Source organism: Dreissena polymorpha, chromosome 11 (assembly GCF_020536995.1).
Source record: "Dreissena polymorpha isolate Duluth1 chromosome 11, UMN_Dpol_1.0, whole genome shotgun sequence".
Taxonomy (NCBI): domain Eukaryota; kingdom Metazoa; phylum Mollusca; class Bivalvia; order Myida; family Dreissenidae; genus Dreissena; species Dreissena polymorpha.
Window position 1 is genome coordinate 77,431,442 of NC_068365.1, and position 405,000 is coordinate 77,836,441.

Genomic DNA, 405,000 nt, shown 5'->3' on the forward strand with positions numbered 1-405,000 from the left:
TAACCTTGCTGGTTATTCAATGCTTATTGCATAAGAATAAGGCGATTTCAGAACAATTATTTGAAAAAATAGAAAATACAAATAAAAAAAACATATCAGCTATTATAAGTTGACTCCATAAAGAGAGTGCGTTCATATTCTTTGACATAATAGGTTTCAGTAGAAAACCATAATAAATGCGTAAAAAATTAGCAGAAGCTAAAATGGTGATCTGATTGCTGCTACAAGCCCTTTTCTTATGTCAGTATAAATAATTTTAAAACCAAACATAACATGCACCACTGTATCAAAATGCAAACCTACTGCTAAGAAAAGTATATAATAGTACATAATATAAAAACTATCTGTCTAAGAATGAATAATCAGATGTGATTATAAAGAAAAACTTTGTATAAAAAAAAATAATTTTATGCAAGTTATTCTGTATTATATGACGCGCGAAACATAAAAAAATAACTATTTCAATCTTAGTCTCTTAGCTTTGAATTTATGATTTAACATCAAGTTTAATGGTGATGTTCTATTTCAGGTTGAATGTTTTAATTTCTAAATGCATGGTTATAGACTAAGTTATTTATATTAATTGAAATTAAATCATCCGACGACAAAAATAAAAACTTTCACGTACTTCGACTGTACTTCCATGCTTGTGTTAAGGGCATCCCCTAGTACAGACTCCTTTTCTTTGACAAATACTTGTATGTTATGTTGAAATCCATCATGATGCATAATTAAACATTCACGATAACTGAAATAAAATCAGTAAAAAGATGTCACAACCTATTGGAATTGTGTTAACGTTTATGATCACAATAGATGACATGTACTACTTAAAATATGCATGTCTATTCTTAATAAATGCTGGAGCAACTAGAATTTACTATTATTATATACTGAATGCATATTAGAAAACGGTATATGCATGCTGATCATAAAGCATGGTCCTGAACGGATTACATATTACAGGGTATAAACGAGTAGAAAAATTATGCACCCACAGAATATGTTCTAAAAAGCGCTTTGTTTTTAAAATTCCCCCTAATGCTGGAAATACTCACACATAGAAAGTATCCGCGTGTTCATGCAAGCGAAATAATAAACTTTTTATATAAAATGTATATATTCCTACATGCATTTTTATTTGACTACCATATAAAAGTTCAGGCGTACATTGTATGTATATTACATAAGAACAGGGCGATAGATTTCGTACAAATGAGAGCAACAATGCTAAGAGGTTACTATTTATCGAGAATTATTAGTAGTGAATCAAGTCAATTTACACCTAATCGTGAATATGTTTTATGTTTTGTTCTATTTGTATATAAAAATCATCAAACATCTACATGTATTATACGTCGTTACTTTTTATATGACGATATTTAATCTGACACACCATAACGAGATGCGTTCATATACTTCGACATAATACTGTTTGCGTAGAAAACAAAATACATTCTATTACGGGAAATAATCAGAAGCTAAAACGTTTTTCATATTGCTGCACAAAATTCCTAATATTATGAAATGAAAACACAAAACTTGTATTCATTCGTTCGCTTTTTTTTCTCCCAGCAATTGCACACTGTGGAAAATGCAACCTAATGCTGGAATGTATATAAAAATACATAATCATAAAATATCTTTCTATGACATGAATAAGCAGATCTAATAACGAACAAGATTGTTGACAATGGCTTTTTTCGGACATACGTGTGTACACATGTGATTATAAGAGAAAACATTTGTATTTTCAGTATTAATATGACTCAACATAAAATTTAATAACTACTTCAACGAAGCAGTTGGGATTAAATTTAAATCATTTAAATGGTGAAGTTCCTTTTTAAGGTGAGAAACATTTTTGTTGCCAAGATCAATTTTATGGACTATTTACTTTATATAAATTGAATGTCAATTATCCGACGACAAAATGAAAGCTGTCAGGTACCTCGACTCAATACTGTGTTAAGGGTATACCTGACGTACAGGCTTCTTTACGCTGGACAAATAATTGTATTATTTGCTCAAATCCCCACCAACATAAATAATTAGAAAAAAACGGTAACAAAACACAAACTTCAGGGTACAAAGTATGCCAAAACAAACTTGGGTACGAAAAAATATTTGGGTACGAAAAATACAGGGGTATACACATGTAAACAAATATGCTTCCTAGAAAGATTTTCAAAACAACAACCCGTCCTCAGGGGGGGATCCGGGATTTCTGGTTGGGGGTGGGAAGGGCGGGATATTCAAAGTTGTGCTGGTGGTCAAGGGGGGCGCTGAGCCGCTAGAACCTCTGGTGGGTGCAGGGCATAGCCCTGATAGGGGTCCAGGGGGCGAAGCCCCCCGTAAGCACCACGATTTTAGATTTAAAGGCTTGACAACCACTTCTCGAGCATGTCACGCCTTATATACTTTCATCAAAGTACCTTCTTTTAATGCCAAAACAGTGCATAGTTGGGAAAGATCACAATTAATATTACTACGCAATGCTAGATTTAGTTAATTTAATGTGTGTTGTTTTGCTTTTATTTTAGGAATAATTAAATTAAAAATTATTGTAGGATAAATAGAATACTATGTAAGTGTGATTGTGTACTTAAATTTATACCACTCGTCTCAGAAAGGCTTACAAGGCTCGGCAAGCCTCGCCATGTAAACTTTTCTTCACTCGTGGGATAAATTTAAGTTCACAATCACACTAACATAGTATTCTCTATATAGGTAATAGACCAATTGCCTGAACAGAAAGCTGCGATGTAAACATTACAAAATACAAGACAAAATTGGAGCAAAACTTTTATCAGCGCTTTATTTAAAATTCCCTCCCAATACTGAACATGCATAAAAATAGATAAAGAAATGCATCCATTGAAGCGAAATTATTAAATAGTAAAAAAATAAGTATTGTTAAGTCCATTGAAATATGCGTAAACGTGTGCATGTGTCTTGTCTGTTACTAACATAACATCATAAATCAAAATGTACATTAATCATATATCGATAAATGTAACATCAATTGATTTTTGACAATATAGGCGTATGCGTTCATATACTTCGACCAATACTGGTTTAGGGGGAACCAAATTAAATACATCATTCAATAAGCAGACTCTCAAACTTTGATCACGTTGCTAAAACACGTGCTTACTCTAAATATTATCGGTAAACAATTTGTGTAAGGATAATGTTTTCCTCAAGCAAGTCCGTATGAATAAAACCAAATCTAACATTGTACACTAGGTAAAACTGCAACTTAATTCTGAAAACACTGCAAAATATATACAAAATATTATCCGTCTGAGTATGACTTATCAGATCTAATTATTAACTAGATTCTTGGCGATGCTGTCTTCCCGAGATCCATGATTACAAATAGGATGTAATAGAAAGCATTTATTAAAAAAAAAAATGCTTGCAAATTAATTTTAGTTTGCATTAGACGAAACATTAAATAAACAAACAGCTTTGTAATCGGATTTTAATTTGACATATCTTCAAATGTTGAAATGCTATATGATTTGTAGTCGGTGTTGTTGCAACAAATAGTGGTTATATATATATGTTTATGTATAAATCAACCCTGCATTATTGAGATGTTAAACAATGAAAGCTTTTAGAGTATTCTGCTTAATGCTGATTAAAGGGCATATCAAAGTACAGGCTCCGTTTTGCACAAAATACGTGTATGCTGTGCTGAAATCCATCATGGTACATACTTATACATTCACGAAACAGTTAAAAGATAAATACAGGATATAAACACATTTTGAATTTTGTTAACATAATCAGAAATTACATGTACTTTAAAACATTATATTTCTTTCCTAATAACGCTGGAGCAACTAGAGTTTTAACCTTTTGTAATTAACGCATATTGCGAAATTGATATAGGCATGCTGAACATAAAAATAACAGCAGTTGGATTTTTAATTTTGCATCTTTTAATATGGTGATGTGCTATGTAAGGTGTGAACGTTTTTGTTGCAAAACTCATTGTTTTAGATTTATTTCTTTTTATAAAAAAACACATAATTATCCGACGACAAACATACAAGTTTTCAGGGTACTTCGACTTAATGCTTATTAAGGGCTAACCCATAGTAAGGCCTCCTTTACGTTGGACTGTACTTGTATGCTATGCTTATACCCAGCATGGCACGTCAGTATACATTCACAAAAACGGTAATAAAATATATAAAATATATCAAAACTGTTGATTTTGTTGTTAACGTCATGATCAGAAATAACATGTACTTTAACATATAACATTTGTATCCTTTATAAAGCTGGAGAAACTAGAGTTGTACTCTTATATAAAGATCACATATTTAAAAAAAAGTTAAATGCATGCTGAACAAAAATCATGGTCCTGAAGGGATTACAGGGTATACACGACCAAACAAAAGTTATAAAATCCCATGAACAGGTTTGAACGACGACAAAAATAAAAGCTTTCATGTACTTCGACTTAATGCTGATTTAAGGCCATACCCATAGTTCAGGCTCCTTTTCGTTGGAGAATACTTGTATGCTATGCTGAACACCATCATGGTACATAATAAACACGCACGAAAACGGTAATAAATATTATTAAAGATATCACAACTTTTGGAATTTATGTAACGTACATTATCAGAAAGTACATGTACATTAAATCATAGCATGTCTATCCGAATAAACGCTGGAGCATCTAGAGATTCACTCTTATATAACGAAAGCATATTGAGAAAACGCTATAGGCATGCTGAACAAAAACATGGTCCTGAATGGATTACAGGGTATACACGTGTAAACATTAAGTATGCAGCCCCAGAATAAGTTTTATTTAGTTATTGATGGGAATGCTGTGCTGCTGGAGCAGCGGAAGTTTTACATTAGTATACTTCACAAAACACTTTGTTTAAAATTACCACTAATGCTGGATATACACAGACATAGACAAATTCAGTGCGTACATTACATGCAAGCATAATCATTAAACTATTATGGTAAAATGTATATACTCCTACAGGTGTTTTATTTGCCTACCATGTACATGTATGCATATTCAGGCGTACCCGTTATGCATATTACATAATAGTAGGGCGATATCAGAATAAGTATTCCGTTCAAATGAGAGACACAATGATATAAGGAAATTATTTATCGAGATCATGTAAGAAGTGAATGAAGACAATTTAAAAATATGCGTGAATATGTTAACGTTTGTTTTCTGTTGTGTTTTTTTTTTCAATAAAATCATACATTCTACATTTATAAATATCGTTCAATGTCATATCCAGCTATAATTTGACATCATAAGAGAATGCGTAAATATTCTTCGACATAATACTGTTTAAGTAGAAAACCTAATAAATGCGTTATAGAAATTAGCAGAAGCTAATATTGTGATAACATTGTTTCTACGAGCCCTTAATGTAATAAAATGACAACACAACACTTTGTTTTTATATGTTGTTTTTCTTCCAGTCAGTATGAATTTATAAAACCAAACATAGAATTTCACACTGTGATAAAAATGTGGGAAAGTATATAAAAGTACTTATTAATAAAACTATCTGTCTAAGAATGAATAATCAGATGTAATTATGAACTAGATTGTTTACAATGCTATTTTCCTGACATCTGTGTTTACACCTGTGATAATAGAGATAAAAAATGTTTAAAAAATAAATAAATTTGTATGCATAGTTATTTCAGTAATAATATGACGAAACATAAAAAATAATAAACTATTTCATCTAAGCAATTGGATTTTTAATCTAACATCTAGTTTAATGATGATGTTCTATTTCAGGTTGAATGTTTTTGTTTCTAAATGCATTGCTATAGACTTATTTATTTATATAAATTGAACTTAAATCATCCGACGACAAAAATTAAAGCTTTCTTGTACTTCGACTTAATGTTGTGTAAATGGCATACCCATAGTACAGACGCTTTTTCGTTGGACAAATGATTGTATGCTTTGCTGAAATCCATCATGGTTCTTAATTATAAATTCACGAACACTGAAATTAATATATTAAAGGGATATTTTCACGGTTTGGTAAATTGACAAAATTGAAAAAAGTTGTTTCAGATGCGCAAATGTTCGGTTTAGTTATGATATTTGTGAGGAAACAGTATTACTGAACATTTGCCACGGTCCAATATAGCCATTATATGCGTCTTTTAACGATTTAAAAACCTAAAAATTATAAAGCGTTGCAACGCGAAACGATTGAATAATTTGGAGAGGTCTCTTGTTGTCGTTTAAATTTGTAAAACTACGAAGATTGCTTATATAAGGTATAAAATACGCATATTATGTATTATTGGCAGGATAGCTCAGTTGGCTAATGCATTTTTACTGAAGGATTCCGGGGGTCACTGGTTCGAGCCCTGCTGTGGGCTACTTTTGTTTCCTTTTTAAAATTGTATTTTTGATTTTTTACTGGAGCTTTTAAAATTTAATGTTTACATTTATCAATATAAAGCATTTAATGACAAACTTCAAAACATGCCAAAATCTGTGAAAGGCCCCTTTTAATATATAAAACTTATGGAATTGTGTTAACGTTCATGATCAAATAGATTACTAGCACTTTAAAACATGACATTTCTATCATAAATTAATGCTGGGGCAACTAGAGTTTTACTCTTATATAATGAATGCATATTTAGAAAACGGTATATGCATGCTGATCATAAAACATGGTCCTGAATGGATTACATGGTATAAACGAGTAGACATATTATGCAACCGCAGAATATGTTTGAAAAAGCGCTTTGCTTAAAATTCCCCCTAATGCTGGAAATACTCACACATACAAAGAATCCGTTTGTTCATGCCCGCGAAATAATAAGCTATTATAGTAAAATATATATATTCCTACATGTATTTTTATTTGACTACCCTATACGTGTTAAGGCGTACATTGTATGCATATTACATGATAATAGGGCGATATATTTTGTACAAATGAGAGTAACAATGCTAAGAGGTTACTATTTATCGAGAAATAAGTAGTGAATCAAGTCAATTGACAATATGCGTGAATATGTTTACGTTGTTCTGTATTTCATTTTTAAAAAAAAACATCATACAATTTAAATTTATTATATGTCGTTACATTTTATATGAAGATATTTAATCTGAAATCATAAAGAGAATGTGTTCATATACTTCGACATAATACTGTTTGCGTAGAAAGCAACATACATTCTTACATAAATAATCGGAAGCTAAAATATTGCTGCAAAAAGCCCTTAATATAAATAAATGAAAGCACAAAACTTTGTAATCCTTTTTTTTTCTTCCAGCAATGGCACACTGTGGAAAATGCAACCTATTGCTGAAAATGTATATACAAATACATAATAAAAATATCTTTCTAAGAATGAATAAGCAGATCTGATAATGTACTTAAAACGACAACATTTCTATCCTAAATAAACGCTGGAGCAAGAGTTTTTCTCTCTCTTATATAAAAAACGCATATTTAGAAAACGATATAGGCATACTGAACATAAAACATGAATGGATTACAGGGTATACACGTGTAAACGTAAATTATGAAGCCCAGAATATGTTCTAAAAAGCGCTTTGTTTAAAAATCAACATGATGATGGAATACACACACATAGGAAGAATCCGTTGTGAATGCAAGCGAAATAATAAATTATAATGGGAAAATGTATATATTCCTACAACGGTTCTATTTGACTGCAATATATGTGTATTCCGGAGTACATTATATGCATATTACATAAGAATAAGGCGATATCAGAATCAGTATTTCGTACAAATGAGAGTTACAATGCCATAAGGTTAATATTTATAGAGAACACCTCAGCAGTGAATCAAGTCAATTTACAACATGTGTGAATATGCCACGTTTTCTTCTGTTTGTTTTTTATATAAAAAAATCATCATTTCATCTACATGTATTATATATCGCTAAATCTTATATGAAGATATTTATTCTGACACCATCAAGAGAGTACGTACAGATATTTCAACATAATACTGTTTTAGTAGAAAACAAAATAAATGCATAAAAGAAATTATCAGAAGCTGAAACTTTGATCACGCTCCTGCAACAAGCCTTTATTATACAAAAAGACATAACACAACTTTTTATTTATACTTTCTTTTCTTCCAGCAAGTCCGAATGAATAAACCAAACATGAAAATATATATAAAATACATTAATAAATATACTGCTAAGTATAAAGAAACAGATACAATTATGCACTATATTGTTTGCAACGCTACTTTTCCAACATATGTTTTTAAAAATGTGATTATAATAGAAAGCATTTGTTTTAAGAATAGGATTTATTTTTATGCTTAGTTATTACAGTATGTATATGACAAACATACATATTAATAAAATATTTCATCTAAGCAGTTGGATTTGTATTTTGAATTATTTTTAAGGTACTTCGACAAAACGCTGATTTTAGGGCTAACCAATAGTACAGCCTCCATTTCGTTGGACAATTACGTGTATGCTATGCTGACAATATCATGGTACATAAGTATACATTAACGAAAACGGTAATAAATAAATATAACATATCACATCTTTAGGAATTGTGTTAACGTACATGATCAGAAATTACATGTACTAATTTCTATCATAAATAACGCTGGAGCACCAGAGTTTTACTCTGATATAATGAACGCATATTTAGAAAACGATATAGCCATGCTGAACATAAAACATGGTCCTGAATGGATTGCATGGTAAACACGTATAAACTGGAAATACACACGCATGGAAATAATCAGTTTGTCCATGCAAGCAAAATAATTAAAATATTATGCTAAAATGAAAATATTTTCCTACATACGTTTTTTGTTTGCTTAGCATGTATGCATATCCAAGCGTACACTGTATGCACATTACTTACCAATAAGGCGATATCAAAATCAGTATTTCGCGCAATGAGAGTTCCAATGCTCAGCTATAAGGTTAATATTTATCCAGAACACAGAAGTGGTGAGTCATGTCTATTTTAAATATAGGTCAATATGTTAACCATTTTTTGTTTGTGTTTTTATAAAAAAAAAATAATAAAATCTACATTCTTTATATATCGTTATATTTTATATGAAGATATTTAGTTTGACATATTACGATAATGCGTGTATATACTTCGACATTATACTGTTTCAGATAAAAATATATCAATAAAAGAAATTATCAGAAGCTAAACCCATGATCACGTTGCTGCAACAAGCCCTAAATGCCAACACAATTTTTTATTGATACTTTTTTTTTCGTCCGAATGAATAAAACCAAACATAGCTTTGCACGGTGTGAGTAATGCAACCTAATGCTGAAAATTTATATAAAATACATAAAATTAAAGCGATCCGTCTAAGTATAAAGAATCAGATAATATTATAAACTAGGTTGTTGGCAATTCTACTTTCCCAACATCTGTGTGTACACATGTTATGATATGAGAAAATATTTGTTAAAGATAAGAATGTATTGTTATGCAAAGTAATTTCAGTATTCATATGCCTCAACATAAACATTGATTAACTATTTCATGTGTTTAAATGGTGATGTACTATTTAAAGAATGTACTTTTTGTTGCCTAAATCATTGCTAAAGACATATACATTCACAAAACGGTAATGAAATATAATAGTATGAAAGATATCACAACTGTTGAATTTTGCTAACGTCCATGATCAGAAATTACATGTGCGGTAAAACATAACATTGCTATCATAAATTACAGCTGGAGAACCTAGAGTTTTACTCTTATATAATGAACGCATATTTAAACAACGTTAAAGGCATGCTGAACATAAAGCATGGTCCTGAATGGATAACAGAGTATACGCTAGCAAACAATAAACAATAATGGTAAAATGTATATATTCTTACATGCGTTGTTATGTCAATACCATATATGTTTATTCAGGCATACACTGTATGCAAATTACATAAGAATACGGCGATGTCAGGATCAGATTCTCGTACAAACGAGAGTTACACTGTTATGAGGTTAATATTTTTCGAAAACACATTAGACGCGTTTCAGTCAATTTACAATATGCGTGAATATGTTGATGATTTTCTGTTTTTATACAACATACATCATAACATCTACATTATTATATATCGTTAATTGTTATATCGAGATATATTAGTTTTTACACCAATACGAGAATGCGTTCATATTCTTTGACATAATGCTGTTTAGTAGAAAACCAATTAAATGCATCATAGAAATAAGCAGCAGCTGGAACGTAGATCAAATTGCTGCGACAAGCGCTTAATATAATAAAATTCCAACACAAAACTTTGTATCGATAGTTTTTTCTTCCTGCAAGTTGACTGAATTTAACCAAACATAGCATTGCACAATGTGGAAAAGGTAACCTAATTCTGGAAATATATATAAAAATACATAAAATAAAGCTATCTCTCCAAGAATGAATAATCAGATCAAATAATGACATAAATTGTTTACAATGCTATTTTCCCAACATCGGTGTTTCACATGTGATTATAAGAGAAAGCATTTGTTTAAGAAAAGGATTTATTTTTATGCAAAGTTATTTCAATATTAATATATGGAAATATTAAACATTATGAACTGGTTCAACTAAGCCATTGGATTTTAAATTTTGCATCTGTTTAAATGGTAATGTGATATTGAAGGTGTGATCATATGATTTGCCGAATTATTTTTATAGAATAATTTATTTATATTAATTAAACTTAAATTATCCGACGACAAATATTCAGGTATTCAATATTTCAGGTACTTCGACTTAATGCTGATTTAAGGGCATACCCATAGTACAGGCTCCGTTTCGTTCGACAAATACTGTTATGCTATGATGAAATCTAGCATGGTACATTATTTAACGTTCACGAAAATGGTTATACATATATTAAACAAAATTCACAACTTTTAGAATTTTGCTAACGTACATGATACGAAATTACATGTACTTTAAAACATAACATGACAATCATAAATAAACGCTTGAGCAACTAGAGATTGGTAGTTTAAATGTGTCATATCGCATACTGGACCTTACATTTGGTCCAGACTGTATTATAGGGTATAAACGTGTAAACAAATATTATGCCTCCCTAGAAATATTTTCAGAACACCAATCCCTACTTCATTGTAACTAGTCCGTGTGAGGGAAGTGATACATTGCCTGACCAGAAAGCTGAAATGCAAAACATTACAATTACACGACAAAACTGCAGTAAACTGCAGCAAGCGCTTTGTTAATTTTTTTCCAAATGTTTTAAATGCATAAACATAGAAAGAAGCAGTGCGTCCATACAAGCGAAATTATTAAACTTGTAAGGCAGTATATATTTTTCAACATGCGTTTGTATAACTTTGTCGGTTATTCAATTCTTATTGCATAAGAATAAGGCGATATCAGAACCAATATTTTGTACAAATAGAAAATACAAATAAGAAATGTTTGGTTGTAAAGTTATTTAAACATGCATAAGACAAACAAAAAAACTATTTCGACTTTACAGTTGGATTTTAAATTTACATCTGTTTAAATTGTTTAGTGCTATTTTACTTCTGTTCGGTCCTTTTCCCACAATCGTTCTTATATTATTTTATTTTTTGATGCGAATTGACCTTGCCTTATTCGGACGACAAAAATGAAAGCTTTCAGATTCTACGATTTAATTATGCTTTAAGGCCATACTCACAGCACAGGCTTCTTTTTGTTGGACAAATACTTTTACATTAACGGTAACAAATCATAAACATTTAGAAAATTATTGACACACATGTTCAGAAATTATTTAAAAACATTTAATGTATATCCTTATTTACAAGAATAAATATCATGAATGTAAATGTTTAAATGACTTTAGTGATATTAACGAAAGAAATCTTAATATGTGTTGTATCAGTATGACGCTTTATTAGCATTAACACGGTGCCTATACCACGTGACTTTTTCGGATCTGTGTTGGGAGAATAAAGCGCGACCCAGTTAACATTTTTAAGGATCTCTTTTTAAATATTTTACCATTTTTAATGGGATAAAGTGGAGAGCCCGCTATTTCTTGAGAGTTTTCTATAGGTTTTATGATCTTTTTAAACAAATAAGTATTTTTTCAGTAAAGTGCAACCGCGCGTTTGAACGGCTAGACAAATGTCGGATCAGTGTGGGGACTTCATATTGCGGTTGCACTTTACTGAAAAATACTTATTTGTTTTAAAAGATCATGATACCTTTAGAAAACTCTCACGAATGAGCTGGCTCTCCACTGTAATAGACCAATTTCCTGAACAGAAAGCTGCGATGTAAACATTACAAAATACAAGACAAAATTGGAGCAAAACTTTTATCAGCGCTTTATTTAAAATTCCCTCCCAATACTGAACATGAATACAAATAGATAAAAGAAATGCATCCATTGAAGCGATATTATTAAAGTAGTAAAAAAATAAGTATTGTTTTAAGTCCATTTGAAATATGCGTAAACGTGTGCATGTGTGTCGTCTCTCACTAAACATAACATCATAAATCAAAATGTACATTTATCATATATCGATAATGTAACATCAATTGATTTTTGACAAAATACAAATTAAATACATCAATTCAATTAGCAGACTCTAACACTTCGATCACGTTGCTGAAACACGTGCTTACTCTAAAATATTGTCGGTAAAAAAATTGTGTAAGGATATTGTTTTCCTCAAGCAAGTCCGTATGAACAAACCAAAACTAACATTGTACACTAGGTAAAACTGCAACTTAATTCTGAAAACTCTGCAAAATATATACAAAAAGTTATCCGTCTGAGTATGACTTATCAGATCTAATTATTAACTAGATTCTTGGCGATGCTGTCTTCCCGACATCTGTGATTACAAATATGATTGTAAAAGAAAGCATTTGTTGAAAAAATAATGCTTGCAAATTAATTTTAGTTTGCATTAGACGAAACATTAAATAAACAAACAGCTTTGTAATCGGATTTTAATTTGACATATCTTCAAATGTTGAAGTGCTTTATGTTTTGTATTCGGTGTTGTTGCCACAAATAGTTGTTATATATATGTTTATGTATAAATCAAACCTGAATAATTGAGATGTTTAACAATGAAAGCTTTTATATTATTCTGCTTAATGCTGATTTAAGGGCATATCCATAGTACAGGCTCCTTTTTGCAAAAATACGTGTATGCTGTGCTGACATCCATCATGGTACATAATTATACATTCATGAAAACAGTTAAAAGATAAATAAAGGATATAACAACATTTTGGATTTTGTTAACATACATAATCAGAAATTACGTGTACTTTAAAACATTGTATTTATTTCCTAAATAAACGCTGGAGCAATTAGAGTTTTACCCTTTTTTAATTAACGCATATTGCGAAAACGATATAGGCATGCTGAACATAAAAATAACAGCAGTTGGATTTTTAATTTTGCATCTTTTATATGGAAATGTGCTATATAAGGTGTAAACGTTTTTGTAGCCAAATCATTGTTTTAGATTATTTTTTTTTATAAAATGAACATAAATTATCCGACGAGAAACAAAAAAGTTTTCGGGTACTTCGACTTAATGCTGATTAAAGGGCTAACCCATAGTAAGGCCTCCTTTACGTTTGACTGTACTTGTATGTTATGCTTAAACCCAGCATGGTACGTAAATATACATTCACAAAAACGGTAATAAAATTTATAAAAGTTATCAAATCTGTTGATTTTTGTTATCGTACATGATCAGAAATAACATGTACTTTAAAATATAACATTTGTATCCTTTATACAGGCTGGAGAAACTAGAGTTTTACTCTTATATAATGATGGCATATTTAAAAAACGTTAAATGCATGCTGACCATAAAACATGGTCCTGAAGGGATTACAAGGTATACACGACCAAACAAAAGTTATAAAACCCCACGAAGATGTTTTGAAAGACGACAAAAATAAAAGCTTTCATGTACTTCGATTTAATGCTGATTAAAGGCCATACCCATAGTACAGGCTCCTTTTCGTTGGAGAAACTATGCTATGCTGAACACCATCATGGTACATAATTAAACATGCACGAATACGGTAATAAATATTATTAAAGATATCACAACTTTTGAATTAATGTTAACGTATATTATCAAAAATTACATGTACATTAAATCATAACATGTCTATCCTAAATAAACGCTGAAGCAACTAGACTTTTACTCTTATATAATGAAAGCATGTTGAGAAAACGCTATAGGCATGCTGAACAAAAAACATGGTCCTGAATGGATTACAGGATGAACATGTGTAAACATAAAGTATGCAACCCCAGAATATGTTTTAAATGTTATTGATGGGAATGCTGTGCTGCTGGAGCAGCGGAAGTTTTACATTAGTATACTTCACAAAACACTTTGTTTAAAAATCCCACTAATGCTGGATAAACACAGACATTAAACTATTTCGGTAAAATGTATATATTCCTTCAAGTTTATTTACTTGCCTTCCATGTACATGTATGTATATTCAGGCGTAACTATTATGCATATCACATAAGAGTAGATCGATTACAGAATCAGTATTTTGTTTAAATGAGAAGAGTTACAATGCTATGATGAAATTATTTATGGAGAACATGTAAGTAGTGAATGAAGACAATTTACAATATGCGTGAATATGATGTTAGTTTTCTGTTGGGTGTTTGATAAAATCATAAAATCTACATTAATATATATCGTTAATTGTCATGTCCAGCTATTATAATTTGACTCCATAAAGAGAATGCGTTCATATTCTTCGACATAATACTGTTTCAGAAGAAAACCAAATAAATGCGTCAGAAATTAGCGGAAGCTAAAATTGTGATCACATTGCTGCTACAAGGCCTTAATATACTAAAATGACAACACAAATGTTTGTTTTCATATGTTGTTTTTCTTCAAGTCAGTATGAATTTATAAAACCAAACATAACATTGCACACTGTATAAAATGCAACTTAATGCTGGGAAAGTATATAAAAGTACATAATAATAAAACTAGATGTCTGAGAATGAATAATCAGATGTGATTATAAAAAAAACTTTGTTTAAGAAACAGATTAATTTTATGCAAATTTATTTCAGTATTAATATGACGAAACATAAAAAATAATAAACTATTTCATCTTAGCAGTTGGATTTGTTATTTAACATCTAGTTAAATGGTGATGTTCTATTTCAGGTTGAATGTTTTTATTTCTAAATGCGTTGTTATAGACTAATTTATTTATAAAAATTGAACTTAAATCATCCGACGACAAAAACAAAAGCTTTCACGTACTTCGATTTAATGCTGTGTTAAGGGCATCCCCATAGTACAGACTCTTTTTCGTTGGACAAACGATGCTGTATGCTATGTTGAAATCCATCATGATGCATAATTATACATTCACGAAAACTGAAATAAAATATGTAAAAGATGTAACAACTATTGGAATTGTGTTTACGTTTATGATCACATAGATTACATGTACTTTAAAATATGATTTTTCTATCCTAAATAAATGCTGGAGCAACTAGAGTTTTACTATAGGGATAATACACGTTTTCGAGGGCATGATCGTCTGCGGGCGCTCGAAAAATCCGTTACTGCCCGAGTGCGCTGCACGAGGGCAGGAACGGATTTTGAGAGCGCCCGCAGGCACGAGGGCAGGAACGGATTTTGAGAGCGCCGGCAGATGATCATGTCCGAGAAAATGGGTATTTTCGCTATTATTGCATAAACAAATCACACATACCAAAATAATTTTAAATAACATTGAAAACAATATTTTGTTCATACGACATCGACAAAATAATTCGATTATTTAAATACAGTTCAAGGTTGTGTTTTAGATATGCCTCACTCGGTCATCATACGAAATGACGAGGCTTTACCTTCGGTGGGCAGTTTTCGATTAAAAATGTGTTTAAACAGTGGATTAATGCAAAGTTGAAATGCAGCAGCGTAAAGTAAGAAATGAGGAATTATTTTGGAATTTACAGCAGGAACGTTGAAGGTACATAAACACTTACATTTACAGCATAGTCTTTTGAAAGTGTTGAGTAAATAACCTTAACTTCAATGACGTTGCCAATACAATAAAGCTGTTGTCAAGAGAGTGCAGGTGATATAGTAACTTGAAAAGTGGATTGAAATAGTCATTATCCCTGCATGCATGTGGAAACTGATGCTTATTCAGTTCCCCATTTATGCTTGGAAAGTCGTCGAAGGCTGGAGAAGGGAAGTAACTGCGCGTAGACCAGATTATGGATATGTAAAACACATAACAGCGCTTGAACGGCACGTGAATCGCATTGTTAATACATGATTTCTCCCGTTAAAGCCCTCTTTTTGCCAAGTTTCTGCATCCCGCCAGAGGGCATTATAGATAGAGTTTATGCAATAATATTATATAATGAATGCATATTTAGAAAACGGTATATGCATTCTGATCATAAAACATGGTCATGAACAGATTACAGGGTATAAACGAACAGAAAAATTATGCAACCACAGAATATGTTCTAAAAAGCGCTTTGTTTAAAATTCCCCCTAATGCTGGAAATACTCACACATAGAAAGTATCCGTTTGTTCATGCAAGCAAAATAATGAACTATTATAATAAAATGTATATATTCCTACATGCATTTTTATTTGACTACCATATATGTGTTCAGGCGTACATTGTATGCATATTACATAAGAACAGGGCGATATATTTCGTACAAATGAGAGGAACAATGCTAAGAGGTTACTATTTATTGAAAAATAAGTAGTGAATCAAGTCAATTTACACTTTGCGTGAATATGTTTTACGTTTGTTCTATTTTTATATAAAAAATCATCATAAAATCTACATTTATTATATGTCGTTACATTTTATATGACGATATTTAATCTGACACCATAACGAGAATGCGTTCATATACTTCGACATAATACTGTTTGCGTAGAAAACAAAACACATTCTTACGGGAAATAATCAGAAGCTAAAACGTGTTTCATATTGCTGCAAAAAGCCCGTAATATAATGAAATGAAAGCACAAAACTTTGTATTTATACGTTGCTTTTTTTCTTCCAGCAATTGCACACTGTGGAAAATGCAACCTAATGCTGGAAATGTATATAAAAATACATAATAATAAAATATCTTTCTAAGAATGAATAAGCAGATCTAAAAATGAACAAGATTGTTGACAATGCTTTTTTCGGACATACGTGTTTACACATGTGATTATAAGAGAAAACATGTGTTAACGAAACTGATTTATTTTTATGCAAAGTTATTTCAGTATTAAAATGACTCAACATAAACATTAATAAACTACTTCAACTAAGCAGTTGGGATTAAATTTAACATCAGTTTAAATGGTGAAGTGCCTTTTTAAGGTGTGAACATTTTTGTTGCCAAGATCAATTTTATAGACTATTTACTTTATATAAATTGATTGTCAATTAACCGACGACAAACATGAAAGCTGTCAGGTACCTCAACTCAATACTGTGTTAAGGGTATACCTGACGTACAGGCTTCTTTACGCTGGACAAATACTTGTATTATTTGCTCAAATCCACCAAGATACATAATTTAGAAAACGGTAACAAAACACAAAACTTCAGGGTACAAAGTATGCCAAAACAAACTTGGGTACGAAAAAACATTTGGGTACAAAAAATACAGGGTATACACATGTAAACAAATATGCTTCCCTAGAAAGATTTTCAAAACAACAACCCGTCCACAGGGGCGGATCCGGGATTTCTGGTTTGGGGTGGGGGCGGGATATTCAAAGTTTTGCTGGTGGTCCAGGGGGGCCGCTAGAACCTCTGGTGGGTGCAGGGCATAGTCCTGATAGGGGTCCAGGGGGGCGAAGCCCCAACCCCCCCCCCCCCCCCCTAAGCTCCACGATTTTAGTGATTTTGAAGGCTTTGACAACCACTTCTCGACCATGTCACGCCTTATATACTTTCATCAAAGTACCTTCTTTTAATGCCAAAAAGTGCATAGTTTATCGTTTTGGGGGTCCAGGGGGGCAAAGCTCCCCGGAAGCGCCACGATTATAGTGATGTTGAATGCTTTGACATGTTTAAATAGGTGATTAAGATCTAGTTAAGTGTTAAACATCAAATGAATTGACTTTACTTTGGCGATTTTAGGGGATCCGCCTATGGTCCTACATTGCATAGCATCACAAAATATCAGATAAAACTGCGGTCAGTGCTGTGTTTAAAATTCCCTTCAAATGCCTACAAATGCATAGAAATAGAAAGATGCAAGCGAAATTATAAAACTTGTATGGCAAAATATATGTATATTGCAACATGCTTGTTTATAGCCGTATATGAATATTCAGGCGTACATTTTTTGACAATTGCATACCAATTATGCGATATCAGAACAAATATTTTGTACAAATGAGAATATTGTATGTATCGAACCCGTATTATGTATAATAGTTAATACACAATATGTGTGAGTGCACTGTTATGTTTGTTTGTCTGTTTTTTCTTCTTCTTAAAGTATAATCATAAAGTATACATTTATTAAATATCGTTAAATCTTATATCGAGAGGTCTTATTTTTACGACAGTAAGAGAATGCGTTGTCATATACTTCGATACAATACTGGCGTAAGTGAAAACCAAATAAATGCATCAAATAAATTAGCAGACGCGTTTTTTTGTGTTTTTTTTTGTTCAAACGAAAAGAAAAATTGATACTTGTTATTTCGTTCATTGCATCGTGCCTCAGAAAACTATAACTCTGATGCTGTGGTTTCTTCTAACCATTGATTAATATAGCCGTTATTAAATTATTTATATGCTCTCTTTTATTGCCTTTCAATTTGTATTACAAAAGAATATTCACACTTATGTGTGTTTTATATCGCTGGGCTAAGTGTGAGGTTCGGGATCTCTCAAATAGTTTTAAATTCGCAATGCTATGTATTTAATGAACGTTCATAGCAGATGACCACACTTTTATTCAATGTCGTTTTTTACGTTGTTTCGTTTTGTTTTTGTTTTAACCATTAGCTGGCCATCATTATAGAGACGCTAATCAAAATCCACCAAAGAACTTATTCAGTTATCAAAATTAGAATTTATATAATATTTGTAATTACACTTACATTGATAAGAATATTAACCATAAAGGTAATTGGCTATTCGAAGCATCACGTGATAAGTAAATGTGAGGTAAATTAGGCGCAATAAATGCAAGCACTAAACTGTAAACAAATAATAAAGCAGAAGTAAAAGGCGTACACTGATTCATTCGTGCAAAGCAATGTCGTAACGGTTTAGCACAACACCGACCATAGGTGAGTCGAAATAAATGTAAGATCTTGAATGTTCCACAAACGTCTGAAGTAACCAACAAAAAGCACACAATACTTGGATAAATTTAATGCATCGCCGAGGTCGCGATCGAACAGAGCAATTGAATCTAAAAAATAAACGTATATATCTGAGTGCACCCTAATTCCTAACATTTACTTAGTGTATGTGTTCTATTTTTAGATCAGAGAAAAATCAGCACGCGGATAATACATAAATATTATAAATATTAAATATTATATTAAATTGTAAGAAAATTATCATAAACGCATAATAAAATTATGCTGTTACGTTTACAGACGTGTATCGGCAGAATATATTTTTATTTATAATTTATCATTTAAATATTTATTTTTGCTAAATTTATCAACAGTCTTAGAGAAGTAGAGCGTAAATTAGTATGTTTTCGGTATTAAGTTCCCTTCTCCCAAGTGCATTGAAGAGATAAAGTGAAATTTCTATATGGGTTTTTTGGCATTAGGTAGAAATAGAATTAAGTCGAAAATGAAAATTTAGAAATTTAACATATAATTGTGCAAAATTTAAAATATTTTTTCATAGTTTTACAATGTTTTTCTCATAAATTATTTAATTATGAGATTGTTATTAAATATAAACTAAGTTTAAAGAAGTTAAAAAACATCGCCAAAGTGCTGTGTTTTTGCGCACTTCGCCCTAAGGTGACGATAGTATTTATATATATATATATATATATACATATGAAATATATGAAAATGAAAATTAAAAAAATGGTATGTTTTGAACAATGGAGGACACAAACGTATGCAAGTAGAAAAGCATATGAAGTAGATATATTAACAAAAAAAACAGAATTAAATCACAAAATTATTCCATTTCTGGGTATATTTTTCAGTTTTTCCCTTCCAGCTTGCGATAATCTCTTCGATTTTTATTTTGTATTTAAAATATTCAAAAAAATCTTTCAAAAATTGGTAGACATATTTGCATTTAAATATAAAATATTTTCCTAGTAATACAATAAAATTGACACAGTTTGAGCAGTTCCTATTGTTGATAAAAGTATTACAAAGTGAAATACATTCATAAGACTATTTGAAATTAGTACAAATGCTAAGTTGGGATTCTATATATGTCTAAATGTTTTTCCAAAAAATATGAACATTAGGACAATTCAAAAACAAATGCATATTAGTTTCAACAGACATTGAACATAAATCACAGAGCCTAGATTCTGCAATGCCATATTTGAACAGATTTTCGTTGTTGGGAACAATGTTCATCAGATATTTATACTGGAACGTTCTTAAGGAGGAATCGATTGTGATTTGAATATAATTTGTAAATATTGATTCCCAATGTAACTGTTTATTAAAAAGCATTTCCCATTTGTGTTCTTGTTTGTTGTTTTTTATATGTGTATTCTCTTTTTACAGTTCGTTTATAAATTTGCATATTTTTGGTGTCGGGGTGATTCTATTAATAAGGTTACTAGGTGGCACGTATGACCTTTCTTCATTGTTCTTTTTTTCTTTCCAGCATTTTGGTATACAACCAACTAACGTGTGGTATTTAAAAAAATCAGAACGGGGCAAATCATATAATTCTTGAAGTTCTGTGAAGGTATAAAAAAGTTTGTTCCTGTAGTTAAAGATATGTTCTATTTGTGTAATACCTCGATTGAACCATGTTTTGTAAAACAATGTTTTATTCAATAGGTATATATTTGAATTGTTCCAGAGTATTTCTTTCCCTATGGTTGACTGTTTTTCTTTATAGTTCGCGCGGCACCATCCTTTTAAGCATCCAGTTAGAAATTTAGATTTCAATTCCAAGGAGTCTATATTTGATGATGTTAGGTTGCATTTAAAGATAAAGAGATTGCCATTATTTTCAAGCATGTCACTGTAAATTTTTGCCCATTTTGTTGTTGGTTGATATAACATCCTTTTCACCCAGCTTGATTTTAGCGTGTCTATAAAATGTTCGAGATCAATCATTTTGAGTCCTCCATTTTTGTAGTTTTGAACAATTTTGTTTCTCGCGATTTTATCAGGTTTATAATCCCACAAAAATGATCACATTGAGTTCTTTATGTCTCTTATAATTTTATTGTCTGGATTATTTAAAACTGTTAAAGGATATATAAGTTTCGGAAAGGCGAATGTTTTTAAAACTGTAATTTTCCCCATTAAACTTAGTTTCCATTTTTTCCATTTCTGCGAGACAATTTTAAAACTCTTTAATCTTTGGTTTGATGTTATACTCGGTCGTTAAGTCCGTGTTATTCAAAAATGTTATACCTAATGTTTTTGCACTTTCCGATGTCCAAGAAAGATTGTGTTTTTTACAGAAAATAATGTTTGAAAATTTCATACATCCTATGCGCAGAACATTGCATTTATTTTTATTTAATCTTAGGCCTGATATTTTTAAAAAGTTGTCAAGGGTTGCAATAAGGGTCTCAAATGATAATCTGGATCCATCCAGAAGGAAACATGCGTCATCTGCGAAGAACGTTTGTTTAATTTCTGTATTTTTCACTCTTATACCGGAAATATTTTCATTTGTGTTTATTTCATTTGCCAATAATTCTATACAAATTATAAATATGTAGGGAGACAGCGGGAAGCCTTGTCTAACACCTTTTTGTATGCTAAAGTATTCAGAAAAGTGACCATTGTTTGTTATGCATGAGTTAGCGTCTTTGTAAAACAAATTAATCCAATTAATAATTGCGGAGTTCAAACCAAATTTAGCTAAACTATTCCTCATGAAAGCATGATCCTGACTGTCGAATGCTTTATTTAAATCTGAGAAAAAAATAAGCCCATTTTTATTGTAAATATTCACTTTTTTAATAGCTTATGACAGGCATCTTACATTTTCTCCTATATACCTTCCTTTCACAAAGCCAGTTTGCTCTGTGCCTATAATGGTTGGTAGGTGTTTTTTAATTCTATTTGCAATTGCTTTTGATTCTATTTTGTAATCACAGTTAAGTAGTGATATTGGTCTCCAATTATTTAAAGTTAATAGATCTGTGTCTCCTTTTGGAAGTAAAGTTATGACACTTTGGTTTTGAATTTCTGTTAAGTTGCCATTATCATAAGAATAATTTAGTGAATTTACTAGGTATTTCATTATATCTCTCCAAAATATTTTATAGAAATCCGCAGTTTTACCATCGGAACCCGGACTTTTGTTGTTTTTAATATCTTTTAAGGCTTCTGCACATTCGTATTCTGTAAGATGTTCTATATTATCCGGATTATTTATCCTATTTACATTGTTGTTAAAAAATTTCGAATGGCTGCTCTGCTCGATATTATTATCTTTTTTATACAATTTTTGATAAAAACTTTTATATGGTGTATGATTTTCTCAGGATTTTCTTCTATTTTGTTTTCGTCAATTTAATTTGTTTTATTGCTTTCTTTTCAGAATGATATTTTTCCAAATTAGCGAAATATTTTGTATTGTTTTCGGCTCCCTCAATCCATTCAGCTTTACTCCTTAACATATAACCTTTTATTCTAGTATTATTAAATTCATGTAATAATTGTTTTACATTATTTAATTGTTCTAAAAGTAAATTATCGTTTGAATTTGATATTAACTGATTTTCAATTTTTATAATATTTTGAAGTAGCTCATTTTCTTGTTTATTTAAAAAAAAATTATGGCTTGAATATTTGATGGTTTCATCCCTTATTCTTCCTTTAATTAATTCCCATAAGGTGTTCGGGTTAGCTTCTTGATTAATCTCAACAACTCAATTTATTTCATTTTTAATTTTTGACTGATATTCAGTGTCTAGTAATAACGAATTGTTTAATTTAAAGTACCCGGGACCTCTTTCTTGCTTGTTGGTATTTAATATCATTTTAACAATAGAATGATCGATGCGATAACCTTGGTGTATTTGGCAGTCCGACACGGCATTTGAGATGTTGTTTGAGATTAAAAAATAATCTAGTCCTCAAAAAATTGGTGGGTGAGTGTTGAAATGCCATGTATAAACCTTTGTAGTTGGATTTTTTGTTCTGAATATATCACTCAGATCGTAATTTACTATGATATTATTTAGTTTATTTGATGTTTTATGGTTAGAATTGTCCCTTCCATTAAATTTGTCGCAGCTATAGTCTAAAACGGCATTAAAGTCACATCCAATTATTAATGTTTCGTCTTCGTAGTCTTTAATAGTATTCTCTAATCTGTTATAGAAATTGACGTCATCATTATTTGGTGCATATAGATTTATCACAATTACGTTGCTATCTGATATATGAAGTTTTATTAGTTGCATTCTTCCAACTATGATTTCTTTATATTCAATTACGTCACAATTACATGATTTATTAATAAGAATTCCTACGCCATTGCTGTTGGAGCTACCGCCACTTAAAAAATATTGCCCTGTCCAAGAAGCTGCCCAATTTGTATTATCACTCTGAGCATTATAGTGAATTTCTTGTAAAAAAACAACAGAGAATGCCTTTTGATTTAGCCAGCTTAATACTTAATCACGCTTATTCTTAGTCCCTAAACCTTGACATTAAATGTAACAATTTGTATATTAAGTATAATATATAATATAAAGAAGTGAAACTCCAGCTGCTGGAGCAGTATTGAATTTTTATTAAAAACAATTAGTTGGTCCTTTATTTAAGGCAAGTGACCGATTGCCCAAACAGTACAAAACAGCACAATACAGCACAATACAAACCAACATAAACACAAAATATGAATAAAGCTGGGGTCACCGCCTTGGAACGGTCAATGCAAAGCATTGGGGGTTTAAACCTGGTTATAGAGCGCTCAACCTCACACTTGGCCCAGCAATATTCATAATACATTTAAGTGTAAATAAAATTTAACGTCATAGCATTGTAACTCAAATTAAACAATAATAAAAGGGAATTAAAACGCAATCAATTTAATTACTATTTAATTACTCAATTGCATTGAAGATACAAGAGTAACAGAATTACAACTTTTTGACGAACGATCAAATAAAACTATTAACAATTGTCAACTACATTCCTTCTTTATAGAAAAGATTTGAGAATGTAGAATCATAGAGTTAATATCTCAGATAATCATCGCGCAAATACAAGAAGAAGCAGCAATAATAGGTGTAAAAATTCCATATTACATAGCTTGGTTGTTTATGTGACTGCTAAACAAATTAAAAATAATTAAATCAAACAAGAAACGCCTATCAGAGAGAAAATATAAATAAAATGGAACGTTATAAACCCAATGACCTATGCATGTAGATTACAACTGGGAAAGTCGGTCGTATGACGTCACAAAAATCCATAATGACATAATGACGTGAACAAATTACAAGGGCAGTACTAAATAAAAATATTAATGGGGCTGTGCTACTAATAAAACAAGTTTACTTGATTTAATATTAAGAAGCAAATGAATACAAATGGTAATTCCATTAAAGCGACATTATTGGAATCAAACAGTATATAGGTGTTTTGACAACTGAAGAAAGAAATGATTTGATGTACGATTTGAGTCCAAATGTAGTTTACATGCAGATTTGTTCATACGACACAATGACACAATTTTATTCAACAGTGAAAAATGCCTATAATGTAGTATTCATGCAGATTTGTTCATACGACACAATGACACAATTTTATTCAACAGTGAAAAATGCCTATAATATCACTAATGATTCCAAATTTTAAGGGAAGAAAGATATAGTGAATCGAAAACCATCAAACACGTGTTTTTAAGTACATAAGCATCGTATCCTTTTGATAAAAACAAGTTAATTAAATTGAAAAGTTTAATATGAACATTTGGTTTAACATATTTTAATTTGCGGACACGCTTCAAAACATCTCCGTAAAATGATGGATGGGAGATTCCATTATTTAAATGCCATTTTAAAGAAACATTATATTTTGAAATTAAATCACCATACTTAGAGTAAAATCTAGCAAATTTATTTCTTAGGTTATGATACAAAAAGCCTTGTTTTTATCGCATTGCACTGTGATACTTTTTAGAATGTGTCTTCTTATATTTTTTGACTGCTTTTAAATATGTAACGTTATATTGTATTGTATGTTTGTGTCATGTGAAGTTTTATTACGAAGTTTTCTTATTTTTTTATTTCTTTTTTAATTTGGAGTTGGAAATACTTGTGTTCTGCTATATGATGCATGCTTAACGTTTATTACCTTTTATTTTTCAATATCTTTTGCGTGTTGTGCATGTAAGCGGGTGTGTGAATGCGTGTTCGTGTGTGTGCGTGTGTATGCGGCGTGTGTGCGGCGTGTGTGCATGTGTGTTGGGCAGATCGCATCAAAATAATATTGTACGTCTTAAAGATGGATTCAATTTTACAGCATAAACAAGTTTACAAAATACATCGTAACAAAGCTATGCGCTTTGTAGAACTATCTAACATGTAAATACAATTTTGTAACATACATACGTTTGCAACATACATCTTAATTAAGCTTTCCACTATAAAGATTTCCCGTTGCCTTGAAAGGTATTTAATATGGTATTTATCATGACAAATAACAAATAAGTATTTTATCGCAAATAGCGAGGCTGTGGTACAAAATAACATATTATGAACAAAAACAAAACAAACTATTAAAGCACATTTGTTCCATAAAACCTTGCGGAGTTATACAAAATGCATGTGTTTGTATATAGTAAGTATGGTAGTGGGTACAACCACGTACCTTGTTTGCAGTTACAGTCCACGGGCTCGTTATTTACATTTGAAGAAGGAAAGTAGTTCAACTAATGAATGTTATCATGCGTATTGGAATCTCATTTCGTTATCTAGATATAATGGACTTTGACAGGCAGTCAGTAATCTCATTTTGTAATATACACGAACGACAGCTTTACAAAAAGATTAACAAGCATATGTATGTACAAAAAACAAACAGCAGTTTGGTAATATACACACAAAAAACGATTAAGCAAAAAGATTCACAAGCATATGAATGTACAATAAAAACACACAGTAGTTTTAGTAATATGAATGAAATACAGCTATACAACAAGATTAACACACATATGTCCGTACAAAACAGCCAGCAGTTTATCAATAAACTATCATTAGCAATTGCAAAACGTTTATATATAATACATTTTTTTATTTTATTTGTACGTAAAAAATGCCAGTTTTCCAGCGAAAAATGATGATTTTTTTATTTGATACACTATTATTGTAGTAAACAGTTTTACTTCAATATCTTTCGCGACTAGGGTTTACTAGTAAATGTATTTGCAAGTAAGCAATATCTAATAAATACCACGACAGCCCGTGTGTAGAGGCTTAAATTGTCGCAAAAGTATCATGCTTCTCACTAGGCTTTTGGTACGTTTAAAACATATTATGGTGTCATATTACTTCATTGTTGTTTTATTTGAGTCTTTTGTATAAATTATTATTTTAATTTTAAATTTATTTTAAACAATTTTTTTTATGATTTCATGTTAAGCAATATCTAATAAATTCCACTACAGCCCGTGTGTAGAGGCTTAAATTGTCGAAAGCAAAAGTATCAAGCTTCTCACTAGGCTTTTGATAATTTTACAACATATTATGGAGTCATACTACTCCACTGTTGTTTTAACAGAGCATTTTTGTATAAATTATTATTTTACTTTTACATATGTTTTAAAACTTATTTTTGATATTCATACAATAAACATTGAAGTGTTTTTAATGTAATAATATTTCAATAGATATTTAAGTAGTGCACGGATTAATTTAATCCGCTTTAAAATTTCTTGCTTATTGTGTGGTTAGTCCATGCACAATAACGGTTTACATTTTATACAGATCGGTTTTTATTTGTGATTGGTAAGAATGTTGCACGAGCATTTTGTGAATGTATAACGCACATGACTTTTCACGAGCAAAGACTATATTTGTGTATGTATACTGCTCAAAAAGGGAGTATAATCCTTTTTCTTACTGTCTGCGGTTTGGACATGGCAAGTCTAGCCATTACTGGTATTCGTCCTGTTTCACAGTACGTACATGTCCCATTTGATCCCGGTATTTTATTATTCCATTGCTGGTCCAGGCGTCTTTCACCTCGTCTATCATTTTCTTGTTGACGCACATTAAGACTTGCAGATTTATTTTCGTCAGGTCTTCGTTCACGTAAACGTTCGCATTTTTCAGCAGTTTTCTGTTTCGTATGATTTGGTCTTTTGTGAATCTGGAGACAAACTTAACAATGATGTCGCGATTTTTGTTTTCTCTATTTGGTATTCTATGCACGATATCAAAGTCATTTATTGAGATCTCTGCTATTTTTTCTCTTTGAAAAAATTTATCACTTTTGTCGCTGTTTCTGTTACTGGTTCATTTGGGTCTGGATCTGGTATTCCTTTGATCTTTATATTGTTGCGCCTGCTATATTGTTCAGTATCATTTTCACCCTGTTTTCTCATTTCTTCTTCTCTTAGTGCTTTCCGAACAATTAAGTCGCTGTTTGGTATGCTCTTTTCCAATGTTTCTACTCGAGTTCTAAGCTTATCATTTTTCCATATCTCTCTCGAATAGTTTACCTTCTAAAACTTCCATTCTGTTTACCATTGACTTTAAAAGCTCTTCTTTAATTTCTAATAAGATGTCTTTGATTGTTTCTCTAATTGTACCGTCACCTTTTTTAATTGTACCTTCTAGCCTGCTATCCATTTTCTTCATCGCGGATTCTACTCGTTCTAGTTTGCTATTCATTTGTTTCATCTGTTTTATGACTTCAGTCAGTTCATCATCAACTACATTTGGTTCCATATCGTTTTCATTAATAGGATCATCGTTGTTCTTTGATTTCTTCTTCTGTTGTTTTCTATTGCTTGTATTTGGCGTCACTTGTTCTGACATGCTGTTTTCTAGTTCACTTGTGCTTGACAGTGCTTCGCTGCTTTTTCTTTTACATTCTTTTTCGCTGTCTTGTTCTTTTTTACCCTTTGCTATCGTCTTTGAAATATTCTTGTCACTATTCATGTTTGTTACCTTATTGTTTTTGCACAGTATAGTTTTTGACATACACGTCGAGGAATGTATTTATTAAACGCAATTTTCTCTATAAATTCTATGTTTTTATATTAAGCATCATTCAGCATCATCTTTTAGAAAGTCACAGCATACCTTTAAGTCAAACGTATTTCCAACATCCACTTTATTTTATCACTTTATTTCATTTTTTTATTATTTTTTTTCGGTGAAAAAGTATTCCAACCTTCACCTTAGGGTTACACACCACCACCTCTAATTTTTTTAGAGGTCACAGTGATCTTGGCCTTTGACTTTATGACCCCAAAATGGGTGTGGCGTGTATAACTCATCAAGGTGCATCTACATATGAAGTTTCAAAGTTGTAGGTGGAAGCACTTTGATTTTAGAGCCAATGTAAAGGTTTTTGCACGACGCGGACGGCGGACGGCAGACGCCGGACGTCAGACGCCGGACGGCGGACGACGAGCTGGCTATGACAAAATACCTCGCGTTTTCTCCGAAAACGCCGAGCTAAAAATAGCATGAGCTTTGCTTTAACCGTTAAAGGGCGGTCATAGCAAAACCCAAATATGTTCATAATAATAACCGGCAGTATATACTGTACTGTTATGTGCAAGCACTTTGTCGCTTGCCACATAATTTATATAAATATAATACTAGCGGATTTTAACAACAGTTTTCTTCTGATAATTTATTTTTCTGGTTTAAGTATGTCGATATGTGTTTTAAAAGATCTTAATTGAAAAAACAAAGATTAAGAATAAAAAATAACGTTAAGTACCTGGTCTATTGTAGTGTGTATTTCTAAGTTTATGAGGTCTTTCCGGACCAAAGGCCGCATTATGTGAAGACCCGGAGTGTGTCCCAGAACTCCTTCCTAATTTGCTTAGTAAACTCACACACGTTGGGACGAATTTTGAATTATGGCTGCATTTTCTAGATATTTAGTTTTTACTAAGTTATTAAATTTTGGCGTGGTATTATACTGTGTGTGTGCGTGCGTGTATGTGGGGGTGGGTGGGTGGTTGGTTGGGGAAAACGTTGTGCCCGGAGGAAACCCACCTGTCCGGTTTGGTGACCACCTACCAAACGCACAGGCGCCGGGAAAGGGGATCCAATCCGGGTCGCAAAATTGAAAATCGCATGTACCAACCTCTGAGCTAACGGACAGCCAAAATGTGTCAAATGTCTTGTTATATATACATATAATACTAGCGTACAGTTGTAAAAGATTGAGAAAAAAAAAAAAATCTAATCTACCTGGTCTGTATGATGACATCCACTGTTCGTATCATTTCTTCTTATCGTTCCTCCACACGCCCCATCACAATAGCCTTCGCAAATTGATTTAATTTACTCGTCGTCGCATATACACATTTCTTTGTGAAGTGTGTAACAGACTGACGGGGAAGCAACGGGATCCATGCACTGATTCAGGGTAACGGGCTTTGGATATCTGTCTGTAACAAAATATACAAAAACAGTTATTTACATTATTTATTGTTTGAGAAACGCCGTTGTGTAAATATAAAAACAATAATGTTTGAATTTTGACGTACACTTATTATAACTTAATTTCTGTAAACTTGTGGACTTTGTTTTTGTCTGCATCAACACGTTAGTAAAATTGCATGATTCGTTATTCATATAGTTGTAGTATAACCATTTCGAATAGTTTTATCTAAAAAAAGTGAATTTAGTTTTTTACCATTTTCGTTGTCGGCGTTTTGTTTTATTGATCAATTAAGTTACGTTTTTGCTAACACGACGTTGCAGCGTGAAGTGACGCAACGTTATTTAAACACCTTTAAGGTATTATTATGAAACCTACGGATTTTTTTTTGCATATTTATAAGCATGTGATAAAAACAGTTATGACAGGTGTAATGATATAGCATGAGCCAGAGTCTCGATTCCAAACACCATTTATGAACATATTTTATAAAATCTTATATGAAATGGCAACTCGTGTTATATCAAATATGTACTTATATATATTACACATAGTTATTCAAAATAAATATTATTATTTCAGTGTTTTATCAATGGGAACAAAATCATCAGTTTTTTTTCGACTCGAAGTAATATACATGTACATTGTTAAACACATAACGCACCGTTAAATATGTAATTAATACTCGTAATGCAAGTTAAATATTAGTATGTGTACAGCATTTTAAAGTTAACCTTAAGTTAGTGCTTTTCCTAAAAATCTTGTTAAATAAATACAAATGCCGACAGGTAATAAAGTATCATTTAAGAAACATGCATGGTAGCATTTTGAAAAAAAGACAGAACGTCATTTTGAAAGCAAGTATTTTTTAAAAACAAGAAATATCTATAAAAAAAAGATATACGGCGTTGATGGTGGTTGAAGTTTATGAAAGGTAAAGAGTTCAATGAATGAGATCAAGGATGGCGAATGTCTTTCTGTGCAGCTCTTAGCTGCATCACACGCAGTACGGGATGTTACGCGGAGTTTTTGCGGCTTATTTTACATTATTACATTTGTGGTCATAAACCTATAGATACAAAACAGAAAACCAAAAAAATAATGGAAGTGAAATTAAAACATATGAGCCAACCGGCCACACGCGAAGTATCCGTACATATTTTAAATATTTATACGCGCGTTCTTCGAACAAACCTGTTTTAGTGGTTTGTCGGGAATTGCTATTTGATTCGAGTATTAACAGTATCGAGAATTGTCGCGTTCATGCTAAATACATCAGTCAATATGGTGGAATAGTTCTTGTTAAATTAATTAAAAATAATATTTATCATGGTATTGTTGAAAACACATTAAGAATCTATTATTGACATACCATAATTATATCGCTGGATATCTTCATTTAACATCTTTCTGGTCTAAAGAAATTGCAGTTCACATAGTTCACGCTATAGCGTCTTTAATAACGATTATTTTACTAGCCGCGAACTCCGGGCAGAACATAATAAGGTTTTCGTGTAGACCCAGCGATGTAGACCTGTATAAACTCTGACATTCACACATACTAACCGCGAACTTACGAAGGTGTAGAATCTACGCACAAATTGTATTGATGTGAAGAGTTGAGTGTAAAACTGTTCTATCTATCATGCCTTTTCATAAGAGATAAAATGCTGAACACGCAGTAAAACAGTGTTAGAAAGACGCGGCCATGTTTCCAATGTTCTGGTGGTATTCTCAAATCAGCCAATGGACTAAATGATGTGGATTAATTCGTGGGTAGCCGCGGGTATTTTTATGAATGTAACCTAAAGGTCACCTAAGGTCAAAAGTGACGTAAAAAACATAACATATTATCAATCGATTTAATTCGGAACTCGTGTGCGCTGTGGGTTTTTCCGATTTCTGATTGCGCGCGGGAGGTACAAACATTAATACATCATCAATACAGTAATGACCAGTAACGTCAATATCCGATTTGCTTCCCAATCAGTAATGATAATAAGTATTTGAACGACAATAGTGTTTCTTTTAGAAAAAAATTGAGTCTTTTGTTGTTACAGTATTACATTTACTATTATTATTAATTATTACACATAACAAATCTAACACTGATATACATGTACACGTATGTCAGACGTTTAATACAGGATTAAAGTCTAAAATCACCGTTCAGATGTACTGCCGCCAATACAAATGGGTCCAGTAGCTAACCTCCTTAAAAGACATGCAAAACAGACTTTTTCAGCTGTACGGTAATGAAAAAACCTATACAAATTAACGGCTTGACATATGCAACATTTCTTTTGAAAAACATTATTCATGTTCTTGTTTTTTCGGCATGCTTTATAGATATAGCAAATAAAAGTAATGTATGGTAAAGCTCGTTAGTGATGTGCCTTCTAATCTTAAGGTACTAGTCTTAGCAAATAGTTTTCTTTACTTTTCAGGTTAGATTACAGAAAGGCATCACAATAGAGCTACATCAATAGACATATAAATATCCAACTGATATTGAACGATATATAAGTTCTAGTACTACGAATGGACTGAGGATAGTAAGGTTTTTGTTGTTTGGTACTTGTCTGTATCATTTTAAATATATTTAAATAGTATATTATATATACGATGGAGTCAATGTTTTGGTAGCTTTGTTGACAAACTTCCATTAAAACTGTATGCACATGCCTACGCACAGTATAATATGCAATGACATAGTTACGTGACCGACGCTGTTTACATGTACACGCAGCATTATATCGTGTTACATGGTATTCTTACTAATTAAACACGATCGAGATTAGTTTGTCTAAAGAAAAATTATTAAATCATGGTATTTTTTATCAACTATAACGAACGTTTGAGCAGAAAAAGTGGTGTTTACTATTCAGCGATATGAGAAATTATTGATTCACTCTCTTTTAAAATATGCTAGTCAGCTTTTGTTTTTACCTACCGCGCGTGCTCAAATATCGGAAAAAACCCAGACAGGAGAGTTCCGAATAACAACTATTGTACATAATGGAAAGAGTATGTCTCTATTGATTTCATTATATTAAATCGACATTAATATGTGTCGTGCTTTGTGAAAACTGAACTAAATGCATGCGAGTAAAGTGGCGTCCCAGATTAAGCTATTTAATCATCTCATTGTGTTAAGATGTAGGTAATATTCTTGATATTACCCCTTAATTAGATTGTGTTGTTGTCGCCTATATGAACGCAATCGGTGGTTGGCTTAATGGGTAAGGCGATGTGATATGCATTTTTAATTATAAACGTTTACCAACCGCATTTCTTGCACGTCTTTCTGCAGTATTTTATTGCGTCTTCCTCATTACGACAGAAGAAGGCTTGCGCTCCTTCCGAGGAGCAATTTAATAGGTCGAAACATCCTGATTCTGAAAAAAGAACCCAAACTTGATATAAAAACTGAAAAAAGTGTCTATGATCTAAAAATGTTATCGTTTGCGATCAATAATTTAGTGTTTATATATGCTAGATAAAGTAACATAAATATATCCAAGAGAGTTACCTTATCGATATGAAAGAATCGTACCTGTGGAAAACATAAGTAACGTTATATAAATCGACAAGGGAAGAAACATATATGAAAACGTGCAATACTTACCACATAGATGGCACGTCTTTGGGCATGCTTTAGGACCCAGGCCCGTGTGGCAGAGGTATTCTCCGACCGCGGTGCAGTTGAGTGCGTCTGTGTCTTTACATGGAGCTTTAGATAAAATCTATACGTCAATTAATATTGACGTATATTTTATGGTTTCGATATAAGAATCTGAGGTCAGACTGTTACCGATAAAACAATCTATTAAAATTATGTTATAATGTTATACTAGACTATAGAATAGACAAGATATATATAATATTATAAAATATAAAATGTCCGGTGTGTCTATACATTAGTTTTCTATCAAGATTATCTCACAATGTTTTATATTTTATATCTAGGTAAACATCCTGAAATATGAATGTGTAATGAATTTGAGAAAATAACATCAAGTAAACGCCGAATAAATATTTCCGAACAGTTAATAATTGCGTTCTTAATGTTGTGATTAGTAAATGCTCTTTTTATTTTGAACTACATAACTGTACAAGATCTCTCCTAAACATATATATATATTTGTTTTTTAAAGTCTGCACAAGTGTCCTACATTCTCATAATTAATAACATGTTTAACCGTACCTAAATTTTAAAACCAAAAATTGTTTTCAATGTTGCTGTCTGAAATTTGTTATGTCACATGCACTCGTTTTTAGAATTTAAATTGAATACTAATAGTAATCGTAATTTAAAAAAAAAAATCATTTTTTATTAATATTTCACTTTATTCACTTGAAGCTGTTTATTCAAAAGAAATATCAGTAAGCTAATAATAAGATGAATAAGCATTTTCTCGTAAAATCTATAGCAGGTTATGTATGTGTACAGGGAGACGGAAAACTACAACGGACGAGGCATGGTCAGGGGTGATAACCCAAAAAAAGGGTTAGGGTAAGGGTCTCCCATGTGTACATGCACTGTGTTTATCTTCGAAAATAAAACCATCATTGCCCATATTTGCAGCGCTATTAATATAAATCGCAATAGTATTAATCCACTTTCTACCGTGTTTTTTTTTTCTTGCACTGTTCTTTAACGTGTTCGTGTAGCTTATGGCGTTAAGTAAGAAACGTTACGTGAATTAACATTTATCAAATGTGACTCGACATGTGATTTGGTTTGTATATACTAAGGTACCCCTTGATACTTTCGTTTCATAATTATCACGCAAACATCAGTCGTTAATGCACAACCTTTATATTGCCACCCATGTATACTGTTCACTACTAGTATATTATTACCTGGGCAATCATTTACGTTGCAAGGCTTTACCACATACCGGTCGGAACCATCGTTGCCTGGTGAAAAAAATAAATATTTTTTTAGGTATCGATTTACTAAAACATCTTAATTAAAATATATACGCACACAAAAGCATAAACACGTTGTCATGCATATATACCTGTTAAAAGCCGTTTTAAAGAACATTTTTGTATCTCGTTATTTTTATGTAACCATACCACAGCCAGCGTTGAAATTTTGGCTTTATATAATGAACATTGATTTGTTATGTGTTAACTTTATTTTACGAAATATTTTTGCGAACTATTCGTTGATTTGTGAGTATTTATGTTACTTTAACGCTTTAAACATACCGGTAAGTTAATTACATGTTTTAAAAACGTGCCATTATAATTCAATATTTATTCACGTGAATACACAAAATGCATAAACTATCACAAGTTATAAGCCGTAACTAGTTTTTATATTCCCTGTATGTACACATAACATCAAAAATACAAATATTACGCATTTCAACATATGTTTTACAACTGTTGTTCCCTTTATACAATTTATTTTGATGGTTGTTGAGCGTTCATGAAATAAACACAAACCAAACGCACATGAGAAAAACACTGATAATATCTTGACAATCAGCCATTTATAACCGAATTTTAATTTTCAAAACATCTTAAAAACATACGAACGGACCTTCATATCAAAACCTAATCGATTTGGGAGTATGCACTTCCGTATAAGCGCACTTTTTCTTTTCACGTTTTTCAATAGTGCATCAATGTCTATTGTGACACCATTATCAAGGCTTTATGATGTTATCTGATTGTTTTAATAATATTTAGTTTCTGAGAAAGTCATCAACATTTAAATAGTATAGTCATCTGAGGTATGCAAATCATAACGTGATGCAGAATCTTATCAAAATAAGGAATTACAGTTTCATAATACTATCTTGTTCGATGCTATTGCGAATCATTTCATTGTGTGCGCACATGGAGAGAAAAAGAGTTGGAAAGAATGAAGAATTGATAATATATTGCCGTTTTTACCGCATTAAAAACACCATTTATATCTTAGGTTATACTATCATATTTTTTAAAGTGCAATTAAGCTGACTTGTTCTGGTTTAAAAAGAATGGTCGCACATATTGCTATGCATAAGGTGACACAGTTTTTTTATCTGTTCTCATGTATCGTTTTGCTTAGTCGCAAATCAGATTGAACAATCTTTAATTACTTACTAAAATAGTTTTGTATGTGCCAGCTATGAGTCAATGAAAACAATCTGGATAAAAAAACTCTAATATATCAGTATAACCGAGGGAAGAATAATTCCTGTATCGAGTTTGGAAGCATTCATTTCCAGTGAATGTGCAATTCCATGGTCCCCACTCCAACCAGTGAGGCGTGGTAATAGTTGTTGGCGTAGGTGTCGTGGTAGTACGGGTTGTGGTTGTTGTCGTCGGTGTGATGGTTGTTACTGTTGTCGTCGTCGGTGAAGTGGTAATGGTTGTTGTTGCTGTTGGCGTAAGTGTCGTAGTTCTGAGCGTTGTTGTTGATGTTGGCATATTTGTTGGTGTTGTATTTGTCGTCATTTGAGATGTAGTTTGTTGTGAATTCATGGTAACGAGAGATGTGGTTGTGCTTATGCCGTACAGTTTGTCTGGAAAAGAAGCAGAAGAATATTTCTGGATTGCAAAATGTTTAGAAATCCTTTCAAATGTTCATCCGAAACAGAAGCAGAAGAAGCTGTTTTTACAATGCTTATCTGTATTAACCAAAAGATAATAAACATGCAAATATGTAAATGCCAGAGTGAAATTTAGGCACGATCAAACTAAATTAATCACTTGCATTACTTGTTTGATCACAATGAACTGTTTTTAAGTGCTATAACGGCACTCTAATAAATACGTATTAGACTTTCAATGTAAACTGTGCAAAACAAGAAAACAAACATAAGAATTAGTTTACGAAGTATACAATATTTCCTGAAAAAAAGCAAATGTCTGCCAATCTGTTCACTTTATCCATGCTATGTATCTACAAAAGACGTAATATGCACAACAACAAAATGTAAGTAAATTAGAAATATTGCACACTGCACAATATCAAAGACTAGCCCCGTTATACAGAGCGCCATGACTGCGAAAATAATTTGTCTCAAGTTAATTGTAAACATTTGACCCATACAAATAAATCTTTAAGCGCAACATTATTTTGATTAGCCAATATGGTAAATGTTCACTTAACACTAGTTAAAGGGTTGTTGCGAAAGATTTTTATATCGAGGATATGTCAGCCACGTCACGGTTTAAATGTTAAAACGCGAATATTGTTAAGCACTCATTTTTTTTAGGAACATTCTGGAATTTTTTTTGTCTAATGAGACTTTTTTTAAGAGAAAGAGGACTCACATAAAATTTGATCTGCAAAGTTTATAATCAACTGTTGTGTTGACATAATAACACTTTGAAACAATTAGCTGTCGAATGTTTACATGCCGACATTATTTCGCACCATTGGGCAGAACGGTTTCATGTGCCTTCTAATTTCAATGTCACATGGTACATTTTTGCACCAAGGGGGCGATTTAAGAAAACCAAATCGGACTGCAGGATTCCTGAATCTAGTTTTTCAATTGTTCTTTTAAAGTTTCATGGGTCCGTTGGCGCAAAACAATTAAAAAAGAATGCATTAAAACAAACTGTTTGGACGTTTTATTGAATTTAAAATGGGCTGAATAGATTTGTTTTGTAAACAATGAATCGAGGGTATTGAGTATCGGATTTTTTTAGCTACAACATTGCCATGTTGGACATATCTTATTTTTTGTTTTTTGTTGTGAACATATGGACAAAAACGTAAAATAAGTTCATAACAATTCCTTTTTAGAATGTTTACAATCTAAAATTTATTGCCGAAATAGTTAAAATTTCACTTTGCTTTCATTTAATTGTTCACATATCATTTGATTGCAAAACAATTTAAAAACAGAAATAAAAAAAAAGTTCACATTGAGAAAGACACCTAATCTTGCACAACACCGGTTCAAGCTCCACTGCTTTAAATAAAACTTTTCGATGCATTGACACAATTTATATTTACTTTATTATTTACATAAATGGTTTATTACTCGGTGACAGTTTCAATAATTTAGTAGTCTTAGATGTTTATTGAGGGACCATTCGCTTCGGTAATGAAATATATCTATTGTTGTCCTACCGCAAACGTCGCATGTTTTCGGACAAAGGTTAATGGCGGTTGTTTCATTCTGGCAGACGAGAGAACTCAGCAAGGAACAGCTAGCCATCGGGTTGTCTTCGCAAACGACTGTAATACGAATCAATCACTTTGTATTTAATTGTTTAACGGCATTACGGCATACAACACATATAAGTACAGTCGATGTTTGACAGTGCGCTCAAAAACAACATGACAATTTGAAGCAAGTCATGCAATAAAACTATTTTTGAAAATGACGAAGTTTAGGTTGTTGTCTATGAGAAATCTGTAGACGCTTTGTTCAATGTGAGTTCTTCTTTTGCAGAAAAATATTGTAAGTAGCAAGTTTAGTAAGAACATGACAAGAAGTATTTTCATCTATTGAATGATAGTAGATAGTTGTTTCACAATACAGTATGCACTGCGCGAATAACCGTACTTGTATGTATTCAAATCACTTTTGCAATCTTGCACGTTTTATAATCGTTTAAAGTGATATTATGGGCATCTAACAGTATATAGGTGTCTATCGCAACCGTTGTTTATTTTTGGTGTTTTCACTTCATATACACTTATATTTGTTAATGCAGCATCAACATATTAAAACAATATCCCGGAAAGAGAACAATAATGCATTTGAATATCAACCGTACTTTCGTTTTAAAGTAACATTACTACTCAAAATCAACGAAAATTTCGTACAATTGTTCGTAAAATAAACTTAAAAATCAGTGTTCCTTTTGGTAATTGCCGAAATTTCAACGCCAGATGTTGTCTGGTAAAATAGATCTTTGTAGATACAAAATGCTCGTTTTTATTTTTTGTTTTGCATATCTATTCATACGATACATGAACACTAACATGTTGTTCGTGTGTCGTATGAAAAGATATATTCGCGGGAATTAATTGTGGCCACAAATAAATAAAAACGAGCATTTTGTATCTACAAAAATCTATGTAATCATATCACATGTAGCGTTGAAATTTTGGCTATTGCTATAAGATTGTTAAGGTGTTAACTTTATTTTACGAAATACTTAACGAAATTTTCGTTGATTTTGAGCGTTATAGAGACTTTAACAACTGATCACGCATGTACAATGTGAACCTAAATTTAGTTTTAGTGCAGATTCGTTTATACGACACAAAGACACCATTTTATTTTACGAATCATTTCGGCTTACAGGACTGGGTGGATCACGTAAAATATGTAATATAAAATATATTTTTATAAACAACTGGTAGCAAGATGAGTTGCAGATAATTGGTCAGTAACCACATTTTAACTTACTCTTTTGACCTGTTAATTCTTTTCAGCTCGATTCAACTGTGAAAAATGCCCATAATATCACTTTTTAACGGTAAACTGATTCAAAAGATGTAAATATAGTAGCGTTAAATTTAAATATTTAAATAAATAAATAAATAAATATATATATATATATATATATATATATATATATATATATATATATATATATATATATATATATATATATATATATATATATATACTAATGTACATATAGTCATTGATGAGTGATATGGCGACCGATATACCTGCAGGTGGTTCTTTTGCTACATTTGGTAATACTCCGACATCTACAATAGTATAAAACACAACATCTGGTCAACATAAGCCATACACAATTCAAACATATAAATCTCTAACAAATACGGGTAAATATCAATTAAGCCAAATTTGAAATGAACAAATCAAATTCATAATAACTCATATTCAAATAAAAATGCGCGTTTGCGAAATTTATACTGTGTCCGCCTAGCGGAGAGGAGGTCAAAGTGTTTGATCACCATATGGTGGGATATTCTTAACATCTTCTACAAAATATTTGATTTACGCATAAAACGCTCTTAAAGTCGTCTCGATGAGACTTATGCGTTCAATGCAATAGATCTAAGATTTAAAATGAATCAATATAAATGTGTTAAAGCCGAGAAGTATTGGTAGCAAGAAATACGCAACATATGGAAAAGCCCGAAAGTGACCAACACTAAGTCTGTAACTGTTCAAAATATAGTTCAATAAAATAAATATTAAGCAGTAGAAGTCGAAATACTTCAAAATTAACAGCCCAACTTTATTTCTAAGCTTTGACACTTTAACAAATTTATTACACCAATGAACACACACTAAAGTCATTGTAATGTATTCCTTGTATTTTAGTCTGTTGTATCCTATTCAGTGTGATTACTTATTTATTATATTTATATAAGAAACTAGTACATGTTATTTATTTGCATCCCTGAATTAAATGTTATTATTATCATGAGACATCAATGTGTGTGCCTTCGTCAAAGCATGACGTAGGCAGCTAAGTACAACGGGGCCCGAAAGCGTTAGCAATTTATACTGACTGCAATTTTCACACGTCTTAGCACACTGGGTCAAGGACAGGTAGGGACTGGGACAGACGAACGAGCTGACCAGGTTACAATTGACGTCGGTGTTGCGGTCCTGGCATGGACCTGGAAGATGGATATCATATAACTTGTCATTGTAATGAAGGATACATACAGTGAGTCATGGCAAAGGCGTAAACGTGGCATTGACCTTAGCCATCACTGAGGGTGATAATTGCAAACCTCGCCCCACCCCAACCCCCAAACCCAATCAGGTTCAGACCGTGCTCACTTTAATTATATATTTTACAACTATAGCTGTATTTAGGTAATTGATTTAAAAACTGCCTATTGTGCATGACGAACTCTCTTATATAGGGTTTCATGTGTGCTGTGTTTGTTCGAGGACCTTCACTACATTTTAATGCTTAGAAGGAACAATCCATTTGTCACTACAATGAAAGGTTGATTTACTGTAAACCTTGACGGTTGATATCTACTTTGGGATAGTCATCTGCTGGTTTTGTTCGCGCAAGTGACTAACTCAAATAAAAGAAAATGTTTGCAACATGTTGTACAATGTATTGGCAACTTACAGAGCGGTAGTGCCTGTCTGAAGAGTAAAGAACTGTTTGTTTGCATTAGAAATCGACATTTAATTACAACATTATTTGATTAAGATTCACGTAAAATTGTGGATACTCCTTCGACAAATACAGTTTAATTGCACATTGATTTTTGAAAAATACTTTACTACCTTGACATATATCGTGGTATCATTAGCGGCAAGTGTAGCTCTCGAGTTACGTTGGCGGCGTGTGGCATAAGACCAATTTTTGCACAATGCAGTGCAGATTGTGTCGACTTTTGAATAGTGTAATTTAATGAAAATATTAAGATTATTAAGTGTTAAACATTAGTTTCAGTTTCATAAGAGCGATATGTTAGGACTGCATTCAATATAATTTAGCTTACCATTGCAAATCGGTATACTACAATTCGTCCTGTGCGCTCCAACTACACACTGTGGGCGCCCTGTTTTATACGGGTCCCTGCAGTAATTATTGGCTGCTGAGACGTTGTAATCCGGGAACATTTCGGGCTTTAGAGACGGATTTCCCGCCAATATCGCTGCCCACGTCTCGCATATGCCCCCGCCTTCTGCTGTGCTCACGTGCCCGTTGTACTGATGGCTTCTGTCGCTGTAGTAGCACTCTTTATCGGTAGAAATACGTCATAAGCTTAGACGTATCATAACATATAATAAAAGTAATTAACATACTGTCTCGGTGATTGATCGTATTGTTATGTGCGTTGTGGCTTTAGACAACTTGTTACAATTAGTAACGAAAATACAGATGAAGTCACACATTGTTAACAAAATCGACAGATTAAGATGATCTATTATGGGTGCTATTTTATTGCTAAATAGCACCTGGTTGAGTTATCCTAACTATCAACATGAGATTATTCCACAAACAATACGTAGGAGCGATCTATCGACCTCCTTTCATATGTTATGAATGATCGCTGTTTGCACATTTTCATTCCGGACTTAGCTGGTAGGATGTCCTGTACGGGTATAACGCATAAACGAGCATTCACGCTGTTTCCGTTCCGTTTAAACGTACATTTTGTCAGTATTAAAGTTTGGTACTGTCGGGACCTGTTTTTTCACTTTCTTTCTTAATAAATACACAAAACCAAGAATCTCTAGGTTATATATATGCGTGTTTAGATAGCATCAACGTGTAAGCTTTGGGATCATACAAAAGAGTTTAGTTCAAAAAGAAAATTAACGTAATAGCAGTGTTTGTTTTATGATTTCCTATTTTAAATATGAAAAGATGTGATCACAGAGTAAACTTAATTGTGTTCAATTCACTTTTATCATGAGTTATTACCTTACAATTTCCTAAATTGTGTGTGTTGGTGTCATTTAGTTTTTGTTTCGGAACAAAGCGATTATAATTTATTTTTTATCAAGTTCGATCGACTTATTAAAAGCACTTAATGCCGCATAGTCGCTGGTTTGAGCCAATCAAGATGCTACAGGTTTTGGTCCGGCTCACGAACTTTTGATGTTATCAATGCACTTTGGTTTTATGACGACACTGTCAGAGGATATTTGATCATAGCTTTAAATGCTTTGAGTAAAAAAATATAAGGGTGAAAGTTCGTCTATTGTTGAATTACAATATGCCATGGGATGGTCTGTCTATATGTACGTCATCTTAATGAATGTTGTGCTTTTTTAGATCCGCTGGAGAACGTTTACGACGTAGCTTTCTGAAATGCTAGGGATGTTTAGTATCGGCATTAATATAATGTGTGCGTTATAATTTGCAATACAGCACAGACAGGTAAAGATATATTTTTACTTGATATAAAAGAAAAGTATGCATTACTCGCTAACAAGTAAATTTAGAAACAACTTAAACTGTCAGCACTGTCTAATGTAAAATATGTATTTCTGGTTATTGTTTTCTTGACAGAAACAGCTCTCCGTCGACCGTTCAACAATTCAAAAGCAATATGCATTCCAAACTTAGCAAAACTGAATGTTGTAAAATCTAGTTAAGGGCAGTTCAAGAAATTAATTGTCCACACACAGATAATGTGACAAGCCCCATTAAGATTAAGCTATGAAAAAAAGTTGAATACCCCCCTGACTTTCTAGATATGGCATGTAAATAATTCGATACATTAAATAAGTGTATTATAATGCGTAATCATAATACATAGTAACCTTGACAAAATGGCACAGGGCAAAATTCCCACTTGTCTGGAGCAACATAGCACCAAGGATGACCACGCACTGCAAAGTAAAACGAAAATGCAGTTTAACTATACATAATGTTTGTGTGTGTTCAAACATATGATACTTTAATAGAGACCGACATTCTATGTGTAACGTTTGGTTAATGGAAATTGAGACAGACTTCACTTTTCTTGTCTGTGTTCAATGCATGTGATTTACGCTGGAAACTGTTGTGCTATTACTAACATGTGGTATATTGAAATTAAGATACTCATTGCTCAGTAAAAAAGCCACATTCGACATATATTAAATGACAATATACACGCTTATGATCTTTGTTGACAATTCATGTCAGACATCTCGTAAAAAGATGATAAAAGAACGTTCGTTACAAGTGAACGTAGTCTACATGTGTAAATGCCGTTTTTAAATATAAATATAAATTCTTGCTGTTCACAATTTAATAATTTAATGAATATACTGTTGCAGAAACCGTTTCCACAATACTTTCCCATTTTCCGCTGACATTTTAAAGAAAAAGTATGATGCAGTTAATTTCAATTTCTATGCAACAAAACTGACTGTTAAAGTTACATAAATATTAAAAATCAACGAATATTTCGCAACATGTTTCGTTAAATAAAACCCATACACATCAGTGTTCCTTATAGCAATAGTCAAAATTCAAACAATAGAAGTGGTATGATAACAATGATTCAACGAGATACACAATGCTCGTTTTTATTATAAGTGCGACAATGTATTCCATGTTAATTTTCCGCCACAATATCCGAACATTTACGAGCGAACGCGAGACTGACATCGAGCAGCTTCGGAGAAACGGCGTATTCATTAGACCTGCGTCGTGCTTCCGAAGCTGCTCGAAGCGAATCTCGCGATCGATCGTAAATATTCGGATAGCATAGACGTTAATTCACATATGAGAAATTGTGACGCAATTTTTTTTTTTAAAAACAAGAAATGTGTTTGTCGGAAACACTATGTCCCCTTCTGCGCCGCTTTTATTTTTGATCTTTGACCTTGAAGGATGACCTTGACCTTTCACCACTCAAAATGTGCAGCTTCATGAGATACACATGCATGCCAAATATGAAGTTGCTATCTTCAATATTGCAAAAGTTATAGCAACATGTTAAAGTTGGAGCAAACAAACCAACAGACAGACCAACAGACAGGGCAAAAACAATATGTCCCCCACTATACTAGCATTTTGTATCTCTTTTAATCTATGTTACACGACCACATCTAGCGTTGAAATTTTGGCTATTGCTATATGAAACTTATATTTTTACCTTTTTTTTTTCGAAACATTGTACGAAATATTCGTTTATTTTGAGTGTTTATGGGCTTTTAATACAGAACTTCAATTTATAAAATAAACACCATTCAACCTTAGTTATATTATTATTTAAAGCATTAACAAAACAGAAATGAATTCAATATGGGCATGTCGGCTTTAGGGTCCTCGCCTGAGTTCAATGTACAGCAATTGTTTAGTACTAAAATTGATGGCATTGGATTTGAATGCATTTGAGCAACATTTAAAATTGCACTAGATCTTTTCATGATAACCATTCTGCCATTCTTATCAAGTGTCATCAATATTTATCCACAGAACTGTAATGTGGAGGGTAGACTTTCGTCATATCCTCACATTTTTTTCACAACGTTTAAATTGCCATTTGTTTTAAGCATATGTGAATCAAACTTACCTCCATTCGGGTCCCTACATTTGTTCTCCGCGTATGTAATATTCACATCGGGGAATGAGCCCAAGGGGCGACCAATGTCCTCCCATTTGATACAGCGTTTGTTTGTGTAGGTGTGTCGGTATGCTCCCATGTACTCCATACTGTTATAGAAACAATCTGAAATGAAAATGTTGGCATAAAGACCGTACCTATGTAATATTATTTCAAGCGTTTCAGGGCTGGTATGTTGCCGGATACACACCAAGTTAACCTTGTCAATGTGAATTATCCATTGCAATATCGAAGATATTTAGTAATTTGTTAAGGTAAAAAGCAAACCAGAAACATTGATCGAGCGACAATTTACAAAGTGCATTCAACTAAAATAGTAAATATAATACATTTTACCGCGATCCTATACTTGAATTCCATATACAAAAAATGAAAATTAATTTTTGTTATTCTGAGACAAATTGTGAACGGAGCAAACTGTGTTGAAAGTAGTTCCAAAAATTCTGTACACGTCCAGTGACATGAACGTGATTAAACACGCATCCAGGCAATTTTATTTACACATATATATTTGAGTTCATCGCAGTAAAACCAAATAAGTTGTATCATTTTTATATTTACGTAAACAAAAAACGCTTGATTACGTATTGTATTTATTTTTCATTTATAAGCATAATCTTTTTATTGTGGATTACCGACCTTTGACGTCTATTCTATGCATAAAATGTTTATATAAATCAAGCCGACGTCATTTCGACTTTTATCCCATTTTCACCGCGACATTGACGGTATAACACGTTGTGGAATATACTTTCTTGTATTCAACACTGTGGAATATACCTGTCGCGTGCACGGACTATTTTTTAAATGACGTCATGCGATATGCGCTAAAATTAGGTCGATATTGTTTGGTTCATTGATCGAATTATAAGGTCACCCATAAGAAGAAAATGTGCAAATTTTGCAGGAAAAAATATATGACATATTCACCAAAATAAATGTTGAAATAAAATATAAAATTACACGATTTTTGTTTTGTTATTTTTTATTTATATTTACTTTTCCACTGAATGATTTTTCATAAGAAACAAAGTCGACAAAACTTAAGCTCAAAATTATACGACCTTCAACCTTTAAATCTAGTCATATGACATAATTTTTCGCCATCCGTATAATGAATCAGCTGATTGATGGCGTCATAAATTGACATACTTATTGCTTCATTTTCCCCATTTTTTTGGACGATTTATTATAAACGCGACTTATTTCACATGTTTTCTACATGTACTGTATGTCGACATATCTGAATTGTCAATTGATCACATTTTCCTTATTTCGTGTAATGTGCATTGTTTATAACCAAAGCATATACTTTTGACATTTAACTTAAATATTAAGAATGTACAACAAGCCATACACATATCGCACAGTTCATGAATAATCTGCTGTTTGCTTTCCTTTTCAATTCACGCAAGGCATAGAGCTGTGTAAAGTATAAGATGGTAAAAATAGCACCACACTGGAATTGGGAACGTCCCATTTTGTACACGGGTATTTTCTACTCATTTATCTGTTGTGTACTGGAATGTTTTCCATTCTTTGTGTATTTATATATTAAATTATTTTCTCGTACAATAAGGGCATTTACCATAGATAAATAAAACATTGTGCAAGTTTAAACATAATTATGTTTGTATGCAGAAATCTGCAAATGCAACCGAGTTTACCAACGGCTATTATTAGATAAACTGCTCCGGTTCATTTGAACAGCAGTAATGTAGAGTACATGACGTAACGTGTGACGAAGAAGAAAGTTTATCGCGTTCATAAACTCATTTGAATAAAGTGATAGAATGGCATGAGGGTCTTTATTTAACTATGCTAAAATAATTATTGAAGACCCTGGATGCAAATCGTCAATTATTGAGTTAAATGGATTATTAAATGGATTTTAAAGGATAATTAAAGGTAAGATACTAGTTCTTACGTGTTTTGATTTTTGTTTGTACTTTTGTCGTTCCCTGTTCTCGGGGAAATGATTTTAATATGGCCCATGTCATGGGCGCCATTGATGCATCGGATCACACACGGCATACCCATAACATTATATAAAAAACATGTTCTGCGCGTCCTTAAATTCGTCGTCCGCAGTCGGAAAACGTATTGCCCTGTATTATATTTTGTCAAATAAAGTGTCAGTCGCTGCAATTGTCTGTTTACTCGTCAAAATTGTCAAGGTCTTCGATAGCTAAAGAAACTTTAGCGTACAGTTTATTTAGACTATTGACAGACCTGTACAAAGTCGCGCCAGTCAAAAATCATAAAAAGCGACATTTAAAGTTATGGTAGCCAGAACTAGGTCGTCGATGGTGTACATGTATGTTGACATCGACAGCATTTTGTCAGGAGCAATCGCCGCCATATTGGATTTTGATCATTTTCTTTCGAAAATAAAATGAATTATAGTAAAGTAAAATCTTCTTTTCGCGGTCGTAATGTGTTAAAATTCGCTTACTGCGTAAAATTAAATGTAGGCATATGGTGATATTTTTACTTGTTTTACAGTTTGTGTGAATTTTTTAAAGACTATTTTGCGTACCAGAACAAATACATGTATATCACTACGCATGGTTACATTTGTTAGATTTTAAGCGCTTTTATGACTGAATTAAAATTATTAGTAAGGTAATTAGATCTATTTTTGTTAAATGTCACGTTGAAAAAAATCAAATGGGATAAATAGAATACTAGGATTAGCGTTGAATACAGAGAAGTTTATGTTGCTCGGCTCAAACACCGAACGCGCTCGCCAAGGCTCGCGCTTCCGGCGTTCTAAGCCTCGCAACATAAACTTCTCTGTATTCAACGCTAACCTAGTATTCTCTATGTGTTGTTTTGACGTTATGGGAACGCTATTTCCCACGTAATTTAAGCCAACGCATCCGAGCTCCTCACTGTTGGTTAATACCGCAATCGCCAACACTAAGCCGCACATAATTTCTTAAATAATCGACTTCAAAAGACTCACTCAGTTTCATTTATACGTCGTTATATATTTTATATTTTTAAATTGTTTTCATAAATGCACGGTAGAGTATTTTAAATTTTGTTAAGAAATGACTATTCGGATTTCTCAAAGGAATTTAGTTAATCGTTTAAGTGCAACTGCATTTAAGAGCGCTTTCAGAGCTTCATCAATTAGCAAATCATCACAGAAAGACTTTGAAACAACACAAACACACACATATATCGTTTAACTACCTGATGGTCCCACGGCGTGCTGAGATGGATTGGCTGTAAATTGCAAGAGAAAAGTGACTAAGTAGTAGTCTATGTTGATCATATTTCGCTGGTCTTGTAATGAACAGTAATTTATAAAATTGGTTGTGAGAAATCTACACAATACGTTGCAAAACCTCGATTTATCGTATGCAGCGAAGCTCTGTTTTGGACTATTTAATAAAAATGGTTCGGTTTGTTGTTAGTACAAAATGTATATAGGTGTTTGGTATATTCGTGCAGGAAACAAGTTTTTATGTTAAATGTTAGTGCTTCGCAATACTACTATTAGATTAAGCTGAAATGTTTGAGTATCTGCTTATGTTAAAAAAGGAGTTTGTACAAAATAGTGTTTCTAATAAATGTGTGTTTGGAAGGTGTATGCAACAATCATACCATTTCCGCCTTGGTCAGGATTGACTGAAAAGACACAACGTCATAATAAATAGGCCGCGTCATGCGTGCATATTTCGCATGCCATGAGTATACGAAAGCTCATAAAGATAGTCTGGAGCTACGCTAATATGACAAGTGAACCATTTTCCATGACGCGGCTTAAATATGATCGGAGCTAGTGTTCGTGTGTCGTATGAATAGATATCCTTGCAGGAAATTAAAATGATCCGTAAAACTGAATTTAGATTCATATCACATGCATGATATTCATGCTGGCGAATTCGACTGAACAGACATTTTCGATTTCAGAATTAAATATCTGGCTTATTTCTCATTTTTCGACACATGTTCTTCTTAACTTTTATTTTAATTTATATTGAAATATATGGATTATAAATTGTTTTACACATTTCACATAAATTCATAAATATTTGCCAAAATCATGCTTACTCACTTTAAAACATTGATACAATACAACATATGTGAACCACATGTAAATTAGAATATGCACTTATAAGAAAGTAAATGCATGGTACAAAATGGAGAGAGTACTAGATATAGAGGATATTTGTTGGATTTGGTGGAATATCTATTTTAATTCACGAGTGATCATAGAAAATGATATATATTTTTCTATGATCGCGAGTGAATAAAAATCGATATTCCACCAAATCCAACAAATTTGCTATTTATTTTATGCTTACAAATTATTATTTTTGTGTGTTTTTTATCTATTCCGGACAAAATAATATCCCGTTGGGCGCCCCGAAATGTTATAACATGTATGTTCAAAGGAAGTTAATCCGTATGTTTTTATAAACATTCAATGCAGAGTAGTCGCCCTTGATAAAATTGGGGTAACAATGGGGAAAGATATCTAAAAATAGATCCAGTAAAACAAAGAAAATTCACTTTACTTACCAAGGAGAAACCGGTCTATCCTATTAATAGTTGGTAGAATGGTTAAATCATCGCGGACGTGTATCTTTTTTGTGACCTTTGTGCGATACAGGCAATATTCGAATACATCAAAAGAGTAACATGCTATTTAAATTGACGCAATAAAAAATTAATTAAGTTTTAATAATTGATAGTCAATTTTATGTAATCAACATATAAGCAGTATTTAATATTTAAATTATTAATGTTTTTAGTAAAATGGCAGAAATAAAATATTAAGTTTTCCTTTGAATATAGTTTGACCAAAAGACCAATACAACCTGAATAAGTCACGTTGATCTCAAAATCATCCGATCCTTTTAGTTGGATGTTGTATTTCTACAACATGATATATCGTCATATCTAACATTTTGCACACAAGTGCGTTCAAACAAATAACAAAGCATACAACATTATAATTCAAAGTAACACATATTCCGACCATATTTGCCGTACTTATCGTTGTGAAGACAAATGTCGGTCTAAGTATAACTTATTACCTCCGCTTTTTCGTCTTTCTTCTTGTACTGAGGTGAAGAGACATTTCGAGGTCTTGAAAGATACTCAGCGGTGGCGTATCCGTGCATAAGAAGAATAAAAAGTCCTATAACATTGCAGGCAATCATCGCTGAAATACAATATAGTCTGAAGAATATGATATTATAATAGCGTTAATTTTAATATGTTTTGAAACAACACACAATAACATCGATTACAGTAACAAGTTTCCTTAAATGTTTCCATACTGTAAATAGAGTAGAACAGACGAATATTATAACTAAAAATCTAACTAAAATACCTTATGTCCAGGTCAACGACAAATCGTGAAATTCTTCTGCTATTATCTTGGATCCTCAAAAACTTGTTGTCCGCTCGTTTAAACAGAGTTCCGTTATAATCAAATGCGAAATAATCAGGTCAGTTAGTTTTCTCAAACTGATATGCGTTGGCAAAAACGTCAGTAGGTGATTTAAGCGTTTGAGAATACGACACATGTCTGCAAGTCTCGGCCACGATTTGTGATAATAGTATGTGTCATTTTGTTTAATAGTTGAATACATTTGGCGTACATTTTATTTTTACACGCTGATTTACCCACGTAAATTATGTTGTGGAAGTCCCTTATTTAATTTGTTGCACAGGATGGTAGTGGTGGGGTTGGGTCGTAGTCACTTGGCAACGCGCCCAACACATGTGGCCCAAACAAATGTAAGACAACACCTAGAGAGACACTATTTGTGCTATAAAACGGTCTGACGACTTGCCGGTTTATGTTGATAAAACAAATTACGAGACCATAACAGGCATCGGAGTAGGAATCGAATAGACATATCCGAATCCTTATGTGCGTTGATGTTCAGCGACGTGCATTGCCGTATGGGATAATACGTATTAACATGCACGTCCTGAAAAAATCTGTTCAGTGATTATTTGAGTTGTAATATTTCTAAGCTATCAGTCCAACAAAATATCATTATTTGTATTTTTTTCTAGTAGTTACACAATATAGAAAATATACTAGATGGATCATCTTCAAAAATAAAAAGGACATACAAATTATTCACATTGGCGAATTATTCAAATAAGAGATTACTAAAAGCACGATGTGGAGATTTTCGGTGAGGTGACAATTACGCAATAACCTGAATTAACGATATCTTCGAATTTCTAACCGTAACAGTTACCTTATGCGACAAAGAAGCTTTGCTGTATTGGTTTAAGTAACAATTACGCAATAAACTGAATTTACGATCGCTTCGAGTTGCTAAACGTTGCTGTTATCTTATGCGACAAAGAAGCTTTGCCTAGTAGGTTAAGGTTCATGTAGAGGCTTCATTATGAAAAATGTGGGACCCCTAGCATTGAACTCAAATTTGTCTAAAGGAAGAGTGCCACATTGAAAATGTATACATATATGCTTGAAAGGATGTTTTTCCTTCAAACTGCTACCAATTTTGTACATCAACGTATCATAACATCCACAAAATCAATCAAAATACAAAGCGATTTTAACACTAAAATATACATTATTTTCAAAAATATGAATCATGTTTATTCCACGTATTTCGGCGGAAAATTCGACATTGACGAGGGCAAGTTACGCTTAAATAGTAAAAAAAGTTTACATATCTAGAAATATCAAAACTCGAACACATGTCATTTCATCACTATGGGGGGCAGCCATTTTTAAATTAATAAAATAGAAAGAAACATGCTAAAAACTCACTCATCGCCTTATTGACATTCCAAACGGTTGACGATGACAAATGCATTGGATTGTAATCTTTCCTTTGATGTTTGCAAACTGCACTATCAGACCTCATAAACACTCAAAAGAATAACTATGTAAGAAGCATTTCACCAATGTTTACAATTGTTGTCGAATCACTGTACTTAATTTATTGCGCATAAAATAGTACGCTTACAGACTGACAGAAAGATCGATACGTAACTCCGTTCAATTCATCACGGTATACTATTCTATCGATAATATATTAATACATCGCTTTAACAATCTTAAAGTAGAAATAATTCTTTTAAACGGAGTTTTTAATAACGAAAGTGAAAACAACGGAAGTTGGATGAATATTCTGTGAGATGCACGTCGGTTCCAAAAAAACAAAACAAATAAACTAAAAAAGATGTGTGGGGGACAATTTTCAGCTTGAAAATATTTGAAATAGGGTAAGTGATGATATCTCTACGTGGTCATTTCTGTTATTTAGTGCGATCTCTTGCTGATTAATGTTAATAGTTGTTTTGCTAGTTGCCACCCAACTGTCAAAATAAGTACATGTGTTTTCTCAGGTATGTGTATACACATACCCGGTTTTCTCACAACTGCACGTGGTTTTAACCGATTTGTTCTGCACGTTTTTCTACGGATCACAGCGATGGCCACGCTTTCAAAATGGGTAGAAGGAATCGAAATATAAAATCAATAGTTTTGCAAATTTCTTTATTCCTTTACAATTTTATATGTCGTCTGCAATCTATTTCAATTTGAGATGGTTTAAATTTGCAATTTGGTTGAGAGGTAAATAACAAAATTGTTAAGCCTTTGAAATAGAATTGTGACTCTTATTATCCACCATACCTGGATTTTTAAAAAGTAGTTACGTTTAAGTTATTTTTAGAACTTTGTTTAGGATATTTATCCAAAAAAGGCAGTTGAATAAAAACTCATTTGTTGTTTTATGACAATTATTTTCTGTGAAATGTTGCTAACTTGACCTTGTATATGTATTAAGCTTTGTATTTATTCAACTTAAGGTAGTGCATAACCTTCCTTACTTTAGATTGAGATTTGTAAATTAGTGTAAAAATGTATTGGTTTTAAACCAAAATATGAATAAAGCACACAAATATTGAATGTAAAAAATGTGTTTATGTTATTCTATCCGTCTTTAGCTTTTAAATGATATATAGTTTGACCATATTGTACCACATTCAATGAAGAAAAACCAAAGCGAAGTTTTAATGAAATTTATCCCCCCCCCCCCCCATGAACCTTAAAGGGATCTTTTCATGCTTTGGTAAATTGACAAAATTGAAAAAAGTTGTTTCAGATTCGCAAATTTTCGTAATAGTTATGATATTTGTGAGGAAACAGTAATACTGAACATTTACCATGGTCTAATATAGCCATTATATGCATCTTTTGACGATTTTAAAACCTAAAAATTATAAAGCGTTGCAACGCGAAACGATTGAATAATTTGGAAAGTTCTGTTTTTGTCGTTAAATTTTGTGAAACTACGAAGATTGCTTATATAACGTATAAAATACATCATGTATATGTACACGGCGGAATAGCTCAGTAGGCAAAAGCGTTTTTACTTCAGGACTCTGGCAGGGCTGCAGGGGTCACTGGTTCGAAACCTGGTCCGGGCAATGTTCTTTTCCTTTTTTTAATTTTATTCTTGATTTTTTACTGGAGCTTTTACGATCCAATGTTTACATTTATCGATATAAAGCATTTAATGAATAAGTTAAAAAATGCCAAAATCTGTGAAAAGGCCCCTTTAGGTGACGATTACGCAATATCCTGAATTTACGATCGCTTCGAGAGTCTTAGCGTAACAGTTACCTTATGCGAGAAAAGAAGCTTTGCTGTAGTATGTATAGTGACAATTACGCAATAACTTTTATTTAAGATCGCTTCGAGTGTCTAAGCGTTAATGTTTCCTTATGCGACAAAGAAGCTTTGCTGTAGTAGGTAAAGTGACCATTTCGCAATATCCTGAATTTACGATCGCTTCGAGTGTCTAAGCGTTACTGTTACCTTATACGACAAACAAGCCTTGCGATAGAAATCCCGTGTCACTACTAGTAAAAGTTCACAGTTTAACTCATGTTCATGGGCAAAAATAACGTTTATTCATGATCTGTTTTCTTTGCGTAAATGTATCAATAATTATACTATGAGAAAAACTACAAAACATATGTTTGTCCATAAAAGTACTGACATTGTGCTTTTGTAACAAAGAGGATTACATGGTAATAGTGGGATCATTTCAAAATTTAGTTATAACTCATCTGTCCTACAATACCAGCAGAAATGACGCCTGTAAGATGATTTTGGTCTGTCATCATAATACAGAACATGCGTTAAGGACCTTAAACGATAAGTATTAGCTGTTGAGTGTTTCTAGCAATATTCAAAACAAACACAATGAACAGAATATTGATATCATTAGTAGTCCAAATATGGCAATAATTACGTGTAAATGGCATCAGTGAAGAAACTCTTTTTTTCAGAAAACACACGAACTATTGTTGAAACATCGATAGTGTGTAGAATACTACTGTTTTTATTAACCTAACATTGCACTGGAAAATGATCAAATACAATTGTTCTACACCGGGATCTAAGTATCAAGATTTTTACAAAGATTCGACGTTTATATTGATCAACTGGTTGAAACAAGCAAGAGAACTGTGAAGTGCTTCTACCTGACACTGTGTCATCTAATGAGTGTGTGTTAAATGAACTCTCTGAAAGCAGCTCTTTGCCACAATTGCAGATACCAGTTGAAATTTTCTACAAAGTGTTAAGGTCATTAAGTTCAAATAGATTACGTAGGTCTGGTTTTATGCACACATTTGATCGAGATTGTGAAACCTTTCAGAACAAATCCACTATAATTATCTTAACCATGATTGATCCCAACCCGAAAGACGGCAATTGTATTTTTACAACACATGACTATGTATGTGGCGGAGCTATACAATAAATGTACCGTATTTTCAAAACAACGGTTATGAGTTTCGACCAGCCCCTGTTTCGAAAGGACACTTATATAATTGGATTACAAAGCCCATCCACCTTACTAATGAAAATAGTTCTCCGTCGTCGCTCGTTTCACACAGAGATGAGCTTTCAATGATGTATTATTATGTCTAGATAATTACTTAATGGGGTAATGCAAACGGCTTTTGCTTCAAATTCAGTTACACATGTGTTGTCTTTGAAAGCTATACACTTTGTGAAATAAGAGGTTATAGGCTGATTGACAATTCCCTTACAGTTCTTCGCGTAGAAAGACAGCGCGTTCCTATACGATAATGATAATACAGACAATATAAATATCCATTTATTCTCCAAAACTATTAAGTCTTGATCATGCACCAGATGATATTCGATAATTACCCAGAAAAATAGCCGCAGAGCTGCAGAAAGATGCTGATTGACAAAAGTAGGCATTATTGTATGACGATCGTGAAAATCTTCAACGGGTCGCTCAGTTTAAGCGAGTATGTACGATGTTATTACTTTTTTTTGAAAACATGATACAAATTGATAAATAAAACATTTCAAACTCGTCAATATTACTAATCTTATTCATAACTTGTGTCGCACGTTTATAGATTAAGTTTACAATAAGTTTGTAGTTATGGTGTGTATTTACCTTCTTCATTATTTTGACTAATTGTTTTATACTGGGATATTCTATGTTTTGTTCATACAATGCATGTATCACAGCACTTCTTCATAGGCCGAATGACATTCAACGGAGGCATCTGTGTCATATAAACATTCCTATTGTGTTATTTGTCAAATATAGAAATATAATTGTTAAAATACTTCGAATTATATTAAAGATGGGCCGATATTGGAACTTGAAAATCTTAACTTCCGAGTTCATGTCATAATAAATGATTGGAAAATTTGACTATTCAACCTTACCATTCTGACAGTTCATTTTATTAGGATGTCAAGTATTAAAACTTAGATTTGAAAAACGTAAAGTTATGTTAACATATCTAGATTTATTAGAAAATGAAATGACTAAATCCTACAACAACTTTTAAAGTTTTGCCCAAGGAATAGTCTTTTCTTTTGTAAGAGACAAAGGAATGATTTGACATACTTTAACATATCATGTATTTATTTAACAGGAAATAAAACTTTATTTTTGCAAAGCTGGACCACTGACAACGCTTTAAAAATGGTAGATATCTGCGCATAAGAATACGGTCAGACTTAAAAAAAAAGAAAACACGCTTAAACTGGAAATTCAAATACGTCTACATGTATTGATTGATATAACTGACTAATACAGTTTTAGTTATTGGTGTCAGATTTATTATTATTTTTGAAAATTCTTTGAACATTCATCTTGTATGTGTTTCTTGTAGATTGTGTTTATTATTCGCGATGCTTGATTAATATGTGTGCATGAGATGTTTGCAAATTACAAATGTTCAACAAATCCTTTAATTGACAAAATTATAAACACGTATATTCATAATTTAAAACAAACTGAAAACATGTCACTTTTAATTATGGAAGGAAATGTTCTTCACGAAGTTCTTCTGAAGTACTTGTCCTTGAAAAAAACTTTAAATTCAGTAAACGTGTATTTCTGAAAAGTCTAATTGCAAACAAAAAAAATACTGTTTTGAATAGTTTTAAATAATTATATAAGCGAGTAAATACAAAAAAATGCCTTAAATGTGTTTCAAATTCAGGACCTCTTGAAGAAAAAGCTTACGCGTTACCGCTGCACCATGCATGAATTTGTGCTTTACAGCTGATTATAAATTCTATGCTATTTGTTAACGTATTTTACGAGTGTTCGTTGAAAAGCGTTGTAAACGCTTTATTTTGTACCACTTTTAAACAATGGATTTCCTTACATGTTTGAGTATACTTCTCTTTCTGGAGTCGAATTTCGCTTGTTTTATAATTCAGTATATTTTTAGATATATGCCTATTTTAACGGTCATTGTTGCCAAACTGTGAACAAGCCCTTCAAAGCCATTGTTAAAATTAATTGATTTCATTCCCGTTAAATTCTACTTATATAAAAATGTTTAACATTAGAAATTTTTATTTTTTTAGATGTCTAACAATAACTGATCAATGGATCAACGTTTTGCGAATTCACCAATTTGTTGCAACAGTCCTCGTTACAACAATATTCAGAGTAGAAATCCTCTGTGTACACCAGCTTTTCCCTAAAATCGGTGCACGTGTCGTTATCAGAATAAGTTTGGTACCATCCGTTGAGGCATTCATCTTGGGTACCACATCTATTTGAAATATGTATATCTTATATTTTGTACAATTTATGAAATCAATTCAAACGATCCACGGGATTATCTGAAATCAAAGAATAAATTACCAAGTCTTAAGAACTCCAATATTTACAGAAAATAAGAAAACACAAATACTTAAATAAGATATGAATGTGTTTCCATTTTCTGCTCAACGGTCATTGACATTAACATTTTATTTAATTGCTCGTTTATAAATTGCATTTGCAAATAAAATTATAGAATAAACATAGTATTGCAAAAAAAAAAAAAATAATAATTAACAGGGGTTTGAATAATGACAGTATATTTGCCTTGTACACAACATTTTGAACAAATTATTTATATAACATATACATCATCAAATATTCATCTTCTATTTACTGTTCTGGAGGAATCTTCTGTGTTGATTAGTTCGTTGATGCAGAACTGTTTGTCTTCTGGACATTCCACCAACACGTACAGCTATTCGCAGATCAGTGGTGTCCCGCAACACACGTGACATTTTCCTGTGAAGAGAATCACCTTACACAAATCCAGCCATGGTAATGAAAATGAAATTATCAAGGATGTCAATGCATTTCTGGACGCTATCTCGGAACCATTTCACAAGTTGAAAAATGACAGGAATACAAAACTCATGCCCGCCTGATGTCCGATAAAGCGATTGTCGGTTATGTTAAGGCCATCAAAAGGCTTCTATGGGGAAAAGTAAGAACTAATCGGAGTAGATATTGATAATTCAAATAGAATAATTCAATCGATCATAAGAGGAGCTGCTGTAACAGCGCGGGCCCAGTTGTTCAAATGTGTTACCTTTGATTATATTAACTATGATTGAATTTTGGAGAAAATGTTATTTTTCTTTACCGGTATAAAGTTTTCTTTACAGATGCGATACATTTACTAAGCATTTTTTTTAATTTATGTGAGTTTGAAAATTAACCATGGTAAACGTTTTGAACAAGTAGATCCCGCTGATTGCTGTTTAAAAAGATAGTATGCTATTTCGACAGAGTACTTTAACTAATTACTACATTTTTTTTAAATTTAAATTCACATTTATCGAGCAAAACCTTTAAGTAGTTTACACTTAACATTTACTCGCGTTTACTTGATTTGATCTACATTGTATTTCCATTTGAATATTCAATAACTTAAAGAAATAAATATTAAAATTCCATGTCTAATACAAATAATCGCGAGATTGTCAATTGTTAATTATATCGAATTAATCACGCGCTAGGTATTTTTTTATTTACAAAATTGCATCGGCAAATATATCAATCAACGTCATAACTACCAGGTTATGAAGTTATTTTTAGAAAAGTGATGTATAATTACGATTGTGACATTGCATACGAATATTTCAGATAGGAGACTTTATACACACGTATGCTCAATTAAATATGAACAGATATGCATTGTTTTTATTAGCAATAAATGTTTTTGTCGCCAAAAGTCTTCTCACTCTATCAATGGTTTGATTTATAATAAGGTTGTTATGAAGCTTTAGTTCATTTTATAGATTTGATATACATGTATAATTCTACTAGTATAGATATATTCTGACTTACGTGATGTTTGTGCATATATTGGTTCTGTAGTAGTTGCGGAAGTTGAAGTAGTTGTTGGTAAACTTATAGATGTTCTTGCTTGTGAAGTGTTAGCAGTAGTTGTTGCAGCTGAAACATAAACGTGTTACTGTGCAATGCTTTGTGCCGATATATAACTTGCTACAAGAATAACCCCACGCCACACGATCATGAAAACACTATTTTCACATTTATGTAAAGAGATCAGCATTGTGTGGCCTGAGGATATTGGTTATAGATCGATATAAATAGTTTGACAGTTTTTATGTCGCCATTCTTTGAAAATAGAGCGATATATCAATATAATAGGATACTTTTCTCAGTTCCATAAGACTTTCTGCGAAAAACAAAACATAAAGTTCTATGTGTTAAATTGAATACTATTCATGTTTTTTACGAATACCAGATTTCAAATTTTAACTGAACGCTGTTGAATTATGATGAATGGCCGGTGATATTCATAAACAAAAGTAAATTCTTAAAATATATAAGGCTGGCGTGTACGAACCCTAATTAGACTTATTAATACCTTTTAATTGTAATTAATCAAACTAAAAGTTACCACATTATACGTTATTTAAATTATAAAACGACACACTATAAATATTAACGTTTTTTTTTAATCGCAATCCATCAATACGTTTAATGGAGTGATTTGTAAAGTGTGAACTAATTCGGCCGTCAGACTCGGACGATTTTAGTATCCATTAGTTTTTTTCTGTCAATAAAGCCTGTTTAAATGTATATCAAAGCTTTCACTGTGCAACAATTTAATTTTACAAGAATTAAAAAAAGCATAACAAATATCGATAATTTACACTATTTGACTGTGATATGACGTTTTATTTGACGTCATGGATATATTTTTACAGGAAGAATCTCCGATTTCATTAATATAAGAATTACTTAAAGCGCATAAAAATCGTTTGTTTCGGTTGACTATCAATATTTTATCCAAATCTGATAATGAAATGAATGATCGCATATAACATATTGTTTACTTTGTAATATAACGATTTCATTTTAATTTAATTTACGTTTGTAATAAAGCTGTTTAATCGCGTCCATTGGTTACTTCTTTGGAATTACCTATTGCGTTACATGTTTTGTTGAAATGACAAATCCACGCAAGATAATCACCTTTCCGGTTTTATCATGTCCTTTACGACTTTATTAATTTTCTCTGTTAATAAAAAAACATTTGATAAAAAGATTTGATAGTTATCATTTTGAACCATTATATATACAACTCGTTTATGTGATGTGTTAGTTAGCTCGCAAAAGACTCGAAATTTACGAAATTCTTTAACTAGTGGAATAGACTGTGGAATGAAATGAAAACTCGTGTCAAATCGTATTTGTATGCCTAGACATTTTCTGTTTCGTAAATACATGGTCGCAATAACGCAAAAATTATTCATAGAATATATTTTCGTACAAGTGATAGTTGATGTTGTTTTGGTTATTGTTGTTGTTTGCACTGGTGATGTGGGTAAAGTTGGCGATGGTGCAGGTGGTGCTGGCGTCGTGTTAGAAGCTGTTGTATATACTGATGTAGTATTAACTGTTGTGGGTGATGAAGTTGTAGTTGTTGGTGAGGTGATGCTGGCGTCGAAGTAGGTGTTGTTGATGTTTGAATAGTAGTACTGGTTGTAAAAGTTGTTAATGGCGTTGTTGGTTTTGTCGCTGTTGTTGTTATAACTACTATAGTACAATACGGTAGAATAAGAATGATAGTTGACAATTTCAAAATAGCATTGAAGCTGGCCAAATAGCTTTGTCAGCAATACAGTGAGTAAAAAGAGTAGTATATTTATTTTATCGTAGGTTTAATCAAGCTTTCCTTTCCGAGTACTTAATTTGTATCTCGATTTAAAAAAAAGCAATTGCATCGAAAATAAATTAGTATCGCCAATTCTTTAAAGTATGACTGATATATACATATCCAGATTTTATTTCACTTATGCATTCGTGTTAATTGTAGAATACAGACTAGTAGATATGCTACTCAAAACACCCCAAGAAACGAACGGTATTGCCTATTATGTAACGAATCAGATTTAGAAGATGAGTTCCACTTTGTATGTAAATGTACTCAATGTATCACTATCAGAAAGAAATATATAAAACCATTTTACTACCATATAAACCATCTGTGTATAAATTCCACCAATTAATAAATGGTAATAACACAAATGAGCTATTAATGTTAGCAAAATATGTAAAATATGCGTTAAAAGCAAGAAATACATTTTGAATACTGCTTTGTAGTATACATTTGGTTTTCCCCCTAAACACTGTAATACTGTACCAATACTTGTTATATCTCATCTTGTTAGGCATTTAATTAAATGTTATAACTTGTCATTAAGTAATATATAAATATATATGTAGTTTTTATGTATTGTAAACCTATATATAAACATAGCACAATGTTAAACAAAATGTTAAAAACGTGACATCATGTATGTATTTGTTATTGATGTATTTAGACGATGTACTCTGTACAAGTCTCAATCAAGTGTCTTGTCTTGTCTTGTCTTGTCTTGTATTAGTCTAGTAGGAACGGAGGTCCACAGTGCATGGTTGGAACCTTTGTTTTTAATATGCTGATGATGTTCTACATTGTCTTGGGTAAAATAAAATTTTGTTCCCAAGACAATGTTTATGCCCATGGGGTCTAAATAATAATAATAATAATAATAATAATAATAAAATCTTTATTTAAAGAAGATAGACTTGTTAAGAAATACATCAGATGAAATTCCATAATATGCAATTTATATAATACATTTCTTATTTTCAACAAGGTCTTCTAACAAGATACAATTTACAACAAATACATCATATTTCATCTTGAGCAATAAGAACAAAACATAAAGAATCATATATGCATACACATATAATGATATATATTATAATTAAAAACAAATGACAGACATAAAACTACAATAACCATTTATGCAAGAACAGTATTTAAACATTAATCTAATGTTATTTACTAAAACAACATGAAGCATGTTCAGTTTATTTCATAAAGTGTGGAAGAAAGATAAGCTTTTAATTTTTTCTTAAATGTAATTAAATTGTTTGTTTGACGTATAGATTGGGGTAACGAATTCCAAATTGTTTTGCTAGAAAATTCAAACGATTGTTTGAAATAGTTTGTTTTGGGTATTCGCACTAGCTTTAAATCCCCCTTTTCGCAAGATCGCAAGTTATAGTGAATATTTTGTGAAGGTGTCAAAAGGTGACGTATGTATGTTGGGGTTTGATTGTGAAATGCTTTAAATACAATAACTGACATGAAATAGTGATTACGCTGTTCGAAAGTCAACCATTTTAGATCTTTAAATAGTGTTTTTGAATTAGTGTTGTACCTTTTATTTAAAATATGTGCACCACAACGCTTTTGTATTTTGACTATTCTATTAATTTCCGTTTTGGCCGCTGAACCCCAGGTAACGCATGCGTAGTCGGATATAGGTGAGATATAACCATTATAGAAGAGCTTACGCATTTCAAGGGTTAAATATGGTTTTATTTTTTGCAAAAGAAACATTCGTGATGACAGTTTTGAACAAACGCTGTTAATGTGTAGTTTCCAAGATAGAGTATTGTCAATATAAAGGCCAAGAAGTTTTTGACAATTTACTGTTTTGATCACCGTATCTGAAATTTTAAGTTTTAGATCTATCATGTTTTGAGCTTTCCGTTTTGACCCTAATACCATACAAGTAGTTTTTAGTGGATTAATAATCATGTTATTAGTTTGGCACCAATCATTTACAATTGAAAGATTTGTTTGTAGCTTATTTTGAAGTGTTTGAATATTTGTTCCCACAGTGTGCAATGTTGTATCATCAGCATACATTGCAGAATCACATGTAAGATCTAGCGAAAGATCATTAACGTAAATAAGAAATAGAAGAGGTCCTAAAATAGATCCTTGGGGAACACCAGCAATGATGCTTTTACAAGTAGAGGTAGTGTTTTCTGCTTTGATAAACTGAAATCGATTGCGGAGATATGAAGAAAATAGGTCGCATGACCTATCATTAAAATGATAAAGTTTTAATTTGTGTAAAAGAACCCTATGGTCCACAAGATCAAATGCTTTTTTAAAATCCAAGAAAATTGTACCTACCAGATTTCCATTATCAATTTGTTTAAGCCATGAATCAACTATATTAATCAATGCTGTTTGACAAGAATGATATTTGCGAAAACCCGACTGGGTTTTGTTTAATAGACTTGTAGATTCTAGATATATATGCAATTGTTTAGCTATATGCTTTTAAAATATTTTAGATATAGTAGGTAAAAGTGATATTGGTCTATAATTATTGGGATCTTCTACCGATCCACCCTTATATAAAGGTATTACGTTTGCAATTTTAAGCATGTCGGGAAAAGTTCCATGTGATATACAGTTATTTATAAGAGCAGTGATTGGTTGTATAATGAAATCTTTGCAAAGTTTAATAATGCTGGGTCCTATACCATCAGCCCCAGCAGATTTGTTTGAATGAAGTTGATTAATTAAAGTACTAACTTCTGATGTGGTAATAAACTGAACAGAGAAATGCTTAGACTCTAGCTTAGCATCTAGATATGTTTTTAGTGAGTGGAAATCGTGTTCAGCAAATTTAGTCTTTTTAATAAGTTTCGAGATGTCAACAAAGTGATCATTAAGTGCATTAGCTACATTTGTTTTACCAGATATTATCCGATCATCCTTCCTTATTACATTTGGCAAAATAGAGGATTCTGTGTGTTCATTTGATGCTAATTTAATAGTTTTCCAGAGCGATTTCGCACTTGTTTTGTTTTGTACCGCATTCGAAAAATATTCTTTTTTAGCCATTTTGATTGCACTGTTACATTTATTACGCCACAACTTATATTGTGGCCAATTAGATTCACGTTTATATTTATCCTTTAAAGACCTTGCTTGTTTTACGTTTTCGTTGTACCAACCAGGTTGTTGTAATCTCTTCACTTTTTTATATTTGATAGGGGCATTCTTATTAAGGACTGAGTTTAATATGTTATAAAATACTTCAAATGCCTCATTAGCATCCGCTATTGTTTCAACCATATCAAAATTAGCATTTGCTAAGTCATTTTGAAAATTGATTTCATTAAATTTGTTAAAACATCTGTACTTAATAATTTTATGATCATCTGTTTTAACAATTTTACCTTTGACGCTTAATGTAGAAACTACTGGGTAATGGTCACTTATGCCTATTTTTGGTATGATTACCTCAGAAATGTTGTCATATTTTGAATACAAATGGTCTAATATTGATGATGAACGTTCCGTAACCCTTGTTGGAAAAGACACGTGTTGTTTTAAATTAAAATCAGTGATAAGTTTTTCCCATTTCTTATTGTTAAATATGTTTTGGCTTAAACAGTGAAAATTAAAATCCCCGGTTGAATACATATTACAATCTTCCATGTCTGCCTTATTTATCTGTAATTCAAATGAGTCAATCCAAGATTGAGGGCTATTTGGTGGGCGATAAACAAAGTTAATTAGATATGGTTTGTACTTTACAATGTTGATTTGTAGCCAAATAGATTCAATATCGTCACTTTCTAAATCATGTCTACGTACAAAAGAGATGCTATCTTTTATATAAACTAATATACCGCCTCCAGCAGAAATAGCCCTATCACGTCTTACACTGCTGTAACCGGAAATGGATATTGTATTTATCTCCGTTTTATCATTTAAAAATGTTTCACAAAAGCCTACTATATCTAAAGAACTATTTTCGTGTAAGTAAACACGAATTTCATCCAATTTAGGCAATAAATGTTGGATATTCAAATGCATAATATGCAAACCTTTATATGTAAATGGAATATAATAATCATTATTTATGTTACATTATAAAGTAGATGGCCGCCAAGATGGCCGACCAAAAACATAGGAAATACCGTTGACACAAACAACATATATTTCCATGATTTTAGTAAGTTTTTCAATTAAAGTTATTTTAACATATTATTATTATTAAACAAACAAGTGTGTTAGTGAAATATTAAACATTGTATAAAAATGACAATACCAATGAAATAACTTACAAAACATGTGTTATTGTGCTAATGACATATTTCAATTTGTACCTGAAAAACAGTTTAGATACAATTATCACTTTAACTACATTTATACACACTTATGATACTAAGGAATGTATATATATATAATATTTCATGTAAATATGAAAATATAATTGTGATTTGTAACACGAGAAAATTGGTGGGTTAAATGACAAATATAAAGAAAAAATGCTTTATGTGCATATTGATATATTTTGAGATATAGTAGGCTTGTTAACTTGTTATGTTTATGAATTTGGTATCTTTTTGATCCTTTTAAGTGAATTCAATTTGTTTTTAAACATAAAATTCATTTTTCTTAATTCTATTAGTGAAAATAAAGATATCAATTATCAACAAAGGGTATAACAATCTGTCTTATTGAGCCCTAGTAGTATCTGGGGATCACGCTGCATGATTCTAAGATTTTATTTGACAATGCTCATGAAATCTACATTTCTTGGGTAAAACACATTTTCCCCAAGAAACTTATTGATCGCATGGTGTCTACAGCAAAGATAAAATATAAAACAAAGACAAAATAAACGTTAAATTGGTACAAAAAAATGGTTCTTTTGCGTAGGACATTTTAAATTATTACCTGAAAAACTATTTGGGTGAACTTAACATGTCAACTGCATATATATATATATATCACAAAGAGACTTATTAATCAAATGATATATAATTTTATGCGAATATCATCCATGATAATTATTCCAAGAAAATAAAAATGGATTAGGTAAACGATTATCTGAAAAAAAAGTGCCTAATGTGCATGAAATATATTTTAAGATAATTGATCTTTTTTAAACTTGTTATGTTCACGGATATACGGATTTATTTTAGAACTGTTTACTGCATGTAGATTTCATGTAATTAGAATCGATTTTCACTAACTCATAAAAGTATTCTTATTGAAAACAATATCATATAATTGTATGCACTTAGCTTACGCATTAAAATCTCTCAAATAGCATTCACTGCTGTAAGATATCATTTAAATTATCCAATAAAACATACTTGTTTCGAAACAAACATTGTTATTTTTACAAATTTGCTTAAGATTTTTTTTATGTGTGTATTAATTTATTATTTTTTGAGGGGGTGAGGATAACGTGTCAATGCTGTTTACTAAAACTGAAACACTGCATGATACACAATTGTGAGACAAACTCTTAGTCTTTACTAAATTTTGAAGTTTGTATATGGTTCTTGTAACATATACTTTCCTTTCTATAAGTTTAAAGGAAACACATTGCATTCAATCAAGTTAGTAGATTAAATCTAATTAAGTTGAGTAACCAAACCAGTTGTGTGTGTGTGTGTGTGTGTGTGTGTTTTAAAGTTCTCGAGTCACGGTCCTTTCGCGCCTGAGGCTCAATAATGTGTGGACCCGAAGTTGGTTCTATAACTTCTACTAAACTCACTAGACTATTCTTTACAAATACTATTGATAAATTGCAAACAGTCATAAAGAGCTAGAGCTGAATGTAAAGCTATTGTGTATCTCTTATTTAGAAATATTTAGGAGAAACAATAGTTTTACATTCAAATCCGAACGAACATAATAATAGTGCTCAGCAAGTGGTTAATACTGTATCATTTAATGTAGAACATCACTTATCGAGAATATATTTAAAATGTTATTAACTTTGTGAGGCATAAAAATTGATGTTTATTTTCATTAAGTGAAATGCGATCATCGTGCCAGAATATTCAAAACATTTTGTTAGCGTCATACATGCACGGTACATAGAGCGCATGTAAACGTTTCCTTGTATAACAGATGCTCATCGACCACAGGGATGATAATAGGTCTAAATGGTCGGTCAAAGGCTTCAATCATATTCTGAAAAAAAATGGATATTTTGAACTTTTTCTGTAATTTCTGTCTGCAAGACCCATGCTGCAAGAAATGGAAGTCGTTGAAAATGTTGCAATCTCTTGAAATCGATTATGTTAAATAAGTTGTTTTTATTTTTATAAGATCTTTTCTTAAATTTAAGATTAGGAACTTGAATGCGATTCTAGTAATATTTCTTAATCCGTTACGAAACCATACAATCACCTTCAATTTGGAAATATGGGCAGTTTTTTAAGTTATGCCATGGTGTAGTTTTGAACCAAAGAAACGCAACCCAGTTAAAAATTTGCGGACCTTTATATGTTATGATAAAATCAAGCAGTTGCTTTAAAGGCATTCAAATTGTAGAATCAACTTAGACATTGGTTATTGCCGACCTACAAGATATGTTAGCATTTTCCAAAACAGCGAGTGCCAATGCCAATGCAAAGGATGTGACGCTTAGAACAGAAAACAAAATAAGTTATTTCATAATTATACAGACCATACATTATTTCCATTCGAATAAACGAGTTTTTTTTTATAGACAATGCCCACATAAATTAAATAAAATCAGCATCCTGAAAAAAAACAACTGTTATATATGTCCGAAACGTGTAGGACCCTATACACCCAATAACTGAATCCCGAATATTAAAAAAAATATGTTATGCATCTTTTCTTAAATAATACTTTTTATAACAAAAACATGGCATTACTCTCTAACACGATGAGTTTCATACCCTACTTAAACGGTTATTTTACGAAATGGCACGATTAAACGAATCATAATTGAGTTACTTGGTACAAAGCAACATTGCACAACAATTTTTATCATAAAGTGCAAACGTCATTCTTTAAATAAAGACCAATATTAAGGAAAATTAACCATTCATTTTGTGTTTTTTAATTGGGGGCGGGGAGGTTAAGAGCGCATTTGTCATAAAATTACGTCTAAATTCATGCACAAACCTTGTGTGTCTAGTGTTGAAAAGTTTTTGATGATAATGAAATGTATCACACAACTTACAATTTACTCGGCCAATGAAGTCCCCGTATTCTGGATCATCTTGTACACCGGCACAGATGTGCCATTAGCATTTTTTTGTAATATTTACGTTATAAGCATGCCTCAGTATAGCGTTCTTACTGCTTTTTAAGTTGTGAGATCAAGATATCTTTCTCAAGAAAATGAGTTAGTTAGTCGCGGGAACAACATAGCTTACTCTTGGTAACGACATTACAAGTTTTGAAAAAGAAATAAATTGGGCCATCAAGGTATTTATGTGGGACAGCTAGACAATCAGAACACTATTAATTTGTTTTGCGTATTTACAAAACGACTGATACAAGGAAGACTGTTATGACTCTGTTTGATATGAATATCATTTAAATGCTTTTTCAAACTGCGTGCATTCGGATTAGTTGTTTACACGAGTATGTTATCTAAATCATTAGGGTAAAATATATAATTCCCAAGAATTATTAAGTTGTTGCCGTGAGTCAGCTAAGTCGTCACCACTACTTAGGTACTCCTTCCCGAGACTTGATATGTCGTTCCCACAAGTAACTTATCTCCTTTTCTCGAATTATTATTTCAGCTCATTTCTCAGGTTTATTCACAATTTGAAGCCTTGGAAGAAATATAATAATAATCGAAAAGGCAATGATTTTGTTAAATAGTCTTAATTATCTCGAAGAAATAAACTTTCCAAAATTTGCATTCTCAATTAACCACTCGAGAGAACTAGTCTTTGTTATATAATAATTCGCTTAATTAATCAATTATTAATACAATGCGACATGGTTTTATTGACTGAATTTGAAAATGATTGTCTTGTTTATTCATACAGTTCAATAAACACCCTTTCGAACGTGGAAGCCAAGCATTGTGTAATGCTGTCTTTTCTTATCTATTTAAAAGAATAAAGGTATCATCATTCTAGGCAGTATTGGCAAAACACTTTGTTCGGAATACCTGTATGCCAAAAAACATAATCAATAACCAGATCTGAAAACACACACACACACAACATGGTATTGAAAATCCTGTAAACATAATAAGAAGAATGTTCTAAAACATGCACATTTACAACAGTTATATTGGCCATGGGTGCCATCTCCGATTATAAAAGCCACATCCATAACACATGCTAGTCTTTTGGAACAAAATGCAAACATATCTAGTGGATCGACCAAAAACTTCATTTTTTGTTGACGCTACAAATTCTATATTCTGATGTAATAGGTGGGTTGCAATTGCATATTTCTGTGCACTTAAAAGATAAATGAATCTCCGCTAAATCGCATAACATTGACGGATTTTACAAATAAAGTGCCATATGTTAAAAAATTAAACAACAACACTCTACTAATCTTATTGATTTTTGAATTATATATAAAAAAAATCCCAAACTTAGCGACACCATGGAAGTAAAATTGGCTTGTGTATTAATACATCGGAAATGAGAGGCGGTGCCTGTAATCAACCGCTGTCATAGTAATCAAAATGAGTAAATGCACGCTTTTGTTGTGTGTGATCAGCTTGACAGGCTACGTTGTTCAAAACTTTAAGATAAACGTCTGTTAAGATAAACTTTAGTCCCAACAAATAAAAAAATTAAAAGCAATGCTATTTTCAAACATTTTCAAATAATTCCGGAAATCAATTTTTTCAAACAATTAACCTATATTGAAGGGTTAATAATTTAGTCACATTAATTCCTTGATTGAACAAACAATTCTCCCCCGCCATAAGCGGAGGGATTTTGTTTTGGCGTTGTCTGTCCGTCCGTCTTTTCGTCCGTCCGTCCGGAGACATATCTTGGAAGAGCTTTGGCGGATTTCATTGGAACTTGGTATGAGTATATATATGGATAAGATGATGATTCACGCCAAATGACATTGTACACCACCTGTTAATAACGGAGTTACGGCAGTTTGTATCTTGAAACAATGTTTTTTGAGTGTCAAATATAACACTTTTGTATCCAGAAGCATATTGGCGGGGGATATCAATTCAACGAATTTGCTTGTTCATTTTTGAGAAACTAGCCCCTGCAAAGGGAGCAAAGATATACAGGATATGGCCTCACAAACTTACAGGGAATGGTACTGGTTAATATGTGGGAACAACTTTTTTTTTAAATTTAGATGGAGTATTTTTTTTGTCAACAATAAAAAAGTAAAAATAATTATCAATATCATAGCCAACCTTTTACATGTATTAGTTTTAGTAAAAGGAACAAAAATACAATGACACAACATACTTAGCGGTATAAATGGCACATTTATGTTTCAAAACAAGTATGTTTTATTGGACAATTAAACTGATATCTTACAACAGTGTGTGCTATTTACCAAATTCGAGAGATTTTAATGCGTTACGTCAGTGTTCATATAATCATATTATCTTATTTTTACATTAACTTTTCTGTTTCAGTATAATTTATTCCAATTACAAACAATATGCATTCACTTATCAGTATAAAACAATCAACAAAATGTACAAAACAAAATTTAAAGTCAACTACATGTATATATTAAAATTATAAACAAGCATGTTTTCTTTAGACTTGTCATTTACCCACTTTTCTTGTCATATATATAACAATTATATTAAAAATAAATACTATATAATATTATTCCTTACTCTCTTTGTTTTTAATGAATTAAGTTTGTATGATAATTACATCCAAATAGCTTTTCAGGTACAAATTGAAATATATCTTTGACAAAATAACAAATTGTGTATAATTTAATAAGTTTAATAATTGTTTTGTGGTCAATTTATTATATTTCATCAAAACCTTATTATTATTAAAAACCTTAAAAAGCATATGTTATAAATTGCTTAAATTATAAAATGTATTTTTAAAGCGTTATTGCATCTAACATATTCTATCGTTTACTTTTCGAGAAGCATGTGTCACTTTATTCATTTTTGTTAAACAAACTCGTATCTTTGTGTCCATCTTGTGACTGCCTGCTGTTTTTCACTATCTAAGCCTTCATTGCACTGTACATGATAATGTAATTATTACGCATTAATTACGAAAAGTATGCTCTCTCTCTCCTCTCTCTCTCTCTCTCAGAGAGGAAGAAGGGACAAGAGAGGAGAGAGGAGAGAGAGAGGAGAGAGAGAGAGAGAGAGAGAGAGTGAAGAGAGGAGAGAGAGATAGAAGAGTAGCGATGAGCAGATAGCTCTAGAGCGAAGGTATGAAACGTAGAGATCACACTACCCATCTCTCCTCTCTATCTCTCTCTTCTCTTCTTCTCTCCACACCTCTCTCCCTCTCCCTCTCTCTCTCTCTCTCTCTCCCTCCGGAAAATAACATCAATATCATTTACAAAATCCGATGAACAATTATGCAGGTTATGAAGGCCTCTATTGGAATAAAATTAAAAGTCTGTTTTTTTATCGCATTTTTCCAATCGATAATCTTCACAATTTTCGTTTCAAATTATAAATGATTTACAAGGATGTCTTCAATGACGTCTGTATCTTTCTTTCCATTAACCTTTTAGGTTAACTTATAATTCATATATTTTAGCGTGTATTTAATATTTCATTACAATGTCTTTTCTAACTTTATAGGTTGCAACGGATTGAAAAGTAAGGAAACACCCTCCAGAATATCTAGAGTATTTATGAACGAAATCGTTTCAGTTTGAACAAAACCGTCACTTACGTATATTTGATATATTGACAGAATGTCATATTAGGAAACACGTTTCAACTCAAACTTAAACCCATCGGTGATCGCTTACAGAAGCAATCGACATCAACTTTAATTGGTGACTATTACAAAGAAAAACATGTGCTTAAAAAATCTTTGTACCCCGGTATGTAGTAAGTATTGACACACCGTGCATGGTATGAACAAACTATATTTTGGATCAGGATACGATGTAACCTGACAAACAGTATAAATCTGGACCAGGAATTCAGAGAAAATACATCAAACATAATGTAAGTAATTATACAATCATACAAACTTGGATCACGGTAATGCAAAACCGTGTAAGTGTGGGTGATGGTTTGTTGGCTAGGTAACCTGACATCTACAACATAATTTATCACAAACACAAAAAAGCGTTTAAAGCAGTGCCGGATTAGCGACATGGAGGCCCGTAGTCAATGAAACATTTAGGGCCACGCCCAAGCCCCTGGTCGGCATTGAAGCGGCAAGAACGCCAGTGCCAAGTCAATTTCACCCGTTTTAATAAGCCTACCCGTATCAAGGCTGGCAAGGCTTGAAATCTGACAATGCCCTTGTATAGGTATAAAATTTCAATCACGGCATTGTGATAAATAAATTAAGACTTTAAGAAAACAATAAATGATGTCTCTTTATTTAAGAATCAAACGGTTTATCCAGAAAGAAATAATATGAAACATAAATTAACATCTACGACAGGTAGTTACCGTTCGGTCCGTTCCGTACTGTTATTTACCAGTGAACCATTTACAATTATCAGTATCTATTTAAGTTATTCATAACGATGTAAGAACCTTATAAACGTCTTCTGTCTGAATTTCACAGTTGTGAAGACGTTTGCAATATCTTAAAAGTCAATAATCTGCAAAAGTATTTTTGTCAGTGGCTATAATGAAAAGGCATTATATCGTTATTGCGTCATTAAAGCTAGACTGTGTTTAAAATGTTCCATTTGAAACAGGTTAACACGCCGGACGCGTTCGTCATCATTAAATCAACAGTTTGTGAGCCTCTGTAAATTCGTACTGCAGATAAAGCGTACGGGAATATGGAGTGAATCAAACATTCTTTTGTCACGGTCTCATCGGGCCCCTCAAAAATCGCAGGGCCCATAGGCAGTTGCCTACTCTCCCTAATCGGTAATCCGGGACTGGTCTAAAGTAGTCTCAATCAAGTGTACTTATACAGAGAAAACACATGACTGTTAACGCGTGAATCAAATACTACGCACATAATATCAATGGCGTGTTTGATGTTCTACGGCGATTTAAGTTTTACGGTGATTGGAATGATTTGAATGAAGTGTGTAGAGGACCCTTTTGTAATAACACATACTCAATATCCAAGCTATGTGCCCTGTAGTTCATGAGAAAAAGATTCTAAATTACATGTCGTTATATAGATTATTATAAACGATAACAACCTAAGCGTGGACAATATTTACCTTCAAGGAAAGCTTTGAACAGATTTACTATACTACCTCTATACAAGTGCCCACATAAAATATATTACACCTTTCGGCCTTGTTGTTTTGTATAAACAGTTTAATGATAATGTTTTGCTTATAAGGCTTTATAGTGTGTTTTAACAATATAGCGGCATGAAAAATATAGAAGAGTATCGATATATAATGTTACATAGCAAATAACAAACATATGATCATTGCAAGAAGATCCTTGCGTGTTCGGATGAGAAAATTGTTTTCCTTGTAATTAAGTACTGAAATTATTATTAACCTAGGTTTGCATCAGTACGGAAGGATGTGTCACCTTTTTAAAGCAGTGGCCCGTGTTAACAATGGGTGTAATTACTTCCCGTGAAAGTACATATAGGAGCACAACACATTTCAATTAGCCTTGCAAGTGTGTATTTGTTTACATCAGAGGTTAACATAAACCACAGTAGTGTAGACATCCTGCGTTAGTAGCCATTGCCTTATCGCCACAGATGAAGGCAGCTGCCAACTTGCATGTTTCAGGAGTTGAGGTGTCCTTACACACTGTAATTAAAACAAGAAACCAAACTGAACTAAAGTATTCTTCTTATTTCAAGTATACAAGCGTTTATCATCTTTGGTCACATAAACCTTTACTTATCTCATACAATATCGAAACGAACAAATTTCAAAACTCACCTTTATTTTAATGACTTTCATATCAGAACGTTTGATATTGTGTTACACTAATACACTTTTTTAAAGATAAACTTATATCACAACATATAACCAAGACTAGCTTAAGGACGTACGCGGCAGTTTAGTGTCACGCAAATATTTTTTTACTAAAACACCGGTTGCGAAATAAGTGCAATATATTTCGTATAATCTGATAAAAAAGAATGTAAACAATGTTAGAACGAAAGAACAACAAAACATGCTTAAAATGAACGCAATGTTATTTTTTTTAAATACCTTCGATATGACCCTTTAAAGGGGCCGTCCAACAGATATAGCGTCGTATCGACGCGAAACGATATTTTGGGAAACTACGAGGATTGCTTATATAGCTAAAAAATTCATCCGATCTAAACATGAGCGTGGATGGTCGAGTGGTCTAGGTGGGAGGCTTTTTACTCCAGGAATCCAGGGGTCAGTGGTTCGAGCCCTGTTGAAGGTTACTTTTTTTCCCTTTAAAAAAATTTATTCTTGTTTTTTTACTGGAGATTTTAAGTTCAAATGTTTAAATTTACCAATATAAAGCATTTTAAGTATTTAATGACAAGCTTCACTACAAGCCTAAATTTGTTGGACGGCCTTTTTAGTATATTGTATACATCTTGTTTTCAGTTATTTACTGTATTATTCTTCTTTTACTCATATTGCTACCCATAATTTGTGTATTCATTTAAATTTATATCTACTTTTTCATTGACATACAGCAATACATGTACGAGTAATGTGTTTTGACATGCACCATGTACATGGTTTTCACTATGTTTTTAAAGTGTATTTTAATACATGCAGTTAAACTGCATTTGTGAACAAACGACCCTGGTGACCCATTGTTTTCTTTTTATATATGTATTAAGTCATAACGCATTAAACATTAATGTAAATTTGGAAAAAAATCTAGGTGGAGGAAGTCACGTTAAAATAAATATGACTTTTATGCATTTTATTTATTTTCAAATGTGATATGCTGTTGTCTTTGTTTATGTTAACAAAATTGACAAAAACACGAATCAATGGATTCGTGTTAAAACACATTAATTTGCAGTCAAATTAAATCAGTATTACATATTTTGTGAGGAAAATAGAGATTGTTTTCAACACTTTTCTCATTAATTTACTCTAGTTTTTATGTTATTACCTTATTGGTGAATTGCTATTTTGCTGAAATATGCTTGTTGTTTAAGTGCGAAAAAAAATGAACAACACAGGTGACCCATGATTTTTATTTTCTTTTTCTATCAACAACAGATAGTTCTACCTAAATACCAAAAATTATCAAATTCTAAGTGGAGCAAAATTTGAATTTAAACTGCCGCGTACGTCCTTAATAAACGAACAGTTAATGAATGCAAATAACGTTTGTGAATTTACAAAATAAAAGTGACTTAACCCAAGCATACGCGATTCATTTTAAAATTCGACTTGAAATGAATCATTGTATGTTGTTGTTTTGCATTAACATCACATTATTAACATGTTATTGAACGGAATTATTTGGGAACAATTTCAATACTTTTATCCATGCGTCTTTGGCAATGTTCTACAACTTTACCAGAACAACAACATTTTTTGACTGTATATTTACGATAATGATCAGAATACATCTAAAGATATATTATATCAAGATAAGAACGAAAATGAAAAACGTTTTTCATAATATTAGATATAAATTTTATATATTGTTTTAATAGATATTGATATACTCGAAAACAAAAAAAAAGAAAAATAATGCAGCAAAATGTAGCGTTATTTATTAATGTTTATTTTATAACAAAATACCGTTTTTGCCATCGTGGTTACACATTAAATCCAGAGGGCGACAATGCGACAATACGATGGCGACAGTGCGATAGTACGACGGCGACATTTCGATAATACGATGACGACAGTGCAACAATACGATGGCGACAATGCGATAATAGTTGACGACAGTGCGACAATACGATGGCGACAGTACGATATGACTATCGTAATTAATAGAGTTAGATAGCTTTTAGTTTACGTTTTGACAGGTAAAACTATTGCTTGCTCATCAGTTGTCTTTATTTCAATAGGTTCGCGGTTTCGTTTAATCAGGCGTTTTTGTCAACAGTAAAACTCAAATGGAGACCGTTAAACGAAATGTATGGTATGTGTCGAGGGTTTATTACTTGACGATTGTGCTTATACTGACGGTCATCTAAAGGACAATGAAACCAACACTTACTAGTATATGCTTTTAAAGTCATACATGGCATCATATGCTGGCTCGTGTTATAACTTGACATACAGCCGTGATCTTGGTGAAAATCTTCGCTGGGATGGCATTCTTGATTAAAGCTGACACCTACTACTTAGTAATCTCTTGCACGATGGTTACATTACATTCACCTCTGTGATGGGCTCAAAACGGACCATCTCATACCATATCTTATATCAGTCTTAATTCATTATTACAAAATTGATACGGTTTTCTTGATGTAAACAAACCTACATACATACATACATACGTCGAAGCAATGCCTAACGTCACTCAATAAAAAATATGTTCAATTGTTTATATTTGTAATGTGCGTGGAATGATTCCATCTGCGTAAATGGGCAATAAAATAGTTCCAAAGAGTTGCATTAAAACTCGCAAGTTTTTGCACGATGTATCGTAAATTTAAAATTCCTATTTCATTATTTTACGCCTCTGATCCTAAAAAATCCAAATCAAAGATACTTTGAATGCGTTTGTTCGGTTTTACCCAGTTTCTGGGCAATGCTGAGCCTTTCGCAGAGGTGGATGTGAGAGCAAGGAACGACAACTCTGCGTGGAGATTGACTACTTAGTAGTAGTCTTTAACTTTGTTAATCGATTAGATCAATTAAACAAGGTAAAACGTGTGCGTCTTCCGAACCCTACATTGTTTCACAAGCATGTTCCTATCACATTAAGTTATCTTCTAGAATTTATGCTGATTAGCGCATAGTAGAAACAATTTCAGATACCTTGCACAATAGGTATCGCTGGAATGCACCTGTTATTACACAGGTCACCGCTACAACAGTTGAAACACGTGCCATTGTCGACGCCGACGTGCAAGTTTCCCGCAGCTAGAGTTGCTAGTGCTCTGTCACATGCCTATTAGTGAAAACACATAAAGTATCTGTACATGTAATATGAGATCAGGGAAATATCCGGTAAGCTTCCACGTTTATCATGAGTTTTGAAAATTTAAAGTGGATGGTACCCGCTAATAGTGAATGAACCAATTAAAAGCCAATACTTGCCTTCAATAGGAAGTACATTTCTCCTTGTTATTGGACATATTTTCATTCGTTTATCAACAGTTTTGTGAGATACATTCTCTGATATTTTTAGCATTTGACAATTGCGAATGTTAGCATTTGACAATTTCGAATCGTAAAACATGAAACTTGTCAATACTTGGTATCGACGTACCTGTAGGCTTTGGTCTCCCTTTAAAACTAATAAAACTATCGAATTTTAACGTGCCATAAGTCCTTCAAAACTCTGGTAGACTTTCGATACGGTCTTGACTTCAGTGAGTCGAGTCAGTTTCTACAAAACCTGTTAGGTGAATTATATTAGAAAGTTGTATTCAATCATATATGAGCATTTAATTTATAAATAAATATGTGTTAGTTTTCATTTGCGAGTCAGTAGACACGCCTAACCAAACATGATACTTACGGTTTTCTCCATTTGGCTAGTAGAATAAATCATAGTACCCTGGGCGTACATTTTCAGTGTTTCTGTACAGACCTGTAGCAATAATTGGAACAGTGATTAAAGTATCTTATTATATTATTTATTTTGATTTTGATTTTTAAAAATGGGGGGGGGGGGTGCGGGGCTGTTGAAATGCATTGTCACGGCAGTAAATTTGTTGAAAAATGATTCGTTCAACCATAGTAGACACGAATACATGTGTATAGTGATCATACCAACACGATCGGTGTGTGTGATTACTATCACACTTTGACCTATTTTAAAAGTACGTAATATCTTCGAACTGTTATTGTGGTTTATAACCGAAGCAAATAAGTTATTATTTAACGAAATCCTAAAGCATCACATTACAACGTGGATAACTATGACTCGTCTCAATTGATTTTCATTTTATTTATTGTAAATCGCTTTTTCACGTGTGCATGTTATCGTTATACTATTAGTTGGTTAATATTTTAAACGATAAAGCGTCTCTAGAATAGGTTTGTTGGAAACTGGTTCCCCGCAGTGGTACTAGGAAAATAGGAACTTGTGATAAACAGTATGCATTGAAAAGGAAACATACCAATCGATATGACACAACATTAGAGCATTTGTTTTGCGACATAAACAATGATAATATATCCTGAGTACTAACGTGTGACACAAACATAGTTGAACGCACAAGTCACGTCTCTAAACATAATGCGGGATTGTTGTCAAACAGGTACACACCATGAAATATTAGAAGAATCATTAAAACGCAAATATAAGACGTTCGTAATAAAGGCTCTTTTGCAAAAGCATCAATAAAATTTTGTGTGAAATAATAACATAGCAGTTATTCACTTTTTTAATTATTGTTTGAAATTTCTTTTGAAAAATGTTTTTGAAAAAGTGTATATGCTTTTATACGGGTAAAATGATGTCAAATATGTTTACGACTGTATATTTATACGATTCTTTGATATATACGAATCTTTGCAATTGCTACACATTGTTGATACATGCATTTGAAATATTCAATCGTACCAGTAGATTTGAAAACATAGTGTATTTTGACAGTAAGTAAATACCTGATCACGTGATGCCTCTATAATTTTGTCGCAATCATTTTCTTGTAACAATCCCTCTGGACAAGCGTAACACATAGTACCTCGGTCGGGAGGATATCCTTAAGATATAATATTTTGTATTTAGAGGTATAAAATCATTTTATCCCACTTTTGCAGCGAATTCGGTTGATTAAAGCCTCATTGATTAAATTTCATCTATAATCAATGGCACAGCTATAATCAACTGCACGAAATGACTAAACTGCCGAACCGGGACTACTTTTTCCCACGCACCTCGTCACCTGTATTTGCCAAGTGCATCAATAATAAAAACAATCTCAAATGTTTGTCAATCTTAATGACCTTAAAACAAAGAAAAGTAGTAAAAAACGGGTTTTTTGTCATGTATTGTCATTAAAACCCCTAGTATTAGGTAAATTTAACACTATGTTGCAAATAGGTTCTGTTGTTGTTGCTCCCCTTTGAAGAAGTCAGTTCGAGTTGCTCCCCTTTGACCGTAGAAAACAATCGTCTGGAACAAGAAATCCTGTGTTAATTTACAAGCTTTACTCGGATTTGCGTCTATGGCAAGCGGTTCGACGCATAATCCCAAGAAACTAGGTTTCTCATGAGAACCTAGGTTCTCAGAATGAGAACCTAGGTTCTCGCTCCAAGATTGCACATGGCTTCAAGAACTGAAGTTTTCAAATGAGAACCTAGGTTTTCATGAGAACCTAGGTTCTCATTTGAAAACCTAGGTTCTCCAAATGAGAACCTAGGTTCTCATGAAAAACGTAGTTTCTTGGGATTATGCGTCGTACTGCCTGCCATATCCGTGGTTTTCATTTGGGAACCATAGGCTCTCTGAGAACCTAGGTTCTCTGAGAACCTAGGTTTTCAGAGAACCTATTTTCATTGTGAGAACCAAGGTTCTCATGGAACTTATGTTCTCATGAGAACGTAGGTTCTCTGAAAATCTAGGTTTTCTGAGAACTAAGATTCTCTGAAAACCTAGGTTCTCTGAGAACCTAGGTTTTCAGAGAACCTAGGTTTTCAGAAATGCGCGTCGGACGGCGTAAACTTGCTCGTTTGGAATACGGGACACATATTATTCAGGGCGCAGGATCAATGGGGTTCACATATGATTACACACGGGATGGACAGAATGAAAACACGACGTTAAGAACTTTATTTATGCAGATATCTCAAGTTATTGAAATATGTTTGCAAAGTCTTTAGTGCATAAGTTTTTCTTGCAGTGTTGTCGATATCTTACGATTGAAAATACATTATTACACATTATCAAAAGAGATCAAACTTGTATTTATACCATAATGATTTCTTACTACATGTATATCACAGACAAACTTAAAATAGAAAACATACAGTCGTTTGAGGCCCGAACAAGGGAACTGAATATCTGAAACTCTTTTTATGCTGTAACAATGTATTATGTAACGATTGATCTGAATTTGTTTAAATTTTTAGTCTCAAAATAATATTTACAGTTAAAGATGTATTTCATAAACAGTTTAATTTTTTATTAACGTGTTCAAACCAATGTCGACCGATCACTTTACTAATTTCATTCCTCAAGAAGTTTCCTACAAGTTTTGTAGAATATTACTGAGCATTGTCTGAACATTTTTCAAAAACTGTTCTTGGGAAGTAACATTCACGGTTTCACGCCTATTTCTTATCATTTTACACATACACTTGGAGACGCTTCTTACGCATCACTTTTCAATCTTGAATATATCAGTTACGAGTAAAGATATTGATTTAAAATTTTCATGCGATCATTTGACTACATTCTATGCAAGCTCACGATAAAATCATTCATCCGTGACGATTGGACGCTTTAGCACGTGGGGTAGGTGTGGTTCCATATGTGTTCACGTGAAAATGGAAAAAGCGATATTATTGTAATGATTTTTTCAGTTTTATCCTTCTGGAAGGGTTTTTACAACAGAAAATATGCATGTTGCAGGCCGGTCAGTCATTAAGACGTGTAAGTTAATGCGGTTTATTGATATTCTGTAAAATATTAAGTTTAATGTTTATGCATCCTCACTGTATTAAATATAACTTTTTTAAATTGTCGTTATGTTTAATTAAGAAAATTGTGGATTTTTTGTTTTTTAGGTTGCACGTGTCTTTGGTAGAAATATGTCCTCCATAGTTAGGCTTTGGCAGAAATTCCAAAATACCGGCAGAGTTGCAGATGTACCAAGGCAACCTCGCAGGAAGGTTACAACGGTGTATCAAGATGCCAAGATTATTGCAAATCACATTGAAGACCGCTAGAGGACTGCAGCAGATACAGCGAGGGCAACTATTGGAACGAATGGTAGACCCGTATCTTCTAAAACAGTTGTACGGCGGCTCTGCGCTCAGGGATTGCGAGCTAGGCGGCCTTTTCGGGGACTCATTCTGACACCACGCCACCGTCAGCTGCGTTACCGATGGGCTCGTCAGCACCAGCGTATGACACGAACAGACTGGACACACGTCCTGTTCACTGTCGAGAGTCGCTTCAACCTGTATCACAACGATGGACGGATGCGCGTACACAGACGTCGTGGTGAACGCCTAAACAATGATTGTGTGTTTCAGCGTGATCCCTATGGAGGTGGCTCCATTATGGTGTGGGCTGGAGTGTCGTTACACACCAAGACAGATTTGGCGATAATCCACGGCAATCTAAACGCTGTTAGAATACAACAGGAAGTTTTGCTCCCAGTTGCAATTCCGCACCTACGGGCCGGCGGACGCGGCATGGTTTTGTTGCAGGACGAAGCACCTGCTCATACAGCACGCACGACGCAGGCGTTACTACAACAACAGAACGTTCGTCTGCTTCCTTTTCCTCCAAACTCACCCGATCTAAATGTAATCGAACACCTTTGGGATGAATTGGACAGGCGTGTACGCAGAAGACCAGTGGCACCACTCACTTTACGTGAATTAGAACATGCCCTTGTGGATGAGTGGCGTAATATCCCTCAACGTTTAATTATTAACTACGTTGCTTCCATGAGAAATAGATGTGTACACGTTGTAAGAGCCATGGGAGGACACACAAAGTATTAGCCACTCAAATGCGTGATATTCGTGCTTTTCACATTGTTATTATTTTACGGTTTACGAGTTTGCGAATTTGACTTTTGAAGTGACGTTTTTAATTTGTTAAGTTTTATATTTTCTTGTTTTTCAACTTCAATTAAATTTTCAGGAATCATCAGATATGTGTTGAATTATTCTTGGTCCAAATTTCAACACAATCCGATCAAAAATAAGGGAGCTATATTGATATGATTTAGTGATGCGTTAGAAGTGTCTCCAAGTGTATGCCGCCAGCGTGTACCAAGCAATGGGAGACAACTGTAGGTTAATTATGGCAAGCGGTTCGACGCATAATCCCAAGAAACTAGGTTTCTCATGAGAACCGAGGTTCTCATGAGAAACTCGGTTCTCGTAACAACCTAGGTTCTCATGAGAAACTAGGTTAATGAAATCCCAAGAAACCAGGTTTCTCATGAGAACCTAGATTTTCATGAGAACCTAGGTTCTCATGCGAAACTAGGTTTATGAGATCCCAAGAAACCAGGTTTCTCATGAGAACCTAGGTTCTCATGATTCTCATTAGAAACTAGGTTCTCGTGAGAACCTAGATTCTCATTTGAAAACCTTAGTTTACGCTTGAGAACCTAGGTTCTCATGAGAAACTAGGTTTTTCGTGAGAACCTAGGTTCTCATAGACACATATAACTTAGGTTCTCATGAGAACCTAGGTTCTCACTCTGAGAACTTAAGTTCTCGTTTGGTATCCTAGATTTTCACAAGAACCTAGGTTCTCATTCTGAGAACCTAGGTTCCCATGAGAAACCTAGTTTATTTGGATTATGCGTCGAACCGCTTGCCATATGCTTCCATCTGATTTTTCTTAAGTTAGCACCCTTTCTACCTGGCAATTCGCACAAATGACACTGCATCCCAGTGGTTCTTGCGTCAACAATTGGGTGTCAACAAGCTGGGTCAGATGCTGAAGGCCAAGGCAAAAGGCGCCGGCTTTCCCAAGCATAAGAGAATAACGAACCACTCAGTTTGCAAATTCCTGGTAAAAAACTTTGAAATGCAAACATTCCACCCACTGAAACCATGGCCATAACAGGGAACACACAAGTCCAGTCCATAACCAATTATTCCAACATATCTGTTGAACAGCAGCAAAAGTGTTCAAACATTCTTGCTCAGTCCTGTAAATGTAACAATCCAACAGATTCCTCTTGTTCACCTTCATGTACCGAAACTATGGCCGAAATGCAGCCTAGACAACCACTGTCTACCGTCGAACAATTTGATCTTGATGTTCGCCCCATCCAGTCACTTCACCAGCAAATGTCTTTCTCTAGTTCGAACAACTTTGCTTCACAATTCTTTGGTGCCAATTTCCACATTCAAAAATGTTAATGTATATAATTAGCTTAAATCCAAGTAATGTTTGTTATTTCGTCACGAAATAACCACATATTATAACAAAGAAGCAAATAGTGTGCACCTCGTGATCGACTTGATAGTTTGATGTCGAAAGTGAATTGTGCGTGGTGTTAGGCTACGTTGTAAACAAATGTAGTTCCTTGTATATAACAACTTAATGTCATATTGATATTATAAAACTTTAAGATTTGCAATTCAATATGATTAACATTGTAATTAATAACGCTCGACTCAGCGGTTATTTTTGGAACGCGGAGTAATACACTGACCGTGGTTACACTACAGTCATTATCAAAGTAAGACAAACACTCATGAAAACTAATTTTGTTTAAATAAAAAAAGTTTACTGAATAAAAAGTGGGATATATAGAAGAATAGGTAAGTTTTGATTATAGATCAGGTTTATCATGCTCGGCACGAAAACGAAAAAGCACTCGCCAAGGCTCGTGCTTTTTGTTTTCTAAGCCTCGCATGATATACCTGATCTATAATCAACACTAACCTATTATTTTCTATATCTTAATCACAATCATAATAAATCATGATACTTTATTATAATAATACTATAATATATTATAAAACATCATATTAACACATTTGAGAAGGGCTTTAATGATGGTGAAAATTACCTGTGCCCCCACAAAGTGAGGCCTGGCACCAGTTGTAGTCGCAGCACTGGGAACAAAACACAGCATTGGTCCGTTTTCCAACAGCCGTGACGCTGGAGCATTTCTGACACACAACATATATAAATATGAATAATATACAGGATGACAGACCTGATTTACGGGTTAAGTACAAAGAAATCTAATAGGTCGATATATATACACTTATTATTTGCAACAATAAGTGTATATGTTTGTTTGTTAGTATCTTAAAGTAGCAATTCATCTATATAAATATGTTTATAAACTTCGGTGTACATGTACCGTAATTTACAATACGCAAGAATTGCGAGATGAAGTCACAAATTATGGACGACCTGAATTATATATGAGCCGTGTTATCTGAAAAGGTGGTTTAATGCATGTGTGCAAAGTGTCGTCCCAGATTAGCCTGTGCAGTCCACACAGGCTTATCAGGAAATACACTTTCCGCCTAAACTGGATTTTTCTAAAGTGACTGTCTGTAAACGAAAAATATAATAATGGCGGAAAGTGCCGTTCCCGATTAGCCTGTACGGACTGTATACGCACATGTATTAACCCCATTGTTCACAGAGCACGGCCCATATATAGGATACTAGTTGTAGAGGCAGGATTGCGATTTTTAGAAGTGTAGCTATTATTATTCAAAAAATCACCTGACATCTGTTCAACGATGATATCAAAGATTCGGTAAAACCAGGTCAACACTTACGATAAAATATCAAGTTTCGTGATCATATCTTGCATAATTATCGAATCATTTCATAATTGCCTGTCGGACGAACTGATTAACACGGGAAATTGTTGATAAACAAGTACATGGCGAACCAATCGTCAAGTTTATATAAACATGTTAACGATAATTAAGTAATACTTTTTTTATTGTTTACATTTGTCGCGTGATATTTTCTCTCTTGTGAAACAACACGGTCGTGTAGTCCTCATATATATCAAGTTTTATTCAAGTGTCTTCATTTGTTTAGAAATAGCATTACGCAGGTTTGTTTACGGATGGAAGGACAGGTGGACAATATTAAGATTAATATTAAAGTAATATTATGGGCATCTAACAGTTTATAGGTGACTATCGCAACCGTTGATTTTTTTGGTGTTTTCATTTCATATACGCTTTAATTTGTTAATGCAGCATCAACATACTAAAAAAATATCCCGGAAAGAAAAAATAATGCATTTGAATATCAACCGTACTTTCGTTTGACAACTGATCACGCATGTACATTGTGAAACTTAATTTAGTTTTAGTGCGGATTCATTTATACGACACAAAGACACAATTTTGTTTTACGGATCATTTCGGCTTACAGGACTGGGTGGGTAACGTAAAATATCGAATATAAAATATGTTTTTATAAACAACTGGTAGCAAGATGAGTTGCAGATAATTGGTCAGTAACCACCTTTTAATTTACTCTTTTGACCTTTTAATTCTTTTCAGCTCAATTCAACAGTGAAAAATGCCCATAATATCACTTAAATCATTTGCTAATGAATCGTTCGGATCTCGATTATTGTGCAATAGTTACCTCACTTATTCTGCAATAGTAATCTCACTTATTCTGCAATAGATATCTCACTTATTCTGCAATAGTTATCTCACTTATTCTGCAATAGTTATCTCACTTATTCTGCAATAGTTATCTCACTTATTCTGCAATAGTTATCTCACTTATTCTGCAATAGTTATCTAACTTATTATGCAATAGTTATCTCACTTATTCTGCAATAGTTTTCTCATTTATTTTGCAATAGTTATCTCACTTATTCTGTAATAGTTACACATGCTTATGCGCACGCTTACCATGTACAAAATACAACAATCAACTCACTTGACGTTCCCTGCATCCGCCTTGATATAACGCGCGCCCGTTATTCGAAATATATCCTTCTAAATAGCATACCTATAATAAAACTAATTTCAACATATAATGTGTAACATTTTGGTCTTAAATCGACTAAGTCACAATAAAAAGGACGATTGTTATATAGAGAATATTGTGTGAGTTTTGGATAAAGATCAAGTTTATCATGCGAGGCTTAGAACCGATGTAGCGCGATGCTTGCCGAGCGCAAACATGGTTCGTGCCGAGCATGATAAACTTGATCTTTATCCAAAACTCACATAATATTCTATTTATCCTATTATTTTGTGGTCGTTTATCGTTCAAAAAGAGTAAAAATACTTTAAAATTCAAAGAAACCGCGCTGGTTTTCCAAGTTGACTCCGAAGTGTTTGTTTACTTCAACGTCATCATTTGCTATGACGTCACATTGAAACATATAGTGTTCTTAAGATAGAGATCGGAAAACCATGGTCTAAAAATAGCGATAGTATAAAGCTTATGTTTATACGATCGTTGTTATACTATCGATTCTCATCTGGTAATATGATAAAATTAGTAAAGACTTTTTGAAAACATTGTAAATGAAAGTAAACATATTAATGGAATATTTTTATGTTTCGAAATTATGTGATCAAGTCTCTGTAACAGTTCGGTTCAGTTTTTATAATTTGAAGTATCGAAACGGAAGAACTTTTGTATGATTTTTTTTTAAATGATAGCAGATAAATCGAACGATTTGCTTAATGCGTTTTTTGTATTATAAGTTAAAGTTCATGCATGACTCTGCATGTATATTCGGAACAATATTTCAACTGAATTACTAAAAAGTATTGTATCCCACTGCAAGTTGTTTTAAATATGTTGTTTCAGTTACTGACATTTGGATATTCAGTATTTTGGCTCAAAACTGTCGGTTCTATGTGGAATGGCCGAAACAAAATCAATTGCGTTATGTTTATTGTTAAGACAATTTAGATATCTACACATTCATAAATTGTTGGCATTCACTCATGTTACGGGACTGATAAAGGCAGGCATATGTATACCTCGTGTGATCCACACGTTTCGATGTATGGGCAATCACGTATGCTCGGGACGAGGTCACACTTGAGACATACTAGTCCGAGTGCTGTTGGAACTGTTGAACAAACGAAAAGGAATACATCGCCACAAAGTAATACGTCCGAGATAGCGTTTATAAGTCCGTGATAGAACATTTCATACGTGCTGATTTATCGTCTAATATATAATTTGTAGCTCTCGAGCGAAGTATACAAGTGAAAAGTTTCTTCCGCATTTTTTTTTATTTATAACACACCATACATGTTAAGCCGTCGATATACAGCTTTAAATCGGCAGCTACGCGGCTCATTTCCCACAAAATATTGTTGATTATGTTATTGGCAATTAAAATTTAAAGAAAACAAAATATATGCGAGACCCAGTTATTAAATATATCCTATTAATTCCAAACAGTAATTGACAAAGTAAACAGGACATACTGACAACACGCATGGACGTTCGTTATATTTAAAAGTCTAAAACTAACTTTCGATTTCGTCATGGCACATGAAAATTGTACAATTTGTGTTGCTGTTTTATAACGTTAGAAAGTACATACCTCTTAATGGTCTCACACACATCTCAATAATTAAACAATGTATATTAATTAGATTTGAATAAAATATTATGTTAAGTATAAACATTGCCGTACCTTTAAATGCTATAAGCACTAACACTGCAAAAGGTAGCATGTTGCTCTGAAAATTGTTTTACACATATATTTTATCTTTATGCAAGTTGTAACAAAGTAAGCAAATGTTTGTAGCTGAATGTTATATTTACAAACGTATATATATAATTGCATGATATTTATAATATGTATGTTTTGTCTGCAATATAAATTAATTAAAATTCTATATAGAGACTAAATAGCATACATACGTGTATTATTGTCAGAAACACAATCATAATAAGTAAACATAATACTTACCAATTCACAATGCGTCCTATACGAAATTGAAGGTTACAAGCACTAAAGTGTATTTGGGCCTAATTAGAACTACAATGATAACAATTTAAGTCGTGAATATAGAATGTTTCCGTGCGCTATCACTTTAAAGTTTCGATGGCATTGTAGGGAATATGTGAAACAAGTAAACATCCTGTTTTTACATTTAAAGATCTTGTGCACCATATAAATACATATGCCTGACATTAATACAGTTAACCAAACAAAACTATCATTAATATTTTGGAATTAAAATAATGTTTTAACCTATTATGTAAAGCACATAAACATCATTCTATACATAGATGGTGACGTCACTACGTTATTGTCAGAAAGACCGGTGTGTAAACAATGCATAAACATATCTAAATTGGTGACCGGCTTTACGTTTAATTCTTGCTATTGGTTTAGGTTACATATATAACTTATGATCCACGTAATTCTCTATAATGTTACTAAAATATAATACTACTGCATAATACATTTAAAATGGTCACACATAAGTTATATAATGTATATCATTCGCTATTAGGCCACAACAAATTGATTAAATGTTCGACGGATTTCTCACACCTACACATCTTAATATTTTTATTTTGCGCACGCAGCAACAATTTTTGCTCAGCACATATTCGTTCAATGTTTTAGTTTAATTTAGCCTACGTGTTTTACGATAAAGACTGTTAACACGCTTTCCGATATTATATGTGTTTATGGTAAAAGAATGGCGGCGTCTGTTTTCCTCGTTGTGTCAGCGAAAGATGTGAATGGAAACATGATTTCTGCCAATTGCAATCAATCATCGCGTTACTGATGATTTTTGTGCTTTGTTCCTCGCAGACGCATTCGCATCGGGATGTGAAATTTCACCAGAATGCGTCAATTCAGAAAACAAAATGTGGTAAACATAGTGGTAGTGATAAAATAAAAATGTCGAACATCAAAATCGGCAAAAACGTTGTCGAGTTTACTATAAAATCTGCACGCCTGCCTTGTATAAACAGTGAGCCCGATGCTGTCAAAGTGATGATGTCCAAGTTTATATTGTGCAAAAAAAGGAAGTTAATGTAACTGCCAGGGTAAAGAAACTTTCTGATCCACATCAACTATACAACGATTTGATAGACTGCGCCAAAAGTACTGGGTATGGATGGTCGGCGGACATAGTGGAGGACAGAGGCAAGCAAGTAATTAAGGCTCTCAGCAATTCATTATGGTATGTGGACCGCTGCCATACAAAATTGCAACAACTACAAATTATTGAGTAATAAACCATCAGTTGTAGGCAGCCAGCCTTGGCGAATTGGTTGGTGATCTATACTCTGCCTTAAGTTTGCCATCATTGAGTGATTAAAGGAACACAGTAATAGCCAAAATCATGGGTATATGAGCAGAATCCCTACCACGATACAAAGACAAACTTGATAGTGATAACCAAAAACACCAAAGACATATGTCATAAACGAGAAACAGCTAACTGCGATGACTCGAACTCGGTTTGCATAGATCCTGTTACGCCTCAAACGGCTCTGATACTTATTATGATGCCTTTTTGAAGAAATGGGAAATACTATGACGAACAGGTTTTACAGGTAAGTGAAAGACGAAAATGTGATAAATGTACTTGTCATTGGCAATTTCAATAGAGGCTTTAAAGAATGACATAACTAAACGGATGCCTGATAATATATCCATTCCTGGCAATGAAACGATCCGGCTGCAGTTTTGCCCCAGTAATCCATTTCATAAAACTGCTGAAGTTGTTATAAATATGTATAATAGTACTAGTCATTATATTTAATACTTAATGATCTTGTGCTGGTATTTGGCATATATTGTGCATTTATTTGGCAAAAATATCAATTTATATAAACAATATTTGTGTTTGTCTTATTTTTCGCTTTTCGCTCGCCTGCGATTTAAAAAAAATGTAATAAAAATAAATTTATTTTTATTTCGCTCGCTCGCTCCATTTCTGGTGGGCTAAAATCCGTAGAAAATATCTTCAATTTGTTGTGGCCTAAAGCGCTATTTCAATAACAATATATCCTTTAATTCAGTATGCTTTAGGTTAAATGTCACGTTTGATATGTTTAATTATCTTAAGTGTTATTACTGTACGACAGATATTTACATATATGTAAAAAATAGTATTTCACTTACATTTTTTAACCCATTTATGCCTAGCGTGTAGAAAAAAGGCCTTGACAAACAGCGTAGACCCAGATGAGACGCCGTATGATGCGGCGTCTCATCTGGGTCTGTGCTATTTGCTTCAAGAAATTTCTGTAAGAAATATTCTAAATATAGAAATAAATATACTAGACATCCCTAATTTTGGAAATAAAATTGATCCCATTTAGAAGGATGGGAGAGTCCACTAGGCATAAATGGGTTAAATATAATTAACTTCTAATACATATTTCTCTCTTTTAAGATAAGTACACGCTTTCACTCGCCTGGATTACACACGAGTTTTTTAAGTGATTTTTTCGCGCATCTTTGCGTGTACGGTAATACAACTGGTTAGTATCACAATAACATTGTGCTTTAAATATTTAACAACACAGAGAGGTTAAGAGAAAATCGATTACAGTTGATATTGCAAAAAAAAATATTTAAAAATTAGTTTATGCTTCCCTAAGGTTAATAGGGAAATCTTAAGGATTTTAATTTTATATAGTCAATTGTTTAAAACAGAGACGCAAAAAACTTATGAATAATGTTCACTATCTCAAGGGAACTCCTTTTCCTCGATTGCGATACCCGTCTTTAACAAGGGAGGCTACTCTGCAATTGATAATTATAACAACATACACATTCTTTACCTTAAAACATTAAATATACTTAATGTATAATTATTTCAAAGTTCATCTGTTGTACTCTGCAGCTCAAAATTGGATGATATGGAAAATAATATACTTAATTTAATCTTCACTAATATCTTTGACAATTTAAAAAGTACTGCTAATGAAGATTCAGTATCAGAAGAAAAAAACTACAACAGCAAAGTTTAATCACATCAAATACAGATGTTTTTTGCCATGGGCTTTGAAAAACATGTCTGTCATGACGCAATTTTCAACAGCTACCGAAGCACTAACGGCTATATCAACAAGACCGGGAAGGCATTTCCGAAATGTCTATATTCACAATTTCCATAACGAAAATGACAATTTGAACATCGAGGAGAAAATTGAATATCATATTAAATTTTGCAACCAATTTATACAACACGAACAATTCAAAAGACGCTTAGACGCTAGTCCTACTAGCGAGTTTAACAATTTTATGTGTGATCTATTGTCAAACGTAACTGATAAAGATGGAAGTAAGTAGGAACTCACAACACTGAGAGGCTAAGTAGCTCAAATGAGCGCCATTTGAAGAACAGTTAACAATCAATGGTTATGAATCTGAAAAAGGCCGGGCGTTGCTAAAAAGCAATCACAAAGATTAAAAAGGCACGACTATGAATTAGCCTTGAACATTGTGGCACACATGATAGAGCCCATTGAAGCGGTCTATTCGGCAAGGACACTTGGCTAGTCCAGTCATAGAGCGTTGATCCATTCGTTGTGAATGATATGCAGGAGTCAATGTGGAATGAGGACGTGAAATGGTTCAAACGGTATGGATTTGGACTTCAAATTGGTGTCCATTATAAGACAGAGGAGGATTGATATCTGCCTTATTTAGAACTATCTTATTTATTAGTGTATATCACGTCATAAGGTAGTTGTAATATCATTCCATGTTTGGAGGTAGGTCATATTAATGAAATATATCTTAGACACAAAAAGCAAAATATGTTTTACAAATATGAAGCCCAAGTGCTCATCGCGTATCATTAATACGTCAAACGTCATACACCAAATTCATTCCCGCTACAATGCAGCGTCGAAGCTAATATATTTCATTTTTTCTTTAAAAGGAGGAAGTAAAGGTATCATAGTATGATACACACAAATACCAGATTCCAGTCTAATCTTTTTGTTACATATATGGTTGTTATTTCATTCTAAGCCTCACCTGATATATTACAAAACGATCATGTAGTAACCTCTTATTCTCCACATTTCATCATAGACCCTGAACGCCAGACCAAGCTAATAACGGTGAAAATGCCGATAAATTCAAGGTAGTTTTTTTATCTCTTTAAAGTGATATTATGGGCATTTTTCACTGAATTGAGCTGAAAAGAATTAACAGGTCAAAAGAGTTAGTTGAAACGTGGTTACTGACCAATTTTCTGCAACTCATCTTGCTACAAGTTGTTTATAAAAAATATATTTTATATTCGATTTCTTACGTGACTCACCCAGTCCTGTAAGCCGAAATGATCCGTAAAACAAAATTGTGTCTTTGTGTGGTATAAACGAATCTGCACTAAAACTAAATTAAGGTTCACATCGTACATGCATGATCAGTTATCAAACGAAAGTACGGTTGATATTCAAATGGATTATTTTTCTCTTTCCGTGATATTGTTTTAGTATGTTGATGCTGCATTAACAAATATAAGTGTATATAAAGTGAAAACACCAAACATAAACAACAGTTGCGATAGACACCTATAAACTGTTATATGCCCATAATATCACTTTAATATATAAATGAAGGTAACATTCATTGAATTTTCATTCATTATTTGTTGAAAAAAGTGGATTATAAAATGTTAAAGGGATCTATCTAAGTTTTGTCCAAAATGAGCAAACAAAATAAATATGCATGCGCAAATATATATTATTCTGTAAATATTTATAAAAATTAATTATATTGGCGTTAATTTGTCATCTTGAAGACTTGCCTAAATAATACTACCAAACGTCCTGAGTTACAATTACTTAACACGTTTTCATTTCAAAACGACATCCGAACACATTTATAGGAAAGATTTAAACAGTAGTTACTCAAGAAATTATCATTCGTAAATCATTTGTTGTAAAGAAGTTAGTTTTTTAAGTTAATGCTTAACTTATATTGAAAGAAATATAGTTGTGTTCATTAAAGATAAACATTCAATATAATTTTATAGCTAGTGACTGAATGTACAGGAAAAGAGACACAATACATAAGTTAGGTCTACTTAAGTTAGGTCTTAAAAAGCTGTCTACAGCGCAAGAAAATACTGAGGCTGACTGATGAAAACGTCCATGTTCATCATATATGACATATTTCAAGATACACTTGTGTTAATCGCTGGCTGTTTAACTGTCTAAAAACCATTATCAATCCAAAAATTTAAAAGATGTTAATATTTTTTTTTTGAAATTTCAAAGATTCCCTCACATTGCAATCAGGAAATGTTGCAAACCAGAATCGACATCCATCCACACCCTTCAATAAGTGGAATACCAATTTCAACGATAACATGACTTTTGATTTCAATTGCTCAGAAATGGGTTTCACGAAGAAACATGTATTCAATCGTCAGATTATACCCAATTCCGAACATAGGACGATTCGCCAATCGTGCTTGCTCAAACCACTCTCCAAGCGCATCCGTCTGATTGCAGTGATGGCGTTGAAATATCATCAAAAAAGATTTACAGTTAACACGAACTGTTCAGTTTTAAAACTGTTTAATTGTTAACATTTAGTGTTGCAGCGTTTTGTATAAAATGGTGACCACTTTGAAAATGTATATGTAAAATATACCTCACATGAGACTACGCCATCATAATAATAATATAAGTCTGATTATACAATAATATAATGCTGATTTGATATGATTATGCTTGTTTCTACTCGATATGTTTTTTTTGTTACAAATTAAAGATTTATTCTTCCTTAAATGTATTTTTGTGTGTATTTGCTGCGCGTATTGTATTTAGCGGTCATACAATTTGGGGGCCCCAATCAGGTCATTATAGTAACCGCTAAAGTAACAATACCCAAATAATAATTTTGTCAGAATAAAATAAAAGTAATATTTTTGGTTTCAGTCGAACAACCGTTTCATTTACTCGCTTTCATAGAAACAATATTGCCTATGGATACACGTGAATTAAAATCGATATTTGACGGAAACAAACAAATATGCTAAGTATATTGAATTAATAAAATTTTAAAATCATATATTCGAATTAAAGATTTATGTAGACCGGTTTGTTGCAGTTTCAAGTTTGTGATAAATGAATCAAAACATATGCGTTATAAAATAATAATAACAGTTCCTGTGCCATAATGAGACAATCTTAAAATAGCAAGACATACACATACTTATAGGTAGTAGAGTCATAATGTCATGCCATAAAGTATGTACGTAAAGGGACACTATGTGGCGATTCTGTTAGCTCAGTTGAGAGAGCAATTTCGCTGATAACGATGTTTCTCAGGTTTCAGTAAAATATACCTTTACAAAATAATATAAATCAGTTAAAAACCTCAATTGCAATGACTTTCCCAAGTCAGCGGCTCCAATCTTAGGTGGCAAGGGATATATCAGTGAAAGGGGGGGGGTCCATGAAAATTACATATTTTTAGGGTAGGGGTAACCTATGGTCTTTAAAAATCAATTAGGTATATATAAGATATATTTCTTGTGTTAGGTTTTAGAAAGAATGTCTCAACTTTTTGGAAAAAAAAATATTGAAACTAGTGACAGCTCCCTAGCAAGGAAATTTTGAATCTTCAAAAAAGAGGTTTTCACTTTTGGTGGAGGTCAATATTTCAAGATGCAGAAACAGAACAGAACTTTGAAGGTAAATTGTGAAAAATCTAAACGGATTGGAGACACTTTTCTAGGTGAATAAACACAGCACAGTGATGAAATTAATGAGTAATGTAGCAAAAACTAGGATTGCATTCTGTTTTAATGTACAATGCATGTCATGGAATGGGTCAAATTTCTCAATTTTTCATTAAAAATGAGGTGAGTTGTGGAAAGATCAAGGGCCATAGTTTCACAAGTGAAGAAGCCAGTCTTGTCTTTGGTTGTATTTTCAATGTATGTTGCCTATGTTATGACACTGACACAAAAATACTTTCTTGTACACTTTTTGTTTTGATGAAATGGACTGTTTGCGGCCTTTCGGAACACGAAATTTGGTCAAAAATATATCTACTGCCCCTTAATAGCAAAAATGCTGTTACGTTACACAACCTTCCCCCTTATTTTTTTGATATATTTTATGATAGAAAAAAATCATTCTTTCGCAACTATAAAATACATGAAAATGTTGTTGAAATACAATTTATTTGAATTACTGACTATATTGAAGATAAGTTTGTTACTAAATATTAAGACTACAAGACAATGACAATAAAATACAACAAATCATTACAATATAATACAGTGACGTATGTACACCATGACTATTTCATTTGAGTGGATTGAACAGGAATCGTATTGACCAGTCGTATGTATCTGTCTTTTTGGGTTGCGTGACCTTTTTTGAGTGGTAATGTTTTCTTCCTCTTAACCTACGAAATTGTGGTAGTTGATGCCGAGCGTGGATAAATTGTAAGTCCGATTCCTGTAGTTCCTTGAAGCAAAATCGGCAGACATGTCTGTTCATTATAACCTGATGTTGATTGCCACATGTGACCTGATAACCTTGATTACAACAATGTGTTCTTTCGCCGCCGAAATTGAAATGTAGACAGATTTGACAAAGAATATATGGGTGTACTTGTGTCTTTCCGCGGCGACCTGTAGCGATGAATTGGTGCATGCGATCGTTTAGCTTATTGTCAGTGTGGTAAAATGTAGCGATAGACATGTGTTTGCGGAATTTTTTTGGAAGTGATGTTGCCCGTATTAGGAAGCGAAATGCTTTTATGGATTGTAGATATTCAAATCCGTAAGTTCTAATGATAGCCTTACAGAGGTAGATATTTTGTGTATGGTTAACGCTTGATAAGTGATCGTACATTTGCTGGTGTAGAACAGGTATGTCTAAGTAATCGATGAGGAAGACCATGGTGTCAATTTGTATTTCTCCTGATACCATCATGTACGTGAATATTGACATGTCATATATGTGTTCTATGGTGTCCATGTTTTGAAATGTAGAGATAAGGTAACGGATTTGCTGTAACTTAACTGTGATTCCTTAATTGGTAGTGTGGTGGGTATGATATTTTGAATGTAGAGTTTTGGTGAAAACCGAATGAGGGCCTGAATGAATGGTGTACATTTTCGCAATTAATGAAAGGTAAAATTAAAAAAAAAATTAAGGTAAGTAAAGTCTTTGTTGAATAAAATTAGTGACGTACGGAGTTGCGGCGGCTGTGGGTCTTTTGGATGCAGACATGGCTGTGGGTGTGTGTTGCAGTGGAAGGCGGATGGAAGTGGCGATGTTGTGGATGTGGATGACGACAGTGGCGTTGTCGTTGATGAATGTGGATGACGTCAGTGGCGATGTCGTTGATGGAGGTGGATGACGTAAGTGGCGATGTCGTTGAAGGAGGTGGATGACGTCAGTGACGATGTCGTTGATGGAGGTGGATGACGTCAGTGGCGATGTCGTTGATGGAGGTGGATGACGCAAGTGGCGATGTCGTCGAGTCGTTGATGGAGGTGGATGACGTAAGGCGATGTCGATGATGGAGGTGGATGACCTAAGTGAGGATGTCGTTGATGGAGGTGGATGACGTCAGTGGCGATGTCGTTGATGGAGGTGGACGACGTCAGTGGCGATGACGTTGATGGAGGTGGATGACGTCGGCGTTGGTTTGTGTGTAACGGTCGGCGATGCGCTTCCGGTTATTGTTGGTGTCTGCGGCAGAAAAACGTGTGGAATAAACAATTATTGTCATGGTGTATTAATGTGCGGAAAGCAGTCATGCTGTATTATATACGCTTCGTAATCACATATAATCCAATGTTGGTTAGATTATAGTCCAATAACTTTCACTACGTATGTACAGTCATAAATCCAAATGTTCATAGAAGAATATAAGGTAATCCATCATCAACTATTTACAGTTAATTTGCGCAACTAGATCGATCAACTCAGGAGTTCACTAAATAATGTTCCGTATTTATTATTCATTTCAATCATTTATTGTTCTGTTCATTATTGACGATAGGTGATAATATCCAGTAAACAGCCCATGGCGCTGGTTAATGGTTCACAACTTGGATCAAATGTTAGATAATGATGTTTTTAACAAGTTGTTATCGTCAAGTATCATCCTGAAAGGGTGCGTTACCCTCGTAGAGACGGGTATAGGGATGACAGTGTTCGTGTCTGTTGCATGGGTGCCGAGGGCTTTCTGACCTCGGGTACGAGAGGTTCGGACGCCACGTCGCAGGAGGCCACGCCCACATAACCCGGGGGACTGATTTCTCCCAGACGCATATCATCGTTGGCAGATCGAAATTGGGCAATTATGGGACGATTAGATCGGGTCATGCGTTTACATTTACAGTAAATGAGAAGTGCTTCACCAGAACTCAGAGCTGTCACCACTTCTATGACAATGTATCCCCACAATAGAAAATTATCGGACGTTGCGTCAATGTCATTTAATCGTCTGATATTTTGCAGTTTTGTTATTAAAACTTCCATATGTATTTCTCTGATGTTTGCGAGTTCATGAGGCATTTCTATTTTTGGAAAATTTATGAGAGAGGTATGGCATGGTTCCCAAATTGAATAACCCTTAAGTAGGCAATTCAAGTTTTTCGTTTTGAAGGCGGGTTTGGCCAGAGTTAACTTACCAAGCATTTAACGTAAAGTGTTCATTATAGGCGCGGCAGTTCATGGGTATATAAACAATGTCTATGGGCGCAAGTGCGCGAGCACCTATTTTATTTTGGGAATGGTCTTGACATATTGTTACAAGGCGTAGATCTTGTCTGGAAGCTATCACCCAGTTACCAGATCCTTAATATTTGGCAGCAGGTAAAATAGTGTTAGGGTGTATGAGCACTTTGCAATAATCCTTTATGTGTTGAGTGTTGTTAACCATAATAGCTATGACACATAATTTAGACATGTCCACTTGGTAGAATGGAGATTGTATGTCACATGTGCGTTGCGATTGACATGTTCTTAGTTCATAATCTGTCAATATGCAGTAGTGATTTTGCGCCTGATCAATTAAGTAGCCATTAGGTTCTACTTCATATCTAGCGGACATGGTATAATGGATGTTTTTGTCATTGATAGTTTCATTAACAGGTGCATATCGAAATCGAATACTTCATACACGTCAAAGGAATCTCCTATTTCAAGGAGAGGGATGTCCATTGTAATCATAATAGCGGTAGGTGACATGATGGCGGTCGTCGAGGTAGATTGATAATAATTCCATAGTCGGTCTTGGGATTAGCTGGTAGTTGTAAATTACTAGGTAGTTTCGTCGCAATGTCCATTAGTACGTCTTTGAGGTGAATAGGTGAAATAAGAGACGGAAAAAGTCTGCCCGTGCTGAGCATGTTAAGTTGTTCCTTAAAAGCTTCTAGATGGAGTGACGCGTGTAAAACAGCCCTGCTTAATTGATCAATTATGAGCTTAAGGGACTTGTAACTAACTGTGTAATCTTGAATAGCATGAGACATAGCCTGTATACGCTCATGTGTGTTCTTATGTTTTCATAAAGTTGTCTAAGAGTAGATATCAAAGTGTTAATTGAGTGACGATTCTCAGATATGTATTGCTGGGTAACATTTAGGATGGATAAACTATTTTGTAGGACATGGATAACAGTTTTCTGACTTTCTTGAAGTTGATTAACATGTACTTGAATATTACGGATGACAAAATCGTCAGCTGTGCCAAAAAAAATTGAAGAATCCGCCTAGGGCTAATAATGAGCGCTTTGGGGTATGACTTAGCATTTTATAATCTAGGTAACTGTCAAATACGTTGTTATGGTCAGAACGGATGTATTCGATTTCTGTATGGAGCTGTGCGAATGCTTGTTCAAAAGCGTCAGTTTGTAACACTATGTCATTTCGTCTGAATTGATTCGTCATGTAATTCGTGGCATTTGTGATATTTTCCAGTCGTGTTTCAAGCAGTGTAAGATACGTAGAAAAGACAGTGGTGTCGAGAAGTAGTGCATCTTGCAAATGAGCTCTGGTCACAAACACTTTGTTAAATTTTTTCTGACTTTCTTGAAGTTGATTAACATGTACTTGAATATTACGGATGACAAAATCGTCAGCTGTGCCAAAAAAATATTGAAGAATCCGCCTAGGGCTAATAATGAGCGCTTTGGGGTATGACTTAGCATTTTATAATCTAGGTAACTGTCAAATACGTTGTTATGGTCAGAACGGATGTATTCGATTTCTGTATGGAGCTGTGCGAATGCTTGTTCAAAAGCGTCAGTTTGTAACACTATGTCATTTCGTCTGAATTGATTCGTCATGTAATTCGTGGCATTTGTGATATTTTCCAGTCGTGTTTCAAGCAGTGTAAGATACGTAGAAAAGACAGTGGTGTCGAGAAGTAGTGCATCTTGCAAATGAGCTCTGGTCACAAACACTTTGTTAAATTTTTTAAATATGACATTTTCATTAATTTCAAGCCCAACGATCAAGCGCAACGATAATATCAAAACAAATGATGGTAACATAATCTGAAATATTACAAAGAAGAAGTATAGTATTATGACCTATTTACTAAATTACAAGCTATTTACAACATTTGGAGTCATTCCAGCGTATAGACATTAAAATTGCTTTGCTGTGTGGTCGTTAATGCAAATATTTACATATGGTCAGCTATTGCCTCAAGGCATGTGAAAATCACTTTCTTTATGGATTTATTGGATCTTTGACGTTTTTGTATTTATTTCCTTTACTAACGTTTAATAGCTACTTCGTCGATTTGTATCTGATTATCTGTTGAATCAGTGTCAAATTGACGTGAGGTCGGGTATTGTAATTCAACCCTATCGTACTGATGCGTATCAGAGTCGCTAGAGCTTGAAGTATTGTAATTGAATTGTTTGTTTCTTAAATGTTTTTGTAATTCCGCCTAAGGGATATCTTTTTCATTGTCAGAATTGTCCCGGATTTGACGGGTTTGTCTAGTAATGATAGGTAATCCTTGTATTGATTTACTCGAATACGGTAGTAGGGACTCAATTTATTGTCTAATTTATTTGTACGTTGAAAGTTTTTGTAGTAATTTGGGTCATTGACTTCGAATTTAATATCATTTGTATTTTTATTCGCATAATCAGCTTGTTTACGTTTAGATTTTTAAATTTGGACACATACCTTTTAAAATTATTTGTGTTGTTCTTCTCATATTATTTTATGATAATCTTCACCGTGATATTTACGTCTAGGTTTTAACAAATTGTCTATTGGATGAATGGGGTCTCTGTTAAAAACTAAGAAGAAAGGTGAATGTTTTGATATTCATGAAGTGGAAAATCTCATGGCTGCCAAAGACATGTTTAAATGTAAATCCCATTGTTGAACATTTTCTTGAACACGTTTTGATAGTATATTGTTCATAGTTGAGTGGGAGCGTTCATTCCTGCCATTAGCCTCAGGGTGATATGTAGATGTTTTGACATGTTGGATATTCATTGATTTTAATGTTTCTGTAAATGCCGTGCTAGTGAATTCTTTACTGTTATCAGTAATTATCCTTATCGGACATGAGTGTCGTCATGAAATTTTGTTCATTAACAGGTGTATTACGCTACCAAAAGAGTTATCTGGTGATGGGAATGCCTCAACGTATCCTGAGTATTGATCTACGAAACATATGATATATCTATTTCCGGAAATCGTTTTTGGATATGGCCCGCATATATCTATGGAAACAGCTGAGAAAGGGAATGACGGTATTGAGGTATTTGACGATATTGGAGCTTTAATTGCTTTTAAGTTTCTACTTTGACACGTAATGCATTTAGACACATAATCACTAAGTTCTTTGAACATTTAAGGCCAATAATTTTTTTTTTTATTGTATGAAAAAGTCTTTGACAACCGGGACGGCCGTTTTCATCCTGATATTGCTTCATAACTGAATCCGTCAGGTTTTTAGGTACAAAAATCCTAAGAGTAGGTTCTTCATCTACTTTTGATATCGTGTGAAGTATCCCATCAACCATAAGAAATCTATCATCTTCATTTTTGTTTTGTTTCCCTAATCTTAATCTTGTTTTAATCTCAAATATATGAGGGTCTTTTTCTTGCTCTATTTCCACGTTGCATTCGTTTATTTTATCGATTTCTATTGTTTCGTCATTTTGTGGGATTGTGTTGTTATCAAATTTTTGTCTATGATCAATATTTGTTGAGTCAATTATATTTATTTCGTAGATTGGTTCTGGTTGCTTAATCTCCGAATTTATCTTCTAATGTTTATCACTGATATCTAGTTCTAATTCGTTCTTATCCTTTTCTGGTATTTGTGACTTTGGTGTTAGGGAGCCTACTGAGAAAATCAACAATAGTATTCTTTTTTCCTGAAATATATTCAATTTTGAAATTGGATTCTGCTATACTGAGCGCCCAAAGTTGTACTTTCTTGTTTTGCATTGGGTATTCGAGAAGGTATTTTAGTGGTTTATGGTCTGTTCTGATGATAAATTCAGCATTGTATAAATAGTGGTGTAATTTACTTACACTGTAAAATATGCTGTAACATGCTTGTTCAATGATACTATATTTACATTGTGTTGGGCTTAATCGGTGCGACATAAAGATTTTTTTTTCATCCACATAATCCCCAGTTTCGTCATCTTCACATTGTTGAGTAAAACAAGCACTTATGCATTTATCAGCGGCATCGGTAAACAATATATAATTTTTTTTCGGATCGGGATATGACAGATAAGGAATTTGTGTAAATGAGTCTTTTCATTGTATAAAACTATCCTCACATTGTTTTGACTATATAAATGGGACATTCTTTCTCGTGAGATTAATAAGAGGCTCAACCATGTCAGAATACGAAGGGCAAAATCTCCTATAAAATCCCGCTGCACCCAAGACAGATCGGACATCACGCACGCATTTTGGTCTAGGGTATTGTCTGATATATTCGACTTTTACTGTGTCTGGCCTTATACCGTTTTGATCAATGATAAAACCTAGATATTTGGTCACTTTTTGAAAGAATTAACATTTTGATAGCTTAAGCTTCAGGTTATGTTTACTGAGACTCTGTAGTACTATATTTACGTGAGATACGTGAGATTGCAAGTCAGGTGAAAAAATAGAGAATATCATCGTGATAGGCTATCGCAAATCCCTCACATCCCTTGAGTACTTTATTTGCTTATTCCTGAAAAATTCCAGACCCATTCTTAACACCCAAAGGGTAAGACTTTAAACTGAAAAGGCCTCTAAATCCGGACGAAAATGCTGTTGTTTTTTTCTTTATCTTCTTCTTTTATGGGAATTTGCCAATATCCTGATATTAAATCCAAAGTAGTTAAATATTAACTTTTACCTAATAAAACCAAAATATCATCAATTAATGGTAATGGAGACCTACTGATTTTGTAATTTTGTTCAGTTGTCTGAAATCAACGCAAAATCTGTTCTCGTCTTTATTATCGTTGTTTAAATTCTGTGTATTTTTCTTTTTGTCTACTAAAACTATAGGAACGCTCCAGGGACTCCTTGATGGTGTAATTATTTTTGCGTCTATCATTTCGTCAATCGCTTTATCTATGAATATTTTGTTGTTAATTTCAGTTCGATATAGCTTCAGTTTAATAGGCGGATGATCTACTGTAGGTATGGTAAATTCTATTGATGAAGTTTGAGTTAATTCTAAGTTATTTCTTGCAAAGAAAGTTCTGTGTTTTAAGAGTGTCGGGAGAATATTTTCTTTTTGATCTTCAGCTACATGCAAATCTGATAAGATTTCATCTTTAGATAAGCCTGCTTTGGGTGTGTTATTTTTATAATGCTTTATCCAGAACAAATTTCGCTATCTTGTTTAGACTGAATTTGGCCTATGGGACAATTACGTTTTAGACTAATTGTTTTATGAGTATTGTTTATAATTAGAATGGGGAATTTACGATCACGTGTTGTTTTGACAACTGCATTAACAATTGTTAAATCAGGTTCATTATCAAAGAAAGAATTACTAATTCCAGTGAAGTCATAATTTTGATTTGAACGTATGCTATTTCTTTTAGCTTTAGCAAAGAGTCTATATGCAGCACCCGTGTTAATCAAACTTCTAAATTTACAACCTCCTATTGAAATGAGACAAGAATTTGGATTACCACACAAAGCAATATTATACGTCTTTACGCTTTCGTGCCTACCATAGACCCCTTTTTGGTAAGACTTTCCTAGATTTTTTTTATTAAGGTACGGTCTTTTTTTAGTAAATTCCCTACTGAAGTGTCCCAATTTTCCACAAGTCCAACGATCAATTGGCTTTCCAATTTTTGTAATATTTGTTCTTGCATGCGTTACCGTTTTGTCCTACCGTATATGCCTTTATTTCGCGTTTCCTACGTCTACAGTCTTGTATAACATGACCCTGTTTCTTACAATACGTGCAAGCGTTTGATGTTCTCAAATGATCAATTTCCATGGGTACAGGTCCATTTGGTGTCGGTTGAACGTAATTATGACTTAAATGTGATCTTAATTCGAATCTTGCCCTTATATTCTGCTCGGCCATTGCAGAGTTTACCACCGCCACTAAAGTAGTTGAATTTTCGTGCATTAATTTTAGGCGTAAATAATCATGTCTAAAGCCATCAATGAAAGTTCCAATTAATTGACTTTCAATGATTTCGAGATTTTCATCAACGTTTTCATATGCTTCATTTTATAAAGACAGGAGTCTTTCCGCGAATAATTGAACATGTTCGTCGGGTTGTTGTTTGACAGTTTTTAAGAGAGCGAGAGCATAATGATGGTCCTGAATTTCTGCGAATCTTGCTTTAAGTTCAGCTTTTAAGGTTGCCCATGACTCATCAGGAAATTCAGTTAAATACCTATGGATGTAATCGCTAATAAGTCCCCTACTAGATTGGTAAGCTACTAATTTTACTTGGTCCCCGCGAAAGCACCCCATATTTGTCTATGTTTCTGATCCAATTTTTTAATTCTTTAGGATTTCCGTCAAAAGTTTGAACTACTTGTGAGACGCTTTGAGTTCCAATAGCATCTGATACACCTCTAATTTGTTCACTTAAATTTTGTAAGAATACTGGTACTGATTGGTCTGCCATCTAAGATAATAAACCAAAGGAAAATAAGTAAGTCACTCACCGATTATTTGCCCGTTCGTTGTGGAGGTCCGGCACGTCTTCGTCCTTCTGGCCCGTGAATTAGAAGTGGCACTTTCGGTTGATTCTGGTAACGGCACCAATTTATAACGTGTAGCGTAATTGAGTGTCAATGTATTTGATTTGACTTATAGAAACAAGACAAGTCTTTGACTGATTCATTACTATTTCTTTTATTTTTCTACCAAGATATTTTCCAAAACCAAAATTATAATTATAAGTTTCAAAGTTCCTTTTAAATCTAACCGCAGAACGTCCTTTCTACATAAAACATCTCGTTTTATACTGAAATACACATACACATAAAATAGTACTATTCCTTATAACATATTTGATTGGTCAAAGCGTTTCACTGACTACTTGTTGACTTCTAATTGGTTTGGTCACACAGAATTCTCTTGCTATTTGTTACTTGCCGATTGGTTGTTCGCTAAATTACTGTTTTACAAGACACTCCCCCAGGAGTATAGCAACCAAATTATTTATGCATGTACCCATTTATCGAATAATCCCTCCAGACATCTGATTTGACTATTTGTGCTGATAGAAAGCTCTAATGTAACTTTATGGTTTAATAAGATTAAGTTTTCCGGTGCAATATTTTGTATGTCTGATGCAAATAAGGTATCACTGTAATCCTTTTTATCTGGCATATTTCAATGGATATATGAAATAATCTAATAAGATTAGAATTCCTGTATCAATTCTGTTGACCATTTTATCAATTGGATGCCTTGTTAAATATACGTCTCTAAGTAGCAGATTCACATATCTAAATATACTATCTTTGACATTTCAACTTGTTGATTTAGTCTACTTTACAATGAATGCAACGATATGTCATGTTCCTACTTGCGAGAAAATAATAATCTTCAAATCCTATAATCATGGCCAATATATCATAAAGATTTGCTATTAAATTTCCAAACTTCATTTATGTTATTATTGTTTCTAACATTCAAATATTTTCTTTATAGAAGCCTTATTATTATGATATAAGATGTATCATTAATAACACAGTTATTTTATTTATAAAAGACATCTATTTAATTTCTGACATGCATATATGATTTTGTCATATTATAAAAACATCTCTTGATTATTTCTGACATATAGTTATGATAATTAAATTTACTAAATTTAAATTGCTATCATATTAATAATATTTATCTGTAATTAAATTTTTATCATAATGTTATATTGTATAACATAATATTTATGTTATAAGAATAAACAATATGCATATGCTGTTACGTTACATACTGACTCCGAGTTGACGGATGCAATCTTAAATGAAGATGACACGTTGCATGATAAAGCTAGGGACCCTATTGCTGATCTTTTGAAGAAAAAAACTGAGAACAGTTAAACGACATGTGCCAATATTTTCAGCATTCGGGCATAACAACAAGATCTGAAAGGCTTGTATTGTATTGACATGTATTGGTGTTAAACGATAACTGTCATGAGTTGAGTTTAACTTTAACCATGATCTACCTGAAACGTGGCCGTACTGTTAAACATTATGTTTTCAGAATACAATGTTCTTACTGATATGAATGAATTTACAATGAAAATGATTGATTATATTTTGTCGTGAATTACTATGTGTGTTTATTAATGATAATACTTTCTAGAGTGTACCTTATATAGACATGTATTATCATTAACGTAATTATTACGTTTATTTGTTTATTACGTATATATTTTAGTTCTATATTTGACATAATATGTTCAACAGTTGCTTGAATCTTACAAATTTATATCTTATAAAAAGAGCGTGTGTTTCATAATTTAGATACACAGATACAGACTTCTTATCGACTATCACTTATTTACATTACCAATTGTTATTCATAAAATAGATGCAGACCGCCCACACATTAAGTCACGTACATGCGTTGCTTTGAGTAACATCACTTTTAATTGTTGTAGAGCTTAGCTTTCAACAAAACGATATAAAATATTAAATCTCACACGTGTGTTGTTATGAAGTTATTTGACTATATACATTTGTATTAAAATATTTTACGATGCAACAATGGTATCACAAAAGAAAGCCCTGGAAAACAAGAACAGAACAGAACAGAACAGAACAGACAGTTTATTAGACTTATACATAAGTACATCGTCTTTAATGCATATAATCATAAATAAAGTAATGTCACGTGTCATTATACTATAGTAAGTAACTAAATTAATAATACATTATATATTTATAAATATGACAATTCAATGAAATTTCGACACAAAATAAGAACAGAGAACAACAACGATTTCGCAAAGAAAAAACATAATAATTTTAAAGGTAGTAAGGACAAACTACATTTCATTTACTATGGTACACATATATATAATACAAAGGAAAAATAAAGAACAAAACAATAATACACATACTATCATGACTGCAAAGTGATACATAAACTTCGCGCATGCGAAGTTGAGAACATTATTAATTTCAATTAGTGGTATTTAAAATAGTATTTCGTACAATTAGGGCTTCCTTAACATATTTACATACATTAAGTATTTCAATTTTACATGTTGATATTAATAAATTATGAAACTTGACAACAGATGGGTGCATGTAATAAAAACGTTTAATATATTTTTGTCGTAGTAAACGGTAACATGAACAGACACAAATAAAATGGAACTCATCCTCTATGTCCCGTTGATTACAACAAAGGCAATAACGTTCTTCACGGGGAATATTGTTGCGTGTATATCTCCCGGTCTGTATTCTCAAGGGATGGGCAGAAGCCCTTAATTTTACAAAGTATAAACGTAGACTCTTCGGCAATAAATCTAAGTAATGTTCATATTCAAAAGTAGTTTTAAACATTCTATACATATCTAAAATTGAAATTCCGTTCATATTACCAAACCATTCTTGCTTAAAGGTGTCAATAATTCTGCATTTAAGTTCACATACAAAAGCATGGCTATTAGTTATATTCGCAGACTCAAAACAATAGGAAAAACCGTAATCGTTTAACAATTGTTTAACATTTGCAACCCAATTTTTGCATCCTTTATTACAATCATTTAATGCTTGAATATACACAGTTCGTATAATAATATTATTACTGTTAATAATTTTTAACCAATACTTAACAATTCGTACATATCTATTTACATATAAAGGGTATCTGCCTAGCTCACCATAAACTGTAGCATTACATGTGTTTATTTTCACATTTAACAATCTTTTGCAAAATTTTAAATGAATGCGTTCGATCTCTTTTGATTTATTAAAACCCCATATTTCAGAGGCATAGCAACAAATAGACCCAACAAAAGAATCAAACAACTGACAAAATAATTTCGGCTTAAGATCATACTGCTTACATTTATAAAGTAAAATATTCATAGCCTTAAGGGCTTTTCCAACAAGGTGTTCTTGATTAAGGTTGAAACTACCAGTGTAATTAAAAACAGTGCCGAGATAGTTAAAATTGTCGACGATTTCTATAGTTTGGCCATTATATGTCCATTTTTCATCTTGTCGAATTTTACCCCTTTTGCGAAAAACCATTATTTTTGTTTTTGAAGTGTTCACATTTAGCCCCCAAGAATTACAATACAGATAAAGGTTATTTAAATGGTTCTGTAGTTCTTCTGGTGATTTACCTACAATAGCCATGTCATCCGCAAATAACAATAAAATTAAAGTTATGTCGTTTATATTTAAGCCAGACAAGGTGCTATCTTGTAAAAAAAGTTCCAAATCTTCTACAAACAGTGAAAAAAGAATCGGGGACATTACCTCCCCTTGTCTGAGACCGACAGCATAACTAAAGTAGTCAGAATATGATGTACACGACTTAACACAAGACTTAACATTTTCATACATATTTTTAATTATTCTCAATAATTTGCCTTTTACACCAGATTTATACATTTTTAACCATAATGCGTTACGATATATACTATCAAAACATTTAAGCAAATCAACGTATACAACATACAAACGTTTGTTTTCATTTAAAAAATTCTGCACAACAGACATCAATATATACATAGCATCAACAGTTGAACATCCTTTTCTAAAACCAAATTGAGCATCTGAAATTTTAGCATTATCTTCACAAAACAATTCGATACGTTTGTTTAAAATGGTAGTAAACAACTTAGAAAAACAACTAACGAGTGTTATCCCTCTATAATTACTAATATCATCAACAGAGCCTTTTTTATGCAGAGGAATGATAATTCCTTCCGTCCACTGGTCGGGAAAATAGCCAGAAACTAAAATGTTATTAAACATAACACACAAATGATTGGATAAAATATCCATGCTTTCAAGAAAATATTCATTCAAAATAAAATCGCTACCAGGCGCTTTATTACATTTTAAGCGTTTAACTGCATTCCTAACTTCATCTACCGTTATCGGCTGATCTAGTTCTGGAAATGTACAATTTTCTTCGTTAAAATCATTATTTAAACAAAATTCTTCAGCTACTGGATTATTACTATTAGAAGTAGTATTACTCAAATTTTCAAAATAATCCTTAAATGCATTTATTGAAATTGTATTTCCATTTAATTTGTTTTTAGATTTAAAATATTTCCAAAATTCCTTAGGTTTTTTACTCTTTAAACTTTCAATTTCTATCATTTTTTGTTTAAATGCATCCCTTTTCTTTTTGTTAATCAACTGCTTATACTGACTTTTCTTTCCACACAGCGTTATTCTATTTAAATCAGACTTAATCAAATTAAAACATCGTAAAGCGTCATGGTATTGATTTCGAGCAATTACACAGTCGTTATCAAACCACTCAGCGTGTTTTATACAACTGTCAACATAGAACGTGGGTTTATTACTGTAAACACGAGATTTTGAGAACAATGGGTCCGCAACGTTTCGGATTGTATTAGTGAATTTTTCTACCGCCACGTTAATGGACAGTTTATTAGAACAATCAATGTTTTCAACAATATCCGTCAATACGGGAAGTCGAGAAATAAGTCCTGAACGAGATTCATCTCGAAACGAGTGGTCCCATTTATATTTAACATCAGTGAAAGAATCGTAGCTAGGCGAAAAATTATTACAATACAATGAAAACTGCAACGGTGCGTGATCGCTCCATTCATTAAAATCACAAACAGTAAAGTTAGATAATAATTGGAAATTGCTTTCTTTAGTCAACAGATAATCAATTACGGAAGAACCGTTATTTGAGAAAAATGTGTGTTTACAGCTATCGCCTGTTCTACCATTGGTAATGCGTAATGTAGAGGATTTACACAGATCAAGCAATTTTATACCATGGCTATTGTGTATTTTGTCGATTGAGGCCCTGACAAAGGTTTGATCTGGTGAATAATCGACATCATCATTTTCGGAATTAATTGTATCATGTACGATAAAATCAAATTTATTACTGGTTCTACTATTTAAATCCCCGGTTATAAAAACACTTCCAATTTCGGAAAAATATGTTATATCATTTTCTAAAATATCAAAAAGATCCACATTAATTGTATTGTAAACTGGTGAGTCCTCTCCCCATATATAGCTTCCACATATGTAAATATCACGGGTCGTATTAAAAAACGCATGATTTAACTTTATCCAAATAATAGTGTCATGATGATTTCGTACAATTTCAATTCCATTTTTTAGATGATCTTTTATATAAATAGCAATACCACCGCTGCATCTTCGGGCGTTTCTATGCTGAAATTTTCTAAAGAAATTAAAACACTGATAACCGTCAATCGAAATATTACTAGATACTTTTGTCCATGTTTCAAACAAAAAACAGATATCAAATGAACTTAAAATATTAGTAAACTCGGTACTAGACCTTTTCACATCAGTTAAACCATGAACGTTCCACGATAATATCGACACCTCACCACCATCGTGCCCCTAACAAGCGAACCTAAACATTCAAGCGTGTGTTGAAATAAAGGTAACCTTTGGTAAAAGACTGTGTTTTAAGTCAATTGAAGAATTCAAATGCATCCTCCAATTACCTTGAGTCGAGCGGTTAAGGAAACAACTAAAATAACTTCTGAAATTATTCAAACAGTCCCGCAAAAAACGATGTACCTAAACAGATTTATTTCATTCCCGTAAAATCCATGTCAAAAGTGTCTATTTACAGCGTGTTCAACCACACAAAGCCGATAGTTCCATACACACCCGCAATGACATACACTACGCGCGTTGTTTACCTTGAGTCGAGAGGTCACATCCGAAAAGCGAGGGTACTCGATTGCAATAGGCATGAGGTCAACAAAAGTTAGAAAATTCAATTCACTGAACAAATTTGGAGTACCTGAAAGATTGATTTAACTTTTTTTTTAACTTCTATATATCATTTAACAAGTTTCCGTTTTAACGGTCGATCTTCTTTTGAGCAACATTGACACGAAAAAGTGCTCAAGAATTGAAAAAAAATAACAACGTTCGCAATTTGTTCAAATACAATTTCGGCATAAAGATTTGATAAAATTATCATCCAATCGGGACAGGGTAAACCCACTGAACATGTGAATATCGGCCTGTCACCTATTTCCGCGATGTGCGCGCACAGATTGTTCCATGCAACATTTTCTGGTAATCGTGAAAGGGTTAAATAATTTTCTTAAAAATAAATCAAATACATGAAATTATGAGTTGACTCTTGCGCATTTCAGTTGAAGTAAGATTTATGAATGCAATTGAACTGTGTTTTTTTCCTTATTTTAGTCGTTTCTATAATTATTTTCAAGCGTAACTATGTTAGTAAAACAAAATACTCGGAGCGCATGCGTGTGGCGTCATCACGAGAGCCGCGTTTTCAATGTAAACAAAGTGATCGACTTGAGGTCATGCTCGACTCAAGGTAATTGGAGAATATCATATTTCGTATGCTACAACATCATTGTTTGTTATTGTATTTAGCTAACTGAATACATTTATTACTTTTTCTATCGCCCCTACAACATTGGACTTAAAAGTATTTATCATAATTTGCTGCTGATAATAATGTAATTCGAAAACGGGTATGACTAGATACCGAAAACAGTAATGTTTTCGCGAAAACAGTAACATGTACCGAAAACAGTAAGATTTCCCACCTTTACATCGTGAAAGTGGCGTTAAACTATGATTTTAATGAATGTTTACTCCAGTACGCATTTAAATGATGCTTTATATTAATCATTTATTTTTTACGAAAAGCATTTTATTGCTGTTTTTAAATGGAAGCATGTTTTATCAATACGAGGACATATACCGAAAACAGTACATTTACCGAAAACAGTTAGATTTCCCACCTTTACATCGTGATATTTCCGTTCATCACGAATATATGATATGAATATTTAATATATGATTACTTCATTAAGCATTTAAGCGAAGATTCAAATATATTTTAGACGTACGGTACATGTAATAAAGTCAATGGTAATATAAAAGAATACATCATCAAAATATATTTTTTTTTATTATTTAACACATTTTAAATATTGGTATTTCTGGTAGACAAAATTAAATTAAAACGAACATAAATGTTTTACATAAAGACAATCTGGAAATAAATAACATTTCATAATAAGATGCATAATATGACGTTCGGTATCGGACCGTGTTTAAAAGTTTAAAACATGTGCTGATCGCAAACGACAATTAAGACAACAGCTGTGAAATCACAAGCCTATAAATAATCACAGCATAAGGTAATAATAATACCGCTAAGTATTAGGTTAATACTGTTTTGTGATTCTTACTTTTCGGACAGTACATTTTAAAGCGCTATTTTACCAGAGTTCTTCCCTATTTTCACTTATCTGGTGTCACTTCGATCAATCATTTTTTATGACCGGATTAAGGTAATAAAACTTTGCAGATAAATCCCTTAGGGCAATGGCCCATTACATTTGCGTAATTGGATTAAAAACCACGTATACCGGTATTAAACAATGGTTTCACACCTGACAGATAACTGTGACAAATACTTTACACTCCAAAAAACGTAATGCACCCCTATATTTATACAAACAGTTGAAGGCGTTTGACAACGACTGACGAATAAACAAAGAAATCATAGGTTGCATATTTTGTTTATTTTAAACTAACTTTCTGTACTCAGGGACCTATTTTGTTTGTATAGGTCCCTGCTGTACTGTACATGAATAAATGATGTGAAATTATTTCTACTAAAATGCAAATAAATTAAAAAGTAAATATAAAATGTGAAAGTCTCAGAATATTGTTCTTAACTATTCATTACATGATGCTAGTTTTAGAAAAGTTTTAAAAAAATGGCTAAAAAATAAACACGTTAAATTTTGTTCAATTCTTTTTCAGTTGTTTTAATACAACCTGCATTGACCGTTCATTTTCTTGTAATAATTATTTTAAAGAAATCTCATTATAAATTATAATTTATTAATGATTTAAGTTATAATTATATACACATAAACATGCATATTTTTGCCCATATTGCTGATCTATACGGTCATCTGGAGTATACGGCGTGGTATTTTACATGCACGTGATATTGGTCGTTAATACAATGAACGTTCGAATCCGATCGTCACCCATTTGCTATGCTGGTTTTGGTTTCTTGAAATAATAAACTTCATTACAGGTGAATAAAATAGTATTGGTTATGTATTATCGATATGTATTTCTTACTAACATGTTGAATAAATGTGGATTTTTTTTAATTAAAATAAATTTTATTAAAAAGTTTTAACGTATATGTTGAAATATCTTTAAACTACTATTCTTTTTTAAACTAGGCATAGGAAAAGGCGCTGTTTTCGTCTTAATATTCACTGTTTTCATATAATAAAACCCAGTTTTCGGTACATGTTACTGTTTTCGCGAAAACCGTAGTCATACCGTTCGAAAAACCTTATTTAAACCAAAATTATGAAAAAAGTAAGAACATTAAAATCTATCCTTATCTTATGCACGGCGAGGTATAAAACCCGGAACTATCCGGAAATCTTTATGGTAAAACCCGGATCCGATATAAATGGTTATAACTTCATTATTATTCGTCCGATATTAATTATAATGGTACCGTTGTAAAGAAGATCCTCTACATTTTCTAACCATATGAAAATATTTTATGGCAGGGTCGTAGTCGGCCTGTAAATCGCGGACAAAGTCGGCCTGTTTTAACGTTTTTTTTTACACACGCAAATGCCGAAAAGAAAACCCGGATCCGATATAAATGGTTATAACTTCATTATTATTCGTCCGATATTAATTATAATGGTACCGTTGTAAAGAAGATCCTCTACAGATTCTAACCATATCAAAATATTTTATGGCAGGGTCGTAGTCGGCCTGTAAATCGCGGACAAAGTCGGCCTGTTTTAACGTTTTTTTTTACACACGCAAATGCCGAAAAGAAAACCCGGATCCGATATAAATGGTTATAACTTCATTATTATTCGTCCGATATTAATTATAATGGTACCGTTGTAAAGAAGATCCTCTACAAATTCTAACCATATCAAAATATTTTATGGCAGGGTCGTAGTCGGCCTGTAAATCGCGGACAAAGTCGGCCTGTTTTAACGTTTTTTTTTACACACGCAAATGCCGAGAAGAAAACCCGGAACCGATATAAATGGTTATGACTTCATTATTATTCGTCCGATATTAATTATAATGGTACCGTTGTAAAGAAGATCCTCTACAGATTCTAACCATATCAAAATATTGTATGGCAGGGTCGTAGTCGGCCTGTAAATCGCGGACAAAGTCGGCCTGTTTTAACGGTTTTTTTTACACACGCAAATGCCGAGAAGAAAACCCGGAACCGATATAAATGGTTATAAATGCATTATTATTCGTCCGATATTAATTATAATGGTACCGTTGTAAAGAAGATCCTCTACAGATTCTAACCATATCAAAATATTGTATGGCAGGGTCGTAGTCGGCCTGTAAATCGCGGACAAAGTCGGCCTGTTTTAACGGTTTTTTTACACACGCAAATGCCGTAAAGAAAACCCGGAACCGATATAAATGGTTATAAATGCATTATTATTCGTCCGATATTAATTATAATGGTACCGTTGTAAAGAAGATCCTCTACATTTTCTAACCATATGAAAATATTTTATGGCAGGATCGTAGTCGGCCTGTAAATCGCGGACAAAGTCGGCCTGTTTTAACGGTTTTTTTTTACACACGCTAATGCCGTAAAGAAAACCAGGAACCGATATAAATGGTTATAAATGCATTATTATTCGTCCGATATTAATTGTAATGGTACCGTTGTAAAGAAGATCCTCTACAGTTTCTAATAATGTTAAAATATTTTATGGCAGGGACAGTGTTAACCTGTAAATCGCTGTGCGGTAAAAGTTGACCGAAAAATACCGTGTTTTTTTTAACACAGAACAATGTCTTGAGGAAAACACGGAAAAGCTAAAAGGGGTTATAAAAGCATCCTTTTCCCAACCGACCATACATTTTTGGTACCGTTGTTACGGTATTGTTCCACTGTTTCTAAATATGTAAAAAATATTGTGAGAAAGCATAATATGAAATAAGGCGAAGCATCAAAGCGAAAATGGTTATAAATGCATTATTATTCGTCCGATATTAATTATAATGGTACCGTTGTAAAGAAGATACTCCACAGTTATTAACCATGTCAAAATAATTTATGGCAGGGTCAGAGTCCGCCTGTAAATCCCGGTCAAAGTCAGCCTGTTTTAACGGTTTTTTTTACACACGGAAATGCCTTAAGGAAAACCCGGAGAAGGTAAACGGGGTTATAAAACAGTATTATTGACTCGATATTAATTATAATGGTATTGTAGTACAGGAGAACCTCCACAGTTTCTAACCATCTAAAAATATTTTAAGGCAGGTTCAGATTCAGCCTGTAAATCGCGGTCAAAGTCGGCCTATTTTAACGTTTTGTACACGCGCAAATGCCTATAGGACTACCCGGAAAAGGTGATAAAATCATCACTTTCCCAACCGACCATACATTATTTGATACCATTGTAATGTAAACAATGGACCTATTCCTACGGCCGTGTTAATACCAATATGAAAAGATGCCATATCAATCCACAACCCCTGGGTAGGTAGATGGGCACCTTAGACCACTAAGTCACGGTAACTATGTCTGTTACTGCTACTTTTGACATTGATATTACCAGTTAAATGTCAATTTCGTGACATGGTTCATGCAATACCCTGAAATTTTCCGGGGACACAGTAACAACAACTGCCAATTAAGGATACAATGGTCGCGATCACAGGTTAGTGCCACCCTTGTATATCTGCTCTTGGCATGTTGTTCTTACTTACTGTCAATCGAAGATTTGGGTCTTGGGTAGATATACAGCTTGTTGTCAAACCGTTCCGATCCGAATACTTAAATAAGAAGTTTTTTGTTAAGAAAAAAATCATAACTGCAATACAAGTCTAGCTTTGATCACGATATAAATCATATAAACATTTTATGAATCGGTGTTGATATAAAGTGTGTTAATTGACCTTGTGCTCGAATTGTTGTGTTTGATTTTATTTACTTACAATGCCTTTAGTAGTGGGACATAGCCAGACAAAGTACTTGTCTGATTATTTGTGTAAGGGATCGTACACAGTGTTCTCGTATTCTGGATATAAAACGCTCCAGTTTATGTACGAGAGGGACGTTTTTGAAGTTGCGCCTTTCTTTTCGGTAAGTACCGTGCACAGTACATATATATATATATATATATTATGATATGATTATATATTGTATATATGGGTAGATTGCTCACTATGTATTGTTCACGATGTCTATACATAGTTATTTACGGGTGCATACAATCACCGCAAAGTACAGAAAAGCATCGAATAGCACCGAAAAGCACCGAAAATACACTCAATTTCTCGCTATATATATGCAATATATCGTTTCTAGTGTGTGTTAACGGGTTTAATTAGTTAATTAATGGTTATATGATTGTATGTCTATACTACAAAATTGGATAAATATCGGCAATATACCGACCGAAATGCTTTTCCTGTGAAGACCGAAAAGCACTCAATTTCTCGCTATATATATATATATATATATAGAGTTCCTATAAACGGATTTAAATTAAATAAAAGTTAAGAAAAACATGTGTGGAAAAATACCAAATAAGCCAGATACTTCATTCTGATTTCGTCAATACTGTACAGATCTTAAATTTACGGATCATTGTAATTTCCTGCAACGATATCTATTCATACGACACACGAACACTAACACGGATCTTAATTAAGCAGACAAATGCTTCTGCTATTCACAAATTCACACGAGCCGCACTTTTATAAAGGATAATAACTGAATATACACTTATTGACAGAGATCAACGCAAATGTATATTATGTAACCTAAATGACATCGAGGATGAATTTCACTTTGTTCTTAAATGTCCTTATTATAATGATGTTAGGAATGCATTAATTCCGAAATATTATAGAATCCGACCGAATATGTTCATGTTTATTAAACTACTTAATAGCACAAACAAAACTGTATTAAGAAAGCTAGCCATGTATTGTTTAACATGCTTTAAAATAAGAGAAAATGTCATATATATGTAGTGTTAAATAGAAGTACATTTTTCACAAAAAAAAATAAGGTCAGAAATATGTAACTGTATCTATATTTTTGTAAACCTATATGCATAACATTGTGTGACCACTGTGTATTAAACCCATCCATGTACCATTCTCACGAAATATGTTCACGAAATATATTTCGTGTTTATTTAGATTATTTATTCTTTAAAATTATGTGTGTTTTTGGGTGTACTTCAACGCATGCTGTTATTTATATGTATGTTAATAACGATGAGCTTCACATGCTTAAGTCAAAAATAAACTATTCTGTTATATTTGCAAAGGCAGCAGCATCATACTAAAACAATCCCAGAAAAATAATGAATATCAACCGACATGACCGACAGAAATGATTCGATGCACGATGTGAATCAAAATTTAGTTTAAGTAATACGACACAAAGAAACCTTTTTTAGTTTACGGATCATTTCGGCTTAGAGGACTAAGACAGTCATGTAAAATATCAAATAAAATATATAGTTATAATCAACTGGTAGCAAGTTATAAATATATCGGCAATGTACCAACCGAAAAGCACTTCATGCTGTTTATCATCTTATACGTAAATTGATGTAAATGTTTTAAGTTTTTCTAATTGACGTGAAACTCTTAAATAGAAATTGCAGCATGAATTTTAGTTCATGTGCTTTGTATTAATAATAGCGATTTTAATGGTTCCATTAAAACCATTTATTGCGCGAGCATCGAGACACTTTTGAGTTATTGATGTTAGCACAATGCAAGGTGACACAATATTATCAGTTTTTAATTATGTGTAATTTCATTCGCACCTCTCGCTTAACTCAACGTTCAAAGGCACGCGCACTTTCACACTTTATTAGCGCCGTCTTTAATCTGTTCTATCTCTTTTTACAGAACAGATTGATGTGAACTTAATGAACACAATTATTTTAACTAATGCAAGTTTAGCTAGAATTAATATATGACTTCTTGCTATACAATCATTATCATTCGAAAATGGATCTTATTTAATTGTGGTTCCTTCTTTGAACTTATGCTGTCCGCCAACATATAGAAAAGGTAGTGTCAGTAATAAATGTATTGCTTTAGATTCACATGTTTGTTTTTTTTAAGATATGTAAGATGCAAATGTGTCTAACTTATATTGTTTTCTGGTCTTTAAGCTATCTGATATATGTGACTACGTGCTATTTTGTTGGAGAAATGAAAGATTCAAATGTGTCTTATTTATATTTTATCCATGTATCGTGTGTATTCAGTGTCATGCGAAAATATATCTTATTTCTTAATTTCCACCTTCACACTTTATTAGCGCCGCCTTTAATTAGTTCATTAAATTAATTAATTTAATATAATGTGCAACGGTGAGGTGGATCAATGCTCGTTGTTAATTTAAATACACACCACTTCAGCAATAAATGAAATCAGTTATTTTGGCTGTAAATCCATTTTTTTCCGTACAGTAGCCATGTTCCTGTGTATTGAGCTGATAAGATCACCACAGCAAGTTGCTAATACACAGTGTAGACTTAAACGAAATTGGTTATTTTGACTGTAAATCCAATTTTTCCAGTACAGTAGCCATTATGACCATGTTCCTGTGTATTGAGCTGATACGATACCCACAGCAGGTTGCTTATACACAGTGTAGACTTCCCCTGTTTTATTATAGTATTTGTTATTTACCTGCTTGGAATAAATGACGTGTATTCATTCGGGTCTGATGGCGTTTTGTTAAAGGTCATTTAATGCAGCAAAGCTGGTTTTCTGACTTAATTTTTTAATCATTTCAATGTAAAAAAGAAATAATGAAACAATGAATGTGTAATTTAATTCTCAACTCTCGCTTAACTCAACGTTCAATGGGACGCGCATAGTTCTTTTTATAAATTATGTACAAATATAATATGCTGTACATTGTTGTTTATTTACTCAAGAAGTACCAGAAAGAAGCATTGTTATGTATAAAGCGCTTTACTTTTTCAAAATTCTACATTAAATAAAGAAATATCGTATTTTTTGGTTAAGTGTACGTGCTTGATATATATTCATAAAATAGCAGTTTTTTTTTAAACATTCGGTCTTTAACCTTTAATTTGATGCAAATGAAAAGAAGAACTGCCTTTTTTATTTTTATACTTAAATCAACATTTAACGAAGTCATTATTGACTAAATAAATATGTACATTTTTTCACTCCATTAAAATCGGCCCTTATAGTTTACTTTCATGTATATATAGAATAATTGAGTGCTTTTCGGTGATTCTATGCTGGCGCGATAGTGCTTTTCGGTTGCAAATAAAAATACTTTTGTGCGTGATCTTTACACTTAAATCAATATTTAACGAAGTGATTAATTACTTAATTAATACGTACATGTTTTCAATCCATTATAAACGGCACTTATGGCTTACTTTCATGAAAATATGAAGAAATTGAGTGCTTTTCGGTGATTCTGTGCTGTCGCGGGAGTGCTTTTCGGTCGTCACATGAAGTGCTTTTCGGTCGGTATATTGCCGATATTTATCCAATATGGGGCATTAATACATCATAATAAACACAAGGTAGTATAGATATGCATGAAATATAACCATTTTTATCTAATTTAGTCCATTAACACACAATAGAAACGCATTTTTGCATATATATTGCGAGAAATCGAGTGCTTTTCGGTCTTCACATGAAGTGCTTTTCGGTCGGTATATTGCCGATATTTATCCAATTTTGGGCATTAATACATCATAATAAACACAAGGTAGTATAAATATGCATGAAATATAACCATTTATAACTAATTTAGTCCGTTTACACACAATAGAAACGCAAGTTTTCATATATATAGCGAGAAATTGAGTGCTTTTCGGTCGTCACATGAAGTGCTTTTCGGGCGGTATATTGCCGATATTTATCCAATTTTGGGCATTAATACATCATAATAAACAAAAGGTAGTATAAGTATGCATAAAATATAACCATTTATAACTCATTTAATCCGTTACTCACACAATAGAAACGCAATTTTTCATTTATATACAAGAAATTGATTGCTTTTCGGTCTTGACATGAATTGCTATTCGGTCGGTATATTGCCGATATTAATCCAATTTTGGGCAAAATGTAGTATAGACATACATTCATATAACCATTAATAACTAATTAAACCCGTTAACACACGCTAGAAACGATATATTGCATATATAGAGAGAGAAATTGAGTGCCTTTCGGTGCTTTTCGGTGATTGTATGGACCGACTTAAATACCAATAGAGCGTGACACAAACACAGCACAATTGTTTATTTCGGCAAACATTTTGATATTATTTGCTTTTAAACATAGCTTTTAATGACTATTGATAGATGAATAATGTTATACTATTATTTGTAATTTCAAAACATGTTAATTGGTGATTTTATTCACGTTCTATAAATACATCAGTTATTCTTATTAACCTGATGCCTGTTGTCTGCTACTGTTACAATACGACGCTTAAAAATGTGGATTGCATAAAGTTAAAGGTCACATTCCGTGTGCACTATATTACTTGTAATAATGCATTATAAATATGTCAAGCATGTTCACTTTAACAAATACGATACTTCTTTATGTAATGTAGAATTTTGCAAAGGTAAAGCGCTATATATATGACAATGTTTTATTTTTTCTTGTTGATTAAAAACAAAAACAAAATATAACAATACATATCATATGTGTACATACTTTTTTAAACCAATATAATGAATCACGTGATGTTTTTATAATTTTGTTAAGCGTGCGTGATATTGAACGTAGATTTAAGCGAGTTATGCGATTTAAAAACTGATACCACTCAGCTTGATTTACAATTCATGTTCCAACGCGCCAATGTATTTAATTAATAATTTTTTGCGCTTGTAAGTTGCCTGATATAGTTGGCGATATGGTGGAATGTGACAATAAAAGATGCAAAATGAATAGATGGTTTCACAAAAGATGTGTTGGGTACACAATGACAAACCAAGATGAAAAATGGTTGTGTCCATACTGCACATGGTAATTTGAGATGAACAAGCACTGAGATAAAGGTATGTGATTATGGTACAACAATTATATCTTAATGTTTATAAATATGATATCTATTTAGATATAATGTAATGATATCCTCCAGTACAGTTACTTTTATGGTGTCATTTCCATTATAACAAATTAATCTATCTCGTCCAATAAAATGCAATTTATGCCTTCGACATCCAGCCCCGGAAAAAGGGGGGGGGGATAACTTCCTATATACGGGTATATAGGGATGTGCCGAAAATACGGGGTGAGTTTTTCGACTAAAATTACTGATATGGGTATGGTTTTGAGAATCTAAGTATAGATATGTGTATTGAAATCCGAACTTTGCTTGTATTTAAATGCATATATATTTGAAAGTATTTTAAGTATCAAAATGGGTTTGATAAATTTCATACTGGATTTACAAATAGACAGATAATTCAATAAGTATACTGGACAAATCGTCATTGATTGCATTGGACTCCGAATATACAACGAAAAAAAGTCTAAAGGTATATTTACAATGATATGCACAACCATTTTTGTACTTCAGTCACTTTTTCGCAATTTAATTTAAACCACACCATTATTGATAACGTTTGTTTCGAACGCTAACCATTCTGACCATTTTTTTACAAACCCGCGATCACGTAGAAGCGAGTTATTTTATGCCTATGGAAGTTTTCTAGTATGCATGACAAACACAAGATCCAAAATGCGTTTTGGGCTCGTTCGAATTTTTAACAAATATTTTACTGTTAACTAAAATGCCACGTCCGACTTGTCATTAAAATCCAGAGAGTCAAACGAAATGCACATCCACATTATGCTCTCTTTCAATTTATCTTACATTTTTTTAACCACATACACATGTCTGCTCTTTTTTTAATCTTATCGAAGTTTACAATAATGCATGACAAACAAACAATCCTAAATACGTTTTGCATTTGATGATGCTTTGAATAAATAATTAACTGTTAAAAACAAACCACGTTCATATGTCGTCGCTAATTCTATCGAAAATGCGTTTAAACTATGTGTCGTATTCTGAGAAAACTGGGCATAATGCATGTGCGTACAGTGTCGTCCCAGATTAGCCTGTGCAGTTCGCACAGGCTTATGAGGGACGACACTTTCCGCCTTAATGGTATCTTTGCTAAGAAGAGACTTCATTTAAACGAAAAATGTCATAACAGCGAAGAGTGTCGACCCTGTTTAGCCTGTGTGGACTGTATGTTAAATATTTTGAGGTTAAACTAGTTTTTTTCGTCACTGAAATGACCACACACGATATACGTCACAAATCTCCTAATTTAAATGTAAAGCTACAAGGCAATGCAAAATTAATAAAACATTATCTTATGAAAATGAATGAAGATGTTTCGATTAAAGATTTATAAATTTACGGAAAAAGATTTTATGTTAGTCAATTGTGTTTTGCTATGAGCAGGGATGTGCGAATAACTGTAAACTTTTGCTGAGCAAGTCATTCATGCTATAATACAGAATTGCAGTTTACCTACATATTTTTCAAAAGGTCAGATAGCTTAATTGGTAGAGCAACCCAGGCCGGTATCATTAGATGGCTCATGGGTGGGTTCGGGTTCGAATCCCGATCTGAACTTCGTAGGTAAACTTGTGGTTGCAAGGCTGGAAACGGATAGTGTGACAATTTGTTTTCGGCGGGGTTTTGGGCTAACCGTTCAGTTCATCAGTTCGTCTAGTCACATGAAACCGTTTAATATGGCCTGTTTGTTGTTTAATTGCTGATTAACATATTTGACACAAATCGTGCAGTCCCGCTTTAACTCCTTATTTATGTTGGCTATATTGCACTTTACCGGTACGCTGCCATCATGGATTCCGAAATTTGCGCAACTTAACACTAATTATAAGGGCTTGGGTTATAGTGCGTACCGGTAAAGTGCAATTGCCCCGGACTGTTTAGTTGCTCTTATCCGCAGATGGTATTCGAACCATATATACTTCAGATGAGTGCAGACATAAGGTGATTTTATCTATTTTACAAACAGCAGCTTTTGTGCGATTTTAAAACAAAAAAGTTACTTAGTTACAAGGACTGTTATGTTGCTCTTATCTGCAGTTGGTTTTCGATCCATAAATGTTTCTTCCCGATTTGTGCAAAATAAGGGTTTATATGAACTACACGGTCGGCAAATTATCACCATTTTACAAACGGAAGCTTTTGTGGGCTTTTCAAACATTGCCTCGTGTGACCTTTTAAACTGCAAATATATCGTTCTAAATCATAAAACAATTTCAATGAAATGTACATGTAATTCTTTGGAAACGTTTTTCTAAGCAAGTTAATCATGCTATTCAACAGCATTGCAGTTTACCCATATATTTTTCAAAAGGTCAGAATAGCTTAATTGGTAGAGCAACCCAGGCCGGAATCATATCTTATTTAGATGGCTAATGGGTGGTTTCGGGTTCGAATCCCGATCTGACCTTCGTAGGTAAATTGTGGTTGCAAGGATGGCAACGAATAGGATGACAATCTGTTTTGGGCGGGGTTTTTGGGCTAACAGTTCAGTTCATTAGGTCACATGAAACCCTTTAATATGGCCCGTTTGTTGTTGAATTGCTGATTAAAGTAATAATTGAAAGTTCATTTCCTTACTTTTTAATAAAAGTCTTTACGAACTCCAGGTTCTTCTGCTAGAAGTGCCTTTAATGATTTAATTCAAATATTTTCTGTATATAAGTTGTGAGTTAGTTTCTTCACGGTGCGTATATTGTATATTGTCATCTAGATTTGCGTGTGTAAAAAAAACCGTTAAAACAGGCCGACTTTGTCCGCGATTTACAGGCCGACTACGACCCTGCCATACAATATTTTGATATGGTTAGAATCTGTAGAGGATCTTCTTTACAACGGTACCATTATAATTAATATCGGACGAATAATAATGCATTTATAACCATTTATATCGGTTCCGGGTTTTCTTTACGGCATTAGCGTGTGTAAAAAAAAACCGTTAAAACAGGCCGACTTTGTCCGCGATTTACAGGCCGACTACGATCCTGCCATAAAATATTTTCATATGGTTAGAAAATGTAGAGGATCTTCTTTACAACGGTACCATTATAATTAATATCGGACGAATAATAATGCATTTATAACCATTTATATCGGTTCCGGGTTTTCTTTACGGCATTTGCGTGTGTAAAAAAACCGTTAAAACAGGCCGACTTTGTCCGCGATTTACAGGCCGACTACGACCCTGCCATACAATATTTTGATATGGTTAGAATCTGTAGAGGATCTTCTTTACAACGGTACCATTATAATTAATATCGGACGAATAATAATGCATTTATAACCATTTATATCGGTTCCGGGTTTTCTTCTCGGCATTTGCGTGTGTAAAAAAAACCGTTAAAACAGGCCGACTTTGTCCGCGATTTACAGGCCGACTACGACCCTGCCATACAATATTTTGATATGGTTAGAATCTGTAGAGGATCTTCTTTACAACGGTACCATTATAATTAATATCGGACGAATAATAATGAAGTCATAACCATTTATATCGGTTCCGGGTTTTCTTCTCGGCATTTGCGTGTGTAAAAAAAAACGTTAAAACAGGCCGACTTTGTCCGCGATTTACAGGCCGACTACGACCCTGCCATAAAATATTTTGATATGGTTAGAATTTGTAGAGGATCTTCTTTACAACGGTACCATTATAATTAATATCGGACGAATAATAATGAAGTTATAACCATTTATATCGGATCCGGGTTTTCTTTTCGGCATTTGCGTGTGTAAAAAAAAACGTTAAAACAGGCCGACTTTGTCCGCGATTTACAGGCCGACTACGACCCTGCCATAAAATATTTTGATATGGTTAGAATCTGTAGAGGATCTTCTTTACAACGGTACCATTATAATTAATATCGGACGAATAATAATGAAGTTATAACCATTTATATCGGATCCGGGTTTTCTTTTCGGCATTTGCGTGTGTAAAAAAAAACGTTAAAACAGGCCGACTTTGTCCGCGATTTACAGGCCGACTACGACCCTGCCATAAAATATTTTGATATGGTTAGAATCTGTAGAGGATCTTCTTTACAACGGTACCATTATAATTAATATCGGACGAATAATAATGAAGTTATAACCATTTATATCGGATCCGGGTTTTACCATAAAGATTTCCGGATAGTTCCGGGTTTTATACCTCCCCTTATGCACTGCATGAATGCGTGAATTTACATATTCGATTCCAATATTTTTTTTTTGAAATTTCATCCTGAGATTGGCGAAAACCATATGTCCGTTTTGTTTTCCATGTAGACCGATTCGTCTTTAAAAAAACAAAACAAGTTTCCTCCCTTTGTTGTAAAGGCTTTGAATTGTCGAAGTCAATATTTTCTAATATTTTCAAACAGAGGGTAACGTCTCTGCGTTATTTTATTTTTTACGTCACTAAATCCTGATATTTTCTCAAAGATATTTGTTTGCATTCATGATATTTGTTTACATTCATATTAGTTTCTATTCCTCTCAAAAGGCTATTTAACAATCAGAGGTTGAGAAACTGTACGAAAATCGAAATGTTTTTTCTCTCAGCACGCTCAGAGAGCTTGAAGGTTGAACGTAGAACTTGCAATAATTCAACTCCAAGCTACTTACATACCCTCTGTTGCTTACCAAATGTACTCATAAAAGCTCAAAGCATTCGAGAACTTTAAGGCCTAAACAGTGTTAGGACAGAATTCTTGATTAACGTAAATACATCACCTTAAAAATTTAATGTCAATATGTTAATCAAAAATTAATCAACAGCAATAACTAACTCTAAACTTTGAAAAATAAATACATTAATTCCAATATGTAGTAAAAACAATGCTTGTGAATGTGTTAATGGTCAATTTTGTTTACGTAAATGTCAAGCTTCAGCCATTTTGTTTTGCCTCCCTTGACTCGGTATGACATCACATCATCAGGGCCCTCACTCCATTTTCGGGGAAGCATGACGCTACCCAAAGCAGGGGGAATTTGTGCGGCGTTTCCCTTTTTTTGGGGATTGTTTACTTACTCTCAAATTATTACATTTGTACATGTTTGCACTATATTCATTGCTTTTTTTCATTATTTAGTATGTTTGACAAGATTGACTTAAAATAGAATTGAGATATAATAATTATGAGACACATCTATTTAAAAAAGAAAAAAAAAATTTAGGGGGAATTTTTTCCCCCAAAAAGGGAAAAAAGTAATCTTTTCAGGTGGGGGAATGCGGCCGAATTTCGGCCGTGAATTTGACAAATTTGATTGAGGGCCCAGATCATACAATAATTTTTGGTAAGGTTCAGCCATTAGACCTTATTAACTTATTGTAAACAGTTAACATCGGTTTCTGATGCAAATGTAAAAAAAGAAAGTCCAACACGTTATAACACAATTTTTTTTCATATTTTAAGTGTTCATTTCATTGAAAAATTCACTATTCTTTAGTGGACAGAAGATTTCCTCCTGTCTCATGACCACTCTGACATTGGTTAGGTAGTTTAAATGGGTCCAATGCAAGCAAGGTTTTCCATTTGTTACACCATCACACTGGGCCTATTTAGTGACGATGACTGAACTGGCTACAGATTCCTCCTGTGGTGTAAACAAATAGCAAATACAGCATATATCTTCAAAAAAAATAAAATAAAAAGAGCTTAATTTTCAATGTCTAAGAAACACACCATTATACTTGTTGAGCTTCATTCTTTTGTTTTCTACCAAGACTAGACACAGACATTGTTTAAAACGGCAATTAGAATAATATTAATACAATTAATGTTGTTTGCTAACACTATTTGGAAATGGTATGTCATATTGAAATATTCACAATATAATATGATATGCTAATAGTTTTGTGCATGGATCATACTTATTGGTATTAAGTTTATAAACACTAAACAGCTTTTCATTTTTCAGTATTGATAATTATGTGGATTAAATGTATAGTCACAAAGAATGATTGCTTTCTTATTTTTCTTAAAGCGAGATTATACGATTTTTATTTGTGTTAAATTGTAATATATTGATAAAAATATGTTACATAAGCACAAAATAGGCAAGAAAAATTATACATTGAAGAAGAATTTCATAAAATGCAGCAAAGACAAATTAGCGCCACGAGCCGATTGTGATGAAGATATTTGTTAAAATGATCCGTAAAACAGAATTGTGTCTGTGTGTCGTATGAACGAATCTGCACTAAAACTAAATTATGATTCACATCGTACATGCATGATATACATGTACATGCTGGCGAATTCGACTGTACAGCCTTTTTCGATTTCAGAATTAAATATCTGGCTTATTTCGCATTTTTTGACGCATGTTCTTCTTAACTTTTATTTTAATTTATATTGAAATATATGTATAATTTTATGTTGCTCAAAGTATAGATAAATAAGATCAAAATATATTGGAAATTGTTCATGGCCTACTGTTCAAAAATACATTAAATTAATGTCAACAAAAAGTAAAAAATGTATATATAATCTTGCCAAATAAATTAAAGAATCTCTCTGTTTAAGACAAAATGCTCTCGAAAACCTAACTGTTCTCTGATCATAATGTAATGTTAATGTTGTGTTCTTTGTTATATGTCTATGAAAATTGTTCAATAGAAATTGTATTTGTATATATTTATATGATTGTCTTTGCCAAGTTTTTTTGTATTTGTAAATGGCCAAAGGCAAATATTTTGCCGATTGCTAATAAACTGAAACTGAAACTATAATAAGTTAATAAATATTTGACAAAATCGTATAATCTCGCTTAAAATTTCGCAAATATCCAGCAAAGATGAATCTCAAATGACACAAGTTATCAGCGCTGTGTATTATTCCAGATGGTGTCATGTAGTTTATTGTTATTTGTGCGTTGAAATGTGTCTTATCAGCGTATATATCTCAAGTTGATTATGGTAGTCACAGTGTGGTATCAGATCATTATAAAATATACGACCTCCCCCAATCAAATCAACTTTGTATTATAAACAGATTGCTTTCAGACTAGGGCCTAACACCAAGGTACCACCCTGCCCCTTTTATCTACACCTGCCCTTATTTTAATTTTATGACATTATTATACCCCTCAAACAAAGTTTAAAGGGGTATATAGGAGTGAACTTGTCGGTCGGTCCGTATTAAGTGTCCGCACTCTAAATCAAGTTGTTTTCATCTGATCTTCATCAAACTTGGTCAGAAGTCGTATCAAGACGATGTCTAGGTCAAGTTCGAATGTGGGTCATGCCGGGTCAAAAACTAGGTCACGGGGTCTCTTAGTGCATTTTAAACATCACCATGTTGTTTGCTCTCTAATTCACATAGTTTTCATCCAATCTTCACCAAACTTGGTCAGAAGTTGTATCAAGATGATGTCTAAGTCAAGCTTGAATATAGGTCATGCCGGGTCAAAAACTAGGCCACGAGGTCACTTAGTGCGTTTTAAACCTCACCATGTTGTCCGCTCTCTAATTCAAGTAGTTTTCATCCATTCGATCTTCACCAAACTTGGTCACAAGTTTTATATAGATAATCTCTAGGACAAGTTTGAACATAGGCCATGTCAGGCCAAAAACTAGGTCACGGGGTCTTTTAGTGCGTTTTTTAACATTCAGCATGGTGTCTGCTCTCTAATTCAAGTAGTTTACTTCCGATCTTCACGAAGCTTGGTCAGAAGTTTTATCGAGATGATCTTAAGGCCAAGTTAGAACATGGGCCTTTGGGTCAAAAACTAGGTCAAGGGGTCACTTAGTGCGTTTTAAACATTGAGCATGGTGTCCGCTTTTTTTTGTGAAGACGACATGCAAAATGCTCAATGCGGCATGTGGGGGTATTTGTCACGTCTGTGACAAAGCTCTAGTTATAACGGAAGTTGTATTTGAAGTTTCAATTAATCCATTTACAATTCTATCAAGTATCCATTCTGTGTCGATGAACCGTACAACATAGTCATACATAAATTGTGTTTTGTTTCCGACATGTGCATTAAAAAAGAAAAATATATTTACCAATCCCTATTCCTTACACAATGGGCATCTTAAGCATCGATTCCTGGCTATCCGATTCAGATGCAGAAAAATCTGACTGACAATCACTAAATTCTCATACAATAGTAACATTGATGGTTCAACAGAAAATTCTGCATATTGACTATCATATTCCATTTTCATTTATTTTTCTTACAAAAGTTGCGAGAAATTTCACATCCAAACCCCTATTATGCCGGTTTGTTATTGCGGGCAAATGAACACAGGTCCAAACTACGCCAATACCAGTTTGAATGACAATGGCTAGTAGATCCGACTGTGTAAAAATGTGCAAGTTTGGCATATTTGTTCTTGCGAACAATACAGTCTTAGAATGAAAGCGAGGTGTGAAACGTTTTTCTATGCACTCAATTTGATAAATAAAGGGTTTTTAAGGGTTTTAAAAACCATGTCATTTCATCTTTAAAGCTTTACAATGATATTGAAAACTATGCTTAATTCAGTCAATTAATATACTTACAACTGTAACTCAGAAACTTTGATCTATAATGAAATAACTGCATGCAACAAACAACACCTAATTTTCTTTTTAGCTCACCTGAGCACAACGTGCTCATGGTGAGCTTTTGTTATCGCCTTTTGTCCGTCGTGCATTGTCCGTCCGTTGTCAACATTTGCCTTGTGAACACTCTAGAGGCCACATTTCTTGTCTGATCTTCATAAAACTTGGACAGAACATTTGTCCCATTGATACCTCGACTGAGTTCGAAACTGGGTCATGCTGGGTCAAAAACAAGGTCACTAGGTCAAAAATAACAAAAACCTTGTGAACACTGTAGAAGTCAAATTTGATGCCCTATCTTCATGTAGATTTGTCAAAATGTTTGTCTTAATGATATGTTGGTTGAGTTCAAAAATGGTTCTGGTTCGTTGAAAAACATGGCCGCCAGGGGGCGGTGCAGTATTCCCTATATTGCTATAGAGAAACCTTGTTAACACTCTTGAAGTCACAATTTTAGCCCAATCATCATGAAACTTAGTCAAAACATTGGTTTCATTGATATCTCGGATGAGTTCGAAAATTGTCCATGAACATGGCCGCCAGAGGGCGGGGCAATTTTCTCAATATGCATATGTAGTGAAAACATGTGAACACTCTCGAAGTCACATTTTTGGTCCAATCTTCATGAAATTTGGTCAGAACATTTGTTTCCTAGATTGGACGGTTGAGTTTGAAAATGGTTCGAATCAGTAAAAAACATGGCCGCTAGTGGGGGTCTTTTTCCTTATATTTATCTAGTATAAAAGCTTGTAAACACTCTAGAAGTCACTTTTTGCCTAATCATCATGAAATTAGGTCAAAACATTGGCTATGTGGATATATTGGATGAGTTTGAAAATAGTCGTGAGCATTTGAAAAACATGGCTGAAAGGGGGTGGGGCAGTTTTCTCTATAATAGTGAAAACATGTGAACAGTTTATAAGACACATTTTTGCCCAATCTATATGAAATTTGGTCAGAACATTTGTTTCCTCGATACGACGATTGAGTTCAAAAATGGTTCGGATCGGTAAAAAAACATGGCCGCCAGGGGGGGTCTTTTTCCTTATATTTGTATAGTAAAAAAGCGTGTGAACACTCTAGAAGTCACATTTTTTTGTCCAATAATCATGAAACTTGGTCAGAACATTGATTTTATGGATATTTTGTTATGATATCTAGGCCGAGTTCCTTTATGGTTGTGGTCTGTTGAAAAACATGACTTTAAATTGCTTTATAGTGTAACCTTGTGTACACTCAACTATGAAATTACCGATGTACACATTGAATGAAATTCATGCATATTATGATATTCATGATCTCCATGCAGTCATCTGAATATTAATTCTGCCGATAAGATATAAAGTTAAATTGCATTTTTTTTTCGTTCCTTTCTGAAGAGGATTATTATGTTTATGATTGGTTGGGGATGAAGTGCAACAAACATATTTTTGCCATCTTAAAACCCTTTATTAAATATTCTCAAAATTTCAAGTAGTAATATTGATATCACAGAAAATTACTTAGGTGAGAAACAACTGTATATAACTTGAATTCTGTTTGACCTCCAATCATGAATGCATGGCTTGTCAGGAATGCACTCTTATTTCTCCATTGATCCCATTCATCCACCTGCTTATCAGCGACTAATTAATTCTCTATTGACTGTGCCTGAATTGTTAATTTGATGTAACAGGCTTGCAGCTTAAAAGCCCTTAGTCCACGAAATAGGCCCCAGCTGGGAACTCACATCAAAGACCTTCAAACTTATAAGAGTGGAACACAAATTGTTATGGCACACAGCTTATGAATGTTACAGTCAGGTCCGTAGTTTTGGTGTGATTATCAAAGATTCGTGTTTTTAATAAGGTTGATTGTTGTTTTAAATGGAAATATCATTGCAAGGTGAGTCTGAAAATAGTTCCAGTTTGTTTAAAAGCAAGGCCCTGAGGTGGGTTGCAGATTTCTTTTTATTGCTATAGTGAAACATTGTGAACTCTCTATTTTAGTCACATTTTAGTTCAATCTTAATTAAACATGCTGAGGACATATGTTCCTATAATTTCTTGATTTACTTTGAAAATGGCTCCGGTGCTCTGAAGAGCATGGTTTCCAGGGGCGAGCGAATTTCTTCTTGTAAACCTTATGATGATATTTATGTTTCATGAAGTACTTTTATTATTTTGAACTCCACCTTCCCAGAATAGTTTAGTTCCTTTGGGTCTCAGGTGAGCGCCTTAGGGCCCATGGCCCTCTTGTTTTTTTTTAATTTATGGACACAATGGGCATTAGGCATTATTACACATCAAAGTTGATTTTACATGTTTAACATGATTATTAGCTCGTCGTTTTTGGAGAAAACCCGAGGTATTGTCATAGCCGTGTCGTCCGCCGTCCCCGTCATTCTAAAACCTTAACATTTTGTTAAGGTTTAGAACATTGGCTCTCAAATCAAATCGCTTCGGACCTACAAGTTTGAAACTTCATATGTAGATGCACCTTGATGAGTTTTACACGCCACACCCAGTTTTGGGTCACTAGGTCAAAGGTCAAGGTCACTGTGACCTTTTAAAAAAAAAATTCTGACAAGCTTTCATTTATTCAAAACTGCACCCATGGCCAAGCGTGGCACCCGTTATGCGGTGCTCTTGTTAAAGTAAAACTGCTTTATTACAAGATAAATTAACTAACATGTAAATTGAATCTTGCAATCCAATCAATTAATGTGTGCAGTATACAACACTTTACACCAATCTCCTTGACAAACATTAAAGTAAAACTGATTAATTAACATACCAAGTCACTTTAATTGAATAATGTTCGGCAATTAATTAACATACATTGTATATAACACCTTTCACCAGCTCTTACAAACAGACATATTACCCTTGAAATACACTGACCTTAAGTGTGAAAGAGACGTTTATTGTGACAACCGTGTATTCAGATAACTAAAAAAAATACATCATCTCTATGATTTTATACTTATAAACTAAAGGGGGGGGGGATTACACGTGCGAGTTTACCAAAAATTACAAGTTGACCACTGTGCGAGTACTGGTACGCGTTGACCGGAACCCTTTTCTTCTGCATGGCTTTGTGAGCCTTACTCGCGCAGCTGTAGTGCTTTTATGCTTTAAGCTTTTATAAGCACGTACATACAATGACCGTCATTGTCAGTGGCTAGGAGTGGGATTATTGCAACTACCAATGTATCATTTACCGGTAGTTTAGAAAGCACAAAAACACAGTAAATAGACTGTATACCAGCAGCCAAGAGATTTATCTTTTAGAAAATAATTGTGTTTACTGCAGCAAGCATTTTGCAGTTGTGTTCACAGGAATGGTGAGGGGATGGTATATGAATTTGTATTTTGACCAAAATGCCAAAATATACTATCAGTAGTAGTTACAAAAATCTCACTGCCAAAATTTTTATTTTCTGCAAGCCATCAATCCGTAAATACAAGTCACAATAATAAACACTGCAATAAAAAAATAACAATGACTTAAGTCTCATGGACGCCTTCCGTTATCTACAAAGAAATACATTTTAAAAGGCTGTTGCTTAATAGGTGATTTTCAGCTTAAATTGCTATCAATATAAACTTATGGCTTATGTTGAAAGAATGATTGTGGTTTATGGGAAAAAATGGGGAAAAAAATGTTCGTAGCTAGCAAAAGTAAATGATACTAGATTGTGAACACTGCTGAGTGGTGAAGATGTTAGCATATTGATGATATGGTCCTATGCAGAATACGGATTCAGCATCGGGAGAATTTTTTATACAAATTAAAGTATCTGCTTATGGGAATGAAGCTTTTATTTAAACATGATGCTTCTAGATATGATCTAGAAGAAAATTTATTGACGTTAAATTTTGTGTTAAAAGCCCGAAAACTAAGCCCTGCATGAAGAATAGGTCCCAGATCACTTGCACAAATATTGATGAATGCATAGGAGAATCAAACTGATTTTAGAATTAAACTTTTTTTATCAGTCAATATACAGGTGTTCGTCATTTTTCTGTATGACTATTAAACAGCTGATTTAATTCCAACACATGTAGGCTCCAGATTGTTGATAATTATCCAACAACAAACTATATATAGAAAATACGTGTGTTACTGTGTAATCTTAGTGCAGAGAATTGCTGTGTGCAGTAAAAATGTAAAAATCTCTGCTTGATCGACAAGGCCCAGAGGTTTGGTACTTGGTTTGTCACATCATGTTATGCACTCTTTCACGTTTGTTTAAACCCTCCTCCTGGGGTGAAACAGAAAAAAATATATATCAGGCTGTTGCCCAGGTGATTTTAGCACAGCGAGTCCCCGGTGCCTGGACTTTAAAATCCATTTTGCCGAGGCGCTTGAATTATCCAATCATGTTGACGCGACACTTGAAAATTTTACATATATAAAATATGTCACTGTCAAGAGATAAAAGAAATGAATCATTTTTATACATTTGGCATGGCAATCAAAGATAATGATTTTTCTCTCTGTTTCAGAAACTAAATCCAAGATGTGCATTGTGACCACTCTTAGCTAATATAAAAGGTAACACTAAAAAAAAAACAGTCAAATATTTGAGAAAAATTAAATAAATTCTGCTTTTCGAAATAAAAATAATTACAAAAGTTATATAAACAAATATGTGGATCCAGTAACATTTTATTAAATTGACGTAACAAATATAAATTTGTATCTTCATAAAACATCAATTTCAAAGAATTGCTTTCTGCAAGTTAATACTGATGATTAATTTTATCACTCTCTAGATTTCTCATACGAGATCCTGCTTTTGCAGCAATGTCAGCTGATCAAGAAACCCAAGTTGATATTGGAAGTGACAGTGTAAACAAGTCCGTGGTGTTTTTCAAATGGGGGACACAGAACGCTCCTTTCCATTGCCAAACTTGTAACCAGCCTTTTCAAAGTGCCGATTTGTTGAAATGGCACGTATCCAAGCAACACAGCGGTTCAGTCTCAAATGTAAAGAACACATGCTCTGTGTGTAGCTCGAGCTTTCCAACGCCTTGGTCGCTACAGCAACATGAGACAACGCACAGGTTGGTGGAAAAGTGTCAATACTGTGGTGTTGTCTTTGTAAATAAGGCTCGACTTGATGAACATATAAAAGGTCACACAAATTTGATGAAATGTCCCAAGTGTCCGCAGAAATTTTTGTATCAAAACCGGTTAGACTTGCACATGCTTACACATCAGTCAAAATCGAATTTTGAGTGCAAAATTTGTTCTAAGAAATTTGTCCGACAAGAAACGCTTGAGAAGCACTTATTGATCCACAACAAGAAAGATGCCAAGGATAAAAAGAAATTCACCTGTGCAGTATGCTTCAAAGGGTTTCCTACATTGCTTTTACTGAAAGAGCATTCAAAAAATGTACATGGGTATAAGGATGCCAGACGAAAGTGTGAGATTTGCGGAAAGATTGTCCAGTATTCAGGCATGACAAGGCATAAGAAAACCCATTTTGATCAACGAGACTACCAATGCGTTATTTGCGACAGGAAATTTTTCCAAAGTGAACATCTTGTAGCACACCTAACAACACACAGTGATGATAAAAACTTTGTGTGCAGTGTTTGTGGCGAGAGTTTTAAGGGTAAAAGAAGTCTCCAGAGGCATTCCAACATTCATTGGCTCGGGAACTTTGGCTTTGCCAGTGCTCCAACTGTAAACAGCCAGGTTAGCACACCTAGTGCAAATAGTAGTGGCTCCAACTTTCAGTGTATGGTTTGCAAGGATGTGGACTTCGAAGAGGAAAAGCTTTTGATTAAGCATATCAGAGAGCGTCACATCATCAGGCATGTTACCGAGAAGAAAAAAGCCCAGGTCAAAGTCCCTGACTACAAATATCAGTGCATAGTGTGCAAGAAATTGTTGACCGAGAGATCTCTATCGAGGCATATTTTAAGTCATGAACATATTGGGGATAAATTGAATGGAGGAAAAAATGCATATATTTTGCTTGATAAAAATTCTGATGCTACTTTGTATAATTCTAAAGTGCATAATGGTGATGATATGTCCAACGAAGACATGGCAGTGGAAAATTCTGAGGAAAGATATGCAAATTCAGAAGAAATTAATGAGGCATTGATACATAGTTATGGAACACTAGAAAGTAGTAAATCAATGTTAATAGAAGATGGAACATGTAATGGGAAGTATTTTGTTCAAAATGGAACTTTGTGTAAAGGAACTAGTTTGGGAGCGTCACAGAATTTTGAAAATGGTCTTACAGCAGCACCTGTAAATTCTGAAATCAAGCATTGTGTTGAAGATTCTGATATTGGACATTGTGGTAATGAGGGAAACCTGTATGAAACGATTCCAACTATTATTCAGGGTAATAAAGATGCCAGTCAAGTTTATATAATGTCCAATTATGATGATATGTCCAATGGAGACATGGCACTGGAAAATGCTGAGGAACGTTGTGCAAATTCAGGAGAAAACAATGAGGCATCGGTCAACAATTTCGGAACACTAGAAAACAGTAAATCAATGTTCATTGAAGAGGTATCAAGTTATGGGATTGACTTTAGTGAAAATGAAAGTTTGTGTAAAGGAACTAGTTTGGAAGCATCACAGATTTCTGATAATGGTACAGCAGCAGTTGCAAATCTTGAAATCAAAGATTGCGTTGAAGAGCCTGAAGTTGAACAGTGTGGTAATCATGGAAACCTGCATGAAACAATGCCGATTAATGTTCAGGTTAATGAAGATGATTGTCAAGTAATTATTATGGCCAATGATCTTTCATGGTTTTAATTGACTTTTTAGCATTTAACTGGATTGTAAAATAATTGCAAAGCATTTCATTTATAGTTGCTTTATACAAAAATAAGTCTACTGTGATATGAGCTGCAGTAAATGAATATATGATTAGTACAGTACTATCTGAAGGTGTTAGAAGACCTTCGACTCTGATTTAAAGTTCTTTTTTTATCGTTAAATTCGTGATTTTTAAATTACGGACTCAAAATCTTATTGTATTTCCTGATCATAGACTTTAGACAGTACAAATTTGATACTTGAAGAAAAAGATCACTTCAACTATAAGAACAATACATCAATAATGTTCAATAATGTTGGAAAATGCGTTTTCATTGATAATATTAATAGTATAATGATAAACAAGACATAAATATTAATCACACTTTCAATGATGTGAAGGAATGTATAAACAAACATTGACTGTGAACTGTTAACATTGAATTGACTTGTGATGTTTAAGAGGTGGAGGAACATATGTATTTAACTATATATTTATGCCCCATTACCATTGGTAATGGGGGCTATATAGGAGTCACTTTGTCGGTCGGTCAGTCTGTCTGTCTGTCCCGAATTTTCATCCGATCTTCACCAAACTTGGTCACAAGTTGTATCTAGATGATGTATAGGTCAAGTTTAAATATGGGTAATGCTGTGTCAAAAACTAGGTCACAGGGTCTCTTAGTTTGTTTTAAACCGAAAGTTTGTCCCGACCATTACTATGTCATTTATCGTTAGATTTTAAAATAACTTGGTACATTTGTTCACCATCATGGGACGGTGTGTAGTGTGACAAAAGTACGTCAACTTCTCAAAGATCAAGGTCACACTTGGAGTTCAAAGGTCAAATGCATGTCCGGGCCATAACTTTATCATTTATTGTGAGATTTAAAAATCATGTGGCAAATTTGTTCACCATCATTGGACGGTGTATCGCGCGAAAGAATTTCGTCGATATCTCCAAGGTCAAGGTCACACTTTGTGTTCAAAGAAAGGTCAAATGCATGTCTGGGCCATAACTTTATTATTTATTGTGAGATTTTAAAATCATTTGGAAAATTTGTTCACCATCATTGCACAGTATGTCACGCAAGAGAATTACGTCGATATCTCCAAGGTCAAGGTCACACTTTGAGTTCAAAGATCAAAAATGGCCATAAATGAGCTTGTCCGGGCAATAACTATGTCATTCATTGTGAGATTTTAAAATCATTTGGCACATTTGCTCACCATCATTGGACAGTGTGTCGCGCGAAAGAATTACGTTGATATCTCCAAGGTCAAGGTCACACTTTAAGTTCAAAAGTCAAAAATGGCCATAAATGAGCTTGTCCAGGCCATAACTATGTTGTTCATTTTGAGACTTTAAAATCATTTGGCAGATTTTTTTCAGCATCATTGGCCGGTGTGTTGCTCGAAAGAATTACGTTGATATCACCAAGGTCAAGGTCAAACTTTGAGCTCAAAGGTCAAAAATGGCCATAAATGAGCTTGTCAGGGCCATAGTTATGTCATTCATTGTGAGATTTTAAAATCATTTGGCACATTTGTTCACCATTATTGGATGGTGTGTCGCGTGAAAGAATTACGTCGATATCTCTAAGGTAAAGGTCACAATGTGAGTTCAAAGGTCAAAAATTGCCGTAAATGATCTTGTCCGGGCCATAAATATGTCATTCATTGTGAGATTTTAAAATTACATGGTACATTTGTTCACAATCATTGGACAATGCGTCATGCGAAAAAATTACATCGATATCTTCAAGGTCAAGGTCGCACTTGGAGTTCAAAATTGAAAAATGGCCTTAAATGAGCTTGTCCGGGCCATAACTATGTCATTCATTGTGAGATTTTAAAATGACTCTGTACATTAATTTCGTTCACAGTTATTGGACAGCGTGTCATGCGAAAGAATTCAAGAGTTCAAAGGTCAAAATGGCCATAAATAATAATGACATAATAGTTCTTAAAAATCACCATTTAGATTCTCTTGTTTTGTGAAGACAGCTTGCAAAATAGTCTGTGTCAATGCGGCATGTGGGGGTATACGTCACGTCTGTGCTAAAATGTTGTTAACATATTTTGTCTTATAATGATTTAAAGTATAATCCAAACAATTTATCAGTTTTTCATTTCCGGTTATTATTATCGCCACGCTTTTTAAAAAGCGTGGGGATATTGTGGTTATCTCTGCCGTCCGTCTGTCCGTCCTGGCCACTATCTCCTCCTACACTATAAGCACTAGAACCTTGAAACTTACACACATGGTAGCTATGAGCATATGTGCGACCCTGCACTATTTGGAATTTTGATCTGACCCCTAGGTCAAAAGTTATGGGGGTTGGGGCGGGGCCGGGTCAGAGATTTTCATTCTTTTTTTTAAGGTTATTTTACCATAATTTCTTCATTTCTACACGGATTGGATTCAAGTTGATACCGAACCTCTCTTATGACAATACGGTCAATCTCAACTATGCATGGCCCCATTACCAACCCTGGGGGGCTCCGCTCACATAGGCCATGCCCACCCAAAATTGCAGTTTTACTATAATTTCTTCATTTCTACACCGATTAACTTCAAATTGATACTGAACCGTTCTTATGACAATGCGGTCAATCTCAGCTATGCATGGCCCCATTACCATCCCTGGGGCACCCCGCCCACATAGCCTTGTCCACCCAAAATTGCCTTTTACCATAATTTCTTCATTTCTACACCGATTTACTTCAAATTGGTACTGAACCTCTCTTATGACAATACGGTCAATCTCAACTATGTATGGCCCCATTACCAACCCTGGGGCACCCGCCCACATAGGCCACGCCCATCCAAAATTGCCTTTTACTATAATTTCTTCATTTCTACAATTTACTTCTAATTGATACTGAACTTCTCTTATGACAATACGATCAATCTCAACTATGCATGGCCCCATTACCAACCCTGGGGCGCCCCTGGGTCAAACATGTGGCGTGGGGATACACGTCGGCGGCTGCCGCGCCATTTCTAGTTACGTATTTATTTGATATAGTTGGAGTGTGTGTTTTGTTTGTTGGTTTGTATTGCTTAACTTAAAAATCTTTATTTGTATGAAAGTTCTCATTACAATTGCAACAAGACCTGTGTTTGTGAAATGCAATGCCCCCTATTGCAATTTGAAGCCGCATAGCAGCTACATGTATTTTGGAGAATTTAAGAGTTCAAGGCCTATAACTTTGCCAAATATCAATGAACAGGACCTAAACTCTGACACACCATCTGTATGTCATGTGAATAGACCCACACACACAAGATCAGCATAATATCTGAAAGTGTTTTGAAAACAAGAGGGCCAAGATGGCCCTAGTTCGCTCACCTTTTTGAACTCAACCAACATATCATGAAGACAAACATTTTGACAAAGCTACATGAAGATTGGGCAAGAAATGTGACTTACAGTGTTTACAAGGTTTTTCTTTTTTTGATCTAGTGACCTAGTTTTTGACCCAGCATGACCCAGTTTCCAACTCGATCGAGATATCATTGGGACAAATATTCTGACCAAGTTTCATGAAGATCAGACAAGAAATGTGGCCTCGAGTGTTTACAAACCAAATGTGAACGACGGACGGACATACGACCGTCAAAGACCGGTCACAAAAGCTCACCTGATTGCTCAGGTGAGCTTAAATATCAATAAAATGGTTATTATAGAAAACAATTCCAAGCCCAAGCCCCATAACTTTTCCTAAAGTTAATGGACTAGAACGAAAATCACACTTCATCTGTAAGTCATGTAGGTATACTCAGACACCAAAAAAGAGATAATAACTGAAAGCATTTGAAGCGGTTATTATAGAAAATATTTTAAGTCCAAGACTCATAACTCTGTCAAAAATCAATGGACCCACAATGAAACTCACACCTTCTATATGTAATGTAGGCAGACTCATATACCAAATATCAGGTCAGAATCTTGGAAGTGTTCTAGAAAAAAGTCTGGAAAATAGAATGCTGGATGGAGGTACAGACTCTGACTGCTACATGTATGTGCCATCTTACCCAGGCATACAAATATTGTCAAACCATGTAGGACTTGAATTACGTTTGGGGTTATCATTTTTATTGGTGGATACAAACTTGTTTTCGTGTTAAAGGTTGCCTGTATACTTTAATATATATGCACAATAAATATGTATTTGTTTAAAATGTTTTTGATCTGTACAAGAATAAAACCAAGGAAAGAACTCCAAAAACAATATTACAGTTCTTGTTCTGCTATCTGGTTAGTGCATTGGTTGGTGCATGCGCCTGTCACCTAGGTGACCCAGGCAAAATCCCCCTTCCCAGAAGCATTTGACTTTGGATTTTGGTCACTATACCGGAAAGGTTGGGTTTCCTCTGGGTACTCAGGCTTTCTGCCACAACACCACACCAAACTATAACATTTTTCATCTACAATGCATAGTTTAGAAGCAAGTTTATAAGATAGAAATGCTAGTACACACTGCAGGTCCACACATAATGCAGCCTCATGTGCAGAAGGACCTCATAAACTTCAAACACACACACACATAGTTATAGTTTTTGGGCTTTGCACTTCACTACTTTGTTCTCTGTAAACACACACACACATAGTTATAGTTTTTGGGCTTTGCACTTCACTACTTTGTTCTCTGTAAACACACACACACATAGTTATAGTTTTTGGGCTTTGCACTTCACTTCTTTGTTCTCTGTAAACACACACACACATAGTTATAGTTTTTGGGCTTTGCACTTCACTACTTTGTTCTCTGTAAACACACACACACATAGTTAGTTTTTGGGCTTTGCACTTCACTACTTTGTTCTCTGTAAACACACACACACATAGTTATAGTTTTTGGGCTTTGCACTTCACTACTTTGTTCTCTGTAGATTTAAGTTTCATCTGACTATTTTTCAATCTTTTAAATCCCCCCCCCCTCAGTCATTCAAAAAGCATAGTGGACTTCAGAGAATGCTGGTTCTGACGGTGTTTAAAAGCTAGAAATCTGACTGTTGGGTCGAAACTCACTTGAGCTTAATTTGGTTATAAATTGTGCCATAAAAGTATTGCTCCCAACTGTCTGCATTGTACATGTATTATGGCATTACCTAAACTGTCATGCTGGGAATAGGGATGCTTAGTGAGACTGCGCGTACCAACCACAGACATCCATCAATAACCCAACATGTGTGTTATGCAGATTTCGAGGTCCTTCCGCACCTTTGACTGCATTTTGTGAGGACCTGGAGTGTGTCCAAATACTCCCATCTTACTAAAGTACAAAAATTTCAAAATCAGGAAATTAAAAAAAATACAATGTCTAGCTATTAAACGTTTTATTAATAATTTTATAATAATAATAATCTCTTTATTTTCTGAAGGTAGCTCGTTAAGACAACACATTGATACAAAGTCACGCAAACAGTTTAACAATGGCAATCTTAGTTTTAATGAGGCCTTCAAACAACTATGGTATGTAAATGCATTTCTGCATTATCATGCGAACATGTAGACTTTGACGGACATAAAGAGTACAGTAGCTGTGTTATAGAAGTGTTATAAAAAGCAACTCTTTTACATGACTTCTCTTATATTATTAATTTCTCTTTCAATATTGAAATGGTCTCAAGGAACAATTATTTATTTACAGAAAGTATTTAAGAATATTAATTTTATTGTTGATTACATTTTCCCATATGCACACAGTCTCACGCAGGCATGCACACTCACACACACATACATGAACACATACTATATAAACACATACAATTTAAATTTTGGTGTTTTTCATCTACTGCATGAATGGAAGACGGAGTACCTAAAGAAAGTCCAACCAGTCAGGTATAGAGGATTGGTGAACAATAGAACAATACAAGAACTAATTTCAAGGTTTTTATTTCCATTGACAGACTGATTGCTGATTATAAAATACACCTATAACAACCACAACATCTTTATCAATTAAATACATAACAAGAAGGAACAGTTTAATGTGAATTGAAAGCACCATGATCATTTTGTTCAGCCAAGGGAATTAATTAATGGTCTGATCCTGTAACATAATTAATTATCCAATGGAAGTAATGCAATTGCATGTACCATCATCACCATCATTATGTGCTTTAAATGTAAGAACAAGTAGAAAACAAAATGTCATCATTTAATTAAGAAAAACTACTTATAACAATATTGTTTTATGAAAAATAAATAACATCTATAAATCAATAAAAAAAAATTGTCTGGTTGAATTAACAATGCAAATAGTTAGTGCTAAATTATCACATTAATGTCTTTGATTGATTCTTTTCTCAAAAAAAAGTTATAATAATACAACAATTCTTAAATTTCTTCAGGTTTCAGTTACAATATTTAAGCTGACCTCATGACGTCTAATTAGCAGCAATTGTTTGCAGTTTTTACAAATCAAAGGCCTTAGTGAAAAATTACCTGTGTATAAGTTATGGAATTCAATATAGACACATAAAGCAGATAAAATAGTTCTCAGCTCAGCTTGCAGAATACAAATATAGCAAAGGAACAAAAGAATAAAAGTCTGTTGCAAGGCAAATGATTGTTACTAAACACAATATCAAAAGCAATCGCAAAATTTAAATTGTCACTCACAATAAAACAAATAAATGAAAGAACTAAAATATACCTGAGCATAAAAATATATTTAAAACAGAAACGTCCATGATAATAAAACATAAAGAAAATTAAGCCTTTTGCATTGTATAAATAAAATGAAAAACATGTTTTTGGCAAACAGCACATACAGTTGATTACAGTAAGCCAACTGTAGTGAGAAGAGAATATGATAATTATGCAATATTGTAGCAATTTGGTGAGTAATTATCTGTAGAAACTATTTAGAAAAGGCATTTGAAAATTATATTACGTGATGAGTCACGGACACAGATGCTGCCTTTTCACACATGTGGAGAGAGGAGAAAAGAACACATTCATATTGTTGAACTTTCTTAGCTTATTAACTGTTTTATGCTTCATTTTTTTTATTTGTATTTTTTTTTCACAGTCTTTAACACACCATTGCACAGCACATGTACATATTTGCTAGAATAACAACTAAAATATGTTATAGAAATCTCGATATCTGACCACAGTATTTTCTCTAAAAAGGAAACAAAAGGGTTAAAAAATAAAAGATAAATAGCAAACAAGGTGTATTCAGTTTTCAAAATATACAATGGAATGCTTTTAAAATATAAGCTATCTACATGTATGCAGGGACATTATCAATTGAATATAAGATTCTATTTACCCATAAGTCATCAAACAAAATGAATTATGTGCCTCAACAATTACTAGAAATATTATTCATATGAAACAGCGGTAATAAAATATCCTATTTTGTGTACCAGAAATTTAATTTTCATATTGTAAACATTTTGTTAAGAAAAAAATTGAAACAAATTCATACTAATTCACGGTACAAAGAGTTACCTTAACATATGCAATCTTAAACATTTCATCATAAAATGAACTTAAAAAAAGAAACTAACTATTTGCAAATCCTGTATCGAACACCAATTTCGCATTTAAAGAGTTACAAAAACACCTAAAGGTCATTCAATAACATGTTCATTAAAAAAAAATGAGAATTCTTTTGTAGCACACTACCAGTAAACATGGAAAGGACACAAAACAAAAATGATTTAAATTAATAAAACAATATGTTTTATCACAAAACAGTTCTTAAACACACAAAAATATTGCACATTGACCCTTATGCAGATCAAAAACAACAAATATACAAAATGAGATTTAAAAACAGAGCAAGTTTGCATATTTTCTCACAATGGAGACATTTGAAGTACCGGTATTTAGTGGATAACATCACTAATACAAGCTTTACTGATTAAGGTGCAAACGGCAAAGTATTTTACAATATACAAACAGCGAGGAGCCTCACAAAGGTCTTACAGTATATAACAAGTTTTCATTACATAAAAGTATACAAACTATAGCTATGGCCCTTTTCACTGTTCACTTGTGTAATTTAATTGCTAAATAACTTATTTATAAAACAGTACTACAATTTTGAATGCAATAAAGTATATTGTATATTTCTCACAATTATAGTTTGCGTAATGTTATCCTCCAATCAAAAGTGGTTCAAGTATTAAAATATTCTTGAACAAGTAACACAGTTAACGAAAGTTCTCTTAAAAATTGCTAATGTTGATGTATTTTTTTGTTGCTTTTGTGATTTCTTAAGATATGTAAGCCTTTATAAATTCTCAAAACATTAAACAAATCAATCGACACAATCTCCTGCTGCTAATTACAGAAACCAATTGGCAATTTGTCTTCAATTACATAAATGCTTTTACTAAATATTTCCAAGAAGAGAGATTGATTCACTTTTCATTTCAGGACAACAAAATCAGAAAAGGTCTACATGTATTTGTCGATCCTAAAAAAAATATTAAATAAAACACCAAATCAGATCATACCTTCCAAAACCAACATTTAAACCAATATATCTGTACTGGTTTATACATACAACATTTATGCAATTAGATGTAGAAGTTAAAGTAGTCAGAAGGGAAATTGTCAGATACATGGTCTCAAACAAATGGAATCTTATCAGACATTTGGTATATCTGTCAGACACAAGACTGTTACAGTGAACTTCAACTTCTCTAATCTTTCTGCCTAAAAGGTTTTGCAGTTTCTGAGAAATGTTCAATGTACAATTTAATTGAAAACTAGTGTAAGGTCCTATTCAATTAAATAAGAACCTCTGTCTGTCCAATTTTATATGTAAGCCATGCCACATAAAAACATTATTATAATCACTAATTAAAAAAAATATACAACCATTTACATTTAATTAACATGACTGTTAAGATGTGTTCATACGTTTTTGATGTTTAATTCAACAATTAAATAAATATCACATAGCAATACTACCTATCACAAAATGGGAGAATGTGTATGTCCGTTTACTTACTTATACATGGAATTAACTTGTATGAACATGTTCCTATGTGTCTGTCATATATATAATTATTATTTATCACATACAATTATATCCCTTAATTAGAACTGGGGTTCAAATTGTTTACAACAATACATAAGATAAAAATGACAATCAATTCATACCTTGAGTCTGATCATAATGCAAGATGTTTTAAATCACAAAATGAGAATACATCAAGAGACTATGTACATCTATATAATGCAATACAAATCATTTGTGTACAAATGTATAAAATGCAAAATACTAGCTGTCAGTAAAATAATGTCTCCAAAAATATACAAATACTCCTAAGCATAATAACAAATACCGTCATATACTAGTGCTAACACTGATTTTAAATCATGTGTGACAATTGTAAATGGAGACTAGTGTGTGATAATAAATAATGGTTTCTGCAGTAAATACTACCATAAGATCTGACACATATCTTTTAATTTATAATAAATTAAACAGATAGAAATCATTTGAAATCTACCATTGAGTACACCAAACATATGTACTGATTCTCATAATATTGGTACATACTTCATAATTTTCAAATATGCTTCCCATTGTTGATCACTTGAGTGTTATTCAATATAGATATAAACCATGTAAAACAAGAGCTGTGTTGTGAAACACAATGCCCCCTACTGTGCTTTGAAGCCGCACTGCAGCTATTTTGGAAACAAGGTTATATTTTGAATGTAAAGGTTAAAGTGACCTTTGACCTAGTGACCTCAAACCATGTTTGATTGTAGATCTCAATGAGCTGCATGCACATGTACAGTTTAAATTACATAGACCCAAGAGTTTTCATTTTATGAGCAAGGTTAAAGTTTTGGGACAGACAGACACACACATACAATGACAAACAGACAGGCCAAAATCAATATACCCCGATCATTCGATCTGGGGGCATAACAACTGAATTTTCATTACTTGCATGAGTTCTAGCATTTGCAACCCAAAATTGAGTAAATCAGTGAATTAAATTTTTAACAATGATTATGTTTACCATGAACCTACTCAGTTAAACAATTTTAGAAAAGATCTGAATGATTTTTCCTGTATTTCTTGTCAGTAAATAGCTTTATTAATCATACCAGGAAATGTTTATTTAATAATGTTTAAGTTTTTAATGCATATTGCAAAAACGAACAAAATTGCAAAATCATTATTTAGAACAAATTTTTACATTGAAACCTAAATATGCATACTCCGTTTCGATATCAACATAGTAATAATTAAAATTAAATGGACATTTGCATTGGATGTAAGTTGTCATAAGGTACTTCAACTGCACTTGAAATAATGCCATAAACTTGGTTTTTATGTAAAACATTTGTGTAACTATGTATTTACATAGTGGTTACAATATATGCAATTGACAAATTTGATGTAAGTAATATTATAATAAGGTGAAATGACTGGAAATCAAACGCCATCAAGTGGAGGTCTCCATTGCTGCAGCATGGCATCGAATGCACTCTGCCAGACTGCTTGAGCTTGCCTTACACAGAAACTTCATCTTGTAGAAATCGCGAATATTACACCTTGCCCCATGCTGAATCCTTCTCGCAAAATCGTGAATCAATTCTGCACGCTCCTTTTCCAACCACATTGCGAGTTTCGGTTCCAAGTTACTATGGCGCTCGTCCTGAAATTCTGCGTCGTTTTCGCCTGGACCCCACAGTAGGTATTCTGTATAACTCCGAACGATTGGCAAGCATTCGATGACACCGGATTCAAGCATTTCCATGATTTTCTGAATTCCTGTGTAGATGAAAATCGCAGAATCATCTAACACTGCTGCTGCGTCACACTTTGTGCACATGTCGTGGAGGAACTGTTCTAAAAATAGACACACCCTGTCGATCTGCTGATCTTCAGATGCACGCACTTGTGGCAGGAAAGAAACTGTTTCACCGAGACAGTACGGGTTTGAGATTAAATACAAATCGTGAAAATCTGCTTCGGAAAGCGAATGACCCTGTTCGAGACAGTGTGATATTGCACTAAGTAACTGAAGCACAAAGAACAAGACCTTCGCTAGGAATCCTTTCTGATTGTCACAAACGGTTTCTAGAGCATTCATATGATGTGCCAAACTTTCAGTGATGTCAAATAGTCCTACAACAATGTAGCATTGCGAGGAGTTAGCGTTGGTCTGGTTTAGGCAGGTTTCCAGTATCTGACTGGTTTTTATGAATTCATCTGTTAGGTAGGAAAATGGGACAGAGTCTGTGAAGATGCTGGTGGGTTTCAGAAGACTCGGGTGATTGGCTGAGGTGATCTCAGGTCTTGAATGCAGCAGCTGAAATGGACCAATCAGATCTTACATGTATGTTACTAAACATAATCCATGTTTTGTGATGGGATGGGCGTAATATTCAAAAGGTAGTATTTATAGTACCAGTATGTTATCATAATCAAAGCTTTTATTTTTCTTCGTCATTATTTTCTTATTCATGTAATGTTTCCAATTTTTAACGTGATTCATTTATAAAAATATTTGTCCTGGTTTCATTTAGACAAGTAAATGATGCAAATGGTAAAATGTTGACAATAATATGTCTATTAACTAAAACTTCTCTATTTTCCGGTACATTGTCAAGATGTTCCTTATACCTGCCTTCAATCGATTCATGGCATGCAATTATATTTTATAAGATAAAGGCCTAGTTAATCAAATCACTTACATGAGAGATTCAGATAATGCCACATCCTTATTAGTAAGTCACACAAAATATTCCTAATAAACAAAAAAATTAATTTTAATACAAACAATGTTCACATCTGAAGGGAGTAAATCCCAAGAAAGTCAAAAAGAACTATACCATTTTATAATAAGACTGTTTAAAGCCAACTTTCTAAAATTGTCTTACCATAACTTGGCATGGTGACAACGTATTTCTCAGCTTGGCATTGTAGATAACACACTTTTCTGATGTATGCACTGGTTTCCCATAGATGTCAAAATCATGCCACTTTAAGGTACCGACTGATCCCAGATTAAGATTCTCCTTCGTGAAACACTTCTCATGCTGTGTGTAGATCTCCTTTATTGTGGTAAGGTTCATTGACGTCAGCTTGCTCATCATTTCCCGCAGTTGTTCCTCGTTTAAAATGACCGCCACGCCTGGGCGATTCATGGCCACGTACTGCTCAAACCCAGAACCGATTTGCCGCGGACGACGCCTCGGAATCGGTCGAGGTCGAGATAAACTGCCATTAGCAGACGACTGTTCCGAATCAGAAGAAAAAGAGTCTTTTTGTTTCAGAGAAGAGGCCTGATTCACATCACTGATGCCATAAAACTCTGAATGATGGTCGTCACTTTTGCTATCTCTTTCATCGTTATTGTTAGACCCCAGTTTACCATAACCGTTTGTAATTTCTTCGTAAATGGGTTGACTGGCTAGCAGAGCCCTTCTTTCTGGACTTAAATTATCATCAGTACCGTGATTTCCACTGTACCCATCTTCTGTTACATCATTGGTAGATTTGGTCATGCGATTTGCGTTGGCCATATTGGTTACAGTGGTGATGAAACTGGTTGTCATGGAGCCCAGACTGATAGTAGATTCTGCCATTTTGTTGCCTGTTTCGTTGTTTGAGTTCTGATGAAGCTGGTGTGAACGGACTGGTTCTAGATAACCCTGAAAAGCAGTCAAGAATTTAAGCTGGAGGGAATATGATTTGACTGTTGGAAAAAGATCGTGTTTATCATTCAAGACTTACCTCACTGAAAATTGCATTAAAATAATATCAAATATAAAATAGCCACACTTTGGGTTCCCACTTTTAACAATACTTGCTTGTGTTTACTAATCTTTGGTATGTCACATTGATATACATAGCATGATCAAACAAGACTATTGCCAAGCAATATACATGTATGTCCCCTACCGGCTCCACCATTGTCAGAAATTCCACAATTGTTGGATTTTTATTATATATTTGTTGCCATAGAAACCAGAATTTTCGACATAGGAACAAAATGAAATGACGTGCATAATGTCCATATTGCCATCTATCCATGTTTCAAGTTTCATGAAAAAATATGAAGAACTTTTAAAGTTATCGCAGGATCCAGAAAAACACCATTTTCAGCAGTATTTCTAGTCTATTTGTTGCCATAGCAACCATAATTTTTGACATAGGAACAAAATGAAATGACGTGCATAATGTCCATATTGCCATGTATCCATGTTTCAAGTTTCATGAAAAAATATGAAGAACTTTTAAAGTTATCGCAGGATCCAGGAAAGTGTGACAGATAGACAGACTGACAGACAGACTGACAGACAGACAGACACACAGACAGACACACAGAGCGCAAACCATAAGTCCCCTCCGGTGAAACCCGTAGGGGACAATAAATGTTTTCAATATAAAACCCTATAACCAAAGTGAGAAAACGTATTTTCACACCAAAGAAAAGGATAATTATAAAATTTTGAGAAGGGGAAAAGCTTGCATTCTATGGCATTAATCTACACTGGCATGCTAAACATGTCAATCCATAAAAGTTTTTCAAAAAATCATTACCTCACTTCCCGTCATAGAAGGTGGCCGCAGACCCAAAACTAGATTGCCCTCAACGACTGGATCATAGAAATTTCGCTTGACATCACCCACCGGTGGGGACGGTGCCTCTGTCTTGATGAATTCATACATGTTCTCAAGGGAACCATGGGGTGAAAGGTCGCGATTGTCTCCCGCAGAGGTCGAACCGGAGGAGGTGGAGCCACCTGTGTTTGAGGCAAAAAGGTAAAGTTCAAATAAGATAAGTAGATATATATAGAGAGCAGTGATAGGTTTAGATTGTCTCCTGATGGGGGCAAACCGAAGCAGATGGAGTAACCTGATTAGGAGACCAGAGGTTAAGATCAAAGAATAATCAGAACTAGAGCTTTGTCACAGACGTGACGTATACCCCCACGTGCCGCATTGACACAGACTATTTTGCATGCTGTCTTCACAAAACAAGAGAATGTAATTTATGGCAATTTTTAACAATTGTTTTCTTACATTATTATTATTATTATAATTATTATTTACAGCCATGACCTTGGATATATCATGTAATTCTTTCGCGCAACACACCGTCCAATGATGGTGAACAAATGTGCCAAATGATTTTAAAATCCCACAATGAAAGACATAGTAATGGTCCGACAAGCTCATTTATGGCCATTTTTGACCTTTGAACTCAAAGTGTGACCTTGGAGATATTGACGTAATTCTTTCGCGCGACACACCGTCCAATGATGAACAAATGTGCCAAATGATTTTTTAATATCACAATGAACAACATTGTTATGGCCCAGACAAGCTCATTTACAGTACAGCCAACGCGGAACAAACATATTCTGCGGCTACGCCACGGCCAGATTATTAGTACGCGGTGGCCGAATCGTGTGTTCATCAGGCATAACGCCGTGGCACTCGGCATCGATCCGCGCAACGACGCCGAGTCTGTATTAACCTCACGTACTTTCGCGGAGTAAATCCGCCGCATACGTACGCGGCCGATCGAGTGCAAAGATAATCACCTACATGTACATATGTGTAGCGTAGAAACCAAGATTTACGCTAGTTTCATAATGATTATTTTCACGTTTAAATAAGCGATATGACACGTAATGCACTTTAACAAATTATCGTTGAATTAATTACGCACAACTGTAAATGTTTCATTCAATTCTCAAATTATCATTATTAAATTTGTAATCCGAAACACACTTCCGAATTGTAATGCTAACGCGACCTTTGGCAAATTCTAGCGTCAAATACACATTGCTAAAATATCCTTTGTCTCATAAAAAGCGCGCAAAAAATTATGCACACATGTAGAACGTCAGTTGGAAAGTGAGGGTGTATTTTGTGTTGAACATCACGTCAGGCGTTAATCGCGTGTTCAGTGGAAAAAAAAACTGCCCCGATTAGACGTTATTTCATCATCCTTTAAATAGTAACAAATGCTAAAATGTATTTGATACTTAAAAAATATGGAGAATGTTTGTGTATCGTAAATATTTACCAGCATTTGCTTTGAAACTGGAATATACGGGATTATTGGGTAATTAGTAGCGATATTAACTGTATAATATGAACAAAATGAAACGAGTTTATATACGCATATTCAAACAATAGTTATAATAAGCTGATAATTAACAAAGCAACAAATACGTCTTCACCGTCTTGATTATTGATGTGGCTTCAAACTGCTAATTGTCTCAGCTTAAACATAATAGCAAAAACAGCATGCAATTAATTTATAAATCCACCATATGCTGGAGCCTTGACCACTTGTATGTGTGAAAACATAATTACGTGACCTTGTTTATGTGTGAAATACATACACTACGGGCGGGAAACAAACTTAATTAGCCAGACACATAGTTAATGCTTACATGTATATGCTAATACAATCCGTGCACATTAAATTTATTATGATTTTAAATATTATTTTAATTGTTCTTTTAAAATTTGTTAACTACATGTAACTAATAATTTTAAAAAGATTTTTTTTTTTATCATGCGCATTGACTCGGCATCATGTCGCAAATCGCGGCATGTCTCGGCGGACAGATTCGAAGCTTCGCTGCGAAATGTGACTTGCCGCCGCATACTGACGCGGCTTCAACGACTGACGCGGCATCGACTCGTTTCGCCTTGCCGCCGCGGATCGCGAAATACGTTTGTTCCGCGCTGGCTGTACTGTATGGCCAGTTTTGACCTTTGAACTTTAAGTGTGACCTTGACCTTGGAGATATCGATGTAATTCTTTCGCGCAACACACTGTCCAATTATGGTGAAAATATGTGCCAAATGATTTTAAAATCTTACAATGAATGACATAGTTATGGCCCGGACAAGCTTATTTATGATCGTTGAACTCAAAGTGTGACCTTGTCCTTGGAGATATCGATGTAATTCTTTCGTGCTACACACTGTCCACTGATGGTGAACAAATTTGCCAAAAGGTTTTAAAATCTCACAATTAGTTACAAAGTTATGACCCGGGAAAGCATTTGACCTTTGAACTCCAAGTGTGACCTTGACCTTGGAGATATCAACATACTTTTTTCATACGACACACCGTCCCATGATGGTGAACAAATGTACCAAGTCATTTTAAAATCTAACGATAAATGACATAGTTATGGTGCTGACAAACTTTCGGTTTAAAACACACTAAGTGACCCCGTGACCTAGTTTTTGACCTGGCATGACCCATATTCAAACTTGACCTAGACATCATCTTAATACAACTTGTGACCAAGTTTGGTGAAGGTCGGATGAAATTTCGGGACAGACCGACAAAGTGACTCCTATATAGCCCCCATTACCAGTAATGGGGGTATAATAACAGATTTTTCTAGAGAACTGAGGGGTAAAAGGTTGCGAACATTCCCCATGAGAAATAATCTGAGGTGGTGCAGCCTTTGTGTGGGAGAGGAAAGGTCATGGTTTCAGTGCTGGATTTCAAAACTAAATTATTTATGACATAAATGTATCATGTATAATGTAAGTTTGAAACCTTGGACCACCCATGGAAGCAAAATATGATGATTTAACACCTTCATGCCATGGGAGACAAGGTGGCAAAGTTCATAGCTCATATTAAGTAGGGATGGCAACGAATACCGATTTTGGTATTCGAATATTCGGTCATCCTTCCGAACGAATATTCGGATATTCGGTCAACATCTGTTGGAAAAAGTCAACTTTGTTTACCGTACCATTACTCCAAGAATTCTACTTTTGTTTTTACCGGAAGTGCACCGGAAGTGACTAAATATTGACACAGCATTGCCGTCGATAATTCGAAGCTGATTTTGTTGATTACTTTTTATTGTTAAAATTAAATGACAAAAACTGTTTTTAAACTATTAATATTGTACATCAAAATAGAACGAGAAACATAATACTAGTATTACATGACGACAAAATAATTACATGACAAAACAGAACTTAAACGAATTATGTACATAGCCACAACACACTTTGAACCTGTTTAACAGACTAAACAGTCAGTCTTTTAAAGTTGCCACGTTTAAAAGTCACTTGGATCGGCGACTTCTTATCGGATGATGTCGTGAAATACTTCCAAGCAGCGGAAGGCGTAGGTGGCATTTTGCTTGGACAGAGATTTACGTTATGCGTGTAGCAATTATAATATTTTCAATTAAATGAGGGCGAACTACCAAAAACATTTCTTTAAGTAAAATACCTGATTAAATATTGAGTAATTAATTAAAGTTTGGACCATACGATACGCAAATACTCGTTAGAGGTTGATTAAATTATTTTCTAAAAGCTTTTTTGATTGGACAACGTGATTATAACCATACGATCTCTTTGTTTTTCACACCAAGTCGGCACTTCCTTCACTCATTAAATCTAGGATCATTTTAAATGTAATTCGAGTTATTAGATCAAAACGGGTCGGTGGTTTAATTGCCATACGGTTTTATTCGTTTTTTACACCAAGTTGGCTTTACCTTTACTCATTTAATCTTTAATAATTTTAAATGTAATTCGAGTCATTGGATCAAGTGCAGGTCGGTGTTTTGATTGCCAACGCGATTTGCACCTATCATAATTTTGACACAAAGTGTCTGTCTTTGTAAGGCAATTAGCGGGATTTATGACCGGTATACTGTCATCGCCATAGCGACGCATTATCGCGCGTAGCAGGAATAAACATTATGACACGAGGAACAACTTTTTTTAACAATGTTTGAAGCAAATTTCACGAATACAAAGTCTTTGAAATTACTCGATTTTTTTTTCTTCCGAATATTCGATTCGGAAAACTGTATCCGAATATTCGGTCCGGGACCGAATATTCGGATATTCGGATATTCGTTGACATCCCTAATATTAAGAGATTCAGGAACAGAATACATCTCTCGAGGGAAATGTGGGTAGAATGATCGCATTCTTTGCCTGCACAGGTAAAACCAGAAGACCTAAAAAACTAAGAAACAAAAAACTAAAATTATGAGATAAAAACGATGGTAGCTTGTAAGAGGGTAGAGTTTAAAATTTTAATATTCAAATGTGATATTAGAACTGATACTGACATTAACCCATTTATGCCTAGCGTCTAAAACAAGAGCTGTCAGAGGACAGCCCGCTCGACTATTCGAGTGCTTGACATTCTAACGTAAGCCATCATGGGGAAATTGTTCATATTCAATAATTTATAAGACGATCTTTCAAAAATAAAAAAAGGAAGAACAAAAAATTTTGGGGGTGGGCTGGGGGGGGGGGGAGGGAGGGGAGATGGGGTATAATGTGAGGTGTGGTCATTTATTAGACGATCTTTCAAAAATAAAAAAAAGGAAAAAAAAAAAAATTTTGGGGGGGGGGGGGGTAGGGGGGGGGGGGAGACGGGGGGGGGGGGGGGGGTATAATGTGGGGTGGGTTAATTTATTAGATGATGTTTAAAAAAAAAATTGGGGAGGGGCAGGTTGGGCGGGGGGGGGAAGGGATTCTGGGTAGGGGCGTGGGGTATTGTTTGGGTGGAATCCATTGTGGTATTCAGGTAAGTGTTGTTTTGTCAAAGTAATAATAAAATGTGATCATAAATAAAGAAGTTATGGCAATTTAAGCAAAATGTTCAATTATCTAAGTGTAAAAGGGGCCATAATTATGTAAAAATGCTTGATACAGTGGTCTGCTCTTGTTTATAGGTTGGGGTCATGTTGGTAAACAAGTATGCAACATTTAAAAGCAATATGTCAAAGGATATAGGAAATATTTGGAGTAGTACGCAAACTTTAACATAGATTTATCAATAATATGCATATTCTAAGTATAAAAGGGGCAATAATTATGACAAAATGCTTGATAGAGTTGTCTGCTCTTGTTTATAGGTTGGGGTCATGTTGGTAAACAAGTTTGCAAAATATGAAAGCAATATTTCAAGGGACAAAGAAAATATTTGGGGTAGTACGAAAACTTTAACATTTGCACGCTAACGCTAACGCAGACGTTTATAGGTTGGGGTCATGTTGGTAAACAAGTATGCAAAATATGAAAGCATGTCAAGGGACATTGAAAATAGTTGGGGTAGTACGCAAACTTGAATATTTTCTGCATATTCTAAGTGGAAAAGGGGCCATAATTATGATAAAATGCTTGATAAAGTTGTCTGCTCTTGTTTATAGGATGGGGTTATGTTGGTAAACAAGTATGCAAAATATGAAAGCAATATGTCGAGGGACAAAGAAAATATTTGGAGTAGTACGAAAACTTTAACATTTGCATGCTAACACTAACGCAGACGCAAACGCAGACGCCAGGGTGAGTAGGATAGCTCTACTATATATATATTTTATATATAATAGTCGATTGGGGTAGTACGCAAACTTTAACATAGATTTATCAATAATATGCATATTCTAAGTATAAAAGGGGCAATAATTCTGTCAAAATGCTTGATACAGTTGTCTGCTCTTGTTTATAGGTTGGGGTCATGATGGTTAACAAGTATGCAAAATATGAAAGCCATATGTCAAGGGACATTGAAAATAGTTGGGGTAGTACGCAAACTTTAACATTTGCTGCATATTCTAATTGGAAAAGGGGCCATAATTATGACAAAATGCTTGATAGAGTTGTCTGCTCTTGTTTATAGGTTGGGGTCATGTTGGTAAACAAGTATGCAAAATATGAAAGCAATATGTCAAGGGACAAAGAAAATATTTGGGGTAGGACGAAAACTTTAACATTTGCACGCTAACGCAGACGCCGGGGTGAGTAGGATAGCTCCACTATATATATTTGATATATAATAGTTGAGCTAAAAAAGGCTTTGGCAAACAGCCTAGACCCAGATGAGACACCGCATGATGCGGCGTCTCATCAGGGTCTGCGCTGTTTGCTTAAAGGAATTTATGTAAGAAATATTCGAAATATAGAAATAAATATACTAGACATCCCTAATTTTGGAAATAAATTGATCCAATTTAGAAGGATGGGAAAAGTCCACTAGGCATAAATGGGTTAAAATAGAATGACTACAGATTACATCTGCCTGTTGAAACCTTTATACATGTAAAGTAAAGACCCTAACCACCTTCAAGGTTTAACTCTTTCAGTGCTGGAACCAAATTTTGAAGGCATTTGCAAACAGTTTAGATCCAGATGAGACGCCACAGAACGTGGCGTCTCATCAGGATCCAAACTGTTTGCTATTCTGATAGTATTCTTTGAAAAAAATCGAAAAAAAGCTTATTTTAGAAATTCAGCAGACGACATTTTAGCAGACAACAAATTTCCCAGCATGCAAAGGGTTAACCAATACACAAATCCAAGGATAGAAATGAGCAGGAGCATTCTAAACAAAGTCCCATCAATAAGTGAGGCACTAGAATTTTGAAAAATGCATAAATTCTTTATCAAAGTATTGAAAGAATTGAAATGTTTCTAATTCTAACCCTGCAAATCCCACGCTAAACAACAAATAATTATTGAACATTTAATCTTTTATATAACTGACAAATTCTGTCATACTCAAAGATAATGTTGAATAAAAACTTTTGCTATTAAAACTACATGACTGTACTGTGCTATCTTTCATGTTTGGGAAAATTTTGAAACATCTGCTTAAGTTCATTCCTCCAAAATAGACAGACAGTAATCCAATTATTCTCCCAGACTCTATCATGGAACAATGACTGTGAAAAATTGCATAATGACCTCCTGAAGTAATTTGAGGAAAGTGCAAAGCACTGATCAGGTTTTGTAAGAATTGCCTTCACATTAATAAGATATGAGAACATTTATCTAGAACCACAGCCTGGACTTTAAATGGAAGTGAGGGTGTTTTTACAAAATTGCAACATTGAAAATAATAGTCCCCATACATTAACATTTGAGGTTTGATTTGTAATGGTAAATGTTTGAAATATTGACGATAAAGACTTACGGTCCGCTATGTTGGGAAATTTTGAACCCAGCAATAGGCATCATGCAGTGTTCAAGCCAGGCCTAAACTTAGGGACCAAGCAACCTGTTGCCTCATGGATTTATCCCAACCCCTTGGACCCCACTATGCCATTTTTTTTTATCAGATCACATTATTATTCAGAAAATTTCATTTTTTTATTATTATAAATGAATGACATTTACAAAGTGAAACTAGTTCTATTAATATTTGAAATGATTTCTTAAATGAAAATATTCAAATAATATTTAAAAAATCCCATATGTAACACATGCTTTATTACAAATATGCCACCGTGATTATGTGATCAAACACTCTGAAGTGCCCACTTGGCCAATGCACACCCTGCCACATTCAAATCCTATCTGGAGCAATGCTGCATGCAGTGTCAAAATAATTCTCCATGGTATAACCTTAACTGCGCTTTATTTCAGCACTAAAGGAATTAAGTTGTCACACGCTATGTAATGAAATCATTTTTTTACTGTGAATTAGTAATTTGAATCAGATGTTGATCATGCTTTTATAGAACATATTCTTTTGTATTAATGTATTTTCAAAATAACAATGGAATGAATGAAGAAATGATTGGCAAAATAGAGTACCATGTAAGTGTCTTATACAGGTAAGTATATTTGCCTAATATAAAAATGTGAACAATTATGCGCATGCTAAACATCCAAATCCATACCTGATAAAAATGAATTGTCGTCTGGTCCCACTGATATAGTGTTGCGTCTGTGGACCACCTTGTTAGATGTCATATCTGTGATCAGCTGCAAAATTTAGATTCATTTGTGAGGTAAATATGACTAATAGCAAATAATTAGACATGTAAAATGTTCTGGGTAAACAAATCATCATTTTTTTATTTTGTAAGTTATAAAATAAAAAAACAAATATTAGTAATTTTAACAGAAACAATTATTATCTAGATTTGAAACAAAAAAAGGTAAACTTGAGATTAATAAATATGCTAATCCTGTTAAAAAAGTTTCTTTAAACCAAAATATCATACAGTACACTCCACGCGTTTTCCCCAAAAAACGCGCTCCCTCCGCGGGGTTTTTCTGCTAGCGAGTGCTCACGCGGCGTTGAGAGAGCGAGGTGAACTCGATAAAACGCTCGGCGTTACGCCGCGTTCGCTAATTCCCGTGGCGTGTTTTACTTTAGCCTAGTCGGTAAATGCATACAATTTCCGTTCTTATCAGTGACCGCCGCGTTAGCAGTGTGCTGGGCATGCCAAAAAATAAAAACATTGTTATAATAAATTGTTTAAATACTGTAGTACATGTATAAAAAAGATAATTGTATAGAAAATTAATACATATAAAAATTATGTTTTTTAATTCACAGGTACGTCTACAATATGAATAAATATAAGACATTTGACAAATTAATATTTAAATCATAACACATATAAGACAAGAATAAATGTTCCGTAAAATATCCAAATGAGAATAATAATTAGTAATCCGAAACACACTACGATTTTTAATGTTAACACGACGTTTACAAATGCTTCCAATATACAGTCATCATGTATATTTCCCGACAAAAGCGCGCGAAAATTATGCTGCAATGTACAAGGTATACTCCTGCAATGCGTGCGTGTATTGATTTTTTTTAATACAAACTTTGTAGCGCAGAGAACATTGAATTTTGTTGATTTCGGTTAAAAGTTTCTTTGGTATTTTTTAACAAAATTATATCGCGAATAAGTTGATATTTCCTCCAAAATAATTTCAAATCATACACGCCGAATCTTTATCGTTACGGTATTTTAGTAGAGTAATTATTTAAACAGTAATTGTTCTGTAAACTGATTAAAGAAGACATCTGGGTGGAACTGGATTTTAAGTGTTTGACGTTATGAAAACACGCAAAGCTTGTCTACTGACCTATTGTGTAGTGTTTTGACAAAAGGGATTAACATGTGTGAATGTCACTCTGCCGATTTGGTCCATAATTACTGATAAACATTGTTTTGAATGTCGACGCAACAAGAATACAACTGTGAATATTAAATGCAACTATCAACTCAATAGTTACCACCTTCTTTTAGCAATCAATGGAATAACCTAACTTCAAAGAGAAAACAAATGCCTTAGCGAGCAGAGAATTGACTTTGTTCCGACAATTAAAACCATTCCTTATGCATTCGTTGAACGTGTTTACTTGAGTAAGTTATGCCTTTAAACAGGAAGCGGCTTTTCTTTGATAACATGTACGTCAAACTGTCAATTCACACAGATTTGCGAGATTTTTAGGGCCCTTGGTCATATGTTTACATGTTCAGTATAGAAAATCACCTGCTAACATGAAAACTTTGGATTAAATTATCAAAATAAAAACAATGTTGCAAACTGTGTTTATATTAATTGGTAAGTATAAGTTAAAAGACGACATTTTGTTTGTCGTAAATCAACGAGTTTTCTATACAACAACAACTACTTCTACAACCACGTCGTGATCGATCTATCTTGGTTGTTTTTTTTTAATTGTAAATATTATACTACATGTACATGTATGTACTTGTAATAAATGTAATTTTATTTGAAAATCAGGAAGTCAAACAAAATTAAATTGATCGTTATCTCGTAAAACGCGGAGTTTCCCCCGCGTTGCCAACGCCGAGGGCCGCCGCGTCGGCTTATCAGTTTTGCCGATCGTTAACCGCCGCGTCCAAAATCATGCAAACGCCGCATCTGGCGGGATTTTCTTAATTTCCCTCCAGGTCAATCACCGCGGAGTATGGAGGGAAATTGGGGAAAACGCGTGGAGTGTACTGTACTTCCAACTTTTCTGTTACGCCACACAAATTTGTACATATATTTTTTACGTAATGTAGACTGAAGTGAATAGTTTGTCCATAGAAGCTAGGCAATGTAAACCATGGATTGGTTAACCTCAAGAAGTAAAACAGATTAAGTGCTACATCAAATTAGGCAGAGTTTAAAACCAGAATAATTTCATTATAAAAGTAATTTTATTTACTAAGTTTGATAGAGAACTCTAAAAATTAAGAGAGGTACAAACAGTTTAAGAACTATCAGAGAAGCATGCATAGATGTATATATTACATGATGATTAATAAAACCTTAAGAGCCCTAGATTAACTTGAATAACCTTAATATGCTTGCGATTTTTAGATAAACAAGAGCTGTCACCCTAGGATGACTTATGCCCCCTATAAACGCTTGATAGAAGTTATGAGCTTTTTTTCGAAACCTTAACGCAGATTTCGAAACCTAAACGCAGACCCTTAGTTCAGGGTCAAGGTCACAGAGGTCAAAATTTGTGTGCGTATGGAAAGGCCTTGTCCATGTACACATGCATGCCAAATATGAAATTGTTATCTGAAGCGACATAGAAGTTATGAGCATTTTTCGAAACCTAAACGCAAAGTGTGACGGACGCTCACTGTATGCCCTCCTTCGGGGGCATAAAAACAAGAGCTGTGTTTGTAAAACACAATGCCCCCTACTGCGCCGCTTTGAAGCCATACATGTATTTTTGACCTTTGACCTTGAAGAATGACCTTGACCTTTCATCACTCAAAATGTTCAGCTCCATGAGATACATAATATGCATGCCAAATAATCAAGTTGCTATCTTCAATATTGCAAAAGTTATGACCAAGGTTAAAGTTTAGTGACAGACACACACAATGACAGACAGACAGACAGGCCAAAAACAATATACCCCTGATCATTCGATCCGGGGACATAAAAATAAAATTAATATTTACCACTGGGGCAGAGATGTCCTTCAGGTCAATCTTTTTCAAATGGTGGTCCCCTAACAACGACGTCTCGGTGATCGATTTCGTCCTCTTTACCGATGGTGGGGCAGGTGGCTTGTTTTTATTACGGTTAAGTTTTCCCAGAAAGCTTTTTCGGCTGTTGCTGACTGGTCTGGGAAGCTCAATCTTTTCTGGTAATAAAATTATATCCCCCTGTTGTGTTGAGGGTGGGACATTGTTTGCAGACGTCATTTGGTCTGCATCTGCTATGGCACTCTTAGTTGTGTTGGCAGCAGATGTGTTTGATACAGCAGTAGAAGTAGATGATGATGATGGTGAAATAGTGGATGATGATGACGATGATGATGAAGCAGACACTTGATTAGTCAGTATTTTAGACTTGTCCTCAGTATTTGGTGGACTGGTTTTAGGGTCGTCTTTTGAGCTTCTTCTACTTTGCTCAATGTCTTTAGCTGCCACTCCAGAAGAAACTGAATTTTCATTCACAGATTGTTTGCGATCAGCTGGTAAAGATTTTGATTTGTCAGGCAATCCTGCTTTTTGTTTATCCACTGGCAAAGATTTCGATTTCTCCAACGAAGGATGCTTAACACCAGTGGGTGGAGGAGGCGGTACACTCATCTTTCTGGTTTCAGTCGCAACAATTTCCTTTTGTAATTTCTGCTCAAGCTCCCTTGCAAAGGGAAGACTCTTTACTCCCTCAGATTTATTATCCCCATGCCCAGCTGGCAGACTTTGAATGCTCACCTCAGATGTGGTGGAAGCCAATGAAGTGTTCGAGTGAGTAAGAATATTGGGCATTGAAGCTCTACCTGGTGCTATAGGGGCAACAATCCTTTTAGGGGACTTGGCCCGTTTTCTAAGAACCTTTGGATCTACATTTGTATCCGCCTTCTTCTGAGAATCTTCAGTGTTTAACAAATTCTCTGACGAATGGGCATCAGATTGAGACTGCATCATACTGTTTGCCTGGACGTTCGAGTCACCAGTGGCACTAGTATGACTTCTTTCAGGCTTTTCAGGCGGTTTGATAGTTGTAGAAACAGGCCGTGGTTTAACAGCCACAGGAGGTTTAGGGGGAGGGACATTAGGCGTGTCCCTTGGGCGACCATCTGGCAGCTCCCTGGTGCGGGGTCGTGACCTTGGGGCAACAGATTCTGGGGGTGGCCGGGTTCTGGGTTTAGGGACCATCCCATGGTCCGACAAGTCCCTAGGAGGGTTGGTTGGCAATGGGGGAGCTTCTTTTGCCTTTGGACTGGTGGCTTTGGCAGGTTCCTTGTCTTTTGTGGGTGAGAGCTGTTTCACAGGTTCAAGCTTCGGTTTGGATTCATTTTTTATTGGAAATGTTTGTTCCTTTGTATTGTTATGGTCACTGTAAGATTCAGACTGGTCACTAACTTTTTGTGATTGACTGTGATTGGATATGTCATCCTTTTGAATATTCTCAGATGTCATTTCTTTTGGTTTTGGGCTAATTGGCCTATTTGGTGCTATTTTTGCCTTCATCTGTGGGGAAGAATTTGACATTTTTCTTTCCTTTTGATTTCCTCCCTTTATAGGTACCACTTCACTTTCTGGAGTATCACTATGGTTAGAAGCACCATCATTTTCAATGTACGGATCTGACATGGTCCAAGGATTTGAGGCTAGACCCTCACTACTTCCTGACACATCAGAATCAGGGTCCTTCCCCTTTCCAAAAATCCTGCTAAAGAAGCCACCGATCCCGCCAGACTTTTTCGCCTGTTTATCGGCCTTCCCCTTTGACACATCAACAATATCCGAACTATTACTTGAGCTAGTGCTAGACAATTCTGACCTAAGACCCCCATGGGCTGCCTTAAGGTCGGCTTTAGCCTGTGCCTCAAGTGGCGTGGTCCCTATTACTTTTCCCAAAGGAACCATCTTGAATGTCGGTTCCTTGCTCTGAGCAGCCCTCAGCTCAGCCTGTTTTGCTGGGGACTTTGTGGCTGCATCTGAAGGGGGTTCTGGTGGTTGACTTGGAGGTCTAGGTGCTCTGCCTTTTGCCCTATGTTTTCGTATATTTTCTGCAAGATGAACCATTTTTGCTTCGAAATCTGCAGACATCTCTCTTCCATCTCGTTTTGCTGCTTTATCTGCGCTTTGTCCTGGCTTTTCTGCATCCAATCCTTCAAAGTTCTTGACAGAGTCTGTTTCACTCCCTGGACCAGTTCCGTACTTTGCTAGCACATCATTTAACATCTCTACCAAGGCAAAGCCAGCCCCACTTGCGTCTAGATCTATCTCCCCTTTGATTTCGTCCAATAAGTTCATTTCGGAATCCATTCCAAAACCAAACTTGTCACACCAAGGATCATCGTAACTGGCTTCAGTATAATCAGCACCTTCTGTACCACCTGTCGCACTTTTATGCCTTGGACTATAATTAAAATCAAGCTTCTCTAGTTTATCTGCACCTAGAAACCTCAAAACACTTTCATATTTGTCTTCTTCCGTAAGAACACTTTCAGAAGACTCGCTTAGAGTTGATAACCTGTTGCTTGAAAACATGTTATCCATGACGGTCTTTTCTGATTTTGTTCTGAGCGGGAAAGTCCCAAAATTATGTCCCTCATGATGAGAATCAACAACACCTTCCTTTGCACTCCTTTCTGGCTTTTTGGGACTCTCGACTTTAAGGTCTTCGAATTCCTGTGTATGTTTTTTCTTCTTGCTTTCATCATTTATATGTTCACTGTTCCAAAGTGTGTTTTTCAGTGACTGTAAAGCCCATTCTTTTTCTGTCTCTGAAAATTCTATCTTTTCTTTAATATTAGTTCCACTTTCAGGTGCATCATCCTCATGATCAGAATACAAATTATCCAAGCCACCGTCTTCACCTATTACAGCCGGGTCATCAGTAACAAAACTGATTGATTTTCTACTTTTGTTTAACTTTTTCTTCCTCTCATTATCATCATTTTGCATAGAACTTTCAGAATTTGAACTATCTCCTTTGGTCTTTTTCTCACCAACAAAAGGTTTGTCAGAGATTTTTGGTTTTATACCTGGAACTGGTGAATTTTCCCTCGATGATGACCTTGACCTAGAAGGCAAATTTTTGTTGCTCTGCATCTTGACATTATCTTTAACCAGTGCCGACAATCTGTCTTCGGCGTTAATAGAAATATTTTTTTTCTGAGCATCAACAGTAATAGTATCATTCTTTCTGGAACTCACATTCGCACTAGCAGTTGAATTTGTTTTTTCATTTGATTTTTTATCGTGAATTTCCTCGTAACTATGTTCTGAAATTTGACCTTTTCCATCCATATCTCGGAAAGGCTTGACTAATCTCTGATCAACATCACTAAAACGCTTATTAGGCTGAGAGGGGTCTGGCAAACACATGGAATTCCACTTATCATCCTCATTTTCACCTTCCAGATTCCCAGTCCATGACTTTGCCATAATTGAATTCCTCTTTGCAGGTTTAGGCGAATCTGAGCTGATGTCTGCTGAAAGTCCAGTCTTCTGACCTGTGTCGTTTGTTTCAGCCGCATTTGAATCAACCGGGTGCTTGTTACGCGGTTGCTGACAGTTGACGCATAGGTCTTTCTTCCAGGCATGCTGGGAGAAATCAACGCACGCCGATGACATCACAGGGGTGGTGCTCTCTGCTTCACTGACCATTTAGACACTTTTCTGAAAATAGAGGAGAGAGAATTGTGTAATATATTCAGGTTGTTTTGTGTTTTCTTTAAAAGACTGGCTATTTTATAACAGAATCGCACAATTGTCTGTTTGTAAATAAAAGCCATAAAGATGCTCTGTGATTCAGCAAATTAGTAAAACCCTGCAAATCAGCAAAGGTGGTTACAAAAATCTCTATTTGGCTCCAGCTTTTTCTTTTTTCACCTCATAAAATATATAAAATAATACTATAATTCTGACATATAAAAGAACCTTTGGCTACACTAACATTTTTAGCCCTGACCATTGTCATCCCCTAAAAGAATATGTCTAATCATGCAGTTTTCTTTGCTAAGATAAAAGCTTAATTTACTTATTTTAACAGATTTATTTTCCTTGTGAGATATCAGAATGTGGAATGTTTTAAGAAATGATTTAGACACTTTTAAAATATTAAAATCAATTTTCTTACACAATTAAAACAATTTCATTGCAGAAATGTCAACGTGCTTTCATACACACAAAAAAAGTACACAACCCAATTTGTATCAGAATTTTAAAACAACCCCACAGGTTCTGTTGAAAACATCTGAAACAACTTGCATTAATTATAAGTTTTCGTAAAAGCATATTGCTTCATACTAATGAAAATCAATCCACATCTGATTAAGCACAAACAAAACTTTGACTAACAAAAACTACAAAGCACACATCTCATTAATTATTTTGCAAATTTAAATCACAAAAGCAAACAGCAATATATTTTACAACCACCGATTTAAACTCCAGAAGATTAAATCTATTGATATGAACTGCAAATGCAACTGTTCATAAGGATAGAAACACACAACATACACAAATCGGCTATAAAACTGTTAAAATCCGCACAAAAATCTCCCAGATTTAAACAGCAATAAAATGAAGGATCAGATTCAGAACGGATTTGAATCGGCTTCCCATTTCGATAAACATCACAGTTAGCCATTTTTTTCAGTTAAACCACAAATAATTGGTTACGCAAAATTACCTAAATTACTGTAACTGAACATCAAATCCAATAATTTTTCAAGCCCAATTATAACAGCTATACAGAATTTGTTTTACTTATCATTATAGGACACACTATTGGCCAAAAGACATATTACTGACTTGTATCCAATCTTGACTACATTGGGTTCAATAAACATTTGGCCCTTATCATAATTAATGTCATCTTACAGTGTATATCAATCTTTATTCAGCAGTTCTTAAAGAGACACATTCTTAGGTGCTTTTGATGCTTTAGAAATGATATTATACTCTTTATATGCGCAGTTGCTAAAAACCATAACAACCACAAAAGCAAACAGTTGTTAAAGGTTTTTTTATGTAAAAACAAAAATAACAACAATTAAAACAATGGGTTTATATTGTCATAATTGTTAATATGAAGTAATTTATTCCATTTCTCCGTTCCATACAATATTTATAGTATTTACATCTTAAGTTTAACAGGCTCTTAACCTTATTGGCCTTTAAGTTGTGAAGGAATTATAACAGCTATTTGTGCACTTGCAATTTAAATCACATACATGTATGCTAAGGATATGTGTTTGTTATGTGTTAAATCATTGAAATGGAAGATAATTCATGATCTCACAATGTACAGTTCACCATTTGTTTGCATTTTTTAATCTCACAATACTCATTATTGCACACTTCTGAGCCAGCATTGTTGACTCCCCACTTCATTTCGTATATTATATGCATTTATCATTATCAAATGAGATACAACAACAAAACTGTGAAACACCAATTTTATCTAACATATTATATAAGACTCATGATCATATGTGTAATTTTCATGCGCAAAATGAAGAAAACCCATGAACCAAACCTTTTCTTTTTAGTTTCTTACCAGAAGAACCCTTATCAAACAGTGAACCATCATTGTGTTAGCATTGTGTAAAACATGCTGGACTCAAGTTCAATAGACATTCAAATATTTTAATACATTTGAACTGCATACCCATATAATACCACAACTCAATCAATCTTATCTACAAAGTGAATGTGGCTTGCAGGAAGTTATTGTTTATTTGGAGAAATTTGGTCCAATATCAAGCTAAGACATTAACCCCAATCAGATTGGTTACAGTGAAAGAGATGACAAACACAACACTCTTGACAAAAATAGCCTTATCACTGGGCTCAGCACTTCAGATATTTTATTGGTCTATTGCTTATTGTTTTTTTAACCTGTTAATTTAGAAAAAAGGAATTTATAGATCTGAAGTATTTATACAAATTGAGTGCATTAGTGATGCCTTAAAGACATCATTGTCCTTTAACTTGGTTAACAACTGAAACAGCTGGTTTACCAGTAATATTCCCACATATGTATGCCAGTAACTGACAACAACTGCACTACCAGACAAGAGTAAGGTGAGGATAACATGGCCAAGGCCCACAAATGTCATGATGCAGGGCTGCAGAGGGAACCTGTGGTCCTTGGCTTTGCAGTTCAGCACATCAAACAGACCTAGCAGGACAGACTTATGAACTTTTAATAAAATACTTTTTATTATTATAACTTATATATAAATTACAGAATAGTTTTTTTAAAAACATCTTCACTGCTTAAACCAAAGCTTCGACATAAAGCAAAAACTGAACGAATCACAGTGTTCTGAGTCGACAATAATGAATCACAGTGTTAAGTCGGCAATGCTTGCACACACTCCTAGGTACACTGCCCATATTTCACCTTTGACCTGTCAGTACATGTAACAGTGACCTTGACTATAAGCCATAGACATTTATGCTGTTTAAATCATGATATCTCCATGGGGTTGGCATTTGTAGACAGTAAGTTTAAAATTGCTTCATAGACAATGAAGTACAAGTCCAGACAAGCTCTAATATGCCCATACTTGACATTTAACCTGTAAGTATGACATTGATCTTTGAGTTGGGGCATGACTGTTGTGCCCAGCATGAAAACTCCACACTTATAATATGTGGAACATTAAGATGTGTAGGTGTGACCTTGAACTCTGAGCAATGAACACAACTCTATCACCATGAAATTATGATTTATGGAAATTTACTTTAAAATTATATTGTTAACAATGAAAATAAGTTCAGGCACACTATCATACCTGTAATTGACCTTTTGACCTGTAAGTGTGACCTTGACTAGCGAGTCATGGGAGCTGGGCCCGGTTTAATGAGAGCGACCATGGTCGAGTAAGTATGGTTGTAACAGCAAATAATCGTTGTGCGACGATAACCGGGTTAAATGGAGAGCGACGATCGTCAGTCGACCGCGCGTTGTTCGACGTACTGTCGAGCGACCGCAGTCCACCCCTCACACCACGACTGCTCGTCGCTTGACTGCTCGTCGCTTGACGCTTTGTCGGCATCCAAAACCCGTGCAAAATGACTGACCACACCGTCGTGCAACCACAGTCACGGCAACTTGCTCCTTGAACGCGACGAGTGGTCAGTTGGCGGCCGACGAGCATCGGTCGACCACACAGTCGCGCGACTACAGCCGGATGTTGTAGTTTTTCATTAAACCGGCCCCAGGTGTTTTGTAAGACATGCCAGATTAATAAAGAAGTCCCAGTCCAATCAAGTTTAGACACACACAATCACATACACACGAGGACGGATGGACACACAAGCAGAATACTGTCTCCCAGGTTTGAGCAGCATAAGAAAATCTAAATGCAGACTTCCAACCTTAGAATGACCTTCAGATATTAAATCTGATAACAACTACAATGTAAGTTAACATATTGTGATGATTCATAATCATAAGCAATTCTTATGTGATATATTTGACTTCAGGTCAAAGTCTCATTTTACTTTCCCTAGAAATTTCATTTGATTCCTTAGACTTACTTTTCATTAAAATATCTCATTCATATAGATAACTTTTAAGCTTCTTCTTATGCAATATCCCTGCAAAGCACAATTTGCCATAAAACAACCAGACTTGTTTCATCAAGAGAGATACCAGCAAAATCCTGCACCAGAGGGCTACAAACTGCTTATTGTATCCATCAGCTGTCTCAACCTGTGATGGTGTTTATTGCAGTCCAAAGCATGGCAAGGAATCTCTCTCAATCAGCTATTTTGGTGGGATAATGACAAAATATTTTAAAGAAATCTGATAAATTCAAGTGGCAGATAAAAATGTATTGCCTTATTGTAAAACAATGTTATAATGTTTTTTTGTCAAATTTAAGGATAAAAATTCTGCATCATTCCAAATGTCAAAGGTATATAAGTATTTTCTAAAACAACTGCCTAAAATTTGCAATCAAATTTTCCTAGACGTATTTAAAATATATACATTTTTATAAATAAAAACACTCAGTTCGTCTACTTCACCTTCACTATTGAGTCAAAACTACCTGTGTGTTAAAAACACTCTTCATCATGCAATTTTAAAGTATTAGTATTAGAAATGTGTGTGTGTCAAAGATTTACTAAAAGTTAACATTTCCAAACCATGGTAGTTTATTTTTAACATCATAACTATTAAAAACTTGCCCTTTGCTTTAAAAAATGTGAAATGGTTTAACATTATAGGGGTCAGCTAAAACTGTATACTGGCTGCAAACAACAATGATAACAACAATCTGACATTGTTGTTATACTTCTCAAATAGTTGATTCAGAAAATTTCCTTACCATGTACATGTATGTTTTACCAGAATATCGCCAAAAGTGGTCTTTTGAACAGTTTCCCTATTGTATGCATTCTATCAAAAATCTCCATCTCTGCACAGAAATAAAGCAATCTTCTTCCTCAGCCGTGCCTTCCTTGCAAGAATGCTTTTTTATTCCCAGCCAAAAGCATGATGAGATGATAAAGACGGTTGCTTCCATAAATAATGTTCCAACAACAGATAAAACACAGATTCTACAGTTTGAGGGAAATTTAGTGGTTTTCAGTTAAATGCATTTAGATAACTTGCCTATCAATTTCACTTTAAATAAACATAACAATAGCTCATTTTAAGAAAATCTATATACATATCTAGATTGTTGGTGATATATGATTCGACTTATCTTAAGGCATTTTTGGGCATTTTGTGCATGTATAACAAAAATCAAGCAAATTATCTACCTTCAAAAATTTGGGTCATCATCAATGTCTCTATTTTTATATTTCTAAATTGTATATACAATCAAACAGTTTGCCAAATACAGCTAAAACAAACTTACTATGACTGCAGTATTTTGAGTTGTTGTGTATAACAAGTATTTTTTGTCTACCTCACAGTTTCAAGGCAAGACGGGTCAGCTGATGCATTGGTTTAAAATCTAAAAAAAAAACTTTTGTAAAAACTATTATCAATAATCAAATATGCATGCAATGCTAACCTTAACTCCAGTAGTTCTTATTTCTCAATAAAAACATTGAAGAAGTCCAGATTTGTGAACATCAGTCTAACCATAAATATTTAAGTAAAATGAATTTCTCACATCAATTTTCCCTCAAACATAATAAGACAGTCTAAACTAAGACAGTCTAAACTACTGGTCAACAGCATGAACCATAACTTTTATCTTGCCCATTTTCATTGACCTTTGGGCTAATTGTTTATCTTTGGTACCAATTAATCCCATTATTTTGGGTTCATTTTAATAGCTTGTGGTCATTTTAACATGTGCACAATCCAATGGTTTCCAGTCCATTAAACAAGCACTTAAGAAGGGCGTGATGTTTAATCATGATATCCAAATTCAAGAAATAACAATCAATTAATGAAAGATAAACAAACCATTCGAGCTTTATCGAGTTTATTTATGTTGATGGCCACAGATCGATTTGAATTTGATACTGTATAAATATTGAAAGAGTTAAACATTATAAAATTGTAGCAAAATAGACTACAATTCTTACACATAAATTAAAGGGAATAATATACCATGAACAAAAATGCAATGTATAGTACAAAGTGCGTTGCAAATCTGAAAATTTACAATAAAAAACAAGCAATAGAGTATAACCAGAAATAACTTCTGTTTACCGCTCCCTATACATGGAAAAGTTCTTTAAATGAAGAACAATTACTGAGAGCAACATCATAAAGCCATATTATAACTGTCTAATGCGAACAATACTATAATTTTTATGTACTTCTAAATTCTGGCATGACATGAACATCTTGAGAGCAAATTTACGTCTTACCTTTAATTATTTTTTTTACATTCTCATTTTATTCTGTAAATGGCTGTCATGACTCATTAACTACATGATATCTATTAAAATAGCATTAACAGTTCAGACAATATTTTAAGATGAGCTTCAAATGTTTATATTTAAAAAAATCAAACAAAAACCACTCAAAATATTTTCTTTTTCACCAGAAAATCCCACATCCTGAAACAAAATCATCCTTTAAAAAATCATTGTACCAAAAATGCCAACTTTAAAAAATTTCAAACTGAAACCAGAATGTCACAATTCCACTCACACTCACAATACTACAGAAATATAATCCAAAACCTGAACACTGTCTTTATACTCCTGAAAAAGCACAAGTAACATGCAATGGTTTTTAAATCTCTATGGAGTAGTAGCATAATTTTATCACTCTTATTATGGAGGAAATAAAGACCATTGAGAGAGCTAAGAAATGTGACATCATCTCTCAAACCACTTCTAGAACCACTAGCCCTTTCCTTGCATGAACACACAAGAATTGCAAAGTGGGAAACTTTCTTGCAGGAAAAAAACAAACACACACTTTTCATGGGTATGGAACTGTGCCAGTATGAGGTTTAAATGAGAATCACTTTTGCTTACTTTCTAATTATGTTTACAACATGAAAATGGAAACATGTTGGTTCCTTTTGAATTTTAGCAGCATTTCTGTGATACCATGGTGACCTGTTAACCAACTCATATTTGTTCTGGGCAAGCTAAAATATTATAAAAGCAATTAATCAGTACACATAATTTTACATGTTACTGACCGGACTGCCATAATTAAATCAACAACTTATTTTTTTATAGCATAACCAATAACTTTGCAGACTTTTTGAGGATGGACACTCCAGCTGTCTCTACGGCTTGAAATAGCTAGCCATGAAAAAAAAATCATGTACTTAATCACTGTAAAGAGTTAAGAACCATCAACAACTGACTGGAACTTTCATTGCGCAAATGACAATTAAATTAACATTCACTTTACTTTTACTTGACTTCACTAAATTTCAAACCTGCTAATTGTTCAGTACTTGAACAATAAATGACCCCCTGGGAACATTTTAAACATATGATACCAGTAATGCTGATGACAGGAGAAAAGCTTGTCAGGCATCACAGATCTCCACTTGATAAAATAAAGTAAGCCCCTGTGGACTGAATTATTTTCTGCTCATAATAACCAAGTTCCCACACAGTGGCAGTTACAGAAATGTTAATTATTATTATAATAACATCTGCCAGACAAAAAAGCACTTTGTAAGAATAGCAATAGCACTGCAGCACACTACAATGAGTTTTCATGCTATCATACTGTAAGTTCATTTACAACCCATGCACCAGGCAATTTACTATTAAATGGGAGCAAAATGAACAGTCTCTTGAGCAAAGCAAACAAAGAGCAAGCCTTATAATAAATGTACTTAATTCATTGTTATTTGATAATGATTAACATACACATGTAAATAGAAATAAAATGAAAACAAAGCAAGATTCTTTAATGAATGAATGACATGTTTTTTTCCCTTAATTACTGTTAATGCATTAATTTTAATCACAGTATCATGTTGTCAACCAATACTGCTTGAAATAAGAGACTTTTTAAACTAAACTAGAGCTTTGTCACAGACGTGACGAATACCCCCACATGCCGCATTGACACAGAATATTTTGCATGTCGTCTTCACAAAAAACAGCGGACACCATGCTCAATTTTTAAAACGCACTAAGTGACCCCTTGACCTAGTTTTTGACCCAGAAAGGCCCATGTTCTAACTTGGCCTTTAGATCATCTCCATAAAACTTCTGACCAAGTTTGGTGAAGATCGGATGTAGAGCGGACACCATGCTGAATGTTAAAAAACGCACTAAGTGACCCCTTGACCTAGTTTTAGGGCCGAATGGCCCATGTTCAAACTTCAGACATCATCTAGATACAACGTCTGAACAAGTTTGGTGAAGATTGGATGAAAACTACTTGAATTAGAGAGCGGACAACATTGTGATGTTTAAAACGCACTAAGTGACCCCGTGACCTTGTTTTTGACCCGGCATGACCAATATTCAAACTTGCCCTAGACATTATCAAGATACAACTTCTGACCAAGTGTGGTGAAGATCGGATTTAATTTATTTCAAATAGAAAGCGGACACCATGCTCAATGTGTAAAACGTACTAAGTGACCCTGTGACCTAGTTTTTGATCTGGCATGGTCCATGTTCGAACTTGGCCATCAGATCATCTAGAAAAAACTTTTGACCAAGTTTGGTGAAGATCGGATGAAAACTACTTGAACAAGGGCTGTTTGTAAAACATGCATGCCCCCCATATGGGCTGTCCGTTGTAGTGGCAGCCATTGTGTGAATACGATTTTTGTCACTGTGACCTTGACCTTTGACCTAGTGACCTGAAAATCAATAGGGGTCATCTGCGGGTCACGATCAATGTACTTATGAAGTGTCATGATCCTAGGCAAAAGCTTTCTTGAGTTATCATCCGAAAATCATTTTACTATTGCGGTTAACCGTGACCTTGACCTTTGACCTTGTGACCTCAAAATCAGTAGGGGTCATCTGCAAGTCATGATCAATGTACCTATGAAGTTTCATGATCCTAGGCATATGCGTTCTTGATTATCATCCGAAAACCATTTTACTATTTCGGGTCACCGTGACCTTGACCTTTGACCTAGTGACCTCAAAATCAATAGGGGTCATCTGCGAGTCATGATCAATCTACCCATGAAGTTTCATGATCCTAGGCGTATGCGTTCTTGAGTTATCATCCGGAAACCATTTTACTATATTCGGGTGACCTTGACCTTTGACCTAGTGACCTCAAAATCAATAGGGGTCATCTGCAAGTCATGATCAATCTACCCATGAAGTTTCATGATCCTAGGCGTATGTGTTCTTGAGTTATCATTCAAAAACCATTTTACTATTTCAGGTCACCGTGACCTTGACCTTTGACCTAGTGACCTCAAAATCAATAGGGGTCATCTGCGAGTCATGATCAATGTACCTATGAAGTTTCATGATTCTAGGCCCAAGCGTTCTTGAGTTATCGTCTGACAACCACCTGGTGGACGGACCGACAGACCGACCGACCAACATGAGCCAAGCAATATACCCCCTCTTCTTCGAACTTGGCTTTAAGATCATCTAGATACAACTTCTGACCAAGTTTGGTGAAAATCGGATGAAAACTACTTGAATTAGAGAGCGGACAACATGCTGAATGTTTAAAACGCACTAAGTGACTCAGTGACCTAGTTTTTGACCCGGCATGGCCCATGTTCGAACTTGACCTACACATCATTTAGTTACAACTTCTGACCAAGTGTGGTGAAGATCGGATTTAATTTACTTGAAATAGAGAGCGGACACCATGCTCAATGTGTAAAACGTACTAAGTGACCCTGTGACCTAGTTTTTGACCCATCAAGGCCCATGTTCGAACTTGGCCTAGACATCATGTAGATACAACTTCTGACCAAGTTTGGTGAAGATCGGATGAAAACTACTTGAATTAGAGAGCGGACACTTAATACGGACCGACAGACAGACCGACCGACCAACCGACCGACCGACATGTTCACGTCTATATACCCCCCTAAACTTTGTGGGGGTATAATAATACGAAACATATTTTTTAAATGCAACTTTTTTAATTATTAATTTACTCAAATTTGCTGTTTTCACTACGTAAACTCTGTAAAAGCAGCAACAAAAAGTAGTAGTAGTGAAGTGCATAAAATGAAGCAGGTAGCAGCCACAAGATAATTTCACTAATTATTATATTAAACATGTGTTCATCATTAAACTGCTCAAAAACATTATTCATTTTCATACACAAAGCATACATTTAATACCTTAAGCCCGCCCCCCGCCCCCCCCCCCTTCCATCTTGCCCCTCCTTTCAGCAAGTTTGGTCCTTGCATTAGACTTGCTCTTTGTTGCTGGAGTTGTGGTTTTACAAATAACGCAATGTATACACCAATTAATTGCTTTCATGTTTGCACCAATTTCCTGTATAAATTGCCATTTCACAACTTAACAGTCTGCTTTGCATTTTGATTGCTATCCATGAGAGCAAAACTTATTGTCAATCCATATATGAGTCGTGCTCTGAGAAAACTGGGTTTAATGCATGTGTGTAAAGCGTCGTCCCAGATTAGCCTGTGCAGTCCGCACAGGCTAATCAGGGACGACACTTTCCGCCTTAACTGGATTTTCCTGTGGAAGAGACTTCCTTTAAACAAAAAATACCATAAAAGCGGAAAGTGTCTTCCTGATAAGCCTGTGCGGACTGCACAGGCTAATCTGGGACAAACTTTACGCACATGCATTATGCCCAGTTTTCTCAGAACACGTCTCATATGACCACAGCTATGCAAAGGGAGAGATCAGCAGACAAACTCAAATTGTCAGGCCATCCTTAAAAATTCTTTTGTTTGGCATAACCAGACCGACCCACTAAAATTGGCCCAACTGAATTTTTTTTGTTACTTTCCCAAAAAAATTTTTCTTTGCTCGCCGAAAATTCTTTCCGCTTTTTATTCTTTCCGGTAATTTGCGTCATTTAATTGAATACTCTTCTGACATCTTTATTTGGATACCAAAATCATTTTTTGGAACAAAAGATTAATACATCGCATCTTTATTAGAAATTGGTAGGCCTAACATCCACCATGCACGCGTCAAGAATTTCCAAAATGGCGGCCGTGTCAAATATGCTATGTTCGTGACGCGATAAAAGGCCTCGTTTTCCTCATAAACTAACACAAATAAAGGAATCATCGGTGTCATTCATTCGGTATGTACTTATTTTATTGCAAATTATATATATTATTGTTAAAAACGTACAATTGTCTGTAATTTTCGCATTAATTAACTCGATTAATATTTGCTCTACTCACGAAAAAGAAGTGAATTCTATGAAATTAATTGTTATCTGTTTAATATTGCATTGAATAAACCTTTATTTCGAATTCATGTTAGGTAAACAGTCAATTGTTCACACAATTATTAAATTTGTACGCACTGTATAACTAGAAGAAAGTTTAATGAACTTAAAAAAACTCTCGAGTTGAAATCGTTATTAAGACGTTTCGAACAGATCAAATGAGGCCTCCTTATTTAAAAGTGCATGATCAATATTTCGGGTTTCTAAATTATATACATTTTAATTAGAACTCAACATGATTAAGAATTTTTTTCATCATTATAATTTATATAAGATATTTTATAATAATCATGGATTGGAAAAGTGATCATTTATATTTTAGAAGTTGTTTATCATATGTCAGTTTGTACTTATTACAAATTTAATACTAGTTTGTATTTTTTGTTGAATTATTTCCTTTAATTATTGTCAAACACTCTATTAGAATTTCATTTATATTTTTTGTATTTCTTATGCAATCATGCTCGGTCCATTCTGTCAAGCCATCTGTTTGACGAGCTCGCAATTGAAAACAACATGTAACCAGTTGTTGAAAATATAAGCAATGGACTGTTTTATGCCACAATTTTAAGTTAATGCAAACAGATACATGTATTGTTTGTTTAACATTACATGAAGACTAATTTATAAAGTGAATTATAATACATGAACTTTTTTTGATTAGTTGACTATGTCAATTATGTATCAATCATTAGTGACATTTTCCTAGTAGAAGTATATCTTACAATTGTTTCAATTAAAATAACATAGTTTAAAACTTTACAGAATATTTATTAAGCGTGCAATAGTTGCAGTTGTTTATAAACAATCTACATGTACTGTGGTAAATTTATATTTGTTTACAAGTGTTGTTGATGTTCAAGCAGCAGACAAAAACATTTGATGTTACTGTGAAACACCAGAGGCAACAAAATGAGACACAGAATCCCTTGAAAAATTCCATGTGGTTCTTCCAGGATGTCAAAGTTGTAAAAAAACAAAACCAGTAATTAAAAGCCGACCCAAAAAGTGTACCCCAACAGATATAGATACACTGATATTTCTCATTGCCATAATGTTTCATCTGACTACAGGCATATTAAAAATAAATAGTTTATTCTCATGTTTTTTCAGCATATATGTTTTAGCTCACCTGTCACAGAGTTGCAAGGTGAGCTTTTGTGATCATCTTTTGTCCGTCGTCCGTCCGTCTGTTAACTTTCTTTAAAGAACATCTCCTAAACCACTCAAGTGGTCTAATATTGAATTATTTTCACACAACTATTCCTTGGACGTCTCTCTACCAAAATTAATCAAAGAATTCTATTACATGCAGAAAAATCTTTACCAATTTTCTTATCAGGAGCCAGAAGACTTAGAGCTTTATTTTATAATTGCCTTTGCTATATGTCAGAGTTCAATGTCAGAAAAAAAAATTACTAAAAAAAAAAAATCCCTCCCTACCTGGCCTCAGTTGCCTGTATTTAAAATATTTGTTAGCCCTGTTTTAATTCAATGTTCTGTTGTTATTTTACAATATTACAATTTTTAAAAACAAGAGCACCGCATAACGGGTGCCACGCTCGGCTGCGGAAGCTTGTCAGATATTATATATATATATATATATATATAGATATATTTATTTTTTTTAGAGGTCAAAGTGACCTTCACCTTTGACCTAGAGACCCAAAAATGGGTGTGGAGAGTATAACTCATCAAGGTGCAGCTACATGAGAAGTTTCAAAGTTGTAGGTAAAAGCACTTTGATTTTAAAAACCTTAACAAAATGTTGACACGGACACGGACACGACAAGCTGGCTATGACAATACCTCGGGTTTTCTCCGAAAACAGCCGAGCTAAAAATACATGTACTATAAAATCCTTGTAACAGCTATGAAATCTAATATTATTTCCAATAAGATAATGAAAACAATAACTGAAGTGTGAATTATAACTTCAGTATTTTAAATAAAAAAATGGTTTTGTGTTGATACAATGAAAATTTACATATGTTCACATACTGCTAAATACAGTACAGCCAAAGCGTCACAAACATAATCCGCGGCTACGCCACGGCCAGATTATTAGTCCGCGGCGGCCGAATCGTGTGTTCACACGGCGTATCGCCGTGGCACTCGGCATCGATCAGCGCAACGACGCCGAGTCTGTATTAACCTCGCGTACTTTCGCGGAGTAAATCCGCCGCAAAACGTACGCGGCGGATCGAGTGAAAAGATATCCACCTACATGTACATACATGTATGTGTAGCGTAGAATTAATTACGCGCAACTGTTTATGTTTCGTTAGATTATCATTATTAAATTTCTAATCCAAAACACACTTCCGAGTTTTAATGCTAACGCATCCTTTGGCAAATTCTAGCGTCAAATAAACAGTGCTAAAATATCCTTTGTTTCATAAAAAGCGCACGCAAATTATGCAGACATGTACACTACGCGACCCGTGATTTTTGCGGCGATTCTAGCATCACCGCAATCGATGCAACGTGACAAATTGCGGTGATTCCGAGCGACGAGAAAATTTGGGTGATGTCTCGGCGACCGTCGCGCGATGTATCTCGCTGTTACGCAATCAGCGCGAATCACCGCGAACCGCCGTGGTTCACCTTTTAAAGAGATTGACATCAAGGGTTACACTGTACATTACATGTACATGTAACATATATGTATACACTTACATTATACATCGCAATAATAAAGCTTTTGTTGTTGTTGTATGCCATGGGGGTATTAGCTAAAATACTCCCGTTCCGACATGAACGTGATGAAGTAATGTCGGAAGCTTTAACGGCTCCAAATTAATATAACAGCGCAGAAGAATGATCATGCAATAATTATTTAACACAACATGTAAACATTATTTAACTAATTGCATTAGCAGAATGTTAATTAAAACTTACAATCAATTATATTCCAGGCCCGAATACACTACCACTGTTCAAATTCCATATTGTTGCAATATACATGTAGCGTAGCACTGTGTAAATTGAAAGTTGCATAGTGTTTCGTCATTGGTCGGTTATAAATACCTTGTTTCTCTACATGGTATTTGATTTCGACGAAACTAATAATTTGGTAATTTACGAGAAATATGATATAATTTTTCCATTTAAACTTTGATCTTACCGTGTGTGTTAATTGACGTTATTAATAATGTTAATACTTATTTTTGCATTTCATTAAGAATTATAACGTGTAGCCCTTTTGTTAACAGTGTTTAGCAAAATATTCGCGCCTTAAGACACGGGAAATTGTTTAAGTAACACTTTCATTTAAAGGTTAAATGTAATCGGTAGATTACATCTAATAATTTGGACTAAAATATGCTATACTTATTTATTTTCTGTTTCAGGCTCCAATGCGAATAACTTGTGTTACTCGCGTTACTTTCCGAGCGTTGTACATACATTCACAATGCTTGATAAGCCGGAAATCGGAAATATATTACTGTTCTATTTTTAAGTACATGTTATTATGAGATCGTGGTAAATAATTTGTTGTTATTACATCATTGCCTATATATTAAAGCCGTTAAACATTGTGTTTGTTTTGCTGAAAAAAAAACACGAGTATATCAACGTAGCACTTAGCGTTCGCAGAGTTCAATAAATTTATGATGACGTATAATGTACATTCATTTCTCTGGGTTTTCACGCCAAAAACAAAAAAAACCTCAACATTTGATTATTTAGTGTGTACTGTCCAGCGGGTGATAGTGTTTGTTCAAGTGTCTAATTGGCACTCTTTGTACGTGTTCAAACTGTGAAAAGATGTGACATTCACAGAAACAACAGGATGACGCTGCCAATTAAGTGCGGTAATGGATCAAAAGGCATTGACAAAAAAATAACAGTTTGGATATATTTTTCGGCGTTTACTCAGATGGTCTCTCAACAAAAAAACTATACAAGTCAAGGTATTATGTTTTACTTCTATCAGTAACGATACGGATACGGCGTGTTTGATTTGAATTGACTTTAAAAGAAGTATCAAATTGTTGGCGATATAACAGTTTTAAAAATACCAAAGAAACATTTAACCGAAATCAACAGAATTCAATGTTCTCTGCGCTACGCAGTTTGTATAAAAAATCAATACCTGCACACTCGTATACCTTGACCTTGTACATTGCCGCATAATTTTCGCGCTCATTTGTCGGGAAATATACATGATGACTATATTGAAAGCATTTGTTAACGTCGTGTTAACATTAAAACATCGGAAGTGTGTTTCGGATTATAAATTTTTATTCTCATTTGGGAATTTAATGGAACATTTATACTTATGGTATATTTGTTTTGAATTGTATATTAATTTTTTACAACGCTTTACGTGTGAAAAAAATGTTTTGATAATATTGTGCATTAATAGCACCATTTCCAGGAGGAAAACTTTTTTTACATGAAGGCGTATGACGCAATAAAACATTTTTTTGTAAGATTGTATTTTATCAATCTAAATATAAATACGCTCGTCCAATGAAAGCTGTGTCCCACATTGTGCGCTGTACTCTTTACACTTCTGAAAAATGGCGTAGTCATATGGTTGTTTTAATGAAATTCTCAAACATATTAACCGACATAAATGTTCAAGATTATTTTTTTGATGTTGGATTATCGGATAATTGTGAACATTAGAAGCGTTATGTACATGTATAAAGTTATCGATACGATTCGGTTTCTATATTGGCGAGTCATCGTTGTCACTGCGATCACGGCGAATTGCGGCGAATCACCACAACATTGAGGGGATTTAGCGCGAAGATTATCTTGTTCTCGCGCGACGTCGGAGTGACGAGTCACGTGAAATCGCGGTGATTTTCCACACAAAAAGCAAAATGCCCGCCTTGACTTCGCAAGTTAGGCAAAAATCACGGGTCGCGTAGTGTAGAACGTCGTTTGGAAAGTTTGTGTGTATTTTGTGTTGTATAAATACATGAACGTCAGGCGTAAATCGAGTGTTCAGTGGAGAAAAAAACGCCCCCATTAGACGTTATTTCATCATCTCTATAAATAGTAACAAATGCCAAAATGTATTTGATACTTAAGGAAATATCGAGAATGTTTGTGTATCGTAAATATTTACCAGCATTTGCTTTAAAACTGGAATATACGGGATTATCGGGTAATTAGTAGCGATATTAACTGTATAATATGAACAAAATAAAACGTGTTTATATACGCATATTCAAACAATAGTTATAATAAGCTGATAATTAACAAAACTACAAATACGTCGTCACTGTCTTGATTATTGATGTGGCTTCAAACTGCTAATTTTCTCAGCTAAAATATAATAGCGGAATCAACATGCAATTAATTTATAAATCCACCATATGCTGGAGCCTTGACCACTTGTATGTGCGAAAACATAATTACGTGACCTTGTTTATGTGTGAAATATACGCTACGGGCGGGAAACAAACTTAAAAATTGGCCAGACACATTAACTATGCTTACATGTATATTCTAATACAATCCGCGCACAATAAATTTATTATGATTTTAATTATTATTAGAATTGTTCTTTCAAAATTTGTTAACTACATGTAACTAATAATTTTTAAAAGTTTTTTTATTTCATGATGCGCATCGACTCGGCATCATGTCGCGGATCGCGGCATGCCTCGGCGGACAGATGCGAAGTTTCGCGGCGAAATGCGACTTGCCGCCGCATACTGACGCGGCTTCAACGACTGACGCGGCATCGACTCGTTTCGCCTTGCCGCCGCGGATCGCGAAATACGTTTGTTCCGCTTTGGCTGTACTGTATGAACAAGAAGTTACCCTCTCCTTTATTTGCAAAACACAATTTTAAAAAAATGAACCAGTAAACCTGCTTAAACCTTGTTTAGATTTTATAAATGCTATGTCAAAACATACATTGCATAAACATACAAAAAAAATTTCTTGATAAGATAATCCTCAATATGTTGACACAATTGGTCAATTTTTTATATAAATCACATATAAATGATAAACATATAACACAGCAAAGTCTTGATATATTATTAATTGCATGCCATTTTGTCGATACCAACTATTGATCAGACATTGTTTTCAAGGCCCATTGATTAAATAAATACCACCGTTTCCCTGTTTGTTACATAATTAATCAGGAAATATTCAGATGATTGGATTATGCTACCAGGACAAAATTCAGACCATGACTCAGCCTTTGTATGCTATCAGATATAGATGATGGTTTGGGACAGTTTTAGAAATAATTTCTGATCTGACAGCGGTTTTTTTTAGAGAAAGGGGAAGACGCTGGACGCTGGGTGAAAGGGGAAAAAAAAGTGCAAAAGAGACATATTAGGGGAAAAAATAAAAACTGTTCATTTCAGTGTCTATAACTCATCAAAAGAGGCTTGTCTCCGTCCTTTTTGTTCTTAAACACATTTAACACGTATTAAAGTCAAAGTCCTTAATTAAGTTGCAGGTGTAGATCTAATTATGGGAAATGTTTTCAACTATATTTCTGTACTGGGGCCGGGGGACGATGTCAATTTTGTGATTTCAATTTCATGATGAATGGGTTGACGATCTTGATCTGCTACAGTATTGGAAGGGAAAGGAGCAGCAGCTGCCGATTGTCTACTTTCACTTTCACAATGTTCGATGTTGATTACCTCAGAATCCTGATGGGTTATAACGGTTTTCGATTTTTTTTTTCCTTAAAAAATGCCTCGATGCGTTCAGTATCTTCCAATTCCGAATGTTTTATTATGTTTGTGTAAGAACGCCAATTGTGAGACATTTTTTTCTGTTTTCACGTTTATATCTTGGCTTGCACATAGCCCGGATGAAAATTCGACTGGTTTCTGGTAATTTATTGACGAAACACCCTTCTCGCGCAAGACCGGTATCCAGATAAATAGTCACATGATTATTACGATTAGTTGCCCAGTTTACATAACGTTATTTAAGAGCTATATTTAGAATAACTGGGATTCCCGAATTTTTTGTGTTCGTCTGGAGAGAGAGAGAAAGATCGTTGTACAGGTCATAATACACCAAATAGTTTCCCTATATAATTCAATGTAAAAGCGACAACTTTGAGCGAAAATAAATGCAACATTTTGCACATAGAGACCCCCATAACCATACCTTTTCTTAAAGGCCATTCTAAGCGGAATCGATTTATGCAATAAAAAAGATATGTCATGTACTATGCAAGAAAGAACTTGACACAAATCAAAATCGACTGTTTTTGCAACTTTTTTTTTCGGCCGTTTCTTAGTGGAATGTAACCTTTTCTAGTGCAATGGTTTACTATAGTCTTCAAGTGTATCATATTTCAGGGATTCAGTAGTGAACACCTATTCATGCCCTACCATTATCTCCGCAAGATAACACCTGAATAATGGTAAAAAGTGTAAAACATGCCTTCCTGTCAACTATGATATTTTTTTAGAGAGTACAGCCCTACATGAAGCGATCATTTAGTGTATTGTAACCTATAAGACAACGTTTACTGTTAACATCGCGAAAAATAAGCACTTCTCGATACTTATAAACCTATTTTCTATGTGCATGCCAATTTTCAGACCGATCTTTCACGTAGAAATGCTTGAAAATGCATTTTATTATAACGCCTGATAAGCCATGTGGCTTTCGCGTTCGGAGCTTTGATTTATTACGGGCGTTCAGGCGTAAAACGATTACCCTAAATAATTACAATCGGTCAAAATACTGGAATATTGTTACAAGCTATGTAGAAAAAGAAGTAAACAACTATTAAAACGTGTTCATGAGCTCTTTCAGCACAAATTGTTGCGATTTGAGATGCTCAAGACGAGTTTTTGTACATTTTTTTTCTTATTTTCCTCTGAAAACGTATTTTTTTCTTAAAAACTCACGATGCTCCTTTAATTCGTGAAACAAACGCATTTATTCCGTGAAATTTGCCAAAACGCATCATATCTCACTAAAAAAATGATGATTTTCTATAAATACAGCACCTTTGTGACTAGGCCTGGTTTTGCGTTTAGGTCATAATACACCAAATAGTTTCCCTATATAATTCAATGTAAAAGCGACAACTTTGAGCGAAAATAAATGCAACATTTTGCACATAGAGACCCCCATAACCATACCTTTTCTTAAAGGCCATTCTAAGCGGAATCGATTTATGCAATAAAAAAGATATGTCATGTACAATGCAAGAAAGAACTTGACACAAATCAAAATCGACTGTTTTTGCAACTTTTTTTTTCGGCCGTTTCTTAGTGGAATGTAACCTTTTCTAGTGCAATGGTTTACTATAGTCTTCAAGTGTATCATATTTCAGGGATTCAGTAGTGAACACCTATTCATGCCCTACCATTATCTCCGCAAGATAACACCTGAATAATGGTAAAAAGTGTAAAACATGCCTTCCTGTCAACTATGATATTTTTTTAGAGAGTACAGCCCTACATGAAGCGATCATTTAGTGTATTGTAACCTACATGGTGCAAATTGGATAATTGTCGAATGCCCAAAGGAAAAATAAACATTTCTTAGAGAGAAAATATTATATTTTGGTGAAAAATGATATTTTTGGTGGGGAAATTGTATTTTGAGGGGAAAAATTCTGGTAGGGGAAGACGCCGAATATCGGCGTCACTTTCTTAGTAAAAAAAACCCCTGTCTGATATCACATACATGTACATGTATTCCAGTTAAGAAATGAAATTTTGTATTTATTGCAATACCTAACCTTTTCCTTTTTTTGAAGCGCACTGGGGCCAAGACTCACATTCAGCTATGGATTTGATTTATTGTACTTATTATGTGCCTTTTATTTACGTATTCCAGGCTTCAGAGCTAAAATAAACTCGAACAAGAGGGCCTGAAAGGCCCAAAGTCGCTCACCTGAGATTCAAAGGAACTGACCTGTTCTGTGCAGACCAAGATGTCATTAGAACAAAATGTTCTTACCAACTTTCATGATTAGTGATCATTCAACACCCTGGCAGCCACGTTCTTCAACAGACCAGAACCATTTTCATACAAATCCAAGATATCATTAAAACAAATATTCTGACAAAGTTTCATGAAGATTCATGTAGCTCTAGAGTGTTCACAAGATTTTACTATAGCCATATATACATGTAGCCATATAAGGAAAAATGCCCCGCCCCTAGGTAGCCATGTTTTTTAAGCAAAGGTAATCATTTTCGAACTCATCTAAGATATCATTGAGACCAATCTTCTGACCAAATTTCATGACGATTGGACAATAAATGTGGCCTCTTGAGTGTTAACAATGTTTTACTAAAGCCATATATAGGCAGGAAAACTGCACCGCCCCCTGGTGGCCATGTTTTTAAAGCAACCAAAACCATTTTGGAACTCATCCAAGATATTATTTTAACAAATCTTTTGACCAAGTTTCATGAAGATCGGAAAATAAATATGCCCTCTAGAGTGTTAACAAGGTTTTACTATGGCCATATAAGGAAAAATGCCCTGCCCCTTGATAGCAATGTTTTTCAAACAAACGCAACCATTTTCGAACTCTGACACCCAAGATATCATTGAGACCAATCTTCTGACCAATTTCATGAAGATTGGACACTAAATGTGGCCTCAAGAGTGTTAACAAGGTTTTACTTAAGCCATATACAGCCATATAAGGAAAACTGCTCCACTCCCCTGGTGGCCATGTTTTTAAAGCAACCAAAACAATTTTGGAACTCATCCAAGATATCATTGGTACAAATCTTTGGTACAAGTTTCATGATGATCGGAAAATAAATGTGGCCTCTAGAGTGTTAACAAGGTTTTACTATAGCCATATAAGGAAAATGCCCCACCCCCTGGCGGCCATATTTTTCAACCAACCGGCATCATTTTTGAACTCGTAAAAAGATATTGTTGGGATGAATCTTCTGACCAAGTTAAATGAAGATCGGACAATTAATGTGGCCCCTATAGTGTTAACAAGATTTTACTATAGCCATATAAGGAAAAATGCCCTGCCCCTTGGCAGCCATGTTTTTCAAGTAAACGCAGCTATTTTCAAACTCATCCAAGATATCATTGGCCCGCCCCCAGGTGGCCATGTTTTTAAAGCAACCGAAACCATTTTCAAACTAATCCAAGATATCATTGGGACAAATCTTCTGACCAAGTTTCATGAAGATCAGAAAATAAACAATTACAATGTACGACAAGAGAGCCAAAGGCCTTAAGACACTCACCTGAGACCCAAGGAACTCAAATATTCCAAGCAGGAAGTGTTCACCATGTTTCACATTAGTCTTACAAATAACATGTAAATGGAAAACTTCCCTAACACCCGGTAGCCATGTTTGTGAGCACACCACAATAATTGTCAATTATACATGTATATGGTTTCTTTTTTTTGGTATGTTCCGAGCAAGTTTCACAAAGAGTGGGTAAATAAAGCAACGTCTATTGTCTTCACATGGATTAACTATAGCCATATAATTAAAACTTCCCACCTCATTATGGCCATGATTTTAAATTGGACAGGAACAATACCTCAATCACTAGAGAAAAAGACAATTTTCTGAGCAAATTTCATGAAGATTGGGCAAACAGATGTGGTTTCTTGAGTGTCCTCAAGATTAATCTTCAAGTTAATCTAGTGAACTACACATGTAGGTTTTGAATAATCGTGGCCAATGTTTGAATTTGGCAGTGACATCATCTGGACATATAAACTGTCCAAGTTTCAAGAAGATTGGGAAATAAATGTGGCAAATGTGTGCTTAAAACCTTTTCTTTAACTTGACCTAGTGACCTTATTTGTTGACCCCACATGAAATAGTTTCAAACTCCGACAAGGCATTATTTTCTAACCAAGTTAAATGAAGATTGGGCGATAGATGTGGCATCTAGAGTGTTAACAAGTTCTTTTCTTTAAGGTGACCTTGTTGCCTAGTTTTTGACCTCACATGACCCAGTTTTGAACCCTGCCTAGATAGCAATTGGACAAATGTTATGACTGCGAAAAATAAAGATTGGGCAATACATTTGGCCTCTTGAGTGTTCACAGGGTAAATAATGACAACAAACTATGGATGACAAACAACTGACAAAAGGTTTTGTCAAAAGATAACCATTAGCACATTGTGCTCAGATGAGCTAAAACATCTATAATGTAGTGTTGTACAAAAATGTTCTTTTTATTGGCTAAATATTAGTAGCCTGTAATGTTGTTTTTGTTATGGTTTTAGTTATTTGTTGATTTAAAAAAGGTCATATATTATTGGTGTGCAAATTTGAGTAATTTACAACACTTGGATGTTATAACCTACCCAAATAATAATTAAATTGGATTGAAAAAAACAACATAAGTTAAAAACATTACTTAAGTTAAATAATATATATAAATCATATAACATATCATATTATGTAAGTTGTTATGCAACCATTAATGACATATCTTAATTTCAAAACTTCCAAATACTGAGATTATAAAACATACAATACCAAGCCCCATGCCGGTCATAGGCCAGCAAGTTCATTATGCCTCCAGTATACAAAAGTTAATTAAATTTATGAATTGAATTTTCCTACCTGACAATAGTTATAATTCCACACAGTCTGTAGTCTGCAGGTATCCACATCTTCATGAATGGTTCATATCTGCCATTATGTTAGGTCCCCGTGGTAACACAGAATTACTCAAGGCCATTAGGAAAAGCTACCTGGAAATAACAGAGTAAAGTGGAGTCAGAATTAATTGAATTTACACATGAAATCAATTAAATATAGTGTGCCAATGCTAAAGCAGACATGAAGGTTAGCTTGTATGATTTACCGTAAAAAGTTGTGTATAAGGCGCACTTTTTTACCCCAAAATTTCATTTTAAAAACTTGATGCGCATTATGCACAACTACAGTCATGCCAAGACATTTTTTTGCCTGTCAGTTACCCAGTTGCGGTAATTTGCATTATTCTGTTCCCTGGTGTTTTAACGGTAACTATGTTAATAATAGTGTTATATTTAGGATCTGAAAAAGATGGACAAACATTATAAAGTTAACATAAATATTTTCTATCTTATTCAGGTACGTACAGAGCATTGAAATCAAATAAATTTGAAGAAGAGAATGAAAAACAAGGAAGCCATTTTTATTTAAATGTTATTGTTTTCCCACAATATTATTCCCTACTGTACTAGGGTTACAAAATTTATTTGGGGGCACTTGTCGATTTACAATAGTATGTCGGCAAGGTCTTTCCCGATATATTTATGATTATTTTTCTTGCTTTTCAAATGTGTTAATAAAATTGATGTTGTGTTTGTTTACACGTTTTCATACGTCTTGTCAAGATCGAGGATGTGATTATCGAGCAATTTGCGTCACCTGTCAAGTTTTGTGTAGCTGGGCTCTTATCAAAACATGCGAACCGGCAAACGGCTTCACACCTCCATTGTTTGTTTATCGCCGGTAATGTTGTAATGGTGTTAAGAAGTTTGAGTCGTTAAAGTCTCCTGTCAATTATAGACACTCGAAAAGAATGCATGATATCGGCAATGTAAATAAAATGCGCGGTTGTGAATTAGTCATGCATATGAATAACCACGTGACAATACACATCGATAATGTCAGTTTCTTATTTATAACTAATCCATCCGTTATGTGTACTCCTCCACAATAAAATCGTGGACAATTACTTCGGAAATATATGATGAAAACCTTGATGGTATCCTCATGGAAAGTGTGCATTTCATGCATAATTCATTTAAATCCAAACATTTATTTTTACGCATAATATGATTAAAAAAAAAACACACAAACTATTTGTATCGTTATCGACTTTAAAATCATTTATAATTGAAGCAATAAAAGAACACATACGATCGGCAATGTAAATATAACGATTTTCAGTTAGCCTGCGGTACGGAACTTTTCCCCCGATCTTTTTGCTTCAAAAACTGTTTTTCCAGATTTTTTAGCTTAAAAAAGTAGATGCTAGTTATACATAAATGCGCGTTATACACAGCGTTTTACGGTATCCAGGTTTAGATCTTATTAGCATTTATTATGTTAATACACAGCGTTTTACGGTATCCAGGTTTAGATCGTATTAGCATTTATTATGTTAATTAACCCCGATACATATTTTGACACATTTGTAGTCCCTTAGAAAGATACATTTAATTAAAGTGGCTGTCCAACAGATAAAGCGTCATTTCCACGTGATTCGATATTTTGGGAAACTACAAGGATTGCTTATATAGCTAAACAATACATCCGCTCTGAATGAGAGTGTGGATGGTTGAGTGGTCTAGGCGGGAGGTTTTTTACTCCAGGAATCCAGGGGTCAGTGGTTCCAATCCTGTTGAGGGTTACTTTTTTTCCTTTTTTAAAAATTGTATTCTTGTTTTTTTACTAGAGATTTATAGTTCAAATGTTTAAATTGATCAATATAAAGCATTAATTTTAAAGCATTTAATGACAAGCTTCAATACATGCCAAAATCTGTTGGACGGCCCCTTTAAAACCCTTTCCCACTCAGAAGCAAAGTGTAAATGGTTATGTGCAAACAGCATAAAACCAGAACAGTCTGCGAGTAACTTGCAGTCTGTTCAGGTTTTATGCTGCTTGCTGCTCATCAGTATGTAAGGGCATGAAATAAGAACTTTAAAACTTCAATCTAGTAAGAAAGGTCTTTAATTAAATTTAACTTTCTAAGGGACTACAAGAACGTCAAAATACGAATCTAAGTGGTAAAGGCCGGTTATATACCTTTCTTACTAAATTCAAGTTTTAAAGGCCTCATTTCCAACCCTAAGTTACAGATAAGCAGCAAACAGCATAAAACCTGAACAGAGTGCGAGTTACTCGCAGGCTGTTCTGGTTTTATGCTGGTTGCAAAAGCCAATTTCACTTTGCTTCTTTTGGGGGAAAGTGTTAACTCTTTAAGTGCTGGAACCGAATTTTGAAGGCCTTTGCAAACAGTTTGGATCCAGACGAGACGCCACAGAACGTGACGTCTCATCAGGATCCAAACTGTTTGCTATTCTGATAGTATTCTTTGAAAAATAATTTTTGAAAATGCTACATTTAGAAATTCTGCAGAAGACATTTTAGCAGACGACACGTTTCCCAGCATGCAAAGGGTTAAGGGAAAGATCTAGGATCACAAAAGGTACAGGGTGGTGCCCAAATGGACGAGGGTGGAATATGAAACTTAGGAAGTGACTTTATCAAATAATTTAATAAATTTAAGAATTTATTTGTCTTACACTTTGTAAACAAATTTTCAAGCAATGTCTTTTGATTTTCCATTTAATATTTGCCTTATTCTATAAATTTCAACACAAATTTATGTTTCTGTGATGACCAACCTATACAGGAAGGAGGAGTTACCAAAACAGGGCATGGTTCAGCACCATGCTATATCATTCTAGATCTTTTGCTATAATGTTTAGACCTGTATTGTTTTACAAAGAAATGTATTTCGAAAACTCTTTTCAGAAAAAAATAGAGCAGTGCTCCAGCAAGGTCCAGTTTTTTAACCATTTAAGGATTGAGGATAGGGAAACATTGTGTTGTTTTTACTTAAATTGGGAAATAGTGTGATTTTTATGTTAACAAAAATTTATAATACAAGTGTTTGTAACAAACAAAAATGTATAATACAAGTGTTTGTAACATTATATTTGCTAAGGTTCAATAAATACAGCTGGATAGACAAAATTAAGTTTTCACTTATTTAAAAATAAATTTTGGGAGAAAACCTTTAATTGGTTAATTTAGCAGTGTTTTTTCTCCACTTTGGGAATGGGGCCGGGTCCCTTTGGATTTAGAAAATTTGCGGCGTTTTGACTAATATTAGGTAATTAGTGTTGTTGTTGTTTTGCTAAAAAAATGCTTCAAAAGTGAGAATACAAGTGCTTTCAGAATTATATTTACTAAGGTTGAACTTATATGGATGGGAGTTGAACAAAATATTGAGATCTAAAAAAAAATAATTTGAGATTGGATATGGGGAAGAATTTCGGCCAAAAAATTGACAAAAACAACACTGTGGGCCTTAATGGAAGGGCGCATAAACATGCTGCCCAAACGTCTCAATCCACCCACCATGCTCAAGAGATTCTGCTGGTTCAAAAAAAGTTGTCACCACTTATCAAGCCTGCAACTTTCAAAAATTGTTTGCCATTTTATTTTTTTGACTCAAATCAGACTGCACATAACTGCATTTGCCTAATTTATAAGAATAAACTGCATCCATACCTTGCATTACAGTCCTTAACTGTGAAAACATACATTTAATAACTCTTAAATTCATCAACGTATTGAATAATATTAAATGTTGTCAAAATTGTTCTTTTTTTGTGTCCTGACACAAATGTAAAACAACACAAAATTAACAGTTAACTTGCAGGTTTTCTTTCAATTAACATGCTTTTGCTGATGTAACCAAACGACAGCATCCATCGATTCAATAGATTTTGAAGAGCAGGAGTTCAATCACCCCCATAATACAGTACACAGCCAACACAGAACAAACATATTTCGCGATCCGGGGAGTCAAGGCGCAACGAGTCCATTCTGTGTCTGCCGTTGAAGCCGCTTCAGTATGCAGATTCAGTTTCACAACACTCTTGTCTGCATTAATAAGCTTATTAGAGATCTGATAGTCTGTTAATAAAGAACACTGTATAATAATGCCCTCAGGGCATGTTTGCACTGCACTATCATTACTATGCTTCAGGAAGTGACTGACAGCTAAAAAGAGCTGCTTAAATTGTCAATAATGTACATAGTACTCAGGCAAAACATTCGCTTTTAAAAACGCACATATTAAAAAAAAAAAATTCCTATTTTTACGATTTTGAAATCATTGGCAATATAAAACATACATGTAGGAAACCTGAACGCCCTTTTTCTATCTGATCACAATCACATTATTAGAATGCAAATTTAAATTTGAAGTTTCCAACTTTCAATACATTAACTTAATTTGTTCAGAGATACTAGTTTTATTAATTAGAAAAACGATGTTTTGAATGAAAATACATGTCATATGTCTAAACCTAAGCTGTAATTCTGTGACCTGCTAAGAAATTTCACAGCAAGTAAATTTGAGATTTAGAGCAAATATTGATATGATATAAACATTATTCACTTTTATGCCAATATTGCTTGTAAGTGAGGGGCTTTTTAACAATTAAATAACAAGAGGTGTGTTTGTCAGAAACACAATACCCCCTTCTCGCCACTTTGATTAAAAAAAAATTGTTTTATCATTTGGCAGGTTCAAATATAGAGAATACTATGTTAGTGTGATTGTGTACATAAATTTATCCCACGAGTGAAGAAAGGCTTACATGGCGAGGCTTGCCTATTTATCCTACAAAATATTTTTTAATTATCCCCACGCTTTTTGAAAAGCGTGGGGATATTGTGGTTATCTCCGCCCTCCGTCCGTCTGTCCGTCCTGGCCACTATCTCCTGCTACACTATAAGCACTAGAACCTTGAAACTTACATACATGGTAGCTATGAGCATAGGTGCGACTCTGCACTATTGGGAATTTTGATCTGACCCCTATGTCAAAAGTTATGGGGGTTTGGGTGGGGCCGGGTCAGAGATTTTCCCTTATTTTTATGCCCCCGGTATGGTGCATTGGCCATAACTTTTGCAATATTGAAGATAGCAACTTGATATTTGGCATGCATGTGTATCTCATGGAGCTGCACATTTTGAGTGGCTAAAGGAATTAAGGTCAAGGTCATCCTTAAAGGTCAAAGGTCAAAAAAACAAATCCAAGGGAAGTAATAAGCTTTAAAGGGAGGTAAGTAAATAACCTGCCAAATGATATAAAAAAATAAATAAATCAAAGCGGTGCATGGAGTTACACAGTAGTGGCGCAGAGATGTATTTAGTATTCAATTGTTTGTGTTAACTCATCTGTGAAATGGTTTAGCTCATCCATCTAATGTTTATACAAGGGATTATAAAATATTGGCGCAAAGGGACACCTGTATATAAGAGAAGAGATAGAATGCAGTCAAGCATAAAAAGCATGAGAAACTCATGGAATAGAGCCTCAAGAATCTATAACAGGGCTGAAACTTTCACTTTGTTCAATTACAATTTTAGACTCATTACTGAAAATCTGTCAAAATGTTCAAGTGGGAAAAATGTGAGAAACAATTTTAAGCAAGATGGACTTTGAACAGGCACGTCAAAGACAGACATGAAATTCAACATATTCATTGTTGTGTACAAGATTGCGATAGAAAATTTCTGAGACACTACTATTTAGTCAACCATTTAACCTCAAAACATAACTTTTCCAAAACAGAAGCAAGAAGATTGGCTATAAAAGAGCATGTTGAGCCATCTCATAAGTCATTCCAATTAGGATGACATGTACATAATTGAATACAATGAAGTTATTTCATTATTAGATTTGTTAGGAGAGCAGGATGAGAAGGAGAAATTAGGGTATAGATTTTCACTCATTTTTTAAGTTATTTTACATTAACTTCTTCATTTCTACACCAAATCACTTCAAATTTATACTGAACATCTCTTATGACAATACGGTCAATCTCAACTATGCATGGCCCCATTACCAACCCTGGGGCGCCCCTGAGTCAAACATGTGGCGTGGGGATACGCGTCGGCCTCTGCCGCGCCATTTCTAATTTAATTTATTCCTGATGCAATCAAAATAGTAGTCTTTAATTGATAAAATAAAAGCAAACACATAAAATTTACTGAATCTAACATTGCGTAGTAACATTAATTGTGATAATTCCTGTTTACAAAATTCGAAATAGTCTGTAAGAATTCCACGCAAAAGAAGAGTAATGAGACAAAATATGGCTATATGCCTCGATTAAGATTTAATAAGCGTTCCAAATGTTACACACTCAAGTAGAACACAGACGGTTGTGTTCAAACTACTAGTCTTGTTTAACCACTGTACCAAAAAACAAACATGGCTGCCATTTTGAAATTTACCAATGTTTAGACGCCTACGTGAAGCATGATTCAGCATTTATCCCTGCCGATATTGTTAATTTTATATCCCAACACTTTTATTCACATTCATAATATTATAATAATATATCATAAACACACACTAACTCGTTAAACGACTGCGTACCCAATGACCTGAATGATGCAATCAGGGGTGGAAGGCCAAATAAGTATAGTCCCTATGTACATGGTCTAAAAATATCTGTGGGATAAACCTTATCTAACAAGATGCGTTTGTGAAACACAATGTCCCCCTATATGATGTTTGACCTTGCAGGATGACCTTGACCTTGACCCTTCACCACTCAAAATGTGCAGCTCCATGAGATACATGTACATATGCATTTCAAATATAAAATTGCTAGCTTCAATATTGCAGAAGTGACATTACATGAGCAATTTTGACCCATATATTTGACCTTGAAGGATGACCTCGACCTTGACCTTTCACCACTCAAAATGTGTAGCTTGACATGAGATACACATGCTTGCCAAATATCAAGTGGCTATCTTCAATATTGCAAAAGTATTCATAAAATAAGCGATTTGGGCCCCATATATTTGACCTCTGACCTTGGAGGATGATCTTGACCTTTCACCACTCAAAATGTGCAGCTCCATGAGATACACATGCATGCCCAATATCAAGTTGCTATCTTCAAGATTGCAAAAGTATTCATAAAATAAGCGATTCGGGCCACATATATTTGACCTCTGACCTTGAAGGATGACCTTGACCTTTCACCACTCAAAATGTGCAGCTCCATGAGATACACATGCATGCCAAATATCAAGTTGCTATCTTTAATATTGCAAAAGTATTCATAAAATGGACGATTTTGGCCACATATATTTGACCTCTGACCTTGAAGGATGACCTTGACCTTGACCTTTCACCACTCAAAATGTGCAGCTCCATGAGATACACATGCATGCCAAATATCAAGTTGCTATATTCAATATAGCAAAAGTTATTGCAAAATGTTAAAGTTGGCGCAAACCAACCAACCAACAGACAGGGCAAAAACAATACAATCCAACCCCTCTTAAGCAGCCAGTCAAGGGAAACAGCCAAATTGGCTGCTTAAGCAGGGTGGCCTTTTAAGAGGGGGTTGGGTCATAGGGAGTCTAGAGTTGATGAGTGCATGGCCAACTGTTCAATTTTTGTATAAACAAAATGGTAAATATGTGTACATGTACTAAACAATGTATAGACTTAAAATGATTTTATTTCCTCCTTTCTAAAGTCAGCTATTAAACAACATTTCCATTCAAAAAAAATATTCTATTCATCTTTCTTATTATCATCATCAATATCATCCTCATCAGAATCAAGTCAATGAAAAAGAATCATTCTCATGATTTGTTGTTCACAGAATGCGCGTTGTATGGCCCCAATCTGCTTAAGATGGGAACAGTTGTGAATCAGTTATGCGTGAATAACTCCCGTGTCACTATCAATCAATCGACAATTTAATTGGTTTATTGCAGTTTAATGTCTTTGTAATACCTACCGCACAAATTGGTCCTGACAGTGATCTCCCCCACGATAAAATCGTGGCCAGTTACTTAAAAGACTGATAATAGCAACCAGGTGTAATCCTACTGGTAATCGTGCTTTTCATGCATAATATTATAAAAACATTTATTTCGCCGCGTAAATGGTTTTATTAAAATTAATATTGAAATCATTGTAAATATAAAACAAATATAAATGTTTTGTTAAATTCCCAAATGAGAATCATAATTTGTTATCCGAAACACACTCCCGATTGATTTATGTTAACGAGACATTTACAAATTCTAGCATCAAAAAAGTCCTCATGTATTTCCTTTGTCCCGACAAAAGCGCGCGAAAATTATGCACCAATGTACAATGTCACGTCATACCCATGCGTGCGTGTATTGATTTTTGGATAAAAACTTTGTAGCACAGAGAACATGTAGAGCAGTTGATTTCGGTTAAAAGTTGCGTTCTTCTTTTAAACTTTTAATTTAAGCCGATAATTGTCATAAATGTGTGCTTGAAATAGTATGATTCAACAGCTACAAAAAATAAATTATAAATTAAGAATCTCTTTTCCAGTACTAATAGATTATATTCGCATGTTCGGAAACAAAAAGATCAAAGGGTCGCATGTTGCTTTTAACCCGATAACCCGATAATCTGCAGCTAATTAATTGCAATTTGAAAACTGGCTGTCAAAATGTTTATCACACATCACGCTTCAGTACTGCAGAGCCTAAACCGCAGACTGGAAGTACGTATCGATTTTTTCGCCGTTGCGTCGGTGTATTTTGCCAGTGTACATGACTGACTTACTCACGCGTGACCACTCATATGGGGGAATTAAACATTTGGGATGCAAAATTGCTGGCCGCTGGCCGGAGAAACGGGGTTACCGCTAAAGAGGGATGCATTATATAGTGTTTATCGAAGGTCGTGGCACAGACCGGCCGCCTACACGGGGCGACCGGCGATGAGGGGTGACCGGAAGTAGGGGTTGGACTGTGTGTCCCTCACTACTATAGTGGGGGACCAACCAACAGACCAACAGACAGGGCAAAAACAATATGTCCCCCACTACTATATTGGGGGACATAAAAATATCTGTGGAGAAAACCATATCTTTTCTTTAAGGGTTGTATTGTGTTCTATAAAATCATTTAGCTGTAGGATAAAATTATCTCCCTTTGAAGCTTATTACTTCCCTTGGATTTGTTTTTCTGACCTTTGACCTTGAAAGATAACCTTGACTTTAACCTTTCACCACTTTAAATGTGCAGCTCCATGAGATACACATGCATGCCAAATATCAAGTTGCTCTCTTAAGTGACATGGAAGTTAAGAGATTTTTTTCGAAACCTAAACGAAAAGTGTGACGGAAAGACAGACAGAAAGACGGTACGATCACTATATGCCCTCCTTCGAGGGCAGGGCCCTCGATTTGCACTTTTCACCGCAGAATATCGGCGGCTTCCCTCATGAAAAAAGTATACTTTTTTCCCCTATTTCAGCTAAAAATTCCCCCTCCAAAAAAAGCAAACTTTTATACCTATGTTGCCAGCTGATATCATGCTATTAACCTTTGATTAAATGTATATTTATTTAAATTACATTAAAATATATATCAATTTTAAGTGTTGAATAGTTGGTGAAAAGATCATCTAAAATTCCCCTTTTTGCCCAAAACGACGCGAAATTCTCCCCTCTAAGGGCCCAGGCCCTAATCCCCCAAAGTGTAGCAAGGGCCCTGGAGGGCATAAAAAAATAAGTCAAGGGTATAAAACGTCGAAAAAATGCTGTCTTGGCGTGGACGTTGCCATCTTTTTTGTCATGTAATTATCCCCTGGTCGTGGTCAATCAATTTTAACAATTGTGGCTAATCAATATGAAGCCATAATTGTGACTTGATCATTGATGATTTAAATGAAAAGGGAACACACACCTTAACCAAATCAAAATCCTCTGCTTTAAACTACAATTTGTCACATTAACAAATTAAGATTGTTGTAACATTAAATTAATCATGAACCAAATGCAACATGAAGTATTGAGGATGGTATTTACACGCAGGATGTTTGGGCAAACCTTACAATAGATTGCCTATTCGTTATTCTGGCTGAATGGCATTTGTCTAAAAACCTAATATAACAATTCTAACAAAAAATTAAACAAAATGTTCAAACAATTTGAGTTATTAATTTTTATATTCACATAAAGATCCAAGTACCATCAGTCAAGTTTTAGGCAAAGAGCTCGAGTCCTGTAGTAAGTGGTTAATTGACAATAAGCTATCCCTCCATCTAGGCAAAACAGAATGTATTCTTTTTGGTTCGAAACGTTAACTCACCATGGTGGACAATTTTCATATACAATGTAATGATCATGTTATAAAATCTCAGAAGTATGTAAAATATCTTGGTTCTGTTCTAGATGCTGATTTGTCCGGTACTTCTATTGTAAATAATATCGTCAAGAAGGTTAACTCTAGACTTAAATTTTTATATAGACAACGTGATTTTTTAAATAAAAGTCTTAGAAAAAGCTTATGTAATTCTTATGTAATACAATGTCATTTAGATTATGTATCCTCTTCGTGGTATTGTGGACTCACGAAACAGCTTAAGCACAAGTTACAAATAGTCCAAAATAAAATGGTTCGTTTTATTAACAATTCCCATTGTAGGACATCACTTGTTGTATCGCATTTTGAAGAACTTGGTTTATTGAACGTTGAGCAAAGATGCAAGCAACTTCGGCTTAACCACATCCAGTGCCCCAGATAAGCTGCGTATCTGCGTCTTTCACCCTATTAAAATGTTGAAAAACGCAAAGAAATTCAATATCATGCGTATTGAAAACGCTATCAATTTGATTTTTACGCAAAAGCGTAAAATTCGATGCGTACGACACACTAGCTTCGATCGAAAATGCTTTGCTCATGTTCGGTATTTTCTTTTGAAATTATTATCGTAACCCGGAGACGCTTTTATTCAGCAAGCGCCTGGATGACAGAGCAGAAAAACAGGCAAAGTTATTCAAACGCTCTGCGGACTAGACATAGATATCATAAAGCGTTTGACCATAATATTGACAACGGCATACATGCGTTTTCAATCTGACTTAATCCGTCGTTCATTGTGCGTGTATTTGTAAAGCGTCTGTACTGTCAGTTTATATTACGATGCGAAATAAAAATTCCAAAGAGAGGTCGAAAGACGTCCGCTATTGTTGCGCCAAAATATCTGTCAATCACAAACTTTCTCGAAACAAGAAAGCAAGAGCCAATAAGTGCCGAATTATTCGTGTTATCGATTTTTTTTAGTTTTAAGTTTATATTAAGGACAGTTTCAAGGATTAAAGATGTTATGAAACATCAGTTTATTAAAGTTAATTATGATAGTTTACAGTTTTATTGCATCAATACAAGTGTGCAGCTTTAACATAGGTAAAGCAGAAATGATTTTAAAGTATGCATTTTTTTAAACTAATTTCACCCTATTTCAAGAATGAAATCACCCTATTTTTCAAAATCAATGGGTGAAAACCCTATTTCCCAAATAATTATCTGGGGCACTGCACATCCATAAGATTTTCTACAATAAATGTCCATGCTATGTGAAAGACAATTTTGTCAAATGTACAGATGTCCATCAGTATGGGAATAGATCCCGATTTAATTTTTATGTACCTCAAGTTGATGGCTTTACTAGTTCTTCATTTTACTACAATGGTATTACGGATTGGAATGCATTACCCGATAATATAAAGTCCATCAAATCGAAATTTACTTTTAAGAAACTTGTTAAGACACATCTATTAAATGATATGAAGGTAGACGAGAATTCCATGTATTTTTACTTTTAGATTTGTTTTAATTTATGTAATTCATTATTTTTATGTTATTTATTCGTGTCAGTGTATTATCATGTCAACTTTTGAAAGATCCACTTAATTTGTAGAAGAAATCATGTGTAGGATCATGTCGATTCTATATTAAGAACAGAATAAACAATATATTTATAGTCACTTATAAGATCTGTTCGACTAAATCCAGGGACCCCGTTGGAAATAAGCTTTTTCATGTTTACATGTCTAAGCTTTACGGGTTATCCTGTGTATACATCATGTCGTAATCTTATTTGGATCTGTGATAAATGGCACCATTCATGTAATGCATGTTTCGGAATATGATAATAATGCAATCTATACGTTATTTATTGCCTTGATTGCATTGAATTGTAAATTGCTTGACATGTATGCACAAATAAAACAAACAAACAAAATCTTTTATTAAAAGTGTAAACTGCTTTTTAGAATTGAAGTGTTTTAACCTGTATAACACCATTGTCAGTCGAATACATAGGTTCATGAAAGCTATTGTAATAACTTACCAGAAATTCAATTCTCAGGAATTGTCATAAGCTCTTATGCTGCTTCTAACAATCAATATTCTCTCTCTTTGTCATCACATTATCATTTCCAAAACACAGTGACCTAACAACACTTCCGCTATTTCGTGTTTTGCACTTCCGAAAAATAACACCTTAATCTGTGTAGTTTTTGTCTATCACAATGGCGCAATTATCTTATTTTCAACAATAAGTGCATAAGATGTTTGTATTGTGTGTGATCAAATGTAATAAATCAATATTTGAGAGTTCTATGATCACAATCTATATTTTGTGTATTCATACGCCAACGAGCAATTCGCCATTTTCAGTGAGTTTTCCCACCCCTCTGGTGTTTATTGGTAATAATGTAAACAAACGAACATGTCGTTTTTGTTATCGCAACACTCATGTTAGTTGATGTTTAGGTCACTGGTGTTTGCATCAAACAAGTTATGACAATTTCAAGTTGTGTATATAACATTTCAATAACATTCAAAATTGAACTCGTTCAGACTCCGTTTTCGAAAGTTGTTGATTGAACGGATGAAATCGCAAAATGAAAGTAGACATTTACTCAATCGAGTCAGATGTCATAAACATACAATAAACATACAATAACAGTGATCAGTAGATTTTGAAAAACAGGAGTCAAAATGACCCAAGGTCTCAAAATAATGAGGGGTCAAAATAAAAATGATAATAGTCAAAGCACTAAGTAGCTTGAATGTTCATACATGCATGTATTTGTAAAACAGAGAGCTTATTTATCATAATATTATAACTCCTGCAAACAAATAGCCTTGCATTTTGACACATTTGTTTTCCACAATCCAACTTGAAAAAGGACCGAAACAATCGTGTATGGAAATAATAATACAGTTTTTGTAAAAATGTTTTATTCATTATGTTATTATCTTCATAAAATTATCTTAGAACATATCTAGGCTCAGTCTTCAATCAACAGACAGGGCCCTCAATCTGTCAAATCCACGACCGAAATTCGGCCGCATTCCCCCCCCCTGAAAAGTATACTTGTTTCCCCTTTTTGGGGGAAAAATTCCCCCTAAAAAAAAATAATAAATAAATAAATTATTTTTTTATTTAGATAGATGTCTCATGATTATTATATATCTCAATTCTATTTTAATTTAATCTTGTCAAACATACTAAATTATGAAATAAGCAATGAATATAGTGCAAACATGTACAAATGTAATAATTAGATAGTAAGTAAAAAATCCCCCCAAAAGGAAAAACGTCGCGAAAAATTCCCCCTGTTATGGGTAGCGACCCGCTTCCCCTAAAATGGATTGGGGGGGCCCTGACAGAAATAAGAACTATCTTTATAAGATATGCTGTATAGAGTTGATTCAGGTTGGTGATGATGCAAGATAAAGAGCTATATCAAAGAGATACAAGTTAGCCAATGCCTTTTTCTGCTCAGTTCTCAGCTGCATCACATGCAAATATACCACGGGTTGTTTTGCAAGATTTCTTTGCTTATTTCGCATTATTCGATATTAATGATCATGTAAGATGATATATCAGTAGTTGCAATAATCCAACTCCCAGCTATTGACCATCCGGGTCGCAGAGCTGTACATATGTACCCATAAAAGCTCAGAGCATTCAAGAAGAACTACATATATCTGTATACATACAGAACAGAAATACATCATATAAATGAGCAAAATGAAATAAAGTTCACCTAGTTCACGTGATAGCATTTATATAACGATTCTTTTACATGTACCGACTACGAACTGACCTTGATATAATGCGGGATGCAATGCTATGCATTAAAGTGCTGGAACGACAGCTTGTTTTAAGCTTTATACTTTTACATGTTTAGTGCTCAATTTCGAAAATATTTTGGTCGAAACGAATATCAGGATTATCGGAAAAAACAATACTTATATGATCTTAAACATACTAGTGCACAGAATGCAATACGGCAGTAATTTCGACACAGCCTTAAAGTACAAACGCTCTGGTGCTGACAATCTTGTAATCATAAAGGGGCGCACGCAAACTTTATTGAAATCAAGAGTTGAGTGTGAAACTGTTCTATTCCTTAAGCCTTGATATTTGAGATGCCTTCATATTTGAGATAAAATTGTTTCATGCTGAACACGCAATTGGTATTGTTGCAAAAAGCACAGAAGTGTATCCTTTTTCATACCCTATACTTCACAAAAGGAAATCAATTGAATTACCTATTAATATAAATTTGATAGCTGTTACTGTTTGTAGATTGCACGTTGTCTATTTGTAAAAATGTCTTGCCTACCAGCGGGAAATTTTATATTCAAATTCATTGGACGCTTATATATAAATAGGGCGAATACATTTTCAGAACTGAAATTCTGAATCAAGGTTTCCCATAGTTCTTCTTGAATGTTTTTAGCTTTTATGTGGAGATACGTACCTGGATGGTCAATATCTGGAAGTTGGATAATTGCAACTATAAGGTTTCCCAAAAACGTTGAGCATTATATGTTGTTAGAGGTAGGGTAGTCAGTTAGCAGTATTAACAGGGCTTTCCTTAGACCTCAAATCTCAAGAGTCAAGGACTCTTGGGACCATATTTTCAAGAGTCAAAATCAAACTTTTAAGAGTCCTAATAATAACGCAGGAGAGTCAATGATTTTTTGCAATTTAAGCAAATTACTGAGATATAATATATAAAAAGCAACAAATTAAAAGATAGATGTATGTTAACATTTATTTCTTACATTGTACTGTCACTACAACACTAAGCATTTAAACACAATATTTCAATGATTAATAAATACAAAACATGTATTCTAATACAACATTAACTTCATCATCATGTATACAGCAGAGTAATATGTCATATGTTCTAAACAACATCTCAAAGAGTAATATGTCATATCATGTCTTACACAACATCTCAGAGAGCAATATGTCATATGTCCTACACAAAATCTCTAAGTTTACATACGAAATATGTATTCTAATACAACATTTACTTCATGTATACAGCAAAACAATATGTCATATGTTCTACAAACCAACAATCATTTGAGCAAATAAATAAATCATTCATGCATTTAAAGAGTGATCTCATTTGGGTGCCCTAGTAAAGAAAAGGTAATAAAACAACACTATGACTACACACACACACAACTAACATAAAACCAGCAAACTATCACTTTCTTCTCTTGCACATGTCCTGAAACCTGCGCAGCACATTCTGTGATGGAAAGTCACTCACTGATATACAAAATGTGAAAAAAAAACATTTCCGCTGGCTATCACAAAAAAAAACAACAACATACGGGTGGTACCTAAACACAATAGCCTAAATAAATCGGTAAACTATAAAAGGAAATTATTTCTACTCACCGAAAAAGGTGCCTCCGTATTTAATCCCATCAAAAATTCCGACGCCCTTTAATTATTTCATGTGCCATCTTCACTGAAGACGTGCGACAAACATGCCATTTTCTATGCCTTCTCAAACGGTCAATTATTACGCCTACATGTATTTTGTTATCAATTAGCTCATGCAAAAATTGTCACTTTGCCACAAGGTCAGTTATATCGGTTCAATAGTTATTTTTAGCAACTTTGATGCAAAGCGTGTTATTTGTCGTTGTAGACATTACATATGCCAGCATAACTTTCGCGCGTCTTTGAACTGAGCAATCATGAAGTAAAACAGTGATGGAAATACATTCTGACATACTCTGGAAATATCTCAAAATATGCCTTACGGTGTTCTGTGGATATGGATGTTATTATTTTATATTGAATATTATTAAAACTGACGCGGATGAGTCCATTCTGTTTTGGTGGATTTATAGTTCTTGCTCTGAGCTTTTATGAGTACATACGTACAGCTCAGAGAGTCAATAGCTGGGAGATGGATTATTGCAACTAGGTGGGTTTAATACACGTCTTTTCCGCAAACAGCTGATAACAAACGCTATGATAAACAATGGAAATTTAATACGCGCATCATCGAACCAGCAGTGTTTTAATTGGTCAATACTAGATTTCTTAATTAACCAAACTCCGCCTACTGGGTGGACTTGTGCTTCGATGATTGGAAACGGGCGTTAACGATTAGCATGTACTAAATGAGATACTCCGCCCCGAGCCAATTATCGCTTAGTCTTAACAACTTTTGATCTCGTTGACGCAAGTCGGTATATTCCCCCGGGTCAAATGTGACGCATGACGTAATTTTCTCAAGAGTCAAAAAGGGGTCTTCTGTAATTTTCAAGCGTCAAAACCCGGGAGCTCGGGTCAAAGGAAAGCCCTGATTAAGGTGTAAGGAAATTATCCCCTTGGACATAATCACTCAAGGAAAAATCCCTGACATTATCTCCCAAATGCATTGTCCACTTCCACTGCCTTAATGGGCATTGTAACGGTTTCTAATAAACTAACAGAGAGTCAAAAGAAATGAAGAAAACATTGCTCCACGGTTGTCAAGGGAATCTGACCTTTTGTTTTACCAATACTGTACCCCCATTTATAAGGATGGGGATGTATGTGATTAGAAGTCAAGAAAGATGAACCTAATTAATATTTTATCTGCTTTTATGAACCAGGGAGGATTTTTTCTGCAGGGAATAATGTCCTCTAATGTACCGGGGGTAGGGGTGGGGTTGAGGGGGGGGGCAATGTACGGCAGGAGGATTATGTCCTACATTCTATCCCATGATTATAGATATAGAAACACTACATTCGGTTTCATGGGAGAACCAGAACCTTGTGCCTTTGGAAAGATCTTTTTTCAGAATGCTTCCCATGTAGTGATCGAAGCAGTGACCACTCGGTCACAAGGCCGTTTGTTACAGCATTTAGAATCTGGCTATAAACCGTGTACTTCAGGTTGTGCAGGTGGTTAAGCGAGCGAATCTCCATTTCCTGCAATGCTGTCAGGGATCAAGCTGCCATTCACGTTTGAAGATGAGGCTTCTAAAGAGAGTCATGATCTGAACGTCGATGGAAGGTGAGAGGGGAAAAATCCTCATTTTATCAATTTCATTGTGAGATTTTCCAAGCTACATCGTATGTTGACATTTTTTACAAGAAATTAACCTCCCATGCAATGTCAGTTTTAAGGCTATTTATAGCATTCAAATATTGAAATGTGATCAGTCAATCAGAATCCACGACTCGAGAAGAAGCTTATTTTCAAAATGGCTGTTTGACATTATCAACACGATCGATTATTTGGATGTTAACAGACGATAAACATTTGACAAAAATATATAAAGAAATATAAAGACCATCTGTGATGTAACATCTTTATGAAAATTATCCACGACTCAACAGGAATATAACATACTTATATTGTTTTGTTCTTCCTCTTCAGCTTTGTCACAACTGAAGCCACTTTTATCCAGCCCCAACCTCACCAGGATTTCACCATGGACGGTAAACCAGTTCCACTAGCTGAAACAATTTTGAACTCCTGACTTCAATGCCTTTAATTTTTGACGTCCCAGACATAAAGTTGGAAGTCCCACTTTCATTTCAGAATTTTAATAAATCCATCCGTGTGTGCTGATTTCTGGATCCATACTTGTTCCAACTCTATCCATTGCCCTATAATCCAGTATAATTACAATTCATATTTTCAATCAAGTGATACCATGTGCAAGCATCGAGTAATATTCATATAAAGTAGTAACCATCCATCAAGAAACGAATTTTAATTTAGATTGAATATAACAGAATTCCACAGAACATTTTTGAAAAAGAAAGTGATTTTCTGAGAATAAAAACTTCTTTCTGTTAATCTTACCAAGTACCAATTATTTTTTTTTACGGCCCATGTGTTTGAAAACAGCATACATGCGTGTTATGGTACATCAAAGGTACAAAATCCACCAATTGTGTTTAGTGAAAAAAATTCGTATTATTATCATAAGAACTAATTGCATGACTCAGTCAGCATATATTGAATTTCAGTGGAAAGGGGACTTGAAAGAGTCATATTAAAAGTGTTTTTTTATCAAAGCAGCCCAGAAGCATTTTCTTGCCATCATATTTCATCCATAAAGATTTGGACTTGTTTGTTTCTTATTTGAATCACCTGAATGGCTGATAGATATTTTGTTAACATAATTTCTCTCCTGAAAACTTTTCCTGAATTTCATTATTCCTGATAAGAGTTTTTTACACTTAATCTGCTTCTTATTAAGGCAGTTCAGCAAACAAATCTCTTTGGATTATACAGGGATTTCAATTGAAGCAGAATCCTGCATTTTGATGCGAGCATTTTGCAATTTTGTCACTAATTTATATAAAATGACTTCATTTAAAAAAAAAGTTTTGCATGTTATTGTTCATTTTTCAGACTCTACCAGTAATGCTGCCCACCAGTCGGAGGTGAGTAGATCAAATCTCTCATGTGAGATCTGAACGGTTATTGCAGTCTTCGAAATTAGCTTTGAAAAGTTACATGCCAGTCGGGCCAGTTACTTAAGAATTTTTACATGCCCAACATATTTTTTACATGCCCAAACTTTTTTAACCAAAATTATAACAAATCACAACATTTTAACACTTACATGCTACTCATAGTAAAGCAGAACATTTGTTTCAATAGTAGTGAATACAATTACATCTAATCAATCACTAGAATTAAGATGGTCGATCGTTACACCAGTGCTCTTGAAAAGAGCGTTCTCTGGTGTCCTTGTACCATTTCTTGGCTTCCTTTTTCTCTAAATCATTGTCAATTTTCTATTTTGGAAGTGCTTTATCGGTCTTAGCCCCATCCAACATACCTAAGATACTGCCTCTATGTCGACAATGACATTTGTTTACATTGACAAAAACGGAAGCGTATTACTTGATTGAAATGATCGATTCAAAAAGCATCTTCTCGATTAATGTCTAGAGAAACCGTCGATAAGAACCGAATGTGACCGAACTGCATCGGTCAAAAACAATAACGATGACGTGTTCAAGCAGGTGCGTGTTGTTAAACCAATTGAATTTCATTGTTTTCCAACTTACGGCAAGGTGTTTGTTCGCAAAATTGAAAAATAGATCTGCAAATATCAAGAACCGCTTACGATTTTTTTTTATAAACTGTCAATTGGCTTCAATAATTTACATGCCCGGCGGGCCACAAACGTGAATTTTTGTATGTGCCCGGCAGTAATTTTACTCGCCACGGGCGATCGGGCGTGTGCTAATTTCGAAGACTGTTATTGTACTTAAATGTTGAAATTTCATTTACAATTTTGGGTGAAATCCTGTGATGATAGCAATCTATGAACATCTAAACAATGTTTCTAAATCACATCCTAATTTGCAACTTTAAATTCCCAACTTGTTTGCAAAATTTTCAGCTTGGTATAAATCTAGAGCCACATAAAATTTTTTCAGAATGTTTATCTTAACAATATCTCGGCTAGTTTTGAATCTGGATCATGTATGTCCAAAAACTAGCTCACAAAGTCTTAGAAAAATGTTGGTTCCACTCTAAAGGCCTCATTTATGACTCAATCTTGAGGAATCATGGTCAGAATGTTTAACCCTTTGCATGCTGGGAAATTTTTTGTCTGCTAAAATGTTGTCTGCTAAATTTCTAAAATTAGCATTTTCTTAGATTTTTTTCAAAGAATACTGTCAGAATAGCAAACAGTTTGGATCCTGATGAGACGCCACATTCTGTGGCGTCTCATCTGGATCCAAACTGTTTGCATAGGCCTTCAAAATTCGGTTCCCGCACTGAAAGAGTTAATCAATTAAACAATACCTAGTATTGTCACAACATCTAGGCTCAGTTAGAATCTGGTCTGGTGTTGCCCAAAACTATGGCAACAGAGATGTTAAAAAAACGTGTTTATATCAAAAGTCACAATGATGATTCAACCTTGATAAAACATGGTCAGAATGGATCTTGACAATATCAAGGCCATGTTTCATACAGGGTCAGTGCGGTCTCAAACTAGGTCAGCAGTTACATCGTAAACACTTGGAATATAATGAACTACCGTGAGTGCCTCAAGGTCATCGTGGCCATAGTGTTCCTGTTAATGATATAAGATTTATCAGTATGTTTTCCTTAATGAAAAATGTTGCTATTGGGTAAAGATAATCCAACAATGGTTTATTACCATATTTTATTAAACTAATCAAGAAAAGTTGTTAGTTAACACAACAAAGGCTCTGTTACAAACACAATTCCTGAACTTGAATAATAAAGTGCGAAATTAAATGACTACCGTACTTAATAACTAAAATTCTTAATTGTAGAAGAGGAAAGGTGGGTGGCCAAAAGGGAAGAAGAGGAAGAAGGTGAAGGACACCAATGCCCCCAAACCACCCCTCTCTGGATACATCAGGTACAATTGTTTGCCTGATTTTATTGCAGTTATTAGGTCATGATGCAAATGGCAAAATTATCTTTTTTTCTCACTGGTAATTGTCATATTCCTCAAATGGTGAGAAAAAGCTTTGTTAGGTGGGAGGTTCCATTTATATTACCTCATACAGAATACTCAATTCTCATTGACTAAGCCATGTTTCAGGCTGACCATGTATTTGTGCAATATTAATTCAGTAGCTTTTCATATACAGTCAGTTACATTAAATGATGAATAGGAATAAACAAGATAGTGTAAATAAATAGAGAGTAACTTATTATTTTCCTGCTAGTACATGTATGTTGAAACCTGAGAAAGAATGTAAATCAGTTTTAAAAATTTGTTACACGGCTATGTTCTCAAACTTCTCTCCAAAAATTGATTTACTGATCCTGTATTACTCTGTTGGTTAGATGCCGTGTTAAATAAACTTCCATGTGAAAATGTTCTCCCTTTGCTAAGAATTATAAATTAGTACTAGTGTTGCCGAAAAATACTACAATTGTCTTTGATTAATTTGCGTGTTTCAAGATCAATAAATAATGTAGCCTTAGGAAAAGAACAGAGTATTGCATCCAAATCCTTTCTGCTACCCCTCTGATGCCCCACTGAACATTTAAACACAGATACTACGAAAATCTTTTTGAAAATTAATATATTTTTCAAAAATTTAGTTTTTAAATGAAAAGACTGTGCTTATAATTTAAGAAACCGTAGGACCTTGCTAGTATAAAACTTCCATTGAGCAATTAGAAAATGTCATCTGATCGTTACATTTTACTTGTAATAGATTTTATTGATGAAAATTGGTTATTTTGCTTTACCAAAATGTATATAGAGAATACTAGGTCGGTGCCGAATAAAGCAAAGTTTATTTTGCGAGGCTTAGAAAATCTGAACCACGAGCCTTGGCGAGTGGTTCAGATTTTCGTGCCGAGCAGGATAAACTTTGCTTTATTCGGCACCGACCTAGTATTCGATTTATCCCATCAATATTCTTAGTCGTAAATTATTTCTTTAAACATAGAATAGGAAAATCGAACTAGACGGAAAATCCCAAAGATATTTTAAGCAAACATTTTTTCATTATTTTAATCGTGTCGAGCCTAATACATTACAAAAAGATCAGTAACCAACCTGTTTTTCGTTTATCATACCTCTACGTCCCCGATTTTTAAGAAATAATGAAAAAAAAGACACTAAACAACTGCATCTTTAGCGTGAAACAACATGCATTGTGTCGTATGACGTATTAATAATGACGTCACGAGTACGCGCACTTAATATTTGTAAATAATGTTTATTTGCTTTTTGAGTTGCATTATGTGTAAAAACTATATTACATCTTGGTATCAAATTGTTTGTTTTGTTGAATCTGATTCGATTTTACTAAAAATGATTACTTTATAGTTGATTCCGAGTAATATGAACATTCTTCGCCGCGCGTGACAGCTATATTTCAGCACTGCTGAAATAAAGGTAAATTTATTTCACAGTGGTTTATTTCGACAATGCACGTCTGATGATGGGATAAAAAACAAGATTTTGCTTAAAATAGATGTTTATAAAGAAGATTTAGCTAAGAAAGGATTTTACTGAAAATAGATTTTGCTAAAATTAGATTCCTGAATGAGAGACGAGAGCGTCTTCGCCAGGAGAACCCGTCCCTAACATTCATAGAGTTGACACGTATGATGGGCTCAGAGTGGTCAAAACTTCCACAGCATGAGAAACAGGTAGGGCTGTCTCTGTTGTATATGAGCCGCGTTTTGAGAAAACTGGGCTTAATGCGGGTGTGTAAAGTGTCATCCCAGATAAGCCTGTGCAGTCCGCACAGGCTAATCAGGAACAACACTTTCCGCTTTAATGGTATTTTTCGTTAAAACGAAGTCCTTTTTTACCAAAAAAGTTAAGGCGGAAAGTGTCGTCCCTGATTAGCCTGTGCGGACTGAACAGGCTAATCTGGGATGACACTTTACGCACATGCATTAAGACCAGTTTTCCCAGAACAAGGCTCATATTATAAAACATATTCATGATCATCTGTCCTTTCTGTAAAGTGTGCAGCATTTTTCAAGGCTAACAAGTAGTTATCTGCAACATTTCATGGGATATTATTAAAAATGTGCAATATTTACAGAGATGAATATGCATTTTTATGCCCCTGAAGAAGGGCTTATAGTGATCGGACTCTCCGTCCGTCCGTCTGTCTGTCTGTCACACATTGCGTTTAGGTTTCGAAAAATGCTCATAACTTCTATGTCGCTTCAGATAGCAACTTGATATTTGGCATGCATGTGTATCTCATGGAGCTGCACATTTTCAGCTGTGAAAGGTCAAGGTCATCCTTTAAGGTCAAAGGTCAAAAAAACAAATCCAATGGAAGTAATAAGCTTTAAAGGGAGATAATTATCTGTACCTGCCAAATGATAAAAAAATAAATCAATCAATCAAAGCGGCACAGTAGGGGGCATTGTGTTATTGACAAACACATCTCTTGTTTCAACTTGCACAGAGTTTGAATCAAAGTTCTGATTGAGATCTGCTTTCTGATTGATTAAGCTGAATAATTATGTCATTACAATTTTTGCCAGTCTCAAACATACAGTGTGTCTGGATGTTATCTTTGTATTGAACATTCACATCATTCTCCAAGATGAAATTCTCAGCGTCTTAATTACTCCCTAACTGCAAAACTTTAAAGAGTTCATTTGATAAATCAGTCATGATAAAAAAGATTATTAAAAAAAGTGACCATTTCACATGTTTGCTAAACGATATTCAATAAAATGCTAATAGTTCTTAAAATATCAGCTATAAGAGCAGCATTGGCTCTGTGAACAAATACTATGAAATTTTAACTGAACTAGAAATACCTGGACGCTGCCGAGGTGGACAAGGACCGTTACAACAGAGAGATGGAGGCCTATCAGAAGACTGAGTCGTATAAACAGTTCAGGCAGCAGCAGGAGAAAATGGCTAAACGTACGTGATCATTCATTCTGAATCTCTATCATTGTATGTCCTTGGGTAAAAGTTTTCAGTATTTATAGTGATTTCAATGCTCCATTAAAGTTTTTGTTGTTCACTAACTTAATATGTTTTCAGGATGTTAAAAAGCAGATTTCAGTATTTTTTCAAGTTTTTTTCTTCCCTTCTTCCATCTGTGTACTAGAATGAAAAAACAAAAGTGATCATTATTTCCTCTGTTAAAATAGTACAGGATAGGTTACATTCAGTGCATCTCTGTGTTACATGTAATGGTTTGAACAGGTGAAAATTCACCTTCATCTTTGTGTTTTAATGTTGAAACATAGTTGAACATTCAGTCCCAGAGCTGTGTTTAAATGGTGAAACATAGATGAACATTCCCCCTTATCTCTTTGCTGCAATGGTGAAGCATAGCCAAACATTCAATCTTAACTCTGTGTTATAATGGTGAAACATAGGCAAATGTTCAACATTATCTCTGTGTTATAATGGTGAAACATAGCCAAATACTTAACCTAATCTTTTTGTTATAATGGCGAATCATAGCCAAATATCAACCTTATCTCTGTGTTATAATGGTGAAACATAGCCAAACATTCAACCTTATCTTTGTGTTATAATGGTTAAACATAGCCAAATATCAACCGTATCACTGTGATATAACGGTGAAACATAGCAAATATTCAACCTTATGTCTGTATTATAATGGTGAAACATAGCCAAACATTCAACCTTATCTCTGTGTTATAATGTTGAAACATAGCCAAACATTCAACCATATCTCTGTGTTATAATAGTGAAACATTGCCAAACATTCAACCTTATCTCAGTGTTATAATGGTGAAACATAGCCAAACATTCATCCTTAACTCGGTGTTATAATAGTTTAAACATAGCTGAACAGTCAGCCTCATCTCTCTGTGCTTCTAAGAGAAATTTCTTCAGAAGCCCATGGGCCATTAGGGGTAGGTTAGGAAAAAGTGCCCCCCGCCCCCTCCATACGTTTTTTTTTACGTTTGTTGAGTCAAATGAAATTATTTTTGTGTTATGACTAAAACATTAAAGGTAAAGACATGTATAAATTCATTGATAATGATGTATTTTTATTTGGTTGTAATCCTTTTCCACATAGATAGGTATAATCCCAACTCACCTGATTCCCCAATACATCCATATTAACCCAAATCTAATACTGCATACAATGTACTTATTACTTTTCCTGTCTCCATTCATTACCTGATAATCCCGTATATTCACAACTTCCATATTAAAAAGCAAGTTCTGGTAAATATTTACTTTAAAAGTGCTGAATAACTTCATACACACACACTTTTGCCTTTTTCTTATGTATCAAATAAACTTAAGCATTCATGTTTTAAGGACAAAATGTATTTGATCATTCTATTTCAATAAAAACTCATTTTTAGCGAGGCTGTTTTCTGAGAAAACACGAGCTATTGTCATAGCCAGCTCGTCGTCCGCTGTAGGTGTCGTGCTAAAACCTTAACATTGGCTCTAAAATATCAAAGTGCTTCCACCTACAACTTTGAAACTATATATGTACATGCACCTTGATGAGTTCTACACGCCACACCCATTTTTGGGTCACTAGGTCAAAGGTAAAGGTCACTGTGACCTCTTATATCAAACTTTAACATAGGCTCTAAAATCAAAGTGCTTTCACCTACAACTTTGAAACTTCATATGTAGATGCACCTTCATGAGTTCTACATGCCACACCCATTTTTGGGTCACTAGGTCAAAGGTCAAGGTCACTGTGACCTCTAATATAAAACTTGAACATAAACCTTAACATTCGCTCTAAAATCAAAGTGCTTCCACCTACAACTTTGAAACTTCATATGTAGATGCACCTTGATGAGTTCTACACGCCACACCCATTTTGGGTCACTAGGTCAAAGGTCAAGGTTACTGTGACCTCTAAAAAAAATCCAAAAAAAATCTTACAAGCTTTCGCAGCCGAGCGTGGCACCCGTTATGCGGTGCTATTGTTTATTTTAACACGATTGCATGGAAAGCCTTACGCTTATAAAGGCATTTACAGTCTTTGAAAATATATATTGAAACTCAAGGCAATGCAATTTTGTTAATATTACTTTATATTGCCAATTGTAAACGATAAATTACACAGAAATGAGCAACTGTCCACTGTTTGTTTTCTCTCTAGTGGAGATTGAGAAAGAAAGCTCTGGTGTTGAGGATGAAGATGAACCAGACCCGGGCATGTTTGAGATTCCAATCTTCACAGAGGAGTTCCTCAATCACAATAAAGGTCAGTTGAAGGCGGCAGTGTTCAGTCATTCACAATCTGAAGAAATCACAAATGATGCAGTGTTCTTGAAAGTTATCTAAAGTGGTGGGACAAATGTCTCACAGCTCATGAAAACTTTGGTACATATTCAATTGTTTTGAGAAAAAAAAGGCATGAAGTTAAAATTAATGTTTTTCAACTGAAATATAATTTTATATTACTCTTCTGTGTATGAAAAATTAACAAACAGCATACAACCCTATTATACTTTGCAATCATGCTCAACCCAACTGAACTCTTGTGGCTAAACATTAGGCAAAGAAGTTTGGAAAATCTTGTTGTTGTTTTTTTTTCTGTCAAAGAACTTCTTAAATTGTCATCAGTTCTCAAGTAGTGTTACTAGATTGAATCTTGCTTGGTTGAACTGCTAATTTTGATGTCTGTTGACCAGTCATGTTTTACCCGTTTGTTTCCATGGTTACAGCAAGAGAGACTGAGCTTCGGCAGTTACGCAAGCAGACAACAGAATTAGAAGAACAGAATGCCATTCTCGGCAAGCACATTGATAACATGAAACAGGTTTGAGACTTGGCTAAGTTTGAAGTATACAGGACAATTGTGAAAGATGTGCTTATTGAAAATGTAGTGTTAACTACATTAAATTAATTTGTATCTTACCCTTTGAACAAAAATATGGTTTGCTTTATATGAAGCACAAATTACAACATTTTGATTTTGGAATCTAATAGCATGTGACATGGAAGTTACATTTTCCAAACTTTATTTATTGTCCTAGGTATAAAGGAAATTTGTACTGTCAGTAAAATGATCTAATATTTATTTCACTCGTGGTCATAAAAATATATTTACACTTAAGGCTTAGCTATTTGTAAAAATACTTTTATTTATTATACAAATATGTATACCTTTAGATAATCTTAATGAAATGCTGGTGTATTTTTGGTGTCAAATACAGAAAAGAAGATTGGAATTCCATACCTTACAGAGTGAAACCTTTTTCAGTATCAAACGGCTGAAAATATTAATTACTCTTTGTGTCATGTATCCTTAATATCCATTATATCGCCGGCGGCATTTAGAAAAATCTGTGTTATTTTTTGACATGCCCAATACACAAGTATTTCATACAATGTTTTTTTTTGGAAAAAAAAGTTGATTCCATCAGTACGCTTTATTTGTTATATTGTAAGGAGGTACATGTATATAATAAATAGAATACTACAAGACTGTGGGGTTCTGTGAGCTTTATTGCAATGTGGAATCGTGGAATACAATGTCACACAATTAACTCGTACCATACAACCCACCAGAATGCAACAGTCACTTAATTTTCCCTGTGTATACATATAACCATATAACATTCTACCATATTTCTTTTGCAATTGTTTTCTTAAACCACTTGTGGAATAAAATTCCATGAAACAATGAAAGCAAGAAATATCCTCCTGTTCATGTAGGCGATAGAGAAATTGCAAGTTGAGGCGATTCAGCAGCGAAACAACAACATGGCTCTGCAGGGTCACCTTGATGCTCTACGGCAGACGCTGACTGCTAACTTTGGCTCAATTCCCTTGCCAGGTACCTTTCTTTTTCCAATTATACCATTGTGAGTGACCTGCTTTTTTTAACTTTTGAAAACTGGAAATTTGAATTCCCTAAACTCTGATTTTGGAGGTTTAAAAAAATTTTTTAGAAGATTTTTATGTTTTATTGGGGATTTAAAAATTGGAACATTTGAAACTTTTACAGGAAAAATTATGTACAACTTCATGTTATATCTGTTATTTAGCTTAGTCATGTTTTGCACTGTATATTTTTTTCAAGACCTTGCATGCTTTTGAATTATTATAATCAGGACTTTGACTTGGCTATAAATGAGACAGCTGCACTTTAGTGTGTAGAATATAGGAATTGTTAAAATTTAATTGTGATTTCTGTTTTCTCATTTCTGACTCCTTAGGAGCACAGTTACAGCAATTAATCCCAAATATCTGGTATTCCATGCCCTGTCTACTATTGTAATTTTACACAATTTGGCTTTGTTTTTCCCTCCAGGTACCAATGAGATACCCACGTTGGAGACAATTGATAACTACATGGCTAGGCTACACTCTGTCATTCTGGAGCATCCTCAGAAAAACGAGAAGTTAATATCACAGGTTCGAGACATCGTGGGACGTCTCAATATCGACAGGTTTGGAATACCTTCGTTTTGATGGTAACTAAGTGGGATTGCTGTTGAAAGTCATATGGGCTCCGATTGATAAAAAAAAATGTTTAAAAAATGTCAATATTTATAATAACATTGTCTAAAGGGACCTAAAACAATTTCAAAAATCTTAAAACATTTCGTGGCATATATTATTTATAAGTCCCCTACCTGTGTTAAATGATGTTCTGCCTAAATTCAATCTGTGATTGGGTAAGCCTGTCTGTCTGGCACACTGCTTGGTGACTCGAACAGTACGAATTATAAAGTTTTTAAAAAGCCAAATTTGGTAATAAATGACTCTGTTCGTATGTCCATTCCACCTTCATTTGTGAATATTTCTAAAAGTAACTGACATAAAATGTGATAAGTAAAATAACTTAAATGCTTTGCTGACAAATGGGCATGGAGTTTGCATTTGAAATGTAACTCATAAGAAGATAAATAACATTATGAATGTTATGTTTAATAAAAGAGCCTTGTTGAAAGTCATTTTGTTCGTGGAACCCATGAGGCGTGTTTTACTTGTCCTTGTCATGCTGTGTTCTGTAATTAGCAGTAGTTTTTTTTTACAATCAGTTCTCTTGTTGTCTGCTTAAAATGATTAATTTTTATCATAATTATTGTTTTATAATCTTGAAATTGTTTTCTCAACTCACCGTCAATTTGTTATTCACACTGTTATCTTATTTTGCTTTGGTTAAGCTTTTTATAACACGAGCAGTATTATTAAACATGGTATAAAAACAGTTAAAACTTCAATGTGTTTTATAGATGAAGTTCCAAGATGAACAAATATAGGTTACTTAAATAGTTTACAACCAAACCTGTTTTGCTACAAGCTAATATATCATGCACTGTATTTGTTTCAGCTCCAGTTAACAACTGTACGTCAGAATAGAGGTTAGGTTTCAGAAATAAGCAATTTTAATCTGACCAAACAAATCGATTCTGGTTGGAAAAAGATGATCCCCAGATTTGTAATTTCAATTGGATCAACCAAAATAAATCTGATCAGAAAAAGACAATCATCAGTTTTTTCAAAGGTGTTACCAATCCCCATTTGGAGTGTTTAGCTTTATCTATCTATTATTTAATAGAAAGCAAATACAGTATTTTCACATATAACTAAATATTTTTCTCTAATCATATAGTTAAGGTAAGGGCATTATAAAAGTATTTCATGTGTTATGTGGTCGTTAAAGAAATAAACTTTTAATTTGTGTTGGGAAAATGTGGTTTCGCATATTTTTTATTGATTAAAGCGAGATTATACGATTTTTTATATGTGTTAAATTGTAAAATATTGATAAAATATGTTACAATAACACATAATAGGCAAGATAAAATTATACATTGAAGACGAATTTCATAAAATGCAGCAAAGACAAATTAGCGCCCCCGAGCCAATTGTGACAAAGATGTTTCGTACATGTTTTCCTACAATAACCAAAGTATTCGTCTTTTTAGTTAGTGTTTATGTGTCGTATGAATAGATATTGTTGCAGGAATTTAAAATGAACAGTTGAATTACATTTAGATTCACATTGTACATGCATGATTTACATGCTGGCGAATTCGACTGTACAGACATTTTCGATTTCAGAATTAAATATCTGGCTTATTTCGCATTATCACTTTTGTTTTAATTTATATTGAAATATATGTTTATTACGTTTTAACACATGTTATATAAATTAATAAATATTTGACAAAATAGTATAATCTCGCTTTAAGGTATCATAAATATTAAAGTTGTTCTACCATTAGTATGTTCATACCTTATGCATTAATATTTTAGCACAATGTTTTTTAGGCGATACATTAACGTTGTTGGCTCTGCCATTCTTTTTGTGCAGGATTATTATGCAAAATTATTGGAATTAAAAAAAAAGAATAATTCTCAACAATATCATAATTTTCAGTCTTGGCGATATGAACATTACACCAAATTGTTGTTCCAAATAGAAGTGATTAGTTAATACATTTTTATGAGATATCAGGTGTAAGCCTCATGTGGGGACATATAATTCTAATTTTTTTTTTTAACATAATTCTTTTATTTATCAATGTTTATGAATATGTATTGGTCAGAACACTATTTGTATTTACTTCTGGGCCCAGTCTTTTCAAAGATTGTATGGCAATTGAAGTTATGACTCAACTTTGAGTTCACCACAAACATTTACGAGCAAAAGGTTCCTAAAATCAAGACCATGTGAAAGAAGGAAAAGAAAACGAACATGATAACTGAAATTTAACAATTCAAGAAAAGGACTTAATTGCCATTTCGATTGGGCAAGAATAGGCCCTGGCAAAGCTTAAATTTGTCATAAGATGTTTAATAAAACCTGCTGTCATTGTGCAGAAGTTGAACCTGCCAGATTTGTTAGACAGAAATTAGTTTTTTGGTGATAATGTGAAATTAGTTTGATTTGATTTCACTTAGCTGTGTTTAGGTTGGAGACTTCTTTTTTGTGTGTGTTGTTAATGAGTTGAGTTGATTTAAAACGATACCTTTGTAAAGGTATATGGGCAGATCATTGAGTATCTTTTAAGACTATTTGATGCATGTGTTGTAACCCTTTTATTTGAAATCCTGCCAATTTGTTATAATGGAGCATTGATACAAATAATACCTGTTAACAGTGTAAATGTTTTGCTTATCAAATTAAAAACTGGCATATTTGACTTTGTTTTCATTTTGTGTTCAAAGTTTGTGAGACCGTTTGTTTTAGTAAATTCCCATCTCTTACATAGGAGTTGAAAAATATAGAAAAAGCAGTAAGCTGTATGTACAATTAAAAAAAGTTATTGCTATATGAGGAAAAGAGCAAACTTAATAGTTTAATAACGAAAAATATTAAACAAAAATTGTGGCTGAATATTTAGACAAAAAGATGTTCAATAAGTTCAGTTGTCCGAAAATTTTACAGACAAAAATAACAAGTGTACGAAAATTTAAGGACACTAAAATATTTTAATGACGATTGGATACGAGTATGAAATATGGATAACATCAATTGTTTCAACAATTAAGAGCATATGCTTGAAAATACCATGCCATATAGTTTAAATTATTTCAGATATGCTTCACTGTAAGCTGTTGGGTGAAACATTTGTCTGGCATATTTTCTTACTTTAATCCAGTTGTAAAAACGCATGATCACCCGATAAGTGCAACAAAGCAGAATTCTGGTGCAATAGCATCGTAAAATACACTGTCTGAAACTTTTGAGTTACCAATTCTGGAGCAAAACCTGTTAAGTCCCAATATTTAAAGTATCGAAAAATATTTATTTTGGCTAAAAACAGGGTCATCTCAAAATTTAGGGTGTCCAAAAACTTTTAGAAATAACAGTAATCAAAGTAATGTCATGCTTGAAATATACCATGTATAATTACTACAGATTTTGTTGCAACAATTTTTTAGGCGTCCACAAGTACCCCTCTTTTTTCATGAAACCTTCGGATGAAGCTATTCTTATAGAAAAGACTACACTGTATTTCCAATAAATTTATTCTGATATATATATGAAACCATAATTAAATATAAGCAATTATAACATGTTAAATTGTGAAAGTGTTTATTACAATTTCTCAATACCATATTAACAACAGCAACAAAAACAACATGTACCGTATATTCCCAAATAAACACCCATTAGACTCTTTATACTCAGTTGGCATTCAGGTCAGTTCTGAGGTGAGAGCTTGAAAATTTGGGGTAGGGGCGTTGACTTGGCAATATACGGTTATCGTGGAACTAGTAACACCACCATAACAATGACATAAAACTAACATTAACACAAGAATATGTAAAAACGTACAAGGGACATTACTGCTACATTAATAAATGCTGAAATGTGTTTACATTACTGAAGAGGTGATTTTGTGCTTGATTACAATTTATCACGAACACTTGACAGATTAAACAATGTATTACCTAATCTGCTTATTAAAAATGATGGTTAAGAAACAACATTAATTTGAATAAAGCAAAGAAAAAATAGGGTAAACTTTTTGTAATAAAACATACACTTAAAATTACAAAATCACACATAGACTATACAGCAGATAGTGAAATAACAAAACAATATGAATAAAATAACAAAAACAAAGACATTTAATGACAAATTCTTATAAGTATATACAATTTACTACATATAAAAACTTATTTTGACGATCCTGACAAAAACTGTTGTAACTGGATCAATATTTCTATAACTGATGCAATATGTTTGCACCAACCCTTAAAAGAATAAAGCCACAATTAGAAAACGGAGAGGCAAATGCAATAACAAAATACTGTACCATTATAATATTGCACATCATCCGAACACACAGCTTTCATTACTGGAAGAAAAAAGTTAGTTACCTTCCAACTCTATAAGTTGAAACTGCCATGTTTGCTCTTAACCCTTAACCACTTAGATACATATTTTGACGCATTGGTAGTCCCTTAGAAATTTACATTTAATTCAATACCTTTCTTACTAAATTCAAGTTTTAAAAGCATCATTTATAACCCTTAGATACTGATGAGCAGCAAACATCATGAAACCTGAACAGACTGAGTTACTCGCAGGCTGTTCTGGTTTTATGCTGGTTGCAAAAGCCATTTTCACTTTGCTTCTGAGTGGGAAAGGGTTAATATTTAAATTATAGGCCATTTCAGCATACCTTGTTTTGCTTTGATGATATATTCCAATGCCAAGCCTGATATACATTCACGTGAAAGTGTATTGTGCACCATGTATACAAAATTGAATACTTAGTTCATTGCCAATACATTTTCAATAAATATAGCACACAGTAATATCATTCTCAACGACAATTCATCAAGTCCCAGATGACTTCAGAATGGATATACATTAAGAGCAGTGTATCATTCCATTTATATTTAAAATACAAGGAAAAGTCTGTGCTGTAAAACTGAAAGCATTTTTGTTCATAAGTGTAAACGCTGCAAATGAAAGTACAGCATGCACATGAAGAATGGCAGAGAACAAATTGATACAAATTAAATAACAATAAGTCATAAGGTGAAGGACAATGTACAATGTTTATCAGCAAAATGATCTTCAAACATTACAATTTAGGCCAATTTCAAACAAGACCCTTTTTCAGAATTCAATGCATAAAATGTGTTTTCAACTTGATTGCAGATTTTTTTTCAAGAATGTCAACATTAATAATAAACATGATACCAAATTGATGTCAACCACAAATCCTGATTAACTTCATATCGAATAGTTCTATCTAGATAATAAATGCTTCCACAAATGCCAATCATATTAAATTAGCTTTTCCTTGCACTTGGACATCGCATGATTAGCTGCTAAACTATTTATAAAAAAAAAGACCTATACCTAATTTCCTCACAATACCATTTCTTTATGTTGGAGATGATAATGTACGCATGTCAAGGAATCAGCTATAAACGGGAGAGGATGTGTACATACTTTTGAAAAAGTCTTTAGCAAATGTAAGACAAAATTAATGTTTGCACCGTAACTTAGATAACAGACACAGTCTTGAACAAACTAGCTTAATGAAGTCAGCACAGGCTTAATGAAGTCAGCACAGGCTTAACGAAGTCAGCACAGGCTTAATGAAGTCAGCACAGGCTTAATGAAGTCAGCACGGGCTTAATGAAGTCAGCACAGGCTTATCTGGTTAAGAGGATAATTTCTTCACAAGAAAAATTCAGTTAAACCCCACTGCACATGCTAACATGGGACAATACTTTACGCAGATGCATAAAGCCATGCTTTCCCAAAGCACAGCTCATTTTAATGACGATGTGGTATGTGAAGCTCATTTTAATGACGATATTGTATGTGGTATGTGACAGCCTGTAACAGCGTATGAGACAATATAATTTCCTGCAACCCAAAACCAAATCAAATGCCATTTTCATGGTTATGGCAGTAATGATGTAAATATTTTTGCACATGTATTACAAAGTTTGAAGTATGCAAAGCTATCTCACTTATTGCTTCTGATAAACAAAAACTATTTTTAGGCAAACAACTGCCGACCTGACTTTTTGTTGCCATTGATGTCAATAATGATGTGGTAGGTATAAGACTCAGTCCCTTAACAGTCTAGCCTGCATAAACAAGAATTTAGTCTGGGGTGGAAATGATGATGTAGCAGGTGAGACAGTAAGCCTTCAAATTAAAGTCCATTTTCTTGTCAATGACACAAATATTGCAGAATGACAGTCTTCAAATGGCAAAATGGACTCATTTCTTGCGCTTGAAAAAGGAGAATAGTTTTTTCTTCACTGGTATTTCACTCTTTTTCTCTATGTCCTTTTTTAATTTCTCTCCTGTTTTCTCTTCTGGTTCTTTTTTCATCTTCTCTCCCATTTTTTCTTGCCCTTTTTCCAATTTTTCTTTGCTCTTTCCAATTTGCTCCTTTTCCCACTTCTCAAGATAATCTGGGTCTATCTGAAGCATTCGCTCTGTACTGAAACGACATTTACATACAAAAATGTACATGCATACATTGAATTCGTATTTAGGCCCACATGAATATAAATACCATTATGTTTCACATCTTCCTGTTTTAAATCATATCTACTTACAGGGAAAGTTTTTAACTATAATTATGCACATTTTGCGGCACATTATAATAATCATCAGCACATCAAAGTTTTAACTTCTACAGACAGAGCATCTAAACAGTGATAAATAGTGAGGTCTTGATGACAACTATTTCACACAGTAGTGTTATCAGATACCTACTATCAGACTTAAGTCAAGTGGCAAGATAAGACAATGAGCTGAATTATCATGTTAACCATCAAATACCTCATCTGCAAAAAATAACTTATAACATTAACACAGAAGAATCTCTATAAACATATTAACCACACTGTTGTTCTAATGAGATCAGATCAGTCCCGTTAGGTCATCTAGATATAACATTTAAAACTGAGGTAACAGACAGGGTAGGAGAAATATTGTTGCGCGTCGGCTGTGGTTCCGTATTATTGTCAGGAATATTTCAATATTACTAATGAGGTTTTATGCTTACTGATTAAAATGAGGAAAACAAGTCAGTTTCAAACTTCATTAACCTTTTATTCTCTAAACGTCAAAATTCATAAAAAGTATAATTTGACGAACACAACGTAAACATTAACAGTGCAACTTTCTTCAAGGTTTAAATTCATCACACAATACGATAACTTCTCAGAAATAAGTCATATGTTAAACAACTCTCTCACGCAAGTGTCCAACACTCATTCTAAACAAGAGTTTAAGTTTTAAAGAATGATAAACTATTAAAATATATTTACGAAGCAAGTCACTTAATTTGGTAGGTATTTAAGATTATGAACTTGTTGTTCTTTCTTCATGAATTCAGTATGATATAATTATTTAGTATTTCTTACAAGTTTTCTTAATGTTTTGAAATAGATGTATATGCCCTTGATGTTACGGCTTGACTGAATTGCTCAACAAAGTTTCTGGACCCTTATATACTCGAGCGACCCAAAAGGTTGGTCGATGACCAGTTTTTAAGGCCCGACCAAGAATTCTTGGTCGCCTGCCCCAAAATTATTGGCCATCGACCCAAAAAGTGGGTCAGTGACCAAAAAAGTTGGTCATCATGACATCGATTGACCATAAAAATGGTCAGGAATGCTCAAAATGACGTCACGCAAAAATACACAGCCATATTGGATTTTGAACAAAAATTTACGTAAAACAACCTATAGATGCTTAGAAAGATGGATACACCACTTTAAATAAGAATAATGCAGAGATTTCATCATATCTAAAAATAACCTGCTTCATGCCTAGTTGAGTCGCTGCCAAAAATAACTAAAATTTAACCACAATCCAAAGCGACAAGATGGCTGCAACTAGATCGGAAATGTGAGTGATCTGACAATAACATACGAAAAATGTACTAATGTATGCATATTAAAAGAGACATGCAGCGAAGATGTAAAGGTATAATCACTTAACATTATAAGAAGCTTACAATGTGCAAAAACTTAGACATCGTAACATGAATTTGAGGTTAAATACACAGAAAGCAACAACAACAGCGAAAGTGGAGTTTACATGAATGGTTGGAATGATTTTAAACGGCTATGTCTTTTGTTTGTATGCTGTTCTGTGAAATTAACAAGTTCACATGCAAATTCAATCATGGCTGCTTAAATATTCAATACATGAGTGGTACAGCAATGGGTAATTTAAGTTAAATTCATAATATAAACAAATGTTAGATACTTTAATGTTCCTATATGCAGGGCATATCAATATCATTATTGCTCTTTCATATCACAAAAAAGATTCAGATATATCATAATCATTATCATATCACTGTAAAGTACTAAATCATGTCACAGTAAAGTACTATCATATCACAGTCAATTTTCTAAATATAACACTGATACTATATCATATCACAGTCAAGTGTTTAAATATCAAACTGTGATAGAAGATTATATGACACTCAGTAGTCTAGGTAGCACTTTCAATGACCTTATGTGCTTTTACTATACATCATATCTCGCCAAGGGTCCAGATATATTATCTTGACCATCGTAAAAGCAGAACGTTAATAAACTCTTGTATGTTCAGTAAATTTTTTAAACCAGTTGAACTAGAGCTTTGTCACAGAGGTGACGAATACCCCCACATGCCGCATTGACACAGAGTATTTTGCATGAATACCCCCACATGCCGCATTGACACAGAATATTTTGCATGTTGCCTTCACAAAAAACAGCGAACGCCATGCTCAATGTTTGAAACGCACTAAGTCACCCTGTGACCTAGTTTTTGACCCAGCATGGCCCATGTTCGAACTTGGCCTAGACATCATCTAGATACAACTTCTGACCAAGTTTGGTGAAGCTCAGATGAAAACTACTTGAATTAGAGAGTGGACACCATGCTCAATGTTTAAAATGCACTAAGTGACCCCGTGACCTAGTTTTTGACCCGGCTTGACCCTATATATTCGAACTTGACCTAGATATCATCTAGATACAACATCTGACCAAGTTTGGTGAAGATCGGATAAAAACAACTTGAATTAGAGAGCAGACACTGAAATACGGACGGACCGACAAACAGACAGACAAGCTTACTCCTATATACCCCCCTAAACTTCGTTTGTGGGGGTATAATTATTAATTTTTAACACAAAATATTAAGTTGAAAGGATAGAAAGTGGTTTTCAAGTTGTTACTTACTTATGAGGGTTTATAGCAATTGTCAGCAGGTGTCAAGAAAGCACATTTATTTACCTACCACCAGTCAAATTGTGTTCACTTAACTCTTTCAGTGCTGGAACCGCATTTTGAAGGCCTTTGCAAACAGTTTGGATCCAGATGAGACGCCACAGAACGTGGCGTCTCATCAGGATCCAAACTGTTTGCTATTCTGATAGTATTCTTTGAAAAAAATAGAAGAAAACACTTATTTTACAAATTCAGCAGACAACATTTTAGCAGACGACAAATTTCCCAACATGCAAAGGGTTAAACCTACCACAAAGTGTATCACTGCAATACTTAAACCATATCATATCACAGTCCTGAATAGTTACGATATCTCGTCAATATACTTACCACAACAGTCAAAATGTTGCTTCTTTGAATCCACCAAAAAATATATCCCCATAATACATACCACATGATATCACAGTCAGGAAGGAGGGTCTAGATAGTGCATCTAAACCGTGCTGGCAGTCAGGAGGGGGGAGGGGAGGCGGGGGAGGTGGTATCACTGGAGGAAGACGACGATGAGGAACGCTGTTGCTGCAGCTTTGAATCGTACCTGGAAGGCAAAGGGAGTGCAGTGCTGTGCAATGCTAGAGTAGCGGGACTTGGTTTTTTATTTTATTGCAGTTATAGTTATGGCGCTTGGGTTGTGTGCAATGCTAAAATGTCAAGATTTGTAGGTGGATTTTTTTATACCAGATTATAGCGTAGTTACAGTTTTGAGTCGTACTTAAATTTAGTGCATTAATATTTAAAGGACTTGGATTCTGTGTAACAATTTAGTTATGGGATTAGGGGGACTTTTATTGCAAAGATGGTGTGCAAATATTTTATGACACATGAATTTTGTGCGCTTATATTTGAGACTTGGATTTTTTGCAGTTACAATCTTGATGGGTTTAGGATTTAGTGGAAGGCTTGAGGGCATTGTTGGGGTTTTAATTTAATAGATTGTGCAGTAATACAATCTGAATTTAGTGCCATAACACACATACGATCAGCCTGTATCTTAACAGAATATTGCATGGACTCCTTCTACCGCCTTGTTGTGAGTTAAATCCCTAATAATAAAGAGCAAAGAGTAACGGGACTTGAACTTCAAATTTGTTTGATTATTATAAAATTGAGTTACATGACTTAGTCTAAACCTGGGAACTGAAGCTATGGAACACACTAATTAAATATACAATAAATATTCAGGCAAATGTTTTATCAGCTCATTATTAAGCGATATAAAATAAACCAATATTGGCAGATTTGTTTATAATCACACCCTAAGTAGCCTGGGTGCCAATCTTCAGCCTTATCTGGATGCACTATTCCTTTCTTTATGATCATCTATATGTACACATTCAGGTCATACAACGGTAAATGCTTGAGCAAAATTCAAACATGTAATTTCATTCGACAATTAAGAAATATCCATCCACTATTAAAAAGTTTGGGTACTATATATTTCATCGTTGAAAAAAACAACAAAACAATGGGCTGTAATTCTGCAAAAATAGTTTCAACCATAATTCCTTTCATGATTGTCACATTAAGGCATTTCAAGTGTTAAAGTTTTTAGCAATTTCCACTCATTAGTTAAAGAGGAGTTTGAAAACGAAAGTTTTGGTCACTATATTATTTAGTGGATAAACCCACAAAGGATGATAATCATCAAAGCCCGAATTCCTTTCTTTACAGTCATCTACCAATTAAGGTAATTTAACTATGAAAGCTTGAGCGCAATCCACCAAGTAGTAAAGAGGAGTTTCAAAAAACCAAGCTTTGAAACACACATACAGAAAGACAAGTGCAAACAACTGGACTTATATATGAGTATTTATGGTACATAACATTTCATAATAAGATTACAATTTCGAAATGTGAGTAATTTTAAGGTTAAACTTGTGCAGAAATTTCAACTTACTGCTGCACAGGATCAGGAACGTAGATGTATTCCATGGGAACCACTTTGCCAAGCTCTTGTAGAGTCTTCACAAACCTCAGCTTGGAGCTGAACTTGGAGCTGAAATGAACTTGAATGAACTACTGGACATGACACTGAAATACTGTTGAGTATTCACAGACTATGGCTTGGTAGCTTGGAACTGACTTGGAGCTGAAATGAACTTGAATGAACTACTGGACATGAAAATGAAATACTGTTGAGTATTCACAGAATATGGCTTGGTAGCTTGGAACTGAACTTGGAGCTGAAATGAACTTGAATGAACTACTGGACATGACACTGAAATACTGTTGAGTCTTCACAGAATATGGCTTGATAGCTTGGAACTGAACTTGGAGCTAAAATGAACTTGAATGAACTACTGGACAAAAAACTGAAATACTGTTGAGTCTTCACAGACTATGGCTTGGTAGCTTGAAACTGAACTTGGAGCTGAAATGAACTTGAATGAACTACTGGACTCAAAACAAAAATACTGTTGAGTCTTCACAGACTATGGCTTGATAGGTTTGAACTGAACTTGGAGCTGAAATAAACTTGAATGAAATACTGGACACAAAACTGAATACTGTTGAGACTTTACAGCCTATGGCTTGATAGCTTGGAACTGAACTTGGAGCTGAAATGAACTTGAATGAACTACTGGGCACACAACTGAAATACTGTTTAGTATTCACAGACTATGGCTTGATAGCTTGGAACGGAACTTGGAGTTGAAATGAACTGGAATGAAATGCTGGACACAAAACTGAAAACTGTTGAGACTTCACAGCCTATGGCTTGATAGCTTGGAACTAAACTTGGAGCTGAAATGAACTTGAATGAACTACTGGGTTCACAACTGAAATACTGTTGAGTATTCACAGACTATGGCTTGATAGCCTGGAACTGAACGCGTGTCTGAAATTATGAAACATATCCTACAACAGTTTATATAATGAGCTATACCAACATGAAGAATCTGAGGAAATAATGCAAAACTCATCAAAATTTCAACTGAAAATATTTTGGTTTGTAAGAAAGTTCAGAGGAGTATATTTCAATCTCTTCATTTGCCACCATTATTACCAAGTACAGATTTTAAACATACACATCATCTACATAAATAAGCATAGAGCATGTTTTATTTTTTCGTTTATATCAATTGCTCTTGCATTTTCCTCAGTCTGTAGCAGGCTTGAGCCGTTTAAAATCAGCCAGGTCTCCTAAATCACATCACATCATTATTATGTAAATGTGGAATATGAGATCAGTCTTAGAAATATTGTTCATAACAATACATAGTATGAGACTGCCAATACCTTATGAAGGGTTTGGTCATCAATACCACAGTCTTCAGCCACAGTGTCGGGTGGACCATCAGCAGCGCCTTAAGGTTCTTGCGTAATCTGAACAAAGTAGACAGAATTTACTGGAAATGTAAAAGCCTCCGTCCAACATAAGGCCATACAAAATTGATCAGATGTTCATCTGATTTAGCACATCTAACATTAGTAATATAAAACAAACATGTTTATACTTTCTTATTATTCCTGGGTGGTCCATTTTACCATTCACACCCTTTTTTAAAAGTAGAGTTGTTTTTGTATTTATTTTGTTTAAGCATGTAACAACTGTGATATCCTATTGATTTTTTTGTTGAAGTGTTAAAAGTACAAAATGGCTGCATCTAATACGCTGAATGCATTTGGCAGAAATGTTCAACAAATATGTCCAAACATCTTGTATTAGTCTGTGACTTGTGCTTGCATTGAAAAAATGGAATCAAATATTCAAACTAGTCCCATAAGTGTGGCCAGCCTTTTTTGAAAAATTGTTATTGGGACTACGCCTACCTTCTGTCTATCATCTGGTAACAGCGTTTCAGCCAGCCAAAGCTCGGCATCTGTCCACGCGGTGTGGCCCCATGGAAGTACACAATCAAGTAGTCTTCAGCTACTAGCAGCTCTAGTGTGCTTATCACATATCTGGAAATCAAGACAATAAACAGGTTTTATGCCTGTCAGTAAAGTTGTGAAAAATTAAATGCAATACAATAAAATATTATAATTTATTTAAACAAGAGGGCCATGATGGCCCTGAATTGCTCACCTGACTAACCAAATACAATCCCAACCCAGATTTCATCAAGAAAAACATTCTGACCAAATTTCATAAAGATTAGCTGAAAACTGTGACTTCAATTGTCTACACAAGGTTTTTCTATTATTTGACCTAGTGACCTAGTTTTTGACCCCAGGTGACAAAAACAATCCCAACCCAGATTTCATTAAGATAAACATTCTGATCAAATTTTATAAAGATTGGATGAAAACTGTGACCTCTATTGTCTACACAAGGTTTTTCTATTATTTGACCTAGTGACCTAGTTTTTGACCCCAGATGACCCAAATACAATCCCAACCCAGATTTCATCAAGATAAACATTCCGACCAAATTTCATAAAGATTGGATGAAAACTGTGACCTCTATTGTCTATACAAGGTTTTTCTATTACTTGACCTAGTGACCTAGTTTTTGACCTAGTGACCTAGTTTTTGACCCCAGATGACCCAAATACAATCCCAACCCAGACTTCATCAAGATAAACATTCTGACCAAATTTCATAAAGATTGGATGAAAACTGTGACCTCTACTGTCTACACAAACAAATTGTTGATGGATTTCTATTATTTGACCTAGTGACCTAGTTTTTTACCTCAGATGACCCAAATACATTCCTAACCCAGATTTCATCAAGATAAACATTCTGACCAAATTTCATAAAGATTGGATGAAAACTGCGATCTCTATTTTCTACACAAGGTTTTTCTATTATTTGACCAAGTTTTTGACCTAGTGACCTAGTTTTTGACCCCAGATGACCCATATACAATCCCAACCCAGATTTTATCAAGATAAACATTCTGACCAAATTTCATAAAGATTGGATGAAAACTGTGACCTCTACTGTCTACACAAGGTTTTCTATTATTTGACCTAGTTTTTGACTTAGTGACCTAGTTTTTTACCCCAGTTGACCCAAATACAATCCCAACCCAGATTTCATCAAGATAAACATTCTGACCTAATTTCATAAAGATTTGATGAAAACTGTGACCTCTACTGTCTACACAAGGTTTTTTTCTATTATTTGACCTAGTTTTTGACCTAGTGACCTAGTTTTTGACCCCAGATGACCCAAATACAATCCCAACCCAGATTTCATCAAGAACCATTCTGACCAAATTTCATAAAGATTGGATGAAAACTGCGACATCTATTGTCTACACAAGGTTTTTCTATTATTTAACCTATTTTGTGACCTAGTTTTTGACCTAGTGATCTAGTTTTTGACCCCAGATGACCCAAATACAATCCCAACCCAGATTTCATGAAGATGAACATTCTGACCAAATTTCATAAAGATTGGATGAAAACTGTGACCTCTACTGTCTACACAAACAAATTATTGACGGACGAACGGACGCACACCCATACGGACGCCGGACATCACACGGTCACATAAGCTCACCATGTCACTTTGTGACAGGTGAGCTAAAAAAAAGACAAACTAGAGCTTTGTCACAGACGTGACGAATACCCCCACCGCCGCTTTGACACAGATTATTTTACGACTGCAATGATAAAACAACACATTACTCCAGTTAACTTGTTTAATGACCCGATTCCAATATATTTTGCCTCCCAATAAACATCACAAAAAATGTAATAGAATGCATAAAGTATTCACTAACAGATCTCTTTAATATATTATACGAGTAAAAAGTGGGATATAAAAGGCCGCAGCGTTACACAAAGAAAAAACAACCGGTGGTAACCACGAGCCCCGAAAGATCGGCTACTCACTCGTGGAAACCTGCTACTTTGAATCCTTTGTTGACGATCGGAACTAAAGCACAGGCAGTTTGCAAAAGGGGGAATGACGTAATATCACGTGGTACGGAAATGTGTAATTTCATTGTTTTAAGGAACTCAACCGAAGCATTCCATACATAACGTTACATCCGTAATTGTATCTATAGAAACCAGTAACAACATTTGTTTCCACGAAAATAAATATTATCAATTTATATTCAGAAATTAATAAGTCATATTTTGCATGTTGTCTTCACAAAAAACAGCGGACACCATGCTCAATGTTTAAAGCGCACTAAGTGACCCTGTGACCTAGTTTTTGACCTTCCATGACCCATCTTCGAACTTGGCCTAGCCATCATCTGGATACAACTTCTGACCAAGTTTGGTGAAGCTCGGATGAAAACTACTTGAATTCGAGAGCAGACACCATGCTCAATTTTGAAAAAAACGCACTAAGTGACCCTGTGACCTAGTTTTTGATCCGGGGCAAGGCCCATGTTCAAACTTGGCCTTAAGATCATCTGGATAAAACTTCTGACCAAGTTTGGTGAAGATCGGATGAAAACTTTTTCAATTCAATGAATTAGAGAGCGGACACCATTTTCAATGTTTAAAACGCACTAAGTGATCCCGTGACCTAGTTTTTGACCTGGCAAGGCCCGTGTTAGAATTTGGCTTTAAGATCATCTAGATAAAACTTCAGACCAAGTTTGGTGAAGATAAGAAGTAAACTACTTCAATAAGAGAGCGGACACCATTCTGAATGTTTAAAATGCACTAAGTGACCCCGTGACCTAGTTTTTAACCTGGTTCATGTTCGAACTTGGCCTTAAGATCATCTAGATAAAACTTTTGACCAAGTTTGGTGAAGAACGGATGAAAACTACTTGAATTAGAGAGCGGACACCATGCTGAATGTTAAAAAACGCACTTAGTGACCCCTCGACCTAGTTTTTGACCCTGCATGACCCATATTCAAACTTGACCTAGACATCATCTAGATACAACTTCTGACTAAGTTTGGTGAAGATCGGATGAAAACAACTTGAAATAGAGAGCGGACACTTAATACGGACTGACAGACGGACTGACCAACAGACAAGTTCACTCCTATATACCCCCCTAAACTTCGTTTGTGGGGGTATAATTATTGCTTGGAGAAAAACTATAAAACTTTTTTTAAACTCCAGTTATCCCTAGATACTTTTTTGTATATGGAATTGTTTCCCATGAATATTATCATATTTACAAAAGATTTTATGACAATTTAATTCTAATGACAATTAACAACCCATATAGATTAAAATAATGTTTTATTTTATATATATATACCTCTGGTAAAGTAGCGTAAATTCACTGAGTTATAAATTTCAACAATGAACTGTCATTTCCCCATCACCACTGGAATGCATACAATATACAACCTACCGTAATTACTCTATGTTTTCGGACACTTAAAAATAATTAAATTATTTCGTGTCCGAAAACTTAGATACGAAAAATATTCACAAAATACAGGTTTCTGAAAACTTGGACATGAAAATTGAAGTGTTCGAAAATAGTGTCAATTGTATCAACGACTACCAGTAATAGCACCCGCTTGTAAAATACCATGCCATATAGTATAAATTACAGTTATATATGTTTGCACTGCACATTAAATAATTTTAAATACATAATTTATTTGACAGAAAGTTACTACAAGGTTGTACTTTGACCAACTAGTTTAAAGATGAGTATGTGATGTACCGATACTCGCTAGTATGAACCAATAATTAACGCAATAAAAAAGCAAATCATGAATTCTTTGTTTGTTCATTTTCGATAGTTGTTGTCTAACACTTTCCATTGTTCGTAAAACTTGCAATAGGGTGCATCACAATTTGAAGCGATTAGTATTTGTCACAGTTATTTTACTGAGAAGGGGTAGTACCATTGCGGTAGATAATTGAACTGTTCATTGGCACTACCCTTGGTAATTGTCATAACGCTTATGCTATCAGGCGAAAACATTGTTTAATACTGGTTTACAAGGTTATTTACCCAATAACGCAAATGTAATGGTCCGTTGCCCTCAGGCATGCACCTGCCATGTTTTATGATGTTAATCTGGTAGTAAAACCCCATGATCGAAGTGTCATTAGATATCGAAAACAGGACCGAAATTTGGTAATAGCGCTGTAAAATATACTGTCCGAAAACTTAGAGACATTAATTATGGACGAAAACTCGTGTCCGAAAATTAAGAGTCACGAAAAATAATTATTTTTGCTAAAAAAGGGGTGTCCGAAAACATAGAGTAATTACGGTAACTGGTATACAGCTCCTGATTCAAGTTGTTTAACTTACAGGAAGAGATTGTCCATTACATACTGATAGTCACTGCGACTTCTGTCGGGCAGATAGCAACCACAGAACAGTATGATGGCATTGAGACCATCTCCATAATAACCTGAAATATTAACAAATAAGTAATCACTATAGCAACAACAGAACAGTATGATGACATTAAGACCATCTCCATAGTAACCTGAAACATTAACAAGTACTTCATCTCCATAGCAACTACAGAATTGTATGATGACATTAGGACCATCTCCATAGTTACATGAAACATAAACAAATAATCTATTTTTATAGCAACCAAAGAACAGTATGATGGCATGGAGACCAAGTCATACATGTAGTTATCTAAAACATTAACAAATAATTCATTGCATGAAACGAAACAATATTTGACCGATTTAGCTTTATTATATGTTAACAATATAAGAGAACACTAACACAAATATTTTTTACATCCCGAATGCCTCGATGTCTTGCTACTTATAGAATTTAGAAACTGAAAACTAGACGTGAATATGATTTCCTGTATTTGAGTGTTGATTACAATACATGTATTAGCTGGTGTAAGACTAACAATAGGTTAAATACAACTATAATTAAGTCATTCAAATACACCACTACTTACCTCCGTGGGAAAGCACTTTCTTATAGGGTTCAATGACCTTCATGTCCACTCTGAAGTCCTTTCCTGCTATTTCAACCTTCCTAAAGGTTGTGTTCTCGTATTTCTCCTGTTCGTCGTCATGACTCATGTATTCTACAAATTTCTTCTTTGTGTCAGTCGGGTCAATTGGAGTCTCATCTGAAACACACATACAAAATGTCCCTGTGTTTTTTTGTTTTACATTTCTGTCTTGTTCTGAGAAAATTGGGCGTAATGCATGTGCGTAAAGTGTCGTCCCAGAATAGCCTGTGCAGTCCGCACAGGCTAATCAGGGACGACACTTTCCACTTAAATGGTATTTTCCGTTTAAAGGAAGTCCCTTTTTACCGAAAATCTAGTTTAAGCGGAAAGTGTCGTCCCTGATTAGCCTGTGCGGACTGCACAGGCTAATCTGGGACGACACTCTACTCACATGCATTACGCCCAGTTTTCTCAGAACAAGACACATTTACTAAACACAGATGTGTTTCCTAGTTTACGAAACGTTTTACATTTCAAGGACTGTCATTTATATTATGTATTTAATTAATATTTTTATATATATAAAAAATGAACCGATATTACAGTTTAATGCTGACAACTCAATTGAAATGTTTTGTGTGTGTTTATTTAAATCTGGTGATCCCTTGTCCTAAACAAAATCAAGTAAACTAATTTTCATAAACATTTAACATATATTGTTCTTATCTTAATATTATTACAAGGCAAACATAAAGTTTGCAATAATTATTACTAGCGGATCAGTTTAAATGAAAATGTAATAATACAAATTGAATAGAAGGAAGAGGTTTCAACTACTCTACCAAGAGCACCCCATAACGGGTGCCAACGCTCGGCTGCATGTGCAGTTTTGACTAAATGAAAGATTGTCAGATTTTTTTCTATTTTAAGAGGTCACAGTGACCTTCACCTTTGAACTAGTGACCCAAAAATGGGTGTGGCGTGTAGAACTCATCAAGGTGCATCTACATATGAAGTTTCAAAGTTGTAAGTGGAAGCCGGACGGCGAGCTGGCTATGACAATACCTCGCATTTCTCCGAAAACAGCCGAGCTAACAAGACTATTGTCAAGCAATATATGACCCCTACCTGCTCCACCATTGTCAGAAATATATATATATATTTTACATATTTGTTGCCATAGCAACCAGAATTTTTGACGTAGGAACAAAATAAAATGATGTGCATAATGTGCTTATTGCCATCTATCCATGTTTCAAGTTTCGTGAAAAAATATTATGAACTTTTAAAGTTATCGCAGTATCCAGAAAAGTGTGACAGACTCACAGACTGACAGACACATAGAGCGCAAACCATAAGTCCCCTCTGGTGGAGCCGGTAGATGACAATAAAAGTAGCTATATTTTAATCTGGAGGGTTTGCTTTGATAAAGAAAAGAATGTTTTAAAGTTACATCAAATATTGTAAATATTATCACACAATTCCACCATTGCCATCACCATTAATCTAACCATACACCAAGTGTCAAAAGCCATTTTAAGCAGAAAATTACCACTAATGGAGCACCAAATAGAATCAAGCTATTCATCACAATTCATAACGTATTTATGGACCACCAACCACTGAGGGAAAATGTATGGCGGCAGGGCTTTTTGGCATCATTTTGGCAATATGACCAAATACCCACAGAATTGAGAACAATGTTAGGATCTATACAAGCTGTACGGACAGCTTGTGGCTGAACAGAAAACCACCTGTTTCATCCTTGTCTTTCGATTCATAGTGTAACAGCGGTCATCAAGAAGGAGCCCAGGTACTAGCACTTAAAATAAGTTTGTGTGTTGTTTCCCACATTTCTTTAGAAATATCAATGTTTATACTCCCTTTTTCAGTACCGATAACAAATTTGTAATTCAATATATTTTAGAACCTCCCCTAAAACATTCAGCTTGTGTCATTACATTCTAGCTATTTAATTAAAAATTCCCCACATGTATATTCTATTCACTAAAAACTCCCCAATTGTAATCATATACCTTTCACTTCTGATATAAAAGTACACTTCCCTTTAATCATATTAATTTTAAAATACCCCTATAAGCAAATTCTTTACCCCCCTCAATCGCTACCTCTTTTGTCTTAAACATATTTCTTCTTCCATATTATTCCCCTTGAATTCCAGCCTTAATGTACTAATACCTTTATCATTTTAAGTCCCTCTCTTCTATTTCACCTATTCCTTATCCCTCCCAAACCTAATAATTTCATATTGCCCTTATTCATTCTAATTCTCTTGAACATAAACCATTGTTTTTACTTTTATCGCAGACAAAAAACAAAACTTCATCACACATAAATTTCCTCACCCATAGGAATCTCTACCGTCTAAATCCATATGTATACTAAAAGCTCCACTCTTTGCCATCATATCACTTGCACATCACTTGCACACAAAAACATTCCCCCATTCTCCAAATAAAATCCGCAATAGAATTCCTACCCTTCAAGTCCCTTCTCCCACATAACTCCCCCCACCCTCACATCTAAATACAATGTCTGTACCCTCCCACTCTAAGCCCTCTCCTTCAAGGTCATCTGGTGTATCTAGGTCATCCGGGGTCGGCAGGTCATCAATCCCTTCTATGAGAGCGTCTGTGGAATCTGGGGAGAACATCCGCACAGGGCTGATCTTTTTCTTCTTTCTGGCTCCATTTGGAAGGCTGTCTGGTCGAGCTATATAATCCAGGAAACAAATTGCAAGCATCCTGACATAACGATTTTCTACACTGATGTAACTTATTTAACACCATTACCAATTAGTACACATTTTCATACACTGCCCAAAACCATATAACCCATACTGTGAAACCATTATTATTCCTCAGGCATTAATTATCGTCTATTATATCAGTGGACTGAGTGACGAATTTAAGATTCTAACGAATAATTATGTTCAATGTTTAAACAAAATTTAGACTTAATTACTGTAGGCATGAGACATTAAAATCCAATGTAATCCCCGCATTCATACTTTGTCAGTTTTGTAGTCCAGACAAATCCGGTATTGACACAAAGGGATGCACATTACACAGTGTACTTAACTGACATGTGGCATTGCTGTAAAAACGCGGATGCAGTTAATGTGTATCAAATGCGTTGACTTCTTTCAAGTAGAATAGTCATGATCAGCGCGTATTGTTAACAACTTTATAACCGATTGTGTGCTTGTGTTTTTCAAGGATGTTCACTAATTGGCAATTGGCTTTGCTGTTTCAAACACTCGTTAACGGTTATTGAGTCCTGCTAAACCTCTAATCATAACAATGATTTTGTCAATGGAATACAATAATAAGGGCCCAATACAATCACCTGATAACCAAAAGACTATTTAATTGGCATGTGACAAACAGGACGCGAAACCACAATTTATTGCAGACATGTATTACAAACAAATCCAATATTGACTGACACATTTTTTTTTTTAATTCGATATTGTTAAATTTAAGTGCTGGCGAAATAATCATTCTATTAGAAATGAGGAAATTTCGTTCTGACGAAAATAAATGGTTTAACAGTATATAAATTACCAATACAGTAATACAGTTGTTACAATATTTCATGGGTTTCTGAGCACACAAGATAATTATTACACAACATGCCCCACCTGGTGTATATGGTCAAGATATTGCTATCAAACAAAGCACCACATATATATTATATATCAGTGTCTAACATACATCAGTACCTACATGTTATATGTCTATTTATCACGCAAAAGGCCTCACTTGGACTAACATAGTCACTATCATGATCCAAATCTTAAAAGTCTCTCACAGAGACAAACTTTATATTCTTTCAAACTTTGTCAATGTTAACAAGTTTTTCAGGTCAGAAACATAGTACTACAAGGGCATACTACTATTTAGCTACAGTTTGATAAGCCAACAGCACAGCCTTTTGAAACCTCTAACCCACCATACAAAATATGTATGGGCCGTGCTTTGTGAAAAAGGGGTTTATTGCATGTGAGTAAAGTGCAGTCCACACAGGCCAATCAGGGAGGAAACTTTCCGCTTGTATGATATTGTTTGTTTCAAGAAAGTCTCTTCTTAGCAAAAATCAAGTTGAGGCGGAAAGTGTCATTCCTGATTAGCCTGTGTAAACTGCACAGACTAATATGGGAAAACACTTACTGCACATGCATTAAACCCCCTTTTCACAGAGCAAGGCTCGTATATGCTAAATAATACACCTACAACCTTTAAAAGTTAGTACACGAGTACACAATGTCATACCTGGCCTACCATACTCGCTATCAGATTCAGACTCTGAGTCGCTCTCTGATTCCATGGCTGCCTGGTGACCCATGCCGGGTATCGGGTCCTCATGCCATTCCTGTGTCTCATCCATAGCTTTTTCCTTCACCACAACCTTGTCCTGAAACATATATGTAGAATGTAAATTGATTATTTTGTAACTTTCTGTTTCCTGATGTTTTTGGTCTTCCTATCATAACTTAACTTACAAACGAACATACTTACAAGATGTGTTTGTGAAACACAATGTCCCCCTATATGACGTTTGACCTTGAAGGATGACCTTGACCTTGACCCTTCACCACTCAAAATGTGCAGCTCCTTGAGATACACACGCATTTCAAATATAAAATTGCTAGCTTCAATATTGCAGAAGTGACATTACATGAGCAATTTTGACCCATATATTTGACCTTGAAGGATGACCTTGACCTTTCACCGCTCAAAATGTGCAGCTCCATGAGATACACATGCATGTCAAATATCAAGTTGCTATCTTCAATATTGCAAAAGTATTCATACAATAAGCGATTTGGGCCACATATATTTGACCTCTGACCTTGAAGGATAACCTTGACCTTTCACCACTCAAAATGTGCAGCTCCATGAGATACACATGCATGCCAAATATCAAGTTGCTATCTTAAATATTGCAAAAGTTTTCATACAATAAGCGATTTGGGCCACATATATTTGACCTCTGACCTTGAAGGATGACCTTGACCTTTCACCACTCAAAATGTGCAGCTCCATGAGATACAAATGCATGCCAAATTTTGCTATCTTCAATATTGCAAAAGTATTCATAAAACGAGCAATTTTGGCCACATATATTTGACCTCTGACCTTGAAGGATGACCTTGACCTTTCACCACTCAAAATGTGCAGCTTCATGAGATACACATGCATGCCAAATATGAAGTTGCTATCTTCCATATAGCAAAAGTTATTACAAAATGTTAAAGTTGGCGCAAACCAACCAACCAACAGACCAACAGACCAACCAACAGACAGGGCAAAAACAATATGTCCCCCACTACTATAGTGGGGGACATAAAAAATGTACCACAGATCTAATCAAATCTACTCTACTTGAATTGCTTAACATATAAACAGCTACATACCATATTTCTGAATTTCAGTCCAAGGGAAGTTACTTACATTGTTAGCAGGCTGCGTAGTTACTTCCCCTGTCTTCTGTGGTACCAATGGTTTCTCTACAACATCAGCTTGGGTCTGATCAGCCGTTGGCAGGTCCTCATCCCCATCTATCGGCTGCAATTTATAAACAAATACAATTGTATGTGGCTGTTCAAGGATGGGAAGTTTTGAAGTGGGAAGTTAGCAACTTCATGGCTCTCAATTTTTCTAATCAGTGGTTTCCACAGGAATTTGTTCAGATGCCCCAGGTCGTTAGGGATGGTTAGGGAGGGCAGCCCCCTCTGTAAGTTTTTTATATAATTTATTTATGACGTTACTTGGTGCGTTATGACTCTTTAAACAAAAACACTATAAAGTCGTGATTGTCATCGTTTTTACTTTTGTTTTAACACTTTCAACCATAGATACGCATAATTCCGACTCAATAGATTCCATAATTCATCCGCATTAAACCAAACTCTATCAATTAATGCATACTTACTACTTTTCATGTCATTATTCATTACCCGATAATCCTGTATATTCAATTTTTAAAAGCAAATTCTGGTAAATATTGAGGTTAAAAGTGCTAAAAAAATTATTAACACCAACATTCCTCTTTTTTTCTTAAGTCAACAAATTAATGTTGGCATATGTGAATATTTAAAACTTTGATTAAATAACGTCCAATCTGGACTGGTTTTCCCACTGAACACGTTAATATCGACACTCGGCCTTTTGGCGGGCTTAAGTTGGGTAAAGAGATACATGTAATTGAAGGAGGATAGATAATTCAGCTAAGTCAATATTGCTTTGATCTTAAGAATGGCTAGTTGCAGTTACTAAAACAAGAAGGCCTGAAAGGCCCAAAGTCGCTCACCTGAGATTCAAAGGAACTGACCTGTTCTGTGCAGCCCAAGATGTCATTAGAACAAAATGTTCTTACCAACTTTCATGACTAGTGAACCCCCTGGCAGCCACGTTTTTCAACAGACCAGAACCATTTTCATACACATCCAAGATATCATTTAAACAAATATACTGAAAAGTTTTATGAAGATTCATAAGTCCATATAAGGAAAAATGCCCCGCCCACAGGTGGCCATGTTTTTCAAGCAAATGGAACTATTTTCACACTTGTCCAAGATATCATTGGGACAAATCTTCTGAAAAAGTTTCATGATGATGGTACAATAAATATGGCTTCAAGAGTGTTCACAGGGTTTTACTATAGCTACATGAATATAAGGAAAAATGCCACGCCCCATATTTTCCACCAACGGAAACCATTTTCGAACTGATCCAAGATATCATTGGGACAAATCGTCTGACCAAGTTTCATGATGATCGGACAATAAATGTGGCCTCTAGAGTGTTAATAAGGTTTTACTAAAGGAATATATAGCCATATTAGGAAAAATGCCCCGCCCCCTGGTGGCCATGTTTTTAAAGCAACCAAAACCATTTTCAAACTCATCCAAGATATCATTGGGACAAATCTTCTGACCAAGTTTCATGAAGATCGGAAAATAAATGTGGCCTCTAGAGTGTTAAAAAGGTTTTACTAAAACCATATAAGGAAAGATGCCCCGCCCCCTGGCAGCCATGTTTTTCAAGCAACCGGCATCATTTTTAAACTTGTCCAAGATATTATTGGGATGAATCTTCTGACAAAGTTTCATGAAGATCGAACAATAAATGTGGCCTCTAGAGTGTTAACAAGATTTTACTATAGCCATATATAGCCATATAGGGAAAAATGCCCCGCCCCTTGGCAGCCATGTTTTTCAAGCAAACGTAACCATTTTCGAACTCATCCAAGATATCATTGAGACCAATCTTCTGACCAAATTTAATGAAGATTGGACAATAAATGTGGCCTCTAGAGTGTTAACAAGGTTTTAACAAGGGAGTTAACTACTGGTTTTATAAAGTATGTACAGGTTATCTTTCTTTAACATTAGACTGTTCACATGTTTTCACTATACATATAGAGAAAACTGCCCCGTCCCCTGGTGGCCATGTTTTTTCACCGATCTGGACCATTTTCGAACTCGTCTGAGATATCAATGAAACCAATGTTTTGACCAAGTTTCATGATGATTGGGCAAACATTGTGACTTCTAGAGTGTTCACAAGGTTTCACTATAGCCATATAAGGAATACTGCAGTTCCCCGCCCCCTGGCGGCCATTTTTTCAATGGACCAGAACCATTTTTGAACTCAACCAACATATCATTTAGACAAACATTTTGACAAAATTACATGAAGATTGGGCATCAAATGTGACTTCTACAGTGTTCACAAGGTTTTTCTTTTTTTTGACCTAGTGACCTAGTTTTTGACCCAGCATGACCCAGTTTCGAACTCAGTCGAGGTATCAATAGGACAAATATTCGGACCAAGTTTCATGAAGATCGGACAATAAATGTGGCCTCTGGAGTGTTCACAAGGCAAAATGTTGTGCTCAGGTGAGCTAAAAATACACTTATTGGTAAATTTTAAACGCCCCGCAGACTTTGATTTTGAAATTCAAGCGCCCCGGCAATGGACCTCTAAATGGCCTGCAGAAAGCACTGCTCCTGTGATAGATAAAGTTCAAGGTAGACCAAATTATGTATTGGTCTAATCAATTAGGTTAATGATTAACAGTAATAACAGAACAGTTTTCTGACACTCTACATTTTCAGACAAAAATAATTTTATGATTTAAGCAACAACAAAAAATTTGTGACTTCAGACATACAGGTTTTTGTCCCTAATTACATTTTTGGACAGTCTATTTTACAATGGCATTTTACCAGAAATCTGCCCTGTTACGCTTATCTGGTGACACTTTGATTATGCATTTTTACAACTGGATTGAGGTCATAAAACCTGGCAGACATATGCCTTAAAGAGGTCTTTTCATGTTTTGGTAAATTGACAAAATAAAAAAAATTGTTTCAGATTCACAAATTTTCGTTGTAGTTATGATGTTTGTGAGGAAACAGTAATACTTAACATTTACCATGCTCTAAAATATCCATTATATGCATCTTTTGACGATTTTAAAACCTGAAAATTATAAAGCGTTGCAACCGAAACAATTAAATAATTTGGAAAGGTCTGTTGCTGTCGTTATATTTTGTGATACTACGAGGATTGCTTATATAAAGCATAACATACATCACTTATTGTATGAGCACGGATGGCTGAGTGGTCTAAGCGATAGAATTTTACTCCTGGGGTCAGTGGTTCGAGCCCAGTTGAGGGTTACTTCTTTAATTTTATTCTTGCTTTTTTTCCTGGAGCTGTTTAGATCAAATGTTTACATTTTATCAATTTAAAAAACTTTTATACATGCCAAAATCTGTGAAAAGGCCCCTTTAAGGCAATGGACTGTTACATGTGTATTATTGGTGAAATAACTATGTATACCGCTACAAGACAATGCTTTCATCCAACAGTTTTAAGTTATTTATACTACATTGCATATGGCATGGTAATTTACAAGCACGTGCTATTATTCGTTGAAATGATTGACGCATTACAGATTGCATACCTGTATCTGATCATCAATACAATATTTTTAGAGTGCTCTAAATTTTGTAACACACATATTGTCTCTTAAAATTCAGAAACCCGTATTTTTTTTTATTGTATCTAAATTTTCGAACATGAGAAAATTATTATTATTAAGTGTCCGAAAACTTAGGGTAATTACAGAAGCAACTGAATACTAATAAAAAAATGTACATGTTGGACATGGCTTTTGGCTTGCCACAAAAACAACAACTCATGTTGACCAATAATCAAATACATTATTTGGAAAATGAAGTAATTACTTAGATAAATGTGACATGGAGTGAGCTAAAGCACATGGTCCCTCAAATTACTTCTTCAAATGGGAGGCACCCCATATCTCAAACTAATCATAATTAAGAAAGACAGCCCATATCCAAAACAAAATTAAAACTAATCAACAAGAAGTAATGTCCAGTACTATTGATAACTGAATCAAGTATTATTATTTTCTGCTCAGTATACATTCTCTCAGTAATCCTCTCTTCTTTACTGACTCATTGCCCCCACCCTGCTCATAAATGCTGCATTTGTTGACATAATATTGTATTTATGAAGCAAAGTGAAAACTAAAATAAAATAAAAATATTATGTGTTTTTTTTTGTAGTTTCTTTATCAGCACAGTGCTGGTGGATTCAGGAAATAAAATCCGCAATCACATGAGCAGAAGTAAAAACTTGACAGAGGGAATATTAACATCCTTTGCCATTTAACATCTAAACTTTTTCTTCAGGCAATTTCTTATATCTTAAAAATTACACAAATGAGCACCAAAAATAAAGCAGTTTTTAAGATTACAAAAACATTTTAATCTCTAAGTACACCACCATTCCACACTTGCTCACCCCACCAGCAAAACAAAAAAACAAATCTTTTAAAGTAATTTCAGCAGAGCTTTCTTCAACTGAGGTTTTGAAGTTATTACTGACAGTTGTTTTTGGCAAGACTCCCAAAATTGCAATGGAGAAAATTTCAAGACTTACAAAATCCAGCACTATGTAACATATCTTGAAGCCTTGATAATACTTCACATTTTAAATAGGTATAAAAAACTCTTTGAATAAATGGAGTGAAAAACTGAAGAAAAATAAAAGTTTTACTTAAATTAGAATAGTGCAGTTACTAAATGTCAATGTCACAAATGCTGTCATAACTTCCAAAATGGTGTGAGCAAAAATTCAGAAATCCAAGATCAGGAAGCAAAAACTTCAGTTTTCAAAACTTAAGGAAAGCAATATCCTCAACCACAACTCTTCACTTGTAGAAGCACTGTGCACCATTCTAATTTCTAACATCCGAATTCTCTGCCAAAAATCAATTGTCTAGCCTGAGCCTGTGCAATGCAGCTCATGCATTCTATGACATAATTCAAACAGGGCTTCACAATTACCAGGAATAGCAAAGTCTTTTCTGAAGATATTGTCTTGGAGAAAACACTGAAAGAACGTCATGCATAATTCTTTACTGTCTAGCCAAAATGCCCTGAACAAATATTCAGAACAATTCTTCTTACAGAAATCAGTATGGCTTTGACAAATGTCTTTAGGCAATAACATGTGTTTAATGCATCTGTCTTTTTTAACCTGACAAATTAGACAAACAGTCACTTCATTTAGTTCACAATAATTTTTTGTGAAATAGCCTATGTATGAATGATAAAAACATAGAACAAGAGGGCCTGAAAGGCCCAAAGTCGCTCACCTGAGATAACAAGATATTATTGGGACAAATCTTCTGACCAAGTTTCATGAAGATCGGAAAATAAATGTGGCCTCTAAAGTGTTAACAAGGTTTTACTATAGCCAAATAAGGAAATGCCCCGCCCCCTGGCAGCCATGTTTTTCAACCAACCTGCATCATTATTTAACTCTTCCAAGATATTATTGGGATGAATCTTCTGACCAAGTTTCATGAAGATCGGACAATAAATGTGACCTCTAGAGTGTTAACAAGATTTTACTATAGCCATATATAGCCATATAAGGAAAAATGCCCCGCCCCTTGACAGCCATGTTTTTCAAGCAAATGTTACCATTTTTGAACTCATCCAAGATATCATTTAGACAAATCTATTGAGCAAGTTTCAGTAAGATCGGAAAATAAATGTGGCCTCTAGAGTGTTCACAAGGTTTTACTATAGCCATATAAGGAAAAATGCCCCGCCCCCTGGCGGCCATGTTTTTCAACCAACCGGCATCATTTTCGAACTTGTACAAGATATTATAGGGATGAATCTTCTGACCATGAAGATCAGACAATAAATGTGGCCTCTAGAGTGTAAACAAGATTTTACTATAGCCATATAAGGAAAAAATGCCCTGCCCCTTGGCAGCCATGTTTTTCAAGCAAACGTAACCATTTTCGAACTCATCCAAGATATCATTGAGACCAATCTTCTGACCAAATTTCATGAAGATTGGACAATAAATGTGGCTTCTAGAGAGTTAACAAGGCAAATGTTGACGGCTTACGACGCGCCATGGATGGACAAAAAGCGATCACAAAAGCTCACCATGAGCATGAGCTAAAAAGAATTTTCACACAAACTGATATGGGATAGTACCTGAAACCAATTCTCTTAGAAAATCAGAAATGTAGAAACACAATCTACTTTTTTTTGCCGCACTAAAAAGAAGCGAGAGGAGCTTCTTTATAGTTTGTGTCCAGCAAAGAGCCTATACAATATTTTATTATGCCTGGACAATTTAAAGAGAACAGCGTATGTTCACATGCAATTCTTGTGACACAAATTGTTTTTTGTTAAATACAGCATCAACACAGTTTTACACATGTTTCAAACTATTCCAAAAAGTTATTATTGTTGTTCATGAGCGAAATTCAATAGTGGTATCAAACCAATGTTAAGAAGATATTGTTTAGAACAGCTTGTTTTTTACTGTACACAATCATGTATTTGTCAGTCATTGTTGAGAAATGACAGCATTATTATTTAATGTCCTTGACAAACAAGATGTGTTTGAGAAACACTATGCCCCCAGCATGCCAAATATGAAGTTGCTATGTAGTGTATATTTAATTAGCGATTTTGACCCATATATTTGACCTTTGACATTGAAGGATGACCTTGACCTTAAAGGATGACCTTGACCTTTCACCACTCAAAATGTGCAGCTGCATGAGATACGCATGCATGCCAAATATTAAGTTGCTATGTTCAATATTGCAAATGTTATGACAAATGTTTGACATGCTATGTACAATAGTTAAAAAGGTATAGGCATTTTAAAGCATAGGCCCTTGAAGGATGACCTTGACATGCCACCGATTAATACCTTCAGCTGTATGAGTAACACATGCATGTAAAATATAAAGTATCTGTATAAAGTGGTAGTGATGTTTTGGCATATTTAAAATGAAAATTGACCTTTGTAAATTACCTTTGACCTTTCATGATGACCTTGACCTTAACATTGTACAAATTAAAATGTGCAGCTCCATATGCATTTGAGAAGTCGTTACAAAGTTATAGTGTATAGTAAATGAGCGATTTTGACCCATATATTTGACCTTTGACCTTAAAGGATGACCTTGACCTTTCACCACTCAAAATGTGCAGTTCCATGAGATACACATGCATGCCAAATATGAAGTTTTATGTTTAATATTGCAAAATATATTGCAAATGTTAAAGTTAAGTTTTGACCCATATATTTGACCTTTGATCTTGAAGGATGACCTTGACCTTTCACAAACGTGCAGCTCCATGAGATACACATGCATGCCAAATATCAAGTTGCAATCTTCATTATTGCAAAAGTTATGGCAAATGTTAAAGTTTGATGCAAACCAACAAACCAACCAACTGAACAGACAGGGCAAAAATAATATGTCCCCTAGTATATACTGGGGGACATACAAAAAAGTTATTAAATATCACGGTATGGCTTAACCATTACCAATGAACATGACTGTATAGTTCAGATAATAATTCAATTTGTCTATGAGCATAGATCATATCTCAACAACTTCATCATTCTTAGCAAAAATGGTCTCCCTAATTAAATCTCAAGAGTATTTCATGAAATGAATTAGCAATACAGTTATCTGCCTCATTATTAAGCTTTTTCATCACAACAATGCCAGAGAATTCATACAATTATTAATGCAGCCCTAAGTGAATGGGTTTCCATTTTTTTCCTGATTTTCATAGCAATATCAGAAAACTTCCGAAATATGTTCAAGTCATGATAACAGCAAAAATATTAAATAGTCAAGATGAAAGCTCTTTGTTTTCTTCACTTCCTTATCTCTCGGGATATCTACTCAAGCAGTTGGGGAAACTTTCCCATAGAGATAGCAAATGGAATAAACCACTTGTGAAGATTAAAGTGTCCTTTTCAATCAATGTCTCAGATTCTGTAACAAAATTCTTCACAAAAAAGTTACACATATTCCATACATAATTAAAGCATGCAGACAGGCAAATGTAGGCAAAATCATGTGACTTCCAGAAACTGTACTTGATAATAGTAATAATGTTCTTACCTCAAAGGATAACCTCCAAATAGCTTTGTTGTTCTTTGAGTTTATTATTCGCTCACAATTTCTAGTCAAGTTGTACACGATTTCACTGTGTTTATCCATCATTTTTCAAAAGTTAACCATTTTCAACAAATTTATCAACAAACTTCATATATTGCAATATAGATCACTCAATAATAAACACATGTATTACTATATTCAAGTGATCAATGCCAATCACACTTTGAATATAAAAAAATTGCCATAGTACTTTTAGGATGCTTTGAACATGTTATAATATGTATTGGAAACATTTAGTTTTTGTTGCACTATATATGGTGATTTCATTGAATCAGCAATCAATCTTAAACTGTGTGCCTAAAATGTCTCAAATGGGCATCATATTTCCTGCTAAGAAATGACATGATATTACTTTTGCAATATAATACCAGACCGACCATAGCAATAATATTTATAGACCATAGTGTAGTTAACAGCAGTAATTTATATTTCATTCAACTCTTTTTGACTCAATAGAATGTGATTTATCTGTTCCTTATTGATCTTTTGGTCCAAAAGAAACTCAAGAATTCCTGGCTCATCTTATTTACATGTCTGTATTACTTTTATTGACAGAATGCGATATGATATACCATTATTTCAGCCTGCTGTAATATAAGCTTGTCATCACAATAGGAATCTGTTCCTAATTTATCATTTTGTTAAAAACAATAGGGCTCTTCTTGTCTTATACCATTTAGTTACTAAATAGTATTAGACACAATATCTACTGAGCCCCGGAAAACGATGTCATATAGGTATCATGATGTAAAAAAATGTCTTCATTGAGAAAAGGGGCATCATTAATTTATTTTTTTGCAATTTTTAATGCAGGACTATAATCCATTCAAAACTTCATATTATGTGCATTAATGCCTGCAAGTTTGAACTAAATATTGTTCATGTAATAGTTTAGAACGGCAGCTTTAGTTAACTTGTGTCTACAGACAGACGCATCAAGGGATGTAGGGATGGACAAACAGAGGTCCAGGGTGATTTCCATATACCTCATTTACTTTGTAACATAGAGCATTAAAAAAGGAAGCCAAAGCTATCTGAACAGTTGAAGCTTTGACAGAAAATTGTTTTTGTACTAGCAAAAGTAATGGAACAAGGGCTGTTTGTAAAACATGCATGCCCCCCATATGGGCTGTCCGTTGTACTGGCAGCCATTGTGTGATACGACTTTTGTCACTGTGACCTTGACCTTTGACCTAGTGACCTGAAAATCAATAGGGGTCATCTGCAAGTCACGATCAATGTACCTATGAAGTGTCATGATCCTAGGCAAAAGCATTCTTGAGTTATCATCCGAAAATCATTTTACTATTTCGGGTCACCGTGACCTTGACCTTTGACCTTAAAATCAATAGGGGTCATCTGCGAGTCATGATCAATCTACCTATGAAGTTTCATGATCCTAGGCATATGCGTTCTTGAGTTATCATCCGAAAATCATTTTACTATTTCGGGTCAGTGACCTTGACCTTTGACCAAGTGACCTCAATATCAATAAGGGTCATCTGCGAGTCATGATCAATCTACCCATGAAGTTTCATGATCCTAGGCGTATGCGTTCTTGAGTTATCATCCGGAAACCATTTTACTATTTCGGGTCACCTAGACCTTGACCTTTGACCTAGTGACCTCAAAATCAATAGGGGTCATCTGCGAGTCATGATCAATCTACCCATGAAGTTTCATGATCCTAGGCGTATGCGTTCTTGAGTTATCATCCGGAAACCATTTTACTATTTCGGGTCACCGTGACCTTGACCTTTGACATAGTGACCTCAAAATCAATAGGGGTCATCTGCAAGTCATGATCAATGTACCTATGAAGTTTCATGATCCTAGGCCCAAGCGTTCTTGAGTTATCATCTGACAACCACCTGGTGGACGGACGGACCTACCGACCGACCCACATGAGCAAAGCAATATACCCCCTCTTCTTCGAAGGGGGGCATAATTAAATGTAGAATGGATGCAATTTTGACTGTATGTTACTGTATTAAGAATATATTGTTTTTTAATTATAATTGCTGTTTCACAAATGTATTCATCTAAGAGAAAGCAGCCTTTGAACGGCTTTCTTAAGTTACTGGATTGTTTTCTTTAAAATATGTGCAGGAATACTCTTATTAAAACCATCTTTAAATTAAAATGTAACATAATCTATTAATTAACCCCAAGGAAATCTCACTATCAAGAAAATCTTGCACCACCGAAAGTTAACTTTCCAGATGACTAACCCAAAAAGAATCCCTGACCTTAAAGTGGCAATGAAAACTACCCCATAACTAGTAATCAACTGCGTTTTATGCAAGCATACAGAAAACAAATACTTGTAAGTAGTAGATTCAAGCTTGAACCAAAAATAATATACAAACTTATGTATAAGCATTCAGGGAAATTTAAATAAAATACTACATTGAATTGTTGAAAAGTGATACAACCGCTGTACAATCTAACACATTTTAAAACAGTTGTTTCCATAAATAGAAGTAAATATAGTCTTAATTGTTACCAGCATAACCTATACTGCCACAATATTTCATGTTCCAACATATAAATACATTTGTATACAAAATGCACCAAGGATTTTTTCTTCAATGTCCCTAATAACGAAAATTGTACCCTTGTAAATAGCGCATTCTAAGAAGATGACAAAGAGGATTTTTACTTCTCAAAAAAATATATAATTATCCTTAAGTTTGCATGGACTGCTACCATGGAAATCTGTTTAGTTTTTATACTTATTTTATCGACATAACAATCTTCCACTTCATTCCATTTATATCCACAATAAAACACATTGAGATCTCGTCCTTCGCACTAATTTACATACCAAAGTTATTACACCAGTGGCTTCAATTGAACATAACACAACATTAGAAACATAACACAGATTCCACAAAAATCTTCATAACAGCCAAAACGAGCTATGAGTAAACACTGTTGTTAAGATCTCAACTGATAAGCCTTCCTGTTCATCCCCAATCAATGCACATCATCTGCAGGCAATTATCACATGCTAGTTAATGTTAATTAGCCCTAATTATGTTAGAACTGCCCATTGCCATCTTCTTTCAGTGGGCTGGTACTGTCTAGCTGCTAATATAAATACACCATCAAACAAACCAGACTCCAACATGAAGGAATAACAATAACAAAACACACATGGTATAGTTTGTGTGAATCCATAGACTGGTACCTGGCAAAGAGTTTAGCAGCATCTCCAGCAATAGACTGGTTACCACAGTATTAAAGGGTCTCAAATCAGTATTCACACACATAAAAAGAGTAATCCTCTTGGGCTCGAACCACCGACTTAGTGATTGGTGCATTTTATACTTGTATAAGCAATCCTTGTTATGTCACAAAATATAACGATAACAACAGAACACTTAAAATTATTTGATTATTTCGCGCTTAATGATTTTTAGGTTTTTAAATCGTCAAAAGATGCATACCCCCAAAAAACATATCTCAAATCTTGAGCGATACAGTGATTACCATTTTCTTGCTTTGTTTTAAGTTTTATTATTATATTGATATACTAATCTAAATTGCTGTATGTTTTCACTTTCTATCTTCAAACAACAACTGCTTGACAACAATAACTCTCAAAGGCAGGTGTTAAATCCCAATTTACTTCCACACCAAGGTTCATCTGCTCATTAAAGCAGAAAATGCTTATCAGTTAGCCAATCTGATTGAGGCCTGAGATGTTTCAATCATGAGAAATGATCCAACATAAATCTGTCAGCTGTCTATCATCTTGCATCATCAACAGCCAGATAAACAACAGTAACCACTTGTTCTTTAATCTTTTACTCAATAACAAATACTAATACAGTAAAACCCCTCCAAACCATCAGGGCCATTAAGGTTCTTGTTTGCTTAACTGAGTTGAACATTTTTGTAACAGAAAATGCATGGTGCTTTGTCTTAAGGTTATAATGAAAACATGCTAGACAAGAACTAGTAACAGTTTATTCCAGTATACCACCACACATTTACATTTACAAAACAGAGGTACACCCAAGGCAATTTATGTGCATTTACCATAGTTTGAAAATCCAGTGCTGCAGTCGATTATTGTATTTTTCTATACAGCCTTATCAGGGAAACTGTACCTCCATATATTTTAAACAAACCAAACTAATTTAAGGAAATTTGGTCACCCAAAGAAAACACACATTTAACTCTGCTCAAAACATTACACCTATAATGACCTTGGATCAAGAACTAAGCCCTAATCCAATCCATTTTTATGTCCCCCACCATAGTAGTGGGGGACATATTGTTTTTGCCCTGTCTGTTGGTCCGTTGGTTGGTTGGTCTGTTGGTTGGTTGGTTGGTTTGCGCCAACTTTAACATTTGCAATAACTTTTGCAATATTGAAGATAGCAACTTGATATTTGGCATGCATATGTATCTCATGAAGCTGCACATTTTGAGTGGTGAAAGGTTAAGGTCAAGGTCATCCTTCAAGGTCAAAGGTAAAATATATGGGTCAAAATCGCTAATTTTATGTACACTTTTGCAGTATTTCAATATTCAAGATAGCAACTTGATATTTGGCATGCATGTGTATCTCATAGAGCTGCACATTTTGAGTGGTGAAAGGTCAAGGTCATCCTTCAAGGTCAGATGTCATATATATGTGGCCAAAATCACTCATTTTATGAGTACTTTTGCAATTTTGAAGATAGCAACTTGATATTTGGCATGCATGTGTATCTCATGAAGCTGCACATTTTGAGTGGGGAAAGGTCAAGGTCAAGGTCATCCTTCAAGGTCAGAGGTCAAATATATGTGGCCCAAATCGCTAATTTTATGAATACTTTTGCAATATTGAAGATAGAAACTTGATATTTGGCACGCATGTGTATCTCATGGAGCTTCACATTTTGAGTGGTGAAAGGTCAAGGTCAAGGTCATCCTTCAAGGTCAAATATATGGGTCAAAATTGCTCATGTAATGTCACTTCTGCAATATTGAAGCTAGCAATTTTATATTTGAAATGCATGTGTATCTTATGGAGCTGCACATTTTGAGTGGTGAAGGGTCAAGGTCAAGGTCATCCTACAAGGTCAAATGTCATATAGGGGGACATTGTGTTTCACAAACACATCTTTTTTTTCATATTTCAGATTTAAATCCCACACTATTGTGAAATAAATATAAAATGAAATAAATATTCATTTTGTATTGTGCTTAAACATGCCCTTCAATAAGAGCTTATTGAAAATACAAGATTTCTCAAATGACATTTTGAAACAAAATCAATACAACACACTCCCACCATTTTCACAATCACATTTTTGAGCTGCTCTCAACAGTAATTTGTTTATGGGATGTGTGTCCTAATACTCCTCCCAATGGACCTATCCTGACACTCCTCTATGTGACAAGAGTGATTGAATTCCTTTGAAGAGGATGTAAGGAACAATAAACCATGCAGTTACATGAATGTTGTAATTTCAAACACACAACTTGGCTGCAGTTATTGCCATTATTACCATACTCAGACAGTTTCCATTAATTAGTTTTGAATGTTGGATGATTTGTGTACCTTACATTTTAATCTATTATTGCTTGGAAGTGTAAGGTTTGGCATTTTTTATATTGGTTTAACTGCAACCCTTAGCATTCCACAGCAGTGACCCCAGTTTTAATAATTTTAAATGTTAGAATGGAATTGCACGTAATGTCCTGTACTGTTTAGACAACCTCCCTAAATAAAAGACCAGGATGGTAATACAATTTATATCATTACCGCAAGTAACCACGTGTACCGCGCAGTGTATTACCTCTTATTTTCAAATTAAAAAGCTTTTGCGCGCAATACATTTACACAACGCTATCCTGCAAAAACTTTGTTATGTTATCGTAAATAATCAAAATGGCCGCCATTTGTTTTTTCCAGAAAACTACACCTTAAATTATTAGATATGAAAGGATTAGAAGAAGTTTTGGGCAAACATTTTTTTTTTTAAATAAAAATTGCGGACATTTCTTTGTTTGCGTTTGTACACTTTTTTATCGATGAATTCCGATGGGGACTGTTGTCGACATAGCAGAGAGCAGTCAAAGGTAGGTGTAAACAATGTCTTTTATGCGTGTAACGGTAGGTGTTAAAGGGCGTCTTTTTGTACTTCGTAATTGATTGCCAGCTTTTTTTTAGTAATTTGTGCCACGCCTTGTTGAGACGCTAATTGACATTTGAGACACTAATTGACACTTGAGAACGTGAAATTATGAAACTGCATTTTGTGTGTATAAATATTTAACGTTCAACAGTGGTGTTTGAAACATTTGTTTGCAATCATCTGAACTACGCATTGACTAATCAGACATTGACGGTAGACCACTCTAGAAGACGGCAAAATAACCACAATGACGACAATGGCCCTTTTCAAAATTGTCAAATATAGTGCTATGCAACCCATGCTCCTGATCATATAAACGCTTCTTCGATGAAGAGTGCATAATTAAACTTTCCAAAGACCCGAAATAATTGATTGCGCAATATGAAAATGGTGGTCATTTTTTATCAAATTTTCAGGTTTGTTGGTCTTCAATTTTTTCTCTCTCCATTTTGGCTTTACAAATATCGCATGTGCGTTATAAATGGGGGCACGCTATACATGGTAACTTACGGTATATGGTTTCTTGAGTTTAATTCTTTCTCCATGTTATGTACAATATATTTTGTTACAGAGATACCAATATATCCATGGTTCCGGCACTGTTAATAATTTATTATAGTGCATATAAATTAATTTAATTCCAATATACTTTGCATTTAATAAGGTTTTAAAAATGTGCATTAGTGTATTATCTTTATGAGAATCCATAGATTATTGAATCTTGGTTGTTTCTTTAAACTTAAAAAAAAACATAACCTGGATTTTCGACATCTATGCACCAGTCTTGAGGTTAAAGGGGCCCTTTCATGTTTTGGTAAATAGACAAAATTAGACAAAAATGTTTCAGATTGGCAAATTTTCGTTGTAGTTATGATATTTGTGAGGAAACAGTAATACTGAACATTAACCATGCTCTAAAATATCCAGTTTATGCATCTTTTGACGATTTAAAAACCTGAAAATTATAAAGCGAAACGATTGAATAATTTGGAGAGTTCTGTTGTTTTCCTTATATTTTGTGATACTTCAAGCATTGCTTATATAAAGTATAAAATACATCACTTTATGAGCACAGATGGCCGAGTGGTCTAAACGATAGACTTTTACTCCAGGGGACAGTGATTTGATCTCAGTTGACCCCGGTTACGTTTTTTCTTTCTTTAATTTTATTCTTTTTTTTTTTAAAGAAGCTTTTTAGATCCAATGTTTACATTTATCAATATAAAGCATTTAATGACAAACTTCAATACATGCCAAAATCTTTGAGAAGGCCCCTTTAAAATAAAGTTGGATTTATGTTTATGTGGATATATTCCTCCTACATAAATTTCCTTTTGAAATGAACTATACCAGTATGGAATTAATCTACTATAGGAACACAAAGGCAAGTCAATTACACTTATACAACATCCTAGAAGCAATCATCCCTAGACATTGTCTGTTGACACTGATAACCCTCCTGTCAACAGTTCACTGGATTATGTTAAATTCCAAGGGATTGATAGTCATGTTCCATGTTAGATTCCAGGCTCCAGTAAGGAAAAATTGTTAACTGAGTTGGCCCCTGTGTGCCCAGCTTTAAGAGTACTGGTAACCAATTGAAATGTATGTTTCATCTCATACTCAATGGCACCATGGGCATCAAAAAATGCATGTAAAATAAAAGATACCTAATTAATTGAAATTATACATAACCATGTCATCAATAACATTCAGACATTGATATGAATTAATGTCTAATTAGATATATAAATTGATATACGTGTGTCATATCACAATATATGGCACATTTGAGGTTGATATGAGCTCAAGTCCAAGGCATAATGGATATTGAAATGAGTGCATGTTTCATTAAAAGCCCACCCCTGACCTTTCTGATCCCATTTAATCCCAGTGGACTCTCTCATCCTTCTAAATTGGATCAATTATTTCCAAAGGGATGTCAGAGTAGTATATTTATTTCTACATATAGAATATTTCTTACAGAAATTCCTTTGAGCAAACAGTGCAGACCCTGGTGAGACGACGCATGATGCGGCGTCTCATCTGGGTCTACGCTGTTTGCCAAGGCCTTTTTTCTAGACGCTAGGCATAAATGGGTTAATGCAAAAGCAATACTTTATTTTATTCAAGAAAGTGTCAGTTTAAGTCAACATGTTGCTAGTCGTTTGTGGTACTTAAGAACACACTGATGATTCCTTCAAATACATTTTTTGTATGCAAGAAATGGCGTATACCACCATGTTCTTGTAGATTTCCCTGCCTGAAATCTTTAGTTGCCTCAGACAGCCCTCATGTACACAGAAGTTTAGGCTGATTTACCCACATTCACTGGTGTTTGTCAAGAGATTTGCTGGCAGTGTCTCATATATCCACTTCAATGTCAATTCATGCCACTCATGTGTATCAGGGGAATAGCAGACCAATTAAATAACAACTAAACCTTTCCCACTCAGAAGCTAAGTAAAAATGAATCTGTGCAAACAGCTTTAAACCAGAACAGCCTGCGAGTAACTCGCAGTCTGTTCAGGTTTTATGCTGTTTGATGCTCATCAGTAACTAAGGTTTAGAGATGAAATATTAAAATGTTGAATCTAGTAAGAAAGGTCTAATAAATTGAATTTAACTTTTTAAGCGACTACACATGCATGAAAATACGTATCTAAGTGGTAAAGGGTTAAAAGGGTTACAGCGGGTATATACGATTTTGATATGTGTTAAATTGTAATATATTGATACAAATATGTTATCATAACACACATTATGCAAGAAAAATGATACATTTAAGACGAATTTCATAAAATGCAGCAAATACAAATTAGCGCCCCGAGCCAATTGTGACGAAGATAATTTGAACATATTTTCCTACAATAACCGATGCATTCGTCTTTTTAGTAAGTGTTCGTGTGTCGTATGAATCGATATCGCTGCAGGAATTTAAAATGAACCGTTAAACTCAATTTAGATTCACATCGTACATGCTTTATATACATGCTGGCGAATTCGGCTGAACAGCCTTTTTGATTTCAGAATTAAATATATGGCTAATTTCACATTTTTCGACACATGTTCTTCTTAACTTTTATTTTAGTTTATATTGAAATATATGTATAATAAGTTTTCTACACATTTAATATTAATTAATAAATATTTGACAAGATCGTATATACCCTCTTTAAACAATGGCTGACATGAGCACAAGGTTCCAACTATATTATTCTGAGGTCTGGTGACTTAATGATAACCCAAAGAGTGTATCACTGCTTATTCATGGTTTTGCTGTCAATGTGGAAGTAAGTTTGGGCTATTATGGTAAGAATTTGACCATTATTTTGCGGTATAATGGTAAGAATTTAACAAGTGCTGTAAGATTACATTAAAGTCAACAAAGTCATTTTCCGGTCACATTTAATCAGAAATTTTACAAATCAAGTTTTGTCTCTGTAACTTTATATTTAGTAAACGCCTTTTAGGTAATTTAGGGGACTAACTAAAAGACAATTGGCAAATGATGATGGTAAATAATAACAGAAATTTAGTGCTGTTCAGAATATGCTCAAGTTAACATGACAATTTAAATCATTATTTGACTTCATGACAATATGACTAAGAATCATTATATTAAACAAGGGCTGTTTGTAAAACATGCATGCCCCCCATATGGGCTGTCAGTTGTAGTGGCAGCCATTGTGTGAATACGTTTTTTGTCACTGTGACCTTGACCTTTGACCAATTGACCTGAAAATCAATAGGGGTCATCTGCGAGTCATGATCAATGTACCTATGAAGTTTCATGATCCACGGCATAAGCGTTCTTGAGTTATTATCTGGAAACCATTTTACTGGTTCGAGTTACCATGACCTTGACCTTTGACCTAGTGACCTGAAAATCGATAGGGGTCATTTGCGAGTCATGATCAATGTACCTATAAAGTTTCATGATCCTAGGCGTAAGCGTTTTTGAGTTATCATCCGGAAACCATTCGGTGGACGGACCGACCGACATGTGCAAAACAATATTCCCCCTCTTCTCCTAAGGGGGGCATAATAACAGGCCCAGGGGTAATAGCACATCCTGGAAATCATTGCCACCAGAAATGGTCAATTTACACAGATCCCTGAGGTCTGTAAATACATGTAGCAGTTAACATTGGATTACCCGCAGTTTCTGGTGTGTGTGAAGGGAATTTGTAGCCATGTCGTCTTTTTCACAGGCTATGTTATTCTATATCAATGGATATTTTAGAGGCAGAAGTGCATTTAAACACCGGGGATGAACAACTTTTGTCACGTGACCGCAAAAGTCAACGCCGGTTGCAGAAACAGATTGTAATCTTGTACATTAAGGTAAGTTTTGTTGTTTTTTCATATAATCAAAATTTCAGTTTTTAACAAGTGATAGCCTATGACACAGTATACTAAATAAACTTTTATTTGAAATGATTCCATTGCCTTTACTGTTTCCACTTTCCGAGAACACTTCGACACAAAATTCTGAAATGCATTGCAAACGCTGTTTGTTTATGTGGTGTTGATGATTTTCTTTCAACAATATTGGTTTAACGACTGAATTAGTATGATTTTACACTTCATTTTAATATATTTAATAAGATTCATGACAAAAATAGCGGTGCAAATTGAAAAATATCTTATTTTTTTGTTTTGTTTTGTTTTGCAAACGCAGGTTGGTATTTCTTGAGCAATAGGAAATGGCAAACGCAGGTTGCGAGAATATTCAAAGGATAATGAAACGCACACTGTACACATTTTTGAAAGTCTTCTAAAATATGATATGGTTACAAATACGAAAATATTAACTATTCAACACAATATATGACTACGGAACTTCAATTGAGGACATTTAAACAGAGCGGAAATATGCTTATCAACACATTAAGTACTGTTACAAGTATATTGAACCACAACGTGCGTTGCCTCCTTTAAGCGGACCTCGAATGACGCTAAACGCGCCAAAACTCACGAAAATCCCGTGCATTAGTAAACACGCATGTTTATTGAACTGTGACGAAAAGAATAGCAGATAGTGTGTCACATCCAATCACTTGCGTTTCATATCTCTTTTGGTGTAGTCTTTAAAACTTTATAAAAACATTTTAGAAATATATTTTAACAAAAAGTAATTCTTTCATTACAGAAACATGACGCTCGTGTGTGAAATCTGTGGAAAGACATTTAAATCGAAGTGGGGGTTAAAGCTTCATGATAAGCGCCACAGAGGGACTGGACGATTCGCCTGTTGTGGAAAAACATTTTACACAAAACAGGCGTTCAACAGACACAGGTTTGTATTTTTTTTGTTTTTAGTACAATGCTAGGTTCTGTCGGTTTAAAAATCAAGATACAATTCAACATAGGTCATTGCATTCTGAGCGAAAGTATGTTTTTATAACCTAGTTGCAAAGCACTATTTAAAATGTTTTGAATGGTTTTTTCGAAAAAAGCCGGCTTTAAAACACTTAACACATTATTACTAGTGTGGTGCATATTGGTGTGCTCATTATAGTATTTAGTTTTTAACGACCATAATTGTCCAGATAAATTTCAATGCAAATTGTCACTGAACAATTGGAATTTACACCGTATAAATCCAGAATGTACGCGTTCCGATACTTCACGTATGTAATTGGACCCTTAAACATATTATTTAATGCGTATTTTGGATTTTGAAATGCGTAAATACGCGTTAACGCGCCTTATCTGGAGCGCTTCTGACGACCATCATTTTGTTAAGTTCCACATTGTTATGGATAATATTCTGTGTGTATTTTTCTGTATTGAATAATAATTCAACAGTTCCATTTGTTTTTGTTATATAGATGCAGCATTCATGGTGTTGAAAAGCCGTTCCCCTGTGAACAATGCGGCAAAAAGTTTTCAACCAAAGATGACCTGAATCGTCACGTCCGGAAGGAGGTTGCTGCAAAGCAATTTACCTGCTCAATTTGCAATGCAACGCTCCGGGAGAAAATTGACCTTCAGGCCCACCTTGCCACCCACAATGGAGAGAAAAACTTTGCTTGTGATATGTGTGAAAAGAGGTACAGGCACCGCAGTAGTCTATCAAAGCACAGATCTGCAAAGCACCGGGCCTAGTCATCTGTTGCATGACGATGATAAGACCAAGAATTATTTTTAATTCTTACCAATGTGCCGTGGTTATTTTCTTAATTATTGAAAATACAGACTGTCATACAATAATATATAGTATTACGCGTGTTTTTGCGTCTTAAACATTGTGTTTCATATCGTTTATCTTGTGTTGTTTTGTTTGATATTCCTGTTTTTAATAAGATTATTGTTGTAATATTTATCATTCTAATTTAAAATGATTATGATAATGGTTGATCTCATACAAATTATTGTGTTCATTATTGCTCATCTGTGATTACTGTTGATCTCAGCCCATGAATTGTGATTTATATTGATTATCTGTGATTATTGTTGATCTTATCAAAATAATTGTAATTTATGTTGATTATCTGTGAATTTTTTATCTTAACCTATTAATAGTGATTTATATTATCTGTGATTATTGTTGATCTTATCAAAATCATTGTGATTTATGTTGATTATCTGTGATTATTGTTGATCTCAACCGATTAATTGTGATTTATATAACCAGTGATTATTGTTGATCTTTTCAAAATCATTGTAATTTATGTTGATTATCTGTGATTATTGTTGATCTTTTCGAAATCATTGTAATCTATGTTGATTATCTGTGATTATTGTTGATCTTTTCAAAATCATTGTAATCTATGTTGATTATCTGTGATTATTGTTGATCTTTTCAAAATCATTGTAATCTATGTTGATTATCTGTGATTATTGTTGATCTTTTCAAAATCATTGTAATCTATGTTGATTATCTGTGATTATTGTTGATCTTTTCAAAATCATTGTAATCTATGTTGATTATCTGTGATTATTGTTGATCTTTTCAAAATCATTGTAATTAATGTTGATTATCTGTGATTATTGTTGATCTTTTCAAAATCATTGTAATTTATGTTGATTATCTGTGATTATTGTTGATCTCACCATATCCGCTGGAATATACATTTGAGCCGCGCTCTGTGAAAAGGGGGTTTAATGCATGTGCGTAAAGTGCAGTCCACATAGGCTAATCAGGGACGGCACTTTCCGCTTTTATGATATGTTTTGTTAAAAGAAAGTCTCTTCTGAGCAAAAATCGAGTTTATCGGAAAGGTTTGTCCCTAATTAGCCTGTACGGAATGCACAGGCTAATATGTGACGACACCTTACGCACATGCATTAAACCCCCTTTTCACAGAGCGAGACTCATTTGTAATCTGCGATTTTTGTTTATCTATTTCGAATCAATATGATTAAAATATATTTTTGGTGAGTTAGCTTTTTGTCTCATTGGAATCATTGTGCGAATTGTCAACAATTACATGTAAATCTGTAATTCCTTCTCAAGTTGCACATAGGCCAGTTTAATGTTTTGCGTATAAGCTATTATTGCGATACGGGATATTCTTTGCAGCAATAAAACAATTAATCTGCATATGTTTGGTTCGTTTTGTTGTTAAAGACACTGATCTTGTTTGCGTTCAACCGCTGGGTTTTTCAATGTTTTTCACAGTATAGTTAGACTTATCTCGGTGAAGTGTACTATGTCATGGATGTAGTATGCCTTCAGCTTTATTTTAAGTATTATCTCCAACAATCATATTGTAAGATTGTCAGGATTCTCACGTTACACATAAAGACATTATATTGTATGACCAATATGAAGACACTAGTGATTTGCAAGGCGCCCATGTAAAGGTCAATAGTTATTATTATATTTAAATTTTCGGATCAAAAGATAATGGTATACACCTAAAATGAAAACTATGTCTTGCAGAATAAGAGGAATCGATTGTTTTATTTGCTTCATGATACCTCTCTCCTTATAGGTCCACATTATTTATCATTATGCAACTAAAAGAAAGATACCTTTTTTTTAATTAACAAGATACAAGATACATGGCATTTTTTAGAAACTGTAATTTTAAAACTTGAAACAAATAACAGCAAACAAAATAAAGTTAGATCCAATATGTCTGTTGTTGTTTCAAATCCCCCAAAAAGGTTGAATATACCGGTAGGCCTCGTTAAATGAAGCATCCCACAGCGTCAATATAGGCAGCATATTATACGGCCCCAATATTGGTAGCTCCTCAATGCATAAACATAGAAAGAGCAACACAAAATCAAATTCAGTAGCATTACACGGAATCAATATAGGTAACGTTGGTTAACGAATATCAAAAATGACAGCTGTCTTTTAAAGAACTACAAACTGTCGTATGATATTATGATTTCCTTTTACGGGTCAAGTTCAATTCCCATTTTTGATGTTAGAAGCATTTTGCTGTCATTTCGTCTTGCCCTCTCCCATCGGACACCCAACGTTCCCTTCTGGAGAGCGTTTCTGCTTGTTGACACGGTGTCAAATTTTCGTTTAGGTTCCTTCCGTTTTGGAATGTCAAATTCGTGGTCCCTGAAACATGATATTTGTTATCGAAAACTATTTATTTTACAACATTTACCATCTTATTTACTGAGAGCGAGTTTTTCAGCTTGACATCATCCGAAGCAAAGACAATAAAATGTAATCACAAAACATATGCATACAATTGTGTTCATTCAAATTGCATTCTTTAACTACCAAATCTTAATATTAAGATAATATTTAATATTAAATATATTTGGACAACTAACAAAACAGCATGAGAAAAATAACATTCCGACAAATTATTTTTCAATTCTTTTGAGATCTTCATTTTACAATACTCCGCTCCGAATCGCGATTTATTTTATGATGATAATGGCGATGAAGATGGAGATGATGATGATGAAGATGTTGATGATGATTTGATTTGAACAGTACATATCGAGTATCGCTTCGTGTGTCGTGTGTCGCGGTCTGAAATTAGACCGCGTTACACGAAATTCGGATAATATGGGCGATATTTGAATAATAAAATATCGCGCGTCGCCGCGACTGTCGCGCAAAATATCGTGTATCGCTTCGTGTGTCGTGTGTCGCCCTTGATGAAAGAAGGGCAAGAATATAGATGTCACTATCCGGATTCCGTAATCTTAACCAACCTGCGTTTGCCATAATCCAGCTTCAGCAAACTGCGTTTGCTCAACCAACCCGCGTTTGTAAATTTTTGAAATAGCAAGAACTGCCCAAATTAAATATAACAACAACAACTTATATCGCAAATACAATAAATCATCAAAAATTAAGCATCGTGTGCTCTCATTTTTCTAGAAATATGATTTATTCGTGAATGGAAAGTAAAAAAATATAAAATCAAACTGCGTTTGCATCGAAAATCTAAAGTTTGTGTCGAAGTGTTCTTAAAAACTGCAAAGCTTCGAAACAAGTGCAATGCGTCTTAATATGCGAAAAGGTATGAAGCATGTCATAAGCTTTGTATTGTCCAGAAATTTTAACATATTCTCTATAAAAAGATGAAAATTACCTGACGGAGCGGGATTCCTGATGTAATTCAACAACCTGCGTTGACTTTTGTGGTCACGTGACAAAAGTTGTTCATCCCCGGTGTTAAAGGTTATGCTAATATTTTAATATAGACAATTTTACAAGTATAAGCAAGCATGGAAAAATTAAGTAACCTAGATAACTTAAACATAACATCATTCACAGTGAAATGAAAATAATTACCAATGATGCCCAACTTTGCCAAAATTGATAAGAATAAATCAACATTTTAATACACTTTTCAATAATATAAAACAACTCAACAAATGAGCATAAACATAAAATGTACAACAATAATTAATAACTGATTATTGCTGTTCAGAATAGTCTGGTACAAGCAAGTCATGGAACATTAAGCATGACATTTAACTTTATGTTACTAGAATTTAAGTTTTGTATATGGGACTATGGGTTTATTGGTCCAAGACTATACTAGCTCCTGCACAATCTCCTGGAAGTACTCAATAATTGCCACTGACAGCCCTCATGTCAACAAGAGTTCACACTGTATTACCCACAGTTTCTGTTGGCTATTAAGAGATTTGAAAGCAGTGTCTTAATTAACAACACTCAACCTGGTATGGGAATTACAAGGCCACAGATGGCATTTAAAAGATTAAATAATATTTACATGAGTGCTGGCCAAAGATGTTATCATTAATTAAAGAGCATTTTTGTTTACTCAGAGGGGTATCACATGATAGTCACTTTCCAGCCATATTAGTAAACAAGTGATTAGTGTTAAATGGTATTAAAATTCGCTTTGAATCAACTCTACTCCCACAAATTTTCTTAGTGCAGCTCAGTAATTAGGTCATTTTGACAATTTGCAGTGAGTAAAGTCAAGATATAGAGGGAAAATTAATATGAAATAAATGCTTATCACCTTTTTACTGATATGACTTGAAAGTGAGTGGCATTTGAAAAATTAAAACAAGTAATAAAGAGTATAAAACAGTGAAATATACCTTCCTCTGCATGGATGTCGCCATCTTGACTATCACATTATAACCCCCTCTGTTACTGAAGTCATCATTTTTTTAAAAATAAAATATTGGAATGAAAAATCTTCTTCAGATAAGAATTATTTGGGTTTCTTTAATCCTAGGACAGACAGCCATTTTAACCCTTTCCCACTCAGAAGCAAAGTGAAAATGGCCAAGTGCAAACAGCATAAAACCAGAACAGCCTGTGAGTCACTCACAGTCTAAGTGACCCTGTGATGCATTAAGTGACCCCGTGACCTAGTTTTTGACCCGGCATGGCCCATGTAAAAACTTGCCGTAGAGATCATCTAGAAAAACTTCTGACCAAGTTCGGACCACATGCTGAATGTTTAAAACGCATAAGGTGATCTCGTGACCTAGTTTTTGATCCGGCGTGACCCATGTTCAAACTTGACCTATACATCGTCTAGATACAACTTCTGACCAAGTTTGGTGAAGCTCGGATGAAAACTACTTGAATTAGAGAGTGGACACCATGCTCAATGTTTAAAAGGCACTAAGTGACCCCGTGACCTAGTTTTTGACCCGGCATGACCCATATTCAAACATGACCTAGACATCATCTAGATACAACATCTGACTAAGTTTGGTGAAGATCGGATAAAAACAACTTGAATTAGAGAGTGGACACTTAATACGGACCGACAGACAGACAAGTTCACTCCTATATTCCCCCCTTAACTTTGTTTGTGGGGGTATAACAAGAGATGTGTTCGTCAGAAACACAATGCCCCCTAATGCACTGCTTTGATTTAAAAAATAATAATTTATTATATCCCTTTAAAAAATATTACTTCCCTTGTGAAAATGATCTGTACGTGCCAAATGATTAATAGAAATTATCTCCCTTTAAAACTTGTTACTTCCCTTGATTATTTTTTTGACCTTTGACCTTGAAGGATGACCTTGACCTTCACCACTCAAATTGTGCAGCTCCGTGAGATTCACATGCATGCCAAATATCAGTTGCTATCTTCAATATTGCAAAAGTTATGGGCAATGTTAAAGTTTATAGACGGACGCACAGACGGACTGACGGACATTTCAACTGCTATATGCCACCCTACCGGGGGTATAAAAAGGTTCAATGATACAGACAAATAACACAGAATCGAATATGCATAAATAAAATATCCTTCCAAGTCAGGAAGGATTTAACACTAGAATGCAGTGGCCAAACCTGTTTTAAACAGATGGTTACAGTGACTATACTTTATGATGTTGGAGCTGTTTTATCAGTGAAAATTACTGTTTTCTGTCCTTGCAACTATGCCTGTGCAGAAATTGCCATCGGAGTTATATAACAATCAATGGTTTAAATCACTTAATTCTGACCTAATACATCAGATCTGAAATCTCCAACCTCTGTTGTAATAATACAACAGGTCTGACAAGATTATGGAAGCACTTCTGTCTAGGCAAATTAATTTCATGGTTAATTTCAGATCATGTCAGAGCTGTTACAGCACATGCCATTGGGATGATGAGACTTGTCAGTAAAATTTGCCTCAAAATACTGTACAGCCTTAACGGTTTGTAATTGAAAAACATGCATTGGGATGCTTCATATCAATGCAAAAATTCTATATAGCCTGTTCTATAAGCTTAAGATGTCAGGATTGATGTGTTAAGTTGCCCAAGGAGATTGATTGCCTGAGCCTCAAGTAACAACTGAACTTTGATCATGAACTTTTGTTCAAACCAAAAAAACTAAAATTCTTACAACCATATTGTTTCTCTTGAGAGCCTGGGATTAGGGGTGGAGGTTTAACACACAGTAATTATACCATCCATACCTTGACAGGTATTCTATCAAATAATTATAAATATTCATCATACTCAAGTTTATCATGTTGATCAAGCACATATCAAACGGAGTATCTTTCTTACATTCAGTCTATAATTTGGCCAGTTAACGTATAAGTTGCAAGTTTACAAAAACAATTAAACAAACACATGCGTACTACAGTATGGTTCTCATATGTTTCGTATTATAACGGCAGGAAGTGTTAAAATAAATTAGAAACATAAATAAGAAGGCAGGAGACTTAAGGGAGATATACATTACACATTTTTATTTTTTGTTTGTTTGTTAATTAATCAACACATTTTTATTTTTTGTTTGTTTGTTAATAAATCAATGTTTTTGAAATGTGTTTTCACTATTTGTGAATATACTTCATTTCCATGTCTTGTTGGTGTAATTTCTTGAGGTTTTCTTTTTGCATCCATGCACTAGCACTTAAATAATTATGTACGAATGTTTATGAGGACATAAATAAATATCTACAATTATAAATGTGTATATACATATTTATATATGTATTTAGGTACAAGCATACATATGTCTATGTATTTTGTGTGTGTGAACGGATCTATTCATTCATTTCAATTATTGCCATCTTTTTATCGAAGCGTCAGATGTTTAATCATGTTCAGTTACAAGTTTTTATCATTTATGCCTAATTAACCCAACTCTTAACATATATATTACATGACATCATTTACTTCCGATGCTCTCTTTAGGGAATATGACAGAACCAATCTGGGATCTTCAACAATTCAATCTAATGGAAATTGCATGAATCAACAAACTCACTATTAAAGTTCACAATTTTTTAAACTTTCAATTTGTTATAATGCACATTATGCCATACAATATCAAACAGTGCATTATCAATTATCCAATTGTTACCAAGTTATCACCAGTGATTTACACTTTGTATATATCATAATAATTGATTATTTAACATCACATGGTTCAATGTTTAACCATTTTCCTTTCCAAGTTGCAATACAAATGGAAACAACAAACCACGATAAAACACTTACTGCTATTTCTCAATCCACAAAAATCTATCAATGCACTTGTATTTATATCCAAACTCCTTTACATCACAGCTTACAGCATGTAGTTACCATTCCTCAGTTATCTCTCTCTGCATTATGGACTTAGCTGGAATGCTAGTGCATTGCCAAACCAAATTCAGTCCATGAAATATTACACTACAGGCAACCACTGTATCATAAACACCCAAGACACTTCACTACAAGCAAGCTGGTTCAATAAACCATATGATGTCATATAACTACAGGCAACCTGTGTTTGTTGTCTACAAATTACAGACAAGCAATTTTTAACATCAGAACAGTGTGTTATCCCAAATATCTTTTATGCTGGCAGATTTTGTTAAACCCATTTTTTTACGAAATGCAAATTATACCTTTTCCAAGCTATTTACAACATTTTGTTTAAATTAAATCAAAGCCATACTTGGAAACACTTAAATAGACAAACTTAAGACATGCTTTCCATACATGAACAACACACTATCTGTGATAAAACAAGACTTTGTTAAACCCAGTTAATGTGTTTAAGCCAGCCTTTGTTAAACCAAATTACTTGTACACATGGACACAATATTGTTCATACAAACATAATTAATATAAAGTATGTATATCAATACAACAACTTATATCAGAGAAAACTGTATAAGGAACTAGTTTGTATCAAGTATTTATATCCAACCCCCACTATCACTTTGAAGCCATCAATATGTAGTTTCCATTCATCTGCTATCTTTCACTGCATAATAAACATTTTTGGAATGCTGGTACACTGCCAAACCCAATGCAATGAGTTCTGTCTAGGAAATATACTACAGCATGAATTACAGCACATATTTCAGTTGTAAAGCTCATGTCCAACAAGAACATATAACATTATATGAAATGCATTTGTCACAAAGTAAACATAGAATATAAGCTTATACTATATCATGAAGCAACATACATGGAACTAAATATATTGGCAGCAAAGGTGTGTTTCAAAGCAAGCACAGATAAATAGTTCATCCTAAAAACAGTGAAGTAAAAACACATAGGACTGAAATAAATAGGCAGCAAAGAGATGTTCTAAAACCAGACACAGATTATAAATATATAAGTAAAATACATAAAAGTTAAATCAATACCGTATATATTTATTAAGAATATCCTAAATAAGTAAAATAACATTGAACGGTTACATAAAGCCATACAGGAAGAGATGACCAAATAAAATCAAATTATAAGCAGTTAAATGGCACACATGCCAAAGCAACAGACAATTTAATATGCATCTTTTTCCAGACAGAAACCATAATTGCACTGATCTTGACAGGTTCTATATAGCCCTGAAGATTACAGGGAAAATTGGGGGAAAGAAGTAATGTAAGAGGCACATGAGATGAGAAATAAATTTAATATTTAACAATCATTTACAACATAGCATAACAAGAGCACCGCATAATGGGTGCAACGCTCGACTACGGGTGCAGTTTTGAATAAATGAAAGCTTGTCAGATTTTTGTTTGATTTTTTTTAGAGGTCACAGCGACCTTTGACCTAGTGACCCCAAAATGGTTGTGGCGTGTAGAACTCATCAAGGTGAAGTTTCAAAGTTGTAGGTGGAAGCACTTTGATTTTAGAGCCAATGTTAAGGTTTTGTCACGACGCCGACGGCGGACGTCAGACGGCGGACGACACGACGAGCTGGCTATGACAATACCTCGGGTTTTCTCGGAAAACGCCGAGTTAATAATAATAAGCACAGTATAATGGGTGCCATGCTCGGATGCAGGTGCAGTTTTGAATAAATGAAAGCTTGTCAGATTTTTTTGAATTTTGTTAAGAGGTCACAGTGACCTTGACCTTTGGCCTTGTGACCCAAAAATGGTATTGGCATGTAAAACTCATCAAGGTGCAGCTACATATGAAGTTTCAAAGTTGTAGGTTGAAGAACTTTGATTTTAGAGCCAATGTTCAAAACCTTGACAAAATGTTATGGTTTTAGCACGACGCGGATGACACGGCACGACAGGAAACAACACGATGAACTGGCTATGACAATACCTTGGGTTTTCTCCAAAAACAGCCGAGCTAATAATGATTTTTTTCATTTATTCATATTTGGCAGTTTGCCCTCATATTGACTTTGGAAACATTAAGCATACATGCCATACGTCCCGGATTGTTCGGGATTGTCCCCGAAATGAAGAACGTGTCCCGCAGTCCCAGAAGTTTGTCCCGGATTGTACAAAATCCATATATACATGTATCTAATCTTAGGCTTAACTGCACCTCGAATCTGTGTTCCCACTAATCTGCAGCGTCTCCATGGCAATGCCTACCCGAATAGGTGACTACGCTATGTGTCAAAATCGATCAATTAACAGGGGTCCTGTTATCATATTGATTGTCTCACGTTCGCAGTCAAATTGAAAAGGTGGCATTTGTTTAATGTGGTTGTTAATTGGCTTTAATATACTACGTTATAATTTCCCTCTGCGTAAGTGCAAAGGAGTTATTCACACATTTGAAGTCCAACATCGTTGAGTAAAAAATTAAAAGCAGGTTATGTTCGCACGTTAAACTGACAAAGAAGTTGAGTTAAAAAAATTAAGCATATAAAATTGTCATCCTCACTAGGTTTATTTCTGTCTTCTTCTAAACCACCAGTTATTATAACAATAAAAATAATAAGTGAATTTGAATTGCGTTCGCAATTGTAAGCACCATTGTGAATTGCCGTTATTGCACTAGACTTTCGGACGCTCTTACTTTTTGGACACCCTAAATGTATCCCAGAAAATTATACTTTTAACTCTTAGTTTTTCTTCCTGCAGATGATGTGACATGTACACAAAAGCAATTTGGTGCTCTTTTCTTACACGAAAACACACGTGGCTTGTATCTAGTTACTGAAGTAGTAATGTTTAATTTGACGTTAATAGATATAGTGTAGTTCGGATACTGTAGGCTTTCGATCTTAGCGATTTACGATGTGAAAAAAATGTGTACCAAAAATGCATATATGTTTATATATATCGCTATATGTATATATGTCCCGGAAAATCGGCAAATTTGAGCTCAATGTCCCGGAATTGGTCTGAAAATTTATGGCATGTATGCATTAAGTTATTATCTGAACAAGAGTGCCAAACTGTCACAATATATGCCCGTTTGAAGGTCATCTTCTATTAGAGAGCGGACACAATGCTAAATGCTTAAAATGCACCTCTTTACCTAGATTTTGACCCAGCATGATCCATATTTGAACTTGAACTAGATATCATTTTGACACAACTTCTGACCAAATTTGGTGAAGATCTGATGAAAACTACTTAAATTTATAGGAGCAGACACCGTGCTAAATCCTTGAAATGCACTAAGTGACCCCATGACCTTGTTTTTTACCCGGCATGACCCATATTCTTACCTGACCTAGATATTGTCTAGATACAACTTCTGACCAAGTTTGGTGAAAATCGGACGAAAACTATTTGATTTAGAAAGCGGACACTGCTGTGACCGCTGCCCGCCAATGCTTGAAATGCACTAAGTGACCTTGTTTTTGACCCGGCATGACCAATATTTAAACTTGACCTAGATATCATAAAGACACAACTTCTGACCTAATTTGGTGAAGATCTGATGAAAACTACTTCAATTAGAGAGCGGACACCATGCTAAATCCTTGAAGTGCACTAAGTGACCCCGGTACCTAATTTTTGACCCGGCATGACCCATATTCGAACTTGACCTAGATATTGTCTTGATACAACTTCTGACCAAGTTTGTTGAAGATCGGATGAAAACTATTTGATTTAGAGAGCGGACACTGCTCTGGACAACTCACGCCCGCCGCCCGCCAAGGGTGATCTTATAATACGTCCCGTTTTGAACGGGCATATAAAAATACACACTTTCAGTATTTAGAAAGAGACTTTATTTTTCACTTATCAATCTTTGCTAAACTGAAAAACTAAACTGAGACTTTTTCCACACATTTAAATTAACATGGCCCTTCTTCATTGATTTTATAAACAGACTCGTAGAAATTAACATTAAGAAAAGGTTGTTTTCTTTTTAAGGAACAAAATTGACACAGATCTTGGACAAAGTAAACACAAGATAACAGAACCTGTAGGATAGTTAACCATATGTATAACAATTTGAACAGTGATATACAAATATTATAATGGTCATTTATGGTAACCATTTCAACATTCTGCTAGCATTTTTATCATGCATTCATTATGGCAGCTTCCAAGGACAGACGTTTTTTGCCTTAAACAGTCGCAAACTCACAAATTTCTCAATAAACTGACGTTTGCTGAGAATGTTTTGGTGAAGGATTGTTTTAAGACATTTTTTGCCTTTGCTTTGCAGTACTATAATTTCCACTTGGACAAATGTGGTAACATATAACTTGCAATACGTAAAGGACTTCAAAGACATTTCTCCTGCTGGTGAAACGGGGAACCACTTTAAAACAAGACTATTGCCAAGCAATATATTGGAACAAAATGAAATGAAAAAACATGCATAATGTCCTTATTGCCATCTATCCATGTTTCAAGTTTCATGAAAAAATATGAAGAACTTTTAAAGTTATCTTAGGATCCAGAAAACCACCATTTTCAGCAGTATTTTTAGTCTATTTGTAGCCATAGCAACATTAATTTTTGACGTAGGCACAAAATGAAATGACGTGCATAATGTCCATATTGCCATCTATGCATGTTTGAAGTTTCATGAAAAAATATTAAGAACTTTTAAAGTTATCGCAGGATCCAGAAAAGTGTGACAGACTCACTGACAGACAGAGTGAAAACCATAAGTCCCCTCCGGTGAAACCGGTAGGGGACAAAAAAAGCACTATGACTGATATAAAAATATAGTGCATTTAAAAATGTTACATTTCAACGCAACTCATTAATCTTATAGACGTATAGAGGCAAACCACTTCTTTTACAAAACAAGTCAACTTGGAATGTGCAAAACACTCTCAAAACACAAATTAGGGTCACTACGTATAAACAGTAAATCAAAAAGCTATCCAGTGCTTTTTTCACTATTTTGAGAATGGGGCCAGGTCCCTTTTTAATTAAAATTGGGATATTAGTGTTGTTGTTGTTTTGCTAAAAAATGCTTTAAAATTGATAATTAAAGTGTTTTCATTATTATATTTACAAAGGTTGAACTTATATGGATGGGAGATGAATAAAATATTGATATCTAAAAAAAAAAAATAAAAAAAATAATTGTTTTTGGAAACCTTCCATTTGGAATGTTTAGCTCCCATTTGGGAAAAGTATATTTTTTTCCATTGGGAATGGGGCCCGATTACTGGACCGATTTTGAATGAAAAAAAAAACACACTGCTGTCTGATGCAAAAGTGGGTGCAGGATGATATGGGCTGAAGGCCAGACAATGACTGATTACAATAGCTCCTACTAAAGCACTTAGACTACAAAATATGTAAAATGACCTGCTTACCATACTTGGCTCTTCTTCAATGGTCACTTGGCTGTTGGCAGCAATGTCCAACTCCTGATCTGTTGGAGGATCCAAAATGCTGTCAATAGAGACACTCATGCGACCTGAAGTTGTGTAGAAAATCTCTTTCCTTGTTACATATTCACTGCTTCTATGTTTTGGTCGAGTTCCAAGTGAAAAACCGCTATCCTCAGAGTTGTCTTTTATTAGTGGTTTATAGACTTCTTTGGTAGTTTCTTCAATTTCTTTGGTATAAGCATTTGCTGGTTGAACCTCCATCAAAGCTTCAATTTCGTCAGACTCATCCTTGAATAAAGGCATTTTCTTCTTTGTTTCATCATCTAATAACGAATCATTCACATATTGACTTTGTGTTTTAGTATTTTCGCTTCTTGATATGTCTACATTGTTATCATCATCTTGTGATGTATGACTTATACTCTCATTGACATTATCCACTAAGTGATTGTGAATTTCAGTACCTTCAGAGAGTTCCTTAAAGACATGACTTTGTGTTGTCTCACTTTCTGTTTCAGTAAAGTAAGTTTTGTCATCATAATCTTGAAGCTTACCAAGTTCAGTTTCATTGAAACTATCTACCAATTGATTATATGTTTCTGTATTCTGTAAAAGATCTTGTTCAATCTGCTTTTGAGTGGAACCATTTTTTATACCAATTTCTTCAACTCTGATAACATCACTGTGAGGCTCAATGTCTTCATTAAACATCCCATCATCAGAACTCTGATCATGAGCTTCAGAAAAGTGTGTTTCATCATCCTTTATTTGTAGGTCATCTATTATTTTTACACTTTCATCTTTAGCAACTGTCTTATGTTGAACTGGCATATCAATCACGTTCTCCATTGCCAAATAATTGTCAGCGCAATTTTCACCGAAACTTACATCACACTGTTCCACATGTAAAATAGGTTTTTCAACAAAACTCCAAACATTGTTAGTTTCAGCAACATTGTCATCAGCTTTTTCAACAACATCACTGAACTGTTTTGTCGGCTCAACAATTGTAGAATTTTCATCATAAGCATTTTCTCTTCTTGTTATGGCTACATCGTTCACATCATCTTGTGATGTATGACTTTTATTCTCATTGACATTATTCACTATCTGATTCTGAATTTCAGCATATTCAGAAAGATCCTGTAAGACATGGCTTTGTGTTGTCTCACTTTTTGTTCCAGTTAAGGCAGTTAAGAACTCATAATCTTGTAGCTTATCAAGTTCAGTTTCATTGAAACCATCTACCAATTGATCATATGTTTCTGTATTCTGTAAAAGATCTTGTTCAATCTGTTCTTGAGTAGAACCATTTTCTATACCAATTTCTTCAACTCTGATATCATCATCATGTGGCCAAATGACTTCATTTAAAATCTCAACATCAGACATCTGATCATGAGCTTCAGAAATGTGAGTTCCACCATAATTTATTTGTAGGTCATCTATGATGTCTACACTTTCATCTTTAGAAACCGTCTTATGTTCAACTGGCATATCAATTACTTTCTCCATTGCCAAATCATCATTGTCAGCGCAATTTTCAGCGAAACTTACATCAAACTGTTCCACATGTAAAATAGGTTTTTCAACAAAACTCCAAACATTGTTAGTTTCAGCCACATTGGCAGTAGCTTTTTCAACAACATCATTGAACTCTTTTGTCTGCTCAACAATGGTAGAATCTTCATCATAAGCATTTTCTCTTCTTGTAATGTCTTCATTGTTCACATCATCTCCTGACATATGACTTTTATCCTCATTCACATTATCCACTAACTGAATGTGAATTTCAGCACCTTCAGATAGATCCTGTATGACATGGCTTTGTGTTATCTCACTTTCTGTTCCAGTATAGTAAGTTTTGTCATCATAATCTTGAAGCTTACCAAGTTCAGTTTCATGGAAACCATCTACCAATTGATTATATGTTTCTGTATTCTGTAAAAGATCTTGTTCAATCTGCTTTTGAGTGGAACCATTTTTTATACCAATTTCTTCAACTCTGATAACATCACTGTGAGGCTCAATGTCTTCATTAAACAAACCATCATCAGAACTCTGATCATGAGCTTCAGAAAAGTGTGTTTCATCATCCTTTATTTGTAGGTCATCTTTTATTTCTACACTTTCATCTTTAGAAACTGTCTTATGTTCAACTGGCATATCAATCACTTTCTCCATTGCCAAATAATTGTCAGCGCAATTTTCAGCAAAACTTACATGAAACTGTTCCATACTTGAAATAGGTTTTTCAACAAAACTCCACACATTGTCAGTTTCAGCAACATTGTCATCAGCTTTTCCAACAACATCACTGAACTGTTTTGTCGGCTCAACAATGGTAGAATCTTCATCATAAGCATTTTCTCCTCTTGTTATGGCTACATCGTTCACATCATCTTGTGATGTATGACTTTTATTCTCATTGACATTATCCACTAATTGATTCTGAATTTCAGCATCTTCAGAGAGATCCTGTAAGACATGGCTTTGCGTTGTCTCACTTTTTGTTCCCGTAAAGTCAGTTAAGAACTCATAATCTTGTAGCTTATCAAGTTCAGTTTCATTGAAACCATCTACCAATTGATCATATGTTTCTGTATTCTGTAAAAGATCTTGTTCAATCTGTTCTTGAGTAGAACCATTTTCTATACCAATTTCTTCAACTCTGATATCATCGCCATGTGGCCAAATGACTTCATTTAAAATCTCAACATCAGACATCTGATCATGAGCTTCAGAAATGTGAGTTCCACCATAGTTTATTTGTAGGTCATCTATGATGTCTACACTTTCATCTTTAGAAACTGTCTTATGTTCAACTGGCATATCAATCACTTTCTCAATTGCCAAATCATCATTGTCAGCGCAATTTTCAGCGAAGCTTATATCAAACTGTTCCACATTTAAAATAGGTTTTTCAACAAAACTCCACACATTGTTAGTTTCAGCCACATTGTCATCAGCTTTTTCAACATCATTGAACTCTTTTGTCTGCTCAACAATGGTAGAATCTTCATCATAAGCATTTTCTCTTCTTGTAATGTCTTCATTGTTCACATCATCTCCTGACAAATGACTTTTATCCTCATTCACATTATTCACTAACTGATTGTGAATTTCAGCACCTTCAGATAGATCCTGTATGACATGGCTTTGTGTTGTCTCACTTTCTGTTCCAGTAAAGTAAGTTTTGTCATCATAATCGTGTAGCTTATCAAGTTCAGATTCATTGAAACCATCTACCAATTGATTATATGTTTCAGTATTCAGCAAAAGATCTTGTTTAATCTGTTCTTGAGTGGAACCATTTTTTATACCAATTTCTTCAACTCTGATAACATCACTGTGAGGCTCAATGTCTTCATTAAACAAACCATCATCAGAACTCTGATCATGAGCTTCAGAAAAGTGTGTTTCATCATCCTTTATTTGTAGGTCATCTTTTATTTCTACACTTTCATCTTTAGAAACTGTCTTATGTTCAACTGGCATATCAATCACTTTCTCCATTGCCAAATAATTGTCAGCGCAATTTTCAGCAAAACTTACATGAAACTGTTCCATACTTGAAATAGGTTTTTCAACAAAACTCCACACATTGTCAGTTTCAGCAACATTGTCATCAGCTTTTCCAACAACATCACTGAACTGTTTTGTCGGCTCAACAATGGTAGAATCTTCATCATAAGCATTTTCTCCTCTTGTTATGGCTACATCGTTCACATCATCTTGTGATGTATGACTTTTATTCTCATTGACATTATCCACTAATTGATTCTGAATTTCAGCATCTTCAGAGAGATCCTGTAAGACATGGCTTTGCGTTGTCTCACTTTTTGTTCCCGTAAAGTCAGTTAAGAACTCATAATCTTGTAGCTTATCAAGTTCAGTTTCATTGAAACCATCTACCAATTGATCATATGTTTCTGTATTCTGTAAAAGATCTTGTTCAATCTGTTCTTGAGTAGAACCATTTTCTATACCAATTTCTTCAACTCTGATATCATCGCCATGTGGCCAAATGACTTCATTTAAAATCTCAACATCAGACATCTGATCATGAGCTTCAGAAATGTGAGTTCCACCATAGTTTATTTGTAGGTCATCTATGATGTCTACACTTTCATCTTTAGAAACTGTCTTATGTTCAACTGGCATATCAATCACTTTCTCAATTGCCAAATCATCATTGTCAGCGCAATTTTCAGCGAAGCTTATATCAAACTGTTCCACATTTAAAATAGGTTTTTCAACAAAACTCCACACATTGTTAGTTTCAGCCACATTGTCATCAGCTTTTTCAACATCATTGAACTCTTTTGTCTGCTCAACAATGGTAGAATCTTCATCATAAGCATTTTCTCTTCTTGTAATGTCTTCATTGTTCACATCATCTCCTGACAAATGACTTTTATCCTCATTCACATTATTCACTAACTGATTGTGAATTTCAGCACCTTCAGATAGATCCTGTATGACATGGCTTTGTGTTGTCTCACTTTCTGTTCCAGTAAAGTAAGTTTTGTCATCATAATCGTGTAGCTTATCAAGTTCAGATTCATTGAAACCATCTACCAATTGATTATATGTTTCAGTATTCAGCAAAAGATCTTGTTTAATCTGTTCTTGAGTGGACCTATTTTCTATACCAATTTCTTCAACTCTGATATCATCACCTTGTGGCTCAATGACTTCATTTAAAATCTCAACATCAAACATCTGATCATGAGCTTCAGAAATGTGTGTTTCACCATTGTTTATTTGTAGGTCATCTATGATTTCTTCACTTTCATCTTTAGCAACTGTCTTTTGTTCAATTGGCATATCAATCACTTTCTCAATAGCTAAATCATTGTCAGTGCAATTTTCAACAAAATTTAAATCAAACAGTTCTACATTTGAAATAGGTTTTTCAACAAAACTCCACACATCGCCAGTTACAGCCATGTTGTCATCAGCTTTTTTAACAACATCACTGAACTGTTTTTGCTCAACAATTTCAGAAACTTCATCATCAAAACTTTGCACATGTTCAGTCTTTTCTACAAAGTTTAAACGTTCTACAAAGTGGTCAATATGCTTTTCAACAACATTTTCTGAATACTCAGAAATTTCAATTGGTTTCTCTGAAAGATTAGAAAATGTTGCAGCATCATACACATCAAATTCACCAGTTTTGTTATTTGATTTATGATCAACAAATCCTGCACCTAAATCCACCTGATTTGATACTTCATTAAAGTTCTCTTTTTCAATCATATCTTTAATGTGAGCACCTGTATTCTCTCTTAAATCATCTTCACCCATTCCAGTCAATTGAATACCATCATCAAATGTATCAAAGTTATCAGCTGGGACCTCTTGTCGTTGTGCACTAGAAGCTACTAACACTTCAATATTGTCACTTTCACCTGAGGTGTCATCATTGTTTTGAAAAGATTGCTTTCTAATAACTTGGCTACTGAGGTCTACAGTAACAGTGTTAGCAACAACAGAATCCTCATAATTGGCTTCTTTATCACTTACAGCAGACATAGACAATATCAAATATGCATCTGTTTCATTAGTGGTTAGATCTAAAGTTCTCCTGGTAACATCTTCTAATTTAAAATCAACTAAATTGTCTTCTTCAATCTCATCTTGAATCTCATTAACAGGTAAACCCTTATCAAGTGCTTCATCTCCAAGATGACTTTCCAAGTTAGCAGTTGTATTCATGGAAGCTATTTCCCCCTCAACAAATGATACATATGTTGTAACGAAGTTAATATTTTTATCTGTTTCATCATCAGATAACTCATCTTTGCTTTCAGTATTTTCGGACATGCTCATGTCAGCTCCATAATCTGTGATATCTTCAACATCATACTCTGGAGACATTTCAGTACTTATTACAATATCAGGAACAATTGTATCCTGCTTAACCAAAGTCAGCCCTGAACTTTGTCTGAATGTCCTACTATTAACATCATTTTCACCTTTAGCAAATTCGAACACTATACCAGTATTCGAATCAAGTGAGTTGGATGTTAAGGTATGATCTTCATAGTCAGGAAATGAAAATGATCTGTATGATCCATCCACCGGTATTTTCTTAAAACTAGGAGCTATTGCAGGGTCAGATTGGTCAATTATAGAACTTGAGTTGTCTACAGAGACATCATCGTCTGGTGAAGATATGCTCAGCGATAGTTGGGGATCAGCTTCTGAAGATGGGTGAGTCTCCTCTACTTCCAATTCTTTCTCTGGTGATGAGTCCAGAATAAGATCATCTGACACGTCTATTTGGTAGCTGCCTTCAGTTGTTGTTGAACTACCATCATCAGAATCACTTGAATCATCCTCTTCTAAGCCTGTTTCTTTCATTGCATCAGCAATTTCAAATTCAACAAATGTATTTGGTTCTTGGTTTCCAACAATTTCAATAGCTTCTGTAATAACTTCTTTTACAAGATTATCAGCAATATTTAATATTTTTGTATTTATTTCATCACCAGGTCCATCTTTTTCTGAGGTTGAGTTTTCTACTTCAAACAATGCATCTTGGACAGCAACAGATACTAAGCTGTCTGCAAGCTCTTTAAGCTTTTCAATTTCATGATCATCAGTAATAATGTCATTAGAAAATCTCACAAATGGTTTCTTTTTTAAGTCACCACTTTCCTCATCTGTTGAATCGCCAATATCATCAACTTCATAATTATTGTTGTATTCTGGAATCAATGGGTTAATCTGGTAGCCTATCTCAAATGCATTCTCACAGGGACTTTCTAAAGGAGAGAATGCACTCCCAATGGAAATATTTTGTAGAACAGTACCTTGAATCTCAGCATCAAAATCATTTAAAATCAATTCTCTCTGAGATCCTGATTTGTTTTCAGAATCGAATTTAATATCAATTGCTGGAGTCACAGTATCAACTTTCATCCAACTTTCAGCGTCGTTCATGTTTGGTCTTATATTTTCCTTATCATCAGCATCATCATCATCCCTCTCATTGCATGTTTGATGTATTTCAGTCTCATCTTCAGTAAAATCACTTGTTAGTTCAGCCTCAACTTCAATAAAAGCTTCCCTGTCACTATCATTTGACAGACTGCTTTCTACACTGGATGCTAAATCAATACTTATCTGAGGCATGCCGGGTCCAGTTTTCATCATAAAACGCTTGTTTTTCAGCTCAGAAGGATCAAAACCAGTTTCATCAATATGGTCATCTTCTTCAGCAGCAGGACATACATTTTCAACCTCATTAAATCCCTGGGAATCATCATTTTCGGAACTGTCATGCATATCACTCTCAGTGTGTTGGATGTCATCATTATTAATTTTAGTATTAACCTCAGTTTCATCATTAAGAGTTTCCATTGTATCATTATTTCCTTTTATACTTGCTTTATTGTCTTGATTTATGTCGGTAGTTAAATCATTGCTATCGTCATGCAAATTTACTTCTTCTGCATTAACAATATCAATATTTTCATGAACAACAACATTGTATTCACTAATGACATCATCCTGATGTTCATTTGCATGTACTGTTTCACCATTATTAATAGATGCTCGAGCCTGATCAACCCGTAGTTCTTTAGCAATGTTTATAATATCACGTGGTTCCCCAATACTATCAATTGATTGACCAACATCTTGTTCACAGTTTAATGACTCTAATAATGAGTAACTGTTTCCAGTGTCCATTTGTGTCTGATCTGTATCTATTGATGGATCTTTTGTTTCAAGCAATGCACTTTGTGCATCATTGTCTAAATAACCACTTCCTTCTTGATACGAGTTATCACTATAACTGGTATGGTCCATGCCTTGTGTCTGACTTATTCTAACATCAACACAATCATCCATAATGTCAGAATTTTCTCTTTCAGGTTCTTGGAATTCATACACACCAGCTTCTGATGACTCCTGTTTAGAAACACTACATTCCATTTCATCTTTAGGTATAATATCCTTGATTATTTCATTTGCCTTATCAATAGCAAATTTTTCAATTGAAAAATTGACAGTCTCTTTCAAATCATTTTCTTCAGAGTTAACCACATAAAACCCTGTTTCCATATCACCTAAATTAGTGTCACAAACAGAATTGCTTATAAACTCTTTGACATGTTCACCAGTGTTTATTTCAGGATTTATCTCATAAAATCCAGACACAGTTTCTTCAACAGGAGTTTCAATGGAAGAAACACTTTCAACTGGCATTGAACTGATTGTAAGCAAATTCTCCTGTTCTGGAAAACTCGCACCATTATATACATGATCCTTTTCATCATTACTGAAAAAATTATATTTATCACTGCTATTTAAACTGTCAATTTTATCTTCAGTAGAAAAAGCATCAGTCACATTGTCCTTTATTTCATCAAACTTGGTAAGATTTTCAAATGGATCATTGTCATTTATTTCATTTTGTTTATTGTTCCCAATTAATGGTTCAAATGCATTCACATTTTCATTCATCTCATGATTATCAGTTAACAAATTGAATGGATCATAGTCATTGACTGAATTACTTGGAACATCTTCTGTAGTACTGTCTGTAAAAGATATATAAAATTTATCATCATTTATAACACCTGCATTCTCATTGTCACTTGTTTTGTCCTTAAATTCAGGTTCATTTAATCCAAAAAAATCATCAAGACCTGAAGTTATACCAATATCACTGGCAAGAATATGTCCACTTCCTGCTAAATGTGAATCATGATCTGAAACGTCTTCTTCAGATTTATTTTGATATAAATCTAAATTATGTGTTTCCCTTCTATTTTTATCATCTTGAACTACATTAGATTGAACAAACCAGGCTCTGTCCTGACTGTAATTTTCTTGGTCATGTTTATATTTTATTTCATTTTCCATCACTGTTACCAGTTCAGAGTTGTCACTATCTGTAGGACTGGAAGGAAAACTATTACTGGAATCTGGGCTTATACTATTATGTTCAGCTGTTGAAGTAGTTTCGCTTCCTCCCCTCTTAAAATCTTTGAGCTTTATTTTATGATCACTCTTGAAGTTAAACATAATATCATTTACTCCATCATCAAAGCTAGTAGTTGAACTATCATTCAATTCAATGTTTTCATTTGCATCATATTCCAATTGTATCTGATGACCAGCTTCACCGCCAAATTCATACATGTTACCATCCTGCTTCCTATTATCCTTTTCCCTACTACTATCCACAACCTCATCTTCAATCCTTTCTGCATGGTTCTGATAATCAGCTTGTTCATATTCATTTTGAACACAATCACCACCATCATTGTCATTAATAAAAGACTTTACCACAATCTCAACATTTTCTGATTTACCATCATCTTGCATTCTGCCTTCATAGTCTTGAACGCACACACTTCCAGGTCCATAATCTACCTGATCACCATCACCTTCATCAATGCTTTCTTTGCTAGCACATTGGTATTTAACATGATCATCATCTTCTTCATCAATTCTACCGCCATGGTCATGTTTAAATTCATGTTTAGCAAAATCACCATCATCCTCATGAATTCTATTTGCATGGTCCTGGCTGTCAATACTTTCAGAGCCATCTTTAATTTGATCATCATCATCATCGTCATCAATATCATGAGCATGGTCCTGGCCATCTTCTGATTCATATTTACTTAAATCCTCATGGTCTGCATCAAATCTGTCATCATGGTAAGAAGGGTAAACACTTTCAGAATGATCTTTAACATGGCCATCATAATCTTCACATATATTACCATCATAATCCTGATGGTAAGCATAATCAGGTTTACCAAAATCTCCATCATCTTTATCAATTCTGCCTCTAAGTTCCTGGCTATCAACACTTTCAGATTCATATTTATCTTGATTTGTATAGGCTTCATCTGTAGCATAATCATCATCATCTTCGACTGTATCATCATCATATCTTTCTACATGCTCTTGATTGCCAAACCTTTCAGAATCATCTTTAAAATCAACATCATCCTTTTTATTCATATCATCATGCACATGGTCAGGATGTTTAAATTCATATTTAGCAAAATCCCCATCATCTTCATCAATTTTATAGACATGGTCCTGACTCTCAACACTTTCAGAATCATCTATAAAATGATCATCATACACTTCTTCAATACCACCATCTTGGTCCTGATGGTTAGCATGTTCAGATTCATATGCACCAAAATATCTAGTATCATCAATTCTATTTGCATGATTAAGATTGTCAAGACTTTCAGATTCAATATAATCAGCATTAAATTCACCAATCTTTCCTTTAATATCCTGATGGCCATCATCTTTCGATTCATGTTCAACCATGTCACCATTGTTTCTATGGACATGCTCCTGACTGTTTGAATTTTCAGGTTCATCTTTTAAATCATCCCAAACATTTTCATCAATTTTACCAGCCTGGTTTTGACCATCAACATTTTCAGATTCATAGTAAGGCTCTACTGAATCATCTGGGAAAGTGTCCATAACATGATGAAAAGAGTCAAGGTCTTCCTCTTCAATCATACTTTCAGAATCTTGCTTTATATCCTCATCATCTAACTCTACAAATAGGTGATTTTCTTGCTTCCATGTAGACATAGTGTGCGTTCCAGGCAAACTAGCAGCAGTAGCACCCCTTTCAAACTGATTTTCAAAGTCTTCTTCAAGAAGGTATGAAAAATCTTGCTTTTCTCTTGTAGCATTTTCTAGGTCTTCTCTATCTGTACTTGCAGTATTTTCCCTTTCAAATTCAGTTGACAAACACAGAGTTTTCTGAGCATATGCCGTATTCTCTTCTGGGGATGAATCACTCGAAGAAACAACTTTGTACAATTCATGCCTGAGTTCTAACTGCTTTTCATAGTTATCAAACATATCTCCTAGTTCTTCAAGAGAAAATGTTGCTTTTTCTAGCATATGTTTCTTTGCATTTGGTGACATGGATCTGACATTTTGACCATATTCTACCTGCCTGTTATCATCAAGTATTATTGCATCCTCTTTTGCCGCTAAATCCAATATATTCTCAGGTGAAGAATCACTTAAGGACATGTTTTCAAAAGTTTCATTTGTGTCTACCAATTGGTGCTCAAATTTACCAAACATGTCATCATGTTTGTCAAGAGAATATGGTACCTCTTCTATTAGTTGTTTGTTAGCAGATACAGGGTCAGCCATGTCACTATCAATGTTGAGTCCATCTGTGTCATTACTTACACATTCAAAACAGTCTAAATCTGCAGATTCTTCTGTTATGGTCTTCACAATTTCTCCTACATTAACTTCATTTTTATGAACAGCATCATCAACACTATCTACAGTCCCAGCATAATACCCTACAATTGTATCTACATAATCTGGAGATACTTCTATTGGGGATTTGCCAGTTAATTTTGACACAGCAGCAGAGGCATACGCTGTATCAACAGTCAAGTTAGTAGTTCTTCCCATGTACATACCAGTTGTTTCATCATTTTCAACATCAACATCAGAATCATGTTCATCGTCTCCAGCATTAAAAATCTGATTGTAATTATAAGTTTCATCAGCTGCATCATTAGAGCACCTCTCTTCTGTTATTGCAGAAGTATTCATTGGATCAAAGGCACTGCTTCCATCAGTATGTGCTTGTGTGTTTTTAAAAGATGCCGGCACAGATCCAACTATTTTATCAGTTTGTATAGCCATGTCGTTCATTTCGGGGATCTCTTCCTCAAATGAGTCAGTAGCTTGATGAATAAGAATTTCAGTTGTTGAAATCTCGCTGGACTTTTCAGGTAAAATAATGTGCTCAACATGATCGATTTGTGAATGAATAAGCTCATTTTCATCATCAGATGTTGGCACTAACCCTGCATCAAAGGTGTCTGCCTGATATTCATCATCATGTGGGATTTCTTTTTCTTTATTTCGAACATCATCTTTTTCACCTGAAATGCCTTCATTCCATAAAGTATTTTCTTCAGATTTATAAGGTTCTTCAAATGTGTCCATGGCTTCTTGCATGTTGTTTTCAAAGATCAACTCTTGAATGGTGTCCTTGATTGCAGCTTTCAGTTCAGGAAGGTCAGAGATAGTTTTAATTTCTTGTGTGTTGATTTCTGTACAACTGACTTTTCTAAATGATTCACTCTCAACTACCTGAAAAGATATAGTTTATATTTGATTAAAACTTGGCATTCATGCACATTTCATTCTGAAGTAATCATTAGCAAAGGCATATTTGGAAATATGCATCAATTAAGATACATGCAAACTAAATAGTTAAGGACATTTTGAGTTAAACGTTACAAGTTCTCATGCATCCCATTCTATTCATTTGAACATCTCATATATGATGACTAAGCTCATGTTTTAAAAAAGCCAAATAAAATAAAACATTGCATCGAACAGAGGAATCTTATACAAATCATCTTCAATCTGAATAAACAATCAATTTATTTTATTAAAAACACCTTGGTTCGCTTTCTTTTCGCAAGGTAAGGATAAAAGCCAAGAATCTTTGCATAATGAGATTGGTTGTAAAACTGACACTTGGGATTTGACTGAAAGGTGGACTGAATGTGACCTCTTAAATGATATCTTCAGATTCTTACAATAAATAGTTGAACAAGACCTGTGTTTGTGAAACACAATGCCCCCTACAGCGCTTTGAAGCTGCACAGCAGCTATTTTAGAGAAAATTATGAAGTCCAAGGCCCACAACATCACTAAAAATCAATGGACCAGAACAAAACTCACACTTAATCTGTAAGTCATGTAGTTAGACTGACATACCAAAATTTAGCACAATATCTGAATGCCTCTCATAAAAAAAACCTCCGGAAAACCGTTTAATAGTCAAAATGTCCAAGTTCAAGGCCCATAAATTCGCCAAAAATCAACGGACAGGAACAAAACTCATACTTCATCAGTAAGTCATGTAGACCCACATACCAACTAGTGACCCAAATTTCAATAGAAGTCATCTACTGTCCAAGGCCAATGCACATGTGAAGTATCAAGCCAATCGTTACCTCCATTCACAAGTTATTAATTGGAAAAAAAATCACTCTTAGTATGACAGTGACCTTGACCTTTGAGTTTTTGACCCCAATTTCAATAGGGGCCATCTACTGTCCAACGCCAATGTAAATGGGAAGCATCAAGCCAATTGGTCAATCCATTTTCACAAATTAATGATCTGAAACTAATTGGTCTACCGACAGACCGACCAGCCTACCAACATCCAGCAAAAAAATATACCCCCTCTTCTTTGAAAGGGAGCATAAAATGGCTAGAATTGACACTAATTGGATTTTGTACCTTTCATTCACATTAAACAGAATAGCTTAATCAACAATAAATAAATTATATTGAAAATAAATAGGCAGTTTGCTTAAAAGTAACAAAAACTGAATATTTTGTAGCAACTTAATAATGTAAGCAAAAGAATGGACCACATGAATTTTTCATAAGTAATTTAGAAACCCATCTACAAGGGTCATCATGTAAAAGAAAATAAAACTCACAAAAAGTCTTAAATGTTTAAACTTATTTAATGAAATCTTGAGATAGGTCTGCAGGTAGAATACCTACACACACAATTTCAGCATAAAAAAAAACATTCAAATTCAGCAGAAACTTTGTTTCTACTTAAAGCAACATTGACCTTTACATTTATCCAACTGGTCTGAAATGTAATCCCAATTTAGGTCTACATGGCATCAACATACACACACATTTTCAGTGCAATACCTCCATCAGACTGTTTTTCAACTTAACCCTTAACAACTCCGTGGCAAACTGAAAATGGCTATATGCAAACAGCATGAAACCAGAACAGCCTGCAAGTAACTCGCAATCTGTTCAGGTTTTATGCTGTTTGCTGCTCATAAGTACCTTGGAAATGAAGCAGTTAAAACTTGGGGTTAGAAAAGTATTTAATTTAATTGATTTTCTAAGACACTTCAAATCCGTCAAAGTGCGTCTCTGAGTGGTAGAGTTAAAGTAACATTAAGCTTGACCTTGACCTGACTACCCCCAAATACAATCCCAAGCTAGGTATCCATTCAAGCGTCATCAAGATTGGTTATGATTCATGATGATCAAATTTAAACTGTTTTGTTTTAATTAGGATTTTAGTCAATTAGCAAACTGTCTTTTCCTGTCTAAGATGGTTTACCAGTACTGTAAGCACATTTTAATGCAAGTAATCAAAAACTGCCCTATCTGAATCAGAGGTTTGGGGGCTCCCAAAAATAATTCCATAACCAATATTGTATCTAAACTGGTTTTATTAGAACAAAACAATACACAACAACACACTAAGTATTATCTTAATGGAATGATTGTATTTGATATACATGTTAAATATATACAATAGGTTTGCACTCAGTCGAATCAAAGCAATTTTGTTTTTAGAAGTTACTGTTACTACAAAAAATGAAGTTTAAAACTTCTATGATTAACCAAACAAAGTCAGGTGCAATTAAAGTGAACGGAGGTTGCACAATGTTGCAAGTATAATTATATGTTTTATTGAAATGAAATGTTTTAAGTTACTCAATATCAGAGCAAGAGAAGCCCAATAGAACAATAATAAATCACCTTAAACGTAGATTTGTCCAGAGCATACATTGATTTATCTAAAGCTTAACATCTATGCAAATAGTGGTATCATCTAAAGATGAGAAATAAATGATAGCTACACTGCAACTCCATGAGTTTGCGGTCCATTATGTTGCAAGTCCAATAAATCGCGTGTCGGTCGTGGACCCCATTTTTTTCATCCATTTTAATTTTTTGTGTAATCCGACATTCATAAATCCAGTTTGGTCAAGACTGTTTGCCTTCATTATGCATAACATTCACGCTTGTATACTGCGACAAACAAAAAACCCACTTGCCCAACATCACTGGTCATTTTGCGTGTCATCTTTCAAAAAATCTCTAATGAATTTGCTTTGAAGTGACATGATGCCAGCTGTCAATAACTTTCTTCTTGGTAATGTATCAGCCAATCAGGGCTAATGCTGTCGAATACACACAGTCTCCTCATGAAGGTGTATACAATTACTATAAATGTCACTGATCAAGGGACAAAATTGTCACAAAACCAGGTTTTCAATTTGAAAAAAAAGTCTGATAAAGGGAGACAATTCAAATTGTGCATTGTTACTGATTGTTCCTAGTTACCCCCCTTGTATCAAATTCAATCTATTTTTAGTCGTGGCGACCTTGATTTCAATTTGGAAAAAAAAAAGTGTGATAAAGGGAGACAAATCAAAATGTGCATTGTTTCCGATTGTTCCTAGTTACCCCCCTTGTGTCAAATTCAATCTATTTTAAGTCGTGGCGACCTTGAACTTGGAGATATCCAAGTAATTTTTTCGCATGACACACCGTCCAATGATTGTGAACAAATGTACCGAGTAATTTTAAAATCTCACAATGAATGACATAGTTATGGCTGGGACAAGATCATTAATGGCCATTTTTGACCTTTGAACTCAAAGTGTGACCTTGACCTTGGAGATATCAATGTAATTCTTCCGCACGACACACCGTCCAATGATGGTGAACAAATGTGTCAAATGATTTTAAAATCTCATAATGAACGACATAGTTATGGCCCGGACAAGCTCGTTCTGCCCGCATTCGGAAAACCTGGTTAACAACATTTGGGCATTAGATACAGCGTACACAACAAATTCTTAATTTAGAGGAAAAGTTTGCACAGTTTTTTGCACTGCCAATATTTTATCCAAAATTAAAAGATCTTAGAGTGAGTTGTCTCCTATGCGATTATAAGTTTTTAATTAGAATTCAAATATTAAGGTCCATGCTTTCCAAAGGAAAAATGATGTGATATTGTTCATGAGGTCTAATTTTTGCATGCTTTAATCAGTAAAAATAATCAACAGGAAATACACGAGGAGTGTTTTTTTGGGCAAGATTTTGTCATCTTTCATGAACAATAAACATGGGCAATCCTTTTCAGATTACAATATTTTGTATGCATTTTAAAAAACTTATATGGAATAATGCGTTTTATGTTATACATTAAATAACAAATTGCTATAACACCTAATTCAATAAGGTAGGTAAATTTAATGTTTTGAAATTGCTAACCTATGCTTATCCATACATATACATGCATAAATGACCTGACAAGTTATATTCTGCACCGGATAAGTCACATTGCAATCTTTGGACCCAGCAAATTGCTATATAATGGAGTTGCACTGTATATACTCTATCATTGCTATATAGTCTTGTCATATACCAAAAGAAAAGAACCTAGCCACTGGTTATAATAAAATCTTAAAAAAGCAAAAATAAATTAGTAAGAATAAATACAAGCAGCTAGAACCCAACCACATGAGAAGGGAAATAAAAGGGAAATAAATAATGAACACACACAAACTAAAGCATTAAACAAATATGTTAGTTTGCATACATTAGGTAAGAAAGAACCAAACCACTTGAGGGGTGAAATAACAAGATGGTCTTCCAAGATGTCCCTAGTTTTCTCATCTGAGCAATTGTTCAAGATAAGATTTTTAAAGCAATCCAGCTATAAATGTCTATATAAACCATTTTTGACTAAAAGGGAGTGGACCTGGACCTAATAATTTTCTATAATGATTAAAACATAAATACACTACAGTTTCCACATCAAATACACTTCACTGTATGATTATTAAGTTCAATTTTAAATAATGAAAATATTAGATAAAAAAGTAAAGAAAAGCACAGTATGTGTCTTAAATGCATCAATCAACAAGAGATGTGTTTGTCAGAAACACAATGCCCCCTAATGCGCCGCTTTGAATTTTTTTTTCCTTTGACCTTAAAGGATGACCTTGACCTTTCACCACTCAAAATGTGCAGCTCCATGTAATACACATGCATGCCAAATATCAAGTTGCTACGTTCAATATTGCAAAAGTTATGAAGAAGGTTAAAGTTTTGGTTAAAGTTTTAGGCCACACACATGGACGCATACAATGACAGACAGGCTAAAAAACAATATACCCCAGATCTTTCGATCCGGGGGCATAAAAACTAGCTGGTTAAATAGCTAAAACTGTTAGCAAATATCTGTGAACTAAAATACCTTGATGATACAAATAACTACGAATGTTTGGGGATATAGGCTGCTTTACTGGATCTGCAAAAATTCATAGATTGCAACATAAAAAACTCACAAAGAAACAAAACAAGATAAAAAGCATAGAGCATTTTTTTTTAATGCAAAAAAAGAAATCATAAAAAACAAAACATCAACACAGGTTATATATTTAAAAAGATAAGTACAATACTGCTTCAAAAAGAAAAACATAGCAATAACTATAACCTGTCATTTGTTTAATTTATGAAAAATACAGAAAAATAGAACCATTACAAAAATTTTACATTAACTACAAACCCCCTAGAAGTCCAAATAATGGTGTATGTACAAAATTCAACAGTACAATTTTATGTCTGTGTATTATAAACGATTTCCTTTAGTGAACCCATAGAACTATGTATATGTTTGCATAAAATCCAACATTCAGATCTGATTTAATGTAAACCTGTACAACACATTGCATTTTGCAGCCTCGGGGAAATTAAGTTGTACAGACGATTAATTAATTCAAGGAAAGTATTGGATTGAATTATTTTACATACAGTAAATCTTAATTACAGAGTTTGTTATCAACTGAGTCATGCAGTATATGATATATTGTTAAACTTAAGTGTTTTTACTTTCTACAGAGCCATGATTGTCACATGAGCAGTTATTGTTGGTTTTGTGTTGAATAGTGAGTTATTGTTGGTTTTGTGTTGAATAGTGAAATTTAGATTTAACAAATTACCTGAACTTACACATTTTGCAAAAGAAACAAAAAAAGAAAAAAATTACTTAAACTTTAATTCATAATTCATATCAAATTATGTTATTTTAAAGTATTGAACAAAGCAGGATATATCCATTTTCCTGCATATCATTATCAATTATTCCTATAAATGTTTAAAATATTTAATTCCACCAAATAAGGTTTCATCCTAAATTACTGGAAATGTGAAATTTAAAGGGAGGCAACAAATCTACATCATCAGTAAGAATTACATATTCCATCGCCTCCCTTACTGCATGTCATTAAAAAATGGCACATATAAATGGTGAAAATGGAGTTAAGCACCCATGCTCCAGATGATTAAAATAGTCCACAGGCAAGCATTTTGGAAAAGGGATTACATTTGACTATAAATTTAAATGCCTAAAATGTACCCATGCTTTAAACCATGCAGAATTCACACATATATATTCCCAAATGCAACCTTCAACATAGCATTTAAAAGTGCAATATACAAGAATTCAACCATATGTAAACCATTAGGCAACCAAACCATGGACTTAGCATAAATATTTCATTAATATAAGAGCTTAATAGAAATGGAATAAATATTCTGATTTTTACAGGTCATAATTGAGAATTGTATTCCATCCCACAAATTTATCATTATACATATTATTTTACTTGTTAAAATAGTGACAAATAATAATGAATGACAGAATGATTGAAGTGTTCATTCATCAATGTAATATCAAAACACCAGTCAGTACAACCCTCATTTTGTTACACAAAAACTGTTATTTTTCACAATATTTTACTACACACTATCAAACTTGAAATAAATATTCGAAAAAAAAATCACAAAGAGAAAGTCTGCAATATTTAACTACAAGTACAAATGATGTTCTTTTAACTGCTGTTGGAATAGATCTGGTACTAATACATAATGAAATTTTATTTAATGAAAGCTTACATTTTCGGAAGAATTACTTAAAGAAAAGTAATTTACTTAATGCAGCAGACATGTTATGTTGTGGTCAATTTTGATACTTAAGTGTTTTTGTTTTATATCTTTAAACCCATACTAGCCATTTCCTTGACGGACATCTAAGCTCAACTATTTCTGAAGTTAGAAACTAATTTAAATTGGGTTTTTTTCCTCAATGGAACAATACACCAAATTAATTTTCTGCAAAAAAAAATGTGAGCTGTGATGAGAACATGTCCATATAAAGACAAAAAATCAGACAACATAAAAAGACTGCTCAATGATTTTTCACTTTTTTTTCTCCTCACCTCTTTCTCAGCATCCGTTTCTACGGATCGTGAATTTGCAGACGAGGCTATCATGTTCAGACTGCCGTGCAAAGGGTCCATGCTGGGAAGGTAGTCCGTCTCGATGGAGTAGTCAGTCCGTAAGCGTGGGCTCTCAGTGGGAACTAATAAAGAAAAATACGAATTATTTCAGGAATTATTTCACAAATTTGGTTCTGTTGCTTTTGATTTTAAAATGGTTTGTGTTAAATGTTAACAGTTACATTACATTGTTCTGTTCTTTCATTGTGATACAACATCAGTTGTTTTTTAAGTGCACTCTATTATTATTCTTTATTATCTTTGATTGATTATGTTACCCAGATTATGTTATTTCACCTTAATTCTATAACTTCAAAAAATATTTCTGATATTTTCCATGATTCTCATTTATATCTGCGCATATTTAATTTCACTGTGATTATCTTAAATATTCAATTGGGGAATATGCTAGTGTGCTTGGCTTATTTTATTTCTCAATTGTGTACTTCAACTCTGACCTTTATTTCACCAAAAAGTAAAAACACTTGGCATTCTAGCAAATTATTCCATTTTGTTTGTAAATCACGTACATGAAATTGCTGATAAAATATTAAAAGAATCTTCCAAAACAATGTTGTTGTATTATTTCACATAATTATTGCACTTTATTATTCCATAGAGATCTTGTTACAATCACCGACTCAAATCCACCATGAGAAATAACACAACATATGTAAAAGCTTTTATTGAGTCACAAATTAATTGGTATTATGATTCATGTGCAGCAAGAAATAAATGAACAGTAAATGTATTGCAACATATGCCACAAGGACATTCCTGAAGGAATTGTTAGGGTGATTTATTTATTTTTATCATTGTAATGCTGGCAACAGATGACATATGGTTGAAGAAATGTCACCTTACCCATAAGTCGTAAATCAATAGCCTTGACATGACTTAAAGTGATATTATGGGCATCTAGCAGTTTATAGGTGTCTATCGCAACCGTTGTTTATTTTTGGTGTTTTCACTTCATATACACTTATATTTGTTAATGCAGCATCAACATACTAAAACAATATCCCGGAAAGAGAAAAATAATGCATTTGAATATCAACCGCACTTTCGTTTGACAACTGATCATGCATGTACGACGTGAACCTAAATTTAGTTTTAGTGCAGATTCGTTCATACGACACAAAGACACAATTTTGTTTTACGGATCATTTCGGCTTACATGACTGGGTGAGTCACGCAAGAATATTGAATATAAAATATATTTTTATAAACAACTGGTAGCAAGTTGAGTTGTGGATAATTGGTCAGTACACACATTTTAACTAACTCTTTTGACCTGTTAATTCTTTTCAGCTCAATTCACAGTGAAAAATGCCCATAATATCACTTTAAAATATTTGAACAAAAAAAAATACGAACTCCAAACTAAGATCTATTAACTAGCCATGAACGTCTTAAATGTTCAAATCAAAGGATACAGACAGAGAAGTTCTGAAACTTAGTTGACTTTTATCAAATTTTCGCACACAAATATAACAAAAATCCCAAATATGTAAGTTTTTAATCCACCTATCTGGTTTTGTTAATTCTCCTTGGCTTTATGAATCAATTTATTTGTTGTTTTGTTTACTGGTAGCAACTTATCAATACAAGTCAAATAAGAAGCTTATTATGTAAACACCAACCTGGTTTTGGAGGTTCGTTTGATCCAATCACATCTTGTCCGGAATCCGCAGCAATTCCAACCAATCCAGATATTTCCATGACCTCAGTGGTAACTTGCTGAGCTATCACGGGATGGGTCAGATTTGGAAACGTTTCCATAGCATCCTGAATGATTTCTATGGCAACGTTTTGTGCAACAACATTTGCTGCTTCGATGTTAGCCTTATCATGAAGTTCTGAAATAGTTAATGTCTCCTTAGAACCATAATGTGCCAAGTTTTCTCTACTGAGGTTTTCAATTGGTTCACTTTCATTGACACCAAAAATGTTGTTCACGTCCGCTGCTGGAAAAGTGATGGGATTATCAGAAAAGTTCATGAAAGGGTTCAAGTTGTCCTCATTTTCAGACTGCGTCACATTTTCATTATATCCTCCCCCAAATATATCCCATACATCTTGTGAACCAGTCTGTGAAGGTTGATTCGCTTCTCCAGCATCAATACCCGCACCAAAGTCTTCAAATGGATTGGTTCCCAGCTGTGTTATAGCACCTTCTGAGTTCCGCTTTAAACTGTTCAGTTTTACCATCAAGTCAGGGTCTGACAAGGAATTTCGTTGTTTCATGAACTCGGCACCGGACACATCAACAAAAGTGTTCATTGGTGTAAAGGGAACATGCTCCAAAGAATCAGTATGGTCCATGTCTTTGTCATTGTTCAAAGAGAAAAACGGATTTTTACTACTTTGATCAGATGGAACTTCTGTACTTTCCCATGGGACTTGATTGGCGAAATTACCAAAGGGATTTTCAGATGAGTCAAGTTGAGCACTCTGATTGGTTGGCGTATATCCAAACAAAATTCCTCCCACATCATTGGTGTCATCCAGTCCTGCGACCATTGAGTTCCTTTTCTGCTGAACCTTTTCCACCATGTCAGAGTTGTTCAAACTCGGTAGTTCCACGTCTCTGAGCAAGTATGGGTCAGCATCTTCCCGAAAGCTGTTTTGGGGCGTGTATGGCGTACTTGCGCTCAACAGTCCTTCTTCAAGTTCAGACGGGTCCGGAACCAGCAAATCAAACGTGTTCCCAATGGATGCCTTCTTTTTGTGGATTCGTTCGACCATCTCAGCACTGTTAAAACTTGGAAGATGAAAATCTTGACCGCCCTCATCAATACCACGATCCATTAGACTGTTTGGGGGAGCCAATCCAGACTCTGACTCTGTCCTTGAATGGTACAAGGAGCTGAATTCGTACGGCGTACTTATTCCTGAATTGACGAATGGGCTATTTTCTCCAGAATTATGCTGGTCAGGCGTGGAGACCTTCTCAAAGAAATCTGCCTCGTCAAGTTCAGCCAAATTATCAGCCTGCGACTGTGGGTCAAACTCCACTATCAAGCTGGCTGATTTCTCTGCTGGTTTATGCACAGACATGGTCCCTAAGCCAAGTAAATCCACTGATCTACTTTTAATGTCTGCTTTTGCCTCTGACTGATCATCTATGGACACATTGTCAAACAAAAAACTAGATTCCCCATGATTGAAGAGACTAGCAGAATCAATTTTTACTATTTTGGATTCAAAGACATTGAAATCTTGTGAACGATCAGGAATAAATGAGTTTTCATTTATAGTGCTGTTGAAAGCCCAAATGGCACTGTCGAAGTTGTTTTGAGCATGGGTATTTGAGGTAGGGGAAAAATCTATGTCAGCTGTAGTATTATTGTCTGTTTTAGAATCAGTGTTCATTAATTGATCTACAGTAGGTACCATCTCATTTTCCGACCTCTCAACATTTCCTGGTTCCTTTTCTTTCATATCAACCTTATCAACAGATAGCTCCCTTTTGGGATCATTAGCACTCATATTGGTCGAGTCAACTGAACTAAACGGATCAACCAACTCACTATCCGATATCACAAAGTCCAGTAAATTAATGGAATTAGCAGAGGATAAGAATAAACTGGAAGCTGGCTTGCCAGAAGTTACTTGCCCCTTACTTTTATCCTGACCAATATTCTGAACAAGTCTATCACCAGCAACATCATTTAAGGAAGAAAAGGGATCAAACTCAATGGCACTATTGCTAAGGTTTTTCAGACTGTCATCAGGGCTACCAAAATCAACACTTCTCATCTTCATTTCACTTTCAGAACCAGTCGAAAACGATAGATCAAATACGACCTCATTATTGACCTCTGGACTTTCCTCTGGAACAGAGGAGGTCACAGGGTCAAAGTGACTGAATCCCTCAGTTGCCTTAGCAACTGATGTCTGTCTCACAAACTCCTTGCTGCTGACGTCAGGTGTGACATCACCATGTAGGAAGGACTTCAAGATGGGCAAGACTTGTTTACGGGAAGCCTTAACGTTTCCTTGACGATACAAAGTGAGATCAGCAAATGGCGACTGCAGAAGTTCAAGTTCCAGGTCTACCTCCCCTGAATTGTCCAACACGTCGGATATCTGTGAAAGAAGAGGGCAAGTTATTTATAAAATGTGGTTCAAACTTAAACGCTTTCACAGTTGTCATTTTAATTTAAATAGAGGGCAATATTATCCGATCTGAGCACTTGGACATCACCTATTCAACTTAACAAGAGGGCCAAGATGGCCCTAGTACGCTCACCTGAGAGAAGTCGGTTCATTCAATCTTTACCAAACATCAAACTTGACCTAGATATTGTACAGACAAACATCCTGGTCAAGTTTAATCATTATTGAACCAAACCTCTGGCATATGGAGTGATTTTGATTTTATAAGATTTGACCTGGTGACCTATATTTTGAGTTGACCCCCCTTACCAAACATCAAACTTTGCTTACAAAAATAAATATTTTGACCAAGATTCATAAAATCTGAAACAAAATTGTGACCTCTAGAGTGTTTACAAGGATTTTGTATAATATAATGAAATTTGGGCAATCTAAGGGCAATAATAATGGCATTAATTATGTGATATAGACAAAACCAATCTTTTCACCAAGTTTCATGATGATTGGCAAAAAATGTGACTTCTAGAGTGTTCACAAGCTTTTTTTACTATATAAATACAGTACAGCCAAAGCGGAACAAACGTATTTCGCGATCCGCGGCGGCAAGGCGAAACGAGTCGATGCCGCGTCAGTCGTTGAAGCCGCGTCAGTATGCGGCGGCAAGTCGCATTTCGCCGCGAAACTTCGCATCTGTCCGCCAAGGCATGCCGCGGTCTGCGACATGATGCCGAGTCGATGCGATCATGAAATATTTTTTTTTTAATTATTAGTTACATGCAGTTAACAAATTTTGAAAGAACAATTATAATAATAATTTAAATCATAATAAATTTATTGTGCGCGGATTGTATTAGCATATACATGTAAGCATAGTTAATGTGTCTGGCCAATTATTAAGTTTGTTTCCCGCCCGTAGCGTATGTATTTCACACCTAAACAAGGTCACGTAATTATGTTTTCGCACATACAAGTGGTCAAGGCTCCAGTATATGGTGGATTTATAAATTAATTGCATGTTGATTCCGCTATTATATATTAGCTGAGAAAATTAGCAGTTTGAAGCCACATCAATAATCAAGACGGTGACGACGTATTTGTAGTTTTGTTAATTATCAGCTTATTATAACTATTGTTTGAATATGCGTATATAAACATGTTTTATTTTGTTCATATTATACAGTTAATATCGCTACTAATTACCCGATAATCCCGAATATTCCAGTTTTAAAGCAAATGCTGGTAAATATTTACGATACACAAACATTCTCGATATTTCCTTAAGTATCAAATACATTTTGGCATTTGTTACTATTTATAGAGATGATGAAATAACGTCTAATCGGGGCGTTTTTTTTCTCCACTGAAAACGCGATTTACGCATGACGTGATGTTCATGTATTTGTACAACACAAAATACACCCAAACTTTCCAAACGACGTTCTACATGTCTGCATAATTTTCGCGCGCTTTTTATGAAACAAAGGATATTTTAGCACTGTTTATTTGACGCTAGAATTTGCCAAAGGACGCGTTAGCATTAAAATTCGGAAGTGTGTTTCGGATTACAAATTTAATAATGATAATCGAACGAAACATAAACAGTTGCCGGTAATTAATTCTACGCTACACATACATGTATGTACATGTAGGTGGATATCTTTTCACACGATCTGCCGCGTACGTATGCGGCGAATTTACTCCGCGAAAGTACGCGTGGTTAATACAGACTCGGCGTAGTAGCGCGGATCGATGCCGAGTGCCACGGCGATACGCCGCGTGAACACACGATTCGGCCGCCGCGGACTAATAATCTGGCCGTGGCGTAGCCGCGGATTATGTTTGTGCCGCTTTGGCTGTACTGTATAAGAAAACTGCCCCCCCCCCCCGGCAGCCATGTTATTCAACTGACCGGAACCATTTTCAAACTCAACTCTCATATAAAGGAAACAAATGTTCTGACCAAATTTCATGAAAATTGGGCCAAAAATGTGACTTCTAGAGTGTTCACATGTTTTCACTATATACATATAGAGAAAAATGCCCCGCCCACTGGCGGCCATGTTTTTTCACCAATCTGGACCATTTTTGAACTCGCCCGAGATATCAATAAAACCAATGTTTTAACCAACTTTTCATGATGATTGGGCAAAAATTGTGACTTCTAGAGTGTTTACAAGGTTTCTCTATAGCCAAATAAGGAAAACTGCCCCGCCCACTGGCTGCCATGATTTTCAACAGACCGGAACCACTTTTGAACTCAACCAACATATCATTAAGACAAACATTTTGACAAAGTAACATGAAGATTGGGCATGAAATGTGACTTCTACAGTGTTTACAGTTTTTTTCTTTTTTTTTACCTAGTGATCTAGTTTTTGACCCGGTACGACCCACTTTCGAACTCGACCGAGATTTGTTTGGGACAAAGCTTCTGACCAAGTTTCATGAAGATCGGACAATAAATGTAGCCTCTAGAGTGTTAACCAACAAACGTGGACGGACGGACGGACAGACGACGGACAAAGACTGGTCACAAAAGCTCTCCTGAGCAATCAGGTGAGCTAAAAAAAAATACACAAAATAGCAGATACATTTAGTTTGTAATTTTTGATAAAAGGAAATTGATATTTAAACCTTAGTCAGGAGAGTGTTCACACTTTTGGTGAAAAAGCCCTAATCCATCTATTTTTGTATGCAGTTAGTATTTATTTTGGATCTTTTGAGGGTTTTTCAAAACAAAAAAAATATGGTAATTCTTTCCTTACTGGCTTTCAGAATACAAAATCTCTATAGATATCAACATAGAGATATCAACCTTGAAATTCACTGACATTTACATTAAAGATCTTTGTCCTTGTCTGCTTATGAGGTCTCTATATATGTTCTTTTTAGATAACACAAATATGAGGTTCATGGGATGTTGACTTGGGTAATCAGTTGTCCATGTCATAGCAGTGTTTTTTTTTCATTCAAAATCGTGTCCGGTAATCGGCCCCATTCCCAATGGAAAAAAAGTATAAATTCTTTCCAAATGGAAGCTAAAAATTCCAAATGGAAGATTTCCAAAAAAAAAATATTTATGTTTTATTTTTTTATCTCAATATTTTGTTTAACTCCCATCCATTTAAGTTCAACCTTAGTGGTAAATGTAATACTGAAAACACTTGTATTCTCAATTATGAAGCATTTTTTAGCAAAACAACAACAACTCTAATTTCACAATATTAGTCAAAACGCCGCACATTTTCCCAATCCACAGGGAAACGGCCCCATTCCCCAAATGCTGAAAATCACCTTAAATTTTGATCTTGATCAGCATCTTAAAATAATAATTAAAGTACAGCCACACAATAAAATAATCTCCAATAAAAGATGTTTCCTTGTGAGGCTGGCTTTCTATTCAGATTTCATGGTCATAATGAATATAACATTGGTAATTTTTTCAATAATTTATATTAAGGTTTTACTAAGCAGCTGTGCTACTATGGCCCAGACAAAGCTCCTTGGGGAAGAACTATGGAAAGTCCTTAAATCAATTAAATTATTTAAGGCTCTTTATGACTAAGGTTGTTTTTTTAAACAAAAATCTGTTGAAATATGTAAATATTGCTAAAATATTAATATGTGTATCTCAATAAATGCAAATAAAACATTGGATTTAAGTAAACTTTGTCTGAAATATATGTGTAAGTTAAGTTAAAATTTTCCTTAGGATTTTCATGAATACTGCACATGACCTGTCTCCTTATATGCTTTCTGTATATCTGTTCCTTGGAATACCCCCTCCATTATCTTTACCCTTGCTGATACATGTATTTACTTTTCCTGATCTTTACGCTTGTTGATATTAAATACTTCTGATCTGTACCTGTCCAAATCTTTACCTTTTCTGATCTTAAACCTTGCTGATATACTCTTCCTGATCTTTACCCTTGCTGATATAAACTTGTTCTGTTCTTTAAACATCCGAATTTTCACCTTGTCTGATCTTTACCTTTTTTGACATTAACCTTGCTGATTGTTACATTACCTGGGATCGTAGTCACCAAATAATTCTCAGACATGAGTCTAAGAAAAAAGAATATTCTTAAAATTGACATATTGAAGAATTGATTAATTTGTGAGTCAAACTTGGCATTCACCACATTTTTCTTGGTTTCAAGTCTATTCTTTATTCTTAAGTCTAAGAATGGGTTGGTATATAAAATACAGGCCCTGATCTTTTACCTTCCTGGGCCCATATTTACCAACCAGTTCTTGGACCTAAGAATAAAGAAAAGACTTTGAACTAAGATACATACATTAAGCATTTGATTATATACAGGCTGCAAACAATGATTATCTTACTAACAAGATCTTCCGCATAAAACATGATCTTGATGGATTTGGTTAAGGCCAAGTTTTACTCAAAATTAATGCAATTTTTTAATATTCAAATGTTAAGAGTGTTCTTTATTCTTAGACATAAGTCTAAGAATTGTTTAGTCAAAACAGACCATGAACATTTCAGATTTTTATTCTACCTGATCCCTATATATCCTGTCCTTGGAGTAGACAGATATCTCCCTGTGAGGCTGGCTGTGCTCATCCATTGTCATGGTCATGATGACTACCACCTGGGCATTCTGGTCAGCACAAAATTGATCCAAATCTTCTTCAAACCTTGGCCTGGCTAGCAAGTCCTGGAAAATAATATTTATACAAGAAACCGTCGGAGACAGGTGATGCTCCCCAAATTTTTTTTTGTCACAATATTGCACTATATATTCAAATAAAAGGAAACGTCTTGAGGGCACTGTAGTTGGGGGGACAAGAATTTTTTTTATAAAATTTCAAAGGGCCATAACTCTGTGAAAAATCATCCGACCATAACCCGTTGATAATATTCACATCTCCTCTTGGTAGTGAAGCTTCCCATAAAGTTTCATTGAATTCCAGTCATTAGTTGCTGAGAAATAGCCCGGACAAGAATTGCACTATATGTACAGTTTATAGAAAATTTCAAAGGGCCATAACTCTGTGAAGAATCATCCGACCAGAACCCGCTGATAATATGCACATCTCCTCTTGGTAGTGAAGCTTCCCATAAAGTTTCATTGAATTCCTGTCATTAGTTGCTGAGAAATAGCCCAACAAAAATTGTGCATGGACGGACGGAAGGACGGACGAAGTAGCGACTATATGCTCCCCCCAAAATAAATTTTGGGGGAGCATAAAAACATTGAATAACAGCATTTATTTTGAGTAAGTGAAGCCAAGGATTTTGTTATAATTCCAGAAATTATTATTTTTTAACTTGTAATGAACAAAGAGGGGAAATAAAGTAATAAATAAATACATGACAATAAAGCTTCTGATGCGCTTAAGTGCGAATTCCAGGTTATTAGTTCCGCAAACACAAGCTTAAGACTGGAAAAGATTATTTGTTTTAAGTGCCTGCAATCCATATAAGTGATGTTAATCTTCATGTTTACCACTAATCAAATAACCAATGGCTAGCTGTAAAGAAAAAGGGCTAGTGATATGTGCAGCCAAGAGCTAGTGATATGTGCAGCCAAGAGCTCATGATATGTGCAGCCAAGAGCTAGTGATATGTGCAGCCAAAAGCTAGTGATATGTGCAGCCAAGAGCTAGTGATAAGTGCAGCCGAGAGCTAGTGATATGTGCAGCCAAGAGCTAGTGATATGTGCAGCAAAGAGCTAGTGATATGTGCAGCCAGGACCTAGTGATATGTGCAGCCAGGAGCTTGTGATATGTGCAGCTAGGAGCTATGGATCTGCGCAGCCAAGAGCTAGTGACATGTGCAGTCAAGAGCTATGGATCTGCGCAGCCAAGAGCTAGTGATATGTGCAGCCAGGACCTAGTGATATGTGCAGCCAGGAGCTTGTGATATGTGCAGCTAGGAGCTATGGATCTGCGCAGCCAAGAGCTAGTGACATGTGCAGTCAAGAGCTATGGATCTGCGCAGCCAAGAGCTAGTAATATGTGTAGCCAAGAGCTATGGATCTGCGCAGCCAAGAGCTAGTGACATGTGCAGTCAAGAGCTATGGATCTGCGCAGCCATGAGCTAGTGATATGTGTAGCCAAGAGCTATGGATCTGCACAGCTAAGAGCTAATGATGTGTTTAGCCTAGAGCTAGTGAGCCAAGAGCTACACCTCTGCACAGCCAAGAGCTAGATATATGTGCAGCCAAGAGCTACGGGTCTTTGCAGCCAAGAGCTGGTGATATGTGTAGCCAAGAGCTATGAATATGTTCAGCCATGAGCTAGTGATATGAGCGGCAAAGAGCTAGTGATATGTGCAGCAAAGGCCTCATGATTTGTGCAGCCAAGAGCTACTTATCTGCACAGCCAGGAGCTATTGATATGTGCAGCCAAGAGCTAGGGATATGTTCAGCCAAGAGCTAGTGATACGTATATCTCAGAGCTATGGATCTATGCAGCCAAGACATATTGATATGTGCAGCCAAGAGCAATGGATCTGCCCAGCCATGAGCTAGTGACATCTGCAGCCAAGAGCTATGGATATGTTCAGCCAAGAGCTAGTGATATGTGCAGCCAAGAGCTATGGATATGTTCAGCCAAGAGCTAGTGATATGTGCAGCCAAGAGCTAGTGATATGTGTAGTCAAGAGCTAGTGATATTGCAGCCAAGAGCTAGTGATATTTGCAGCCAAGAGCTATGGATATGTTCAGCCAAGAGCTAGTGATATGTGCAGCCAAGAGCTATGGATATGTTCAGCTAAGAGCTAGTGATATGTGCAGCCAAAAGCTATGGATAGGTTCAGCCAAGAGCTAGTGATATGTGCAGCCAGTGGCTAGTGATATGTGCAGCCAAGAGCTAGTGATATGTGCAGCCAAGAGCTAGTGATATATACAGCCAAGAGCTAGTGATATGTGTGACCAAGAGCTAGTGATATGTGCAGCCAAGGCCTAGTAATAAGTGCAGCCAAGAGCTACCGATCTGCGCAGCCAGGAGCTAGTGACATGTGCAGCCAAAAGCTATGGATCTGCGCAGCGAAGAGCTAGAGATATGTGAAGCCAAGAGCTAGTGATATGTGTAGCCAGGACCTAGTGATATGTGCAGCCAGGAGCTTGTGATATGTGCAGCTAGGAGCTATGGATCTGCGCAGCCAAGAGCTAGTGACATAAGCAGTCAAGAGCTATGGATCTGCGCAGCCAAGAGCTAGTGATATGTGCAGCCAGGACCTAGTGATATGTGCAGCCAGGAGCTTGTTATATGTGCAGCTAGGAGCTATGGATCTGCGCAGCCAAGAGCTAGTGACATGTGCAGTCAAGAGCTATGGATCTGCGCAGCCAAGAGCTAGTGATATGTGTAGCCAAGAGCTATGGATCTGCACAGCCAAGACTAATGATATGTTTAGCCTAGAGCTAGTGAGCCAAGAGCTACACCTCTGCACAGCCAAGAGCTAGATATATGTGCAGCCAAGAGCTACGGGTCTTCGCAGCCAAGAGCTAGTGATATGTGCAGCCAAGAGCTATGAATATGTTCAGCCAAGAGCTAGTGATATGAGCGGCAAAGAGCTAGTGATATGTGCAGCAAAGGCCTAATGATTTGTGCAGCCAAGAGCTACTTATCTGCACAGCCAGGAGCTATTGATATGTGCAGCCAAGAGCTAGGGATACGTTCAGCCAAGAGCTAGTGATACGTACATCTCAGAGCTATGGATCTGCGCAGCCAAGACATAGTGATATGTGCAGCCAAGAGCTATGGATCTGCCCAGCCATGAGCTAGTGACATCTGCAGTCAAGAGCTATGGATATGTTCAGCCAAGAGCTAGTGATATGTGCAGCCAAGAGCTATGACAATGTTCAGCCAAGAGCTAGTGATATGTGCAGCCAAGAGCTAGTGATACGTGTAGTCAAGAGCTAGTGATATTGCAGCCAAGAGCTAGTGATATGTGCAGCCAAGAGCTATGGATATGTTCAGCCAAGAGCTAGTGATATGTGCAGCCAAGAGCTATGGATATGTTCAGCTAAGAGCTAGTGATATGTGCAGCCAAAAGCTATGGATAGGTTAAGCCAAGAGCTAGTGATATGAGCAGTCAGTGGCTAGTGATATGTGCAGCCAAGAGCTAGTGATATGTGCAGCCAAGAGCTAGTGATATATACAGCCAAGAGCTAGTGATATGTGCGACCAAGAGCTAGGGATACGTGCAGCCAAGGCCTAGTGATAAGTGCAGCCAAGAGCTACTGATCTGCGCAGCCAGGAGCTAGTGACATGTGCAGCCAAAAGCTATGGATCTGCGCAGCAAAGAGCTAGTAATATGTGAAGCCAAGAGCTATGAATCTGCGCAGCCAAGAGCTAATGATATGTGTAGCCAAGAGCTAGTGATATGTGCAGCCAAGAGCTACGGGTCTGTGCATCCAAGATCTAGTGATTTTTGCAGCCAATAGCTATGGGTCTGCGCAGCCAAGAGCTAGTGATATGTGCAGCCAAGAGCTAGTGATATTTGCAGCCAAGAGCTAGTGATATGTGCAGCTAAGAACTAGTGATATGTGCAGCCAAGAGCTAGTGATACATGCAGCTAAGAGCTAGTAATACATACAGCAAAGAGCTAGTAACACATGCAGCGAAGAGCTAGTGATATGTGCAGCCAAGAGCTACTGATATGTGCAGCCAGAAGCTATTGATATGTGAAAAGAAGAGCTACTGATATTTGCAGCTAAGATCTAGTGATACATGCAGCGAAGAGCTAGTGATATGTGCAGCTAAGGCCTAGTGATAAATGCAGCCAAGAGCTACTGATCTGCCCAGCCAGAAGCTAGTGATATGTGCAGCCAAGAGCTATGGATATGTTCAGCCAAGAGCTAGTGATACGTACACCCTAGAGCTATGGATCTGCACAGTGAAGATATATTGATATGTGCAGCCAAGACCTATGGATCTGCCCAGCCAAGAGCTAGTGACATGGGCAGCCAAGATCTATGGATATGTTCAGCCAAGAGCAAGTGATATGTGCAGCCAAGAGCTATGGATATGTTCAGCCAAGAGCTAGTGATATGTTCAGCCAAGAGCTAGTGATATGTGCAGCCAAGAGCTAGTGGTATGCGCAGCCAAGAACTAGTGATATGTGCAACCAAAAGCTAGTGATATGTACATGCAAGAGCTAGTGACACATGCAGCCAACAGCTAGTGAAATATGCAGCTCAGAGCTAGTGATATATGCAGCCAAAAGCTAGTGCTATGGGCAGCCATGAGCTAGTGATATGTGTAGCAAAGAGCTAGTGATATGTGCAGCCAAGAGCTAGTGATATGTGAAGCCGCGAGCTAGTGATATGTGCAGCCAAAGCTAGTGATATTTGCAGCCAAGAGGTAGTGATAAGCGCACCCATGAGCTAGTGATATGTGCAGCCAAGAGCTAGTGATATGCACAGCAAAGAGCCAGGGATATGTGCAGCCAAGATCTAGTGATGCATGCAGCCAAGAGCTATAAATAGGTACAGCCAAGAGCTAGTGATATGTGCAGCAAAGAGCTAGTGAAATATGCAGCCAAGAGGTAGTGATATGTGTAGTCAAGAGCTAGTGGTACGTGTAGTCAAGAGCAAGTGATATTGCAGCCAAGAGCTAGTGATATGTGCAGTCAAGACATAGTGATACATGAAGCCAAGAGCTCGTGTTATGTGCAGCCAAGAGCTAGTGATATGTGCAGTCAAGACATAGTGATACATGCAGCCAAGAGCTAGTGATATTTGCAGCCAAGAGCTAGTGATATGTGCAGCTAAGAACTAGTGATATGTGCAGCCAAGAGCTAGTGATACATGCAGCTAAGAGCTAGTAATACATACAGCAAAGAGCTAGTAACACATGCAGCGAAGAGCTAGTGATATGTGCAGCCAAGAGCTACTGATATGTGCAGCCAGAAGCTATTGATATGTGAAAAGAAGAGCTACTGATATTTGCAGCTAAGATCTAGTGATACATGCAGCGAAGAGCTAGTGATATGTGCAGCTAAGGCCTAGTGATAAATGCAGCCAAGAGCTACTGATCTTCCCAGCCAGAAGCTAGTGATATGTGCAGCCAAGAGCTATGGATATGTTCAGCCAAGAGCTAGTGATACGTACACCCTAGAGCTATGGATCTGCACAGTGAAGATATATTGATATGTGCAGCCAAGACCTATGGATCTGCCCAGCCAAGAGCTAGTGACATGGGCAGCCAAGATCTATGGATATGTTCAGCCAAGAGCAAGTGATATGTGCAGCCAAGAGCTATGGATATGTTCAGCCAAGAGCTAGTGATATGTTCAGCCAAGAGCTAGTGATATGTGCAGCCAAGAGCTAGTGGTATGCGCAGCCAAGAACTAGTGATATGTGCAACCAAAAGCTAGTGATATGTACATGCAAGAGCTAGTGACACGTGCAGCCAACAGCTAGTGAAATATGCAGCCAAGAGCTAGTGATATATGCAGCCAAAAGCTAGTGCTATGGGCAGCCATGAGCTAGTGATATGTGTAGCAAAGAGCTAGTGATATGTGCAGCCAAGAGCTAGTGATATGTGAAGCCGCGAGCTAGTGATATGTGCAGCCAAAGCTAGTGATATTTGCAGCCAAGAGGTAGTGATAAGCGCACCCATGAGCTAGTGATATGTGCAGCCAAGAGCTAGTGATATGCACAGCAAAGAGCCAGGGATATGTGCAGCCAAGATCTAGTGATGCATGCAGCCAAGAGGTATAAATATGTACAGCCAAGAGCTAGTGATATGTGCAGCAAAGAGCTAGTGAAATATGCAGCCAAGAGGTAGTGATATGTGTAGTCAAGAGCTAGTGGTACGTGTAGTCAAGAGCAAGTGATATTGCAGCCAAGAGCTAGTGATATGTGCAGTCAAGACATAGTGATACATGAAGCCAAGAGCTCGTGTTATGTGCAGCCAAGAGCTAGTGATATGTGCAGTCAAGACATAGTGATACATGCAGCCAAGAGCTAGTGATATGTGCAGCCAAGAGCTTGTGATATGTTAAGCCAAGAGCTGGTGATATGTGCAGCCAAAAGCTAGTGATATGTGCAGCCAAGAGCTAGTGATATGTGCAGCCAAGATCTATTAATATAAACAGCCAAGAGTTAGTTACATGTGCAGCCAAGAGCTAGTGATATATGCATCCAAGAGCTACGAATATATACATCCAAGAGCTAGTGATATGTGCAGCCAATGGCAAGTGATACATGCAGCCAAGAGCTATAGATATGTGTAGCCAAGAGCTAGTGATATGTGCAGCCAGGAGCTAGTGATACATGCAGCCAAGAGCTAGTGATAAGTGCAGCCATGAGCTAGTGATATGTGCAGCCAGGAGCTAGTGGTACGTGCAGCCAAGAGCTAGTGATATGTGCAGCCATGAGCTAGTGATAGGTGCAGCCAAAGGCTTTAGGTATGTATACACAATCGCTGGTGGTAAGACCAGCAAAGGAATAGCAATATATATATATATAGAGAGAGACAAGGGTTAGCAATAAGTACCACTAAGGGCTAGAAGAATTAAAATGCAAGGGCTAGTTCTGCATTCAGCCCAGGGCTAACAATATAATTATACAGCCTGACGCGAGCTATGAACAGCCAACCACTTGTGATACAAACAATGACCAGCTAATTATAAGATCAGCCAAGGGCTATCAATATGTACAATCAATAAATATAATAAAATTGATTACAATCAAAGGAAATTTATATGTACACCCAGGAGATACTGATTTGTACAGATTGTTACAGTGAAATGCACAGAAAAGTGATAGTAATATGTAATTTTTGAAAAAATAAATCGTTTTAGCCTGGCTTGTTTACAATGCTTGATCAATTACACGGACAATGGGATTAAATTAACGATTATTAAGAATGGACAGATCATTGTGTACCTGCATCCCCAAGCCAACAGAAGACATGGCGATGTTCATGGTTGCCCCGGTGACCATCTTCAGGTCCTTCTGTAGGAGCTCCATTACTGTGAGACCTGGAAACAGACGCACAAAAGCCTAGTTATGGGAAAACTGGGCTGACTGCATGTGCCTAAAGTGTTGTCTCAGAGTAGCCTGTGCAGTCTGTACAGGCTTGTCAGGGGCAACACTTAAGTCTTAGATTTTTTGTAAACTAGAGATCTCTTTACACAAAAAAGTCCTTAATGCCGAAAATGTTGCCCCTGACTAGCTTGTTCAGATTGCACAGGCTAATCTGAGATGACCTTTTGCACACATGCATTAAGCCCAGTTTTCCCAGAACAAGGCTCATACATAGGACTACAACAACAATTATAAGACTTAGCACAGGGATATTAACTAGGGTTAGCCCACTCCTTTACAAATATATCTGAGTTCCTGGATTTACTGAGATTTCCCGTCATATATATTTAAGATTACTTGCAAAATAAAGGTGGGCAACTGCCATAGAAAATAATTGATTTAGTCAATCTTGTTTTATGAGTTTTAAAGTTAGTTTAGTTACACAGATTTTCAAGACCTTAAACCTATATAAGCAATACCACTTCTTTTTATAGTTGATTTGTATATGTCTTGTTTCATCGCGACTGAGGATGTTATATAGTCTTATTGCTTTCCGTTCTTTTGCAAAACCACTGAGAAGTTTAATGGTAATTACATTGAAATGTATTATCTTTTAATGCTCTTTGTGCAAAACTCTGGGTCATTGACCTTTTGCTATTGAATGGTTCCTCAAATCCAAGTACTGCAGCTGATGATTACCTTAGCTTTCTGTTTATTTCTGATGCAATTATCTTTCACACAAAATATTAGTAAATGTTACTTACTAAAAAAACTCTCTGATGGAAAACACAACCATAAGAGGGAATTACAAACTTGAAGCTTATCCATCTCATTTGCTTCATCACAAACAAATTACCCACTAATTCCCCGGGAATCTATATTACTTTAGGTGCATTATCTACAAAGCTTTATTGATGGGAAAATGAGGTGTTCAACTAGGTACATATTACTCTGGGCAAATGACAGAAGCCTGAGCAAGTCAATAAGAGGAATAATGAGGAATAAGCCTATCATAAATAGCCTGGACTTATGTTTTGGGAAGAGAAATTCTGAATGTAAGAAATAGACAGACAACGACTCATGGTGAATAAAGTAACAGAATAAGCTTCATTGAACAAGACAGCCAAAAGAACCTAAGTTGCTTACCTGGAGCCTGCAGGATGTTGTGTGATGTTTGGGTAAAAAAATGGGCTTCTGACCTTATGTGGCTTTTACCTTGTGTCCATCAATTATTATAAGAACACATAATCTGGCCATGATAAATGAATATTTGGCAATAAATGTGGTTTAAAAAGTGGTAATCATGTAAATGTTGAAGAGAGTTTATTCAGGTTATGTATAAATGTGTGATACACAATTCAACCTAAAATGTTCACTTGTAAACCCTTCATCAGTGTATTGTCACACAAGGTTACTGCAAATCACTATTATTCAGGTGAAATTAATTGTTGTTGATTTTTTGAGAAGACCATTTCACAAATGGAAGAATCCCTCTAAAAATTATCCCAACATTTAATTGTTTACAACCCAATTACTACCGCAATGAAATACATTTTTATCCAATGTAATCCACAGAAAGATCCTCATTTCTTTCAAAATCAAGATAATATACTACTTTGAAATCATTACACTGTTTACTTATATGACACTTGACATTTCCTGTCAAACACTAATGCTGTAAAGCTGTGTCAATACCATTAACTTTGTCTATGTAGATAAGTAGGGATTAGTTCAACATCCCAAAAAATGCTTACAGCCACTAAAGACTAAAATTTGACAACATGAAAACATCACTTTTTTTTCCAAATATCTCCTCTCTTATAACCTATATTATAGTGTAACAGAAATGAGGGAAATATTATCTCATCTAACAGTTTGTTGTTTACATTTTCAAAAGCTTTCCTTTACCGCTTAAATCCAGTTTTGCAGCCAGGAGTTCTTCAAACAGATTGTCTCCCTTTATATCAGGAACCAAGGGCAACAACTCTGCCAAGACTGCCTCATCTCGTGGAGTTATCTTCCCAGCTTGCACAGATTTGTTTACAGTATCAACCAGTATTGTGCCTTTAAACACAAAAATAATCATACTAAACTGACTTCTGCAAGGTTTGGAAAATTACCTTTAAATATAAATATCATTAGTAATCCGCTATTATTTTTGTTTTGGTACCAATTGGTGTTGTTGGCTTAAATGATTATATTCTTCTTGGCATATTTAGGCAAAGTCCCATCAGTTTAAGCCTGTTTATGTCAGCTTGATGGCATCTTAACTCTTTCAATGTCTATAGAGGACCTATTCAGTCCATTTCCAGGAAAAACAGCCTTTGGTGTCTTGAGAAAGATCTTTAAATATTCTCCCTAGATGGAGATCGAACCCAAAACCTCCTGGTCTAAAAGAAGACTTCATAACAACAATGCAAATGAAACCTTAATAATAACTTTTAACACAATATTGATGCTGCATCTGGATTTATTTACAAAACATCACAGCAACCCACTCAACAATTCTTTGAAGTGGTTGTGTTTCAAATTAAAACAAGTTACAACAAGGGACAAAATTGTCACAAAACCAGGTTTTCATTGTGAAAAAAAAAATCTGATAAAGGGAGAAAACTCAAACTGAACTTTTGAAATGACCAAAAAAAATTAACCCCCTTTGTAAGTTTTTTTTTTTTTAAATCTATTTTTAGTCGTGGCGATCTTGACATTGGAGATATTGACGTGATTCTTTCGTGGGACACACCGTCCCATGATGGTGAACAAATGTGCCAAATGATTTTAAAATCTCACAATGAATGACATAGTTATGGCCAGGACAAGCTCATTTATGGCCATTTTTGACCTTTGAACTCAAAGTGTGACCTTGACCTTGGAGATATCGACGTAATTATTTCGCGCGACACACCGTCAAATGATGGTGAACAAATGTGCCAAATAATTTTAAAATCTGACGATGAACGACATAGTTATGGCTCGGACAAGCTCATTTATGGCCATTTTTGACCTTTGAACTCAAAGTGTGACCTTGACCTTGGAGATATCGACGTAATTATTTCGCGCGACACACCGTCCAATGATGGTGAACAAATGTGCCAAATGATTTTAAAATCTGACAATGAACGACATAGTTATGGCCCGGACAAGCTTATTCCGCCAGCCCGCCAGCCAGCCAGCCAGCCCGCCAGCCAGCCCGCCCGCATTCGCCAATCTAATAACCAGTTTTTTCCTTTGGAAAACCTGGTTAAAAATTGTCAACAAACCAGATTTTTAATGTGAAAAAAAGTCTGATTAAGGGAGACAACTCAAACTGAACTGATTATTTATCATTAACCCCCTTTGAATCAAAATAAATCTATTTTTAGCGACCTTGACCTAGGAGATATTGCAAAATTCTTTCATGCGACACACCGTCTCACAATGAATGACATAGTTATGACAAATCTCACAATGAATGACATAGTTATGGCCCGGAAAAGCTCATTTATGGCCATTTTTGACCTTTGAACTCAAAGAGTAACCTTGACCTTGGAGATATTGACGTAATTCTTTCGCATGACACACCTTCTCATGATGGTGAACAAATGTGCCAAATGATTATAAAATCTAACATTGAACGACAAAGTTATGGCCCGGACAAGCTTGTTCCGCCTGCCAGCCCGCCTGCCAGCCCGCCCGCCAGCCCACCAACATTCGCCAATCTAATAACCAGTTTTTTCCTTCGGAAAACCTGCTTAACCAGAAAACAAGACGGCCAAAGGTCCTGGATTATTCACCTGAGAACCACAGGAACTAAACTATTCTAAGAAGCTTTTCAAGTTTTGTCCACTTTTGAACTCAGCTGAGATATTAATAGTAAATATTTTTACAAAATGCTTTATGCTGCTAAGGTAAAAAACGATTTGATTTCTTTCAATTCAGCTATATAAAGAAATCTGCCCACCCCAGATAGCCTGTTATTCTCTAACTTGGCCAGATATGTTTAAAACAAATGTTTTGAGCAAGTTTAATCTAGACAGCACAAAAAATGTGACTAAAACAATCCACACAAGGTTTCACTCTAGCCATATAAGAAAAACAGCCCCATCCCTGGCGGCCATGGTTTACAAAAGACATGAATTTCCAACCTCACTTACCGTAAATCCACGAATATAATACGCTCTCGTGCATAATATGCACCCCCGAGTTTGGTCAAAATTTATCGGTAAAAATTGAAAATCCTAGTAAAATACGCACTAAAAAATGTGTCAATATATTTTTGTGTTGTGAAAATAGCACAATTTGGTGTTGTCAACTGTCTGTTTCACAGTAATACCCAGGTATATCGATCGGGATGTGTTAAAGTGCTGTTGTTATGACAGTTGCATAATAAATAACTCTGTCTATTGTTTATATTACCATTGATTGTTACCGATAACACACGGGCCCCTTGCTGACATCCTGGTCAAGCAGTCATAATTACAAAAGAAAGAAGCAGAGACGCTGTTTTTTGTTTTCACATTTAATTCAATTTGACAATATTCGGGACAATTATAATTATAGTAATAATAAAGTAATAAGAAGACAAAATGGTTACTTCCGTTTTTATAGTTGTCTAGATGAATTACTTTTCCAAAGTGTTACAAACTCGATACTTTAATATAACTTAAAATAAAATTAAACCGCTCGTGTTTTTCATGATCTCTTTAATTAAAATACGCTGCTGTCATTAAGCTTAGTTTGGGAGTAAAAAACTAATTAATTAATTATCACCTTTCAATTTAATTCGGCAATCGGCAGACAGGTGAAATAGACTCTATTAGCATCATAAACATAATTATTTAATTACCACTCTTAACTTCAGATATGAGAAATATGCAGTAGAAAGATAAATAGTACTCAGCTAAGAAATATTTATTTACAGGTATTGTCAGTTGTTTTTTTTTCATTTGCTAATCTCTTTATAAGACTTAGCGTCCAGTCGCTATTTTGTAGGCAGACGACGATATTAACTGTGTATTCAAAGTATACAGTGTCTGCGCATGAATGACCCAATATTACCTGATAGCTCCTCCCGTTCTCACGTTTCATTCGACAATGTCATTTCATGTGTAAGCGAGCTCAATGTTGATTGGCCAGATACCATGCGCACTTCAATAACAATACGGTCAAGCGATGTCTCATAATCGGGTATAGACCGGGTTTTGTTTACTGTTGGAATTGCGAACACTTTCATTAAAACAAAGAGACAAATATAGAAAACCAGTCCGATATAAATGGAAGATGTTTTCAATGAAATTTTACAAGATTTTCGCATTTTCACAAATAAGATTTTTATTGAGCCAAATTCTCAATACACTGTAACTCCAATATAAAGCGCTCCGTTATAACACTGAATCCAATATAACGCGGAGGGTGCTTGGATCCCATTTTTTCTCCAACCTTCCGTTTGATTTCTGATTCAAGTCCGTATTATGCAACTCCATGTATTTTCAGACAATTCAAAGATGGCGGCAATCACATGTTGATTGCTTTATTCAACCGTCCGTTGAACCGATTATAATAGCCTCGAGGTTAAACAACATCGACAGCTAATTGGTGTTAATCTGTTGTGTAATGTCAATAAAGGTGTGAAAAACTCGCTTGTCAGTGTTTATTCCATGTATTCCTCATCAGAGCGGTTCAGTGCGATAATTTCCATAATTTAAGTGCAAGCGGGATAGTTATACAATTAAAGTAATTCAAAACGATTGAAACATTCTTACATTGATATGGTTGCAGTTTGACTATATTAAATGAGCGGCTGTGAAATATACTGCCTACTGTTTAAAACAACTTTTTCTGTCATTTCATTATCATTCTAGTATTATGTCATTTAATCTTTCAGTTCGTGTATAAGAAATTAAATAATGCAGACGATTTATTTACATGGAAACGCAGTGTACCGGTAATTGTTAACAGAGTTTCACTTTCATTTTCGCGCGGTATCAGAAAGTCCCCGTGAAACACGTTTTTTGCATGCGTATGACGCAATACAACAATTATTTGTACATGAGTCGTTATGCATTCAATCTAAATTTAAAGTCGCTCGTCCGATGAAAGCTCTGCCCCATAACGCACTGTACTCTTAACACTTCTGAAAATGGCATATATGCGTACGGTTGTGTTTACGAATTTCTTTAACATATATCGTCATTAATGTTCAAGATTATTATTTTTTAAGTGATGTTGCAATTTTATTGGATTATCGGATAAATGTGCACATAATTATATTATAATTTTCTTAAGAAAAGCGGTATGTATACTGTTATCGATACGATTCGGTTTATATGCATGTATTTGCGTCAACACAGCATGGCAATATACATGACCTATATTATAGGCTATTCTATACCTGTTTTTTTTTATAGCGCCCTGCAGTAAATCAGCTCAAAACCTACAACGCGGATCCGTTATAACGCTGTTTCGCGGCTTGGACCCCATTGACCGCGCTATATTGGAGTTACAGTGTATTTTCGCAAATAACTCAAATCGCGAACGACAGCGCGAGCCCTGTTGCACCCCTTTGATGTAATGGTGTAGTTCAAAATGTCTGCCGCGAAGCTAATAACAGCGATTAAGTTGAAAATTTGCACAGGAAAAATTTTGTTCTGCTCTAAACGCGTATATTATACGCACCCCCAACTTGAAGAAAAAAATCGGCAGGTAAAAAAGTGCGTATTATATTCGTAGATTTACGGTAGATAGCATGAAAAATTAATGTTCTCAGCATGTGTCATGAAGATTCAAACACAAAATGTGACTTCAAAAATATTCAGAAGCTTTTCTATATTGTTACCTAGTGACCCTGTATTTTATACCATGCATGATCCAAGAGTCATCTTGGCTGAGAAGTAATTGGGACAAATGTTTTGTCCAAGTTTCATGACAATAGAGTTATCACAAGGCAAATGATGTTGACTTGCCTGTTGGCAATGCAAGGCTCACAAAAGGTGACCGCCAAAGCCCACAAGGTTTCACTATAGCAATATAAGATAAACTACCCTACCCCCGGATGGCTATGTTTCTCAATGGACCCAAACCATTTTTAAACTTGGTACAATATCACTAAAATAAACGCTTATGGAGAGTTTCATGAACAATGGACACATTTATTTGACTTCACAAGGATTTTCTATAGCCATAAGGAAAACTGCTCTGCCCCCAGGCATCTATGTTTTTCAACAGAATGGCAGCATATTCAAACTCAGCCTAGATAACATTTAACCAAATGTTCTGAGCAAGTTTCGTGAAGATTGGACAAAACATTTGACTTCTGAAGTAGGTATTCAGGAGTTTTTTTTATATAATGTTAACTTGTGACCCAGTTTTTTATACCCTGCATGACCCAGTTTTGCCCACTGCAGCGAAATGATGTTCTGACCAAGTTTCATGAAAATAGACTGATCACAAGTTAAATGTAATTGACGCCCTACAGCCAATTCAGGACAGACAAAAGGTGATCACAAAAGCTCATGATGAGCAATTTGTGCTCTTGTGAGCTAAAAAACAAGCAATTTCTGTCCACATATTTGTTTGCATTCAAAAGAAGGAAACACACACTTATTATACAGTTTTCTAAAAAGTTACAGCTTAAAAATAGCTTATAAACATTACAACTTACTGCACAGGGTGTATATCCGAGATGCAATTGTTTATCTATGAAGAAAGATATCGTTCAGAATATGTAGTATCTTAAGCATAGAATAGATAACACTAACATTTACTTCAGTGGTGGTTACAACTTGATGTCAGCGTAAATCAAATACACTTTAAAGCTAATGTGTCATATATATTGGGAAAATGAGACAAATGTGTAACATTTTGTGTGAATAAACCTACTGGCTAAGTGAAATCATACACCTCTTGTCTGCTGGGGGATGGAGGAGGGGTGTCTAATAAAACTTCATAAATTAATGTTTGTCGAAAATTACCAAATAATCACTCTATGGTTTCATCATTAGTTGAGGCCCATTTAAAAGTAGGCATTGATGCCCTTAAGACAAATCCACTAGCCAGATAGAACTCGCAAAGTGCTGTAATTGTGGCAAAACTGGTTCGTATCAAATTATTTCCGTTATGATCATCTACAGCTTTCTTCAGCCGCAACTTTGACCAAACATTTTACAGTAGTTAATAACACAATGTTTGTAAAGAAATACAAAGACCATACTTCTGCCAAAAGTGATTGAAGTTATACAATTCTCTTCTTTATAATCCTCTACATTAAAAGATGATTTATTAACAAGAGATGTGTTTGTCAGAAACGCAATGCCCCCTACTGCGCCGCTTTGAAGCCATATGTTTGACCTTTGACCTTGAAGGATGACATTGACCTTTCACCACTTAAAATGTGCAGCTTCATGAGATACACATGCATGCCAAATATCAAGTTGCTATCTTCAATATTGCAAAAGTTATGGGCAATGTTAAAGTTTTTGGACAGACGGACAGACTGACTGACAGACTGACAGACAGTTCAACTGCTATATGCCACCCTACCAGGGGCATATAAAACAACAACAGACAAAGTACCATAATTCCTCCAAAACAGGTCAGAGTCACAATTCTGTCATTAATGATGATCTATGCATTAAGGTATGAAAGTTTGAGTCAGAATCACCCAAGAGGTAATAAGGAGCTTGAACTAAAAGCTATGGGACATATGTAGAGATGTATGGATGGAGAAGAGCTATATGCTTAATGCCTTCCTCTGTGTGGGGGCATAACAATCCTTGAGATGCTCTACAGCTACATATAACTTTTTGAGGTTTTGTTTTGATATTATCACATGTGCACAAATCAGTAATCAATGTCCCTTCCCAAGTCCCAATGTAAAAAAAACAACAATAAGTTGCTTTTAGTTCAAATAGTAAATTATCTTAAGCAGAGGACTAAGTTCCAATGCCCATACTTACTAAGTTTTAGAATGTCCAGATATTTATTGACATCCCTAATACTTACCAATAAGAAGTTCTGCAACAATTGGATCTATGGAGAAATCTGGATCACTCAGAAGATTTTCTGCAACCAGGGTGCAGCAGGACCCCACAAAGTCAAGCTTCTGTATGACACTGAAAGGGAAAAAGGGAGAAATGTCATTCAGGAGCCTTTCTGCAATGAGTGCACAGAAGAAACACACAATATCAATCTTCTGTGTGACACTGAAAACAAACACCATCCTTGCAGTATCATTAATGGTTACACGCAAAGCTTTATCATATCTCTTTTGCAACATGTTCAAATACTATTGTTATTTCATATGATTTATTAGCAATCATTCTAGATTTGGTGGGATTTACTGATTAACGCAGCTTTGCTAACCGGCATAGGAAAGTAACAAAACCAATGGAAGGAGTTTGGAAAACAAAATGGCAAAATCAAGGTCACAACAAAGTATTTTTGCTAAACACTCATTGCAGAAGCCAACAAAACAAGAAACCGTCAGAGACGGGTGATGCTCCCCAAAGTTGTTTTTTTGTCACAATATTGCACTATATATTCAGACAAAAGGAAACGCCTTGAGGGGCATAACTTTGGACAAAATAATACGATGGATGGTTTAGCAACTTAAAAATTTCAAAGGGCCATAACTCTCTAAATAAATCATCTAACCAGAACCCACAAATAACATGCGCATCTCCTCAAGGTAGTTAAGCTTCCCATAAAGCTTCATTGAATTCCAGTCAGTATTTGGGGAGAAATGGCCCGGACGAGAATTGCACTATATGTATAGTTTATAGAAAATTTCAAAGGGCCATAACTCTGTGAAAAACCATCCGTTGAGAACCGGCTGATGATATGCACATTTCCTGTTGGAAGTGAAGCTTCCCATAAAGTTTCATTGAATTATAGTCATTAGTTGCTGAGAAATAGCCCGGACAAGAATTGCACTATATGTACAGTTAATGGAAAATTTCAAAGGGCCATAACTCTGTGAAAAATCATCCGACCAGAACTGGCTGATAATATGCACATCTCTTCTTGGTAGTGAAGCTTCCCATAAAGTTTTATTGAATTCCGGTCATAAATTGCTGAGAAATAGACCGGACAAAAATTGTGCACGGACGGACACAGGCACGGACGGACGAAGCGGTCACTATAATGCTCCCCCCTAAAAATTTTGGGGGAGCATAAAAATGGAACACCTGAGATTGAAAATGAAAGTAAATCAAGATCACTCAAATGCTTTTCTGCATTCAGATTGCAGTGTGAACATAAAGTTTGTCATACAGCAGTGACATATGCACAATATTAAACTGGTCATTCTGGCCATATACTACACATAGTGTATCAGTAATTATCAGTAATTCAGTAAACATATGCACGCATTTTAGATTTCCAAGTGTTATTGTTTGCATCATTTGAAGTATTTAAATCCTTTTCAGATGTAACTCGTTCATTCCTCACGTGCACAATAGTTAGAGAAGAGCATTACCTTGCATATGCTTTGGTTCAATGACACAATATTGGTTTATTTTCAGTGAAATAAACATCACTTACTGATGTCATTTTGGCATTTGTTGAATTATTTTCTGTAGACAGGGGCATTAAAGTTTTGTTATAAGACAATACAACGAAATATTGAAAAAACAAAAACAAACATAAATTTCCTGTTGCAACATGATCATAAATCTAAATATTGCAAAAAGAACTGTTTCATTATCAAACCTGTTTATATTATAAACATAAATCTGTCACCAGGGAAAGTATTGTAATAAATGTTGCGCAATAAACAGTAAAGGAAATTCCTGTTCAATGACAAAAACTAAATCCTTAAAAGAACAAGAAATTTGTGAATCATACATGAATGTCCAATTGTCCCTGCTAAATGCCACTTGACACATCAATGAGTTTTAGTTGGACAACCATCATAAAATGTATTATGCAAACAAAATAATTACACAATTTAATAAAGGGCGATAACTCTAAAAATAGGAGAGCAAGAGTTATAGTTTGTGTGCACTGCAAACTTTCTGAAAAGACCTATCTATTTACAATAATTCAAGTTCCTATATTTACTTCATTTGCTAAGATATCCTCTGGATAACATTCATATACAAACAATACAATATAACAAAAGGCAATAAATCTACAAGTGTGCAAGCAAGATTATAATTTATTTTGCGCTGCACATCCCCTGTAGTTAGATCCACTGATCTTTTAAGTTTCGAGTTGATACCTGTAATAGTTTTTGAGACAAAATTTAAGTACACACATAGGCAAAGGGAAAACAAGATGTGTTTGTGAAACACCATGTCCCTGTATATGACGTTTGACCTTGAAGGATGACCTTGACCCTTCACCACTCAAAATGTGCAGCTCCATGAGATACACATGCATGTCAAAAATAAAATTGCTAGCTTCAATATTGCAGAAGTGACATTACATGAGCATTTTGACCCATATATTTGACCTTGAAGGATGACCTTGACCTTTCACCACTCAAAATGTGCAGCTCCATGAGATACACATGCATGCCAAATATCAAGTTGCTATCTTCAATATTGCAAAAGTACTCATAAAATGAGCGATTTCGGCCACATTGTTTGACCTCTGACCTTGAAGGATGACCTTGACCTTGACCTTTCACCACTCAAAATGTGCAGCTCCCTGAGATACACATGCATGCCAAATATCAAGTTGCTATCTTGAATATTGAAATATTGCGAAAGTGTACATTAAATGAGCGATTTTGACCCATATATTTGACCTTTGACCTTGAAGGATGACTTTGACCTTTCACCACTCAAAATGTGCAGCTCCATGAGATACATATGCATGCCAAATATCAAGTTGCTATCTTCAGTATTGCCAAAGATATTGCAAATGTTAAAGTTGGCGCAAACCAACAGACCAACCAACCAACCAACCAACAGACCAACAGACAGGGCAAAAACAATATGTACTATAGTGGGGGACATAACTAGACCATCAAGAGTAACAGTTCTTGAGCACTGCACATCCCCTTAGTAATATCTACCTGCCTAATCTGACAAATAACTTTAAAATAATACCTTCAGGGGTCTCGCGAGTGGGCAATTTCTTCCCCAAATTAATCTTAACTTTGCACATTAATTTCATGAAGGCGAAGTGACTTCTCCTCCTTTTAATGATTTACTTTGTGCCAGACATTGACTGATTAAAATCAATTTGATGTGGAACATTGACACAGGAGGATTCTCAGCCATAAGTTGCACCATTTACAGGTCATGCAAAGTTGAACATTCAAAAGAACAGTCTGGAGCTATTACACTTCTTGAAATTGTTAATAGATGATGCCTTGATTAATTGCCTTGTGCTGGCTACCAATAACTATGATTCAGCAAAGTTAAATGGCTCATGAAAACAATACTCAAAAATGATCAAATGGGAAGAGGTAACCTAGCATTGGCAATACATATGGGGCTCGTGTACAGGTCTTATTTGTTATCTCTGCTGTGAAATGAGATTTTAAATGAATTTTTAATTGAAAGCAAATACTTGTAGCAAAATATAAGTTTGATTTAATGTTGAATTGCTTAAAATTTACAAGGAAGTAAAAAAAGATTCTGAACATTTCTGGTTTTGTTACAATTGAAGTTTTAATTGATACACCTGTACAGAAAAAAATATGTTAAATGTATCATCATAATTCACAATCAATGACAAATAAGAAAAATGTAGGTTTTATACACATGTCTTATTATAAATGAAATGCAGCCTTTTGAAATCCACCATCCATTTCAGTCTCTATTATGGAACATTATTTTAGCAGTAATGAGGCTAACCAGTTATCACATAAATAATATGTGAATAAGTGTTAAATATATTAATAAAACTCAGTTTAATACATCAATAACACAACATTAACACTTAAGTGTGTGTGTTTGTATTTGTAAATGTTGTCCCCAAAAGTGCAAAATGAGAGTTATTTCTGATTAATGATAATTGGCATGGTGTAATGAGGGGTATAAAATATGTGAAGAGTTGATTGAACACTGAACAGAAACCATTTTATCTTTCAGTTGCCTCACTTGTCCCTAATTTCAGCTGAAGGAGGACTCACTTCTCCCTCAAATTTGAACCTAGGCTGAGCCTGAACCTATCTTTTGAAGCAAACTATACGTAAAACTAAGATCTATGTACCATTTCTCCAAAAGATGTTACCACTTTTCCCTATTTTGGCTTTAGGGAGAAGTGACTTCTCCCTAAATTTTGAGCCTAGCTAGACCCCTGACCTTGTTTACTTTTTGAGACATGCTTCTGAAAAAATTAAGCAAGACCGATACACATTGATGTTTCACATAAATTGACTTTCATTTTTGACTGATTTTCAGAAAATAATTTGTACATATTGCATCAATTTAAATTTAGAGTTAATTAATGACTGAGTGAATAAAAACAGTGCTTGATGCGTGCAAATTGCGTTGAACAATTACACATGCCTTGGTCCCAAATGGATGTTAAATAGAGAAAAGCCCCTCATAATCCCTCATTTCACATTATAGATTCATCTCCATAGTGTACATGTGTGTTTACTTCCGTAAAATGGAGAACGTCTGTGTTCATGAAATTCTTAAACACATTTATCGTCAATATTGCCAAAAATTATGAGATTTTGTAAGTAATATAATGATTAATGACTACAGTAAAGGTGGTATGGTTGATTGTGAAGGTGTCCACTTTTTTATCAAATGTCCCGACATTTTTAATGAAAAGTGCTGATTTGGACCTGAAAAATACTGGCATGTATGGCCATTGATCACATAGGTATTTGTTTCAACCAATATGATGTTACATAGAGCAGAAAATAAATTTAATACAAACAAGATATGTGTTTGTCAGAAACACTATGTCCCCTACTGCGCCACTTTGAAGCTATATATTTGACCTTTTACCTTGAAGAATGACCTTGACCTTTCACCACTAAAAATGTGCAGCTTCATGAGATACACATTCATGCATGCCAAATATCAAGTTGCTATCTTCAATATTGCAAAAGTTATGGCAAAATCTTAAAGTTTGCACAAACAAACACACAAACCAACCAACCAACAGACATGGCAAAAACAATATGTCTATAAAAAGGGCATTATTCTGCGTAATTGCAGGTCAGAGTTATTGTCCTTGGTCTGTTACTTCTTATGATGTTCACCAACATGTGTGAAGTGTCAACTTAACCCATTTACGCCTAGCGTCTAGAAAAAAGGCCTTGGCAAACAGTGTAGACCCAGATGAGACACCGCATGATGCGGGTCCCATCTGGGTCTGCGCTGTTTGCTTAAAGGAATTTCTGTAAGAAATATTCTAAATATAGAAATAAATATTCGAGACATCCATATTTTTTTGGAAATAAATTGATCCAATTTAGAAGGATGGGAGAGTCCACTAGGCATAAATGGGTTAATATGCGTCACTGGAACAGAGATTTGTACTTGTTGCATGCAAATCTTACCCTACATGTCATCTTCAATGCAAACCTTAACAAGACTTAAATACTTATATAAGTTGGCATAATCCTACTAAAAAGCTCATCTATGTTATAAATATTGGTTGGTAAATATTCATAATGTTTATTAAGACAGATACATAGACCTTGGTCTATGAAAGACATACAATGACCCCTAAAACATATGTGAAGTTTCAATTGAATGCCTGTAGTATTAATAGTGATATAGTGATGTTATATGTCTTACCTTAAGTTTCATATGTATCAAAAAGTTTGCAGGTTAGAGTTATGGAACTTGGAAAGTGATCTCACACCATGAACCCTAAAACAATGGTCAAGTTTTACACTCACTGTTTCTACCAGTAGAAGAAACAGTGACATATATATTATCATACATGCCATACATTTTCAGACCATTTCCGGGACATTGAGCTCAATTTTCCGAGATATTTGCCGATTTTTGGGACATGTATACATATAGCGATATATATATATATACATATATGCATTTTTGGTACACATTTTTTTCACATCGTTAATTGAGTACATTTCTAATAAATATGTTGTTAGCATCTAAAACGATTTTATGCATGTTGAATATCACAGGCATTTCATTTATCTTTTCTAAGTGTATGATCTCCATCGTTAATTTGATCTTTATTTGCCATGTTTGGCGAGTCACAATTTATTTTCTTTTAAGTCCGCCATCTTGTTGAAATGATGTAAGCGGCAGATGTGCCTCGCAACGTAAAATCATATTACATATCCGCCTAATATGCGATTCGCATTTTGTTTAATAAGTATACGTTACAGAAATTGTTTCAATAATTAATTATCTTAAAGATGATAAAGATACGCATTGTTTGTGTATTGTTGTTTTTTAAATTTAATCTCCCGTAAAAATAAATGTTTTAATATAACTGAATTATGCAAGAAATGCACAATTTCCATGAGGACAACATTGATGATGTTTTCATCAAAAGTCTTCGAAGTAACTGTCCACGATTTTATCATGGAGGAGTACACAATACGGACCGATTAGTGTGCTTGCAGGTATAACAAAGCCACTGAAACTATAGATTGATATTGACACCGGGTTATTCAGGCATGTCTAATTCACAACCACACGAATCTTCAGATGTGTGAACAACTCCTTTGCCCTTACGCAGAGGGAAATTATAACGTAATATATTAAAGCCAATTAACAACCACATTAAACAATGTCACCTTTTCAGTTTGACTGTGAACGTGAGACAATCGATATGATAACAGGACCCCTGTTAATTGATCGATTTTGACACGTAGCATAGTCACCTGTTAGGGAAGCCATTGCCACGGTGACGCTGCGGATTAGTGGGAACACAGAATAGAGGTGCAGTCAAGCACAAGATAAGGTACAAAAAAAAATCCAGGACGTTTGACAGATTTCCGGGACTGCGGGACACGTTCTTAATTTCCGGGACAATCCCGGACAATCCCTGACGTATGGCATGTATGATATATATGTTGCATATTTACCTTCAGCAGAGCATTACAACATATAGGTGAGTGGTATATTCTTGAACTTACAATGAATTGCTTAAAGAATGCAGTGTAAAGTGCAACAGTGAAACGCAAATCATTATTACATTCCAATAGAGAATTTGCTTAGATCTTTTATAAACTGATTGAAGAATGCAAAACCATTAAATTCCACTTGAAAATATAAGCGGCTAGATTTGTTTTGTACTGTGTATTTATAATATTTCTGGCATATACACAGCTGTCGCAGATTACAGCCATTTTTGTCGTAAAGGGTAACAACAATTGGCTAAGCCGAAATTTACCAGCTTGCCTGGAAAATTCCAGTGATCTATGAATCATTCAGGGAGAAAAAAATTCTAATTACGCATCATTTTCATGAAGATAAAATAAGCGTCACTTTTTGAATTGGTTTCTAAGAAGACATTGTTAATGAGATTGATTGTGTTAAGTTTCTTAGCACAAAATTCAATGAAAAGTACAGTAAGTCTAGTGTGTTTTTTTTAACTGTGGCTAAATTATCTTTGCAATTGCTATACGCAACAGCATTTCTTGTTCCTTAAAAGACAAAACCAACAAATGTACTGATACTTATTCACAAGATTTTGCTGACATGTAGAAATCTTTGGACGGATATGGAAATGGAGAAGACATTGTGATAATATCTGTTTATAGCAGCTATTAATTTGTCTCCTTGGGTAATTTCTATATCTAGTGTTTTCTGAAGCTAGAATACAAGAACACAAGATTGGTAAACCAATTGTGTTCCTCTAATAAGACATGATGCAGGTATTTAAGCAAAGTCAGGGTTTACATTTTATGATTTGATAAAGTGGTGTGACTTTGAAACTTAACCACTATTGAAGTAAATTATTTTGCAAAAGTTTTGTACACAGGTTATCTGTACCATGTATAATGAAATATGAATTATTTTAAAGCTGAAATTCATGTCCCTTGAAATTAAGTAACTTTTCTTTTTGTTTATTACACTTTATTTGATTTGACCAAAATAGCTGTAAATTTAAATGAGCGTTATTAGAACTAAGAAAAGTTTGTATTGATAGGCCATATTTAAATCAACTAAACAATATTTAACCCGTTAATGCAATAAAAACAAGATATGTGTTTGTCAGAAACACTATGTCCCCTTTTGCACCGCTTTGAAGCTATATATTTGACCTTTGACCTTGAAGGATGACCGCGGCCTTGTCCTTTCACCACTCAAAATGTGCAGCTCCATGAGATGCACATGCATGCCAAATATCAAGTTGCTATCTTCAATATTGCAAAAGTTATAGCAAATGTAAAAGTTGGCGCAAACAAACACACAAACAAACCAACAGACAGGGCAAAAACAATATGTCCCCGACTATGGTGGTGACATGCATGCCAAATATCAAGTTGCTATCTTCAATATTGCAAAAGTTATTGCAAATGTTAAAGTTGGCGCAAACAAACACACAAACAAACCAACAGACAGGCAAAAACAATATGTCCCCCACTATAGTGGTGGAGGACATAAAAATCCACAATTAGCATTAACATAAAAGCAACAAAATATAATGAAAATAACTAAGTGGATTTTAGACTCACATACTTTTAAAATTCAATTTCTCTCTAACTTCACACAGATTAGATAGGAGAACCAAACACAGCGCAAATTATGTCTAATTGTCCAGCTCCAGAATTGCCTTCTACTGTACTTTAACTTAATTAATTCCTTTAATCAATTGTCTCTTTACCATTTCAGGAAATATGCTATCATAATATGGTAACATCTTGCAAATCAATTATACATTCACCAAGGCTTGCATTAACTGATTAAAAGAAGAAGTCTGAGCTACCTTGCCATTAAATTTGGAAATTGGTCTCATACTCAGTGGAGATTTTGAAAGTACAGTAGATTCCATTTAATTGAATATCGGATAATCGAATATTTTGGTTTATTGAGTAGAAATTGAAAACATCAAACCATTTGCATCTCTTCCTGTTGAAAAAACTCCACATATTCTGATAGCAAATACAGCATATTTCAGTTATTGAATAGCCAATTTTCTGTTGCACACTATAATCCACACTATAATCCAGCAAAGAATGTCACAAATCTCCAAGGATACGCATGGTATCGACGATTTTGACAGACACGCTCAATGGAATGCCTTTGTTTTCATTTCACACCATGCATGTATGCAGCGTCTGTCAAGCGTCACGTGACTAACAGGTGTAGTATACGAGCAAGTACAATGCAAACACTGGAGTCTCCGGTGTGAAGTAAGGTGCAAACTTTAGAATGCAAACTGTCGAGTAACACACTTCAACAGTTTGTTGTCGCTTAGAAACAATTAAAGAGTGTGTTGCTGTTTAGAAACAAACTGTTGATGTGTCTTGCTGGACAGTTTGCAATAGGTGATGGAATGTTGCGACACAGTAAATCATATCTAAACATGATGTCGAACAATCGCAAACGCGCACATTTGTATAAACATCGCAGTCTTAACACTGCTGATCATGTTTTCACAATAACCAAAATTTAATCCAGTATTGACCAGATTTTCCGGTAAATCAGTACACAGTACATTATCTGTTTCAATACTGAACTACCTGAAAGAGCGTAACGTCAAAGATACAGCATTCTCCTCGCTACAAAGTTTTCCTTCGACAGTGTATATACACCCACGCTAATTTTTCGCGCGCTTTTTACCAGGACAATACATGAGCAATAGATGTTGCTAGCGTAAGCGTTGGGTAAGCAATAAAATGAAAATGGGAAAAATCATTACACGCACCGTATGGAGTGACATGGTACATTGCTGCATAGTTTTTGCTAGCTTTTTGTTGGGGGCAAAGGAAATACATGTGGACGTTTTATTTAAAGCTAGAAAGTGTGTTTTGGATTACAAAATTTGTATTCTCATTTGGGAATTCAACAAAACATTTATATTATATTTATAATTGATTCAATTTTTAATTCCAATATTAACTTTTTTTTAAACGCTTTATGTGTCGAAACGATGTTTTGAATATGCATGAAAAGCACAATTTCCAGGAGGATTACACCCCGTTAGTGATAAGATTGGAAATATAACCGATTCCGTATAATTGAATACTCCAGATAATTGAATATTCGGACGTGACAAATGGGCTATTCAAGTAAGTGAAATCTACTGTCCTTTTTGAACATTATTGAATCACAAGAAAAATGTGCCTTTTAATGGAATATGCAAAGGATCAATCTTTTTAGATCCAATATTGCCAATAATTAAGTAGAACACAACTCCTGCAGCACTGTCACAATCTAATTATCTGGGTCTAAGCGGGAAAAGTGGTTTGTGATTAATCAGGCATTAGACTGGGAAAAGATAGCACAAACATTAATGCTATCATTGATATTGATCCCAATGAAAGTTTCTATCCACAAGCAGCACAATGGAGCCACAGGAACATTCTTTTAAGAGAAGAAATAACCTTGATTCCCAGGTTTGCATTTAAAACATGTGGATTTGTTTTTCTACGAAACATGTTCCATTCAAACAAACATTTCCTGATTTAAATGATTTGCCCACTTGCAATAATCATAATACAAGAGGGCCTGAAAAGCCCAAAGTCGCTCACCTGAACAAGATATTTTTGGGACAAATCTTCTGACCAAGTTTCATGAAGATCGGAAAATAAATGTTGCCTCTAGAGTGTTAACAAGGTTTTACTATAGCCATATAAGGAACATTAGAGCTGTCTCCATAGGATGACATATGTCCCCAATAAACGCTTTGATAGAAGTTATTGAAATGCACTAAGTGACCCGGTGACCTAGTTTTTAACCCTGCATGACCCATATTCGAACTTGACCTAGATATTGTCTTGATACAAATTCTGACCAAGTTTGGTAAAGATCAGATGAAAACTACTTCTATTAGAGAGCGGACACCATGCTAAATCCTTGAAATGCACTTAGTGACCCCGTGACCTAGTTTTTGAGCCGGCATTACCCATATTCGAACTTGACCTGGATATTTTCTAGATACAACTTCTGACCAAGTTTGATAAAGATGGGATGAAAACTATTTGAAATAGAGAGTGGACACCAAAAGTGTGACAGACTGACAGACAGACGGACAGTGCGAAAATTATATACATGCCTTTTCTTCGAAAGGGGACTGACAACCAAGGCCTGTGGTTTATCAAAGAGATGATAGCCAGAGTTCATCATTTATCTATGGACATCAGTCCACAGGTATGTAACGAACCCTACCATTCACAAATTAGTACAGGAAAGAAATGATTACCGTAGGTTTCCACGTACAGCGGGCAGTGTTTTACCTCCAAAATTCAAATTAAAAAGCTGGTGCGCACTATACATTGATACAACGCTATCCTGGCTGCTAAATTGGTAAAAAATATGTTGTGTAACCTTAATAATCAAAATGGACGCCATGTTTTTTTCCAGAGAACTACCACCCTATAATCGTACAGACTGAGGGGCCATTGTCAAAACAACAAGAAGTCGCTACTGGTAGATATAAATGTGGTTGAAGAAATTTTGGTCAAAAATAAATTTGTTTGAATAAACTTGCTGACATTTCTTTGTTTGTGTTTTTCACTTCTTTATTGATGAATTCCGATGGGGATTGTTGTCGACATTTCGGAGAGCATGCAGGCAAGGGTAGGTGCGAACGAGGTCTTTTTTGCGGGTAACGGTAGGTGTGAAAGGGGGTCATTTTGCACTTCTTAATTGGCAGATGTTATTGAGTAATATGTGCGACGACTTGTTAAGACGCTAATTGACAAAATGTGCAGCTCCATGAGATACACATGCATGCCAAATATCAAGTTGCTATCTTCAATATTGCAAAAGTACTCATAAAATGAGCGATTTCGGCCACATTGTTTGACCTCTGACCTTGAAGGATGACCTTGACCTTGACCTTTCACCACTCAAAATGTGCAGCTCCCTGAGATACACATGCATGCCAAATATCAAGTTGCTATCTTGAATATTGAAATATTGCGAAAGTGTACATTAAATGAGCGATTTTGACCCATATATTTGACCTTTGACCTTGAAGGATGACTTTGACCTTTCACCACTCAAAATGTGCAGCTCCATGAGATACATATGCATGCCAAATATCAAGTTGCTATCTTCAGTATTGCCAAAGATATTGCAAATGTTAAAGTTGGCGCAAACCAACAGACCAACCAACCAACCAACCAACAGACCAACAGACAGGGCAAAAACAATATGTACTATAGTGGGGGACATAACTAGACCATCAAGAGTAACAGTTCTTGAGCACTGCACATCCCCTTAGTAATATCTACCTGCCTAATCTGACAAATAACTTTAAAATAATACCTTCAGGGGTCTCGCGAGTGGGCAATTTCTTCCCCAAATTAATCTTAACTTTGCACATTAATTTCATGAAGGCGAAGTGACTTCTCCTCCTTTTAATGATTTACTTTGTGCCAGACATTGACTGATTAAAATCAATTTGATGTGGAACATTGACACAGGAGGATTCTCAGCCATAAGTTGCACCATTTACAGGTCATGCAAAGTTGAACATTCAAAAGAACAGTCTGGAGCTATTACACTTCTTGAAATTGTTAATAGATGATGCCTTGATTAATTGCCTTGTGCTGGCTACCAATAACTATGATTCAGCAAAGTTAAATGGCTCATGAAAACAATACTCAAAAATGATCAAATGGGAAGAGGTAACCTAGCATTGGCAATACATATGGGGCTCGTGTACAGGTCTTATTTGTTATCTCTGCTGTGAAATGAGATTTTAAATGAATTTTTAATTGAAAGCAAATACTTGTAGCAAAATATAAGTTTGATTTAATGTTGAATTGCTTAAAATTTACAAGGAAGTAAAAAAAGATTCTGAACATTTCTGGTTTTGTTACAATTGAAGTTTTAATTGATACACCTGTACAGAAAAAAATATGTTAAATGTATCATCATAATTCACAATCAATGACAAATAAGAAAAATGTAGGTTTTATACACATGTCTTATTATAAATGAAATGCAGCCTTTTGAAATCCACCATCCATTTCAGTCTCTATTATGGAACATTATTTTAGCAGTAATGAGGCTAACCAGTTATCACATAAATAATATGTGAATAAGTGTTAAATATATTAATAAAACTCAGTTTAATACATCAATAACACAACATTAACACTTAAGTGTGTGTGTTTGTATTTGTAAATGTTGTCCCCAAAAGTGCAAAATGAGAGTTATTTCTGATTAATGATAATTGGCATGGTGTAATGAGGGGTATAAAATATGTGAAGAGTTGATTGAACACTGAACAGAAACCATTTTATCTTTCAGTTGCCTCACTTGTCCCTAATTTCAGCTGAAGGAGGACTCACTTCTCCCTCAAATTTGAACCTAGGCTGAGCCTGAACCTATCTTTTGAAGCAAACTATACGTAAAACTAAGATCTATGTACCATTTCTCCAAAAGATGTTACCACTTTTCCCTATTTTGGCTTTAGGGAGAAGTGACTTCTCCCTAAATTTTGAGCCTAGCTAGACCCCTGACCTTGTTTACTTTTTGAGACATGCTTCTGAAAAAATTAAGCAAGACCGATACACATTGATGTTTCACATAAATTGACTTTCATTTTTGACTGATTTTCAGAAAATAATTTGTACATATTGCATCAATTTAAATTTAGAGTTAATTAATGACTGAGTGAATAAAAACAGTGCTTGATGCGTGCAAATTGCGTTGAACAATTACACATGCCTTGGTCCCAAATGGATGTTAAATAGAGAAAAGCCCCTCATAATCCCTCATTTCACATTATAGATTCATCTGCATAGTGTACATGTGTGTTTACTTCCGTAAAATGGAGAACGTCTGTGTTCATGAAATTCTTAAACACATTTATCGTCAATATTGCCAAAAATTATGAGATTTTGTAAGTAATATAATGATTAATGACTACAGTAAAGGTGGTATGGTTGATTGTGAAGGTGTCCACTTTTTTATCAAATGTCCCGACATTTTTAATGAAAAGTGCTGATTTGGACCTGAAAAATACTGGCATGTATGGCCATTGATCACATAGGTATTTGTTTCAACCAATATGATGTTACATAGAGCAGAAAATAAATTTAATACAAACAAGATATGTGTTTGTCAGAAACACTATGTCCCCTACTGCGCCACTTTGAAGCTATATATTTGACCTTTTACCTTGAAGAATGACCTTGACCTTTCACCACTAAAAATGTGCAGCTTCATGAGATACACATTCATGCATGCCAAATATCAAGTTGCTATCTTCAATATTGCAAAAGTTATGGCAAAATCTTAAAGTTTGCACAAACAAACACACAAACCAACCAACCAACAGACATGGCAAAAACAATATGTCTATAAAAAGGGCATTATTCTGCGTAATTGCAGGTCAGAGTTATTGTCCTTGGTCTGTTACTTCTTATGATGTTCACCAACATGTGTGAAGTGTCAACTTAACCCATTTACGCCTAGCGTCTAGAAAAAAGGCCTTGGCAAACAGTGTAGACCCAGATGAGACACCGCATGATGCGGGTCCCATCTGGGTCTGCGCTGTTTGCTTAAAGGAATTTCTGTAAGAAATATTCTAAATATAGAAATAAATATTCGAGACATCCATATTTTTTTGGAAATAAATTGATCCAATTTAGAAGGATGGGAGAGTCCACTAGGCATAAATGGGTTAATATGCGTCACTGGAACAGAGATTTGTACTTGTTGCATGCAAATCTTACCCTACATGTCATCTTCAATGCAAACCTTAACAAGACTTAAATACTTATATAAGTTGGCATAATCCTACTAAAAAGCTCATCTATGTTATAAATATTGGTTGGTAAATATTCATAATGTTTATTAAGACAGATACATAGACCTTGGTCTATGAAAGACATACAATGACCCCTAAAACATATGTGAAGTTTCAATTGAATGCCTGTAGTATTAATAGTGATATAGTGATGTTATATGTCTTACCTTAAGTTTCATATGTATCAAAAAGTTTGCAGGTTAGAGTTATGGAACTTGGAAAGTGATCTCACACCATGAACCCTAAAACAATGGTCAAGTTTTACACTCACTGTTTCTACCAGTAGAAGAAACAGTGACATATATATTATCATACATGCCATACATTTTCAGACCATTTCCGGGACATTGAGCTCAATTTTCCGAGATATTTGCCGATTTTTGGGACATGTATACATATAGCGATATATATATATATACATATATGCATTTTTGGTACACATTTTTTTCACATCGTTAATTGAGTACATTTCTAATAAATATGTTGTTAGCATCTAAAACGATTTTATGCATGTTGAATATCACAGGCATTTCATTTATCTTTTCTAAGTGTATGATCTCCATCGTTAATTTGATCTTTATTTGCCATGTTTGGCGAGTCACAATTTATTTTCTTTTAAGTCCGCCATCTTGTTGAAATGATGTAAGCGGCAGATGTGCCTCGCAACGTAAAATCATATTACATATCCGCCTAATATGCGATTCGCATTTTGTTTAATAAGTATACGTTACAGAAATTGTTTCAATAATTAATTATCTTAAAGACGATAAAGATACGCATTGTTTGTGTATTGTTGTTTTTTAAATTTAATCTCCCGTAAAAATAAATGTTTTAATATAACTGAATTATGCAAGAAATGCACAATTTCCATGAGGACAACATTGATGATGTTTTCATCAAAAGTCTTCGAAGTAACTGTCCACGATTTTATCATGGAGGAGTACACAATACGGACCGATTAGTGTGCTTGCAGGTATAACAAAGCCACTGAAACTATAGATTGATATTGACACCGGGTTATTCAGGCATGTCTAATTCACAACCACACGAATCTTCAGATGTGTGAACAACTCCTTTGCCCTTACGCAGAGGGAAATTATAACGTAATATATTAAAGCCAATTAACAACCACATTAAACAATGTCACCTTTTCAGTTTGACTGTGAACGTGAGACAATCGATATGATAACAGGACCCCTGTTAATTGATCGATTTTGACACGTAGCATAGTCACCTGTTAGGGAAGCCATTGCCACGGTGACGCTGCGGATTAGTGGGAACACAGAATAGAGGTGCAGTCAAGCACAAGATAAGGTACAAAAAAAAATCCAGGACGTTTGACAGATTTCCGGGACTGCGGGACACGTTCTTAATTTCCGGGACAATCCCGGACAATCCCTGACGTATGGCATGTATGATATATATGTTGCATATTTACCTTCAGCAGAGCATTACAACATATAGGTGAGTGGTATATTCTTGAACTTACAATGAATTGCTTAAAGAATGCAGTGTAAAGTGCAACAGTGAAACGCAAATCATTATTACATTCCAATAGAGAATTTGCTTAGATCTTTTATAAACTGATTGAAGAATGCAAAACCATTAAATTCCACTTGAAAATATAAGCGGCTAGATTTGTTTTGTACTGTGTATTTATAATATTTCTGGCATATACACAGCTGTCGCAGATTACAGCCATTTTTGTCGTAAAGGGTAACAACAATTGGCTAAGCCGAAATTTACCAGCTTGCCTGGAAAATTCCAGTGATCTATGAATCATTCAGGGAGAAAAAAATTCTAATTACGCATCATTTTCATGAAGATAAAATAAGCGTCACTTTTTGAATTGGTTTCTAAGAAGACATTGTTAATGAGATTGATTGTGTTAAGTTTCTTAGCACAAAATTCAATGAAAAGTACAGTAAGTCTAGTGTGTTTTTTTTAACTGTGGCTAAATTATCTTTGCAATTGCTATACGCAACAGCATTTCTTGTTCCTTAAAAGACAAAACCAACAAATGTACTGATACTTATTCACAAGATTTTGCTGACATGTAGAAATCTTTGGACGGATATGGAAATGGAGAAGACATTGTGATAATATCTGTTTATAGCAGCTATTAATTTGTCTCCTTGGGTAATTTCTATATCTAGTGTTTTCTGAAGCTAGAATACAAGAACACAAGATTGGTAAACCAATTGTGTTCCTCTAATAAGACATGATGCAGGTATTTAAGCAAAGTCAGGGTTTACATTTTATGATTTGATAAAGTGGTGTGACTTTGAAACTTAACCACTATTGAAGTAAATTATTTTGCAAAAGTTTTGTACACAGGTTATCTGTACCATGTATAATGAAATATGAATTATTTTAAAGCTGAAATTCATGTCCCTTGAAATTAAGTAACTTTTCTTTTTGTTTATTACACTTTATTTGATTTGACCAAAATAGCTGTAAATTTAAATGAGCGTTATTAGAACTAAGAAAAGTTTGTATTGATAGGCCATATTTAAATCAACTAAACAATATTTAACCCGTTAATGCAATAAAAACAAGATATGTGTTTGTCAGAAACACTATGTCCCCTTTTGCACCGCTTTGAAGCTATATATTTGACCTTTGACCTTGAAGGATGACCGCGGCCTTGTCCTTTCACCACTCAAAATGTGCAGCTCCATGAGATGCACATGCATGCCAAATATCAAGTTGCTATCTTCAATATTGCAAAAGTTATAGCAAATGTAAAAGTTGGCGCAAACAAACACACAAACAAACCAACAGACAGGGCAAAAACAATATGTCCCCGACTATGGTGGTGACATGCATGCCAAATATCAAGTTGCTATCTTCAATATTGCAAAAGTTATTGCAAATGTTAAAGTTGGCGCAAACAAACACACAAACAAACCAACAGACAGGCAAAAACAATATGTCCCCCACTATAGTGGTGGAGGACATAAAAATCCACAATTAGCATTAACATAAAAGCAACAAAATATAATGAAAATAACTAAGTGGATTTTAGACTCACATACTTTTAAAATTCAATTTCTCTCTAACGTCACACAGATTAGATAGGAGAACCAAACACAGCGCAAATTATGTCTAATTGTCCAGCTCCAGAATTGCCTTCTACTGTACTTTAACTTAATTAATTCCTTTAATCAATTGTCTCTTTACCATTTCAGGAAATATGCTATCATAATATGGTAACATCTTGCAAATCAATTATACATTCACCAAGGCTTGCATTAACTGATTAAAAGAAGAAGTCTGAGCTACCTTGCCATTAAATTTGGAAATTGGTCTCATACTCAGTGGAGATTTTGAAAGTACAGTAGATTCCATTTAATTGAATATCGGATAATCGAATATTTTGGTTTATTGAGTAGAAATTGAAAACATCAAACCATTTGCATCTCTTCCTGTTGAAAAAACTCCACATATTCTGATAGCAAATACAGCATATTTCAGTTATTGAATAGCCAATTTTCTGTTGCACACTATAATCCACACTATAATCCAGCAAAGAATGTCACAAATCTCCAAGGATACGCATGGTATCGACGATTTTGACAGACACGCTCAATGGAATGCCTTTGTTTTCATTTCACACCATGCATGTATGCAGCGTCTGTCAAGCGTCACGTGACTAACAGGTGTAGTATACGAGCAAGTACAATGCAAACACTGGAGTCTCCGGTGTGAAGTAAGGTGCAAACTTTAGAATGCAAACTGTCGAGTAACACACTTCAACAGTTTGTTGTCGCTTAGAAACAATTAAAGAGTGTGTTGCTGTTTAGAAACAAACTGTTGATGTGTCTTGCTGGACAGTTTGCAATAGGTGATGGAATGTTGCGACACAGTAAATCATATCTAAACATGATGTCGAACAATCGCAAACGCGCACATTTGTATAAACATCGCAGTCTTAACACTGCTGATCATGTTTTCACAATAACCAAAATTTAATCCAGTATTGACCAGATTTTCCGGTAAATCAGTACACAGTACATTATCTGTTTCAATACTGAACTACCTGAAAGAGCGTAACGTCAAAGATACAGCATTCTCCTCGCTACAAAGTTTTCCTTCGACAGTGTATATACACCCACGCTAATTTTTCGCGCGCTTTTTACCAGGACAATACATGAGCAATAGATGTTGCTAGCGTAAGCGTTGGGTAAGCAATAAAATGAAAATGGGAAAAATCATTACACGCACCGTATGGAGTGACATGGTACATTGCTGCATAGTTTTTGCTAGCTTTTTGTTGGGGGCAAAGGAAATACATGTGGACGTTTTATTTAAAGCTAGAAAGTGTGTTTTGGATTACAAAATTTGTATTCTCATTTGGGAATTCAACAAAACATTTATATTATATTTATAATTGATTCAATTTTTAATTCCAATATTAACTTTTTTTTAAACGCTTTATGTGTCGAAACGATGTTTTGAATATGCATGAAAAGCACAATTTCCAGGAGGATTACACCCCGTTAGTGATAAGATTGGAAATATAACCGATTCCGTATAATTGAATACTCCAGATAATTGAATATTCGGACGTGACAAATGGGCTATTCAAGTAAGTGAAATCTACTGTCCTTTTTGAACATTATTGAATCACAAGAAAAATGTGCCTTTTAATGGAATATGCAAAGGATCAATCTTTTTAGATCCAATATTGCCAATAATTAAGTAGAACACAACTCCTGCAGCACTGTCACAATCTAATTATCTGGGTCTAAGCGGGAAAAGTGGTTTGTGATTAATCAGGCATTAGACTGGGAAAAGATAGCACAAACATTAATGCTATCATTGATATTGATCCCAATGAAAGTTTCTATCCACAAGCAGCACAATGGAGCCACAGGAACATTCTTTTAAGAGAAGAAATAACCTTGATTCCCAGGTTTGCATTTAAAACATGTGGATTTGTTTTTCTACGAAACATGTTCCATTCAAACAAACATTTCCTGATTTAAATGATTTGCCCACTTGCAATAATCATAATACAAGAGGGCCTGAAAAGCCCAAAGTCGCTCACCTGAACAAGATATTTTTGGGACAAATCTTCTGACCAAGTTTCATGAAGATCGGAAAATAAATGTTGCCTCTAGAGTGTTAACAAGGTTTTACTATAGCCATATAAGGAACATTAGAGCTGTCTCCATAGGATGACATATGTCCCCAATAAACGCTTTGATAGAAGTTATTGAAATGCACTAAGTGACCCGGTGACCTAGTTTTTAACCCTGCATGACCCATATTCGAACTTGACCTAGATATTGTCTTGATACAAATTCTGACCAAGTTTGGTAAAGATCAGATGAAAACTACTTCTATTAGAGAGCGGACACCATGCTAAATCCTTGAAATGCACTTAGTGACCCCGTGACCTAGTTTTTGAGCCGGCATTACCCATATTCGAACTTGACCTGGATATTTTCTAGATACAACTTCTGACCAAGTTTGATAAAGATGGGATGAAAACTATTTGAAATAGAGAGTGGACACCAAAAGTGTGACAGACTGACAGACAGACGGACAGTGCGAAAATTATATACATGCCTTTTCTTCGAAAGGGGACTGACAACCAAGGCCTGTGGTTTATCAAAGAGATGATAGCCAGAGTTCATCATTTATCTATGGACATCAGTCCACAGGTATGTAACGAACCCTACCATTCACAAATTAGTACAGGAAAGAAATGATTACCGTAGGTTTCCACGTACAGCGGGCAGTGTTTTACCTCCAAAATTCAAATTAAAAAGCTGGTGCGCACTATACATTGATACAACGCTATCCTGGCTGCTAAATTGGTAAAAAATATGTTGTGTAACCTTAATAATCAAAATGGACGCCATGTTTTTTTCCAGAGAACTACCACCCTATAATCGTACAGACTGAGGGGCCATTGTCAAAACAACAAGAAGTCGCTACTGGTAGATATAAATGTGGTTGAAGAAATTTTGGTCAAAAATAAATTTGTTTGAATAAACTTGCTGACATTTCTTTGTTTGTGTTTTTCACTTCTTTATTGATGAATTCCGATGGGGATTGTTGTCGACATTTCGGAGAGCATGCAGGCAAGGGTAGGTGCGAACGAGGTCTTTTTTGCGGGTAACGGTAGGTGTGAAAGGGGGTCATTTTGCACTTCTTAATTGGCAGATGTTATTGAGTAATATGTGCGACGACTTGTTAAGACGCTAATTGACATTTGAGACACTAATTGACACTTGAGAATGTGAAGATATGCAATTGCATTTTGTGTGTATAAATATTGAACGTTCATTTAACAGTGGTGTACCTCAACAACTGTATCCCTGTCTCCCATGCGACATTCAAATTTACCGGTAATGCCCATGCTTTCCCCGAGGAAAAATCACACGATGTACTCTAATTCTTATTTTCTCACGTTTTTCACGAAATGCACGTGGACTGTTAATCTTTTGCAAGAAAATTACAAAATTGTCATAAAAGTATAGTGCTATGCAACCCATGCTCCTAATCATAATATCGCTTCCTATTTTGAATGCTTAATTAAGCTTTCCAATACCCTGGATTATTGGATTGTGCAATAGTAAAATGGCTGCCATTTTCGGTCCGATTTGGTGGTTTTATTGTCTTTAAATATTTTGTTCTCCATTTTTGCATTTAAAAAACAGCCTGCGCGCTATAAACGGGAACGCGCTATATGTGGAAACACACGGTATTATATCATTTAAAAAAAAACTTTGACAAATCAATAATTTGAGTTAAAAATAATCCAAATAAAAAATCTGTACAGTACTCTGTGAAAAGAACTTAAATTCTTGGTCAGGAAATATATAATATGAGAATTATATTTATATAAATTACTTCCCTTGAAAATAATTGTCTCTAGCAAATCTCTATTTTTAGTAGCAAATAATTAAAAGTCACTACCGTGACTGTAGATTCACCACTCAAAATGTGCAGCTCCATGAGATACACATGCATGCCAAATATCAAGTTGTTATGTTCAATATTGAATAATTATCTCCCTTTAAAGCTTATTACTTCCCTTGGATTGTATTTTTGACCTTAGGCCTTGAAGGATGACCTTGACCTTTTACCACGATGTGTTTGTCAGAAACACAATGCCGCCTACTGCGCCGCTTTGATTTATTTAACAGAAATATATAAATTGGCAGGTCAGATAATTATGTCCATTTAAAGCTTATTAGTTCCCTTGAATTGGGTTTTTTTCGACCCCGAGACCTTGTTTTTTACCAGGCATCACCCATATTAGAACATGACCTAGATATTGTCTAGATACAACTTCTGACCAAGTTTTGTAAAGATCAGATGAAAAGTATTTGAACTAGAGAGCGGACACGAAAAGTGTGACAGACAGACTGACAGACAGACTTACAGACGGACAGTGCGAAAACTATATAGCCCCTTTTCTTAGAAAGGGGGCATAAAAATGCCCCGCCCCCTGGTGGCCATGTTTTTCAACCAACCGTTATCATATTCGTCCAAGATATTATTAGGATGAATCTTCTGACCAAGTTTCATGAAGATTGGACAATAAATGTGGCCTCTAGAGTGTTAACAAGATTTTACTATAGCCATATATAGCCATATATGGTAAAATGCCCTGCCCCCTGGCAGCCATGTTTTTCAACCAACCCGCATCATTTTCGAACTTGTCCAAGATATTTTTGGGATGAATCTTCTGACCAAGTTTTATGAAGATCAGAAAATAAATGTGGCCTCTAGAGTGTTAACAAGATTTTACTATAGCCATATAAGGAAAAATGCCCTGCCCCTTGGCAGCCATGTTTTTCAAGCAAACGTAACCATTTTCGAACTCATCCAAGATATCATTGAGACCAATCTTCTGACCAAATTTCATGAAGATTGGACAACAAATGTGGCCTCTAAAGAGTTAACAAGGCAAATGTTGACACCGCACAACGCACAACGGACGATGCACGACGAACAAAAGGCGATCACAAAAGCTCACCATGAGCACGTTGTGCTCAGGTGAGCTAAAAAATCTGCATAATAACAATAACCGTTTCTCGATTCAGTTGTAAGAGATGACATATATCAAAGTGCATGATCCTTGTCCTAGCATTTTCCTAGAGAAAATTGTTTAATGATGATAAGGTGATTTTGTATGATATTGGATCCTATTGGATACTAAGGAAAATAAATTATTGTTAATGTCTTATTCAAGGAAATCAAATAATACATAACAGAATATGGACAGGGTCATTTCCGATAGCCAAGAATGTTATTATTTTCTTTTTGTCTCCAAAGCTTACATGCCATGATATTGTTATACAAAAATTTATAATGTTAATGGTGACCCTAACTTATTAAAGTATTCTGACAAGGTGGATCTCAAAATAATGAAAGTACTTCAGGAAACATCAATATTTAATTTCTAGGCCCATTTACATTATTGAACTCAGTTAAGATATGAGCCGTGTTCTGAGAAAACTGGGCATAATGCATGTGAGTAAAGTGTCATCCCAGATTAGCCTGTGCAGTCCGCACAGGCTAATCAGGGACGACACTTTCCGCCTTATCCGTATTTTCGTGTAGAAGAGACTTCCTTTAAACAAAAAATACCATTAAAGCGGAAAGTGTCGTCCCTGATTAGCCTGTGCGGATTGCACAGACTAATCTGGGATGACACTTTATCTACAAACATTAAGCCCCGTTTTCTCAGAACGCGACTCAATTGTTCTGACCATCATTCATGAAGATAATAGGACAAAGAAAATGACTTTTAGAGTACATGCATTCTTATTTGACCTAGTGACCCTTTTTAAGCTCACATTACCCAGTTGCAAACTCAGAAGAGCTTTTATTGAGAAAAAAGTTCCAACAAAGTTTCATGATCACTGGCCAATAAATGTTGTCATTGAGAGCGTTAACAAGAATTCACTATAGCACACTTTACACATTTTATATAAATTCATTAATATTTGAAAAAATCATAGAATCTCGCTTTAATAGATCTTTTACAAATTTGTTGTTGAATATGTGCTACTTGAAACAGGTTGCAAAGTTGCTAGCTTGTTTGGCTATTCTTGGCATTTACACAGCTGTGGCAGATTATAGCTATTTTTTCCAGCCAACGGGTCAACAATATCCGGAGATCAATGAATCATACAAACAAAAGAAACATGTCCAAAGATACATCATTTTTGAAAAGGATAAACCAATGCTAATGTTTGACTAAGTTTCTAACAAGGAATTGCTTGACAAATGACTGAGAATAATGTATTAGCTACAAACTCAAAGACAGGCACATAACCGTTTTTCAAATCATTTCATTTCATTCATCCACATGTCTTTTTTTTTAAGAACATAAAATTTTATCATAATTGTCATTTTGATGTGCGCTTAAACTGTTTCATAACTTAAATTAGTTGTAAGTTTTTTTTTTAATCTATGACTCCATTCCTTAAGAATTGTGCCTTGATGATCACAAACACAAGCATGTTTATTGCTGAAATGAACTATTTTCTGGAAGATGTACAATGCAAAACCTGTTTTGTGATGATTTAAACAAAATTGCAGTGCAGAAATTGAATTGCAGTTGTTTTAAATATATTTTGGTCTTATTCCCTTTTTGACTATTTATTTTCTACAAAGTGACAATCAAAATGTTAACGTTCATAAATATTTCGTTCTCTGGTAGTATTGACAAGAAATGCGCAACACTCCAAGATTCCTTCACAAATATAATAATAGAAGCTTGTTGTCCCCGTAGGCATTACATGGCAAGAGATGCAAACATTACGATGAAATAATGGGCTTATTGATTTTAACCCTTAAAGCGCTGGAGCTGAATTTTAAAGGCCTTTGCAAACAGTTTGGATCCAGATGAGACGCCACAGAACGTGGCGTCTCATCTGGATCCAAACTGTTTGCTACTCTGATAGTATTCTTTGAAAAAAATTCGAAGAAAATGCTAATTTTAGAAATTCAACAGACAACATTTTAGCAGACGACAAATTTCCCAGCATGCAATTTTAGGGTTAACAGGACACTGGAAATATCTGTCTAAAGCATCACAATATCATATGCTAAGAAACAACCTGCTATGCGTCATAAGGGTACTAACATTGTACTGATATAATTAAATATTTTCTGCACTCTTGGAAACCATGCCCAAAAACATGGGACCTAAAGACACTAGACTTTTCTGAAAAGGGCGGTAAAAATCATGCAGATACTTTACAAAACGTAGTTTAAGATATTTAATATCCTAGACACTTTTTTATTTTTGAAATCAGCCGAGATATCATTGAAACAAAATATTAATCTTGGCATGAAGATGGGAAAATAGTGACTATTAGCCAGCGTACAAACATGTTGTTGTTTTTATTTGACCTAGTGACCTAGTTTTTTAGTTCACATGACCCAGTTTCATATTCAACCGCGTTGAAGATTTCATTGGGACAAATGGTCTGACCCAGTTTCAAGAAGCCAATAAATGTGGTTAATTTAGTGTCAACTAGTTTTTACTAAAGCCACATAAAGAAAACGACCCTGCCATGTTTTTCATCAGACCACAACAATTTTCATTACAACAAGCATTCTTAACAAGTTTCATTTTTATTGAACAAAAAAATGTGTTTTCCAAAGTATTTACAAGGTTTCACTATAGTCTTATATGGAATAATGCCCAGCTCCCTGGTTGCAATATTTTACCACAAGCCATTACAGTTTTTGAAGCAGCCTAAGCTATCATCATAAAAAAGTTTCTGATGAAGTATCATGAAGATAAGACTATAAATGTGATTTCTACACTGTTTGCAATGTTTTGCTATAGCTATATATAAAGTAAACTGCCCTGCTGCCTGGCAGCAATGTTTTTCAAGGAACTGGAACCATTTTCAAACTTGGCAAAGTTATCATAAGAACCAATGTTAATTCTGACCAAATTTCATAAAGATTTGAATATAAATTTGACTTCTAGAGTATAAACAAGCTTTAATTTTTGCTTTTAAGGAAACCTATCCCACACCCTGAAAGCCATGTTTTCATCTACCGGAAAGTTTCTCAAAATCAGCATAGATATTATTGGAACACAAGTTTCATTAATACCCCTGTCACACTAGGCCACGTGCCCACTAAGTCCTCAAAAATATGCCAGGACGCATTGCCAACGTGTACAACATAGCGAGGACGCAGTGGACACGGCTTTGCGCATGGTACGCTCTTCATGGACGTGAAGGACGTGGGTGAACTTTGAACATGCTCAAAACTTACGTAGCGAGGACGTGGTCAAATCCGGACATGGTAAGAACTTGGTAAGGTCTTAGTTATGACATAGCTAAAACCTAGTAAGAATCTCATTGACGCAATACACGCGTAGTGTGGACGTGGACGGGTGTGTGACGTTCGCATCACGTTGTCTCTAGACTGTCACAACGTTCTTGCAACGTCCATCGGGTTTGCACTACGACCCTTCCACACTAGTGCTGGGACAATGATACGTCCCTTTGTAACTACGTTTCAAAAGACGGCATGAGGTTCTTAGTATGTTCTACTGTAGCTTATCACGTCTAAGGTACGTTTGCAGAAGGCTCTAGCCACGACCATGCCACGTTCTGGTGGTCAAGTATAAAAACTGGATTCATTTCCCTTTCACTTCCATTTAAATATAGAATGGAGTTCTCGGTTTTGCTTTTGTAGCTTCTTTGCCGCCCCCCCCCCACCCCCCTTCCTTCTCGGCATATTTTCTGATATAAAATACTTCACTTTCGCTCAGAAGAAAGTCGCATATTGAATGATCAGATCGAGCCAAATCGCAGTATTTATATGCAGACATAGAACGCAATGAGAACGTGATGAGCATGTGGTGAGAACGCAGTGCTATCTTGGCGGTGTAAGTAGCAATCTTATAGTACAAGCGTAGTAAAAGCATAGCAAGAACGTGTATGACATGGTTCCTGCCTGAATACACGCGCAATAAGAACATAGTGGGAACGTGTTGGACGCAGTAAGAACTTTAAGCGCAAACGTGGTATGAGCATAGCAGGAACTTCAGAAATGCATTTTTTACAATTTTTACCCCGTCCTGATCCCTACGTCCTATATACAACATTTGCAGGACGCACCGCGGTCTTCATAGACATGGCCTAGGGTGACGGGGGCTTAAGATGGGACTTAATTGTGTTTTTCCTTGTGTTAGAGATGGTGCATGTATTAAACTTGTCAGTAAAAACTACAGAAAATAAAATTCTATGATTTTCCGACGACACCACTCAGTTTTTAATGAAATCATCAACAAATACTAATTAGAAATTGCTGATGAACAAATTGTACCTTAATGACCATGAGTTTTGCATGAACTGTCCATGAACAACTTTTATGGACAATTTATTACAAGAGGGCCAAGATGGCCCTAGTTTGCTCACATGAGAGGAGTCGGTTCATTCAATCTTTACCTAATGTCAAACTTGACCTAGATATTGACCAGACAAACATCCTGGTCAAGTTTCATTATTATTGAACCAAAACTCTGGCGTAGGGAGTGTTTTTGTTTTTGTAAGATTTGCAAAAGTCAGGGATCATATTTTCTCGCAACATCAATTGGTCTGGATTTAAATGGGGAAAGTGTCCGAAAATTTATATCCGAAATCATGACAAATTACGTGAAAATATATACCATTGTTGTCAATATTATTAATCTGTGTAAGTCTATAACGTTGTTTTAAATCGTTGTCGACTCGATAATAGCTTACAAACATTCACTGAACCAAACAAATGTCTGTGCGTAGGTTGGCTACTGACAATAACAAAACCAAATAGTTAAGAAATAATTTGTGTACGTTATATGGTTTGTTGTCGAATAACCCACGGCCGATAGTTAAGATGCATAAGGATTAAATCACGAGTGCGAAGCACGAGTGATTTGAAACCACGCATCTAAACTTCCGTTTGTGGTTTATTCAACAACAAACAATAAAGTACACAAATTATTTTGATTCTAACATGATTTTTACTAAAGATTTAAACAATGTATATTATTTTTCTTATGTACTATTTTATGTGAAGTTCTGCCCATAAAAATAACTTGCCGGATTATTACCCTGATGGAAAATGTATCGGCATGTTTTGTTCAGTTACAGCGCGTGCTTTCAGTGTATAAGGTCCGCCCACAATTATTGCAGAATATCTGATTTTCTCTTTTGTTTATATGAAAGTTTACTGTATCATGCATGAAATGCACACAATCGTGATTCATCGGCTATCTCGGATTCCTCCGTAAGATAGGCCTCTTGGCTAACGGTCGCCATATTGCCTTGTATTACTACTTTACTACCCAAAAGGTTGTCAGTCTATTGTTATGTGGCTGTATACGATGCGCGTTGAACTAGCGCCAAACTTTTTACCGAAACTTTGATATTAAGAGCACTATTAACGTTCATTTGTGTTGCATTTTGACCTATTATCCAAGTGATTTACTTTTCCATTATAATTTAATCACCCTATCATCCAATTTTTAAGATGAAATTACGGTGTTTACAAAACCAACCAACCGAAAGTGAAACTAGATGCATTACGTTTCGCGATGTAAACATTAAATATTTGTTCAGTTTGAGGAAGCGAATCGATAATAGACGGTGGAATATGTATGCAATACAGACTATCATTGCCGATTGTAGTACTGGCTAAAAAATACCTTTTATGACAGGTCATGTATAGAACGTTAATCAAAATAGTGACCATAAATCACTACAAATGTCTGGGTTGATCATTAATATAATTAATGCACGTTTCTGATCTAATTGCCTGTATCTAGTTGTAATTACCATGATAGTGATAAAATTAAAACGTTTTTTTCATAAATTAACATTACATGTTTTCTTTTTATCATTTAGGTAATATATAATTGTATCATTATCATCATTAAATATTCTGAAAATAATCTAAATTATCATGATTACTTTAAAGTAGAATTCTTAAATGTTTCTCATTATTTTTAATGAATTTCCACATTTGCTTGATTCAAAATAAAATGTATTAATAAGGGTTTCAGTTTTTAATTTTTATCCAATTTTTAGTTCGATTAAATTTTAAGTACTAACTACATACATGTATGTGAAATGCTCTTGAGTTCATTTCCTGGGCCTAGAACCAGTACTTGGGTGTCTCTTGGAGATTTCTTAAGAATGCTCCCACACTGGGGATCAAACCAGTGACCTCCAGATCATTAGGTGGACACCACATCCATTACACATCAGCGACCTTTAATTAGTAAATTACTTTAGTATTGCAGCATTATATAATATAATGTTGCTACATATTTTTGGAAAATGATTTATGTGCAGTACTAAATAAATCTAAATGCATACAATTTTAATTGTGTATATTGTGTGATTATTAATTACAAATTCACTTTTTACAGGTATACTGGATTATGAAAGACTGATAAACATAAAATTGACAACTCATCTCCCCAACGATACTTTGTGTGGCTCATTCTCAGAACAAACCCATAGTCAGTGAGAAAACTACAGTGTACAAAGACCGCTTGATTGTGACAATTATGGCTGACCAAGCAAGTGTTATCATTTAAAACAAAGAAAACTTCCAGTTCAATATACATTTTATACCAATTATGACATTGACCAACACAGAAAATAATTATAAGGTTGATTTTCCCAAAATTGACTGTTACAATTGGATACTGTTTTAAGCTTCACTCTACTTTGTCTGAAAAGTCCTAAATGATGTAATAGAAACATACATATTTAATTTTTAGTTTTACAAGTATATATATATATATATATATATACATATATTATTATATATTTTTATCGATGGTCAATCAATTTAAGTTTAACTAATATATATATATATATATATATATATACATACACATTATATACATGTGTATGCTTTGATTTTTTTCTATTGAAGCCAAATTAATATCCCATTAGATAGATAGATAATATTACAGCAGTATTCCTAGTTTGTCTGCAAGTACTGCAGAAATCATGGATTATTATTTTACTGAGTCAGCCTTAATCTTTATATTATAATTGTTAAAACAGATTAAGATGTGCATAATACAATTGAGGATGCATCAAGATTAAAAAATGGTACATGTATAAATTAATAAAGAATCAATAACAATCGAAACTGTGCATTTTTTTCAGTATTGTGTGAAAGGATTTTAAGTAATTATGTGTTTTTTAAATATGATTTATGTGAATTTGAATAAATACATAAAATTTAGTGATTTTCTCATACAAAACTGTTAATTACTTACCAAAGTATTCAGAATGTATTATTGTAATATTCATTCGAATTTTTTAGTACAAAAAGCACTTTTCCCTGGCATTTGTATTTATAGTAATTGCATATTTTATTATTCTGACAGCATTCATAAACTGTGTTCATGCAAGCATGAACACGGTTTCATTTTTTGAGTATTTAAACAAGAGGGCCATGATGGCCCTGTATCGCTCCACTGCTGAAAAAAGTCTGAAACAAATTTCTCTGCATGTGCAAATACTTAAATATAGGCCCTATTTAAGCACATGTACACTTTTGTGACCTTTTGGGCTGGGTCAAATTTAACCCTAGGGGCATAATTTGAGCAAACTTTGTAGAGGACTACTATATCTCACTTCATACAAAATGTGGTAGCCCTAGGTCCTAGAGTTAAGGACAGGAATATTTTTAAAGTTTTCACAAAATAAGCAAGATATAAGCGTATATAATGTTCAATTTTGTGACCCCCGGGGCAGGATCAAATTTCACCCAAAGGGCATAATTTGAACAAACTTGGTAGAGGACTATACGATGTTATTGCATACCAAATTTGGTAGCCATAGTCGGAATGGTTTTCGACAAGAAGATTTTTAAAGATTTCACAAAATAGGCGCTTTATAAGCGTTTATTCAGTTTTGTGACCTCCTGGGGCAGGGTCAAAGTTGACCTCAGAGGCATTATTTGAACAAATTTGGTAGAGGTTTATTAGATGTCACTACATACCAAATTTGGTAGCCCTAGGCCCAATGGTTATGGACAACAAGATTTTTAAAGTTTTCACAAAATAGGCCCCATACATGTTTAAGCGTATGTTCAGTTTTGTGACCCCAGGCAGGGTAAAATTTGACCCAAGGGGTATAATTTGAACAAACTTGGAAGAGAACTATAATTACATGTCACTACATACCAAATTTGAAAGCCCTATGCCTTATGGTTAAGGACAAGAAGAGTTTAAAAATTTTCACAAAATAGGCACTATATAAGCATATAATTGATTTTGTGGCCCCCGGGGCAGGGTCAAATTTGACCCCTGGGGCATAATTTGAACAAACTAAGTAGAGGACTATACAATGTCACTACATACCAAATTGTGTAGCCCTAGGCATAATGGTTATGGACAAGAATTTCTTAAAGTTTTCACAAAATAGGCATTATATAAGCATATGTTCAATTTTGTGATCCCCGGGGCAGGGTCAAATTTGACCCTAGGGATTAAATTTGAACAAATTTGGTAGAGGACTATTAGATGTCACTATATACCAAATTTGATAGCCCTAGGCCGGATGGTTATGGACAAGAAGATTTTTGAAGTTTTCACAAAATAGGCCTTATATAAGCATATGTTCAATTTTGTGACCCTCGGGGCAGGGTCAAACTTGATCCCAGGGGCATAATTTGAAAAAACTTGGTAAACACTATAAGATGCCACTACATACCAAATTTGGTAGCCCTAGGCCTAATGGTTATGGACGAGAAGATTTGTAAAGTTTTCACAAAATATACCCTATATAAGCATATGTTCTATTTTGTGACCCCCGGGGCAGGGTCAAATTTGACCCCAGGGGGATAATATGAACAAATTTGGTAGAGGACTATTAGATGTCTCTACATACCAAATTTGATAGCCCTAGGCCCAATGGTTATGGACGGGAGATTTTGAAAGTTTTCACAAAATAGGCCTTATATAAGCAAATTTTCAATTTTGTGACCTCCGGGGCAGAGTCAAATTTGACCCCAGGGGCATAATTTGAACAAATTTGAAAGAGGTTCACCTCACCCCAGGAACATTCCTAAGAAATTTCATCAGAATTGGACCAGTAGTTTAGGAGAAGATGTTTAAAGGAAAAGTTAACGCACGGACGCACGATGGACACAGGACCTTTCGCCAGTGGAGCTAAAAATCAAATTAAACATTTAGTTTTGATGTTAAATCAGTTTTTATATGCAAGTTTCTATTTCACTTATAAATTAAAACAGCATATTATACATTATTGAAAAGATTATTCCAAGCTTGATGTCATATTTCAACTTTGCATAGTGTAGTTAATTGAACATTGTATTGAACTGTATGGGCAGCTATATTTTTTAATTTATGTATGTTCTATTAAAAAATACAAAATGCATTATTTCTACCACAAGTAGACCATATAAGGCCTACTGTTACTAAATAGGCACTGGTATGAATTTGACACTGTTTTTGATGCTCATTCAAAACTTTAATTAATACTTCACTTTAGTATATTAAATATTTTCAAGTTTTTGTTCAACATTTTTTGCAAAAGAGTGTCTTAATGCATTTAAAAATATACTTAAAACAAACTAAAAATGCATTTTAACATACCTTTTTCCTGGTAAAGTGTATTTGGGATGATAAAAAATACACTTGAAGAGTATAAATGCTGGAAAAATGCAGACAAAAATACATTTGTTTCTGTTAGAAGTGTGTCTGGTCTGCATTTTTAAGTGTATTAAATGCACATCAAATGCAGATAAATACAATGCCAATACTGTTACATGTATTGTAATGGACATAAAATGCACTTGTTCTTGTAATTAAATGCTTTAGTGAATTGAAATAACCTTTTATAACGTTTTAACAATTAATAATACCTTTTTATATAAATTTTCTTTTGAAATGTGACACTTAATTGATTTTTGCACCACTAGTAAGAGATATAATTTGTGCTCATAATGCTTTATCATTACACTATATAATATCATTTCTTGTATGAAAATTACCCGTAAAATTCATGTGAAAGCTCAAGAGATCAATAGCAGCGTGCTATACCCTGCTCCTTTTTACATGACTTGATGGTATTTAGTCCCCAATTCTACATGGCCAAGGGCAAATTAATGTGCAGATTTGACAAATAAGTCATAACTGGGATCCAATAGGCAGACTTTCATTTTACTTGTATTTAATTTAAATCATGATCTGAATTGCTCTTTGGCAAATCTTCGTTGGTCACAGTATCCAACTGAATTTTGTTCACGTTGTAGTGATTATATTTTCAATATTTATCAGACAACATCTTTCTTCAAAAGTTTAACATGATTGCTTGGTTAATTTAGAAACAAGATCAATGCATCATAACATAAAATGAAAAAATGTGTAATAGTAAAAATGGCAGCAAAAAAGCACTAGATTATCTGCCTTAAATCTGAGACGTTATGTTGATGTATTGGAATTTCTCATAAATAATGTGTTCCATAGTTGTATAATTGTATAGTCGCATGCATGAGTGTTGTCAATGTCACAATACCAATTAAAGCCTATAATTTACTAAAACAATTTGAAGTTTGATGTGTGTTTTTTTTTCAAGATCTGTTATATATATATATATATATATATATTGTTGAAAAGTTAACATGCAATAAGTTTACTGTAATTAAGTGACAAATAGTTTTACTGATTTGGTTGGATGCATATATGCAGATATATCATGGTTTGTGCAGAGGACAGTAGCAAAAACAAGAACTGTCTCCGTAGGATGACATACGCCCCCGATAAACGCTTTGATAGAAGTTATGAGCATTTTTCAAAACCTAAACGCTGACCCTAAGTTCAAGGTCAAAGGGGTCAAAATTTGTGTGTGTATGGGAAGGCCTTGTCCATATACACATGCATACCAAATATGAATGTTACATCTGAAGCGACATAAAAGTTATGAGCATTTTTTTCGAAACCTAAATGCAAAGTGTGACGGATAGACAGACGGACAGTGCGATCACTATATGCCCTCCTTTTGGAGCATAAAAAGGTGTTTCACATTGTTTTGGTAAATTAGTAATGTAGTTAAAAGAACAGAATCATCAACTATAAAGTTATTGATTATAAAGTGTTGCTTGCATATTTGATGCATTCATCTAGCTATAAGAAGGTCCCTGTTTTATCCCCACTGGCACTGAGCGAGGGTTCTCAAAATCTTTAAACAATATGTATAAGTACATATAGGGTCGAGAAAGCCTTGTTGATTTGGGGGCTAAACACCTGAAATCAAAGCGACCCAGGTTAAAGGCCGAGGCCAAATAAATAAACCACAGGCCGCATGAGCCTGCTTTACTCTGAACAAGTATTGTTTCTTCTCAGAAAACTGGCTTAAGTGTCTTACTAAGCTTTAGACTTTGAGTTTCAGTGCAATCTATCTAAAATAAATTGGTTAAATTAAATAAAAATTTGTAAAAAATAAATATTCTGCACAAATTCAATTATTTACTTTACCTGTGTGCATGAATCATTTCAGTCTTGATGGTTAGTGAACTATGTCAAAAGCACCATAGCTATGAAACACTTGTATTTTGAATATTGCAATGTTCCACAGAAATGATGCTGATGATAATTCTACACGATCATGACATGAAAAATGATGAATTATTAGATATATTTCTAAATTCCATTTCCACCAACAATTCGGTTATTCCACTACCAGTTCACATGCTTCGTACACAGTTGAAAATAACACTATTCCACTCAACAACCGTGACACATGTACTCAATTTTTAAACTTTTCGCAATTAAAATTGTCTTCTACTGTTATTGTTGTTGTTGTACTTTTGAAAGTAGTTCGAAAGATGGCGACCATTAACCCAGAGATTGATTTATGAAATAAATCGTCTGCTGATCCAGAGTGGAAATGCACAATGTCCACAAGGATATCATCGAGGTTTTCATCTCCGAAGTAACTGTCAACGATTTTATCGTGAACGAGTACACATTACGGACCGATAAGTGTGCAAGGTATAAGCCAGTGAAATTATCGATTGATATTGACACAGGGTTATTCACGCATGACTTATACACAACCGCGCGAATCTTCGCTGCTTGGGGTCATACTCTGATACTAGTTGACTGACGTGCAATAAACTGGTCCTGACCGGTTTAGAGACTGCAGTGAATGGTTTATCACACCTAATCCAGATAAGAATGTAATTAGGATGTGTTAGCATGTGCACTGTGTAATCGATTTCATGACATGCGAATTTTAGCAAACAGAATCGGACCGACTGTTTGGGATTTTCAATCGGTCTTTCATGACCCCAATCGGTCTAGGACCGACAATACTGAAAAAAATATGATCCCTGGCAAAAGTTATGGCAAATGTTTAAGTTTGACGCAAACCAACAAACAGACAGGGCAAAAACAATATGTCCCCCAGTATTATAAGACTGAGGTACATAATAAAAAAAGTGTGTCAGATTTGAAAATGTTTGTTGTAGTTATGATTTTTGTGAGAAAACAGTAATACTGAACCAAGCTCTAAAATATCTATTATAGGCATCTTTTGACGATTTAAAAACCGGAAAATTATAAAGCGTTGCAACGCAAAACAATTGAATAATTTGAGAGTTCTGTTGTTGTGGTTATATTTTGTGATACTACGAACATTGCTTATATAAAGTATAATAACGTCAATCATTGTATGAGCACGGAGAGCTGAGTGGTCTTAGCGATAGACCTTTACACCGGAGGTCATTGGCTCAAGCCCAGTTGAGGGTTACTTTTTTTTTCTTTAATTTTATTCTTGTTTTTTTTACTGGAGCTTTTTAGATCGAATATTTACATTTATCAATAAAAAGCACTTAATGACAAACTTCAATACAAGCCAAAATCTGTGAAAACGTCCCTTTAATTACATAAGAGAGCAAACTAGTATTACATGTTACATTTTTAGGGCCTGCTAAGTTATCAATTATGAATCTCACTTAATAAGCTGTGCCCATAGTCTTCCAGATTTGTCTTGAAATAATTATTATGGCCATTTTGCCCTTTCCTTCCTAGATTTCCTGAATAGACAAGCAAATTCATTGAATTGATATCCCCCGCCAAATAAATTTTGTTTATGGTTGGGTGTAGAACAATTTCATCCAGATAAAAGGCAGATGGACAAAACAAAAACAATATCCTCCTCCAGATAAAATTATGAGAGAAGGAAGGACAGACAAGTCAGCAACTATATACTCTCCCTTGTTGGAGCACAAAATCTCTAACCTGTAATTTTTAAGTACAAAGATGTATACATAATTCTGGAAAAAATGCTGGTCAGTTTAGGGGTTTTCGTACAACCTTAAATGAAGCATTTGTGTAACCTTGACCCTTGATGTGAATCGTATGACCTTACATGAAGTATATTGTGTGACGTTGACCTTAACCCTAGACATGAACATTGACCTTAATCCTAGACATGAATCTTTCATCTGACACACAGCAAGAAAGAAGATAGAGAAGAATTATGGAAGGTTATTACAGAGTCCACTGATGCATAGTAAAATAATGGCTAAATAATAACAAGGGCTGTTTGTAAAACATGCATGCCCCCCCCCCCCCACTATATGGGCTGTCAATTGTAGTGGAAGCTATTGTGTGAATACGTTTTTTGTCACTGTAACCTTGACCTTTGACCTAGTGATTGAAAATCAATAGGGGTCATCTGCCAGTCATGATAAATTGATCCAATTTAGCTGGATGGGAGAGTCCACTAGGCATATATGGGTTAAAGTTTTAGGAAAGAATAATACAGTAACAATGATATTTGACCTTTGACCTTAAAGGATGACCTTGACCTTGACTTATCACCACTCAAAATCTGCAGCTCAGTGAGATACACATGCATGCCAAATATGAAGTTGCTATCTTCAATATTGCAAAAGTTATCAAACTTTAACCAAGGTTAAAGTTTTTGGACACACACATGTATACAATGAATGAAACATGGGCTGTCACTTGTAGTGGCAGCCATTGTGTGAATACGTTTTTTGTCACTGTGACCTTGACCTTTGACCTAGTGATCTGAAAATCATTAGGGGTCATCTGCCAGTCATGATAAATGTACCTATGAAGTTTCATGATCCTAGGCTTAAGCATTCTTGAGTTATCATCCGGAAAACCGTTTTACTGTTTCGAGTCATTGTGACCTTGACCTTTGACCTAGTGACCTGAAATCAATAGGGGTCATCTGCCAGTCATGATCAATGTACCTATGAAGTTTCATGATCCTAGGCCTAACAGTTCTTGAGTTATCATCGGGTAACCATCTGGTGGACGGACGGACCGACAGACATGTGCAAAACAATATACCCCCTCTTCTTTGAAGGGGGGCATAAATATTTCTACAAATGTGTGACCTTTGATGTGTATGGACGGAAGGACGTATGGACGGACAACGCCAAACAATATTCCTCCGCTATGGCGGGGGATAACAAAGCAGTGTGCTACCACTTTACCTGGCATGCTTTCAAAATTCATATAGCCTTTCTGGGCAATCATACAAATGTGTTTATGGGCAATTTAAAAACAAAACTATACAGTATATAGAGCTTATAATGACATACCAATCAATAAACTCAGAAAAATAATCTTTGTTTGTATACACAACACAATAAGAATGCACCGCACAGAAAAACATGTAGATGCTAATTGGTTAAAATTATATGTATATAACACAATTTAATGTTGTTTTGCAGTGTTAAACCAGTGTTACCATAGGAGATTTTGTAGAAGTCAGACCTTTCCTTATTAAGTAAACATTTGGTACCAGATAAAGTGTAGAAATTATTAACATTATTGAAACACAGAATAATTTTGAATTTTTTAATGGCAGATGCGATGACTAAACCAATTTTTTTATTTTATTTACAGAACTAAAGTTAAGTGACACATCCTTCGCAGTATTGTCACAATCTAATTACCTGAGTAATGTATAAGAGAGAAAAAAGGTTTGTGATTATAATCAGGCATTAAAGTTGGAAAATAGGGAAACCCTTAATGCTATCAAAGTGCTATTGATCCCAAAGAAAGTTTCTATCAATGAACGGCTCATAAAGCCACAGCAAAATCTGAAGAGACAAACAAAAATAGATACTGAGGCCTTGCATTTCAAAAGTGTGGAGTTTGTTTTATTATATAACAATCAAGGACCTATTTACCATTCCAGATATAAACAAGAGCACCGCATAACGGGTGCCAACGATCAGCTGCGGGTGCAGTTTTGAATAAATGAAAGCTTTTCAGATTTTTTTATATTTTTTTTTCTTTAGAGGTCATAGTGACCTTGACCTTTGACCTAGTGATCCCAAAATGGGTGTGGCATGTAGAACTCATCAAGGTGCATCTACATATGAAGTTTCAAAGTTGTAGGTGGAAGCACTTTGATTTTAGAGCAAAATGTTAAGGTCTTAGCATGACGCAGACGGCGGACAACATGAGCAGCTGGCTATGACAATACCTCGGGTTAAACAGACAAGCTAAAAAACTGCTACAAAAATAATAAAAATCTGCATAATAAAAAAAGCTAAAGGATTTAATAGCTGAAACTCTGGGTAATTGTAGTGAAAACTTGGGCTGTTCATGGCAGTCAAAGATTGGCGGACAACCTCATGACATACTACTTTTTTTCAGTAAATATGTGATTAAGCATTTTGTTTAAATCAATGTTGGATGTAAGTAAAACAATATAATTCAACAATTAAATTTGAATAAATTGGTCTACATATAGATCTAAACAGGCCTCCCCGGGTAAACCTTTCTTCGCTTGGTCGGATAAACTTAAGAACACATTAAGACTAGCCTATTATTCTCTATATTTCTGGCTTCATTTCTAACAGATGACAAATCAAAGCAAGCCATGCATTAATCATACCTTAGCATTCTCCTCGTTAATACTTTTTTATAATGATGAAGTGTTTTTTTTATGATATTGGATCCTACTGGATAGTAGGAAAATCAATTGTTGTTGATGTCAAAGAGGAAATTAACTTGTACAGAACTAAATTCCAAAAGACAGAGTAAATTCCGAAAGACAGGGTCAATTCCAGAAAGACAGCGTCAATTCCAACGTCTGAGATTATAGTAATACTTTCTTTTTTGTCTCTAAACTAATTTCATATTATTTTATTTTGCTGTGTTCTTCTAATACAGCACTCTTTTTAAATAGAAGATTTTGTGCCGGTGGTGGTGGTTTTAGTTGTTTTTTTTAATTGTTTTGCTGTTTTATCCTTAAGTTTAATGCTGATGAATGTTGTTATAAGTTGGTGTTTTTATTAATTGTTGCTGCTGTTGAGTCACACACTTGTTTATTGTAAAAATTTGAGTCACAAACTTCTTTAAATTGTGAAATTTTAAGTTGCGATCATTTCAAAATTTTTTAATTAGGGCCTTTCTCTAAGAAGGATAAAAAGCCCTGGTTCCTGAATTTTTTAGTTATTAAAATTACTAGTGCTGTTGATGGTGGTGTTGCTGTTGCTGCTGCTGATGTTCTGCTGATGCTGCTATTGTTGCTAATGTGGCATGAATGTTGCTTGTATGGTTGTTGGCGTTGCTTTCACTGTTGATGGAAAGCGTTTTTTGTTGTTATTGTTGAGAACAACATCATTTTCCATACCAGCTTGTGATGTTGTTGTTGCTATTAATATATCAGCAATAATGTCACAATTGTCAAGGTTAGTTTCCACAGGTGCTTGTGATTTTATTTCTGTGGTTGTAATGCTGCAGCAGTAACTGGTGCGTTTTTTTGTTGGAAAATCAATCCTTGTTGGTGTCTTAAAGGACATTAATTTCCATATAGACACATGCCTGTGGCAATGTTTAAATTAACAATAGCCTGGACAGTTCTGGTTTCTATACATCTCCAAAATTAACACACAATATCAACTCGTTACTGCAATTATCGGATTGAGATAGCGCCATTAATTAACAGTAACAATTGAAGTAAGATTGCTACTGCTGATAATGCTGTTGCTGCTGATGATGTTATTGCTATAGGTGATGATGTTGTTGCTGCTGCTGATAACATTGTTGCTGCTGCTAATAAAGTGTTTGCTGCTGCTGATTAAGTTGTTGCTGCTGCTGATAAAGCTGCTGCGTTTCATATTGTTTGCTGGTGGTGATGTTAATTACTAGTGAAAATGTTGTTTGTTGCTAATAATGCTGTTAAATTATGTTGTTTATTGCTGGTTGTGTTGTTTGTTTTTGGTGAGGTTGTTTGCTGGTGATTATGGTGATTGTTGGTATTTATTTTTCTGTTGATGCTGTTGATACTCTCACTGTGGATGATGGTGTTGCTGGTGGTGTTGCTCATACTGTTGTTGTAGCTGTAAAGAGTTTTTTATGCTCATAGTTTTTTCTTATGTGTTATATCTTATATGTTATTTATTTCTGTCGCATCTACTGATGCTGTAAGTTGCATTACCATTTTTAGTTGACAGACTTAGCAAAGCAAAGTCTCAGAGCAATTGATGTTCGAGTTTATATTGGTGTTTATGACAAATGGTTTCCCTTCATGTTTTAACTGTTTGCAAAACAAAAAGGGAATTTGTTTGCTTATATATTTTTCACAAACTGATACAAAGGCCATAAAAATAAAAAATAAATCCTGAATAAAATGGGAAATTATTGACGATTATGTTTTGTTTTTTATTTTTATTATATTTTGAAAAGCATGGGGATATTGTGGTTATCTTGTCTGTCCGCCTGTCTGTCTGTCCGTCCTGGACACTATCTCCTCCTACACTATAAGCGCTAGAACCTTGAAACGTACACACATGGTAGCTATGAGCATATGTGTGACCCTGCACTATTTGGAATTTTGATCTGACCCCTGGGCCAAAAGTTATGGGTGTTGGGGTGTGGCCGGGTCAGAGATTTTTACTCATTTTTTTAGGTAATTTTACTATAATTTCTTCATTTCTACACTGATTGTCTTCCAATTGATACTGAATCTCTATGACAATACAGTCAATCTCAACTATGCATGGCCCCATTACCAACCCTCAGGGGCGCCCCTAGGTCAAACATGCGGCAGGGGGATACGCGTTGGCCTCTGCCGCGCCATTTCTAGTTGCAATTGTTCTATTCATGCAATTACTGCTGTAAGTGTCCTTGTTCTGTCATCAGTAATGTTTTGCTGTTGTTTGGTTCCACTATTGCAAAAAAAGGCTTTGCTAAAACTGTTGTTGTTGTCCATTACTACTGTTTTACATTTTAAAGGAAAATCAATTGTAGCTGACATGTAAATTGGAAATTAATTTCTTTATTTATTACCACATGCCAGTGCATGCAAAGGTTCATTTGAAATATCATGGACTGTGAGTTCTGGTTTATTTCTGTCTCCAAAATAAATACCATTGTCACTGATATATAGAAAATTAGTTTAATTAATTTTGTTAATGGTGGTCACCAAGTTATAGTACAGTAGAATTGCAATAACTCGAGCTGGCGTTTTCTCGAAAACTGTTGATTGATCGAGCATTAAAGGAAGTCCCTAGCATTTTCCTTTAATATCAAGATAAAAATACGGGCAATAACTCAAACATGCGATTTTCGATAATTCAAGGATGTGTGCCGATCCCTAAAAGGCATTTCACACCTAATTAACTGGCAATTATTCGAGGACACTTTCTCGTCTGGTCGGTGGTAAAAATATTCGAGTTGTGAAAACAGCGCAATCAAGCAGACAAAAGATGCTCGATTAGGTGTGAAGTTAGTTGCAGTTTGAGAACCACTGCAAATTGTCATCCTTGGAGAAACACTGCAAATTGCCACCGAAGCGCAACATTTGTGGCTAGATTATGAAATAATTTCTGTCTTATCATGACACTATATTATTTCAGTAATTTTTGTTTTCTCATCTTAAAAGCAATACTGTGTTATCAACATTTATAGATAGTCCATAATATCTTCCCCGAACGATTTAGTGACAAAGTACCAAATCAAAATGCTTAGTATTATTTAAACATATATCAAACACAATAATAATAAACAAGAGCACCGCACAACGGGTGCCATGCTCGGCTGCGGGTGCATTTTTGAAGAAATGAAAGCTTGTCAGAATATTATTTTTTTTTAGAGGTCACATAGACCTTGACCTTTGACCTAGTGACCCAAATATGGGTTCGGCGTGTAGAACTCATCAAGGTGCAGCTACATATGAAGTTTCAAAGTTGTAGGTGGAAGCAATTTGATTTTAGAGCCAATGTTCAAAACCTTGACAAAATGTTAAGGTTTAAGCATGACGCGGATGACACAACGGCGGACACGACATGACACAACACGACGAGCTAGCTATGGCAATACCTCGGGTTTTCTCCGAAAACAGCCAAGCTAAAAATGATCTAAACAAACCTTTTTGTTGATTACTGTTAAGTTGAAGCAAATATGGATAAATTATTTCCGATTGGCACCATTTTTCTCAATTAACAGCATTTTACTTATCATTATGAAACAATAATTAAATAGAATTAATATATGCATATAAAAAAACAACCTTTATCTTTTAATTTTTTTTTTATTTACACAATGAAATAATGGTTCTATTGACGCTCAGTAAAATAGTTGTTTTTTTTCCCATTGTTCTCTCAATCTTATTAGGCATCGGCTATTATTTAGGTTGCTAATTAATAGCCTCAGCTAAGCACGTGTATGTGTGTATTTCAGAGTTCATTTAGAAGTCCGGCAGCCTCTTGGCGAATGCATCTATTGGCTTACCTGCCCCTGTGACCTTTAAGGAGAGCTGTGCTACCCGATTATAACGGAACACGCAGTGAACTATTTTCATGAGGCACAAAATGTTATGTAAAGTATACTCTTCTGCGCTGCAGACCATTATTGGCGTGGATGCGATTTTCAAAACAAACAACTGGTTTTTGTTTTTAAAAGGAGTTTTTTTAACTTCTGTAATAGAGGTAACTTGAGTTATTGTTGCTGTTGTTACTACAAGTTGTCAGTTAACACTGCCATTATGACAGTTTGTGTTGCTGTTGTTTTAATTTTTGCTACTAAGTTTCTATTATCGCTGTTTACTTGTCCATTTTTAGGGGCAAATTTATAAGGCCCAAATATTAGAGCCATTTGGTGACAATTTTGCATATGCCTTTAACGGCAAAACCAGATATTATGTATCTTAATGCACCTACAGTACAGCCAACGTGGAACAAACATAATCCGCGGCTATGCTTAGGCCAGAAATTAAGTACAGTAAAACTGCGATAACTCGAGGAAGCACGGGATCGACATCGATGCTCGAGTAATCGCAGGTTTCGAGTAATACATGGTATTATTTGTTTTCACTGTCTCGGTTGATAACGCTAAATTCTGACTGCAAACGCTTTATTTACATTCAAGACGGTGCTAGAGAAAGAAAAGGCTTTGTGTAAAAATCGCTTAAGGTTACAGTATAATAAACAAAACAATTAAGATGATCGTAAATTCATTTAATTATTTCAACATACTCACAAAACATATATATATAATCAAAAATATCTCATCAATATTCACTGTACATGTAGCGTTATTATTTTTTTTAAAGCACACAAGGTACGTACATGCGCATGAAAAAAAATACACTAACAAGAAATGTGTCCACAGGACACGGATGCCCCCAACTGAAACTTTGTCACTACATAAAAGTATAACTGTGTAAATGCTTGGTAGAAGTTATTAGCTTTTTTCAAATCCTAAACGCAGATTTCAAACCAAAACGCGGACCCTAAGGTCAAGGTCAAGGTCACAGGGGTCAAAATTTGTGTGCGTATGGAAAGGCCTTGTCCATATACACATGCATGCCACATATGAAATTGCTATCTGAAGCGACATAGAAGTTATGAGCATTTTTCGAAATCTAAACGCAAAGTGTGACGGACAGACAAACTGACAGTCTGATCACTATATTCCCTCCTTCGGGGGCATAAAAATGTCTAAGAATATCAAAATAAATCAGAAAGCCGCATAAACTAGAGAGCGGACAACATGCTTAATCCTTGAAATGCACTAAGTGACCCCGTGACCTAGTTTTTGACCCGGCATGACCCATATTTGAACTTGACCTAGATATTGTCTTAATACAACTTCTGACCAAGTTTGGTAAAGATCAGATGAAAACTACTTCAATTAGAGAACGGACACCATGCTAAATCCTTGAAATGCACTAAGAGACCCCGTGACCCATATTCAAACTTGATCTAGATATTGTCTGGATACAACTTCTGACCAAGTTTGGTAAAGATCGGATGAAAACTATTTGAATTAGAGAGCGGACACAAAGTGTGACCAACCGACTGACCGACTGACCGACCGACCGACGGACAGTGCGAAAACTATATATACCCCCTTTTCTTCGAAATGGGGGCATAAAAACAACATAATCACTACACACTTTGCATTTTATGTACATAAGTCAGACTTGTGTTGCGCAAAGTCAAGGATTGAAGATTGTCACAACCCATTAGCTTCCCGGAACTGATTACGGAAGACGTTTCGCGATAATTATCGATTGCTGGTAATTATTCAATTATCATTAAAACTGTGTTGCTTTGATATGCTTCTCAAAGAATGACAATTTGAAGTGTTTCTCAAACTGGACCTAACTTCACACCTTATCGAGCGTCTTTTGTCTGCTTGATTGCACTGTTTTCACAACTCGAATATTTTTAGCACCGACCAGACGAGAAAGCATCCTCGAATAATTGCCAGTTAATTAGGTGTGAAATGCCTTACTTAAGAATGTGTGTGTGTCTTGAGCACATTCATCGTAAATATTTACCGGAATTTGCTTTAAAACTGGAATATACGGGATTATCGGGTAATGATTAGCGATATCAACTGTATAATATAAACAAAATGAAACTACTTTATATACCCATAGTCAAACAATAGTTATAATAAGCTGATAATTAACAAATCAAAAATTAAGTGTTGGTTATTGATGTGGCTTCAAACTGCTAATTGTCTCAGCTAAAATATTATAGCAAAAACAACAAGCAATTATAAATCAACCACCTGCTGGAGTCTTGACCACTCGTATGTGCCAAAAGATAATGACGTGACATTGTGTATATGCTAATACATGTTGTCATAAAAATTAAACCCAAAACAAATATGTTTGTTGATCGTTTAATATAAAGACAATAATCATACGGCGCAATAAACGCACACAAAGTAACTTAAAGTACTTTAGTTGATTCTAAAATGACGATGGCAAATGATTATTGGAATTTTATTTATACATGCCCGTGATAATCGTATTTTGTTTTTATAAATTTGATTTTTTTTATTTGCATTCTTTTAAAATAATAATTATTTTTATCCGATGACAGCAATTTCTTTAGAAACGGGAATGCAATCACTAAAAACAAAACAACAGCATGCTTTTTTTATTAACTTGTTTATCTATTTTGAATCAGCACACATTAAATTAATTATGATTTTAAATATTATTATAATTGTTCTTTTAAATTTCTTGGACTAACTAATCATTTTTAAAAGATTTTGATTTGAAGATGCGCATCAACTCTGCATCATGTCGCGGATCGCGTTTTGCCTCGGCATGTCTCGGCGGACAGATGCTAAGCTTCGCGGCGAAATGCAACCTGCCGCCGCATACTGATGCGGCTTCAACGGCCGACTCGGCATCAAACTGTTGCGCCTTGCCGCCGCGGATCACGAAATATGTTTGTTCCGCATTGGCTGTACTGTATGTACCAACAACTCGTGCTTAAAGGGCAGTATTTGAAATGAAAGTCAATGATATTTAATTAACTCAAAATGAACTATTTTCATTTATGAGAAATACTTTAATCAATTGTTCATGTTTGAAAGTGCTTGATGGGGAATCAAATACAGTGGAAACCAGATGGCTCAAACTCGCTTGGCTCGAATTTTTGGTTGGCTCGAACTCTCATCAAAGCACCGATTTGTTATTGCTATATATTCATATTAAATTTTGTCGGATGGTTCGAATTCGCGAGGCTCAAATTATCAGATGGCTCAATCTGTTTTCACAGTCCCGGTCACACTTTTCACGCGATCTTTTTGTCGGATGGCTCTATCTCGCTTCGGGTCGCATAAACCGTTAATCTATATTATTAGGACAGCTAGATTAAAGGCACGCACTAGTTGATATAACACTGGTTGCAAACATGTCATCGAGTCAATCGTTAATTGATTTGAGTAAAAGATGACATTAAACAAAATAAAATATTAGTACATAAAGTATTAGAGTATTAAGTATATATTTGGTTCTTATTAATACAAAAGCAGAAAGTAGTACGAAGTAGTGCAGAGTTTAAGCAATATGTGTACTCTTCAACTGGCGGTGAAAATATTAATAAACAAAAGTTTAATAGAAATCGGATGGCTTGAATTCTGGATGGCTCGAACTTTTGTTGCAAGTCCCAACGAGATCGAGCCATTGGGTTTCGACTGTATATACTTAACTGTGTGCTTGGTACAATAGTTATATTCTTACTCCATTTACGCGAATTTCATCTCGTCTTATTTTATTCAAACAAACTATTAATTGAAAAATAATATCATTCATATTTGACCAATATTAATGCCGTTTTGTATTTTTTGCTGACAACTGCAAAACAAAAGTTGTTTATAGAAAATTTGTGGACTGGCGTTTAAAATTGTTTAAACAAATCTCAAGTAAATCAACCCATATAAATAATACATACTGTTCTGTGAATCCATATAAATCATTCATACTGTTTCTGTCTGTAAGTGTGAAATCAATCAGCAGTACTAGTAGTTTACATTGTTACAATTCTTAACAATGACCTGCATGCTCACATGTTGGTAGTAGTGAACGAGATTTCAAAGGCCAATGACCTTAATTTTGAGATTTGATTTGTTGAGCCCTTTAGACCACTGAAATTTTTACCAGTCCAGCAAAAACATTTACACACTGAACATAGTGAACAGGGGTAGTTGACAGAATTTAAATGTGATAAACATTTTGACAGCCAGTTTGCAAATTGCAATTAATTAGCGACGGATTATCAAGTTATCGGGTTAAAAGCAATATTCGACCGTTTGCTCTTTTTGTTTCCGCACGTGCGAATATCACCTATTATTACTGTAAAAGAGATTCTTAATTTATCATTTGTAGCTGTTGAATCATACTATTTCAAGCACACATTTATGACAATTATCGGCTAATTAAAAGTTAAAAAGAACAACGAAACATTTAACCGAAATCAACTGATCTACATGCTCTCTGTGCTATAAAGTTTTTATCCAATAATCAATACACGCACGCTTTCCACGGGTATGGCGTGACATTTTACATTGGTGCATAATTTCCACGCGCTTTTGTCGGAACAAAGGAAATACATGAGGACTTTTTTGATGCTAGAATTTGTAAACGTCTCGTTAACATAAAACAATCAGGAGTGTGTTTCGGATTACAAATTTATTATTCTCATTTGGGAATTTAACAAAACATTTATATTTGTTTTATATTTACAATGATTTCAATATTAATTTTGATAAAACCCTTTACGCGGCGAAAAAACTTTTTATAATATTATGCATGAAAAGCACCATTACCCGGTTGCTATTATCAGTCTCTTAAGTAACTGGCCACGATTTTATCGTGGAGGAGATCACTGTCGGGGACCAATTCTTGCGGTAGGTATTACAAAGCCATAAAACTGCAATAAACTAATTAAATTATCGATTGATAGTGACACGGGAGTTATTCACGCATAACTGATTCACCACTGTTCCCATCTTAAGTGCATTGGGGCCATACAATGAGCATTGTGTAAACAATGAATCATGAGAATGATTATTTTTCATTGACTTGATTCTGATGATGATGATATTGATGATGATTAGAAAGATGAATAAAAAAAATTTTGAATTAAAATGTTGTTTTATAGCTGATTTTAGAAAGGAAGAAATACAATTATTTTTAAGTCTATACATTGTTTAGTACATGTACACATATTTACCATTTTGTTTATACACAACTTGAACAGTTGGCCATGCACTCATCAACTCCAGACTCCCTATGACCCAACCTCCTCTTAAGAGGCCACCCCGCTTAAGCAGCCAATTTGGCTGTTTCCCTTGACTGTCTGCTTAAGAGGGGTTGGACTGTATATGAAATGAAGCAACTATATTTGAGTACAGTATGAACAAATGGCCAACAACATACATACAACAGACAAGTATGAAAATATCAGATTGTTCCATCCATGTTTCCACATTCATGTACCTGAATTTACTGACTGACCTCATACATGCAAGAATTGCTCAGGTACAAATCGGGACATTCTATAAAAATGGTGAAACATTTGTGCAAAAAGCTGGACACCTAAAACAATCAATCATGCCATCTTTATTGTAGTCAGTAATCAGTATATAACTTACAAAACCTCATCATTTTTGTCCCAATATGGACCATTAATATGTTTAAGAATTTCATGAACACAAACGTGCTCCATTTTCCGGAAGTTAACACACATGTGCACTATGTGGATGACTCCATAAAGATAAATGTGGGGCATGCCTTGTTTTGACATCCAATCGTAACAGACGCCCCAATTTAAAGGGATCTTTTCACGCTTTGGTAAATTGACAAAATTGAAAAAAGTTGTTTCAGATTCGTAAGTTTTCGTTTTAGTTATGATATTTGTGAGGAAACAGTAATACTGAACATTAACCATGCTCTAATATAGCCATTATATGCATCTTTTGACGATTTTAAAACCTAAAAATTATAAAGCGTTGCAACGCGAAAAACGATTGAATAATTTGGAGAGTTCTGTTTTTGTCGTTAAATTTTGTGAAACTACGAAGATTGCTTATATAAGGTATAAAATACGTCCAGAATGTGTATTCGGCGGAATAGCTCAGTAGGCTAAAGCGTTTTTACTTCAGGACTCTGGCAGGACTTCAGGGGTCACTGGTTCGAAACCTGCTCCGGGCAATGTTCTTTTCCTTTTTTTAATTTTTTTCTTGATTTTTTACTGGAGCTTTTACGATCCAATGTTTACATTTATCAATATAAAGCATTTAATGAAGAAGTTAAAAAATGCCAAAATCTGTGAAAAGGCCCCTTTAACATGTGTAAATCATGTAACGCGATGTACGCACGTCGAGCACTGTATTTTAATCAACCAATCATCAATAAACGCTAAATTTAGATTGCAATATGTACAATCTATTTTCTGAGAATCAGTCGCAAATGGAAGTAAATTTATTTAAAACTTCAATGTGTATCATGCAGTCAACAATCAATTTGTTCAATATACAAAATTGGTGTTTTAACATGTTTTTTTGCCTCAGGTGGTATAATACACATAAAACTGTGTAATAGGAATTTTGAACTTGATTGGGCCATGAAATACAAAAGCTGTCGGTTTTTAATTCACTACAATGTATCTAACGCTAGCAATTAGCGAATTTGCAGATATCTCACTGATAGGTATCAAAAACAACACTGGTGCACTCGAGTAGTAGAAATGGTTTGTTAATAGCGCCTGGGGGCAATAAAGGGATAAGCAATGGTAAATTTAAGACAGACGGAGCTTTTATATACAGAACTACCATGTTTTTTTTTTGAATGTTGGGACAAATAGTCTCATATCGAGATGCTGGGACAAACATCCCAAAAGCGGGCCTTTCCACTAAGTTCGGGATGTCTGGCATGTATGCTTCCATTTTTCAGAAATTATAGTTTATACGTACTTATTTTCAATGGATGTATCAAAACCTATTGGCTTGTAAAGTCACTCCGGAGATAGTTTCAGAATTTACCTTTACAATGTTCTCATTCTGAATTTACTTGATTTATTTATTGCTCCTTTTAAAGACGATATTTTGCTCTTAAACAACTTTTCAGAAATACAAAATCAGGACATCCATTTTATAAAAAAACTGCTATTGTCATATTGACGAAAACCATGTTTTTTCCAAACACTTATCTTTATTGTGCAAACAATGGAGTTTTCCAAAGTAGTTTCTAATAAATTCAAGCTGCTGTCATTTTAAGCAAATCATCCCCATGAAATATACTTACCTCCAAGGTGATGCATTCTGCAGCAAGATAAGGAGGCTACACTGCACTGTGAATAATTCCAAGAATTTGCATAACAGCCAATTACAAGCAGTTTTATTATTGAAATCAATACATCCTTTCACCACTTATCTGCATGAGTCACACATAAATCACAGTAGTGCAATATGTTGCATGTGCCTAATACTATCCAGGGGTCCGATTCAAAAAGTTCTGTAAGAAAATCTCAATTGCTTATTGAAACGCTCTTGAGTCCATTTCCTGACATCAGTAGGATTTGAAAACCTTAGGTCAAAGTATTAGAATTAAGTGTTCAAAACGAAGTACAGCATTGACAGGAATCTAGCGTTTATTGTGTTATTTTAATAATTTGTAAGGGTGCTTTGCTGTTACAACTTTAAGAACTAATCAACTTGTTTGCTAAGGTTACTTTGCTGAGACAACTTTAAGAAATCATGCAATGTTTTGCTAAGGGTTCTTAGCTGTAACAATGTTAAGAACTCAAAAAATGTTTACTTAGGGTGCTCTGCTGTAACAATTTTAAGAACTCAAAAATAATTTGATAAGGGTATATTGGTGTTTCAAACTTTAAGAACTAGTGAAATGTTTGCTTCTAGTGCTTTTCTGTAATAACCGAGAACTAATCCAATGTTAAGCTTAGGGTGCTTTGCTGTAATTACTTAGATAACTCATGCAATTTTAAGCCCAAGGTTCTTTGCTGTTACACCTTTAAGAACTTATACAATGCTTTGCTAAAGATACATTTCTGTAACAACTTATAGAACATATAAAATGCTTTGTTGAAGGTACTTTGTTGTCACAACTTCAACAAACTTATATTTGAAATTATGCATAAGGTGCAAAGCAAGAAAATATACTTTTAGCAAAGTAATGCAAATAAATGAAAGACTATTGAAAAAAATGTATATTCTTGCATGGAAATGTTAGCTCTGAAGATTCACAACAGACAAAACCAATACTAGTTGTAACTCACTTAATAGCGCTACTTTAAACTGACTCCAGATTTTAAAGAAACCAAATTCAAAAACAATATAGCTTAAATCCAATCAAATTCTTAATCAACTTACAACTTGTCTAAGAGGCTTTATGAATGCACACCCAGGTCTTCATTTATTGTTTCGCAAAAAACGAATCACGATTTCTTTTACATCCACATGTATATGCTAATCTGAATACAGGCTCAATAGATTACAGCATGCTTTTGTGGTCATAAATATACACAATACGGCAGACATCTGTCGATCTGATTCATTTCTCTTTTTGTATCAGGTATACACTGCATGCGGATGGGAAAAAAACAGTCAATCCACGAAGCAAGCATTGCATGTCAATGAAAAATAGCTGACAGACACGCTTGAGGAAAAAAATATTACACACAATTAATTATTACAATTGTGTAATCACAGTGTAAGTCACATAAATATTCAAACAACCAGTCGAACGAGCACAAAATGCAGGTGAAATTGTCTTAAAAACAATACAAATTTATTCCTTAATTCCAAGCATTGCATGTCCAAGAGCAACTTATAACTTTCCACAAATTATGATAAAACGAGCATGTCACTCTGATAATGGAAACAATGAAAACACTAAACACATTGAAAATACCATAAACAAGAGACCATCTTACTGTCTAACATCAAAATGCCATCACAGTCTATGGCAAACCTTGATGAAAGGCGAAATTTTTCTCAATAATGGCCGCTGAAAGCCATATAAGATATTGATTAGGAGCCAATAGGTTTGTATTGGAGAATTTCACAACTCTGTCTATGGCAATATGCTGCAAGTCATTTCTAAGGTGTCAATACCATCACAGTAAATATGCTAAGCAGGTAACCTGTTGTTAAATCTAAGTCATTCTTTTACAAGATAGATATTGAATTTATAGATTTTACTCAAATAATATGGTAAAGGAGAATTTCAGCTGATATTTTGGATGTGGTCACATATCCTATTTTTTTCAATACTTTTTTGCAATAAAATGCTATTATGAAGTGTTGTTTTTTTCTTCAGAATATTCTAATAGGTCCACCTCAAATGTAAGGCTGATGGGCACCTATATGGCAAGCGGTTCGACACAGAATCCCAAGAAACTAGGTTTCTCATGACAACCTAGGTTCTCAGAATAAGAACCTAGGTTCTCACTTGAAGATTGCACATGGCTTCAAGAACCCAAGTTTTCAAATGAGAACCTAGGTTCTCATGAAAAACCTAGTTTCTTGGGATTATGCATCAAACTGCTTGCCATATCCGTGGGTTTCATTTGGGAACTATAGGTTCTCTGAGAACCTAGGTTCTCTAAGAACCTAGGTTTTCAGAGAACCTAGGTTCTCATTATGAGAACCTGGGTTCTCTGATAACCTAGGTTCTCAGAGAACCAAGGTTCTCAGAGAACCGAGATTATCAGAGAACCTATGGTTCTCAGAGAACCTAGGTTCTCCACAGAACCTAGGTTCCATGAGAACCTAGGTTCTCTGAGAACCTAGGTTCTCATGGAACCTAGGATTTCAAAATTACGCGTCAGATGGCGTAAACTTGCTTGTTTGGAATACAGGACACATATTATTCAGGGCGCAGGATAAATGGGGTTCACATATGATTACACACGGGCTGGACAGAATGAAAACACGCCGTTAAGAACTTTATTTTTGCAGATATCTCAAGTTATTGAAATATGTTTGCACAGTCTTTAGTGCATAAGTTGTTCTTGTAGTGTTGCCGATATCCTACGATTGAATAATACATTATTACAGATTATCAATAGAGATAAAACTTTTAATTATACCATAATGATCGCTTACTATATCACAGACATAGTTAAAATAGAAAACTGTATCGTACAGTCGTTTGAGGCTCGAACAAGGGAACTGAATATCTGAAACTCATTTAATGCTGTAACGAATTATTAATAAACGATTGCTCTGAATTTGATCTGAATGTTATCAGACCAATGTCGACCTATTACTTTCCTAATTTCATTCCTCAAGAAGTTTCCTCCAAGTTTCGTTGAATATTACTGAGCTGAGCATTGTCTGAACATTGTTCAAAAAATGTTCTTGGGGAGTAACATTCACGGTTACACGCCTATGTCTTATCATTTTACACATATGCCGACAGCGTGTACCAAGCAATGGGAGACAACTGGAGGTTAATAATGGCAAGCGGTTTGACGCATAATCCCAAGAAACTAGGTTTCTCATGAGAATCTAGGTTCTCATGAGAAACTAGGTTTATGAAATCCTAAGAAACCAGGTTTCTCATGAGAACCTAGGTTCTCATGAGAACCTAGGTTTTCATGAGAACCCTATAGGTTCACATTTGAAAACCTTAGTTAACGCTTGAGAACCTAGGTTTTCATGAGAACCTAGATTCTCATTTGAAAACCTTAGTTTACGCTTGAGAACCTAGGTCTCATTCTGAGAACCTAGGTTCTCATGAGAAACCTAATTTCTTGGGATAATGCGTCGATCTGCTTGCCTGATACACCTTCTATATAATTTCCATCCCTATTTCAATACCTTTATCTACAGCAATATACAGATAGTCATGGCTTACATCGTCAAAGTTTCATCATAAATGTTTTATTAATAAAGCATAAAGGGTATAGCAACGTTAATTGTTCTTTTTAGTACATTCTATGTCAAAAACACTTTGTAAAATATGTTTTATGCAAACCTGTGACAACAAAATTTAGTGCTCATGCGACAAAAATGCAACTTTTACTACCCACAAAATTATGATGACATGGCATATCATTAAAGATTAGTGTATATTGTAACATTAGGAGTTTTAACCTGTCAAGGGCAGAAAATAGTCTAGACAAACAATTTTGTTAACATTTCAAAAAGCAAATTACAGGCACATTTCTTACAATGTCTTACAAATGAGTGTGTTATCCATCATTGTAGAAGCCATAGGGTTTAAGTCTGCCAATTATTGGACACTGTGCTGTTCTACAAATTGCCTTTCCACACACACTGTTTTGGAAGCGTGTTCTTCCATTATGGAATGACCGCAAGCAAAATAAGAGAAAATTACACAGAAAAGATTTGTGGAGAATACAATTTCTGTGGATTAAATACTTGGAAAATCATATTATGAACATGAAAATACACGAACACACAATTTCATCGCACACCACCAGGAGTTATAAAGATATGTATAATGTTAAGAAATTCATTTATAAAACTAAGATTTTATTAAAAGTTGTTACTATTTTGGAAAGTTCTTGAAAACACGGTTATTGGGTGAAACAACTTTAACAATTATATTACAATGAATTCAAAGCATCCCCCGGCAAAATGTTGTTCATGATTTCATGAACACTTCAAGCCAATCAAGAACTGTTCATGAACGGTTCTGAAAAAGTTCCTGAGCTTGGTTCATGAACTTTTGGACATGAACTGTTCTTAAGACATGTTCATGAACTGTTTATGAATTATTGTTGAACATTTCAAAGTTCATGAACAGTTCTTCATCTAACCATAAATACTTAGTGATGAACATTTCATGCACAAGTATTTCTAATGACTTTTCTGAGACAGACTTTAAGGATCCATCATGAATAATTCATGAATTCCTTTGTGCTAGATGTTTCATACATATTTTTTAAAGTAATATTGAAATGTCTAGCATACAAATCTTGTAGATTTGTGAAACCTGTGAAGTTAGTATGAATATGCATAGTACTTTCACCACTGTAAGTTAGAGTTCTTGACCTGTTCTAGAGAATTTTAAGAACATTTGTACAAGAACTGTTCAAGAACTGCCTTCAGGAACACTTCAATAACTTTTTAAGGACCTTTCCTGTTCTTGAATTATTCTTAAACTATTCTTGAACACTTTAAGAACTTTTTTGAACAACATGTTTCCTTCTGATGTTCTTAAACAGGTCTACACAATGTTTTTGAACGTATGATGGACTTTTTAAGAATCTAATATGTTCTTAAAAGGATCTGTCATTGTTCTTGGAAGACTTAAAAGACAAGTTTAAGAACGTTTTAAGGACATCTTATTTCAAGAACAGTTTAAGATGATATCAAGAACTCAATGTACATTGCATTGCTGTTTTTACAAAGAAAGAATATTGTGTGCACAGGAAGTTGAAACGGAAGGCACATGGTTTATGTTATATTTGAAAATGTAAGTCTTTAATAAATTACCAGCTGAACTGATCAGCCATTGGTTCCATTTCAAGTTCTTTGGCACTGTAAGTGTAACCATTTCAGGGAAACCATTGATTAGTAAATGATTCTTGAACTGAAAATGAGACTCTTCATAATCTTTTCAATACATGAATTATTCATGAACATATAGTGCAAATTTGTATTATGAAATTTAAAGAGTATTATCAAACCACTTGTATCTCAGTTATTAGTGTTATATTTAAATTATTGTTATATGTTGCTATCAATATGTTAAGTGCTAATACAAGACTTGTTTCTTCTTACCCTGACCTGTTTGTTGAGCTTTAGTAACACTTATGATAACCTTTGCATAAATTGACAAATTCTTGTTCATGAATAGTTCATGAACACTTCATGCCTCCTCAGTTCATGAACTCTTGAAGAACTATGGTTCATGAACTATTCACTTACAGTTCGTGAACAGAAAATGAGCCATTGAAAAATAGAAGGAAAATGTTCATGAACTGTTCATGAACAGCAAAACCCTGAAGAATTTTTCAAGAATTGTGTTGTTCATGAACTGTTCAAGAACACTTCATGCCATTGATGTTCATGAATAGTTCATGAACATTTCATGCCATAATGGTTCAAGAATAGTTCATGAACACTTCATGCCACACGGGTTCAAGAATAGTTCATGAACACTTCATGCCATAAGGGTTCAAGAATAGTTCATGAACACTTCATGCCATTAGGTTTCACAAATATTTCATGAACACTTCATGCCATTAGTGTTCATGAACAGTTCATGAACTAAAATTTCAAGAACTTTTCACAGACGTGGCTCATTTTCTGTTCACGAACTATTCGTGAACAGTTCATGAACTCAGTTCACGAACAGTTCATAAACTGTTCACGAATTATTCGTGAACTGCAGAACAACATTTCGCAGGGGTCAACTTAAGCCATTCAACTGTTTAGAACTTTCAGTATTTCTATGCATATTTACATATTTTGTTCCTAGCAATAGGTCGCCAAAGTTGTGCCATTGGAGTGCGTAATCGATCAATTTAGAAGCCATCAGCCTTAGCCTAACAATTATCTTGCACTATAACAATTACCTTTCCTCACAGTTTGGTTTGAATGATTGTTCTTCCATTATGGAATCTCCAGGAACAAAATAGCAATAATTATTGCAAATGATTTGTGGAGAAAAAATTTCAGTAAATTTTGTAAATACTTTTTTTTAAAAATTACCATATTATTGCACTGACAGATGACTTAACTATAAACAGTGGAATCACTGTTTGTGTTCCGCAATCAAGGGACTTAATTGAGTACCCAACACTGCACTTTGCCAAGATAGTAAGCAAAATATTATTTTAGAGCAACAAGATCATTCTGAAGATACTTATGTTGTATTTTTGACAATGCTGTTTTTAAGTTTTTACATTTCAGTAGTAACCTAAGGACAGTAAATGTTTCTGAAACCCACCATTAATATAAACTGAAATTTCGATTCCCTTAAATCAAAAAAACAACTCAAAGAACACTTGCAGAAAAAACACACTCAAATAGAAAATGATTTCATAAATCAACTATGCCAGCTTCCATTGACTAAGAGTGCTTTAACGTCATGCATTTACATGTAATTTAGAGTTGTCTGATTACTACCCATTAACCACAAAGACAAATAATAATGTCATATACTGTTATTAATGTAATTATGTTTCTTAATGATTTCCTATTACTACTTTTTTTCCAGTGCCTGCTAAAAGTGTATTAATAAAATAATTACAAAAGCATAATCTTATTCTGAATTAGTATAGACTGTTTAAACAATCAATAAGAGACAAATAAATATAATTGCTATTGTTATACCACTCGGAATAATGATTATGGGATGAAAAAGAATGTAAAATCAAAAATAATATTCAAGCATTCCATAATAATGTAATTCATCATATACATACATATATATATATATATAAACAATCACTCACATTTATAAACATGTATAATTCTGTTTTTAAATCCAGTGTTTGTTTTTTTTAAAGATAAAAAAAAATCAACTACAGTTTATTTCAGTTAAATGACTATAGCAAACTTTTGCCCATGTATGTTGATAAGTTCAACTTTTAACCAGGTCAACACAAATTATATCACCTTTAGGCCAAATCTAAATAAATATTTTTTTGTATGAATGTCAAACATAGGAATATTTCATTCATAAATGGTATCATAGCAAAATTACAGTTTAACAACAGTAGTGATTACCAATACATTTTATACTGACATCATTACTATGTGTACCATGATGAGGTACATACTGATATTCTCAAAGTAATTCTACAAGGAAACAACAAACATATTACAATCATTTTTTAATTGATTAACAATAATTAGAATGGCTTTGCATTTAATAAAAGATTTGGCAGTTTCCAATATTTTTAAAATTAGAATTTCATGTCTTTTCTAGTGCCCTATAAACTATGACCAGGCATTGAAGGATTTTTGAAGAGCCACTGGCCTTTTTTGTTGGAGGTAAATTTTAGCTTCTGCGTCAGTAATTATTACTCCCATAGTTAAATTAACAAGAGATGTGTTTGTCAGAAACACAATGCCCCCTATTGCGCCGCTTTGAAGCCATAAATATGACCTTTGACCTTGAAGGATGACCTTGACCTTTCACCACTCAAAATTTGCAAGTCCATGAGATACACATGCATGCCAAATATCATGTTGCTATCTTCAATATTGCAAAAGTTATGAAGAAGGTTAAAGTTTTGGTTAAAGTTTTTGAATGTGTTTTTTTGACCTTTGACCTTGAAGGATGACCTTCACCTTGACCTTTCACCACTCAAAATGTACAGCTCCATGAGATACACATGCATGCCAAATATCAAGTTGCTATCTTGAATATTGCAAAAGTTATGACCAAGGTTAAAGTTTTGGTTAAAGTTTTGGGACACACACACACATACAATGACAGACAGGCCAAAAACAATATACCCCCGATCTTTCGATCCGGGGGTATAAAAAGCTATTTCAAAATTTAACAATTGAAATCGTCAAAAAGCAGGATTATGAATAGATTAATATTTCCACACAGGGAAGGGCCCAACCTTCAACTTCAGATTTCCACACAGGGAAGGGCCCAACCTTCAACTTCAGACCCGAATTTGAAGGCGAGTGGATTTTTGAATGCCTGCCTACAAGTTAATAATATTAGACCATTTTTACTCAACACCATCTACAACCATAAGTACTTGTACTTGCTGGCAGTCCATAAAAGGTTGTTATAAGCTTACTATTTGTCAATCAAGGTTGCCTAATGGTTTGCAGCCCTATTTCGGTCATTGCTGGTCATCCAACGTTTCATATTGAAGTCAGTTGCAAAAAAAAATGCCAACTTGTTGCCAACTAGTCACAAATAAGATGTAGAAGTTTGTTTATGATACGAAGCGGACCAGAGGCATATGTGCTTTACCAATTGCTAACCAGCTACCAATCAATTATGGGCAATTCTCATAAAAGTTTCCATTACTTTTTTTCTGGGTGTGGATGCAAGATATTGTTACTAACTTAAGTAATAATTGGTTGAAAATGGTCCTTTCAGGGACCTTGGTTTACTAAAGGATTTAAAAAATTAGACTTTTTTTTCTTTTGAATATACTTTTTTATTACATAATTTAGTGTAAAATAAGAAAATTCCAGCAGAACACACTCTTTTTTAATACAAGGACTAAACAAGTATAGCAGCTATAATAAGGAACATCGTGAAGATAAAATTCAGTTAGCATAAAAGCTCACATCTTAATTGGCCTTTATATGTAAATAAATGCTTAAGTCCATAGGATAACTACATGTACATGTACCCTGAAGGACAAACTTGATACATGTAACACACATACATGTATGTCATATGACAGAAGTAAGTATACAGCTGCAATATAAATATAACATCAGTTCACGGAGTAGGCAATTACAAATGCTTTGACATTTGCAGAACTACAACTTTTCTATCAATTCTACAGAAATTAATAGCTTAATTATTAAAGACTGAAACCTAAACACCACTCAAATTATAAAAGTTTATAATTATTATCCTCTCATTATTACATTTGGGCTAACTATTTCAACAGGAATCACAACATTCAGTGTTTTTTTTCACCATTTTGGGAATGGGGCCGGGTCCCTTTAGATTGGGAAAATTTGCTGCGTTTTGACTAAAATTGGGAAATTAGTGTTGGTGTATTTTTGCTAAAAAATGCTTTAAAATTGGGAATACAAGTGTTTTCAGTATTATATTTACTGAGGTTGAACTTATATGGATGGGAGTTGAACATAATATCGAGGTCTCAAACAAATTATAAAATAATATTTTTTAAATTTGTAGTTTGAAACCTTCCATTGGGAATTTTAGCTCCCATTTGGAAAAATATATACTTTTTTCCATTGGGAATGGGGCCGATTACCAGACCCGATTATGAATGAAAAAAAACACACTGACAATAACACTTCCTCTGAAATGGAATACTCAATAACTTAACTTAATTGTCCCCCCCTGGCATTACTAAAAACATTATTAATGATTTTGTTATATTTTTGATAAGGTAGCCGAAACTTGCTGAGGCCACCACTGAGCACAATGTGAGGGACCTCACAATCACAATGTATGATAAATAATTTTCCTGAGGCTGTCTGCCTTATGATAAGCAACTTAAAATTAATCGAGTCACCACAAATATGAACAATACAAAAAACAGGGGACTGTAAAACAGGGGCCTCCAACGTAAAATGAATTTCTAAGTTCAATAACTTCACAATTCGATGAACCTCTAGCTGTTCGTCACCCAAAGGCCATAGGTGAAGCGTCCGCAACCTAATACGACTTCCCTCGACTCCAAATCTCTGCAGAACCTCTAAAGGTGCAACATAATTACCAAAATGCTCCAGAGTAGTGTTCTTTAGAGTACCATACCTCTTCTTCAGAATGAGATGTTGTCTCACTCACACTCACAGGAGAAGAGACCAACTTGCCAATTTGCAAGCATTTAAATAATGACGAACAGAGCGCCACCTAGCCAGACTTTACAGAGATTTTATTTACAGAGATTGCCGATCATGCATTATTCCTTCACTGCCACAGAAATGAGCAGAATTTATAAGCATGAATTTTATTAGACACATACCTAAATAATCAAAGTCTCTTAAATGCTTGATAAATCATAACTTACTTTGTGAATTACAGGTCAAATGTCCATATTTATTACTTGGCAAATGTAAAATAAAGGGAGGTAATTATAAATAAAGTAAAGCCATCTAATTGGACACTATTAGCCTTTCATTACAATGATTTTTTACATAACAGTGCCTTTTAGAAAAGATTTTGTTCTTATTACCATACTTCTGCACTTTGTTCTTTCTTATTTCTGTTCAAACTTTAATGGTTGAAGGATAAGTATTATGAACAAAATGTGAAAGTACACAAATAGCAGCAAACAGTTTCTTTCAAATATATAAAAACACAAAAGATTGCACAGAAGACTTAGTTAAAACTCTCACCATAAATAGTCATTTACTATCTGTGCTCTTTGTTTGCCATAGATAACAGTGTAAGGTTGTACAACTATACATGAAAATGTAGTGTGCTGATAATAATGGATGGTGGTTTATGTACACTTATATGAGGCTAAGTGCTTAGATCCACATACACTTGATGTAAAGTTTATATCAATATTTTACTGTATCAAAAGAATATATATACATCATAAGGCCACCAACTGGGATTAAAAGTCCATTTAAAGCTATTTTTATGACTTCTCTGAAAATCCAATATAACGCCCACAGTTGTCAATGTGGATTCAAATGTAACGGCCATCATGGGGTCATGGTTCTAGTTTTTTTCCATCCTTTCTGTAAAAATGATTGCATGAAATTCGAAATGGTTGTGCCCAACAAGGCCAACATTGTGCTTAACCCTTTCCCACTCAGACGCGAAGTGAAAATTGCTATGTGCAAACAGCAGAAAACCAGAACAGCCTGCGAGTAAATAAATAACTCATAGTCTGTTCAGGTTTTATGCTGTTTGCTGCTCTTTAGTATCTAAGGTTATACAAGAAACCGTCGGAGACGGGTGATGCTCCCCAAAGTTTTTTTTTGTCACAATATTGCACTATATATTCAGATAAAAGGAAACATCTTGAGGGCACAGTAGTTGGGGGGACAAGAATTTTTTTATAGAAAATTTCAAAGGGCCATAACTCTGTGAAAAATCATCCGACCAGAACCCGCTGATAATATGCACATCTCCTCTTGGTAGTGAAGCTTCCCATAAAGTTTCATTGAATTCTGGTCATTAGTTGCTGAGAAATATCCCGAACAAGAATTGCACTATATCATTAAGTATATGTGAAGTTAATGGAAAATTTCAAAAGGCCATAACTCTGTGAAAAATCATCCGACCAGAACCGGCTGATAATATGCACATCTCCTCTTGGTAGTGAAGCTTCCCATAAAGTTTCATTGAATTCCAGTCATTAATTGCTGAGAAATAGCCCGGACAAAAATTGTGCACGGACGGACACACGGACGGACAGACGAAGCAGCGACTATATGCTCCCCCCAAAATTTTTAGGGGGAGCATAAAAATGACCGCAACATTAAAATCGACAGACACTGGTCGGCAATATCAATCCCTATTCAAGTTCACTACGTTCAGACTTTTACATGACCCTCACAGATTCCCAATTTAAATATTCTGTGTTCCAATTTTTTTCATCAAATGAGTTTAACATTTAAAACTGAAAAAGTTACCAGCATACTTGGTACGCTAAGTAAATATCATGTATTCACTGTTCACTTTGATCTTGACAGACTTATAATTTTGTATTTCATTCTCACATGCATTTTATTATAGGTACATGTAAGGGTGCTCGTTTATTATTTATTAAACTTGTATATTTATTAAAAAATAATATAATTCAATAATATGAAAATTTAGTTTGACATAAAAGTGCAATAGCTTAAATCAACTTATTGAGTTAGAAAAGGTCTATCTATACAATTGCCAAGATATGCCAATTATTCCCATGGTATTAATAAAATACATACGAAAGCTTATCTCTTACACTATGTGATTGTATCCAAAAGCGTATGGCGCACCAAAGGGGTCGAAACTTTAACTTCTGCTCGAGCAGAAAAAAATGCTGCTCGAGCAGCATTTAAATGCTGCTCGAGCAGCATATTGCTGCTCGAGCAGCAATTAACTGGTCGAGCAGCATTTAAATGCTGCTCGAGCAGCAAAATGCCTGCTCGAGCAGCAATATGCTGCTCGAGCAGCATTTATTTTTAGAAAAAGCCATTGAACCCGTCAGCCAATCAAATTTGAGCTTACAAACGGACGACATTAGCTATCTCTACGGAAACGAAATAGACCGGTGTAGCGTCAATATTGGCAGATCGTGAGATCTGACGATTTTCACAGTACCCCCGTGATATTGCTCCGATCAGTCTCCGTGAAAAATGTCAGATTGATGAAAAATAATATTTAACGCATTGTTGTTTCAATGCAACTTAATTTCGCGTTTTAACAGCTGGCAGTTATTTTCGGACATCTTTTTTTTCGGACGTTGAACCTAAACACATTGTTCACAACAAAGATATCAAAACAGTAGTTCTAACACCATGCAAACATTTGAATTTTAAAACGGTTTTCGTTTTAAATGTTATATATATCGATGATGTACATGCATTACGTTGTAAAGAAATATGGTAATGCCTAATTTACAGTCAAGAGTGTTGCAGTTATTTAATACAAAGATATAACATTGATTTAAGAAAATACTTTCAGATTATATATATATTATTTCAGCTTAAAAAAGTTAAAAACTGATTATGAACCAAATTCAGTTCCAGAAATGTATTATCCCAATAGGTGTTTTTATCATTATTTTAGCTAATTCACATGTACACTCAATTCAGGAAAACTATTGTATTATATTTCACACAATCATAGTTACCACTATCATCATTCATTTAATATGTCAATAAGCTTGATTGGTAATTGTCGGTTCGGCTCGGGTAATGCTTTAAAGTACCCCGTGTACTCTTAAGTATACTTTAATCTACCCCGGGTACGCTAAATATACTTAAACGTACCGTTGGTCTGTCTGTCAGTGCAGTCACTCACAAACTTTTCAGTGCTTTATCTCAGAAACTCAATATAAGTTTTCAACATGAAACTTTATGGGTGTATAAATATAGCTGCGGAGAGGTGCCATGCACAAGAACCATAACCCGTCGCTTTCTGAAATAAGAGTTATTGCGCTTGGTTGTTTTTGTATGATGTAACTAGGGCTATATCTCAGATACTATACAAGATTTTAACATGAAACTTCATGGGTGTATAATTATCAATGCACGAGAACCATAACCGTATACTTTCTTACATAACGGTTATTGCCCTTTCTTGTTATTGTTATTTTATGATGTAACTTTTCAGGGCTATATCTCATTTATAGAACCATGCATAAGAACCACAACCCTTCACTTTCTTAAATAAGAGTTATTGCCCTTTGTTGTTTTTGTATGATGTAACTTTTTAGGGCTTTATCTCAGAAACTATAAATACAAGATTTCAACATGAAATTTCATGGGTGTATAATTGTCAATGAGAATAAGTGCCATGCACAAGAAACATAACCCTAGTACATATGTACATGTCTGATGTTACTTTACAGGACTATAACACAGATACTATACACGATTTAAAGATGAAATTTAATGGATGTTAAGATATCAATGAGGAGAGGTGTCATGCACAAAATCTATAACCTTACACTTTTTTAAATAAGAGTTATTGCCAATTGTTTTTTTTATGTTGTTACTTTTAAATAAGTGAGATAAGGGTACAACCATTCAAATAAACTTTTCTGTTAGTTCTGCACCCATCAATAATCAAAATTTATTTGGCTGGGGATATCAATTTAACGAATTTGCTTATTATTAGTCTAAACGTTGAAATAGACTTAATATTTTAAGAAGCAATGAGAATATAAGACACAACAGACTCATCAGTCATCAGTATTATGTTAGCATATCTTTAGTCGGTTACTGAACTAGGGCAAATAAAGTTGAAGTTTATCAGGTGGTCTCAAAGTCCTCACCGCCTAGCAGATAAGTCTACAAAGTATTTTAAAACCGGTTCATGAACATGAAATGATAAGTCATTCACGCCATCAGGATTATTTATTTTAAGTCAATATGTTTTTTGGAATCTTAAGGCACTCATTGAAAAATACACCACTACATAAATAAATATCTAGGTCAATTGTGATTCTGTCAAGCAATGATTATCATATCAATTATTATCTCCAGAGTTATTATTTTTTTCTTGCACTTATCATAATCTAACCATCTGCATTATTTTTGCCAAACAGGTGGTTTTGCAATCTGAGCACCACAATCATCAATATTTTTGTGTGGATATAAAGATGTTATAAAAATTAAGGATTATAAAACCTTAAGTTTTATTGTGCTGTACTTGTTTCGGAGATGTGTAATACCAACTGGCTACTTCTGTTTTCAGAACTAAAAGGCACAGAAGGATTTTATTAATATTTTGTTGAGTTCTCAGATTAATCGAGCCCATAGCACTTCCTGCTACAAAAACATATTTTCGAGCAACAACACATATTGATAATATCCATTTTAATGCCGTGCGGGTCTTTACAGTGGAGTGATCGAGTCGCACAGATATGTTTGCCGCACTCCATGAATCAGAAGTCTGCGTCTCACGACTAGTCTCGATAAACTGAATCATGGGCCTGTCGCAACATTGTGAAATGCTTTTTCATGACCAAACATTTGGCAGTCTGCAAATAAAGTAAAAGTCATTCATACTTAACTTCAAAAACAACAACATTTGTTTGCAATAAGAAAAGCATATATTCACTAGATTAAGTGTTCACAAAAAACACTATTTCTGAAAATAAAATTGCAAGAACGATAGTTTGACAGTGAAAAGTATTCATATTTTATGCATCATAAATATACAATCACATTAAGACACTGAAAAACAATTTTTCATCCAAAATAATATAATGGAGCAAAGAGAATGCTTTTTTTTCATTATATGACACATTAATAAATTAAAATATGAATAATCTTCTTGTTTAACCTTTTTTCAGGGTTATTTGACAGGCTTTTTCCGCCCCATGCCACGGGTCCGAAATTCGGCCCCATTCCCAATGCAAACCTGGTAGTTTTTTTCCCAATTGAAAAAAAAAAATTCCCAATTCCAAAAAAAAAAAAAAAAAAAAAAAAATAACTTTTTTTTTTTTTTTTACCTTAAAATATATAAGTTAACCTGATCCGGTGTAGAAAATAGAAAGTGTTGCATAATTTAAGAATCTGTTGCCTTGAATTTGTTTTAAAGACTGTAAAATATGTTATTATTATTTAAGACTTTCCTTATTTTCCTCAAAATCCGGCGCTTCGCCAGGCCTTTTCCCCAAATTCAGATTAAAAAACCTGCAGTTATCTCACATGTTCATAATACTTTGTAAAATTTTAATAATAAGTTATCAAAATAGTCGTTATTTACCAGTTAACGGCTTCTTTGAAATATAAGAAACACTATTTACATGCGATAATTTTTCCCAATTGAGCCAATTTTGCGAATAATTTTTTTCCCAAAATGGGGGTTTTCACGACGCGAAATTCCCAAAATTCCAGTGTGGCGTATTCCCAAAATGGAGCGGAAAAAGACTGTTTGAAAAAAGTGGGACTCTATAACACAGTTTGATCCTCAGGTTATGATATTACATATGAAATATCATGTCCTTTATAAATTAAAAGAAAATGCAAGGCTCCAAAAACCAATGCACCAACAGAAAGGTACGATGATTATATTCTACATTCTCCCATTATTTTGTTGAATAAAAGTTAATGCAGATCTTTACTAAGCAAACTAGAGCTTTGTCACAGACGTGACAAATACCCCCACGTGCTGCATTTACACAGACTATTTTGCATGCTGTTTTCACAAAACAAGAGAATCAAATTTATGGCGATTTTTAAGAATGATAATGCCATTATCATTTATGGCCATTTCGACCTTTGAACTCTTGAATTCTTTAGCATGACATACATGCAGTCCAAATTTATGGCCATTTTTTTACTTTTGAACTCCAAGTGTGACCTAGACCTTGGAGTTATCGACATAATTCTTTTGCATGACACATCGTCCAATGACTTTGAACAAATGTACCATGTATTTTTAAAATCTCACAATAAATGACATAGTTATGGCCCGGACAAGATCATTTATGGCCAATTTTGACCTTTTAACTCACAGTGTGACCTTGACTTGCAGATATAGATGTAATTCTTTTGCGCGACACACCGTCCAATAATGGTGAACAAATGTACCAAATGATTGTAAAATCTCACAATGAACAACATATTTATGGCCTGGACAAGCTCATTTATGGTCTTTTTTTTACCTTTGAACTCAAAGTGTGACCTTGAACTTGGAGTTATCAACGTAATTCTTTTGCGCGACACACCGTCCCATGATGGTGACAAATGTGCCAAATGATTTTAAAATCTCACAATGAATGACATAGTTATTGCCCAGACAAGCTCATTTATGGCCATTTTTAATCTTTGAACTCAAAGTGTGACCTTGACCTTCGAGATATTTTAGTAATTCTTTGCGCGACACACTGTCCCATGATGGTGAACAAATTTGCCAAATGATTTTAAAATCTCACAATAAATGATAAAGTTATGGCCCGGACAAGCATTTGACCCTTGAACTCCAAGTGTGACCTTGATCTTGGAGATATCGACGTACTTTTTTCATGCAACACACCGTTCCATGATGGTGAACAAATGTACCAAGTTATTTTAAAATCTAACGATAAATGACATAGTTATGGTCCGGACAAACTTTCGGTTTAAAACACACTAAGTGACCCCGTGACCTAGTTTTTGACCCAGCATGACCCATATTCAAACTTGGCCTAAACATCATCAAGATACAACTTGTGACCAAGTTTGATGAAGATCGGATGAAATTTCGGGACAGACCGACAGACCGACCGACAGTATGACAAAGTGACTCCTATATAGAAATATAAAGCTAATTTATTACCATCAATGCAAACACTCCACAGCTGTTTCCATGGCGCTTTTTGTTGCAAGGTGGCGCTTTGAACTCTGGAACTGAATTTTTCCAAGCCATCTTTCACAATTTGCGCTCGTTGACACATGAACTGGCTGCAACAAATATTTTGTTGGTAAAAAATCAACAAAAATCATGTGCCTATATACTTAAGCGGTACTTTATCTATACCAAATTGTTTTGGTAATCAGTTTTCAAACATATATATATATGTGAATCTATTAACACATTATTTGAAACACATAAATGTGAGAGATAGGACACAATAATAAATAAGAATGAACTAAGAAAGCAAGCTTAATTTTATATATAGCCTTTTTTTTAAAGTGTTGGTGGTCATTACAAGTTAATATTTAAGATAAAGATCCAAATATTGACCTGGTTTTCAATATATTTCACATAGTTGTATATATTTGACTTTGGTTTCATAATTTATCTTGTTCTATATAATAAAGATCTATTTGACATTGCTCTCTATATGCTGGAGATCTACATGTATATGCTGGGCATTGTTCTCTATACAAATGGATAGCATACCTTGTTCTCTAAATATCAAATGATGTTCTCTACATATTAAACATTGTTCTCTATGGCATTGACCTTGATCTTTAAATATAAGACATTATGCCTCTTCTATGTTGGAATTTGATATCTCTATATAAGACATTGCTCTCTATACTTGAAGTTGATCTAATATTGTGTTCTCTATATATTGGACGCTTTTCTATAAATATTGAACATGGTTCTGTATACAAAATACATGTTTATATTTTTGTATAATATTTGACCTCGTTTTCTATAATATGTGTCTTGTTCTGATAAAACTGGGCTAAATTCATGTGCGTAAAGTGTCGTCCCAGATTAGCTTGTGCAGTCCGCACCGGCTTATCAGGGACGACACTTTCCGCTTAAACTTGATTTTCGGTAAGAAGGGACTTCCTTCAAACTATAAATACCATAAAAGTGGAAAGTCTCGTCTCTGATTAGCCTGTGCAGTCTGCACAGGCTAATCAGGGACGAGACTTTCTGCACATGAATTAAGCCCAGTTTTCTCAGAACAAGACACATATAATTCACTGTTCTATATTTAGACCTTGCTCTCTGTATATTAAAAATTATATTCTCTATATATTGGACCTTGTTCTTTATAAATTAGACCTTGTTCTTTTTATACTTTATACATTAAACACGATGTTCTCTTACTTGACCTTCCTCTGTAATACAATATATCCTCTATATATTTTGGTAATGTGTCATTAAAAATGAATGAAATAATAATAAGTGCTGTACCGTTGTTTATCGAAGGTTTTAACATGGTTTTTAGTTTAGATGTGTAGGAATTGTACCACAAGGGTGACAGTCTGCGTGGTTTAATTATAAGTGTCTGAAAGACTTTGTCATCCATCATATTTGACATTTGACCATGTTCAACTTTTATTTTGGTTTTTTTTTTCAGTTGCTTTTGAATGCTTTATTAAATCGAAATTTAATCATTAATTCTGCTATAATGTAAGTTTGTTTTCACTTTCTGGAGGTTTATAAGAAAAACATTCATTTTGTGTCCCAAGTGTACATGTACAACATTAAATAACCAACTTCAGGCTAACATTGAAGATTATTGGAGAAACATTTTGATAAAAATTGACATTAATTTGAGAAGAGGAAATGTATTTTTGTAATAATGTTATGGTAAAGTCAAATATACTTCCCACACATTATCATTTATATGCTTATGTTTTTCTCCTGAAGACAAAATATGGAGACATACCCATATAATAAGAGTAGTTCACCCCCAGAGTGAAGAAACCACCTTTTTCTCTTGGAGATTACACCCTTCTGTGTACTTCTTTCCAGAAAATTAGTGCCTTTGTTTATTTTTTAAAAGCTATCACCTGTCCATCAAACATGATAAAAATTTCGTACACTTGGGACGATGCGATATTTGTCTTGCAAAAAAAGTTCACAAGGTTTTGGCATCAAATTTTCAGTACATCTAGTGATAAGCATTAATGGTTTGAAGAAAATGATGTTAAACCTTGAAAATTCTATCTTATGCAAAATTTAAAATAACTTTCTTGCAAAATGTACACTTGGGACAGGGACAAATTCTGACCACATTTAGTATTCAGCTGTTCAAAATTTACATGAACAAATAATTGTATAAATACCTGTACAAATGTGTAGAAAAAACATGTGACAGGTTAAAAGGACACTTTTTTTCCTATAAATATTGAAGCACTTTATGATGCCACCTCTTAATATACCTGAAGAGAGTTGAAAATTGTGGCACAAAATTGACAAGAACATCATTGCTTTGAACACTTGCTACAAGAGATATCAACCTAAGTAAGAAGCATTGTTTTATTTTTCTTAAAGCATATGCATTTTTATATTCATTAAATGATGGCAATACCTAATATTTCTGAAAGTTTTATTGAAGTATAGAATTGAAAATTGCCTTTTACATAAAATGTCACGCAAAACCAGTACACTTGGGTCAATTTTAAGGATATTTTTCAATATATTGTATTAATGACGCAAGTTATTGTGAAGAATTTTCACATTTAAGTTAACTTCTGTCTTCATGGAAACACTTCTGTAAGATAGAAACAGAACTCAAACATGCTTAATGGTTAGAAAATAAATGCATGTTTTATTTAGGCTTCATTATTTTTTAAATCACCCATAGGATATGATGCGGCATTTGTCTTTACGGAATATAAAAAAAATCAATCATTTTTACCCGGAAGTTGGCGCTGTAATAAATTGGCTATTCTGTGTGTTCTTTTACCAAGCTTGCTTAGAAATTTTTGAAAACGCGCCATGAAGATTTTCTTTCACCATTAAAAATAATAGTTCATGGATTCAAACCATAATTCCTGATTAATATGTTGCTACAGTGGATTCCTGTTCTTAGCATACCATGTCAGCAAAAATTATGCTAATAACAGGAATATGCTATTAACAGGAACACACATTTTAGCATAAATATAGCAACTGGGGGCATACAATAAGTTAAATCTGTTAATAATTGATCGTCAAAGTGAAATTTAAATTCAACATTGTATATGATTGATGTTTAAGATAACTATTTATCAAATGGAATTGTATTCTAAGGTATTTGCATTTGCATTTGAGCATATTTTTGCAGATTTAAAGCATATTTTCTTGGCATTCTGAGAATGTTCTATGCTATAAAGACTTTAAGTGAATTCTGAATATTGGGGTTAAAAATTATGCTATTAATAGAAGAAAAATACATTAAAATTTAAGAATTAATCTGTGCTTTGACATTCTATATGCTAATAACAGAAATATGCTATTATCAGGTATGCAAATAAGTGGAATCCAGAAATTATCCTTCAGTCTGACAGAATTTCGTAGCCTGTCAGACCAAACATCTGACAGATGTTTTTACATTTTGCGGTGTCTGACTTGGCTTCTCACTTTTGAGTCCATGATGCTAAATGTTTTAGATTCAACACTAATTTCCTCAACCTCACGACACCAGAGCTCCTGTGATGCAAATATACTTAAGTGGTATAAAGAGATATTTTTTTCCCCTGCAAATTGCGTTCCTCACTTCTGGTTAAAAACAAACCTGTTACCCTCCGATTGACTGTCAATTTAAACAGCAAACTCCGATACATATTCCTGTTTGTATTCTTGTATGAAAATGTCCACAACATATGGGCGTAGTTATATGGGGACTGAATATTCAAATACATGTAGGTTAAGAAGTACAGTAAATGACATGACAAAATGCTGTTGGGACATATCATTATCCTTAATTCTAAACCAGCTATACATGACATTATTCTTAAGAGGGGCATTTCAGAATAAAGATAAAAAGATACAAACGATTCGCAATGGAAAAATTATTTCCTGCAAATATTTTTTATCGAAATTATTTCCGTCAAGACATGTTGTACAATAACATGCCATGGTTAAAATGAGTGTGTAATACAATGCCTAAACTCTTTCTGCAAAGTTTGGGAAGTCTGCTTTAGAGACATTTAAATGGAAGGATAGATGAAAGGAAACTCATTATAGTGCCACCAATGTAATTATAATGCAATTTTTTCGCAGTTCAGAGCTGAAAATAACATCCCAGAACTTAATTATGCACTGCCAAGTTATTCAATAAATAGTAAATTGTAAACATTTCAATTATGAAAAATTAAACAACTTGTAATTCAAACACAACTCACATTTTACATGTTGATAGCTTTGAACAAGCTAATTGGCCTCGGTGAAAAATAATTTACATTGAAATTCAGAAAAATCCTCGAGAACTCAAGTGCCCCAGATAATTATTTGGGAAATAGGGTTTTCAACCATTGATTTTGAAAAATAGAGTGATTCCATTCTTCATATAGAGTGAAATGAGTAAATAAAAATGCATACCTTAAAATAATTGCTGATTTACTTCCGTTGACGCTGCACACTTGTACTGATTCAATAGAACTGTAAACTATCATCATAAATTTTAATAAACTGATGTTTCGTAATGTCTTTAATCCTTGAAACTGTCCATGATATAAACTTTAAAAAATGTCGACAATTTCTAACCAATGACATGCCTTTTTATACTTTTGACAGGTTCGTTAAGTCACAGACTTTCCATCATGTTTTTTGGATGTAAACTCAACTGCTGTATACACAGTTTCTAACAAAATCGATAACACGAATGATTCGGCACTTATTGGCTCTTGCTTTCTTGATTCGAAAAAGTTTGCGATCGGCTGATATTTTGGGGCAACAATCTCGGACGTCTTTCGACCTCTCTTAGCTATTTTTATTTTGCATCGTAATAGAAACTGAAAGTACAGACGCTTTACAAATACATGCACAATGAGCGACGAATTAGGTCAGATTGAAAAGTTAACGCATAGCGTTTGAATAACTATGACCGTTTGCTGAGCTTGCTGAATGTAAGCGTCACCGCATTACGATAATAATTACAAAGAGAAAATACCTGAAATGAGCAAAGCATTTTTAATCGAAGTTTTGTATCGTTAATTTGACGAATTTGCGTATAAGTCAAATTGGTTGCGTTTTCAATACTCATGATATTGTATTTCTTTGCATTTTTAAACATTTTAATAGGGTGAAAGACGCAGATACGTAGCTTATCAAGGGGCACTGAGAACTGGTTAACAGACATGATATTTTGGATAATTGTAAAAGTTAGGAAAGCAGATATACATGTATGGGGAGAACGAGAAACGTAAACAATGTTAACCAGAAAGGCACACTCACAGGCAATCGGCACCTGTGTCGGAAGCAATTACTAGGAATCATTAAGAAAGTAAATCGATAGAAACAGAGAACCTACACTAGCGCACCCATTGAGCAATTCTTATAAGTCATCGTCGTGATTTTCGCAAAAGTTTTAACAGCCGTTAGACATTTATGATCGATTTTCTTATTAAGCGAATGGCAACAATTTTTGAATCGACTAGATTGCAGCCAAAATATTAAGCACTTACCGCGTGTCAATGTTAAACTTTAAACAGGTCGTCACATAAACTTGCAGAAGATGTGAAAAAGGCACCATCATGGAGGCAGCCATTTTTTCCAAACAAACCAGTTTCGCACCAAACGGCAAATATAACAAGAGTTCTGATTGGCTAATGCCATAATCTAAAAATAAATGCTGGTCGAGCAGGATTTTTCTGCTCGAGCAGAAAAAATGCTGGTCGAGCAGTAAATTTGCTGCTCGAGCAGCATTTTGCTGGTCGAGCAGCATTTAAATGCTGCTCGAGCAGCATTTTTTTCTGCTCGAGCAGAAGTTAAAGTTTCGACCCCTTTGGTATCCCATAAAAGCGAACCAATAGTCTGCAGCAAATAATAGGCTTCCTCAGTGATGTTAAACAAAACACTTGGCAAAGAAGATAATATTTTGGCGGTTTAAAGCAGATAATTGCAGTATGAAGTACTTTTTAGAAAACAGCAAACACTTCCAATGTCTGACAGCACTTCTACTGGCTTTTAAAGGGACTTGTTCAAAGATGGTCAAAATTACTATTTTCCAACTATTTGTCATAATTTCAAAAAAAAATGTATAATAATGTGGGAAAAAACTCTAGCCTGTTTGAATAGCACAGGCAAAAAAACAAATAGCTTTATTCTGAACCTTTTGAAGCATTAAGTCTGACTGTCAAATTCTTGTTACAATCTAGACTTGGTAAATCAGGTACACAGTATATAGATTTATGCCATTATTGCACGAATGAAAATGTGAATGATGACAAAACAAAACTTAACCTGCCCAAAAATTTAAAAAGGTAAGTATGTGCGAAAAGAAGCTGATGTCAACAAAGAAAACACTTTTATATGTCTCATTTTCACACAAAACAAAAAGATCTACCATTGTTTAAATAGATAAAATGAAAAGAAAATGGCAATCTTAGCTTTACTTTAATGTAAACTCTCTATTAACACACACAGAATAAATTGTTTAACTAACAAGTCATTGTGAAGAAAAGTCTCAACCATAAAAATTTACAATATTTACATGAAATGATAATTGTTGGTATTTTAATAAATATCATGCAGCCTTCACTAACTCCAGTATCTGAATTTTTGATGAACAATAAATATTCCTGCGTTTAAGCGTTTTAGATGAGGCTTTATTACAGCATTCCTCCCCCTTGAGTATTAAAACCATGTATCAAATATCATTTTAAACTGTAGTAAAATCAATTGTTTGCAATTTTGTTGTTGAACAGGTTTTTTTATAGAGAAGTCATCAATATTTTATCCATGACACTTCAAGGTTGAAGAATTCATGAACTGATTATAGAAAGAGTGCATGCATAAAACAAGTAGTTAGATATTCAGTCAAGGATTGATCATCAAATTTTTTTATCACTAATTCAATCTTCCAATGCACAATTCAAGCCAAAACCATCAAATAAAAAAAAAACAAGCATCCTCATAACAAGTAAACACGAAATATAGAACAGTGGATATAGAAAGTTATTAATCAATTGTTCTATCAGAGAATCAATCAACCAGCAAACCATCTTAACAAGCAAGCAACAAACAAATACTATCAAACAAATGAGTCGACCAATCAATCAATCCATTGATACTATAAAATAATGTGAATCAGTCAGTTGAGTTGTGTTCTGAAAAATTGGGCTTAATGCATGTGCGTAAAGTGTCGTCCCAGATTAGCCTGTGCAGTCCGCACAGGCTCATCAGGGACGACAATTTCCGCTTTAATGGTATTTTTTGTTTAAAGCGGGTATATACGATTTTGTCAAATATTAATGAATTTATATAAACTGTGTAAAATACTTATTATATATATATTTCAATATAAATTAACATAAAAGTTAAGAAGAACATGTGTCGAAAAATGCGAAATAAGCCAGATATTTAATTCTGAAATTGAAAACGGCTGTACAGCCGAATTCGCCAGCATGTATACCATACATGTACGATGTGCATCTAAACTTAGTTTAACGGTTTATTTGAATTTCTGCAACGATATCTATTCATACGACACATGAACACCATCTCCGATCCTAATACAAAGACGAATGCTTCGGTTATTGTAAGAAAATATGTACGTCACTATCGGCTCGGGGCGCTAATTTGTCTTTGCTGCATTTTATGAAATTCGGCTTTAATGTATAATTTTTCTTGCCTATTTTGTGTTATTTTAACATATTTTATCAATATATTAGAATTAAACACATATAAAAAATCGTATATACCCGCTTAAAAGAAAGTCCCTTTTTACCGAAAATCTAGTTTAAGCGGAAAGTGTCGTCCCTGATTAGCCTGTGGGGACTGCACATGCTCATCTGGGACGACACTTTATTCCTATCCATAAAGCCCAGTTTTCTCAGAACAAGACACATATAAAATAATGTGAATCAATCAATAAATCAAATAATCAAGAAATCAACAAATAAACAATAACAACTCACCTTTCCTTGTATTTGTTGTCCTTCACATGATGGTCAATTACTCCAACCACACACTCTTCTAAATCCCTATCAGCGCTAGGGAGACAATTATGGTCTACTAGTGTGAGGAGTAGCCTCCCTTCCTTCTGAAGAGCACTCAAATTTAAATTGTCCCTGAAAACAAGGCTGTCCAATGGGATACCAAGTTTCTGGAAGAAGTATGTGGTCTCTGTTCTTAATCTGAACTGACTCTTGGGGATATTTAAGACAGGAACCAAGATGCTTGAGTCCTTCTCTCTCTGAAAAAAGTTACAACATTACTGAATTGCCACAGTCATAATAAAATAATGGTAACCAATATTGTTGTACTCCAATGATGTTACACTATCTTTTTCGTCGCAGGCATGTAAAGTAAAAGAGCAGAAATGCATTCTGCACAAACTGACCCTTACACACACACAAACTCATGGTCAGACCGTGCGATAACTACATGCATATGCCCTCCTTTGGTGGCATAAATAGTGGTTACAAGCATTTCTTTATACGAGTCTATATTAGGGAAAATACAATCAATAAGTCCCTTTCAAAAATGAACACAAATCAATACAAAGATTCTTTTTTTCTTCAGTAAATATAAACTTTACTTATAGTACAATTATTATTTATTGTAAAATGGCATGTTTTTAGAAATGCTCACACACAATCACATCACTCATAAACAAGTTGAAAGAATACTTTTTGCGACTAAGTTCCAGGTAAAGTTTTTATGTTTCTTTTTGCAAAAGTTCTACAGAATTCGCTACATTAACTTTTAGATTGCAAAGAACCAATGTCAACTAGAGATTAGGAAGATGTCTGTCCATGGAAATCCTATCTGAAGTGGAAAATCACTTGTGTATTGCAAAAGTACAAATACAAGTTTTTCCAACCTTTTATCATGCAACAACAGTTTTCAAGTTAACTCAGGGACACGTCACTGGTTAACTGTAGTGAATGTGTTATTATTACTATATGGACTCAAAGATGGGAACCAAAAATGAATTACTGCACTTTAATCAAATTCTAAAAGAGGTCCAACAGACTAACATGTTTGTGGAATTATTCTTTAAATAAACAACATTTTTTCTACAAATTCATGATGATTATTTGCATGAATAATGGACAGTCACATTTGTCAAATCAGCAAATTAAATTTTTTACTACATGGAGGATGAACCAAAATGCAAGTTAATCGTTGATCACTCATAAATGACAGTAAGTACTGTCTTGCACTGAGGTCAACAAATATCCTCTCTCTTTTTTGGTCTTACTCACCTGACTAAGATAGAACGCATAAACAATGGCGCACACAGCAGAGTCTAGGTCACACGCCTCGTTTCCGATGACAACATGCACTAAAGACCCTGGGCAGAGGTTATCCTGAAAGGCGTAATGAGGTGGTTCATTGAACAAATATGACAATGGATCCTCGTGTAAATGCTTGTTTGTTGTTGTTTTAGAAGTGAAAACTCTTTGCTTTAATACTCAAACCTGCTTTTATATTTACCAATTTACATAATCACAGTTTGCAACTTTAAATTTTTTATTGATAATGCAAAAGGAATTTTCATGTAAGCAATTGTCTTTTCTACCTATAAAATCATATGGCATGAATAACATATTGAACAGAAGTCATCATAAAAGTGAAGCAGATTCCAAGGACTTAGGGGCCAAGCAAATTAGCTTCCTCTGTCCAAGGATACTGAACCAATCAAATTACAGCAAGTGCACAGCTCCTCCTTTTGAATCATTCATAAATAACTAAGGTGCAGTTAACTGTGAACAGAAGTTTCAGATCACGCATAAATTGAACATGTGATTCATACATGATCAGTCCCGATTAGCAATTGTAATAACTTGACCAATCATGGATAGGCAGAGTAAATTTATGCAGGCTTTTCCACAACAAGATGAATAGATTTTATGTATTTATTTCCTTTACATTTCCAACTAATAGCATACATTAACCAAATTCTCAACCACATTTTGTGATCAATAATTGCAAGAGTATTTTGCTGGATTATAAGTAGTAATGAAATTGCATATGGTTATGATATTGTTAACAACACTACCGGTAATACATGGATAATTAAAAAAAAAAATTAACAAGATACCTATGTCATGGAATTGGACAATAAATTTGATGAGGTTGCAATGAATTTTACTAAAACAGATTTTCATTTTGCAAATTTGTTCTATTTTTTACCTCTTTTATGAAGTGGACCAAATGGCTACCTTTCAAAACATTTTTAGCACACCAATTATGAGTTGGTAGATGTGTGAATACGTTTTTGTTAAAAGTATTAAAATATTGTCTTTCAATTGTAAACAAGAGTTCCGCGGTCGGAGATGACCGCATTGAAGCCGGATTTTTGATTTAAATGACAGGAAAGTACCTTTCGTGTTTTTGTCAATGCAATACTTAAATTACTGAAATATTGTTCAAAGGTCAAAATGAAATGTAAGTACTTTTCAAGGCATGAGCAAACCTTGTGTTATGTTTTGACCTCGACCTTCAAATGAATGACCTTGAAATGACCAGTGGTCATCTAAGTGTGCTTGCAAACCTTTACGTCAAGTTTGAGATTCTAGTTCCAAGCATACCAAAGTTACAACAATTTTAACATTTAAGTTCACAGTGACCTTGACCTTCAAATGAATGACATTGAAATGAATGACCTTGAAATGACCAGTGGTCATCTAAGTGTGCTTGCAAACCTTTACGTCAAGTTTGAGATTCTAGGTCCAAGCATACCAAAGTTATAACAATTTTAACATTTTAACATTGAAGGTCACAGTGACCTTGACCTTCAAATGAATGACATTGAAATGAGCAGTGGTGATCTTCTAGTACTGGCCAACCTTTATGTCAAGTTTGAAGACTCTAGGTACAAGCATACCAAAGTTATAACATGGAATAAGAACTTTAACATTTTTACCTACCAAAGTTATAAGAACTTTAACATTTTTACATTCAAGGTCACAGTGACCTTGACCTTAGAATGAATGACCTTGAAATGACCAGTGGTCATCTAAGTGTGCTTGCAAACCTTCATGTCAAGTTTGAAGACTCTATGTCCAAGCATACCAAAGTTATAACAATTTTAACATTTTAACATTTAAGGTCACAGTGACCTTGACCTTCAAATGAATGACATTGAAATGACCAGTGGTCATCTTCTAGTACTGGCCAATCTTTATTTCAAGTTTGAAGACTCTAGGTACAAGCATACCAAAGTTATAACATGAAATAAGAACTTTAACATTTTTACATTCAAGGTCACAGTGACCTTGACCTTCAAATGAATGACCTTGAAATGTCCAGTGGTTACTTACTAGTTCTGGCCAACCTTCATGTCAAGTTTCAAGACTCTAGGTCCAAGCATACCAAAGTTATAACAACTTAAACATTTTTATATTGAAGGTCACAGTGACCTTCACCTTCAAATGAATGACCTTGAAATGACCAGTGGTCATCTGTTAATCCTGGCCAACCTTCATGTCAAGTTTGAAGACTCTAGGTCCAAGCATACCAAAGTTATACCATGAAATAAGAACTTTAACATTTTCGAGCACGCCGCCACCCCCCGCCCGCCCGCCCGCCCGACAACATCAATCTATAAGCCGAGATTTTTTCGAAAAAAATCCGGCTAAAAAGCAACTGTTAAAATAATCATACATGGTAAATGCCAAATCAAGATGACTTAGGCTTTACATCAGAGCCATTCTTGCATGGCCAAATAGCAATTAATATACACTTTAATACATGGATTGAATGTGCATTCATGTAAATATCATCATGCCATATTCCCTTTTTAAATGCATTTTCCTATATAAGTTTAAAGGGATCTTTTCATATTTTGGTAAATTGACAAAATAAAAAAAAAAATGGTTTCAGATTCGAAAATTTTCGTTGTAGTTAATATATTTGTGAGAAACAGTAATACAGTTACTGAACATTTACCATGCTCTAATATATCCATTATATGCATCTTTTGACGATTTAAAAACCTGAAAATTATAAAGCGTTGCAACGCAAAACGATTTAAAAATTTGGAGAGTCTTGTTGTTGTCATTAAATTGTTTGACACTACAAGGATTGCTTATATAAAGTATCATAGTATGAGCACTGATGGCCGAGTGGTCTAAGCGATAGACTTACTCCAGGGGTCAGTGTCCAGCTGAGGGTTACTTTTTTTTTCTTTTCTTTTTCAAGTGACTTGTTTAATCTACAAAACATTTTAGACACCTAAATGCTGTACCCTAAATTTCATATGATGAAGAAAACATGTTGTATATACCTCATATACACATGCATATTTTACAAAAGGACAGGTGGACATAAAGAAATATGTGAATATGGTGTCCATATTCAGGCATTCCGCTGTTGTATTACAGTACATGTGTACATCTCTTTTTCCATTTTAACATATTGTTTAGATACTTTTAGCTTTCACTAAGCAAAAGCTTATATTTAAACCCAATTCAGAACATTAATTATTTAAATGACATTTTTTTGTTTGATGCAGTTATGATTCAGATTGACAAAAAGTCATTAAATGAGTGTCCAGATTTAGGTATATGGGCATTTGTTCTCCTTTTGTTTTGTCTAGATTAAGTAGAGTTATGCCCCATGATATTCAATATGATTTAATTCAAAATAAAATAAAAAATCGAAAAAACGGCCCTCAAAATAAATTGTTTTACAGAAAGAATGACCTTACCACAAGATTTTTGGATTGCTGAAGAAATTTATCCATTATTTTGACCAGAAGGCGTGCCTTAAAAGACAAAGAGAAACTTATATATCATTTATTAACAATACTAGAATATACTATTCGAAGACTGCATTAATAAATAACTGGATTAAGACTCTGGAACATTTATAATATATAATCACTTTCATTACGTCAAATCAAATATGTACTTAATATTTTGAAATATTTGCTTAATCATCAATAGATCATCATTAGATCCATTGCTGTTACTGCTTTTGAAAGTATTCAGTTCTAACAAAGATCTTACTTGAAAAAAATAGCTAATTAGAAGTTCTGGCTTGCGAATATTTTCCGGGCGATATATGCTTTAATTTTGCCATTTTTGGAAAGATTTTCAAAACTGTAAGATTTAAACACAGAAACTTAACAATAAACAATAAATATCTTGGGTTCTTTGATTGTAAGAGAATGTTAACAAAACAAATGTCACTTTCTTGCAGGCTCAACAATCAAGAACAATGTCTTTTTCACATTGACAGTAGTACTTTTCAGGATTTTTTTGAATGGCAATATAATGCAGTAATGTTTAATAAATTCATTTAATTTGTATTTGAACAAAAATAAATGATCACATGACAATTCATTTAAATATTATTAATATGCAATTAAACAGATGATTGTTTATAAATAACAATAAAAGTAAGAAGCTGGTTGACAAAAAAGAAACATATGTATTGAAGAGTACACTATTGACATTAAGTAAAACTTAAACAAAGCCATACAATACACTTTATTCATTGACAACAAGGCTCAGTCATACTTTAATGAAGAAACAGCTCATTCTTGACTCAAAATGTCTTGACCATAACAATGTTTGTGTACCGTAAATTTGCGAATATAATACGCCCTCGTGTTTAATACGCACCCCCAACTTTGGTCCAAATTTTTTGGTAAAAATTCAAAATCCGAGTAAAATACGCACTAAAAAATTCAGTGTCCGAAATCGGCCATGACACTGTCATTTCTGAAAAAAATGTATTCACACTTGTTAAAATAAAATTTCAGATTGAAGATTCCTGTTTAAAGTGATCGCTGTCATTTGTTCTCCCACATGTTAAATGTCTTTATATATTTTCTCCATTAAGTTTATTTGAACGTATTATTTCAAACAATAACGACATTTAGAGCAATACCGGTAATTATTGACCATATCGGCAAGCTATTGCATTCCCAGTACACATTACGTTCGACAGTGTTTACACCCACTCTAATTTTCGCGCGCTTTTAGACAAAGACTTGACAGGAAAATACATGAGAAATAGATTTGCTAGCGTAAGCGTCGGGTAAGCAACAAAATGGGGAAAATATATTTTTGTGTTGTGAAAATAGCAAACCAATTTGGCGTTATCACACATCTGTTTCACAGTGCTACCCCGGTATATTGATCGCGATGTGTTATCGCGCCGTTGTCATGACAGTTGCATAATAAATATCTGTCTATTGTTTATATTACCGTTGATTGTTTTATTAACGCAAACATATGGTTAATTTGATACCAATGTGACAATTAGCAATCGTTTACTCAGGCCCCTAGATCGGGACCCTTTTTGTCAACACCTCGAATACACTGGTCCCGCTGACAAGCGATTGCCCTTCTCAGCACCTTTACCGATAACACATGGGCCACCTGCTGACACCCGGGTCAAGCAGTCAGCAAAAGAAAGAAACAGAGACGCTGTTTTTTTATAACATTTAATTCCATTTGACAATATTCAGAAAGATGATAATTATAATTATAAAATAATAAGTATTATTATTATTATTATTATATATATAATATCGATGGTTGGTCTATTTAGCATGTACGGTACTATACGGTGTAGCCGTGACAATTACCGTAAGCACAGTTGCCCCCCTTTGATGTAATTGTGTAATTCAAAATGGCTTACGCGCAGCGAATTACAACGATTAAGTTGAACATTTTCACAGGAAAATTTTAGTTCTGATCTAAATTCGTATATTATACGCACCCCCTACTTGAAGAAAAATTTGGCAGGTAAAAAAGTGCGTATTATATTCGCGAATTTACGGTATTGAAAGCAGATATTATTGAACATGGGCACTTTCATTTCCTAAGACAACAGAGGCATAGCAGGGCTCAACATTAACAGTTGTCCTATTGCCCCTGGCAAGTAAAAGTTGGGTCCGGGCAAGTTATTATATAATCTAGTTGTCCGCCCAGGCAAGTGCAAAAAAAACCAAAGAGCATTAAATTTTGACTTTAATTAGACTTTAATTGCTGTAATCATTTTGTTAAATGTGCAAAAACAAAAAAGGTTTTATGTATCATTTTGATCTTTATTAAAAAATATGAAGTTTACAGTTAATGTGATATTTCATGTTTGGGCAAGTGGCTTTATGTTCAGGGCAAGTAGATTTTCTAAGTACTTGCCCAGCAGGGCAAGTTGGTTTTTAGGTTAATGTTGAGCCCTGCATAGGTTGTAAACTATCAACAAAAACAATATATTTTTTAACAAACAAGTTATTTCCTCTTTTGAAAACCAATAAAACTCATTTTAAGAATTACAACATTTATTTGAATAAAATAAAATAAGTTCCAAAAACGGTTACAAACGGTTACAAAATAAAACGTCCGGAAAATACTCCCATCCGGAAATTATCGCAAATAGAGGTCTGATAAGAATTTAAACAATATCAAAATGTCGCATGATTTGCTAACCACAATTTTATGACATTTGCACAATTTTTTTTATTCATAAATCGATCCAAGCCGTTGAAATGATTACAATTATTTAAACAAACGTAGCTTGACACTTCACAAATATAGATATTGGGCAGATTCAATTTTAAGGGAGAAAACTCTACACCATAGGTTGCACACTAATATAAAAATGTTCTTCAAAACCGAGATTTGTCTGGTTCCGAGCTTAGCTACAGCAATTGCACACCGCGTGATCAACGTAGATTAAAATGCGATTGTTATAATGTAGTATTTTCGTGTCGTAGTAAACAAAATAACTTTTAAACAATACATAAAATGATCAATTTTAAAAACACCTGAATCTATTTTCATTGAATTAAATTTCTGGACCTATATCCTTCAAGAGGATGCATACCGAGCAATATTCCCCTTAACCTTAATAGCGCATATCCTTTGGGTAACCCAGTGTACTCGATAAAATGTTCTCACACACAACCCAACAACACATGCATTTGGTGGCAAATTTGAGCACTGTTTTCTTATGTATTAAGGAGTTCGAAATAGCAAAAGTTTCGACAATACTAAATGTAAACATGATTACTTAACTATATCATTACCATGTTCAAGGCAAGGTTTCGTTTAAGGTAATTTGCCTGACGCCATACAAGAACACCCTTAACATGAGCGCAATTAACAATGTCCGACGGCGACCGAGCAAACGATCGCCGAATAAAATATTTTAAAACAATTTGCTAATGGCAATTCATATTGATAGTCTCCCCCACCAGTTTTGATATAGTACGTTAAACGCATATTTACCGCGCACAGCTCAGGGAAAGTAACATGGCATAACAGTCCGCTGCATCGGTTATGAAATACCAATACATGTAACTAGTATGAAGACAACTATCGCTTTTGCCTTTGTCGTTGTTTATCCAAGGCATTTGACGAAATCGCCTGCATAATGATGTGCTTAATGTGATCTGCTTTATCCTGGACAAAGGCAATATGTCCATCATTTCACATATAACACGTGACAAATAACTATATAACCGATTGATGACGAGGCATGTTCCGTATTGTTAGATATATGCAAGCATATATGGTGAGTAAATTATACAACAACATGTAGTGTTCGTGATTAAAAAAAACGTTTGGAAGCAGTTGAAGGAAAACAATCCAGCCTTAAATTGTCTTTGACCAGAGCGATGGCGTTTTAATGCCTTCATATGGTTGCCAGTTTAAATATACAAGTCGTAACTGATCAACTGAATAATTGATTGACATGAATACACTTGGAGACTTTTCTAACGCATCACTTAAAGGGGCCTTTTCACAGATTTTGGCATTTTTTTAACTTATTCATTAAATGCTATATATTGATAAATGTAAACATTGGATCATAAAAGCTCCAGTAAAAAATCAAGAAAAAAATTAAAAAAGGGAAAAGAACATTGCCCGGAGCAGGTCTCGAACCAGTGACCCCTGGAGTCCTGCCAGAGTCCTGAAGTAAAAACGCTTTGCCAACTGAGCTAATCCGCCGAGTACACATTCTTGACGTATTTTATACCTTATATAAGCAATCTTCGTAGTTTCACAAAATTTAACGACAAAAACAGAACTCTCCAAATTATTCAATCGTTTCGCGTTGCAACGCTTTATAATTTTTAGGTTTTAAAATCGTCAAAAGATGCATATAATGGCTATATTAGAGCATGGTTAATGTTCGGTATTACTGTTTCCTCACAAATATCATAACTAAAACGAAAACTTACGGATCTGAAACAACTTTTTTCAATTTTGTCAATTTACCAAAGCGTGAAAAGATCCCTTTAATCATATCAATATAGCTCCCTTATTTTTTAACGGCTTGTGTTGAAATTTGGACCAAGATTAATTCAAAACATATTTGATAATTCGTGAAAATTGAATTGAAATTGAAAAACTACAAAATATCAAACTTAACAAATTAAAAACGTCACTTCAAAAGTCAAATTCGCAAACTCGTACAACGTAAAACAATAACAATGTGAAAAGTAAAACGCATAAACTTACACGTCTTAATAAATGACCGGCTTGAAACATGCCGATTGAGCCGTTGCGCTCCTGAACATTCATACGAGCCATATTGTTTTTCTTTAATTAATGTTATGTTTTTATTGTGTAAAAACTCACATAGAATGATGAAATTGAAATTAAATTGGGATAACATGTATATCGCGTTTTACTACACTTGGTGACTTTTCTAACGCAACACTTTTAAAACTTACATATCTCAGAAATAAGTAAATATTTTTATTTAAAATTGCACATGTGATCATTTGACCACATTATGTGCAAGCTAACGATAAAATCATTCATCCGTGACGATCGGACGCTTTAGCAAGTTGGGAAGGTAGCCTGCAAAATGCAAAGTGCGCAATTGCCCTACTGAATATTCATACGAGCTATATTTTGTTTTGTAAATAATTGCATGTTTTCCTTGCGCAAGAACCCACCTAAAATAACTAAATTGTTATAAAACTAGAATATATCGCTTTTCACCATTTCCACGTGCAAAAATATGGAACCACACATATCCCACGTTCTTAAGCATCAAATCGTCACGGATGAATGATTTTTTTGTGAGCTTGCATAGAATGTAGTCAAATGATCGCATGTAAAATACCTTTACTCATAACTGAGATATTCAAGTTTGAAAAGTGCATAGTGTATACTTGTCATTTAGGAATCAATTTAGGGTTTGAAACTTGTTCAAGGCGTGGGATTTGTTGATATAAATGTTGTTGTTTTTCAATATTAAGATGAGCATCTTCTGGAGCTAGACTTCAATAAGCTAACTTTCTGCGTTTCGGCCGTTTATATGTAGCCCGGAATTTGATCTGCCGTTAAAATTATTGGACCAATCATTGACTAGCTGCTGGATAGCATATCGAAAGGTAAGAATAATTCCTTAGACAAAAGCAAGAATTAATTGAAAATCATAAGAACCTTTTAATAGTTAAGGAAGAGTACAAAAGGTTCAAAAGTCACAAATTATTCATATGGAAGATTTGTTTCTTTCATAAATATTCTTTATTGTACTAGGACTAGTTAATTGCTTTACAATCAATAATTATGCATTCCTTCATAAGAAATTTATGTAAAATAGGAAAGATTCCTGATTTTAAAACATACTTTATTACCAATGCTCTACCGGGCTTTACCAAAAGCGTTCCTTGGCAATCCGTACAGTCACCGTGTTAACCCGCGCTGGTCCTGGGCAGCTTGCCAATCCATGTTGGTCCCTTGGAAAACTGTGAAGTGAGCGCCTATGATCAAAAGTAGAACCTCCAATATTAAAACCATACAGAAAAGTTCCCGGACCAATTAGGAGCAGAAAGGACCATGAAATATGCGACACGGATAAGCATCAGGTCAAATTACAAACGATAAGTTGATTTTTTTTTAGTTTCGAGCGATAGATATACATATGAACAAAACTTTTTTATAGCAAGATATTAATGCTATGTACAAACATCGTTGATATGCATATTTGTTACTTTGTGACATTTTTTAAATTTGTTATCGTTAACATATGGACATTTTCAAAATGTAACAGTAAAAACGTGTTGAAGTTCAAGATTCAATGAGAGATAATACAATATCAATTTTCACATGATGATGTTAGAGTTGCTTCCCGTAGAACTAAATCGCTGCATAGTTACATACTGTTCCTTCAACTCTATACAAAATAAAAGTGCATGAATACATCGTCGGCAGTTATGTTTACTTTTAAATTAAGGAATGCTGTCAATGGTCAGTTATAAATGACTTAGCTATCACTTGTAAGACTGGATCAGTATGAAACACACACACACAACTCACACCTAATCAAAATGTACTGTTTTAAAGGGACTGTCAACCGCGATTGACGAACAAAGAAAAGTTCTAAAATACCGTATTTTTTACAATTATTAGTTTATATTGATTAACATATCACGACGGGTATATTAAATAACTTGAAAAAAGTTGTTAAGTTTTCATATTTTCAGTATATTCGGTAATAAATTTTACTGGGTATGTCTACCATGTAACCCGTTAATTATAAATAACGCAAGTAGATTGATCACGTGGTAAAACCATGAATGCAAATTGTGCCTGCGTAGTAAATTGTATATATTTTATATATAAAATGATAAATCTACTTGCGTTATTTATAGTGTGTATATATTTATGTCACCTATTATCGCGATGTACTTTCGATTTCACATCGCGAAATTTTATTACCGAATATACTGAAACAGTTTATAGGTGTCTATCGCAACCGTTGTTTATTTTTGGTGTTTTCACTTCATATACACGTATATTTGTTAATGGAGCATCAACATACTTAAACAATATCCCGGAAAAAGAAAAATAATGCATTTAAACATCAGCCGTACTTTCGTTTGACAACTGATCACGCATGTACAATGTGAACCTAAATTTAGTTTTAGTGCAGATTCGTTTATACGACACAAAGACACAATTTTGTTTTACGGATCATTTCGGCTTATAGGACTGGGTGAGTCACGTAAAATATCGAATATAAAATTATTTTTTTTTTAAACAACTGATAGCAAGATGAGTTGCAGATAATTGGTTAGTAACCACATTTTAACTTACTCTTTTGACCTGTTAATTCTTTTCAGCTCAATTCAACATTAAAAAATGCCAATACTATCACTTTAATCTGTCCGAAATGTGACTAACTTTGTGTATTTTGTTTTGTAAAATTCACCGGACATTAGCACATCTTCTATTTATGAGATGTGCTGGATTGGAAGTAAAAGAAGACTTACAGACTGCATTTTTTACCTTATATGTGTTTAGCTATTAAACAGTTTTGTCCTGTAATTAAAAAAGATAATCTTATTCAAAGGATGTTTTTTTTAACATTATGTATTGTAAGAAAAATAGATTTTATTGATATGCATGAATTTGTAGTACATAACATCAACGATATGTATCTTATGTTTTTTTTAACAGTCTGTCATCCATAAGTAAACATATTAAGCATGTAAAGTATGTTTAGGGAATATACCGTTTACATTTTTGTTGTTTCTGCAAAATAAGTCAGATATATGAAATTCAGATTTATGATAAATGATGAACAACTAACTCATAGTGATATCACTATAAAATATTCTGTACAGTTTAATAAATATAATGTATTGTATGCCTGACATGTGTTCTAAAAATAAAATCACTAATTATGTTGTAGTTCATATTGACATCAATATATGTGATGTAAACATATGTGTTCATGTTATGTATACATCGTCATGTATCTTATTTTTTACCGGTAAACAAACATTTTGTTGTGTAACGTTCAATCTATGATGACGTCTGCAATTAAATACGTAGTGCTCATTGCTGCAATTTTGTAACGGTTAAAAATCATGTTTTTGAACCTCTACGTATGAAATGAGAAAATTTTGTTTTCTATCTACACTTACTAGTATGCTATGATTAATAATATATTAACTATAAATATATTGTTGATAACAAATAGCATGTATATGCAATTGAAAATGTACTGTTTCCATAGCAACTGTAAACTTAATTAATTTTGTCTAATTAATTTTATCAATCGTTGAATAAAATAGAATTATTAAATGAAAAATGCCTGGCAGTAAAGATGCACAACACATATGTATCATGAGCAGTTATTCATTTTAGTCTCAAGTTCGTAGCAAACAAACTGTTCAATTTTTGAATACACACATAGTTCAAGAAAATGTGCACACATTTTTTATTTAAAACATGTTAATGATCTTCCATATCTGTCTAGGTTTTTTTTTTAATTTTGCATTTATGTTTTTGTCCTAATTTCTTTAAAATAATAATAAATATGAAAAAAGAACATTTTTGTTCCATTGCAACCATGAGTATTTATAATTTACAATAGAACAATTAATTCTGTATTTTGTAATCAATTATTTTCATCGACATACGCAAATAATGGAGTTATTATCAACACAAACTGATCAGCATAACATGTCCTGATACTAATTGAATCTATATAAGATCATGTAAAAAATTGGTGACCCCCTGAGCGAGGTCACTTTTGACTTGAACATAAATTGAACACACTGTATAGATAACCTCTCGATGATGCTACATTCCAACTATGAAAACCTTGGGCTTTGCATTTTCAACCAATATTGTTTCAGTAGTTTTTACTGTATAAGATAATTAAATGATGACGTCATCCGATGCGAAGTTAGTCTTCATAGGGGGCATTTTTTTGACACAATCATTGTTGAGGTCCACCATTTAATGTCATATACCAGCTATTAAAGAGGATATTGTTTATTTTTATTTTCAAAAACTATTTTTGGCCATGTGACCTAAATATTAAGCGTATCGCAAAGAAAAGATTCGAACAATTTTACAGAGGACATCTCAACTAACATTCATGTAAAGTCTCATCAAATACTTACCAACGTTCAAGAGGAAATGCCGTTTGAACAAAAGTGAACGCATACATGCATATATGGTCGCACGAACTGACGACGGGCATCACGGTTTCACAAGGATACATCACGAGCAAGGTGTGCTCATGCCCAATAACTTATAAACATCAATGTATTTAAAACGCTTCTATTCTGTCATTTTAAACTGCTCTGCATGATACATGCATGCATAAGCATTATTCTGCGTTATGATCCCGACGCACTGAGCATTGTGTTCAAGCCAAGGAAAAGTTGTCATTTACTTCTTTTTATCTAATATTTCCTTTCTTATGCCGAGGTA

General features: G+C 34.4%; 7 protein-coding genes and 2 long non-coding RNA genes across 29 annotated transcripts; 3 read left to right on the plus strand and 6 right to left on the minus strand.

Annotated features, from left to right (window-relative positions):
* Positions 1 to 29,649: 29,649 nt before the first annotated feature.
* LOC127851779 (integumentary mucin A.1-like) lies at positions 29,650 to 49,473 on the minus strand. Its single transcript, XM_052385648.1, has 14 exons — positions 49,368 to 49,473; positions 48,447 to 48,470; positions 48,033 to 48,065; positions 44,781 to 44,936; positions 43,036 to 43,104; positions 41,262 to 41,501; positions 40,302 to 40,412; positions 39,486 to 39,527; positions 37,926 to 38,033; positions 36,019 to 36,363; positions 34,703 to 34,759; positions 33,465 to 33,569; positions 33,124 to 33,234; positions 29,650 to 29,843 (listed from the first exon to the last, which is right to left on the minus strand). The coding sequence occupies exons 4-14, from the start codon at positions 44,917 to 44,919 to the stop codon at positions 29,737 to 29,739; spliced, it is 1,434 nt and encodes a 477-aa protein (XP_052241608.1). The 5' UTR covers positions 44,920 to 44,936; positions 48,033 to 48,065; positions 48,447 to 48,470; positions 49,368 to 49,473; the 3' UTR covers positions 29,650 to 29,736.
* A 23,580-nt stretch (positions 49,474 to 73,053) lies between these two features.
* LOC127850926 (uncharacterized) lies at positions 73,054 to 87,241 on the minus strand. 3 transcript variants are annotated; one of them, XM_052384329.1, is made up of 9 exons: positions 87,128 to 87,241; positions 86,849 to 86,894; positions 86,181 to 86,272; positions 85,120 to 85,191; positions 83,255 to 83,357; positions 78,147 to 78,244; positions 77,053 to 77,124; positions 76,347 to 76,479; positions 73,054 to 73,202 (listed from the first exon to the last, which is right to left on the minus strand). In XM_052384329.1, exons 2-9 carry the CDS (start codon positions 86,886 to 86,888, stop codon positions 73,090 to 73,092), a joined length of 723 nt encoding a protein of 240 aa, XP_052240289.1. In that variant the 5' UTR covers positions 86,889 to 86,894; positions 87,128 to 87,241; the 3' UTR covers positions 73,054 to 73,089. The 3 variants fall into 3 exon arrangements, 2 of the variants coding, with proteins under 2 accessions (XP_052240289.1, XP_052240288.1); XM_052384328.1 differs by lacking the exon at positions 87,128 to 87,241 and adding an exon at positions 87,079 to 87,110; XR_008035563.1 differs by lacking the exons at positions 73,054 to 73,202; positions 87,128 to 87,241 and adding exons at positions 76,801 to 76,929; positions 87,079 to 87,110.
* Positions 87,242 to 124,300: 37,059 nt separating this feature from the next.
* On the plus strand, positions 124,301 to 136,697 carry LOC127851331 (zinc finger protein 728-like). Of its 2 annotated transcripts, none has more exons than XM_052385037.1 (3): positions 124,301 to 124,364; positions 133,022 to 133,070; positions 133,321 to 136,697. In XM_052385037.1, the coding sequence occupies exon 3, from the start codon at positions 133,323 to 133,325 to the stop codon at positions 135,309 to 135,311; it is 1,989 nt and encodes a 662-aa protein (XP_052240997.1). In that variant the 5' UTR covers positions 124,301 to 124,364; positions 133,022 to 133,070; positions 133,321 to 133,322; the 3' UTR covers positions 135,312 to 136,697. The 2 variants fall into 2 exon arrangements, with proteins under 2 accessions (XP_052240997.1, XP_052240998.1); XM_052385038.1 differs by having other exon boundaries at positions 124,305 to 124,364; positions 133,292 to 136,697.
* A 5,678-nt stretch (positions 136,698 to 142,375) lies between these two features.
* LOC127850761 (serine-rich adhesin for platelets-like) lies at positions 142,376 to 198,866 on the minus strand. Its single transcript, XM_052384049.1, has 7 exons — positions 198,747 to 198,866; positions 186,414 to 186,544; positions 160,034 to 163,714; positions 156,974 to 157,058; positions 148,866 to 149,068; positions 147,200 to 147,973; positions 142,376 to 146,628 (listed from the first exon to the last, which is right to left on the minus strand). The coding sequence occupies exons 3-7, from the start codon at positions 163,700 to 163,702 to the stop codon at positions 145,759 to 145,761; spliced, it is 5,601 nt and encodes a 1,866-aa protein (XP_052240009.1). The 5' UTR covers positions 163,703 to 163,714; positions 186,414 to 186,544; positions 198,747 to 198,866; the 3' UTR covers positions 142,376 to 145,758.
* Positions 198,867 to 199,036: 170 nt separating this feature from the next.
* On the plus strand, positions 199,037 to 217,293 carry LOC127851100 (high mobility group protein 20A-like). 7 transcript variants are annotated; one of them, XM_052384622.1, is made up of 12 exons: positions 199,037 to 199,074; positions 203,613 to 203,733; positions 204,100 to 204,161; positions 205,087 to 205,118; positions 207,000 to 207,088; positions 208,731 to 208,845; positions 209,980 to 210,094; positions 212,289 to 212,393; positions 212,857 to 212,951; positions 213,851 to 213,971; positions 214,449 to 214,611; positions 215,475 to 217,293. In XM_052384622.1, the coding sequence occupies exons 2-11, from the start codon at positions 203,654 to 203,656 to the stop codon at positions 214,607 to 214,609; spliced, it is 975 nt and encodes a 324-aa protein (XP_052240582.1). In that variant the 5' UTR covers positions 199,037 to 199,074; positions 203,613 to 203,653; the 3' UTR covers positions 214,610 to 214,611; positions 215,475 to 217,293. The 7 variants fall into 7 exon arrangements, with proteins under 7 accessions (XP_052240582.1, XP_052240588.1, XP_052240583.1 ...); XM_052384628.1 differs by having other exon boundaries at positions 214,449 to 214,587; XM_052384623.1 differs by lacking the exon at positions 199,037 to 199,074 and adding an exon at positions 199,081 to 199,105.
* An 811-nt stretch (positions 217,294 to 218,104) lies between these two features.
* LOC127851804 (protein PFC0760c-like) lies at positions 218,105 to 279,995 on the minus strand. 12 transcript variants are annotated; one of them, XM_052385691.1, is made up of 11 exons: positions 275,731 to 279,995; positions 271,250 to 273,066; positions 238,129 to 238,242; positions 236,947 to 237,088; positions 235,214 to 235,384; positions 232,652 to 232,828; positions 232,030 to 232,132; positions 227,654 to 227,785; positions 227,120 to 227,206; positions 225,777 to 225,875; positions 218,105 to 221,079 (listed from the first exon to the last, which is right to left on the minus strand). In XM_052385691.1, exons 1-11 carry the CDS (start codon positions 279,746 to 279,748, stop codon positions 220,854 to 220,856), a joined length of 7,086 nt encoding a protein of 2,361 aa, XP_052241651.1. In that variant the 5' UTR covers positions 279,749 to 279,995; the 3' UTR covers positions 218,105 to 220,853. The 12 variants fall into 12 exon arrangements, 11 of the variants coding, with proteins under 11 accessions (XP_052241651.1, XP_052241652.1, XP_052241653.1 ...); XM_052385692.1 differs by having other exon boundaries at positions 271,250 to 272,707; positions 275,375 to 279,995; XM_052385693.1 differs by having other exon boundaries at positions 271,250 to 272,041; positions 274,709 to 279,995.
* On the plus strand, positions 256,634 to 259,091 carry LOC127851808 (uncharacterized). Its single transcript, XR_008035963.1, has 3 exons — positions 256,634 to 256,719; positions 257,528 to 257,674; positions 258,210 to 259,091. It is a non-coding gene; the product is annotated as an uncharacterized LOC127851808 (long non-coding RNA).
* On the minus strand, positions 260,269 to 261,989 carry LOC127851810 (uncharacterized). The gene is made up of 2 exons (XR_008035965.1): positions 261,900 to 261,989; positions 260,269 to 260,905 (listed from the first exon to the last, which is right to left on the minus strand). It is a non-coding gene; the product is annotated as an uncharacterized LOC127851810 (long non-coding RNA).
* On the minus strand, positions 279,879 to 398,379 carry LOC127849954 (uncharacterized). Its single transcript, XM_052382694.1, has 12 exons — positions 398,239 to 398,379; positions 395,505 to 395,561; positions 392,056 to 392,160; positions 390,763 to 391,040; positions 315,558 to 315,667; positions 308,487 to 308,642; positions 306,438 to 306,532; positions 299,094 to 299,252; positions 292,092 to 294,540; positions 290,389 to 290,531; positions 279,946 to 283,405; positions 279,879 to 279,892 (listed from the first exon to the last, which is right to left on the minus strand). The coding sequence occupies exons 2-12, from the start codon at positions 395,538 to 395,540 to the stop codon at positions 279,879 to 279,881; spliced, it is 7,005 nt and encodes a 2,334-aa protein (XP_052238654.1). The 5' UTR covers positions 395,541 to 395,561; positions 398,239 to 398,379.
* Positions 398,380 to 405,000: the final 6,621 nt, after the last annotated feature.

What these genes read in the sequence shown, in the direction of transcription:
- LOC127851804 (XM_052385683.1), bottom strand. Translation starts at nt 279,748, where the DNA reads ATGAATGAAAATGTGAATGCATTTGAACCATTAATTGGGAACAATAAA. An exon ending in CTACGCAGCCTGCTAACAAT is followed by an intron (nt 237,089 to 238,128) that starts GTAAGTAACTTC and finishes TATATGTTTCAG; the next exon opens with GACAAGGTTGTGGTGAAGGA. An exon ending in TACCAGATGATAGACAGAAG is followed by an intron (nt 227,207 to 227,653) that starts GTAGGCGTAGTC and finishes TACTTTGTTCAG; the next exon opens with ATTACGCAAGAACCTTAAGG.
- LOC127851100 (XM_052384622.1), top strand. Translation starts at nt 203,654, where the DNA reads ATGCTGTCAGGGATCAAGCTGCCATTCACGTTTGAAGATGAGGCTTCT. An exon ending in CCCCTCTCTGGATACATCAG is followed by an intron (nt 207,089 to 208,730) that starts GTACAATTGTTT and finishes TGCTAAAATTAG; the next exon opens with ATTCCTGAATGAGAGACGAG. An exon ending in GTTCCTCAATCACAATAAAG is followed by an intron (nt 212,394 to 212,856) that starts GTCAGTTGAAGG and finishes CCATGGTTACAG; the next exon opens with CAAGAGAGACTGAGCTTCGG.
- LOC127850761 (XM_052384049.1), bottom strand. Translation starts at nt 163,702, where the DNA reads ATGGTCAGTGAAGCAGAGAGCACCACCCCTGTGATGTCATCGGCGTGC. An exon ending in CTTCTATGACGGGAAGTGAG is followed by an intron (nt 147,974 to 148,865) that starts GTAATGATTTTT and finishes ACTGCTTTTCAG; the next exon opens with GGTTATCTAGAACCAGTCCG. An exon ending in TGTCACCATGCCAAGTTATG is followed by an intron (nt 146,629 to 147,199) that starts GTAAGACAATTT and finishes GGTCCATTTCAG; the next exon opens with CTGCTGCATTCAAGACCTGA.
- LOC127850926 (XM_052384328.1), bottom strand. Translation starts at nt 87,105, where the DNA reads ATGATTGTGTTTCTGACAATAATACAC. An exon ending in TGTTTCTGACAATAATACAC is followed by an intron (nt 86,895 to 87,078) that starts GTATGTATGCTA and finishes AACAATTTTCAG; the next exon opens with AGCAACATGCTACCTTTTGC. An exon ending in AGTGCTTATAGCATTTAAAG is followed by an intron (nt 86,273 to 86,848) that starts GTACGGCAATGT and finishes TTTGTTCAACAG; the next exon opens with TTCCAACAGCACTCGGACTA.
- LOC127851779 (XM_052385648.1), bottom strand. Translation starts at nt 44,919, where the DNA reads ATGGAGTACATGGGAGCATACCGACACACCTACACAAACAAACGCTGT. An exon ending in TAGTATACCGATTTGCAATG is followed by an intron (nt 40,413 to 41,261) that starts GTAAGCTAAATT and finishes TCCATCTTCCAG; the next exon opens with GTCCATGCCAGGACCGCAAC. An exon ending in CAGGAATTATTCTTCCCTCG is followed by an intron (nt 34,760 to 36,018) that starts GTTATACTGATA and finishes TTTTTTCACCAG; the next exon opens with GCAACGATGGTTCCGACCGG.
- LOC127851331 (XM_052385037.1), top strand. Translation starts at nt 133,323, where the DNA reads ATGTCAGCTGATCAAGAAACCCAAGTTGATATTGGAAGTGACAGTGTA.
- LOC127849954 (XM_052382694.1), bottom strand. Translation starts at nt 395,540, where the DNA reads ATGGATAAATTTCTTCAGCAATCCAAAAATCTTGTG. An exon ending in TGTTGCAGAACTTCTTATTG is followed by an intron (nt 308,643 to 315,557) that starts GTAAGTATTAGG and finishes TTGTGTTTAAAG; the next exon opens with GCACAATACTGGTTGATACT. An exon ending in TGCAAAACTGGATTTAAGCG is followed by an intron (nt 306,533 to 308,486) that starts GTAAAGGAAAGC and finishes GTCTGTTTCCAG; the next exon opens with GTCTCACAGTAATGGAGCTC.